The sequence below is a fragment of the Jaculus jaculus genome, chromosome 11, assembly GCF_020740685.1.
Source record: "Jaculus jaculus isolate mJacJac1 chromosome 11, mJacJac1.mat.Y.cur, whole genome shotgun sequence".
NCBI classification, from domain to species: domain Eukaryota; kingdom Metazoa; phylum Chordata; class Mammalia; order Rodentia; family Dipodidae; genus Jaculus; species Jaculus jaculus.
This window is the reverse complement of record NC_059112.1, coordinates 95,008,848-95,585,563: the sequence shown is the minus strand read 5'-3', so window position 1 is coordinate 95,585,563 and position 576,716 is coordinate 95,008,848. Positions and strand designations below refer to the sequence as shown.

Genomic DNA, 576,716 nt, shown 5'->3' with positions numbered 1-576,716 from the left:
TTGAGGAGGACGCTGGTGGAGGGGAGAGGGAGGAAAAAAAAGAGACAGGAAAATAAGAAAGTTTAATTCCTACCTCCTTCCCATTTTGCTGGGAGCCCCCCCCCCCCCGGCTGTACACAATCTACAAACACAGTTGGCTAAGTGAGGGAGAAGCGAGCTTCTGGTGCTTGCTCCTGGCTGGGGGTGGCCACTCATCACGGCAGGCTGTCCTTGTTGTCTCTTTCAATGAGAGCTGAAGGGTTGTTGTTTTTTTTTTATTTCTTTTTTTTATTGAGAACTTCAATATATGAACATATTACCAAAAAAAAACAGGACAGTGGATGAGAGGGTGATGAAGTGAAAACTGAGCAAAACACATTTGATGCTTGCCTGAAAACGTCACAACAAAACTCATTATTTTGTATAATTAATATATCTTAGCCAACAAGATAAAATAACCATGAAAGAAATTCTGTAATTGGGTTTCATAATGATGTTTTTTTTTAACAAATTTTATTTTGCTAAGCCACGCTCCTCATTTTGTGAAGAAAACTGGGTCAGTGAGTGACCTTATAATCAAGTCCCAATCCCTAATTAAGGAGGATACAATGGACTGATCTCCCTCTAGTGGACAAGTGGCACCCCCTTTTATTGCAAGAATTGCTGGCATCATCTGATCATGCGTAAATTCACACACAGGAGCTGTAAGGAGGGGAACCCAAGGGAGAGAAGAGGTGCACTGAGTACCTGAGTCCACATTTCTGCCTTGACATCCCACACTTTCCTTTTTTTGTTTTAAGAAAGAGAGAGACAATTTATAATAGCTGGGAAATGGAACCAGCCTAGATGTCCCTCAACAGATGAGTGGATAATGAAGATGTGGTACATTTATACAATGGAGTTCTACTCAGCGGTAAAGAAAAATGAAGTTAAGAAATTTGCAGAAAAATGGATGGACCTGGAAAGTATTACACTAAGTCAGGTAACCCAGGCCCAGAAAGCCAAGCGCCACATGTTCTCTCTCATATGTGGATCCTAGCTACAGATGACTAGGCTTCTGCGTGAGAATGAAATTACTTAGTAGCAGAGGCCAGTAAGTTGAAAAGGAGACATAAAGGGTGGAGAAAGGAAGGGAGGAGAATACTTAATAGGTTGATATTGAATATATGTAATTACAATGATTGTAATGGGGAGGTAATATGATGGAGAATGGAATTTCAAACGGGAAAGTGTGGGGGTGGGGAGGGAGGGAATTACCATGGGATATATTTTATAATCATGGAAAATGTTAATAAAAATTAAAAAAAATAAAAAATAAAAAAATATATTAAAAAAAAAAGAAAGAGAGAGAGAGAGAGAGAGAGAGAGAGAGAGAGAGAATTGGCATGCCAGGGCCTCAGCCTCTGCAATTGAACTCCAGATGCCTGCGCCACCTAGCGGGCATGTGCAACGTTGTGCTTGCCTCATCATTGTATGTCTGGATTACATGGGATCTGGAGAGTCAAACGTTGGTCCTTTGGCTTCACAGGCAAGCCCTGAAGCCAATAAGCCATCTCTCCAGGCCACATTTTCCTTTTAAGGAGAAAGCAAAGTGAATCAAAGTTTTGATACTCATTTGCAAATGATCACCCTTGAAGTGTTTGTTCTTAACTCTTTGAATGTAATTAATGCCTCACTAGGGGGCAGGGCTGCAGGTGTCCTGTTAATTTCTGTGACGGGTTTTGAAAGGCCTGTTCTGAGGGGGCAAACTTTTTTTTTTTTTTTTGGAAACAAGCTGTTGAAGGATAAATGAGTGATTAAAAAATCCTGTTTTCATAAGCAAAGTAAGCCCTGATGTCCCTGACCCACGCACAGAGACATGTCAGCTGCCTCACCAGGTGCACAAGTTTCTGTGAATTATTCTTGTGTCAGTGTCCTCTGCCAACCACAACCCCTGTTCAAGCAAGCCGCCGTGTCCTCTGTGCTTTGGACAGGCTAAACAAGCCACTCCCAGTTTCCTCCTGCCCAGTACACAGTCTCTTTCAGGTGCTCCTGGCTTTTAGTTGGGAAATTCAGACTGAAGTCTGTGGACTATATGCTAACAAGACTCTGTGGCCCTAAGATGTGTGGACATTTTATCTGTATGTGCAAATGCACAATTGTACACACGTGTGCATATTTGTCTTCCCGGATGTAAGCTTGTAAAGCTGGAATTTATCCAGTTTTCAAAGAAGCATTACATACCATTAATGAACAGTCTCATCCCACTGGAAAAAGAAGCCACAGCAGTGGCTCCTGTATCTGAGCTGTGGAGCCAGAACGCCTAAGTTCTCAAACAACCAGGACTCCTTAGGAAAGGAACTCAGTTTTCCCACGCTATTTTGTCATCTGTGTAATGGGAATAATAATATGTAATAATAATAGAACTGAACACACTCAATTAATGTGAGAATTCACAGTACCTTTATTGTACTTACAAACTGCTTGACCCATATTAATTGTTCAGTAAGGTTCATTATTATACCAATATATTTAAAGAAGCTGTGAAATGTTGGAATCTTGAAAATGTTACCATAGGCACCACACATTTTTTTAAGTAATGAATTTTTTTAGATGAGTTAGAAACATGCCTTTACCTTTTTTTTTTAATTTTTTTGTTTTTTTTTTTTATTTATTTGAGAGCAACAGAGAGAGAGAGAGAGAGAGAGAGAGAATGGGCGCGCCAGGGCCTCCAGCCACTGCAAACAAACTCCAGATGCGTGCGCCCCCTTGTGCATCTGGCTAACGTGGGTCCTGGGGAATCAAGCCTTGAACTGGGGTCCTTAGGCTTCACAGGCAAGCGCTTAACCACTAAGCCATCTCTCCAGCCCACCTTTACCTTTTGACTAGAAAATGTATAATCTTTTCTTTTTATATTTTTTTTGAGGCAAGCCCAATAAACTGGCCTTTGCTTTACACAAGAGAGCAAGAGTGGCAGAGAGAGAAAGAATTGGCATGTCAGGGCCCCCAGCCACTGCACTCAAACTCCAGACATGTGTGCCACTTGTGCACATATGCAACCTTGCACGCTTGCATCACTTCATGCGTCTGGCTTATGTGGGACCTGGAGAGTCAAACATGAGTCCTTAAGCTTTCCAGGCCTTAACTGCTAAGCCATCGCTCCAGGCCCCAAACATGTCATCTTAATTATGGCTCTCCACACGAACCTGCAGTATATAATTTTACAGCAAATAGAAACTTGGGTAATTACTGAGTTGATTCCATTTTATAGGTGAAAAGTTGGCTTTCTCAGTCATCCTTGTGTTGTTTCCACAGTCCAGACCTTTTAATTGTAAGTGCATCTTATCATAGCTCTCAGAGTCCTTTTGATGTCGCCCTCCTTCCCCTCCTTCATCTTCAACATTTCATCCAATTCTTCCAAGTCCATAAAAGATGGAGACTGGCTCTCTCTGTGAGGAACATCCATTCAAGACTCTTCCCAGTCCCTTTTCCCAAAGCCAAGTCTTCTTCCTGTGAGACATGGTACATCACAATTTTATCACTGCACATCTCAGTGTCAAGATGCGTGCCGCATTCTATTTCTTTCTTTGACCCATTAGCTCAAAATTTTCTTGGAGACAAAAAAATATGGCCTTACACCTAAGGAATCTGACAAAATAATGTTCCCTAAGGGAAAATACAGCAAGCACAAAGGAATTTAAAAGACATATATTTCACTGGTGAGCCTGAGCTTGCAAAGCACCATGGGACGAAGAAAAGCTACCATGCATTACTGATGCTTTCTTCTTCCAAAAGTCAGCTATGCTATCTAGAATGAGGGCCAGTCCAGGAAGCCTGGGAGAAAAAATTGCAGAGCCTGTTCATGTCATGGAGCCAGAACTCTAAAACTTCAGAAGGGCATAAGACAAGGCCTCAAGCCTGAAAATGAAATATGTAGCAAGAGTGTGAGGAATGTGTGGGAGAAAGAGAGACATGCTGTCTTTTCTGTCAAAGGGTTAAAAAGATAGAAAAACTCAATTCAGGAAGAAAGCTTCTATTTCCATACTTGTTAAATTTTTTAAAAAATCCTTAAATCTTCCATTTCTTCAGGTTTCCTCTGGAATCTGCAGCATTTTTATATTTTAGCCAGTCACTAATAGTATGAGGTCAAGCAAACACAGACCCTCATGTTAAGGAATAAAAATTCCAGTAAAATTCTTCCTAGTGTCTTTTGCTTGCCTTAATTCTTTAAAAGCTTTGCCAATATATCTTGGATTGTGTGCAGTCATTCGTGGACCCTAGACTCATTCCTAACAGTGCACAGGAACGAGACAAAAGCTTGACTTCTAGACTTCTACCTAGATCTCATGTATAACCGACATGCTCATGAGACTGGGCAGGAATGAGGGAGGGAGTGACACCTTAGCTCTCAAGCCAGAAAGCCTAACAGCAAAAGTCAGATGGAGTGTTATAGGCTCTCCTCTCCCAATTCCTGAGCGCTAGCTTCTAATGCCGCTGCTCAGCTTTTCTTCCTCATTGCACCTTAATTTAGGTCATGACAGGTGGTCACATCTTTGCCAGCGCAGTAATTGTTTGGATGAAACCAGTGCTCTGAGCCTGGGCTTAAAACAGTGTTTTGATTCTCTTGGAAGAAAACACAAACATTGGGCTGGGGAGATAGCTTAGAGGTTAAGGCATTTGCCTGCAAAGCCAAAGGATCCTGGTTTGATTCTCCAGGATCCATGTAAGCCAGATGCACAAGGGGGTGCATGCATCTGGAGTTGGTTTGCAGTGGGTGGAGACCCTGGCATGCCCACTTTCTCTCTCTCTCTCTCTCTCTCTCTCTCTCTCTCTCTCTCTCTCTCTCTTTGCCTCTTGCCCTCTCAAATAAAGAAATAAATAAAATATACTTTTTAAAAAACACAAACCTAGGCTCCTGAAGTACTTGTGTATCTATCTATACAGAGGATTTACAGATTTCTCCAGACTACCTAAGGGGTTGTGACTCAAATGAGGAGAATGATGATTGCTTTTGGGCCTCGAACTTCTTCATTCACAGAGGAGTCCTGTGCCTTCCAGAGTTTTCTGGGGCAGAGGGGGGGGCAGTCTCTAGAATTCATTTCTTGTTTTAGACATGTGCTGTAATCAGCAGCCCCTTGGGGAGGTTCTCTGAACTGCTGCAATGCAAAACTGCCAGCAGTAGATGCTGGCTCTCTGCAGAGCCAGAAAGGAGCCTAAGTGCTTCACCAGCCAGAGAGAAGCATCTGCAGGGTGCTGAGCCAGTGTTGTAGCTTGTGGAAAGTTTGGGGTACTATATTGACTGACTGAAAAGAATTCATTCCCTTTCAAATGTGGCTTTAGTCTTGACAGAGGGCAGAAACAGCTGGCTTCTCTTATCTTTATACTATCAGGAGAGCTGCTTGTCCACAGCTAGAGAGAACAGCCATGAGTCCATCTTTGTGGCCAAATGGTTCGCATCTCAGATCATCAGGAGCACCATCAGAATGTGTTCCTCACAACAGAGCCTTTTCAGGGTGTGGATTGAGGTCCAGAGGTTAATTAAACACTAAGTTCTCTGAGAATAGCAGTGATTTCTTTTCCATGGTGCTTAGATTTAGTCTGGAATGTAGTAAACTGTCCATGGTGCTGGAGCACCTAAGAGCCCTGAGAGATGCAAGGGCAGGGACAGGCGTAAATACCCCTGAGGCTGTGCTTACCCAAAAGGCCACTTTTAGGACAACGGTCCATCCTCCCAGTCTCCAGGCCAAATGCCATTGTAATCTTGGATCACTGTGGCTTAATGAGAAAGGAAAGTAAATGTCAATAGAAATAAGCACCTTAAAGCGTGACCTTGAGAAACTCTCAAATAAGGTGATGTGCAGACAGAGTGACAGGTCTATGGCAGGCACTGCTGGCGGTCCGCGTAACAGCCATTGCTCACTCATTGCTGTTATCAGATAACCACTGTGAAAACATTTTCATTTTCCAAGCTGGAGAGAAGGCTTGGCGGTTAAGGCACTTGGCTGCAAAGTCAAAGAACCCAGGTTCAATTCCCCAGTACCCACAGAAAGCCAGATGCACAAGGTAGCACATGAGTCTGGAGTTCATTTGCAGTGGCTAGAGGCCCTGGGAACCCATTCATTCTCTCTGTCTCTTTATCTCTCTGTCTCTCACTCTCTCTCCACCCATACGCACACACACACACACACACACACACACACACACACACACACGCACACCCCTCTTTCTTTTTCAAGAAAATAAATAAATCTTTAAAACATAAAAAAAATAAAAAATTTATATTTTCCAATTTTTCCAAGATAGAAATGACCACAAAGCACAAAAATTTTCCCTAAAGATACTAACTCAGGATTTGTGCCCCCACTCATACCCCACCCCCATACTTTGGCCTTTGTTTTTTCTTTTTTTTTCTTTCAAGGACGGAAACAAGATGCTTAAGGAGCAGTAACAAGGACTACAAGCAGTAACTTGGACACACGCATGGACCTTACACGCAGTGACAGATACATGGGAAATGCTTGGGGTCATTAACGGCATCTTGAGCTATCGTTTCAGACCTGGACTCTCCACTCTGGTCTTTTTGTCATAAGAGAAAAACTACATCACTATTTGTATTATTCTGTGTCTGACTGACTTTTCAGCAAATGCAATCTTAACAGATGTAATGTTCCTTCTCTCTTGATGTTTCCTAAAACTCCATAATTCCCCTGAAACAGATACCAATTGAAGTAGAGGAGAGAAATATAGTAAAACTACCATCTCTTCTAATTACCAAAATGAGTAAGTGTCCGGCCCTAGGTGTGAAATAGACTCTCAAATATTTAATTTCACTTTAGATGAAAAAAATGAAAGATTTTTTCCCACATTTGATTGCATGTATAGCTTCTAAAATCTATAACATGCTGCAACACAGTGTGAGATATTAAGAGCAATGCCGTCATGGATTTGTTAATTCTTCAATTTTCACAACTAGAAAGTAACACTTTATGGTGTCATCTTCTTTACCCAGACCTAGCTGCTTGCCTCTTCACTGCAGACCTACTTTATTCTCTAGCAAGATCTTCTCATGTCTCTTTGACTATGTGTCCCAGTGTTTTGAACCATTGTCAGGGCAACTATTGATCAGATGGGGCAGTTTCACATCCTGTGTTTCATCTTCACTCATCTCTTCCATTGAAGGTGAAAGAATTAATGCTATGAGTTCCTAAAACGAGTTCTTGGTTCGTCACTTTAGTTACTTCCAAATTTTCTCATGAAGCATTCAGACTTGGCTCAAGCGAAAGTAAGGTACCCGATTTCATCCCACTGTGACTGTGAGTGTATCATGACAAAGGAGGGTTGAGGGTAGGACACATCCAAATTTATATTCTCTTAATGTCCCAAGGTAAAGCTACAGAGTTTAGGGGAAATTCATTACCTTTTAATAGATCCTGTCAGCAAAAGAAGCTCAACAATCAAATATTGAAAAGCATAGATTAAATGGCAAGAAAAGCCCAAAAGCAATTATCAGACCTCCACCTCGGGCCAGAAATTAGAGCTTCCTCCAAGTTCCTTCTCTCCAGAAACTTCCTGAGGATGGTGGCCCTTTCTCAGACTCAGTTTTCCAAACTGTGGGGGCTCCTGGCTCAGGCTCTATGTTAGCGATAGTCCAGTTTCACCAGCTTCATGATCAGAGTTCCTCTTCCTGCTGAAGTGGCCAATTGCCTTCCATCCATGTCCAGTGGTTCTACCCAAGTCCTAGACTTTGTTTGCCCTGACTGCAGCCTGTGTCCTTGGGAAACAGATATGCTCCATAATCAAGTTCAGAACAGTGGTCAGTGATATTAGAGACTTCCTCCTGTTACCTCTGCCCCCCCCCTCTCTCTCTCTCTGTCACACACACACACACACACACACACACACAGGTTTTGAGCCCAGAAGGGATGTCCTACCCTAGATTGACCACTGCCTCTGTCATACTTTTCCTCCTTCAGGGAGCATTACAAAACCCCAGCTATGACCATTGCAGAACTGGGAGTTCATGAAATCATGAGCTTATGGACTCAGAAGTTCAGTGCATATTTCAACTTGCTGCTTTTGTTAAACTAAAAGACTATGATATCACACACCTTTTATGAGCCTCAGTTGCTTCATCTTTAAAATGGAATTGATGATTATCTGTGTGCTTTGTGAGGATTAGGTGAGGTAATATAATATATACTGAGTTCTTAATACCAGGGCTTACACATGCTTGGTAAGATGGTGCTTTCAATAACAGATTTCTTCCCTGAACAGTTACTTGGAGGTTAGGAAGCTAGGCAGGCTCATTCTTCACCTATCCCAGACAGGGGATCTCTGTGGTATTTCTTCTGTTTTATCTGCCAGGATGGCGATGATAATCATGTGTTACTCTCTGGTCAGATTCCAAAACTCAATCTCTGCCCTCCCTCCTTAGTAGTTTATTTTTCTTGATCTCTTTCATCCAACATAACATGCAATAAAAAAAAAATTAACCCCGAGATATGGAAGTCTAGCCTCCCTTCAGTTATGCTGGCAATATTAAAGCAGTGTGGGGGTAGGCTAATCTAATAGTGGGAAAGAAGGCAAAGCAAACAGAAACCACTGGGACCTGGCACATTATGCTAAACTTTATAAAAGATGCATGAAAAGCCTGAAATCCAGAGCGGAAAAGGCATCCATGTAGAGCAGTACTTGAGATGGACTTTGAAATATAGGCAGAGCTTCAATTCATGAGCCATGGATGGCGAAGGCAGTCCAGCAAAGGTCGTAAGTCAGGAATGAAATGCAAGGCGGAGGCAACTCAAGCACCTTCAGTTTATGGGATCCAGAGGTAGAGTCTCAGTTTACCCAACCAGAGACTAGCTTCAGAGGTTACTGTCTGGCTAGGCGTCTCTCCTTTAGGTATCTCCTTTTCTATAACTGAGGGCCAAGAAAAAGGTTCTTGGGGAAAATGGAAGAAAGTTGAGGGAAAATGGAGAAAAAAAATCATGGAAACTGCCTTGATTTTCTTTATGGAGATTGTTGTGTCCTGCATTAATGACAGAGAACTGGGAGCAAGATATCTTTTTAGGTGGTCAGTCAGGGATACAAGGCCCAAGCAGAACATAGGTCCAATCTGCCCTGGCCGGACTAGGAAAAACTGCAGTCTGAGTTAAAATGGCCATCAGGGGCTACTTCCTAATCCTTCATCCTGGAAGGTTTTGGAGGCTTTCTTCAAACCTGTGTTTTCATCCTCTCCTAGGTTAATGGGGCCTTCCCAAGCCTGAACTACCTTCTGAGAGACCATCAGAGTCCTTCCTGCACACCTGAACCGGGCAGTGAGGCTCATCACAGGTAAGCACCTGATTTACATTTGCCGTGTTATAAAAAGCCCCATCCAGGCTACCACGCAGAAGCCTACTCGGGACGCTCTCAGCTTTTGGTTTCTCTGGGTTTCCTTCCCTTCCATTCTCCCTTAGTGAGTCTTTCATAGCCTATCCTTCTTTATGTTCGTGTTTCTCAGTTCGTAGTTAATTAGGAACAAACAACTTGGAAGTTTGATGGATTAGCTGAGAATTGTTGGCTTGGGGAGTTCTATTTCCAACCACAACTCTGTCCCATAACATTAGTGTGATATCTACATAATCTCATTTTAATATATATATATATGCACATATGCAGAGCATATACACATTTAATATGCATGATATCATTTTCATTCATATACACAAATACATATACATAGCACATGGTGTGCATGACTATATCTATTAATATGTACTATATGAATAGATGTACATATATAAACATACACTAGGTACAAACATCTCACTAGGATTTCTTATGCTTATGTATTTATTTTCCATTAATATAGTTAGGTGACTTTTCTTTATCTAACTTCTGCTTGAAATGTGCTATTTTATCAGAAAAATAATTTTTTCAATAAAAAGAATTGAAAAGTCATAAATTCTCACTTTCATTTTTCTAACTTGCCTTAATTTGCAAGCATTCAATGAAGTAATCTTGTTCTAAGAAGCCCAAGTGTGGAATAAATGAAGCACTGAAAAATGAAAAACAAAATGATACCTTGCTTTTTCTCAGAACTTGGCTTGGTAATGTCAGGGAACATATGGAAATAGAAATTCCCTGGCTAAATAAGATTTTATCCTAGCAGAAAGATTATATAATGAGCCTGCTCTAGTCTACATTTCCAAAGCAGACCTGTGAGATCTTTAAAACCCCAATTTAACAATTCATCAAGATTTCTGCCAACTGCAAAGAAGAAAGTCAGAAGAGAGATAGTGTTTTGTCTGTTCTTGTCCCACACCACCCTGACCTTTATGTCAGGTCATCTCTGCCTCCCTGGGGAAACAGGAGATGAGTTAGTTACATCCTAGTTGCCCAACATTCTTCCTTATGTCTGACACATTTAAATATTGCATCACCTGCAGCTTTAAACATCACTCAAATTAGCAGTTATTATCAGAATGTATTCATTGCTCAACTAGAAAGCAAATTAGTGAGTTAAGGGGATGGAAAAAAAATAAGATTGAAAGGCCTTGAAGGACTTGACAAAGAATTTAGCTGTATTCTAAACAAGAAGGAAGACACTAGAAATCTTCAGCAATGCAGTGATCTGCTTAAGAGGGTCACCATTGCTGTTGGTGAACTACCTGGAATGATACAGTGAAAACAGCCTACCAGCTGGGTGACAGTGAGCTAGGAAGAAGATAATGTGTGTATACACACACACACACACACACACATCCATTGTATTACTTAACTTTTTGAAAGGCTTGCAGAGCTCAACGATGGTCCACATCTTTAATCCCAGGGAGGGAAGGCAGAAGTAGGAGGATCACTGTGAGTCTGAGGCCAGTTTGGGACTACAGAGTGAGTTCATTCCCCCATTAAAGTAAAATTAAATGGCTTCCCTGGGTGCCTCCATCTGGAACCCCAAAACTAACACAGGGTTTCCTGACCCGGAAGTACCGAAGTAAAGCTACTGCCAGGACAAACTCCCTTCCTGCCCTACTTCTTTCCTTGTCCTTCCCTGGCCTCTGCTGAGACGTGTGACCCCTGCTCTTCCTTCCCAAGGCTGAAGAGCTCAGCACTGAGCCAGGTGACCTATACCTTAGGCAGGGAGTCTGGGACTCTCCATTGACCAAGCCTTGTCAGGGTACAAAGACATTTGATCTATTGTTTTCTCTCTCCCTTTTTACCCATGTGACCTTAAATCACACAAACTTGAGAGACCTAAAGAGATGTGGAGACATCTGTACCCATTGCTTCTCTCCACCCAATAGACTGCCAAACCCAGAGTTAGGACCTGCTCAGGTCTCTCCTTCCTCCTCCCAAAGCTCACGGACAAATGGCAAACATTTCCTCTCTCGCTCGCTCACTCGCTCGTTCTCCTCCTGCTTAGGAATGCTCCCCCCTCGCTCTTTCTTATTATGCCTCTTCTGCTCCAAAGCACATGTCCAAAGTTGCTCCAACTCCTCTGCTAAAAGTCCAGTTTCAAACTTTCAATCCGCCGCTGTAAAGCCATTCCTCTAGGTAGCAGGAAATGGCTTCCACACTTCTATAATTAGATAATAATATATCCAGATTCTGGGTTGTAAAGATGGTTCCGTGGTGAAAGGCTCTTGCTTACAAAGCCTGCAGGCTTGGGTTCAGTTCCCTAGTACCAATGTAAAGCCAGATACACAATGGGTCACATGTGTCTGGGGTGTTTGTTTGCAGTGGCAAGAGACCCTAGCATGCCCATACACTCTCCCTCCCTCTCTCTCTCTCTCTCTCTCTCTCTCTCTCTCTCTCTCTCTCTCTCTCTCCCTCTCCCTCTCTCTCTCATATAAATATTTTATTTATATTATTTATTTATTTGAAAGAGAGAGAGAAAGGCAAATAGGGACAGAGAATGGGAAACGCCAGGGCCTCTAGCTGCTGCAAATGAACTCCAGATGCATGTGCCACCTTGTGTATCTGGCTTTATGTGGGTCCTGGGGAATTGAACCTGGGTCCTTTGGCTTTGCAGGCAAACACCTTAAGAACTAAGATATCTCTCCAGTCCAGTTTTTTGTTTTTGTTGTTTTGAAGTAGCGTCTCAGTCTAGCCCAGGCTGACCTGGAATTCACTACATAGTCTCAGGCTGGCTTCGAACTCACAGCAATCCTCCTACCTTTGTTTCCCAAATACTGGGATTGAAGGTGTATGCTACCACACCCCATTCTCTCTCATAAATAAATAAAACTTTTAAAAAGATTTCCAGGGCTGGAGGGATGGCTTAGTGGTTCAGGCAGTTGCCTGCAAAGCCTAAGGACCCAGGTTCGATTCTCCAGGTCCCACATAAGCCAGATGCACAAGGGGATGCATGCGTCTGGAGTTCATTTGCAGTGGCTGGAGGCCCTGGCATGCCCATTCTCTCTCTCTCTCACTCTTTCTCTCCCCCTCTCTGTCTCTAATAAATAAATAAAAATAAAATTTTTAAAAAATTCTAAAAAATAAATAAATAAGGGCTGGAGAGATGGCTTAGCAGTTAAGCGCTTGCCTGTGAAGCCTAAGGACCCCAGTTCCGAGGCTCGGTTCCCGAGGTCCCGCATTTGCCAGATGCACAAGGGGGCGCACGTGTCTGGAGTTCGTTTGCAGAGGCTGGAAGCCCTGGCGCGCCCATTCTCTCTCTTTCCTCTATCTGTCTTTCTCTCTGTGTCTGTCGCTCTCAAATAAATAAATTAAAAATTAAATAAAAAATAATAATAAATAAATAAAAAGATTTCCACATTCTCTCCAGAGAAAAGAAGAAAAAAACACTTTGCCTGCCATTTGCCCTTAGTCGGGCGTTCCACCAGGTCATAATTAGCCTTTCCCTTCCCTGACAGTCACAGCACCAGCACGTGGATGGAACCACCAGCTACATTCATGCCTGGCTCTGCCAGCCAACTTCCCCTTTCATAACTGAATAGAAAAAAAATAAATGTTGCTTTTAAATTCAACACCTCCCATAGCTCTTGCCCCTCTTTCCCATTCCTTGAACTCCCCCACTCAGTGCTACCATAATTCACTTAAAACTTAATAAGAAAAACAATTCATCTCCAGAACTTTTGCCTCAAAAGAAAGATACTGTAACAGTTGATGGATATACTTTTTTATTATTTTATTTGAGAGCGACAGACACAGAGAGAAAGACAGATAGAGGGAGAGAGAGAGAACGGGCGCGCCAGGGCTTCCAGCCTCTGCAAACGAACTCCAGACACGTGCGCCCCCTTGTGCATCTGGCTAACGTGGGACCTGGGGAACCGAGCCTCGAACCGGGTCCTTAGGCTTCACAGGCAAGCGCTTAACCGCTAAGCCATCTCTCCAGCCCTTGATGGATATTTTTGAAGGTAAACAAAAAATGCCAAACTTTAATCCTTCTATTTAATATTGCTTTAAGGCTAAGATTTTTAGATGGTTTCTAATTCCTCTTATAATAACTTAAGACTTTAGCAAACTAATTAATTTGAGCAAGAATGCTGCTCTCTTAGTAAAGCTGATATCAGCACAAGGGTGATGGAGAAAGATACTGAGGACCCTCAGCACCTACCAAACCAGACATTTAGATGCTCCTAAGTGCCCATCACTGAAGTAGACTTAAAATGCTCCCAGCATGGCTCAGGGAATTTTGCAGAAGAGGAGACGGAAAGATTGTTAGAGCCACAAGTTGGGACATTTTGAACAAAGACATTGCCTCTCCCCCATAACTGACTGCTGTCCCCATAATGTATGATCTACAATCCCCATGGGGTTGACCTGCATCCCCAATGAGGACGACCTCTTCAGAAAAGGGGCAGGGAGGAGGAAAAGGATGGTACTGCCAAAATTTTATCTTTATATACAAAATATGTCCATATCTAATAATTTAAAAACTTATATCCAAAGGCTAAATTTGCATATCTTCTTATTGGGTAGTGTCTTGATTTGTTCAATTTTAAAATCAAATTTTATTCTAATATATTAAAAATGTCCTAATTATTCAAAATTTCATTGAATTCATATCATCTAAAATAGACAACTGACTATAATAAATTGTTAGGATTAATTGAAGCTTTCAGTTTTTTTCAGCCTGAAACCTTTTCATTAGTTCTAATCTAAGACCTTCTTTGATCTCTGTGCCAAGTAAGTAAAAACTTTGAGCTGTTTCTATTAAAGGCTATTAAAAGGAACTTTAAAATTTGAAAACTTCAAACTTAAAAATTGGTTAATTTCTTAAATTCTTCCCAAGACATTTCCAAAGCTGAGTGATATATATTCTTAAACGGTATATCATTTGTAAATGTCATGTCAGCTACAGACAAATTATATAAAAGGTCCAGACCTTTGGCTAACAGATCAGTGTGACCCAGGGGTTTCTTTTAAAATGACTCTGTAGATTAAAACACCTCTCTGATACCACATCTTTTTCCTACCGTGCTGCTATTGCTACCAGTTAAGTGAATGCTAATGGTAGAAGTTATGACATGAATTCTGTCTCTGTTTATATTTCCCAAATAAAAGATTGCCATGACTAGAGTGTTTGAAAATAAAATATCCCTCTCTCCTGAAGAGCTGCCTTCTGGGGGCAAACCCTGAGTAAACCTTACAGCAACATGGGACAATATGCTTGGCAAAAAGGGAACCAAAGCTGGGCATGGTGGCGCACGCCTTTAATCCCAGCACTCGGGAGGCAGAGGTAGGAGGATTGCCAAGAGTTTGAGGCAACCCTGAGACTACATAGTGAATTCCAGGTCAGCCTGGACCAGAGTTAGAACCTACCTCGAAAAAAAATTTTTTTAAAAGGAATCAAGAGCTGACACTGCCATAGCTATGTTATTAGAACTTCAGTGAATGACTCATGTAACTGTGGAGAGCTAACTGCTCCAGGCTGAGAATAAAAAAAATCTTGTGGGCCATTGTAGTTAGCATCTTGTTGCTAGACAAAATACCTAACCAGAAGCAGTTTCTGGGAGGAAAGGGTTTACTTTAGGCTTAAATTTTGTTGTTGTTGTTGTTTGTTTGTTTGTTGGGTTTTTTTTTTAACAGTTTCTCTGAATTTGTATACAATATAATAGGATAAACAAGAAATTGACAGATACAATGCACAGACACATTTATTTCATTTTATTCGATTAATAGCTTAATTTACTTAAATAACTTGACTTGTTCATCTATCATAATAATGACCTTAAAAGCTATGAAAATTGGGCTGGAGAGATGGCTTAGCAGTTAAGGCCTTTGCCCACAAAGCCAAAGGACCCAGGTTCAATTCCCCAGGACCCACATTAGCCAGATGCACAAGGGGGCTCATGCATCTGGAGTTCATTTGCAGTGGCTGGAGGCTCTGGCGCACCCATTCTCTCTCTCCTTCTCTCTCTCTTTTTCTCTCTCTCTCTCTCTCTTTCTCTGTCTAATAAATAAATAAAAATAAACAAATATTTTTAAAAGCTATGAAAATTGTACATGCTAATAATTTACCATTCTTGAACAATATTCAATGGTATACATATCCCAGGGTTTGTTTTTAAGTGCTCACTAGTTGAAGAATATTTTTTATTTTTTCATTTCTTTTTATTAGTTATGGACACACTCCACATGTAAACAGCACATGTTGATACCATCCTTTCCCTCTTCCTGCCCTCCCAGGGGACCCTGACTTTGTATCTGTGGATTTTTCATCCATAAAATCAATTAATAATGAATCAGAAATAAATGGAGACTAATTGTGGCACATATGTGTGGACTTTTTCTCTTATCATTACTTCATAAATTACACAGTTAAAAATTAGTTACATAGATTTATATTTTGTTGAGTATTATAAGTAACCTAGAAATTATTTTAAATATGTGGAAGGTTGTGCATAGGTTATATGCAAACATTGCATTGATTTGTACAAGGGAGTTGAATATCTGAAGATGTTAGCATTTGTAAGCAGTCCTGGAGCTAAGCCCTCACAAATATCAGAAATAATTGTATATATAATATCCTCTTATTTGTGTTTCTGTATTTTTATCTTTAAAGTATAGCAGTTAAGGATCAATATGGCTTCTCATATTATGGGCTTCTCCAGTGCTATATGCTGCCTACAATCTGTAAAGGGTTTCATTACATGGGAGGTATAGGGCTAAGTATCTTACATACTTAGAAAAGCATCTGAAGAACAGTAAAAATGGCAGTAAGAATCTAAATAAAAGTGTCCCAGGGCTGGAGAGATGAGCAGTTAAGGTGTTTGTCTGTAAAACCTAAGGACTCATGTTCAACTCCTCAGGTCCCACATAAGCCAGACACACAAAGTGACTCAGGTGCACAATGTTGCACATGCACACCAGGGGAAATACATGTCTCTCTCACTCTCTCACATAAAAAAGGCCAGTCTGTTGAGCTTGCCTCAAAAATAAGAAGGAGGAGGAGGAGGAGAAAGAAGAAGAGAAGGAGGAAGAGGACGAGGAGGAAGAGGAGAAGAAAAGAAAAGCAATGTGTCCTGTGTAGGTGGGAGAAGCTACTGCTGGAGATCAGCTTCCTCCCTAAGAATTGTTGGCCAGGGAGGCCCCAGAGGACACTGCAATGAAAAAGGTTGTTGCTACTATTTTAGTTGCATTCAATAACTAGATGATAAGATCCTATTGATGAAGAGATGGCATCGTTTGGTTACAGAACATGGAGAAATCAGGCTTGGACCGAAATGGGAGCTCCCTCCCTGATGACTAGCTTTCATGATGATGCAAAGTGCTATGCAGGTGGCTGTAAGAGAATTGTCATCAACCATCCCACCAAGCTATGAAGCCTGTGTACTGGAGCAGTGACACACCAGGAAAGATGTGCTTGCTGCTGCTAGAGTGGCAGAGAGTGTTGTGGCTCAGCGAACTTTTTGATTGGCTCTAAGGCCCACTCAAGGTGAAGAAGCTCACGTCTGAAACTGTAAACATCTGGAAATCTGGCTGGAGAGAGCAGAGGTTCCAGTGGAAAGCAACTGCCATTTTGTTCAGTTGATTTGATGCACCTGTAAAATTGCCCTCTAAACATTTGTGTTTCCACCCGCAGAGTATCCCTGCTATTGCTGCTTCTGTCTGCCTTGATTGTGGAGGAGACTCCTTGCAGTGGGTTGTGGATACTGACTGAAAGCTGCTGGGAGCAAGTGACTGTTGAAGTGAAAAGGCCACCCCATGCTCAAAAGAAAAAAAAAAAAAAGGATGATCAACATATCATCTTTCCAAGGCTCAGAGAACTTTGCAGAAGAGGTGGTGAAAAGAATCAAAGAGCCAGAGGAAAGGAGAGGAGTGTTACATGACATTGTTCCTCTGGGCATAATGTAATGCCATATGGGAGTAGAGAATACTTTGGCCCAGTAGCGATGGCTGCTTTGCAGCAGAACAATACAGTGAGAGCCAAGTCTACAGCTATAGTAATGGTGGTTGACACTCCCCAATATAATACTCTTCCTTAAGATGCCAGGTATTATTCCCTCCTGACCCCCACCACCCCCAGCTACAAGTAATCTTGGCAGAATCCAGGTAATATAGGAAGCAGAAGGCAAATTAGAAAAGGGACTCCATGATGCACCTTCCATGACAATGTAATCCAGGGCTGGGTGGGACTTTGTGGTGATACCTTTGAGCCACCTACACTCCTGTAAGCAACTGCTCACTCATGCTCTATAAGGACAATAAGAAATTATTCCATACACTTGTACAGTCAGCCCTCTGTATCTACAAATCCCTCATTTACAGACTGAGCCAACTGCAGATTATTCACTATATGGTTACATCTATATTATGTGTACAGTCATCCCTGCCATTTTAAATATTATAAACTACCTACATGTAACTTAAATATAAGGAGGAGGTATGTGGGCTATATGCAAAGCCTGCCTTATTTTACATAACAGACTAGAGCATGCACAGTTTGATATCTGAAAAGGTCCCGAAACTAATCCCTGGTAGATACTGAGGGGTCGTTGCACGTTCTTTGGCAACGTGGTGTTCTTGATAACATAGTAAACATTCCTTCCCTTCATTTTTTATGCATTGTGCCAGTCACCTCTAAAGTGTTTCCCTAGATGTCAGCTTTCTGAGGGTGACCACACTTCCTGATCCAAGCAGAAATGAGGGATTCCCTAGAACTTGGCTTCCAGTAATGAATTTTTACCAGACAAGCTGGCAGAGCCAGTCAGCTCAGTGTTTTGAGTCGATGTAATTCTTTTTCCTTCTTGTCTTCCTTTCTCAGTTGAATGGCTGATAGCTACCCTGAGGCCACATGTGGAAAACCATGCTGAGAAATCACCAAGTCATTATCACTCAAGTACTTAAAATGGCATCTCCTGGGCTGGAGAGATGGCTAAGTGGTTAAGGCACTTGCCTGCAAAGCCTAAAAATCCAAGTTTAATTCCTTTGTGCACACGTAAAACCAAATACACAGATTGGTGCATGTGTCTGGAGTTTGTTTGCAGGGGCTAGAGGTCCTGGTGCGCCCCTTCTCTCTGTCTCTCTGCTGAGCATGATGGTGCATATTTTTAATACCAGCACTTGGGAGGCAGAGGTAAGAGGATCACTATGAGTTCAAGGGCAGCCTGAGACTACATAGTGAATTCCAGGTCAGCCTGGGCTAGTGAGCCCCTACCTCAAAAAAAAAAATCTTTTTAAGTCATCTTTTCTTCTACATTTCTAACCAGAAAAGTTTCTAGACCCTGTCTACTCACATTCCCTTTTAGATCTTGCTAGCACAATAGCAAATTTTTTCCAAATCTCATTTTTTCCAAACACCTTGACCTTGATAAACTGCCTAGAATAGTCAACACAGATTATCAATACATATAACCCTAATGTTTTCTAATAACTTGTTCTTCTCTTTTTTAATATTTTATTTAATTATTTACTTATTTTAAGAGAAAGAGGCAGATAGAGAGATTAAATGGGCACACCAAGGTCTCCAGCCACTGCAAGCAAACTCCAGACTCATGTGCCACCTTGTGCATGTGACTTTATGTGGGTACTAGAGAATCAAATCTCAGTACTAAGGTTGTGTGACTATAGTTAATAATAATATATATCTGAAAATAGCTAGAAAAGAAAATGTATCAGGTACTCCAGAGAAACCCAGCTAATTAGGATTATACACATACACACACACACATTGTACATACATACATACATACACACATATATGCATGTACTTATGAGAGGATTTATCAGATCTGTTCACATGATCCGAGAGTGAATTATCCCATAATAGCCTTCAGCTGGCTAGAAAATGGAGAAAACTGGCAGGTTCTTAGTCCAAGATGCTGGAGGCCTCAGAAAAAGAGAGAGAGTGTGCAGGGAGGGGGCAATGATGCAGCCTGAGTCCAAAGCCAAAGACCTTAAATCCCACCCGGGAGTCACTGGGACAAGTCTGTGTGCAAGGCTAATGAATCTGTACAGCCTGGCGTCTTGGTGTCTCAGTCAATAGCAGCAGGAGCAAAAACAAAATGTGCACCCTCTCACCAAGGATCCAGTGTGGAATCAAGCACCCTTCTCTTGTTCAGTATGGGCCTACTGGTGCTGCCCCATTCAGGGTGGGCCTCTCCACTCGGTTATTGACCCACATGCCTGTCATCTCTAGAATATACCTCACAGATATACCCAGAAACATGCTTTGCCAATTTTTTGGATATTCCTTGGCTCAATTGAGTTGGCAACCAAAATTAACTATCATGGAGGAATTTGAATTTTACCACAAGAAGACAAGTGCTTGAGAGGATAACTATATAAAATACTCCGGTTTGATCATTACATACTATACGCAGTTTTCAAAACATTACCAGGTATTCCACAAATGTGTCAAGTCAGAATGAAACCAAAAAAGAGTATAGACCATATAGTATTCATAGTGTATTTGTAAGTATTTAACATTGAGTGCAAAGGAAACAATATAGTAACAGAAAAAAATTCCAAGCATTATGAGTAAAGTCATGATTTTCCTCTGAAATTATCTAATATTAGCTATCTGTCCTGATCACATGAGGGAAAGATGTTTTCATTCTCTCTTTCTCTTTTGTTGATAGGAGGTTAATTGGAGGTTAATGGATTTATTCAGACCATTAGTTTTAAGTCTTAGTCTACTATCATCTCAGTAATTTATATAATAAAATACTCAAATACTTGGGTTCCTTTCTTTTTAATTTGGTGGAGTAAAATAAAATGTGAAACTGCTAGGAAATGAATTTTGGAAGTCACTTGTAATTTGAAAAGTCTGGGGTCACTGCATGTCCATAAATTCCTATATCCACATTTTGATATCTAATTTAGACATAGATTATATCACCTTTTCATGGGATTAGCAGTGGCCAAGGGAAGAGACATAAGTTTAAAATACAGCTGCAAGCTAGAGTGGAATGCTGTTAATATTTTTGCTTATTTGAGCATACTAAAATACATACATAATTTTATATGTGCATTCATGTCTATATGTGTATATGTGATTGGAGAGACATATGTGAAAAATGTTTTTGAAACCTTAGGTGGTAATATCTTCTCATTATTATTTTGAGGTAAATATCTGACTAGTTTGAAAATGAGAGCATCTTTCAATTTCAATAGGCAATTTATTTTGTTTCCAGTGAGAAGAATATTTTTAAATTCCTCATTCGCTATGTGAATTTCTCCTGTTAATTAGAAATGATTTCACCTATTCTTCAGATGATATATTTTACATAATTTCAGAGGCATTTTAGTATGCTTTAGAAGGATTATATCTTCATGTATTCTGGTATTAGTCTTATTGGGGGAGGGTACTACAGGAGCCAGAACATCTATACTATACACTAGCTGCTGCTTTTTTACCTCAACTGACTTTGAAATGTCTCTTTTTCTTTTTTTTTTTATCCTTTTTTTTTTTTTTAAATGTTGAGCCGGGCGTGGTGGCTCATGCCTTTAAATTTTTTTTTTGTTTATTTTTTTTATTTATTTGAAAGTGACAGACAGAGAAAGAGGCAGAGAGAGAGAGAGAGAATGGGCGCGCCAGGGCCTCCAGCCACTGCAAACGAACTCCAGATGTGTGCGCCCCCTTGTGCATCTGGCTAACGTGGGACCTGGGGAACCGAGCCTCGAACCGGGGTCCTTAGGCTTCATAAGCAAGCGCTTAACCGCTAAGCCATCTCTCCAGCTCGAAATGTCTCTTTTTCTATCTGTTCTCTGTTAGCTCATTCGTACACTATACCAAACCCTCTTTACGTATTTTCCACACCTAATGTGAGCACTGGCACCTTCACTGGTCATCTAGATCACATGATAATTTCTGCATACAGACATCAATACAGAATCACCATAACTTACCTGAAAGCAGGTGGTAAACATTATTTAAGTTCCAGGCCCTGTGAACTCCTCAACTTCATTATATCAATATAATCAAATAGATAAACCATTTGCAAACCTTGGCCCATAGATTGCTTGTGAAGTGAGTAACTAAAGAGAAATGATACGCAGACTCACAGATTGTTACCTTAGTTATCGTAATACCTAAGCAGTTATATATTCAGGTAAATTTGTTAAAGGTTACTCAAATTGAGATGACTGTTACGGTTTGAATGTGAACTGTTCCCCCAAAGACCTGATACTCAGCTAGTGAGGCTGTTTTGAGAAGGTGAAACTTTTATGAGGTGGGGAAATCCCTGGGGGAAATGAGTCACTGAGGGCTGTAGACCAGCTCTGCTTCTGGCACACACTTTCTGTTTCCTGATCCGCTGAGATGTAACAAGTTGCTATAAGCTCCTACCACCATAGACTGCGTCCAGCTGCCTTGCATTTCCACCATGGTGAGCTGTATGAGCTGAGCAAAACAAATCCTTCCTGCTTTATGTTGCTGTACCAGGTATTTTGTCACAGTGATTAGAAACATAACCAGTATAGAAAACTACTTATCAAGAAGTGGGGTTGCTGCTGCGGCAAACCTGATGCCATGGGTTATATCTACATAAAACTGGTTTGTAGAAGGAATGTGGATGAGCTTGGAGCTGTGGTAGGTCTAGACCTAAAATTGGCTAAACAGCCAATTTTCTAGGAATTCAGAACACCAGACTGAGAATGGAAATGTAGACGGGAAAGAATGAACAAAGACTCTATTGATTATTGGGGAAGAGGTCATTTGTGGAACATTCTGGCCAAGAATTAGGTTACATTTTTGTCCCTGTCCTGGAAATTTGGGTGAGGCTGAATTCAAAAGTAATGGCCACCTTTTTTGGTGTAGGAAGTTTCAAGGTCACCTACACACAGGCTTTGGGCTTGCTGTTTTAGCTAGGTTTGTAGTAAGGATTCAAAGCAAAAATATAGAACAGGAAGATGTAAAAATGAAGTATGACAAGGAAATGAGTGTTTAAAGCCACACACAGGGTGAGGAATGCAGGTGTGAGCAAAGCAGCTGTAACCATTACGGTGATTGGGACCATGGAAGAAAAGCCAAGGACTCTATACTGGGACAGTAAGAGTAGTGTTTTAAGGGCAAGAGTCTACCTATCAAAGATAGCCGGTGTGTTGTGTGGCTATTTTCTCTCCTGGAGTGAGGCTTGCTAAGACTCAGGGAGCAAAAGAAATTTACCTAATTCCGGAAGTAAATCTTCTCACAAGTCTCTGAAAGATCCTGTAGTTGACAAGATTCTTAAGGCTCCGTCCCAAGGTTATATAAGCAGAAACGATTGCTGGGGAGTTGGGGAGACTCTTCTCGCCATCTGCCTATTAGGTTGTACAGCTTTCACGGGTCCTCACTTATACTGGAGTGAGCTTTGCAGAGAGGCACCAATCTTTGAGTCATCTATGCTCCTGTAAGGAATCCCAATAAATTCACTGGTTTACTAAACTCGACTTGGATAGAAACATTTCTTTGGTCCATTGCTGGTGCCCTTCTTAGCTTGAATAGATAACTTATTCATGTCTTCTGAGGAAAAGTCAAGCAACACAGGGCAAAAAAAAAAAAAAAAAAAAAAAAAAACAATCCCATAAAAATGGAGAGAGTAGCCAGGCGGGGTGGCACATGCCTTTAAACCCAGCACTTGGGAGGCAGAGGTACAAGGATCACTGTGAATTCGAGGCCACCCTGAGACTACATAGTGAATTCCAAGTCAGCCTGGACTAGAGCGAGACCCTACCTCGAAAAACCTTAAAAAAAAAAGAAAGAAAAGCAAAGAAAATGGAAAGAGTGACTAGAAGGAGATGTTTAGAGCCTTCACAGCTCCCTGCTTAAATGGAACTTTCTAGAAAAGCGGTTTTCCCAATTCAGCTATCCAGGCACTGGGAGGGAGGTCACTGCTAAATATGGCCCAAGGGGTCCTGGCTATGTTGTGAGCTAGCAACAGAACTTGTACTATTCATGGGGTGTTTTTGCAGGCATGGATAGTGAGCTAAGAGATTTTCAAGGCCTAGACCAGATTTTTAGAAGAAGAAAAAAAAAATACAGTAAGTCCATCAGGGTCAGATTCCCTCAAGTGGCTTATGATACATAAAGTGAAGTTCAAGTTGAACTGGAGGTACCAAGATGCTGGAGACCCCAGGAACTTGAGATATTTTCCAAGCAGAGACACAAGCACCGTGTGAAGCTGACTCATGAGAGAGATGACATGTGATGCAAGCAACAAGGCTCTAGAGGCCTGACCAAGTCCACTGGAACCCACGTGATGCCACCATGAGCTTCAGAAGATGGGAATGGAGCCCCAGGGTTAGATGCTCTCCCTCCTGGGTTAGAGTCTTGCTTTGGTCTGGTCTTTCCTTGCCACGTTCCCATCCTTAGCATTTGGAATGGGAATGTTTTCTCTGTGCCATTCTGTATTGGAAGTATGTAACTAGATTTTTTTATTTTAGAGGAATTCACAATTAAATCTCAGAAAACAACTTCACGAACCATGTTGAGACAGACTGTCAATAATATGGGAACAAGAAGCCTAATTCATATACTAGCTTTAGCCCCCTGGAGAATGACAGATTTCCCTGACAGCTAACAGTCTGCTGCCCCAGGTTGAAGAAAGGGTTTTAAAGAGGCAATGTTTATCAGAAGCTATGGAAAAGCAAGGCACTAGAAAATAATGTCCCTCAATGCAATTCTAAGATATCTGGCTATGCCCACTCTGCAAACAGGGAAACCGCTGTGGATAACCCACCTTCTGTAGGGAGAATTGGCCTTCAGTTCTAATGACGGCTGCCCTTAAAGGCATTGCCCAAAGTTCCCTGATAAATGTGCCTCTGGATGACTCAAGTTATTCTTAAAACTGTGGCAGATGAAATGTTAACTTTTCAGTATGGGGGCTTTGTTTTTTACCTTCTTGATAACCTAGGGCCTTTTTCAGAACAAGTTTCTATAGTAAGCAATATTCTTGGGAATTCCCAAAAATCCAAAGAAGTTATTGCTATCAGCCTTAAAGACTCTCTAGCTGAGATAGTCAAGATGCTTACAAACTATAACACCTTATAATAATGTGCTAAGGCTATATGACATAGTTTTAAAACCACTTTTTCAAAAGTAAGATAAGCCCATCTTATTTAAAAAAAAAAGAGGGGGGGAATGATCAGCTAATAAAGATATGGATACAAGATTTAATAAGATTCTATTGTCATAAACAAATAAAAATACTAAATAATTTCATGAGTCATCATTGGAAAAGGCAGATTTTAACTGCTCAAGTCATGAGTGCCTAAAAACAGACTATAGGAATACTTGAAGTTAAACTGAATACATTTTTTATGACTAGATGGCTATGTCCCCCACAGTCTTTTGTTTTTGAGTATTGTGTGCTCATCTGGTTGTTCTGTTTTTGAAGGGAGTGGAAATATCCCGTCTGGAAGAACTAGGTCACAGGAGGGTGGGGTGTGAGGGTTATTGGCTAGACCTGCTTCTGGTCTTCACTCTCCCAGTATCTTTATCTGAGAAGTATCAAGCATTGCTTTAAGCGCTCACTGCATGAACTAAACTACAGCTGATATGTTTTCCCTGCCTTGATGAACTGTTTTCCTTTCAGCCATAACCAAATAAACCTCTCCTCCCTCACATTGCTCTGTTAGGTGTTGTCAGACTGATGAGAAAAGTAACTAATACAATCAGATATTCAGTGGACAATCTGTACAAGCACAACTCATTGAAATTTCATCAATGCTTACAAATTGGGCTTTATTTTCATTATATCATTAGTGCTTCCTTAAATTGTCCCTGATATTCAGTTACCTTCATTTAAGCAGCATAAACTCTTATAATTTCTACCTGATCAGTGGCTTTTTGCTTTTCTTAAGTGTATAATTATACATACTTAAGTCAATACAAAGCTTATAATGTATATATAATAATCCACCAAGTAGACACTGGAGAACCCAAGAGTATAGAAACTATCTCTACTTTTGCTCATTTTATTCTTGTTCCCTAACACAGCGTCATATGGGAAAGTAAATACTGTAGCAATGAATCAAAATAAATTTTAGTTATTGTTTCATAACCTTCTTTTTTTCTTCCCACCCATCTCTCTTTCCACTGTTTAATAAGCCTGATTCTCTATTTTTCTTGTAGTCTGAATTTACAGATATCTTTTTGAAACATTCATTTTTCTACATAAGCTAATCTGAATAAATTTATATTGCTCATAATCAAGGATATTTTCAGAGAAAAAGCATACTACTAGTGGAATTCAAGCAAAATTCTTCTTAAGATACTCAGAGCTGATATGTGAACCAGTTGCTAACCAAGTTAACTATTTTTAGCATCATAAAATTCATAGATGCTGATCTTACAACCTATGAAATTCTACAGTAAAATATTTATTGAATTGTTTAAAATAAGTAATAAACATAATGAAAACAATGCATTGTAACCTCATTGCTGCCACCATAAAGTAATCTTGAACATGGAGTATAAATGTGGGTGAGTCAACTGAGTCTTTCCAAGTAGTTCATAAACAACCTTCTATTCCATATGTCTTTATTCTTAATTGATTTGTTGAAAAGGGCAGAGGACGTTAAGATACTACTCCAATTCTGGTTTCTCATATCCTCTCTTGCGATCACCTTTCTTCTACCTTACAAGAGAAGAAAGGCAAAGTCCTCATGTCTAACTCCCCGAATTATTGTACCAGATAGCAATAAAAAGAGTGACATTGTTTTCATTTAAGTTTTATTTAAACTGTATTTTATGGCTGTTGCAGAGAACTATACATAATTATAAATTAAATGATGTAAGGCACATAAAACATTTCATTATAACTTATGGAGGGCATAATAAATATAAAAGCTTGAGGAGAAATAAATGGTGAAATCGCTGTTAATTGTTGTTTGTGTGTATGTTGTTGAAATGGATGACAGGCACCAACACACTATGATACTCTGAGAAAATTCAAATAAAATAATCTTAGTGAATAATGTCAATATTTACAAAATGCTGAGAATATGAATTTTCACTCACTTACTGAAATTTATTTTTAAAAATATAGACAAATTAAACTGTGACTTGACTTAAAGCACTGACTTTCAAAGCTATCAAAATTAAAGAAAAAGTACACAACCATGTAACACATAGATAGATAAAGGAATATAAGTTATGCAAGTGTGGTGACTGTAGATAATGCTTCTGAAGAGCCTGAAGCACATATTTTGAAATTCTGGGTTCAGTGCATGAACTGAAATCCAAGGCTGCCTTAGTCTTGCTAAAAATAATCTTAACTGTTTTAGCTACAGGGCTAGGTGGCTATAAACTAAGTTTATTTAATTTTGTACATAGCTGAATTAGAATACCACTTATACCCACAGCCTCTGCCAAACAACCTATAAAAACCAGGGTATTGATCATTAAATGATAAGAAGACACTTCACAACTTGAGGAAAATGGGCAATTCTTAATTCACCATCATAATCTCCTTTCCCTACAGAAGCAGCTCCTGTGCTTACTGGTGGAGCTGTGCAATCTACACAACATGAGTCACACCCCAGTGCCTTACCCTCTTCTCACTATTTCTGGATCATTATAAACTTAGAGTTCAACACACACCTGATGAACATCACTCAATTAAATTCAAGCATATAAATTGTTTAAAAAAAGGGCTTACATGCTGCATCTGAATGTTGGATTAGACTACCCAAGAGCAATTACTATTTCAAGACTGAAAAATTAATTGTACATTCAAGTTTTATGTATTTTGTATGTAAATTGTGTTATATACTCTATAAATACACTTAAGGATATAAATCACATGATCATCTCAATAGATGGAGAAAAGGATTTGACAAAGTTCAATATGCCTTCATTTTAAAAGTCCTGATGAAACCACCCAATAAACACATAGACAGAGTTATAGCAAATGTGGAAAAACAGAGAATATTTCCTCTAAATTCTAGAATGACAAATGATGCCTCCTCTCCCTACCCTCACTAAATATAGTGCTCAAAATCTGTTAGAACAACAAAGACAAGAAAAATTAAAGGGATAAAAATGTGAAAGGAAGATGGCAAATTATCCCTGTTTGCAACATAAGCTATACTTCAAAAGACCCCACAGACCCCATCAGAAAACTCTGAAATCCAGCAGATACTTTTGGCAAGATTTCACAATACAATACTGACATGAGAAAAAAAAAATTAGTAGCTTTTCCTTATACCAGTAACAAATTTGCTGGAAAAGAAATTGGGGAAATTATCTGATTCAGAATAGCTGAGAAAAAAATACTTAGTAATAAACATAACCAAAGAGCTGAAAGTGCTGTACAAAAAGACCTTTAAGATCACATTGAATGCATGTGGATTATTAAAATGTCACAATGATTGGTTTGGAAAAAAAAAAAAAAGTTCTGCTATGGACCAAGTATGGTGCAATAGTTTGAACGCATATCTCCCATTGACTAGGTGTTTTATTAAAGGTTGTAACTTGGGTCTTCAGTCCCAAGCAGGCAGATTTCTGCTGTAGGGGAGCATGTCACTGGGGACGGATCAGATTCCAACCCGAAAGTGTGGAGAGCACTTTAGAGCTCTGCCATTTCTGCTTGCTGTCTATTGGTGTTTGCTTGCTGTAGCGTGTTCTCTCTGCTTGGATGTATCGGGCTATAAACTGAGATAAACCTGTTCCTCCCCTAAAAAAAAAAAAAAGATCACATTGAAGATACGGGATGACAGTGACAAAAAGACCTTTTATGCTCATGGCTGGGCAAAATTAATTCTGGAAAAAAATCACTACGTTACCAAAAGTAGTTTATGGATTCAAGCAATCCTCAAAAAATTTTAAAGATTTTCTTCACAAAAATAGAGAAACAATATTAAAATTCATATGGAAATACAAACAGCTCCAGATAGCCAATGCAATTCCAAGCACAAATCACAATGTTTAGATGCATCACTACACGTGATATAAAATTATACTAAAGAGCCACAGTAACAAAGACAACATGCTCCATGCTCAAAAAAAAAAAAAAAATTAGACATGTAGACCAATGGAACAGAATATAGGACCCAGAAGTAAATCAGCCCAGCTATAGCCCCATAATTTTTGACAAAGTTATCCAAATACTACAGTAGGAAAAGAAAAAGACAGCTTCTTCATCAATTCAAATTATGTTGGGAAAGCTGGATAACATGAAATTGTATTCCTATCTCTTACCCTGAATTAAAATCAATGCAAAATAGATCTTTAAAGTTATTAATATAAAATTTTCAATGCTGAAAATTCAAGAGTAAACAACTTAAAATGTAGATATAAGCAAGAAGTTTCTGAAAAGGGGCTCACCAACAACAACACAAAAAATAAGTACATGAGTCGACAGATTGGATTACATGAAATTAAATAACTTCTACACAGCAAAGGAAATGATCAGCAGGGTGAACAGACAGTCTATAGAACGGGAGAAAATCTTTCCTAACTGTCATACAGTGGGCTAATATCTATAATCATGGAAAGAACTGCAAAAATTAAACAACAAAGCAATCAAATCTCTCAGTTGATAAATGGGCTAATGAGCTGAACTGACATATCAAAAGAGGAAGCGCAAATGGCCAGTAAATATTTTGAAATGTGTTTTAACCTCTGTAGCTATGAGGAAGGTGCAAACTACAAGTAATCTGAACCCCCATCTCACCCCAGTCAGAATAGCTAACATCAAGAGAACAAGTGACAACATACACGGCAAGGAATGTGTGGTGTATGTGTGTGAATGTGTCTATATGTGTGTATGTATGCATGTATGTGTGTGAATGTGTATGTATGTGTATGTATGTGTGTATCTGTGTGTGTGCATGTGTGTGTGTGTGTGTGTGTGTGTGTTCATGTATGTGTGTATATGCATGTGTGTCCCACCTTGTTTAGTCAGGGTTGCCTTGGATTACATGAGCACATGCAACTTACCATAGCTACATCGCTGAAGAAAATGTCTCCCCGCCCCTGCAACCCTTAACCGCCAATAGCTCCACAAGGAGGGATCCCATGTTAAGTTTTGAAAGAAATAAAAAACACTAAAAAGTCACTTGAAATTATTAAACAAAAGGTAATTTCACTCTAGTAAAAGTAAAATAATTAAATAAATAGGAATAATAGCCACACATTCGTTCCCCCCTGACCTAGAGTTCTTTAAGTAGAGCAGACTCCTTGCCCTTGAGAAAAAAACACTACAATCATATCTCTCTCTCTCTCTCTCTCTCTCTCTCACACACACACACACACACACACACACACACACACACACACACACATACATAACATACTAGCAACTTGCCTTCTAGATCGTCAAACCACTGTGTGGTAGAAATCAGAATGTCATTAGTGAGCCCCTGATCTCATTCTGTTACTCTATGCATAGGTGGAAAGAAGTTATTCAAAAACAAGCAGAATTCCTATGTCAAATCTCAAATCCATCAATGAATCTAGTGTGATAAAAGGGAGATGTAGGACCTGTCCTCCCTATGAAAGAAATACATTAAAAACAATATCCTGTATCACTGTGTGACTTGGTTTACTCTTGCTTTCAGCCTCAAAGCAGCAGAGGGAGTGATTCTCCTCATACACACAGTGATCTAAGTTGAATGTGTGTGGCCGATTTTAAGGTTGGTCTTGTGGAATGATTCCAATTACAGCTGAGAATTGAAGCAAGGAATACAGCCCTGCTATGCAGCGTGCCATTATTAAACTGGAAAATGTTTTAACTTGTTCCCACTGAAGAGAAATAACAAAGATCATGCACTTTTACCCACCTGGGACAGCAATATAGTTTGCCTCAGGGTTGCATCTTCCTGCACATTTGTGTGACAACTTATTTATGGGGAATTACCATTCCACCAATTGTAAGCCAATAATTATACTGCTCTATTATGGAGATAAAAATCACTGAGATAATGCTTCTATTAGGAGACTTGACAATAATGCCAACAATTAGAAGATGGTAATTTGGGATTTCTTCTTGCCACTAAGTGAGCAATCATGGAAGGCTAGAGTTTTATCTGCAATTATTGATCATAATTATCAACAAAATAACTAGAAAGATGCTTTAGCCCATTATGGCTATAGAAAAATATGGATAAAATTCAGCTGATGACCTCACATTATTAAACCTGGTCATAAGAGTTAATTGAAAACCACTTAAATGCTATAAGCACATTTAAAAATGCTACTAGAGGGTCACTGAAGAGATTGATTAGAGGTTAAGGTGCTTGTCTATGAAGCCCAAGGGCCAAGGTTCGATTCTCCAGTACCCATCTAAGATAGACATGCAAGGTGGCACATGTGTCTGGAGTTTGTTTGCAGTGACTGAAGGCCCTGGCATGCCCATTCTCTCTATTTGTCTGTGCCTCTTTGTCTCTACTTCCCTCTCTCTCTAAAAATAAATAAATAAATAAATTTAAAACAATTACTGGGGGGCGTCTGCTGGAGAGATGGCTTAGCTGTTAAGGCAATTGCCTGCAAAGCCAAAGGATCCAGGTTTTATTCCCCAGGACCACATAAGTCATATACACAAGGTAGCATGTACATCTAGAGTTTGTTTGTAGTGGCTAGAGACCCTGCTATTCCCATTCTCTCTCTCGCTCTTTCTCTCTCTCTCTCTCTCTCTTTCTCTCACTCTCATCTCTCTCTCATAATCTCTCTCATTACTAGATAATTTTTTAATTGTTTTTAAAAACTTAAGAAAAAAAACTACTAGGGGCTCACATTTCTAAACAAGGAAAGTTTGAGTTACTTCCCTGGCTGAAAGGCATTAATCAGCTGATGTGACAGTTGAAAGCAAAGAAAAAATCAACTGTGTAGTTGAGTGAGAGTTACAAATTCCACGCAATCACAGTCTCGTGATCACCTAAAAGTGTGGCCTCCCTGATATCTCTTCCCTATGATCTCAAAAATATATGCTTATAATATTTTACCCCCGAATTCACTTTGGTTTCCTCCTGCCTGAGTTCTGATGGTGAACTTTTACATTTACCTCATCCTTGTCAAATATCAAGCCTGACTCTTAGAATTTAGAAGTGAGTACAGCCTGAATATCAAAGACATTATTTGGCCTAATATGTAAAAGGCTGAGTTATATCCTTAGCATTAAAAATATAAATCATTTCATCTCTTAATACACAGAAAGGCAGTGAAACTGACCACTTTCATATCTCTTTGCAGCTACAGAGTCCAATCTGAGCAGTACCCTCCATAGAAAGAAAGTGAGATACATAAGAATTATTCACAGTACCGATGTTATTGGAAGTTCAGCTGTCAGCAACATGGAGTGCCCTTAATGTCAGTGCAAATGACCTCATCCTGAGGTCCTTTTGAACAATGCCTCTTTAACCTATCTATATTGCCTACCTTTTCTTTCTTAACTCTTGTCTATTTCTGAATAAGACTCAAGAGATTTTTGAGCTATTTCATATCAGCCTAACACATTCATTTTCTAGCTATCCAGAACAAGCATCATTTTTTTAAACCAGAAACTATGACTTATAGACAATTACATCTAATACATTCTTCTCAAAAAAATATAGTCATCCTGCAAAAGTTAGAACTAGATAAGATATCAGGATATTGACTCTTCCAGCACATTTAAGGGGGAAAAATGTCTCATATGTTCCCCAGGTATCTCTAAATCCAAAAAAGTTGGAAAATGAACCTGTTATTTAGTTCTCATCTACTTGACTATGAATTTGAGTATTCTTGTATATTTATTCTCCCAGTGAAATTATTTTTCTATACCGTGTTTATTCATATTTTCTACAGGATGAGCACTGATATATCCCAAAATCCAAAATCTGAAATGTTTCAAAATCCAAAACATTTTGGACAGTAACATGACACAAATGGAAAATCCCATTCTTACTTCTTGTAATGGGTCAAAGCCACAACACAGGTTAACTAAATATGTTGCATAAAATTAACTTTCAGGCTATGTGTATAAACCATGTCTGAAAACAAATAGATCCTATATTTAGACTTGGTGGGCCTCATCCTCAAGATATATCATTTATTTGCAAATATTTTAAAAATCTGAAATCCAAAATATTTCTGGCTCTATGTATTTAAAATAAGAAATATTCAACCTGTAGGCATTCCTGAAACTAGAGTTTTATATTTTATTACCAACTTGTTTTGAAATCAAGCATTGATATACAATTGAACGCTAGCCTAAGGAATGTGAGCAAAAATGACATAAGTTACCTTCAACACTGATGCCTATGCTTATTTTTCAGGTTCCTGGAGGTGGCACAGAAAATTTTGAAGCAGCAGGAACAATTCTGAGTTTGTAATTGCTGTTTCCCAATTATAAGCACCCATTTTGAGCTGTGCATGAATATGGAGTAGATTTCGTTTATCACTTTGCAATGATCCATTTCACATTTTGCCATTTGTTTATTACACAGTTGGACTTCTCATAGCCAGAAAATTTCTTCAGCATTAAATATAGATTAAAGTTAATGTAGCAGTTACCCTCTCCATACTTGGAGAAAACATTGCTACATGTCCCCAGTTGATTCCAGTATTAAAGTATTAAAGCTTGTAATTTGGATTTACAGGCATCTGGCTAGAGGAGGTGTCACTGAGTGAATCCTAGGGTCTAGCACTAAGGTGTGGGAATGGATTTGAAGTTTCATTCTAAAGATATACAAAGTGCATGTTTGCCTGGAGTTCCTGAAGAATGGTTGCATGTGCTGGTGGTAGCTTGTAGCTTTTTCTCTCTCTATTTAGACCTATGAAAGTGGGCCATGTTCTTCTATCATTATAGAACTTCCCCTGGATCTGTTAGCTTTAAAATAAATATGTTCTTCCATAACCATGCCTGGCTTAAAAGTTCATCCCAGTAATGTGCGGCTGTCTATTACTGACTTGGTACCAGGAGTGGGATAGAGTTGCTGTGAGATAAATTTGGCTACATGGGTTTTGGTCTTTTGGAACTTGTGTCCTGGAGGAATGGGAAACTTGGTGCTTGCAACTTAAGATTCTTTTTGGAGCAGTAAGCCATCTTTTATGCCCTATTCTGATGAGAATTTGATGCAGGCAGAGATAATTATATTTGGAGGCTTGGCTTATGAACTTTCTTTTTATTATTTATTTATTTAAGAAAGAGAGAGAGAGAATGGGTGTGGTGCCAGGGCCTCTAGCCACCACAAATGAACTCCAGATTCATGTACCACCACGTGAGTTTTGGGGAGTCAAACCTGAATCCTTAGGTTTCACAGGCAAGTGCCTTAACTGTTAAACCATCTCTCCAGCCCAGCTAATCAACTTTCTAGGGGGAAATAAAAATGGGAGCAAACTTTGGTTAAAGTGGGCTGTCGACATAAGGGCTGGCTTCATTCTTCTTCCCAGGCCAAAAGAGTTTGATCAAAGTTAAATTTGTAATGGTTTGATTGCTTGGCTAAAGATATGGTACTGAGATATTTAAGATTTAAAGTTCAAAAAAAAAAAAAACTCAGGTTTAAAATTACTAGCACAGAGACTAGTTGCTAAAGCTGCTATTGTCAAATATACTAGCATTAGGAAAAAATATGACCCAATTGCTTTACATTAAAACAATAGAAAGGATGCCTAAGGAAAGACTGTGATAAAAATGCAAATGCTTTTGGAAAAGGAACCTGCTCTTCAAAGTTATGATTTATTTTGCCCCTGAACATCTGGTATTGATTTTGAAAGCATAAAAAAATCATTGAGCAGTCATAAAGTTCACGTAGCCCCAGGAGCCACTGCTGAGAAGCTATAACATATAGGCAGGGTGTGATGACCCTGATAGGCTGACAAAGCCATTGTAAAATGGACAGTGATTTACAGTGGAGACACAAAGATGTTTTGGATATACCATGGAGCATGCTGTTGGTCTGGGATGAAAATTTTCCCTGGCTACTTAGCACAGCTAGATGGGCAAAGTTGGAAAATCTGGAGACTGTCAGTCACTGGTTATGTCGGACTGAGACTACAAAAATTTGAAGTTTATTTGATGGTTACTGAGTTTACGTTGTTCTAGTCTCTCCTTTCTCTGCCTTATAGCAGTTGGAAATGTTTACTCTGTGCCTTTATATGTTAAAAGTATATAACATGTTTTGATTTTATAGGACTCCCAGCTAAGAAATTATCTTAAATCTCAGATGAGACTTGGGACTTTAGAACTATTTTAAGTTAATAAAGAATGTGGGGACCCTCAAATTTGGACTAAACACAATATATAATGTGAGATAGTTATGAATCTATTGGGGGCCAGGGGCAGATGTGGTGGTTTGAATGGATGCCCCCCAATTGATCCTGGAGTTTATTAAAGCTTGTATTTTGGATCTACTGTAGATCCAAATTACAAAAATGAGGTGTCACTGGGTGAATCCTAGGGTTCAGCCCTAAAGTGTGGGGATGGATTTGAATTTCCAGTCTAAAGATATACAAAGTGCCTGAGCTTTGCCTGGAGCTCCTGAAGTGTGCTTGCTTGTGCTGGTGGTGGCTTGTGGCTTTTTCTCCCTCTGCTTAGACCTATGAAAGTGGCAGCTTCTTCTGTCATTATAGAACTTCCCTTAGAGCTGTAAGTTTTAAAATAAATCCCTTCTTCTATAACTGTTCCTGAGTTAAAAGTTCATCCCAGCAACGTGTGGCTGTCTACTATAACACCCAAACGGAAGCCGCTTATGGGAAAAAAGAGTTTATTTCAGGCTTACAGTTTCCAGGGGGAAGTTTCAGCATGGAAGCACAAACATCTAGGGCATCACATCTCCATACCAAGCAGAAAAGAAGTCATCTGAAGGAGTCAAAACTAAACACCCAGTGGGCAGGACTAATCAACCCCAAGGTCTGCTTCCAACAAAACACCTTCTCCAGCAAGGCTTGACCTCCCAAAGGCTCCACATAGCCCAGCTGGATACTAAATAGGAACAAATATCTAAGGCTGTGGGAGATATTTTACATTCAAACCACCACCATAGTTAAACATATGGAACATAACATATACTCCAACAAGGAGTGTTACTTTCTTCTTCAATATCTCTGCATAAACAATATCTCTGAATTCAGGGAGATTTTATTTTCAGTTTTCATAGTCTACATTGGATATATATTGTAAAGCCATCCTCAGTAATTGGTGGGGCATTTATTACAAACCAAACCTTTCTGTCCATTCTGGGGTTCCTGTCATGGAAAAAGACCTGCGGAGAGTCAGTCACGGGCATAATGACTCAGACAAATAGTTCGTTGTCCCATTCCCTCCTTAGAAATGTCTATGGATGCAAGTCACACACATTTGCCTAGCGAAGAATTCGGTCCACTTCCTCTTTAACACAGGGAACATTAAGAAGCATTTTTTTTTTTCCATGCAAGAATTATCCTCCATAGGAAAGGCACATTCTGTGAGAGCAGAAGTCCTGGTGGAGGGGTGTGCTTTGCTCTTCACTAGGTTTAGAAGTGGAGCAGAGCAAAAACCCTGTATGGAGTCACACCATATTCCAGACATTTCCCAAGCCTTTATCAGAATACAGGACCTACAAGTGATAGGGGGAACTTACTCCTCCCCCGGCCCGCTCAACCATGGAATCAGCATGTGTACCCTGGCCTGAAGGTTTCCAGAAAGGAATCTCCCTGCTGCAAGAAATCAGAAGCCTGAGCAAGAAAACATACACTTTCCTGCCCCTGCTTCCGTTTTAATAGGATCATAATCAAAATCAGCCCCACTGCTCCCTATGGGCTCTTTGTGCACCGATGTCACTGCACCTCCCTGTGGTAGATGTATCAGGTTCCATCTGACCTGTTGTGCCCTGTGTTGCCTGTAAGATTACAGCTTCCCTGTAGAAGGGACTTAGCCATATAACCGTCTTTGCATGCTTAGTACATACCTCAATGCCTAGAAACACTAAAGAGTCAAATGTTGAAAATAATTTGGGGGACACACAAAAAAATCTATAGCAAATGAGAAAATTTATGGTTAATTATACCAAATATTTCCTTGTGGGCAATGTATATGCACAAGAGAGTCACAGACAAGACAGATCTGGAGAAACCTTGAACATGGAACATCTTTCAACATTTCTCCTAGGACTCAGAAAGGATCATTCAACTTGAATGGAGAGCATAGCCATTTGACAACAGATTGTGGGGCAAGGGATAAGAATGAATGGACTGGAGGGATGGCAGAGTGGGTTTGGCACTTGCCTGCAAAGCCTAAGGTCTCAAGTTCGATTCCCTAGTACCCACATAAGCTAGATGCACATAGTAGTGCATGCATCTGGAGTTCTTTTGCAGTGGCTAGAGGTCCTAGCATGCCCATTCCCTCACCCTCCAACAAATAAATAAATAAAATTTTTTTAAAAGAATAGGATAAGAATGAAGAATTTATGCCATCTTGAAAGCTGCTTAGAAAGAGGTGAGAATAGGTGGATCAGTGGGTGAAAGCAGTGATTGCTTTAAGCACATGTAGTGAGAAAATCTTTACAGGGACTGGGAAGCTGGCTTAGCAGGTGACAGCTCATACCGTGCAAGCATGAGGACCTGAGTTTCATTGTAAGCACCCACATCTGGGCATGTGTATGCCTGTAACCCTAGTTCAGTGGGGGTGGGGGAGAGCAGAGACAAGAGGGCTGCTGAGGCTTCCTGTTCAGCCAGTCTAACTGAAAAGCAGGAAGCTTCGGGTTCAAGGTTGGTGAGTCAGTCTAACCAAAAAAAGGGGGTGCACTGTATGTTCAATGAGCAATTGTGTCACAGGCGGGAGAGCAAGTGAGGAAGGACAGCCAACATCTTCCTCTGGCCTGTACAGGTGTGTGTACAGAGCATGTGCGCATGCATGTGCACGCATACACACGCACATACACACACATACCCCAGAGATATCTTTACAAATTTAAAGTTCTACACAAGCCAAAAAGGCTCTTTTTAAAATATTTTATTTATTCATTTTTCTTGACAGAGAACGAGCAGTGGGCAGAGAGAGAAAAAGAAAATGGGCATGCCAGGGCCTCCAGCCACTACAAACGAAGTCCAGACACGAACACCCTCTTGTGCATCCTTTGGCTTTGCAGGCAAATGCCTTAACCACTAAGCCATCCCTCCAGCCCAAGGCTGTTTTTAAAATGAGCCAGTTCTTCAGAAAGAACTTCAGAGAGAACAGTGTGAAACCATGCCAGACTCCCTCAAAACTGTTCTAAAGTAGGTAAAGACTGGTAGCTGAGAGTAAGAGCTGAAGATTACACAAAGTGCCCAGTTATGAGAGTAATAACATTGAAGTGGTAGTGAATGTCTTATAACTGTCTTCAAAAGTCACTTATTTTAATGAAGGGCTTCTCAAGGCTATGAGTCACTTCCCTCCCAGGTGACCTCCCCTTTGTTCTGCAATGAGCATTCCAGGCCTCCTGAGCTCTCAGCTTAGCAGGGAACCCCGATCTTCACCATAGCCCCCACTTTGTATCTACAGACCAGAGTCTTCAAAGCCAATAGTCTGAGACAGACGAGCTTACCTGACAATGTGCCTTAACCCTCACTGCACCACCCGACCTTCATGCCCTGGCAGGGAAGCCCATCAGTATAGTTCTTGGAGAGGGTTATCATTCATGATGTTCTAGAGAGTCATGTATGGAATCCCAGTGTTCACAGGGGCATAGTCAGTGAGGGACACAAGTTCTGCAGTGTAGATATACAACACAGGCCTCAGAATACACAAAGCAAAGCCCTCAAGTCCATGCCATAGCTTGTAAAGTATGCCAAAGACCGATCATTTGGAAATCTAGTCCCCTGGCTGTTTTCACGGGGACAGGCATTTCAATTTAGAGTTATATGGCTGCTCTGTGACTGCATATGGTCACCTTGCTCATAGCTTGTGTCACAGATGCATTCCCCTAGAACCTTGCCTCTTTCCCCTTCTGCTTCTCCCTCCTAATGTCGTGAAGACCTTCACAATTCCTTTTCAGGGCCATGCCCTTCAGCTCATCTGGTCCCCCTGTAGATGTACAGCGGAGGTAGCAAAAACGCTTCAAAGGGGCTGGAGAGATGGCTTAACGGTTAAGCGCTTGCCTGTGAAGCCTAAGGATCCCGGTTCGAGGCTCGATTCTGCAGGTCCCACATTAGCCAGATGCACAAGAGGGCGCAAGCATCTGGAGTTCATTTGCAGTGGTTGGAGGCCCTGGCATGCCCATTCTCTCTTCTCTCCCTATCTGCCTCTTTCTCTCTCTGTCACTATCAAATAAATAAAAATAAACAAAAAAAAATTTTTTTAAACACCTCAAAGCTTTCTACTGTCATTACCATTCTCATCTTAGGGGCTCCTTGACTAATAACTAAAATACCCATCTCTTCCTGTGCTTGCACACTGCATGACTGAAGGACCATCAACCCTTCAATGTGGCCGTGAGGGAAGAAAACAAGAATACCTTGCCTTCTGTCACCCAGCATGTAGTTAATACTAAAACCCTGTAGCAAAGAGCCAGAAAGCCAAAGCCCTCGGACACAGAAGTAGTGTGCCTTCACAAGGAACTTAGAAGAGAGCGCAGACCAAATAGTAAAGACTGTCCATGGAGCTGAGACCCAGAGGCCTTTGCTCCCATCTGAGCCAGTTCTGCACATCAGGCAAGGTTTCTTCTGCTTGAGTTTGAATTTGTTCTGAAAACTCAGAGTGCATAATAAATTCAGCCCGTAGGATTAGAGCCATAAGTGACAGCTGCGTAACTTAGTAGTCATTCATATTAACTCAATTAATATAGAAAGGAAAGAGAGAAGGCGTTTTGAGGGAAAAGCAGCATCAGTTATCCCCAGAGAAGGGAAGCAGGGTGAAGATGAAGGCAGCATAGAGAGGCTGACTGCTTCTTGATGCTCCATGGTGGCCGGAGCTGTCAATTATGAAGGAGGGGTACGGGAATTGTAAACAGGCCTATATTAGTGCTTTAAATAAAACCATAGAGTTGAAATATCTTCCCTCAAAAGGAACTGGCAAGAGCTATCAATCCATGTGCCAAGTCTCATAAAAGTAAATTGATTTAGACATTGAGCACAAAAAAATAAATGTGTGATGTAGCCAGATAAACTAATGTCAGGGCCTATGGTGAACAGGAGAATGTGTGCTGGGTTCAAAGACTGTAAATTTAGTTTATTATTTTCATAATTTAAAATGTCCTATTCTGCTGTTATTCTGATGGTCGGACATATCAGTCAGTCATTTTTCAGCCCATTCATTAGAGGTCTGTGCCCTCTGAAAATCAGAATAACAATCTGCTTAACTATAGAAACTTTATTCTTATTCTTTCTTTATTCTTATTTCTTATTCTTTAGTCATTATTCTTATTTCAGGAGCAAGACATAACACATGCACACACACACAACTATAGAACCTAAGTTTCTTTTGTAAATCTTTATTCTTATTTCAAGAGCAAGACATAACATACACACACACACACACACACACACACACACACACACACACATATCTCACAAAGGGAATTATGAGGGTGCTCATCAGAATAGCATGCCAAGGGAAGTCTCCCTTTCCCTAGTGTTGGCACAGGTGAACCCCCTCTTCCTCTCACCAGCTCACAGACCTCTAACCCATTGTCCTCACATCCAAAATATCCTGGTGCCACGGTGATTTGTGCAAATCACCTGTCTGACTCAAATGTACTTTGTGCTTCACAAGTAAAGATTCAAACACAGACTCAAAACATAATATATTTTTTAGACCCTTTACAGCCACTAAATTTCAATGATTTTTTTTTTTTCCAAGAAGTACATGGTCTTTCTTTCTTTCTCCCACACATAACATTTCTGATATCAACTTATGCCTTAAAGTCTCTCCAGTCGCCATATGGCAGTTGAGGTTGCAACTGCCTGTGGACACACATTAAGAATTTGCAGGTGGAAGCCAGGTGTGGTGGCGCACGCCTTTAATCCCAGCACTCGGGAGGCAGAGGTAGGAGGATCACCGTGAGTTCGAGGCCACCCTGAGACTCCATAGTGAATTCCAGGTCAGCCTGGGCCAGAGTGAGACCCTACCTCAAAAAAAAGAAAAACAAAGGAAGAATTTGCAGGTGGGAGTTCAGTGTTGCCATCACCATTTTTTGAATAAGTCCTGTTTTTTGTTTTTTTGGTTTTTTTAATATTTTTTTAAATTTTTTATTTATTTATTTATTTGAGAGCAACAGACAGAGAGAAAGACAGATAGAGGGAGAGAGAGAGAACGGGCGCGCCAGGGCTTCCAGCCTCTGCAAACGAACTCCAGACGCGTGCGCCCCCTTGTGCATCTGGCTAACGTGGGACCTGGGGAACCGAGCCTCGAACCGGGGTCCTTAGGCTTCACAGGCAAGCGCTTAACCACTAAGCCATCTCTCCAGCCCCTGTTTTTTCCATTAGATGTTATTGACTCATTTGTTAAAAAATTATGCAGTCAAAACAGCGTGGATTTATTTCTGGATCCTCCATCCCATTTCACTGGTTATGTGTATGTTTTGGAGCCAGCACCAGTCTGTCTTGTCTCTGTTGCTTTGTAGTATAACTTGAACGTGGTATATATGCACATTGGAATTCTATCCACAGGCACAGAAAAATGACATTGGCAGGAAAACGGATGGACCTGGAAAGAATCATATTAAGTGAAGTGAGTCAAACCCAGGAAGACCAAAACTGCATGTTCTGTGTGCTTAGCTTGTAATATCTATAAATATGCATAAATAGTGGACAAAACCTACCAAGGTAAAGCCATAATAAAAGTAAACATGAAGAACAGAAGGGAAAGGTGACTGTGGTGGGGATGGAGATGGGGAGCAGAAAGCTTGGGATAGAAGGGGGTGTGCTTCCCGAATAAGCAAGTGTGCCTGAGACTACCAGAGTTCAAACCTCTAGAGTCCATGTAAAATAGCTGGGCATGGCCACGCAACATGTGTAACCCCAGTGCTGTAGGGGAGCAAAGAGCTGAGAAAATTTGGAGCCCTACAAGCTCTAAAATTACTTAAAGGAGACTCTGACAATGGAGCAGTTCACCAGATACTTGGCAGTCCAGTGAACCCAGTGCAAATGAACATGCGGCGCATGTACGGGCACACACATGTGCATACACCACATTACATGCACATACACACAAAGAGGAAGAGAGAGATAAGCAAAGAAAAAAATTTTTAAGAATTGGCAGCTTGGAAAAAGCCCTGGAGACAAGAACTCTAAGAAATACCACATGTAGACTGAGGAGATGGCTTGGCGTGTAAAGAACTTGCCTCATGAGCTGGAGGGATGGCTTAGCAGTTAAGGCGCTTGCCTGCAAAGCCAAAGGACCCAGGTTCAATTCCCCAGGACCCACATAAGCCAGATGCATAAAGTTTGCAGCAGCTAGAGGCCCTGGTATGCCCATTCTCTCCCTCTCTCTCTCTCTCTCTCTCTCCCCCTTCTTTATCTCTGTCAAATAAATAAATACAAATAAAATATTTTTATAAAAAGAACTACTTGCCTCATAAACAGCAGGACCTGGGTTTGGATACCCAGTAGCCCTACTAAGAAGTTAATCTCAGGTCTAGGGAGGTAGACAAAGGAGCCCTGGGGCTCACTGGCTAGCTAGTGGAGCTGAATCAGTGAGTTCCAGGTTCAGTAGGAGACCCTGCCTCAAAGGATCCAGTGGCAAGCAATTGAGGAAAACACCCGATGTAAACAATTGGTCTCCACACCCTCACACACCCACACACACATATGCTCCCACACTCATACACACAGGCGTTCACACCACACACAAACATACATGCCACGTAAGAAATACCACACGACAGTACTCTTTATGGAGCAGAAGACAAAACTGAATGGACAAAGAGTCTTCTATGCATCTTCACTCAAAATACCACAAGAAAAAGTGTTTGGGGCATTCTTGAGTCAATTTACTTTGTTTGTTCAATTAATTAATTATACATCTTTCTGCATTGGAGATTGAAACTAGGGCCTTGAACATACTGGGAATGTCTGTACCACTGAAGTATGTCCCTGGCTCTTATTCAGTTACAGACAAGGTTTCACTAAATTGCCAGCTAGCCTTGAACTCACTCGGTAACCAAGGCAACCCTTGAACTTGTGACTGAACTCCTGCCCTAGCCTCCAAATAGCTGAGACTGCAGTCTTGACTTACTTCGCTTTTCCTTTCTTTTCTAATCATGTATAAGAATTATATGTAGCATTGAAGTGTCTAAGTTCCTTTAATAAAGCCAATGTTTCAGTGTCACAGTTCAGCTGACTAGGTTCTTTCTGAGTATTGCATAAAATTACCTTATATGGATGGTGTTTTAAAATTTAATTGAAATGCTGTTTCTATCCAATCTCCAGTTCATTTCTCAATTACTCCTCTATACCCACTTTATATCAAGTCAGCCTTCACCACTCCAAGTCCCTGGATTGGAGCTACCTGCTTTTCTGCCTTTGTTCATTCCATTTTGTCTATTGGAGTTTGGTCATCACCGGTCTAACCTCTCTCCACCTACCGAAACTCTATATGTTCATCAAGAAGGCAGCTTAAATTCAGTTCACTCCATGAAATTTTTCCAGCGCCACTCACTTACTGTGATCTCCAGGCTCTGTAATCCCACATTGTATGAGCATCTGTTACACTTGCAGTATAGTAAGGTCTTCAAAGTCCTCTTGGTTGGCACCTGAGCATATATTGTTGAAATTAATCCCCACAGCAAACACTGGAGGTAGGAACTAATCCCCATTTTTCAGGTCTGTTAAACCAAAATTTAGGGAAAAAAATAGCTGACTTACACACTTTCATCCACTTAGTATGATGTAAACATGGTCTTTTGGTTAAAATTCTGTTCTTCTCCACAACCTCCTTTGCTCTATTTGAATACTGAATACATTGAATTGAATTGAAAAAATATGTAATATAAAATACCATTTAAAGCTAAATTTTCTTAAAAGTCCCAAATTTATGGCAAAACAATCTGAAGTATATTAAGTTATAGTTTTTCACTATTAAGTTGACATTCTTTGTTAAATCTCATTTGCTTAAGAAAATTACAATTATGGTTCATTGCATGAAAAAAAAAAAAAAAAACTGCAGAAGGCCAGGTGTGGTGGCACATGCTTTTAATCTCAACACTTGGTAGGCAGAGATAGGAGTATCACTGTGAGTTCGAGACCCACCTGGAATTACAGGCCAGCCTGGGCTAGAGTAAGATCCTACCTCAAAAAAAAAAGAAAATGAAAAAAAAAAAAAACTAGAAGTTTGGCCTCAGAAATACTATGCTTATTCTCTTACTCCTCCTCTTATTTTCTTGAATAATAATGCAGAATTCCTAATGCTAAAAATTCAACCACAGGAACCAGTCCATATGCAAAGTTATTAAAATTCTCATTAATGCTAGTGGAAAAAGTCAGTGGTGGAAAGACGTATGTCCTTACAAAAATGAAAGGCAAAAAGAATATCTTCTTCCCAAATTTAAGCAGCAAAAGCAACCTGATCAAAGAACCCGAATCACAGTTTAGGCATTCTCTAATTTTGTGGCTATCAGCAAGTTATTTAATCTTACTAAGCATAAAAATGATATCATGGTATTGTTTTAGGACCAACTTATATTAGTGGATAAATTCAAGGTATTATCACCATGGTGGATAACAGACTACTTGGCTGCATCCAGGAGGAGGGATGTCATACAATTTGATTGCTATTTAAAAGGAACAAACAAAATGACCACTACTGCTGCATAGAGAAGTGACAAGAAAGGGTCAAAAGTTGGATAGCCAGAAAAATGGCTATGGGTTTCTAATAAGAGGTTATGGTATCCTGTGCCTGTATTGTAACAGTGAAATCATTTCAAGTGTTTACAATTCAAATTATTTTAGAAGATAGACTCTATATAGCCTAGAATTGGATTAGCTGTGAGAGGATATGCTAAAATAAAAACAATAACCATCCTTAGTTCTGTGGACTGAGCTGCTTGTCAAGTATCAGTACTATTATTGAGTCAGGGAACACTGGGGAGGAATGGAAAGGTGGACAGTTTGCATGGTACAACTGAAAAAAAAATGCAATTATGGAACAAAAAAATCCACTTTTAGAAAGTAACAGTACGTTTCAAAAAATAAATTCTTTTTTTTGTTTGTTTGTTTTGTTTTGTTTTTCGAGGTAGGGTCTCACTCTGGTCCAGGCTGACCTGGAATTAACTCTGTCATCTCAGGGTGGCCTTGAACTCACGGCAATCCTCCTACCTCTGCCTCCTGAGTGCTGGGATTAAAGGCGTGCGCCACCACGCCTGGCTGCAAAACATAAATTCTTATTTGATTTGAATTTTAATTATTTATCTCTATCTACATCCAATATGCCGGGATACAAATTTTAAAAAAAAAAAGTTGTCTCTCAAATAAATAAAATAATAGCCAGGCATGGTGGCACACACCTTTAATCCCAGCACTCGGGAGGCAGAGGTACGAGGATCGCCGTGAGTTCGAGGCCACCCTGAGTCTACATAGTTAATTCTAGGTCAGCCTGGACCAGAGTGAGACCCTACCTCAAAAAAAATAATAATAATAATAATAAGTATTTTTCCACATAGGTAACAAGCAGCACCCCAGAGTTTTTCTTATCAGCTGATTTCTTCCCTGAAAACTTAAATTTTCCTTCTCTTGTTCAGACATTTATTAGCTATAGGTTTGAGCTAGTCATGTTGATTAAATCTTGAAATCTCCATTTAGTCTCCCTACAGGAGAAATAATTCTGATGGAGAAGGAACTCAGGTCCTGACAGTGGGTGAGCTTACATCCAGACTTGGGGACTGAGTAACTCCCAGGTCATATGACTCTCCTGCCTGCATTTTACCCTGTGGACTGAGCAGCTGTGGGATCCTTCAACTTCTAGTCTGAAGACAACTGTAGTTGGACTACAGAGCCCATGACTAAAATAAATCCTCCTTTATACATATTCATTCTACTGGTTCTATTCCTCTAGAGAACCCTAACAAATACAGTTCCTTTGTCCTTGGAATCAGGAGCTCTTAGTACCTGAGAAGTTAAATTGTGTTGTTTATCATGCCAAAGTACTTTATTTATTTTTATTTATTTTGAGGAGGGGGAAAGAGAGAGAAAATGAGAGAGATAATGGGTGTGCCAGGGCCTCTTGCCAATGCAAATGAACTCCTGATGCATGTGCCATTTTGTGCATCTGGCTTTATATGGGTACTAGAGAACCAAAGCTGGACCATCAGGCTTTGCAAGAAAGCGCCTTTATCTGTTGTGCCATATCTTCAGCCCTTAAACAGCTTTTGTACAGAGCAAAGGAAACAGCTACTTGAAATAGCTATGAAATGAAAGAAAATCTTTTCCAGCTTTATGCTCGAAGGAAGATTTACATCTAGAATATTGAAATATCTCCAAAAAATTAAACAATAAGAAATCAAACAACTCAGTCAAACAATGGCATGGAACTAAGCAGAGAGAGCTCAAAAGAAGATACACAAATAGCTATCATTAAGAAAACAATTGACAGCAGATGCTACAGAGTATGGGGAAGGAGGAACCCAAATTCATTGTTGGTGGGAGTGTTAACTAGTATAGCAATCACGGAAATCAATGTAGAGGTTTTTCAGACAGCTAAAAACAAGAGGGCTGGAAGGATAGCTTAGCAGTTAAGGCATTTGCCTGCAAAGCCAAAGGACCCAGGTTCAATTCCCCAGGACCCACGTTAGCCAGAAGCACAAGGGGGCACATGCATCTGGAATTCGTTTGCAGTGGCTAGAGGCCCTGGTGTGTCTGGAGGCCCTGGTATACCCATTGTCTCTTTCTCTCCCTCTCCCTCTCTCTCTCTCTCTCCAATAAATAAAAATTAAAATATTTTTTAAATAAAGAAATAAAAATAAGAGAACTACCATATTACCCAGCTATACCATTCCTGAGCACATACCCTAAGGATGCTATACTTCAAAGATATTTGCTCACCCATATTTATTGGTCTTCTATGACAATAGCTAGTAACTGGAGCCAGCCTGGCTGTCCATCAACTGATGAATGGATAATTAAAATATGGCACATGCACACAGTGGAGTTTTATTCGTATATAAAGAAAAATTAAATTTAAAGGCTTTAGGAAAATAGATGGATCTGGAAAATATGATACTAAGTGAGGTCGCCCAGGTGAAGAAAGGCAAACACCACAAGTTTTCTCTCAAATGTTTATCTTCGTGTTGAATATTTAGATATATATGCAAGTTATAGTCAACAGAGACCAGGGAGCTAAAAATGTGTCATAATGTGTGATGTGAGTGGAAAGCAGAAGTGGCGTAAAGGGAGGGCACAGGAGAACAACTGTGGTATGACTGCAGAGGACCAGAAGACTCGCAGTACAGAAGTACCTGTGGAAATGGGGTGCGCAACGGGGGAAAGCAAGATTGGGAGGCAGTTTTAACCTAAACTAAATATATGAAAAAGTCACATGGAAACTTACTTTTCGTTACTTAATTTTTAAACAGGAATTTGAACCTTGAATTTGGGCCTTGGGGGTAGGGTGATAATAGTGCTCCCAGAAGGCATAGGCTGTTAAAGGAAAACCCTAGTGCTAGGTTGGGGATACTTCCCTTTGAATTGTTGGTCAGAGAAGCCCTTGTGTGCTGCTGGGGAAGAAAAGTCAGCTACGTTCTCAACAAGCAGTGGATTCTGAAAATGTGTATGTGTGTGTGTGTGTGTGTGTGTGTGTGTGTGTGTGTGTGTATGTTGCTCAAGAAGAAAACAAACTCCCAAAGAAGTCCCAAGAAAACACAGGAATGCAGCTAAATGAAATAAGGAGATCAATATGAGATAAGAGTAAGAAAACACAAACAGTGAAGAAAACCAATGTGAATTGCTGGAAATGAAAAACATGATAAGTCAAATTAAAAAAAAAAAAACAAAAAAACCTCCATAAAAAGCCTCACCAACAGAATGGATCGAGGAAGGGACAGAATATCTGAGCTTGAAAGCACGGTGGAGAATTTGGAACATTCCAACAAGGAGAAAGATAAATTAGTAAGAATATACCCATGGGAATTTAAAAACATTCAGGACACTATGAAGAGACAAAATCCAAGAATTCTAGGCATATAAAGAGGAAAAGAATTTAGATATAAAAGCATAGTCTTTTCAACCAAATCCTTGAAGAAAAATCCCTCAAATCTGGGAAACAGATGCCAATACAGATAGAAGCTTTAGTTACAAGACACTGAAAAATCATGGTAGAACTGAGCTGGGAAACTCCTTCCTAATAGTCACAGTGCTGGAAAGTGTTTGCTGGGGGAGAAAAGTTATTGGCAGTCTTAACCAACAGTGGACGCTGCAAGCTACACAACGTGCCAGCTAAGTAAGATGTGTCAACTAATACAATAGTGGTACGTCTGTTACAGAGGTAACAAAGAGTTCTCATATGGGGTGTGAGACCCATTCCCACAGGTGGGAATCCATTACTGATACTGAAAACCTAGTGATAGTTGAGTGTTCGGCCCTTAATAAGACCTCCCTATCACAACTTCCAGTGGTTCAAGGACTATAGAAAAAGAGGTGACAGAAAGAATGTAAGAGCCAAAGGATGGGGAGGAAGGATTTGAATTGCTGTCTTCCAGACACAAAGTGATCATTGTATTCATGATCTCATAGCAACTGTCATGACCTGCACAAGACCTGCATAATATCAGACCCATCAGCAAGTTATTGCAGACGATGGAAAAGGGCACAAAAAAGACATCAGTATAGAAGAGGGAATTGTAGAAAAGAAAAGGGGATTCCATGGTGGGTTATGGGAAGACATTATATACATTTTTAATAAAGTTTATTTTAATAAAAAAGAGAATATAATTTTCTAAAATTTCAGCACAATGTAGAAAGTGATGAAAAAAATTATTTTAGACTCTTAAGGTAAGATGTTTTGTGGTATGAAATTGCTTAAAAATAATGTAAAAGAACATATAAGTAATAAGCAAGGAGAAACAGAGGAAGAGTGGGAGAAGCGTGGCAATGCTGGTCACGTTAAACACAGACATGAAGAGGGAAGTGGAGATGAAACAGATGGCAATGGATAAAAATTGTAGAAATGAGAATATCAATTTAACTATAACAGAAAATAAATATGATTTTGATAGACCAATGTGGTGGTTTGAATTAGGTGCCCCCCATAAGCATATGTGTCTGAAGGCTAGGTTCTCAGCTGATGGCAATTTGGGAATTAGAGCCTTGCTGGAGGTGTGCTGTTGGGTGTTCTAGCCAGCTTCCCCTTGCCAGTGTCTGGCACACTCTCTTGCTTGCTGTTGTCCACCTGATGTCCAGCCTCTGCCCTTGCCACACTTTGCCCTGCCATCATAGAATTTCCCCTCCAATCTGTAAGCCAAAATAAATCCTTTCCTCCCACAGGCTCCTTTGGCCTGTGTGCTGACTGCAAGCAATGTTGCAGTTGCAACAAACACAGGTTTCACATTTTAAACTATTTGATGTATATTGCAAACATACAACCCAATAAATCCAATTCAGCAAGCACAAATTAAAATTCAAGAACCTCATTCCACAATTAGAAGGACAATACTTTCACACATGAAGGAATTTATTGAATGCTGATGAGCCACAAAGAAATGTGTAGCTCAGAGCCGTTCAGCAGCACTAAGGATCACTTTGTCATCACGCTGAGAAGTAAAGAAGATCTTTCCGGTCTATGGGCAAGGCTGACGGGGATGGATGCCATTTCAGAGAATCAGTCCCGCATGGATGTGCAAATAGATTGGATCTGAATAGGCTTGTGGCTGATTTGAGATTATTTACTAGGAAGTGGTAGGGTTTTACTTTTTTTCTGCCATTAGGAACAATCAGCCCCAACCAGGAAGTGTTAGATTAAAATGAACGATCCTGGCTGGGTGTGGTGGTGCACGCCTTTAATCCCAGCACTCGGGAGGCAGAGGGAGGAGGATCGCAGTGAATTCGAGGCCACCCTGAGACTACATAGTGAATTCCAGGTCAGTCTGGACTACAGTGAGACGCTACCTCAAAAACCCAAAAAAAAAACAAACAAACAAAAAAAAAACGATCCTGACAGTGGGGAAATATACTGAGTTTCCAAATGGTGGAGGTATATGTGAAGTGAGGATTGTTCATGGTGTGAGGAATCACACTATTCCATGAGGATGAATGGATGCTCTGATGATGGAGGTACCGTGAAGATAAAGGGCAATTGAGTACTGCATTTGAAGCCTACTTGAGAGACTAACTTTAGGGCATTTTGTTCTATGAGTACTACCATAGTTTTGAGACAGTTTGTCCTGTGAGAGTTCACGTTAGATACTTGATACCCAGTGTGGTGATGTTGAGATGGGATCTAGTGGAATACCCTTTGGTCCCGGGGGGATACCCTTGGAAGACCCACTCTGGATTTCTGTCTTGAGATGTGATCTCTTACTCCCACACACATGCTGTTGCCATGGTGATATCATCTGGCATAAGGTCCTCATCAGAGCTGGTGTCATGTCCTGAACCTCCAGAATTGTGATCTAAACAAACCTCTTTTCTTTATAAAGTTAGCATGCCTCAGGAGCTTTATTATACTTATAAAAACAGACTAATGAAGATAGGAAAATGATTTTTAACATTTAAAAATATTTCAATTACTATATATTTATTGTACATAGTCCTGGGTTCAATGGACATTTCCTTTTTTTAATTTTTTTTAATTAATTAGTTTTGTATTCTGCAAATACAGTCAGTTTGATACCATTATTAGGCTCATCCATAACCTACCCCCTCCTCATGGCCCCTCCTTGTTGAGGTATATGGGTCATGCATTGTGGAGTTAGCCCACAGTTATGGGTAGGATAAATGTCTCTGCATGTCATGACCCAACATGCGGCTCTGACATTCTTTCCATCCCCTCTTCCGCAAAATTTCCCTGAGCCATGTTGGGTTCATTTTTGGTCTGCTTCAGTGATGAGGTGTTGGGGGCCTCTGGGTCTCTGGTTCTCTGATTTGGTAGGAGTTGATTTTTCTCTGTGTTGATCTCCTTCCCCCTTGTGCTGGTATCCGGTTCATCAGGAAAACAGCACCCTTGCTTGATTCGCGAATTTTTCTTAGTTTCAGCTGTCAATGGACATTTTCGTGAAAGTCTATCGTGTACTTTGAGTATATATCTCCATTGACCCCATTCTGTCTCTTAACCTTCCCTCTCCCTTTAGTCCCCTAAGTTATCTTGGACAGTTTTGTTTCTTATATGTATGATTTCATATATCCACACAAAATCTAGAATCCACAAATAGAGAAAATGACTCACATCTGATATTTGCCTTTTATAATTATGTGAAGTTTTAAATGAGGAATGATTTTAAGTTTGAAGGTCAGGAGAACAGAAAGATGTTCCACTGACTAAGAAGGAATCCCGGAGTTGGTATGTTCAGAATGGGACACCCTAAGTGTAAAAGCAAAATGTGTTTTCACACGCAGATGCTTAATGAATTTCAGAGCAAAGTTAGGGATCTGGGTGAGGAGACTGGTTTGCATGTCAAGAGAGATTGCCTCCCTCTCCTCCCAACTATATGCTCCTTCTTTATCAGGCCATATGATATGGAAGTCCAAGACAGGACTAATGTTTGGACACGGCTGCACTGAGGCCACTTTCTCCAGGAGTTTGAGCCACCTTTCCCAAGACCTCACAGTCATTCAAACTCAGGTTACTAATTACTTTATTCACTGTTCGTTTACAAGGTCTTGGTTTGCACTAAGAACCAAACCTTCCAAGAGAGGAAGAGGTCTTTCTCCTGTGTACCTCAGAGAGATGGAGTGAAACTGGGGGAAGGGCATTCCCTCTTGTCACTCTGTGACTCTTCCGTGAGAATCCTCCGTTGCACACCTGAGTGGCTGTGGGGAGCACGGAGCCAGCCCACGGCCTCACACCTGAATTGCTGGTACACACACTTCATTTCAGTTCTTCTCAACACACGCCCGTCCTCTTTCCACTCCTCATGCACACTCGCACCTCACTCCACAGGGCGTGCACACACACAGGCACCCACACACACTTTCATCTCACTCCTGACCACATTCCCCCTACTCATCTGCAACACACGTTCCCCCCAACTCATCCCTTCTCAGTACACATTCACCCCAATCCTCCATACCATGCACACCCTCCTCCTCTCCTCCTTCCACCCCACCTCAACACTCACCCCATACCCCACTCCTCCCCATCACAGAGACCCACCTTCATCCTACCCCCCAACATGCATGCATCCTCACCCTACTGCTCCCTAAAACACAAACACCCACTTCTGCCCAGTGCACATGCACTTCCTTGTCCTTACAGAGTGCCAGCACGCCTCACTCCTTACTCCATGGCAGCCACTAACAGCCTGCTCTGCCAGAGAAGAGGACGTCCCCCCAACTTCTCAGTCACGGCACTGTCGTCCCAAAGCCAAGGCTTGTACCTCTGATGGTTGTCATGTGTACAGCATTCCACTTCCTTCTCGATCCATGGAATTTCTTGCATGCAGACCATTCAGGTCACTCGCCTCTATGTCCAAATGAAAGCAGATGCTGTGGCTGTGGCTGGTGCCCCTCTGTTGTGACTTCCAACTCACTCCAGTCCTTCTGGCTTTCCTGTACACACTCTACAGCTCCAAATACCCCCTTGGCTCGGTAGTCCTTTTTCTTAGTCCTTCTTGTAGCTGTTTTCAACTACACATGGGAGGCAATACCTGACCAGAGGCGAGGGAGATGGCTCAGAGGGTGAAGTCACTTGCTTGCAAAGCCTGATAGCCCAGGTTCAAGTCCCTAGTACACATATGAAGCCAAGTACAAAAAACGGTACATGCGCCAGGCGTGGTGGCACACGCCTTTAATCCCAGCACTCAGGAGGCAGAGGTAGGAGGATCGCTGTGAGTTCAAGGCCACCCTGAGACTACATAGTGAATTCCAGGTCAGCCTGGACCAGAGTGAGACTCTACCTCAAAAAAAAAAAAAAAAAAAAAAAACAGTACATGCATCTGACAAGAGGTCCTGGTGTGCCCACACACACTTGCGAATAACTATTTCAAAAAAAAAAAAACACCTGACCAGAAGCAGCTTACGTGAGGAAAAGATCTATTTCAGGCTTACAGATTCATGCAGATGCTTCATCTTGGTGGAGGAAGCTGGTTCACTTCATCACACTTTAGCAGCAGAGGGAAAACAGCAACAGCAACAAGATAGCTCGGAACAGCCAGTGGGCTAGACTCATCGACCTCAGGGTCAGCCCCCAGTGACACACCTCCTTCACAAAGGCTCCCCCTCCTAGGGAAGGCACCACTTTAGGATAAGCAGGAGGCTAATTACTTCAGGCTGTGGGGGGAGGAGGGGTGGTATTTTAGATTCAAATCACCACAGTCCTCTTTGCAAACTCTCACAATTTAAGACCAAAATAAATAAATAAAAACCCACTCAAGTGGAAGTGAAGAATAGGAGATCAAAATTGGTGAGGTGGCTTAGGGTAACAGGACCCCAAAGTGAATGGCTTTCTCCTTGGCTGAAAGTGTCCTTGAGCCTGAAGGTAAGAAAATCTACATTTTGTCCCTTGTCTCTTTCTTTCCTGGAAAATGTGGCCTTCTGAGAAAGATTCTGAGAGAATTACTCCTTCTGAAAAAGATGATGCCCTTTCCTTGAGAACTCAGATTCCTGAGATGCTCGTTCCTTTCCTAGGAACCTGGTGAACCTGCTTTTCCTTCCCTGAAGGAATTAATTCCCCTTGCAATAGAACCCCAGTCAGAGTCACTGGTGGCTCCTCCTCATCTCTGGAGACCCTCTCCTGTCTCAACACAAGTCTTTCCCTTCTCTTAAGCTTTATTAAAACCTTCCTAAATTTCACCCTCTGATGGTCTGTGAAATTCATTCATTGAATTCATAAGACCAGAAGTCATTGGCCACTAATTCAATGGAAGCTGTGTGCCTGGTACCCTTGCTCCTGAATAATTGCCCACCCAATGACTGAGAAAGGCTCCTGCGCTCACAATTCCCATTGCCATATCAACTGTATGTATGGTATTCGGACCACAGCTACAATCTCTCGTTTATTAACGTAGTCCTAGACTGAGGCTCTTCCCAAACTTACAACGATATCAGTACAAAGGCTAAAAATCTATCTCTTGCAGTTGTTACCTACAAGGCTCACTGTCAGCTTGTATGTTTACTGGCATCTTTATTGTCCAAAGACTTATGCACGGGTCCTATGAATAAAGTAACAGGAGGCTCATCTTCCCTTTACAAGCCATGTTAGGATGCTCAGCTTAGCCGTACACTCCACAGCCACAACAATAGTAAGAAGAATTACAGCAATCAGAAACCGTACCAAAGGCAAATGTTGTTTTCATTAACAAGAACAATGTGTTTCAAGAGGTGGGACCAGCAATCACGCAGGATTATCTAACAGAAGCTGTCTATCTTATGTAAAATATAGCCCATGTTCTTTAAAAATCCCTGACATAAACTGGAAGCTAGTTTAGGATAATCAAAGCAAATATGAAATCATAATTCATTGTCCCACCTCAAAATTTTTCTGGGCAGGTTTTACAACCATTTCTAGTTATTTACAAAGACAAAACCACGGTTGCTATTTTGATGGCCCTGCTGAACATTTTAAGATGGGCTTCGTCTCACTAGAAAGGACACTGGTTCCAGAGTATTACCTTACACACTGAGAAGTCTATTTTTCAAGGTTCAGAGAGTCTTTATTCAATTAAGAGAAGGAAGGTAGAGAAAGAGCAGAGAGCTCCTGCCCATGAGAAGGTGGGAGGGAGTAAAGCCCTCCCCCACGTCTAAATGCCGTCAGTCAAGTAATAGCTTGGAAATGGGCAAGGGGAAAAGAAATCAAGCTGCAGGTTATGAAGAAAAGTTGGGCTTTATCACCTCCCGAAGAGTATAACCTATTTGGCTGATTGTCTTCTAGAAAGTGCATCAAAATGCAACTGGTTGGATTCTCGATTTTTTTTTCAGGACACAGTATGAATTGTAAAGGATGAAAGACACCAATAGACAAAAAGTACAACTCACATAAAAATCATTTGATGCCAACTGAAAATAGAAAGTTCTATCCTAAATTGTTCCAGCAATTTTGCATACTCTACAGCATGTCCAGGTAAAAACTGGCTCATGCTCAGAATTTCAATCATAGAAGGACTTTTAAATGCTTGTTTTACTTAAAAGGTCACAGCTCTAAATCTTGTTCAAAGAACCCACAGTAGGAAGTAGGTACACAAGGAGACATTAGGGATAGATATGGAATCTAAAGACCCCAAACTGTCCTCAAGAGCGCCCCGTGTGACCAAGAGCACCCTATGTGACCATGGAGACAGGTACTGGTGAAATTCACACAGCTATCTGTGGAAGAATTGAATGTGCGAATTAAATGCAAACACAACTGCTGTTGGTGAAATGAAGTGGAAAATACTGCATTCATAGGTGTGTTCAATTTGTGATGTTTATAATCCTGTAAAGTCACGTTTACCCCTGAAATCCCTGGAAGATTCACCATACACTCCACAAAACTTACCAGGAAATATATTTATTTCAAGCCTATCGCCCTCCTGCGCAGTATTCCATGAGACCAAGTCAAAACAACCTTACACAGTTTAGATCACTCACCATCTGCTACTATTTTTTTTCTCTTCTCACCTTCCTTGGCTCTTCTGGATGCCTATTATATAAACCCTCCTCCACTCATCATGTCATGAGCATGTAGTTTCTTAATCAAGCAATGTGATTTCCCATGAAACTGTGTTCTCAGATGTGGTTTTTGTGCTTGAAAATACCCTCCACACCACAGTCAGGGTTCCAGGACAATGCTGACATTTCCGGCCTCCTGCAGGTGTCTCCCAATAGGCCTTGTAAAGTTCCCTCTTGCACAGTTCAGCCATGTGGAACTGTCGCCCTCTAGTGGACTAACCCCAGCACTGCGCACACACCTAGGTTTACGAAGTGCAACACCCTCTAGTCAAAGCCTGGATCCCCAACCTGCTGTTGGCTGGAGTGCTGGTATCTGGAGAGTTCCGATGCACCTGATTGCAGCTGAGAGAGGCTGCCTTTGGTACTTAAAAAAAAAAAAATGAACCCAGTTATGGGGGAGAGGGAATGTCTCTGTGCAAAATGTCCCAACTTATGGCTCTAACAACCTTTCCAGCCCCCTCTTTCGCAAAATTCCCTGAGCCATCCTGGGAGAATGTTAAGTCTACTTCAGTGATGGGCTCTTAGGAGCACCTAGATGTCTGGTTTGGTAGGTGTTGAGTGTCCTCAGTGTCTTTCTCCATCACCCTTGTGCTGATATCAGCTTAACTAAGAAAGCAGCATTCTTGCTCATTTCCCCAATTCCTCTGTGGTTTCAGCCGGGTTCATTTTGTGTATTTTTTTAGACTTAAAAGATGAGTAAAAGAAACTACAATATTAAAAAAAAATCCCTTCCTTTATTAGAGGCGTTTATGCTAGTAATCATTATATTTTAGAAGGTAATGATATGAATCACATATCTTTCCCATTAGATAGATTAATAACATTTAATAACGATAAAAATGAGTGTCACTCACAAAAAAAAAAATAAAATGAAGCCATACAATATCCAAATGGCATAATAGCTTCAAGGGGCCTGGAGGGAAAGGAGAATCAAGGTTTAATTCATTAAGATGCAAATAAAAATGACCCAGAAGGGCTGGAGGATGGCTCAGCGGTTAAGGCATTTGCCTGCAAAGTCAAAGGACCCAGGTTCTATTCCCCAGGTCCCACATTAGCTAGATGCACAAGGGGGTGCATGCATCTGGAGTTCATCTGCAATGGCTAGAGGCCCTGGTGTGCCCATCCTCTCCCTCCCTCCCTCCCTCCCTCCCTCTCCCTCTCCCCCTCTCTCTCTCTCTCTCTCTCTCTCTCTCTCTCTCTCTCTAACCTTATATCACTGTCCTTCCATTCTATCTCAGGCTCTCTTGTTTCTTTTCTCTCCCTCTATCTCTGTGTGTCTCAGCCTCTCATTAGCCTCTCTCTCCCCCAACACATGCATCCCTTTCTCTCCCCGGCACCTGCCTCTCTCTTGGTTTCAGAGTCCCCTTTCTGCTCACCCCCCTCCCACCACCACTTGCTCTTAAGGCGCTGGATCTGGAAAGCCCTGTGCACAGCTGTTATCCCTGGGTCCAGGAACCCAAACGCCTGCTCCCTTTGCTAATTTGTTCCAGGCTGCCATCGCCAGGACACCCTTCACAGTACAGTGGCGGCTGCCTTCTCGCCTGTTCCCCAAATGATCCCCACCCCTCTTTTCCTCACTTCCTTTCCCAATTCTTAGCTTCCAAGTCTCTCTAATAAATAAACACCCTGTTCTAGGAAAAGATGTGGTTGCAGGTGCCCCTCTCTTGCCATCTAGGTGTTCTGATTCATTCCTTAAGGCAAACAAAAGATTGGATTGCCCCAGAACAGTCAGAAGTTCAGAGATGAGGAGCCTCTGAGGCGTGTTTTATTTCTTGTAAGCAAAAGTTTCCATCCAGATGGAAAGGGTCCCAGATCTAGGAATCTTATCTGAGCAGGCTCCAGGATCAGACTTTTTTTATAGGGTCCCCCACACTCCCCCTTCTCCCCCGTTATGCTGGTGAAGGACCTGGTTCCTCATCTTCTCCTTGTTGCTTTTGTCCTCAGGGAGCTTCTCCCTCGCCTGGCTGGTCCATGGGCTTCCTTGAGCTTCCTCGCATTTCCTCAGGTGCATCAGGGGAGAGGGGAAGCCATCGCTGACTGAGAACAGTCCTCAAACCCTGCTGTCCTGGCTCCCACTTCTAGCAAACTTGGCAGCAGAACGTCCCTTCCTTTGCTTCTCCACCCTCCAGGCTTACAGACAAAGGACTCCGAAAGATACCGCCCTGAATGCAAAAGGAAGCTGCTTTTTTTTTCTCTCTCTCTGAAGTATAAAAGTGAGATTAAAGATGAGGAGTGGGTCATAAAATTTTAGAGTTGGAAGAAATCTAACAGGCAGGAGAAATTGGTGGAGGAAATTACTTCCAAGATCTCAGAAAGAAGTCTGTCTCGGCCCCTTCCAAGGAAAGAGTCACATTCTCCAGTTGAACCTTGGCAGGTATTAAATACGTCGCTTTGAATGTGTATTGACAGTTCCTGTGGAGAAAACTAATAGAAATAAGCTGTTACCCTGTAGCATGTTCTCCATGTGTATTAATACTAATGATATTACCTACTCTTTTTTTTTAATATTAGAGAGAGGGAGGGAGTGAGAGAGAGAGAATTGGTGTGCCAGGGCCTCCGCCACTGAAATCGAATGCCTGATGTTTGTGCCACCTAGTGGGCATGTGCGACATTGCACTTGCCTCACCTTTGTGTGTCTGGCTTATGTGGGATCTGGAGAATTGAACCTGGGTCCTCAGGCTTCACAGGTAAGTGCCTTAACCACTAACCCATCTCTCCAGGCCAATATTATCTACTCTATGCATTGCCTCAGAGGGTATGCAAATACACAAACGATTCACACCCCACTCACAAGAGAGTGTGGCCAGCTCTAGCAAGCAAGTGGTCCTCACCTCTGAGCTAGCCTCTAATCCAGAACTTCTTGACTAGACTCTCCAACTGGCCCATAAACTCCCAGATATGGCTAATATCAAAACGACCAAGAAAGCCCCAAATGACTCAGAATCTCCAGGAGAAGGCCCAGACACCTACATTTTGAAAATCAGTATTTCAGATGATTCTTATGTAATCACAGTGTGGAACCATATTTGGAACTAGATTATTGTGGTGGTTTGAATATGAATGTATGTCCCCCATAGCCTGAGGTATTTTTTATTAAGCTTGCAACTTAAGTCCCTAGCAGCCTGCTGGAGGCTGTATCACTTGGGCGGGGGTGGACCTTGAGTTCAGCCCTAAGCTGTGGTCAGAGAAGTTTGAGCTCTGGCTGGTCAGGCTTGCTGGCTGTTTGGGTAATCTGGTGTTAGATTTTTTTTCTCTCTCTCTCTCTGCTGTGGATGCATCTATGAAAGTGAGCCAGCTTCTTTTTTTTTTAATTTTTTTATTTATTTATTTGAGAGCGACAGACACAGAGAGAAAGACAGATAGAGAGAGAGAGAGAGAGAATGGGCGCGCCAGGGCTTCCAGCCTCTGCAAACGAACTCCAGACGCGTGCGCCCCCTTGTGCATCTGGCTAACATGGGACCTGGGGAACCGAGCCTCGAACCGGGGTCCTTAGGCTTCACAGGCAGGCGCTTAACCGCTAAGCCATCTCTCCAGCCCGAGCCAGCTTCTTTTACCATTGATGGTGTTTCCCCTGGATTCTTGAAGCCCAACATAGAGCCTTTCTTCCCATAAGCTGCTTCTGGTCAGATGTGTGCCCAGCAGCACAAAGGCAACTGCAAGAATAATTTGGCATAAAAGAAGCTTTTTACTACTTCAAAGGTTCATCTGAAGGTGGGAAAAGGGAAAGTATTGGAATCCTTGATCCTTTTGAAGATTGTAATGATGGCAGGCACATTTTTAGGACTTCCCTGCAGTTACTGTTTTCCTCGGAATGTTGGGTTTAGACGTGAGGTTCCATGACTTACTGCAGACAGAAACCTTTAAGGGACTTGCCTTTGAGTAACTGAAGAAAGCATTGCTCAGAACAAAGATACTTTCATTACCAAACGGTTTAAGGTTAAGGGACAAAGTTCAATTTCTATGTATATAACATACAGAGAAAGAAAAAGGTTGCTTAGGGTTGGGCTTAGAATCAGCTCTTGGTTTGAGTCATTGTTGTCTATGTGGCCTTGACTAAGTCAGCAAACATCTGAGATGTTCAGCCACTTTATCTGCAAGATGTAAAAACAAAAAACAAAAAGAAAGAAAGAAAGAAAAGAAAAGAAAAAACCTCACTGGGAAGATTAAAGGAGCAAAGACGAGTAACCATGCAATATGCAATAGGTACTCGGTGTGTATTTACTTGGAAGTGAAGCTGAGATTCCTCAGAAGGTTGCACTGGAAGTCAGAAAGCTAAGATTCCCTATAGGCAAGAGCCAAAGTGACAAGGTAGAGGCAAACTTAACACTTCTGGCCACAGGTCACTTGCACACTGCCTTCAGCCTCCCCTGAGGTTACGACTGTGCAGCTTGCTCCCTCCATTGGGCAAGGGGAATTCTTTTTCAAGAGAAGCTTTCGCTGTATCTCCCTTGGCTCCTCTTGGGCATAATGTGTGCGCAGAATTCAGTGAGGTTTTGTTTTTTGGTTTTATTTTTTTCTTTTACTTTTTTCCATTCTCCTCTTTGCCCTTCTTTATAAACTACCAGTGCAAACAAATACTGGACTAGATGAATCCAATCAAACCTAAACCATTTCCACATTGTGGAAATCTTTGTTGCATTAAAGGAAATGAAAGTCTTTCACAGTGTTGAATCTGAGAATGATGTCATCCAAATGCCAGGAATGCAATGTGTGATACACTGAGGAAAAGAGCTGATGAGCAGAGAACTGTGGTGGCCACGACTCACCTTTCATAAAGGGAAAGTGCACAGAGGAGCAGACAGGACTTTCCATAGGACTCACTCAAACTAGCCTAGGCTGCGGGCTCTAGCACAGTTGCCAAGAAGCAGAACACAATAGCCTCTCTGGGAAGGCTGCCAAGGCTAGTATGAGAAACTGCTTACTGAAGGCCTTATTCCTGGAGAGAGAACATGCTTACTAAAAACAAAGTGACCTCATCTGCAACCATGACAGATAAAAAGAGAGTGCTGCCCTAGCTAACTTTGGCTTGGAAAACAAATTCCTCAATAGAACAAGAAAGTCTCTGTTTTCCACCTTCAATTCCAGTCCTCACCCTTCTCCCTCTCTCTGTCTGTGGTCAAAGCTATTTAAACAATACCTATAACCAAAACATCTCTAAAGTTTCCCTTCTACCTTAGTCAGATCTGAGTTGGTTAACAATAATGAAATGACCACAATCTCTGAAGGAAACTACCTCATCTCCCAAAACAAAATGACATGGTACCTCATGAATCAAGTTGAGTTGATGAAGAGAAATCATCCAGTGTGATCAAGACTCACTAGTTGAAAGGAGGCATGGGTTATGGATAAGCAACATCCTAGGGTGGCATGAAAATGTGTTACTCAGACCTTCTGATACATGTTGACTCTGCCAAGCCTACCCTCTGGGACATCTCTATCCAGAGTCAAACCAGCAAAGCACTGATGCAGGCCCATCCAAGAAGGATAAGGGATTCGACAGGTATCAGGTACAAATGCCACCATAATTCACTCTCTCTGCCTATCCACACACATATGTAGTTGTTGGTCAAGTAGAGCTGAAGTTGAATCCCATGACAGTACTTTTTTAAACTTTAAATATTCCATAAATATAGATAACATGCCATGATTATAATCCCCCTCTCAACACTTCCCTTCTCCCCCTTTGTACTTATTTTTTGAAAATAAATAAAGTGTGATAGATTTGGAAACCTTTGTTCCCAGAAAACAAAAAGGTCTAGTTGATCACTCGTGATTGCTCATGTCCTAGCCTGAGGTAAAATGTCATGCCTTTGATTGACAGGTGAAACAGAGGGCAACAATTAGATTTGCAACTTTATCACAAAGATCTGTTAATGCAAAGATTATATTAAAATGTGTAAGTCTAATATCACATACCACAGGACATGATTACTATCATAAAGGGTCTGGATTTTGAGTTTAACAAATTAAGTTAGCCTCTATCTTTTAATAAAATGCATTAAAATCCCTTATTATTAGTCTTGATTATATTGTAATTATCTTCTTGTAATGAATAGCTGCCATGATACACACTCTGAAGCCATTACCAACTTTCAAATAATTAAAATTAAGCCAACTGAATACCAAACACTCACTCTAAAATATAGACATCTTGCACTCACATTGCTTTAATATAGATTTTAAAGGGTTGATTTACTTCATTATAATAAATCTTTAAAAACATTTTGTTTCATCAAATGTCTTTCTTTTTGTCAAGGTGTCATTAAATTTGAATTATAAGAAGGAAAAGGAAGATCATAGTATTTAACTGACATAACTTTGATACAGTGAATGAATTGCATTGACCTAGTTTTGCTGCTAGCTTCAATTCTTATCCAACAGAAGGGTGATATTCAAACTATTTTAAGGTGGAGCCACTCACACACTGATACATTGGAAGGGATAATACCTACGACTCATCAAAACCACATTGTCCTTCTGAGCACCCAAAGGCTAAAAATGTCATCAGATAGCAGAGATTTTTTTTTTCCACTTTGCTATAACCTGCCTACCTGAAGTTTCCACTAATATATTTGAAGAGTGTCTTGCTTTATGATTTTCTTTTGTTCCGTAACTGTCAAACCTTTATGAAATTATTAAGATATCGGTACACAAAATTTAGGGTAACCTAAATCTGTGTCCCTGGGCTATGGTCACTCCTATTTGGCTCCAGAATAAACTATCTTTGAGGTGAAAGCTGTGTGATCTCATTACTTCTAATTTGTGGGTCCTGGTCTGGAAGGGTAATATGCCAGCTGAGAGTAAAGTAGGAATTCATCACAGTCTTCAGGATTCTCTTTAGTCTATTCTTTGCTTAAATGTTTCATTTAGAAGCCACAGGAGACAGTGGCAATGAATCACCTCCAAGTCCTCAATGACAGCAATGAATAATACTCGTGAGAAGCAATTGCATCTAAGGCTGACAGAAGGGCCAGTTCAGGTAATCGCAGTGCAATTACAACATTAGGCCAAATGGCACCGAATCAGGCCACATGATGTATGGCTTTTCTGAAGACAAACAGGTAAGAGTCCTTGGCAGTAATGGCTTAGGCTTCCTTCTGATCATCAAACATCCAGTTGGATTTTCTCAAGAATGAAGTGAAACACTTCTGTGAGGCAACTAAAACCATGTGTCATGCTCAAGCAATCACTTAATAAATGGATAAGGTGAAAGAGAAAGAGAAAGAAAGAAACTATAGAAGACCTTTGAACTTCCTCTGATGGTTCTAAGAATTTCATAAGCAAGAAAAAAAAAAACAGTCTCATAGAAGTGGATGCTTTCTGGTAACACATTCAAATAAATGGTACTGAGCATGCTCACCCACCACCTACTACTGAAGAAAAAGAAGAAAGTCCAGGGTACTAAAGCTCTTGGTTAAAGTCTCTATGAGATTAGCTATCTTAATAGAACCAAAGGAGAGGGGAAAGCGAAGAAGAAGGAGGAAGAGGAGGAAGAGGAGGAGAAGAAGAAGAGGAGGAAGAAGAAGGAGGAGAAGAAGGAGGAGGAGGAGGAGGAGAAAAAGAAGAAGAAGAAGAAGAAGAAAAAAAAAAAACAGCGAGAACCTCATAGATGTCTAGAGCCAAGATAGAAACTTGCATAGTCCAGTTTCTTAGAAATGTGCAGCTCAGTTTAGTAAGGATGTTGTAGAATTTGGGTTCAAGTCAGAAAAACCAACCCCTGTGTTGTGTAAATGGCTTTCCTAATTTACTACACTTTGGTCCCTTATTCTTTTCACAGATAATATCCCATCATATGATTGAGGTTCTATTAATACAAGCTCCCTAGGATGGAGCCCTTACCTGCAACTCAGACTGAATTACTGCCAAAGCAATGGGGTGTTTATTAGTCCCATCCTACATAGAAAAACACATATGCAAATTCCCCTGCTGATGTGGATTACATCCACCATGGATACACCAGGGACTTTATTAGGAAAACTCTATGTCCAATACCAAGCCATCATTGCACACCAACCCTGTCACTGGGGACTTCAGTAAAGCATTCTTCTCTCAGGCTAAAAGTAAAAAGACCCAGCAGGCTATGATGGCGCACACCTTTAATCCCAGCACTCAGGAGGCAGAGGTAGTAGGATCACCATGAGTTCAAGGCCAGCCTAAGACTATAGAGTGAATCCAAGGTCAACATGTCAGCCTGAACTAGAGCAAGACCCTACCTCAAAAACAAAAAAAAAAAAATGGGCTGAAGAGATGGCTCAGTGGTTAAGCACTTGCCTGTGAAGCCTAAGGCCCCTGGCTCGAGGCTCGATTCTCCAGGATCCACGTTAGCCAGATGCACAAGGGGGCACACGCATCTGCAGTTCATTTGCAGTGGCTGGAAGCCCTGGCACATCCATTCTCACTCACTCTCTCTATATATCTGCCTCTTTCTCTCTCTGTCACTCTCAAATAAATAAATAAAAATGAACAAAAAAAAAATTTTTTTAAGTAAAAAGACAAGCTTTAAAGCTAATCTTATCCTAGGGTGTTTCCCACTGAAAAACATTAAAAAGATGAGATTCTTGCTTAAAAGCAAAGATTATACTTCTGATTGGGATACATGAACATTCTTTTTTAAATATTTATTTATTTATTTGCAAGGAGAGAGAATGGGCATGCCAGGGTCTCTTGCCACTGCAAACAAAATCTAGACACATGCACCCTTTTGTGCATTGGGCTTTATGTGTGTACTGGGGAATCAAACTCCACTCATTAGGCTTTGCAGGCAAATGTCTTAGCCACTGAGCCATCTCTCCAGTCCTATGTGGACATTCTTAAATAAGACTGTCTCTGAAAGAAAGAACATTAATTGAAAATTGCACTTTCTGCTTTCCATGGAAGACCACAAACTCAAGATTGTACTTAATGAACATAGGTCTCTACCATTTAAAAACTTTACCAAGTCCTTTTCCTCTTTTCTGAATAACACAATGACAAAAACATATCATGTGTCCATTGGAATAAAAGCCCACAGCTTACACAAGAGTTGACCTTGTGGATTACAAACAGTTTGACAGGAAAAGCAAAGAAATGTCATATATATATATATATATATATATATATATATATATATATATATATATTCCACAGCTTAAAGCCTCTGACAGTTTTAGAAGAATAAGCAGGAAAATCTTTGGTTGACCCACATTATAACAAAAATCGTGAACATATCTTTGCATTCATGGGCCAAGAAAGTGGCTCTAAATAGGATGATTATTGGGAAAATGGTAGCTTTGTGGAGACCAGGCAACTTTTTTATGCCATTTTAGTAGAAATATAGCCAAGACCACAGGCAATGTCCCTTGGAAAGTACCACTGAAATATAGCTCTAACAATTTTATACTCGCTGGTAAAACCCATGTTAACAGAACAGTACAGTAAAGTCAGACTTGGGTCATTCTCAAATTTCCAATTAATTAACTTCAATTCACTGGATGAAAACAAAAGAACAACCCATTCATCTTCCTGAACACACCCAAGCTGTATCAGGATAAACCATTATCCTGGTGAGATGCAGTTGGCTCAGAAACATATAAATTTTCTATCTAGTTCTCTCTCCTATGCCCACGTATGTTTCAGGTGTCACAAGCCTTTATGGGAACATGGCAAAAGATTACATATTTAGCACATATCCCTACTGCCTCAACTACTATGCAACATCATTGCTGTCTCAGGTCCGATAGTATGGTCCATGTCCTTGATACAGATATTTTAGCCCATAGAAAACTAATAGATACTTTAAATGCTCCATGTTCCAGATAGAATGTGGCTTCTACATATGCAATGGGACATTCTCCCTGCAAAGGACACCTGTCACTATGAAGCCCTTGGAAGTGGATTGTCTGGATTTTACTGGATTTTGAAGATTATTAGATGGGCTGAACATGTTATGATTATTCTTTTTGTATTTTTTTTATGAGAGAGAGAATTGGCATGCCGGGGCCTCCAGCCACTGCGATTGAGCTCCAGATGCATGTGCCAACTTGTGTGCATGTGTGACCTTGTTTGTTTGTGTCACCTTATACATCTGGCTTACATGGGACCTGGAAAGTCAAACAGGGTCCTAAGGCTTCACAGGCAAGCGCCTTAACCACTAAGCCATCTCTCCAGCCCCTAAAGTTATGATTATTCTTGTGTGCTGCTTATTTTAACTTTTTACTTCCTATTTTATTTATTTATTTTGAGAGAGAAAGGGAGAGAGAAAGAGGCATACATATCTAGAGAGAATGGGCACACCCAGGCCTCCAGCCACTGCAAATGAACTACAGATGCATGTGCCACTGTGTGCATCTGGGGAAATCAAACCTGGGTCCTTAGGCTTTGCAGGCAAATGTCTTAACTGCTAAGCTATCTTTCCAGCCCCAATCTTCACTTTTACACCCACTGATGATGTGTGCTGTAAAAACTAAAATTTTGGTGACTTTAAAATGCCTCTATACTCCATCCTGAACTCACGGGGCACCTGGGAGTGAGATGTTGGGACAATGTGCCATCGCATGCACACACAGAAAGAGACTCTGAAGAACAGAGACAGGGACACTAGTGCCCCACATGCCTGGTGGGCGACTCCCTGGAACCCCAACCCGACCTCCTGCCAGATTCCTCTACCACCTCCTGAGAGAGGGATCCTTGTCAGGAGCTGCAGCTGCTCTTTGACCTCGGGAGCTAAGGGTGGCCTCTAGTCTCTTAACACCAAGGCCTTATCGATGAGGCGCCTGATACAAAGGCATTGTTTAACATACAGCCTAGGTGGAGTGGGCGTCAGATACAGAGACATTAACAGACGACCCTGGTGAAGCTGCTGACCTTAGGCACGTAGGCATTATTGAGAAAGTTTTATCTTCTGTATATAAGCTTGAATAAACGTGAGCCTTGATCAGAACTTGTCTTGGCTCCATTCCTTGTGTTCTTGTCTCAGGTTCATTCCCACACCCTCATTCAGGATCTGTTTCGACCTTCATGCTGCAGGCTGGCACAGATCCTTCCTGCCCCCTGGTTGCTCATCCACCCGCCCCCCCCCCTGCTGTGGCTGCGTAGTCTATGACTGGACTCAGACTCTGATGAGACAACCCTGATGAGCTCCCTGATTCAACTGTGACCCAGGGGGTGCTACCAGACTGGGGAGGATGAGGAGCACTACCCCCACACACACACCGTGACTTACCCCAGATAGGCTCCACCTGTTGCAGCTCCTCATTCAGTGGCTTATATAACAATAGCTGGATGGCCAGGGAAATGTATCAGTAAAAATTTGCCATTGCAAGATATACATTAGCCTCTGCCTAATGACTTGCCATGTATCTTGAATCTTGCTCGTGACATAAACAATTGCTGGGGAGGGAGGGACCAATCTGCTGATCTGCCTGAAGTTCCTGCCAGTGAGCTCCAGAGCTGAGGCTTCTGAGAGTCACCTGTGGGCTTTTTGGTTTACAGCTGGCTTATAGACAGCCATGCTACCATAAGCAACCCCTCACCCTGCTCGGTAAGTAACCCCAATAAACTCATTGGTTCACCAAAACCAATTACGATGTGCTTTAGCCTGTGGTCTCTGCCTTCTGTGACTAGACGTGTGTTGGCATCTTCCCTAGGGGAAAAGGCTCATGTGACAGTTGGGAATTCCAATTATAGATTTTCATGATGTGAAGTTGTCTCACAACCATGAAAGCACACATATGACAAAGTATGAGTAAGGCAAGGGAGACTTGCTTGGGGAAAAAAAAGTGGAAATACCCCAAATTGTCAAAGAAAGCATGCTTAGGATTTGGGGTGTCATCCAAAGAAGAGAAAGAGAAGAAAGGAAAACTTATGCTTTCTGAGCTAGAGCTGAGAGAAGCAAGCTGACTGAGGCAGCGAGAGTCTGCCACTGGGATACAGCATTATGTCATTAAGGGTTGACCATTCCTTCCACCTTCTTAGCCTGTCTTTAGATGAAAGGTGTTCTCTTGACCAGGTGAGTGACTGACAGGTTCCACTGAGTTAACCACTGAGGAAGTTTACTTTGATTTCTTTCACTTCAGACCAGAGAACTTTGTTCCTTGATCAGAAGGAAATGGCTGCTCCCTTTCATATGGTATTTTACATTGTAAGGACTATGGACAGCAACTGTGATGTTTCCCTTTGTGATATTATCAGGGAGACAGGAAGCAGGGTTCATCCTTCAATGACCTGCAAGCTTAATGTCTGCCTACATACAACACAATGATGCGGCTTTCTTGAGTCATCAACCAGCTGGAGCCTCGGGCTTTTTGGTGACAGAAGTTGCCCTGGATTTACCCAATGCTCCTAAACATAACCCCTTGTTCACCAAGCTAAAGTTAAATGGAATATTTTTTTTTATTTACTACTTTTGGTTGCATGATTTCCGCCCCCTAGGGTGATGCTGACACATGTCTATTCACCCCACACAAGTCTCAGATAACAGGCCAAAGTAACAGATTCCACTTAAGTCAAACTTGATGAACCAAGGAGTTTATTGGGGCTACCTACCGAGCTTGGGTGAGGGATGACCTACAGAAGTGTGGGTCACTCAAAGGCAACTGAATCACCACCAAGTCCCACTCCCCATCCTGGATGGAAACTGCATCATGGAGTCGTCCCTCAAGTTAGCCTCCCTCTTCCTATACAAGCTAGCACCTTCCAAGATCAGGAGGAACAGCAGTTGGAATCTCAGGTGAGGCTCTTGTGACCCCTCCTTCCCTCCTCCTTCTACTAGGTACTGTCAATAGCTCCATGACCATGGCTACTGCCTGGCTATCACTGTATTATTCTGCTCCCAAGTTGCCATAGCTACTGAACCAAAGCAAACAATGTAAAGCCTGGGAGAAAAACACCATGCAACACTCTTCTAGTAAGGTGAATGGAAACAAGACTACCAAGAAGAATGATGCAACAATTTTGGACGTATATTGATGTTTGCCAGAGTTGGGCTGCGAGAGAAAATCTCACTGGAAAACGAGTGTTTTGTGACTAATGCGTTGGCATAGTCTTGAAAAGATATAACAAAGTGAACGTAAAGTGTTGGAGAAAATTTGAGTAGGTGTATGAGGTGATATGGCTGAAGAGAGCCAAGCACGGTGGTGCACGCCTTTAATCCCAGCACTTGGGAGGCAGAGGTAGGAGGATCGCCGTGAGTTCGAGGCCACCCTGAGACTACATAGGGAGTTCCAGGTCAGCCTGGGCTAGGGCAAGACCCTGCTTCGAGAAACCAAAAAGGAAAGAGGACAAGATAAGTCTGGGAAAAGAGAAAGGAGCATATTCAGAAAGCCAGCTTTCTGGGGGGGGGAGGACATATTGTCATTATTTTCTCTGGTTTACAAGATGGTAAATAAAATATTAGGAACTGAGGCTCCTGACATGCAGCTAGAAGTTTCTTCCAGCTTTGTACTGTAAACCTGATACCCAGCAGATGTTTGCAGTAGAAATCTGTCACATACAACCTGTCTTGTGTTGGAGAATAATGAATCTTGTGTCCAAAGTTGGATAAAGTCAGAGTACCTCTCACACAAGTCCCAGAGCTCTCTCCCCATCTCCCTCTCCCACCTCCCCCCTGCATGCTCCAACTGGGCCTGAGCTTCTGGAGCTGCGTCTTGTTCTGGTAACTGAGATTTGGAGGGGGCTTGTCTGCCATTCCTTCTCTGTATGCCCAGACTAGGTCTGAGATCTTAGAATTCCTACCTACTGTCATGATAAGTGACTTTCTTGTACATAAACTGCAAGGCAAAGGAACAACTTTCAGGCTGGAGAGATGGCTTAGCGGTTATGCGCTTGCCTGTGAAGCCAAAGGACCCCGGTTCGAGGCTCGATTCCCCAGGACCCACGTTAGCCAGATGCACAAGGGGGCTCACGTGTCTGGAGTTCGTTTGCAGTGGCTGGAAGCCCTGGCGTGCCCATTCTCTCTCTCTCTGTCACTCTCAAATAAATAAATAAAAATGAACAAAAATTTTTAAAAAAAAGAACAACTTTCTCCTGTTAGATACAGATGAAATTCAAAGTCTCACTGCCCCAGAAGAGTTCAACAGGGGATCCAACTCGTTCTTCCTCCCCACACTCCATGACGCATAGTGCTTTCCACAAAAGGGCTTAAAAGTCTCACTTTCTTTCTACTAGGCAATGTGGAGTCCCGTTCCCCCTTGCTATGAACTCCGTCCACTCTCTCCAAATCAGTCCCCTTTCTTCTTGCTCTGAGCCCTGCCACTCTCTTGTGTGGCATTGAATAAAACCTTGGCCCCAAGAAACTATCTGTTTCAGCCTTCCATCCCAACCCTGTACCTGATCTGATGATGCCAAAACTCAGACATGGAGGAGCCACAGAGGCCGGCTACCTTCTTGGGCTCCCACTTTACCCTCTTTTGCCTATTTTCCTCCTTCTGCCTTTACTGTGACTTTCTCTGTATTCAACATCAGCTCAACTCTCTGGTGAATGGGGTTGTTGGGATACCTATTGAGTTCAGGGAAACTTCAACACAATAGATAACCCAACACAACCCTCTCTCCAGCAGAGCCTGGCACTCCATGGCCCCAAAGCCAACTGAGATACAAAAACGTCTGTTAGTTCCTTATGGTTATTTCCACGTGCTCTTGAGTCGTCACACACAAGGGAGGTTTACAGAGCTATGAGGACACTTGCTCTCCTTACTTCTCTCTTCCTGGTTCACTCCAGATCGTAGATCTTACCACACTCCCCTCAGACTTCTCTCTCATACCCTTTCCCATCAGGCAGAGGTCTGGGACCTCCTTGCCCTAAAACCCACCCCAGGACCCTCCTGGATCTGGAAAGCTGCAGAGATAGGATCCATCCTTAATGGGTCACTCCTCACAGAACTCTTTCAACACGGTGCCCTGGCAAAATGGCAATCTCTCTTTCTGTCTGCCTGCCTGCCTGCCTGTCTGTCTGTCTGTCGATGTGTCTCAGTGGTTTGCTTTTGCTTTCTCACTTCCTTACCTTCATTCTAAAGTCTCTTCAGCAGCACAGGCTTAAGAGCCACTGGCTGTGCATGTGACTTTAATGGCCCTTGATTTTTCTTGAATGTCAACCTCTTGAAGCTGAGAAAGACTCTATCTGATGCTCTCAACCCCTACAACATTTGAAGGTTAAGCTGAGGTATGCCAGATGTTGGAGGCTAAGTGAACATGCTTTGCCTACCTGTCTGTGCAGCTCCAAACTGCGGTTTCCAAGAATGGCCGTCAGCCCTTTGTTCAGATTCTCTCTTCTGTGCTTCCTGAGCTCCGCCTTCAGGATTTTCAATGTTGTTATGGAAAACGGAAGCACACAGAACTGGCACCAGAAATAGCATGGAGAATCATAAGATGTGTTCATGTTGACATGGACTCAGGGAAAAACTTGGCCCAAAGCCTGAGCACTGAGCTCTGATGGCTGAGTTTGGGTAGGCAACATGGCAGCCAGGCTGACATCACCTTCAGTTCTTTACAATATTGGTGGGCTAAACTTCTGGGCTATGTGACTGGAGACCACAAGCAGAAAATTACAGAAGTTCAGAGGAGTTTGCCTATGGCTGCACTAACCAGGGAACATATTATAAGCAGGATGCAGCTGCATAGATTGAGGGCAAGACGTGGGGTCATGATGTCTCCCTGGCAAAGGCTTGCACAATAGAAACTGTTTTAGAGGATCATCTGGGGCTGGTTTTCTTGCTAAATTTCTTCTACCACAATATGACCCACTTTCTCAGAGGAATCTGCCTCTAGGAAGTCTTTCACATAAGTTTTAAAAGAGTCTCTTTCTTCTTTTCTAAGAGTTCTTCTTGGAGACAAGGCATAAAATATGCTGCGCTTTCTTGAGTTGTTCTTCCATGTACCTGTAACCAACAGTCACATTGCAGGAAGGGAATTCTGCAGTATCCCTAGGGGGTGGAGCTTCTTTTTCTTCCTCTCACTATCCCCGCAGTTTCTTCAGACCAGAGAGAGCTTGAGTCACGTGTGCCATTCCTACAGCTGCAAATATGATCCCAAAGCCCCCCGGGCAGTTGCCTTGCTAATTGAATAAAGGCAACATACCAGACTGCTGGTGTGTGAAATCAGGATTGGCTATTTTTAGCAATCTGGTTTCTCAGGGACTTAATTAGCTGCCCTGCCAATATGAACAAGGGCACAGACCCTACTGAAACTAAGAATGGCTTAAAAATTCCCACACCTGTGGCTGATAGACAGAACCTATGTGCACTGGTCATAGCAGTGATCTTTACGGTTCTTTACGGTACCAGGTAAAATTACTCCACAGGGAACACCTACCCCAGGGCATACAGGCCCCTCCTGCATGGCAGTTTATGATGGGATGTTCCCAGAGGCCTGCATGAAATGGAACCAAGGACCACATGGTGGTTTGACTCAGGTGTCTCCCATAAAATTAAGTGTTCTGAATGCTAGGTTCCCAGCTGATGGAGATTTGGGAATTAACACCTCCTGGAGGCAGTGTATTGTTAGGGATGGGCTTATGGGTGTTATAGCCAGTTTCCCCTTGCCAGTGTTTGGCACAGTCTCCTGTTGCTATTGTCCACCTTGTGTTGCCCAGGGGGTGATGTCCAGCCTCTGCTCATGCCATCATTTTCCCCTGCCATGGTAGAGTGTCCCTTTGAGCCTGTGAACCTCTTTTTCCAACAAGCTGCTCTTGGTTGGGTGATTTCTACCAGCAATGCGAACCTGACTGCAACAGACCCCAAATGAATCCTTCACTGTTCCTTATCGACGTGCCAATGTAGCCATGAATCAACCCAGAGACGCAAAGCCCACTGCAGATTGCACAGAAAACCACTACACAACTATGGCTCGGTGTTCCTCATGGCATGTGGAATCATTGGAAGTCATTCAGCTCATGCCTTGTGCATACAAGGCAGCTTTCCTTTACTTGAGTCTCCTCCTGAATGAGTCTCAGACACTGCATTTAAAAACTTAAAAATTGAACCCCTACGTTGGAACAAAGACATCAGTAGAATGAAGAATCTGGCCAGAGCAGGAACAAAGTATGTTTTCCATCATAGTATATTTAAGCACTTTAGGTTAAGTTGGCCAAGCTTTAGATCCCTCAGAAAAACGGCCATAAAAACAAAGTGCCTCAAAGAAAATACCAACTAAGTTACAGGAACTATTTATTTCCATTTCCTTTCACAGTCATTTCATATCTGGATCAAAATTGGAAAAGATTTTATGTAGACTCCCCATGCTTGGTCTATGTCCATTACAGAAGTGTCACATGGAAATAAATTAACAACAGCCATTGAAGCACTTTCGCATGTCTGATTGTTTTCCAATTAATTCTAATAATAACTCTGTAGGAAAAGGCACTCCAATTACTACTTCACTTATGAGAAAGAAAAAGGACGAGTAAGAAGAGGAGGAGCAGAAGAAGATAACTAACATTTATTGACCACAGACTATGAGCTGTCAGTGAGGAAAGAGCTGACTGGTCACACGGAATCTTCTCACAATGCTTGGAGTGATTCCACCATTTCAAGTAAGTAACATGCTAGAGTTCACAGTCATATGTGATAGGGTAAGATTGAAACTCAGGTCTTTCTAAAACATTTCATAATAGTTCCAAGAGATCTTTCTGGCTACGGTTACCATCAAAACAACTCTGGGATACTGACACATGGACTCACAAGACTATGTTCTAGTTTATGAATAATGCGACTCTTTATTGTATTGTCATTAACTTAGGTATTTGTTTATTTCCTGTGGGGGAATGGAGGTGGGTACGTATCATATGTGTGTGAATGTGCATGCGTGTGTGAGAGTATGGTGTGTGTATGCGTGTGTATGTGTACATGTGTGCATGGAGAGGTCAGAGGTTGATGTTGGGTCTCTTCCTTGATCACTGCTCATCTTATTTAATGAGACAGGATCTGCCACTTGAACCCAGGGCTCACTGAGTCAACTACTCTATCTGGCCAGTCTGTCCCTAGGACTTCCTGTTTCTACCACATGAACGCTGGAATGGCAGGTGTGTTTCCATGCCCACCTGACATTTACGAGGGTGCTGATGACCTGAATGCTCATCCTCGTGCTTACACAGGGAGCATTTTTACTGAGCTGTCTTCCCAGCCCCTAACAGGTGCTCATGAAGCAGGTGGTACCCAAAGATCTTGAGTATGTCATTGTTTCTTCTAATTCCTACAGTTACCCTGATTTGGTCATTCCCAACATACAAGCACCCCTGTGCCCTTTAGCCCAGGCCTGACCTGCATTGGCATGACTGAGAGAGAAGGAAGACACATGGGGATCACACACTGTATGTCAGGCTTTGAAATTAGCACTCACGTTCACAGAAATCCCATGAAATAAGCTCTTGATACTCAGTTCGTAAATTGGAAATATTATAGAAATTGTCATAAAAATCAAGTCTTAGTCATGTGATATATATGTATATATATACTACCCCCCAAGTAAAAAATCAATAACTACCACAAAATCAAAGTCAGTGGTTAGACCTCTAGACTGCTCAAGGTCTAAGCTCTTTATAATACTTCTTCCTCCATGCTCAAAAAGAAAAACAGAAGAGAGATTTTCAGATAGACACAGATCCTAAGGAGACAACCACTCCATCATACCTCAAAAGGGTCTCAGCTGAAACTAGGAATAATTGGCAAAACAAGCAAGTGTGCTATTTGCTTGGTAAACCTAGTACCAGCACAAGGGTGAAGGGATTGACACAGAAAACAATCAACTCCTACCAAATCAGAGATCCAGAGACACAGAGGATCCCAAGACCTCATCACTGCAGACCTAAAATGAACCCAACATGGCTCAGGGAAATTTGCCGAAGAGGGGGCAGAAAGAACATCAGAGCCACACATTGGATCATGATACACAGAGACATTTCCTTCTACCCATAACTGTGGGCTAACCCCACAATGCATGACCATATAGCCCAACAAGGAAGGGCCAGGGGAGGAGGAGAGGACAGAGAGGAGGCTAACAATGGTACCAACTTGACTGTATTCACTGAGTATAAAACTAATTAAATAAATAAATAAAAATAAAAATGAACATTTAAAAAAAAGAAAAGAAAGTAATGGTCATTAATTATTAACTAGACACACTGGGTAAAAATCCAAATCAGATTGTAAATATATTGACATCAACCAGACTATTCTGCCAAGCTTATAAACCCACACTTAATATAAAAATAAAAATGCGAGGGGGCTGGAGGAATGGCTTAGTGGTTAAGATGTTTGCCTACAAATCAAAGGACCCAGCTTCAATTCCAAGGACCCACGTTAGCCAGATGCACAAGGGGGGGGGGGGGGCACTCCTCCAGAGTTCATTTACAATGGCTGGAGGCCTTGGTATGCCCATTCTCTCATTTTGTCTTGCTCATTAACTTAAAAATCAAACAATACTAATCTTTTGAGGATTTGCCATTGATCCCTACCTCTAGTATAAAGCAAGAAAGAAATATTTCTAAAGACAATTTTATTCTAATAAATAACAAATTACATCTGCCCCATGCCATCACCCAGAAGATCAAATGTGAATACAGGCTTGAAAAGTATATAATTTTTTTATTCATTTTATTTATTTATTTATTTGAAAGTGACAGAGAGAGAGGGAGAGAAAGAGACAGAGAGGGAATGGCCGTGCCAGGGCTTCCAGCCTCTGCAAACGAACTCTAGACGCGTGTGCCCCCTTGTGCATCTGGCTAATATGGGTCCTGGGGAAAAGAGCCTCGAACCAGGGTCCTTAGGCTTCACAGGCAAGTGCTTAACCGCTAAGCCATCTCTCCAGCCCAAAAAAGTATATAATTTTTTGAATGGGGTTCTAAAATGGAACTTTCCCTAAACTAAAAATCGAACAAAAAGCAAGCAAGATGAGAGGGAGGAAGAGGGGAATGGAGAAGGAAAGAGATAGTATGACCCCTCTTGTCTGTCTTATTTACCGTGGGCCTTCCTGGACCTCTAAAGAACACTTTCAAGAGGTTTTCTTTTTCCTATGCCATGATTTTGGCAAGGGTTGGTAAATGGGTGAGCAAGAACTTGGTGCATTTGCCTAATTCAGTTCACATCTGTAATGTTCAAGTGCTATTCTTTTAAAAAAAAAATTTTTTTGTTCATTTATTTGAGAGCGACAGACACAGAAAGAAAGAGGCAGATAGAGAGACAGAATGGGTGCAATAGAGCCTCCAGCCACTGCAAACGAATTCCACACACGTGCGCCCCCTTGTGCATCTGGCTAACTTGGGTTCTGGAAAATTAAGCCTCGAACCGGGGTCCTTATGCTTCACAGGCAAGCGCTTAACCACGAAGCCATCTCTCCAGCCCTCAAGTGTTATTCTTATAGTCTCCTGCAAATTTCCTTTCTTCCTCTCCCTTCTGATCACATTCTTTTTCCAACCACTGGCATAAATACTTTCACTTAGCTCTGTACCAAAAGCACCATTTTCCTTTATTTCATTGTATTCATGCATTCATTCACACCCATTTATCCACTATTAAAAATGCTCACTGCCTGATGTGTACCAGCTACTGTCCTCAGTCTTGGGAATCACACGCTGGATGGCCTGCGGCACAACTGGGACCTAAGCCAGGACATCTTCTAGTTTGCTCTTTCTCCTCCACAAGTGAATGTTCCGGGTCCAAAGAGGTAGCTGATGTCCTCCAGAACCAAACAGGATTTGATTTTGCTTTCACCTCCCACCTCAGTAGCCATTTGTTCTAACTTCTATTCTTGTACCCACTCAACCAAAAATTATTAACAAGCACGAAGTGTCAAAATCCACATAACGTCATTACCTCCTGTGTAAAACAGGGATTGTAGTATGACCGACCTCCAGGGCTCATTATGAAAATTAAATGCCATGATCACACACATCTAATGCACTCAATGTAGTTGTGACTATTGTTGTCATTGTGATGTGTCACGTATTATGTGCTAGGAGGAAGAAAATCGGACAAAATTTGAAAAGGGACCTCACAAAACAGAAAAATGTTGCATCTGTTTATCAGGTCTGACGTCTCCTCAACTCAGCCACCATAAGAGTGACTAAGACATTACCCAAGAGGGTGGGGAAAAAGCTCAGTGTTTAAGAGTAGTAAACATGAGGGCTTCTGAGGCCAGAGACCACCAAGCTCAATTCCTCAGAACCCACATAAAAAGCTGGATGTAACCATACATGTCTGTAACCCTAGCCCATGGAGTGAAAATCAAAGAGCTTCTTAGAGCTTGCTGATGGACAGCAAGTCCAGGTTAAAGAACAGACACCCGTCTCAAGGAACTATGTGGGTGAGAGATAAGAGAAGGATAACCAATATTCATCTCTGGACTCAACATGCTCACACATGAAGTTCACACTTTCCACACACCACACCAAACATATACTGTATACACACACACAAATGCATGCAAAACTAGACATTATATGAGACCCAGTTTGCTTCCTTTGGTGGAAGGGGAATTAGCTCTGACAGCCTTAAATACTGCAGCTCATTTTTTACCTGAGTGAACACTTAGTTTGTCATCTTGCAAAACCCATGCTTAAGAAAGCTCTTAGTTCAATAATTCACCTGTCTCTTTGCATAAAACAGATGTGAGTACCAAGCTGACAAATATCCACTGGTCCTCAAGAGGCAAACTCTAAAAGAAATATCCCCTATTTTAGGCATATCCCGGACCTGAGAAGTAGATAAGGAGGCTGCCTCTCTACTTGAACACACAATGGGGACATGAAAGAATCTCCCCAAACCCAGTGCTCATAAACTTAATAAATGACATTGCCTAGAAAAATAGATGTTCCCTGAGGGACAAAAAGGGATTTTCAATGTTCCGCAGGTCAATCTGCTCATTTCAACTGTACATAACAAGGTAAATAGAACTTAGTGAAATGAGTAAATAGTTTCCAAATCTGTCTTTGGGCCATAGGGTGGTGGGTTGAGTCAGATGTCTTCCATAAACATGTGTTTTGAGTTCTGTGTCCCCAACTGAAGATACTTTGGGATGTGGAGCCTTTCTGGAAGGTGTGTTGTTCTGGCGAGATTTAGGGGTGTTATGGCTAGCTTCCCCTTGCCAGAGCTCAGCTCACCCTCCTGCTGCAGTTTTCCATCTGCTGTGACAGAGGTGATGTCTGGTCTCTGCTCATGCCATGCTGCCCCCTGCCATCATGAAGCCTCCCCTGAAGACAGTAAGCCAAAAGAAACTACTTTTCTCCAATCAGCTGTTTTGGGTCAGGTGCTTTACCCCAGCAACAAGAGGTAACTGCAACAGATAGGAAGGTAAGAAGGACTAAACTGTAGGACACAGGAATCACTTCTGGCTATGGGAGAAGATCGCCTTGGCAAGGTAGATCCTGAATCACTCAGTTCCCAGCTGTAGTTCCTGCTCTTCTACAGTGGGTAATTTTATAGAGAGTCACTCATTTATTCATCTATTCAGTTATTTATCAGTTTTTTGTTGAGGCAGGGTCTTATTAGCCCAGGTGGACTTGGGACTCACTCTATATTCCAGGCTGCCCTCAAACTCACAATCCTCCCACCTCAGCCTCCCCAGTGTGGGATTAAAGCACTACAGTTGGCTTATTTTAATGAGAAATGCTGCATCTGACGTTTCTGCATATGGGATGCAGTGCAGTATAGAGTACAGTAGCCAAAAAAGAAATGAGCTGAGTAAAGGGTGTGTAGGTAGTGAAAACTCTAAACTTGAAACAACCGTAATTAGAGTCCTTGCCAGTGCAAATCATGAGACCAGGAAGGACTACAAGGGACTCTGGCCTCTCTGGTTAGGTGTTTCTCCAAAGTGTCACTGTGAAGGATTTGGGGATAAAACTGGAACAGTGCATAGTCAGCTCTGTGCATGTGCCTGGCGCCTCAGCTCCTGTGTGTTTGCAGCTGCGTCCCCATGGGTTCTTTCAGGAGATGAAGATCTTACATCGAGAAGATACAAGCATAGTGAAATTGCAGTTTATTGCACAGTAAACTGTTTTCCCCATGATATGAACTCAGTTCTCAACTAATTTTCTGTCCCTCTTTGTAGCACTCTGGGGAACATACATTGCATGTATTTTTTTTCCTACTTCTCCCTTTGCCACTATTGCGAGCGTCTTGCGAGGAAAGTACATTTTCTACCCTGCTGCCACTGGGCTTGGCCACATAACTTGCTTTGGCCAATAGAGCACAGTTAGAAGTGATGGTGTATTCCACGCAGAGGATCTGAAAAGTATGAAAAGTTTCCTATGGTCTTCATGCACTCTTGCAATCTCATCTACTAAGAAAACTGTAATCCAGTGAGCCTTCAGGCTGAGTCTCAGATGAATGCCCTGTGGAGAATATCTCTACAGTCTTAAGTCACGTCCAGCTGCGCCCTACAGAGACACCTCATACCCATAAAAACCAACTCATAGGCCGCAAGTGAGAACTAACTGTGTATTTCTATCTGGGTACTTATTACACAGAATCATCACAGAAAACCTGATAGCACAGGCCCTGAGTTAAAGACACACCATATAATACCAATAATAACTTCAATTCAGTTGATGACTGTCTCCATTTCATAGTATCAAGAAGACAGGGCCACTTAAGTAAGGTCTTTCTCCCTTAGTGACCATGCTATACATTGTAAAGTAACTGAATTTGAGAAATCAGGATGGAATTCCTGTATGCTATTGTCTTAGTTAATTTGGGTTGCTGTAACAAAATATCTTGGGTGGATAATTCATAAACAGGAATTTATCACCTATAGTCCTAGAGGGTTAGAAGCACAAAGTGTGAGGCACCAGTAGATTGTCCATAACATGTTCATTCCTTATAGATGGCAACTCCTATATGTGTTCATATGGTAAGAGGAGAAAGGTTTTAAAAGTGCCCCCCACCTTCCAGGATTCAGGTGATGATAGATTTGGTTATCTGGTAAGGGCTTATATCCTGGTTACAGAACACACATTCTTCCTGTGTGTCCATTCCGTGCATTCTCACATGATAGAAGGAACAAGATACTTAGGTCTCTTTTATAAGGGCATTAATCTCATTCATGAACATAATGCCCTCAGGATTATCTCATCCCATAAGTCCTATTCCCAATTCCATCACATTGGTGATTAGACCGGCACAGGAATTTGGCAGGGATGTAGGCATGCAGACAATAACGGCGGTAGCCTGGAAAAACCATGATCACTGTAAGGTATGGGAGTGACCAAGACCACACAAACCACTCTGAGGCAACGATGAAAGCGTTTATTTGGGAAAAGCCCAAGTTACCAGGGCTGACTCACAAGAGAGGAGCACAGCCAACTTGAGTTTCCAGGTAGTGGGCTTCACAGGGCTTCTTCAGCTGGGGGAAGGTGAGGAAGGGAAAAGAACTCATTTGTTCTTTGCATTAGCCATTTCTAATAATTAGAGTGTGAGACCAGAACAGTGAGCAGGAGATTTATGAGATAGGGGGGCAGGAAATCATGACCTGGGGACATTGTTAGGCAAGGAAGGGATAATGGCTGGGTGGTAGCTTGAAGAATGTGGGTAAGTCTCTGTCATCATCCTGCTGTCCTTGGTGGCTCCATTATGGGAGCCTGACCCGACCTAAAATTTCAGCTTTTTGTTAATGATAAAAGACAAAGGTTAATTTCTTTATGTTGACCATAAGGGCAATGAGTTCTTATTGGAGAGGCTGAATAATGTGGTCAATGGGTCTCCCTTCAGGGCAGGTGACAAGGAGGCAGTTGCATGTGGCTAGAGGTGACAGAGTGGAGAGATCGATAGTGAGCACCCTCCATCAGCACCAGTGTAGCATGCTGTTACAACTTGGTCCTGCACAAAGCCTTGACTTCTCCCATACCATCTCTGTATTGAGTTGGCTTCGGGGCAGTCGCTGGTAACATCTATTATAGGGAAGGTGAGGGAGATGGGCTCTGTGCACCCCATGAGGAAGAATTAAGGAGCTTGCTATCCTTGTCATCAGCTATGACATCAAAATGCCAGGCACAAGGGGAGGATGAGTGCTCAGAGGCAAAGGATAGAGGGCTTGGGGCAAGAAAGGAAGCAGAAGGGCATCAATGTGTTCAAGAGGAGCATTTTGGAATCAGCGGAAGAGTAGAAACATGAGAGAGTTTGAGTTTGAGAGTGTCCATTGTGGTGGGGGTGTACCTATCCCTGGATGAGGTAGGATAAGGGCTAAGGAAGGAGGGGGCTCAAGGAATAGTTATGAGTCTAGCTAAGGCAAGTGGGAGGAGCTGGGGCCAGGGTAGGTGAAGTTCAGAAGTCATCAGGGACAGTCAGAGGCAGAAGGCACAAGTGAATGTTAAGAGTTTAGTATTGTAAGCCAGCATCAGACAGGGGAGCCTATTAGTCTGAATCTTTGTTTATATTGCAGTTATTTTTTGTAGTTATATCTTTCTTACTGGGTGATAAAAGCCATGTATTCTGCCATAATTAACTGTATATTTTAGAGGTCAATAATGGCACTGTAAGACAGACTTTTAGCAATATGTGAGGAGTTCTATGACTCTTAGCATTATTATCTGCTAGGATAAGTCAAGGCCATGCTGACCAAGTGGCCCTCCCTCTTTTAGGAAGCCTGGAGATCTGATTTTTCTCTGATGTGACTCTCCTGTTGTAGATACACTGACTTGAAATTCATTTCCAGGTCTCCATATCCTCTCTAATCAAGAAGACAGGTCACTTACCAGAAGCTAGAAGTTAGCAACTGTACCATCATCTCCTGTGGCCTTTTGACCTGCAGCTGGAACCAAAATATTGGTTATCCTTTTAACTGCAATGTTTCCAATTGATTTTGGCTTTTACGTAGGGTTATTAATTACTCTGAAAGATTGTACATATCTGATGAGCTAAACAGATTAGTTAAAATGGTGCAGAATAGGGCTGGGGAAATGGCTTAGCAGTTAAGGCATTTGACTGTGAAGCCTAAGGACTCTGGTTCAATTTCCTAGGACCCACATAAGCCAGATGCACAAGGGGTACATACATCTGGAGTTCATTTGCAGGGGCTAAAGGCCCTGGTGTGCCCATTGTCTCTTTCCATCTATCTGCCTCTTCTCTCTCTCAAATAAATAAATAAATGAAATATTTTTAACAAAAGGGTGCAGAACATATCTGGTTAGCAAAGCAGATCTGGTTAGAGAATGATATAGTTTAAAATCATTCTGATTAATATTTAAGTTTAGTTGTCAGGTGACAATGTAAGCTATATCTGGAACATAGAAAGCGTACACATTCTATTAAGTATCTATCTGTCAGTTGTAAGTATAGGCAGAACATTTTAATAGCCTTGAAAACAATATTTTACCAATTATTTTGTCAATAACTTTAAGCCAGTTGATTTAATCTAGACATTGTATGCCAAGAAAAAGACAAGACAGTATAAAAACTTGGCATCTGTGTTTGAAAACAAATTTGGCTAGCCTGTATACCAATGTAAGTACCAATTACCACCCATTCCCAAACTGGAAGCAGAACAGTAATTTAAGATTATTTTTCTAGGGCAGGAAATATGTCTTTAGTATTAATATCTCTATAAGAAACGAACTTAAGATATCAGAAATGAGACAGTAAATTAAGTGAAACCTTGACTGAGACTGATTATTCAGAGCTCAAGAATAAAATAAAACCTAGTCACTGTTGAGTTAAGCAAGCTCAATTTTAACATACATTAGAGACAATATGACAGACACAAAGTAATTTCTTAAATAAGTGCTTTCTACCATTGAACAATTTTATGGCTTAACTAAAGAGATATTTATGACTGTTACATGAAGCTTAGACAAACTATATTAACATTGTTTGTATACAGTAAATTTACCTAAGACATGGGGAGCTTTTTCAGTTTTTCTAAGAACAAAATCACAGTTAATCACTTTTTATAAGGCTTAAATTATAACCTCAGTGATAATCACCCAGCAAAACCAGCATGAACAAGACAAAAACCATCTTAAAATTACAGAGTTTTAGTCAGGCATGGTGATGTATGCTTACTGATAGCCAAAATACCATGCACTTTGTACAAACCAAATTATAATATTCTGATATCTGGAAAAGTCTGATATGAACAAAAAATAGAGTTTACATATTTAAGGCACATGAGGCTAAAGAGGATAAGCTAAGAACAAAAGATCTGCTACCAGAATTCAAAATAAACAAGAAATCTGTATTGTGTAGTAACATTTGGGGCTTAAATATGAAGACATGAAATATTTTACAATTTTTAAAATTTTTCAGAATTGGGATACACTTATATAATTATATAATTTTTTTATATTTCTTAATAAGGAGATTTAGCACTTTTAAAAGCTAAATAAGATGGATGTCCATCTAACCTATAAGCCAGTTTCTGAAATTAATTCAGCTATATCTAATATACCCAAAGAATACAGGAACTAAACTAAACTGCCATGATCAATGTAAAAGGAAACAAGTCCAATGGAAAGAGGAAATGGGAATGCCAGGGCCACTATGCTCCACTATGTGTATTTGGCTTTGCAAACAAGAACCTTTAACTGCTGAGTCAAAACAGAAATATTTCCAATCTCCAAATCAGTTTTATAGAATTATATTGAATCTATCATACACAAAATTTCATGACACAATTTATAATTATCTGAATCTTAACCAACTCTATAATTCTGCCTGTGGTACTTTGGTAACCATTTTAGTAATGACATAAATTAAACTCAAAGTATTAAGACTGATTGTTGGAGGAATTGAGGAATGCATCTTATATCACAACATAACTTTGTTTAGAATTTTCTTTTATTACTCACCATGAAGTAAGTGTATGACAGATAAATACTGTTCACTATCTCCAAATGTGGTCTAGTTACCTTATAAAATAGGGGGGGAAAGAGTAAATAATTTTTCTGTGAGGTTTTTTTAGGCAGGATTTTAGATATAATAACCTTAGGAAAGAATTAAACATTAATGAGTCAATTTTAAACTTAAGATTTAGTTAAAAATTTAACAAATAGAGGAAGTTAACTAACTTGGTTGGGTACTGTAAATTCAGTTTTTTATAACCATTATCATAACCAAATTTATATCAATAAATTCAAGTTTTGAGTTTACAGCCTGAATACCATAGCAACCTGCTACCAGCCAGGGCCTTCCTATGTTTAGTCTGATGTAAATTCTAGGCTAATAGTCATTTTATATCTCAAGAAGTCTGTGATCTGACCAAGTACTTTGTCTTTAACCATCTGTTTAAGCTTACTCATACCTTTATCTACATACTTTACTCAGACCTTCATCTCCTGCTTTTACTCTACAAACTATGTAACCACTCCATAACAATTTTTTCATCAAACGTTTCCAACATTTAAAGTTTTCTCTCCAGTTTATCTTTTTTAATGAGTTCATCTCATAACTACTAACAAAACTTTCATTGTCCTTACCATAAGACTTTTAATAAAAGGCCTCTTACGATAACTTTTTAAGAGTATATCAGACTTGATTTATGCTATTTATCTAGAATAAGCATATATATTTTACAATTTATTGATTTTGGAACTTTGTTTTTTATAACTTTTCTGAAACACACTTTGTAAAAAAAAATATGAAAGCATATTTGAGCATTATCAGAAATTTTCAGTATGTAGTACTTTTAAATTTAAACATAAATCTTGAGGCTGCTATCTGTTGGTAGTTTCATAGAAGCATAGAAAGATAAAGTAAATGTTAAAACAGTCACAAATTTCTTAAGTCCCCTACTGTTTACAGTGATTTGGCTTTCATCTATCATCATGCCGGGGCCAGGATCCTGAGAGTCCCTGTGCGTGCAGCCCTCTGGCTCTGTAAGGCAGGGAAGCTGAGAAAGAGCCTTTTTTTTTTTTTTCCTAAATTTTAGGGAGAGTTTTGGACTTTCCTCAGGACTACAAAGCAGCTTTCTGATCTTGCCATTTTACAACTATTTAAGAGTAGGAGAGCCGGGCATGGTGGCACACGCCTTTAATCCCAGCACCCGGGAGGCAGAGGTAGGAGGATCGCTGTGAGTTCAAGGCTACCCTGAGACTCCATAGTGAATTCCAGGTCAGCCTGGGCTAGAGTGAGACCCTACCTCAAAAAAAAAAAAAGAGTAGGAGAATCTTGCATTTTTCTTTGCCTCTGATCGAAATTACTTTCACTGTTCCTTCTGAGGCACACTCAACAGTAAAAGTTGGTCATGCAGTCTAGGACAGTGGGCTTGGTGGAGAACATCCCCCACAATGAAATGGCACTGCTCAGGACAGAAACCATTCTGCAGTCTTAGGGCTGTGAGCCACAGACATACACACACACACACACGTTCATTTTAAGTGCACTTTTCATACAGACTCCAAACAACCATTTCCCCTTCACCTATTCATTCATTCGTTCAGAATCTATATGTTTTGCTTTTAAACTTTTACTCTATTTATAACTCCAGAGATCAAAATCAAACCTTGTTACCAGGCAGGGGGTCAAGAGACACTGAAGGAGCTGGAGGAGCTGGCAGAGCTGTTGAGGCGAGGTCATCTACAGCGTCTGGGTCAAAAGCAGAGGGTGAGGATGAGTATGGGGGGGGGTTGAATTGGAATGCATTCCTGAGACTTTGGCTAGAGGGACCTGGTGAGAAGAGCAGGTAGAGCAGAGAGAAGGCCATGCATGGAAAATGCTTGAAAAGAGGGTATTTCGGACCACCTGCCTAGACATTGGCAGAAGTTTTCTAAATTAGTGAGAATTTGGAAATCAAAAGTACCATTCTCAGTCCATTTGGACCCATTGTCCAGCTTATATTGTGGCCAGGCAGAGTTGCAGAGAAAGATAAGATGTCGTCCAAGAGTCATAGAAGCTTTAAGTTCCTAAGGAGACAGGGAAAGAGCAAAACAAGGGTGAGAGAAAGGAACCAGGGCTTATGCTGGGTTGATACAGACACCAATATGAGCCCCCTGGCCCATTAGGGTGAACAGAGCCTACACCACCCATGTGGGCAGAGACTGTACAAGTCACAACTGTCAGCTTTTTAGCCCGTTAGTGGGCAAGGCAGTCACCTGTGCTCCCAGTGGCGGAAGTGGCTGGCAGTCCTCAGGAGGGAGAGGAGAGAGGGGGAGAGTGCCCTGAGATGGTGCAACTGAACCAAAAGGCACTCCTTAGGGTACGGTAGACCAGAGAGTGAGGGACCTGAGGTGTTGAGAGTGAGTCTTCCTCGAGACCTGGGGTTGGGGACCATCAGCAGGTGAGGGGTGTATCCTGGTGTGCAGGCACGGCTTCCACAAGGAGGAATTAAACCCAAGAGTAGGCCAACCCCAGAGGGACACTTACTGAAGAAGAGGAGACGAAGGGAAGAAGAGTGAGGCTGAATTAGGGTGGGCGTGAAAGCTGGTACCAGGAAGAGATGGTCCGAAGCCTTCAGGGGGTCAGTGGCAGCTCAGTGGTCCGGTCAGGGGAAAGGAGGTCGGGCTGCCCAAGAGGACAACCAGGAGCCTCCTGTCTGAGTCACGGCACCAGTTGGAAGTTTTGGGAGTGACCAAGAGCACACAAACCACTCTAGGGCAAGGATGAAAGCTTTTATTTGGGAAAAACACGTGCTGATGGGGCTGGCTTACAGGAGAGGAGCACAGCCAACTTGTTATTCCAGGTAGTGGGCTTTATAGAGCTTCTTCAGTTGGGGGAAGGTGAGGAAGGGAAAAGAATATGTTTGTTCTTTACATTAGCCATTTCAAATAGCTTGGGTGTGAGACCAGAACAGTGAGCAGGCAACTTATGAGATAAGGGGGCAGGAAATTATGACCTGGGGGCATTGTTAGGCAAGGAAGGGACAATGCTTGGGCAGTTTCTTCAGGAATGTGGATAACCCACTTCTTGTTGCCATCCTGCTGTCCTTGGTGGCTCCATTTTGGGAGCTTATCCCGATCTAACAATCACCATGTACTGAGGTCATTTCCTTCTTTGTTGATACCAATGCTACTGTTTACAAATTACTCACTGCTAAGTCTCACAACAACTGAGACAAATTACTATTGTTTTATGTGTCAGAAGCACAGAAAAGTGAAGAAAAGCATCCCAAACCACAACAGGTATAAGTGGTGAGGCCAAGATTTAAAACCAGAGAGTTCACATTCCAAGTATATAAAGCGGCTCCCTTTGAGGCTTAAAGACCCCACAAGACCACATCAGCATTGAGAGAGCATCATTCTTCCAGCTCTTTGTTACTCATCAAGTCTGCAGGTTTAGCATGTGGACACAGGCTTGTGGGGACCACAGCTAAAGTGCTGCACGTTGTTCTTCTATAAGTAAAACCTGGAGTAACTCAGAGGCTGTCCCAATCATAAGCACGGAGGAGAGCTTGTGAGCCACACTCGGACACACTGCCTGCAGCTGGGCTGTGATTGACCTCTTCACTTTTGTGGGTTCTTTCTTCACTTTGCCAGGAAAGGCTAGGTTTCCTGATTTATCCCCTTTCAATAGCCAATATCTCTTGCTTATCTTTTTCTCTTACCACTCTTGCAACTTTGGGCATCTTTCTTTGGCTCGTAGCCTTTTTACGACCTTCAAAATTCCTCAAGAGCTTCATTGAGACTTTTTATAGCTCTTCTAGCTCCCCAGGATACAATGAAAGATATATTTCATTCAGATGGATCTACATTGCCAGGGAAAAGAAATCAGTCCTTTCTAGATAGTTCCACCAAAGGAATAAAGAAAAAAATAAAGATAATTTAAATTTATTCTAGAGAAGGTGAAACATATAGGAAAGTTTAATAAATATAAAACAGTCAGTCTTCCCAACTTTCAGACATTGCTGCTTTTGTTAATAGGGTAATATTTGTAATCTAGTTCTTGCTGGTCTCATATTTTAACATAATCACAATTTTATACTATGTAAAACTTAGCAGCTTGCTTACTTAATATTATAATGTCAACCTTTCTTTTTTCAAATCTACAAAAGTTATTAGAGCAGTATTTGCCAGACCATGGAAGGTGGTCTTCTAAAAATATTTCACAAAAAATATGAAGATCATAGCAGATGATTCCTATAATAGACCCCAACCTGGAGATTCATAAAGCATCTTGGTTCATTTAAGAGGCTGTGCAGTTAAAAAAAAATGCCTCATATTTTTGAGATGTTCATTGGCTTTTGGTTTTGGTTTTGGTTTTGTTTGTTTTGAGACAGGGTCTAGCTACATATCCCTACATATGGCCTGGGACTCAAGAGCCTCCTGCCTGGCTCAGCCTCCTGAGCACTGGCATTCTAGGCATGCATCATCATCCCTGTGTCTTCTCATGTATTTACTCAGCATTGCTCAAAGACACTTAAGCATGAATTCCATTTTCGGAGAAATAATAGCAATATCCCATAAAGTTAGTGTTTTCTAGGCTAATGGTCCAGACAAGGCCTAATGAGGGTCTTGAAGATTTCTAATCAATGTCCCATTGTAGTATAACTTGATATAAGTTCATGTTACTGATCTAAACTTCAGACCTCTGCAAAGAAAAAATTTTTATTAAATTCTATAGAAAAATCTAGTTGAAGTTAAAATAAGAAATGAAGGAGTATATTGATTTAATTTAAATTCCTAATGCATAACAATTAACTTATTAGCCCATTTCTCTTTATATTTGACAGCCGTATACACTTAGGCCTGGTAAATCCCTCTTATAAATCCCTCTCTCTCTCTCTCTCTCTCTCTCTCTCTCTCTCTCTCTCGTGTGTGTGTGTGTGTGTGTGTGCGTGCGTGTGTGTGTATGTGTGTCTATTTTATAGGTGGAAAGACTGAAGTTGAAAAAAATTGATTCTAAGACATCTGGTGAATGAACTTCTTCTAAGATCACACTCTTTCTACAGTATGTCTGTTTCATCCCTCTCATCTCAATGCAGCCAGCAGTGGGCATAACTTCTTTCAGGATGGAATGAAAACTAGTGAACCAGAGCTAAAAGGTTTCACTCTGATATCATTATCCATCTTCTCTTTTAACTATCCCTTAACCCAGGGTCACTCTCTCCACTCTAACATTTTTGGCAACAAATTCCATAGAATGTACCACCTTCTCTGACACATTTAGATTATAAATTAAATTTCTCTCACACTTTAAAGCCATTTCACTTTATGTATTGAGTTCAGCCCATTTGTTGGGTAGATGAGAAGGAGATGAGAGTGTAACATCCCCTATCTATTTAAATGAGGCACGTTGAGTGACAGGTCACAGACCATCTTCCCATAAAGGAAGAAAATGAGAAATGGCTCAAAAGCTAGACAAGGTTAGGGCTAGAGAGTGATGGGAAAAAGGAAATTAGGACTCATTAAACTATGCCAAGCTAAATGCTACACATATTGCCTTACTCTTTAAAGCCCGCTATGAAGCACTCAACATTGTACCCCATTGTACCGATGAGGAGAAAGGATGTCTCCCAAGGAGCCCACGCTCTTCCTGAAGCCATGTGTGCACATGCTAGTCATGGAAGGGCCACACCTAAAAAAAATTTAAAGACCACAGGGAAAAAAAAAGAAAGAGAAGGGATGTCTTACATGCCATCCGTGTAGAGGGGTACAGCTGTTAGTGCTGTTGGAAGGACTGGCACAGCAAAGGAGCAGGCTGGCCCTAGAGGAAGCAGTGTTTGGACCACTCCAGGGCCCCCAGGATCAGCTGACACAGGTCTGCCTTGGCAGAGCTCTGAGTGCTGCCTCTTTTGGTTCTATACTGAGGTTCCTGCACATTAATTTGATCTTAGCTCCAAGTAGAAGAACAATCAATATTTAGGCCTTCTTAGCTTCCTATTTAGTACTGTGGGGAAACGGAATTAATGTATTCACCATTCATAAGATGTTATCTTGAACCTAGTAGAGAATTACCTGATGTTTGAAATATTTGTGAGTGCCTCCATAGGTGGGAACCTGGCAACCCAAATCCAGCATAGGCCACTTAATAGCCTAAGACGCCATCCTCCTCACGACTCCTTAGTAGCCACCATGCAATTTATCTCTCAAGCCTGGCATGGGCATGGGCATGGGCATGGAACACAAAGGTCTTGGCCAATCCCACCTGGAGCTTCAAACCCACTGTCGGAGTCTGTTTCACTGCTGATCACTGCCAGAAAATAGCTGGGAAAGGATTAGTGCGGTGGGATTTTTTAAAATATTGACTTATTTATTTATTTATTTATTTATTTGCAAGCAGAGAGAGAGAGAGAATAGAGGCACACAGAGAGAATGGGCATGTCAGGGACTCCAGCCACTGCAAACAAACTCCAGATGATGCACCCTTTTGTGCATCTGGCTTTACATGGGTACTGGGGAATCAAACCCAGGTCATCGGGCTTGGCAGACAAGAGCCTGAACAATTGAGCTCTCTCTCCAGCCTGAGGTAGGCTATTTAACCACGTTTTTTTTTCCATCTGTCTTGGTGTCACATTGGTGTTTACTAAGTCTTCTTGTGATACCTAAAATCCCCCTGGATGTCCTTCTTCCAAGTGGCTTTGATTTCTGGCCCCCAATACCTCCTCACCCCTTGTCCTAAGACTAGACGCCGCTTCCCCTAGTGTGCATTTTAAAACTGCTGCTCTCACCACATACCGCTAGTGCCTCATCCACTGCAGACCTCTCCAGATATTTCTTTACAATCACAGATTACAAATAAGGATCCCATGAAGGTAGAAACGACACAACAAGAATCAGATAATAGCACTGAGAGAGAGAGAGAGAGAGAGAGACCGCAAAGTGACAAATTCAGAAAAGAATACAACTGGACATTGTTATTGCTGGAGCCCGGCTGCTATGTAGCTACATCTGTGCCTCCATTCCCTTTCCTGTGAAAGCTGTGAGAAGTCCATCTCCTCTTTTTTATCCCATGTGAGACTGTGTTAATGAAAGAAATGACAGGGAGAGGAGAGAGGAAGGCTAGGAGGAAGGAGAACCTTCATAGCAAGCCTCAGGGGAAGAAGACGCTTGTATAAATCAGTTTTCATCAAAACAGTTCCATGTGTGAAAGATAATGTGCCTTCATCAGTGGTCTTTGACTGTGATAATTAAATCTCCACATTAGATTCCAGATAACTGCACCTCGCTTGACATCATTCCTTCAGTTCAGTAGAAATTAGATGACTGGGGAAAGAAGGAAGAGGGTTTGGCTCAAAAAAAAAGAGGGAAAAAAAAACAGGGCTGGAGAGATGGCTTAGTGCTAAGGCATTTGCCTGCAAAGCCAAAGGACCTCAGTTTGATTCCCCAGGACCCACATAAGCCAGATGCACAAGGAAGGAGGCACATGCGTCTGGAGTTCATTTTCAGTGGCTGGCTGGAGGCCCTGACATGCCCATTCTCTCTCTCCCTCCCTCTCTCTGCCTCTTTCTCTCTGTCTCTCTCTCTCTCAAATAAATAAATAAAGTTAAAAAGAAAAAAAAACAGTTTTGTGTGTGTGAATGGTGACAAGGATAAGTGAGGAACTTGTTCAGGACTGTAATTGGCAAGGACACATTATATGTAGTTTACAAGTCTCCTGCCACCAATAATCTCCAATCAAGGAAATTTAAGCCCAGGGTACCAAGCCCACCACATAAATACATACCATAAAGGTTTCAGAGAAGCAGGGCCTTCTAGAGAAAGCTTGCCATCCCAGCTATTCAAGAGGTTGAGGCCAGAGGATCACAAGTTCAATACTTACCTGAACTTAAAGACCTTGTTGCAGTTAAATAAACCTCAAGGTCTGCCCCTGCGACACATCTGCTCAAGCAAAGCTCCATCTCCCAAATTGTGACCAGCTGGGGACCAAGCATTCAAAACACGCAAGGCTGTGGAGGACATTTTACACTTAAACCACCACAGACCTTATCTCAAAATTAAAGATATGTACAGCTCAAAGACAGAACACATGCCTAGCATGTGTGAGGCCTTTCAGGATCCGTTCAATGGGAATTCCAGCTCTAGCTGAACTCTCCACACCTCCTCATTGTCTCAGCAACCCCAGCCCAACTCTTCCCCTCTCTCTCCCACCCCCACAACTGCTAGGATTGCCCTTTGCCTAGATAGGACAGTTCAGCCTTTCAAATTTGAGCATTTCACATTATAAGGTTTGATGATACAAAGTGGATTCCAGGTCCTAGATAAATTGTGTGGCTTTTTTTTTTTTTTTTTTTTTTTTTGCCGGTATGGAGTGTGTATATTATGTATGGTGTGGTGTATGAATAGTGTATGCATGTGTGCTTACAGATGTGTGTGCCCCCACGTGCTGACCTGCAGAGACCAGAAGAGAACACAGGGTGTCCTCCTCCATCACTGTTGTGCTTTGTTTCCTCGAGATGCCACGTTCAGTCAGACTCGCTGACCAGTGAGCCCCAGCTATTCCACAGTCATTGCCTCTCCAACAGGACTGAGGTTATAGGAGTGCTTGGCCAAACTTGGCTTTTCACAAGGTGCTTGAGTATTGAGCTCAGATGAATCAGGCAAGTGCTTTTACCAGCTGAGCCATCTCCCTAGTCCTCAATTGGTATTTTATGCTTACAGAGTTTCTTCCCAGTCACATCCCACCTTGAGTCACAACTTCTTCTTACCATATTTTTATGATCCCTGGGTTTTGTTGTTGTTGTTGTTGGACTTATTTGTTTGTTTTTAACTTCTAGGGTATACAATCCATTGGTTTTTGTATAACTTGTTTTGGGGGAGGTGGGGTTTCAAGGTAGATTTTCACTGTAGTCCAGGATGACCTGGAATTCACTGTGTAGTCTCAGGGTGGCCTTGAACTCACGGCGACCCTCCTACCTCTGCCTTCCAAGTGCTGGGATTAAAGGTGTACACCACCACGCCCAGCTCAAGTTTTTTGTATAACTTTTTATGTAAAATAAATTCTTTGTTTTCTTTTTTTCTCCCAATTAATCCAGACCATTTAATTTTCAGAAATAAAAAGAACTTATCTCCCAAGAAACAGTTTGGGCTACTATAACATAATACCATAAACTGAATGGGTTAGACAGCAAACATTTACTTCTCACAGGTGTGGGTACTGTGAAGTCATCAACAGCCAGGTAAGGGACCACTTCTTGGTTTGCAAAAACTTAACATTTTTTTTTGTATTCTCCATGGCCAAAAAAAAGTACTTGCTCGACAATTATACAATGAGAGGGTTCTACCCTCATGATCTAATCACCTTCAAAGGCCCCACCTCCAAATAGATCACCTTGAGGCTCCAACATATAAATTTGAAGGAGGCATCATCCAAGCACCAATCTGATGCTATCCCACAGTGACATGAAAATCCTCTGGAAGGGATAAGCATTAATAAATTTTTCTAGAAATTGAACATCAATGTGAAGAGAATGAGGAAAAATTATGATTAGTTAAATACCAACAAGAGGTTCACCTGATCTTGAATCACAATTCAACTTGACAGTTGTATAACTCTGGGAAAGGTTTATCCCCGATTATATCTTCATTTTCTTCACTGTATATGGAGATAACACAGCTATGTAGCTGATGAAGTCACAGAAAGCATATCTCTCAGACAAAGGGAGTTGTCTTCAAGTGATCTCGTATGGTGGAGCTCTAGGTAGAGAGTCACACAGCCAAGAAGGGTGCTTGCCTTTTATTAGGGAAAGTGTATCTATCTGTTTATTGTCAAGGTTATAGGTAAAAAGTTCAAGTAGTAGGTAACTAAGGAACTTAAAAAGAGTACATTTGGAGATTATTTTTAAAGGCTAATTACCAAAGGAGCTTAAACATCAAAGAAAGTAGTGGCCTTATCATATCTAAAGAAAAAATAGAAAAATGTCAGAAAGGAATTTTTACTGATATCACACATGAAAGTGGCAGAAATTGAAGCCAGACTGAGCAGGTGGCTGACATGTCAGCCAGAGAAACAGAACAAGAAGAGATGTATAAGAGACAGCATACAAGGCTAATAAAGAGTTTTGACTGCTAGAAATCAGCACTGTGCCAAGTAAGGTATATATGGGTGGACTAAAGGTTCAACTTTAGACTCCAACACATAGATATTCTCCTTAATTCTGGATGAGGAACACAGCCACAAAAGGTATTAAAGGACTGTGTAGGGTAATTGCTACCAGGTGTAAAGGACAGGCTGAAGATGTTGGGAACCTAGGGTCAAAGACAATAGCATTAAAATAACAATTATATAGAAAGGGGATTTTATACTGAGTATGGTGGTACATGTCTGCAACACCAGAGGATGATGACTTTGAAGCCATCTCAGGCCACATATCAAATTCCAGACCAGCCTGGGCTATACTCAAAAGTCTACTTCAAAAACACACACACAAAAAAAAAAAAAAAAGGATAGAGGAATTTTAAAGCCCTATAAATATTTCATGGAGATAACATTAATGTCATTTTTAGTGTATACACATTCCCGGGCCAACACATACTTCTTAAGGTACCTGAATGACTGGCTATCTCATCTTCAATCCACAATCATGGTTAATTGGTGGGACATATGACATGGCTCAAAGAATGCTAATATCCTACCAGGTTTCTAGATCACAGAACTGTGCCACAACTTGTGAGGTAGAAAATGTTCTATGGTAATTTTGTTTAATGGACTCGTTTGGCCATTCTATGATCCTCTTGGAAAAGACATTCTAAAAAAAAAAAAAAAATTCAAGGAAAAGAAGACCCAGAACATGGCAGGATTCTGAATAATCCCCAACCCCTTCTACTTGGATAGCCTTTCACCTGACTTCACATGAGGACTTTGTCCTTCTGTGATCTCTATCTACATTTAAATGTTTCTTTTTTAAAGATCCTCAGACCTGTGGGAACTTGTTCTAAAAGAAGTAGGTGATAAACTCCTCCATATCTTCTATATTTAAATATGAGCAAAGTTTTAAAATAAATCAGGCACCCAGCTTGCCAGGTTTCATCTCTTGGAAATGACAACAGAGGGTACCTCATACTTTAAGGCATCTAATTTGTAAATGGTTCAACCATTTTTATAAAGGGCAGGAGAAAGGTGCTGGAAGGAGATATCTAATCTCATTACAATTCTCATGGTGATTTAATGAGGATGAACTGTCTTCATTTCACAGTCAGTGAAACAAGGTTCAGAAAGATTAGGCAACTTTTTCAAGGTCATACTGTGTGTTAATGGGGAATCTGGACTATAAGGCCAGCTTTGTCTAACCACAGCTCTTTGTACACTTAGCTCAGGGTGCAGGAGCCCTATGAAGTAGGAGCATTGAGTAGAAAATGTCAAAACAAGATGGGTGCAAAGAATCCACTAACTTTTAGATATAGACAAGGGTGATCAGGTGCTGACCATAAACAGAAACATCTTAAGAAAACACTCTTTGGGACTCTCACAAGGAAGGCAAACGAACATCACATGGCCCCATTCATGCCTGCACAGCTCTAATTTTACTTTCCCCCCTGTTACCTGTATGATTTGGAGCAATCTGAAAAATCTCTTCCTCCAAGTATGGGAAGCACACTGCGATGGACAATATTGTCGATTTGACAAGATCTAGAATCAACTAGGAGACAAACCTCTGGGCATATCTGTGAGGGAGTTGTGAGACTGGATTAACTGAGGTGGAAAGCTCTTCTCTGACTGTGGGCAGCCCCATCTGATTGGCTGAGGTTCCAGATTGAACAAAAAAGGAGAAAGTTGGCTAAAAGAGGAGTTACACACATCAAAGTCTCCCTAAATTAATAATGCTTATCCCATTTAACTATGCTGACTTCACTCTCCATTGGAGAATCTATTCTTCTTTTTCGGAAAGTAGCGAGACTGGAGGAGATAAACTACCCCTCACACTTCAGCCAAGCCACAGCTTAAACCACAGAGGAATTGGGGAGATGAGCAAGAGTGCTGCTTCCATGTGAACCTGATAATCATCACCAGGGTGAAGGAGACAGACCCTGAGGACACTCAACACCTACCAAAACAGAGATCCAGGAGCTCCTAAGAGCTCATCACTGAAGTAGACTTAAAACTCACCCACCATGGCTCAGGGAATTTTGTGGAAGAGGAGGTGGAAAGATTGTAAGAGCCCTCCCCCAAAAAACAACTGACTGCTGTTCCCACAAGGCATAAACCACAACCCCATGGGGAATACCCACAATCCCACTGAGGAGCATCCCCAGTGGACTGGTGGCAAGGAAAAGAGGATACCAATACATGATGTATCCATACTTAACATATTGTTAATAACAATAATAATAGTAGTAATAATAATAAACTTTTTAAAAATGAAAAAAGGTGATGGCATCAAAATAAAAGAGAGACCAATTGGAATGCGAGGGAATTTGATGGAGGGTGCATTTGAAAGGGGTGAATGGGAGTGGAGGGAGGGAATTATCATGGTTTATTGTCTATACCTTTGAAAGCTGTCACTAGAAAGCTTTTCTAAAAGTACAAAAAAGTAAGCTAAACATGAGCATTCACTTCTCTCTCCCTTTCTCTCTCATTCCTGACTATGGATGCAATGTGACCAGTTACCGGAAGCTCCCGCTGGTAAGACTTCCCCAGTGATGGACTGTACCTTCAAACTATGAACCTTAGTAAGCCCTTCCTTCCTTAAATGGTTTTTGTCAGGCATTTTATTACAACTATGAGTAAAGTAATACATCTAGACACCAAGGGCAGTTCTGTGCTCTATTTCAATTTTCCAGGTTACAGGAAGGCTGCCACAAGAGAGAGTATCCTCCCTGGTGCTTAGGATAAAGAGGTGGACTTACCTCAGTTTGGGGGGCTTTTTCATCAGTTTTGCCAGGGAATAAGGTATAGGATTTAAGGATTGCCTTATAGTCACTACACTGGATTGTTATTATAATCCTGTGATTGGCAGAAAACAGAATAGACTCCCACTGCAATTCTTTTTCCATCCCAAGTTTATATATATGTATACATAGGTTGTAGTCTTATATCCCTTCACCTCCAGTCCCCATTTCCCTGAGGGCTCTCCTCAGTAGGGTCCTTGGTGGTCCCTGTCCCACCACAATTTAATGTCATTTTTCTGTTATTGCTTAATAACCTTGTATTTGAAATTTTCTTTAGTCTAGGAATTTCTAAATGAACATAATTCCATGTAAACAATATCAAATTGTAGCTTATATAAAAAGTTAGGGGCTGGAGAGATGGCTTAGCGGTTAAGCACTTGCCTGTGAAGCCTAAGGACCCCGGTTCGAGGCTCGGTTCCTCAGGTCCCACGTTAGCCAGATGCACAAGGGGGCGCACGTGTCTGGAGTTCGTTTGCAGAGGCTGGAAGCCCTGGCACGCCCATTCTCTCTCTCTCCCTCTATCTGTCTTTCTGTCTGTGTCTGTCGCTCTCAAATAAATAAATAAATAAATAATTTTTTTAAAAAAGTTAGGAATCTCAGAATCATTGAAGGGCAAGTAGTTTTTCACATAAGTATTAAGTTACAGAGCAGGAACCAGTGGCTGGCTCAGTAAGGTTCTTAGTACAAGGCTTTTTCTACTAGTCCAGAGGCCAGTAGGGTTTATCTATAGATTTCCAAATAGTAGGGCTGAGGAAATGGCTTAGTGGTTAAAGCATTTGCCTGAGAAGCCTAAGGACCCCAGTTCAATTTCCCAGGACCCACGTAAGGCAGATGCACAGGTGACGCATGCATCTGGAGTTTGTTTGCAATGGTTGGAGGCCCTGGCATACCCATTCTCTTTCTTTCTCTTTCTCTCTCTCTCTCTCTCTCTCTCTCTCTCTCTCTCTCTCTCTCTCTCTCTCCCTGCCTCCCCCCCAAAAAATAAATAATAACATATATTTTTAAAAAGAAAAAAAAAGCCAATGTGGTGATGCACGCCTTTAATTCCAGCACTGGGGAGGCAGGAGTAGATGATCACCATGAGTTTGAGGCCACCCTTAAGGACTACATAGTGAATTCCAGGTCAGCTTGGGCAAGAGTGAGACCGTACCTCAAAAGAAGAAGAAGAAAAAGAAAAAAGGAAGGAAGGAAGGAGGGAAGGAAGGAAGGGAGGGAAGGAGGGAGGGAGGGAGGGAGAGAGGGAGGGAGGGAGGGAGGGAGGGAGGGAGGGAGGGAGGGAGGGAGGGAGGGAGGGAGGGAGGGAGGGAGGAAGAAAAAGAAAAGATTTCCAGATAATAAATATTTTAGGTTTTGCAGGTCATATTGCCCTGTCACACCTATTCAGCTCGGTTCTTACAGCACAAGAGTTGTCCCAAATGACTTGCCAGCAATAAGCATGGCGATATCCCAGGAAACATCATTTCTGAAAACAGGCCCGTGGTCTAGATTTGGCTCATTAACTGTGCCTATATTTTCTCGTCCCTTTATTAGTTCACGCCTGCTGTTCTCTTTAGCCAGCTTCCCCCTTTTCTCTGTTCTTACTTCCTAAGCCCAGTGTCAAAGCACCCATTTGCCTTTCCTCCTTTCCTGACAATGTGACTCTGTGCACTTGAAGAGAGGTACTGAGTTACAATCCTGGCTTCTAGTGGAATTTCATTGATTATAGTCACAGGAAAGCACACCCACTGTCCCCAAAAGAGAAACGGCATGCTGTACTGAGAGAAGCTAGACTAGAGTTCTTCAGAGGGCTTCATTTACCTCAAGACTCTAACAGCCAAAATTCTTGGAGAGCAAGAGAAATAATCACAAGTCCTCCAATTCCTCGGGTGGTATTGGGGCTCTGGGCCAGGATACCTCAGGCTTGAGGTAGGCAGGATTGGCATCATCCTGGCCGGGCTGCCATCCTGACCCAAGCACTTACATGAAGAACGGAGAACTGTACCCAAAGTACAGCGTCCATTAGGACTCATGCCTAGCTCTGAGACCTCCCCACCTTGTCACTGGTTTATTCTTTGAGTGGCCATCCAAGAGTGTCTAGCTGAGTTGCTTTGCCAGACTTTCCTCTAGACAATGCTCCCCCACTAGCAGGGTATTTGTCTACTGTGTGTCAGATGCTGTTGTTGGAACTGAAGACATGTCAGATAATGAAATGAAACCTCCTCTCTCACAAAAACAAAGAGAAGAGGAGGACAAAACAAATGAACAGATCTATTTTACTTTACATAGGTAGAAAAGTGAGAAAATGAAACAAAGTGATGATGAAAAGGCACTGTTATGAGCTCAATAATTGGAAAGAAGGGGCTGGAGAGATGGCTTAGTGGTTAAGGTGCATGCCTGCACAGCCTAAGGACCCAGGTTTGATTCTCCAGGTCCCACATAAGCCAGATGCACATGATGGCACATGCGTCTGGAATTAGTTTGCAGTGCCTAAGTGGCACTGATGCGCACATTCTCATTCTCTCTCTCTCCCTGCCTCTAATAAATAATTAAATAAAAATAGAATCTTTTAAAAAATAATTGGAAAGAAACTTTTGGATTAAGCGCTATTTATGGAGAGACTTGCATAAAATGAGGGCCTTAGGTAACTAAATATCTGAAGAATAGTTTTGTGGGAACAGAATGGCAACTTCAAAGGCTAGGAATTGGGAATACACTTGGGAATCTGAAGATATTCAAGAGGTTATACTGTCGAGAACATAGTGAATGGGGATAAAACATGTTCAAGATTAGGTCAAGAGGTCCGTTCATATTGCTGCTGTCACGAAATGCCCAACATCAAGTGATATACTAACAACTCATTGTTCACAGTTCTGGAGGCTGGAAAGTCCAACATCAAGAGACTAGCCGCTTTGGTGTCAGGAGAATCTGGCCTCTGTTTCTGAAGACGCCTTGGATTCTGTGTTCTCACAAGAGGAGAGGCAATGTATCTTCACGTAGAAGAAGGGACAGAAAAGGTAAACTCCTGCCCTCAGTTCCTCCAAGAAGAGACTGGCCAATTCATGGGGACAAGCCCTCATGACCTAACCACTGCCTAAAGGCCCCATGTCTTAGTATTGCTTTAATATGAATTTTGGAGCAGACATAAGCATCCAAACCACAACAAAAAGGGAGGAAAAGATCAAAACATTCAGGTTTTTATAGATCTTGGATAGGATTTGGGATCTCACCCCAAGGGAGATGAATGGCCATTAGGTTTTGAAAATGAGAAAGACATGTCCAGGCATGAGTTTTTTAAAATTTAGCCTGGCTGAGGTGTGCATCATGAAACAAGGAAAGGAAGCAATGATGGCAGTGGAAGAATCTCCAGGAAAACATTACCCGAATCCACAGAAGAAATATGAATGGAGACATAATCCTATCCACAGATATATTTATATATTAGAGTCGACAGAAGTTACTTATGACTTGATTATTAGGTGAATAGAAAGTATAGTCAAGGATGTCTCTCAGATACTGTATTTTCTCTATCATCTATCTATCTATTCTATCTATCTCTTTCTACAAACCTGTTACAGTCAGGTTCACATTGCTGGTAGAAATCACCCAATCACCCAACCAAGAGCAGCTTGTGGGGATAAAGAGGTTTATTTTGGCTTACAGGCTCGAGGGAAAGCTCCACGATGGCAGGGAAAATGACAGCATAAGCAGAGGGTGGACATCAGCCCCTGGCCAACATAAGGTGAACCATAGCAACAGGAGAGTGTGCCAAACACTGGCATGGGGAAACTGGCTATAACACCCATAAGCCCACCCCCAACAATACACCGCCTCCAGGAGGTATTAATTCCCAACTCTACATCAGCTGGGAACCTAGCACCAAGAACACCTAAGTTTATGGGGGACACCTGAATCAAACCACCACAGAACTCTTTTCTTCCAACAGTCCAACAGTTGCTGTGGTAACCAGCTGCTGTGAGTGTAGCATAGCAAGATCTGGTCTCAGCTGCACCTTGTATTTCTTGCCTCCTGCATGGGGGTTTCTTGGTGCCTCTTTTTGGATTCATTTTTTTTTTATTTTAACATTTTTATTTATTTGAGAGAGTGAGAGAGAGGAAGAAAGAGAGAGAATGGGCATGTCAGGGCTTCTAGCTACTGCAAACAAACTCCAGACTCATGCACCGCCTTGGGCATCTGGCTTACGTGGGTCCTGGGGATTCAAACTTGGGTCATTTGTCTTTGATGTACCTGAGCCTATGATTCAGAACACAATATGCGGTACAGACTGAGATGTTTGTGTTAGGGCATGATAGGTACCCCCATTTTCACAGGCTCCACCAAGATAATGCATCTCTGTTCCCTTCATGGATGACTTCTTCCTGGGCCTCAAGAGGAGGTGAGGGCTGGAGAGACGGCTTAGATGTTGAGCGCTTGCCTATGAAGCCTAAGGACCCCAATTCGAGGCTCAGTTCCCCAGGACCCACATTAGCCAGATGCACAAGAGGGCGCATGCATCTGGAGCATGTTTGTAGAGGCTGGAGGCCCTGGTGCACCCATTCTCTCTCTCTCTCTCTCTCTCTCTCTCTCTCTCTCTCTCTCTCTCTCTCTGTCACTCTCAAATAAATAAATAAGAATGAACAAAATTTTTAATAAAAGAGGAGGTGAGAGGAAGCGATAACAAAAGAACAGTCAGCGGTCTATGCTCTGAGCCGTGGTGGGATCTTTATGCTCTTCCTGGTTTTATTCTAGCTCTGGTAGCTACTGTGTTCTCAGAGGAGAGCAGTTACCATTTTAGCATATAAAGGTTCATAGAAGGACAGCCTGGCCACCTTGCAGAAGGGCATTGGCGGATGGAAGCCTTTCCCACTTGCTAAGATCCCTGCTGAGGTTTCAAGAAAGGAGAAGGGAAATAAAATTGAATATAGTTCAGGAAGGAGAGGCCCAGAGGATGAGCGGATTGATTCCCAGGGGTTTCACGGTTCTTCTCTGCCAGCCCCCCACCACCCTGTTCCTAGCATGAGCCTGGGTTTCCAAGACACTGCAGAAACTGGACGTGGCTTTTGTGTTCATTTCCATTTCATTTGCTCAAATGAAATCTGCAATTTCTGGGCAGTTATACATTCCCATGTACTTCAGGGATGCCATCCTTGGCACTGTGGTGTAATAACCATTTGCAAACTTCACCCATAAAAGCATTAGATTTGCCTGCATTGTATGTGGCAATCAGCAATGCCATCCTTTGTGCAAAGAATAAAAATCCGCCCTGGGGGATCAAGTTTAATAAGGCTTAATTAGCACAATTTGTAGTGAGCTGAGGTTTCTACTCTTCAACTTGACAAGCACCTTGAGCTGTTTCATTACACTTTGATGTTCTTGAATTTCCGTGTCTCAAACAAAAGGTCAAATGAAGAATAAAATTCTCTCCAATAGACTCCTAAAGGCAAAGTGGATTCTTCTGTCACCAGTGTCTATCAGTGTGCATGTGTGCTTCATTATACGTTTTTAACTATGTCATTACTGATGTCAGAACGATGGTCATGGGAATCCAGAAAAAGTCAGATTCTCTTATGTAATCCAGCCACCCAGAAAAGCACAAGCAGGCTCATGGAACTGACTACCTTCTGTGCAGACTTTGATAGTACCTAATGACCCTCGTTTCTTTTTTAAAATATCTTTGTATTTATTTGAAAGACAGAGAGAAAGAGGTCAACAATGAGAGAGAGAGCGAATGGGTATGCCAGGGCCTCCTGCAACTGCAAATGAACTCCAGAAATATGGATCACTTTGTGCATCTGGCTTTATGGCTACTGGGGGATATAACTGGGGCCTCAGGATTTGCAAACAAGTGCCTTTAACCACTGAACAATCTCTCCAGCCCAGAAGCAATGTTTCAATCCAAGGATAAAACTTGCTACGGCTTGAATCTGAAATGAACATCAAAGGCTCTATCTGCTAAAGTCTTAGTTACTAGAGTGGCTTAAATTGGAGGCGGTAGAGGTTGGAGAAATGGCTTAGTGGTTAAGGTGCTTGCCTGCAAAGTCAGAGGGCCTAGGTTCAATTCCCCAGGACCCATGTAATCCAGAGACACAAAGGGGCGCACACATCTGGAGTTTGTTTGCAGCAGCTGGAGGCCCTGGCCGACCCATTCTCTCTCTCTCTCTCTCTCTCTCATAAATAAAAAAAATTGAAATTTAAAAATTGGAGGTGGAGCTGGACGTGGTGGCACATGCCTTTAATCCCAGCACTCGGGAGGCAGAGGTAGGAGGATCACTGTGAGTTCGAGGCCACCCTGGGAATACAGGTCAGCCTGGACTAGAGTGAGATCCTACCTTGAAAAAAAAAATGGAGGTAGTAAAACTTAAGTGGTTGGGATTATTAGTAGAAGGTCTTGATACCATTGGGGATATAACTACAGAAGGGATTGTGGAGACCCCAACCCCTCTCTTTTCCTAGCCATAAGTTAAACAGCTTTGCTTTGCCATAAGGTATATTTTTTCCCACAAGCTCAAAGTAACAGAATCAATAGATATTAGATGTAAACCTCCAAAACTGAGCCCAAATAAACCTTTCTCTGTATAAGTTGATTATCTGATGTCTTTTATTGTAGTGATAGTAAATTAACAACACATAAACTATATCTGTCATTCCTAAACAAGATGGCTTGTCAATCAGTCTGACTCATTGCAATATTCAGCTATTGTTCTGTGTCAAAGGACCATGAGGTCATTTTCCAACTCCACAGAAAAGAGGGTCTGGGCCAGAAAATTGACTCTTGAAGAAATTGGATCAAGGTCAGCTACATTTTCTTAAAAGTTACAGGGTAGAAATGGAGCATAAAGGACTGGTGGAGATATGGCTTAGCAGTTAAGGCACTTGCCTGTGAAGCATAAGGACCCAGGTTCTATTCTCCAGGTCCCACATAAGCCAGATGCACGAAGAGGCACATGCATCTGGAGTTATTTGCCGGTCCCTGGTGCTCCCATTCTCTCTGACTCTCTCTCCTTCTTTCTCTCCTTCTGTCTCTAATGAATAAGTTAAAAATTAAATTTAGGGCTGGAGAGATGGCTTAGCTGTTAAGTGCTTGCCTGTGGAGCCTAAGGAACCCAGTTCAAGGCTTAATTCCCCAGGATCCACATTAGCCAGATGCACAAGGGGGCACATGCATCTGGAGTTCATTTGCAGTGGCTGGAGGCCCTGGCGTGCCCATTCTCTCTCTCTGCCTCTTACTCTGTCTGTCACTTTCAAATACAAATAAACAAAAAACAAAAAAATTTTTTAATTAAATTTTAAAAAATGGAGCATAGAATGATGTCAGGACAGAGTCTAGTTATCATGGGGTGGAGTACAGGCCAGAACCAAAGCATAGGTAACTCCATTTGGAGTAGGAAAAAGGTAATAGAAAGACAATGTAGAAAGGTAAAGGGGTTATTAGGCAGAGGAGGGTGGCAAAAACTAAAAGTTTATATGAAAAGAATGTTCTTGCTTGTGGTTAAAAACAAACAAAAAAAAAAAAGACTTGAAGAAACTATACTGTGACTTTTTCTTATAGTGATAGAATTGACATTAGCCCTGAACGTACTATTCTGATTGTCAATTCCTTACTGGAAATATTAATAAGATTCATTGTGTGTGATGAAAGCAGTCTCCTTCTCCACCAGAGGCCTCACTCTCAATTCTGACAGAGCAAGACCAATCCCACAGGATTACTGACTAGCTAGAAGTAACCCCTCCCCACGCATGTGCATGTGGATGCCCATGGTTTGTGACAATTGCCTGACCCCCTGCTCACTGCCCAAAGTCCAGGCATCAAGTCACAGTCAGCCAATATAATCCAGCTGGAAGTTGGCCTGTACTCCCAACAGGCTAGCATCTGGACAGTAGCTAATGGCTTTGATGAGTCCAGAGGTTACTTTTCAGACATGGGACCCTGCTCACATGTGTCATGAGAGGTACAAACTATGCTCAGGCTATGACGTTCACAGAATGGGAGTCTCAAAACTGTATTATATTTCCTTTCGTGATATGATAGGCACATAGATGAAGCTGTATTGGCATAGCTCCTGCCAAAACAACCTCTCTCAGGCTATGATGCCAAAATATCCATGTGGGTGTATTTACCGCACCACTGCTATGTGCCCCAAATGCATTCCCTGTCCTCTATTTGGCTTTATTTCATAATTAAAAAAAAAAATCACGGGCTGTAATGATAGCTCAGCAGTTAAAGGTACTTGCTTGCAAAGCATGATGGCCTGGGTTCAATTCCTCAGTACACACATAAAGCCAGATGCACAAAATGGTGCATGCATTGAGCTTGTTTGCAGTGACAGGAGGCCCTATCATCCCGTCATGCTCATTCTCTCTCTCTCCTCCTCCCGTATCTCAAATAAAATATATATTTTTTAAAAGAATGATGTATTTTTAGATGGAGGAGCAGAAACAAATGAAGAGTAAAGTTGTATGTATTACTGATATAAAAATAATGTATGATGTATAGCATGCATATTGAATAAAACATTTCTATATACTTGGACAAGAAAAAGATAGTCCATATAATTTAGCTATATGGACAATAAATCATAGAATCAATTTCAAGGAAAACAAGTTTTGCTTTGGAAAATAACATTCCAAATGCATATACTTAAAATAAGCTATGAAAAGTTTATCATTCAACAAGTAAGATTTGGGCTGGAGAGGTAGCTCAATAGTTAAAGGCACTTACTTGAAAAGCCGATGGCCTGGGTTTGACTCCCCAGCACCCAAACAAAGGCAGATACACAAAGTAGTGCATGCTTCTGGAGTTAACTTACAGTGGCAAAAGGTCCTGGTGGGCCTATTCTCTCTCTCTCTCTCTCTCTCTCTCTTTCTCTCTCTCTCTCTATCTCTCTCTCTCTCTCTTTTTCCAAATAAGTGGATAAAAATACTGTAAAAAATAAGTGAGATGAGAAGAAACTTGAATGCAATTAAACATAAAAAATAAAATTCCTAAAATTTGAAAATAGTTTTTACTTTATTCTTGTTTTGTTAGAATTAAAAAATTAAATTATGTGTAGCATTTACTTCCTTGGCATTTGTACCATTTTCCTCACAGTAAAAATGCAGGAAATAAACAGCAATTTCAGAGAGTACAATCATGGAAAAATCCGCCCTCTTTCACTGCCTTCTCCATTCTCAAACAAAAGGATAAAGCTAATGGATCCACTCTGACTCTCTAGAACAATTCAGCCTGGCTGGCCCTCCAATTCCACTGGATGCTTTACCCTATACCATTTTTATTATTCTAACCAAGTAATCTGGTCATTTTGTGGCCCAAATTCACAAAAAAAAAAAAGGAAAGAAAATGCAAGTTTATTTTGTGTTGGATCACTGGTGACCTCGATGGGCAAGCCAAATCTGGCTCTACATTTAAACATGAGGACCTATGAGTGGGGTGACCCAGCTTGCTCACAGGCCACTGGAAGGATTCCAATGCCTTTCAGAAAAAGTCACACACTCAGGATGGTGGTGTGGATCCATCATGGAAATGAAATTTCTCAGACTGAACTGTTCTGTACAAACAAGTGTCCTCCAGCATCACCCTGGAGGACAAAGGATAAACGCACTTTCCAGGGCCATCCTCTTCCATAAGGTCTCAGGATGTGCTGGAGGGCAGATGCCATGGACAGCCTGTATCCTATCCCTTCTCCTCCTCCTGGCTCTCGTTCTCTTCTCTTAGCACTTAGCTCTGAGCATGAATGAAGTGAGCAAACATGCTTAGGAGGAGTCCTCGCGGCCTGAGCACCTTCAAGTTTACAGACTGGGAATTCTTACCCAGCAAGCCTTTGAAGTGCCCTCTCCAGAAATGAGAGATCAGGCAAGGGACCCTCACATCATAGCTCCGCATCGCCAGGCAGCCTGCTCAGAGGAGTCAGGGGCAGGGAGAGAGGAGAATGGCCAGCTGCTGACTCCTCCTCCACTAATGCCCATGTAAGCATTGAAGCAGAAGGAGCCGTTCAGTATCCAATTCTTTAAATTACATGTAGGTATATGTGGAAATGACAATATAACAAATGCTATTTATACTCTTGGAGTCAAAGTGAATTTTTTTTTTCATCAAAGCCCCAAATTTCACTGCCCGATGGCCCAGAAGGGAATTACTTAATGACTTCCACTTAGAAACAGAGGCAGATTATGAAAGTATTTGAGTCTCAAGCAGGGTCATGACACAAAGTGGCAATGTCTTTAGAACTCCAGTCTCACCTTCAGTCTTTAGAATGCAAGTGAGGAATTCATCATAAGCAAATATTTCAGGCATGCAATTAGACTGAGAGGTAAAGAGGATTTATTCAAGATTTCCAAAGCCCAAGTTTAAAGATGAATGTTCAAGATATATAACTTCAACTGAAATGTATTTAAATGCAAACTAACAACAATGACCTTACACTGATTGGTGTTACAGTCTACAGAATGCTTTCCCAGATAGTCTGTCACTGATGGTAATCAAGGCACACTGACTATAGTTCTTGTTTTATAAATGAAGGACCCATACTTGTAGGTGGGAAAAGTGAGAATGAAAGTTCATGCAGGACTCCTAGGATTCTTAGGAGGCAACTTAATTAAGATCTGTTGTCAGATAGGTTAGTAGAAGAGAAACTGCCCAAATCCCAGCCACCCCAAGAATCTTTGACTTCAGTGTAACAAGAATTGCACAGAGAAATCTAAGAAGCACTGGACCAGAACACCAAATGTTCTTCCTGGAATGTTAAATCCCTTGACTACAGCAGGCTTCCAACTCAACCATCACCGTCAATGGACAGAACCTTGGGTAAATCTTGAAATCGGAGCCATCAAGGACCTAGGAAATTCAAGCCAGATGCATCCCTCCTAAGTTAACTAGGGAACATTGCCCGCAGACTCTTGGGAAGGTCAACACATAAGTAACCATAAATACTTGTTCAGGTGAGTATTTAAGTAAAAATAATGGTTCACATTGTGTGGGGGGGGGAGGTTATATCTCCTTGAAGACATCTTTTCACCCTTTCAATCATAAAAGCCAGCATATTATCAATATCAAAACTGACCTGTGGTCAAGTATCTTCCTGAAATCAAATTCATCCCCAAGATTTATCAGAGGAGCCATCAACATCCTTTTCTCTGGCCAACCTACCACTTTTGTCTCCTCCAAAATTCTAAGGCCATAGCAGTTAGCCACTCATAACTGTTTAAATGGAAATAATTATAGTGAAGTGAAATTTCAAATCTATTTGTTCAATCATACCAGACAGGCTTCAGATGTTCTGTGGTCACCTGTGGCTAGTGGCATCATGTTAGAGTGCTATTTTAAACCATTTTTATCACCATAGAAAATTGTCTCTTGAACAGTGCTGTCTGGAAGGAACTCATGCCTGGTACCCCAAACCCACATCTGGGGAAGTTACAGGCCATAGTAGGAAACTTGCTACTGTTATTCTGCTAAATGGACATGCTGTACCCATCAAACTGCCTATCTTTTCAAGCTCAATTCAAATTCCTCACATTTTCTCCCTGACTAGCCCAGGAAAGGAGAAACACTTCTTCTTGGGACCAATGTCCACTACGTGAGTAGTGTCACACATAGCCTTTGAACTATATTGTTTATTTTCCGACTGGGGATGAGGACTGTGTCCAGATCATCTAGCCACAGATAATTCCTGGCACATGCAGCCCAGTGAATATGCTACAAGTCATACAGTGCAGATAAGAGTGGCTTGACCACTTCTGCCCAGCTCACCAGGTTGGGAACTTTCACCCAGATGCCACCATCCAACATGGTCACAGCTGTAGGGGCTGTGAGCCACAGAATCCTCTGAAATAAGCTGCTTCTGCAAGAACCTTTGCTATTTTTATTTGCAACTCCTTGCATTCCTCTCCTGTTTCCTGGGGATTTTCTTCTTAATTGGAAAACAAGATTGGATGAAAGAATTCTGCTTTAATAATACATTTCCAGAAAAATACATGTTCAATATGGTAAGGGCAACCTGTAATTCTTCACGTTATTAAAAAAGTTAGCCGTTGTACTGCTAAAATCAAGTATGTCTACGTTTCCTAGCAACAGCAAATCCAACTGGTTTTCCCTCTGCTTGATCTGGAGCAAGGGCCACTTCTGTTGCAGAGAGGGAAGCGCTCCTTTCCCAGGCACAGCACTGAAAGGTAGATTCATTAACCAATGGAGCTCCCGGCTAGGTTTTCAGAAGAACAGAAATGTAAGCCAGCAGCCATAGGAGCCAACCCTATCTAGGAGCTAGATATACAGATGTCTGGGTTCCCCCACTGCTACTAGCCAGGGTCTTTGGCTGAACTATATCAATTTGGAGGTCAATTTTCCTGAGACTAAGGACAGAATTAGGTCAGGACTTAGTAGCAGGAGGTAGAGAACTAGAAAACTATATTGTGGCCATATATGTGGCTTTTCTTGTTCCACATATCCAAGAAGTTCTTAGAGGCAAGTGAAGATATCTTAGGCTTGCTGGCACCTGGGCATCAAAGAGAAGGGGGCAAAGTCAGGAGATGTGAGATAGCCCTGGTCAAATGGGCCAGCATGCACAACCATTATAAATCTATAATTTACACTTTAACACTTAAAGTTCTGCCCTCATCTACCTAACCTGAGTTGTAAAGAAGCACCCAACTATGTTAGGCAGAGTACAAAGACTTACCCATATCACTCTATACCTAAAGGTATCCAGGTAGTAATTAACTATCCTCTCCTCCTCAAAGTTATATAGATATTTGCACACACTTGCACATCCATTGAGTAGCAGGAACCTCTGGCTGGTTGGCTTACTCAGCAGACTTACCTGCCAACACCCTTTTAGAGTTCACATCATTGAATCTGCTAGCCCCGATTTTCATATCAAGAGTGCTGTTTTTCTTTACTTTTTATTTTTGTTTTTGTAATTTTTTGGTAGGTTCCCTCTAACCCAGGCTGACCAGGAATTCACTATGTAGTCTAAGGCTGGCTTTGAACTCACAATGTTCCTATTTCTGCCTCCTGAGTACCTGGATAAAAGGTGTGCACCACCACTGGGCAGAGAGAGAACCTCACAGGTAGAACCTCACATGCAGAACCTCACAGCTAGAACCTCACAGGCAGGACCTCACAGGCAGGAACTCACAGCTAGAACCTCACAGGCAGGACCTCACAGGTAGGACCTCACAGGTAGGACCTCACAGGCAGGACCTCACAGGTAGGACCTCACAGACAGGACCTCACAGGCAGAACCTCACAGGTAGAACCTCACAGGTAGAACCTCACAGGCAGGACCTCACAGGCAGGACCTCACAGGTAGAACCTCACAGGTAGGACCTCACAGGCAGGACCTCACAGGTAGGACCTCACAGGCAGGACCTCACAGCTAGAACCTCACAGGCAGGACCTCACAGATAGGACCTCACAGGTAGAACCTCATAGGCAGAACCTCACAGGCAGGACCTCACAGGCAGAACCTCACAGGCAGGACCTCACAGGTAGGACCTCACAGGCAGGACCTCACAGCTAGAACCTCACAGGCAGGACCTCACAGGTAGGACCTCACAGGCAGGACCTCACAGGTAGGACCTCACAGGTAGAACCTGACAGGCAGAACCTGACAGGCAGGACCTCACAGGTAGAACCTCACAGGTAGAACCTCACAGGCAGAACCTGACAGGCAGGACCTCACAGGTAGAACCTCACAGGTAGAACCTTACAGGCAGAACCTCACAGGCAGGACCTCACAGGCAGAATCTCACAGGTAGAACCTCACAGGTAGGACCTCACAGGCAGGACCTCACAGGCAGAACCTCACAGGTAGAACCTCACAGGTAGAACCTCACAGGCAGGACCTCACAGGCAGAACCTCACAGGCAGGACCTCACAGACAGGACCTCACAGGTAGAACCTCACAGCTAGAACCTCACAGGCAGGACCTCACAGGCAGAACCTCACAGGCAGGACCTCACAGGTAGGACCTCACAGGCAGGACCTCACAGCTAGAACCTCACAGGCAGGACCTCACAGGTAGGATCTCACAGGCAGGACCTCACAGGCAGGACCTCACAGGCAGAACCTCACAGGCAGAACCTCACAGGCAGGACCTCACAGGTAGAACCTCACAGGTAGAACCTGACAGGCAGAACCTGACAGGCAGGACCTCACAGGTAGAACCTCACAGGTAGAACCTCACAGGCAGAACCTCACAGGCACACCTCACAGGCAGAATCTCACAGGTAGAACCTCACAGGCAGGACCTCACAGGCAGGACTTTTCCATGCTCACTCAGCTTTCTCTTCTTGTCATTCTCAGGGATGTTGGGTCTCTTCACTACTATCTGTATAAAGCAGGTTCTCTAGCCAAGAGTGAGAGCAGCATTGATCAAAGGGGATAAATATAAGCTTTTAGAAACATTTTAACTGCCCAGTAAACACTTCTCTTAATATTTATACCCTTATATTAATGCTACTCTCACTTTGGGTAGAGAATCTTCTCTTTTCAGATGGCAGTGGCTTTGGGATGACTCAGAAGTTATCATAGTGCTGGAAAGAAGTGGCTGGAGTACTGAGTAACATCTCTATCACACCTTCCAAGGCTCGGGGTCTAATGCAGAAGAGGTGGCAGAAAGAATGTAAGAGCCAAGGGAAGGGTAGGACTCCTTACAACGTGCTCCCTCCAGACATAAAATGGACCGGATATCCATGACCTCATAGTGCCTGACACTACCTACACAAGACCATCATAAGAAGAGGAAAAGACCATGACATCAAAATAAAAAAGAGAGTGATTGGGCTGGAGAGATGGCTTAGCGGTTAAGCGCTTGCCTGTGAAGCCTAAGGACCCCGGTTCGAGGCTCGGTTCCCCAGGTCCCACGTTAGCCAGATGCACAAGGGGGCGCACGCGTCTGGAGTTCGTTCGCAGAGGCTGGAAGCCCTGGCGCGCCCATTCTCTCTCTCTCCCTCTACCTGTCTTTCTCTCTGTGTCTGTCGCTCTCAAATAAATAAATAAAAAAGTAAAAAAAAAAACCAAAAAAAAAAACTTTATTTTAAAAAAGAGAGTGATTGAGATGGGGAGGGGATATGATGAAGAATGGAATTTCAAAAGGGAAAGGAGGAGGAGGGAGGGTATTACCATGGGATATTTTTTATAATCATGGAAAATGTTAATAAAAATTGAGGAAAAAAAAAGAAAATAAATAAAAAAATTTTTAAAAAGAAACATTTGATGGGCATTACCTCTACACTTAGCCAAAGAACAGCGGAAGCTTCCCTCTAGGGTCTATATGACCTTGCAAGGCTTTGGCTTCTGACATGGTTCCCATACCAGGCATGAATTCCCTCCAACTAAATGTGCTTCATAATTGATCAAAAAGCAATTCATAAGCCGGGCATAGTGGTGCACACCTTTAATCCCAGCACTGGGGAGGCAGAGGTAGGACGAATCCTGTGAGTTTGAGGCCACCCTGAGAATACATAGTGAATTCCAGGTCAGCCTGGGCTAGAGCAAGACCTTACTTCAAAAAACAAAAACAAAAGCACTTCATTATCCCTATAATTTATGTTCCACCATTGCACGCTGGGGTGTATCTTGCCTGGCCAGTTGATTTTTAACCTTGCAGGATACGGTCCTTGTTCACACTGATGGTGACTTTTATCTCCAAGCAGCTCACATAGTGCTTTTCAACAAATATGACAGCTAGCCAACAAGGACCTGACTTCCCTCTCACCACTAGCTTGATTTCTTTTTTTTTTTTTCTTAAGATTTTCTTCTTTTTAAAATTTTTATTTATTTATTTATTTGAGAGAGAAAGGCAGAGTGAAAGAGAGGGAGAGAGAGGGTGTGCCGGGGCCTCCAACCACTGAGAACAATCTCCAGATGCATGCGCCACCTTGTGTATCTGGCTTACTTGGATCCTGGGGAATCAAACCGGGGTCCTTTGGCTTTGCAGGCAAATGCCTTATCCTCTAAGCCATCTCTCCAGCCATCTAGCTTGATTTCTCAATGTTCTGTGACAACAGGCTGTGGCGTCTTCAGCAATAGAATCTTACCATCTAGTTCTTGTGGGTAACCACACGCTTTAACGATAGCCTGCATTGCTTTGAGGGCCTCACACAGTCTACCTGACCTCATTTGTGGGGTGGTGACCCAATTCTGGCCCTGAGATTTGCCAGCAATGGTCTATTTAGATGGTATAATTAGCCAGGCATGGTGGCGTACACCTTTAATCTCAGCACTTGGGAGGCAGAGGTAGGAGGATCACTGAGAGTTCGAGACCACCCTGAGACTACATTGTGAATTCCTTGTCAGCCTGAGATAGAGTGAGACCTTACCTCAAAATTCCCCCCCCCAAAAAAAAACTATAGCATTGATTAGTACTATAGAAGCCTGCTTTATCATTAGCTAGTTAAAAGAGACAGACAGAGGGAGGATAGTTTAGGCACAAGCACCTTGCTAAGGTGGAGAAAGTTTTGACGAAGTTTGAGTCTCCCCAGTAGTCACCACTATCTGAAAAGACAAGCTTCTCTAACCAAAAATAAAAGTAGTATTTATATATTGGCATAAACATATATTTAGAGGGCAATTTGTAGACATAATATATCCATTTAGCCAAACAGCGGTTCATGTTGAAGATCAGTTTATTCTTTCTTTCTTTTTTTTTTTTTTTTTTTTTTTGTTTTGTATTTACCTGGTTTTGGTATCAGGGTAATACTGGCATCATAATAGGAGTTTGTTAGTGTTCCTTCCTTTTTTATTTTATGAAATAGTTTGAGAAGCATTAGTGTTAGTTCTTCTGTAAAGATCTAGTGAAATTCATCAGCCAATCCATCTGGGCTTGGACTTCTTTTTAGCTGGGAGATTTCTTGTTTTATTATAACTGCCTTGATCTCATTGCATGTTATAGATCTGTTTAAGTGGCTCATCTGATCTTGTTTTAATTTTGATAGGTCATATAAATCTATAAATTCACCCAATTCTTTTATGTTTTCAAATTTAATGGAGTGTGTTTTTAAGATATGTCCTTCTGATTTCCTGAATTTTATTAGCATCTGTTATAATGATGCCCTTTCATTTCCAATTTTATTACTTAGAGTCTTTTTGCTCTGTCCTTTGTTTAATTTTATTAAGGGCCAATTCTTTTCTTCATCAATTCTTTTTATAATTTTGTATTTTTAATTTCATTAATTTCTGCCTGATAATTGTTTCTTTCTGTCTACTGATCTTGGGTTTGACTTATCTTTCTGTTCCAAGGATTTGAGGGTTATCATTAAGTTATTTGTAACCTCTCTAACATCTTAATATAGACACTTAAACCTATAAATCTCAGTCTTGGGACTGCCTTCATTGTACCCCACAGCTTTTAGCAAGTTGTGTTTTCATTATCATTTCATTCTAATTTTTTAATTATTTATATTTATTTGAGAGAGAAAGACAGACAGCTAGAGAGAGAGAAAGCCCAGAACCTCTAGCCACTGCAAACAAACTCCAGACACATGGGCCACCTTGTGCATCTGGCTTTCATGGGTATTGGGGAATTGAACCTGGGTCCTTAGACTTTGTAGGCAAGTGCCTTAATCACAAAGCCATCTTTCCAGCCTCCTAATTTTTTTTATTTCTTCAATGATCCATTCATCATTCAGGGTGGCCTTGAACTCACAGAGAGCCTCCTACCTCTGCCTCCCAAGTGCTGGGATTAAAGGCGTGTGCCACCACGCCCAGCTGGGTTGATTAAGAGACAGCCCAGCATTACTTGCTCAAAGAGGGTCAACTGGCCAGCCAGGAAGATGAAAACCTGACCACTACCCTCTCTAGTGGACAAGAGTGAGAGTGCCTGGTTACTGTAAATTCTTACTCCAGCATTTGCTTCTAAATCAGAAGCATTTGTTGGAGGCTGGCTGATTAAAAAGCACATAAAAATTATTATTTGGCCAAAAAAAAGTCAGTCACTCTTCTCTTAAATTCATGTTCAATTCATCACTGTTATACCCACTGTAAAATTATTTTTTTATTTTTTTTAATATTTTTTGTTCATTTTTTATTTATTTATTTGAGAGCGACAGGCACAGAGAGAAAGACAGATAGAGGGAGAGAGAGAGAATGGGCGCGCCAGGGCTTCCAGCCTCTGCAAACGAACTCCAGACGCGTGCGCCCCCTTGTGCATCTGGCTAACGTGGGACCTGGGGAACCGAGCCTCGAACCGGGGTCCTTAGGTTTCACAGGCAAGCGCTTAACCGCTAAGCCATCTCTCCAGCCCTGTAAAATTATTTTAAGGCTGGTGAACTAAGCCCCTTGTAAGTTGTCTACTAAGATGACAGAATTAGATGAAAGAGATGGAAATGAAGTGAGCATCCCACGGGTTTACCATTCCTAACCCCTCACCCTAACAAGGTCTGAAAATGAGACGCACAGGTGGTCAGTGGTGGCCTTGCAGGAATAGCGCCCCTTAGTGGTGGGTACTGGAACCATCCTGAAGTGAACCGAAGGTGGCAAGTAAGTGACGCCCTGTGTGAAGACCATTTCTTGAGGAGGCTGGCAATGAAGGTGAGAGAAATAGGGGTATAATTTAAAACAAGGCTGAGAGAAAGACAGAGAAACTGATTTCCCTTTTATGCCAACACTGGAACCTTTCTCTAGTGTAGAAATCGTGTGTGTCAACATTTGTTCTCCAGCCCTAAAACACACTCATCCCTTTGATGAGTCATAGGATTTGAACCAGAACCTAACACAATATAGGAAACATTGATTCAGTAGGACTGGAAAGTATGGGAGAGAGGAATGACCTACGGCTTTGTAATTACCATGATAATTGCCATTGCTGAGGTTTAATGGAGATCATTATTTATTCTTTCCAGGGGCTAAAGAGTTTGAGAGATTACTCAGTCTGTGACCTTGTTGCTTATTCCATAACCAATTATGTCTTAATTGCTATATAATTTGTGATGAAACAGCAAGTTAGATCCTCTATCCTTTTTGTGTGGTGACTGTAGGGAAGAATTCCTCACAGTGAGAGTTTTAAAATGAACTCAGGAGACTTTTGCTCCAAGCATGAGCTCTTGAATTCTCCATAGATCCAATTGATACACTGAATCAAGTAGAATAAATACATCCACATGGCCTTTCCTTCCCTCCTTTCTCCTTTGACGCGTTCTCAGCTAGGTTGGTAACCTGGCTGTTTCCTGGTTGTAAAGTTCTGCATCCGAAGTCCCATTGTCGTAAAGTGGTATCTCCTAGACCTTCCCTGATGCAATTTTACCTTTGTTGAATTTGTATAAACAACTGTACACAAGAAAATAAAATAAAAAATAACCTTTCATGGATGGCATTAGATGCTAACTGCTCTTGCTATCTGGCAAAAAAAAAAAAAAAATCACTCTTCTCTTAAATTCGTGTTCACTTCATCATTGTTATAGCCCGCTGTAAAATGGGCATAACATAATATTATAGAATGTCTAAATGTTAATTTTATCACCAACAGAATTTTGCTATAATAGTAATAGCCCAATAAGGATCTGCCACCAAAACATTTTAAAATGTGTATTAAGGGCTGGAGGAATGGCTTAGCAGTTAAGGCTTTTGCCTGCAAGGCCAAAGGACCCAAATTTGATTCCCCAGTACCCACATTAGTCAGATGCAAAAGGGGGTGCTCTCATCTGGAGTTAGTTTGCAGTGACTAGAGGCCCTGGAACACCCATTCTCTCACTCTCTCTACCTCTTTCTCTGTGAAATAAATAAATATTTTTAAAATATTACTTATATGTGTGTACATGTATTTAAAAATTGGCCTGAGGGCTGAGAAGATGGTCCAATGGGTAAAATGATTGCAATGTGAACATACAGACCTGAGTTTGGACCCCTAGCACCCACATATGCAAATATGGACCTGAGCTTGGACCCCAGAACCCAGATAAAAAGCCAGGCATAGCAGTACATCCCTGTAAATCTCAGCACTAGGGAGGTGGAGATAGGAGAATGCCTATGCCCTGCTAGCTATTCTCAAAACTAAGGTGGAATACGCTGCCAGCATGCACCATGGAGAGACCTGGTTGGAATCCAGAGGAGAGCCAGTCCCCAATTAGCCCATCTAGTGCTGGAAGGCGCTACATGAGCTACCTGGGAAAAGTGGCCAACATCTGTCCAAGCAACTCAAAATCTAAGCAACTCAGAAGCAAACAACCTGATGTGATGCTCACACAAGTGCAATAGTGGCACACAGCCATGGTGGGTAACCAACTGCTCTTGGATTAGCTAACAGATCTGCTCAGTGGAAAGTAACCACATCTGGAACTGTGAAACAAGTCAGAATCATATCCAGATAACAATTTTGATTTCCATTGTCAAGCTTCCACTAATCTTGGGCTATAAGAGGGTCTACACCCTTTAACTTCTCTCTAAATTAATAATTAGTTCTCTCATTTAACTGGTGCTGACTTCACTCTCTATTAGAGATTCTGCTTCTCTTTTTTAGATGAGAGCTGGACCTGAGTAGATAAACAACCCAGTGTACTCCACCTGACCCCCAGCTGAAATCACAGAGGAATTGGGGAAATGAGCAAGAGAGCTGCTTTCTCTGTGAACCCAATACCAGCACAAGGGTGAAGGAGATAGATACTGAGGACACTCAATACCTACTGAAGCAGAGACCCAGAGGCTCCTAACAGCCCATCACTGAAGTAGACTTAAAATGCACCCAACGGGCTGGAGAGATGGCTTAGCGGTTAAGCGCATGCCTGTGAAGCCTAAGGACCCAGGTTCGAGGCTCGGTTCCCCAGGTCCCATGTTAGCCAGATGCACAAGGGGGCACACGCGTCTGGAGTTCTTTTGCAGAGGCTGGAAGCCCTGGCGCGCCCATTCTCTCTCTCCCTCTATCTGTCTTTCTCTCTGTGTCTGTCGCTCTCAAATAAATAAATAAATAAATAAATTTAAAAAAAATAAAAAAATAAACTATTATGAAGCCAGACATGGTGGCACACGCCTTTAATCCCAGTACTTGGGAGGCAGAGGTAGGAGGATTGTCATGAGTTTGAGGCCACCCTGAGACCACATAGTGAATTCCAGGTCAGCCTGGACCAGAGACCCTACCTCGAAAAAAAAAAAAAAAAACTATTATGATCGTGGTGGCAGTTTATGACAGAAAATGAATCCAGATTGCCATCCATATACAGACACAAAAACAAGCATGTGTGAAGCTTGGGAACCCTGCACTGTCCTTTCTGTGAGTGACAAGGCACTACTCTGTTGGGACAAGTAAGCCATGCATGGTACAACGTGATCCTGGAAAGCTCACCTGAGCTGCAGCATCTAGAGTTTCCTGGCTGGGGCTCACTCTGCAGCCACATGGTATCCTCTAACCCAGGACCCAAACCTAAGTCACTGAAACAATAAACATGAAAATTCACAAAAGCTTGAGATTAAAAAAAATGTTGGGTCAAATAATGTATGTATCCCTTGGCTAGTCCCACAATGCACGACCCTCATTCCCCAACGAGGAGGGTCCCTGTGGAAGGGGGAGGACAGGGAAGAGGCTAATGATGCAGTTAAGGCACTTGCCTGCAAAGCCAAAGGACTCGGGTTCAATTCCCCAGTATCCACGTAAGCCAGATGCATAAGGTGGTACATGCATCTGGAGTTCATTTGCAGTGACTGGAGGTCCTGGTGCACCTATTCTCTCTCTCTCTCTCTCTCTCTCTCTCTCTCTCTCTCTCTCTCCTCTCTTCTCTCTTCTCTCTTTCTCACATGTAAGTAAATAAATATTTAAAAATTTTTAAAATATTTTAAAAATACAAAAATGAGAGCTGGAGAGATGGCTTATCAGTTACAGGCACTTTCTTGCAAAGCTTGAAGGCCTGGGTTCAATTCCCCAGTACCCACATAAAGCTAGATGCACAAAGTGGCGCATGTGTCTAGAGTTCATTTGCAATAGCAAAAGGCCCTGGAGTGCCCATTTTCCTTCTCTAATCTCTTTCTTCTTCTGTCTCTCTCTGTCTCTTTCTATCTCCCTCCCTCTCTCTCTCTCTCTCTCTCTCTCTCTCTCTCTCCCTTTGGGAGGTGGAACCTTGCTGAAACAGATGTGTCATTTGGGGCAGACCTTCCTCTGAGCTGATACGACAAGATGTAATGACTAAGCTATATGGTCTGCATGCATTCCCCACCATAATGATACTTCCCCTGGAAAATGTTAGCCAAGATAAACCTCCTTCTGTCAGCTGCTTCTGTTTGGGCAGCAATTATGAAAGAGGGTATGGGTATCTTCTTTCAATCAAGTATAAGAGTTTGTTCATATACAGTCAAGTCATAATAATCTTTAGTTAGGGAGCTTACTTGACACACCTGATCTGTATATGCTAAAACTGTTGGGGGCTGAGGAGATTGCTTAGTGGTTAAGGTGCTTGCCTGCAAAGCCAAAGGACCTAGGTTCAATTCCTCAGGACCCACGTAGGCCAGATGCACAAGGGGGCACATGCATCTAGAGTTCATTTGCAGTGGCTGGAGACCCTGACACACCCATTCTTTCTCTCTCTTTCTCCCTCTCTCTCTCTCTCTCTCTCTCTCTCTCTCTCTCTCTCTCTCTCTCATAAATAAAATTTTAAAAAAAGAAATGGAGTTTTAAAAAAAATAATAATAATCTGTTGAGGAAATAAATATTTCATGTGCATGCTACATTTCCTGTAGGTTGCACCTGGCGTCAAAAGCTCCATATCATCTTCAGAGCCCTGCCTGACATTATAAAAGTCAGATCTTATGTCCTAGGACTCCAGGTAGACCTCCTTTCTGAATAACAGCCACACTCATCAACAATACATCTAAAAAGGCAATTGGTCGGCACCACCTGGACACTCTATGTGCTCAGGTACTTGTTTCTTACAGGCAAAACTCAGTGGAAATGTTGTAATTCAATTTCTGGGAATATTTTTGAGGGAAAGTCAGCCAAACTCAGCTGAAAGGAAACTATGTCATCCTGCATACATATGTGCATGCATTCAAGTATGCCATATGTGGTGGTTTGATTCAGGTGTCCCCCATAAACTTAGGTGTTCTGAATGCTAGGTTCCTAGCTGATGGAGATTTGGGAATTAATGCCTCCTGGAGGGAGTGTATTGTTGGGGGCGGGCTTATGGGATTTATAGCCAGTTTCCCCATGCCAGTGTTTGGCACACCCTCCTGTTGCTGTGTTCCATCTTATGTTGGCCAGGGGGTGATGTCCACCCTCTGCTCATGCCATCATTTTTCCCTGCCATCGTGAAGCTTCCCCTCGAGCCTGTAAGCCAAAATAAAACTCTTTTTCCCAGAAGCTGCTCTTGGTTAGGTGATTTCTACCAGCAATGCGAACCAGACTGCAACAGTAAAGTGGTACCGAGGAGTGGGGTTGCTGCTAGACACCCGACTGTGGCTTTGGCCTTTTGGAGCTGATTTTCAAGAGGAATGTGGAAAGAGTTGAAACCTTGGCCTAAGAGATGCTTTGCAGTGCTGTAAGTACAGCTTGATTGTCTATCCTGGTCAGAGCTGAAAGACCTGAAGGCAGTAAGAACTATGGACTGTGAGGTTTGGCTTATGAGGGCGAGAAAGAGCTTTGCTTGGACTGGGCTAGCAGTTTGTGTGAGAAGCTTGCTCTTATGCCCATGTCCTGAGAAGTTGTGCAGGGTTGCTTTGCGTAGAAATGAACTGGTGTGTGCAGAGGGATATGGCACAGAAAGAAAAATCTTTGGGTGAACTGCTGCCCATTCAGCTGCAACTGAGAGATTACAACCTTTGAGACTGGGCTAGCTGACCTGCACTGGGGCAACAGAAAGAATGTCGACTTTTTGAAGGGGCCTCAGTGCTCAAGGAGTGTCCTGTTCTTCAAAGTCTGCTTTATTCCCCCCTGGATTAACAAATTGGCACCCTACCTGGTATTGTGGAGTATAAGAAATGCTGGAAAGAGGGTCATTGAGTTTGCAACACGGTCTTGTGTTTTGGAAATGGCAATGGGCAGTGTGAAGCAGGTTTGCTGGTTGCCTGCATAGAGACCCCATGGGGCCATGAGGATGAACCGTGGTTTGCAGTGGAGACCCAGTGAAGATGCCAGGACCATGAGATGGCTGCCAAGGAGCTGCCGGCCCGATGAAGTTTTCCAGGACTGTGAGTAGCCTAGCTGGAGGGGCGGAATTGGAATGCCAGAGACTTGTTGCTGGTTAGAATTAACGGACTTGAAGATTTGTCACTGGTTTGAGTTGCTGGACTTGAAGCTATAGAGTTTGATGTTTGCCCTAGTTATTTTAAATCTTGTATTGGTTGAATGTTTATTTGCTATGCCCAATGCCATCTTTTGCACTGTGAATATTTATTCTGTACCATTCTGGGTTTTTTTGAGGTTATTTTTTGGTATTATGGCTCAGTTAAAAGATCTTGGACTATGGGGATGTATGAACATCATTGGAATTGATAAAAAGTATGGGGACTTTTAAAGTCAGACTGAATGCATTGTATTTTATATCATGTATGGATATCAGTTTATGGGGGCCAGGGGCGGAATGTGGTGGTTTGATTCAGGTGTCCCCCATAAACTTAGGTGTTCTGAATGCTAGGTTCCCAGCTGATGGAGATTTGGGAATTAATGCCTCCTGGAGGGAGTGTATTGTTGGGGGCGGGCTTATGGGATTTATAGCCAGTTTCCCCATGCCAGTGTTTGGCACACCCTCCTGTTGCTGTGTTCCATCTTATGTTGGCCAGGGGGTGATGTCCACCCTCTGCTCATGCCATCATTTTTCCCTGCCATCGTGAAGCTTCCCCTCGAGCCTGTAAGCCAAAATAAAACTCTTTTTCCCAGAAGCTGCTCTTGGTTAGGTGATTTCTACCAGCAATGCGAACCGGACTGCAACACCATACAAATATGAACACTAACACACACCTAGTAAAAGGTTGGATGTCCTCTTAAAGTTACAAATATTGGAATGATGTGTAGGAAATAGGATGAATTGTTTCTGCGATTGACAGAATTTGATTTTGGAAACATTCTTATTTCAGTTGTAATTTTTCACTTGTTATGCCCTTTAAATTCCCCCTCGTTGTTTTTATTATTATCATTTTCCTTTTGTTGGCATTCAGACTTTTTTCAGTCAGCATGCAAATATTTAGGTATCATTAATTCTGGCATATCCAAATACAATTTGTTTTCTGAATTTCCATTTACACTCATGTAGCTAATTGTAGATAGAAAATATTTGCATAAGGAGAACATCGCATATAATTCTTTGAAAAATGAAATGGGCAGTAAAGGTCATTATCAAAATAAGAAGTCTGAACATAAGGGAGATGCTGAAGGCTGTCTGAATATACTGATATGTTAAATGATTTCACTGATAGTGCTGTAATTGAGTGCTCAATCAAAACCTTAACATTAAACTTTTTGGTGAAATTTTGCTTCCAATTTTATTTTTGAGTTTTGCTAATCTCTCACCTAAGCAATCACTGAATTACTTGTTTCCTTCCTTTGCTACTCCTGGAACATCAAGAAAGAAGTGAATATTAATTGCACATCTGTTAAATATGTTAGTATTTGGTGGCATCTCATTCTACATACCTGAGGGTGGGTGAATGGATATTTTCAAATACCCCAGCAAATACAACTTCTCAGAGGTGTGTAGGTTAAAATTGGTCCCCAAGATAGTTTTCAAAGGACGCAGATCTCTAGGTAGTTTTTTTTTCTTTTTCTCTTTGAGACAGGATATTGTGTATGCCTATATTCACAGACCAAGTTTTCTTTCCCTTTTCCCCAACTGCCACACAACTGTTGTATGCACATATGTGAATGCATGCATGTGTGCAGCTTTGCATGTACGTCAGAAACGTAGGCTCTTTGGCTCCTGTTATTCTCTGATGTACTTGTCAGGCAGAAGCTGAGCATTCCCTTGTTGAGGTAGCCCCAAGAGTTCAGTAACTAAGGGGAAGGCAGTGGCATTTAACCTATCAACCTAGGGGATGTTGCGGCACTGGGACCACAGCAGGTTCAAAGCTAAAGTAGGCCTCAGAGTGACATCAGGCCAAATTGCAGTTTGAATTCTTGCCTGCAAAACCAAGAATCAAAAGAGTTGAGGGCTGGAGAGATGGCTTAGCGGTTAAGCGCTTGCCTGTGAAGCCTAAGGACCCCGGTTCGAGGCTCGTTTCCCCAGGTCCCACGTTAGCCAGATGTACAAGGGGGCGCACGCGTCTGGAGTTCGTTTGCAGAGGCTGGAAGCCCTGGCGCGCCCGTTCTCTCTCTCTCCCTCTATCTTTCTTTCTCTTTGTGTCTGTCGCTCTCAAATAAATAAATAAATAATTAAAAAAAAACGAGTTGAGCATGCAATGAACGAAGAAATACTAGGGACACTACCCTGCACTTCAGAATGAGAGCCAGATTGGATGGGAATATTCAGAGGCACTGTCCCCCCTTTATAATGGCTGACTGCTGTTGTCACATCCCATAACCCATAACCCCCCCCAGGGGGAACACCAGCAATCCCACTAGGAGGGCCCACAGAGGAATGGGGGCAGGGAGGAGGGAAATGATGGTACTAACACATGATGTGTCCATACAAAGTTTATACTTAATTAAAAAATATTTAAAAATCACATTCTTCTGTCCAATGCCCTCAAAATTTCAATCTCTGAAGGGAAGAAGGTGGCCCTTACATTTCATCCCTATATACACTATATTCATATAGTCTTCATCACACACATCTTCAAACATTCTGAAAGAAAATGAAAAATCATGAGGATTAAACAAAATTCTCTCTTCTTCCCTTCTTCCCTTCCTACCTCTCTTTCTGTCTGCCTTCCCCAGCCCTTATTCACAAGGACACACATAAGCACACTGCCACTGGCATGTAACCTTCTAAAATAAAAGCAAGCAGTGCCACCTAGCCTTCAATTCTGTAACTACCCGGGCTATATTTTCATTCGGAATTTTTTTTTTAACTTTTACCTAGTTGTTACACAATTGTATATGTGTGTGTGTGTGTATTATACTATACAGGCATCAAACACATAGCTCCTTCCTCTCACGTTATTTACTTTTTTTTTTTTTGCAATGCCAGTCAGATAGAAGTTAAACAATACGACAGTGAGGTGTCCCCAAAATTTCAGTCACTTTCAGAAGGGAAGAAATGTGAACTTATCTTTCATCCATGGGAATGTGGAGAAAATAAGATCACAGCAATCTCAGGGCAAGAGTGGGCTACATAGGGAAGTATATGCAGGCTAGTGTGAACTCTCACCTTTAAAAAAAGAAAAAGTTCAGCATGTAACAAGCAGACAAACAAACAAACACTCCTGAGGCCAGCCTACACTTCAGAGTGAGTTCCAGTTCAAAAACAAAAATACCCAACTCTTTTGTCTATCCACACCTTGAATACATCTTTAGCACCTAACTTTTCTCTATTTTGCATTCGTTACCATAAGACTACCTTCATCATATTTTCTTCTGCATGTGCATCTTCATATAGTTCCAAAAGAAAATGAAAAGGAAACACACAGGCAGATTCTTACACTTGCCCTTCCGAAGTGAAAGTGCCACCTGGCATTCAGTCTCTGCAACTACCAGGGCTGGGAATTCGAAATTGCATTATAAAAAGCATTTCTGGTCCAAAAATAGAATTTGTATTTGTCGGAGATTTCTTTTTTATATTTTATTTACTTGAGAGGGAAAGAGATAGATAGATAGATAGATAGATAGATAGATAGATAGATAGATAGATAGATAGATAGATAGACAGATAGACAGATAGACAGATAAGTAGGTAGATAGGTAGGTAGGTAGGTAGGTAGGTAGGTAGGTAGGTAGGTAGATAGATAGACAGACAGACAGACAGACAGACAGACAGACAGACAGACAGACAGATAGATAGATAGACGAGAAAGAGGCAGATAGGGAGAGAGAAAACAGGCACACCAGGGCCTCACAGTAAACAAACTCCAGACCCATGCACTACACTGGCCATCTGGCTTATGCGGGTACTAGGAAACCAAACCTGGGTTCTTAGGCCTCACAGGCAAGTGCCTTAACTGCTAAGCCATGATTTCTTTTTAAAGCAATGAATAAGTGGCTTATTTGATAGTGAGTCCATTCTATGTTCAAAAAATGCAGTCATTTTCAACCCATCATTTGTGGCCATAGTTCTTGGATTAGTTTCTTCAGAGAAAGTATTTCAGGTTCAACTATTGAAAAGCATTGATTTAATATTATACTAGAAATACTATAGCAATACTATTGAGTTTTACATGAATTACAAGTTATCTGCTTTTTCTTGCCATGTTCAGTTCTCAGAGGAACTGAATCATATGTTTTGTGTACATAAAATGTATAGGAGAATGTAATAAAATCAAACCTTAGTAAGCATATTACTAAAAAAATTCTTTATTACAATATAACATGAGTGGTTATCTCTGAAAAAGAGAGTGAATGAAGTCCTATTTTCTCCCTCTCTTCCTGTGAAGATGCTTCCTCTGCCTCTTGCACCCTTCTGTTGTCTTCTTAAATTTAAATTTGTCTTACGTTTTGAATTAAAATTCATTCTTTTCATGTTTTTTGCGAGCTGTTCAATGGTGACACTTAAATTTGTAGAGATTAGGAGCAAGTTTTCTTCTTGTAATTCCTTTAACTTTTTGATTACAAACACACACACACACACACACACACACACACATATATATACATATATATATATATGTATATATATATATACATACACACACAACTTGCTTCAAGGGTGTATATAGATATATACCCTTGAAGCAAGTTGTATCTAAAAAGGTACAATGGAAAGGCTTGAAAATACAGATACCATTTTACATCAAAACAGCACTTTATTACAAAAATCTTTTGAACAACTACTTCACAGAAGGCTATGTCCTTGATCTCTGGAAAAGGTGATCTCTTCAGACAAGAGTGAGTGGTGGAGGGAGATTAGAGTAAGTGATGTGACAGAAGGGACAAAGGAGACCATGCAGCTTACGACGCAGAGTGGAAGTCCCATCCTGCAAACCATGTGTTGTCAGAAAGGCTTTGAGGTCAAGGTATGAAAATGAAGAGGTCCCCATCCCAACCTCTCAGGCAGCAGGGGAAACAGTGGATGGGAATGAGGCACAGCAGTAGAGGCAGGGACATGTGGGAGACAGCCCAGCAGAGCTCAGAGCTGGCTCGACTTTGAGTGTGTGTGTGTGTGTGTGTGTGTGTGTGTGTGTGTGTGTGTGTGTGTGGTGTCTCACTGTAACCCAAGCTGACTTAAAACTCACTTAGTAGCCCAGGTTGGCGTCAAACTCATGGTTATCTTCCTATCTCATAGTCCCGAATGCTGAGCATGAGCTACCATGCCCAGCTGAAGCCTAGATTTTAACATTGTGTTCCATGACCTGCTCATACACCTGTGGTGGTTATGCATTCATACTTTATAATAAGTCAGATTATATACCATGACCAGGTAATTACATTGCTATAGTTCTCCCCTTAAGTTACAAGTATTACATTGCAAAATGGGACTTTAAAATATACACAGGGGCTGTGAATGTAGCTCAATGGTAAAGCACTTGCCTTTCATGTACAAAACCCTGAGTTCAAACCCAGGACTACAAGAATAAAGTATACATACATGTGCAGAACATGATAGATAGATAGATAGATAGATAGATAGATAGATAGATAGATAGATAGATAGATATTCCAAGGAGTCTTAGGAAGAAAACTTTAATCATTTACTATCATGAAGCCTGTCCACAGACCCTCTAGAAACTGGAGAGAAAAGACCATCATAGGGCAGTTTTCAATACTATACAATTCTTTGACTTGATCTTTTTTTTGTAGAACATAAAGGAAATGAACAAACGTACCTTATATGTACAATTTTTTTTACTGCCATGATTATTTTGAATGAACCACACACTTCCAGCTGGACCTGATCGCTCCAGCTGCTGTCTATGGTTCAGTGTCTCCTAGCCCTCTAAGCTGCAGCCACTGACCTCAAGGCTTCTCCTTCTGAGTCCCCCACCTTGGCCCCAAGCTTCCTAAGATGTCCTACCCAGAACTGTCCCCTTTGACTCCCTCTGGACCCAGCCCCCTATATGCATCAGAGGCCAATAGGTTCAATGAGAAGCCACTCCTGGAACCCTTAAGTTTACATCTCCTACAAGAACCCATGGGGATTTGGGGACTTGTATATCCACCGACCTTTTTTTTTTTTTAATTTACTTATTTGAGAGAAGGGGCAGAGAGAGAGAGAAAGAAAGGGAGAGAGAGAGAATGAGCATGCCAGGACCTTTAGCCACTACAAATGAACTCCAGATGCATGCACCCCCTTGGGCATCTGGCATACATAGGTCCTGGAGAGTCGAATCAGGATCCTTTGGCCTTGCAGCCAAACACCTTAACCATGAAGCCATCTCTCCAGCCTACAGGACTTTTCCTTTTTGACTGAGCTGAAGGAAATACAATGAGAGCTAGGAACTTTCACTGAGGACCCAGATTAGTACTTCCAAGTTTTACAACAACTTACCCGAACCAGAGGACAGGTAAGGTTACCAGGACAGTTTTACTCCAAGGCTTTAGAGATAGCCCCAATCTGTTTGGCCTGGCCCTACCTCAGTACCTCATAGACTGGAGCTGTCCTGAGAACACTCTGTTTCAGTATGAACATGATCTTCTTCTTTGTGGTGCTTCAGAAGAAAAGAGCTCCCGCAACTGAAGCCCTTCTCAATTTCTTGGCTAAGTGAGGATACAAACTCTCAAGAGAAAGGAATCCGTTACGCCAGTCTAGAGTCACTTATTTAGGAATGATGCTGGAAGGTGAAAAACACAGTTTGAGTTCCGAACAGATTCAGCCCATTCTTGCCTACCTCCTCCCTCAGACTGTGAAACAGATGAAAACGTCCCAAGAGTCACAGACTTCCATAGAATTTGGATCCCGAGATTTGCAGAATTAGAAAATATCCTTCAGCTCTTCTGGTATGGAAGCCTGAGGCACAGAGCCCCTTTTCAACATCTTAAGGATGCGCTGACTTGAACCCCTATTTGGGGACTATCTACCAACCCTGTTTGTGTTTTAGGTAACTGAGAGAAGGGCAAAGGCAGTGTGGATCCAGAACCAGCCAAAGAGACCAATGCCCCAGGCCAGTGGAATATCTCAGCAAGGAATGAGACTCAGTGGCCAAGGGATGACCAGAGTCCCTAAAGGCAACTGCAGTAGAAGGACTCCTAATCTAGGAAGCACATAAGCTGACTTTGGGAAGGCCCCTTGCTGTATACTCTCCTCATCAGATATCTAGGAGGCATTCTTAACCCAAAGGGGCACATGTGGCTGTCTGACAGATAGTAAAATATCAGGCCTTCCTGATGGGAGCCAAACAAAGTGATCCTCAAAGTTGGTTCCTCCCTCAACCCCACTACTTACTCCCAGACCACAAAGTGCTTGAGCAGTCACGCCAATAAACCCTAGTGGAAATCTACGCTGCCGGAATTGACCTTAAGGACCAACCTCTAAACATCTCTTGCCATCAGCTGTTTACAGGTGGAAGCTCTTTTGTCCAGAGTGGGAAAAGAAAGGCAGGATATGCAGTGGTAACAGAATTTGAGGCTCTTGAGTGCATGCCCCATCCCCACCAATGCCAGGGTCCCGCTAGCAGAGCTTATGTTGGGCTCTGAAAGACCCAGGCGTGAAGCCTAGTGGAACTTCCTGAGTCTAGCTAAAGTTTGCCGACCTGTCTCTGGCCAGCTAGGACTCAGCAAGACGCCTAATGGCTTCTGGTCTGCCACCTCCGAGTGGCAATTGTAATTACCATTTCAATAGTTACAGTTTACTATTGGCCCTTACCTCTTCCCCCATCCTAAAATCCCCGCCTTCATCCCCAACATGATATAGGCAACTGCTCATAGCAATAAAGTGAGTTGTTTCTGTGAGTTCCTGCATCGAAAAGACTCCCGACTCAGTGTGGTTTTTCTCCGGTGGCCAGGAGAGGTTTCTGGGTAATCCGACGCTCATCCTCCTGCTTCAACCCCTAGGGAGGAACCAGCAGGCCTTCCTGGTCCTTCCCTCGGCACTACCTACCTGCCCGGGAAGGAGCCCCGCAAGCTTACAACCCTAACAGGGTCACTGAACCTTGCCAAAGGAAAGACGGTAAACATTTGCACAGGTGCTAAATATGCTTACTTGATATGACATGTCCATGCAGCTTGATGCAGAGAAAGAGGGTTGATGACTATTGCAGGCACCCCAGTTGGGCAATCTAAAGAAATTTTAAGCTTGGAGTGGTGGCGCATGCCCTTAATCCCAGCACACGGGAGGCAGAGGTAGGAGGATTGCTGTGAGTTTGAGGCCACCCTGAGACTACATAGTCAGCCTAGGCTAGAGCAAGACTCTGCCTTGAAAAACCAAAAAAGAGAAAATTTAATCCTTCTAGAAGCAATACTGCTTCCCCAGTAGATGGCAGTCATGCTCTGTCAGGAACATCAGAAGGGAGATGGATGATACAGTGATCTCAGGCAAACCACCTAGCAGATACTACTGCCAAGGCCACAGCTCAGAGAAGAAGGAATGCTTCCCCTCCTGTGGGAGAATTCCCTCCTCTCACCTGAAACCGCAGAGGCTCAAAGACGAGTTAGTCTCCACCACTGAAGTCCTGCGGCTGTTGCAGTCCCTAAATGAAAGTTTTAAGTCCCTCCGCCACATGTAAAATTTAAGAGAGAAAAATGCACTTCAGCTAACAAAAAGAATGTTTATGGGTAAATATATATATATATATATATATATATATATATATATATATATATATATATATATATATATATCTCAGTTCGAGATGCATAGTTTGTCAAAAAATTCACTCTCGTGACAACAATCTACCCCTTCCTGGGAAATAAAGACAGGGGAAATACCCAGGAGAAGATGGGCAAATAGATTTCAACCACTTATAAGACATCCACCTTACCTGCTTATCATCGGTGTGTGTAGATGCCTATGCTGAGTGAGTGGAGGCATTCCCCTGTCTTGCAGAAAAGGCCCAGGAAGTAGTAAGGGCCCTTCTCTGTAAAATCATCTGGAGGTCTGGAATACCAAGTGCAAACAGAGTGACAATGGACCAGAATTTAAGGTAGAAGACAATCAGAGAAATTTCCAGGCCCTGGTGATATAAAATAATCTCCAATATGCCTGAAAAGGTTAATGGGGCCTTTGGGTGGGATGTCTTCAGGGGCCTCTGGTGGCTATAGCTCTTCTATGATTTGGCCCTGGCATAGTATGTTTAATCATACATGTTGTTTGCTTAAGCCTACAGAGAACAGAGGAAGGTTCCCTGAGGAAAACAATGTGAAGAAAATATGGTAAACAGAGCAACATGGTTAGGCAAAAGGCTCCTGGGGTATATGGGAGCTCCTGAGACCTTCCCTCCCCTGAGCCTCAGAAACCCTCTATGCAGGGGAAATGGATGTACACAAATCAAGAGCTCCAAACAGTAAAAGGGGTTGAGGTAGAGTCTGGATCCTAGATGGAAGCAAGGAGAAGGCTGCCTGAGGAATGTGATATGAGAAGAATACGGAAAACAGACCAACAGCCTTGGACAGAAGCCTCTGCACAGCTTCTGGGGTGTGGGGGAGCTCCCTAGGCCTTCCCTCCCCCGAGCCTCAGAAACCCTCTATGACTCAGTCCTGCTCTGTGATGCACACCTGGGCTTAGGTGAGGCTCAGGCCAACTCAGAATTCAGTTGCCTCAGGCAGCTATGGGATTCAGACTGTGGAGAAGTTTCTCTCCTTTCTGAAGACTCACACCGAGCCAGGGCTGAGCTATGGCTCAACGTTCCTGGATGCGGAACCCAGCTCCACCTTCCTCGTTGGAGCAGGGCTGCTTCTTCTGTACCTGTGGTACCTGATACTGAAGCCGGTCTTACCATCGCTGGGCAGAACTAAAGACATCAGAAAGGCAAGGGAGCATGGGGACCCTCCTAGAGTGACTCTCTATTGTGTTCCACATTTCTAGTCCCTGGGGACTGAAGGAGTTTCCCTGTCGCAGAGATGCTGAAGATGGGCCACTGAGGGGAGGACAGAACACCAGGGTCCTAGAGCCTGGGCCTAGCAGAGAGGAGCAAAGGGAGGACTAATGTTTCAGCTGGAGCCCACAGTCGACCCCTAGGGGTGAGGTTGAAAGTTTCAGGGTCGAGTGTCAACAATCACTGAAATAGTTTTTTTTTTAATTGACAACTTAAATAATCATAAACAACATCCCATCATAATTCCATGCCTCCTCCCATTTTCCCCTTTGAAACTCCACTCTTCATCATATCCCTTCCCTCCTCTCAGTCTCTCTCTTTTTATAATTTTTTTGGTTTTTCGAGGTAGGGTCTCACTCTAGCCCAGGCTGACCTGGGATTCACTATGGAGTCTCAGGGTGGCCTCGAACTCATGGCAATCCTCCTACCTCTGCTTCCCGAGTGGTGGGATTAAAGGCGTGTGCCACCACGCCCGGCTTTCAGTCTCTCTTTTATTTTGATGTCATGATCTTTTCCTCCTATTATGATGGTCAGTTGTAGGTAGTGTCAGGCGCTGTGAGATCATGGATATCCAGGCCATTTTGCGTCTGGAGGAGTGCATTTTAAGGAGTCCTACCTTTCCTTTGGCTCTTACATTCTTTCTGCCACCTCTTTCACAATGGACCCTGAGCCTTGGAAGATGTGATAGAGATATTGCAGTCCTGAGCACTCCTCTGTCACTTCTTCTCAGCACCATGGTGTCTTCTGAGTCATCCCAAGGTCACTGCCATCTGAAAAGTGAGTTATGGTTTTATTGACTTAGCTCCAGAGGGTAGATTCTCTGCAGAACAGTCTCTCCTGTTTCTCCTCATATTTCCTACCGTGTGTGTCCCCCACAAAAGCTTCTTGGGACTATGCTCAACTAACAGGAGGGCAGTGCTGAGTGCTGATGGCCTCTTTAGAGCCGGAGCTTTAGCCTCAGGTCACAGGGTCTTCAGAGGGAGCCCTGCTGTGATTGGCGGCATCACAGTCTAAGGCTGTGAGCACAAGACTACTGACTGATAACTCCAAGTGTGGATTTCACAGACAAGATCCTACCTAAGGCTCCAAAAGAAGGGCGAACTAAAAATAAAGTATCACCTTGGAAAGTTAAAAGGAAGGAATCGGGCTGGAGGGATGGCTTGGCGTTTAAGTCCCTTGACTATAAAGCCTAATGACCCAGGTTTGATTCCCCAGTACCCAGGTAAAGCCAGATGCACAAAGTGGCACATGATTCTGGAGTTTATTTGCAGAGGCTATAGAACCTAGTTAGTTCACATGCCCCCCCACACCCTTGCAAGTAAATAAAAAGATATTTTCTTAAAAAAGGAAGGAATACGTCGTGATAATTCTAGACATTATAATAGTCTTGGTGAAATGAGACATGGTAGCCTAGAAACAACAGACACAAAGCCCAAGTGCACATTCTATTCTTTCTGTTTATAGCCACAGGGCAGAGCTAAAAATAAATAAATAAAAACAGGAAGGGAACATTTAAAAGTAGGCTCCTCCCTGTTGGACTTGAAAACTCCAGATTTCCTCCTCCTGTCATTTCAGTAAGCTGTGAGGTCCATGACGAAAGTCTAGCTCAGGAAAGAGAGCCCTCAAAGGAGAGGCTCACACAGGTATGGAGATCGGAGACACTTCTCAGAGACCATGCTCTGCTGGTGCATGGGCACAAAACCCTGGTGTTCAGACTAGGCAGTGTGTGCTGCCGATGTAGTACCCCCACGTGATAGCCACAAAGCTTGTTGTCCCCTGACAGTACTGTCTTCCTAGGATCTCAAACAACTCTAAGGAGGCCAGTGACTTCTGTGTTTCATGTGGGGCTGAGCATCACATGGCATGATGTTTGTGAAGCCACAAGTACGTCTGAGCATCCTTCATGTTACAGCCGACCATCTGAACTTGTCTATTGTCGCTTGGTACCATCAGACTTCACCAGCCTAAGTGTTTTCCTCGATGGGACTTGTGTGTGATCAGTAGGGCTCTCTAGTTATTCCATGTTAACTAACTATTCAACTACTCCAGGCCAGAGAATGTGGCATAGAGACGTGAGGAAGCTGCTGTCTATTGTTAAAGCTGATTCTGCCCCTCGTTTGAGCCTAAGCCCTCTTTCCCCTATGTTGTATGCATTCCACTGATGCCCAAGGCTGACTGAGCTTTTCATTGGAATGGTAGCCACAGGAGTGTATATATAAAAGAAGGGAATATGGAGAATATGGAGCTGCTTCTGAAGGAGCCATGGTTGGGACAACAAGAATGAGCATACAGCCGGGCATGGTGGCGCACACCTTTAATCCCAGCACTCGGGAGGCAGAGGTAGGAGGATCACCATGAGTTCGAGGCCACCGTAAGACTGCATAGTGAATTCCAGGTCAGCCTGAGCTAGAGTGAAACCCTACCTCGAAAAACCAAAAAAAGAAAAGAATTAGCATACAGGCTTCCCAGCACCACCCATGACTAAGCCATCCTGCTCTCCTGTTCACATGCTGGTCCTGACTTCAACTCTGAACTCTTCTCCCGCAGCCTCCCGGACCAGCCTTATGATCCCACAGGCTTTCAGCAGCGGCTCTTTCCAGATCCCCTCTGTGGTTTCTGTACTACTGAAACAGCAAAGGTCGGTCGTGTGCTCTCTCGGGTCTCCCTGGAAGATGAGGATCCCTCCCTGTGCAGCTGGGCTTCCCTAGCTGTTGTAACTGAGACCTCACTCTCTCGGTCCTGCACCCCCACAGCAAACCCCCAGGGGCATCCAGTTCCAGCACCTGAAAGCTCGACACCTTCCCCCTTGTGGTGGTTTGATTCAAGTGTCCCCCATAAACTTATGTGTTGTGAATGCTAGCTCCCCAGCTGAAAGATATTTGGGAATTAATGCTTCCTGGAGGGAGTGTATTGTTGGGGGCGGGCTTATGGGTTTTATAGCCAGTTTCCCCATGCCAGTGTTTGGCATACCCTCCTGTTACTGTGGTCCACCTTCTGTTGGCCAGGGGGTGATGTCCACCCTCTGCTCATGCCATCGTTTTCCCCTACCATTGTGGAGCTTCCCCTCGAGCCTGTAAGCCAAAATAAATCTCTTTTTCCCAGAAGCTGCTCTTGGTTGGGTGATTTCTACCAGCATTACGAACCGGACTGCAACACCCCTCCACTGTCTCACCTAAAGAAGTTGCCCCCTTGGAGGACTTCGTTTCTGCCTCCCTCACTAGGTGACTGTGCCATCAGAGTCTGTTTCTCCTTTGTACTCTAAAATGCCAGTCGGCCATATCTCATGCCAACAGCTTCCCTCTTTCCCTCCACCACCATGGCATGCCAAAGACCCAGTTCTCCAACCATAAGCCATTCAGTCTCTGGTGTGCAGACCAACTGAGTTTTCCATAGCTGTCCCAAAAGCCCAAGACATTAACAGTACAAGATGTGCAGTATTGACAGGCGTGGTGGCGCACGCCTTTAATCCCAGCACTTGGAAGGGAGAGGTACGGGAGGATCACCATGAGTTCAAGGCCACCCTGAGAATACAGAGTGAATTCCAGGTCAGCCTGGGCTAGAGTGAGACCCTACCTCAAAAAACCGAAGGAAAAAGAAAAAAGATGTGCAGTATCAAAATCCTTCCGACAGCCGACTACTGACCACAACCAAGAGCTTCCTCACCACCACTCATCTGAAGCTTTCTCAAGGGGGGTGAAACCACAGCCTCACCATTAGAACCTGGTAACCATTCATCTACCAGCCCTGTCATATTTGAGAAACAAGACCAAAGAAAGGAATATTGCCTTATGCCAAATGAAAAGATAAAGGAAACAGAACCCTTAAAAAAAAAAAAAAAAAAGACAATGCTTCCGGGACAGCATCAGGGTCAGATGCTGACCCACAGGACTCGGCAGTCCCCCATCCTCTGGGGAACAGTGGAGAGAAGCCAGAGGAGATACCTGTGCACCAGCAGAGCCCAGGTCCCAAAGCCTCTGAAGAGCAGGAAGAGAATGATCACAGGGAACTCTTCTTGGGTCGCGCCTCTCTGCACAGCGAGTCCCTAATCACCTGTGGCCTCTGGCACAGGTGACAGTTCTGAAAGGTCTACCTGCTCCAACAGAATCTCAGATTCCCCAGTCCTTACTTGCCCTACACCTCTGTCCTCAGCGGAAAGTCAGCCACAGTCCTCACCCCCAAGCCTGACCCCTGTCTCAATCTCAACAGATTTCTCCTGCCAAGACCAAAGCCCAGACATAACAACTGATCCTAGTTCCACCATCTACTCCTGTCTCCCAGTATAGAGGACTGTGGGTATGTCTCCATGATTCCCAAAACGAGGCACAACTTCAAATCTACCATCTGAAATACAATATATTGAAAAAAGAACAGAAGAGGGTGTGGGGTTTGCCCTCAGTGGTCAGAAATTCCCAAAAATTTTGTCCTTCAGCTCCCAAGCTTTCATGGGGAAGAAGTCCTCCAGAACCCATGTTTTCAGATCTACCCCTCCTGCATATTTCCCCCTCGCTAGTGAACATCAGAAGAAAAATGTATCAGTACCTGCGAAAGAGACTCATCCAATAATACTGGGGACTATTCCACAGGATCCTGGAGTCTTGGTCACAGATGGATCCTCACACAAGGTCTCCTGTGTCCTGTGAGCCGAGGACCAGCTATGGACTCTCATGAATGTCGTTAAGCACCAGAGAACCAAGGACCTCCACAAATGTGCAATCGTCCCACCTGGATGCTTTCAGGAAAGGCACCCAGCGACTCATCCTTGGCAGGAAATGGTAAAGAAGTGACAGAGTGAAGAAACTGGCCACAAAGACCATCAGTGCGGTGACTCAAATGGCTTCACATAAAGGTCTGAAACCTGACCTCGAAAGTCACTGAAGGAGTCTCTCAGAGAAAGGTTCAAGGACCTCCCTGATAAGACAATCTCAGAGAACACTACAAAAATGCCCTGAAAGAACATTTGAGCCGGAGACATAAAGAAATGAAGGTCAAGCCGGGCATGGTGGTGCATGCCTTTAATCCCAGCACTCAGGAGGCAGAGGTAGGAGGATCACCATGAGTTCAAGGCCACCCTGAGACGACATAGTGAATTCCAGGTCAGCCTGGGCCAGAGTGAGACCCTACCTCGAACCTCCCCCCACCAAAAAAATGAATGAAGGTCAGATCCGTAGCACTGTGAAGAACTCATTGCATTCTGTCAAGGATTCATCACCTCAGCCTAGGAAATCCCAACACCAGTGGAAAGGTTTTGCCACTGATGAGCAGGAAAGAGAGGCAAGTGAAAACACCCAAGGATATTTGTCCCCTTTCTTCTAGCGAAGAGATTTTAGAAGGGCTTATTAAAGTAATCACATACGGATAATGTGTGACCTTCCCCTGAAAGTCCAGAATCCACCAATGACCACGTTATAAGAGGAGCTCACCTCATCCTAGGCCTCCATCCACTTTCACTCCCCACCTTCCCAGAATGATGGGATAGATTATAATGCTGTAGACCGCAATACCCTTAGAGAGAAATCTAATTATCATATTAGAGACAAGATAGGAACAATCAATTCATCAAGCAAAGAGAGTACCAAAAAATCTAGGAGGAACTTGAAGGAGACTATGTCCTGAAGACTTTAAACCCCCCAGTTGTAAGAAACCAGTCGTCCAGTGAACTGAATTTTAAATCAGAGGGCAGCCAGAACACCCAGGCTCAGGGACCCTCTAATAAAATGTCCCTTGTCTCTGAGGAATTCAGTTACAAACCCCTAATCACTCATGAGCAGAGCCCCTCCGGGGGGGGGGGGACGTGGCACATTGCCCAGCGCTGCGTGGGTTCTCGGCTCCTGGAGGAAGCAGCACGGAGCAGGTCAAGTAAGAACGCCAAATACAGGCTGAGCCTGTCCTAAGCCACCACCTGCACTGCCTGCTCTAAAGGGACACCTACGAAGCCCTATAGCCAAGCCAGTTCCCTGTCTGGACAACCCACTCAGACAAGGCACAGGAACGGACAGTCCCCAAAATGTGTGGCTTTACAGACTAAGGTATTATGTCACAGACATCACCCCACCCATGCCCCACAGGGAACTGAACCCCCAACAAAAGTCCACCTACTACCATCAACAAACCCAGATACCTCCAACCGCCTTCCCATTCATTCCCCAAGCACTGGGTTCAGACGCTTCTCACAAGTAAGCTAACAGAATAAAGTGGTCCACCACATGCAAGAATACTTCTTCCAGCTAAATAATTCAGCTCTCATTGAAATAGTGATTGTCCCCAATAAGTATCCTGAGAAAGCCGCCGTATCAAATGTGCATGTGTGTGTGTGTGTGTGTGTGTGTGTGCGTGTGCATGTGTGTGTGTGCTGTGTGTGACATGGGCTTCAGATAACACAGTGCTTGTGCTTATGGAAAGGGACAAGTGAGTTCAGCTGTCACTGGTCAATGTCCTTGGAGATCCTGTTGAGAAGAATGGACATGGCTTGCTATGAAGAGAACCTTCACTTCTGGGGGTTGTGGAGGTGGTCAGGCTTCCAGCCCCTCAGCTGAGCCTTGGCAGCCCACAACTTCCCCCTCCATGACTTACTCGTCCTTGGGAGCTCTGGCTTCCTAACATACTCATAACATCTGCTAAGGACGGGGAGGTTTGTAAGAATGGGATTTTAAGAAAGAGTTTTCTGTGAGCAGAGGCGAACCTGGTTTGTGAGGGCTGTGGCTGCAGTGGGTCCTAAGGATCGGAGAAGATACTGCTTAAAGTGGGATGTGCCCACCTGAAGAGCCGCCTCACAGAAATGGTTCCCCTGAAGCGTCACTTCAATCCTTGTACACTGGGCAGACCCGTGACACTTTTGCTGAGCAATCTGGCTCCTAGCTGCCACAGAAAGATCTACAAGTAAGTTATAGTCCTCTCGGGTTATAAAAAACAAAATACTAAATTAGAAAAATTTGTTTGTCAGAACGTAAGAAAAGCAAAGAATGACCTCGGTTATTCAAGCCAAAAGATTAGAAGCTTTGACACCAATTTGCCAAAACCCTTTCTTCCACCTTACACTGAATAATAGCTTGTCAGCACTTATGATAGGCAAGTCAGAGAATTGTACACTTCACTGATGTCACAACTGTGTCATAACACTAAACTGGGCTATTCTTCCAATGCTGTCTGTATGGCTGTTGTCGGGTGTTTGATTTCTTCCTGTGGCAAAGGTGATGCAGTGCCATCCATCCATCCAGCCTTGGTTAGGTATTAGGTCGGCTGGACAGAGAGGTAAGGGGAGCATGGCAAGATGGGTGGAATGGGATATAGTGAGGAATTCAGTGTGCTGGATGGACTACAGTAATTTGGGAAATTTACAGGGCTGGCTGGCTGGAAAGCATGAAACAGACAGGCTACAGCAAGTTGGGAAACATCATGTATTTACTGATCCCATAATGGTAGTCCATGGACATTTATATTACACAGTAGACAGGGTGGGGCAGAGAGTTGGTCAACTGGGAAGATTTGGTAAACTAGAATGGGATAAGGATACACTATTTCCAGGCTAGGAAGATGCATGCTAGGGTAAAAACTAGGAACTTGGCACTTTCTTGACACTAGGATTTAGGTAACTAAGCCACTCACAGGTCAGGTGGACACAGAACTAAGATTAACTGGCATATGCCAGTGTAGCAAGCCAGGCTGCCAACGATTATATTGATGTGGGGAGCAGGTCAACCTGGGACAAACTGGCAAGAAGGGCACATAGAATGTACTAGGATGAGGTGGATAATGAGGTGGTTTAAAATTCATGTCCTTGGGGCTGGAGAGATGGCTTAGCGGTTAAGCACTTGCCTGAGAAGCCTAAGGACCCCGGTTCGAGGCTCGGTTCCCCAGGTCCCACGTTAGCCAGATGCACAAGGGGGCGCACGTGTCTGGAGTTCGTTTGCAGAGGCTGGAAGCCCTGGCGCGCCCATTCTCTCTCTCTCCCTCTATCTGTCTTTCTCTCTGTGTCTGTCGCTCTCTAATAAATAAATAAATAAAAATAAAAAAAAAATTCATGTCCTTGTAGCCCTCAGTAGTTTGTTTAAGGTCATGCTGCTTACTTACTCTTCACCAAGCAGAGTCCTATGAAAAGAGATGTGTCACTGGGTTGGATCATGAGTCCAGCCCTACTAAATGTGTTAAGAGTCAGTTCTTGCTGGCTGGTGCTGGTTTAATCTGTCTGCCAAGGATGTATGCTGCAGTAAGCAAACTTCTTCCATCGTGATGAAAGTAACCCTGGAATCTGTAAACCTGAAATAAAGCTTTTCCTGCCACAAATGCTGTCTGTCCTAGTACTGAGAAGGGAACTGCAGCAGGTGACAAGATGGTCTGGAGTATCAAGCATCTGGGCTCTGGGATGAGGTGCAGAGCCAGGCTTGCTCACTGAACTACCGTGCGATGGAGAACGTTGTTGCCTGGCGGGATTAGGCAGCAGCAGATGAAGGGCGTGTTGTTTCATGGGGCACATGGAACAGGGTGTAGTGGGCAGCATGACCTGCTGCCACACTAGGGTATGAATTACCTCAGTAGACTGGAGAATAGTGTGGGCATAGGCTAGGAAATGATAAACTAAAATAAATTGTAGAGAGCTGGAAAGATAGCTTAGTGGTTAAGGTGTTGGCCTGGAAAGCCTAAGGACCCACGTTTGGTCCTCCAGATCCCACATAAGCCAGACGCACAAAGGTGAGGCAAGCGCAAAGTCACACACAACCACTAGGTTCGTGTAAACCTCTGGAATTCGACTGCACTGGCTGGGGCCCTGGTGTGCCAGTTCCCTCTGTGTGTGTGTGTGTCATAAAAAATATGAAATAAATTGTGGAAATGGCAGTGCCTTGTGGGCTAGGATGGGTTTTGGAGCAGGGCAGGGTTGGGCAGGCAGGGACAAGTAAGGTGAGGAAAGAACTTAGCAGGTTGCATGGACTATATCGTGAGCATGGAGCCAGGCCGGCTTACAGGCCAGGTAGAGGCATCGTACTATCACTGGGAGACGGGATTCACAGTGTCGCACAGGATAAGCTGGGAAACAAGAATGCCCAGTGACAGGGTAAGGTAGGAAACAGCACATGCTAGCAGGACAGGTGAGGGCGAAAAGAGGGTGAGGCTGCGGTGGGTTATTGATCAGGCAGAAAGACAGCTGACTATGAGAAAGTGAGTGAGCAGAGCTTGCTGGGTGGACCGAGCTGAGCTGGGGGATGGGACACATAGTAGGCAGACAGCGAAGGAGTGGGCAATTAGTGTGCTCAGCTTACAAGGGTAACTGGGCTAGCAGGCCATACTGAGGTGGACCATGCTGCTTTGGGAAATAAGCAACCAAGAAGTCAGGAGCTACGTGAGTAGAGTAAGATGGCACCGAGCCTAGCTAGCAGAGAACGTGTCTTCAAATTGGCAGGTGAGTGAGGCAGAAGCAGACAAGGGTTCTGCGGTTTAGAAGGAGGGCTGGCAGGCCAGGGAGAAATGGAGTGTGGTATTGTGGGGGAACAGGAGAGCTGAATGGACAAGAGCGAAGATGGTAGACAGGGCTGGCTGTGTGGAATGTGATATGAGGGGTGTGGAAGCATGAGGCGGGGAAGGGGTAGCACTCTGTCAAGTGAGGTGGGTAAAGAAGTGCCCTGCAGGACAGGAGAGGCAGACTAAGCTGAGGAAAAGATGGCATATGCTGGCAGTCCGAGCAACAGAGCAACAGGGAAAGATGGCTTGTGAGGGGGAATGACAGGATGGAGGTGGGAGACATCTTGGAGTGACAGGCCAAGGCAGCCCTTGGATTAGGGCAATTTGCAGAATGTATTGTACTCGGTGACCAGAGTGATGTGAGCAGCGTATAGTTCTTTGTGGACTAGGATAAGATGAACAGATTGGGAAGGTCACTCAGTGGAGGGCCAGGGAGACTTGCACAGCAGGCCAAGGGTAGTCAAGTAGGATAAGGTGGAAAAAACCACAGGCTAAGAGGCTGCTGGCTACACCCTAGGGTGAGTTGGGGATCCAGATGCTCTGGTGTGCCCCCTGTGAGATTTTTGAAAGTCTGGAAGTCTGGAAGGCTTGAAGGTCAGGTGATGGCAGAATTGACCCAGCTGGAGATCAGGGAACCATGGTTGACTGGGATGACACTTGGATGGAGTGCCAAGGGATACAGGATAGTCAGGAATGGGGCCCTGTGGGTGAACTAGGGAAAGTTAGGGAAGAATGTGTTGACAGATCAAGGAGAAAATCGACAGGGAGGACTGGGCAAGCTGGCAGGACAGGAAACAGTGCACAAGTATTAGGTGTGACTCTATGAAGAGGGTAGAGTATGAAGTCAGGGCAGACAAGCAAGCTAGGTAGGGGCAGACCAGGGTGATGTAGGGCAAGGGAAGGGCTGGTGGGGTTATACGTGCACAGGCCATAGAACAAGCAAATGCACAATGAAGCCAAGGGGATGGATGACCAGGATGCAAGGGGCTAAGGTAAGTTAGAACGAGGGTTCTTCTTGTTACACTAGTGTGAGTTGGGGAAATGGCAGGATGGTGGTTCAGGAGATGGTGGACTAGGGAGAGTGGGCAGATTATGGTGAGGCAGGGAAAATGGGAGCCTCAGAGGGGGAAAGGACACAATGGAGGACCAGGGATGTCCTGAGCAGTGGCAGGGTAGTGGTAGGATAATCAGACATGTGACACAGTACCAGTGTGGTGGCTTGAGTCAGGTGTCCCCCATAAGCTTAGGTGTTCTGCATGCTAGGTTCCCAACTGATGGAGATTTGGGAGTGAATGCTTCCTGGAAGGAGTGTATTGTTGGGGGGCAGGCTTATTAGTGTTATAGCCAATTTCCCCTTGCCAGTGTTTGGCACACTCTCCTGTTGCTATGGTCCACCATATGTTGGCCAGGGGGTGATGGCCACCATCTGCTCATGCCATCGTTTTCCCTGCCATCATGGAGCTTCCCTTCGAGCCTGTAAGCCAAAATAAACCTCTTTTTTTCCCCACAAGCTGCTCTTGGTTGGGTGATTTCTACCAGCAATGCGAACGTGACCGCAACAAGCAGGTAGGATGAGGTAGGCGACAGCGCATGAAGAGCGGTCGAGGGTGTTTGTGGAGATGGGGTTCTGGAAACTCTTTGGACTAGAAGCCCAGGATTTGGTCATCTGTGGTGAGGTGACAATAACAAGGCACAGAAGGTCAGTCAGCTGTGGAGAGGTAGGTTCACTATAATAATTTGAGAAATGGCAGACACTTTACACCAGGGTGCGGTACACAGTCCAGACAGGATGACAAAGAAATGGAGGACTAAGGTGATTTGGAGGGTATGGCAGGCTGAAGGACAAGGCTGAGGTGGGGAGGGTGGGGTACTAGGAGGACTACGGTAAGATGGGGGAGCAGAGCAAGCAGGCAGCCCTGCCAGTGCAGGTGTAGGGAGAGCTGGAGTACAGTGAGGACGGGCAGAGAGGTAGCAGAGGGGACTAGAGCGAGTGGGGAACAGGGCTCACGGGCTGACTCAAGGAGAGGAAAGGGACGCTCTGGATGGAACGAGGTGACAGAGGTAACAGGGCAGGCCGTGGGAAGTAGAAGAGTTGACAAAGAGGGTGCTGTGGCCGGAGAGATGAAGGTGGGAAACATGGTGGGCTGGCAGGTCAGGGTGGGCGGACACTTACCGATTGGGCTCAAGCAGCAGCAGACAAGGTTGATTCCAGAAACTATGTCAGGCAGAAGAGGGGCAGGTGGAAATTGCGGCCAACTGGGAGGCGAGGATCAGGTGAAGAAGGGTGAGGTGACCAGAGAGTAAGGACACTGACTGGCCAGGCAAACAGTGGGACATCCTGAAGCGGACCACGGGGCACATTCGGTAGACTCAGATCAATAACTGAGCAGCACAGGTTGGCATTCGGAGCTGTGGGAAACATAAGAGTGTCTTGGGGGACACGGGGACTGACTGTTCAGGTATGGTAGAGTCACCAGTAGAAGCTACTGAGCATTCTGTCGGTACTCATGTGAACAGGGATCAGGGGATTCTGGCCCGGTTTCTTCCCACTAGGATAAATTGGGCCACAGGTGTGGTGGACAGAAGTGTGTGATGAAGTGGGTGACAGTGAGGTGGCTCATGTGGCCGGTATTCCTCACGATGTAAACAAAAACGGCCTCAGGGGCTGATTTCTGAGGCCAAGTCACCTGAACAAGAAGCTCTGAAGGAGAGAGGCCACGCATTCTCCAAGTGTCCTGATGTGCTTTGAGTGCAGTGGGACAATGGTGTTCATGGCCATCCACATTGTGAAGAACGCCCGGAGACCCACGCGTGTCAGAAGAGGGAGGACAAGAGACCTCGGCTGTGGCAGTTGGGTGGTGGGGTGCCCACTCACCTCCTTCTCCAATGGGTACAGAGTTAAGGCTTCGCTCTGACCAGCTGGGGCCCAGATGTCGCGACAGCCTCTTGCTGGCCTCTGAGAGCCCTACGCACCCAAGCCGCGACGTGACCCTAGGATATCCAGACCACAGGGGAGGGCAGCAACAGTGTGGGTTGGCAGTTCATCTGGCCAGTCTTAGAACAGAAGCCAAAGTGACCTGCAGGGCCCAATTCGCACCTGAAATAGTCCGAATGTGCAAAGCGGGGTGGCTTCCAAGTGTCATCTACTGCTATATAGTGTAGCTGGTTCATAGCTTCCATGTCCCTGAACCTCATGGGGCTCCAGGGACTCATCAGGGTCAGAAGAAGATGGGGACTATGGTTGGGGCCACTTGTAAGCCAGGCGTGGTGGCGCACGCCTTTAATCCCAGAACTCTGGAGGCAGAGGTAGGAGGATCACTGTGAGTTCGAGGCCATCCTGAGACTATGTAGTTAATTCCAGGTCAGCCTGGACTAAAGTGAAACCCTACTTTGAAAAGCGCCCCCCCCAAAAAAGTAAAGATCCCAATGATGAAATGAACAGAGAAAGAAAATAGTGTAAAGTTATAAGTACTGCTAGATTGATAAACATCCTTGCTTTATAGATGGGATAGCTGTGGTTATCTTACCTAACTGGCAGGTCCACATTCAGCATTTAATGAGGAGGCTGGCAAACCCTGAATCATTTTTCCCTTTTAAAAGTCTTGTTTAAATTTTTTGTTCTGTTATTATTGGCATGGTAATTTGAACATAAAATGCCCTTCAATAGGTTCATGTTTGTTTTGATTCTTGATCACCACCAAATGTTGGTACTATTGGAAAAAGGTTTGGAATTGCTAGGAGATGTAGACTTGCTGGAGGAAATGTGTCACTGGAAGTGGGTCTTGGGGTTCTCCAGTGGGGCCCCACTTGCTTGCTGTTTCTCTCTGCTTCCTCATTGTGCTGTGATTGATGCTGGCTTGCCACTCCCCCTGAATGTCTGCACTACCAACACCGTAAGCCAAATTAAACCCGTGGCCTTCAAAAAGCTGCTTCTTTCTGAGTACTGTATGCTAGCAGTGAGAAAGTAACTGAAATGCCCAGTTGTTTTATTCCTCTAATATACTTTTCTGCTGGGTATTGAAGACGATGCCGGGGGGGGGGTGTCAAAAGTAAGTTGACTGATTCTCTTTCCTTTAGATTTCAGAAACAGTAGAATATCATTACCACCACACCCAAGATGAGAACAGTTATCCAAGAGAGAGAGATTGAGAGAGAGAGAGAGAGACTGAACCCTGGAGCAGGAGCTACCATGACCTGAGAGCCACTTTATTCCCCCAGCAATAAGAATTTCATTATATTACTTGCAGAGCCAGATGGAGACAGTGCTCAACCAGACAGAACCTTGAGTATGACTGTTTAATTGCATATACTTTCTGTCCACTGTCTTGAAATTTGTGTTGCCCTAAACTAAAACTAATTTGAGAAAACTTAACACTCTTTACATTACCATTTGTCACGTTGGTAGCATGTCGGCAATATAAAGCATGCACTTAGAAAAACATATACATAGTCACATGTAAAGATAGATTCTTTTAAAAATATTTTTATTTATTTATTTTTGTGTACACATTTAGTTTTATTGTAACAAAGAAACTGGTACACTTAACATTTAAAACTGAGCAGTATCTTTTGCCTTTTTATTTATTCATTTGAAAGAGAGAGGCAGAATGGGTGCACCAGAGTCTCTAGCCACTGCAAACGAACCCCAGATACATGCACCACCTTGTACATCTGGCTTTACATGGATATAGGGAATCACACCTGGGTCTTTTGGCTTTGCAGGCAAGCACCTTAACTGCTAAGTCGTGTCTCCAGCCCAAGACAGATTATTTTTGAAATACTTTTATTTATTTGCAAGAAGGAAGATAGAGACCAAAAAAGGGAGAGAGAGAGAGAGAAAGAATGGGCACACTAGGGCCTTTGCCACTGCATAGGAACTGCAAAGGCTTGCACTGTTGTTACATCTGGCTTAGCATGGGTCTTGCAGTTGCATTCTCATTGCTGGGACCAAACACCCAAACAGAAGCAGCTTATGGGAGTAAAGGGTATGTCAGGCTCAGAGTTCCAAGGGGAGGCTTGGTGGAGGAAGCTAGCTCACTTCATCATACATCCAGAGCAGAGAGAAAGCACAAACAGCCAGAGCTCAAGATGGCTCTGAACACACAGTAGGCTGCCTTCAAGATCTTCTCTCAGTGAACTACCTCATCCTCCAACAGGGCTCTACCTGCTGGAGACAAAACACAAAACTTAATCAAAAATGACAGCCGGGCATGGTGGCACACGCCTTTAACCCCAGCACTTGGGAGGCAGAGGTAAGGAGGATCGCTGTGAGTTCGAGGCCACCCTGAGATTACATATTGAATTCCAGGTCAACCTGAGCTAGAGTGAGACCCTACCTCGAAAAAAAAAAAAAAAAAATTACAGCCGGGTGTGGTGGCACACGCCTTTAACCCCAGAACTTAGGAGGCAGAGGTAGGAGGATCGCCATGAGTTTGAGGCACCCTGAGACTACATAGTGAATTCCAGGTCAGCCTGGACCAGAGTGAGACCCTACCTCAAAAGAAAAATACCTGAGCATATGAGGGATATTTAAATACAAACTACCACACATTGGTACCAGGGAATTGAACCTGCCCTGGAAGACTTTACACACAAGCACCTCCCCAGCCCCAGCTTGCTTTTTAAATATTTTTTATTTGTATTATTATTTATTTGAGAGAGGCGGATAGAGAGAGAATGGATACGCCAGGGCCTTCAGCCACTGCACACAAACTCCAGATGACATGTGCCACCTTGTAAAGCTGGCTTACATGGGTCCTGGGGAACAGAACATGGGTCCTTTGGCTTTGCAGGCAAGTGTCTTAACTGCTAAGCCATCTCTCCACCCCCCCCAACTTGCTTTTAAAAAATACTTTTTTTTTCCAGTTCAAATTGGACAAGATGGTTTCATACCTTAATGTCACAAGTGTAAGTGAAAATTTATCTTATAATTGTATGACATTTGTTTTTGTAAGACTTAATAACTATGGTGGCTTGCATATACATGTATGCCCAACATAGCCTGAGGCATTTTTGATTACGCTTGCAACTTAAGTCCCCAAAAGCCAGCTGGAGGGTGAGGGTCACACCAGGGTCACAAGGTGTTCTCAGACCAGCCTGAGCTCACGCCGTTTGTGTTTGCTAGCTGCTTGGTGACGTCTGTCTGGTGTGATTTGTGGAAGTGAGCCAGCTTCTTTCACCACTGCTGGTGTTTTCTCCGGATCTTGTAAACCAGAAATCCATCCTTGCTTCACATAAGGGGGTCAGATGTTTGCCCATCAATGCGAAGGTAACTACAATAATAACAGTCGTTTTTAATTATGGAGTAAGCTTACCTAGACTAGGAATGTTATGGTTTGTTGGGATTGTATTTCGTATAATTGTCATTGTGAAAAGGAACCATAAAAGATCTTTGAGGGGCTGGAGAGATGGCTTAGCAGTTAAGCGCTTGCCTGTGAAGCCTAAGGACCCCGGTTCGAGGCTCGGTTCCCCAGGTCCCACGTTAGCCAGATGCACAAGGGGGCGCATGCATCTGGAGTTCGTTTGCAGTGGCTGGAAGCCCTGGCGTGCCCATTCTCTCTCTCTCCCTCTATCTGTCTTTCTCTCTGTGTCTGTTGCTCTCAAATAAATAAATAAAAAATGAACAAAAAATATTAAAAAAAAAGATCTTTGAAAAACATGCATGCCCATCATTTTACATGATTCAATGGCCTCCTTAAAATCTGCTATTTAATGCTTATATGTTAAGAATATCCCCAACAAGAAATTGTAACAATCTAATAAAGGATCTTTTAATATACATTAGAGTAATTCTGATTAACATGAAGTATTTATGTACTATTATTTTTCTGTTACCCATTACTAAAATGTGAAATAAATTTTTATTAATTTTTGAAAGTTTCAGAAAGAAATCATGATTAAAATTCATAGCTTCCTCCTCTATCTCATAGCACAGAGATAGAAACTATCAAATACTACCTCCCAAATCATCAATCCTTGCTTCAGATGCACCCAGTACCATTTAGATAATTAAGAGTTATTATGAAGTATGTATGATGATTTGAACCAGATATCACCCATAAACCCATGTGTTCTGAATCCTTTGTCTCCAGCTGGTGGCAGCTGGGGAGGTGGAGCCTTGCTGGATGAGGTATGTGGTTGGTGGCAGGCTTAAATATGTCATAATCACCTCCACCTTGCCAGTGATAAGATCACTCTCTTGCTGCTATGTTCCAAGTGCTGTGGTAGAGGTGATGTCCAGTCCTTCTGCGCATGTGTTGGGCTCTGAAAGGCCCAGGCGTGAGGCCTAGTGGAACTTCCTGAGTCTAGCTAAAGTTTGGGGACCTGTCTCTGGACAGCTAGGACTCAGCACGACGCCTAATGGCTCCTGACCTGCCACCTCCGCGTGGCAATTGTAATTACCATTTCAATAGTTACAGTTTACTATTGGCCCTTACCTCTTCCCCCATCCTAAAATCCCCGCCTTCATCCCCAACATGATATAGGCAACTGATCAGAGTAATAAAGCGAGTTGTTTCTGCAAGTTCCTGCATCGAAAAGACTCCCGATTCAGTGTGGTTTTTCTGCAGTGGCCAGGAGAGGTCTGGGTCATCCGACGCTCATCATCCCCTTGACCCCTAGGCAGGCCTGGTTCTTCCCTTGGCACTACCTGTCTGCCAGCAGAGCCCGGCACTCATGCCATGATTTTCACTGCCATCATGAAGCTTCCCCTCAAGAATCTAAGCCAAAATCACAATCTTTCCAACCATCAACTGCTTTTGTTCAGGTGCTTTGTCCCAGCAACAAAAAGGTAACTACAACAGAAAATTGATACCAGTGAAGTAGTCATTACTGCTAGCAAATTGCCTGTGTGTCTTTTTGCCTTTTTGAATTGATTTGCAGGAGGAAGGCATAGGACCTTTGTCTAAGAGACACCTTTCAGTGCTATAAGCAGACTTTGAGGGATCATTCTGGTCAGAGTTGAAAGACTTCACTCAGAAACTGAACCATGAGGCTTGGCTTGCAAGGGGAAGAAAGGGCTTTCCCCCAAAATGGGCTTAGAGGCAATTTGTGTGAAAGGCTAGAATGTTTGGCCTCTACCCTGAGAATTCAAGCAGGGTTGAAATGAGATGAAATGAACTAGTGTGGGCACATGGATATGGCACAGAAAGAAATGAAAGTTGGGCAGAAGCCAGCAGCCCATGATAAGCAGCAGCCCATGATAAGCAATTGTATGAGATTTGCACCATTGTGATTGGGACAACTGTCCTGCACAGGGAAAGCAGGAAGCATGCTGAATCTTGTGAAAGTAGGGAGCCTGATGGAAGAATGGTGAAGGAATATTCCTCCTCTTCAATGTTGACTTTGTTCTCCCCTGGATTAACAAATTTGGTAGCCTATACTTGGTACCATAGGAGTATGATGAATCCAGAAAAGAGAAAGTCAACGGATTTGCAGCATGGTTATTTGAAGATGGCTCCTGAGTGACAGGAAGCAGGGTCCTCAACCCAGAGTAGAGGCTGTAGGGGCCAAGGCATGGATGAACCACAGGTTGCAGTGAAGACACAAGGATTTTTGGTGAAACCAGCACTATGGAAAGATTGCCAAGGAGAGCTGCTATCTTGGGATGTGTGGGTAAGACCAGCTGGAGGAGTGGATTAGAACCCAAGAGACTTCAACTCTGACAACGGATGTCAGACTTGGAGCTACATGATTTGATGTTTGCTCTGTTTGTTTTGAGCTCTTACATGGGTTCAATCTTTCCTTGCTATGCTCAATGCCATTTTTGAAGTGTGAATGTTTACTCCGTGCCATCATGCGTTTTCTGGTTTTACAGGCTCACAGTTAAGAAAACTTGAAACTTTTCTTATTTATTTATTTATTTATTTATTTATTTATTTATTTATTTATTTGAGAGCGACAAACAGAGAGAGAAAGAGGCAGAGAAAGAGAGAGAATGGGCACACCAGGGCCTCCAGCCACTGCAAACGAACTCCAGATGCGTGTGCCCCCTTGTGCATCTGGCTAACGTGGGTCCTGGGGGATGGAGCCTTGAACCAGGGTCCTTAGGCTTCACAGGCAAGCGTTTGACCACTAAGCCATCTCTCCAGCCCAAGAAATCTTGAAAACTTTTCAATGCTGGACTAAATGCATTATATTTTACCTCATGGATGCTCATCAGTCTATGGGGACCAGGGGCAAAATGGGGTGGTTTGAATCCAAGATCATGAATAAACTCATGTGTTCTGAATGATTGGTCCCAGCTGCTGGCAGTTTGGGAGGTGGAACCTTGGTGGAGGAGGTGTGTTGTTGGGGGCAGGCTAAGGGGTGTTGTAGTAGGCTTCCTTCCAGGCATCATGAGGCATACCCTGGAGACTATACGCCAAAACAAAAACCTTTCTTCTCATCAGCAGCTTTTGCTCAGTGCTATGTCCCGTCAAGGAGCAGGTAAGTACAATAGTAGACCAGCATAAGGAATAGTTTACCACCCAAGACATTGCTTGGATTGAACAGTAAATGAACTTGTCTCCTAAAAAAAATACACCTACTATCCTGCTGGGAACCCTCTACTGAGGTGCACAAATCCTCTTTCCTCACAATGAACTAGCGTTCTCCTCTTCTTGGCTTCCATTCTTCATGACCAGTTCTCATCCACACATATGCTTAGATAGGTCCAGAACTGGAACCGCAGGAGGCCATCAAGTCTAGACTAGTTTGGCTGCATGCACAATGAGGGAAACTGTATCCTCCAACTGAGCTTTTAGGGCACAACCCCTATTTGCCATCTTATACCTATGTATACTTTGGTATACATATAAATAAAATCAGATACATAATGGGAAGTACAGAAAATATTATATCCCAGTGGATATGCATATACAGTAGTTATATACATGTGCCATAGAAAAATGTTACAACCCAAACTTGTCCATCAAAACAAAAGACCACCCAAACTACACCACTATCAATAGATCCATCCTTCCCTAAAAAGTTCTGTAAAGAGATGCCCCAGAACACTTCCTGGGGTCTCACTGTGCTTTTGGCAGTGATTCAAAACTTTACTGTTGCTTTGCTCTTAATAAAATATCTTCCTGGGCTAAGGAAATGGCTTAGTGGTTAAGGCATTTGCCTGCGAAGCCTAGGGACCCCAGTTTGCTTCCCCGGTAGCCACCTAAGCTAGATGCACAAAGGGTGCATGCATCTGGAGTTTCTTTGCAGTGGCTAGAAGTCCTGGCATGCCCATTCTCTCTTTCTCTTTATCTGCCTCTTCCCCTCTCTTTCTCTCAAATAAATAAATAATGAATTTTTAAAAAAAAAAAATTAAGTATCTTTCTGCATAAACACCTGTGTGCACCTTTTTTCAGTCCTTTGAGTAAGATGCCACAAACCTGGAAACACTCAGGGAATGCTGGTAAGATTGACTGCTACAGTTTTATTTGTCAGGTCCAAGATTTACAATTTATTTCTTTCACATATTCATATGCTTGTTTCATGGTTGTAATTTCCTTCCTTATAGCTTTGACCATTAACAACATATTAGCTTGAAATATTCAGATTCATTTCTATACCCATGGAGGATAATTCTTCCATTTGTTGCCTTTCGTGCCTATTTTTATGCTGATTCACTTCATATGAACTAAGCATTTCTGGAGTGGAGGATGTTGAAGATTGAACTGTAAGACTTTTGTAGACCAAGTAAAAATTTTAAAGACCTATTCTTGCTTGGAGTTCCTCATATGCACCTTTCTTCTCATGCTGTTGGCATTGACTTCAACTCTCACCCAGATGGGTTTCATAGGTCCAAATGAGGTCTAACGTAGAAGATTATTTGGAGTTTTACACCACATTTAGTGTTTGAATTTGGCATTTGCATGAGTATTGTGCAGACTTGGTTCATATAATCACATGTCAAGGTGCTTTTTTCTTGTGTATAGATTCAATACTCTCAAAAGTGAAACCCCACACCCAAGTTGGTTTAATGAACTAGAAATTCCAGTTAAGAGTATAGTTTCCTTCTTCCTCATAGTCAATTTGAGGATAAATGACAAAAGACTTACAAATGAGAGGAGGTAAGATCATACCAGGCATGCCCTGGCTTTCTACAAATCTCCTCTCAGTGTCATATTTGACATCCATGGGTGAAGGTTTGGTTGTGTGCTTCCATTTCGCAAGTCCCTTGAAATACCTCCATTCTAGTTCCCTTAGGTCCAGGAACTGTTTTTCTGAAAAGAATCATAGTTACCAATATTCACATAGTGATCCAACCTTCCATTACTCAGTCGTTCCAATAAACCTCTAACAACTTGAGTCTCAGGTTGGGGAGATTGTTCAGTGGTTAAGGCTCTTGCTTGCAAAGCCTAATGAATGCAGTTTGATTCTCCAGAAGAGAGAGATGCACAAAGGGATGCATGCATTTAGAGTTCATTTGCTGTGGCTAGTGGCCTGAAAGAGCCCATTCTCTCTCCTTCTCTCCTTCTCTCCTTCTCTCCCTCCCTCCCTCTCTCTTTCTCTCTCTCTCTCTCTCTCTGTGTGTGTGTGTGTGTGTGTGTGTGTGTGTGTGTGTGTGTCCATATCTCTCTTGATTGTAAATAAGGATTTTTTAAGAATACTTGAGTTTCCTTCTCTCTTGTGGCAAAGCTCATTCTAGAGCTCTGTACACTAATGGTTTTCATCTTATGTGACACACTTGCCTAGGTAGGAAAATAAGTGAGTCTGGCTGCTTAGGCTCAGGTAGCCATGAACTCCAGGAGCTGCAAGATTTCCCTAAGTCAACATGTGACTCTTTCTCATTCTGAAATCCATCTAAATCTGCAACAAAATTGTTCTCTTTCTCCCTGGTGGGCCTGTGCTTACATTACCTGGCTCTGCTGCCAAGTGTCTGATTTGAGCTCTGTCACCCAAGATTGGCTGATGTTGGGGCTCAGTGGCACTGGAAGTAGCCAGCATGATCTTGCCTAGTATTTTGGTGCTCTGAAACTTCTTCTTAATGGCAGCCCATGACATAATGTTGGTGTCGCTGACCATAACGCTGTAAGGAAATGTGTGCGCTGGAGGAGGAATGCCTCCCTGGGCCAGTCTGTGCTGGGATCTAGAGATTCGTTCCAGTGGAGAATGGGAGCATATGAGCAGCCTGTGATGAAGGAGTTCCACCATGGACAGTGGCTTTTGCTCTTCCTTTTTAACTCCAATTCTCCCAGAACTAGGTCGGGGGGCTCTTCTCCTACTGGTATGGTGTGTGAAGGACATAATATTCAGGTTTTTAGAAAGTAGTTCCTGTGCTTCCTTAAGTGAAATGCCACAAGATTTTAGGAGATTTGATTTCTTGCTTTCTTTTCTAAAATTCTCAACTGATGCATATAAGTCTGGCAGCTGTAGTGGGAAACAATAGTGAAGTCATGAGAGCAATGAAAATTGAATCATCTGATCAATGCCAAACCTTGGCACAAATTGAATGAAAAGTAACCATAGAGACAGAAGCAGGTATCTTTGAAAGATATCTCAGCCTCAATAAAACAATGCAATAGTGGAAAGTGGTCTAGAGAACCAAAAGTACAAATGTCAAGTTACCACCCCAAAATTATATTATTTATATTCACATAAACTATCTTTTTATAAAATAGCCCAGTTAAATTAGCATGTGAGTGGATTTGGGTGTGTTTGTTTATGTGTTTACATTGTTGCAACTCTAAAATTCCTAGTGGCCATGCACAAAGACAGCTGAAGGGGTTTGTCACCCTAACTTGTTTTGAGTAACAGTAAATTTCTTTTAAGAAATAAAGGGAGACATATCTGTAGACATCATCATAGTGGTGGAAAAGCTGAGAAGGTTCCAGAATGCAGAGCAAAGGTTGCAGTCACTGAAATTGTTCTGTAAGCAAATGGTTACTTTCGTGAAGAGTTTGGGAATTGTTGACATAACAAAACCATGATTCCTTCTAGTATTCTCTCCACCTAAAACCCTATTTGAAAAACTTTTCAGGAGCATTATGTCTACAGATTTCATTTTTCCTAAGAGCCTTATTGGGCCATTCATTTGGAAATCAAACCAGACCTGGTCCTAAGTTAAAACAAAATGTGAGTCATGTCCCTACGGTTTTGGTCACAGACAAATGTCTTACCTAGCATGCTTGAAGCTCTTGTGTTGATACCCAATGTAGCAAAGAAAAACAAGAGAAAAACACAAACACAACCATATCCCCCCAACAACTGGGTCACTGGGCCAAATGTAGTTTCCTATTAATAGCAGAAACTGACTCAAGCAATCAGCTATGTAGAGCCAATCACGATCATCAAGAAAACTTGAATCTGTACTGCCCCATTCTAAAGTCAAGTCACTGAAATGACATCTTAGTGCTCTCTATGGCTCCCAGGGTTCTCTGCACATTTAATAGTCTGGCTTTTCAAAAATCATTTTTAATGTAAGCTGCCTATGACAAAACTGAGAATGTCATGTACATACCAAACATCTCTGAGATCCTGCTGGCCTACTGTCTTTAGTAGGATTGGAGTGTCTTGGAAGAGGCATTTCTGGAATTTTATTCACAAGCTCCTAATGGTAGCAATAAAATGATAATATAAATAATGTAAAATATAAATAATATAAAAGGATATGCAAAGGGAGGTAGGTATTACATTCAAAATCTTAAGAACTTTATGAAGGGAACACTTAATTTTTTAAGCATTTTAACTTTAAAGAGCATGTTGAGTGATAGATAAGGGCATCCAAAGTTCTCCTCTGGCCACTACATGATCACATAGCATCCACATCTGCACATGCGCATGCATATACTGTTATGGGAAATAAACCAAGTCAGCGAGAGTAATCAGACAAAATGTACTTCAGAGAGAAGGGCAGAGCTTTTATCGAAGTTGTATGTAAGGACCTCTGTTAGCTCCTTGGCAGAACAGACAGAGGCCCTGAACACTGATTGTGTTAGAGTTTTATATCTTTTATAACCCTTTGAATTTTCTCATGCTGTAGAGGAGAGAGATTTATGGTCTGTGAGTATACAGTTGACACTCCTTTCAGTCAAGTAAGATTAACCACACGTGGTTTTCTCCCAAGATAAGGTAGTCATACATTGTCTAAAAGAGTCAGGCACCTAAGTCAGTTCCTGTCTGTTTAACTTTAGCTGTATTGTCACAGAATTCTTACCTGTTGGTATATTGACTTTTTCAACAAATTGTATAATGGAACCTTCCTGGCTATAATTCCAGAGGAGGGAATAGCAATGTTTATTGCTTTACTAAAATATATATGTGTGTGTGTGTGTGTGTGTGTGTGTATTGATTATACTCCATCCAGACCAATATAGGTTAGGAACACCAGTAATATGATATTTCCTCAATAATATCACAACACACAAACATGTATTCATACTCTATGGCAAAAAAAAGTTCCTTGTGTCATTTTTCCTTACTGCTATATAGAATTCCATCATGTAGATATGCCGCGTCTTAGTTCTCCATTTGCCTAATGATGGACATCTGGGTTGATTCCAGCTCTTAGCTATTATGACTTGAGTAGCTATAAACATGGTTGAGAAAATCTCTCTGAACTGAGGCATGGAGCTTTTGGTATAAATCCCACTAAGGGAATAACTGGGTCTGTTGATAACTTTATAGTCAACCTTTTTAGAAGTCAGGACCATATCCAAAAATGAGCTTGCTCTCCATTATCAAGCTCCCACCAATCGTGGGCTACAAGAGAGACTATACCTATTAAATTCTCTCTAAAACAAACAAAGATTATCCCATTTATCTGGTGGTAACTTCACTATCTTTTGGAGAATTTGCTTCTCTTTTTCAGAAGGATGCAAATTCTAAGGACAGAACCAGCCCATCATACCTCAAAAGGGTCCCAGCTGAAACTAAGAGTAACAGGGGAAATGAGCAAGAGTGCTGCTTTCTTGGTGAACCTGATACCATCACAAGGGTGGAGAAAGACACAGAGAACACTCAACTCCTACCAAACCAAATATCCAGAGACACAGAGGCTCCCAAGACCTCATCACTGAAGCAGACCTAAAATAAACCCGACATGGCTCAGAGAAATTTATGGAAGAGAGGGTGGAAGTCAGAGCCACACATTGCATCATTATGCATAGAGACATTACCTCTTACCCATAAGTGATGTCCAATCCCACAATGCATGACCCATATTCCCTAATGAGAAGGCCCTTTTGCTGATATACAGTACTTGGGGGTAAAACATTTTGGTTAAATTCCTTATTTCAAAATGTAGGGGCTAGAGAGATGGCTCAGCAGTTAAGGCACTCACCTGCAAAGCCTAATGACCCAGGTTCAATTCCCCAGTACTGACATAAAGCCAGATGCAAAAAGCTGCTCTGGAGGCCCTGGCACACCTATTCTCACTGTCTCTCTTCTGTCTCTTTCTGCTTGCAAATAAATAATGAATTTTTTGTTGTTTTTGTTTTTCAAGGTAGGGTCTCATTCTAGCTCAGGCTGACCTAGAATTCACTACATAGTCTCAGGGTGGCCTCAAACTCATGATGATCCTCCTACCTCTGCCTCCAGAGCGCTGGGATTAAAGGTGTGCCCCACCATGACTGATTCATGAAATATTTCTTTCTTTCTTTTCTTTCTTTTTTTTTTTTAGTTTTTTGAGGTAGGGTCTCACTCTCGCCAAGGCTGACCTAGAATTCACTATGGAGTTTCAGGGTGGCCTCGAACTCACGGCAATCCTCCTACCTCTGCCTCCCGAGTGCTGGGATAAAGGCACACGCCACCACACCCAGATCTAGAGATTACTTTTAAAAAATATTTCATGATGCTGGGTGTGGTGACACACACCTTTAATCCTAGCACTCGGGAGGCAGAGGTAGGAGGATTGCCGTGAGTTCGAGGCCACCCTGAAACTCCATAGTGAATTCAGGTCAGTCTGAGTTAGAGTGAGACCCTACCTTGAAAAACACAAAAACAAACAAACAAACAAAAAAACCCAAAGAGTAATCTCTAGGTTCTCCATACAGAAAGAGGAACAAGTATATATAACATACCTTAGTGTGACTATTGTCATAAAGCTTTCTATGGGCTAGAGTGATAGCTTAGTGGTTAAGGCACTTGTCTCCAAAGCCTAAGAACCCAGGTTCAATTCTCCAGAACCCACCTAAGCCAGATGCACATAGTGGCACATGTGTCGAGTTTGTTTGCAGTGGCTAGAGGCCCTGCTGCACCCATTCTCTCTCTCTCTCTCTCTTTCTCCCACGAATAAATAAATAAATAAATATAAAATAAAATATGAAAAATTTTCCATGGGGCTGGAGAGATGGCTTAGTGGTTAAGGTGCTTGCCTGCAAAGCCAAAAGACCTCAGTTCGATTCCCAGGACGTTTATCAACCATATTGTTGGATCACACTTTGCCTTGTGTTCGCTGGTGGAGCATAGAGAATGTACTTTGTAATTCGAGACCTGCTTGCTAGCCTTCTACCTCAGTGCTCTGCACAACTGTTAAAGTCATTCATTTATTATTTTATTTTTTAAGATTTACTTTTATTTATTTATTTATTAGAGACAGAGAGAAAGAGAGGAGGGCCTCTAGCCACTGCAAACAAACTCCAGACACATGCACCACCTTGTGCATCTGGTCAACAGGGGTCCTGGGGAATGGAACCTGGGTCCTTTGGCTTTGCAGGCAAACGCCTTTACCTGCTAAGCCATCCCTCTGTCCCCTGGTTTCTATTTTTTTGAGGAAGGGTCTTTCTCTAACTCAGGCTGAACATGAGCTCACAGCAATCTTCCTACCTTAGCCTCCCAAGTGCTAGGACTAAAGGCATGAGCTACCACCTCCAACTTGGCATTTTATTTTGATACCATGTTGTGATGCATCATGGGAGGCACTCACAGGTGAGGCTGCCTGGGCAGTTCCCAGCTCCATAATTGAGAGCAAAGTAATCCTCTTTTCTTTATTAAGAGCCAAACATTGGATGTTATGTTGTAGCAGCACAAAATGAACTAAAACATGGGGGTTTGTGTGCCGTAGGATAGGGTACTGGATATGGCCTTTCTTTATAGAAATGGTAGAGAACTGGTATCTTGGTATCTGGTGGAGGGTCAAGAAAAGATCTAGGTTCTTCCTGCCTTGATTTTCTCCTGGCCATCTAAACAGAGTGGGAAGAGATTTTTTTTTTTTTGTCATGTTTTCTGAAATTCTGTGTCCTTCCCTTGTCTATATCTATAATAGTTTATACTCTCTTTACCTCGATAACAAAAAAAAGTTATCCCTATGCAAAAAGGGAGTCACTTTTCAACCTGCCCCCAGCACACTGGAGAGTGGCTTCATGGGGTCGTAGAAACCTCAGTGAGGACTCACAGACTTAGCCTGGTGCGTCATCCACAGCAGTACAGTCTGCCTGTCGCAGTTCTTGTTTGCCTGCAATGTACAACAGCAAATAAGGAAGGAAGAAACTGTAGACACTGAGTGGATGGCAGTGAGGGTAGGAGAAAATAGGGTGGCCCAGAAAGCAATAAAATAGAATTACGTGGGCGAAAGATGTGCCTCAGTGTTAGAGAGTATTTACAGAATACATGAGGCCTTCAATTCCCAATACTTCAAATAATTAAGTAAATTAGCTAACTAAAGAGTTGGCATCAGGCTAGACAGATGATGTAGTGATTAAGGCACTTGCCTTCAAAGCCTAAGGACCCAGGTTCAATTCCCCAATACTCATGTAGGCCACATTCACAAGGTAGCGCATGCGTCTGGAGTTCATTTGCAGTGGTTGAAGGCCCTGGGGTGCCCACTCTGTCTGTCTGTCTGTCTGTCTGCCTCTCTCCCTCTTTTCTTTCTCTAATAATTAAATAAATAAATATTTTTTAAAAGAGTTGGCACTGATAACAGGCATGGTAGTACATATATGCAATCTTAGCATGTTGAAGGCAAAAGCTAGAAAAATGATGTGTTCTTGGCCAGCCTGGGTTATATATTGAGATCCTATTTCAAAGGAACTGAGAGAACACATAGAAAGTTACCTGTGCTTAATACCAAGGTCACACGCAGGGAAGTTACCTGATCACAGATCTCCTGGCTGGATGGATTGCCGCCTTACTGGTAGCCGTGAGGACTAACAGGCCTGTTGGAGCAAAAAGAAGAGGTCATCCCTGGGACGTTAGGAGAGAATCCAGTTTGACCCTTTTATTTATTCTCACTATTCAGTTTTGGTCAATAGGTCCCAGTTCTGGTAATTGGAAATGGAAGTACTGCCACCCTTTTGCTTCTTCCCTTTTCAGGTGGTAGACACTCCATCCTGGACAAGCAGAAGAGAAGGGATTCCCAGTATATGCAGTAGAAGAACATCAGGACCAAGTGTCTACTGGAACATGGCGAGGGGAGAAAAGGAGGCAAGGAGGGATCGGGAGCGAGGGCAGGGCTGTCAATGGTGGTGGTCAGAGAGGAAGTGCCTCAGTCATGACAGCTGGCTTTGACTTGCCTCTGAGAAGCCCGGAAGATCATCCCTCTTGGTAGGAATGAGTCCCCAAAGTGGCATCACTCTGCTTTTATCCTTCTCACCACCCTCTTCTCACTGCTCCCTGAGGACCCATCCTGACTTGTTTTCCTCTCTCACTGTGTTCTCATAATGGCTCATGACAGCATCTATCACCACACTTACAGCTAGTTTCACCATCATCTGTTCAGCAGACCATCCATCTAAGAGCCAAGGGCCAAGGCCAGGAACCATTCACCCAGTAGAACCTATCCCAGCCAAAAACTTTGAAAATGTTAATGATAAAGAACTGAGTCACTGTCCATTGTAACATTTGACTTCAGAGGTGTCTACACTAATTAAATCTATGAACATGATACACTGTCATAAAAATTATATATACATATATATATATATATATATATATATATGCATTGTAGCAGTATAAACTTTGTTCTTTTGCATTTATTTTTCTACACTTACGTGAAGTGTAACTAGTAGTAGAAACCTGATCATGTGTTATTTTTCTATATGTTTTCAGAAATTTTCTTCAAAAAGAAATTCCAAAATTCAAATATCATTTTAAAATATTAGCTGTAGGTTACATATCTTGGAACATTGCTTGTGACTCTGGCACCAAACCAAATAACTCAAAAGGAGAAAGAAGCATTGAGGGCTGAGAAAATGCCCAGGTGGTTAAAGGTGCTTGCTTGCAAAGCCTAAAGGCCAAGGTTCAATTCCATAGTAATCACATAAAGCTGGATGTCCCAAAGGGACACGTGCATCTGGCATTCATTTGTAGGGGAAAGAAAGTCTGGTGCACCCATACACACTCACACACACAGTGCTGCAAATAAATAAATAAAATAAAGATCTCTTGGGCTGGAGAGATGGCTTAGTGATTAAGCACTTGCCTGTGAAGCCCAAGGACCCCAGTTCAAGGCTCGATTCCCCAGGACCCACGTTAGCCAGATGTACAAGGGGGCACACACGTCTGGAGTTCATTTGCAGTGGCTGGAGGCCCTGGAGCACCCATCCTCTCCCTCTCTCTCTCTTTCTCTCTCTCTCCACTGCCTTCTTTCTCTCTGTGTCTGTCACTCTCAAATAATAAAATAAAATAAATAAATAAAAATAAGCAAAATAAAGATGCGTTAAGGCCATTAGATAGTTTGCCCTCACTGCATGCAGACATGTCATTGAGCGTATATGCCTGTGACGTGCTTCACGTTTCTTATTACTACTGAGTCCCAGCTGACATGCATCCTCCTTGACTGTCTTTTCTTTTACGGTAACATTCTCATTTTTTTTTCTGTTTTTATGTCTGGAAAGTTTTATTTTTAGATATTTGGACTTGATGAATGATGTTTTTGAAGCCCTGGATTCTACAATCCTATAATGGGTATAGATTTGTTGGGTTCTATTAAGTAAGTTTAGGATTCGTGGAATACAAAGCTAGCAGCTTGAAACCTCAGTACTGTTCCTCAGCCTGAGCTGCGTTGTTTAGAGGGTAGCTTCATGCATGCTCAGCCCATGTGCTGAGTTGAAAACAGAGTTTGAGTCTCTCCCCTCCTCTTTCAGTGCCCCTCCCCCCCAAATTTCCCTCTCCTTCTCTCTCCTTCTCTCGCTCTGCTTCACTCCTTTCTTTCCTACCTCGGTAGCTGATACACTCGCTCCATTGTTTTCTTGGTTTGCAAGCTTCTAAAATTACAGACTTTGGTATTAGAGTTTTCTCCAGACTGTGTTGTACTGCACTCAGGCTAAGCATCATAGCAAGCAGGAACAAATCTGCTTCTGTCCTGTTCTTTCAAGTGTCTGCCCTCTTCCACAGCATGTCTGCCCCCAGTCATTAATCCAAACCTGCATTCAGTTGTTTTTATATTCCATAACAAGTTTAGCATTGGGATACATAGCATTTGCAGATTTGGTCTGAAAAGAACAATTTGGGGCTGGAGAGATAGCTAATTAATTGGTTACATGCTTGCCTCAGACCACCATGATCTAGGTCAATCCCCAGTACTAACCCAAAATACTAGACATGATGGCATGCGCCTGGAATTCCAGCATGGAGGAAGCAGAGATGGCAGGACCCTCGTGTCTGCTAGAGAGACTTTAGTCTAGCCAGATAGGTAAACTCCATGCCAAAGGAGGTGGGCAGTTTCCTGCAAAATAACACCTAAACTTGTCCTCAGGTTTCCACAAACATGTGCTCAAATGCCCTCACACACATGGACCCTTAAACATATGGACTCTCATGCACATATGCACCAAACACACATACACACATACACGCCAGCACGCACACAGACACACACATGAGCAATTTGGGTCTTGCCAGAAACTGAACCGCTCTACGTTTGTTGTGGTTTTGAATTTTCATGAACCTGAAGAGAACATTATTCTTTCATTTCCAAGCAAGAAAGGGGATCCAGGGAGCACATGAGCCCCTGCAGCTACAATTGAGTCCCAGATTCTGGTGTTCTACCCTGAAGAAAAAACTCTTACTCTCTTGAGTGTCCTGGATTTTAGGCCCTATGAGAGGAGACTCTGAGTTTTTAAATGTTTTGTTGTTGTTGTTTACTTTTATTTATTTATTTGAGAGTGGTACACAGACAGAAAGGAAAAGGCAGAGAGAGAGAGAGAGAGAGAGAGAGAGAGAATGGGCACATCAGGACCTCCAGCCACTGCAAGCAAACTCCAGATACATGTGTCACCTTGTGCATCTGGCTTATATGGGCCCTGGGGAATTGAGCCTTGAACCAGGGTCCTTAGGTTTTACAGGCAAGCGCTTAACCACTAAGCCATCTTTCCAGCCCCTTTAAAAATTTTTTGTTTATTTTTATTTATTTATTTGAGAGTGACACACAGAGAGAAAGAGGCAGAGAGAGAGAAGAGACTCAGAGTTTTGATCCATAAAGCATGTAATGTAACAAGAGAAAACTTAGAAAATGCTCAGAAAAGCTGGAGAATCAAGCTTGACTCTGGACCTTTGATTAATTAACACTAGAACATCAAATAGCAGACCTATTGGTGAGAAATGCTAAAATAAGAGTCTGGGGAAGACAGCTCCATTGACAAAGTGCCTTCTTGCACACATGAGGCAAGGACCTGAGACAGATCCCAGAATCAACGTTTTAAAAGCTGGGAGTGGGGCTGGAGAGATGACTTAGTGGTTAAAGCACTTGCCTGTGAAGCCTAAGGACCCGGGTTCGAGGCTCGATTCTCCAGGACCTACATTAGCCAGATGCACAAGGGGGCGCATGCGTCTGGAGTTCGTTTGCAGTGGCTGGAAGCCCTGGAGCGCCCATCCTCTCTCTTTCTATCTGCCTCTTTCTCTCTCTGTCACTCTCAAATAAATAAATAAATAAATAAATAAAAACTGAAAAAAAAAAAAGCTGGGAGTGGTGGCATATGCTTAGAATCCCCATCCTGGGGAAGGGTCAGAGAGAAGGATCCCTGGAGCTCACTAGCCAGACAGTTTAGCCTACTTGGAGAGTTCCAGGCAAATGAGAGACCTTGTCCCAACAGAAGCCATGCAGTGTCTGAGAAAGAACATCTGAAGCTGTCCTCTGTGTTGCACATGAATGCACACACACTCACAAGCCCACTGGCATCTGCACACATGAACATGAACACACATGAAACAAAATGTAAAATTACAATGCTGGACAATGGATGATTACAGCTATACTCAGCCTTAAAGAAGCCATTGGCAGAGCCACATCCCAGAGGTGAGACAACTGCTCTAAGTAGATCCTGCTATTGCTGTTTCTCCAGCTGCCTCTCAATAGTCATGTACTATCAGTTTAGATGCCACGATGCTAATTCCTGCTCCAGTCATCCTGCAATGGCCCCTCAGAACATGTGCATCTAGAGAACGGCTGCCAGTGTTTGCACAGAGGTCCATGTTGCCTAAACGTCCTTGCTCGTAGCTAAAATTTCTCGCAATGCAAAAAGATAACCTCCACCTGTTTCCTCCTCCTATATTTAGTTGAGTATACATAAGAAGAAAAATATAACTTGCATCTGTAATCCTAGCCATAAGCTAGTTTGTGAAATTCAGTTTTTATATCTCCATCCTTTCCAGTGTAGAGAATCACACAAGAAGAAAAAACAGATACGTGTTAACTGGGCACAGAGATTGTGGCATCTGGGAAGCCCTCTCTTCCAAACCTTGCAGCTTTCACCTGCCTGAGGTCACTCCCTACCATCATCATTGGGAATCTTTTCCTTTGGTTCCTTCATAAGTCTAACTCCCTTAATATCTAGGAGCGCTGACTCTTCCTTGGTAGAATGCCTGTAATAGGTTAAGGATGACCAATCCTTTGACATTCCTCTCTTCAAAATGTGGGCGTGTTTCCTTCTATTTGAATCTGGACTACCCCAAAGTTGTTTGAATCAATGGAGTAAAACTCCAGGCTCATTCCTTGGTCTCTGAATATCCTGGACTTCCATGTCTAACGTGCTAGTGAGAATTGATGAGACTCTCTGGAGTATGAGAGGAGCTCAGCTCAGCCGAGCCATTCCAAACAAGCACCATGCCTGGGGATGGGTTACTCCTGTGTGTTCCCTCATGAGACAAGTGATTGGCAGCTGGAACAGAAGAATGACCCAACTTAATCCTTATTTGATTCTTGCCCAACAATATAATGAAATGCAATAACATGGGTTATTGATTTATATCAATAACTTTGGATTTTTTTGGTTATATACATTGTAACTGAAGCAAGATGAAATCTCATAGTATTTTTGATTTCCATTTTCCTTATAGCTAAGGATGTTGAGCTTCTTTTAGGATCTATTACCCATTTGTAATCTTACATTTTCAACTCTCTGGTCAGTATGTGTGGGGCTGTGAGGATTCTGGCCCTTGCTCTGCATGAGGAGCCACAGCAGGGCTCTATCAAGAGACAGATGTGACTTTCTCTGCTACAGCAATGTCTCTCTGCCACCTAGGTGCAGAAGTCATTAAATGGGATGAGGTTCTGGGGCTGGAGAGATGGCTTAATGGTTAAGCGCTTGCCTGTGAAGCCTAAGGACCCCGGTTTGAGGCCCGACTCCCCAGGACCCATGTTAGCCAGATGCACAAGGGGGCGCATGTGTCTGGAGTTCGTTTGCAGTGGCTGGAGGCCCTGGTGCTCCCATTTTCTCTCTGTCTCTCTATCTGCCTCTCTCTCTCTCAAATAAATAAAAATGAACAAATTAAAAAAATAATGGGATGAGGTTCTGAGAGGAGAGGTGACAAAGGAGAGAAATAGCCACCTAGATCTTCAGGGGACAAACTGAGGAACCTAGGCACACACCCCTACAGGAGACACTGGCTGGGGGAGAGAGAGAGCACACCAATACAGGCTGCTGACACTGAGCACAAGTGGACCTTGGAGATATGCAGCCCATGCCCCTGCCTTCAAGCCAGGACCAGTCCTCCTGGGTCCTCTCTTCTAGGGCACCGCTCACCAACGCCTCTCTGTGGCAAACATTCCACTGGTACCTAGTGCTGAAACCTGCCCTGGAATAGGAGACCTGACCCTTCCTCTCTGGGCTGCCACCACACTCTGAACCCCATTCTTCCTACAGCAGTTTCAACGTGGAAGACAGAGCACCTTGCATGAAGGCAGGTCTGTGCTGCTGTCTGTGGCAAGGTCTAGGCCAATGTCTGGCCCAGGCCCCAAGATGAGAACCAGCTGCTGAAAGGGTAAAGGACACTGGTTCCCAAGAGCTCTCTTCCACTGTCACACCATCTGCAGTTTCCCGTGAAACCCAACACATTCTGCTCATTCTCCTCAAACCTCCTAGAGAACACTGGCAATGCACACTTGGGTCTAGTCATGACCCCCCCCCCCCACCAGAGCTTCTGAGGGTCACTGACTTGGCAGGGTTTCTAAGAGTGCAGAGTATCAAGACAGCATGAGTGGGGGCAGAGACCCCTGAAATGACATTAGCCTTAGCCTCTAACCCAACCTGGGAGGCTGTGATGCACTGGTGTGAAGGGCAGAGGAGGACCTGGCACAGCAGGTTCAAATCCCGGGAGAGGCATCAGGCAGCATGTCCTCCATGGGCACTGGCACCTTCTCCTTAAAGGAGATCTTCTTTCTTGTAGTCAGGAAGCTCTGGGATCTCCTCAGCATGCGCCTGGAAGAAGGGTCAGCTGAGAGGAGGCCCCTCACATTCTCAAGCTTACTTACAATTCCCCCAACGATACATTCCATCGCCATTCATCCACACCCTCACTCCTATAACCCACCCCTAAACCTCTCTGAGGCCAGCTCCATGACCACTTTGCTGAGATGGAATCCAAGCATGTTCTGGAGTGGGGGCAGGCAGAGACTGGGACTTCCTTGATTCCTGCCTCCAGTGGAGAAAGAGAGAGGAAGCCCCTGCCAGGTCAAAGCAGTGGTCCTTGTTGATCAAGTGGGGTGACGGCGGGGGTAACTTCAGCAGGAAAATTCATACTGGGAAGTGGAACTGTTTCCAGGATGAATCTGACCATTTGGGTTTCAGATATCTGGAACACGTAGGCTGGAGGAATGTGGAAGGATTGGGTACTTTGGACTGGAGAAGCCTTCCAGTGCTGTAAACAGAGCTTGACGGGATATTCTGAGAGTCTGAAAATGCTAAGTACGGAGAGGACTGTGGATGTGAAGGGTTGGTTCAAGAAATTTAATGGGCAAAGAAAGAACTTTGTTGGAACTGGGCTACGGGCAGAAAAGCTGGCTGCATTTCCCAAGCCCAAAGGGTGTCATCAAGGTTTAATTTAAAAGTAATAGGGCTGAAGAGATGGCTTAGCTGTTAAGCGCTTGCCTGTGAAGCCTAAGGACCCCGGTTCGAGGCTCAGTTCCCCAGGTCCCACGTTAGCCAGATGCACAAGGGGGTGCACGTGTCTGGAGTTCGTTTGCAGAGGCTGGAAGCCCTGGCGTGCCCATTCTCTCTCTCCCTCTATCTGTCTTTCTCTCTGTGTCTGTCGCTCTCAAATAAATAAAAAAAAAAAATTAAAAGTAATAGACTGGTGTGCTTAAAGGAAGGCAGGAAGCAGGAAGATTTGAAAGATGGGTGATTTATCATAGTTAAAATTCAAGCAAGGGCTAGAGAGATGACTCGGGGGTTAAGGCACATGCCTGCAAAGCATAAGGACAGGAGTTTCATTCCCCAGCACCGAGGTAAACCCAGATGCAAAAAGTGACACATGCATCTGCAGATCTTTGCAGTGGGTTGATTCCCTAGCATGCCCATTCTCTCTGTACGTCTCTTTTTTCATTATCTCTTTCTGCTTGCAAATAAATAAATAAATAAATAGAATACATCCCTGATACTGAAAACTTAAAGCAGAGGTAGTCATGAGCCCTAGGGGTGTAACAACTGCTGATGATGTCTGGAAAAATGTATATACTATGCTTATCAAACTGCGCAGTAAGCACTTCTCTTAATATTCATACCCTTATATTAACGCTATTCTCACTTTGGGTAGAGAATCTTCTCTTTTCAGATAGCAGTGACTTTGGGATGACTCAGAAGGTATCATAGTGCTGGAAAGAAGTGACTGGAGTACCGAGTAACATGTCGATCACAAGGCTCAGGGTCTAATGCGGAAGAAGTGGCAGAAAGAATGTAAGAGCCAAAGGAAGGGCAGGACTCCTTACAACATGCTCCTCCAGACACAAAATGGCCTGGATATCCATGACCTCACAGTGCCTGACACTACCTACACAAGACCATCATAAGAGGAGGAAAAGATCATGACATCAAAATAAAAGAGAGACTGATTGAGATGAGGAGGGGATATAATGGAGAATGGAATTTCAAAGGAAAAAGTGGGGGTGGGGAGGGTATTACCATGGGGTTTTTTTTATCATGGAAAATGTTAATAAAGATTGAGGAAAAAATATATAAATAAATAAATACGTGAAATTCAAGCAAATTTAACTTTTCTGGCACTGAGACTGGTTTTAGGTTACTGAAGCTGCAATCGTTAACAAGCTCACCACCACAGAGGGTGCCCCGACTGTTTTGCATTGAAACAATCGAACTGATGAGCACGAGGGTGAGCCATTAAAGGAGGTGTCTTGAAGGAAGACCTGGGAAGGCACGGGCTACTCTTCAAGGGCAAGGTTCATTCCTTCATGGACTTACAAAGTTAGCTATGCCTCACACCTGCTGCTGGTTTTGGAAGCATGAAAAAATGCAGGGAAGCAGGGCATGAAGTGCCCATGAATCCCAAAGCCACCACTGAGACGCCGCATGTGTAGCAGGGCAGAGATGCCTTCACTTCGCCTTCCTCTGCAGAACCATCCGGTACTGTGCCTCTCCATCTCCCACCCTATGCCTCCGGTGCCCAGCTGGTGCTACTCTGCCCTGCCTGAGCTGCCAGCCAGCCGAGTTCCTAGAACACAGTACTCCACACAGCAACCAAATACCTACAAATCACCTTAGGTCATTCCTGACTGCTCCCAGACCTCACCCTTTCTGTGACTCCTAACCTGCTATCCAGCCCTATGCAATATTACCTTAGTTGACCAGGTGCCCTACAGCTCACCTCACCTTGTTAGTTTTACAGTGTTCTACAAGCTTGCCAAGCTCCCCAGACAGCAGTTTTTCACACAGAAAACTCCATTCACAGGCACACCCCTGCCTACCGCCACCTCCTCTTTCATACTGCACTGACCTCATCACCGCCAAGTCTACCCAATGGGCCTAGTTCCCCACCTCTTACCAGTTCTTCCAATAGGCCTAGTACCCAAACTCACACTGGTGCACAGGAGATGCACTGCCAGGCAACTGAAAACACAACCCACACTGCTTTCTCCCAAACAGCCAGAGCTCCCATTCCCCAGCGTGTCCAGAACCACAACTCGCTCGGATCTACCACCCAGATCTCAGCAGCCCCTAGTTTTCTGCTGTGATGGATCTTGAGTCTCTTTGGTGTCAACAGGCATCTCTCTTGAGGAGGTGCCCAAGGCAGCAGTGAGAACAGCATGGACAATTGACCTGCCACATCCTCTGAGTATTTTCCTGGACCTTGGCACACGGAGAGAGATGACTTGTCTCATGCAAGGCAGTCAGATTTCCTTTCTTTTTCTTCAATTGTCTTATTTATTTAGGAGAGAGCTATGTAGAGCAACAGATAGAGAGACAGGAAGTAGAGAAAGAGCAAGAGAGAGACAGAGAGAATGGGCACACCAGCACATCCTGATACTGAAAAACTGCAGACACGGGGCTGGAGAGATGGCTTAGCAGTTAAGGGGCAAAGCTAAAGGGCCTCAGTTCAATTCCCCAGGACCCACGGAAGCCAGATGCACAAGGGGGAGAATGCATCTGGAGTTCGTTTTCAGTTGCTGGAGGCCACTGGCAACTGGCATGTCCAATATCTCTCTCCCTCTCTCTGCCTCTTTTTCTCTCTCAAATAAATAAATTAAAATAAAGTTTTTTTAAAAAAAAACACTGCAGACATATGTCCAACCTTTCACATGTGACTTAACGTGTACTGGAGTATTAAACCTGGGCCATCAGGCTTTGCAAGCAAGTCCCTACATCCTACAGCTTTTTCTTTTTCTTTTTTAAAATTTTTTAAATTTATTTATTTGAGAGAGTGAGGGAGGGAAAGAGGCAGACAGCGCGCATGCACACACACACACACAGACACACACACACACACACAAAGAGAGAGAGAGAGAGAGAGAGAGGGAGAGAATGGGCGCGCCAGGGCCCACAGTCACTGCAAACGAACTCCAGACACATGCGCCCCCTTGTGCATCTGGCTTACGTGGGTCCTGGGGAATCAAACTGGTATCCTTTGGCTTTGCAGGCAAACGCCTCAACCGCTAAGCCATCTCTACAGCCCTCCTACAGCGTTTTCTACTGTTCTGTTCCACAACTCACGACAGTCACCTTGGCCAGCTGTCACCTGGACTCAGGGTAAGGTATCTGCTCCTGCAAACGTGGCAGAGGACTCCACCTCACTAGGACCCTCTGCCCCGTGGAAGAAGATGAAGAAGAGGATGGCTGTGGCACGATGTGACAAGACTCAGGGCATAAAGCAGTCATGTGAGACGAGCAGACAGTTGACTTGAGGAATGAGCGTAGAAAAGAAGTGCAGCTGTGTGGGGGTTATGGGATTTGGGGTTTGTTTTTTTTTTGTTATTTTTGTTTATTTATTTGAGAGGGACAGAAAGAGGCAGATAGAGAGAATGGGCGCGCCAGGGCCTCCAGCCACTGCAAACGAACTCCAGACGCATGCGCCCCCTTGTGCATCTGGCTAACGTGGGTCCTGGGGAGTCGAGCCTCGAACCGGGGTCCTTAGGCTTCATAGGCAAGCACTTAACCACTAAGCCATCTCTCCAGCCAGATTTGGGGGTTTTTTAAACCTGAGAGGAAATGCTAAAATAGCATGTTGTTGAAAGGGTATTCACTTTAATACATTAGAAACACGACAACACAGATGTTCTCAAACATTGTTCATGTCAGTATACACTCAGGAAAAAGAAGCGATTCACACGACGTACGTGGGTGTGGTGGTTTGATTCAGGTGTCCCCCATAAACTTAGGTGTTCTGAATGCTAGGTTCCCAGCTGATGGAGATTTGGGAATTAATGCCTCCTGGAAGGGGTGTATTGTTGGGGGTGGGCTTATGGGCTTTATAGCCAGTTTCCCCATGCCAGTGTTTGGCACACCCTCCTGTTGCTGTGTTCCACCTTATGTTGGCCAGGGGGGTGATGTCCACCCTCTGCTCATGCCATCATTTTTCCCTGCCATCGTGGAGCTTCCCCTCGAGCCTGTAAGCCAAAATAAATCTCTTTTTCCCAGAAGCTGCTCTTGGTTGGGTGATTTCTACCAGCAATGCGAACCGGACTGCAACAGCGGGTAATCAAACGAGGTGACGCAATCCCAGGGTCTTAACTAAGGATATCCCACTCATGAATCCCACCCTGCCTCCTAGGACTAGGAATCTACGCCTGAGCCTATTTCACTTACAAATGGCTGAAGAGACTCAGGAAATGTTCATGAAATTTATGAAGAGGTCTTGTTTAGCTATCTGGATTTTAGGTGAACTTGGATGAATTGGGTCAAAAAGACACTGAAGTAAAGGAAGGAATGATTCTTTTTACATATGATAATAATTTATTGATATAAAAAAGGTTATACTGTGTTTATAATGTGCATAATACTTCACTAATTTTACAAAATCAAACTGTACAACCTTACTCACAAGCATGCTTCAAGTTATAATCATATACATTCATTCTGTGCTTATCTCAGTTTTGTGATTTGAGCCTACCATTCCAGACTAGCTGGAACATGCAAAAATTTGATATTGGACATTCATACAAGTAAGTGTAAAGGAAACTGTTGTTATCTTGAGCTAGTGACAGGGAATAATTCCATAGGTAAATATACTGGAGACTTTGGTGCCCTGAGAATAAATGCACTGTACAGCCAAAAATTACACGCTTCAGGTCAGACTTTCTATGCAGGGGAAATGGATGTACACAAATCAAGAGCTCCAAACAGTAAAGGGGACTGAGGAAGAGTCTGGATCCTAGATGGAACCAAGGAGAAGGCTGCCTGAGGAATGTGATATGAGAAGAATACGGAAAACAGACCAACAGCCTTGGACAGAAGCCTCTGCACAACTTCTGGGGTGTGGGGGAGCTCCCTAGGCCTTCCCTCCCCCGAGCCTCAGAAACCCTCTATGACTCAGTCCTGCTCTGTGATGCACACCTGGGCTTAGGTGAGGATCAGGCCAACTCAGAATTCAGTTGCCTCAGGCAGCTATGGGATTCAGACTATGGAGAAGTTTCTCTCCTTTCTGAAGACTCACACCGAGCCAGGGCTGAGCTATGGCTCAACGTTCCTGGATGCGGAACCCAGCTCCACCTTCCTCGTTGGAGCAGGGCTGCTTCTTCTGTACCTGTGGTACCTGATACTGAAGCCGGTCTTACCATCGCTGGGCAGAACTAAAGACATCAGAAAGGCAAGGGAGCATGGGGACCCTCCTAGAGTGACTCTCTATTGTGTTCCACATTTCTAGTCCCTGGGGACTGAAGGAGTTTCCCTGTCGCAGAGATGCTGAAGATGGGCCACTGAGGGGAGGACAGAACACCAGGGTCCTAGAGCCTGGGCCTAGCAGAGAGGAGCAAAGGGAGGACTAATGTTTCAGCTGGAGTCCACAGTTGACCCCTAGGGGTGAGGTTGAAAGTTCCAGGGTCGAGTGTCAACAGTCACTGAGTTGTGCTTTTATTGGCTTAGTTGCAGAGGGCAGCTTCTCTGCAATCAGCCTCTCCTGACACTTGAAAATATGTCCCACTTTGCACCTTGTGTGTCCACTCATCCAGTATTCCTGGAACCATGTCAGGCTGATAGGAGAGTTGTATTGAATGCTGATGGTCTCTTTAGAGCCTGGAGCCTGAGCTCTTGCCACAGAACACAGGGCCATCAGAGGGGCCACGGCTGTGATTGGTAGCATCAGAGTCTGAGATATTTTTCAGCACAAGCCTACTGAAGCAACCCTGCTCCAATGAGAAAGGTGGAGTTGGGTTCGCATCTAGGAATGTTGAGCCAAAGTGTAGATCTCACCAGCAAGATCCTTATCAAGGCTCCAAAAGAAGGGCAAACTAAAAATATTACAACATAAATCTCAAAGAAAGAGAACTTCAGAGATGGGCCACTAGTAATTGATTACGCTTAGTTGGTCTCCATGGCCAACTTCCCTTGTCTCTTCTATTGCTGGCCCCCTGATAGTACTGCTCTTAGGCCTTAGCATAGGACCCTGCAGTATTAATGCTGTAAGTAAATATATAAAGAATAGAATAAATTCTGATAAACTCATGGCATTGTGGACACAATACAGCCCCTCAGATGAAAACACCCTAGACACTGTTCTTCACAAGTCAAGGATTTGACTTAGTGTCACATCAGAGGGGGAAATGGGAAACAGAATGTGAAAGGAATGGGATGAGTCCTCTGTGCAGTGCAGGTGTTTATTATTAACTAAGGAATGGGATGATCCCTGTGTATAATGCAGGTGTTTACTGTCACCTAAGGAATGGGATGAGCCCTTTGTGTAATGCAGGTGTTTACTATTAACTTTGGAATGGGATGAGCCCTCTGTGTAATGCAGGTGTTTACTGTCACCTAAGGAATGGGATGATCTCTCCATGCAGTGCAGGCGTTTACTGTAACCTAAGGAACGGGATGATCCCTCTGAGCAGAGTACCATGACCTCTCTGTATTTCTTTGTTTTTAAATATCTTTGTGATTACATAGCATGGAATGTTTCTTGCCTCAATTACCCCTAGGTAACCTATGAAACCTTGTGACTTCTTGTAACCCCCCTCCTTGTTTCACAGTATGTAAGTTTGTGGCTTAACTCTGGATCCTGTTTTTACTATAAACATCATGTGGACATTTCCAATAAAAGCTGACACTCTGAACAGATCAGGGCTGCATCTTGAGATCTCGAGCTCTGGGATGCAGATCTGACGCACCAGCTTTCTTCTTTTTCTCTCTTTTTCCCAATAAAACTTTGCCTCACCAAAAAAAAAAAAAAAAAAAAAAAAAGTGGAAAGGAAGAAACAAAGATGTGGAGATGACTCAGCAGTAAAGGTACTTGCCTGCAAACCTAATGATCCAAGTTTGATTCACATGTATCATAGTGGCCCATGCATATGGAGTTCATCTGTAGAGGTTACAGGCCCTTCATGTTCTCTCTCTCTCCCTCTCTCTCTCTCTCTCTCTCTCTCTCTCCCTCTCTCTATCCATCTCTCCCTTTCCCTCTCTTTGCAAATAAATAAAAATACTTATTCTTTTTTTAAAAAAAAGAAAGTCAGGCATGATGTCACAGACCTTTGATCCCAACAATCAGCAGGCAAGAGCTTGGAGAGTCACGGTGAGTGCAAGGCCATCCTGAGAATACATAACAAATTCTAGTCATCCTAGATTTGAGCCATACCCTACCTCAGGAAAAAAAACCAAAAAATAATAAGCATTGATGCCGGCATGGTGGCGCACGCCTTTAATCCCAGCACTCGGGAGGCAGAGGTAGGAGGATCACCAAGAGTTCAAGGCCTCCCTGAGAATACATAGTGAATTCCAGATCAGCCTGAGTTACAGTGAGACCTTACCTCAAAAAACCAATAATAATAATAATAACCATTGATAAATCAATAGACATTATAATAATCTATGTGAATGGAGGCTTAAACAGCCTAAAAAAAAATAAAGCCCATGTGCTCATTCTATTCTTTCTGTTCACAGCCACAGGGCAGAGCTAAAAAAAGAAGGAAGCCAACGTTTAAAGGTAGGTTCCTGCCTGTTGCATTTAAACACTTCAGGTGTTCTCCTCCTGTCATTTCCATAAGGCGTGAGGTCCCTAAGGCGAGGACATCAATGTAGACAGTCTATCTCAGAAAAGAGAGCTGTCAGAGGCCACGACCACATAGACACCGAGATTTCAGAAGCTTGTCAGAGTCCATGCTGAGCTCATACACGGGCACAAACAGTTCAGCCAAGGAAGTGGGTGCTGCCAACTTGGTGTGTAGGTGTGATAGCAGGGCACTTTGGTTGGGATGTAGAGCCGTGGACTCCTGATAGCGTTTTATTCCTGGCCTCTCAAAGATCTCTGAGGGACCCTCAGACTTCCCTGATTCATGTGGAGCTTGGCATCACATGGGATGATGTACGTGAAACATACACACATGGACATCCTTCATGTGCTAGCTTAGCTGACTGCTGACAATCTGGACTTGTCAGCTACTGCTTGGTAACATGAGACTAGAGAAGCCTAAGTGCTTTCCATTACGTGGCTTGGGTGTGATCAGTAAGGGTCTATCATCACTTCTTGTAACTTGCTATCCAAATATTCCAGACCACAGAACTTGGCAGAGAGAAGCAGACGATGTGAGGAAGCTGCTGTCTATTGTGCGAAGGTGATTTCTCTTTTATCCTAAGCCACTCCCCCCCCCAACCTCATGTTCTACACATTGTAATGATTCCAAGGATGACTGACCTTTTCATGGGAGTGGTAGCTTGTGAAATGGATGTGAGAATGAAGCTGTAAGGAGCTGTAACTGAGGAAAGCCATGGTTGGGACAACAGGAACGGGCATGTCAGCTTCACACGTTCCTAGTGACTCGGCCATCGCAGTCTGCTATTCTCCCAAAGCTGGTCCTGACTACATCTCTGAACTCTTCTCCTGCAGCCACCCGGACCAGCCTTATGATCCCACAGGCTTTCGGCGATTGTTCTGCCCAGATCCCTGCTGTGGCTGCTGCACGAGTGTAACAGCAAAGGTCAGTCGTCTGCTCTCTCAGGCCTCCCTGGAGGATGATGACTCCTGCCTGTGCGGCTGGGCTTCCACAGCGGCAGAGATGGAGACCTCACTCCCTCGGTCCTGCACCCCCATGGCAAGCCCCCACGGGGATCCAGTTCCAGCCCCTGCTTCTGAAAGCTCGATACCTTCCCCCTCCACTGTCTCACCTAATGAACTTGCCCCCTTGGAGGACTTCATTTCTGCCACCTCCCTAGGTAACGCTGTGCCACCAGCCTCTGTTTCCCCCTTGAACTCTAAATTTCCAGTTGGACATATGCCACTCCATCAGCCTTCCTCTTTCCTCCCTCCAAAACAACATTCCACAGACCCAGTTGTCCAACGACAAGCTGTACGTTCTATGGTGTGCAGACCAAGTGAGTTGGCCACGGATGTCCCAACAGCCAAAGACAATGACAGAGCACTATGCACAATATCAAAACCCTCCCAGCAACAGACTTCAGCCCACAACCTGCAACCATCGAATTCAGTCCAATCCATTACCCAAAGGCTTCCGGAAATCCATTCACTGGAATCCTTTTTGGGAGATGAAACCACAGCCTTCCCAGTAGAAAAAGCAAACCATTCATCTACAAACCCTGGTGACGTGCCACCACTTCAGAGACAAGGCCATAGACAGGAATATTTCCTTTCTTCAGATGGAAACATACTGATACCAGAATCTTTACGGAAGCCACTTAGTATTTCCGGGACCGCATCAGGGTCAGATGCTGACCCACAGGACTCGGCAGTCCCCCATCCTCTGGGGAACAGTGGAGAGAAGCCAGAGGAGATACCTGTGCACCAGCAGAGCCCAGATCCCAAAGCCTCTGAAGAGCAGGAAGAGAATGATCACAGGGAGCTCTTCTTGGGTCACGCCTCTCTGCACAGTGAGTCCCTAATCACCTGTGGCGCAGGTGACAGTTCTGAAAGGTCTACCTTCTCCAACAGAATCTCAGATTCCCCAGTCCTTATTTGCCCTACACCTCTGTCCTCAGCGAAAAGTCAGCCACAGTCCTTACCCCCAAGCCTGACCCCACCTCAGTTTGAACAGGTCCCTCCTGCTGAGACCAAAGTCCAGCCAAAATCCCCAGTGCCAGAAATGCCATCTTCTCCTGTCTCCCAGTATAGGTACTGTGAGGTGAGTCTGCATAGTTCCAAGGATGAGGCAATGCCTCTGATGCCACCTCAGATCCACCGCCTGGAATACAACATTTTGAAAAAAGAACAGGAGAAGGTATGCGGTTTACTCTCAGTGGTCAAAAGTTCCCCAGAAGAATTTTGTCCTCCAGCTCCCAAGCTCACGCGGGGGGAGAAGTTCTCCCAGGCCCATGTCCCCAGGGCCAGTCCTCCTGTGGACTGGCCCCTCCCTAGTGAGCTGAGAAAGGAAATGGAGCACCACCTTCAAAAGAGACTCATCCAACAGAGCTGGGGCCTGCCCAAAAGGGTCCTGGAGTCTTGGTCACAGATGGGTTTTCACATGAGGCTTCTTGTGTCTTCTGAGTCGAGAAGCAGCTATAGAGAAAGTACCAGGAAAACTGTCAGGGTCCTAAAGGGGACTTTAGGTCTTCAAGACCCTAAGACCCCCAACTGTGAAAAACAGTCGTCCAATGAATTGAATTTTAAATCAGAGGGGAGGCAGAGCACCCAGGCTCAGGGACCCTCTAATAAAATGTCCCTTGCCTCTGAGGAATTCAGTTACAAACCCCTAATCACTCATGAGCAGAGCCCCGCCAGGGGGGACGTGGCAGATTGCCCAGTGCTGCGTGGGCTCTTGCCCCCTGGAGGAAGCAGCACGGAGCATGGCAAGGAGGCGTCCTGGGCCCCTGCACGGGCCTTAGGCAGCTGTATAAAGCAGAGCTCACCTGCAGCTCACAGGAAGTTCCCTCAGTTGGGCAAGACACGTGAGCTTGGAGGAGGGGACACAGGGCTGGAACCATGCCAACCCCCAGGAGAGATGCCCACTCCTCAGCACCGGCCACCAGGAGCCACTCGTGGGAGCAAATCCTCCCCATCTCTGTCAAAGAAGGGGCAGCCCTCTCCTGAGACCAGTGGAAGGAGACAGATAAAGCACTTTTTGCAGTGGCTCTGTCCAGGGAGGACGTGCAAAGGGTCACGAAGGTCCCCGGAAAAGAGCACCTTGGCCACATCTCTGCAGGGCACAGGACATGTTAAAGGGTCAGCTGCCTTTCCTGCCCACGGCTTAGGGAAGAGAGCCCCAAGCAGCACTGAGAAGGTGCTCAAGGAAGAACGACAGCTCATGCGTGTCACAGGAAACCCCACTCGTCCCCCAGGGTCTCCTCCCCCAGTGATGTCTGGGAGACCTCAACACAAGCAAGAATGCCAAATACAGGCTGAGCCTGTCCTAAGCCACCGCTTGCACTACCAAGGTGCCTCCTCTAAAGGGACACCTACCAAGTCCTATAGCCAAGCCAGTCCCCTGACTGGAAAACCCACTCAGACAGGGCACAGGAACAGACAGTCCCCAAAATGTGTGGCTTTACAGGAGAAGCCATTATGTCACACGAGCCCCCCAATCCTTGCCAAACAGGGAGCTGGGACACCAACAAAATTTCACCTGTAACAGTCAACATGGCCAGCTTATACCTAACACCCTTTTGTTCCCAAGGCCCTGGATTGGGAGTTTTCTCTCACACAAAATATAGTATTTCCACCATGTTCAAAGAAAACATTTTGTTCCATGCAAATAATTTGGCTCTTGTTGACAATATTGAGTGTTCTCAATAAATATTCTGAGAAAATAATCTGTGTGTGTGTGAAGTTCACATCTTTCTCCAGTGACATTCTCACTCTTAGGATCAGTCCTTTACTGCTGTAGCTATAATTCCTCCTAAGGACAGGGAATTTGTGAGAAAAGAATGGTTTTTAGAAACAGTTCTCCATGAGTAGAGTTGATCTTTGAGAGTGCTTGCTGCTATTGCTCCAGTGAATTCTGTGGGACTGGGGAGACGTCAAGGAATAGGGCAGACACTGCTTAAAGGGAGATCTCCCTATTTGACGAATCATCTCACAGCAATTGTTCCCCACAATGATTACTTCTTCAGGCTGTCTGAACTGGTGATACTTTAGCAGAGGAAACAGTCTCCCCACTGTCATTGGAAGGAAAGACTACCAGGAAGATACCTCATTCTCAGATTTTTTTTTTAAAGCTTAATATTGAAAATATATATTTGGGGGAGAACATGAGTAAAAGAAAATGCGGGGACTAGAGAGATGGCTTAGCAGTTAAGGTGCTTGTGCACACAGCCAAAGGACCCAGGTTCAATTCCCTAGGACCATGTAAGCCAGTTGCACAAGGTGGCACATGTGGCTGGAGTTTGTTTGCAGAAGTTAAAGGCTGTAGTGCATCAATCTATCTCTCCCCCCCCTCATAATTTAAAAAATAAAAACAACAAAGAGGAGGGAAGAATAAACTTGCTTATTCTAGCAAAATGTTAGAAACTGAGCCCAACACATCAACTTTTCCATCTGCCCTTCGTTGAACGTCACCCTCTTCGCACTCCCTTGAGTCACATCGGAGATCTGCGTATGTCACTGATGTCACGGTGTTAGAACAAGAGGCGGGACTATTCTCACGATGCCTCCTGCCAGCAGGGCTGTAGTTGGTGTGCAGTTCTTCTCCAGGAAGAGTGATCTGTCACCTTGCCAGTCACGCTTGATTAAATAACAATGTGGCTGGACAGAGTGAACTGGGAAACTTGACAAGCTGGGTGGACTGTGAAATGATGGGGAAGTTGGAGTGTCATGTGAAAGAGCTTACTGCTTACTGAAGGGGAACAGGTCAGGCTGGCAAGGCTGGAGGTGGCAGGCTAAGATGGGCTAGGAAAGCTCGCGGCGTGGCTTCTGTGACGGTGGTCCTTTATGTGATTTGTAGGACACCGACCGAGCCAAGGCGAAGCAGAGAGTTGGGCCACTGGAAGGGCCGGTAGACTAGAGTGGAGTAAGGGACCCCAGCTGTCTGTCAGGCCCCATGACCACATTGTAGGGTAAGCTCAGAACTGGGGATATTCTTGACACTAGTGAAGGCTGGGAGACTAAACCAGCTGGCAGGTCATGCGGCCACAGCCTATGATTAAGCGGGATAAGCTGGTCTTACAGACCAGGCTGCCACGTTCTACTGAGAGGTGGGGAACAGGGAAGGCTGGAAAAGCACAGTGAGTGGAGAACAATATAGACAGGCAGGTGATGTCACGGTGTACTGGGATGTGGTGGGGAGCAAGATGTCCTGGAATGTCAAGCAGCTGGGAACTGGGAGGAAATGTAGGGTCAGACATGCGGGTTAGACAGCATGTGGTGGGCACACTGTGGCCTGGCAGGACAGGTGGCAGTAATCTGGAATCGAGGAATCTGTATCGAGGAATGTGTTGGAAGAGGTTCTGATAGACAACATGACAGCCTGGCATACGACAACTGAGGTAAGGTGATAAATGAAGCCGGGCACAAGCCAGGAACAAGTAGGATAAAGTGGGGAAATGACGTGTCGTGAGGACCATGGTGCGCTGGGCAGCAGGGTCGGCTAGCAGGAAGCAGGGACAGAGAGCATAAGCTCAGAACCAAGCTGCTTGCGTGGAATATTCCGAGTACGCATCCAGGCTGGCTGACACGCCGGAATGCAGCAGACGAGCTTCACTTGGGGCAGGATGCACAGGGACGAACAGGTTGAGGGGGACAGTGTGGCATGACAGGCCTGGAAGCTGTGAACTAGGGCGGTTTGTGGAATATCATGTGTTGTATAGCAAGATTTCTTGTTGACTAGGATGAGCTGAGCAGAGGATCTTGGGAGGCCAAGAAGCAGAGAACTGGGGAGAAATGGAGGCAATGCAGGCTCACAGGCAGGGTATAGCTGAGTAAGATATGATGGAGTCACGGCTGGCGGCAGTGGAGGAGGGTCAGTAGAGAATCCGGTTTCTCTGGTGTCACACGTGTAGAACGAGAAAGGCTACAAGGTCAGGCGATGGTAGAAGTTATTTGCAGATTCGGGCAACTTTGGGTTGATGTAGCATGACTGAGAATTGGGGAACTGGAGAGACAGACAGACGCAGATCTAAGGTGGGATTGTGAATGTGGCATGGTGGGAAAGCTAGGTAAAGTAAGGATGGGTGTCTGCGCAGATCACGGACTTAGGAAAGGGATGATGAATTACTGGGCAAACAGTAGACTGGGGTTAGGTGGGGAACGGTGAGGACCAGCTGCTCTAGGGCGTCTGAGATCCCGTACACAGGAGGCTGGGCAGGGGAGGGGAAGGGCTGCGAGGGGTAGGTATGGACACACAGCTGAGGATGTTATCATGAGTAGAAGCCCACCTTGGGCTGGAAAACCAAGCTACAAGGGACTAAGGAAAGTTGAGGTAAAGGATCCTCTGGATGCACTAGTGTGAGTTGAGGAAAGGGCATATGCTGGCGGGTCAGGTGATGGTAGAGTGGGTAGCAAATGATGGGGAATAGGGGGGGCCTTAAGGGGAGCAAGCTGGAGGACTGGGGGATAAACATAGCCGTGACAGAGTGGTATGAGCATAATCTGGCAGGTATGCAATAGCAAGTGGCCAGGCAGCACCACACTGGCCAGACAGCAGTGGGACATAGTGCAGTGGACAAAGGGACACATTAGGTAAACTAGCCTCAATTAGACAACAAGGGCCCTCCCAGAGCACAGGAAAGGCAACGCTGTCCCTGTGGGCACTTAGGGAACTTGGGTCTAGCATGTGGCCTCTAGCTTTGAACGTGCACATGGTAAGCAAGTAGTGTAGGATAAGCAATGATAACACGAATAGCACCTTGAGTGTAAGGCAGGGACTTCAGAGTAGATCAGAAAATGCTCCACTGCAGTCAGGGCTAGCCTGTGGATGTGAATCCGCTAGGCCCATGCTGATAAATACAAATAAATGGTGCTTTCTGGAACTCTTGGAGCACTACCTCTCTATGGAATCCTGTAACAGGTTGACAGTCTGGGCTGTGGAAATTATAGCGTGACCTGTGGGTTTCTTGGCACTGATAGGTTGAGGTGTTTTGGATTAGCATATGTCGCAGAACTGCGCATTCTCTTGGTACTGATGTGAGCATTGAACAGAGGAGTTAGCCCTGGCTTATAAGGACTTGGGAAAGAACGGCAACAGGGTGTAGTGGCTGGCACAGGGTGGTTGTGTGCGAGGTGAAGTTCATGTGGCTGTGGACTATGTTGAACTGGGCAAAAAAGTGTCAGGTTGGGCTAAGGTGTCAGGTAGATTAGGTGCCATAGACTATTTTGACTTTCAGAACCAGGTGTGCTAGGTGAAATACATAAGAGACTGGATCAAGACAAGTAACCAGTAGGGCAAACATTGAACATCTGCAGTCTCATATCTGGAATGTAGTGGTAGAAGCTGTGGCGCTACTTTTCACATCTTGAGAGATAGATCAGGAATCAGAGTACAGGGACCAGAAGTAGAGGCATGACCCCCAAAGGAATCCTTCCCCAGTGGCCCCTTTCTGCCAGCCAGGCTCACAATTTCAAACAGCACCACCAGCTGAGGACCAGTTGAGGAGAAATACATGAGTCTGTGTGTGTGTGGGAGTGGCACTTCAGATCTCAATGAAAAATTTCTTTTCCTTATATAGTGTCTTTGATTTGGTATCAGATAAAAAATTATTTATTTTTGTTTCTCAAAGTAGGGTTTTGTTTGCGCACAGGCTGACCTGGAATTCACTATGTGGTCTCAGGGTGGTCTTGAGCTCATGGCAATTCTCCTACCTCTGCCTTCCAAGTGTCTTGATCTGCCACTGAGCTATATCACTAGCCTTTGTTTTATACATTTGTTTTGTAAAACACTAAGTTGTCAGGTTGGCCTTAAACTCACTCCATAGTCAGAGAGAGAAATTTGGGCTCCTCCTACTTTTACCTGGGATTTATATGGCTGCACCACCAGGCCCACCTCAACTGAGTTATTATTTTAATCTCCAGAATGTTTAGCTCTTTTCTTCTTGATAGTTTCTCTGTTGATGTCCTTTTTAAAAGAACAATATTTATTTGACAGAGAGAGAATGGGCACACCAAGGCCTCCAGCTATTGCAAACGAACTCCACACATGCAACCCCTTGTGCTTCTGGCTAACGTGGGTCCTTTGGCTTTGCAGGCAAACTCCTTAACCTCTTAAGCCATCCCTCAAGCCCTGATATCCTTTTTTGAAATAGTTTATTTGAGAGAGACAGAGGGAGACAGCAAGATTGAGAAAGAGAGAATGGGCGCGCCAGGGCCATCAAATCAACTCCAGATGCACATACCACCTTGTGCATCTGACTTATGTGGGTCCTGGGGAATCAAGCCTCGAACCAGGGTCCTTAGGCTTCACAGAAAAACACTTAACTGGTAAGCCATCTCTCCAGTTGGCCCCCCTTCTTTCAGGGAGGGTTGTGCTCCAACACAGACCTGGAATTCATTATATAATTTAAGAGTGGCCTTGACCTTACAGTGATCCTCCTGCCTCTGCCTCCCAAATTCTGGGATTAAAGGTGTGAGCCATGGGTTGGAGGGATGGCTTAGTAAAGGCATTTGCAATGGCTAGAGGCCTTGGTGCACCCATTCTCTTTCTGTCAAATAAATAAAAATAAAATACTTTAAAGGTGTGAGCCACTACACCTGGATTATTGAGCATTTAAAAATTATTATTTTAAACCGGGTGTGGTGGCACACACCTTTAATCTCACGCTAGCCCAGCCTGACCTGGACCTCACTATGTAGTCTCAGGGTGGCCTCAAACTCACGGTCAAGGATTTTGAGGTTGGAGGCTGACCTGGAATTAACCGTATAGTCTCAGGGTGGCACTGAATTCATGACGATCCTCCTCCTACTTTTGCCTCCCCAGTGCTGGGATTTAAGGTGCGTGCCATCATGCCCAGCAGGTTTTTAAAATAATTTTTATTTATTTATGAGAATGAGAATGGGCTTGCCAGGACCTCAGCCATTGCAAACAAACTCTAGATAGATGCACTACTTTGTGCATCTGGTTTACTTGGGTCCTGGGGAATCAAACCTGGGTCCTTGACTTTGTAGGCAAGTGGCTCAACTGCTAAGCTATCCCTCCAGCCCAAGATGATTATTTTCAATGCCATGCCATGTAATTAGTTTATAAATTTCCAACTCTTTGGAGCTGGAGACTTTTTAAAAATTATATTTTATTTATTTATTTGGGGGAGGGGCAGAGAGAGAGAATGGGTGCACCAGGGCCTCTAGCCACTGCAAACAAACCCCAGACACATGCAACCCTTTGTGCATCTGGCTTACTTGGGTACTGGGAAATTGAACCAGGGTCCTTAGCCTTTGCAGGCAAGTGCATTATGGAGACTTTTTTTTTCTTGATTAGTTCAAATATTTTCTTTTTGTTTCCCTGTATATCTTGTAACCTTTTTTTTTAAGAACTATTTTTACTTATTGGAAGGAGACAGAATGGATACACTAGTGCCTCCTGCCACTGCAAACAAACACCAGATCCAGTTTGTATATTTACCTTTATATGGATACTGACCCAGGCTGTCAGGCTTTACAAGCAAGCACCTCTGCCGAGTCATCTCTCCAATCCCTGGGCTTGCAATTTCCCACATAAAGGTTTTAAAGATCTTGTAATCCTCCCCACCCCCAACGTAGGGTCTCACTCTAGCCTGGAGTTCACTATGTAATCTCAGGGTGGCCTCGAACTCATGGTTATCCTAGCCTCCCAAGTGCTAGGATTAAATGCATGTGCCACCACATTCAGCCAAGAACTTGTGAATTCTTGCTACCCTGTTAGTGTACTAGTCTCTCTGATCTGATGGAGTAACAGTCCAGCGGCTCTCATACAGCAGCCCCAGGCAAACAGAGTACACTGTTCCTGCCAATGCTCCGTCAGAGAGACATGAGTCCCTTGACCAGCCCCACAATTAGCCAGAACATTAGGCTCACACTCTGCTCACTGGAGGGAAGCCACGCTGTACTTGGTGTTGGGGCAATGCAGAGACTTTTTTTTTTTTCCGAGGTAGGGTCTCACTTTAGCCCAGGCTGATCTGGAATTCACTATGTAATCTCAGGGTGGCCTCAAACTCAGTGACCCTCCTACCTCTGTCTCTTGAGCGCTGGGATTAAAGGCATGCACTACCACACCCATCTTTTGTTTTCTCTCTTACTGGGTTGCTTGTAGAAGCATGGTTGACTGACTCAATATAGCTGCATGACACCCTGGGTGTGGGTGATGACTCAGGAAAGTTACATCCCTCAAACTGTCCGCACCACTTGAAAGTAGCTCTGCAGGAGCACCTTTCCCAATGGAGTGTTCACTGCTTTCCTGAAGTTAGAAACATGCTGACATTGTAACTTTCTGAGATTCCCGAGATTGGTAAATTTCATTAGCTTTCTAAACTAAGCTTCCTTACCTCTCAGCCCTCCAGGGGTGAACATTTTCCCTAAGGGTACTTTTTCTAGGATGTAAGCATATTTAGACATTCTATACAAGAAGGCACTGCATTGTGATTTCTAGTCAAGCCTCCTCAAATCAGCATTTTAAACCAAAGAGAATTAGCCTGGGGCTGAGCTTTCAATTGCTTCATTTCTAGTGTCAGTATTTCTACAGCATAAAGCACTAAGGTTCTCAGTGGGAGGTTTGCTTTGAGGGATTCTCCAAGTGATGTAAAAAGCTGTATGCAAAACACGAACAGGACAAATGTGTAGAAAGCCTGTATTATGAGCCCAAAAGGCCCACTGGATGCAAGTGACCCAAGCAGCCTGAGCCGGAAAGCCCCCACTCGGAGTGCTGCTTTGAGCTGCTAACCTTTTCTTTGCTTCCTTCAGCTGCTTCCTTCCTGGGAAGTGCAGTTTTCTTTCTTTAATTTTTATTTATTTGCAGAGACAGAGAGAGAAAATAGATGTGTCAGAACCTCTAGCCACTGCAAACAAACTTCAGATGCATGCACCACTTTGTGCATCTGGCTTTATGGGAGTTCTAGGGAATAGAACCCAGGTTGTTAGGTATTCTATGCAAGCACCTTAACCACTGAGCCCTCTCTCCAACCTAGTGCATCTTTTTCTAATAAACTGGCCTTGCTTCTGCTACTCTGCATGTGTCTCACTGTCCAATTCCTTGTTCCAGGACACAAGATCCTGGAATCCCTCCACAGTCAATTTTCTCAGGGGCTAGACTCACACACATATATATGTTTTTTAAATTTTGTTTTGGTATCTGCTTCCTTGAATACTCAAAACTGTCACCCAGAATTTGAGGAAGAAGATAATTAGAAGTCATGGTTTTTCTGTCTTTCTACACTGTCTATGTAAAACTGTCTATGATACACAAAGCAGTGTGCCTGCATCTGCAATTTGTTTTCAATGACAAAAGGCCTCATGCGCTCTCTCTTGCACGCGCACGCACAAACACACACACACTCCATCTCAATGCAAATGAATAAAATAAAAATATTTTAAAAAAAATAGAGCTAGAGGGTTGGCTTAGTGGTTAAGGCACTAGCCTGCAAAGCCAAAGAACCCAGGTTTTATTCCCCAGGACCAATGTAAACCAGATGCACATAATGGTGCAAGTGTCTGAAGTTTGCAGCAGCTGGAGGCCCTGATGTGCCCATTCTCTCTCTCTCAGATAAATAAATAAATTTTTTTTAAAAAGTTACAACCAGGTGTGATGGCACACGCCTATAATCCCAGCACTTGGGAGGCCGAGAGAGGAGGCTCAATGTGAGTTTGAGGCCAGCTTGAGACTACATAGTGAATTCCAGGACAGCCTGGGTTAGAGCCAGACCCTACCTTGAAGAAAAAAATTTTTTTAACAAATTTGAAGTTTCAGTAAACTATGGGAATATAAGTTACTTCCAACATGTATGTTTAAAGTTTGTTTACTCTCTTGATTTACTGAAACTTAAAATATTCTGTCAAATTACCCAGGAAAATCCAGGTAGCAGAAATATGTAACATATTCAATTCTTCCAGAGGTCTCAAATCAGTTTTATACGGCAATAAAATGATACACACACACACACACACACACACACGCACACTATATCATTTAAACGACTCCTACTTTCTGTACTTAAGAACAAAAGTAGAAATAAACTTTGTGGTGCTGAGGTAACATTATAACCTTCTCCCCACATGACTGCATAGGTGTTTAAGGTTAAGTGTGAACTTATATGAGGTTTCAAGTAAATCAATCTCAATTGAATTTAGATCCAAAGCAGCGTATTAGACATGCACCCAAAGGCAATGCCTTCGATGATCCCAGGTGTATGTATGTGTAAGGGATGGGTATAAGCCAGGGAAGGGCTGAATGAACCACACTGATAACTGAGTATTAGCTGTCTGCAGTTGTTGGCAATACAGAAACATATACAGTCTTCATATTCAAAGTCTTCATGGGGATATCTTCAGTAATTTCTAGAATGAAAAGAAAAAAATCAGTATTGTTTATTATGGGTAAATATTAAAAAAAATTAAACTTGGTATATTGTGAATTTAGCCTTATCCTAACACAGTTCTGGCTCTTGTATTAGTTCCTCTAAGTTTCCTGGTAGGAGTGTCTCTGTTAGTACAGTGGGTGCTTTGATCACACATTAGCCTAAGCTGTGAGACAACTCAGGGGAGGAAGCCACATCACTAACGACCAATCATACCCAGTAACACCACCTCAGGAAGACCTCTGGACACCACGATAAGTAGTGAGCTACCCTGGCTGCCGATACTGTGTTTTCACATTAAGAACCAGGGAGGCTACATTGACTTTTATTCCACCATGGGGAAAGGATGACTTCACACCCCTCATGTGGTCCCCTCCCACATCTCTCTCTCTGCCTGGCTCTAACTGGTATAATAAACAACTCTGTGACCATAATACTACCCAGTGAGCTCGTGAGTCTTTCTAACTACACCTGAGGGTGGTTTGGGGAAACCACAAAGTTGTAGTTGGTACTGCAAGTGATGATGGTTTGGGGTAGATTCCTCCCTGAGGTCACAGTTGAACCTGACCTCTTTGCAGCTGGTTTTCTAGAGCACTAAACTCACAGTACAGGTGATTCTAAGCACTGCCCAAAATATCTATTTTGTTTTCCACTTCATAAACACATTATATCCTAGACCCATGAAAAAGGTTTAAACAAAGTGTCAACCCAATACTCCAGATATGTAGTTTTGTTTATTGGCCTTCCTTTCCCTCCCTCCTTGCTGTCCTCCATTTATTAATTATTATTATTATTTTTTTTGGTTTTTTGAGGTAGGGTCTCACTCTAGCCCAGGCTGACCTGGAATTCACTATGGAGTCTCAGGGTGGCCCTGAACTCACAGCAATCCTCCTACCTCTGCCTCCCAAGTGTTGGGATTAAAGGTATGCACCACCATGTCTGGCTATATATATATTTTTTTCTTTCTTCTTCTTCTTTTTTTTTTTTTTTTGTCTTTTTAAGGTAGGGTCTCAATCTAGTCCAGGCTGACCGGGAATTCACAATGTAATCTCAGGGTGGTTTTGAACTCATGGTGATCCTCATACCTCTGCTTCCTGAGTACTGGGAATAAAGGCGTGCATCACCACACCTGGCCAATAATCTTTATTCTTCCTTAAAAATATTTTTATTGGGCTGGAGAGATGGCTTAGTGGTTAAGGCACTTGCCTGCAAAGCCAAAGGACCTTGGTTCAATTCCCCAGGACCCAGGTAAGCCAGATGTACAAGGGGCACATACATCTGCAGTTTGCAGCAGCTAGAGACCATGGAGTGCCTATTCTCTCTCTCTGATTCTCTGCCCCTCTCTCAAACAAATAAATAAAAATAAATATTTAAGAAAATATTTTTATTTATTTATTGGAGAGACAGAAAGAGGGAGAGAGAGAAAAAAAAATGGATGTACCTGGGCCTCAGGCCACTGTAAACGAGCTCCAGATACATGCACCACCCTGTGTATCTGGCTTACCTGGGTCCTGGAGAATTGAATGTGGGTTCCCAGGCTTCATGGGCAAGCGTATTAACTGCTAAGCCAATTCCCCAGCCTGACAATTTTTATTCTTGAGAACAGAAGTCATTTTAGGGTGGTCAAGTATGTTCATTTACCAGGAGTATGTATTTTTAGTATTTTCAAAGCAAGAAGTAATTATTATCCTTCTTTCCTTTGTGTTTTATATGGCACTGGAGTTTAACCTAGGGTCTTGCACGTGCTAGCCAAGTACTCTGCCACTAAGTTACATCCCACCTTTAGTATTAAAAAAAAAAACAAAAACTTTATGGTCCATTTTTGGGGATATAGAAGAAACAAACAAAAGAAAACACACAAAAAAATGTATCTCGTAACAGGCATAGTCAAAGGGTTAACACCGAGAAGTCTCCTTTGTCGAAGGAGGACGTGACAGCCCGCAGCCCCACCTTGTGTCTGAGCCTCATTCAGGAACAGCTTTAACTTCCTGCTGCGAAGGCCAAACACCTTGGCTGCCTCATGCACGAGGCCGTGGAAGGAGAGGCCATTCTGTCCCAGAGGGTTTTCAAGCAGAAGAGTGCCCACAGTTCCCATTAAACACTCTGTGGAAGAAAGAACAAACGACATTACTTTCTGAGAGCAGACAGCAACTGCAGACTGCCCTGAGGGCAGTGGAAAGGCTTCCAAGTGGGCACAGGGAGAGTTTAAAAGCAGGAGGAACATGTACAGAAACAGCCTGAAAGCGTTCACAGAGGCAAAGAGGAATGAGAAAAAACTGACATTTAAACAATACCAAGAAAAAAATATAATTGCAATCTATTCTGCTGATTAGGCAGGGAGGTGTACAAATTTTCAGTAAAGTTTCCAATAAATAGATTAGGCAAAATTTGGCACTTAAATAATTCAGCTTTACTTATTTTGTTTCTTGACTATGTCAGATGAATGACGGCTTTTCTGCATATATGTACTGAAGAAAAAAATAAGTCTGTGGTACTCTCTGAAGCATCATGGTAATACATACAATTTAGCTATTTTTAAATTTTTTTTGTATTTTATTTTTATTAATTTATAAAGAGACAATGGCAGGCCAGGGCCTCCAGCTTCTGCAAACAAACTGCAGATGCATGCACCACCTTGTGCATCTGGTTCATGTGGGTCCTGGGGAATCGAACCTGGGTCCTTTGGCTTTGCAGTTCAGTGCCCTAACCCACCTCTCCAGCCCTATTCATTTAAAAAAATATTTTTATTTATTTTCAAGCAGAGAGAGAGAGAGGGGAGGGAGGGAAAATTAATCGGCATGCCAGAGCCTTCAGCCACTGCAAATGAACTCCAGACACATTTTATGAATCAGACTTTACATGGGTACTGGGGAACTGAACCCTGGTCATTAGGATTTGCAGGCAAGCACCTTAACTGTTGAGCCATCTCTTCAGCCCCACACTTTATTTTAATTTTTTATTCATTTTTATTTATTTGAGAGTGACAGAGAGAGAAAGAGGCAGAGAGAGAGAGAGAGAGACAGAGAGAGAGAGACAGAGAATGGGTGTGCCAGGGCTTCCAGGCGCTGCAAACGAACTCCAGACGCATGCGGCCCCTTGTGTATCTGGCTAATGTGGGTTCTGGAGAATCAAGCCTCAAACCAGGGTCCTTAGGCTTCACAGGCAAGCGCTTAACCGCTAAGCCATCTCTCCAGCCCCACACTTTATTTTTTGAGTTGTTTTTCTAGTCAGGGTCTTACTATGTAGTACACACTGGCACCAAACTTGAATCTTTCTGACTCAGTCTCCTGAGTGCTGGGATTATAGCTGTGTACCATCATGCTTGGCTGGAGTTCATGCTTTCAAATACTCTATTAAAGTTGACATAGAAAACATAGAGTGGGATGGAGAGATGACTCAATGGTCAAAGGTGCTTGTGTGCAAAGCCTGATGTCCTGGGTTCAATTCCCCAGTACCCACACAAAGCCAAATGCATGAAGTAGTGTATGTGTCCAGGGTTCATTTGCAGTAGAAGGAGGTCCCTGTGTTCCCATTCTTTTTCAAATAAAGAAAAAATTATTTTTATTTTTATTTATTTATTAGAGATGGGGGGGCAGAGGTAGAAGAATTGCCATGAGTCCAAGGCTACTCTGAGACTACACAGTGAATTCTAGTTCAGCCTAGGCTAGAGCAAGACCCTACCTCAATAAAATAAAACATAAATTAAAAAAGAAAGAAAGAAAATACATATCAGAGATTTGAACCATGAAGGAGCACCATACAATCTGACTGTGAAGGGAGGTACGTACCTTGTGGCTCTGCATTTAGAAGTTGCAGGTTGATATACTGACACAGGAGTGTACTAGGACTGTTGACTGGAGAGGGAGCTGATCCTGTGGTCACACAGAGTGTTTTTCCACTAAGATTCAGTAAGTCAGCATTGTTTTGTATTTCTAGAAATAACAGTAAGAATTCTGAAGTCATTCACCCTTTCTTCCTTCACTATTAAACTATCATGTACTTTTTTTATAGTGATGCTTCTCATTTATCAAAGGTCATTAGCCAGGTTTTAATGACACTCAAAATGCAGATTTTACTTTGGTACCTGGAATTGAACACAGGGCCTAGTGCTTGCTAGGTAAGTGCTCTAGCATGGAGCTAAACGCCCCCAGGAATTCTAAAGTAAACTGTTTTCTTCCCTTGCAGCATTTCCCCTAAAAACTGTGGTTCATCTTAAAACTTCCTCCTATATCAGAATCTGAAACTTGACTGTGAAAAGCCCAGGCATACCTGGAACTCTCTCTATAGTCCCAGACTGGCCTCAACTCACAATGATCCTCCTATCTCTACTTCCCAAGTGCTGGGATTAAAGGCATGTGCCACTACACCTGGCTCCATCCTTTCTCATTTGAGTTGAAATTTCACATGAATCTTGTTATTTTTTTCCCAAACTGCAGCAATTCTTGGATCTCTGCTCCCTACTGGACTGGTATTGCAGATGAGCAAGGCTATGCTCAGCTATTCACGTCAGTCTCAAGATTCAAACTTGAGAGCTCGCTCAGGTCTCTCCTAGCCCTCATGCTTTTTTTTTACAGGAAGTCCTCTTAACCATGGAGCCATTCCTCCAGCCTGGTAAGAGTTCTCTAAAAGTGTATTCTAATGTCTATATCTAGTACAGCCAGGCACTGTGCTTAATGTGGTTCAAATGCATCCATCAGTAAGACAGTAAGAGTAAGGGAAGATGAGGACCATAGCATCCAGTCAGTGCAGGGTTTCCAGCCATTATCACGAGAGGGCACCACGAAACATGGCCTGTACGTCAGTTACAGCGCTGCAGCTGCAGATAACTGACGTCAAAGGAAGACCCTCACCCGTCCACCTGTGTGACAAAGGACAGAGATCCCCTCCATCCCACGTACCTGTTTCACCATGGAAGACTGACAGCTCTGTATTTTTAACACCAAAGATGCTAGTGACAACACTCTTTAGTTTTAAAAGGTTCAGCTGATTGTCTCCTTTTGGATTTTCCAAAAGCAATACTCCACCTAAAAGAAAAAAAAAAAAAAGAAAATCTTATTTAGTGAAGTGAAACTTAGAGAAAATGTTAAATTTTAAGAAAAAGTCAAGTCTTACAAATGCTGAAGTTAAAAATAAGCTGATAGGCTGAAGCCATATATATATATATATATAAACATATATATATTTTAAATATTTTACTTATTTGACATGGAGAGGCAGACAAGAAAGAATGGGCACACCAGGACCTCTAGCCACTGCAAATGAACTCCAGATGCATGTGTCACCTTTGTGCATCTGGCTTTATGTGGGTCCTGGGGAATCACACCTGGGTCCTTAGGCTTTCCAGGCAAGTGCCTTAACTGCTGAGCCATCTCTCCAGCCTGTTTTTTTTGTTTTTTTTTTTTAATTTCTTCAGGCATACCCTACACACCTATCCCCTTAGTGTGGAATTGATTATTCTAACCCTTTTCTGTATTTACAACTGCTATTATGTATGTTGTGCCCTTTGCAAACCCCCTACGGCACAGAGAACAGTTAAAAATACTATCTGATCGCTAACCTTAACAAAATAATACATCCAGTGGTCCCTTGATACTGTTGTACCCTAGACCTTACATTCAGTTACAGATACTTACTTTACAGACTGAAAACATTTACACAGTTAAAGGAAACACGACAGTATAAACTTTTTCCAGCCCTGAAACATCACCCAACATCGTACAAAACAGCAACAATAACACTGATTTTGATGTAACTGTCGATGCTATACTGATTTCCTCTATTTTACTTTTCCTCACTAGGGCACATGTTTTAGTCTGTGTAATTATATTACTTATACATCCTGCATCTCCACCACCCTTGGGTTGCCTTTCAATATCCACCTTTTTTTTGGCAGGGGGTAGGGGGTTGAAGTAGGGTCCCACTCTAGCCCAGGTTGACCTGGAATTCACTATGTAGTCTCAGAGTGGCCTTGAATTCAAGGCAATCCTCCTACCTCTGCCTCCCCAGTACTGGGATTAAAGGTGTGTGCACCACCACGCCTGGCCAATATCCACTTTTTAATTACCTTCCAGCTCTAATCCCTCCTTAACCTCTGGCAAGTGATAGTCTCCATCCCTATAATTTTATCATTTCAAGATGTTATATACAAAGTCACAGGGCTGGAGAGGTGGCTTGGTGGTCAAGGTGCTTGTCTATAAAGGCCTAAGGACCCGGATTTGATTCCCCAGTACCCACATAAAAGTTAGATGCACAAAGCAGCACATGTGCTTGTAGTTCATGTGCAGTGGCTGGAGACCCCGGTGTACCCATCCTCTCTTTATTTGCCTCTTTCTCTCTCAAATAAATAAAATTTTTAAAAGTACACAACTGTAATCCCAGCATTTCAGGCACAGGCAGGAGGATTGCTATGAGTTCAAGGCCAGTGTGGGACTACAGAGTGAGAACCAGGTCAGCCTGGGCTAGAAGGAGACTATCTCAAAATAAATAAGTAAATAAACAAAAATAATATAAAGAATGCCATACATACAATGAAATTCATTTCCTCTTACCTTGTTCACGGCCATTTACACATATATTAAGATTTACATATGCACAAGTGGGAGCTGGCGGGGAGGATCCTCTGGTGAGCGTGATTTCCAGCTCGGAGCCCTTGAACTGAGCACAGGAGAGCACATGAGCCAGTGCCTGGCTGCAGTGCTATACCAAGTAAAGCCCTGACCACTTCTTAGTAAAAACAGAAGTCAAGCTGCATTTTACACATGCCCCCTCTTTATCCTATTCTCCTAAAAATTAAACTCCTTTTTTCCTCAATATGTAAGCAATAGTCTTATTTTTTTTTAAAATCAAGCAAATAAACTATGTGTGAAATAGAAAATGAAACCACAATTATCTCCCCTTAGAAAGAAAAACAACCACTTTTAAGCCCATTGTCTATCCTACTGACAGGAATGAGACAAGGAAAAAGATGACTGGGATATATCATAAACGACCTACTTCTGAATTACAGGCCAGTGCATTCCATGTCTCGGTACAAAATTTTCAGTTACATCTAAAAATCCCTAGATGTAACAACAGGAAAAGCTATTGTCATTTGTTGTACAACCTACTATCAAAAAATTAAATGCTTTTCAAGTCAATTGTTTAATGAATATCACCAGAACATACAATACCAACTGTTCTATTCTGAGACCAAAATGAGGCCATAAAGCCATTTTATTTTGTGGCAAATCTCACATATATACCCTCCTGGTTACATACCCCAAAAGAATAGCCCCAGGGCCACTTTTGCTACCTTCCTTTCCCTTCCCTTATTTCCCCTGTCTAGTCTTCCTCTCTGACCCTACTTATTACCACCCAGGGCACTGCAGCCCTGAGGACCACACCAATCTATACTACGGGCCAGAATACCACAATGCAACCACAGAAACTTGACATAAAACCTGCTGAGAAACCTTTCAGTAATTCTACACAACCCAGAACTCACCTGTGTGTGTTCTTGAATAAGGATCTTATCTGATGCAGGAACCGGATATGGTTTCAAGGGAGCCTTTATAGTAGCAAATATGAACTCAGTGTGGCTTTCAATAACATTATTCAGGTATCTTCCTTCAGACTTTGCATTATAATAGACTGTTATTTCATCAGTGGGAACCAGATTACACTGAAAGAGCAAATGGAAAAATTTGTCATACAAAACTTCAAGTATTTCTGAACCATCAGGGAGGCCCATGCCTGCCTTGTGCCTGGTGCTCCTTCATCTACTTTGTAGAGGATGGCAGGATTCTGTTCCTGGCACAATCAGACACCCATGAATGCTGAAATACAGTAATGTCCACACACCTATTCACAAAGCTCTCACCATGTTACCTGTGGGAGTGGCCACCCTACATCCTGAAACACTGGCCCAAGTCAAGAGGCTTGAGGAAGGGCTTCCTGACTTTAACCTGCGGGGGCTTGGTAAGCCCTTTGTCTACACAGTAAGCAGCGTGTGCCTGCCTTTCCTGTCTAACAGGGAGAAACTGCCCTAGTACATCCAGACTCAGAAATCTCACCAAGTGAGCAGCATGCCCACATTGATGCTATGCTCTTCAGAGGTACTCACTGGCATCTCTGGTTACTTTATGTACAGCCAGACAACTATCTTTCTAGAAGACAATTTGTGGAGGCCTGAGGGTACTGAAAATGGATGGAATGGGCACATTAGCCAAAAGTTTTTGGTAAGAGAAACAGAGCCATGTCCATGCTATGGGTGGATAAGGAGGGAGGGGAAGGGGGCCTCACTTCCCTACAGAGTACAATCTGAATGGACTACAACTGAGCATGGTGATTTAAATTACCTGCCTCTTTTCTCTTCCCTAACAACTAAAACAAAACCAACACAAATCTAAAACCAGCAGCACACTGTTGGACTGACAAACAAACCTTCTTGCGAAGTTTCTGGATGCGATTGATGACTTCCCGTGCCATTCCTTCATCCACCATTGACTGGTCAGGGGTGATGTCTAAGAGAACCAAAGCCTGTAGGAGGAACAGTGCACATTATGACAGCCAAGTATGATCATTTCTTTCAAATTTAGCAAAATGCTGTTTAAAACTAAATGCCAGGCTGGAGAGATGGCTCAGCAGCTGAAGGTGCTAGGCCGGGGCCTCTTGCCAGTGCAGGTGAACTTCAGTGCATGTGCCATTTTGTGTGTCTGGCTTTCCATTGTGTACTGGGGCATTTAACCCAGGCCTCAGGCAAGAGGCCCTGGTATACACTCTCTTTCTCTGTTTTTGTCTGTCTCTCCCTGCATACAGATAAATAATAAAAGAAAAGTATTTTTCGTGTTCTTATCTATTGGTAAGGAACTTTTTAGAGGGCTGGGCACGGCGGGTCAAGTCTATAATCCCAGAACTTGGGAGGTGCAAGGAGGAGCTAGGTCATCCTTGGCCATATACTGAGTTCAAGGCAAGCCTGGGTGACACAAAACAAAACATCTTCTAGAGAGCAGAAAAATACCTGAGCATCAGAGTGTGCTTCAAACTGCGCAGTCCCGCCTGCAGCTTGGTCAAAGGTGTACATGAGGCGAATGTCCTCTTCGTGCAACTCATGGCCTTCCACGACAATGCTCCCTATGGGAAAAACAAATTCCATCAAACTCTCCTCTTTGATCTACACCACTATCAGTATATTGTCTCCTGTCTTGATAAAGAATTCATAATGCAAGAGCTGCCTAGGCAACAAGAGATCACTTCCCTTTGACTTTTATGAATGGGTTGTAAGAAAAGGAAATGAAGTATGCATTCACAATGAGAAAATAAATGCTAAACTGGGGGAAAAAAAAAAAAAAAAGAAAAGGAAATGATAGTGAAAGTCTCACAGAAGCCTATACATGACTCCCTGGGCAAAGGACACGAGCAGTGCCCCATGACAACAGACTCATGTGAACCCCCCCGAGAGCGGAAGACATGAGTGAGTAGAGGTGGCCGACACCCACCACACATCTGGAACTGCTCCAGCTCCTCACTGCTCAGCTGCTTGACAGCCATCATGACTGCTTTAAAGGCTCCCTTTAGACGCTTCCCAAGGACCATGTGATCTGGTTCTGCCCTTAGTCGGATGCCATACTTCTTTTTATCAGTAGACAGTGTAACTTTTCGAACATTTAATTCCTGTAGAATACCAAAGAGAAAACAAAAATGTGACATATGGACACATCCTTACAAAAACACATAGATGGCTGGGCATGGTGGCACACACCTTTAATCCCAGCATTTGGGAGGCAGAGGCAAGAGGACTGCCATGAGTTTGAGGCCACCCTGAGATGACATAGTGAATTCCAGGTCAGCCTGATTTTGAGTGAGACCCTACCTCAGGGGAAAAAAACAAACAAAAAAAACCCCCACATAGACGAATGTCTTTTAGCTGTGAGTGGGTAGGGCTGTGGCTGTGGCAGAACAGTTGCCTAGCATGCACATGGCCCATAGAGAAAACAAACAAAAAGCCAGCGTGAATGCAGAAACAAAAGGTGGTTTATACACACAGTGGAGTATTCAGTAACATAAAGGAGTTGAGCACTAATCTGTGCTACAACATGAATGTATCATGAAAACACTGACACAAGCCAGGCACAGGAGATTACAAATTGTCTGAGTCCACTTACATGAAATGCTCGCAGGAAGCAAACGTAGAGGCAGAAAATAGATTTATGGTCCCCAGGAAAGGATTGGATTGTCTCTCTTTTTCATTGATTTGTGTGAGTGTGTTATGCATATAAGTGTGTATAGGTGCTTATGTGCCACATAGTGCATGTGGAGATCAAAGGACAGCCTCAAGATGTCTGCCACCCCCTCTCCCGTCTCTTTGAGAAAAGGTCTCCCCTGTCGTTTTGGTGCTGGGAAGCTAGCCCAGCTGGCCTCAGAGCTTCTGGACTGTGCTGGCTCTGCTTCCCATTGCTGGATCACAGATGTGTGCAATACTGCACATCCAGCTTTGCAGGGGTGGTGGGGAGGAATTGAACTTGGGTTGGCAGGCTTATAATTTTTTTTTTTTTCCCCCAAAGTAGGGTCTTTCCCTAGTCTAGGCTGACCTGGAATTCACTACATCATTTCAGGGTGGCCTCAAACCTCCTACCTACCTCACCTCCCGAGTGCTGGAATTAGAGGTAGATGCCACCACGCCCAGCAAGTTAATGCTTTTAACCTGAGCCATCTCACTAGTCCCCCAAATGATTGTATTTTCAAAGGAAAAAACTGTGTAAATATTGAGGGATAGAGTTTTTCTTTTGAGGATGATGGCAATGTTCTGAAATTGTGGTTAATAGTTGTAAGTCTATAAATATGTTTAAGACCATTGACTTGAAGGGCATAAAACAAAGCTTCCAATGAAGATAGTCAAGCAAGCTGGGCTTGGTGGCACATGTCTTTAATTCCAGCACCCAGAAGGCAGAGGTAGGAGGATTGCTATTGAGTTCAAGGCCACCCAGAGACTACATAGTAAATTCCAGGTCAGCCTGGACTAGTGGAGATCCTGTCTTGGAAAAACAAAACAAACAAACAAAACCCAAAACAACAACAACAAAATACCACCAAAGACAGTCTAGCAAAACTGAAAGAGGATTCTAGGATTATTCTATCTCTCATGGGCAGACTGCATAAGCACCACAATTAACAGTCCAAAGAATGTGTAAAACCCTAGGAACCTCACCAAAAGGGGAAGTGAGACTCTGGAGACAGACAGGGAGGTGAGTGGCCCACCTGTTACCATCCACATGCTATGCCAAGTGTTTCACCTGTTACTTCCACCGTATGGTAGAACAAAGCTTTTCTGTTAATTAACCAAAATTACTATGAGGAAATGAAGTACATGAGAGTAATAAACAAACATTCATTTTGAAAATTTTTTTTTGCATGTGCACATGCGTGTGTGTGTGGTATATATTCATGTGTATGTGTCCTTGTGGTGTCCCATAACACTTGCCTGGGGGTGAGGGGTGGAAGGAGGGTGGTGCCACTTGTGTGTGGTGACTGGGGTGGAGCACCATGTATCCCATTCTATTTCTCTTTAGCATGAGCCAGAGCATCTGTTTACTGTTTCTGGAGCTTGCTGGGCTCTGCTCTCCAGAGTTACAGAGGCAAATGGCCATGCCCAGCTCTTTCATATGGGATCTAGAAATCTGAACTCAAACAGTCTCAGGCCCCCTCAGGCCCTCATTCTTGTGCAAAAAGTGCACTTAAATGCTGGTCAATCTCTCCAGCCTCTTGAAATATTTTTAAAGAATTACAACTTTAAAAAAAAAAAAAAAGAATTGTAATTATAGCTGGGCATAGTGGCACACACCTTTAATCCTAGCACTAGGGAGGTAAATGCAGGAAGACAGACATGATTTTGAGACCAGTCTGGGACTACATAATGAATAGCTTGGACTAGAATGAGACCCTGCTTCAACTCCACACCCCCCCCCCCAAGAAAAATCAACTTCTCAAAGAAAAAAAAAAAAATCTGTCTGGACCCAAACCACATAGCATTTATCTTACCTCAATGATATATTTCTCCAAAGACTTGATATCTTTCAGAGCTTCTGGATCTTGATGAATAACCACAATTTCTTTTAAAGGATACTAGGAAGAAAAGGAAGGAGAAAGTTCACTAAGCACTAGTCCTCCAAATAAAGAAAGAAGGAATATTAATTAATGCTTTTTTTCTTCCCTTTCTCCCTTCCTTCATTCCTAGAAAGGAAGGGGTTCGGGGGCGGGGGGGAGAATGGACGTGCTAGGACTCCAGCCACTGCAAACAAACTCCAGATGTATGCGTCTCCTTGTGCATCTGGCTTATGTGATCTTAGAGAGTCAAATCAGGATCCTCTGGCTTTACAGGCAAACACCTTTATTGCTAAGCCATCTCTCCAACCCATTTTTTGCCTTTATTTTTTAAATTTATTTTTATTTATTTATTTGAGATGGGGGGGGATTAATGCTTTCTAAACTAGCTAAATGTTTAGCTAAAAAAAAAAAATCCCAAGTCATTTCTACCCTTATTGCAGAACATACAGTGATGCCATTGCTGGAAAGTCTTATATTAAAAAAAGCATTCCTATGCTGGAGAGATGGCTTAGTGGTTAAAGCACTTGCCCGCAAAGCCTAAGGACCTAGGTTCGATTCCCCAGGACCCACGTAAGCCAGATGCACAAGGTGGTACATGCATGTGGAATTCCTTTGCAGTGGCTGGAGGCCCTGGCGTGCCCATTCTTTCCCTCTATCTCTCTGCCTCTTACCCACTCATTCTCTCTCAAATAAATAAAATGTATATAAAAATAATAATCCAAACCTTAATTGGAATAGTTTTCCGGTCTCGTATCACTCTCCCAAGTTCAATCACAGATTGCATTCTGGATACCGCACTCTCTGTTTTCTTGTCAATCAGTTCCTCTCTGATTGGTAGGGTTTGGAACATGAAAGAAGTTAGCTTTAAAAGATGAAAACCCAAGTAACAGTTATGCATAAGAGAGGAAGAGGTCAGGCCTCAGATGAGGTAGTAGGTCTCCAGTAAGACACCTGGGGAAGATTTTTACTCCCTCCTGCCTTGAGGAACACTCACAAGGTGGACAAAAGGTATGCCTGCCTCACCTGATAAAGCTTTTCAGAGGGGTTCCACACCCAACAGCCCTCCTACCACTTACCAAAGTAGACCCTATTGTGTAGCCAAGGAGTAGCTGTATCTGCTTAGGTGGAATGAGAGGACTAGAGCTGGGAAATGCTCACTCTCGTCATTCCTTCCCAGGAAGCCCGAGACCCCCATGTCCCCTTTCCCGTGGTCTAGGTGAGGCTGACGTGGACTTGATTCCTACCGAACACGCGGCAGCATGAGGTAGTGGATGCTCAGTGTATCCTTGTCTCGGATAGAAACAGGGTCTCTCAGCATCTTTAGATTCTGGTACATCAATTCAGTGAGAAACGGTGTGTAAGGAGCCTATACAAGGACAGAGGAAAGAACATCATTCATACTACCAGCTACTCTCAAATTCAGAAATGTCAACTAAACACTACACAGAATGACACATGAGTGTAATGCGTCCTCTGAAGGAGAAATTACTTCATATTTATGAAGCATAGCAATAAGGTTCCAATCAGAGGGCCAAGAATATATACCAACTTCTGGATACCCAAAACAACAGGAGCCCCTAACCTGCCAATATGCATGGAGGAATGAATGTCCTAAAGCCCAGAAACTTCATCTGTAAACCAGAAAAAACACCCGTGCCTCAGAGGACACCAGTGAACAGCTAGTCAAGGAGGGCACTAGGTATGGGACTGTGCACAGGGCAATTCTGTGAATGTACAGGCTCAACAGAGGCTGGTAACATTATACTGGAATAGAACATGCTGCAGGGAATTAAAGCTGCAGCCTTCTCATTTGTGTATAAATTGACAGAAATTCATTGCAAACTGTTATTTGTACAGTTTTCTTTCAGTGCTAAGTAGAGAATGTTATAATATACCTGATCAGTTAGATGTGAGCTCAGGAACCTCCTGCTTACTCACAATTATAGGATCCACATAAACAAGAGGTATGTCGTACCTAAATGTAGACCCTTAGATAAATACAAGAATCTTGGCATGGGCTGAACTGACAGTGACTAAGAATCTAGTATTTTTCAGCACTTACTTGACATACAAACTAGTAAGACTTCTGTAAAGGAACAAGTGATATGAGTTGTTTTGGTTTTTCTGTACAGAACAGATTTAAGGGGGATATCAGAGCAGAGAGTACTGCACACAATCCACAGTTTTAGAGAGGCCAAAGATCTTACCATCAGTCTGCACAGAGTGAACAAGACGCTAAACAAAGTCTCCAAGGCCATAACACAATCTTCCACTCCATTTTCACCCTAGTGAGTAAAAAACCAACATTAAATTGCTAAAAATAAGCGCTTCATCAAAGTGCGTGTTTATTAAGAGTCAACCTACACACAAGCACGTACACCAGAGAGAACAGGAGACTTAGCAAGAACTGCCCACAACCACCTGGCCTGGGCTCCTGCAGGACAGTAAGGGAGGCAGGACAGGACAGTCATCTTCTGTTCCCCTGACCATCTCTACTGTGAGAACAAGCAGATAGGGAGGAGGCTGGCTCTCTAACTGGGAAGTAAAGGCTGGCTGTAGACTTGAAGGCCAAGGAAGATAAGATTCACATGCAAAAGACAGAAATAGCTGCTCATGGTCAGTTTTAAAGTACCTGTAGGTGAATTTAAAAAAAAAAAAAACTTTTAGGGCTGGAGAAATGGCTTGGCGGTTAAGCGCTTGCCTGTGAAGCCTAAGGACCCCGGTTCGAGGCTCGGTTCCCCAGGTCCCACGTTAGCCAGATGCACAAGGGGGCGCACGCATCTGGAGTTCATTTGCAGAGGCTGGAAGCCCCGGTGCGCCCATTCTCTCTTTCTCCCTCTATCTGTCTTTCTCTCTGTGTCTGTCACTCTCAAATAAATAAAAAATGAACAAAAAAAAATTTAAAAAAAAAGTTTTATTTATTTCTGAGGTGAGAGAGAGGGAGGAGAAGAAAGAAGGGAGGGGGAGAGAGAAAAAAAGGGGGCCGGAGGGATGGCTTAGTAGTCAAGGCATTTGCCTTCAAAGCCGAAAGACCCAAGTTCAATTCCCCAGGACCCGGGGAGGGGGGGAGGGCATGTGTCTGGAGTTCCTTTGCAGTAGCTGGAGGCTGTGGTGGACCCATTCTCTCCCTCCCTCCGTCCCGTGGATACTAGGGAATCAAACCCAGGTTGTTAGGCTTTGTAGACAAGCAAGCATCTTAGCCACTGAACAATCTCTTAGCCCTAATTTTTTTTGGTCAAAGTATTGTCTTATTCTAGTCCAGGCTGACCTGGAATTCACTATGTAGTCACAGGGTGGGCCTCGAACTCATGGCAGTCTTCCTACCTCTGCCTCCCAAGTGCTGGGATTAAAGGCATATGCCAACACACCCAGCTCTAAGTATTTTTTCTTAATATAAAGAGAACAGGTTTATTTTGGCTTACAGCTTTAGAGGTTTCATAATGAGTCCTTTTAAAAATATTTTATTTAGGGCTGAAGAGATGGTTTAGTGGTTAAGCACTTGCCTGTGAAGCTCAAGGACCCCAGTTCTCATTTGCAGTGGCTGGAGGCCCTGGTGAGCCCATTTTTTTCCTCTCCTTCTCCCCTGTCACTCTCAAATAAATAAATAAAAATAAACAAAAAAATTAAAATTTATTCATTTGAGAGAGAATGGGCACACCAGGGCTTTTAGCCACTGTAAACAAACTCCAGATGCTTGCACCACCTGTGTATCTGGTGTTACACGGGTAATGGGGAATCAAATCTGTGTCCTCTAAGTAACTTTTTAAAGTATGTTTTATTTATTTGAGAGAGAGAATGGGTATGCCAGGGCCTCTAGCCACTACAAACCCCAGATGCATGCGCCCCCTTATGCATATGGCTTATGTGGGTCCTACAGATTCGAACTGGGATCCTTTGGTTTTGCAGGCAAATGCCTTACCCGCTAAGCCAACTCTCCAGCCCCGTAAGTAATTTTTTTTTAAAGCAGATACTATGTGCTTTTAAAAGCATACTAGGGCTAGAGAGGTAGTTCAGAAGGTAAGCGTACTGCCTGCACAAGCACGAGGGCCTGAGGGAGGCGGAAACTGCCCGAGTTTGAATTTCTAGATCCCAAATAAAGAGCTAGGCATGGCCATAACCCCAGCTGCATAAAGGGGAGCAGATAGCTTAGAAAAAACAGCACACTCCATCGAGAAGAGATACCGGCTCAAATAAGAACCAGCTGAAGAGCAATGAGTAGACACCTAATATTCAGCTCTGGCCACTGAGCACATGCTGCAAGGACACACCTATGTGCTTATACCACATACGCACGAGCAATAATAATAATGATGATGATAACTGTCTGCAGGAAAAGCCGTAAGGATAATTATATAATTAAAAAGAAAAACTAGTCACAGCTAAGCTATGGAGATTAAACTATAAACATTTTAGCTCATGCTCCCAAAATCCAACATAGGTTAGAGTAAGGCTGATGAATGGTGCTTAGCCTTCAGCTGGCCTGTAACAAGGACACTGTCGCTCCCTGCCTTGTCCCACCACAAATTCTGCATGTCATTAAGTGTTGGAACCAAGGCCCATACTATGCTCATTCTAACCCCTGAAAAGCTAAGGAAGAAAGGTTTTCCACAACACACATTTGATAAATAATGATCTCTCCAAGGGGTAGAGGCATGGAGGTATACCTTTTAGCCATAGCTGAGATTATGTGCAGAATTCTCAGAGGTCTGCTCAACTTAATCCTGCATGAATCTGGACACTCTCCTCCCACTATGACCTGCCTATGTTCAGTGCATTAAAAAAGCATGCAGAGGGACTTTTAGAACTTAAAGGCCCTAGCTGGGCATGGTAATGCACCCCTTTAATCCCAGCACTAGGGTGGTACAAGTAGGATTGCTGTGTGTTCCAGGCCAGCCTGAGACTGTATTGTGAATTCAAGACCCTACCTCAAAAGAGAAAAGAACTTACAGGTCTTGCCTTTAGATGGCAAGCACAAAGTTAATCTAAAAGGGGCAGACAGCTTTAAGAACAGAGCTTTTTGCAATTTTTTTCCCTTTTGACTGTTATTGCCTTAAACTCTCAATCTTCTTACTTTTCCCCCAGCACTTACCTTTAATCTTCGGCGGTTCATTCTAACATACCAGTTGGTCAGAATATCTACGAACTTGACCAGGCGCGGCACCACGGTATAAAGCCTATAAGCTAAAAGCAAGAGAATCCAATCGGTCAGGCAGCCTGGGCCAGGCCCTGGGCAGGGCAGGAGGGGAGAGTGTGGGCACAGTAAAGAACAAGCAGCACTTTCCAGCCATGGGGCTCAGCTCACTAAAGAGATCAGAACAATCAGAACAAAGCATTTACTGAGGCACAACATGGCAGCCAAAGTATCTAGGAGTGCACAGAAAACCACCCTGAGCCACTAGAGACCCAAGCAAGTCAGTTTGGAGACAGAATTCGTACTGATTCCATGAATCGTGGTGTGCATGGAGTTGTGCAACATGAAAGCACCAACAGAGCCCAGCATCTTTCCATTGCACTCCTCCCATCTCAACTACAAAGCCACAGAAAGCTGGCACTGGGTATGTAGGCAAAGCACAAGGCAGAAGTGCTCAACCAGGAGGAATTTTGCTCTGCACGGTGTGTTTGGCAAAGCCTGAGGGAACATTCTGGTTGTTCACATCTACTGAGTGGGGGAATATTACTTGGCCAGGAATGCTTTTCAGCATCTTACAGTGCACATCACAGCCCCAGCAAAATGAACCATCCCCCTAGACTGTTGATACAGCCACTGTTGTACTATTAGGAGATGCCACTATGGTTCACAAAGAAAAGAACTCAGGGTCAGTCATTAGCTTGGCCCCACATTTCTAGATAGGCAAGTCCAGTGACTGAGACCTCTTCTGTTGAGGTGGAGAGGCCACAAAAAAATTATGTTTAAGGTGTACCACTCTTCCCTTTCCAGGAAGCTTGAGTTTCCAGTGTTCAGGTTTCAACTCTCAGAGAGTAAATAAACCACCCATATAATGAGAAGATAAAACACGGGCACAGTATCAGCTACTGCTGAGGGAATGAACAGCATCTGCAAACTCTCAGAGGATGCCATGGCACTCGGTAGGTAGGTTCTCCCACAGCCTCACTGGTGTGGGCGGGACAGGTCAGCAAAGGTGAGACTTGAGATCAGGTCAGGATTCACAAATGTCTCATCTCCTGCACAAGACCCTCACCACAAAGATGCTCATCTCTAGCTCCTACGCAGATTGGACTTGGATGGGGTGCAGAGTAAGCATTATACCAGGCATTTTGTAGGTAAGGAAACTGAGGCTCACCAACTTAATACAATCAATCCTTCAGAGAGGAAACGAATGGTATTGTAGTCCCAGGGTGACCAAACTCACAGCGATCCTCCTACCTCTGCCTCCTGAGTGCTGGGATTAAAGGCATGCGACACCACGCCCTGCTTTTTCTGGAGGCAAGGTCTCACCCTAGAACAGGCTGACCTGGAACTCACTCTGCAGCTCAGGCTGGCCTCAAACTCATAGAAATCCTCTTATCTCAGCCTCTTGAGTGCTGGAATTAAAGGCATATGCCAGCACACCCAGCTTCTTACTGAAGCTAAGTATCTTGCTGAAGCCCAGAGCTCACTAACTTACCTATTTCAGCTAGCCAGCTTACCCTGGGATTATAGGCTGCTGCCATGCCTACTCAGCATTTACCTGGGAGCTGGGGAATCTGAACTCAAGTCCTCACACTTTACCCACTGAGCCACCTCCCCACCCCTAGAGCTGGGTTCTGAAGTCATGTCTATCCTGCTCCAATGCTGACACTCCTCTGTAGAAAAATAAGGCTGCCTAGGTGCTTTTCAGACAGAATTAAACAAACACCTTTCTACAACTAACAAGCCTTAACAAAAGTGTACTTGGGGATTAAAGGAAACATTTACATGCTGATCTGTCAGCTCTCAAAATTTCCTATGTACTTATTAAGACAATTTAAAGTTCTTATCCCAGTGAGGCTAGCACAAGAGAGACTAACCTGTCATTTCAGTCTCAAAGAACCCCACAAGGGACTGCATGAAGGACAGGATCCACCGGTCTGTGATGTTGGGGCTTTCTCTAACTGTGTGCTCATTGTAGAGGAATTCCCTTCCTTCCTCCTGTAACAGACAGTGAGAAATTCACATGCATGGTAGGTAAGTTATTCTGAGAGAGAGAAATTCTACATCATCAAAATAGAAGAAAGCAATAAGCAAACAAAACCCCAGAGCCCACTAGCAATCTAAATTTTAATACTCAGAAGTATTTTCTTTTTTTCCTTCTCTCTTGCTTTTTTTCAAGACAGGGTCACTTATAGCCCAGACTGGGACACATACTAGCAACAGGGGCTGGGCTCTGACAATGGCCAGCTGGGGTTAGGAGAGGTCAGAGCCCAGACTAAGGGCTTCTCAAGATTAGCTTCCTAGGTGAGCAGGTATCACTTTCAAGGGTACGTTCACATACACCACAGCTGATATCCTTAATTCTAATCCATCCAGAACTGCTATCACTCACAGTCTCAGCCTGATGCCAACCACACAGTGGCCTTCCCTGACCACCCTCTCAAGTGGCCAGCCCAGCCCCAGGATCTGCCATAGCCCTTCATCTGGCACTCACTCTGCTAGCAGCTGACTCCTGTACTATCTCTCCCGAGTTCTACACTCCACTGGATCCATACGGGGAGGGGCTTCACTTAACACAGCACCTCTGGCACCAAGACATGTCCCACAGAGGACCCCAGACACCTCTCGCCCTTGTGGACAGCCTTTCCGTGGCTCTGGATCCCCTTCAACAAATGAGCAGGAAGAAATGGCCTCAAGGTCCCAGATAGAGAGACCACAGAGCTCAGCACACAAGCAGCCCCCTGTGGTCATACCTTGTGGAGCCTCAAGACGTTCTGGACGAAGAAGCGGTACGCGTTGTACCATGGGAGCAGCACATCCTTCAGGACATCCCGCACGCCCTCCTCTTTAAAGCGGAGATTTTCTGCTCTCACTACAGGGGAATTGATCAGATATAACCTAGAAGAGGCAAAAGTTACATGAACAGTAAGCCAAGTATTACTCGACATTGAGGACAAGATTAAAGTCCACACTTTTCCACAAAAGAGGAAAATTGTGAGTTCTCCCAAGGGTCAATTTAAAAGGCACGGAGTTTTTTTTTTTTTGCAAACAGCACCTAGCAAGTTATAAAAGGGTTTACTACATATAATCCCAAACCAATATATACCACTGCACCAGGATCGAGAGGAATGATGTTGGTTTGGTCCTCACCAACAGCCACTTCCTCTCACCCATGAACACTGCCTACATCCCCATCACAGGTGGACACGGGCTCATGAGAAGCAGTCTGCAATCTGGGTGACAGAGACCAGGAATGCTGCTCCACATTCCACAGGATGACCCTCATGGTGGAGAACCCAGCACACATGGACAACAGTACCGAAGACAAGTGTGATAGACAGCCTCTGCATGCACCGGGCCAGGGCACTGAGTGAAGGTACACAGCTGTGGGCCTAAGCACTGATCTTACCTAGGATGTGGAGACGTTTAAATAAGAATGCTAGGTACCTTTCAACCTTAACAGTATATGCCCATCTGAAGGAATGGCCCAACTTCTCTAAAACTTCTTCAATAAATTATATGACAATTTTTTTAAAATCAATCAATAAGGTAAGAACCAGAGAAAGGTGAGGGAGAGACAACCTGCAACTAGCCATGGATGTCTCAGGAAATCCAGAAGAGTTCCTTTTCCTCAAAGAGACATCTAGGTTTGAAAATGCCTTTATAATTAAGAAAATCATGCTTAGGGCTTAAAACCAACAACTATAAAAATGCAACTCTCCATATAGAGACCCAGTGTTTAGAAGCATAACCATAAATAAAATCTAAAAATCATGACCAATGGGACAGGAGACACTCAAAAGACAGACAAATACATAGAAGGTAAAAGAACCACGTTGTACCTGAGGGCATCAGCGCCATACTTATTGATGATTGAGACCGGATCTGGGTAATTCTTTTTCCGTTTGCTCATTTTTTGGCCATCACTTATAAAACAGAGAAAGCAGGTATCAGTAATATAGCCGATCTTTATCTACTTTTTTTTTCTTTTGCATAAGTGCAAAGGAAAGGAGTAATTAACTTAGAGATGAGCTTGTGTTCAGGCACAACACTAATATTGTTTTGCTGACATTTGTAAAAAAATTTTGTGGGGGGGTTTTCGAAGTAGGGTTTCACTCTAGCCCCAGGCTGACCTGGAATTCACTCTGTAGTCTCAGTGTGGTCTTGAACTCATGGCAATCCTAACTTCTGCCTTCTGAGAGCTGGGATTAAAGGTGTGTGCTACCATGCCTGGCTGTAAAATCTTTTAATACCATGGTAAGTTCTAAGATACACTGGAGCAGGAAGATGCCCTGGCATTGATTCCAGAGAAATGAACACTTCTGTTCACTCAAAACACTGTATATGAAAGGTAAACTTTTTCTTTTTTCCTTCCTTCCTTCCTTCCTTCCTTCCTTCCTTCCTTCCTTCCTTCCTTCCTTCCTTCCTTCTTTCTTTTTCTTCTTCTTCTTCTTCTTCTTCTTCTTCTTCTTCTTCTTCTTCTTCTTTTTTTTTTTTGAGATAGGATCCCATTCTAGCCCAGGCTGATCTAGAATTCACTATGCAGTCTCAGGCTGGCCTTGAACTCACAGAACTCCTCCCATTCACTATCACCAAACACTAGAAACAACCAAGGTGGAAGGGCAGAGCTGGCGTACAGCTCAGTGATAACACTCTAACCTAGTATGTACAAGGCCCTAGGCTTGTCCTTGATCCTATATATTTTGCTTGCCAATATGTAGACAACTTTCAAGGTGAGAAAAAAGGGCATGGGAATTGGAACTAGTCACTGCAGAGGGGAGCACCTGCCTCGCCAGGATGAGTCCGTTTACAATCACATTCTTGAAAGGCGGTTGTCCAAAGAGGGCTGTGGCCAGAACTAGCAGAGTGTAAAACCTAAAAAAAAACAAACAACAGTTCAATTAAAACAAAAGGAATACAAGGAAAAATGTATTTACTTGCTAGCCAGAACTTGTATTTTTGATATAGTACATGTCCCTATAATCACATAAAGATGGTTTAGCCACATGAGGAGGGGTGAAAGATACAGATGCATGGCACCCACCATGCAAACTAGAGCCTCTGATTATAAAACAAAATGTACTTTATAGCAAGTAAGTGATGTGCTGACCCTTTGTACTACGAAGACCTGCAGAAGAAGAGAAGCCTAGCCCTCATCATGAAGGCTAGTGCGGTCAACCACAGGCAGCACTTGGGAGCTCCTCAGGAGTAATCTCAGATAAGATCATACAGGACAATCTGATGACAAAAATACAAAACAGCACTTGTGCAGAGTCAAAAGAAGACGGGCATGGTAGTGCACGCCTTTAATCCCTGCACTGGGGAGGCAGAGGTAGGAGAATCGCCATGACTCCATAGTGAATTCCAGGTCAGCCTGGGCTAGAGTGAAACTCTACCTCAAAAAATAAACCATCAAAAGATAATTACAGGAACTCAGCAAATGCCTGAATTTCGTCAGCGAGCATGTACCTTACTCGTGCAAAGCCGACATTCTTGTCACAATGATGGGGGACACTTGTTCTACTGCCTGACCTGTTGCTGCTGGCTTAGGAGTGATGTTCTTGTGTCACCCTGACCCACTCTGCACTTCAACATCAAGGAGCACGAGCTTATGAAGAGGACCCTGGATTCTATTCTCCAGTACCTATGTAAAGCCACGTGCACAAAGTGGCACATGCATCTGGAGTTTGTCTGCAGTTGCAAGAGGCTCTGGTGTGCCTATTCTTTTTCTCTCTCTCTCTCTCTCTCTCTTTTTTTTTTTTTTTAAAAACCAACCCAACATAGTTTATTTATTCATTTATTTATTTATGAGAGAGAGAAAGAAGCAGAGAGAGAGATTGGGCATGCCAGGGCCTCTAGCCACCGTAAAAGAACTCCAGACACATGTGCCCCCATAGGCATCTGGCTTACATGGGTCTTGGAGAGTCGAACTGGGATCCTTTGGCTTTGCAGGCAAATGCCTTAACTGCTAAGCCATCTCTGCAGCCCCCTCTCTCCCTCTTGCTTGCAAATAAATAATTTTTTTTCCAGGGCTGGGGGAAGGGTGGTGGTTAGGGGAGGGTCTTACTCTAGCCCAGGGTGACTTGGAATTCACTATGCAGTCTGAGGCTTACTTTGAACTCACGGCGATCCTCCTACCTCTGCCTCTGGAGTGCTGGGATTAAAGGCATGTGCCACCATGCCCAGCAATAAAAATATTTTTAGAAAGAATGTTAAGACTTGAATTCAGTAACTGCTAAAGCAGAGAACGACATGGACCATTCTCTAAACACAGGCCTGCACCAGCATTACAAGTAAAAGTAAAATTAGCTCATGGGCCAGAAAACCCATCTGTGTAAAGAGAATAACCAACCTTTTATAACTAACACGAGGGTACTTTAAACAGGGCACTGCCTAAAACTAATACCAAAATCTTCCTTACACACATATATTATGTTAATCTAGATTTGGAATATTAATTTATAAGGCCAAACTCAACTTCTGATCATATTTCCAACTATCTATGAAATTTTTAGCCCTAACCTATTACTGAAATATTATTTAAACACCTATGTAAATAATTTGAAGTAAAAAAGATTATATTAACATTAAGTGTTTTACTTCATTTAAATTTCCAACTTAACATACAGACATATCCAAAAATATGAACCCAAACCCTAACACTACAGCCCTGGTACAACAGTGGTAGCTACTCGAAAGACACTTTGTTGTCCATGCTGGGCGGCAGAACAGTGTGTCTTGTCTGCTGCAACCCTAACAGCAGATGCATGCAGGCACTGAGTAAAAAACTTGCTCAGTAAAATCAACAACAGCACTTGAGGAAAGAAGGGGCCTACCATCCTCTGGTCTGATCGATGCCTTCGGCAATGAAGTCTGCAGGGAAAGAATCCTCAAACTCCCTCTTGTTTTCAAATGGATAATGAACCTGAGCATAGGGCATGCTGCCACTCTCAAACCAGCAGTCAAACACTTCAGACACACGCCTCAGTGGTCCTTTCCCACAACGCGATGGAATGGTCAGGTGGTCAATGCTAGGAAACAGAAAAGTACCCACTTCTACCAAGTCCAAGCACAAGGGAACTTGCAGTTAAAGGCCAACAGAAAATACAAAGCTCTGACAAAATCTGTGTGTCTACGTATTGGCAAGCAAAATATGCCACAGCCTGTGTATGCAAGACAAGCTTGGGGTGTTGGTCTTCATCTTCCACCTTGTTTGAAGCAGAGTCTCTTTTGTTGTTTGCTGCTAAGAATGCCAGACTGACTAGCTGGGCTACCAGCTTTGGGGCTCTCTGGACTCTTGTCTCCTGCTGTGGACATGGAGTGCTTGCGCTACTTTTGTTCAGCTTTACGTGAGTTCTGGGGATCCAAATTCTGGTCATTAGGGTTATGCAGCAAGTGCAAGTGCAAGCAAGCACTGAGCCACCTCCCCAGCCCTCTGATTAGATATTAATGTACTACTCCGCCATGTTCTAGTCATTGAAGGACTGCATACACAGTGGTGGTTTAAAAAGATTATAACACAGCTACATAATTCCTTTCATTTAGTGGCATCATAGCGGCGTTAATGTTTTGGCACAATGTGTTGTTCATGTGTTTGGTGATATAACAAACCTACTATACATGTAGAAAAGCACAGCACATAAAACAATGCACTTTTCACAGTAATTAATGATGACAGTTAAGTGACCATGGAATTAGCTTATCTGGTTTTTTTTTGTTTTGTTTTGTTTAGTGTTGAGACAGTGTCATGTAGCTCAACTGGCTTCCAACTTATTACACAACTGAGAATGGGCTTGGGGTCCTCAGTTTCCTGCTTCCCTCTCCCGAGTGCTGGCAATGCAGCTGTGCGCCAGCACGCCCGGCTTTTATGATATCAGATTCAGAGTACGTTCCTGCAGCTACTGCAAAAAACCACGCAGCCTTAACAACTTGAGTTGAACCCAGGGCGTGGCACTTGCTACACATGCATGCCAGCAGTGAGCTAAATCCCCAACCCTCACATATCTTGTTAGCATCAATAGGCCACACAGTGATTGATGGTCAGTCAGGTGTGGACAAAATTTGGACAATCTTTTGACAGTGTGAAATGACATTATTATCTACAATGTTCACAACTGAGAATGGCACAATCCGGTTACAAAAAAAAAATCCTCAATTTTGTTTGTAATTTTGTATTGGCCACAAGTTGGACAAGCTGGATCTTGTTTTGTGCAAGCGCACACAGTAGGCTGTTTCTATAATGGTACAACTGTTTAATGATGCACTTCTCAGAACCTACCCAGTGGTTACACATGATTACATATGCATTTGCAAAAGGAAATGGCAGCTGTTCTCCAAGGCTTTCAGAGAGCAGCACTGGGAGCCCTCATTCTAAAGGTCATACTTGAAAGGCATCTAGCATCTCATACACAGGAGACACATCACTGCAATTAGACATGACTCATCAACAAAGTAACAGACCAGTGTTTTTGAACTGCAGACCGGTAATTGTGTCTTGTAAGGATGACAGAATTGAAGTGAATCAGATGTTCAGAACTGACCTCTCTCTGTGGAGATCTGAGACTTTTGTTCCTGACAGTTCTTCAAGTTCTGCCACGGACCCAATGCAAACTACCTGTTAAAAACAAAGTTAAAAGCAAGAACTCCTGAGAGCCAGCGAGATCACGCGGAGTTGATGTGCGTGCATGTTTACTGTGCTTGAACCCTATCTGCACAAGAAGTAGGTGAGTACTGGGGGATGGTGCTAACTGGACCGCCTTGAATGAGGATCATGTGATGGGGCCACTGCAGTGGGGGGTGGCTGTGGATCCTCACCCAAGGAGAGGCTCTGCTACCCAGAGGTATCCATGCTTCATTCTTTCCCTTCCCTTCAGTCCTAAAAAGCCTTTTGATTCAGCTCCCTCACTGTCACTTTTCAGAAGCCTATGGGAAATCTACTAACCTGGGGGTGCTGTTGCGCATGCCCTCTGCAGCACTTGAGGCACTGGACAGAGGTTCTGGCACAGACATACGCCCATCTCCATAATATGTCTATACACACAATTTTACAAGTTAAAGGTATGCAATGCTTGGGCATAACTTTGCCCTCAAGATTCTCTTTTGCATTATTTTTCAGGTCAGACTAACCTTAAGTTAACCCTACAACTGAATATGGTGCTGGGCAGCGTAAACAGAGCACCACAAGAACTAACATTTAATGTGTGTGGATTTCCCTGAGAAACATACAAACAGTACACAGAAGGAAAAAAAAAAATTAAAGCTATATTTGGGCTGGAGAGATGGCTCAGCGGCTAAGCGCTTGCCTGTGAAGCCTAAGGACCCTGGTTTGAGGCTCCATTCCCCAGGACCCATGTTAGCCAGATGCACAAGGAGGCGCATGATCTGGAGTTCTTCTGCAGTGGCTGGAGGCCCTGGAGCGCTCATTCTCTCTCTCTCTGCCTCTTTCTCTCTCTGTCACTCTCAAATAAATAAATTAAAAAAAAAATAAAAACAAAAAAATCTAAAGCTATATTCAAGCAAATTAAAAGGTAAAACTCTAAAAACAAATTTTTATCTGATATTACCATTCTAGGGAGGAATAAGAGAAAAAAAGGATGAAATATGAAAGGAGAAAAGAGCTAGGCATGGTGGCTCATGCCCTTAATCCTAGCATTTGGGAGGCAAAGGTAGGAGGATCCCATGAGCCATGAGCTCAAGGCCACCCTAAGAGTACATAGTGAGTTCCAGGTCAGGCTGGGCTACAGTGAGCCCCTACCTTGAAAAACCAAAAAAGAAAGAGAAAAGAAAAAGGATTCCATATTGTTTACACTACACCAAGTACTTTAGCAAAGTTAACACATGCAGCCCTGCCTCACCTCCTCAAAGTCGTCACTGACCCACAGCGGGATGGGGGTACCCCAGTATCTGTTTCTGGAAATTGCCCAGTCACGTGCCTCTTTCAGCCAATTTCCAAACCGTTTTTCTCGCACAAATTCTGGGACCCTGCCACAAACAAATTAGATCCATTATAGTCATGTAAGAGCATTACCAGATACAATTCTAAGTCACATCCACAGGGCAAGCCTTCACGAAGTGCTAAGTGCATGGCTGGGAGCCCTTCTTCTGCAAATGCAGCTGTCTGTGTAGCCATCGAGGGCCCCAAGCCCTCTTGGCAAATTGCAGTCACCAAAAATGCCCGAGAAGCCACCCTGTCTCCAGCCAGCATCCTTCCACTCAATCCTAGTGGTCATTACCCACAGAATGGTGACTTTACCAGAACTCACGAACAAAGGCTCCCAGTGGGCTGGATGGTTACAGCTATGGTGTGGCCTGTCTGCTTTCTCTGTGGCCATCCTTGGCCTTGCACATTAAGCTCCAGCAGTTAGACAAGCATGCAGCACCTCACCTAACTGCTCCTGAAGAGCCCCCCTCTGCCAGGCAGCCCTCCTTCCCTAGACCACTCCTCCTATTCCCAACACTTGTCTTGCTTCTGAGTAGACAATGGCTCCTCATCCCTTGAAGGTTAGCTCTGCAGGCATCCTTTCCAAGCACAAGGATGAGTCAGAACATGTCTAGGCTCCCAAATGCCTCCCTCTTCTTTTAGGCATTGTAGCCACTGACTTGATTGGCTTATACATCATCTATAGACTGTTATAGCTATTTTACCAAGGCTACATCTAGTACCTAACACAATTAGGGAACTAATGAGGCTCTCTAACATTGAAAATGGAAAACCTCTTTTTTGAGAAGTGAGGACCACTTTGCTAGGAAATACTAGAAAGCTATAGTTTATAACCATTTCCTTTACTGCCCTCAGGTTTTTCCTATTTTTCCAAAATCAAATATAGTTGGCTTTTTTAATTAAAAAAAAAAAAAAAAAGATGACTTGGATCCTGGAGGGAAACAAACCTGTGCTTGGGCTTCTCCATAAGCCAAGGGCGGGGGGGGGGGGTTAGGGGGGGAGTGGGAGACACCTTCTACTCTATGAACTCAGGCATTTTAAGTAGTTTACTATAAAGGGTTTTGGCAGATAAATCCTAAAATAATATTTATCCTGAAAATGATTTAAGTTAATAGACTCTAAATATAGCCACAGTATTTTCTAAAGCCATTCTACCCTGTAAATTATGTAAGTGGCACTTGCTATTTGTATTGGTTTGGACAAAGAAAAATGCTTCTTTACATGTTATATCATAAAAAGGATATTACTTCTGTTTTCTGATTTTGTCTTCCTTATACAAAGAATAGAAAGAGCTTTTATTACAATAAATAATCAGATGGCTATCATTTGGAGGGACTATAAGCCATACTTATTAATTACACACAAAGGACAGTATGGAGGCGCACACTTGTGCTCACCAGTAGCACAGGTCATTGTTCTTCAGAAGCTGGTCCACCATGTGCTCCACTCGCACAAACCAGCTGGGCACCGACTTGTAAATGAGGGGAGTGTCTGACCTGGGGAAAGAGAAATGCAGTTATAGCTACTCATATGGAAACACTTGGGCACCCAGGGCAAGACTGATTTTTAATCATTAGCATCACTACCACTTACTCAGCCTTCTGCTGGTTTTTTTTTTTTTTTTTTTTTTTTTTTTGGTTTTTCCAGGTAGGGTCTCACTCTAGCCCAGCTGACCTGGAATTTACTATGTAGTCTCAGGTTGGCCTGGAATTCAGTGATCCCCCTAGCTCTGCTTCCCAAGAGTACTGGGATTAAAGGCGTGCGCCACCACACCCTGCTTTATTTTTTTTCCCCCTTTTTTGTTTTTTTGAGTGTCTTGCTTTAGCCTAGGCTGACCTGGAATTCACTATGTAGTCTCAGACTGGCCTCAAACTCACAGAGATTCTCCTACCTAAGCCTCCTGAATTTTAAAATTAAAGCTGTGTGCCACCACACCTGGCCTGAACATCTGAATATTTACAGCATGATTTTATATTAACCCTGACATTATTAAAACCTATTCAATAAATTCCACCATTAAAATTTCAGAGATGTTTATCATCTTTGAAAAGTGGCTACAATATTAAACAGATTTATAAGTTTATTCTTCTCACACAACTCCTGAGGAAAGAAAAAGAAAGAAGAGAACAATTTCCAAACACTAAATCTACAGGATACCTGTTTTATTAAAAATTAAGCTTGCAACCTGGGTACCCAGCTGTCCAGCCCTTAGGGGTGTGTTCAGAGGAGTTTTAACTCTAGCAGTTCATGTTATTAGTGGTTTCTTTTCTGCTTGGATCTATGAAAGGGAGCCAGTTTCTTCCGCCATTGATAGAACGTCCCCTGAATCTGTAAGCCTGAAATAAACCCTTTTCCTCCCAAGAGCTGTGTCCGTGTCTGGTTTGTCCTAGCAATAAGAAGCTGATGATAGAGCTGGAGAAATGACTTAGTGGTTAAGACATTTTGCCTGCAAAGCCCAAGGATCCCAGTTCAATTCTCCAGGTCCCACGTAAGCTAGATGCACAAGATGGCGTAGGCATCTGGAGCTCATATGCAGTGGCTAGAGGCCCTGGTGTGCCCATTCTCTCCCTCTCCCTCTCTAATAAATAAATAAAAATTTTAAAAAAATCTTTAAAAAAAAGAAGCTGATGACACTACCACCCAAGTCAGCCTCCTTAAGTATGAAGGTCTAAGCACATGCAAGTTTTCGCACAAATGTGAAGCTCCAGTTAAAGAGCCTGTGTCTCCTCTCACCTCCAGCAGAAAGGGTAGCTGTGAGTGAAGGTGCTAGCAAGCAGAAGTCGGCCTTGTTCCTTCAAAGTCCTGATAATATTTTTGTCAGCATCCTGTTAAAAATTTTTTAATCTGGTCATTAGAACACACCAATATACTTAATAGCAATATAATTACACTACTCAAATCTGACTTTAAAAAAGATGAATGAAATATGTGTTGTTTAAAAATATCTGTTCAGGCTGAGCATGGTGGTTCATGCTTTTAATCCCAGCACTTGGGAGGTAGGAGGATAGCTGTGAGTCTGAGGCCAGCATGAGACTACCTAATGAATTCCACGTAAGCCTGGGCTAGAGTGAGAGACCTTTCCTTGAAAACAACAAAACAAAACAAAAACCTCAAACCAAAACTATCTGCTCAGAAGGCTGGGGATGTAACTTGCTTATTAGCATGTATGAGCTCCTGGGTTTTATTCTCAGCATCACATTAAAAAAACAAAAAAACTAGCCAGGCGTGGTGGCGCACACCTTTAATCCCAGCACTCAGAAGGCAGAGGTAGGAGGATCACTGTGAGTTCAAGGCCACCCTGAGATGACATAGTGAATTCCAGGTCAGCATGAGCTAGAGTGAGAGCCTACCTCAGAGGAAAAAAAAAAAATTATGCTATTCATTTTTAGCCACAAAATATTTTTTAAGTACATTCCATAACATTTAAGGTGGTGATGTTTTCATCAAAAATGATTACCTCACAAGGCTGCTGCTTGACAAATCAGAGTATAGTTTTTCTGATTCTTACTGATAGAACTATAGCAGGCTTCCTCAAAAGATACTAAGTACTGAGTGTAGTCATACCTATCTTTGCTAAAATTATGTGCTTAAACAAAAAATAACTTCTATAGTAATTATAAATATAAATAACAATTAACTAGTTACATCAATTTCCTTGCTTGGAAGAAAAAAAAAAAACTGATGAAATTTGATGAAACCAGCATCCTTCTATGTCACATGGACTAAGAGACCTTCACATATTGTCCCCTGAAGTGTGTCACTTCTTCTGTGAAGCAGCCTGAAGCATCCACAGGGCAAATAGGGTGGGAGTCCTTCTGAATAATGTTGAAGTCCATACAGACCCGATAGTCATCCTGAGAAAAGGCAAAGGGAGAAAGGAGGGAAGGATGAGAGTCTACGTATTTGGGTATGGGTAAACAGGAAAGCATGAGGTGACAGATCCAGAAGAGAACTTTTTAATAGTCTAATATATCCATCTAATCAACCTTCTACTCCTAGTGGGAGGTGACTTAATTACCACTTACAGAATCAAAACCTCACACCTGTGATCCTCTACCTCAGTCTTCTCAACTGATCATGATAGAGATGCCATACATGAATGCCAAAACTAAGCTAAATTTGACTTGTAAAGTAATACATGCACATCTGAAAAACAAAAGTACCTACAACTGTAAGGTACAACCTATTTAGTTTTGTATGACATTTGATGTACATATGGCTTTGCATCCTTTGTACTCCAAAGGAGGAAAACATGGAATCCAACTCAAGGTATTCCCTACTAAATAAATCAGCTGTATCACAGATTAATAGCTTCCTCAGGTTGCCCCTGATACTTCAAAAGTGCATCTGAAGAGTGTTACTAATGAGAGCTCCATGCCAGGTGATGCTGTGAGCACACTACTACACATTAACTATGATGCTGCCAGAAAGGCAGATAGGTGAGGCCTACTAGGGCTTCGACAGTCTGAAACAGCTCAGGAAATCAGCTCAAGTGGAATGGGAACTGCTTGTTTTCTGTGCCATGTTGGGGTCATGAGTCAGAAACCAGCCTGACTTCATGGTCTAGACCTGAATGTGGAGCCTGATAAGACAGATGACTCGGCAGCACATGAAAAGTGGCTGCCGACATGCACTTTACAGAAATACATTCACAAGATAATGCTACTCACAGCACCGAAGTAAGGAGCCTGGTGTACAACTCCCGTGCCCTCTTCATCCCTCACATAGTGGTCCACAAGCACAGTGAATGCACCGTTCTCTTTACACTGGAAAAGATGGTTGGAAGGGGTCAGGATGAAAGATTATGGAGCCAATAAGCCTTGAACAGAAAACACCTTTTATGCTATAGTGGCATACGGGTTACTGTGGTAACCAAAAGCTTTCTGATTGGTTAGAGAAGTTTCTGTTTGTGTGGACAGTGATAACTACTTAAGAGACTGAAACTCATTGAGTGACAATAATAATAAATCTTGAGAACTCCACATTAAATGAGACATCTCTATCACCCCCACTGCTATTGCATTCAAGACCTCATAGTAACTGTTGTAACCTACACAAGATTCATTAATATTTTGTCATGGATGATGGAAAAGGGCACAAGTTCTCATGTCTCCTTGACATATCGAGTATTGGATGTTTTATTCTGAGCACTGTGAAATTTATAAATCAATAAAATCTCCCTGGGTAGACATTAAGGAATAAAAAGCATACATATGCAAACCTATTCAAAATTAATGTAAGTTATTCTATAACTTAGGATAAAATTATAAAGTTTCCATATAATATTTAATATTTTGGGACAGAGTCACATATAGCCTGGGCTGGCCTCAAACTTGCCATGTGGCTAAGACTGGCTTTGAATTCCTGATCCACTTGCCTCCACCTCTTTTTGAATGCTAGGAATATAGGTATGTGTAACCACAACTAGCTTTCATGATTCCGACTAATTAAAACAAACTTTAATTTCTTAATAATAGTAAAGCAGACATGGATTCAAGCACACTTGCAGGAACAATATAATAAGGTAACATGTATTCCACTTATCACTTCAACTCCCATTATGAAAGAAATTGCTGCTAAAAGCCATTACATAGTAGTCCCTAGACTTACCTGTATAAAATAGTCAAACAAGGGCTTATATTTCTTGCCTTTGAGAGAGGCACCAGGAAATCTTAAAAATAAGAAAGACATTTCACAAATAAGTTAAAATGAAAATAATGAAGCTACAGCCAAAAATCAGTCACCACAAATACGGTGATCAATCAAAACCTATCAAAGCAGAAATCCTACAATAAATCAGAATGCCAAGAGGCCTGCCATAGCTCAGGGAACATTGTGGAAGAGGCGGTAAAATGATTTTAAGAGCCACAGATTGGATAAGAATGCCTTGAGACAGTTTCCACCCCTATTCTCCCAAGTCTACTCCATTGGGACAAAGGCCTTCCTGACCCCACAGTGAATATCATAACCCCACTAAGGAGAGCCAGGGTAACAGGAGCTAGGGCAAGGCGATACAGAGTATTACCTATTATCTATAAAAGTAAAAAAATAATAATAATAATAAAAATCAAACCCGAGCATGGTGGCTCACGCCTTTAATGCCAGCACTTGGAAGGCAGAGATAGGAGGATTGCTATGGGTTCAAGGCCAGCCTGAGACTACACAGTCAATTATAGGTCAGTCTGGGCTAGAGGTAGACCCTACCTTGAAAAATCAAACCAAACAAAAACAAAAACAACAAACCACCACCACAAAAACAGTCAGCATTCCCTCTGGTTGCATATGTCAGTCAGAAATGCAGGGATGTTTGGCTAGATACTTACTACCTAAAAGTCATCTTGAATAATACAGCTTAAGGCTAAAGAGGACCACAGATACACACAACTATTTGAACAATCACCTTTCAAGGATCTCATAGTCACTCTCCACCTTGTAGAGGGCAGATAATCTGGCTTCCATTAAAATCAGCAATTTTCCTCTGGCAATGTCTGTGGGGGCAAAAGGAAAGGAGGGCCATTATTGCTACTCAGGGTGGAAGACATGTTACCAGGTTGACTTCTTTTGCTGAGGTGCTTCTGAGCCACCTGTACCTAGATGGTGCCCAGGACTCACAAGGGAACACAGCAAAGAACGCTCTGTAGCATTAAGACAAAACACCAAGAGCAGTAAAGCAGCTGCTAGTTGTTACTAGAAGTATCCACATCTATTTTAAGAAAATTAATCTTTACAAAAAAAATATTTAAGGGCTAGAGAGATGGCTTAGCAGTTAAAGCGTTTGTCTGCAAAGCCAAAGGACCCAGGTTCAATTCCAAGGACCTACGTAAGCCAGATACACAAGGTGGTGCATGTGTCTGGAGTTCGTCTGCAATGGCTAGATGCCCTGGTGCGCCCATTCTCTCTCTCTGTCTCTTTCTCTCTGACTCTCTCACATAAATAAATTGATTAATTAATTAAAAATTTTTTTAAATTCTATTTTGCCTCTAGCTACTGCAAATGAACTCCAAATGCATGCACACCTAGTGTGTCTGGCTTTACACAGGTACTGGGGAATTGAACCTGGGTCCTTAGGTTTTACAGGCTAGATCCTTAACCACTAAGCCATCTCTCCAGCCTGGATATTAATCTTTGTTTTATCCTTATAAAAATGAATATTTAGAGCCGGGTGTGGTGGCGCACGCCTTTAATCCCAGCACTCGGCAGGCAGAGGTAGGAGGATTGCCATGAGTTCAAGGTCACCCTGAGATGACAGAGTTAATTCCAGGTCAGCCTGGACCAGAGTGAGACCCTACCTCGAAAAACCAAAAAAAAAAAGAATATTTAAAAGCCAACATCAACAACCTTTGTAGCTCATAAAGTCAAGGTACTTAGAATCTCATCCCCTCAGGTATTTTCATTTCAGTGTTTATTCATTAAGGTATTTTTTTCTATCCAACTCGAATCTTCACTAGGTTTTACTTTATGGCAGTATCATGGGTCTTTTTTTTTGAGGTAGGGTTTCACTGTATCCCAGGCTGACCTGGAATTCACAATTCACTGGAGTGTCCTTGAAGTCATGGTGATCCTACCTTTGCCTCCTGCTCCTGAGTGCTGGGATAAAAGGTATGTGCCACCACACCTGGCTTCAGAATGAAACTTTTAAAAAGTTATCTTTGGAGCCAGGTGTGGTGGCACACACATTTAGTCCTGGCAGACGGGAGGCAGAGATAGGAGGGTCACTGTGAGTTCGAGGCCACCCTAAGACTAAATAGTGAATTCCAGGTCAGCCTGGGCTAGAGAGACCCTATCTTGAAAAACAAAAACAAACAAACAACAAAAAAAGTTATCTTTGGGCTGGAGAGATGACATAGCAGTTAAGGTGCATACCTGCAAAGCCAAAGGACCTAAGTTTAATTCCCCAGCATCCATGTAAGCTTGATGCACGGGTAGTGCATGCATCTGGTGTTTGTTTGCAGCAGCTCAAGGCCCTGGTATACCAAATCTCTCTGTCTCTTTTTCTCTCAAATAAATAAATAAAAATTGAAAGTTATCTCTTTCTTGTTACCTTTCTTTTTGGTTTTGAGACAGGATCTTGCTATGTTGCCCAGGCTGGACTTAAACTCAGGATGCCTCAGTTTTCTGTATGCTGGCTAAACAAGTGTTTGCTACTACATTTGCTCCAAGAGGCAATCTTTAGGATTTAAAATGCTGTGAATCAATTTTTTTACTCCAGAAAGAAATTTATGTTTCCATATTTTCCCAAAATTAAGACTATCTTATCCATTAGTCATGAGTAACTATGACAATACTCACCTTTAATCTTCACATATTGTATATCTGGATTAACACACAGGGCAAGGTTACTAGGTAGAGTCCAGGGAGTGGTTGTCCAAGCAACTAAGGATATATTTTCATCTTCCTCCAAAGGGAAAGTTACATATACTGAAGGATCTTGAACATCCTGAAACAAATTGTGAGAAAGTACTGCTCTACAAATCCATACAGACACAGTAAAAATAAACTAATCCCAAAGAGGACTAAAATGAATACATTTTCAGAGCTCTTAAAATATGCTCTGCGGGCTGCAGGGATGACTTAGCAGTTAAGGCATTTGCCTATGAAGCCAAAGGACCCAGGTTCAATTCCCCAGGAGCCACGTAAGACAGATACACAAGGTGGCACATGCATCTGTAGTTTGTTTGCAGCAGCTAAAGGCTCTGACACACCCATTCTATCTGTCTCTCAAATAAATAAAATCAAATAAAAAAGTGTGATTTTGCCAGGCATGGTGGTGTACACCTTTAATCCCAGCACTCAGAAGGCAGAGGTAGGAGAACTGCCGTGAGTTCGAGGCTACTGTGAGACCCCATAGTGAATTCCAGGTCAGCCTGAGCTACAGTGAGACCCTACCTCGAAAAAGAAAAAAAAGTGTGACTTTTTACTTTTTAAAAGAAAAAAAGTCCTGCATTTGTTTTTTTAGTTTTGTTTTTAACAGTCTCACTGTAGCCCAGGCTTGCCTGGAACTATAGCCTAGCTTAGCCTTGAGTTCAGAGATTCTCCTATCTTAGCCTCCTAATTATTTACATGAGAGATTTTTTTGCAATATTTAAGAAAAAGATCCCAGTAATTACATTAGAAATTATAAATATGAAACTTTTGTTGTTGTTGAGTATGTGTAGTGATGCATGCCTTTAATCCTAGCACTCAGGAGGCAAGCATAGGAGGATCACCATGAGTTTGTGGCCAGACTGGAGCTACATGGTGAATTCCAGGTCAGTCTGGACTACAGTGAGAACCAGATTGCAAGAGAAAACTTTTTTTTTTTTAATGTGGATGATGCATGTATGTGTAAGTAGTACGTCATATGCATACACATGTGTGTGGACACCACAGCAGAATGTTGGGTGTCCTTTAGCAATATTCATCTATGTGTTTCCTTGAGACAGAGTCTCTCACTGGTTCCAGAGCTTGCTGATTTGATGAGCCTAAGAGGTTCCCTTCTCTGCTCCCCACAGGACTGGGTTTATCAAAATGTGTGGCCCACCTGTTTACATGGGTGCTAGGAAGTCAAATTCAGACCCCCATCAGGCTTTCATGCTTGCACAGCAACTGCTCTTACTCACTGAGAAATCTCTTCAGCCCCAAATATTTTAAGGTATTTGGTAACCTTTTAAAATAATGTATCCACAGAAGCTGAGGGGTGGTGGCACACCTTGAATCCCCGGCACATGGGATGCTGAGGTAGGAAGATCACCATGAGTTTGCGGCAAGACTGGGTTACAGTGTGAGTTCTAGGTCAGCCTGTGCTAGAGTGAAAATCTTGCCTGAAAATGGGGGGAAAACTCACCTGTGGGAAAAAGGGAAAAAATTCCAACTCACATACCTATGTCACATCAGAGAAACGTGACATCAGGACACTGCCAATGTGCTGGCCTATTCCCCTTACACGCAGTGTCATGAGTCAGGGAGAGGCTGAGGAGCTAGTTCAGATTAAAGGAGGCTGGAAACATAGCAGGTGAATGAAGCCCATCACTTAGGTCATTACTGGAACAATTAGAACCCCAATTAGCTACACATTATGAGCCAGACATGGTGGCCAACACCTGTAATCCTAGCACTATGGAGGCTGAAGAAGGAAGAGTAAGAGTTCAAAGCCATGGTGGGCCACACAGAGAAACCCTAACAAATTAAGAAGAAAAGTCTATTTTCACATGCCACAAACTGGTAACAATGTTGACCTTTTGGAACTGTTGGAAGGTTTCCTCCAGTATTTCAATTTATATCTCAATTTACTTACACTTTCCTTGACCTTTTCCCATTAAGAAGATATTTCCCTATTTACAGATGAATGTAACTTTTTTTTCTTCTGTTTTTTCAAGGTTGGGTCTCACTCTAGCCCAGCTGACCTGGAATTCATTATGTAGTCTCAGGGTGGCCTCAAACTCATGGTGATCCTCCTACCTCTGCCTCCCGAGTGCTGGGATTAAAGGTGTGCACCACCATGCCCGGCTTCCTGAACGTAATTTTTGAGACTATGAATACTATCATAGAGGCTGAGCAGGTAAAAATATTGTTGCCCTAGGGAAATGCCAACATAAAAGCACAAGGCTCCATCATAAAATGCTCAACTGCTTATGAAAAATGGACTGTTTCTCAAAACAACTCTCTACTGTCTATAGAGAGAATTAATAAATTGTCATTTCTAGATATGGCAAAATACTGAACCTTGTAACATTAGAATGTGTAAACACCTCTACCATACCAATGATAGTAAGTGACTGCTTGCATTAAGGAACATAATGCAATTCAGCATTGCCATTTAAAGTTTCTTGCAAACATCTCTAACAAATGATACTACAAAGTCCCATGCAAGGCATAAAATTGCCAGAAGCAGTGACTGAAGAACCAGTAACTGGAGGGAAGTACGCCAGAGCTGGATTTCTTAAAAGAAGAGGTATAATAATTTAGTCAAAAAAAAGAGCAAAATACATGATAAAAATGAGGGGGGGAAAGGGGGCAATCTCTCACTTTAATAGGGACCCTGTCACAATGACTGGCAATGTCATCAGCACTCAGTAGTGAGCAACAGACATTTCACATTGGGAACACTCAGCCTGATTACAGTCACTCAACCACTGTATACAAAGCCAGTGCTGAAAAAGAAGTGGGCCTTCCACGTACCTTGTAATTCTGGTTTGACTCAAAGTTAGAAAGTGGAGTGCTGCATGCAGTAGAGAAGGGCATGACTTTCACACCTCTGTACACAAGGCCTTTATCATACAGTTGTTTGAAGACCCACCTGGCAAATTAATATATGGAACTTTACAAATACATAGCCAAAAAACCATCTGTTCAAATGCAAACATTTATGTCCATTTCTAAAAAAGGATTTTTGTCTGACAAAGACATCAGTTGAGGGCTTGCTGGTAAATTACAGTATTAATGTCCAAATGCAGATAATGAAAGGGCTACCACCAAGGCTGAAGATGAAGCTTAGTACTCAAGACAGCATGTTTGAGGCCTTGGGTGTGACAACAAGCAACACACACTCCTAGTGTCTACCAAGGTAAGATGGTCATAACAAGACAGACAGTGAGATGGGTTGGGGAGATGGTCTACTAGTTAAATGTGCTTGCTTGACTGCAAAGCCTGCCACTTGGATTCGATTTCCTAGTAACCATATAAATAAAGCCAGGTACAAAAGTGGTACATGTATTTGGAGTTTGTTTGCAGTGACATGAGGCCTTAGCACACACATATTCTTTGTTCTCTTTGGAAAAAAAAAAATAAGCAATTGGGTATGATGGATCAAAATAGTTGAAGGCAAATATTAGACAATCCTGAACAAGCAGCAAGTTCCTAATGATGTAAATCTGTTGATTTCAGCATATATACTTACATTAAAATTCTTAGCAATATCAAAATAACAATTTTTTACCAACATAACCATACCTAGCATTCTGGAACATTTTCTTTAGTTTTTTGATATACTGATTGAATTTCATTATGAAATGAAGATTTATAATAGCAATTTAAAAACTATAAACCAGACTGGAGAGATGGCCTAGTAGTTAAGGCATTTGCTTGTGAAGCCAAAGAACACAGGTTCCAGTCCCCACAACCCATGTAAGCCAGATACACAAAGTGGTGCATGCATCTGGAGTTCGTTTACAGTGGCTGAAGGCCCTGGCATGCCCATTCTCTCTCTCCCTCTTTCTCTCTCTCAAATAAATAAGAAAAAATTTAAAAAGTATAAGCCACTAGGATAATCAGTTATAGTTAATTAAAAGATTTATTTTATGTATTTATTTATTTTTGTTGCCACTGATGTCCTTGAACTCCTTATGCTTCCGCCTCCACCTCCTGAGTGCTGAGATTACAAGGATTTACTATTTTGGTCTCTCTGCCTCCCTGAGTGGCATAGGACATTCTGTTTGGAAAGGGATGTGTGTACAGTATGTGAGGTGTGCTGTGTAATATCTGCATGCATGTGTGATGTGTGAGCCCAGTGAGCACCTGTGTGGAGGCCAGAGAATGTCAGGTGTCTTCCTTTATTGCTCATGCATGTTAATTTGAGAATTCTAACTACTTTTTATATTCATCATTAGTCTACATGCCTTATATATATGCCACATATTCCTTAAGAACAAGCATTATTGCCTCCCCCCCAGCCCTCATGTGCTAGGGATCAATCCCAGGGCCTTATCAAACAAACAAAAACCTCTTGAGGACCTGGAGAGGTGGCTCTGTGGTTTAAGGAACTGTTTGTAAAGCCTGCCAGCCTAGGATCAATTTCCCAGCATGCAACCTACATTAAATCAGATATAAAAAGTGGCACATGTACATGCACACATATACACACAAGCACAAATAAATAAAAAGTAAAAATCAAGCCATGTGTGGTGGCTCACACCTTTAATCCCAGCACTCGGGAGGCAGAGGTAGAAGGATCACTGAGAGTTTGGGGCCAGCCTGAAAATACATAGCGAATTCCAGGTCAGCCTGGGCTAGAGTGAGACCCTACCTCAGAAAAACCAAAATAAATAAATAAATAAATAAATAAAAACTTCTTGTCATGGGACGATTTATATTCTTTTTTTTTTTTAATTTATTTATTTGAGAGCGACACAGAGAGAAAGACAGATAGAGGGAGAGAGAGAGAGAATGGGCGCACCAGGGCTTCCAGCCTCTGCAAACAAACTCCAGACGTGTGCGCCCCCTTGTGCATCTGGCTAACGTGGGACCTGGGGAACCGAGCCTCAAACCGGGGTCCTTAGGCTTCACAGGCAAGCGCTTAACCGCTAAGCCATCTCTCCAGCCCAGATTTATATTCTTTAATCTACATAATGATGCAGAAATATTAATTCACTTGAGTATAGGTTGCTAGTCAACCTATAGGGGCTCTTATGCCCTGCAGAATTATGTAGACTCTCCTATAGTTCTCAAATATCTGAATTCAAAAATAATACCTGCTCCAAAGACAAATAATTGTGAACATAAAAATAAACTAATTTGGGGGTGGGGAGATGGCTCAGTGGTTAAAGGCACTTGACTACAAAGCCTCATGGCCTAGGATTCTTCAGTACCCACGTAAAGCCACACATACAAAGTGGCACATGTGTTGGCAGCTCATTTGCAGTGGTAAGAGGCTCTGGCATGCCCATATTTTTTTCTTTCTCTGGTTGCAAATAAATAAAATAAAATATTAAAATGTAAAACAAAGAAACAAAACACACCAAACTAATTTACACTAACACACCTCTCCTCTGACCAACTTCGGAGAATAAATATTCATCATACTTGTTTTAAATGATTTTAAATAAACCTACCAGACTGATTCCATGAATTGTGGATACAGAGTTTTGTAGTCATTGTCAAAGTCAATCCATCGGCCAAGTCTGCTAACAGTAGACTTAAAAAAGAGTATTAGCGTTATGTTAGAAAATGGTATTTGCTATTGTATGCCAATGTATTTTTTTTTACTTTAGTTTTTGTTTGTTTGTTTGAGGTAGGATCTTGTTTTAGCCCAGGTTGACCTGGAATTCATTACGCAGTCTCAGGCTGGCCTCAAACTTACAGCAATCCTCCTCTATCTGCCTCGGGGATTAAAGGGATGTACCACCATGCCCAGTGTTTTTTGTTTTGTTTTTTCAAAACTTTTATTGTCACTACAGCCAATGGTTCAAGTATACCTATAATTCCAACAATACATGAGGTTAAGAAACAGGTTTTTAAACATTTATCTCTTATGCAAAGATACTGTTATTAACAAATATAGATATATATTTATTTATGTAGCTGTGGTTTTTCTTTTTGGTTGTAATTTATGTTTTTTGAGCTAGGATAGCACCATGTTTATCTGACTGGCATGGAGGTTGCTATGTAAACCAATCAAACCAAACAACCTCCCCACTAACAAAATCTATATCCTCATACTGGAACATCCTAGTAAATATATTTGTCTTAACAGTGTGATGCCAGTCACATACTGTGGGACTGTGAGGAGATTAAATATGAAAGACAAACTAAACCAAGAAATCAAAATAAGAGGGTCTAGCTTTAGCTAACAAGGCTGAAGTGCAAGCAAAGGCCCTTTCTCGAGCCTCACAGCGTGAAGCAGGGTCATCTTCCTTATGTCACAACTTCACATGGACAGCTAGGTTTTTCACTTCACACAAAGAACAAAGGACCTTAAGTCATTTCAACTCCCATTTCAAAACTAAGCTTCCTGTTCATACTTCTGAGAATAACCCAACATACCTTCCACTCAGTAGAGTATCTCATCACGATTGCTCGGCACTGGTTATTATACTCTGCAATCCCCATTTTGGCCACATCCTCTGGCCCTCGGATTCCCAGTGTCTTATCAATTTCATATTCCTAAAAATTGTGCACAATTCTGCTTTATGAAACAAATACAACTAAGAATGAAGAAAGCAAAATAGCTTTAAACAAAAATCACAAAATCTAAACATAAAAAATAATGTTAATATAGAAATGAAGAGGGGAAAATGTGACATGCTTATAAATAATCACACTATTACACAAGTGGAGACTCAAAACATACCACAGGTAAGCCATGACAATCCCATCCAAATCTTCTGTCCACATGAAACCCACTCTGGTGAGCATATCTTGTAACTATATCTTTAATTGTCCCTGCAAGGATATGTCCATAGTGAGGCAATCCAGTTGCAAAAGGAGGTCCATCGTAGAAGGTAAATCTAACAGAGATAATAAAAATATATTAGATAATCTTAAAATAGCAAGTATATGGAATGTTTTTCTTAAGCAGCTAATAGTAAATGTTTAGGAGGCAGCAAAACAAGGAAATTCAGATAAAAGGCAACTAGTTATGATATAGCTGGGGAGACTGCCTTTTAATTATCCATTCATTTATTATCCCCAATAAGGAAAGTTAGTACTGATGCTGAGTTATCATATGAATAAAACAGAGCAATAGATACCTATCATAAGCTTTTGAACAGAAGACACACAATGAGAACAGTGATTAAAGATTATCCGTTATGTGGCTCGAGACAGGCAACACTGTAGTAGCTTTGTAGGGGGTCTTATACTTAGGTGTAAGTGCTATGTGAGGGTGGAGATCATGACGCAGGGGAGAAGAGTGGTATTTGTGGTAGTAGGTGAATGTATGTCCCCCATAGACTCAGGTGTTTTTATTAAAGCTTGTAACCTGGGTCTCCAGCAGCCTGGCTGGAGGAGGTGTCACTGGGGACAGATCCTGGGGTCAGCTCTAAGGCGTGCTTGGGGGCGGATCTGATTCCAGCCCAAAGGTATGCAGAACAGTCTGAGCTCGGCCTGGGTCCCTGCTTGCTGTGCAGTTTGTGCTGCTGCTTTTGGTGTTTGGTGGCTGTTTGGTTGTTTCTCTCGGCTTGGATGTATAGAAGCGGCTTCTTCTGCCACCAATGGAACTTTGGGATTTACAAGCTTCAAATAAACCCATTCCTCCCACAAACTGACTGGTTTGGATGTTTAACTCAGCAATGTTGAGCTGACTACAACATATATAAACTTTATTCAGATGACTTCTTAAAAGAAATTGAATCTAACCTAACAATTAAAAACTCATCTATGTCTATCCACAACTATTTATTACATATAGTTGGGAGCCACTGGCAATACACAGATAAAGAGCGTTTGCTTTAAAAGAAAGGGACTACTCTTTAAGTACTCTATCTTTACCAAAGAAAAGTCACATACTTTGGCTTATGTTTTGATTGCTTTAAGCATTCTTGGAAACAATTAAATTTGGACCAGAATTGCAAGATTTTCTCTTCTTCATCAGGAAAACTGATGGTTTCTGGAACTTGCTGCACCATTCTGTTGCTGGAAGATAAATCAAATTTGCGATTGTCACAGAGAAAGCTAGAAACAGCAGGATAATATATTACTACAATGGGCACAGAGACCACTATCCATACTACTTGTGCTAAATGACAGCTTTTTTGGCTTAAGTTCATATACTATGAAGTATACCCTTAAAAGTCTATAAGCCAGGAGCTGGTTAGATGACTCAGCAGTGTCTGGAGTTCAATTCCCATGCAAACCACCTAAGCTGCGTGCAAAAACTGGAGCCAGATGTGGTGGCGCATGCCTTTAATCCCAGCACTACATGAGCCCAGCTCAGCCTGAGATAGAGCGAGACCCTACCTCAAACAAACAAAAAAAGTGGAGCATGCAGCCCTGGCACACACCCATCCCCACATACTTGCACACACAAATAAGTATTTGAGAGAGAGAGAGAGAGAAGGGAGAAAATGAGTGCACCAGGGCCTGTTACCATTATAAAGAACTTCAAATGCGTGCACCATTTTGGATGTCTATCTTTATGTGGATACTGGGGAATGAAACCTGCACTGGTGGGCTTTGCAAGCAAGTGCCTCATCAGCTGACCCATCTTCCCAGAACAATGCTTTTAAAACATACAAGCCAATAGATTTTAGTATACTTCTTCCCATTGCCCATCCTTTTTCCAGCATCCACCACCTCTGCTGTTGTTTGTGTTGGCAGGGGGAGAAGGGACTGAGATCCAACTCAGGCCCTCATGCTTGAATGGCAATGGCAACCCATATTCCAGCTGAGCATCTCCCTAGCCCACAACCTCTGCCTTTCAAAGATGGAAAGAAGTGTTAGTTTCTGCATTCACTGATTTACTGAGGGTCCTACTGGCTTGGTGGGTACCTAATCAGAAGCCAACTAGAATTTATGGCACTGTACATGAAGAGTTTTTGGTATCAACACATTTATTTCTGTCACTTTATTCCTATGATAGCCCTATGGGAGCTTACAGAGATGCAGACTCACCAGCCCCTGCCAGGACCCAAACATTTAAAGAAGATCCCTAAAGAATTCACATGCAGAGTGAAGTCTGAGGACCAGCACTCTTACAATGCTGTGATTATTATTTAGGGTTATCTACTGGAAACTTTTTCCTTTGTTGAGAAATGGCAGCTAAACTTTCTGAGGAGAGGAAGCATAGCTTTTACTGAACTCTCTAGGGTGTCTCTGTTATGCCCCAAAGATTAAGAATCACAGTTATTTATTTTGTTATTTTTCGAGGTAGGGTTTTACTCTAGCCCAGGCTGACTTGGAACTCACAGTGATCCTTCCACCTCTGCTTCCCCAGAGCTGGGATTAAAGGTGTGTGCAACCATGCCTGGCTCTTCACATTTATTATTATATTAAATACAAAGACTCTGGGCAATAGCATTGACACCCAGGAAGAAGAATGTCCCAATGACCGGGCTATGGCAGCTGCTAAGAAGAAACAGCTTCCATGCATAAATCACAGGATTTCTCTAGCCCATTGTATCCACTGGAGAGATGTACCAGCACAACAGCCTCCAGCAACCACAGGGCAAGCAGAGGGAGAGGTGAGGGCGGGGGAAGGGCACGTCAGCCTTGCAAGGTTACGCACAAGAATCTGTTCCATCTTCTTTCCTCTGACTGCAATCCAGGTCTCCACTCTTCCCTACTTCTCAGCTTCCCCAGACCAGTTTAGCCTCTGTTTCCTAGTACCATTTGTTGTTATGTTCTGTTTTGTTTGTGTTTTGAGACAGGAACAAAGGTGGTTAGCTCAGGCTGGCCCTAAACTCATATACCAGAGGATGGCCTTGAATTCCAGTGCTCTGGCCTCCACCTCAAAAGTGCTGGGGTTACAGGCATGTGTTGCCACAGTCCTGCTTATGTTCAGGTATTTTTAAACCATTCTCCCTACCCTTCATTTCAGTTTATCTCAACAGGTCTTGAAAAAGCACACTGAAACAAGGAGGAAAGAGAGAAATAAAAGGAACACAAAAAGCACACCAAGGGGCTAGCGATATGGCTTAGTGGTTAAGGTGCTTGCTGGTAAAGCCAAAGAACCCAATTTTGATGCCCAGGAACCACATAAAGTCAGATACACAAGGTGGCTCATGGGACTACAGTTTGTTTGCAATGGCTAGAGGTCCTGGCATGCCCAGTCTCTCTCTTTCTCTCTCAAATAAGTATACAATTTTTTTTTAAAAGCACACTGAGCTGGGCAAGGTAGCACATTCCTTTAACCCCAGCACTCCTGAGGCAGAAGTAGGAGGATCACTGTAAGTTTCAGGCCAACCTGGGACTACAGAGTGAGTTCCAGGTTAGCCTGGGCTCAAATGAAACCCATCCCAGAAAAAGAAAAACAAGCACACTAAAACACACATGTTTAAAAAATCTCTCTTGGGGGCTGCAGAGATAGATGACTCAGTGGTTAGGTGCATTTTCTTTTGCACATGATGGTCAGAGGGGGCTTGAGGCTGTCTGAGTTCAAGTCTAGAGATGAATGTGGCCACACATGCCTGTAACCCTAGTCTCACGGGGAGGCAGAGACCAGAGAATCCACGTACCCTTACAAACTCTGGAAATAGTCAAAAGGGAGACTGCAGCTCAAAAACCAGACCAGACTACCTTTCTACTCTGGCTACTGCAGCCAAGTGACCCTGCCCTAGGTGAGCATATGTGGGCCCTGAAAGGGCCATACACACATATACAACACACACACACAAATGAATAAATCTCATCTGGGAGGCTGACGTGGAATGATCACAAATTTGAGGCTCAGCTCAAACAAACATTAGGATCTTATCTGTCACACAGATTAACAACTAATTTCTCTTCTAGCTCTGCTTAAATGGCTTCACTATTTTTTTTTAATTTTTAATTTATTTATTTGAGAGCAACAGACACAGAGGGAAAGACATAGAGGGAGAGAGAGAGGGAGAATGGGCGCGCCAGGGCTTCCAGCCTGTGCAAACGAACTCCAGACACGTGCGCCCCCTTGTGCATCTGGCTAACGTGGGACCTGGGGAACCGAGCCTCGAACCGGGGTCCTTAGGCTTCACAGGCAAGCGCTTAACCGCTAAGCCACCTCTCCAGCCCGGCTCCACTATTTCTTCCGTACATAAAGACAATATAGCACACTAGCAATCCTCTTCTACCACCCTCCCTTCTACTGAATCCTTACACAGGGCTTTTCACTGCCACCCCTGAGGCTACCCAAAATAATCTAACTCTGTTCCTCACTTCCCTCTTCTGCATCCCCAAACCTTAACACCTTGCTACATGATGTCAAATTTAACCCAAGGCCATTCCTCAGTTTAACAATATACTATTGTATCTACCCCAAAGCCATACTCACATAAATGCATAAAATAGGAACATTAAACTCACATGTGAAAGTTGATGATACCAACATGAAATATTTCTAATCATACCCAGACATAATCAGAGCTAGAAAGTGATGCATGCCTTTAATCCCAGCATTTGGGAAAGCACGAGAATTACTGTGAGTTCAAGGCCAGCCTGAGAATACATAGTACATTTTGGGTCAGCCTGGGCTAGAGCAAGACACTATCTTCAGACCTCAAAAACAACACAAAACAAAACAAAAAGGTAGGGGTTAGAGAGATGGCTCAGTTGTTAAAGGCTCTTGCTTGCAAAACCTGCCAGTTCAAATTTATGCCACAGGACCCGTGTAAAGCCAGATGAAATGTGGTGAATGCTTCTCGCATTCACTTCTGGCAGCAAGAACCCTGGTGTGCACACCTTTAGTCCTAGCCCCCAGGAGGCAAAGGTAGGAAGATCACTCTAAATCTGAGGCTAACCTGGAACTACAGAATGAGTTCCAGGTCAGCCTGAGCTACAGTGAGACCCTAACAGGAAAAATAAAACAAAACAAAGAAAAGGGGCTAGAGAGATGGCTCAGGGGTTAAAGGCACTTGCTTGCAAAGGATGGCCCAGGGTTTGATTCCCCAGCATCCACATAAAGCCAATGCACAAAATGGCACATGCGTCTGGAATTCTTTTGCAGTGGCAGAAGGCCCTAGTGCACCCATTCTCTCTCTGAAAATATAAATAAATATTTTAAAAATAACCTAAGCCAACCAATCAACCAACCAACCAGCCAAAGGCTCTCAGGACCCACAGGGTACTGATTTCAGGACCCTTAGGGGCACCCAAATTCAAGGATGCTGGAGTCTCCTATATATAACATGTCATAATTTATATGAATATTCCTATATATTTTAAATAATGTTTAGATTAGTTATAATACCCAATAAATTTTAAATACTTATACTGTAGAGTAGCAACCATGCTAGACTTTACAACATAGCACTGGATCATTGGATGATTGAGAGCCTAGATGCAGAGGGCCAATTATAAACTTTCTACCTAAATATACCCAGAAAGAAACTATCAAGTTTCACATAGATTAGTTTTATTATACCATTAAAAGGAGGAACCATAAATTCATAAAGGTGGACACCATACATTCCCTAAGCCACCACCCAACTATTCCTGGTAATGAATACATCCTAAGCCACGGTGATAACTGCGAGTGGTCATCTAAAAATCAAGATGATGGGTGCTTTCAAAATCCTTCAGGTGAGGTCCTCTAACCCCCATCTCCAACGTCCAAGCCCACGGCAGTTCCTGACAAGGCATCTCCTGCCCACGTCCCAATCCACGGTGTTCCCAGCCAGGCTTGCAAGTCACAAGTTGCATGATTGGACTCGGCTATTCCCCGCCTTGGATCCTAGCGATCAATGCGGGCTTTCTGAAATCAGGGCTCAAGTCGGGGAAGCCTGGAACCGGGAATCACCCCCCTGACCTTCTGCTCTTCTCCAGGACGCTCTATCACCCCTCAGTCACACAACCCCTCCCCGGGGGGGGGGGCTCAAAGACCACCGGGATCCCAACGGTTCTGCGCCCTCAAGCCCAAAGGGACAGGCCAGGACCGGCGGCTGTTGTGGGCTCTGCGGCGCCACCTCGGCCAGTGTTCACGTTGGCTCTCCGCGCATCGCAATCCACGCAGCTGGCGCATGGCAGGCCCTGAAGGCACTTTTTCCCCCACCGCCCCCCCCCCCCGCTCCCACCATGTCCTTCGGTAACAACGTGCCACCGTGTGTGTCCCCCGCTTCCGCGGCAGCCCCGGGCGCTCGGGAGGCGGCGGCGCGGCGAAGGGGCCCGGCTTACCCGGGGAGCGAGACAGGGACCGAGCAGACGTCCACGCTGGGGCGCGGCGTCTCCGGATGATGCAAGCCCCTGACGAGTGCGCGGCGCAGGCGAGGAGGGACATCCGCGCCCACCAATCACCAGCGGCTTCCCTGGCGCCTAGCAACAAGCCGCGTGGCGATTGGTCGCATGTGAGGACTCCGGAAGCAGTGAGTGCCGGGAAGGCCACAGCGGTGGAGCGGGACTGGAGCCCGGGGACAGGGAGGCCGCCCTTCCCCGAGCAGACTGACCCCTTCTTGTCACGTCGTGTGCATCGCTGTCAGTTTTCATGCAGCTGCACAGTTAAAATCTGAGCATTTTCTCAACACGTAAATCATCTGAAACTTTTTGCCCCCCCCTCCCCAGATCGTTTAATTTGTTCCTTCCACAGAAAACGCTGGAGATATTTCGAGCTAAAAACACGTGCTGATTTCCTGCAAATTGCGTGGTGTTTTCATGGATGTGTAGGATTAAAACTATGTTAATGAATTTTTGTGTCAGTGTTTTATCGTGATGCCTTCCTTCTTTTTTCTTTTTAATATGCTTTATTTATTTACTTGAGAGAGAAAGAGAGAATGGGCGTGCTAGGGCCTCTAACCGCTGCGAAGGAACTCAGGATGCCTGCGCCCTCTTGAGCATCTGGCTTACGTGGATCCTGGAGAGCAGAACCTGGGTCCTTTGGCTTTGCAAACGCCTTAACCGCTAAGCATCTCTCCAGCCCTGATGCCTTCGCTCTTATCAAGATTACCAAAACTCAAGTTCAAGATTTTTTTTTTCAAGCTAGCCCCTTTAAAAAGAACTCATGTTTAATCCACTTGTGCAATAAGACCACAATCCTTTTGAGTTTCTTTTATCACCCCTGGAAGTACTGGCATACAGCAACTTCAAAATTCTCCATCGGAGATCTTTGGCATCTAATTTCTTGAAGCAATTTACTTCAGGGCCCATTCTAGGATAAATGATCCTTCTGGTTCTCAACTGCTGATACCCTACACTTAACATGAGTGAGTTCAGAATATATTAAGAAATACACAATGATTGTAATGGGGAGGTAATATGATGGAGAATGGAATTTCAAACGGGAAAGTGTGGGGGTGGGGAGGGAGGGAATTACCATGGGATATATTTTATAATCATGGAAAATGTTAATAAAAATTAAAAAAAAAAGAAATACAGAGTACCAAATGAGATTTAGTATTGCCAGTTATAAAACCTAAGCTTATTGTGTAGACATAATAGCTATATCCAGTTCTGTCAGAAGTGGTATCAGCCAGCAGTTGAATACAATTTTATTTTTACTTATTTGTTTTTGTTTTACGAAGCAGGGTCTCTAGCTCAGGCTGACCTGGAATTCACTATGTAGTCTCAAGGTGGCCTCAAATTCATAGCGATACTCCTACCTCTACCTCTCGAGTACTGAGATTAAAGGTGTGCGCCACCATGCCCAGCTTAAAGTTTTATTTTTGAGACAGGACTCATGTATCCCAAGCTGTCCTCAATGCCTTTTAAGGCCAAGGATGACCTTGGGTTCCTATAGCTTCCACTTCCAGTGCAGGGATTATAGGTTCCACCATGCCAGGTTTGTGTGCTGCTGGTATCAAGCCCAAGGCTTCATGCATAGATAAATACATCTCCAGTGCCTATATCTAAAACGTATATCCCTTAACAATGAAACTTTGGACAAGTGTCTTCCATAGAAATCCTGGGGCCAGTGCAGTTTAACTGGGTGATTTTTATGTGATAAATGGCAACCAAAGGGCTCGGCAGCCGGTGTGGTCACGCACGCCTTTAATCCCAACACTCAGAAAGCAGAGGTAGGTGGTTTACTGTGAATTCAAGGACACCGAGACTACAGAGTGAATTCCAGGTCAGCCTGGGCCACAGTGAAATGCTACCTTAAAAAACAAAAACAAAGACTTGACCTAAAATAGGTAGAAAGCTTAGTAAATTAAGAACATTTTGATAGACTATTCAGCACTTATAAAGTGTTTTCAGGTCCTTGCCAAGGTGTTTACTTTATTGAACACACACTGTTTGTTCAGAGAGAATATATAATAGAGCACTCGTGGACAGGTGTGTCCTGAGTGGTGGGGGGAGGAATTTATGAGGTGCACTGATCAGTCTGATTATTTAAAAAACTGGATTGAAGGCAGGTGACCAGGTGTGATGGTTCATGCCTATAATCCCAGCACGTAGGAGGCAGAGATAGGATCACTGTAAGTTCAAGGCCAGCCTGGGAGTAGAGTGAGTTCCAGGTCAGCCTAAGCTAGAGAGAGATCCTACCTCAGAAGACAAAACAACCAAAAAAAAAGAAGACTGACCAGGCATGGTGGCACACACCTTTAATCCCAGCATTTGAGAGGCTGAGGTAGGATGCCTGCTGAGTTTGAGGCTACCCTGAGACTACAGAGTGAATTCCACGTCAGTGTGGGCTTGAGTGAGACCCTACCTCGATAAAAACAAAACAACAAAAAAGCAAAAGAAAAAAATTGGATTGGGCAACACTATACCCTAGTTTTGGAAAGTAAGGGAATATAGGAAAAAGCTAATCAAAATTTTTAAATTCCAGGAAAAAGTTAATTGTTGCCAAAATATACCGTTGGGATTAAAGAGTTGAATGATTTTTTATTTTTTTTATTTTTGGTTTATTTTTATTTATTTATTTGACAGCGACAGACAAAGAGGCAGAGAGAGAGAGAGAGAGAGAGAGAGAGAGAGAGAGAGAGGGAGGGAGGGAGGGAGGGAGGGAGGGAGGGAGGGAGGGAGGGAAGGAGAATGGGCACGCCAGGGCTTCCAGCCACTGCAGACGAACTCCAGATGCCTGCACCCCCTTGTGCATCTGACTAACGTGGGTCCTGGGGAATCGAGCCTCGAAACGGGGTCCTTAGGCTTCACAGTTAAGCCCTTAACCGCTAAACCGTCTCTCCAGCCCTGACTTTTTATTTTTAAAAGAAAGCAGGTAAAACTGGCTGGGCATGTAGTTCAGTAGCAGACTATTTTCTGGGTAAATGTAAAGTTCTGGGACTGAACTTTAACACCCCTCCGTCCCCCAAAAAACGAACAAATCAGGGCATAAGCAAGATGGTGAATTACGGTGATGACTATGGGAGGAATGAAATAATAGAACTGGGTATAGCCAAGGCCACTTGTTATCACTCGTCTGGTTTGAGATTGGAACACTTAAATGTGGCCACAAGCCATTTTGTTCCTTCCACTGTTTAAAATATTGGCAGTATATGTTTCCTGCTTTTGGGAATACTTGATCCTGAATTCACTGCCATACTTAAAAAATAATTTGAGAGACAGAAAGAATGAATTTGAATGAATGAATGAATGAATATGGGCACATCAAGGCCTCCTGCCTCTGTGAGTTCCAGATGCTTCCACCACTTTGTGTGGCTGGCTCTATGTGGGTACTGGGGAATCAAAACAGGACCATCAGATTTTACAAACAAGTGCCTTTAATGAATAAGCCATCTATCTAGACCCTTAGTTGCCACACTTTAAGGAAGCCTATGGATAGAGACTGAGTAGGTGGGCCACCTAAGAAGTCTATCTTCCACCCTCACCTGACCACCTCCATGACACCACATGGAGCAGAAATGAGCAGCATCCAGAGAATGCTCAACAAATGACGTGTCTGTGAGCAAAATAAGTGGCTGTTACTGGGATGATTTGCTAGGAAATGACAAGTAGGTATAAATGAGATTTATAACAAGAGAAGGTGGAACAACTGAATTTATCTTGCCAAGTAGTAGTTTTCAGTCTATAAACACAGAAATTCAGAATGATTCTTCAAGCTTAGGTTGTTGTAGCCAACTTACTAGAAACAAACAAATAAGAATAATAACAACAACAAAAACTTGAGCCTCTATGTGGCACATAGAGATCTAGGCAGAGGGGCCATAATGGTTAACAAACCAGATGAAATCCTACTCAAGCACGCCAATCAATAAACACTGTAACTTGAGATACACACATAATAGCTCGATAACCGTCTCTTGGAACACTATTTTGTACAGAGGCCCCCTTGCCCACTTTTTGTGTATGTGTATTCAAATACACATGGAAGCCAGAGATTGATCCAATCAGCCTCCACCTTATTTAATTAGAAAGGGTCTTCCACTTGAGCCCAGAGCTCACTAATCCTGCAAGTCATGTTCCCCAGGAACCCTGCATCTGCCTCCCCAGTGGCAGCCCATCTGGCATTTACGTGTGTGCTTGAGGCTTGCACTCAAGTCCTCATACTTGTACGGCAAGCGCTTTACCAACTCAAGTTATCTCTCCAGCCCTGAACCCAATACAGGAGTGCTCTTGGTCTGGAATCCTCCCCAGCTTTGTTTATTTAGTGAAACATTAAATCTGCCTCCCCAGGTAGACTTGGGGTCTGGCTCCTAACTACCTGTAGACTTCATATTTTTGAGATGAAATCGGGCGTGTGCAGGGTGGCACAGCTGTAGACTGATTACCTATCTTTCAGATAGCTGGCGTGGTTTGATTCAGGTGTCCCCCATAAACTTAGGTGTTCTGAATGCTAGGTTCCTAGCTGATGGCAATTTGGGAATTAAAGCCTCCTGCGGTCAGTGTATTGTTGCCGGCAGGCCTATGGATGTTACAGCCAGCTTCCTCTTGCCAGTGTTGGGCATGCTGTCCTATTGCTGCTATCTGATATTGGCCAGGAGATGATGTCCACCCTCTGCTCATGCCATTGTTTCTCTCTGTCATCATGGAGCTTCCCCTCAAGTCTATAAGCCAAAATAGTTCTCCCCCCCACCCCCAAGCTGCTCTGCTCTTGGTTGGGTGTTTCTCTGCCAGCAATGAGAAGCTGATTGCAACAGTTTTTTTTTTTCTTTTTTTAAAATAAACTCACAGTCTAGGATTTTGGGATTGATGGGCCTGTCCACATATTTTTGCTCCCTAATTAAATGAGACTAAAGACTTCCTTTCTTGGTCTTCAGTGATCTTTTATGATGCTGGTTTTAAATATCACACATTTCAGGTAACTAACTCATCATCCGAACACAAGTCAAGAACTCAGAATTGACTTTTAACTAATTTTTAAGCAAAAAGGACAAAATGGAGGTAAGGTACAGTATTTGGTATAATTAGAAATATTTAAGCAGTGCATTTATTTAAAAATGTTTTGGATAAGCCATCAGAATATGCACATTGGCTACTGAGTATGAAGGGCGAACAGATTGAGACAGGATCTCACTATGTGGCTCAGGCTGGTAGAAAACTTGGGCAACTCAAATGATCCTTCCACTTCCGCTTCCCAAGTGCTGGGGCTACAGGTGCGTGCCACTGCACCTGGCTCAGTTCAGTTTTTGTATATAGCCACCTAGGAAGAAATACAGAGGGATTCCATACAGGAAAAAAAAAGGCAACCAGAATGATACACCATTATCTGGATCTTGAATATGTTTCTACTCTGAAATTTCCCCTTTGTTAGTTAAGACTATTTTCTGGGTTAATTTCCCAAGGTGATGAGGTGCGCCATGTTTATATTCGATATCAAAACCAAGGCTGACATTGTTATTTTGGTTTCATCTTCCTTTTGGCTTCTTTATGTTTCTTCCGACAATCCTAGAAAAACAAAAAAATCAAAAGCGTTTGTTAACAATAAATACAGGTGTTCTCAAAGTGTTCAGTAAAATAAAATTTAGGCCACTGTATTGTTAGAGCCAAAGAAACACATTCTGGAATGTTCCATTACAATGAACAGGAACTGTTCAAACTTTTATGTGTATGTGTCTAAGGAACTTAGTATAATTCTGACTTTGAAAACCTCCTCATTTCCTGATGCTCAAAGAGAATGACTGGACATGGGCAGTCTCTCAAGTGAGCTGGCCTTTAGTCTTTTCACATGCACTTGCTTGGGTTGAATGAAACAACCCTGAAGTTCCTTTCTGCAGTATAATTCCCAGAGTTCAGATGTATTTTCAGTTGTCATCATTTCTACATTTTCCTATCTTATTTTGTTATTCTTTTTTAAAATACTTTACTTTTATTTATTTATTTGACAGAGAAAGAGATAGAGAGAGAATGGGCCTCCAGCCACACTACAAAGGACCTCCAGGCACATGAGCCCCCTTGTGCATCTGGCTAACATAGGTCCTGGGGAATCTAACCTGGGTGCTTTGGCTTTGCAGGCAAATGCCATAAGGGCTAAGCCATCCCTCCAGCCCTGTTATTCTTTTTTTTTTTTTTGGTTTTTCAAGGTAGGGTCTCACTCTAGCTCAGGCTGACCTGGTATTCACTCTGTAGTCTCAGGGTGGCCTGGAACTCTTGGTGATCCTCCTACCTCTGCCTTCTGAGTGCTGGGATTAAAGGCGTGCGCCGCCACGCCTGGCTCACTGTTATTCTTATTACAAGGTTGAAATGTAAATACAAAAGTAGCACCAGATCTATTTTTAGAGAAAATCAATATTGATAAACAACAACTCACCATGAGCAGGTTATTTGTTCGGACCTCCCAAGAAGTCTTGCTGATATTATTTGCTACACCACTCCAGAATAAGCCAGAACCTACCAGGGAAAAAGCAAGTATGAGGTAGCAAATTCCTATTTCGAAGGAATTCAACTCTAGCTCATAATCAGCCTCAGAGTTTTTATAGGGACCTTAAGAGTATTTTAAAAATCAGGTCCTTGTCGATAAGCAGGAAAGAGCAAGGAGCAGGCTACTGAGGAGTTCTCAGCCCCAAGAGCTTTATGAGTCAACATGTATCACTATGAATGGAGAGAACTAAACACATGCCAGTTCAAAGGGTCAGAGTTTCCTGGTGTGAGTTATTATATAGAACACACAATAAGAATTATACTACTACCTATTCTAAACTATTTAATGGAAAAAATGGACTTACCATTAAGTCTTTCATCATTTTTAGAGAAAAAGAAAAATCTAGTAGTCTCTTTTTCAGGAAATGCTTCTTCTCTGGAGGAAAAGGCAGAAATAAGTTGGTTTATTTTCAGTTCTTAATAAAAAATACCTATGAGCTGGAAATGGTGATACATTCCTGTATTCCCAGCACTTGTGAGATAAAAGATAGGAGGATCAGGAGTTCAAAGCCAACATAGCAATATAGTAAATTCAAGGTCAGCCTGGACTACATGAGCCCTGTCTGAAGACTCCATATGCTTAGGCTGCAAGGTCACTGAGAAATCCTGCTGGAACTGAGCTGAAAAACCTCCTCCATGTAGACAAGCTGACAGAAAGCTGGAAAAAAAACTACACTGCATGCAGCTCCATGGTAGACAGTGACTTCACCAGATGAGATAAACCAAATAAGCCAATGGGTGCAACAGAGTCATGTCAGTTATAGGAGAAACCAGTGGCTCTCTAATTGGACTGGAGGACTGCTTCACAGGAGGGAATACATGCCTGATACTGAAATTAGGGGACGTCATGAGCCCTAGGGGGTATAATGTCTGCTGTTCTCTGTCTAAATGTACATATTATGCTCTCCAAACTGCCTTGTAAGCACTTCTCAAAATGTTCATGCCCATATATTAATGCTCCTCTAACTTTTGGTTACAGAAGCTTCTCTTTTTAAATGGCAGGGAACTTGGGATGAGTCAGAAGGCATCAGAGTGCTGAGAAGTGACAGAGGAGCGCTCAGAACTAAAACATCTCTATCACACCTTCCAAGGGTCATGGTTCATTGAGAAAGAGGTAGCAGAAGGAATCTAAGAGCCAAAAGAAGGGTAGGACTCCTTACAATACACTCTTCCAGACACAAAATGGGCTGAATATCCATGACCTCACAGTGCCTGACACTACCTATACAAGACCATCGTAACAGGAGGAAAAGATAATGACATCAAATGTAGGAGTGTGATTGAGAGGGGCAGGGGATACGATGGAGAGTGGAGTTGTGAAGTGGAATGGGGGGGGCAATTACCATGGTTTATTGTCTATAGTTATAGAAGTTGTCAATTATATATACCAAAAAGGAAAAAAATTACATAGCGAGTATAAGCTATTCCTTAGAAATGTCCCCATCACTTCCCTGGGCATGCCTTAGCCTCCACTAATGCAAGCCAAGTCTCAAGAAAAAATAATCACACACCCTACTGTAAAAAGGCTAGAAGGAGGCTGGGGTAATGGCTTAGCGGTTAAGCCATTTGCCAGTGATGCCAAAGCACCCAGGTTCGATTCCCCAGTACCTACGTAAGCCAGATGCACAAGGGGGCACATGCTTCTAGAGTTTGTTTTCAGTGGCTAGGGGCCCTGGTGTACCCATTCTCTCTTTGTCTCCCTCTCAAATAAACAAATAAAAGTATTTATTTATCTTAAAAAAAAAAAAAAGGCTAGAAGGGCTAGGGAAATTGCTCAGTAATAAAGTGTTTGCCATGCAAACATTAGGACCTGAGTTTAGAGACCCAGAATCCACTTAAAAGCCAGGCAGCATGACGGTCTATCTGTAATCCCAACACAAGTGCAAACAGGAGCCTGGGAGCTTGTTGGCCAGCTAGTCTAGCTAAATTTGTGAGCTCTAGGTTCAGTGAGAGATACAATCTCAAAAAATTAAGTGCAGAGCAGTTGAGGAAGACACCTTCTATTCACCTTTGCCCAACACACACACATGCACAAGTGTACTCACACACACACAATGAGCACACACACTCACAAGATAAAAAGGCTAGAGAGCCCTCTATAGGAGTGGAGAAAAGTCATCCTAGATGCTTCTACAGTATGCCTGTCTCTGATTTCACCAACTATAAGATACATCAGCGTATCGACTGCTCACCCAGGACTGGGCTTTGTGTATTCTGCTTCTTCAGTGACATCATCCTCTTCTGAACTGCTATCCTGGAGACGGGCGCCTCCCTGACAGACAATCTTCACAGGTTTCACTGCTTCAACTCTATAGGTGTCTGTGTTGTTGGGACAATGAAAGATGATGCAATTATAACTGAGTAACCAAGTATTTCTGAACATACTCATATTGATTCGTTGTATCATGCAAACATACTTCAATTTCTAATATCTAATCATTAATTTAAAATAAGTATCATCTTTTTATTGTTGTTGTTCCTTCTACTGCAGGGGAGCAAACCAAGGCCTTGTGCATACTAGGCTGGTGTTCTATCACTGAACTATGGCACCAGACCCTAAACTAAGTACTATCATCTTCTTTAATTTAAAACACTGACAGAAGCCACTATTTAACTGTGGCACTACTGAAGGGATTGAAAAAGGAATGTAACAATATCAAAAGGCATAAAAACTAATGAGCAATTAGTTTTCATTTTAAATGAACAACATAATTAAAAAAAAAAACACCATAGCATCAGTGTTGTTAAGGAAAAGCTAAAACATAACAAGGTGTAATAAAGCCCTTCCTGCTTACTCACACATGAGAAAGGAGTATAGCTTTATTATGTTTTCAACTCTCAAAACTGCTATCTAGGATTGGGGGGATGGCTTAGTGGTTAAGGCACTTGGCTGCAAAGCCAAAGGACCCAGGTTCAATTACCAGCACCCACATAAGTTAGATGACAAGGGGGTGCATGCGTCTGGAGTTTGTTTGCTAGAGGTCTTGGTTCACTGATTCTCTGTTTGCCTCCTCCTCCTCTCTCTCTCTCAAATAAATAAAAACAAAACTCTGCTGTCTACAACTGCTGTAGAAGCTGCTGGTGTAGTACAATCTAGGCAATTGTGCATAAATCCCCAGAAATTTCTAACTACTTATAAAACAGACTGCTGACATTTAGGACTAGTTTCAAGGCTGATTTCTCATACTGGCTCTCAAAGTCAGAAGATTTAACACTTGAACCAATTCTATTCAACACTTTAGGACTGACCTTCATGTTTTAATGGACACAACATACAAAAACATAAAGTAAGCAGAACACATGGTACACTATCTTAGTTACACGTTTTGAAAAACAATTACATCTTTGCTGTCAGTTTTAGAGTCCCACAGTGCTAAACACATTAAGGCTGTGCATCTCTTCCTTTGTCCTATCAAGGAAAAGCAGCTATACTTTTCTAGAAGTCATGGCATCACTAACAACAATTAAGAGAGCTAGAGCCAGGTACTTGGAAGGCAAAAGAGTCAAAGAGAGAGACATACACACACAGAGAATGGGCATGCCAGGGCCTTCAGCTGCTGCAAATGAACCCCAGACTCATATACCACTTTATGCATATGGCTTTATGTGGTCACTGGGGAATCCAACTCAGGTTATTTAGGCTTTGCTGGCAAGCACCTTAAGTACTGAGCCATTTCTCCAGCCCTGAAATCCATCATTATAAATGAAGACTAATCAATTAAGCTTACCCTGCAAGAAATAAAGTGGGGAAGACGTACATACCTTCCTTTACATCTTTAGTATCTGAATCAAAAAAGGAGAAGGTGAACCCACTGGCCTGCTCAGCCTCACTTGTCAGAGCAGCAGCATTATGGATCTCCTCTCCAGCACAGTCCTCATTCCAGGCCGTGCCCTCTTCCTTCTCACTGGGATCTTTTGTAGTTTGAAATATTTCTTTCAAATCCGCAGCAATGTTATAGTACATTTCTTTAGATACCTCAGGCAGCTTCTCAGCTTCCTCCTTTATCTTCTTTCGTTTTGCTTTACTGTAATGACATACCAATATGCACATCACAAAAATAAGTTCTGAAAAATTTCACAAAAGTCAACAGGAGCTGGAGAGATGGCTCAGTAGTTAAGGCACTTGTCTGCAAAGCCTAATGACGGGAGGCCACCCTGAAACTACACAGTGAATTCCAGGTCAGCCTAAACCCCTACCTCAAAAAATTAAAATAAATAAATAAAATGTTTAAAAATCCAAAAGTTGGGGCTGGCGGGATGGCTGAGCAGTTAAGGCATTTGCCTGCAAAGCCAAAGGACTCAGGTTTGATTCCCAGGACCCATGTTAGCCAGATGCGCAAGGGGGCTCAAGCATCTGGAATTCATTTGCAGTGGCTGGAGACCCTGGCGCACCCTTTCCCTCTCTCTTTCTCTCTCTCTTTCTCTGTCAAATAAATAAATAAATATTTTAAAAAATCCAAAAGTTTTTAATGTACTATCTAAAACAAAAATGAATGGGAGGCCCTAACTAATGATCTTAGTGTAATGGAAACTGTTCATACTTCAGAAAATAGACCATCCAAAATAGACATACGTACCTTCTACAGAAACTAAGCTCTACACATAACAGTGGCATGTAGATTATCAATGGACTACAATTTGGTAGTTTTAAATTGGTCCCTTTTTTTTTTTTTTTTTTTACTAAGTGGAAGCAAATGTCCACATTCTTGGAGTGTAAGCTGGATCAGTGATCTCTTCTAATGAAGAGAATATGCCAGATGTAGTAAGTAGTTTGTGTTTTATGAAAATAAGGTCATGGCAAAACTTGAAGGGTCTTGAAAGAGTTGTCAGTAGAAACCAAATGGCCTGACTGGATATTGTGGAACATGCTTTTAATCCCAGCATTTGGGATGCTAAGAGAGGAGGATCACCATGAGTTTGTGGTCACGTTGCAGCTACATAGTGAAGTCCTGGACAGTCTGGACTAGAGTGAGACCCTGACCTGAAAGCAAAACAAAATATTTAGAAGCCACATGGTATTTGAGGAGGAGGCAGGTGAACATCCGCAGAAAAGTCAGGGAAATGCAACTGGAAACTGGAGGACAGAGGACACAAACACTGTCACCCAGATTAATGTAGAAATAGAACATATACCCCTAAACAGTGGGGGGATCTAACTAAAGAGATGCCAGGAAAAGCATTTTACAATAAATGCTAGAGGACACAGTAGAAGTAAAGAGGTGAATTTTCTTTTTAAAAGAACCAGGACCTCATGGGCTTGTAGATTTCTTTATTCTTTTCCTTTTTAAAAGAAAATTTTTTTTTTTTGCTTTTATTTATTTATTTGAGAGCAACAGACAGAGAGAGAAAGAGGCAGATAGAGAGAGAGAGAGGAAGAATGGGCATGCCAGGGCCTCCAGCCACTGCAAATGAACTCCAGACGCGTGTGTGCCCTTGTGCATCTGGCTAATGTGGGTCCTGGGGAATTGATCCTTGAACCGGGGTCCTTAGGCTTCACAGGCAAGTGCTTAACTGCTAAGCCATCTCTCCAGCCCCTGTTTTTTTTTTTTTTTTTTTTTTTTTGAGGTTGAGTCTTGCTCTAAGGCCAGGCTGAGCTGGAATTCACTATGCAGTCTCAGGGTAGCCTCAAACCCATGGGAATCCTCCTACCTCTGCCTCCCAAGTGCAAGGATTAAAGGCATGTGTCACTGCCCAGCTTGAAGATTCTTAATTTCCAGAAGAAAAATGACACTTAAGAAATGGTTTTTAAGCCAAGCATGGTGGCACATGCCTTTAATCCCAGCACTGGGGTGACAGAGATAGGAGGATCATTGTGAGTTCCATGCCACTGTAAGACTACATAGTGAATTCCAGGTTAGCCTGGGCTACAGCAAGACACTACCTTGAAAGATAAAAAATAAATAAATAAATAAATAAATAAAATAAATGTTTTTTAGTGCCAGGCACGGTGGCAAACACCTGCCCCCCACCCCCCGAAGTAGGGTCTCACTCTAGTTCTGGCTGACCTACAATTCACCATGTAGTATCAGGGTGGCCTAAACTCATAGCAATCCTCCTACCTCTGCCTCCAAAGCGCTGGGATTAAAGACGTGTGCCACCATGCCCAGCAACACATACCTTTAATTCTAACACTTGGGAGGCAGAGGTAGAAGGACAGCCATGAGTTCAAGGCCAGCCTGGGCTAGAGTGAGACTCTTACCTGGAAGAAAAAAAAAAAAGAGAGAGAGAGAGTGAGAGTGAGATGGTGTCTACAGCCAGGTATGGTGATGCATGCCTTTAATCTCAGCACTCAGAAGGCAGAGGTAGGAGGATTGCCATTGAGCTCCAGGCCAGGCTGGGATTACACAGCCTGATATAGAGGAAAACTCAATCTCGAAAAACAAACAAACAAACAAAAATAAATGGTTTTAACATCAAATCAGCAATACCGTCAGGAAAACATGACCTAGAAAAGGAACCTCTATCAAGCAGAAGCAAACTCCTACCAAATCTAAATAAAGTCCTTTGTTAAGACCCTTCAGATCTTGAAAGCATTGAATATTTTCAGAGGTTGAAGGTGAAATATAACACAATTTACCTTTCTTTTGGTTTATCATCCTTTCTTCTTTCGTAAGTGGCATGGTCCTGCCTTGTTGGGTCATAACGTATGACATCCCTGTGTAAAAGAATCGATTGGAGGAGATAAACCAAAGCATTAGTAACAAATTACAATTCAATACTAACATGAATCTAATTTGGGGGCAAAATAAAGCTAAACAATATAGATATATAATATATAGGATCATATAAATAACACTTTAAATAATTTATTTTTGAAGTTTCCTTGGATCCTTTTTCAACTTAAAAAAATTATTTTAAAGGGGGCTGGACAGATGGCTTAGCAGTTAAGGCACTTGCATACAAAGCCAAAGGACCTATGTTTGACTCCCCAGGACCCAAGTAAGCCAGATGCACAAGGGGGCACATACGTCTGGAGTTTGTTTGCAGTGGCTGGAGACCCTGGCATGCCCATTCTCTCTCTCTAACTTCCTATTTCTGTATTCTCTCCCTCACAAATAGATAAATAAATAAATTATATATATATATATATATATATATGTGTGTATATGTATATGTATATATAATGTTTTTGTTTTTCGAGGTAGGGTCTCACTCTAGCCCAAGCTGACCTGGAATTCACTATGTAGTCTCAGAGTGACCTCAAACTCATGGCGCTCCTACTATCTCTGCCTCCCAAGTGGTAGGATTAAAGGTGTGTGCCACCATGCCTGGCTAAAAATTAAATATTAAAAAAAATTATTTTAAAGGGGCTGAGGAGATGATTCATTGCTTGTTAAAGGCACTATCCTGAAAGGCCTACTGGCCAGAGTTCAACTTCCCATTAGCCATGTAAAGCCTGAAGCATAAAATGACATATATGTTCCGAGTTCATTTGCAGAAACAAGAGGCCCTAGTGTACCCATTCTCTCTTGTGTGCAAATAAATTAATCAAAATAATCTCAAAACATGATTTGGACTGGGTGTGGTGGTGCATACCTTTAATTCGAGCACTTGGGAGGCAGAGGTAGGTGGATAGCCCTGAGTTCTAGGCCACCCTGAGAATACATAGTGAATTCCAGGTAAGCTTGGGCTACAGCAAGACCCTACCTAAAAAAAAAAAAAAAAAAAAAAAAAAAAATTGGTGCTGAAGAGATGGATCAGTAGTTAAAGGCATCTGCTTAAAAAGCCTGATGGCCTAGGTTTGATTCCCCAGTATCCACATAATGCTAAATGTACAATGTGGTGCATACGTCTGGAGTCTGCAGAGGCAGGAGGCCCTAATGGGCCCATTTTCTTTCTCTCCCAAATCAATCAATCTTTTATTAAAAAGTATCTTAAAAATGTTTGCAGTGGGTGCATAGTTCAAATTCTAGCACTCATGAGATGAAGGCAAGAGGATTATATTGAGTTTCAAGCCAGCCAAGGTAACATAGTGAGATCCCATCTCAAATAAACAAAAAACAAACTGGGGGGAGGAGGGAGAAAAGAAAAATTTGGTCAGTAGTTAAAGGTGCTTGCTTGCAAAGCCCACTGGCCCAAGTTCAATTATGCAGCATGTACACAGTGCTGGATTCAAAGCGTTGCACGCATCTATGATTCAAGAGTAGGACAATGAGAGACAGAGCCAGGAGAATCTGAACCGTGCAGACCAGCTAGTGATATATTCATTTGCAGTGGCAACAGACCCTGTCACAAAGAAAGTGGCCCTCTGACTACTACACACATATTATAACACATGTGGCCACAACATACCCAAGTAAATAAATTAAAAATAAATAAATGAATAGTTTATGGGTTGAAGAGATGGCTTAGCAGTTAAGGTGGTTGCCCGCAAATCCTAAGGACCAATGTTTGACTCTCCAGATCCCACATAAGCCAGACACACAAGATGACACAAGCATAAGGTCGCACATGTGCACAAAGTGGCACATGTGTCTGGAGTTCAATTGCAGTGGCTAAATGTCCTGGTGTGCCAATTCTCTCTCTCTCTCTCTCCCATTAAAAAAAAATTTACAAAAAATAAATAGTTTAAACATATATAGGCAAATACAAATGACTTATTATCTGGAACAGACACTGCAGAAAATATTTCAATGAGGAAAATGGGTTGGATTGAGGTATAGAGAATTGGTCACATGTTGGTGGTTAGAAGCTGGATCCTGGTACACTCTAGCTTCTCTAAATACACATACTATGCTCACCAAGCTGCCCAGTAAATACACATTTGAAATTTTCCAAGAGCTGTATTTATAGTTAAATAGTTTTATAATTAATACTTAAACTTATTTCTAATTACTTAATACAAGCAATGCTGTTAGAATAGCTCTGTAAACACGGTACTTAAAATTAGTTTCTTAAAGTGAAGCACTTGATCAAAGGTAAGGATATTTTACAAAGTCTGATGCATGTTGACATCTGCTCATCCAGCTGGACTGGAGGTAGTCAGTGGTAGAGCAAGTGACTAACAAATGTAAGGCCCTGGGTTATATTGTTAGCACTGAAAAACAAAATGAAATAAAACAAAATCAAAAACTTTAAACTGAGCCAGGCGTGGTGGCGCATGCCTTTAATCCCGAGAGTGCGGGCCATCATGTCCAGCTTTGAGATAGATTGATTCATTTTTTGGTTTTCAAGGTAGGGTCTTGCTCTAGCTCAGGCAGTGGTCTCAAGCTGGCTTTGAATTATCTGTGCTTCCTGAGTGCTGGGATTAAAGGTATAAGCCACCTCACACAACAAATAATATATCTTTAAAATCTTTAATCGGGAGGCAGAGGTAGGAGGATCACCGTGAGTTCGAGGCCACCCTGAGACTCCATAGTGAATTCCAGGTCAGCCTGGGCTAGAGTGAGACCTTACCTCGAAAACCAAAAAAAAAAAAAAAAAACCAAAACAACAACAACAACAAAAACTTTAAACTGAATTCAAAAAGGCATCTACAACAAAGGAAAATACATTAGAGGACAGAACATAAAACATACTTAAATTTCTTAGCAGGTGCTGATCCTTTGCTTGTAGCATTGTTCAAGTTGATGTTCAAAACACTTTGTGCAACATTCAGGGTTTTCTTTCTTTCCGCAGCAAGCTCATCTTCCTCTGCATTTGTATCTTCATTTACCTCTTGAAGGACAAAGATAACTAGTAGTCTCTTGACAAACACAGCTTGAGAAATCTCAATTATCAAATACAATAAACACCTAACATGTTCAAAGTACATCAAATTAAAGGAAAACTTTGACCTCATTTTGCTAATTTCCCTATCTTCAAAACTTCATGCCAAGACAAACTTAGAATTAAGACACCCTACTTTTATCTGTCATTGTGAAAATGACATCTAGATTTAATGGCTTCAATGGCAAGTATAAAGTTTTTTAAGTAAAATTTGAAGAATAGAACATAGTAAGATACTAATTTAAAACTAAAGTGATTATAGACTCTGATATTTTTTGTTTTGTTTTGTTTTGAGGCAAGGTCTCAAAACCAAGTTAGAACTCATTCTCTTGCTAAGCTGGCCTTGAACTCACAGTGATCCTCCTACCTCAGCTTCCAGAGTACTGGGATTAAGAGTGCGGGCCATCATGTCCAGCTTTGAGATAGATTGATTCATTTTTTGGTTTTCAAGGTAGGGTCTTGCTCTAGCTCAGGCAGTGGTCTCAAGCTGGCTTTGAATTCTCTGTGCTTCCTGAGTGCCGGGATTAAAGGTATAAGCCACCTCACACAACAAATAATATGTACAATTTGAAATTTACTTATTTGCAAGTCCTGTGTATGGGTGTGCTAGTGCCTCTAGATATTGTTAAAAAAAAAAAAAAAAAGCTGGATGAATGTGCTACCTTTTGTGTCTGGCTTTACATGGGTACTAGGGGATCAAACCTTGCCCAATAAGCTTTATAAGCAATGCCTTTAACCACTGAGAAATCTTCCCAGCCCCTGATATTTATTTTTTTTTAAATTTAATTTTATTTATTTACTTATTTTGAAGGGGGGGCAGACAGAGAAAGAGAATGGGCATACCAGGGCCTCCACCCACTGCAAACGAACTCCAGACACATGCACTACTTTGTGCACCTGGCTTATGTGGGTCCTGGAGAATTGAACCTGGGTCCTTAGGCTTCACAGGCAAATGTCTTAACCATCTTAGCTATCTCTCCAGCCTCCCCTCCCCTCCCCTTGTATTTTTTTTTTTCCTTTTAAAAATATTTATTTTTTATGTATTTGAGAGATAGAGGTAGAAAGAGGGAAAGAGTGAGGAAATGGGTATGCAAGGGCCTCTAGCCACTGCAAATGAACTCCAGATACATGTGCCACCTTGTGCATCTGGCTTACATGGGTCCTGGGGAATTGAACCTAGGTCCTTTGGCTTTGCAGGCAAGCACCTTAATCACTAAGCCAACTCTCCAGCCACCCCTCTCCCTGATATTTCTTAAGATGACAAGCTTCAGTCTGTTCAGGTAGGAGCACTGCCTGGGACTATAGAGAATTCCAAGTCAGCCTGTGCTACTTAAAACACTACCTAGGGGGTGGGGAGAGAAGAGAGATTAGAAAGAAGGGTGGGTGTGGCGCTGCACACGTCTAATCCCAAGTCTTATAAAATGAAGGTAGAAAGACCAAAAGTTCAAAGTCATCCTAGGCCACATAGTGAGTTTGAGGCCAGACTGGACTACCTCAAACAAATGAATAAAACATGTTGGGGAGGAAATGAGTAAAACAGAGGTTCCATGTCTAATGGCCCAAAGGATAAAAGTACCATTAATCACTGGGAACGATACAGAGTTGCTTGCTGGTTAGAGAGAGGGGGGGGGGGAAATCAAGAGCTGAAGAGATGACTTAGCAGTTGAAGTACTTGCTTGTAAAGCCTAAGGACCCAGGGTCAATTCCCCAGTACCCATGTAAGCCAGATGCACAAAGTGGCACACGTGTCTGAAGTTTGTTTGCAGTGGCTAGAGGACCTGGAGTTCCCAATCTCTTTATATCTGCCTCTTTCTCTCTCTCTCAAATAAATAAGTAAACAAATAAAAAAAATTTTTTGAACCTATTTTAGCCAAGTGTGGTGGCACATGTCTTTAATCCCAGCACTCAGGAGGCACAGGAGGATCATCTGTGATTTTTAGACCACTCAGAGGCTACATCATGAATTCTAGCTTAGCCTCTGGACTAGAAGGAGACACTACCTCGAAAAACCAGAAAGTACGTACAAAGAAACTTAGGCACTATTAGCTAAACGATCACGACTTTAATTCAACATCTGGGGCTCAGTTTCCTTATGTGTCACATGAAGGAGGAACACTGAACGATTTCTCACATCAGAACTGTTAGGACAACAAAGCAATTACCTTCCTGCTCCTCTTCACTGTCACTCTCTAGAAATCGAGAGTCCATTCGGAATCTTTCATCACTTCCAAACTGCGACTGTAAATTCATGAGCTGCGTGACAAAGAGTGGACACAACTGATCATCACATTCCTCAGGAATTGTTTCTAAAGAGTCTTCAAGTCTCCCCGAAACCAGAAGTGAATGTTACTACCATTCTCTATTTTCAGTTTTCACTAACCTTCTGGCCAGCTCTGCCCTCAAACTGAGGTTTAATTTTGAACCTGTCATCATCATCCTCGGAACCAGATTCCTCATCCTCACTGCTGTCAAACAGCTTCCCAGATGTCTTTGCCATGGACTCCTGCTAACAGACAAAAACAAAATGGTTACAAATGCTGAGGCAATCAGCATCTCCTTCATACATAATCTTCTTTGTACATTTAAAAACCAACAACTTAGCCAGGCGTGGTGGTGCACACTTTTATTCCCAGCACCCAGGAAGCAGAAGCAGGAGGATGGCTGTGGTCAAGGCCACCCTTAGACTACAGAGTGAATTCTAGGCAGCCTGGGCAGGGTGAGACCCTACCTTTGAAAAAAACAAAACAAAACACAAATAAATAAATAAATAAAACCCAACAACTCAGATGTATCTATCAGGAACAAGTGACTGGTAGGTCAACAAGACTTCTGACTCGGAGATCTCCAAAGAGTCTCTTGGATCATTAAACCAGATGCTCCACAGTGCTATCTGGATTTGAGGAGCAATTATTACACATAAGAACATTCCCTGAAGTCTCTCATGAACACTGATGTGACTTTGCAGGTAATGTAGAAAACATGGGTTCATGTGGGAAAAAATCTCTAAGACCCTATCACCTTGGTGTGTGGTGTTTTGAGACAACCTTGGGTCTCTGTAGCTCTCAGGAGGAGTTCATGCAGAACTTGCAGTTGTGTGGAGTTCTTGTTATGCAATAGGCAGAAATGGACTTATATGCATCCATAACCCCACCCTGATGCACAAGAACTCAAAGTTCAAAGTCAGGTTGGGGAGATGGCTCAGCAGATAACAGCACTTACTGAACAATCAGTTTGGATTTCCAGAACCCTCATAAAAATATCCAGATTCTATAATATGAACATCTATTTTTTTTTTAATTCTTTATTTGAAAGCAGTGAGAGAGAGAGAATGGACATGCCAGGACCTCCAGCTGCTGAAATGAACACCAGATGCATGCGCCACCTTATGCATCTGAGTTTATGTGGGTACTGGGGAACTGAACCTGGGTCCTTAGGCTTTGCAGGTAAGTGCCTGAACTGCTGAGCCAACCTGAGTATGAACATCTTTTTTTTTTTTTTTTTAAAGTTTTTTTTTAAATTATTTATTTATTTATTTGAGAGCGACAGACACAGAGAGAAAGACAGATAGAGGGAGAGAGAGAGAGAATGGGCACGCCAGGGCTTCCAGCCTCTGCAAACGAACTCCAGACGCGTGTGCCCCCTTGTGCATCTGGCTAACATGGGACCTGGGGAACCGAGCCTCGAACCGGGGTCCTTAGGCTTCACAGGCAAGCGCTTAACCGCTAAGCCATCTCTCCAGCCCAGTATGAACATCTTTAATCCCAGTGTGTCTACAGTGAGAAGGGAAGCGGGACATAGAAGAGTGGCTCAGAAGTTCATGGGCCAGGTTGCTTGGCAAATACCACGGTGGACGAGAAATCTTGCCTCCAACTGAGAAGTGACCCTTGACATGGTCCTCAGAGCTCCACATGCACACCACGGCATGTGTGCTCACATTTAAACACATGACCACCTTCAAAGCCAAGTTGGTGACTTAGTGGCCCTCAGCAGAAGAGATCAGAGTTTACAGGGGTATCTGGAAGATCTTACTTTTACTAGCTCTTCTCCTGGACAGCTTTGCTCTTGAGTAGATGTGTCCTCTGAGTCACTCTCACCATCAGAAGCGAAGACAATGTGCGTTGGCTTGTCCTCTGGATGACCATCCTAGTGAGGCATCAAAAACATCATTTTATGACAACCCAATTTCACACCAAGCATGTCCACAACCATTCTCTTTCTCTTGCTGTATCTCCTTCTTGTCCTCTTCCTTATCCAGTGACTGCCAATATCATTTGCTATTTTTCCCAAACAGAAACTCAGGATTCCTTTTTTTGGAGGCAGTTTCACTCCAATTCAGGCTGGTCTCAAACTCATGGCAATCCTCCTACCTCAGTCTCCCAAGTGTTGGGTCCACAGATGTGAGCCACCAAGATTACTTTGTGTATCCAGTGACCACCAAACCCTATTAATTTCACCTTTTGGGTGTCATACAAACCATCATTGCCTTGGTTGTGGACCCCTGACATCCAAAAGGCTCTTCCTGGTTCCAGGTATGACCCATTAAATGTTTTCACCATGGTCTGAAGAATCTCTAAGAGAGGCTGACAAACTTTATCCATAATGGGCCACAGAACAAACACTTTAGACTGCCCGTTACATATTAAAAATTATTCCAGCTGGATGCCCTGTGTATTGTAATGTCAACTCCTGTTCCAAAATGTACAACTGATCTTCAATGCCTTGATTAAAAATTTTCAGCTTTTCACAGTTTAACAGGTGAAGTTGCACTTGTGCAGCCTGTGCATGACTCACCCCTTAGTATCACTGAAGACTGATTTGCCATACTACACTCTACAATATTGGTCTCACTGAAAACACATACTTTGAGGCAAGTGGCTCCCTTTTTCTAAGAACATCTTTCCTCATCCTTCCTGTTCTTTTACCTTTATGTAAGTCTAACTTATCCCTTCAAATTATTCAGCTCAGGCTAAAAATGCCAGATGGATTTGGTATTCCATGGGACTGAATTATGACTGCCTGCCTGCCACCTGTAAGCTAATAGCTGCATGGGAGTCAGAACCATCATTCTCATTCTGTGAATCTAGCATTTAAAGGTAGACTCAACTGATGGAGGAACAAAGTCACATTATAGTAAATGCCAGCAAGACATAAATTACATTGTCAGTTCTAGTTTCCTAATGAGGTGCTGAATAAAATTTTAGATAAATTTAAAATGCTTTCAGACAACATTAAAAGTTTAATTTCATTTCCTTTAGGACATACTAAATATTTGAGGTGAAAAAACTGTCCAACTTGGCTAGGTGTGATGACACACACGTTTAACCCCAGCACTTGGGAGGGAGAGGTAGGAGGATTGCTGTGAGTTTGGGGCTAGCCTGAGATTACATAGTGAATTCCAAGTCAGCCTGGGCTAAAGCAAGACCTTATCTTGAAAAAACAAAGTTTCTAACTTAAGAACACAAAACATAAAAGTGGCAAATGCTAAGAAGACGATGCGCTCCATGGGCATATACGTACCTTCATGAGAAATGAAAATTCAGACTCAGAGTAATTTTGATAAATCCATAGGATAGAAACACACTCACCAAATTTGCCAGTGCTTCATGTACCAGCTTCTTCCGCATTTCTCTGGCTTTCTGCCTCGCTTCCAAGGCTGCCAAACGCTTCTGATTGTCTTTAGCATGCTTATCTTTAGCATTCACATCTGACGCATTTCTAATAGAAGGTGAGAAATCATCTGTGCTTTTCTGAACGTCTTTCCTAGGACAGACCTTTGGTGGTATCTCAGCAGGTGTGGGGCTGCTGGAGTCAGTCTTCTCTTCCTCCGAAGTGTCTCTAATTGTAGTATCTTTGTCAAAGTCTATTCTGGGAGTCTCTGCACTAATACTTAGGGATTTTTTACTCTTTAATGGCAACAGACACAAAGCAGAATCTTTGCTTCCCTTTGCAGAGCAGCTAGAGGACTCTAACTTACAGTCCTGCTTTTTGTGCCGCTGAAGGTGGTCTGGGCTGTTCACCTTCTTTGCAGGTTGGCATGAAGTCAGTTTGCTTGAGCCATCAGCACATGGGGATCCATTTTCTACAGAAATGCTACTGGGCCTGGCATGTGTCAATGAACTCTGATGCCCATTAATATTATTAAAAGCAACTGTCTCTTTCAAAGGTTCTTCCACGGATTCCTTTCCATAGAGACAGCCTAGTCCCTTGAATGCCTGAAATTTTGGCTTTAAGTTGTTTTCCTTTGATTTTGAGTTCTCATAACCGTTCTCTTCCTCTAAAAGGGAAGCCACAATCTCCTCTGGACAAATGCACTTTCGGCCACGAGGTGTCTTGGGGGTTTTGGAGGTTCTGTCAAGCTCACAGGGCTCGGGGGTTTGCAGACCATCAATCTCAGTATCTTTTCCTGGCATCTCCTGGTCACTGCAGGCCAACTGTTCCAAGTCAGCTAGAGTAAGAGTGACCCGAGGACAGTTTTTCACCATGGCTTTGTACTCTTCATCTCCTTCCGACTCCTCACCGTCACTAGTGCTGGAGTCAGACGGAGACTGACGACTCGGAGATTTTACTCCACGACTGAGGACTGATTCTGTGTTGGTTTTTGTTTTTTGTACTTTGGCACAATTATTAGAAAGCTCTTTCTTTTTCAAAGAAGTTTTCTTGTTTATAGACTTTTCTGTTTGTGACAATTCTGCACAGTTCTTGACATTACCAAAGTGTTTTTTCATTGCAATAATTTCATCTGTATCGCCTGAGTCATACTCAGAGTCATTTCCTATATTGTTGCTAACATAAGAGGAGATATTACTGGTGCCTAATTGTGTTAAAGTATGATGTTTGTGAATATCTGATTTGAAATTATCCCTTACAACTTCAAAGGGGTCATTTTCAGATTCATTTACTGAGGAATGTCCAGTTCTCTGTAAGTTTTCCTCTTCTGAAATCATCATTCTTAATTCATCTTCAGAATCAAGGTCATCATCAGACATGCTATTTCTCTTCCACACAGATTCAAAGCCAGAAGTCTGGAAAAGTAGATTTTTCAGTTTCTGAGAAATGGAATGGGGTATGAGTGATTTAGGAGTAACGGAATCACATGCTGTTTTTTGTGCAGCCTGTTGCTGGGTCAATGTGTTATTCTTCATTACACTACTAGTCCTTGAATTTGGATTAGAACCCTTCGACTCAGCAGAATCTACGCCCTTTTGCACTTTTATGATCTTCTTGGGAGGGCCATGAAAGTCAGAGAACTCCCCTCGACGTTTCTTACTCATAGGATCATTGCCTCCTTCCAATTCCCAAGTGAGACTAGCTATGGGAACAGTATTTGGAAAATCCTCCCCTATCTCCTTTAGGTTGTGGCAGTATTTTGATGGATCATATTTCATAATGTTACTCAGAGTCAAGGAACAAAGTCAAAGCAAGAGGCATTAGGGAAACCCAACAATCTGATGAAACAAACAAAAAGAAAAAAATAAAATAAAACAAATAAACTGATTAATCTTGAGCAAGTTATTCAGTTCATCTTACTCTCATAATTTCCCATTGAACAAAATGAGTATTCTGCTTAGGAGCCATCCAGGGTCTATGAAACTGAAGTACCTTCACAATTAGTTGGCAGAAATTACTTGGATTAAATATAAAAATTACAGCCGGGAGTGGTGGTGCAAGCCTTTAATCCCAGCACTCGGGAAGTAGAGGTAGGAGGATAGTCGTGAGTTCGAGGCCAGCCTGAGACTACATAGTGAATTCCAGGTCAACCTGAGCTACAGCGAGACCCTACCTTGAAAAACAAACAAACAAACAAATTATACACACACACACACACACACACACACACACACACACAAATGTGTATTATATATATATTATAGCAAACCCACTATACTACATCTATACTTTTTCCATACAGAAGCCAGTGACATGAGCTTCTCAAGATTTCAGATACCCAACTTCATGAAACAGGCATCAGAATTTGCTTATTTTGGGCTCCATTCTCCTCTACTCACTATTCTCTTACTTTCTTTTTAGGACCACTTTACCCTATCACTTTCCTATCAATTCAAAAAACTCATCATTCACTTTACTTAATTGTGCAAAATCTTATGACATTCTCTTATTCTTTTCTTTCTTTTTTGTTTTTTTTAAGGTAGGGTCTCACTTTAGCCCAGGCTGACCTGGAATTCACTATGTAGTCTCAGGCTCTTATTCTTTGATTGCTTTACATACATAGGTAAGTAGATCTTACCTTGCCTAAAGTGGTGAAATATAAACTATTAAACAACTAAAAGCTTATCTGCAAGCATGCATCACTGTGAGAAATAATTGCTGAGATGCTAACCAAAGGATATTTTACGTTTATGTTGATTCTTCAGGTGAAGAACAGGTAAGACTCTTCCAAACTTACTTACAACCCAATTCTGAAAGAAAAAAAGTCAAAATATAAACAAATGTAAACAAAATGTCACAAATGTAAATAAATATAATTTTGTTAAAGTTGAACTCACAATGGGCAATTATCACTGCTGAGTTTAGTTTTCCAAATATGATATAAAAGATGTAAAAGAGAAAAAAATATGAGAGGAAAGAAAGAGGAATTCCAAAAATATCATAAAGAATATTACATGAAAAGTACCAGCTTAAAAAACAAAGTACCAGCTATTTTAAAAAATGCAAACTTGGGACCTTCCTACCACCTTTGTCCTTTTGGAGACAGTCTCCACCTGGGTTTTATTTTCTCACTATATAATGTTTGGGGGGGGGGAGCTGATGAGTTGGCTTAGCAGTTAAGATGTTTGCTTGCAAAGCCAAAGGACCCAGGTTTGATCCCCAGTACCTATGTAAAGCCAGATACACAAGGTGGCACATGCATCTGGAGTTCCTTTGCAGTAATTAGAGGCCCTGGCACACCCATTCTCTCTCTCTCTTATCTGCCACTCTCTCAAATAAATAGACAAAATATTTTAAAATAAATTAAAAAAATAAAATGTTGGGAAGCCTGTGTTTACATAAGACTCGTAGAAAATCACAACCACAATCTATATGCTAACCACTTCAAAGGAGAAGAAGCAACTGGCTTTGGATGTGACACTGAAGCCACATGGTCTCAGGTGCACAGGTCTGGCTTGGGCTCTACAGGAGACTCACCTTATGTCCTGGCACTTCCGTTCCAGGCACTGCTCTCATATGGAAAGGTGCTCCCCCCGCCTTTTCTGACAGGGTGGTGTCTGCCTTGCCTCTCCTTGCTTTAGCTTCCTCTCTCTCTTGGGCCAATCTGAATTAAAGGACACGTGAACAAAAGGTTAAAATAATCAACCATGCCAAATGGCTATGACCCTTCAGGTTACCCAATGTGAGCCCAAAAGCAGCTTTTAGTATTAAAAACCAAAGTAAAACAAAGCTACTTTGTTAACAGCATAATGGCTCATACCATTTTTTTCTGAACACACAAAGCACTTTCATTATCAAATAACTGGAACACACAGAAATGCAAAGAAAAAAGAGTTTTCATCATAAATCCATACACACATATAGTTTGTTTTGTTTTTCAAGGTAGGGTCACACTCTAGCCCAGGCTGACCTGGAATTCACTACGTAGTCTCAGAGTAGCCTCGAACTCATGGTGATCCTCCTATCTCTGCCTCCTATGTGCTGAGATTAAAGGTGTGCACCACCACCATCCAATATTTTGCTGTTAAGTTTGTCTACTTTAGCTTCATTCTAAATATCAACATAAAAAACGAACATTTGAAATGCAATCTGGGTAATCCTATAGGTACAGTTGGGTATTCTTTTTCCAACAGATCCACTGACTTTGACATCATCACTGTATTACACACCTTACATAAGTCTGTAATTATTGACCAGTCCCCTGTTGTAGACAAATGAATAATACACAATTAAGCATAGAAGCTTCTCTGCTGATTCTGTTATTCTCCCCATCACACTCCAACTCTGCTTCAGACATTTCCCCTTTGTGGCAGAGACCAAAGACCCTAAACTCTACTGACATATTCTTTGTGTGTGTTTCTCATGTCAAATCCAGGGCCTCCTACATGACAGTTAAGCCCTCTACTACTGTGTTAAATACTCAGTCCTTCCATTCATACATACTTCAATCTTTCTTATTTGCAAAGTTCTGAAACTAATCTTCCCACTCCTCTTGAGGCAAGGTAACTAAGTTAATTTTTCAGGGGGAAAAGATTAGCTTGACAGAGTTCCAGGCTAGTTTGGGCTATAGTGAGACCCTACCTCAAAAACAAACAAAATACATTGATTGTGTGGTGGCACATATCTTTAATCCCAGTACTCAGGAGGCAATGGAAGGATCACTGTGAGTTTGAGGCCAGCTTGAGACTACAGAGTGAGTTCCAAATTGGCCTGGGCTAGAGTGAGACCCTACCTCAAGACAAACAAATAAATAAAAAAAAAAGTATATATACACACACATATTTATTTACTTATTTATTTATATAGAAATATATGTATCTCTTAGTACATTCACATGTAAATGCAGTTCTTTTACTGTGGAGCCTGGGATGAAAGAGCTGAGATCTCATGAAACGTATGAATTTGCTAGTAATATTTTGCTTGATAATTTCAAATAATTTAGGTGAGTTTATAAAATCATCTACAATACAAAGCAATGGTGTTTAAATCCATGTGAGGCAAATCTTACCTGTGTAAAAAACTTTCTTTTGCTAGCTGAATTTGTAGTGTTCCACCTTTCCATTTTGTTTTATTTAACATAGACATACCTATAACGCAAAGGATTTTGTAAGTACATAGTAATTTAAAACTGTACTTCAGGGCTGGAGAGATGGCTTAGTGGTTAAGCGCTTGCCTGTGAATCCTAAGGACCCTGGTTCGAGGCTCGATTCCCCAGGACTCACGTTAGCCAGATGCTCAAAGGGGCACATGCATCTGGCATTCATTTGCAGTGGCTGGAGGCCCTGGCACACCCATTCTCTCTCTCCCTCTCCCTTTTTCTCTGTCTGTTGCTCATAAATAAGTCAAAATAAAAACAAAAAAAAATCACTTAAAAAAAAACTGTACTTCAGCAAATGCTTTTCCAATGTATTTAATAGCAAGAAAAAGTAGGCTGTTTGTATTTTCACTTTTTGGCTTTTCGAGGTAGGGTCTCACTCTAGTACAGGCTGACCTGGAATTCACTATGTAGTCTCAGGGTGGCCTCCAACTCATGGCAATCCTGTCTTTGCCTCCCATGTGCTGGGATTGAAGGCTTCGGCCAACACACCTGGCTATGTTGATTATTTTTCCCTTTCTTATTTATTTATATTTGTTAGAAAGAGAGGGACAGATAGACAGAAAGAGAGAATGGGTGCACCAGGGCCTCCAGCCACTGCAAAGATCTCCAGACAAATGTGCCTCCTTGTGCAACTGGCTTACATGGTTCCTGGGGAATCGAACCTGGGTCTTTTGACTTTGCAGGCAAGCACCGTAACCACTAAGTCATCTCCAACCCAGTTTTGATTTTATTTATTTATTTGAGAGAGACAGACACAGAGAGAAAGACAGATAGAGGGAGAGAGAAAGAATGGGCGTGCCAGGGCCTCCAGCCTCTGCAAACGAACTCCAGACGCGTGTGGCCCCTTGTGCATCTGGCTAACGTGGGACCTGGGGAACCGAGCCTCGAACCGGGGTCCTTAGGCTTCACAGGCAAGCGCTTAACCGCTAAGCCATCTCTCCAGCCCTCTTTATTTACTTTTTGAGTTAGGGTCTCACTCTAGCTCAGGCTGACCTGGAATTCACTCTGTAGTCTCAGGGTGGCCTTGAACTTATGGCAATGCTCCTACCTCTGCCTCCCGAGTGCTGGGATTAAAGGCGTGTGCCACCACACCTGGCTATTTTTACTTTTTTAATGTAACAAAGAAAATACCGAGAAAGCAGAAGGAAGAAAACATGACCTAATGAGAGATGCCCTAGGTTCTTGTCTTATCCTGACCACTTAGCAGGTTTCTTATGGCCCATATCTCAGTTATTTAAATATTAAAATGAGAAAAAAATGTATAAACTGTAAAGCAAAATTCATTTGCAACTTTTATACATTCATGTCAGAAAGTGCATTATTTAGTATTATGTTATTTTCCACACTGCAACAAAGAAACAATGAAATTTTTTCAGGGTAAATCAGAGGATATTTTGGAATTACTTTTATATTTCACCTCATATCAATAGTCACTGCAGAACATATAAACAAATAATTAGTGACTGAGCTGTGTGAACTGTTATATCTTAGTTGATTTGAAAAAAATCTACTATCACTTCTTTAATATGACCATGTAGTGGCTTGATTGAGGTGTCTCCCATAAACTTCGGTGTTCTGAATGCTAGGTTCCCAGCTCATGGAGATTTGGGAATTAACACCTCCTGGAGGCAGTGTATTGCTGGGGGCAGGCTTATGGGTGTTATAGCCAGTTTCTTCTTGCCAGTGTTTGGCACACTCTCCTGCTGATATTGTCTGCCTAATGTTGGTCAGGAGGTGATGTCCACCCTCTGCTCATGCTGTTGTTTTCCCCTGCCATCATGAAGCTTCTCCTTGAGTTTGGTAAACCAAAGTAAACTTTTCCCCCCCACAAACTGATTTGCTCCAGTGTTTTCTGCCAGCAATGCAAACCTGCTAATAGAATCTCCCATGTGGCAGATACTTTACTAAGTATACTTGCATTATTCAGCTTAATCTTTATAGTAATATTATGAGCCAAGCATTGCCTTTTGCTTTTACCACATAAGTAAGTCGTCAAATAAACTATTACAAGTCAACACAACAGAACTGGTATGTTCTTAACCATAACTTATTTGTCACAAATGCTTTCTTAGTGATCAATATTCTTTCTGCAAATAAAACTGTAAAAGACTAATAACCATCTAACAACATGTTCCTTTTACTTACTTTTCAGTGTCCTTTGCTTTAATTTTCAAGCCATTGGAAGATATTACTGCTTCAATATTAAATAAATTATCTCCCTTAACTTCTTCATTGAAAGTTACCATTCATCTTCAGCATTACATCTCATAACAAACAATATCACAGTTTCAAAGATATGGTCTTACAAGGTCATATTCTAATATCCTCTAATAAATGACCTATAATAAATGTCCTTTAATGACAAAGATTAGCTGCCCAAGGAAAGGACAGACTTAGCATCATATTCAATGGGCGGTTTCTATGAAATTCTGGGTCCTTTGTCCAAATCATTGAAAAAATACTCGTCTTTAAGGAAACCTGCTAGTATGCTACATGTCTGCTAACACAAACAGAATGAATGTAAATCTGAGATGTAGGGTAACAGAATTCTCTTCATTGGGGTTGTCCATCTATATGACTCACAAGTGCCTACTGAGGCTTAGATTTAGGATCAAATTTAGTCCAAGTTACACAGTAACACCAACTGATTAAAAAAAAAAGTATAGAAAATATATGACAATCTTACATTTTTTGAGGTCTGCTTCTGCTATACTGATGTTAATATATGCAAAGACTTTCTGTGCGTTTCCTAAAAAGAACAACAAAAAATGTTTATTTTCTTATTCAGAGAATATAAGCAGGATTAGCTCTCCAAGTTTAAAAGATGAGTTCTCAGAAATGCATTCACTCAAAGACAAACCTTGTTTATTTCTCACTGCTCAGAAAGACTGTATTTCTTTAAAATTCTTTACACTACCTTATTTTATTTTATTTTATTTTATTTTATTTTATTTTATTTTATTTTATTTTATTTTATTTGAGTAGGATCTCACTCTGGCCCATGCAGACCTGGAATTCACCATGTAGTCTCAGGTTGTCCTCAAACTCACAATGATTCTCCTATCTTGGCCTCCTGAGTACTGAAATTAAAGGCATGCACCCAGCTCCTATGAATTTATTTATTTTTTTTTAATGTAATTACTTGCAAAGGGGAGAGAGAGATAGTGCGTGAGGGGCAGGCATGTCAGGGCCTCTGTTGGCTTTATGTGGGTACTATGGCAATTGAACTGGGGCTGGCAGGTTTTGCAAGCAAGTGTCTTTGACAGCTGTGCTATCTCCCCAGCCCCTTGTTCTGTTTTTTTGAAGCAGAGTTTCACTCAAACCCAGGTATTACTGGAGTTCCCTCTGTAGCCCAGACTGGCCTCAAACTCAGGGTATCCTCCTAACTCAGTTTCCTGATTACTGGGGTTATAGACATCAGCCACCACACCCAGCAAGACTGCATTTTTCTCATGATTATTATAATACTCCAAAAGAAAATGATCCTGAGGGCCTGGGGCGATGGCTCATTAGTTAAAAGTGCTTCCTTGCAAAATCTGCTAGTTTGATTTCCCAGTGACCCACCTACATAAAGCTGAAAAGGCATCCAATTGTAGCAGCAAGAGACCCTAGCAATCATGAATCATGTATACATACACACACATTTGTGCAAATATATAAATAATTAAAAAAAAATATCCCAGTACTCAGGAGGCTGAGGTAGGAGAATTGCCGTGAGTTCGAAGCCACCCTGAGACTACATAGTGAATTCCAGGTCAGCATGGGCCTGAGTGAGACCCTATCTCGAAAAGCCAAAGGAAAAAAAATAATTAATAAATTAAAAGATTTAAAAAAAAAAGGAAGAAGAAAAACACCTCAAGTAATCAGCTAAGGACACATCTCGATTGTATGTTACTGATAGTCTACTTAACAGGATGTTAATGTTAGAAAGTTAACTCTGAAAGGGCTGCAAAGATGGCTCAGCAGTAAAAGATACTTGACTACAAAACTGGTCCAAGTTCAATTCCCAAGCCATCCACATAAGTGGGATGCAAAAGTGTCTGGTGTTTGTTTGCAGCAGCAAGAGACCCTGCATGTGGGCACACAGGAAGATAAATATATTTTTAAATTTATTTTTAAGAGCCACAAGTAGCAGTGCACACCCTTAATCCCAACACTTGGGAGGCAGGGTGGAAGGATCGCCATGATTTTGAGGCCAGTATGAGACTACACAGTGAATTCCAGATCAGCCTGGCTAGAGTGAGCTCATACCACAAAGAACCAATATACAGATATTTATTTAAGAAAGAGGGAGAGAAGGGGCATGCCAAGGCCTCCTGTATGCACCACTTTGTGCATCTGACTTTACATGGGTACTGGGGAATCAAACCCCAGCTCTTAGGGCTTGCAAGCAAGCACTTTTAACCCCTAAACCATCTCTCCAGCTCTATCTTTTTTTAAAAAAAAACAATTTACTTATTTACAAGCAGAGAGAAAGGACTGGGTGTGCCAGGGTCTCTAGCCATTGCAAAGAAACTCCAGACTCATGTGCTACTCTGTACCTCTGGCTATTTACATGGGTACTGGGGAATCAAACCCCAGCTCTTAGGCCTTGCAAGCAAGCATTTTTAACCCCCAACCATCTCTCCAGCTCTCTTTTTTTAAAAAAAAACATGTTTATTTATTTGCAAGCAGAGAGAATGATGGACTGGGTGTGCCAGGGCCTCTAGCCATTGCAAACAAACTCCAGATGCATGTGCCACTCTGCAACTGGCTTTATATGGGTACTAGAGAATCAAACCTGGGGTGTCTGGCTTTGCAAGCAAGCACCTTTAACTGCTAAGGCATCTCCCCAGCCCAATAAATACTTAAAAAAAGAATGTTAACTCTGAAAACTGAAAGTAAAGATGTTTCTAAATCAAATGTTTCAGGATCTCTCAGATTTTACAAATTAATTTTGGTCAAGGTCCACATCCTATGTAATACCTCTAGGGTACCACATATCATTTTCAGTGTTTAGAACTAACAGTCATCACTATAATTAGTTTACTTTGTGAGACTTACCCTGAATTATGTCTGCCTTTATCACCTAGTGAAGGATTTTAAATTACCTTGTTTGTGTTCATTTCAGCAGCACATATAGTAAATTACCTTGTTCATCTTTCCGAGTAATGATTTCCACATCTGAAACATCTCCAAATCTGCTGAACTGATTTTGTAAGTCTGTTTTAGAAATGGCCTCACCAAGGCCTCCCACAAAAAGGCGCTTTGTTTCTCTGTTGGCTTTCATTGAAGGCTGGGCATATACCTGGTGTGTTCAAGTTGGAAAAAAAAAAAAAAACACGTTTCTGTAAAGAATTGTTTCCTCCTCACAGTTCTTCATCAATTTAACACAACTCCTTCTCCTGAAACTTCTGTGCCAAATTAGTATTTTGGCTCTACTTTTCACTTTCTAATGCATTGCTTCCAAATTGTACTCCTGGAGATTTTGTTCAAGCCCTACATCAGCATTGGAACACACACAGGAAGATGCTTTCTCTGTAAACAATTAGTTACTCCGTCTTTTCCTCTTCACATTGTGTTGTTTGCCTTTGATTTACTCATATTCATTTCTTTTCTTTCCTTTTAAGGTTTATTTTTATATATAGAGAGAGAATGGGCACGCCAGGGTTTCTAGCCACTGCAAACGAACTCTAGACGCATGTGCCACCATGTGCATCTTTTCTGGCTTACGTGGGACCTGGAGAATGGAACCTGGGTCCTACACCTTAACCGCTAAGCCCTCTCTCCAGCGCTCATTTCTTTTCTTTAACAATCACCAGACAAATATAGTATTGTAAAGAATAAAAGCATGTTTCCATCCTGGATCACCACACTCATGAGAGAAGTAAGCAATTTCTGAAGTTACAGTATTAGGGCACAATAAAAATCTCTGCAAATACTGTTTAGGCAGAAGGCTGAGATAAACTGTCCTTCTTACACTACATTCCTACATTATATATATGTATGTGTGTATACATGTGCGTGTGTGTGTGTGTGCATGTATGTATATATTTTGAGGAGCAGGAGAGGAAAATACTAGTGGCGAGGATCATAAACTAGGTTTACTTGACGAACCTGGATACTCCTGACTTGATAGTACTAAGGTTGCTGGAAAAGTTTTCCATGTGTACCGAGGTCGCACATCCCCATCTCTCATTTTGTTTAGCGTCCAGCACGTGCTTAGCTCTCGTCCAGCCTTACCCGGAGCAATGACAGATTGAGGTCCCTCTCAAAGCATGGCCAGGAGCCCACAGCAAAAGCATTCAGTGTGGGGGAGAGTTACAGCGCAACTTTTCCTGACAGTCTCCGTCCCCAGCCTACCCACCCGGCTTCTGAGAGAAGATTCCAAAAAGGGAAAAGCTAGATTGAACAGCCAGCCCCATCAACTCCCAACACGAATCCACTCCTCACCACTTGGACTCCTAAAAGCCAGCGTGGGTCGCCTTTAACTTCCCAGTCCGAAGTGCCAGCAGGCGCATCTCCTCTTCCTTCCCACACGGCGTCCAACCCGGCCTCCTAAGGTTCCGTTGACACACTCAGTCCCCGAAGGCTCTTTATTCCGCCTCCCTTCTTTCAGAATACCGCAAGGTCTTCCGCCTCCTCTTCCTCGACGTCTGCAAAATAAAATTCTGAATTTCTGCGGACAGGAATCACCTTCGCCGTGTCCACTGAATTCTAGATTGGGTGGGCGGAAGTGAGGTAGCGGAAGAAAACTAAAGAGACTCTCCTCAGGGTTTTCCCCGGAACCGCCTCTTCAATGACGTCAGTTAGGGTGACTCCAAGGTTGTAATAGCCGTGGGGGGGGGGAGCGGAGGTTGGTGCCCAGCGCTTGGCCCTCGAGTTGGAACGAAATAATATTCAAAATAATTGAGACTGTTTGAAGACAATTAAGACAACTTCTGAAGAGACGTGAAGGCCACAGGATCGTCTGAGGGTGGGAACGGACGCGCGCAGCTCTGGCTCCTCCCCCCCTGTGATTTGAGCTGCCAAATGGTCGGCTCCGGGAGCGCGCGCCGGGTTTGAAGTGTCAGACTGAGGAGCCCGCGGCCGGAGCAGTCGGCGTCTGCGGCTCGGGCTGGCGCTTCGGGTGCCCAGGGCGATGGATCCCCAGTGGAACGAAGTGCGCGCCTTGGAGGCGGAGATCGCAGCGCTGCAGCGGGAGTGTAGGATGCTGCCGGAGCCCTCCAAAAAGACGTCCGCAGACCGGTACTTGCCGCCGTCTGGCCCGCGGTGCAGGGGTCCCCCAGGCGAGGCCGGAGAGGCTTCGCTCCAGACGGCTCAGGTTCCGAGTCCTCCTCGCAGGCTGGGTGCTGGAAATTGCACCCCCACACACACCCGAATATGTGAAATTGAATCGATATCGATTCAGTGAGGACGATGGCTCAGAGTGAGAAGGGCCGTGCAGCGAGTTAACTTGTTTGCGGCCAGGAGAAAGTCAGTTTTATAACCGGTTCTCCTTGCCTGTCTATGAAGGAGAAAGTCTTAGTTTATCTCTTTTAAATGCCAAGTAATCTTGCCTTCGAGAAAGCACCGATATAGCCTGGTGGGTGGGTGGGTGGGTTGTTTTACTTATCTATCTAGTCATTCATTTATTGTTTCTGAAACAGACTTAATATGTAGGTCAGCCTGGTTTGGGACTCACTGCATCCCACTCTGTCCTCGAATTTACGATCCTCCTTTCTCAGCCTCCTGAGTGCTGGATTACAGCATGCACCTCTATTCATTGCTCTAGCTGGGATTTAATAGTTGTGTTTTATGGCAGTGGTTTTTTTTTTTAATTATTATTACTTAACTGTTAAAATGGTACCTACTTTTTCTTTAAATTTTTAAAAATTTATTTGCAAGCAAAGAGAGAGAATGGGCATGCTAGGTCCTCTAGCCACTGAAAAACTTCAGATGCATATGCCTCTTGTGCATCTGGCTTACGTGGGTCCTGGGGAATTGAATCTGGATCCTTTGGTTTCACAGGCAAATGCCTTAACCACTAAGCCATTTCTCCAGCCCGGTACCTATTTTTCGTGTATGCTAGTGACATGAAAGTGTTGACACATAACTCAGCGATAGTGCTTACAAGCAAAAGACTCTTTCTCAGACATTATTTTCTTTGAAAAATAGCTTATATAAGGGCTGGAGAGATGGCTTAGTGGTTAAGCGCTTGCCTGTGAAGCCGAAGGACCCCGGTTCGAGGCTCGATTCCCCAGGACCCACGTTAGCCAGATGCACAGGGGGCGCACACGTCTGGAGTTCGTTTGCAGTGGCTGGAAGCCTTGGCGCGCCCATTCTTTCTCTCTCTCTCTCTCTCTGCCTCTTTCTCTGTCACTCTCAAATAAATAAATAAAACTGAAAAAAATTTAAAAAAAGAACAATAGCTTATATAAAATAAGGTGATACGGAGAAAAATGGGTAGCAGTCTAGAAAATCTTGACATTCTTCTGAGTAGGATTTATGGCTGTGTTGAAAACTTTCTGTTGACAACTTTCATAAATATAAACATGTCATGGTCAGAATCCCTTCTCACCACCCTCCTTTTTCTTCCTCTCAACTCCCCCCTCCATTGAATCCCTTCTTTCTAACTAGTTTCTCTTCCATTTTGATGTCACCATCCCCCCCCCCATATTTACAGATTTTTATGTAGTAGGTAGGGTCAGCCTCTGTGAGGTCATGAATGTCAAGGCCACTTTGTGTCTATCTGGAAGGCAGTGTTGTAAGAAGTCCTTCACCTCTTTTGGCTCTTACATTCTTCCCACCACCTCTTCCACAATAGTCCCTGAGTCTTGGAGGTAGTGATAGAGATTGCTAACCCTCTTTTTTTTTTTTTTAAAAAAAAAGTTATTTATTTATTTGAGAGTAACAGACACAGAAAGAGGCAGATAGAGAGAGAGAGACAGAATGGGCATGCTAGGGCCTCCAGTCATTGCAAACGAACTCCAGACGTGTGCACCCCCTTGTGCATCTGTCTTACGTGGGTCCTGGGGAATTGAGCCTCCAACCAGGGTCCTTAGGCTTCACAAGCAAGCGCTTAACTGATAAGCCATCTCTCCAGCCCAGAAATCGAAACTTGGCACTGTTCTTTATTGAATGAGAGAAAGAAGGGGCACATGAAAGCAGTCCTTCCTTCTTTAGCTAGTTAGGTATAATTTGACACAGATGCAAACAGAATTAGATTTCCCCATCCCCGTCCCCCCTCCCGCCTCAGCTACGAAGAACCACAAGAGTGCAGGAAAATGCAGAGAAGGAGGTCTAAATGAAATCAAAGTAGAGAAAGCTGTGACTGATGAAAGGGAGTAGAAAATATCCACAATGCCTGTTTGCAAGTGGGAACAGATAATAAAGAGCCTAGCTACTCCAGGTGTGACCCACAGATTGGGAGCATAGGATCACCTGGGAGTTGGTGAGGCATACAAACATTAGCTCCATCCTTACTGAGTCAAAATCAGCAATGTATTACAATAGCTCCCCCCATGCCCTTTGAATGCACTTTTTAAAGTTTGAGCATTATATCATTATGTGGGAGGAAAAATGCTTTCTTCACTGACCACAAGAGGTCATTATTAGCCCAGAATAGACTAGATTGTTTATGTAATCTGGTGCTCAGTGATGGAGTTGGGAGTCAGTAGAGTCCAGATTGCAGGAGACATTAAATATCAATCCAAGGCGTGCATATTTAATGTGGAGTTTTTCTCACAATGGGGGAGAAGGAAGGTTGAAACCTGTGTACCAAGCTACTTTTTTTTTTTTTTTTTTGAGGTAGGGTCTCACTCTAGTCCAGACTGACCTGGAATTCACTATGTAGTCTCAGGGTGGCCTCGAACTCATGGTGATCCACCTACCTCTGCCTCCCAAGTACTGGGATTAAAGGCATGCACCACCACACCCGGCTCCAGGCTACTTTTATTTTTAGTTTTTGAGGTAGGGTCTCGCTTTAGTGCAGGCTGACCTGAAATTCACTCTGTAGTCTTAGGGTGACCTCAAACTCATGGTGATCCTCCTACATTTGCCTCCCAAGTGCTGAGATTAAAGGCGTGCACCACCACACCCAGCTCCAAACTACTTTTAAAGTCCTTTAAATGGTAGGGTGAATTGATGGTGGGGAACTTGGAGCCAAATTATTTAATTAAATCCATGTGTCCTCACTTGAGCCAAATTGTCTTTCTTCACATCCTGGCTCTGATATTGGCTGAGTGATATTAGTTTGATAATCTCTTTATTAACTTAATTCCCCTGGCAAGGACTTCTGCTGCCAGGTTGAACAGAGATGGTACAAGTAGATGTCCGTCCCTCACAGTGGCTGACACTACCTAGACAAGACCTGCATAATAGAAGGGGAAAATTAATGACATCAAAGTAGAACAGGGGCTAGTTGGAAACAAAGGAAAGGATTCAGTGGAGGGAAGATGAAGGATGGTCGGAGGGGATTATGATCATGACATATCGTGTATGTATATGTAGATTGTCAATAAAAAGTAGATATCCTTGTCTTCCAAATCTTGGAAGAAGTTTTCAGCTTTCATCACTGAGTATGTTGTCAGCTATGGAGTTTGTCATAAATGACTTTTACTGTGTTGTGGAGATCCATTCTTTTTCATATTGAGTTTTTAGGTTTGCATACCAAGCCATAGATTTCATGGCATCTTCTTACATATGTGCCATTATTCCTCATTTATTCATTTCCCTCCTCCACCTTATGCCATTCCGGAATCCTCCAGCAACTTTTTTTGGTTGCGTATGTAATGTGGTGTGTATGCACATGTATGTGCTCATGTAATGCCCCATGCACTCTCCTTGTAGCTGTGTGTGCTTGCCTGTGTTGACTGGAGGGCAGTGTTAGGTGTCCCTACTCCATCTCTCTTCTTACCTGTTTTTTACTTGAGCCAAAATCTCTTACTGATACCAGAGATTACCATCCCTTCCCACTTCCTCCTGCAAGCCCTGGTAATTCTCTGATCTCTGCTCCTCTATGAGTCTTGGGTTGCAGATGTTCTTAGCCATGCCCAGCTATTTATGTAGATATTGGAGATTGGACTTGAGTGTTGTCTTAGACCTTCTCAGGCCCTGATGCTTGCACAGTAAGTCCTAATTTATTTGCAAAGATGTGAGAGGGAAAGAGAATATGGGGATGGAAGGGACTCCAGCCACTACAAACTCCAGATGTTTGCATTACTTTGTGCATCTGGCTTTATGTGGGAACTAGGGATTTGAACACAGGTCATTAGGCTTTGTTAGACCAGTGCCTTAACCCTTGAGCCACCTCTCCAGCCCCAGAACCCAGAAGTGCTCTCAGCTGCTGAGCGATCTCTTCAGCTCTTTTTTTCTTTCTTTTTTTTTTTTTGGTTTTCTAAGGTAGGGTTTCACTCTAGCTCAGGCTGACCTGGAATTCACTATGTATTCTCAGGGTGGCTTCGAACTCTCAGTGATCCTCCTACCTCTGCCTCCCAAGTGCTGGGATTAAAGGCGTGCGCCACCACGCCCGGCTTCTTCAGCCCTTCTTAACAGTCCATCACCTTAACCACTTAGCTACCTCGTCCTTCTCCAGCCCTTTTTAAACATTTCTCTGTGTGTGTGTGGGGGGGCATGCACATGATTGTCAGAGGATGAACTGTTGGTCTGCTTCTTCCTCCTTGTTTGGGCAAAGTCTGTTTTGTAGTAGTTTACTGCTGAGAAAAGCCAGGCTAGCTGGCCCTGGGCTTTGAAGACAGAAAAAAGAAAAACAATTGGGGGAAAAGAAAAAAGATGAACTGTTAGAATGGCCTCTTTCTCATTTCCCAAAACTGGAGACTGCTAGGTTTTTACAGTTAGGTTTGTTGCCTCTTGTCTTACCTATGACTGTGCTGGTGTCCAGCCTGTCCAAGCAGCTGATGTCCAGCAGAGCTGTCCTCATTTAGTAGCTTCCGGTCTTTGCGTACCAGGGCCCACTGTTGGCCCCACCTAGCTTTGCAGTTTGTGTGTTGGGCAGGTTCTCCCACTCTCCTGAGATTCTCCACTGAGATGCTCCACAGGTATCCCCCAGAGTGGCTAATGTTCTAGCTGAGCATGTTTTTCAATTGTGTTGAGATTGAGGGAAGCGCCACAACCCTGACATCTGTGCAAGTGGACGTGTCTTCAGACTTTTAAACATTAGTCAGCATACTGAATAATATCTGTCTGTCTATCTCAGTCTTCTGGAGCTTCAATATTCATAGACATACAGCAGTGAACTTCATGGCAGATTGGTGGCTCTAGAGGTTGATCTACCCAGTGACCTTAGACTCAGAGCTATCAAACTCCAGTTATTCTCAGTTGATGGGGTGTTCTCCCCATCACTGAAGGTGAGGTTATGAAGTTCACTGCCTGGGCCAAGCCTCCTGCTGACTTGGGCTTGTCAGCATTTGACCCTTCCACTCCTCCCAGGACTGTCTTTTAGCCTGGCCTTGTTGCAGGTTGAATTAAGACTCCCTGACTTTTGATTGTTTCCTTCTCAGGCTCCCAGGGTAGCTCCATTTTGCTGGAGAAGTCCGTCTCATCATGACTCGTTCGAGGCTAGTGAAAGCTATGGACTTTTCTTGTGGGTAGGACTGTCTTGTCTCTTTTTACCAGGGCCATTGGGCTTGTCCTTTAGATGAGCTGCTGCTTCTGAAGTGTGTCAGGGAGCTACGGGCTGGGGCTGTGTTCAGCCTGGTTGGCTTCCTTTGGTTTCTCTGTGCTTTCCCATTGTCACTATGGACTTCTGAAGTGCCCCCACACATCTGAAGTCTCCCCACACCTCTCTTCCTTCTCCCCTCCTCCTCTGGCTCCCTGTTGAGTAGTCTGTGTTTTCTTCACAAGCTAAGACCGAGGCAGCTTCTAGTCTGCTGTTTTGTCTGGAGGACCTCAAGCCTAACAATGCTTCCTTGGCTGCCAAGCAAGAAAGTCAGTGACAGCCTTATGTAACTTCAATGGGAAAAGATTAGCAGGAACAAAATGAGAATGGTTTGAAGAAAATTGGGGTAGTAAGTGAAACACTTATGAGTTGTTGGAGTAAGTAATTATGATATTTCCTTTTTAGAAGATTATTTCAAGAAATATATCAATCAAATTCTGAAGGATTGGAATCTTCAAAAGATCTGAGAGGTCAGCTTGAATATTTAAAATCAGAGCTTTCATTTCTAAGTAAACTTACTGGTATCAATATAAGAAATTATTCCAAGAAGATAGAAGACGTAACAAACACTGAGATGACAGACGAGGGTAAGCATGTTTTTTTTCTGATTTATTTTTATTTTTTACTAAATACAGAACAACACTCAGAGAATGGGCATGCCAGGGCCTCCAGCCACTGCAAACGAACTCCAGATGCATGTGTTCCCATGTGCATCTCTGGCTTATCTGGGTCCTTAGGCTTCAGAGGCAAGCACCTTAACTGCTAAGCCATCTCTCTAGCCTTGTAAGCATGGTTTTGAAGCTCATCTAATATACATAGGAAATTGAATGTCATAATGCTGAATTAAAATTCTACAAGTTTATTGCTAGAAAATGTAGTTGTAATAAACCTGTTCAGTCAGATGTCTTTTTTTTAAGATTTATTTTTATTTATTTATTAGATTGAGAGAGAAGGAAAGCATGGGCATGCCAGGGCCTCCACCAACTGCAAATGAACTCCAGACACATGTACCACCTTGTGCTTCTGGCTTACATGGGACCTGGAGGCTTGAACCTGGATCCTTAGGCTTCATAGACAAGCACCTTAACCACTAAGCCATCTCTCCAGCCCAGTCAGATGTCTTTTGCCCATCATGTTAATACTCTCTTAAAAGTTGTATAAGGTGGGCTGGAAAGATGGCTCAGCAGTTAAAGGCTGTTGGTTACAAGACCTGGAGGCTTGAATCCCCAGTACCCACATAAAGCAAGATGCACAGAGCAGCACATGCATCTGGAGTTTGTTTTTAGTTGCAGGAGGCCCTGGTGCACCCATACTGTCTGTCTGTCTCTCAAAAATAATTTTTCAAAAAAGTTGCATAAGGTAAATATTAATGAACAAAACACAACATCATTAAGTAGCTTCAAAGACGGGTCATAGTGATATGTGATCAGAGGTCACAACTGTACCGTTATTTTTATTTTCTTCTCTTTTATTTATTTATTTATTTGTTGCTTTATTTATTTTTGTGCTTTGCTGTGTAGCTCAGGCTGGCCTCCTGCCTAAACCTCCTATGTGGTGGTATTACAGGTGTGTGCTACCATGGCACTGGGTTTATTTTACAAATTTCACCATGCATTCATTCACACAAAAGCTGTCTTATCTGTATGGTTCAGCAGCTGAACCTTTTGCAAGAAGTAAGTTATGTAGGTGTTTTGTTTTTGTTTTATCAAAGTAAGGTCTCATACTAGCCCAGGCTGACCTGGAACTCACGCTGTAGCCCCAGGCTGGCCTCATATTTCTGGCAATCTTCCTACCTTTGCCTCCAGAGTGCTGGCATGCTCATTCTCTCTCTGCTTACAAATAAATAAAAATTTCAAAAGATTTTATTTTCATATATCATACTTTGTTTAGTGAAAAACAGAAAAAAGGGATTAAAGTAACTAGTTGTTTCTAAAGCCACATGATATAGCATTGTTAATCAGTGGCATTTATGGGGCTGGAGGGATAGCTTAGCGGTTAAGGTGCTTGCCTGCAAAGCCAAAGAACTCAGATTTGATTCCCCAGGATCCACATTAGCCCGATACACAAGGGGGTGCAAGCATCTGGAGTTCATTTGCAGTGGCCCTGGTGCATCCATATTCATTAATTCTCTCTCTCTCTCTCTCCCTCCCTCTTTCTCTGTCAAATAAATGAATAAAAATAAAAAAATTTTAATAAATGGCATTTAGACTACTGTATTTTTAAATATTATTTTTATTTATTAGAGAGGGAGGGAGGAAGGGAGGGAGGAAGGGAAGGAAGGAGAGGATGGGTATACCAGGGCCTCCAGCCATTGCAAATGAACTCTAGACACATGCACCACCTTATGCATCTGGCTTACGTGGGACCTGGAGAACCAAGCCTGGATCCTGGGGCTGAAGAGATGGCTTAGCAGTTAAGGTGCTTGCCTGCAAAGCCAGAGGCCCTTGGTTCAATTCCCCAGTACCATATAAGCCAGGTGCATGCATCTGGAGTTCGTTTGCAGTGGCTGGAGGCCCTGGAATGCCCATTCTCTCTCTCTCCCTCTCCCTCTGTCTCTCATTCTACCTCTTTCCCTCTCTCAAATAAATAAATAAAAATAAAAATATTTTTTAAAACCCTGGATCCTTAGGCTTTTCAGGCAAGCAGCTGCTAAGCCATCTCTCCAGTCCTATGCTACTGTATTTTGACAGCTTTTTTGTTTGTTTGTTTGTTTTTCGAGGTAGGGTCTCACTCTGGCGCAGGCTGACCTGGAATTCACTATGTAGTCTCAGGGTGGCCTCGAACTCATGGCGATCCTCCTACCTCTGCCTCCCGAGTGCTGGGATTAAAGGCGTGCGTCACCACGCCTGGCATTTTTTGTTTTTTTTTTTTTAATTGACCTGTTGAGCAAATTGAGAACCCAACAGTTTGACTCAGTGTGTATGTTCGGTGAGCTATTGTCATCCACTCATTTGGCCAGGTGCTATTGGAAAGATAAAGAATGATTTGAAATCCTTATTTCTTTCAAAAGATATAATTGTGCAGACACAGTGTCTATGGAGCACTAATTATATTTTAGAAGCCAGCAAATCATTTGTTTTTTTTCAAAATAGTAATGTTGAAAGAAATTATGCTTTAATATATTTACACTTTTATTGTTTCAAGCATTTTTTTGGGGGGGGGGGAGTTCAAGGTAAGGTCTCATTTAGGCTGACCGGAAACACTCTCTGTAGTCTCAGGGTGGCCTCAAACAGTGATCCTCCTACCCCCTCCTAAATTCTGAGATTAAAGGTGTGTGCCACCACACTCAGCTATTCTAAACACTTTTAAAACATTTCTTTTGAAAGTCCTTTTACTTCTCATGGTGATTCTTTTTAATAGTCTCTATTTTTTTTTCCAATCTTTTATTATTTATTTTTAAAATTTTCTCCAGTCCCTAGGAGCAAGTTGCAATCTTTTCTCCCCACAACCTGTCATGCTCAGTAGTCCTATGTTTGAGGTCTGTTTTTCTCAACATCATGGTTCTCAACTTATTTGGGGGAAAATATCCTGATCAGAATACAACAGGAAAATAAGCTATTTTAAAAAATTGTTCTAAATTCATTTTTAACCCTTCAACACCACCACCTTGCTCTGTGGGGAAAAAAGAAAAATCTGCTCTCCATTCACTCTGACAGAAGCTGGAGGGTGCTGGCCCTGTGTAGTAGTGCATAGATTCTAGCTTCTTTCCTCCTTTCTCTGTAAATCGGGCTCAGAGAATGGACAGTTAGCATTTACCAACAAGTACCTGTCTACTTTCTCTTGTTTAATAAAAAAAAAATGTATCTGTTTTTGTAAAAATGGGGTATAGAAGGTCAGCAAAGGGTGGATTTGAGATGTCTGGGTGAGTTAAGAGGGCATTTTGACAACATGGCTTCTCTTTTGGCATGTTTTATTGTGATGTTTAATGGATATCCTTGCAGTTTAAGATGACTTTATTTATTTGTTTTGAGAGTGACAGAGAAAGAAAAAGGCAGATAGATAGAATGGGTGCGCCAGGGCCTCAAGCCACTGTAAACAAACTCCAGACACGTGTGCCCCTTGTGCATCTGGCTAATGTGGGTCCTGGGGAATCGAGCCTCGAACTGGGGTCCTTAGGCTTCACAGGCAAGCCCTTAACCGCTAAGCCATCTCTCCAGCCCAAAGATGACACTTTTTAAAATTCTCTCCTAATGATGACTTGAGTCCTGCCACTCTATAGGAGAATCAGCAGAACCTGTAGGATTTATTTGGAATTGACATTCTCTATTGTAGAATTCCTTCTTTTTCTATTTCCTGGAAAAGCTTAAGAAGCAATGGTGTTAGCTCTTCCTTAAAGGTCTGGTAAAATTCAGCAGTGAATCCATCTGGGCATGGGCTTTTTTTAGTTGGGAGATTATTGATAACTGTTTGGATCTCCATGTTTGTTATAGGTCAATTTAAGTGATTAATCTCATTTTGATTTAATTTAGGTAGGTCATATAAATCAAGGAGATCATCCATTTCTTTCAGATTTTCATTAATAGTCTCTATTTTGACTTAGTTCACAAATTAAGTAGTGAGTTTAGAGTCCAAAGTTCAATAACTACAAAGTAATAAAAATATAAGAGGGCTGGAGGGATGGCTTAGCAGTTAAGGCACTTGCCTTTAAAGCCAAAGGACCCAGGTTCAATTCTCTAAGACCCATGTAAACCAGATGCGCAAGCCATCCCTCCAGCCCAAATACAAGTTTTTTTTTTTCTAATACAAGATTTTTTTTTAAAGTTTTAATACGTATTTGTATTTTATTATCTTGCAGTGCTGGGGATCAAACTCAGGGCAGTGAATATGCTAGGTAAATCATCTGCTATTGAGCCATACCTCACTCTCTTTTTATGTTTTAACTAGTTCTAAAATCATGTTAAAAATAACTGCATAGAGCTGGAGAGATGGCTCAACAAATAAGGTGCTTGCCCATAAAGCCTAACGACCTGAGTTTGATTCCCCAGTACCCACATAAAGTCAGTTGCACAAGGTGTCTTATGCATCTGGAGTTCTTTTGCAGAGGCTAGAGGCCTTGGCACGCCCATTCTCTAGAGGTCTTACTCTGCTGGGCATGGGGGTACGTGCCTGAAATCTTAGGACTTGAGAAGATGAAGCACATGGATTTGAAAGCTCAAGGCCATGCTAGGCTATATAATGAATTTGAGGTCAACCTCAGCTATGTAGCAAGACTCTGTTCTTTGTTTCAAAACAAAACAAAAACATATATGTATGTACTTGTGTTTATACATACACACAAATACATCTTTTCTACCTTCTATATATATTATTTTCTAAATTGTGTTGAATGTAAATCTTTAAACTTCAGTGAATGACAAACAGAATAAACACAGCAAAATCATAGAAAACTGTCACTATATTGTTTAGAAATGCATATATGATGAAAACAAATAGCCATGGCCTGTAATTTGGTACTACCAATTCAGAATGGCTTTCTGGTATTCTACTGCGTAAATGGGCTTGCTTCTGAGCTTTCCTCTTTGTTGCATTAGGTCTCAGTTTTCCTGGACCTGTGAGGTCAGTTCTACTTGTCTGTACACTACCTAATTCATCCATTGCTTTCCTGTTCCCAAAACGAAGTCATTCTTACCTTTCCTATTTACCCTTGTACATACAATTCTGCCCTTCCAGAAAATAATTTTTTTTTCTTTTTTTTTTTGGTTTTTCAAGGTAGGGTTTCACTCTGGTCATCTCAGGGTGGCCTTGAACTCATGGCAGTCCTCCTACCTCTGCCTCCCAAGTGCTGGGATTAAAGGCTTGCGCCACCACGCCCAGCTTTTTTGGTTTTTTTTGAGGTAGGGTCTCACTCTATCCCCGGCTGACCTGGAATTCACTATGGAGTCTCAGGATGACCTCAAATTCATGGCAATCCTCCTACCTCTGCCTCCTGAGTGCTGGGATTAAAGGCATGCGCCACCACGCCTGGCCAGAAAATAATTTAATCAGGAAAATTGTATGCCTATATGAAGTCAGAACAGGCCTTACCTCCTGGGGAATAAGGAATAGCCTGGAAAAGGACAAGAGGGAACCTTATGAGGCACTGTCAAATTTTTGCTGTCTTGAACTGAGTGCTGGCTATATGGGTGGACACATCCGTAAAGAAATAATAGAGCTATATACTTAAGAATACAGCTTTTATGCACTTAAATGTGTGTGTGCTATACTTCAAAATATCATTTGTTACTAAACTTAGTGTTTTGGGGGCAGTAAAGGTAAACAATTGGGATCTATTTTCTGTCTTTAACAATGTTTTGAAACAGCTTGTTCTTTTTTTAAATTATTTTTGTTCATTTTTATTTATTTGAGAGCGACAGACAAAGAAAGAGGCAGATAGAGAGAGAGAGAGAGAGAATGGGTGTGCCAGGGCCTCCAGCCACTGCAAATGAACTCCAGACGCGTGCGCCCCCTTGTGCATCTGGCTAACGTGGGTCATGGGGAATCAAGCCTCAAACCGGGGTCCTTAGGCTTCACAGGCAAGTGCTTAACCACTAAGCCATCTCTCCAGCCCTGAAACGGCTTGCTTTTAATGGATGAAGACTACCCCGTGATATCAAAGAAAGAGAAGAGACATAACTACCACAGTTGCACAGACTTACTAACAGAGGAGTGGATCTTTGAAATTTGGGTTCGATAAGGGGAGTATTTAAAGGCTAGGACAAAAGTGACTTCATCCTGGCTGGAATGTGCCTGGTTTATGTTATTATTGAAGAGTCAGGTACACCTCAGGAACCATGTTCCAGTTACAAAGTTCAACATATTATTCTAATGAAAAAAAAATTTAACAGTTAACATGATTCAAACTTATCTAGGGTTGTTTCAGTGTTTTTCTATTTCTTAAGTGTTGATATAATTAAGAAGTAGAAAGTATAAATTGTCAGTAATTGCATATTGTAAGGCTGATCAATTTGATACATAGTCGTCCGGAATTTTTGAAAGCAATGACTAAAATATACTTTCATATATCTACAGTGTGTTAAAGATGTTTACATAGTATTAAATAATAAGTATTTAAAGAAAAAATATTCTTTGCAAATAAACTATTTGATTTTGTAACTTACAGCTACAAAGAAAGTTCTACAGAGACACAGATTATCAGGAAATTGCAGCATGATTACATTTCAACTCGAATTTCAAATTCTGGAAACTCAGGTAACTTAAGGAATATGTTGCAATAACAGATATTTCTTTTTTTGAGATAAACAGTTCCCACACCCAGCCTCAAGCAGTGGTTGTGCCAAGGAGGAGTGCACAAACCAGGACTCTAATAGCACATTTGTACTATTAAAAAATTAATAAGTACCTCGTCAACTGTATATGGCAGTGTTGTTGCTGAGGCTATAGTTGCTTTATTATAGGGAGGTGGATGATGATCCTCAGGTTATGAGAGCAGTCACTGCTGAATCTCGGTAGTTTCTTTGCTGATGAATAAAGTGTGTGCAGGATAAGCTGCTCAAATACTCGGGTCAGGTGCTAGGATTTCTCTCTCTCTCTTTCTCTCTCTCTCTTTTCTTTCTTTTTTTTTTTTTTTTGTTTAGTTTTTTGAGGTAGGGTTTTACTCTGTCCCAGGCTGACCTGGAATCAGTATGTAATCTCAGGGTATCCTCAAATTCTCGGCAGTCCTCCTACCTCTGCTTTCCAAATGCTGGGATTAAAGGCATGTGCCACGACACCCAGCTGGTGCTAGGATTTCTGATCGTTATTGTCAATATATTTAGTCATAGAACTAGCCCCAAATTCGTTTTGTGTATGATGGGAGTCAGTGAGGGCATTGGGACCTTGCGTTCTTGAGTGTCAGCAAGATACCCTATATATATGTGTGTGTGTGTATAAATCCATAGGTGAGGTCCAGGTATCTAGGTTTTGAGGTTTTGCTTCTCTTTGCCACTGATATAGTCAGTCACTATCACTGGCCTGGGAAGTCTGAGGATGAGGTATGAGATATCTAGACCCTTCTCTGATGACAGAGCTCTTAGCTTTCACTCACCTCAGTACCACCTTTCAGTATTGCCAAAGTGATCAGAAACTGCAAGAAAAGGCAATCCCAAGTGCCTGTTGAACAGAATGTAATACAATTTGGCATTTTCATTTATCAAGGACACAGGTGTTGAGTGGTCTTGGGCAAGTTACACCATTTCCAGGTGCACCCCACAGTTAGCTATGAAAGCATTAGAAATAATATATATATTTAATAGGATTGGCAGGTCAAAGGGAGTATACATGTAAAGTCTTACTGAGAGTGTCAGTTCAGCTTCTGAAATTATTTTATCTTTTTATGTATTGTGCATATCTTCACTGTTGAGACTGATAAAAGTAAAGACTCAGGGCCGGGTGTGGTGACAAGGCAGAAAGAGGTAGGAGGGTCGCCTTGGGACTCCACAGTGAATTCCAGGTCTGCCTGGGCCAGGGTGAGACCCTACCTTGAAAAACTAAAATAAATAAAGAAAAAGAAAGAGGCAGAGCTTCTTTTGATTTCTAAAAATCAAACTTTCCACTAGAGGGAGATGTTTAACTGTTAGAAAACCTAAAGAGTAAATTTTGTACATAATAAAATTTTATTAATATGATATTTGGAAAAAGTGACCTTAAATCAGATATGGAAAACATTAGAAACAAAATCACTTTACATATTATCTAGGTCAACCCTCTTGATTTAAAGGGTAGCTAGGAAATTGAACCCAGGTTGGCGGGTTTTTGTTGTTGTTGTTGTTTTGAGGTAGGGTCTCACTGTAGCCCAAGCTGACCTGGAATTCACTAAGGAGTCTCAGGGTGGCCTTGAACTCACGGTGATCCTCCTACCTCTGCCTCCAAGTGCTGGGATTAAAGGCATGTGCCACCACGCCCGGCTTTGAGGTTGGCAGTTTTTTTAAAAATTTTTTTATTTGGGAGCAACAGACAGAGAAGAGGGAGACAGAGAGAGAGAATGGGCACGCCAGGGCCTCCAGCCACTGCAAACGAACTCCAGACACGTGTGCCCCCTTGTGCATCTGGCTAATGTGGGTCCTGGAGAATAGAGTCTTGAACCGGTGTCCTTAGGCTTCACAGGCAAGCGCTTAACCGCTAAACCATCTCTCCAGCCCAAGGTGGGCAATTTTTGTAAGTAGGGATTTTTAACCACTGAGTCATTCCCTTAGCCCTCTTAATTGTTTAATTTACGTATACCTTGCCACGTGTAAATTGCTATCTTGTAAATTGTTTTGTAATTCTTAATTTTGTTTGTCTTTTGCCTTTTTCTTTGTTCTTTGTCATCTTTGTATTAAATATTTTTCTGGCTTTGCTTACATTATAAAGTGATATTTACCTAAACAGAGTTTTTGTGTAATTATATTTACTAATTTTTTTCTTTTTCTTTTCTTTTCTTTTTTTGAGGTAGGATCTCACTCTAAGCCCAGGCTGACCTGGGATTCACTATGTAGTCTCAGGGTGTCTTGAACTCTTTGTGATTCTGCTACCTCTGCCTCCCAAGTGCTGGGATTAAAGGCGTGTGCCACCACACCTGGCGAGATTTGTTTTCATTTATTTACTTATTAGAGACAGAGGGGTGGGGGAGAGAGAGTAAGAATGGATGTGCCAGGGCCTGTAGCCACTGCAAACGAACTCCAGGCACATGCGTCACCATATGCATCTGGTTTATGTGAGATCTGGAGAATCGAACTGGGGTCCTTAGGCTTTGCAGGCATGTGCCTTAACTGCTAAAGCCATCTCTCCAGCCCAGAAAGTTTTCTTATACCTCATTCCCTATAGTATCTATGACTTCAATATTCACCTTATGTTATTCAATTGGTGTTCATTGTGGTTATCAGTATATGATAAGGATCTATTTTATGCTATTAACAAATAGCCAATACTTTTTAATTTCTTGTTTATTTTATATTATTTACATATTTTAAAAGTATCTCCAAAGTCCAGGGCTGGGGAGAAGGGTCAGTATTTAAAGATGCTTGCTTGCAAAGCCTACTGGCCTGGGTTTGATTCCCCAGTAGCCACATAAGGCCAAAAGCACAAAGTGGCACGTGTACCTGGAGTTTGTTTGCAATGGCTAAAGGCCCTGGCATGCCCATATAGTCTCTCTGTTTCTAGTTAATATAAATATTATGTAATATATATTTTAAAGTTAGTTTATAAACTTATAAATTTTTTTTTAGACTAATGGAAAATTATCTTCTGTAATTACTGACCTCAACATAATACTGGAACCCACTGACTGTTCAGAATTAAGTGAATTTGCGTCTAGGTAAGTTGTTTTACTAATTTTTTTTTAAAAATTATTTATCCTTATGATGCCATGTTTAATTTTTAAAAGATTATTTGTTAATCTGCTGCAAATGAGTGCTAGATGTATGTGCCACTTTTAAGTATCTGCCTTTACATAGGTGATGGGGAATTGAACCCTGGCTGTCATGCTTTGGAAGTAAGCGCCTTTAACTACTAAACCATCTCCCTACCCCCAGAACACCTTTAACAAAATGATCTATATCATATGGTAAAATATCTTACAGATTAATAATATTTTCAAATTACCAACATCATATGGTCTATTTTTAATGTAAAAGTTTTCAAAATTTCTTTAACTTTTCCCATTGTGCATTTTTTTTGTTTGTTCGTTTGTTTTGTTTTTTTGAGGTAAGGTTTCACTGTAGCCCAGGCTGACCTGGAATTCATTATGTAGTCTCAGGGGCGGTCTTGAACTCATGACAATCCTCCTATCTCTGCCTCCTGGGTACTGGGATTAAAGGTGTGCACCACTATGCCTGGCACAAGGGTTTTTTGTTAGTTTTTGTGCCACTTATGGTTCAGGTATAATAGAGCTTTCTTGTTCATTCTTTACCCTGAAGCATGGAGGGTTTTTCGTTTGTTTGTTTTTAATTGCACCTTCCACCGCATTTATAATGTTAGGAGCATGCAAGTGTAAGTGGATGGAGTGTCTCCAAGTCTCCACGTCACACAGGTCTGTGATCTTATCTCCTGTCCTGTATGGACATTAACACCAAATTCCCTGGCTTCTACAGGACTTGTTTAGTTTCCTCCGTCCTTCTGTGTATCTTTAATTTTCCCTCAGTAACTTGAGTTTTTTGTTTTGTTTTTTTTTTTTGAGGTATGGTTTCACTCTAGCCCAGGGTGAACTGGAATTCACTATGTAGTCTCAGGGTAGCCTTGAATTCATGGCAATCCTCCTACCTCTGCCTCACAAGTGATGGGATTAAAGGTGTGTGCCACCACGCCTGGTGAGTTTGTTTTAATCTTGTATAAAGTGTGTCTTCCCTTTCCTGGGGGCAGGGGTTATGCCTTGTTCTTCACTGTTTTATCCTTAACACCCAGCCTGGTGCAAAGTACAGTTTTTGTTTGTTTGTTTGTTTTTTGTTTTTTTTTCGAGGTAGGGCCTCACTCTAGCCCAGGCTGACCTGGAATTCACTATGGAGTCTCAGGGTGGCCTCGAACTCTAGGTGATCCTCCTACCTCTGCCTCCCGAGTGCTGGGATTAAAGGTGTGTGCCACCACACCTGGCCAGTTTATTTTTTAAATAAATTTTTTTAAATTTTTATTTGAGAGAGAGAGAGAGAGAGAGAGAATGGGTCCACCAGGGCTTCTAGGAGGGTTTAATTCCCAAATTGCCATCAGCTGGGGACATGGCCGTCAGAATACCTCAGTCTGTGGGGGACACCTGAATCAAATCACCTCACACACATACACACAAAAACTCTGAAACATCATACACATACAGAAGAGCACACAGATCCTAAGTATATGATTTGTTAAATTGCCGGAAAGTATTAGAATGTATCTGTAAAACCAGTACCTGGCAATTTAGCAAATCATATGCTTACAATATGTGCACTTTTCTATATGTGTGTTCACTCTTCTTCCATCATGTTTAATCATTGTTCTGGGCTGGAGAGATGGTTTTGCACCTAAAGGAACTGTCTTGTGAAGCCTGATGTCCTGGATTCGATTCCCCAGTACCCACATAAAGCTAGATGTACAGAGTGGTACGTGTGTCAGGAGTTCTTTTGCAGTGGCAGGAGACCCTTGCTATTGTCTTGTTTCTTTTTCATTCTCTTTCTTCCTCTCTCTCTCCTCCTCTCAAATAAGTATTAAAAATTCTAGACATCGTGGTGTATGCCTAGAATCTTGGAACTTGGGAGGCTTGAACAGGAGAATCATAAATATTGGACTTTCTATGGATATGTTGTGAAACCCTGTCTCAAAGTTAAGATGGAATTGTTGCATTAGCACATATACACACAAAATCTTTAAACTGTCTTTTCATAGTCATATAGTTTAACTCTTGTTTAAATTGTATGTATATGTATGTGTGTATGTATGTATAAATATTTGTAGGTGTACATGTGTCTGTGTGGATGTGATGTGTGGAGGTTAGAGGACAACCTCAGGTATCATCCTTAGAAATGCCATTTTTGGGGCTGGAGAGATGGCTTATTGGTTAAGGCACTTGCCTTCAAAGCCAAAGGACCCAGGTTCTGTTCCCCAGGACCCATATGCACAAGGTGGCATATGTGTCTGGAGTTCATTTGCAGTGGCCGGAAGCCCTGGTGTGTCTATTCTCTCTCCATGTCTCTCTCTCAAGTGAATAAATAATACTAATAAACACTTTTTTTTTTTTTTTTTTTTTTGGTTTTTCGAGGTAGGGTTTCACTTTGGTCCAGGCTGACCTGGAATTAACTATGTAGTCTCAGGGTGGCCTCGAACTCACGGTGATCCTCCTACCTCTGCCTCCCAAGTGCTGGGATTAAAGGCGTGTGCCACCATGCCCGGCTCTAATAAACATTTTAAAAAAGCAATGCCATCTATCTCCATTGGCCTAGAGCTCACCAATTAAGCTAGACTAGCTGACCGGTGTGTCCTCTATATCTTCCTGCGTCCGCCTCTCTAGTCCTGTGATGACAGGTGCTTGCCGACGTTCATGGTATTTTACATAGTTATTGGGGATTGAACTCAGGTCCCCAAGCTTGCAATGCAGGCACCTCACTGAGTTATCTCCTTAGTCCCCCATACTCTGCAACCCTTAACCCCTGGCAAAATATGCTTCATTCTCTTAATTTCTGAGTAATATTTCACTATATTAGTTGTTCCAAGGTTTATCTACTCATTCACCAAAGCATATTTGTGTTATTGTCAGGTTTTGGTGAATGTAGCGTTTTACAATTATATATATAGGATATTGTTAAAGTATATAACGTGAATTTGTCTTGACTCAAGAGATATTATATTCACATTATTCACATGAGCAAGCTTTTATTGCAGTGTATTGTAATTTTTCTATTTATCATTAATTACTATAAGTTGCTTAGTGTGTGTAATTAATACATTGAACTTAATCACAGCTATCTATGTGTGTATAGTGTAGCACATTGCATATGTAGCATTTGATATTTGTGGTTTTAGGCATGTACTGAGGGTCTTGGAATATATCTCTAGTTAGTAGGGAGCATATGTTGTATGTTTGCACATGCTTACATATATGTTCTCTAAATATTGAGTGCATGGATTTTGTTTTTGTTTTTTTGAGGGGGTAGAGTTTCACTCTAGTCCAGGCTGGAATTCACTATGTAGTCTCATGGTAGGCTTGAACTCATGGCAATCCTTCTACCTCTAGTGCAGGTTTTCATGTGAATAAAAGTTGCCTTTCCTTTAGAGTAAAAAACCAGAACTGGATAAGGATATGTTTAGTCTGTTTAAGTTTAGAATAAGTGCCAAACTGAGTTCCAATGTGATGATACTGCCTTTCAAAACCAACAATGTATGAGAGTGAATGGTTATATTTTAGTGAATTAATTTCTAGTAATGATCTAATTTTAGACTAGGAATTCATTTTAGAATAGCATTTTGGAGCTTTTAATTCCAAATTTCTCTTTATGTTTTGCTTTATAATTAAGAAGGAGACATTTGCAGTCATTCTGGTTTTCTGTACTTTAGTTGAAATTGAAATGTGTCAGTGCCAGCATTTTGTGAAAGAAATTCATAACATCTGTTTTACATTTGCTCAAGTTTGGACTTTTCTTAGGAAAAAAATAGATAAATGCAATCAATCTTACAGTTATAAGAGCCAACACACAATTTCTATATATGATTGAAAACTATACATGCTATAATGATAGTACTCTGTGAAAATACAAATGTAAATGAATTGTGAATTACTTTGTTTTTAAAATTCTTTATAAAACAATATGTTCCTCTCATCATGTTTGTGTGCATGTGTATGAACTTGGGTAATTATGGCTTTTTATTTTTTAATTTTTAGGCAGGGTCTCACTCTAGCCTAGGCTGACCAGGAACTCATTCTTTAGCCTCAGGCTGGCATTGAACTCCCTGTGAGCAGCCACACCCAGCTTTGTTATAGCTTTTAAGATTTTTTTTTTTTTTTTTTTTTTTTTGGCTCCATCCTTCATCACATCATGAAGAGCTTAGCTTTTGCTTACTTATTCGATGGAAAATAAAGAAAAACTCTTTTCTGTTTTTTAAGCTGTATTAAAGAAACAGATGCTCTTTATAGGCCTGTATTCTTTGGTAATAACTTGTTAACTCATAAATGAAAAAAATATTATTATAGATATCACACCAAGCTAAACATTTAGTATCCAGGGCTGGAGAGATGGCTTAATGGTTAAGGCACGTGCCTGCGAAGCCTGAGAACTCATGCTTGACTCTCCAGGCCCCACATAAGCCAGATGCACAGTGATGCAAGCATGCAACGTTTCACATGTATGCAAGGTGGCCCATGCGTTTGAAGTTCAATTGCAGTGGCTGGAAGCCCTGGCGCGTGCCAGTTCTTAAAAAAAAAAAAGAAAGAAAGAAAGAAAACTTTACTATCCAGTGTTGTAGTAAAATACATGCTCATGTTGCTGTTTTTAATTCACCTATTCAGTTGCTTTGTTTTATGTGGCTTCCCTTTGTGTTTGTTCTGTTCTGCTTCACTTCCTTCATTTGGATTATATAAATTGCTTTCCATTTTTTTCTTTTCTGGTGCTGATGATTGGATTTAGCAATTCATGTGTGCTAAGCACACATCATAAACTCTCTACACATTAAACCATAAGTTTCTTGGTCTGCTCTGGTGACATATGGCCAAAAACTTGGTATAAAGCATTTATGAACAGAATTGTCTGGAACTGTAAGCAAAATAAGCCCTTCCAACTACAAGTTGTTTCTGTCAGGTATTTGGCCATGCAACAGAGCAGCTAACATAGGACTGAGGATGTAGCTTAATGGTGAAGCACTTGCGTGGCATACCCAAGACCCTCCATCCCCAGCACCTTAAAACAAACACAAAGTAACTAATGCAAGATCTGAAATGAGAGCTTGAAATGAGAACAGCTTATCTCCAACAGTAAGCAAAAACTTGTTCCTTATGTCTTCTCTGGTCCTCTTCCTTTTCTTGCCCTGTGAATTGGAGCTGCAAATATGCATGGCTATGCCCAACTTTTTTTTTTAATATTTTTTTTGTTCATTTTTTATTTATTTATTTGAGAGCGACAGACACAGAGAGAAAGACAGATAGAGGGAGAGAGAGAGAATGGGCGCGCCAGGGCTTCCAGCCTCTGCAAACGAACTCCAGACGCGTGCGCCCCCTTGTGCATCTGGCTAACGTGGGACCTGGGGAACCGAGCCTCGAACCGGGGTCCTTAGGCTTCATAGGCAAGCGCTTAACCGCTAAGCCATCTCTCCAGCCCTATGCCCAACTTTTTACATGGATTCTGGAGAGTCAAACTTGGTCTCCAGACAAAGAGGCCCTCGTGGGTGAATGGCATGAGCTCTTAACTGTTGAGTCATCTCCCAGTCCTCAAGTACTTTTTTAGTGTTACTAAAGGACATATGAAAAAGAAAAATGAGAAAAAAAAAGATAGATTGGGTGTATTATTAGTGACACTTACTAATCATGGAATCTTATTCTTACAGAGCTGAAGAAAGAAGAGACTTGTTCATGTTTTTCCGAAGCCTGCATTTTTTTGTGGAGTGGAGTGATTATCGTAAGCGCACATATAAGCATTTTAAGGTAAGTTCAAAGTGTTTTAATGTAAACATGTGTGGAAAGTGAGCCTAGTGGTCACTTGGTGATCGAGTCATAGCGTACATTCCTGAAGTCTTCAAAGAATCACTTCTTCAAAGGATCACTTCTTGCTCTTTTGGCTAAGATCAAGTGTAGTATCTGTTCTTAAAAGAAAATATTCTCATTGACTTCAGAAATTGTGTTTAAAAATATTAGTCTTCCAGAGGTCCTGGAATTAAAGGAGTAAATGCTACTAAAGAATGTCATCAGCCAGGCATGGTGGCACACGCCTTTAATCCCAGCACTCAGGAGGCAGAGGTAGGAGGATCAACCTGACTTCGAGGCCACCCTGAGACTACATAGTGAATTCCAGGTCAGCCTGGACCACAGTGAGACCCTACCTCAAAAAAAAGGGGGGGGGGCTGGAGAGATGCCTTCACAGTTAAGTGCTTGCCTGTAAAGCCTAAGGACCCTGGTTCAAGGCTTGATTTCCCCAGGACCCATGTTAGCCAGATGCACAAGGGGGCACATGTGTCTGGAGTTCATTTGCAGTGGCTGGAGGCCCTGGCGCACCCATTCTCTCTCTCTCTTCTCTCTCTCTCTCTCTCTCGCTATCAAATAAATAAGAATAAACAACATAAAATAAAATAAACCAACAAAAAATCTAAGAATGTCATCATGGTAGTATTGTCATGAAGCAGTAGAACTCCGGACTTTGAGTTGCCGATTATTTCGCCTTTTGAGCTTTAGTATTAAAGCCCGATTCTTGTGAAGTGATGCTTCTCAAGTCTGGTGGGAATCCTTTAAATCACTTTTTAAGTTCATTGCACGCAAGTATAACCGAAAGTATGTTTGTCTACATTGTAATCCCTTAGGTCCTACTTAGTTGGATTGTGTCAAGTTCTTGACAGCACTGAGTCACGCAAAGCCAGTTCTGGAGGAATCAGCATAAATGCTATCTATCTCAGGTTCAAGTCTCTCAGAAGCCTAACCACATTATGACTGTTGTTTTCAAGGTGGTACTAATTCCCCTTTATTTTGGGTTCTATTTTTTTATTATTATTAAATGCATTCTATTTAGTTGAGTCAATAAAACCTGTAAGGCTTGAGATTTTTGTCCAGAATGAAACATAGGCAGTTTGCATACTGCAGTCCCTTGAGGAATTCTGATGTTGTTATGTTTACTTGTACGTATTTCTGGACTCTCAAGTCTCTTACATTAGTAATATTATATATAGTTATGGACACACTGTTGGTTATTATAGCTTTGTAGTAACTTTTGAAATTAGGAAGTATAAGTCCTCTCTTGGTTGTTGGATTCTTTTGATATTCTATATGAAGTTAAGGGTTTTCTATTTCTGCCAAAAGCATCATTGTGATTTTTATAGGGATTGTATTGAATCTGGATATTGTTTTGTTTTCTTAGCGGTATTAAATCTTGAACATAGACTGTCTTTCCATGTATGTATATATTCTTTCATTTCTTTTTGCAATTTTTAAAAAAATATTTGACAGAGAAAGAGGAACAGAGAGAGAGGGAGGATAGGCATGCCAGGGCCACTAGCCACTGCAAACGAACTCCAGATGCATCTGGCTAATGTGGGTCCTGGGGAATTGAACCTGGGTCCTTTGACTTTGCAGGCAAATGCCTTAACTGCTAGGCTATCACTCCAGCCCTGCAATGTTCATAAATTATAAATTATTCTTAGTTTTAAAGACTGTAAAATTATCATTTTCAGGAATGAAAATCTATATAAAATAATTGAATCGCAGTGGATTTTTTTGCTTTTTTAAAATTTGTAATTACTTGAGAGAGAAATAGGCAGAAAGAAAGAGAGAGACAGACAGACAGAGAATGGGCATGCCAGGGTCTCCAGCCATTGCAAATGAGCTCCAGACATATGTGCCACCTAGTACATCTGGCTTATGTGGGTCCTGGTGAATTGAAACTGGGTCTTTTGGATTTGCAGGTGAGTGCCTTAACTGCAAAGCCATCTCTCCAGCCCTGCTTTTATTATTTCTACTGGCACATTCTGGATATTGGTGGAATAATTTGTGGAGTTTTTTTTTACTTGAAATTTAAGAATATGTAGATGAAGATATAAAGCAATCCATATTTATATCTTACCTATAAATTTCAAGTTACTGCTTTAATAGAGCACTATAATTTATGAATTCTGCCAACATTCTTTCTCAACAATAACTATTTTTGTCTAAATTATTGATGTTTAAAAGTTTGTAATTGTATTACAAAAAGAATAGAGAGGGCTGGGAATGTAGCTCAGGGAGAGCTCTTATATAGCATGTTTGAGGTCCTGTGTTCAATCCTCAGTTACCGCCGCTCTCCACCCCCCACCACCACCCAGAGTTCTTGTGGAAACTAGTAGACATGTCTGAGTTAGTCTTTCCATTGAACCCTCCTCTACCAGGCATTTATTTCCAAATAAAGTCAGTTTATTTCCATTGATTTATTCAAGATTAGATATGGTCTGTTTTCCAAGTAAAACAGAGCCCATCCATGTGGATGGATTTTTACAATACTTCTTATATATTTAGCTCAAGTGTGCTAACTTTTGTGCTAACTACCATGAAAGTATAAAGATACAGCTGTGTTCAGTGCTTTCAGTCACAGAGAAAATGAGGCATGTACACAAAACCATGAGAAGGTGGTACAATAGTTATATCATTAACTTATCAACATAAACGAATGAGTTAATAAGCATTATTAGAGTAATAATTATGACCTTATAATGCTTTAATAAAACAAAGTTTCCTATGGGGTCAGCCTTGGCAAGTGAGGGAATGTCAGTCTAGGTAGAACCCAAACAAGCAAGTGCTTTAAAGTAAGAATTGCACATGGAATAGTTTAAAGAGCCCAGTATATACTTTATAATAGAACTGACAGTGGTACTTTGATGTCTACAGACCAGGCTCGTGTTTCTAAAACACTGACAATTTTGTATTTAACTCCAAAGCAAGTGTAGGCAGACTTTTATATGTGGAATGGCAAGAGGATGTTACTTTAGGAGCTTTAATCTGGCAGTGTGGAGTCATCACTATTAGATTGAATATTAGGTTTTCTCTATTAACTATATCCGTCCATCTTGGCTGTTGAGGAAACAGTGCTTACAGGCTTTGTTGTGAATATTCAGTTTGTTTGTGTGAATGCGGATGTACAGGCAGCTGGTATGCAGGTGTCGTTTCTTATATTTGAACAAACTTATTAATGAAACATTCCTATAGTGTAAAAATTTTAGTTATTTCATATTTGAAAATTTTTGGTTTTTTTTTTTTTTTTTCCTTTTCGAGGTAGGGTCTCACTCTGGTCCAGGCTGACCTGGAATTAACTCTGTAGTCTCAGGGTGGCCTTGAACTCACGGCGATCCTCCTACCTCTGCCTCCCGAGTGCTGGGATTAAAGGCGTGCGCCACCACGCCCGGCTTTGAAAATTTTTGTAATGGAGAAACTTACTGTGTTCAGATAAATGGCTAGAATCTTATTTTTTTCTTATAAACATATGTGAATTTTCATATCATCCTTGCACAGGAGCCATGCTAATCTTCTCTATATTTTTCCAGTTTTAGTATATGAACTGCTGAAGTGAGTAATTGTTTGGCTTTTTAAATGTTTTAATAGTTAAAAGATTTTTTTTTTTGTTTTTGTAATTTACTAGCATCATATGGTCACAAAAGAGAAAACATTAACCATTTTTGTATTTGTTCCTTTTCAATGTAAAATTCTACTTAAGTTGGAAATTTTTGCATAGCTATGAGACTACACCCTATTTCTTGGGCTGAAAAAAATAGCTGCCTTGATAGGAAGAAAATGAAGTTCCTACTACATAGTAAATCCTGATGAATCATAAAATGAAAATGGGAGCTCACAGGAAATATTTGGCTTTCATGTTTTTGGAACATCTGCCTTAAATCCTTTTGAGATATAGTAAATGCCAGGAGAGACAAATAACACACGTTTCTTGGACTTCTCTTAGTTCAATAGTAATGGAAATAATGTATCTCAAATCCGGTATTTGCATAAAAACATGTCATGTAAATGGTAGTCTAGTGTAAACTAGAAGCTTTTAATGTTTAAATATTTTCACATTATTTTGTGTTGAGCTTAAGAGATTTAATCTGATGTTTTGCTTATTACATATAAGAATTTTTGGCATTCTTGATTTAAACATAAAATTCCTTCCTAATGAGATAAAATGTTACTATCAAGCCATTATTTATGTTCCTTTAGACATTATTATGTTTGCTTAGCTTATAAATTGAATTGATAGTGGTTTAAATGTAGGACCCGACAGGTAATCTTTTTAAGCAAATAAAGCTGTTTGGATGCTTTCCCAGGATGATCGGATTGCCCTCCAGGCGAATCTCTTCAACCCGATCCCGAATGTAGCGAGTGTCATTAGCCTTGCAGAAGGTATCATCTGTAATTGAAGTTATGCTGTTAAACTGAAACATGAAAGAGAAAAATTATTCAGAAGTCTGAGGTCAACCTTTAGTATGCTACATAATAGGACCCACAGGATATTTTACCTGTCTTAAGTAAAATATCATTTATGCTGTGGATCTTCATGGTAATAATTGAGCACCTGTTTTAAGTGTATAGTATTGTTTTGGAAATACAGATTGCTTGCTGTTACACCAAGTGACATCCATTCAACCCAGTGTACTGAATAAAATAGGAATATACTGGCTGGAGAAGGTATCTCATTCTGCAGTTTTAACCCAAAATGATTTTTTAAAAATTGAAATTCTTGTGATGGTGAGAGTTCAGTTTTAGCTTATTTTCATGCCTTCTTCATTTTCTTTATTTTTGCATTTTTCCCACTTGGTGCTGTCCTATAAAAGCAGCTAGAAAAATCTCCGAAAGCAAGTATTTGCCACTGTATGGAGGAAGAAGCAGAAATCAGGGATCTACTTCACCAGTATGTGGAGAAAGAAATATAAATGAACAGTCTTTAAGTCCAGGTGTTCAAACTAGAAGAGACTCAGCATCTTGTGTCATCTGCTGATAGACGACTTGGGTGATCCAACCTCTGTCTTTCTGTGACCTCTACCCACCACAAAAGGCTTGGAAAGGATTCCTGGCTCTAGAAAACTAACAGAAATTTTGGCATAGAGAATCTTTGACTTTGTGGAATTTCTTGGGCAATAGGAATGTCTTTAGATGCTTCTAGCTCTTTCAAAATACATGAAGAGGGATTGGGGATTTAGCTCAGTGGAAGACCTCTTGCCTAGAGAGTACAAGGCCCTAGGTTTGGCCTTTGGCACAAAGAAGAGAGGGGGGGGGGGAGAGAAAGAGAGAGAGAGAGAGAGAGAGGAAGTTGTAGTAATGAGATAACTCATCCTAGGTAAAGGTAACTGGAGTGGTGACCAGATAGAACAGATGCATGCCTTTGACTGCATGTGCACTCCCACCAGCTTATCAGACTGAATCATGATACGTGATCCCTTCAGCTGACTTTTGCTCCGTGTGCAAGAACAGCAGATAAATACAGCACCCGTTCCCGGTCAGGACCGTGGCCCTTGGCCATAATGTGTCCTCTTAGGCTTCTTGGCCTTCCTACAGGGCCTTATGAAGTCTGTCTTCCTGCTTCCCCAGCTGATGTACCTGTTCGCACTGCTTAGGAACCTGCTGGTCTTGGCTGCTGTCTAGACTAAGTTCAGATGCCTCCTGCTTGTGTGCCGCTTTACTGTGTACCCTCTCTGGCTCTAAGATGCCTCATGTCACTGCCCCTCACTCACGTGCTAGCTGCCTCGTGTCACTCCATCACCACTACGGCCTGTTCTAAGCGGATGTTTTACTTCTTCACATTTGGTTAACGCGCTTCTGCTTGCTCATGGTGGTCAGGACTGACTGCTGTGTGGCCATCTGCCACCCCGTGCGGTACAACGTGCTCACAATCCTTGGTGTTGTCCCATCCAGGCTCGTGCCTCAGTTGGGATGATGTGACATTAACAGTTCTCAACGTCAACTTTTGTGAGTCGCATGGGAGCCATATTTTCTTCCTAAGATTTATATTTATTTATATATTGGGGGTGGGGGGCAGAGAGAGAGAGAGAGAATGGGTATTCCAGGGTCTCTAGCCACTGCAAACTAACTAACAGGTATATGTGCCACCATGTGCATCTGGCTTATGTAGGACCTGGAGAATTGAACCTGGGTCATTAGGCTTCACAGGGAAGCACCTTAACCGCTAAGCCATCTCTCCAGCCTGGGAGCCACTGTGTTATTTCCCATGTGTTTTCTCTCTGAAAATTGGCCCATTGGGACAACACAGGCCCTGTCCCTGTGGTTGCAGTCTTCATGTGTGTCTTGGCCCCGACAGGTTGGTTAGTCCTCATCGTTTTCTCCATTGTCCTCGCTGTGGTCACCCTCCTGAAGATTTCCCTTTGCTAAGGCTGGCACAAAACCTCCATATATGCATCCCATTCCCTATGCTGATTGTGCCCCTATGGCTTTTTCTATGATGTCTACCATCTACTTAGTCTTCAACCCTTCCTTTAAAAAAAATAAAATTATTTTCATTTATGAGACCATCATAATAGGAGGAAAAGATAGTGACATCAAAATAAAAAACTGTTTGAGTGGGGGAAGGATTATGATGGAGAGTGGAGTTGCAAAGGGAAAGGGGGAGGGAATTACCATGGTTTATTGTCTATAATTATGGAAGTAGTCAATTAAAAAAAAAAGACTAACTGAGAGGGGCAGGGGAATATGATGGAGGGTGGATTTGTGAGGAGGAAAGTGGGGGTGGGGAGGGAACTATCATGGTTTATTATCTATAATTATGGAAGCTGTCAGTAAAGTTTTTTTAAACAAATTATTTTCATTTATGGGGGAGTGGATATATGTTTGCCAGGGCCTCTTGCTGCTACAAATGAACTTCAGATACATGTACTACTTTTCCATTTGACTTTGCAATAATACTGGGGAGTCGAATCTGGCCTGGCATGTTTTGCAAGCAAGCAACTTTAACCACTAAGCCATCTCTTCAGTCCTAATCCTTTCTTTACCCCAATCAATTTCAGCCTCAGGAATATGCTTTTATAGAAAGGGAAGAAAAAAAGAGAGATTGGTGTGATGGCACATTCTTATAATCGCAGCTACTTAGGAGGCTGAAGCAGGAGGATTTGTAAGTTTGAGACCACCATGGGGTAATTTAGTGAGTCTCTGTACCAAAATAAAGTTTACAGAAGGCTGAGATGTAGCTCAGTGGCAGAGCTCTTGGCCAGTACATGTGAGTCCCTAGAGTCAGACTCCAGTACTACCAAAAAAAAAAAAAAAAAAAAAAAAAAAAACCAAGTAAGAGATTCTATTCAGAAATGGACATTCTGTGCTTGTCCACTCAGTATGCTCTGTATAGAACTTGGATTCTGGACAGAAGGCTTATGTGGCTAAATATAAATACTTTTGATAGACATTGAGTGCTCATGCTTGCGTAGTGCTCTAACTATAGCATGTGAATGAGTAAGTTTCTCACTGGGAACTAAGAATGGCTCTTTAGGTAACTATTGGCAGAGAATTTGAAAGGAATAGTTGTACCTGAAGATGAATTACACGTAGACTTTCTGGCAAATTAGGAGGCACAGATTCCAGGTCGTTATGGTCCAAATACAGGAAGGAGAGTTTATTCAGTTTCTGTAAGGAAAATTTGATTGTAGTGTTATAGAGGTCTATGCATTCCTTCCCAGAATTCAAACAATATGTACATTAAAAAGAATGCTGATATAAGCACATTTCAATAGTGTCACTCATTGGTTTGGTTAACTGGCCTTAGAAGTTTAATATTCTGGTCTTTAAGACATTATGATGCCCAACGGAGCTTTCCTGCACAGTCTACATGTCTACCCATTCACCTTACCTCTGAATTCTCTCCTTGTCTTCTGGGCCCTCTGACTTTGTCTTGCGAACAGCTAATGAGGTCATGTGTTATGCAGGATCGACTTGGATCCTGATGCTGCCCTAACCTCTCTTGAGCCTTCAAAGCTTCCCATCTAAGTTCTTATCTCCAGAAAAGCGGTTATACCTAAGAGATGTGTGCTTAGCAAGATGTTACTCAAGGGCTGGAGAGATGGCTTAGCGGTTAAGCGCTTGCCTGTGAAGCCTAAGGACCCCGGTTCGAGGCTCGGTTCCCCAGGTCCCACGTTAGCCAGATGCACAAGGGGGTGCACGCGTCTGGAGTTCATTTGCAGAGGCTGGAAGCCCTGGTGCGCCCATTCTCTCTCTCTCCCTCTATCTTTCTTTCTCTCTGTGTCTGTCGCTCTCAAATAAATAAAATAAAAAAAAAGTTAAAAAAAAAGATGTTACTCAAAGCAATTTATGGTTCACTTAGCTTGACCTGTATGGGCTTTTTGTGGAGTAGTCTTCATGACCAATAATTGAGTACTGTGTGTGATTGTATACTAATATTGCAGAATGTAATTTCTCCTGGCATTACTCTTACTTGAACTTTGATATGCATCCTGTGCCAGACTTTGCTAATTTTTACTATATTTAAAAATTTTTTATCTAAATTTGTTTTTGAGGCAGGATCTCACTACATAGCCCAGGATAGTCTGAAACTCACAGTTGTCCTGCCTCAGCCTCCTGAGTCCTGGGAATGCAGACATGGATCACCATGCCCACTTGCTAATTCCTTCCTGTGCTGTTATTTTAATCTTTCCTTCATCATCTTGTCTTCTCAGCAAATGGTTACCTACTGAAAAGTTTTTCCAGTGAGCCTCATTTATGTAAATTGCAGTGACATGATTTCACTAGTGGTTATTGCAATCCTGGGACACTAAGCAAAACTAAAGTAGGCAAAATTACAATTTTCATGCCCACTTGCCACAAATCTTTTCAAACAGAAAATATTTATTTATTTTCATTTGAGATTGGTGCCTCTATCCTGTCTTGCCCAGGCTGGCCTTGAACTCTTGGTCTCAAGCAATCCTCTTGCTTAACCTTTGTAAGTATCTGGATTGCCAGAGTTGGGCCACCACGCCCTCCCTACTCGACACATTTTATTTTGCATATGCATGTGTGTTGTACATGTGGTTTGGTTTGTATGTGGTACATGCACAAGTGTGTGCAGATGCACATGCATGCAGAGGCCAGAGGAGAATGTCACACGTCTTTCTTTATTGCCCATCCATGCACTCCCATGAGACAGAGTCTATGACTGAAAGTGGAGCAATCATTTTTAGTCAGCCTGACTGAGCAGTGAGCCCCAGAGATTCTTCCAGACTCTTCTGTCAGGAGTGGGGTTATAGGTGTGTGTGCCCATTTCCAGCTGCTTATGTGGGGAATTAGGACTCAAACTTAGTGTAAACCAGGGCCTCTTAGACCCTCCTGCTTGAGCAGCAAGCACTTTTTCCTGTGAGCCATTTCTCCAGCCCCGAACATTCTTTAACATGCTTGCTTTTCAGAGACTGGCCTGCTTAAAGTCATATCTTAAAATTAAAAGGTTTGTTTTCAAGGACATGGTTCTATTTTTGTTTTTTGGTGTTCTTTTTTTTAAATGTATTTTGAAATAAGGTTTTACCATATAGCCCAGGCTGGCCTTAAACTTAAGATCCTCCTGTCTTAGCTTCACAAGTTCTGAAATTATAGATGTGTGCTTCTGTGTCTCACTAATATGTAAGGAGTGCCTTAGATTTTGAGTCCTTATAAGAAATGCCAATATAATTCTAATATAACTTGAAAATGGGGGCTCAGTCTATTATAAAGCCTTTGTTTTTACGCAGGTGAAGACCAGAGTTTAGATTCCCAGTACCCACTTAAATGCTGGTTGGGTGGGCCTGGTAGCTTGCTCGTCATCTCAGCAAGCAGGAGGTGGAGACAGGGAGTCCCTGGAGCATGTTGGCTAGCTGGATTAACTGAATCAATGAGCTCTGGACTCAAGTGATTGACCCTGCTTCAGTAAATAAAGTGGCGAGCTATTGAGGAAGACTGTGGATGTTAACTTGTGGCTTCCATATGTACAAACATGTACACACACACATGCACACCACACACACACAAAAAAAATCCTTTCAAAATGTTGCTTAAGTTTAAAACTGTTTTTTCTTCTTTTTTTGAGGCTGGGTCTCATAATCCAGACTAACCTCAAACTCACTATGTAGCCAAGTATGACTTAACTCCTAACCATCCTCCGTTCACATCCCAAATGCTAGGGGTTGTAGGCTTGTGACATCACACCTAGCTCTTCTCTTACTTTATTGTGAGGCAGGGTCTTGAAATGATACCCAGGCAAGCCACAGTCATGCAACCAACCTGCCTCTGTCTCCAAAGTAGCTGGCATTACAGGCATGTGCCACCACTCCTGGCCTACCTACACTTATAAGGTAATAGGTTTATATATTAAAGGTAAAACTCAGTGTTTTCAATTGTTAGTTTTGCTAACGTTTATAAATTGCTGATATTATAAGAAAAAATGAGCATAGATAATGGCCCTTTTTGAGTTTTTGTAGACTAGGTGATATGAGGGACCAACCATTGTCTGTATAATATTTGCTAAGCAAATAAGTGAACAAATGACATTCAGAATACTTCCATAAAACAAAATAATGGTTGGGTATATTAAGTGAAGTACAGGCTATTATGTAGATAATATTTTTATTTATTGCACTAAATACTTACCCAATGTAATTAAAACAGAAGCCAGGCTCAGCCTAGTACACTTGAATTCCTAGTTACTTGGAAGGTTGAGGCAGGACATTATTGGATACAGGAGTTTAAACCTAGCTTGAGCAATATAGTGAGACAGTCTCAAAACAAACAAAAACCAGGAATCAAAACAAAATTATATGCTTAAGTTTCTTATTCTTAAAAATATCACTGATATTGTTTCAGTCAAACCATGAAATACTTACTTTGAATGTATTTGCTTTTATTCCTTTACTCTTGATTTTATTGTGCTTTGCATTGAATAAGGTGAGCTTTGGAGGAAGAACTGGAAGTCTCAGTAATTGATTTTCAGCAAGTGAAAGTTCTTCTAACAGGGGAAGTTGTGAGAAAGTATTATCTTCTATGTCTTCTATTAAATTTCCCGTAAAATCGAGTCTTCTTAAGTTAGCTTGAGGGGGAAGAAATACAAAAACCATGAAGTTATAATTTTATTGTATGATCAATACAAAGAGATAACATACATGGCCAACCTTCTGCCTGCATGCTGCGTGCTTCTAAGGAAAGCTATGAATGGGACCAGTCCCTTTGTAGATGGCAGCATCTTGTCACAATATCTACAGGTTGGCCATCCCCAGAGGCATTTGTTTAGAGTTCACTCAGTTGTCTGGTAGCTTTAGTAGAGTATCTGCAGTTATACGGCTGAGTAAATTTGGTTGTTGTGCCAATCTGTGCCCTATTGTTTAACAATAACAGGTGTTCCCTGATTGATAAAAGTGGTGCCGATTGAGAAAGTCAGAGTGTGTGTGTGCGCGCACGTGCTGCTGTTGTCTGAGGTGACTGGGAAATAGCATTTCTTTTCATTCACAGCAGTCCTTTTCAGCTGCAGCAACACTGAATACGGAACCACTGCTTTGGGGGAATTCCAGGGGTAGGTGCCCACGAGCCTCTACAAAGACAACTTACTTAATAGACATTGTTCATTTGTTAACATTGATATAACTCATGCGTGAGTGAAAGTTACCTAATAAATGTATTTACTCTGTAGGGCACATTGCACCTTTCCTGTGCCTAGAACTAGAAAGCACTTCATTTTTCAACAGTAACATTTTCTTTCTTTTTTTATTCAACAATAACGTTTTCACCATAAAGCACATAACTGGAGAACGTGGTGGTAAATAGTGAATATGGCTCTAATTTACATTATGAGAGCTGAAATTAAGAGAGTCTTGCCCTGTTGTACCTTAGGAAATGAGTTTGAGTAACTCGGGCATTTCCCTGTTCAGTGTATTTCTGCTAGTGATCATAAAAGTATAAGTATTGATTCTTTTTTTTTCTTGCTATATATATGTTTTGTATATATTAGGCAGCTGCTCTACAACTGAGACATCCTTAGCTCTACATATGTTGATGTCTAGATTGTAAATACATTTGAGTAAGTTAATGAATTTGCCAGTATGTGAACCATACACAATGAAAATCGCTTGTCTTTCAGTCTACAACTCAGAGCTGCCAGTGGCGACAAGAATCCAGTTATAGTTAAGTCTCAGGAGTGTGTAAGTAAAGGGACTAGGGACATAGCTCAGGGGAAAGTGACTGCAGGCTTTGATCCCTTCGTTGATGACGGATAGTGGGAGGGGGAGAAAGGAGAAGAGGAAAGGGGAAGAAAGAAAGAGGAGGGAATGAAGGAAGAAAGAAAGGAAAGAATGGAATAGCAGGAAAATATAGTTAGCTCTACATATGTTCATTTTTGGATTATGAATATATTTTATTTGCAGCTGTTTGCAGCAGCCAGAGGCCCTGACATGCCCATTCTCCCCTCTCTTTTTTTTTTCTCCTCTCCCTCTTTGCTTGCAAGTAAATAAAATAAAATGAATCTTCCAGATATGTTTTAATATGTAGCCAGGCTTAAGAGCTACAAGTTAAAGAAAAGGAGACAGGAGTTGTGGTGCATGGCTGTAATCCCAGCATATGGGAAATGGAGGCGGAAGGAGATCAGGACCGCAGGGCCAGCATCGGCTACATAGTGACTTCGAGAGCAGCCTGGCCCATGTAAGACTCTGTAAAAAAAAAAAAAAACTCTAAACCAATAAAAAAAAAACAAATGAAAAATAAATGCCTTTAATCCTAGCACTTAGGAGGCAGAGATGGGAGGATCGCTGTGAGTTCAAGGCCAGCCTGAGACTACATAGTGAATTCCAGGTCAGCCTGGGCTACATTGAGACACTACCTTGGAGCCCCCCACCCCCCAAAAAAAGTGCTTTCTATGTTTTTATGGTGAAGGTAGAAATTAAAACACATAGTTGCATCCTAGTTAGATTGGTACTGCTCACTACCTGAGCAATGTGAGTCTTGAAGCACTGGGCTGTCAGAATCATTAATAAGGAAAGATGACAGGAGAAGTCTGATTGGAAAGGGAAAAAAAATGGATTTTGTGAAGTGCGTGCATTCTTTTTTTTTATTATTATTTATTTATTTATTTGAGAGCGACAGACACAGAGAAAAGACAGATAGAGGAAAGAGAGAGAATGGGCGCACCAGGGCTTCCAGCCTCTGCAAACGAACTCCAGACGCGTGCGCCCCCTTGTGCATCTGGCTAACGTGGGACCTGGGGAACCGAGCCTCGAACCGGGGTCCTTAGGCTTCATAGGCAAGCGCTTAACCGCTAAGCCATCTCTCCAGCCCAAGTGCGTGCATTCTTAAATGCTCTAACAGTGATAACCTGACATGTAGTAGGTGAAAGAGATAGAAATTTGTATTATATATCTTATTTAAACTTACGCATGTCTGCAAAATCTTTGGCTGTCAACTTTTTAATCTTGTTGAATCGTGCATACAGATAGGCTGATTCCTTGGGCAGGGGCGGCACCGCGTCAATGTCAACTTCCTCACAGTACACGGAGCCACTTAAGCAAACGCACAGCAGGCACGTTGGCATTTCTAGTGAGGAAACAAAATTGTAAGCATAAATAGTAGTTTGAAAATCTTTGTCATCTAGCGGTACATTTATTGTATTATGAATGCTACTAGTTTTTTTTAAAAAAGATGTTTTAGCTGGGCATGGTGGCACACGCCTTCAATCCCAGGACTCAGGAGGCAGAGATAGGAGGATGGCAGAGAGTTCGAGGCCACCCTGAGACTACATAGTGAATTCCAGGTCAGCCTGAGTCAGAGTGAGACCCTACCTTGAAAAACAAAACAAACAAAAAAAAGATGTTTTTAGAGAATCATCAGTGAGAGCAGAAAAGATAGCCATTGTATCCAGCAACCTATGTTGTGCTTGATAATTCATCAGAATTTTGTTTTAAAGCCTGTGGTCCACATTCTTTTTTTTCTTTGTTTTTATTCTTTTCTGTTTTTTAGTGGCAAGGTCTTACTGTAGTTCAGGCTGACCTTAAACTCACACTCATAGTGATCCTCCTACCTCAGCCTCCCAAGTGCTAAGATTATAGACATGAGTTGCCATGCCCTGCTTATTATTATTATTTTTGTTGTTGTTGTTTTCACAGTGATGAACTGTTGGTGTGATGGACAACCACATTTACTCATTTAAATACCAAAATTTTAAAAAATCACAAGGCAGGAGTTAAGCATAAACACAAGCTTGATTTATCATGTTGGAAACCTATTTCAGGTTGGCGATAGTAGCTAATCACTAGTAAATGAAGAAACATTGGCTTGAAAATTAGAGTCATTATTGGCACTGCTCAGATCCCAACCCCAAACCTCTCTTGGGAAGAGTTCCCTTGAGGTGTTCTTTGTACCCCAAAGTCATTCATTGAATATATTTGTCATACTTTTCCCCTTTAACCTACAGAAGTTCTTCTTCCTCCTCCTCCTCCTCCTCCTATTATTATTATTATTATTATTATTATTATTATTAATTTATTTTTTGGGAGGGGTATTTTGAGGTAGGGTCTCACTCTAGCCCAGGCTAACTTGGAATTCACTTATGTAGTCTCAGGGTGGCCTCAAACTCACAGTGATCCTCCTACCTCTGCCTCCCGAGTGCTGGGATTAAAGGCGTGCGCCACCACGCTCAGCAGAAGTTCTTTGATATCTCTTTCCCTCCCTCTCCCACCTTGTGTGTGTGTGTGTGTGTGTGTGTGTGTGTCTGTCTGTCTGTCTCTCGCTCTCATTGAAAACTACAAGGCTTTCTCCCTCAGTTTCAAAGCAATGAAACCATGAATCACAATAACACTTTTCCTCTCAGTAGTTGTCAAAGCAAAGAAAAAGTAACTTGATCTGGAGAAATGGCTTAGCGGTTAAGGCGCTTGCCTGCAAAGCTAAAGGACCCAGGTTCAATTCCCCAGGACCCACATAAGCCAGATATCCAAGGTGGCACATGCATCTGGAGTTCATTTGCAGTGGCTGAAGTTCCTGGCATGCCCATTCTCTCTCTCCCCCTGTCTCTTTCTCTCTCTCAGATATATATATATACATATACATACATACATACACACACACACACACGTGTGTGTGTGTGTGTGTGTGTGTGTTTGTGTGTGCATGTATTTTTTTTTAAAGATAAGGCTAACTAGAACATGCTTTTAAATTTCAAACATTCAGGGTCTGGGGAGATGGCTCAGTGGCTCAAAGCCTGCCACAGGTTGACTTGCCAGTATTCACATAAATTCAGATGCACAAAGTGGCATATACATCTGCAATTCATCTGCAGCAGCAAGAGGCCCTGGTATTCTCATCTTCTGTCTCTCTCCCAAATAAATAAAAATGTTTCTAAAAACGTGTAGTCAAATAGCATATGTTGTTTTCTCATGTTTTAGTTTTCATCTTCCTAGTGTTTACTGCCATCCACAAATTTTCTTTCATAAGTATCTCTTTGTTTTACCTTTATATTCCATTAGGTTTGTTGTACTATTGAATTATAAACATTATATATTATAGGTATAAGTCAGGTGTGAGATTTATAACTGTTTTGCCACAATTGTAACTTGCCTGTTTTATTATTAGTGAAGTACAAACAATTAAATTTTTAATGAATAATTGATATCTTTTAAGCTCATGTTTTTTGTTGTAATTAATAAATGTTTGCTAACTATTCTTGTTAATCAATTTTCTATTGCCTGGTTGTATAGTAGACAATAACAGAGATTTGTGTGAGGATAGTCTGTGGTGGTCTTACAATGTCACAATCACCTGATAACACCTGGCATAAAACATAGAGAATGTATTCCTGTCTTCAAACAACATCTGACCATTTATGATTTGTTTTTTATTCTTTAGCCTAAAGGCATGTAGTCAAAATACTGTGTTTAATGTTTATGTGGATTAGATTTTTTTCTCTTTTATTATAATGTAAATTCAAAATATAATTATCTTTTTCTGTTTGTGATGTCTTTTGGTTTATTTTATTTACATATGTATTTATTTTCCTTTATGTAACATAGCATTATTCTAACATCAAATCTGGGCTGGAGAAATGGCTTTAGAAGTTCAGGTGCTTGCCTGCAAAGCCAAAGGATCCAGGTTCAATTTCCCAGTATTCACATAAGCCAGATGCACAAGATGGCACATGCATCTGGAGTTTGTTTGCAATGGCTGGAGGCCCTGGTGTGCCCAGTTCTTTCGCTATCTCTATCTGCCTCCTTCTCTCAAGTAAATAAAATATAAAAATAGTTTTAGAAGATCAAATCTAGGTGGGCATGGTGGTGCATGCCTTTAATCCCAGCACTCAGGAAGCAGAGGTAAGAGGATTGCCGTGAGTTAAAGCCCACCCTGAGATTACATAATGAATTCCAGGTCAGTCTGGGCTATAACCAGACCCACCTCAAAAAACAAACAAAAAATCAAATCTGTCCAAAAATTATATATCTATCTCCTGCCCTGCCTTGGCCCATTCCCAGGTCTGCATGCTTTCTCCATGATCCCATTTAATCCCTTTAACTGATTTAAGGGTCTTTGGTTTTGCTGTGCTAGGGATTTAACCCAGAGTCTTGCCCATACTGGACAAGTTATCTGCCACTGAGGTACATCCCTAGTCCATGTCAGATTTTATTAAGCACTTCTGTGCTGCTTTTCATACAAATGAACAGCCAGATGCAAACCTCCTGAAATCACTTTTTCTCACGTGAAATATGTTGCAGACACTCTTTCGTGTTTTCTTTGTTTCACATACTGGATTCTGACAATCACTTCATATTCTTAGAAATCTTCCTCATTTCTGTGATTGCATTGTACTTCCTTGTGTGGATGTGCTATTATGTGTTCATTGTTTAGACTGGAAGATTTTTCCCAATATTTGGCAATTGTAAACTGTGCGTGACTGATTTTACATTTGTATTTTATTTCTCTGGACATATATCTTCAGGATGAAAATCCCTAGAATTGTCAAAAATTAAATTCATGGGGCTAGGAAAATGGCTTAGCAGTTACAGCATTTGCCTGTGAAACCTAAGGACCTGGGTTCGATTCCCCAGGACCCACATAAGCCAGACGCACAAGGGGGTGCATGTGTCTGGAGTTCGTATGCAGTGGCTTGAGGCCCTGGGGCACCTATTCTCTCTTACTGTCTCTTTCTCTCTTATAGGTAAATAAAATATTTTCTTAAAAAATAAATTTAGGACTGGAGAAATGGCTTAGCAGATAAGGCACTTGCTGGCAAAGCCCAAGGTCCCAGGTTCAGTTCTCCAGTACCCACATAAGGCCAGATGAACAAGGTGGCACATGTGTCTGGAGTTCATTTGCAGTGGCTAGAGGCCCCAGCATTCCCATTATTTCTCTCAAATAAATAATAATAAAGTAAATTCAGGGCTAGGAACAGCAGGGTGTAGTGGGGCATGCCTTTAATCCCAGCACTTGAGAGGCAGAGGTAAGAGGATCATTATGAGTTAGAGGCCTCCCTGAGACTGCAGAGTAAATTCCAGGTCAGTCTGGGCTAGAGCGAGACCCTACCTCGAAAAACCAAAAACAATCAGTAGTAGAGTGCTGACCTATAATACATGAGGTTTTGGTGTGCTTCCCCTGCACCTTAAAAAAAGGGGAGGAAAAGTAAATGCATTTTTGATTTTGTTAGACATTGACAAATTCCTGTCCTGTCATATTTATTCATGTTTGTGCTTTCAGTATATGAGAATACATGTTACTATGCAGCCTTAACTATGGAATCTGTTGCTATATTGCCTTCCTTTTTAATCAACCAACTAGGTTAAACATGGCATCTCAGTATAACTTTCATTTTCATATCTCTACTTATGTGGGAGCATGAATGTTTTCATAGGCTTTGTGACATTTTAAAGTCATTTGGTGAATTGTTTGTTCATATCTTCTGCTTATTTTTCATATGTATTTTTGTTTTCCTTTATTTTTATGAATCCTTTATAATCTATAATAGTTTCAAATATATTTCTCACCTTTGGTTGTCTATGCCATGCATGTTTCCTTCTTTCTTTTTTTTCTTCGAGGTGGGGTCTCCCTCTAGCCCAGGCTGACCTGAAATTCGCTATGTAATCTCAGGGTGGCCTTGAACTCACGGCAATCCTCTTACCTCTGCCTCCCAAGTGCTGGGATTAAAAGCATGTGCCACCACTCTGCCTTCCTATCTTTTTTCAATATGTCTTGGAGTCAAATTTAGTGATCCTTTCTACTAAAATCTGTGAATTTTGAGGCATCCTACACACAGACTTTCTCCTAGTACTTGTGTGGCTTTGTTGCATACATTTAGCCCCCCAAGTTATTTGAGGTATAGTATGAATCTAATTATATCCCCCCCACTTTTTATTTTGAGAGAGAAAGAGAGAGGAAGAGGCAGATATAGAGAATGAGCATGCCAGGGCCTCCAGCCACTGCAAACGAATTCCAGACACATGTGGCACCTTGTGCATCTGGCTTACATGTGTCCTGGGGAATGGAATCTGTATCCTTAGGCTTCACAGGAAAGTACATTAACTTCTGAGCCCTCTCTTCAGCCCCTATATCCTTTTAAATGGCTACCTAGTTCTCCTACCCTGTTTTTTAAAAGTACCGTTTGTTTCAGTGAGTACTTCTAACTTTTGGCATCTTAATTATGTATTTCTGTATATGTTTTTATCCATTTCTGGTCTTCCCATTCTATCCCACTGGTCTTTTTTCTATTCATACACTAATATACAGCAGTTTTTAAGCATACTATGCTTATATGTACATAGGTTTAGTTCCTGCCCATATCTGGCATTGTTCACTATTTCCCCAGCCATTTGTGCATGTTTTTCCATATGAATTTTAGAACCAAGTTTATAGCATTATAAAAAATTATTGGCAATTTTAGTAAGATTATCTAAAATTTATAAATTTAGAGACAACCAACATCTTCATGATATTGAGTCATCCTTTCCAAGAACAAGGATGTTCTTTCATTTCCAAATCTGTTTTTACTAAAATACTTGCCAAATATTAAAGATATATTTCTGTTTTGGTTCCTTTCACTTTTATTGTAGCACTATAGAAATTAGTGTCTGGTTTTCTTTTTCATGCTTTTAAGTAAAATCATTTCTGTGATACACCAAGAATAAATCAAGTACATAGGACTACTAAGTATGATTTGTAGTCTATTTTAAAGATTCTCTCATTTCATTTGAGATGGGCATAGTAGATGTATTGAGAGTAATTTTCCTCCTGTTTCTTGGTGTGTGTGTGTGTGTGTGTGTGTAGTGCTGGGGATTGAACCTAGGGCCTCATGTATGCTAAGCAAGCACTGTGCCAGTGAGTTATATCTCTAGCTTCTGTGAATTTCTGTGTGTGCACATACCCACATGCATGTGAAGGTCAGAGGACAACCTCAGGTGTCAGTCCTCACCTTTCACTTTGTTTGAGGCAGGATCTCTGTTATTTGCTATGTACACCAGGCTAGCTAGCCCATAAACTTCTGGAGACTCTCCTGTCTCTGCCTCCCATCTCACCATATCAGCACTGGGATTACAGCTATTCCCAATGTTACATGGGTCCTGGGATCTAATCCCAGATACTTCTGTTTGCATGGCAAGCACTTTATCCACTCAGTCATCTCACCAGTCCCTCTTTTGAATTTCTTGAAAGTTATACTGGAATTAATATCCTAAGGTTATTCATTGTATTTGGCAAATAATCATCTAAATCTTTCATGAATTGATTTTATTTGGACAAAGACACACATTTTTGCACAGGGTAAGTAAGCTTGGACAGAATTGACTGTTGTATGTTTCACTCATGATGTAGGATGGCAAATGGTGTGTACTCCCAGGACACCTGTTTGATTTTGCCATTGGAAATAAAATTCCAGTTTGTATTTACTGTGTTTTGAAGCAAGTTTTAATTGCTACAAGGAATAAATTCCAGTGTAATGATTTTAAAAAAATGCTTTTGACAAAAAAAAAATAGATGGACTGTTAATACTTACCATCAGTTTCCTTCTTTGGGGGTAATGTTACACTCTCATCCTTTTGTAACTGAAGACTTTTTTCATCAGGTGTTAGAGTTTCTTTTTCCTATTGGAAAATTGTATGTTTATTGTCACTGTAACACACTTCTCAGTCACAATTTGTGACATTTCTTTGGTCTTCCTTTAGAGTTTAGTAAATAATTTCATTTTAGCATTCATTAAATTATAGTGTAAATGCTTTTACTATAGACTATGAGGTCCTTGAGCAAAAGAGCCAAGTCTTTTTTTTTATTTTTCTATTTCCAGTAGTTGATAAATATTAAGTATATTTGAATTACAAATGATAGCCTGGAGATAAATCTCTGGATGGGAATGAAAGTCTTTCTGAATCAAAATTATTTGCTGTGGTTCTTTGTTGAACTAAGCTCCTCTTTTTGCCCTTTTGAGGATCCCTAGAGCTCTGGCATGGAAAGCACTGAAGAAGCTCTCTTCCAGGGTGACCTTTTAATTGCCTCCTTGCCTTGGCCTCTTCCCCTACTCAGGCCCAGTGCTTGGGTCTGTTAACTCCAGGTGATTGGGGTTTTTGTCATTCACCCTCTTCTATGTTCAGAGCTTTTCTTTTTCTCCTTCCATCAGACCATAGTTGGTTGCATGGGGTCCTGCCCTTTCTCCCCTTCTTAGCTTGCTCCCCCTTAGCTCAGTCATGACTCCTCACCCAACTCTTAACCTTCATTTTTTCCATCAGTGTGCCAATTGAACATCTTCCCAACCCTCTATCCCATTGAATTCTCCATTCCACAAATATCAGTCTGCACATTTATATTAAAACAGAAAAACTGGTTACAATGCTGTAAAGATGAGAAAATGTCAACCCCTCACGTTTTAACGATCCTGGGAATGTTGAAAGTCTGACAATTTCTTATGCGTTGCTATGCTATCTTTGTCTTCACCATGGGCAAAATGATACCAGCATCTTAATTGGAAGAACAAAACTATTGTGTTAACATTGGCTCATTGTGTACCAAAAAAGAAAAAGAGCAATTTTAACTGATTTATCTTAAAATCTTCACTATTGAATTTATAGTGAAGAACTTTTGAAGCCATGAAAATGTATTTGGTTACATTTCTCATTTTCCAGTGCATGCGTGGGTGTGACGCATAGTCAGCAACACAGTTTCATGCTGTGTTGACTTTTTCCTTACCCAATGTTCATGTTTATATGTAAGGAAAGCCACAGTAATTACTTTGCCCTTTTAGGTGGGATGTGAATGATGTCTAAAAGTCATTCTTACAGGGTATCAATTCAATGACAATTACAGATCCTTGGTGCAAATTGATAGTGTCTAACAACTATTAAAAGTGGCTGAAAGAAATTTCTAGAGTGGCTTTTCACTTTTTGTTACTTTGTGTGATTGGTGTGCATAACTAGTACTCACTCTGTTTATTTCCTTAAACCTTCTTTTTCTAACCCTCAGCTGATAATATATTTTTACTGCTCTTTATTTTTGAGCCACAATTGCATGCAAATATAGGGCATTGTACAACAATACTTTATTGCTTGTCAGAGACCATCTTAAAATCTAAGGTTTCTTATTTTTTGTTGTTGTTGTTACTAAAGCTATTGTTTAGTTATCATAGGTACTGTTTACTAATTTAGGAGTCATGCATAGTTGAAAAGTATAATCTTAGGGTTAATTATTAGGAATTACTTTAAAATTTAAAATGCTTTTCTTTGCCTTGTCAGATATATTCAGAAAAACAAGTGCATATATTTAAATGGGTATTATTTTAGATCATAAATTTAGAGTATAAATAAAGTACCTCAGGAGTTTTTCCATCCAGGTATTCATCTTCATAGTCTTGGCTAAACTTGGTTTCTTCATAGTTATCTGTTGCATACTCATAGTTACTGTGCGTGTCCAGCTGAGGTGGTGGTGCTGGCTCTGCCAGAGGCACGAACAGTAATAGGAGAAGGGTAGAATGTACAGTCTTCATTTCAGCAGCATTCAAGGTGAATGGAAGGTAATAAACTAGGGGCCTCCTGGCTGGGCTAAAACTCTCTTTTCCCTGGAAATAAGAATACAAACCATCGAAGCAATATTTAAAAGTTTGGAGGACGTTTTTGGCAGGGTGAATGCAGTAGGAGCCAGAGACCAAGTATTTAACCCTTAGTGATCTTTAATTAGATACTAACAATTTTATATGTAGAGTGAGCATTCTGAAAAATAATTTCAGAAAGTAGTTTCATCTCTTAATTATCCAAAATGCAAGGAAGTGTTGATAATTTAAGCCTCTTAATAACTAGGTGCCTTGAGTGGAAGTACTTGTGTGCAGTTGAAACATTCTTAGGATACCTGTAGTATAAATGGTTAAAATAAAAACCCATGATCCTGTCTCCTGTGAGTTGAAAATATCATGTTTCAACTTTCCTGCTTAAAAAGAATTTATTTGTTTTGATGTGAAAGAAACCAGTTCTAGGAGAAGTTTTAAAACTTAAACCTTAAGTTTATCACCACAGAAAAGTAGTCATTAACACTTTCAGGTGGTACAGAATATAGGAAAAGCCATGTGTCTTTAATTTCCTTACTTGGTAAACATAATAGGTTATCACCATTTTTTATTAATAATCTTGCTTTTTTAGTTTGCAAAAACTGAAACTATACTTCAGACTAAAGAAATTTAGAACTTTAATTGAGGAACTTTGAGAATGTACTAGAAGGATTCTTTTAGGTTTATCTACTAGGTACACATTTCAGAACTTTTCTTTACTTCAAACACAATCACTCAGAGGTGATGATGTTACATTTTAGATGCCAAATTGTCAAAATTCCAGTAGTTGAAAATTAAGAATAAAATGGGCAACTTTTTCCATTCCCAGTTGTATCAGTATTAATGCTATGCAATGATATATGGAAATACTTGTTAAATACTGTTCAAGGTAAATGAAACTTAAACACAATACAGATGGCCTTACATTTACTAAGATTTAGATAGTTGTCACATTTAACAAACAGTGTTTAAAATAATATCTGAAAAACAAGCCTACCGTCAGAGCTGTTTTGAAGGTTTTTGTGGTTTTCCTCAGTAGGTGTTCATGCCTGTGCATTAGCCCCAAGTGGGAGGGTGAATGAGCAGAGATTGTAGATTGATTTCAAACTGCTGAATAAAGTTTCAGGCCCCAACAGCTTTGAGAGAGGATTTCATGTGGTGGAGATCCTTGCCAACATTCCTTCTCTAGGGTGAAATGCAGGGTGTTGTGTGACAGAACTGGGCTGGAGATGGTTGAAACTGCATCACGGAGCCGATTCAACTGGCTAGCCTGCAACCGCGTCCTTTTATTTCATCTAGTAAATACTGATCTTTTAATGAATATTCGTTCATAAAAATGGCAGTTTAAAAAATTCATGCTTTTATTTTGGGGCTTTTCTGGAAAATAAAAGAACTCTCAAATGCTGGAATTGAGGCACATGCTACTACACTTGACTTTGACTATTCAGGTTCTTTTTTTTTAATGAAATAGAACCCTAAACTAGAGTGTAGTCTATCTTAATTTCATAAGAACTAAAAATTTTATCCTAGTACTATAATTAATATGTACCAGAATTTTGCGATGTAAAAGTCAGTTTTAGAACAAGCTATTTTATAATTTTGTCCCTTAGAGTTTTTAACCCCTTTATTTCAGTTACATATAATAAAATTAAGGTGTGAGAAATAGCTTTTAAGAATAAGTTTGTCTTTTAATTTTATAGTTAATAGTAGAAATAATTTAAGTTTTAGAATGTTTTTATTTATTTATTTGCAAGGAAAGGGAGAGAGGAAGGATGGGAGGGAGAGAATAGGTGCTCTAGGGCATCTTGCCACTAGAAATGAGCTTCAGATGCACGGTCATTTTGTGCATCTGACTACGTGGGTACTGGAGAGTCGAACCCAGGACATCAAGCAAGCAAGCATCTAAACTGCTAAGCCATCTCTCCAGCCCAGTAACAAATATTTTTTTCTGAAAAGGGAATTATTTATCGAATATAATTATTTAATTATAAAAAGTTAAGGTAGTATTTTAGATACCATGAAAATATCTTTAAAGATGTACTTACAAATACTTTTGCTGGGGCTGGAGAGATGGCTTAGCGGTTAAGGCACTTGCCTGCAAAGCCCAAGGAAACAGGTTTGATTCCCCAGGACACATGTAAGCCAGATGTGCAAGGTGGCATATGTATGTGGACTTTGTTTGCTGTAGCTGGAGGCCATGATGTACCCATTCTCTTTATCTGCTTCTCTGCCTGTCTATCCAAGAAAGGAGGGAAGGAAGGGTGGGAGGATGGAAGGAATTTTTTATTTTTTTTTGGTTTTCCAAGGTAGGATCTCACTCTGGTCCAGGCTGACCTCGAATTAACTCTGTAATCTCAGGGTGGCCTTGAACTCATGGCAATCCTCCTACCTCTGCCTCCCGAGTGCCGGGATTAAAGGCATGCGCCACCATGCCCGGCTGAAGGAAATATTTAAAAAATACTTTTGCTGGGCATAAATCTGTAATCCAACTAACAACTGTGAGTTTCAGATAGGAGCATGATGAGTTTAAGACCAGCCAAAACTTATAACAAGACCCTGTCTTTAAAAAAATCACTTTTAGGCCAGGTGTGGTGGTGCACTCCTTTAATCCCAGCACTTGGGAGGCAGAGGTAGGAGGATTGCTATGAGTTCAAGGCCACCCTGAGACTACATAGTGAATTCTAGGTCAGCCTGAGCTAGAGTGAGACCCTACCTCAAAAAACAACCAAATCACTTTTAGCTAGGCTAAAAGGTGGCTTACTGTTCAATTCCAGAACTTGGGTGGCAGAGGTAGGAGGGTTGCTGTGAGTTCGAGGCCAGCCTGAGAGTACAGAGTAAATTCCAGGTTAGCCTGGGCTAGAGTAAGAACCTACCTCAAAAAAATCCCTTTTATCTTTTATCATTATTATTCTTTGGTCATTTCACAATCAAAATATTTCTTTTTTTTTTAAATTTAAAAATTTTTTTTATTTATTTGAGAGTGACAGATAAAGAGAGAATGGGCACAACTTGTGTATGTGGCTTATGTGGGTACTGGGGAATCGAGCCTCAAACCAGGGTCCTTAGGCTTCAACAGGCAAGTGCTTAATTGCTAAGCCATCTCTCCAGCCCCAAATATTTCATTTTCCTAAAGCAAAACTCTAATAAATGTAGACAAACATTTAAAATGGGACATGAGGGCTGGAGTTTAGTGGTTAATGTGTTTGCCTGCAAAGTCAAAAGATCCCAGTTCAACTCTCCAGGACCCACATAAGCCAGATGCACAAGGTGGCGCATGTATCTGGAGTTCGTTTGCAGTGTCTGGAGGCTCTGGTGTGCCCATTCTCTCTGTTTCTCTCTCAAATAAATAAAAAAATATTTAAAATGGAACATGAAAGAGTACCAATTTACTTTTCAAGTCAAGATTAGTTTTAAGGTCTTTTCAATCTAAATGTAGGTAACTAAGACTTAAATACATAAGTGCTGTTTTCAGTTTTTTATTTTTATTTTTATTTTAATTTTTAATTTTTTATTTATCCATTTGAGAGCGACAGACACAGAGAGAAAGACAGATAGAGGGAGAGAGAAAGAATGGGCGCGCCAGGGCCTCCAGTCTCTGCAAACGAACTCCAGATGCGTACGCCCCCTTGTGCATCTGGCTAACGTGGGACCTGGGGAACCGAGCCTCGAACCAGGGTCCTTAGGCTTCACAGGCAAGCGCTTAACCACTAAGCCATCTCTCCAGCCCACTTTTTATTTTTTGTTTTTTTGTTTTTACAAAGTAGGGTCTTGCCCTGGCCCAGGGTGACCTGGATTCACTATGTAGTCTCAGGGTTGCCTTGAACTCACAGCAGTCCTCCCACCCTGCCTCCCAAGTGCTGGGATTAAAGGCATACACCGCCACGCCTGGCTATTTTCATTGTTTTAATTATACCACAGGCCAGCCTTGAAGCTGCACACCTCCAGCCTCAGACTCCCAAATGCTGGAATTGAGGCACATGCTACTACACTTGACTTTGATTATTCAGGTTCTTATTAGAATATTTTAAGTTTAATTGCAATTGTCACTGATTTTGGTTGGTATGAATTTGATTATGTGGCTTTAAGGAAAAGTAAAGCCAGTACAAAAAATTTCTTTCATTTTAGGCTGGTGTAGTTGTGTGGTAGAGCATTTGCTTAGCAGTGTACAAGGCCCTAGATCCAATTACCAGCATAATATATAAATACACTATATAAATTAACAAAGAAAGTCTTTTAAAATTAATTAAGTCTTTGAAATATGTTACAAGAAACAGTAGATCTTGGTTTATTTTACATTATATGACAAGTTAATGAGATATTGAAAAGTATGCTAGACACATGTGTCCAGATTTAGAATACTTCAGCAATTAATGACCTCATTAATGGTATAATTTGATACTTTGTAACGCAGAAAATTGTTTTCAAAATTATGACATCTTTCTTTAAAACTTGTGGTCAATGAAGTAAAATTTGAGTAGCGCACATTAAAGTTTATTGAGTACCAGATCTGTGAAAGCACAATAGACAAGTTAATTTAGAAAGACAGAATTCAATTCTTACTTTCTAGGAACTTTTATAGTCTCATAGTCAATAGAAAACTCAACTAACAAGCAAGTAGAATGCAGGTGATGCTTGGTACACTGAAGTGTGTCCAGGGTTATGTGCCACAGTCTGGGAAAGGTAGATAACAAGATAAATCAGTAAGAATTTTATTTTTCCCATTTTGATAGTACTAGAGATTGAACCCAGGGCCTTGCTCTACCATTAAGCTGCTGACTTGTCTGGAAAAAAAAAATGCAATTAGCTTCATGTTGTCTAAAAAGAAAAATAGAAGATCTGAGGGGGATGGACCATATCAAGAACTATGACAAGACATGGGACCAGAATCCAATTAAGGAGTCTTTTATACCCAGCTGTAGTGTTTGGACTTTCAGTGTTAATAAGAGACCATTGAGAGGTTAAGCCAGCGAGTGATAGGATTCTATTTACATTTTAGGAATATCCATAGTGAATTACAGGTCAGCCTGAGCTAGAATGAGACCCTACCTTGAAAAAACAAAAAATAAAAATAAATAATGTTGCATTTCTGAAGAATACCACTGTTGTTTATATTTTTTTATTTGATACTATGCAAGATATTATTACTACTTAGTGCTTACAGTAGCATCCATTTGTTGCCTCTGTTTCTGTGGGTCAGGAATCCATTGCCACTCTGCTTGATCATCTGCTTCACAACTGCGTCTAAAAGCTACATTTATCAGGGCAGCCAGGAGTGGAGCCTCACTTCAGGGGTTGAGTAGAGAAGCATCCACTTTCTAAGCCCATGTCATTGATGATTTGTTGGTTTGTATCCTTGCAGAATGTAGGACTAAATGCTTGGATCCCCCCTTTTTATAGTGTTACAAACTTTGTTTTACGTGTGTGTGTGTGTGTGTGTGTGTATGGAAGTCAGGGGTCAGCTTTTGGGTCAGCCCTTGCCTTCCACATCTGAAACAGGATCTGTCTCACTTATCATTCTCTTCACTGCTGCACTTGCTGCTTGCCCAGCTAGTTGGTCCACCAGCTTCTGGGATTTCTTCTACCTCCGCCTCCTACTTCACTGCAGTTGTGCTAGGATTACACAAACCCACCCCTGTGTCTGGCTTCTACATATGATCTGGGGTTCTGAACTTGGGTACTTGAGCTTTAGTGGGCAATCACTTTATCCACTGGGCCATTTCCCCAGCCCTAGTTACATTTTTAAATTTTTATTCAGCATACAATGTAATGAGTTTTATACACATCTAAGTGTATGAGAACATATGTGTACTTGTATTTGACACCCCCATTTCCCTCCCCATCACCCTCTCTCTTCCCTATAAATAATCCCCCTTAATTTATGCTTTTATCTCACATGTTTTCTATTACATTCTCTTTTTAAAATTATTTTTTGAAAATTTCATGCATATATATATATATATACACATATATATGCAATTTGATTATATTTACCTTTTATTACCCTCCACTCCCACTGACTGTCCCAGCTGGTCTCCTTTCTTCATGTCACTGTAGTCATTGTCTTCCTCCTGTCTCTACCCATCACCCACACTGAGTTGAGTCGGAGGGTTTGAGCATAGCTAGAGCGTTATTTACTGTATCATGAGCAATTTACCAACACTACAACACTAAAGAAAATGACTCCTTCACCCCAGGCAACTATTTATTTGCCTTTATAAAAGGCAAGATTCTTGGCTTGTCTGGAATTTTATTGGAAAATAACAAAGCAGTTATTGCCTAAAAGCCAGCCAAAGTATTGAGGAAAGACCCTTTCAGGCAAGTGCCTTTAACCACTGTGCTCTTTCCAGCCCCCAGGACATACCCTTTCAAAGTGAAGACTATCCTCACTTCTGATATCTACTGTAAGTTTAGACAATTCCAAAAATCATGTCCACTTTTGGTAATCTCTTTAAATTATATGCCCGTGTGCATGTATGTGTGAGGGCAAGTGTGCATGTGGATGATGGTTCATGTGCACCTGTGGGCACAAGTGTGGTGGCCAAAGGACTTGGGTGTCTTCAGGAACTCCATTCACTGTTTTTGAGACAGGATCACTCATTGATCAGGAGCTCTTCATATAGGCTAGACTGGGACTGACTGTCCATAGAGCCCCACAGATCCTACTGTCTTTTCCAGCATGCACCACCACATCTAACATTTGTAGGTGTGTTCTGGGGGTAAAACTCAGGTCCTCAAGCCTGCATGGCAGGTAGTTTACAGACTGTACTTTCTCCCAAGCCCCTTCTAAAAGTACTCATAAGGACTCACTGGAGGCAGTTGCACTAATGGCTGCTTAATAAAAACCAGTCAAAAGAAGAGATAGATGCATAGGGTAGAGGCCAGATAGTCTCCATGCTTGAGCTCAGTTTTCAGGTTGATTGATTGTGGATAACCTTAAAGCCTTATTCTAAATCACATGGTTGATCTTTTTGGATTGGCCAGCCTAACCCTAAAACTATTGGTTATCACTAGTCCAACCCTAAACACAGACAGAACTTGTAGGAAATTACCTCACAGGAGGTAAAGCAAAGCCCAGATTTCACTTTAAGCAAAACCAAAGATTCCAATATAAAATGTTTGAAACTGAGGTAGTCTTCCACTTCAGATATAAATGTTAAAGTTTGGTAAAAAATTCCTTAGCTTTCCCTAAAAAAGCTCAAAGCTACCTAATGCTCTGGAGCAAACATTGTATTCAATATGAAAGAACTTTCTCTATGGAATTGTAGTGGTGTGATTCAGGTGTCCCCCATAAACTTAGGTGTACTGAATGCTGGGTTCCCAGCTGATGGGCATTTGGGAATCAATGCCTCCTGGAGGGAGTATATTATTGGGGGCGGGCTTATGAGTGTTACAGCCAGTGTCCCCTTGTCAGTTTTTGGCACATTGTCCTGTTGCTATGGTCCACTTTATGTTGGCCAGGGGATGATGTCCACCCTCCACTCATGCCATTGTTTTCCCTGCCATCGTGGAGCATCCCCTTGAACCTGAAGCCAAAATAGACCTCTATTTTTCCCACAAGCTGTTCTTGGTCTGGTGATTTCTACCAGTAATGTGAACCTGACTGCAACAGTAAAGTGGTACCAAGGAGTAGGGCTGCTGCTTTGGCCTTTTAGAGTTGATTTTCAAGAGGAATGTGGGAGGATTTGAAACCTTAGCCTAAGAGATGCCTTGCAGTGCTCTAAGTACAGCTTGATGGACTATTCTGGTCAGAGTTGAAAGACCTGAATGCAGTAAAAACTATGGACTGTGAGGTTTGGCTTTTGAGAGTGAGAAAGCACTTTGCTTGGAGTGGGCTAGCAGTTTGTGTGAGAAGCTTGCCGTTATGCCCATGTCCTGAGAAGTTGTGCAGGGTTGCTCTGTGTAGAAATGAACTGGTGTGACCAGAGGGATATGGCACAGAAAGAAAAATCTTTGGGTGAACTGTTGCCCATTCAGCTGCAATTGAGAGGGCCATGAGGATAAACTGTGGGTTGCAGTGGAGACCCAGTGGAGATGCTGCTGAGGACAGCTGCCAGCCCCGGATGAAGTTTTCCAGGACTGTGAGTAGCCTAGCTGGAGGGGTGGAATTGGAACTCCAGAGATGTGTTGTTTAGAATTAGAGACTTGTCACTGGCTAGAGTTGTTGGACTTGAAACTACGGAGCTTGGTGTTTTCCCTGTTTAAATCATGTATTTCTTGAGAATTTCTTTACTATGCTCAGTTCCATCTTTTGGAGTGTGAATGTTTATTCTGTGCTATTATGGGTTTTTCGAGGGTTTTTTTTTTTTTTTTTTGGTATTATGGCTCAGTTAAAAGATCTTGGACTATGGGGTTGTATGAACATCACTGGAATTGATTAAAAACTATGGGGACATTTAAAATTGGACTGAATGCATTGCATTTTACATCATGAATGGTTATCAGTTTATGGTGGCCAGTGGTGGAATGTGGTGGTTTGATTCAGGTGTCCCCCATAAACTTAGGTGTTCTGAATGCTAGGTTCCCAGCGGATGGAGATTTGGGAATTAATGCCTCCTGGAGGGAGTATATTGGTGGGGTAGGCTTATGAGTGTTATAGCCGGTGTCCCCTTGCTGGCACACTGTCCTGTTGCTATGGTCCACCTTATGCTGGCCAGGGGGTGATGTCCACCCTCTGCTCATGCCATTGTTTTCCCTGCCATCGTGGAGCGTCCCCTTGAGCATGTAAGCCAAAATAAACCACTTTCCCCCCCCCCCACGTGCTCCTGTTGGTCGGATGATTTCTACCAGTAATGCAAAGCTGACTGCAACAGGAATCCTTTAAGTGACCCTGTTTCATTATCCTTTGTGCCTTATGGTATTATTATATCTTGGAATGTGCCTCACTCATCTGTGGATCTTTCTCCTAATTGTTACTTAGCAAAAGACAACCAAAAATGTGTTAAATGGAAATGATCGTTATGGTTGACAAGGAAGCTTAGTTAATAGAGGGTCTGCCTAGCATACATGGAGCCCTAGGTTCCATCCCCAGTACCATGTAAACTGGGCATAGTGGCACACACTTGTAATCCCAGTACTTAGTAGATGGAGGTAGAAACTTGATGATTTCGGGCTGCAGAAATGCCTTAGTGATTAAGGCACTTTCCTGTAAAGCAAAGGACCCCCATCAGCTGGATGCATAAGGGGGCACATGCGTCTGGAATTCGTTTGCAGTGGCTGAAGGCCCTGGCATGCCCAAGCTCAGTATCTCTCTCTCACTCTCAAGTAAATAGATTTGAAAAATTGAAATACACATATATACATACATACACACACACACACACACACACACACACACACACATCGTATATTTATGTATGAGAATTACAAAATCATCCTTTGCTCTACAGCAAATTTGTGGCTAGCCAGGGGCATATGAGAACCTGTCTCAAAATAAAAAGGAAATGAGTTTTAGAGGCAGTGTGTTCTGGGAAGAGTTTTGTTTGTTTTTGGGTTTTTTTTTTTTTTTTTTTGTCTTCTATGTTTAGAAGCCCTAATAACTACAAAGACTGTGAAGCAGAGTCCCCATCTTCAGCTTCATTGTGGCTCCATGTGAAATAGTATGGTCTAGGCGTCAGAACACTTACTAGGTTCTAGCTTTGATTGTGTCACTAACATTACCTTGAACCTGGAGGGGTTCTTCTGTTTCTTTCTCGGTTGAACTCTCGCCAAGTTATTATAGTTTCTTAACATTTTGTACCTGCCGATGCTTGACTCTGGGGCTGTTGGGTTCACTGAATATTTTATCTCTGGTCTCTACCCACTAGATGCCAGTAGTAGCACCCACAGTTGTAAAACCCAAGAAAAAAAAATCTATAGCCAGATATCAGTTTTCAAGGACAAAACCAGTTACTAGATACTCAAACCTTTTAAAATCCAATATTCTAGGATTTTGTAGAAAGCCTGATTTGAAACTTTATCTTAAATCTTATGCTTAACACTCGTTCTTTGTTCACATGAAAGAAATGTTAACTTAGGTATTTTACAATCCAAAGGGTGAAAATTAAAAGGAGGGCAACTATGACTTAACACAAGGAAAAGTTTGTGCTAAAAATGTATCTTATTTATGAGTTGAGTTTTTCTTTTAGTGCATGTATCTTTGTTTAATAGATTCACAAACTACTTATATAAAGTAATTAAAGATATGTAGCTGATGTGTTATTTGTAACTGAACCTGGTTATACCTAATATAGTTATCTTGTAACTAGGCATATGTGTATTTATTGGGAAACTGGAGCATATAAAGAACTTTGAGTTTTTAAGTGTTATGATTTGATTTTGTTTCCAGCTGCTCTTTCCAAGATAAAGGGAAAAAAATGGATTTGGAGTCAGGAAGCCAGGGCTTCAGTTCAGCCATCCTCGGGGACTCATCAATTCTTTACAACACAAAAGGAACATAGGAGACAAGGTTTATTTTTTCTACATTTCTCCCCCTGTGGAGCTGGATAAGTATGTCATGTGATATGCATACATCTGCATTTTAGTTTAGTGGTCCCAGAACTGAGAAATAAAGTGAAAATGTATGTGTAATGTTTTAGGTACTATTTAAACACAGGAAGACTATTCTCAACTGATGTTATTGTGGGCATCTTTATGAAGGATCTTTGAATTCATTTCTAAGAGCTAAACATATATCAAGCTTAAGCTTAGAAGGTGTGATTTGGAATTATTTCATCCATTATAACAAACCACTTAGCTTCTTTGCTTATATAACTAATGTCCTGGGTAGTAAGCATATTTTCATGGTTTTCTCTCCTGTTAAAAAATGTCAAGCCAATTAGTATAGCCCTTACCTCTGATATAAGCAACTATGCCACCTTTGTGTACTTGAAGAAAGTACTGAATTTTTGTTTTGTTTTGAGGTAGGGTCTCACTCTAACCCAGGCTGACCTGGAATTCTCTATGTAGTCTCAGGCTGCCCTCAACCTCCTACCTGGCCTCCCTAGTGCTGGGATTAAGGGCATTTAATCATTAGTTAGTAATACTTAGGCAGATTTGAGTTCACCATGCTTTTTTGAATAGTAAGAAATGGTTACTAATCTGTCTCCTCATTGAACCTTGAGTCGGAGGAATTTTTCTAATGCAATTTACATATACACCTTTGGAGGGAGTAGTCTGAACAAGTCTGGAGGAGTTTGGCTGCACTGTGGAGTGGGAGAGCAGCCTTGTAAGAGAGGTAGCGGGAAGCCGCCAATCTCACTGTGATGAGCCATGTGGAAGGGTGCCTAGGAAAACTGACCATCCAATAGTGACACTACCTTGGTCATAGAGCATAAGGATGTAAGCACCTTAATGAAATGTTCAGTGAAGACAATTGGCTAGTACTAATCTTTTCTATGAAGAATGTTGGAAGGAACTCAGAGAGATGCTGACTCCATTCTGTGTGTCCTTTGATACAACAAAGCCACCACAGACTCCTGGGGTGTGTAGCATGCAGACCTGTGTGCGGGCGGCCGGGCTAGGTATGCTGAGGAACAGTTGCAGATTAAAAGACATCTGCCACTCACATAAGGTTTCTATACTTATTAACCACCATAGGAGGACCATCTTCCTTTAAAAATAAGGAAAAGGGAGGCTTAGAGAAGCTAAAAAACAAAAATTGTTGAAAGTGCATTTTATCAGTTTTAGAGGAGAGAATCCCAAGAATTCTTAAAATTGGATTATTACTTTTTAAACTGTGCAAGAGTTTGAGCAAGTAATTATTACTTCATTATATTAATGTACGCTATTTATGTCTGCTAGTAATTTTCTGTCATATATCTTGGTATCTCTTCTTCCTGAAGCCTCAGCTCCTTCACCAGGTCCTGGCCAGAAATGGTAGTTACAGCATTCACAACGCCATGCTAAACATTGTTGATGCCTTGTCAGCATTTTGTTTCTGCTTTATTTACAGCAAGTTGTTTGAATTAAATATTGTCTGTTGTGAGTGAATTCACATTCAGAACAGCTTACCCTTTTAAAGCGTGTAAATTCAACAGTTTTTAGTATTTTCAGGTTTCTCTTTAACCATCACTACAATAATTTGGAAATTTTAATCACCCCCTAAAAGAAAACCTGCCCTCATTAACTGTCACTGCCTCATTTATTAAGTTGTTATTTTGTATTTTTTTTTTTGGAAACATGGTCTTATGTAACCCAAGCTGGTCTTGAACTTGCTATATAGCCAAGGATGACCTTCAACTCCTGATCCTCCTGCTTCTACCTCTCAATTACTGAGATCACAGGCGTATGCCTCCACACTTGACTATTGGTTTCCTTTTGTTGACTCTTATGGACAATACTGATAAGGACTTTAATGAGCAAATTTTGGTGCACACATATTTAATTCTCTTGGACATGTACTTGGGAGTAGAAATGCTGATTTATGCTTAACTCTTGCTGTGCCATTTTACACTTCTATCCACGGTGTATAGGGTCACCAATTTCTTTTCTTTTTTTTTAAATATTTTTTTTGTCCACTTTTTATTTATTTATTTGAGAGTGACAGAGAGAGAGAGAGAGAGAGAGAGAGATTGAGAACGGGCGTGCCAAGGCCTCCAGCCACTGCAAACGAACTCCAGATGTGTGCGCCCCTTGTGCTTCTGGCTAACGTGGGTCCTGGGGAACCGAGCCTCGAACCGGGGTCCTTAGGCTTCACAGGCAAGTGCTTAACCGCTAAGCCATCTCTCCAGCCCAACAATTTCTTTTTTAATCTCACTAATACTTATTATTTGTTTTTTGAGTCTAGCTATTGTGGTAAGCAAGAAGTGACATCTCACTGTGGTTTTGATTTGCATTTCCCTAATGACACTTTATCAAAGTTTAAATTGCTTTAGATTAGAAATGGTCGGATCTTTCTTATGTCAAACACCTACCATATTTTCCATATTAGGTCATAATAAATATTTGAATTTCTAATCTTTTTTTAAAGTTTCAGGAGAAGGGAGATGGCTTGAGTTTTTTTGTATGTGTTGAAGTTATGCCTTGCTCATATCACCAGCATTTTATTCTTACTTTCTTCTTGGGCTTCACTACTGGTGTAACAGTTGGACATTGCTCACCATCGCATGATCTCTCAGTGCTAAGCCCTTGGCACTAAACAACGCCATGGGGTTGGTTAAGTGAATGGAGTTTTGTGTTTATTGTGCATTATGGCCATGCCTTTGAATAAACAGTGAGTGTTCTGCTTCTTCTGATGTTCATAACCTACCCAGAGATGTAAAGAACCATCTTCCAAATTATAATTGTATCCATCTGGGTTTTACCAATTGTACATTTTGGTGCTCTCTGCATTGGTAGCCCCAGATTTGTATTATCCTTGTCTCCAGAATTCTCTCAAGCATTTGCCTTGCAAATTCAGAATCCACCACTGCAGTCGGATACTTCATTATAAGGTATACTTAAAATACTTCAAGATGGGAGACTGAAGAGTATAAGTGACACTTGAAGTTTTAGAAAAGGTGTTAAAACCTGCCTACTCTACAAATTTTAAAGCAACTATGTTCAACTTTAGAACTATGTAAATAAACACTGGCCATTAAGAATATGACTGTAGTGCCAGGCGTGGTGACACGTGCCTTTAATCCCAGCACTCAGGAGGTAGAGGTAGGAGGATTGCCATAAGTTCAAGGCCAGTCTGAGACTACATAGTGAATTCCAGGTCAGCCTGGGCTACAGTGAGACCCTACCTCAAAAAAAACAAACAAACAAAAAGAAAAAAAAAAAAAGAGTATGACTCTAATTATGGTAGAAAAGAAAAAGGTTTACCAACATTAACTGTGAACAGAGCAGTTATTAGGAAATCTTTATGTAGCTAAACTTTCTCTAATTTACTACAAAAATGTTTATCCCAGTTAAAAATAGAACATAGTAAAATAAAAATTGCTTTGGATAGTTGTTGAAATTTCCTAAAATAATAAATTCTACTGAAAAAACTTAGTATATTTTAACTATCCAGATACAGAGTTTATAATTTATTAAGGTTTGTTTTTTGCATTGGTGCTTAGAAAAACTAGAACTTTTTTTTTCATGGATCTATACATCTAGAATTCTTTGTATAAAGGCCTCTTGAAAATCAAAATTATCTTGAGTCCTGAACCAGGAAAGAGTTGTCATAGTGATGATTTCATAAGTACAAGGAGGAATGCAGCTCTATAGGGACAGTCACAGAAGAATTGTTTCTTAAATCAAAAGCCCCTTGTTATGTTAATGTGCCTTCCTGTTATCCAGTCATTGATGGATTGAAAGGCCACAGCTCTGGGTCTGCATTGCTAGTACTACTTCCCTCATCATCCCTAGATCAATTTCCCTGATTAAACATGTTCTACTTGGTTCAGTTTTTCAACATAATATTTCTAAATTTAAAGTTTACAAAACTGTTAGAGCCTGGATTTTATTCCCATTTGTCATTCCAGCTTACATTTTATATATGTGTGTGTGTATATATGTATATACGTATATATGTATACATATATATTTATATATGTATGTATAACACATATCATTTTTAGGATAGTCTAGATGAGGCCATTGTCATCAACAACTTAAAAGTAACCCTGATCTTATACAGATATGTAATTCTAGATATATTGCTTTGAGCAGTATGATTTTATACTTATACTGAGTAAGGTTTTATGAAGCTATAAATGTAACCCTATATAGTTTCTTGCCATTCTTGAACTCCATAATATTGAGGATAGAAGTGCCCTTCTGCTACTTCTTGTTCTTGGCCCTCAAGTGTGTTGTCTTCATCATCCCCATCATCATCATCATCATCGTCATCAAATCTCCTAAACACTTGGGTCTTTAGTTGTATTGTTTGACCATCAGTGCTCTTTTGTTCCCCATAATAAATACTGTGTATGCGAGGAAAGCAGAAGAAGATAAATGAACTTATTGGTTCTTTCAGCTTGTTTTGGTCGACACGGAGGTACGTTAAGTGGTGATGATGTAGTGGGTCAATAGAAGGACATATCAGTGTCACATTGATGTCTGAAAAATATAAATTAAATATTATTCCTGCAGGATAGCCATACTTCTTTGTTGAGTTTTATGTTATAAGGGACACAATTTTACAAGTGGAGCTAGGTTTAATTATTTTTATACTAATGAAACTATAAAATGAAGGAAGTGAAACTATAAATGAGTTGTATTTAGCCAAAATAAATATGGGTTTGTTGGCTGTGCTGATTTTTTGTTTGTTTTTGTTTTTTTCGTGGTAGGGTCTCACTCTGGCCCAGGCTGACCTGGAATTCACTATGTAGTCTCAAGGTGGCCTTGAACTCATGGCAATCCTCCTACCTCTGCCTCCTGAGTTCTGTGATTAAAGGCGTGCGCCACCATGCCTGTCGGCTTTGCTGATTTTTTAAGTAATAAATTCTTAGTAGCTACCATCTCAAAGAAAAGGAAGAAGACGTGAAGCCACCCATGGCCTCACTACTCAGGATGTTCATATTTCTTCAGATATTCTCCGATTTTGTTTCACAATATTCAAGGTGACAAACTGAATAGAACACTATAAACTTAGTGGTATGCCTCTTCCCTGGGCCCATAGTTGCCCTAGCCAACTTCAAAACAACCCTGCTTAGCAATATGCAAAGATTAATTATTAACTATTCATTATTTAAAGAGTCCACATTCTGCTCTCTTAAAATAATGGAATTTAACTTACTTTCTATTTCATTATCTTGAAGGTATAGGTGTTCCAAATTTCTTGGAATGTAGAATGCTTTCTTTAGTTTGTTGTGTCCAACATTGAGCTCTACAAGGTTGGAAAGGTTAAAAATGCCATATGGGATGTCTTTCAGTTTGTTGTGTGACATTCTTAGAGCATGAAGTTTTGGAAGCTTGTCAAAGTAATTGTCTGGTATAGAAGAAATGGAATTATTTTCTAAAGATAGATACATAAGTGAAGGAGGCAACCCAGGAGGCATTGATTCTAACCTGTTATTGCATAGGTTGAGCTGCATTAGTTTTTCCATTTTGGAAAGGTTCTCTTCTTTTAATGTAGAATCATGGAGATGATTATAGCAGAGGTCAAGCATAGTCAAATTTGCCAGCCCATCCATAGCATTTGTCTGCAGTGTGGAGATTTTATTATAGCCAAGAAGGAGTCTTTCCAGTGATCCAGGAAGAGGAACTGGAAATTCTTCTAAATTGTTATGCTGTAGATGAAGTTGTAGTAAATTTGGAAGCTTAGCAAACACACCATAATCAATCTTTTGAGATTTAATTTTGTTGTGGCTGAGGTTAATTTCTTGGAGTTGAGTTGCATTGATGAATGGGTCTATGGTCACAGCCTCAATTTCATTGAACTGAAGGTTGAGTTGCCGAATGTGCATTGGAATATTTGGGATAGTCTTCAGTTTGCGATTGTCACAGTACATTGATGTTGGAAAGTTAGCTGGGCAGAAGCATTCACTGGCACAGCCTATACTATGCTGATAAAAGGGAACTCCATATTCAATATTTTGATGAAATGGGAATTCTGGTTCATAATCCTCATTTGGCTCTTGGTCATAATCTTCATCCCATTGATAAGTTTCATATTGGCTGTGTACTTTGACTCCAAAAAACAGGAGGATGACATATATTAGTCTTAAAAAGCCCATGTTCTTTTGGGTGTTTTTTTTTTCTTGTCCTATTATATGGAGAAAAGAAAAGCATATTGTGGGAAAAGTAAATTAAACTCAGAATAATTTCCATATGAACTGATATTTACATAAAAGGCATTATAACTATTTTTGTATATTGGAGAATGTCCAGGAGGAATGGACAATGCTCAAACCAAAATTTAATGTTCAATTAACAAAGAAGTGGATTATTTATAATCACATATTGCACTGGACCAAAGCCAGAAGTTTTGGACTTCTTACTTAGTAGTCGTTATGTTTGTTCATTTGATTTATTATTTATTTATTTATTTTGAGATCAGGTCTCATTTAGCATCCTTGCCTGGTCTGGGATTCACTATGATAACCAGGCTGGAAAACTCAAGGAGATCTTCATGCTTCTGCCTCCAAAGTGTGAGGGTTACAGGCATGAACCACCATGCCTGGCTCAGTCATTCTCTCTCTCTCTCTCTTTTTTTTTTTTTTTTTTTTGGCATAAGTATGTTGTGTGCATGTGTATGTGTTGGAGGGCTATTGTGGAATACATTCTTAAACTTTGAGCAGCTGTATTTACTGGGGGACCTGCACGTGATTGAGTTCATTAACTTTCCAGCAAGGGAGAAGAGCTCATGTGGTCACCCCCTCATAAGAACTTACAACTAGTTAATAATTACTAGCTAAGTGGGGCTTACAAGGCCCCGCCTCTCTTCAAGGACTTATAAACAGGTAAAGGTTGCTAGGGGAGGGCCTTCCAAGGCCCCACCCCTCCCTGCACATATATAATTGGTTAACCATTGGTGAGAGAAGGAAGACTTGTTCTTTTGTGGGGTAGCCTCCTTTGTTCCTGTAACACCTCACCCTCCTGTACTTCAACTTTGGTTCCCCAAGCCATACTTTTGTAAAATAATTTGTCTATTGTTTGGATCCTATCTGAGGTAAGTAGACATTTGTTTATGCCTCCTCAGAGAAATTTCACACAAGGGTAGGTGCACATCTGTGCTTATGCATGTGGAGGCCAGAGGCTGATAGTGGGCATCTTCTTAGATCACTCTCAGTCTTATTTATCAGTCTCTCTCACTTGAACCTAGAGCAAGCTGATTTCAGCTTGTCCCAGGGATCTAGTCTTGGCCTCTTGAGTTCTTGGATTACAGGTGGGCCACCATACCCACCTGACATTTATACCCGTGCTGGGATCCCAACTCAGCTGCTCACACTTGTGCAGCAAGCGCTTTACCCAGTGAACCATCTTTCCAGTGCCCCCCACCCTCCACCTGCGCACTATAACTATTTTTTAAGAGAATCCCAGTTATCTTGCCTTTTGGAGTGTAAATTTATGGATGATAGCATGACATCACTCTGGTACACTCTGGTAAATACTGGATCTTGTTACCAACTAGTCCATCCTTTGGTGATGGTCACCACTTACAAGAAGAATGACCTATAGTTCAGTCTAGAAACTTTTGCCTATTCGTAGTATTAAGCCAAAGTCATCTTCTGTATAACTTCCGTTGCTGAAATCCTTTCATGCCCAGAAAAAAACATGCAATACTCTTTTCATGTGAGAATGTACTTAGAAATCACTGACATGCGTACTTAGTGTTTTTAAAATAATTTACTTGTTTCTTTGAGAAAGGGAGAGGCAGATAGAGAGAATGGGCACCCCAGGGCCTTCAGCCACTGCAAACGAACTCCAGACACATGCCACCTTGTGCATCTGGCTTATGTGGGTACTGGAGACTCGAACATGGGTTCTTAAGCTTCACAGGCAAGCGTCTTAATGACCAAGCCATCTCTTTCACCCTGCTTAGTGTTTTTTCAGCCTATCTACACATTCACATTTTCATCTTAAAAGGTTTCTGAATCTATCTTGTTTGTTACTCTTGAGTAACTCCTTCAAATCTCAAATTATGCACAATATGTATATTCTACAATTTTTAGTTTCTCCTATCCAGGTATTAAACAGGTTCCTACCTGGCTTAGCTTACAAAATCAGACAAAATTGAGCACATTCAGGTTGGTCTGGTCTTAGACCAAAATTTTAATTTTGTTCTTTTTTTTTTTTTTTTTTAAATCCTATCTTTTTTTTTTAAATTATTTATTTATTTATTTGAGAGCGACAGACACAGAGAGAAAGACAGATAGAGGGAGAGAGAATGGGTGTGCCAGGGCCTCCAGCCTCTGCAAACGAACTCCAGACGCATGCGCCCCCTTGTGCATCTGGCTAACGTGGGACCTGGGGAACCGAGCCTCGAACCGGGGTCCTTAGGCTTCACAGGCAAGCGCTTAACCGCTAAGCCATCTCTCCAGCCCTTGTTCTTTTTTTTATGAGAGAGGTTGAATGAATATTGGCACGCTAGGGCCTCCAGCCATGGCAATCAAACTCCAGACACTTGCGCCATCTTGTGCACATGTGCAACCTTGCACACCTGCATCACCTTGTGCATCTGGCTTACATGGGATCTGGAGAATCAAACAGGGGTCCTTAGGCTTCACAGGCAAGCAACTTAACCACTAAGCCACCTCTCCACCCCCAAAAGCTTTAATTTCTAACAGAGTAGTAGTTTATTTCCTGGTTCCTTTTTTTCCATTAATTTGTTGTTATTGTTGAGGCAAGGTCTCATGTGTTCCAGGCTGGTTTTAAACTTGCTGTGTAGGCAAGGATGACCTTAAACTCCTGATCCTCCTGCTTCCACATCAAGTGCTGGGATTGCATGCATGTGCCCCATGCCCAGCTTCCGTTAATATTTTTGAGTTGAGGTTTGGATATATAAACATCATAAGCATACTGTCCTAGGAGTTTAAGTTCTAGTGGCGGAGCAGATAGACACGCAGTGCAGTGCAGCAGAAAGGTACTGTTTGGAGTTGGCATGTCGGGGAGGTGATGAGGCTTCGCTGATGGTTCACACTTGTTTTTGCTGAAACAAACTTGTACGTGAAAAACATTTTGCCAGAAACCCAAAAGAAAAATAAAAGCACAGACTGCACATACTGTGCATGTGTTCAAGACTTGAAGCAGTTATTCAAGCAGAGTCCAGCCCTTGATCCCTTTTCCTTTCGTGATTGTGTCTTCACTTCTTCCTATGCACCCACGCCCAAGCCCTGGTTATTACCAGCATTGCTGTCCCTTCGTTCTCTGACCACTGTCTTCATATGGTAGTTCCCAGGGCAGTGGCTCAAGCATCCAGGGAGCCTAATGTGTATTAATGCTACTGTTTTTTTTTTTCACGGCTCCTCATCCATACTGCCAGTATAGTATCCTTTCCTTCTGACTACAACTGCACAGTTCATTGCTTTCATTCCTTCTTTGCACATTCCCTGAATGTTCTAGTCTGGCAAATGCTAATTCCCCACCTACTTGCATTCTGACTCACAGAACTGAATATATGGAAGAACAAACAGGACCAGGCTGCCTGGTTTCTCAGCTCTTGGCCACAGCTCAAGTGTGGCACGGCTTCATTTCCTTAGTCCATCCCCCCTTTTCCTCCCTCCAAGTCTGCTGGTCTTGCCTTTCTTTTCTCAAGTCTTTACAACCTCTTTGCTGGCCTGGAGAGATGGCTTCATGGTTAAGGCACTTGCCTGCAAAGCCAAAGGACACCAGTTCAATTCCCCAGGAACCACATAAGCTAGATGCACAAGGGGGAGCATGGGTCTGGAGTTCATTTGCAGTGGCTGGAGGCCCTGGCACGCCCTCCCCCCCTCCTCCCCGAATAAATAAAAATCACACATTTAAAAAAATAAAAAAACTTCATTCTCCATTCTTTTGAATGATATCTTGTTTCTTTTTTTTAAAAAAATCAATATTTGGGATGGGTGTGGTGGTACACACCTTTAATCCCAGCACTCGGGAGGTAGAGGTAGGAGGATTGCTGAGTTTGAGGCCACCCTGATACTATGTCATAAATTCCAGGTCAGCCTGAGCTAGAGTGACATTGTACCTCGAAAAACAAAACAAAACAAACAAAAATAAATAAATAAAAATAATATTTGTGCTGGAAAGACAGCTTAGAGGTTAAAGCACTTGCCTGCAAAGCCAAAGGACCCAGGTTCAACTCCCCAGGATCCATGTAAACCAGATGCACAAGGTGGCACATGCATCTGGAGTTCATTTGCAGTTGTTTGGAGGCCCTGACATGCCCATTCTCTTTCTGCCTCTTTCTATCTCTCCCCCCTCTCAAATAAATAAAATTATTTTAAAAAGTAATATTTGTTTTATTTTTTACACTTTCTTATATGTACACAATGTATTTTGATCTTATTTCTCCCAGCTACCCTTTTTTGTTCCCCTTCTTGCCCACTAAAACCTTCCTTGTCCATTAACCCCCATCTTACTTGCATACCTTGTTTTTTTTTTGTTTTTGTTTTGTTTTTTGAGGTAGGGTCTCACTCTAGCCCACAGTGACCTGGCATTCACTGTGTAGTCTCAGGATGGCCTCAAACTCACAGTGATCCTCCTACCTCTGCCTCCCGAGTACTGTGATTAAAGGCGTGTGCCACCATGCCTGGCATACCTAGCCCAGACTTGACCTGGAATTTACTCTGTATTCTCAGGGTGGCCTCAAACTCATGGCGATCCTCCTACCTCTGCCTCCTGAGTGCTGGGATTAAAGGTGTGTGCCACCACACCCAGCTACCTTTTTTTTTTTTTTTTTTTTAACACACTGAGTTACATGAAGGTTGCTTGCATGGCCATGGGTGGGAAATTATTTACTGGAGAATGGGCAGTTTACCAGTGGCTGTACCACTGGCTAATATCCTCCTCTCCCAGAGACTATGGCTCTTAGGAGCCCATCAGTATCCACAGCGGCTATGAGTTTGTGAGTGGAACAGCCATGCCATGTTCCAGACAAAGCGTTCTGAAGCCCTCCTCCCCATCCTTCTGCTCTTACATTCTTTCCACCCTTCTTCTGTGAGTTCCCTGAACCTTGGAGAAGTAGTTTCAATGTCCTGATTAGAGCTGAGTGTACAAGAGTCACATATTCTGGGCAGTTTTGGAAGTATGTACCTCTGCGTTAACCTCTGCCCATTGCAGAAAGAAACCTCTGTGATTGAGGCTTTACCCAGCACTAAACTGTGGGAACAATACAGGCATTTAGAAGGCAGCTGGACATAAAGTCACTCAATGATGGCATTTTACTTGTAATTTCATAAAGTTTATTACACTCATTCTGCTAACTTATTAGACTTTATTTTTCACCCCCAGTTTAGACACTGGAGTTGGATTCTATGAGGCTGCTTCTCCAGAAGATGCAGGTGGAGGGTAAGAGGTAGAGATGGCCTGTGGCACTGGGCCAGACCACACAGAGCTCTAGAGCTGCCTGTCACAGCATTGCTCATGAGCACTCAATCTGAATTTTGTTCTGTATTAAGACAATCAGCAAGCATCAACTAGCAACCTTACATTTGCAAATTAGAATCTTGTTCAATGAGAAATTCTTGGGCAAAAGGCTGTTCTGATAATATATTTGATTCTATACTTAATGACATCTTTGTCTTAGGATCAAAAATCTCATAATTGGGTAGAACCTGGCAAGGAAGAGATTCTTTGTGTTTTCTCCTTTTGGTCTTTGTAGGCCCCCAAGAAGACTCCCTGAAGAGTTTTTCTTCTAACCCTAGACTTGTCTTGGAACCCTCTATGTGTGTAACACTGTAATTCCACCATGCCCTGTTTCCTTTTAACTAAGTGCAGGTTTCTGGTTTGAAGTCCAATACTGTTCCCATCTATGGGCCCATTATCTACTTCACCTCCTGTGGTAGTTTCCCAATACAATGATCTTCTTAATTTTATTCCATTCTTCTCCATTTGCTAAGCATACCTTTATTACTTCTATTTTCACATTCTTCAGGCTGTGCCTTGCTCTCGATAGTATAACTTGAAGCAAAACTTTAACTCACTCAGTCTTCTCATTTCTCAACTTTAATTTTTTTCAATTTCAATTTTATTTTAATTTTTTTTTCTTTTCACAATTTTTATTGACATTTTCCATGATTATAAAACATATCCCATGGTTATACCCTCCCTCAACCCCCCACACTTTCCCTTTTGAAATTCCATTCTCCATCATATTACCTCCCCATCTCAATCATTGTACTTACATATATACAATAACAACCTATTAAGTACCCTCCTCCCTTCCCTTAATTTTTTAACAAAACCTAGTACTGAGCACTGTTTATAAGTGCTCAAATATTTGTTGGATGAATGTTTGTCTTAGTAGGTTACAGATTATATCTTGTTAGCAGTGCTCCTCCCAATGTTGCTTTCTATGGGCATTTCATTATGGTGGTTTCTTTAAATGAACATACACATAGAGACTTGGCTATTATCTCTTGTATTAAGTATTTATTCTTAACAATACACAATAGTCTTTACATATATTACATTGTCTACTAGAAAAATAGCATGTGAAACAGAAAACTTAAAGCAAAGCAAAATATATCTGTTTTTTAAAAATTATTTATTACATATTACATAATACAAAAGGACTCCTATGATAACTTCTCTCTTATTTGAAGATAAGGACTCATGTTTTCACCAAGACAGAGTCTTACTTCAGTTATTAATAAAACTGAGGTGTACTTTGCTTAGTTCTGGAAAGGTTAAAGTGAAAGCATCTTAGCATCATATTATTTAAGATGTGATTGTTTTATTAACATGCATAGAAACTAGTATTTAAAAATGAGCTATTAGTATGTGCTTTGTTCTATTAGTATGCCATAAAATTAGTATATAAAAATAAAGTATTACTATCTGTTGTTTCTTCCACAACATTGTAAAATTTAACTCTGTAAAATTGTTCTGCTGTTAAAAAGTAATGCCTCAATTATTTTTACCCACACTGTACTTAAAACTTAACTTAAACCCAAGTAATTAAATTTTTCAATAAACTGGATAAAATATTCAAATCTTCCCTTTTAGAATGAGACAAATGAAAACAAAAGCATTCTAGATGAGGAATCTGCTCACTAGAGAAAAAATTTGACAAAATTTTCAGTGAACTATGTAAGTACACATCATTCCTATAACTAGACTCAGTAGCATTGCTCAGTCTAAGGGCTCAAAAGCATTAACAGGATTTTTGTCAATTAAAATGAGAACCACAAACAGACCCAAGAAAGGAAGGGAGATTGATTCCTTTAACTTGAAAATCTTTCCCTTCATTCAAAATTAAAGAAAAAAAAAAAAAGTGAACAAAGATTGTTGAGTAATCTCAAATCAGAAATTTAAACTCACTCTATTATCCTTTTACCTGAACCTTTTGACTAATCAAGATTTTAATGTAACTTTTACTGAATTTTACTTCCCAAATTGTGCTTTTATGCTAGTTGCAGTCTATTGTGGTACCAAGCAAATCCAATATACTTTTTAAAATACCGGAATGTACTTTAAAAATTGAAAATGATTTTATCATCATACCTGTTGAAATTGCTTTAGCTTTCAGGGGTTGGTGAATTTGCAAATCCTTTCAGTGAATCAGAAATTCCTAAACTCTTGAACTGAATTTCTTTAAAATCCACAGTTCTCTGTGTCCAGATGGGCTGATGGGGCTGCACTTGAATTACTGTAGCAATTTAAGCAAATGCAATCGGCTTGGAAAACACTTGGGTAGAATTAAAATTATGTTTTTATTTTCATTATACAAAACTCTGTGGATTCAAATTAAGATGTTTGTGCACTTGGTCAGATTTATGTGGCTAAACTTCTTTCTTTTCTCCTTAATTTTGGTTTGAGGTGTGGCAAGAATTTCCTCTAATATGAAAGGCAAACAAGACTAAATGAAACAGCATGTACTGATTACTGTTTTTATTTTCATTTTAATGCCAGAGAATTCTTCAAATTAAGGTCCACTGTGACCTGGAGCCCAGTATCTCAGCAATTTAAGGTGGAATTCAGAATTTTCTTCACCCCTCTGGGCTGTCCAGTGCCTTATGTTCCCATCAGGCTTCCCTTTGTTAAAGCTAGCAACCAGAATTAGAAACATATGGCTGGCGCTTCACATCTAGCTTATTTTAAAATGCAATGGCTTGCATTGCTTTCACAGACTAAGACACTGCTTTTCCATATAAAGGTGTACGTCTTTCCTGTCAACTTAATCTTAAATACACCCACTAGAATACCTCCTTGTTATTTTTAAGAGAAAAATTAATCCCTTGGTTATAGAAGCTAGTGCCTCACACTCTAAAGTTATATCACTATTGGCCTATTTTCTGTGGTGCACAAAATAATCTTATAGATTTAAATAAAATAGAATGAGAGCCTCTGTTAACCAGTAACTATTGCCTTTATTTTTGCTCTTAGGAAATGTCCTCATTTTACTGAGCTGTCTCTCCTTAAGAGTAACAGCTAGCTAGCTTGCTTGGATATGAATTTTTGTGCTCATGTTTTCCTATTTAAACAGAGTTAACTTGTGTTGAGTTTTTGGAGGTGAGAGTCTTCCAAACTTGAGCAAATAAGGTAAAGTAAATCTTCGAGGTTGTTTTTGGTTCCTCAAAATAATGTTTTCCATTAATACTTTACAAAGAGCTCACAAGATTTATTTTGTTCTAGTTAAGATTTGAGAAAATGTTTCAGTGCTTCAAGTGATGCTTTGGCAGTTTTGTTAAAATTCAGTCTATTACTTGAGACATTGGTATGTAAAACGTGGCAGACCACATTTGGGCCAAGAGTCCATTTTGTTACTGATTCTTTCCATATGTTTCCTATTACTGTCTTTGTTCTTGAAACTCAGGCTTCCACACCAAGGAAAAAGAGAGAAAATTTGTTTGGTTTTGTTTTTTTTCCTCCAAAAGTGTTTTACTTAATTTCACAGTTCTTTTAGAAGATTAATTTAAAATCAACCCCTTAATTATTTTATATAATGCTTTACTAACTGTTTTAGTTGAACTTACAATGTGATTATGTTGTTCAATTTATAGAAAATTATTCATCAGTAGCTAGCCAGAGCACATTTAAACTAGGATGGAAGTGTCTAGGAAGTTCTAGTCGGTGTAATTGGCAATGGGGAAGGTGGTGGTTGGACTCAGACCCTCAGGGAAAATAGGAGGATGACTGATGGTTTATGATCACTGGTTTGGTTAGGTGCCTTAATTGTAGCAAGTTGGGGAAAGAATCAGTTGAGTTGCTGAAGATTCTAAATGATATGCTAGGACTATGATTTGATTGAACTAGACATGACATCTCAAAACTGAATAGCAACTAGTGCTGGCTAGGATCAGCCCTGCTGAGACACCTCAGTTCATGTGATAGGCATAGGAAGTTTTCATTCATTAGTGTAGTTGCTCAGCTCTTTTGTTGTAATTGAGCACCCATATTGCATAAGGTAGTCTAAACCCAGATAGGGACTCCTATTGTCATAGAGGAGGAAAATAGAAGGTAAACGTTCATCAAAGGTGCAAAGTGCACTGAAGAGAATAAGCCATGGTAGAAAGATAAAAATGCATGAAGCATGAGCTGGAGAGATGGCTTAGCATTTAGGGTACTTGCTTGCAAAGCAAAAGGACCTCGGTTCTATTCCCCAGGACCCACACAAGCCAGATGCACATGGGGCACATATGTCTGGAGTTTGTTTGCAGTGGCTGGAGTCCTTGGCATGCCAGTTCTCTCCTTCTCTCCCTCTCCCTACCTTCCCCTCTCTCCCCCCCCCTCTCTAATATATATATATATATAACTTGGGGGGGAATGTTCTCGAGGTAGGGTTTCACTCTACCTCAGGCTGACCTGGAATTCACTATGTAGTCTCAGGATGGCCTCAAACTCTTGGTGATCCTCCTACCTCTGCCTCCCAAGTGCTGGGATTAAAGGCATGCAGCACCGTGCCTGGCAATAGAATACTTTTTTAAGTGCTTGAAGCAGAAGAATATCTGCTAATAGTTCAGTGCTGTATGTGCAAACTGAAGTGGAACCATTAATTACAGGCAGGCAGTTGGTGTTGCCAGGTGTTGCAGTGCTGCAGTGGGGAGTTCAAGGCCCTCCAGGCACGTGGTGAGAATGATCCATGTGGTGTTGGATTAGAGTTCCACACAACAGTATGAAATCATTTAGGTTGGCATACATAAAAATGGCTGCATACAATGGTTTTCATAGATGTGCATATGTACATGGGTTAGTATACACACACATATCTCTTTGCTTTGAAGCTGAAAGGGCCTAGCAACGAGATTTTGGTTTCTCACACCATTCTCCATTCAAAGGAACCAGGTCTGCTCCTTGGGAATGTAGTTAATTCCAGAAGGACTAGGGCAGAGAAAGTGCAAGATAACCTGGAACATTGAAGAGCACCAGAAAGACAGGAAGTACTTGGGCTGGGGAGGAGGCTCAGTGGATACAACATGTTCAATCCAAGCATGATTACCTGAGTTTGGATCCCCAGAACCTATACAAAGCCAGACATTATAGTGTGTCTATAATCCTAGCAGGCCTGTCACAAGAAGGGAGACAGAGACAGGAAAATCCCAGAAGCTCGTGGAGCAGCTAGCCTGGCAAACACAGCAGTAAACCATGAGGGCCAGTTGGAAGAGGAGGACAAGTGCCTGAGGTTGTCCTCTGACCTCCACACTTGTACCGTGGCACACGTGCACATACATGCACCAGGAAGGGGGATGTTGTCTACAAAGAGGGTATAAGGGACACTCTGTCTGCCAGTTAGTTTTGTTATGACCCTATAACCACTCAAAAAAAAAAAAAATCTGGGGGATGCAAATACTATTTTAGGTAACATATATTTGGGTCTGAATATTGTGTGGAAGCAAGCCAAGTTGGTCTCAGAAGAGAGATTAGCATGGTTTGAGCTAAGCCACCAGGTCAAGAGGGCAGGAGTTGTCCTCACAGAGACAGCCCCAGCTTCATGGAAGACATGTGCCTGTAAGTCTGCACCTCTCAGAGCTCTAGTGGAATCTTGCTGCTTTGTTTTTTCTGTTTTGTTTTTTTTTTTAATTTTTATTAGCATTTTCCATGATTATTAAAAAAAAATCCCATGTTAATTCCCTCCCTCCCCCCCACTTTCTCCTTTGAAATTCCATTCTCCATCATATTGTTTGTTTTTTAAATATTGCTCAGGGGGCTGGAGAAATGGCTTAGTGGTTAAGGCATTTGTCTGTGAAGCCAAACGAACCAGGTTCAATTCCCCAAGACCCATGTAAGCCAGATACACAAGAGGCACATGGATCTGGAGTTTGTTTGCAGTGGCTAGAGGCCCTGGCATTCTCATTCTTTCTCTCTCTCCTATCTCTTTTTCTCTCTCTGACTGCAAATAAATAAATAAAATAAAAATATTGCTCAGGCTGATTTCAAACTCCTGAATGCAAGCAGTCTTCCTTCTCAGCCTCTCTGGCAGCTGAGACTTGGATCTTTGTGCCCTGCATTGAATCATGTTTGCAAAAACAAATATAACACTAAGTGAACTACTCCTATTAGAAAGGTCATTTGGGCAGCCCCTTAGAGCTGATGCCAACAGTAAATGTCATCGTCACATTTGTTTAACAAACATGGTCCATCACTTTGTCTATCTGTACTCTACTGAATTTAAAGCCCATTTTCACACTCTTTTTACCATCATCATTCACTTTTCTGCAAGTATGCTTCCCTATCCCAGCCTCTGATGCTCTCTTCGATGCATCTAAATCAGTGCCTGCCAGAGTATAACAGGATGTCTGTGAGCACCACAATTATTAGGGTTATTTGTTAAAAATTCAGGCTCCAGCCAGGTGTGGTGGAACATGTGTTTAGTCCCAGCATTTTGGAGGCTGAGATGAGAGGATTGCTGTGAGTTCAAGGCCACTTTAGAGCTAGAATGAGTTCCAGGTCAGCCTGGGCTAGAGTGAGACCTTGCCCTGAAAAAACCACCAAGAACAAAAAATTCAGGTTCCTTAATCTCTATGTCTTAGACCTAGGAAACCAGATTCTCTGAGCATGGTCTCAAGAGCTTCCTCTTCAAAATGTTTCCAAGTATCATGAAATCCTGAGAACCACTCATGCAAATGCCCCATTTTACCTGAAAATGGGTAGTAGTATCTTTTATACTTAAGGCCTGTAACTCATCTTGAATTATTATTATTTTCTTAAAGAAAATATTTTTTTATTCATTTTTATTTATTTAGTTGAGAATGACAGAGAGAGAAAGAGGCAGAAAGAGAGAGAGAGAGAATGGGCACACCAGGGCCTCCAAACAAACTCCAGACACATGTGCCCCCTTGTGCATCTGGCTAATGTGGGTCCTGGGGAACTGAGCCTTGAACTGGGGTCCTTAGGCTTCACAGGCAAGTGCTTAACCACTAAGCCATCTCTCCAGCTCTTGAATTATTTTTTATGTTTCATGGAAGATACTTTTTTTTTTTTTCCATTGCTGAGGACCAAATCCAGGGTCTTGTGCTTACTAGGCAAGTGTTCTTCCACTTGGCCAAATCTCCAGCACTGGAGGAAGATGTGAATGAGAGTTCACTCTTCTCCCTTATAAATATCCAATTGTTTCATACCATGTATGAAAAAGATCATTTTATACCCACTATATTGCAATGGTGTCTGCCTTTTGTGGTCATGTATGCATGAGTTCGATGTCTCTTGCTAAATAGGGACAGATAGCTTCATGCATTTGGGGTAGAAAAAGATTTGTTAAGCAGGACATAAAAAATAGTAATCATGAAGAGAAAACTTAAAATTGGACATCATTAAAGTTAAGTTTATTGGTTAAAATACTATTCAGACCAGCAATCTCACTAAGGAGAGTGCTCAGTGGTGTAAGGTTATGGTTGGGGGGGGGGATATGGTGGTACCAACACATGATGTAGCCATACAAAGTTTCCACTTAATAAAAAATATTTTTAAAGGCTGGACGTGGTGGTGCACACTTGGTGCACTCCCAGCACTTGGGAGGCAGAGGTAGGAGGATTGGCTCAAGTTTGAGGCCACCCTGAGACTACATAATGAATTCCTGGTCAACCTGGGCTAGAGTGAGACCCTACCTTGAACCCTCCCCCCCAAAAAAATATATATCCAGTACATGATACACATGAAAATGTCATAATGGGACTACCATCTTGTGCAGTGATTATATGCTAAGGATAATTTCTTAAAAACTATTCACAGAGGTATGGAGAGATGGCTTATCAGGTAAGGCATTTGCCTGTGAAGCCAAAGGACCCAGGTTCTATTCTCCAGGACCCACGTAAGCCAGATACACAAGGGGCACATGCATCTAGAGTTCGTTTGCAGTGCCTGGAGACCCTGGAATGCCCATTCTCTCTCTCTCTGTCTTTCTTCTCTCTATTTGTCTCTCTCTGCTTAGGAATAAATAGATAAAACTTGAAAACTGTTCACAAACTAAAAAGACAAGCCACAGTTTTGGGAATGTAGCTCAGTAGGTACAGTGTTTGCCTATCCAGCACAAAGCTCTGGATTCAGTCCCTAGAACTGTATAAACCTGGAGTGGTGGCACATGCCTGCAACCTGGCAATATTGGGGAAATACAAACAGGAGAACACAAGTTCTAGGCTAGCCTGGGCTACTGGACCTTGACATCGGATGGATGGAAGGGTAGATTATAGATAAGGTAAGCCTCAACCTAGAGATTCACAATGTATATATACAGTACAGATTCATATCAGGTATATACTGTAGGTTAGTTTTGTTGTTTTTGGTTTTTCCAAGACAGGGTCTCACTCTAATCTAGGCTGGCCTCAAACTCACTGAGATCCTCCTCCCTCTGCTCCCAGAGTGCTGGGATTAAAGGTGTCCATCACCAACCCCGGCTTACTATAGGTCATGTTTTTTTATGGAGAGTAAGAGAGGGGGAGAGAGAGAATTGGCGTGCTAGGTCCTCCAGCCACTAATCGAACGCCAGACATGTGTTTCCCTTTGTGTGCATATGTGACCTTGCATGCTTGTGTTACTATGCATCTGGCTTACATGGGACCTGGAGAGTCGAACATGAGTCCTCAGGCTTCACAGAAAAGGGCCATAACTGCTAAGCCATCTCTCCAACCCACTGTAAATCAGTTTTTAAAAAAAATTTTTATTGACAACTTCCATAATTATAGACAACAAACCATGATAATTTCCTCCCCTCCCCCACTTTTCTTTTCACAAATCCCCTCTCCATCATATCCCTGCCCTCTCTCCATCAGTCTCTCTTATTTTGATGTAACCATCTTTTCCTTCTCCTATGTAGGTAGTGCTAGGCACTGTGAGGGCATGGATATATTGTAGCCAATTTCTGACTGGATGACTGTATAGTAAGCAGTCCTGTCCTTCCTTTGGCTCTTACATTCTTTCGGACACCTCTTCCACTATGGACCCTGAGCCTTGAAAGATGTGATAGATTTAGTGTGGAATGCCCCTCTGTCACTTCTCAGCACTGTGGCGCCCTTTGGGTCCTCCTAGTGGTCCCCACCATCTGAAAAGAGGAGCTTCTCTAAACAAAAGTGAGAGCAGCATTAACAGATGTTTATGGATGTTTAGTCAAGTGCCTACAGGGCAGTTTGGTGAGCATAACATATGCATTTAGGCAGACAAGAGCAGTCATTACACTCCTAGGGCTCATGACCTCCTCTGTGCCACATGCTTTTTATTAGGTTTTCAGTGCCAAGCATGTATTCCCTCCCATGGAGCAGGCCTCCCCGCTATAGGTCAATTTTCAAGAAAGATTAATGACACTATTTAATGTGGGCAGAAGACTTGAACAGGAATTTTACAAAAGAAGCTGCCCAGATGGCCAGTATACATATGAAAAGATGTTTAATGTTCTCAGTAATTAAAGAAATGCACATTTAAACCACAGACCAATTACACTGCTTACCCACCACAGGGGCTATAATTAAAAGAACTAGCAGTGCATTTGTGTTTAAGAGACTCTCTTAAACATTGTTAGTGAGAATGTAAATTGTTACAATTACAGAAAACTGTCAGTATCTACTACAGATAAACATATACCTATTCTATGAGCCAGTTATTCTGCTACTAGGTACATACATTATGGAAATAAATGCATTTGCCAAAAAATGATTAGTACAAACATGTTAATACCAACTTATTTGTAACAGCCTGTGTCTAAATGTGTGGTTCAGTGGAAGAGTTCTTGCCTCACACAAAGCTCTGTGTTCTATCCTCAGCACCACATAATAGTCAAAAACTGGAAACAATTCAAGTGACTTTCAACATTAGAATAAATAAATAAAACTGGATATGTGCAGTGAAGTTCTTTTTAGCAATAAAAATAAATTAAAGCCGGGCATGTCGCGCACGCCTTTAATTCCAGCACTGGGGAAACAAACTTAGGAGGATTGCCGTGAGTTCAAGGCCACCCTGAGATTACACAGTGAATTCCAGGTCAGCCTGGGCTAGAGTGAGACCCTACCTCAAAAAATAATAAATTAATTAAGCAGGGCCTAATAGCACAGGCTTCATCTCAGCTACTCAGAGGGCTGAGGCAGGAAGATCACAAATTCAAGATCAGCTTGACCTATTATGTATGTTTCAGGCCAACCTGGGAAACTTATTAATACCCTGTCTCAAAGTAAAAATTTTAAATGTGCTCAGAATATATTCCAGTGATAGAGCACCTAACCCAGCATAGTGTACCCAAGACAGAAATAACTAAATAAATAGGAATTAAATTATTGATAGGCCATGTGTGGTAGTACCTACCTTTAATCCCAGCACTTGGGGGATTCACTGTGAATTGGAGGCCAACCTGGGACTACACAGAGTGAGTTTCAGGTCAGTCTGGGCTACGGTGAGACCCTACCCCCCACCAAAAAAAAAACACAAAACAAGGAAACTGTTGTTAGATGTGGTAATATGGATGTATTTCAAAGTTTATGCTGTTGAGCTCGTTGAGTTTCACCTAAAGCGCTTTTCTACGTGTTCAAGTTTGGCTTTACAGTTTGACCGAGTAAACTATTAACTTGATATGTACACAGATTATGACCTACTGTCCTAAAAAGTAGCTGAATGTCAGCCAGTTAAGGGCAGCTACTGTTCAAACCATGTTCAAATAAAAGACACAGGCTGGTAATCAATCTGGCCATCTGCCCGACTGCACTTTTCTGAGCGTGCACATGTAGTGCCCTTTGCTGAGGATGTGCATTCTGAGCCATTTTGGATCCAGACTGTTCCCTCATTGTAGAATCACAAAGCCAATGAAAATCTGAAAAACTAGATTGGGGTAAACTTTAAAAAAAAAATTTATTTATTTATTTGTTTGAGAGAAAGAGGCAGAGGGGAAGAGATAATGGGCATGCCAGCCCTCCAGCCACTGTAAACTGTAAATGAATTCCAGACACATGCGCCCCTTGTGCATCTGGCTTATGTGGGTCCATGGGGAATCAAACCGGGATCTTTAGGCTTCATAGGCAAACGCCTTAACCGCTAAGCCATTTCCCCAGCCCCAATTTTTGTAAACTTCTAATAAAGAAAGCAAGGTAATAACCAAAGATTTACATATGAGTTCATTTATTTGGAGTTTAAGGGCAAGCAAAGTTATTTAATGTCAGTACATGCTGTGAAATTATGGTCTTTAGGGCTGAGTCAGTGGTTGTGGACTGGGAAAGGACATGAAAGAAATTTCCAGGTGATAGATGCATTTATATCTCAATATTGATCTGCTCTGAACAAAGGAACTGGGACAACTGGATATCCACATTATACCATATATAACACTTACCTCCAAATGGAACACAGATCTATGTATAAGTGCTAAAGCTTTAAACTTCTCAAAAAAAAATCGTAGGCATAAATATTTGTGAGTTTTGAGTAGGCAGAATATTTTTAGATATGCTAAAAGTATAAGTACCATAAGAAAACAAATTGAGCATCCCCATTAAAGCCTTTTGTATTTCAAATAACACTACCCAGAAAGTGGGGGGAAAAAAAGCATATAATGAGAAGAATACTGCAAATCGTATACTTGATAAGAGAATTGTATATAGAATTCCTACAGCTCAGTGATGTAAAAATGAAATTCGAGTTTAAAAATGAGTCTAGACTCCTGCTGAGGAAACCCTAAGGAAGAAAGCAGCCAGCAGACATCAGCATTGCTTCTTGCTTCCCTGGAGGTATAATTTTTGAGCCACCAACCCATACATTTCTGTGGACAAATCTCGTGTGTCCTTCCCGCCTTGGCTCAGCTCCAGGCACGCTTTTATACTTAAAACAAGAACTACACAACACAGAGACATTGCCTCTCCCTCATAATGCATGACCCACAATCCCCATGGGTTGACCTGCATCCCCAGTGAGGAAGGCCTCTTCAGAAAAGGAGCAGGGAGGTGGGAAAGGATGGTGCCAACATGTGATGTTTACACACAAAATATGTCCATATCTAATAATAAAAATAAGTTTTAAAAATAAAATAAAAACCAATTTGCAAATTTTAAAAAAAGGAAATACACAGCAGATGATGATCCTTTCTCAATTCCTACTGCCTCTGAATCTGCTGACCCCAATAGGGTCACTAACAAACAGCTGCAGGCCAAAAATGAATTGCACAAGCATGTGGAGGTTGACTTCTTTATCAAGGGCCAGTTTCTGCACATGCCCTTGGTCAAGCACATGGACCTGGAGAACATTTCATGGGAAGAGCTTGTGGAGCTAGACTATATGGAGAAAAAGACTTTTTGCAGTCAGGTTCTCATTGCTGGTAGAAATCACCCAACTGAGAGCAGCTTGTGGGGAAAAAGAGGTCTATTTTGGTTTATAGGCTCGAGGGGAAGCTCCATGAGGGCATGAGCAGAGGGTGGACATCACCTCCTGGCCACCATAAGTTGGACAATAGCAACAGGAGAGTGTGCCAAACACTAGCAAGGGGACACTGGATATAACACCCATAAGCCCACCCCAACAACACTCCCTCCAGGAGGCATTAATTCCCAAGTCTCCATCAGCTGGGAACCTAGCATTCAGAACACCTAAGTTTATAGGGGATACCTGAGTCAAACCACCACACTCCACCCCTGGTCCCCATAAACTATTACCCATCCATGATGTAAAATGCAATGCATTTAGTTCATCTTTCAAAGTCCCCATAGTTTTTATCATTTCCAATGATGTTCATATATCCCTATAATCCAAGGTCTTTTAACTGAGCCATAATACCCCCAAAACCTATAATGGCACAGAATAAATATTCACACTGCAAAAGGTGGCATTTAGCATAGCAAAGAAATATTCAGCCAATACAAGAGTTTAAACAGCCAGGGCAAACATCAAACTCTGTAGCTTCAAGTCCAACAACTCAAGTTAGTGATAAATCTCCAAGTCCACTAATTCTAACCAGCAATGACCCTCTCTTTCCTGCATTTCTTATACTCCACAATACCAGGTAAGGTGCCATTTTGTTAATCCAGGGGTTATAAGGCAGATGTTGAAGAACAGGACACTCCTTGAGCACTCAGTCCCCTTCAAAAGAGTCTACATTCTTCCTGTTGCCCCAGTGCAGGTCAGCTGGCCCAATCTCAAAGGTTGTAATCTCTCAATTGCAGCTGAACAGGCAATAGTTCACCCAAAGATTTTTCTTTCTGTGCCATATCCCTCTGCTCACATCAGTTCATTTCTACGTAGAGCAACCCTGCACAACTTCTCAGGACACGGACATAATAGCAAGCTTTTTGCACAAACTGCCAGCCCAGTCCAAGCAAAACTCTTACCTTCAAAAGCCAAACCTCACAGTCCATAGTTCTTATTGCATTCAGGTATTTCAACTCTGACCAGAATAGCCCATCAAGCTATACTTATAGCACGGCAAGGCATCTCTTAGGCCAAGGTTTCAAATCCTTCCACATTCCTCTTGAAAAATCAGCTTCAAAAGGCCAAAGCCACACAGTCAGGTGTCTAGCAGCAACCCCATTCCTTGGTACCACTTCACTGTTGCCGTTAGGTTCGCATTGCTGGTAGAAATCACCTGACCAAGAACAGCATGTGGGAAAAATAGAGGTCTATTTTGGCTCCACAATGGCAGGGGAAAACAATGGCATGAGCAGAAGGTGGACATCACCCCTGACTAACATAAGGTGGACAATAGCAATAGGAGAGTGTGCCAAACACTGGTTTGGGGAAACTGGCTATAATACCCATAAGCCCCCACCAATACACTCCCTCCAGGAGGTGTTAATTCCCAAATCTCCATCAGCTGGAAACCTAGCATTCAGAGCACCTAAGTTTGTTGGGGATATCTGAATCAAACTACCACTAGGTTTATTTTGGCTTACAGGCTTGAGGAGAAGCTCCACAATGATAGGGGAAAACAATGGCATGAGTAGAGGGTGGACATCACTCCCTGGCCCACATAAGGTAGACAATAGCAACAGGAGAGTGTGCCAAACACTGGCAAGGAGAAGCTGGCTATGATACCCATAAGCCCGCCCCCAACAATGCACTGCCTCCAGGAGGTTTTAATTTCCAATTGCCATCAGTGGGGAACCTAGCATCCAGAACACCTAAGTTTATGGGGGATACCTGAATCAAACCACCACATTTCCACCCCTCGCTCCCATAAACTGATATTGATACATGATGTAAAATACAAGGCATTCAGTTCAACTTTAAAAGTCCCCATAGTTTTTATCAATCCTAGTGATGTTCAAACATTCCCATAGTCCATGTCTTTTAACTGAGTCATAATACCAAAAATCCCCCAAAAAACCCATAATGGCACAGAATAAACATTCACACTGCAAAAGATGGCATTGCACATAGCAAAGAAGTATTCAAGCAATACATGATTTAAACAGGGCAAACACCAAACTCTGTAGCTCCAAGTCCAAAAACTTAAGCCAGTGACAAATCTCCAAGTCTGATAATTCTAACCAGCAACAAGTCTCTGGCATTCCAATTCTGCCCCTCCAGCTAGGCTACTCACAGACCTGGAAAACTTCATCTGGGCTGGCAGCTCTCCTTGGCAGCCATCTCGTGGTCCCGGCATCTCCACTGCAACCCACGGTTTATCCTCATGGCTCCATCGGGTCTCCATGCAGGCATCCAGCAAACCTGCTTCACACTGCCCATGGCCATTTCCAAAACACAAGACTGTGTTATAAACTCAATGACCCTCTCTTTCCTGCATTTCTTGTACTCCACAATACCAGGTAGGTGCCAATTTGTTAATCCAGGGGGGAATAAAGCAGACTTTGAAGAACAGGACACTCCTTGAGCACTCAGGCCCCTTCAAAAGAGTCTACATTCTTCCTGTCATACTGGTGCAGGTTAAAGAAGCAGTCACAAGGCTGGGTGCGGTGGCGCATGCCTTTAATTCCAGCACTTGGGAGGCAGAGGTAGGAGGATCACTGTGAGTTCGAGGCAACCCTGAGACTACATAGTGAATTCCAGGTCAGCCTGAGCTAGAGTGATACCCTACCTCGAACCCCCCCCCCAAAAAAAGCAGTCACAAATGATCACATCAACATTCCATTCATATGAAATGTCCATTTTAATGCAACCGTCGAGAAAGTATATTTTCTGGGGCATAAGGGTGGGGGGGTTAGGGGAGAATCTTCAGATAAGTGCATGGTTCATTTTGAGATAATGAAAATGTTCCAACAGTGATTTTAGTGATGATACAACTCTGACTATACTAAAGAGTACACTAAATGTGCACTTTATTATTTTTTGTATTCTTGAATTATGCTGTGTGAATTTTAGGTTTATAAAATTTATTTAAAAAGGCAGTAATCAGGGGCTAGGGTGATGACTCAGTGGCTAAAGTGCTTGCCACTCAAACCTGAGTACTTGAGTTCACTTCTCCCCAGACCCCAGGTAGCAAAGCCTGAAGGCACGTGAAGCAGTCTTGGGATTCTATGATCCGAGCATGCTCATAGCAAGATGGGGAGGTGGAGACAAGAGGATTTCCCCAAAACTCATAGTGAATGCAGCAAGAACACAGAGCTAAATCCAGGGAGAGAAACTCTGCCTTAAATGAGGTGGACAGCAAGGACTGCCTCCTGAAAGTTGTTCTTTTTTTTTTTTTTTTTTTGGTTTTTCGAGGTAGGGTCTCACTCTGGCTCAGGCTGACCTGGAATTCACCATGTAGTCTCAGGGTGGCCTCGAACTCATGGCGATCCTCCTACCTCTGCCTCCCGAGTGCTGGGATTAAAGGCATGTGCCACCACACCCGGCCTGAAAGTTGTTCTCTTACCTCCACACATGCTCTGTGACACACACACAGTGACTGTATAAATAAAAAATAGTTAGCCGGGTATGGTGGCTCACGCCTTTAATCCCAGCACTCGGGAGGCAGAGGTAGGAGGATCGCTGTGAGTTCGAGGCCACCCTGAGACTCCATAGTGAATTCCAGGTCAGCCTGGGCTAGAGTGAGACCCTACCTCGAAAAACCAAAAAAAAAAAAAAAAAATAGTAACAATCAGTATAAAAGTGACTAGTGATACATTTTGAAACTCTGAGCAGTACATGAAATTCTATCATATTGTTTGGTCTACTATTGCTTCTGTTATAAGTTAAAATGATAAGAGCAAAGAGGGAAAAAAATCCCTGGCACTGCCCCCCCCCCACAAGTTGGACTTCCCTTGCCTATAAAGGCAGCACGTGGCATGTGCTTTTGCTTATTGACCTTAACTGTCCCTGTGTCTTGCGTCTTCATTGCCTCTGAAATGTCTCCTGTGTGCGAGTTCATTTCGAAGCCAGGCTTCAGTTACCAGCTCGCTGCTTCACCAACAGAGAGCTGTTATTGCCCGAAGTGTTTTCCTTGGATAACATTGGCCAGAGGTGATGCTCAGCTCTCCAGAGCCTGTGAAAGAAACTATAATAAATGCAGTCAATAACATGGAGTAAAAGCGCTTTAAGAGAAAATGCTTGTTGGTCTACTCCTGTGCAGTGTATCTCATCTTGATAGTAGGCATAGTCTGGGAAAGAGCCACAGGGCGACGGGCGCTGGTGGAGTAGAAGATATACATAGACTAATAATATACTGTGTTTGTTGGATGAAAATAAAAGTACCTCCTCTACCCTCAGTGGTATGACTCAAAAGCATGTACAGAGCCATCGTAGCTTGTTGTCATTTAGGGTTAAGACAGAGATGACCAAAGCATAGTTCTTGCAACCAAAGGGTCTAACATTCTCAAAAAATAGGAAAGGACCCATGGTTCCATAGAAAAGATGTGTGGTGCATATCCTAAAGATTCAGTCAGATTTATAAATTCAAAGTTCCAAATATGGAATTGTACTTAATAAAGTTTCTGAAGCAGGGCCTCACTGTGTCTCAAGCTGACCTGGAACTCACTCTGCCACGCAGGCTGTCCTTGAACTCTCAGTAATCCTCCTACCTTAACTTCCCAAGCACTCAGATTACAGGTATGAACCACCAAACCTGGCAATTTTTTTTTTCAAAATAGGAACCAATGTTGAAATAGCTACAATAAGTTAGATCATGAGAAGTACAAAGTCCTAATATAAGTCCTCAAGGCTTGGGAAAGAGTCTACATCTATTGCAGATAGTTGGCATAGATGTAGGGGAATTAGGAAGATGAGCTGAGATGGATATCACACAGTTAACTGAGGTTGAGTAAGGTTCTGACACACAAAGGGTATGTGAACAAAGAAAGAAGCCAGAAAATGCTTGAATGTAGTTGATAGTTTTAACAGGAGATTTAAGATATTTTATAATTCACTCACCAGTGGGATCTATTCCAAGCTTTTTCAAAAACATGTATGTATACATGTATATAGTCTGATGTGTGGTGTATACGTGTGTGTGCAAATTCATGTGCCCCATGTGTGTGCATGTGAAGGCCAAAGGAGAATGTTGAGTGTCCTCTTATCTTTCATGAGCATACATCTTTGTGACAGCCTCTCCCTTAACCTGAAGCTGCTGTCTGGAAGTGAGCCCCAGAAATTCTGTGGTCTCTCATCCCTCCCCCACTGCCTTCCCCTGCAGACTGAGGTTACAGACATGCATGGCCATGTCCAGCTTTTTACATGGGCTCTTTAGGTTCTAGGGGGTCAAACTTGGTGGTCTCCATGCTAAGAGGCTCTCAGTGTTGAAGCAGCAAGCACTCTTAACCACAAAGCCATCTCTCCAGTCTTATTACAAATATATATATTTATTTTATTTTATTTTTTCACTATAGCACAGGCTGACCTGGAATTCACTATATCGTCTCAGGGTAGCCTCAAACAAATTTAATTTTGAGCATGTGTGTGTGTGTAGCCTGCACTTATATGTGCTGATGTGGTGGCTGGTGAAGAACATTGGGTGTTCCCCTCCATCATTTACTCACCTGTTTTTACTCTACAGTGGAGTCTCTCAGTGATCCCAGAGATGGCTGTTGTCTTGAGATCCTCAGTGATTCTATGGTCTCTGCTCCCCACAGGACTAGAGTTACAGACATGTGTGGCTATGTTTACACCAGTCCTGGAGATTCAGACTTGGGTGATCTCAGGCCCTCTTGTGCAGGAGGTGCACTTAACTGTGGAGCCATCTCCCTAGCCCCCATTATAAGCTTTTGATGAAGGGAATGACCTGGTCAATACAGAAGGCACACAGATCATTTTGGTTGGTTGTAGTAGAACTGGATAAGCAATGTGTGCCCAGGAACCTATTTTCACATTCTAACTGTAAAATTGTGATTAATTGATTGAGTTTTTAAAAGGGGGGGGGTGGGAAGGAAGGAAGGAAAGAATACATTTGGAACAACAAGGAAGGGCTTAGTTTGTAGAGCTGCAAGAGGGTCAGGAATAAGTGTTTCCTGGAGTTAAAGCCTGAACTGGAGGAAAGAAAACAGTCACGAGGGACAGGGAGAATCTGAAGGAAATTATTTATATTGATTTTGACTGTTTCATGGCAGCAAATATTTGGGTTTTCAAAGGTTGTTATTTGAGAGAAGTCAGCGTTATGGGACAGAGAGAAAAGACCAAAAAAATGTAAGTTGTGGGCACATTAGCCACAAGAGGGCAACCAGAAAGGCATGGCGTGTGTTAGTTAACTGAACAAAAAATTTCCAGAAGAATGAAAACTCACAAAGAAAAAAACAGCGTGTTCTACCATAGTTACAAACATTGATCTAAACTAATGTAGTCAAATACTGTATATTCCCTATGTTGTTTAGATCATTGTTCCTCTGTTGCTACATCTAAAAACCAAGAATAAATAAAGATGCCTGTCTCAGAATTATCTTGCAACCTAAGTTAGTAGACACAAGTAAAACATTTGGTTTAAAAATATTCCTGAAACATCAGCTATCATTTTATCATATCACTTAATGTTATTTGTATACCGTGAATTTGGGGGGAAAAAGAGGAATCATGAGGTCAACTGAAGTAGGTTAAAGGTCCACAGGAATAAGAAGGTAATGAAAGATGAGTTGAGAGTTCTTTCATAAAGAAAAGGAATTATGAACACAGAAGAAGCAGTATTATAGCTGAAAGGCAAAACAAAAAAGTTCATTTTTTAAGTTTTTGTTTTACTGACTTCAGTTGGTGATTTTCATAGAGCATTATGTTTCATGAAGTCTGTTTGTCAGTTTTTCTTATACTATTTGAAAGAAACTATAGGTAGATGATCATCATGATTATTTGTTGCCTTGAAGTTTTTAGTACCTTTAGAAAGGTGTAGTGTCTCATTTGTTCTCAATGATTAATAAATTTCAAAGGGATATTTTGTATTTGCATGAAAAGTGCTTGTGGCTGAAAATTCTAATGCAGTTTTGGTGACCTATGATTTTTATTCATGGTTTGTTTTTGTGAACTTAAACCCAAAAATGGCTAACAGCTGTTGGATGGGAAAAGCAAACAATTGCAATAAATTAGCTTTAGGGATTTCAGGAATCATTCCAATCTTTAAAATTTCTTGTTTTGTCTTTTACTTTCAGTAAGAGATTAAGTTAGCTTCTTTGAGTTCCACTATTTATATCACAGACTAATCTGTTCAGATAGCTCTAACCATAGTGTTAGCCTTATTGTTTTAATGAAGAATTTCTAGAACTGGGTTTTTTACATGTTATCAGGTATCTTATCAGTGCCATAATATCACAACTTATTTTATTAAATTTACACATTATTTAAACAACTGGAATTTTAAACTATGTTTTAACCTTAGAATAATTACATATATATTTTTTGTTTGTTTGTTTGAGGTAGGATCTCATTCTAACTCAGGCTCACCTGGAATTTACTATGTAGTCACAGGCTGTCCCCAAACTCAGGGTAATCCTCCTACTTCTGCCTCCTGAGTGCTGGGTTTGAGGGCATGTGCCACCACACCCGGCTATATTTTATTTTTAAGGAATTCATAATCTTTAGTTTTTTCTTATAATATAATTGTCTAGTATAATAATTTTTATTTTACTAACATTTGTGATTTGTAAAGTATTTTACATATGCTTTTATTTTTTGATCCTCATGACTTCGTTGATCTATTTGGTTAGTTCTACCATCTTCAGATGAGGGAGTGGGCCTGGATCTCTAACTCAAAGCCTTGTGCCCTTTTTTTCTGTATCATCACTGCTGATGTTATCCTTCAGTGCTTGAACCATACTACGTATTTCCACCTACAGTTTTTACAAAAGCAGCACTTTTGTTCCAGGTTTACTACTTTACAAAGTAGTTGTTCTCAGGTAAATGTCATTTTTCTTTGTCTTTCCATGCCTCCCACAGGAACTTTTGGCAGCATCTAGAGAAATTGTTGATTGTTATAATGGTGACTGGTGGAAAATGCTAGTATTATTGCATCTAATACGTAGACTAGGGAGCTGTTGAAATTCTGTGTACAGGACAGTCCCCCACTCCCAAAGGCTGGGGAGGTAGTTCATCTGGTAAGGTGCTTGTCTCAAAAGTATGAGGACCTTAGTTTGTTCCCCAGAATCTAAGTTAAAAAAAAAAAAAAAAAAAAAACAGGGCTGGAGAAATGGCTTAGTGGTTAAAGTGCTTGCCTATAAAGCCAAAGGACCGAGGATCAATTCTCCAGGACCCATGTAAGCCAGATGTACAAGGTGGCACATGCATCTGGAGTATGTTTGCAGGGCTAGAGGCCCTGTTATACCTGTTTATTCATTCTCTCTCTCTCTCACTGAAATAAGCAACACACACACACACACACACACACACACACAATTTTAAAAGCAGAGTGTAGAGCTGGGCATGGTGGCAGACACCTTTAATCCCAGCACTCAAAAGGTACTACTCAGAGGTTGGAGGATCACTGTGAGTTCAGGGCCACCCTGAGAGTACATAGTGAATTCCAGGGCAGCCTGGGCTAGAGTGAGATCCTACCTCGAAAAACCAAAAAAAAAAAAAAAAGGCAGAATGTGATGGTACATATATTTAATCTCCATACTGGGGAGGTGAAGATAGGGAAATCTCTGGGGCTTGCTGGCCATCCAGTCTAGCATAATTGGCAAGCTGTAGATCTAGCAAGAGACCCTTTCTTCTCTCTCTCTCTCTCTCTTGAATGTAAGGTCTCTTCACTCTAGCTCAGGTCGACCTAGAATTCATTCTGTACTCTCAGCCTGGCCTTGAACTCACAGTGGTTCTCCTACCTCTGCTTCCAGAGTGTTGGGATTAAAGGCGTGCACCCCCAAGCCTGACTTTTTTTGCTTTTTTTTGTTGTTGTTGTTGTTTTGAGGTAAGGTCTCACTCTAGTCCAGGCTGATCTGGAATTCATTATATAGTGTCAGGGTGAACTTAAACTCACTACAATCCTCCTACCTGTGCCTCCTGAGTGCTGGGATTAAAGGCATGCACCACTATGACTGGCTGAGAGACTAAGTGGATGGATGGCACCTGAGGAATAACACCTGACCTGCACATACATGTGCATACACACACACACACACACACACACAAAATAAATAGATCTGGCCCACAATATGATGCAGCTCTGCTATGAGGAATGAGATGTTATTTACCAGTTCTTTACCTTGATAATTAAGTCCCCCATACTTCATTGTATATCTATAGTATTGTTTCCCCCATACCCCCCATAATTTTGAAGTCTAGTTTTTCAGTTAAAGATTCTTTTTTATAGTACAAGAATTATATGGCGTAGTTCATTACTGTTAAGAATAAACATTACCAGCCTAGATGTCCCTCAATTGATGAGTGGATAATGAAGATGTGGCACATTTATACAATGGAGTTCTACTCAGTGGTAAAGAAAAATGAAGTTATGAAATTTGCAGAAAAACGGATGGATCTGGAAAGGATTATACTAAGTGAGGTAACCCAGGCCCAGAAAGCCAAGAGCCACATGTTCTTCCTCATATGTGGATCCTAGCTACAGATGATTGGGCTTCTGCGTGAGAAGGAAAATACTTAGTAGCAGAGGCCAGTAAGTTAAAAAGGAGATATAAAGGGAAGAGAAAGGAAGGGAGGAGGGTACTTAATAGGTTGGTATTGTATATATGTAAGTACAATGATTCAGATGGGGAGGTAATATGATGAAGAATGGAATTTCAAAGGGGAAAGTGTGGGAGGGGGAGGTATTACCATGGGATTTTTTTTTTTTTTCTAGGTAGGGTCTCACTCTGGTCCAGGCTGACCTGGAATTAACTCTGTAGTCTCAGGGTGGCCTTGAACTCAAGGCGATCCTCCTACCTCTGCCTCCCAAGTGCTGGGATTAAAGGCGTGCGCCACCACGCCCGGCTCTACCATGGGATATTTTTTATAACTATGGAAAATGTTAATAAAAATTGTGAAAATAAAAAATAAATTAATAAAATTTTTTTAAAAAGAATGAACATTAATGAAGGTCTTAAATTTATAAATTAGTTTTCTTTAAAAAAATTGTATGGGGACAGGGGAGGCTACTCAGTGGTTAAAGTCACTTGCTGGCAAAATCTACCAGTGCCAGTCCAGATTTATTTTCCTAGCAACCACATAAAGCCAGATGCAAAAAAAAAAAAAAGGTACATGCATCTGTGTTCAGTTGCATTGTCAAAAGACCTCAGTATACCCATGTACCACAAACATGCATACATGTGTGTGAACATGCACATAAATATAAATTTCTGATGTATATGTTCCTGGGTGGGAGATGAGAAATTGAACCAAAGTACACATATTTTTGAGGCCAATATTTTAATGAAGCTTTTATTTTTTTTAGTTTAACTTATATCGAACCCTAATTTTAAAACACATGTGTTCTTTTATACAGACTTTCAGTTCTTGTCTTTTCTATTTGATGCTCTGACTAGTCAGGCTAGGTATATTTTTTAGTTATCCAGTCTGTGACAATTTGAGGAGACATTTTGGTATAGAAGTGATAGGTGTCTAGACTCTTCTGAAGACAATATCCTGAAAATATTCCTAGTTGAAGTGACAATGTTTTATAACCTAGCAACCACCATGCTATTTAAAGCTTATAATAACTGATGGTAAAAATGTGCATTACAGATTTTATATAAACACTCATTACACATTTTTACAGAATTTTTATAATCAGAATAATTAAAAAAAATCATGTGCTCTGGCTGCAAAACCAGCTCTTACGAATAGCATCTGTTGAGCTGATAATGAATACTTATGAAAGCTTTATTATAAGAAGTTAATTTTAGAGAACTTCAGTATGGTCATATCAGACCATATTTCAACAAAATTAGAAATGTTACAGTACTACCCAAAATATTACAGGATAAGAATAATATAACATGCTCCTCATTTAGCTGTCCTTGTCAGTTCTGTTTGTTTGGTTTTTTTTAAACAGCAAATGAAAGGGCACATATGTTGCCAAGTCAAGCATTCCATTTACAGTACTGTTCTGTTTAAAATGCACTGGGTTGCAAAGGCTTAAATATTGAATTGAATATCTTCTGGTTTAGGTACTGAGAAGGAATGTTAAAGCAAAAGATTTATGCAAAATCATTTGCATGCAGTGGGAAACTGCACTAGATACCTATTTCTGTTAATCCTTATGCATCAATAGTTTGGCAAAATCATGTTGAAATTTTTTGTCATCTACCATCTAGGATAGATTTTTGCTTATGTATATAATGCTACCATGATTAGTAGAGTTCAAGTATTCCAAATGTAAGAATTTTTGAATTTTGTATTCAATGGACATTACTATTACTTTCTGAAGTTCCCAAGCTGGACGCTCATTCTGCTCAGAACACAACGGAACGTTGCAGGTTGTATTTCCCAGTACTTCACTGGGTTGTTGAATAAACTTATTGCACTGTATAAAGATTTCTTTTTCTTCGGTATTGTTGGACAGAAGTCATTCACTCCCACTTTCGTAATTGAATTTGAATGAAGGAAGATTATCTGTAGAAAAAAGAAAAAGAAAGAAAGAAAATTGGGTTTAAAATACTCAACGAATGTGAAATGAGGGTGTACCTTTCAGTAATCAGCTTTTTGTTTTTTTCAGTGGGGAGAAGGCATTATTGTCAGATTGAATGCACGTCCTTGTGTATCCTAGGAAAGTATTCTATATTGAGCTACTCTCCTGACCCTCTAACTTTTATTCTTATTATTTTTATTTTTTATTTGAGAGCGACAGACACAGAGAGAAAGACAGATAGAGGGAGAGAGAGAGAATGGGCGCGCCAGGGCTTCCAGCCTCTGCAAACGAACTCCAGACGCGTGCGCCCCCTTGTGCATCTGGCTAACGTGGTACCTGGGGAAGCGAGCCTCAAACCCGGGTCCTTAGGCTTCACAGGCAAGCACTTAACCACTAAGCCATCTCTCCAGCCCTGAACTTTTATTTTTAAAATGGAGAGTTTGCTGAATTGTCCAGGCTGGCCTTAAAGTTGTGATCTTCCTGCCTTAGCCTCCTAAGTAACTGGTATTATAGATGTTATGTTACCACTCTACAAATCCATAGTCCACATTTGTTTATGGCTTTATTATATAATCTGTTTATATTACATTGGTTTGAATGTGTTTTCCTTTAAAATATGCTCATTTGTGTATGTTAAATACCTGTTATAATCACTCAAGCTTATGAGTTGTGCAGAAAAGTGATCTTGGGAAGGGTATGTCACGTTGAACTGGAGCCAAGGCCTGAGATTACTGCCTGGCCACCTTAGCCACTTTACTTCTCCCTTGCTTCCCCTTCCCCATATATGTAGCTATTTCTATGCCATATTAATATCATTTTGTTTTTAAAATACTAAAAATGATCAAAAGAATGAAATCAAGCCGGGCGTGGTGGCGCACACCTTTAATCGCAGCACTCGGGAGGCAGAGGTAGGAGCATCGCTGTGAGTTCAAGGCCACCCTGAGACTACAGAGTTAATTCCAGGTCAGCCTGGACCAGAGTGAGACCCTACCTCAAAAAAAAAAAAAAAAAAAAAAAGTGAAATCAAGGAATTTGACTCTCAGTTTATGACTCCGGAGAAATATTAATTAGCATTTATCTGTCAAGGGAGAGATGTCTAGGGCTATATTTTACCTTGTTGTTTTATAGAAAGATCTGCACATTTCTAACACAGCATCACTGGTTGAATCATTCTGTTACATCAGGGTACAAATCACAGTTTGATAGGCTGTGTACATACATGTCTTTATAAATTAAGTGATTACTCATAAAGAATGGTGAATAGAGGAACTCTCCTTCATTCTTGTTAAAGACCTTCCTACTCTTTGTTTCATCTACTACTGCAACAGCATTACTGCAGCCAGAACTCTGTGCTGGCAAAGCTAGAATATTGACATTTACTCTTATTACCTTGAGCATCTGCTTTCACTTGCTAAGGTTAATCTGAGCCTGGTCGTGAAGCCGTAGGCACTGCTGAAATGTTTATGTTGGGTCTTCAACTCCCTTCTGTGCTATTTCAGTTTGGAGATATTATGACAGATACTACATAAGGTTCCTCTCCATTTACCCACTGCTCAGTATCAGAGCAAGGAACTGTTTATAGCTGTGAGCTCGCTGAGTAAAAACATGCTGGGTGTGTGTATGCTCACCTTAAAGATGTTTATTGGATCGTACACTTGTGATGTGTTTTCTTCTGTTACAGTTTTGTCCATTAAAAATGCTAACAAGAGTGCAGGCAGCTCTAAGGGCAGATGCTGAGCCCCATGTTGGGGGGCAGAGGAGCGGACGTGCAGTCAGGGAGGCCGGCTGGAGATAGAGCAGACTAGGCTTTGCTCACGGCTGACACATGTCCACATGCAGCGTGCACAGATGTCACAGCCAAGGCCCACACCTGCATGCGGCCCCTCCTTTGGTGGCCTGCCTCCAGAATTGCAGTGGACAGAACTTATTTCACAACACATTGAAAAGAAGTCAGACATTGTGGCAAACTATAATCCCAGTACTCAAAGGAGGCTGAGGCAGGGCAGGAGGGGAGTGAGATGAAGGTCAGCCCTGCTGAATATAGTGAGATCCTGGGCTCCATAGCGAGACCATGAGTCACAAAACAAAGCAAAAGCAACCAAAGTTAGAAATGTAGCATGACTGTACTTGGGACTCAGTTTTGTCCTCAGTCGTCTTTTGCTGCTTATGAGATTGGGACTTTGCACAGTAAAGAAAGGCCTTGAGAAAAATAGGTTAATGTAAAATAGTATCACATCTTAATCTGAAGGCCATAGAGGTGAATCAGAGAAATTGTCAAAATCCGAGAATTATATGCCAAATAATACTTTCACTTTGAAAAATAAAATATTTTCACTTTGAGTAACTTCTGTTAGCTATAGATGAAAAAATGTAAGCTTGGGGGGGGTGTTGAAGATGGGGTACAGGGAATCAAACTCTTAATTTAACTTAAGCCATGTAAGTGCCCTACCACTAAGCTATATCAGCACTCCAATAGAAGCCTTTTATGTTCCAACTCATGACTTTTGATTATGTATTCCTGTTTGGATGTTTAAAACTGCATACCCTCTTCTAATCTAGCACTACACTAATAGAGAAAACATGCAGAGTCCTAATTCTCTTGCTTTGCCTTGTGGAATGTTTCCAAAACAAAGGGTCCCATGATCCTGCTTGGTGTCCTGACCAGTCCTGCTGTAGAAAATTCTGAACTTGAAGTTGCCTTGTCAACAAGTGGTGCCAAGACCTCAGCAGTTTCAGTAAGTGGAAGTGGAGATGGACAGGCCCTGAGCTTCTTAGGTGACGTTTGGTTTCTGTAGAAACTATTCTCCTCACTCCTATTCACGCAGGCTGGAGAGTCATTTTTTGAATTGCTATTTGCCCGCTCCTTGCTTGAGATACACTATCATGCTCTGTGAAGACTAGAGAGAAGTGTCCATATCTACCCAAACACAAACAGAATGTTTTACCTGAAGGTATTTCAACTCCTGTAATCCTGTAGGGACTTTTTTTAGTTTATTGCTTTCCAGGTGTATTTCTCTCACATGTGGTATATTAGCAAAACTTCCATTTTCGATTTCTGTGATTCTGTTGTTTCCAAGACCCAACCTGAAATGATATAGAATGCATTAATTCTTTGGTGTATGGTTAGGTTTGATACAGTCTGTGAACACCCCCGCCCTACTGAGAATATAAGCCTGTTAGCATAGGCAGTCACAACAGTGGCCCTTTCTAGTTTTCTCTTTACACTCTACAATGACAGCAATGATAAGCTTGACCAGGATCCCTATACACACTCTCTCCAAAGCTTCCATAGTGTGCGAATGATATAGGCTACCACATCTAAGTTAAGATCTTACGAGCTTTTACCTTTGCAGTTCCTTGTATCGTTTAAAATCCTCAAGTTCCACATTTGTAATTTTGTTATCATCTAGATGAAGCTCCAATAAGGTTGGCGGAAGGCCTGATAAGAAAGAGTAAATTAGATGAAGTGAGGCCAAGCCACAAAGACTTCAACTTTCAGAATATGGATTTAGGCAATGATTGCAGGTACCTACTTTTTAAGATCCTTTTATTATGGAAATTTTCAACCATATGTAAAATAGAAACTGTTATTGATAACCACCTGCTTCAGTAATTCATTCCACTTTTCCATTTCATTTACCGTTTATTTACTGACTTAATTGTGTAGTCGTACTATTTTTCCTAAAGTATTTAAGCTGAAATCTGGTACACAATATAATTCCATGAATAGGAAAGAAGACATTTTCCTCCTGTTAACTCTTCCCAGTAAGGTCTCCTGAGAGGTCTGTCATTTCATCATTTCATCGTGCTACAAGATGTACTATTGATGGACTTGTGACATGCAAGCAGACCTTTGTCACATTTTAGTGAGCAAATTATTTTTTTGTTGTTTATTTTATTTATTTATTTGAGAGCTACAGACAGGGAGAGAAAGAGGCAGAGAGAGAGAGAGAGAGAGAGAGAGAATGGGTGCACCAGGGCTTCTAACCACTGCAAACGAACTCCAGGCGCGTGCGCCCCCTTGTGCATCTGGCTAACATGGGTCCTGGGGAATCAAGCCTCGAACTGAGGTCCTTAGGCTTCACAGACAAGCGCTTAACTGCTAACCCATCTCTCCAGCCCAAATAAATTATTTTTAATGTGTGTGTTCATATGAGAATGGTTTCACATGTGTGTGGAGGTCAGAGGACAACCAGTAAGCCCGAGATATCCACCTGTGTCCACCTCCTCGTACTGAGACTGCAAGTGTCTACCACTGCACTCAGCATACAGCAGACACGTTACCAAGAGCTCTCTCCCCAGATCAAAATAAATAATTTAAAGGAGAAAACCTGGGCTAGGAAAATGGCTCAGTGGTTAAAGACCTTGCTCATAAGCCTGCTAACCAAAGTTTGTTTTGCCCCACTATCCACATAAAGCCAGAAGCAAATAGTGCACATGTCTGTGATTCCAATGTGCTTTCAGCAATGAAAGATGGAGCCAGAACCCAGAGGCTCACTGGCTAGCTAGTCTGGTGTATGCAGTGGCAAAACTACAAGAGAGACCCTGTTCTAAACAAAGTAAGAGAGGACGGACACTTTGAGGTTGTCCTCTGACCAACACGTGCCATGGTGTGTGTACATGCACAGAGAGAGAGAGAGAGAGAGAGAGAGAGAGTCAAAAAAAACTTGCTGCTGGATGTCAGCAATGTGTTGAAAGAGGAGTTATGTAAGTTGAGAGATTTGTTTCTAAAGATACAATTTCTTAGGCTCTGAAAGAATCTTGAAAATTAAAACTTAAATACACCTTGAAATTGAAGAAAATAGGAATTAGGAAGTTTGGTAGTTTAGGAAAGACTACTGGTGTGATCTTAAAGAATGCCACGCCTGCAGTCAGTCACATCTGTGAACGTAAAGACTAGCCATGCTGAGGCTGGGAGCGTGGCTGGGTGGTAGAGCCCTGGTCTAGCACATTCAGGTCCCCGGGTTCAGGCCCCAGGACTACCGTGCAGCCTTGCCAGCCTCAGCTGCTTGCTCCTGTCTAGACTTACTTCCTCCCTCGACTGTCATTCCTTTCCTTGTTCTGTTCTCCGTATCAGCTGCCATCATACAAAAGGGATTTTATTCTTTTGACCTATTGGGTAGAATCTATGCTGTTTCTTTTATGTAATTTTTTCAAAAACTATAAGGCTTTAGATTTCTTATTGATAAGCAGTCACTTCCTTCAAAGCTAAATGAGGGTACATTTTTATTCGTGTAGTTCTAAATTAAATTGTTTCTTTTGGGGGGGGATTATTCTTCTACTTTTACTTTAGATGACAGGCCAAAAAAACGTGAGACTGGGCTGGAGAGATGGCTTAGCAGTTAGGCACTTGCCTGCCAAGCCAAAGGACCCAGGTCCAATTCTCCAGGTCCCACATAAACCAAATACACATAGTGGTGCATGCATCTAGAGTTCGTTTGCAGTGGCTAGAGGCTCTGGTGCACTCATTCTCTCTTTATTTCTCTCTCTGTCTAATAAATAAATAAATAATTAAATATTTTAGAAGTGGTTGTTGAGAATGACAATTTTGTTGTGTCTTGACTGTGTCTTAAAGCTCTGTGCTTACGTTTATTAATGTCTAGGTCAGGTGAGTAGTAGACAGGAGTGTTGTGATAAAGTTTTACTGGTGAATACCGAAAGATGGCTGTCTGAAAGTGAAAGATGGTGTTAATCATCTGTGCTTCTTTTGAGCTAGGCAGTCATCAACACAAAGAGTCTTTGTCAGAGATAGGAAAAGCAAGCTTGTGAGCAGGAGTTCCAGGAAAGGCAATGCTAACCAGCTGCTCACTAAGTAACAGACTTGGAAGTAACAGTTTCAAAACCTGGTCATATTCCACAGAGAGCTTCAGGTCCCAAGAACCTGGAATAAAGGGTTCAGGGCTCCTTCTCATAATGATACAGTCACAGATGGCAAAGATGGTGCCTCCTTACAGTGCACCAGACACTGCCTGTTAGTGTTTTGTCACATTAATCTCCACCAGTACCCCTGATATGAAGTTGATAGGATGAAGAGAGCCCCATAGGGCACATCCATTCTTACCAAAGCCATCGTTGCCCCCCAGTCTGGCCTCATGGGCTCCACCCACCTCAGCTGGAGTGGTACAGCTGGGAATAAAGGTTTGGCTCTGTCCAGCTTGCCTTCCTTTTTTTAAATTTTTCCTACAGAATTCCTCTAATGTATGTCAAAAGAGAAAAAGAAAAATGAAAGTTTTCTTCACTTGGTCAACTAAAAAGCTGGGAAGTAATACACTGCTTCTTAACGCTTATTGTTACTGGGAGTAAAGATTATGGTTGAATACTATAGAAAAGATCACTATTTTCTGTATGTGAAAAATTGTAAATCTCATACTCAGATCAGTTATATTAGCACAAGGATTGCTAATTGTAATGAAGCTCTAGAAATGTGTATTATAAGGCTTTCAATATTATGTTTAATGTTAATGTACATTAATATCACAGAACAATGAGTGCATGCAAATTGAAAGATGACACTTTTTTTTTTTTTGGTTTTGTGAGGTAGGGTCTCACTCTGGTCCAGGCTGACCTGGAATTAACTCTGTAGTCTCAGGGTGGCCTTGAACTCATGGCGATCCTCCTACCTCTGCCTCCCGAGTGCTGGGATTAAAGGCGTGCGCCACCACGCCCGGCTGAAAGATGACACTTTTAAAAGTACCATATTTTAAATAAAGTAAACACAAACCTTTAGGAATTGAAGTTAGTTTTGCTTCAGCAATTCTGATATGGAATACCGTCACCCCTTCAAACGCCCCTGGTTCTATTCCATTATTATCAAGAGGGTTTGCACTCATTTCTGTAGGGGAAATGACATCATTTAGCACACACGGTTTGCATATGAAGGAAACTCAGTGTAGAGAGGCACAGCGCAAGAATATCCTAAGAAGTGTAATCTTCATATTCGTATTACTCAGTACATATGCTTCTCTGTCCTCTCCTTTGTATCTCCCTCAGAAAGGCTCTCTGACTTTTGTAACTTGGGATAGATAGCAGGTTCCATTTTTTTCCTTTCCTCCAACCCATGAACCCGAGAAAGATTTAGTTGTAACAGTAATATTACACAAGGAAAAATAAATATTTTATCTTTGAGGAAATCCACTATTTTGTATCAGGTAGTTGGTTAAATTAAGTGAATAAATGGTGTTTAGCTTAAGAATTCTGAATTCACCGGGCGTGGTGGCGCACGCCTCTAATCCCAGCTCTCGGGAGGCAGAAGTAGGAGGATCACTGTGAGTTTGAGGCCAGCCTGAGACTTCATAGTGAATTCCAAGTCAGCCTGAGCCAGAGTGATACCCTACCTCGAAAAAAACAAAAAACAACAACAAAAAAAAGAATTCTGAATGATGACGTCTGGCCGGTGGCATGGTTATTTTGTGAGTTTTAAAAATAAAACAGTGAGGATTACATTATGTAGAAAAAAAAAAGTCCTTATATCAATAATCCTAAAACAGATAACCAAAAGTTGGACTTGTATACTAAATAATATCAGAATTTTTTTTTTTTTTTTTTTTTTTTTTTTTTGGTTTTTCAAGGCAGGGTCTCACTCTGGCTCAGGCTGACCTGGAATTCACTATGTAGTCTCAGGGTGGCCTCGAACTCACGGCGATCCTCCTACCTCTGCCTCCCGAGTGCTGGGATTAAAGGCGTGCGCCACCACGCCCGGCTTCAGAATTATTTTTGTCCATTATGTTTGAGTACTTTATACATTACAAATAGTCTCTTTAAATAAGAATAACATAAGTTTTATTAGAGTCCAGTTCAGAAAACTCTTTTTTTTTTGGTTTTTCAAGGTAGGGTCTCAGTGTAACTCAGGGTGGCCTTGAACTCATGGTGTTCCTCCTCCCTCTGCCTCCCAAGTGCTGGGATTAAAGGCATGTGTCACCACGCCCAGGAAGAAGATTCTTGAAAACGAGAAAGAGTATCACAAGACCTTCCTTTAGGTGCTGTAAATTTTGTTTCCCATTTTAATTGGCTTATAACTAGCTTATCAGATTCAAATACTCATTTTGGAAATTAGTCAGAAGTTAATGATCTATACTTGTCTGTTAATTGCAGTTTCAAAATGTCTCATTCATTTGGAAAACTTACCCAAAACGTGTAAAGCATTCATTCCTTTGAATGTGTCCTTGTGTATTTTCTTAACTTTGTTATCATGAATTCTGAGTTCTGCTAATGATTTGGGAAGGTTAAGTGGTATTTCGCTTAGTTGATTGTGGGATAAATATAGCCTTCGCAACTTCTTTGTGGTTTGAAAGGTTTTGGGGTGAATCTTTGTTAGCTTGTTGTTGTTTAGAATCAGAGCCTAGATAAAGCATAAAAAGGTACATGATATTAAGAAGTGGATTTGATTTCCTAGGATTCTACCAGAATCAGTCATGGAAATTAATGCTCTTTCCTTTATTTGTGTATTGGATAAACATTAATAATTCCCTACTCTACTTTAAGCTTAAAAATATTTACCACTGATTTGGAACAGACCAAAGCTTTGGTGATTAATTTCAATACAAGCTCATCTCTTTTATCTTAAAGTAGGTGGTAGTAGGTTCACATGGTTGAAATGTCAACCCAACCCTTCATGGATATGGCCAACATTATTTTATCATAAAAGATATTTACTCTACAAAAGTGTGCTTAGTATATACCAACTATATTTTTGTATGATTTTTTTACACTTGGAAACCTTCATTCTTCCTTTTTTTTTTTTTTTTTTTTTTTTTGGTGAGTTAGGGTCATGCTGTAGCTCAGGCTGACCTGGAATTCACTATGGAGTCTCAGGGTGGCCTCGAACTTGTGGCGATCCTCATACCTCTTCCTCCTGAGTAGTGGTCTTAAAAGCATGTGCCATCATGCCTGGACTAAGAAATTTTTTTTAATACGTGTATGTGCATGTTCGTATATGTGTGGGTGTGTATACTTGCACATGTATATGCACATATGTGTGAAGGCCATAGAGAAATCTGGGGTGTCACTCCACAGAAAGGCCATCTACCTTTTTTCGGAGGGCAAGGTCTCTCTCTGGTCTGGAGCTCACCAGATGAGGCTAAACTGGATGGCCAGTGAGCCCCAACGTTCCTCCTGTCTCTGCCTCCCTAGTGCTGGGATTTACAAGTGCACATCACCATACTCAACATTTTTTACCTGGGTTCTGGAGACCCAATTCGGGTCCTAATACTCATGAGAGCAAACACTGTAGCAACTATACTACCTCCCTAGCCACACATAGAAGTTTTTATGTTCACCAAGCACGATGGCAGGTTCCTTAGCCTCTTTAGGACCTTTTTGTCTCTCTGTATGATTTTTGTCAAGAAGCAGCAGCAGGTTCATTCCTTGTATAATTTTTTTGTTTGTTTGTTTTTTGAGGTAGGATCTCACTCTAGCCCAGGCTGACTTGGGATTCACTATGGAGTCTCAGGGTGGCCTCAGACTCATGGTGATCCTCCTACCTCTGCCTCCCGAGTGCTGGGCTTAAAGGCATGTGCCACCATGCCCGGCCCTTGTATAAATTTTTAACAAAATTCTGTTCTGCAACAGTATTCCCATTATTCCAGACTGATTCAGCATACCTTACTGGTGGTCCATTATTATCATTTCCCCTTTACACAAATACATACTCTTTAGCTGTTGTTAAACTTCCTTCATCAGCATGTTTGTTCATTTCACTGTCTGGCTGCAGTGCATCTCTTTTGTCACCCTCCTTCCAAACATACTGTGACTGTTAAAAGGTTTTATCTGAGAAAGGCTAAGTCTAGGAGAAGTGGGTAAACCGTCTCATTGCTGTCTGGCACATAGGTTCCTTTCAGGCTACTTAACTACTCTACTTAACTAAAAGGGAAGTGGTAGAATTTAACAACTCAGCAAATCACAGCGATTGTTTCTGAACCTTTACTTGACCCCATGAGGTAAATTTAGCAGAAATTTTTTCTCTCCATTGAGTAATACAAAAGGGTCACAGTGAAGAAAGTGACTGGCCCCTGGCCACCCTACAAGTGAGGGTCAAGTTGCCTCACCCAGTGTGTGTGCCTCAATAAAATCCAGCTACAGTGCTCAGGGCTTTTGCCACTTTTTTTTTGGCTAAGTCATACAGTTGTCAGAGCTGCATGAAAGGAATGATGAGTAAGAAAACTAGGGCAAAAGCTTTTATTCAGCTCTGTCAAATACTGAGTGACACAATGCCTGGCATGATGGGCTGCCAGGCCAACTGTACTATCACTATTGGTTTTTACACAAGCAACTGGCCATGAGGCAGTCCAGATTCATCATTACCAAACAATGTGCTTATGTGCAAGGACAACCAAGTATGCAGAACTCGCAACAGTAAATGTGCCTGTTAGCAGCAGCAAGAGGGCAGTTTGGGGTGGGGGAGAGGCACTGAGAGAGGGATCTCACTTCCATTCTAAATATATCCTTTTTATGAGCGCAACAACACAAGCCGCTTGAAACATGATAGAGATTTCTAGAAAGTCTAAGTTGCTCTGTTAAGATTGGTTTTATGCCAGGCGTGGTGGTGCACACCTTTAATCCCAGCACTTGGGAGGCAGAAGTAGGAGCATCACCGTGAGTTCGAGGCCACCCTGAGACTACATAGTGAATTCCAGGTCAGCCTGAGCTAGAGTGAAACCCTACCTTGAAAAAACAAACAAACAAACAAACAAAGATTGATTTTATGAGCTAGAGAGGTAGCTTAGCAGTTAGGGCACTTGCCTGTGAGGTCTAAGAACTCCTATTCCAATCTCCAGGTCCCACATGAGCCAGACACACAGTGATACAAGCACGCCATGTCACACATGCACACAAGGGTTTGCTTATCTGGAGATCATTTGCAGCTCCTGAAGGCCCTGGCATGCCCATTCTCTTTTTTTCTCTCTCTCTCTCAAATAATAAAAATATTTTTAAAAGATTGGTTTTACATAAGGTGATATTTTAATAGAACACTTAAATTATGCAGTTTAACCATCTACTTGTAAGAGTGCCTTCTAGCCTGGAGAAGTGGCACAAGTCTCTTCTGGCTCCCACTGCCTGGGAGGGTCACTTAAGCCCAGGAGCTTGAGGCAAGACTGGGTAATATAGTGAAACACTGTCTCATAAGAAAAAATTAAAGGTTTACATTAATTAGTATGTTTGGTCAGTCTACTCACATGTGCCTGGCAGTAAAACTGGCTAATGTATGGGAGACTCCCCCCACCATTGGTGAGCAACTTACATGCATTTGCCCATTTAATCCTATAAACCATTACATTAAATTCATGCTATCATACCCTTCTCGTAGCTGAAGGTGAGGTCACCTCCACAGTGTTACACAGCTGGTAGAGCTAAAAGTTGAGCCCAGGTCCTCCTGACACCACAATGACACCACCTATCCTTTAGCACAATGCAATATAAATGTTGACTACAATATCAAAGATGTCTAAGAATGCTCCCAATCAATACCTTCTTTATTTTGTGTGTGTTTGTGTGTGTGTGAGAGAGATACCAGTTTGTGTACCTGCCATATGTGTATGTGGAGGTCAGAGGACCACCTCTGAAGTTGGTCCTTGCCTTCCATCTTGTTTGAGACAGTTTCTCTCTTGTTCACTGCTGTATATTCCAGACTAGCTGACCTGTGAAAGTCTCAGATTCTCCTGTCGGCCTCCCATGTTGCTCTAGGAGTGCTGGGCTAGCTAACAGATGTGTACTGCGGCACCTGCCTTTATATGGGGAAATGACCCAGAAGAGGCTTACCACACCAGATAGCACAGAGCCAGCCCTGTTTGCCTAACACGTCGGAGCCTCAGCAAGGCAAGAGCAGGGCTCACAGGAGGGTGTGACACCCTCATGGATGTGGCATGGCAAAATCAGGCTCTCCCTCCAGATGCAACTTCAGATTAACTCAGAAAGTCTACTGGAAGGCTCAAAATGTTAAACAAGCTTAGGAAATTAGAATATTGATAAACACGAAGGGAAAATTACTTTTTCATTTCTAAGGATCAAGGAAAGATGTCATACATGTATTTATTATGTACATATATCCTATGTGGTACTGTTAGGTATTAGACCAACAGGTTTAGGGAAAGATTTCTTGCACACTATAGTAATGACTACTGTAAATATTTTATTTTCTTATATAAATTTATATTTTATATAAATTTTCTTATATAAACTATTTTCTTCATTTTAGTGCATAGTGACCATTGTTCTCTGACTAGATTATAAACTCATTTAAGCTTTCAGTGGCCTTTCGCCTGGATGTTGTGACCATTGTTTCCTGACTAGATTTTAAACTCTCAGTCCAGTGGCTTTTCATCTGGGTGTTAGTTAATAAACATCAGTTGGATTAAATTATTCATAGAATTAAATCTGTAATTTTAGTTGTTGAATACAAGGATTTTGTCATATTTTACCCACAGAAAAGTAAGACTTTTTACACTAAAGCAATATAATTAATCATTTCAGCAGTGGTAAAGAATTTTCACTTAAATATTTAAAGATAAGCACATATTCTTACATAAAGTGAAGTGAGTCCTCTAAAATCATTTTCTTTGATTTCCTTAATTTTGTTGTTTTGAAGGTCAACCATTCGAGTATCAAATGGAATGTTGCTTGGGACGGAAGTCAAACCTGAGAAATAAGCAATCATATTACAAATACTAGACAACCATGCGGGAGATGAGATCCCCAGGTGGTAGAGATAGATGTGTTTAAAATCCTTAGCTACCATTAAGTAACATAGAACTTAGTTGTTGTAACAGATTCGCCCCCTCCACCACACATACAAAAAAAGACTAGTAAAGCACACCTCAAGGTATATTTGTGAGAATGTTACCAGGGAGAACTACAAGGGGATTCCTAACCAAAGTGTGGGCTATACTATCTTGTTGGTTGGTGCCCCAGGTGGAATCAAAGGAAAAAGGGAGAAAACTGGCTTCCATAAACATTCTCCCTTCCCTCCCTTTCCTCTTGTCTTCCATAGCATACTCTACCCATTATGGGCATAAGGATGTAAATATTTTAACCCACTTGAAAGATGATGCTTTGAGAGAGAGCCTTAGGAAAGTCTTTTACCACATTCAGCCACCTGGGCACTCCGAAGCCGCTGTGACTATAATACAGATGGGCCCAGCTATGGTGCAAGCAGAGGGGGATCTCGGCATTGTCCACACCTTACTAGTCATGCAGGCATGAAACCTGCAAGAATTACATGGTCATAGAGGTTCCTATCTAGAATTCAAAGGGAGATCTGGAAGACCAAGCGGTGTTTGGCAAAGTCAAGATCCCTGTAGGCATCTCCCCAGAGGGGCTTGTAAAGTAATGAAGGTGAAGCTAAAGATACATTGAAGACCCCCAAAAGTTAGTGATGCTGGGAATGTGGAATGCCAAGCAAGGCCAACCCAAGAGAGAGGCCGTGTGCATGGAGCTGCAGAGGCCATAGAGCCTGGCTAGCCCAAGAGCTTCAGAGCTCATACCATGCCACCACGTGTTCCAGATACCAGACGTGATATACAGCTCGAATGTTTGCCCTGCTGGGTTTTGATCTTGGTTTAGTTCAGTCTCTCCTTGCTATTCCCTATTTCTTCCTTTTGGAATAGGAGTCTGTACTTTATGCCATTGTACCTTCCAAGAATGTGATTTCTTTTTGATTTTACCAGCTAAGACTTTGTCTTTCATCTGAGAGAAAAGTTTGAACATGGGTTTGTGAACAGTGCTGGAACTGTTAAGACTTTGGGACTCATGGAGATGGACTGGATGCATATTGCATTATAAAATGGTCTCCAGCCTTTTGGAGAACAAGGATGGAATATTATGGCCTAAACTAGAAGTGTGTTTGAATTTCAAGTTGACAAGAGGGAGATTTGTGTGATTAATCTTGATTGCCAACTTGATTGGATTATGAGATGTACCTCTGAGACAATTAACTGAGGGATCACCCACCTTATATTCAGGTGATACCCCTCCACATAAAAGGGAATAAAAAAATAGAAAGCCAGCTAGTGCAAGTACTTTCTCCCTCACTCTTTCTTCTTGGCTGTCATGATGGTAGCTGCTAATGTTCTGCCACACTTCCCCCACCATAACAGAATGAAACTTCTGAAACCAGAAGCCAAAGTATATCTTCCCTGCTGTATATTATTTTGCTCAGTTATTTTGTCACAGAAACAAAAAAACTGACACAATAAAATAATTCAGCAGAGAATTAAAATTTATTCATTTGAAAGAGGCAGATTATATATAGAGAGAGAATGGGTGTGCCAAAGCCTCCAGCTACTGCAAATGAACTCTAGATGCATGCCACCTTGTGCATCTGGCTTTACATGGGTACTGGAGAACTGAACTCCAGTCCTTAGGGTTTGCAGTGAAGTGCCTTAACCGCTGAGCCGTCTCTCCAGCCCACAGAATTAAAAATTTTAAAGAGACTTTAGTTCAGTCACTAAAGTGATTCAAAACCCAAACCTTGAAACAAATGGAATATTATCTTTAAAATGTCTATAATAGGGGCTAAAGAGATGACTCATCAGTTAAATTTGTTTCCTTGCAAAGCCTCATGATCCAGGTTTGATTCCCTAGTACCCACTTAAGCCAGATGCACAAAGTGGCACATGATTTTGGAGTTCATTTACAGTGGCAAGAGGTCCTAGTAAGTCCATTCTCTCTCTCTCCCTCCCTTCCTCTCTCTCTCCTTGCAAATAAAGAAAAATATTTTTAATTAAATAAAATGTCTAGATTGTATAACTACAGTGTATATGACCTATTATACTGTTCCAGGTAGAGACTTTATTTTATTACCCTAGAACTTTATAAGAAAGTGCAAGGTTCAGCCTTCACTTGAGATGAACTGCAGTGAAGGAAATTAAAATAAATGCTTTAATTTGAGAAAATAAACAAATGATCTGTCTATAATGTTCCTATTATTCTGAATTTGTGTGTGTGCGTGTTTGTGTATGTGGTGGGCACATGTATATGCATGTTTGTATGTGTGTGGCACATGTATGTGTGTGTAGGCCAGAGGCCAATGTCAGGTAACTTCCTCAGTCACTCTCCACCTTATTTTTAAAGACAGAGTCATTCCCTGAACTGAGAACTCACTGATTCAGCGGGACATGCCTGTGAGCCCTAGGGATTCCCTATCTATGCCTCCCAGCACTGGGATAACTGGTGTGGATGCTGGGGTCTGCACTCAGGTCATCAGACTTGGTGGTAAGCACCTGACTGTCTGGGCCATCTCCCCAGGCCCTACTCTTGAGCTTAAAAAGAAGAACATTGAGCTAGAGGGATGGTTTAGCTGTTAAGGTGTTTGCCTGCAAAGCTAAAGGACCTAAGTTCGATTCCCCAGGACCCACGTTAGTTAGATGTGCAAGGTGGCTTGTGTGTCTGGAGTTCATTTGTAGTGGCTGGAGGCCCTGGAGCGCCCATTTTCTCTCTCTCTCCTCCTCTTTGTCAAATAAAAAATAAATAAAAGAAAAACATAAATCCTTTCTACTCTACTCTACCTAAACATTTTGTTTGTTTGTTTGTTTGTTTTGCAATGCTGGAGATAAAACTCAGGGCCATGAATGGGCCCTCTTCCACCAAGCTATGCCCCAATCCCCTTGTTTTCCCTGTAAGATAAAGGGTCTCCAAGTATTGCCCAAGCTAGTTTTGAACTCATAGTCCTCCTGTTTGGGTTCTTAAGTAGTTTGAGTAGAAGAGAGGGAGTGGACATTGACACACCCACCTGTCACTGAAACATTATTTTAGCAGTGAATTAAACAGTTTTTTTTAAGTTCAATAATGACCTTTTCTATCCTTTGAATGCTGTCAGAATGGCATTATTTGTCAAGACAGAGTTGACTTACATGCTTACCTAAATCTGAACAGTGGACAACTCGAGAATAACATTGGCACCCAAACGGACATGTTGGAAACAAATCGAATGGGAAAAAGGGGTTCACTGGCTCTTTTGTTGGAAAAAGAGAATTGTCATCATCATCGTCGTCGTCGTCATCATCATCTGCATCTTCCATGTCCTTCAGCATCACATTCTTCAGGGTCAAGTATGAAGGGCTAAGGAAGGGTTTGGCAGAGCACACAGCCAAAAGCAGTAGTAGCATGTATTCCTTCATGCTGTCTTGTGTAGAAATCTGATCAAGGATTCAAGAGACATTAACTATTAGATTAGAGTATAAACAGAACTTCTGCTCTATACCCTTCTCAGTTCTGGCAAGAGTAGGATGAAATGAAATTTTTGTCCTTTGCTAGGTAGTGTGAGATTAAATTTATAAAAACTTCTTAAGAGTCGGGTGTGGTGGCGCATGCCTTTAATCCCAGCACTAGGGAGGCAGAGGTAGGAAGATCGCTGTGAGTTCAAGGCCACCCTGAGACTACAGTGAATTCCAGGTCAGCCTGGGCTAGAGCGAGACCCTACCTTGGAAAAAACAAAAGATAAAAATAAAAAATAAAGGCAGTTCGTTCAGCTACAGTACACTTTAGAATCTTTACTAATTTTTTTTGGCTGAGAGCATAGTAATGTATGTCCATAAGAGCTGCACTCAGGAGTCTGAAATAATTTTTTCTTTCTAAAATCAAGGCAGGAAATAATTCTAAAGTGAACATAAATATTCAGCAAAGAATTACTTTTTGAGATAGGGTCTCATGTAGCCCAGACTATCCTTCGGACTTAGTATGTAGCAGCCAAGGATGACCTTGGGCTCATGATCTTGCTAGCTACCCCTCCTGAAATTCTGGATTGCAGGTGTGTGCCACTGTTTATGTGGTGCTGGGGATCATACCCAGGGATTTGTGCATGTAAGGTGCAAGCACTCTACCCACTGAAATACATCCCCAGCCCCTTATATTTTCTGTCTGTCTGTCTGTCTATCTATCTATCTATCTATCTATCTATCTATCTATCTATCTATCTATCTATCTATCTGACAGAGAAAGAGAATGGGCACACCAGGGCCTCCAGCCACTGCAAATGAACTCCAGATGCATGCCCCCCCCTTGTGCATCTGACTTACGTGGGTCCTGGGGAGTTGAACCTGTGTCCTTTGGCTTTGCAGGCAAGCACCTTAACTGCTAAGCCATCCCTCCAGCACCCACAATATTTTTTTATAACAGAAAAAATAAATACAGTTCTAGTGGTTAAAGGAGAATAATAAAATAAAACAGGATATATTTCTTCCTTGATTTTTTTCTATGAAATAAAAAGCAGATATAAATATCTATACCTGGTATACCTACCAGTGCAAAAACCAGCACAAACACAGCTGATCTATAACAACTGACAGAATTATAAATGAGTTTTGTGGTTGAAAATTTTTTATGCTAAACAATGAATGTTATTTTTATCACTAGGAAACTAATGATTTAAAAAAAAAAAAAGATTGTCATCTCTCACTGTTCCCACAAATCCTTCCATGGCCTAATATCTATGTCACTTTTAAAGGGTCATCCCCGGTGTCCCTTGGGCTACATCTGAGAATTTTTCCTAACTTTTTTCATTCAACCTCACCCATCATTGGTCACTTTTTCCACAATGTCATTGGGATCATTTTATTTCTAGTCGGTTCCATTGTCTAATACCTAATCACCTCTTCCAAATCATATGAGGTCCCGACTATTTTTACTTCATTTTTCCATTGAGTTCTGTCTGGTTGGTTGGCTGGTTTGGGTGGGGGCTAGATTGTTTTTAGGGGTATATGTTTAAAGCTTACATAAAATTAGAGGCTGGAGAGATGGCTCAGCAGTTAAAGACACTTGCTGGCAAAGCCTGACAGCCCAGGTTCAGTTCCTTGGTACCCATATAATACCAGGTATACAGAGTGGTACATGCATATGGAATTCATTCAGTAGCAAGAGGCCCTGGCATGCCCAGTTCTCTCCTTGCCACCCCCGACTTGAAAATAAGTAAATAAATATACACATATAAAATATCTGCATATATATTTTAAAGCTTATACCAAATTGGAATGTATAAATGAGAACCTTCAGAGCATAGGTTTGTTGCCATCTGATTCCCATAGTCCCACAGTTACATAGTTCAGGGAGATATTGTTTATTTGGTTTTGTCTTTTGAGACAAGTGCTGGCTACATAGACTAGGTTGGCCTCAAACTCAGTTTGTAGTCCAAGGTGACCTTGAGCTCATGATCCTCCTGCCTCAGTGTTCCTAATGTTGGGAATGCAGGCACATGCCACCATACCCAGCTACAAATTATAGCTTCTTAACTATCACCTGTGAAATTTGTACATTTTCAAAGGCTTTCAAAATTTAAAACTATGACATTATCCCAAATAGCTATATTCCAGCAATATCTATTAGCAAAACCAAATCTCCCCCAGATAAGAAGGTCCTGTAGAATGTTCCTCAGCCTCAGGCACCCATCACTTGGTTGGCCTGCATTACCACAGTGTTGACAGTGACTGAGTGAGAGAGAATTCTACTTAGGGCAGGCCCAGCCTCAGGATTGCATGATCCTGAGTTAGCTGTGTGCTGTGTTCCAGGACCCAGAAATCAGCCCTACCATCTTTCCATGGGCTTGCTTTTTCTTGAATTTAAGAATAAAAAGTGGGCTACAAATGTAGCTCAGGGGGATAGAGCGCTTGCCTAGCATACACAGAACTCTGGGTTCGAACCCTAGCACCACAGAAATTGGGTGAGATAGTACATGTCTGTAATCCCAACACTTAGGAGGTGGGAGGAGGAAGAGAGAGAATGAATTCATTCATTAACTTATTAAAATACACATTTATATTTGTATTTTTTAACCACCAGAAGTTGTTTAAAACAATCCTGTCATTACTTATTTACCTGATCATTACTTTATGTAATTTTGTAAAGCTTATTTACTTTCATGTACGTGTGTATGGGCGTGCATGCGCCACATGTGTGTGGAGATGTGAGGAGTAGCCTGTGCTCCACTTCCTTTGAGACAGAGTCCCTTGCCTCTGCAAACAAGACTGGTCGGGGAACTTTGGGTTCTTCTGGCTCTGCCTCCCGCCGTCGGCATGCTGGGGTCACAGTTGCACACACTGTTTTGTGTCCTGCTTGACATGGGGATTTGAATCCAGGTTGAGGAAGCACCTCTAACCACTAGGCCATCTCCCAGCCCCTTATATAAATTTTATGGGCAAGCGTCTTAGTCACTGAGCCACCTCTCCAACCCCTAATTAATTTTTATATGATCAAAAAAAAAAAATCTGCTTAAGTTTGGTACCTCTGTGATAACCTGTACTTGATTGTAGGAAAGATTTTAGGACATATCTGAGAAGCTTTGTACATCTTAATAATTCTGTCCTGAATCCTATTTTTTGTTTTTGGGTTTCTTTGTTTTGTTTTGTTTTGTTTTTTTTTCTAGGTAGGGATTCACTCTTGTCCACACTGACCTGGAATTCACTATGTAGTCTCAGGGTGGCCTGGAACTCACGGTGATCCTCCTACCTCTGCCTCCCAAGTGCTGGGATTAAAGGCGTGCACCACCATGCTTGGCCCCTGAGTCCTACTTTAAAAAATTTTTACTGACAACTTTCATACATATAGACAGTATATCATGATCAAAACCCCTTCCCATCACCCTACTTTTTTTTCCCACCTTGTCGTCTGAATTTCATTTTAAAACCAGCCTTAGCTTCTGATCTGTACAGACTTTGTTGGAAGCTAACAGTTTACTTTCAGTGCTAAATAAGTGTTAAATCAGAGGAAATGGGGTTCACAGCCTCTGATGGTATCTCCAAGGGTATTGACCAAATAGGGATAGAGCCAGAGCTCTCCTGTGCTCCAGCTTCCTTTGTTGGGTCACAGCCTGCTACAGCCCACTAGGTAGGACTCTTCTCTTACCAGGAACTTAGTAACCTCACAGTTACACACTGTCATTTGTTCTTATCCAGTCAGCTCACACATTGCTGCCCCCATATACAGCTGTAAACAAAGGGACACATCTTTATCTGGGATTGAAAAGAATTGAGGAGAATGCTTCTGTGGCCATGTTTGTAGGATGAACAGTGAAAGACTGTTCTGGCAACAAAGGCTCAATGATTTCTGTTGGGCAGCCTAGGTAAGATCCCTTACTTTGGTAATAGTTTGGCATGTTGACATGGTGGGGGCCTCCCTACTGGTCATTCTGAAAGTGTGTGCATGTGTGTGTGTGTATTGTATATACATGTGCAGATTGCATATCCTAGTGCTTGTATGCAAAAGCCAGAGGAGAAAACATCCAGTTCTTTATCTCCTTTTTTCTTTCTCCCTCTTCTGTTATCATTCATACTGGCTTACCAGCAAGCCCTGAAAATTTTCCTGTCTCCATTCTATGGCTACAAGTATGCGTGGTGATGCCCATCTTTTTACATGTGTAGTGGGGATTGAACTCGGACCATCTCAGGCCCTTTTAGGTCCTCATGCCTGTGCAGCAAGTGTTCTTACCTGCTGAGCCATTCCCAGCCTTCACTTTGGAAGTCTTAACATGGGTTCTTGGTGAAGATCACTTGGACTTCATTTTCACTATCACTTTGTTCCTGTGTCTGCTTCTTATCTGCTTCCCTAACTGTGACCTGTTACAGTGATTTTATATGTGTGTGTGTGTGTTTCTTAGTTTTGAGACGGTCACTGCGTAGCTCTGGTTGGTCTGGAGCTCACTCTGTACACCAGCCTCGCCTCACATTCATGGGTGAGCCTCGTGCCTCTGCTTTCCAGGAGCTGGGATTATAGGTGTGAGCCACAGTGCCTAACTCCATTATGGTGTTTGAGGTTATGCTTCTGAGTGTTTGTGGCTCCTTAATGTTTAGTGTCTAGCTTTTCAGTCTCCAATATACTCAGTAGAAATTAGCTCTTGATCCTTTGTCTTGATTCTAGTTTGTTGATAGCATTCTTACATTGCAGCTCTGTCTTCCACACGCACACAGCTGCACTTGACCTTGTCTGACTTTGGCATTGGGAAGGTTCCTGTCATTTGAAGTCCTGTCTCTGGCCTCATCTGAAGTTTCTGGAGTTATTTAGTGAGCATTTCTTAATCACCATGCCCCAAGTATGATGTCAGAACTAATAGGTAAGGTAGAATACATCACTCTTTTCTTCCTCTTCTCTCACACTTCATACTGAAAACCACAGCTCCTAACAGTAAGTATTGGATTGTTGAAGTTAACACTGGAAGCTGGGCATGATAGCACATAAGTGTAATTTCAGCACTTTGGTGTCTCAGGCAAGAGGATCATGAGTTTGAGGCTAGCCTGGGCTACATTGTAAATTCATGGTCAACTTGAACTGCATGGTGAAACCCTGTACAAAAATAAAAACGGGGGCCTAGAGAGATGGTTTAGTGGTTAAGCACTTGCTTGCGAAGCCTAAGGACCCTGGTTTGAAGCTCGGTTCCCCAGGTCCCACGTAAGCCAGATGTACAAGGTGGCACATGCCTCTGGAGTTCGTTTTCAGTGGCTGAGGCCTTGGTACCCCCATTCTCTGACTCTCTCTCTCTCTCTGCTGTTCTCAAATAAATAAAATTTTTTAAAAAATAAATAAAAAATAAAAAGAAAGTTAAGGATTCTTGAATGTTAGGTGCGTTGACAGAAAAGAAGATACAGGGCCTAAAGTAGTAGAAGCACTGTCCACCATAAGCACTGACTGTGGGAATGACAGGACTTTTGACACTACATGTGGGTGCCTAGAGCTTGGGAAAGGGCCTCCACCCAAGTGCTTCTCTCCTCCTCATAGCCCTCAAAAAAAAAGGCAACCATGTGCAATGAAATACAGTTTACAGTATCTACCAAGGGGGATAGATCTTCTTCCTGTGCATAGTTGATATTGCATTTAAAATAGTAAAACAATCTTGGAGGTTTTTGTTTCAGACAGAGTCTCACATGGCTCAGGCTAGCCCAGAACTATGTACCCAAAGATGGCCTTGAATTCCTGATCCTCCTGCCTCAGCCTCCCAAATGCTGGACTGTAGGCATATGCCACTTCACCCAGTTGATGTGGTGCTTGGGAACTATCCCAGGACTTCATGCAAACACTAACAACTGAGCTACATACTCAGATCTTTGTTTTTTTGAGATAGGGTCTTGCTGTGTAGCCATGGCTGCCCCCAAATTTGTAGTACTCTGATCCCAACCTCCTGAGTTCTGGAATTGTAAATGTGTGCGATCATGCCAGCATTACTATTTTAAATATCAATCTGCCAGCCAAATCTTTTCCTTACTCCTGAATACGTATTTTATCTTTTCCTACCCTCTCTTTGTGTGTGTTTGTATTCAAGTGTATGTATAACATGAACATGGAAGCCAGAAGACAACGTTTGGTGTCACCCTCAGGAATGTCATCCACCTTCTTTGCACCAGGGTCTCTCTTTGACCTAGGACTCACCAATTAGGCTAGACTAGCTGGCCAGTAAGCCTCAAGGATCCTCTTGTCTCCACCTCCCTGGCACTGAGATCCTAGGTGCGTTTCACCGCGCCCATCATGCACATGAGTGCTGGAAGTCAGTCATCCTCTTGCTTGTAAGGCCAGCACGTTTCCGACTGGCCGTCTCCCCAGCCCAGTGTATACTCTCTTTAGCATTAGACCAGTAGCGTATGTGGTACAAAGGTTTCTTATACACATTGTTGTGGTCAGTGTCCCCCAAAAGTCAAACAGAAAATTCCTGCCCGGGAAATTGCTTTAGAGTTCACAATTTTTGAGGTCTAGTCCCATCTTCTGGTTAACCAGAAATGAAGATTTCAATGAAGTTTGGTGGGTTTTGTGTGCATGTGTAGTATGTGTGTGTATGTGTGTGTGTGTTTACCCGTGGGTACACATGTATGTGAATGCGCACGTGAAAGTGGAGTCCAGAAGTTGATGTCAGATGTTTTCTTCCACCTTGTTTTTTGAGACAAGATCTCTCTCATGGAACCCAAAGCTTGTCAGTTCAGCTAGACTGGCTAGCCAGCAAGTCCTAGGAATTCTCCCATCTCTGACTCCCCAGCACTGAGATCATAGGCGTATCCCGCCACACATTTTACATGGGCTTTGGGATCTGAACCTAGGTCCTCATACTTGCACGCCTTGTATACCAAGCACTTTACCAAGTGAACCATCTTCCCAGCCCCTAGACATTTTTTTCCAGGTTGGGGGACAGTTTGAGGTAGGATCTCACTCTAACCCAGGCTGACCTGGAACTCATGGTGATGCTCCTATCTCAGCCTCTGAAGTGCTGGGATTAAAGGTATGTGCCACCACACTCAGAAAAAAAAAAAAAAAAAAAAGTGGATTTTGGGATATCAAACATGGATCCTCATGTTTGTACAGCAAGCAGCTTTATACCCTGAGCCATGTCCGCAGACTATGTTCAAAAGTGGATTGGTTGTATTGGTTTTTAAGTATGTTCTCACAGAAACTTTGAGCAGTATGGACTTTTAGACCAAAAACTTATTTTAACACATAAGGTATCTGAAATATGGAACTAAGCAAACCACGGACATTTTGTAAAGTATGTTTAACAAGAGGAACGTGTTACAGTGCCAGAGTGAGTGCCAAGAACACATCTTGGTTTTCCATGCGGCTTGGCAGCGTGCCTGAGACTTGGCCTCACTCCTCTGCATGCCACGTGCAGGAGACAGAGGCTCCTTGAGCTTCGTTGCCGTGGTGAGCTCTGGGGAGCCTCTCCCAGCATAGGGCACAGGTTTAGGCCGAGGAACAGATCAAGTGTGAGAAGCAGATTTTGGAGCTGAGAGGATAGGAAAGGAGGAAGCAGGACAATGATGGGCTTCCTTCTCTTCCCCTCCTGCCTCAGGTGTGCTGGCCAGCCCACTTCAGCTCATTTAAACAGGCGGTGCTTTGTCTTTATTCAAGTGGGAGTATGGAACTGAGGCTTTTGCCTGCCACTTTAGCCTTACTTGTCATAGTGGAGTACTGCCATTGGTGATTGGGAGAGGCCAGGAGCTCTCCTTGGCAGATGATGACAGGTCTGTGGATTCATGGACTGCCATATAGTAGAGACCTGTTCTTGGTGAAGGTTCCAGAGCATTCTGGACCACTCTATCTGAATAGCTCCAGTGAAAGTACTCCTAGGGACACACCTTTAAGCACCCTTGGTCACTGTTTCCCACCTGTGGCTGTGAGGAAAGTTTTTGCACTGAAGCCAAAAGCACCTTCTGACACTTTCTTTTTTCTGTTAGTTCTGTTTTTTTTGTGAGCCATGTAAAATATAATCCTTGTGTTCTTGTAGAGAAAAGTGAGGCCAACCTAATTCCCTGAGGAACTTCCCGTTTGCACTATGTCTGACATTGCTGGGTCTCTGCCATGGTTTGGGGAGCCCGAGTGAAGGTCTCAGCCTCTTCCTGACCCAGCTGCACAACTGGTTACCTCTAGATAAATATTGCATATTTATATACATATAGCAGCATATAGGAGAGAGCACTATATATGCCAGTGCTTTCTCTTATAACTCAGAATATAGAGAAAATATTATTTTTTATTTAAAATGATAAGGTTTTTTTTGTTTTGGCTTTGTTATAATGGTACAAAGTCAAGTTTATTAGTTTTGGCAGGATTTTGACTGTTAGTTTTAAAAGTTTTAAAAATATTTGTATCTTGTTTTCACCAGAAAGACTCTCCATATATATTTGGCTAGTGTTTTCTGCTCATGGAAGGCTTTGGCTTTTGATCTCAAGTTCCAGTCTTAACCAGAAGACTCTTGGGAATATTATCCCAGTGTTCCTGCTACTACAAATAAATCTGTTTAGAGCTGGGAGAGAGGCCTCCGAGACTTGCCTCCCAGGGCACTGTTTATAGAGGAAAAAGCTGAGACAGCTTTCTCACTCCCCTCTGTTTGGCTTGCAACCATGCTCATAGCCTCTCTGAATGGATTTTTATCTCAAAGTTGCTTCAAGGCAGTATGCAGACTTTTCTCCGAAAAAGTTTATTTGAGGTTTGGCCAGGTTCTCAGAAGACTTCATAACAGAACTAGAAATGTAGCAAGGAAATACAGATGCTTCCTTTTTACCACTTAATTGGTCCACAAACTTGTAATGGGAAACTTGTCTAAGTGAAATGTTATTTCCTCTCAGAAGTTTTATTAGATAAATAAGTCACTGTGCTTTTAAATCCCATGTTTAAAAGTCCACTTGACAACTTTTCCCCTTAACTTGAATATTTTTATCAGTGCATAGGTGCCAATTGTCAGTTTCAGCGTATAACTGTGACATAACATACCCCATCTATCTCACCCAAAGAATCCAGACAGGTATAATCAAGGCACAGCCTTGGAAGCTAATAATTTACACATCTAAGTATTCCTCTGGAAATGTACTAACAGTACCAGTTGTTCATAGATACCAAAGCTTGACAAAGCAGCATCTTTCTTGAATAGTTTTTTGTAGAAGTATGAGTAGGGTTCTGACTGAGGAATTGATGTTTTTCTTCTTACCAATGTTTCCCTCCATCTGATTGTGTTAACCTGTCTACTATCCTAACTGCCGTGTGTGTGTTTTTTAAATCCTGCTTCACTTTTTCGATGTTTGCTATAGTGCTTGTAAAATTAATCTGTTTTGTCTCAAACTCAGATCAAATATCAGGATATTCCTTTTTAATGTAGTGGTTAGTTGTAACAGAAGGCTGCATACTGTCCATTCTTTCCACTACTACTCTTCAGTGTTTAGTGCCAAAAACAAATGAAAAACATCATGGTGTTTTTACATGAGTGTGGGCTTGTGGTTTTCATCTCTCTCTCCCCCTCTCTCTCTCTCTCTCTCTCTCTGTTTCTCTCTCTCTCTCTCTCCCTCTCCCTCTCCCTCTCACTCTCCCTCTCTCCCTCTCCCTCTTTGTCTCAGCTCAGTGATTCTTAGTAGGTGCACAAACACCAAACACTTTATTTGTAAAGCAGTAGATAGATCTAGACTCCTCAGGTTCTGTGTGACTCAGTACTTAGAGCATGTGGCCACTGTTTCTTGGCTGCTATACTCTGAATAGATTAACATGAAAGAATGCTATGTTTGATTTTGGTGACTACAAGGGGAGTAGCAAGCACATTGTTTAATTTAAGTCAAAGATACAATAAAAGAAATTTACTTTAGGGAAGGACAAAGGAAATCTTTGAATATGTCACATTCTGAGCATGCATTTTTTTTTATAAAAAGAAGTCCCTAATCATTCAGATGAAATATATAGATATGGCGAAACTATTGCTGGTAACTATTCTTTCTTGGAATTGTGTGAACTTCTGTTTTAATTGTACAATACTATCATTGCATAAGAATAAGGAAGACATTTATCAAGGAGAAATAGGGGTTTCCAAATGTGTAAGTAAAAATGACATTTGAATAATTCACACATTGAAAAATATTAGAAAGCATCATAATTCTATACTTTGAAAGAAATACTATTTCTGTTAATACATCTGTGATATACCCATATTTCATTAACATTAATTATTAAAGTAATATTTTCCTAAAATGTCATGTAAGATACTTATTTAAATAATTTTTAAAAATCAGTCATGTTAACATTTATAGCAAAGCATTAATGGCAGACTTCCATTTAGTTATTTAAAAAGCACATAATTATATTTAAAATAAGTGTATTATTTATAAAACATAAAACTAGAGTTATTTTAGTTACAAATTTAGCTTTTTATTAAAGTGCTCATTTCTAAGAAATAGTGATATGCTTTAAACTTTACCATTTAATTCACAAACATTAATAACATTAATAACGCCAATGATTCCTAAATATAAGTTACAAAGTACTTATATACAGTTACATGTAAGACAGACATGAAAAACATACCTTCTCAGAAGAGAGTAGTTTTCTTGAAAGTAGAATTACCCACCCTCTACTATTTATCTATAATGTAAATGCGCTCAGATTGTTTAGGAAGAAATACGGATGAGGTATTACATTTAAAAGAAAAAACAGCCTCTAACACAGCCCCTGGTGTGGCTGCACCCTGGGTGATACTGAAATAAACTGCTTCCACAGATTAGTCCATGTTAGTACTGAAGAGCGAGATTAAAACTTGTTACTGCTCATATGTTTTCCATCACTGTTTGTATCGTAGCCAAAACTTCTAGCTAAACTCTAGACGTCTACTGGAAGATTTGGAAGAAAAAAAAGAGTTTAATAATGCATGGCAAGTAGCCACTGAAGTTGCAGTCAATCACTCAAGAAATACCTGATGTGAAAAAAATATTTTATGAAATTCTAAAGTGAATAAATCTTACAAATTACAATTTCAAAAGTCACTCTGTACAGACAAATAAAACATTTATCAATCTCCATAATGAATACCATTATTAAAGTGTGACCAACCCCAAACTCCAGATGTACCTGAGGAACCATAATTTTGCTTTTCTCACAGTGATTAAAGTTACGACATTAAGCAGACGGTTCAAAAGTTTTTTGTGTTTTTTTTTAAAGCTTTTAACCCCAAGATAGACATGTCAGGGGAGCGGCAGACCAGACCCTGCAAGCTGCTTCCTGGCCCAAGCATCTGTTGTGATATACACAGGTGTGTGGCCAGGTAACTACACCTTCCCTCTGTCCTCATTGTGCCCTCCTTGGTTTTTAGGAGTTGCCATTTTCTGGGGGAAAAAAAAAATCATTATTCCTCATCTTCCCTCTTATTCCCATACAACACAGTCCTTTACGATTCTTTTCAACTCCTAAAGGTAGCCCCAGTAGATTACCTGATTGCTGTATAGATTTGTGAACAACTTTGCTGGTTAAAACTTTTTCCAAAGAGTTAGCATAATTTGCTCTCTCCTGTCATTAAAAAAAAAAAAAAACAAAGATCAGGCTGGAGAGATGGCTTAGTAGTTAAGGCGCTTGCCTGCAAAGCCAAAGGAACCAGGTTCCATTCCCCGGAACCCAGGTAAGCCAGGTGCACAAGGTGGCGCATGTGTCTGGAGTTGGTTTTCAGTGGCTGGAGCTGGAGGCCCTGGTGCGCCCATATTCTTCCTCCCTCTCCCTTTCCCTCCCTCAGTCAAATAAATAAAAATACACCAAAAAAAAAAAATTGCCAGACATGGTGGCACAAGCCTTTAATCCCATTCGAAGCTACCCTGAGACTACACAGTGGCTGAGCTAGAGACCCTATCTTGTAAAAACAAAACAAGCAAGCAAAACATCTGAGTGTCTGTTGTTCCCACTCTCCAGAGAAGCGGCACAAATGGTTAAAGCAAGGCAGCTACAGCCATGTAATAGTTACTCTCTTTTGCCTCACATGTGCAGGGACAGGCGCTAGCAGTGTGTTCACCCTCCTCACTCACGTAAAACCCCGGCTTTAGACCTCAGGTCTGACCATCGCACACACCTCACCACATCACACCAGTGCCGTGCCTCCAACCTTCAGCAGAGCTCTGGTGCTGTGGCAGCTCCCATGACACCTGAGGGTCTGGCTGACACTCTGCTTGGATCACAACACTCGTATTCTCCATTACTCAGTTGAATTTTCATTGCTAATGTATGTGTTAACTTGATGAATTGGGAAAAGTACAAAAGTATAAACTGTATGTATTTTTTTAATCCTTATGCCCCAAACAGCCAGCATCTACCCAAATTCCATGAGATCACAGACATAAGCAGGAAGTCTTTGGGTAAAACTCAGTTTGTCATACACAATGATTTATTTTTAATATCTTATTGAAACATATGTTACAAAGAAATAAGGATGTCATCAAGATTCAGCTCAATTAACTCGAGCAAACTGACTCCTGATCCAAAAACATCCCAGCATTTCCCCAGTCGCTTCTCCTACTCCTGAAGACAGCTGCTATTCCATAGCTTATTTCCTGAGCACTGTGTAAATGGAACCATACTGTGTATTCAACATTATTGAGGTTTTTTTTTTTTTTTGGGTGGGGGAGGTTCAAAGCAAGGTCTCACTCTAGCCCAGACTGTTCTAGAAATCACTATGTAGTCTCAGGGTGGCCTTGAACTCATAGCAATCCTCCTACCTTTGCCTCCCGAGTGCTGGTATTAAAGGCGGGGACCACCATGCCCGGCTACAACATTACATTTCTGAAAACCATCCATGTCATTTTGGTTAGCAGTAGCTCATCTCATTCTTGAACAGCATTGTAGAAATATGCCATACTTGGTTTATATATTCAACTGGGTTAAATGCCTTTTAAAGAACTGCAGTGAACATTTTAGAGGGTCATACTTAGGCATTTTAATTAGACAGTAATTGCTTTACAAGATTTTAGCTTCTCAGGAAATCAAGGTGTGCTTATTTCCCCAAGACAACAGTTGTCTGGTGTTCAGGCTCCCAGGTGGATGTTGGCTTTACTTTCTCCACATCACCTACTCTGCACACCCCTTGAGTCTAGAGCGAGGGAAGGCAGTTCCTGTAAAATTGTGTCTAAATTTATGTTACAGCCACTTTCTCTTCTCCCCATTGAGAGCCTTAAGCTCATCTTCTTGTAACATTTTGCCTTCATCTTCGTTATAGGCCCTGGAGTATGATGCTGGTGAGGTGAGTAAATTATACGTGACTTATTCAGTCTCTTCTGTAGACAGTGTGGCAGAAGTGTGCCCCAGGGTCTAGCCCTCCTTGGTCCTGCAGGCGTGTTCTGGAAAGCCTCATCTCACCTCTGCCAGACGAGGTTCAGCAGATGCAAATTGAGACGAAGTTCTTGTTACCTTATTAAACACAGCCGTGTGCCACATCTCCTCCAGGTATTCTGCGAAGAAAATCAGCTATGAATAGGACCCCTTCCTGGTCTTGTGGAGAGGACCTAGTTTTCTCCACGTTTGGGTTCTTTTCCCCCTGTTTGGGCTTTAGTCTAAATATTAAAAAGCTAAACCGGGCGTGGTGGTGCACGCCTTTAATCCCAACACTTGGGAGGCAGAGGTAGGAGGATCGCCGTGAGTTCAAGGCCACCCTGAGACCACAGAGTTAATTCCAGGTCAGCCTGGACCAGAGTGAGACCCTACCTTGAAAAACCAAGAAAAAAAAAAAAGCTAGTTATAATATCTTTAGAAGTTGATATTGTATTGTACATAAGGAGATTAATTACAAAACTAAAAAGGTAATCTCTTAACTAATACTTTGTAAATAGAAACTGACTACAGTAACAGGAAATTCAATGTAATTTTTTTCTGTTTTGATCCTGCATATTCCAATGAATGTAAAAATAGATTTCTAATGCTGTACTGACATGGGATCTCTTTGACCCTATCCAGCCCTTCTCCTGGTCTAGATGCATATAGCAGGGATCAAAGTCCAAGTACAAATGAGAACAAAGGAGGACCTAAGAAACTATTTCATGAAGTTAGAAATTTTAACAGGTGAGATAGGTGCTGTGCTGCAGGAACTAAGGTAGAGGTAGGCTGTGGGCGCATTGAATGCCTTCCAGCAGTTTATGTCTTAGTATCTCCTGTTTCTTCACCTTCTAAGGAAATTGGAGTGCACTGTGTAATATTCTCTGTAGTAGTAGATGCAGGGATCATCGTTTGCCCATGCATTTGGCCCACAAGTAGTGGAGCTGCTGTAGAGGAAAGTAAGATGGGATGAGAGGTTGAGTTGGGTAAAGGCTGTGAGGATGTGTGTGTCGTGCAAATGCCACTTTGAGAATGTCTGAGGCCATTGAATTTTAAGATGTATATATGCATAGCACAAGGTTATCTTGTTTCTCTTGAGACAGTCTTACTACAGCCCAAGCTAGCCTAGAACTTGCTATGTAACCCAAGGCTAGCCTCAAACTTGTGCTCCTCTTGACTCAGCATCACAGGAGCTGAGATTGCAGGTATGTACCAACATGTTTGATTAATGACATGAGGTTTTGCATATAGTAGACACCCATAAAAGCTTTTGTGAGGGAATGGATGGTTAAGATTTTGTGGGTTGTTTTCATACTTAGGCTCCTTACAATAGCATAGACACTTTGATAAGGAATTTATACTGCAGTTCACACACAAGGGACAGCAGTCAGCCTGTAACTTTTCTGGAGTATATGGCATTTTTTAATATCAGGAAATCATGTCACAATCCAAAATTACAGCACATCTTGAGCAATGCTCCCCATGCTCTGAGCACGTAACAGGCATCTCTTTCCTTCTCTGCTGCCCTGACTTCTTATGGACTCACAGCTGCGAGCCACAGAGCTGACCTCACTCTTCTACTCTTACTTAAGGGTTCCAATTCTGAAAAATAAATTATTGCCATATAGTTTTATTTAACCTAAATCTAGTTGAGTTTGTACAGTTCGGTTTATTATATTGCATGGACCTGAAATTTTTTTTTAATGTCTCAAAGGTCATTTTGCTTTGAGAAATCAGTATAAGAAATGGCTTTGTTTTTGAATAAATTTTCCAGGTCTTTCCTCTGAGAGGACCTAACAGCAGTAAGCACATGTAGCTTCCAGATCTGCATTTGTAATACTGTAATCACTAAGGAGGATTAAGTGCTTTTGGAGGAAATAGCTAATAATGGACCTGTGGCCCACAGATCTTGAACACCACACACTGCAACATAGAACCTCATTGGGACAACTGACATCTGAATATTGATGGTGTGCTAGTTAATGTTGAATCAATGTTAGATTTCTCAGATTTTATAATGGAAAAGTAATAATTGTCTCAGGGTTGCAAGGAAATATCCTTGTTCTTAGATGATTAATTCTCAAGATTCAGATGTCCAGACCGTCCCCCACTGTAGATGGATAGATATAGAGAAAAATATGTAGATGAATACAGATAAATATAGACTTAGAAACAAATATATACATGGATGTATAAGTGGATGGATGGGTTGGTGGGTGGATGGATGGATGGATGGACAGACAGACAGCCAAACAGTTATGGATATAGAAGAGACAGATGAAACAAATTGACAAAGTTTTGATAGGTTCACATAAGTGAGGGGAATATAGATTCATATTATATTCCTTAAGTTTTCCTGTAGCCTTAAAAATGTTAATGAATATATGGACTAAATCCTTAAAAATTGACAGAGGAGAGGCTGGAGGAATGGCTTAGCTGTTAAGGCATTTGCCTGCAAATCCAAAGGACCCAGGTTCAATTCCCCAGGACCCACGTTAGCCAGCTGCATAAGGGGGCTCATACATCTGGAGTTCATTTGCAGTGGCTGGAGGCCCTGGCATGCCTGTTCTCTCTCTTTCTTTGTCAAATAAATAAACAAATAAAAATAAAACATTGAGGCTGGGCATGGTGGTGAACACCTTTAATCCCAGCATTTGGGAGGCAGAGGTAGGAGGATCGCTGTGAGTTTGAGGCCACCCTGAAACTACATAGTGAATTCCAGGTTATCCTGGGCTAGAGTAAGACCCTACCTCAAAAAACCAAAAAATTAAAAAAAAAATTTTAATGACAGAGGAAACTATTTGTCTTAATTTTAACACTTTAATTTACCCTGTCTATAGCAAAATTTAAGAAAATATTGTATTTATTCATTTGAGAGAGGGAGAGAGAATGGTCACTTCAGGGCCTCTATCCACTGCAAACGAACTTCAGATGCACGTGTCCCCTTGTGCATCTGGCTTATGTGGGTACTGGGGAATCAAACCTCAGTCCTTAGGCTTCACAGGCAAGTGCCTTAACCACTAAGTTATCTCTCCAGCCCATAGAATTTTTTTTGGTGTTGTTTGTATTTTCAAGATAGGGTCTCACTGTAGCTCAAGTTGACCTGGAATTCACTCTGTAGTCTCAGGGTGGCCTCAAACTCATGGCGATCCTCCTACCTCTGCCTCCCAAGTGCTGGGATTAAAGGCATGTACCACCACATCTGGCCTGCTAGAATATTTTTAATACAATTTATTTTACATCAATTTGACTTAGCCTTCACAGGGATACTTGACTTGCATATATAAATCTCTACAGGACTTAAGAGACATTTTGTAATTCTCTTGATACATGCAAAGTGTTTTATGTGTGTATTTTTCTTTAGAGGGTCCATCATAGCTTTTGTAACATTCTCAAAGGGATGCCCTAACAATTTATAATGCATTCTTTCTTTTGGGTGTTGTAATATTACTTGAGTTAGCTTTCAGCAGTTCACATATAAATTTGGTATTTATGAATGTAATGCCTAATTTTTGCAAAGCAATGAATCTCCAGCTGATCCCAACTTACAAAAGGATTTGCTTATATCCACTGATAGTTTGATGTAAGTTTATTTGACCAGAGAGATTATTACTTAGAAACAAACCAGAACATTTCAATAACATGATGTATTCATTTTCTTTTCCAAACTAAGACTCATTCAGTGCAGTCACATGTTATTTTTAATACAACCCTGCTTTCCCTGGTGTGGGACTCACATTCTTCACATTCTATGCAAAGGAAAAAAATAAGCTAGTGTGTAAGTTTAGATTTTATCCATTTATATATAAAAGAAACATAACTTCACCGAAAGACAGTCATGCTTATATTCTCTTGGTTTTATAATCATGAAGATATCCTCACTAAGTGAGAAACATTTGCTGTTTTGCAAACAACAGCCTGTGACAGAGGAAACTCCAGCAGGACGCACAGTTTCAAATGTCGCCTTCAGGACGGCAAAGCAGAGGCATGTGGGAAGTCCGCTGAAGCCTTGCTGGGTGACTGAGATTCGAACTTGTGTTGCCCAGAGCTATGCACTTTGCTGAAGATTTCCTTTTGTCTGAGAATTTTTATAGGTGCTCCCGGTTCATTTGGGTTGGGTTCAGTTGAAGCTGATTATCACTGGACCAGATGTGAATCAGGAAAGGAATAAATTTACCAAAGGGAAGCCTGCCTTATGTTTGCTGTACAATGGAAAGGCCTGGTTTGTCGGTGCAGACTGTCATTCTAGAGACCAGCAAGAAGCTGTTGGAAATTCAAACAGATGTTATTTCTTTCTTTTACTTCCTTATTTTATTACGAATATACTTTGGATGGACATGTTATGTGTTGGTACTATCATTTCCCTCCGTCCTGCCCCAGTTCCGCTGAGGGCCCTCTTTAGTGGGGTTGTTGGTATTCCCCATGGGGTTTTGGGTTATGAATTAGGAGAGGAGCAGTCAGTCACTGGGGAAGGGAGCAATGCCACTGAGTATGCAGTCCCAACCTGTGGCTCTTAGAACCTTTCTGCCTCCTCTTCCACAAAATTCCCTTAGCTGTGATTGGGTGTGTTTTAAGACTGCTTCAGTGAAAAGCTTCCAGGAGATTCTGGATTTCTGCTTTGGTATGTGTTGGTAGGTGTTGCATATCCTCAGCACCTGACTCCTTCACCCTGGTGCTGATTGTCAGGCTCATCATGGAAGCAGCTCTTGCTCACCGTTTCCTCTGTGGTTTCACCGGGATCTTGGCTGAAGTGCCAAGGGTGGTTTATCTCCTCGGGTCTCACTACCTGCTGAAAAAGAAAAAACAGATTCTCCAAAGGAGAGTGAAGTCAGCATGATTTAAATGGGATGAGCATTGTTCATTTAGGAAGATTTTGATGGATGTAGTTCTTCTTTTGGCCAAAGACTTGTCATTGGAGACCATAATTTTGGTCTCCATAGGATTCTGACCTGGTTTTGAGTTCCAGCTATGGGTTCCTTTCCATTGAGTGGATCTTTTAGCCAATCAGAAAGCCATTTGTTACCCACAATGCTGTGTCAGGAGATGTTTTTTCCTCAAGGAGGAATCCATCTGCCAGACAAACTTTTTATTTTCTTTAATTTTCTTTACTTATTTTTATTTTTTATTTTTTTGCTTTTCTAGGTAGGCTTTCTCACTGTAGCTCAGGCTGACCTGGAATTCACTATGTAGTCTCAGGATGGTCTTGAACACACAGCGATCCTCCTGCCTCAGCCTCTCAAGTGCTAGGATTAAAGGCTTACTGATCAAATACTTCTCTAGTTTGGTTGGCTGTTTTAAGAAATGTAGAATTGATTCCCTTTAGGTAAGCAGTGACTCACACTCAGGTTACACTTCATTTTCTTTCCTATAGTCAGAGTTGGTTGTGGTTTTGTTTGTTTGTTTGTTTGTTTTGGTGTGTTGTTTTTTTTTGGAGACAGGGTTTCGCTTTGTAGCCCAGACTGATACTTGTAACTCACTTTGTAGTTCTGGTTGGTCTCAAACTTGGAGGAATCCTCCTGTCTCAGCTTCTAGAGCACTGAAATTACAGTTGTATGCCACCATACCCAGCTTGGCCACTTCTTAAAAATATTTATTTACAAGCCTAGAGTGAACAGAGAGAAAGAATGGGCATTCCAGGGCCTCTAGCATCCATAAACAAACTCCAGATGCATGTGCTACTTTATACATCTGGCTTTGACATGGGTACTGGGGAATTGAACCCCGGTCATTAGGCTTTTCAGGCAAGCACTTTAACCACTGAGCCATCTCTCCAGCCCCTGGTTGGTTTTTTGTTGTTGTTGTTGTTTGTTTGGTTGGTTTGGTTTCTTGAGGTAGGGTCTCACTCTAGCCCAGACTGACCTGGAACTCCCAATGTAGTCTCCGGGTGGCCTTGAACTCATGGCAGTCCTCTTACCTCTGCCTTCAAGAAAGTGCTGGGATTAAAGGCGTGCGCCACTACATCCAGCTCTTTTGTTTTTTATCTAGGAAAAACTGAAGTTCAGGATGAATTTTAGCTTCAGCATCCACCTCCCTCAGCCTGGAGATCCTGCTCAGGGAGGTTCTGCACCATAGTTCACTCTGACCTGTCCCAGATGTGGGATGTGAGCGTGCTGTGACATAGTAGAGATGGTCACACTGAAGCTGTGTCGTTGATCCCCCACTGGCTCCTCAAGTGATTTGCTGAGCTGCTGGCCTGGCTGCCGCGTCCTGTGGGAGCCTCCCTGGCTTAGCATAGAGGCGGTGTGGTGGGCACTGGCCTAGGGCACCAGGCCAAGTTCTTTCTGTGCTGTGTTTATCCTATTTAGGAAATTTGCTTTAGATAAGTAACAACCACCATATTAAGAGGCCTGCCAACCTTACCTGGATGCTTGTTTCCTAAAGTCTTTCAATATAGACATTAACATTTTTTGTGTGTTGGGCGGGACATGCTGGGGCCTCTAGCTGCTGCAAGTGAACACCTATCCAGCTTAAATGGATGGCTGGGGAATTGAACCCAGACTAGCAGACTTTGCAAGCAAGTATCTTTAACTACTGCACCATCTTCTCAGCCCAAATCTTGTCACTTTTATCTCAGGGCACTGACTTACTTAATTTTCCATCAGCCATAAATCACAACTGTTACCTCAGTTTTGTGAATGAGAACACTGGGATATCAGTTTTAGCTTACTTGACTAGGCCTGTGGCTAACACCGAGTCCAGCACAGAGTCACAGTGTTCATTTTTGTATAATGATAAAAGATGACTATGTTTCTCAGACATCCAGGGCTTAAGGGCATCTGATGGCCATCTGGTATTGAGTTAGAACTAACCAGAAATTTCTTGTAATGGGTACTTTTAATGTGTTTGAATTTGAGTTTGACCAGTGATCTGAACTGATATGCAACTAGGAACAAAGAGTTCAGTCATCTCAGTTTGTAAATTCTCCCATGAGGAAACATTCTACTCTTTCAGTATGAGGAAAGGGTGGAGTCACTATCATATAGAGCTTACCCCACCCTCTGAGGGTTCCCTTAAACAGCAGAATTTGAGTATTTCATTAAGTCAGAGCCTTGGGAACATAGTAATTCATGGTATGTTTAAATGATGGCTTTGGAAGGACAGAGTCAGTGTTGCTATTATGCAGAACAACCATATTGATTACTAAGTGTTACCAGTTGTCAAAACATGGCCTGTTTAAAAAATACACTCTAGTTTCTGATGTCTGTCAGGAAATATTAATGAGTGGTTACTACTAATTAACTTTATGACCCTGTATAAATCTTTTTTCCATGCAGTTTCCCATTTTTCCTTTGAAAACCCCTTAGTTTTTCAGATTTCTTTCTTATTTTCTTTTTTGGATTAGTGTCATGTCAATTTTGGACAATCCACCAATCATCTCTTTTGTGGATCAGGAAGACCAGACGGTTTCTATATTTGACAGCAGCTTAGCACTAGTGCCACACAGAAAGCAAAGGTTCAAGAACTTTCTTTCCTCCTAAGTGTTAGAATCATTTTGGAGAAGCAGGCTATACCTCCTTATCTAGTTATTGTGCAGTATACACATGCACACACACAAAAAAAAACAATGAAACAGGCTGGAGAGATGGCTTAGTGGTTAAGGCGTTTGCCTGCAAAGCCAAAGGACCCCTGTTCGATTCCCCAAGATCCATGTAAGCCAGATGAACAAGGTGGGGGGGGAGGGAACGCATGCATCTGGAGTTCATTTGCAGTGGCTGGAGGCCCAGGTACATCCTTTCTCACCATATATCTGCCTGCCTCCCTCTCTCTCTCTCTCTCTAAGATAAATAAATAAATTAAAATGTTTGAATGTGAATGAAATGATACCTTAGTAGTAATATCAGGGAGTCAGTCCGATCTAAGTAATAAACTCAGCTCTGTCCCCGGTGTTCACATAGATACCAAGCATCCTGAGAAGCCAACTACAGGCATGACAGCACCTGTGTCTGGCAGCTGGTTCTGAAAAGAGGGAAACTCAAGTCATGAGACTATGGGGAACTTGGTGTTGTAGCTACCTTCATGTTGCTGACTCAAAACATCTGACCAAAAGCAGCTGATGGAAGAAATGTCTTACTTAGGCTCAAGGAGAAACCTCGTGATGGCAGGGAAAGCATGACATGAGCAGAGGCTGGACATAAGCTCTGCCACCACAGACGGGAAGCAGAAGAGTGAGCCAAACTCAAGTAAGGCGGAGCTAGCTATAATATCCCTAGGCCCAAACCCCAATAACACAAGTCCTCCAGCAAGGCTCCATCGCTCTAATTGCCACCATCTGGGGACCAAACATTCAGAACCATGGCCTTATGGGGGGCATCGGATTCAAAGCACTACCCTTGGCCTCTCTCCTGCCCAGAAGTGGTTGTGAGTCAGCTCTCTAGGCAGGTGTCCTTGCCTGCACATTCATGTCCAAGCTTGTGTCTTTCTGTCTACCATCTTTCCACCCTCTGCTTAGGTCCCCCTGTGACACCAAGGTTCAGCATGTCCTCTTGCGAATGGCTTCTTTCTCCCAGCTTAGCAGCATCATGAGGGTTGGTGTGACTGTCCTGACTTGTCACCTCTCTTCTGGGCTCTGACTACTTGCTGAATTTCATTGGAAGTCTCCCTTGAATCTGAGGGGTTGTGGGTTCCCACTCACTGTCTTTCTGGATTTCTGCAGTGGGTGGTCATTTCCCTTACTCTCTCCTTGCCTCTTGTTCCTGCTATAGGCACCAAACCCCTGTAGACTAGTGAACACAAACCTATGATAGACTTGCCTCACGCTGTCATGCCTTCAATTCATCTGCTTCTCACTCTGGCTCAGCTCACAGCCCTTGAGACTTCTTTTCTGAACTTCGTGTGTATGTGTTGAGTCAGTGTGAGCAATAGCCTGTATTATATCACGGGTGTCTTTTATTATCCCCATATACATTTGTCAATTCATGAAAACTGTTTTTGCCTATAGGACTATGCTTAATATGGAACTGCATACTTGCTATATACTTAAAATTCTAAAATCTTATAATGAGTATTATCATAATTGATCAACACTTCCAAGGGCATCCAAAGATTATTTTATTGCATATTATTTAGAAGTTGCTGGGGTGGTTATGTGTGAATGGGAATAATTTTCCTGCTGTGAAAACCCCTAGAGGTGTCTGCTGACCAGAGAACAGTATGCATAAGTAGTTCTTCAACTATATGATATTATGGGTTTTTTTTTCTTTTTCTATTTCAATGAAAGCCATCATCTTAAGTTTAGCTCTTAATCAGGATGACTTCTGAGATGTGGTGCCATTAAACAATACCAGCTCAAGGTGAGGTAGCTGTCCATCCCTGTGCTTTTAGGACCTGCCACATCATATGCCCTGAGCTCTCTAGTTGAGAAACAGTGGCCAAGATACAGGTCTATTATTTGACTGGCATTCTCAGGATCCTCAGATAGAATCCAGAGGGTTTCACCCAGACTCTCAGGGAGGCTCCAACAAGAAGAGATCAGACTTGCAGATTAAGTCTAGGGCCAGCCACATTCCTCCTCTCTTTTCTTTGTGACATCCTGTGCTCAGTGAGCCAGTTCCATTGCATGTGTGTTCTAGGGGGAGACACATGAGTTCCCCAACACTGTGCCCTTCCTACAGAAGGAGTGATAGAGGACTGAAGGTCAGCAGCCTGCTCAGGGCTAATCCTGCTCCACTGGACCCAAGCAAATAGAAACCCTCTGTCTGAGGCAGAGACTCACCAGCCTGGGTGCTCTGCAAGTGTGGATGGTGCCAGGAAAGGGTGGGAAAAGGCTATACATTCTGCATGGATTGTAAAACCTGGTATGTCCATTGGTTTTACAAATAAAGGGGAGATGGCTTTGGGAAGCTCATCTTTCCCAATGAAAGCAAAGCTTGGTTGGTTTGGTGGGAGGGGGTACTCATTTCCTAATCAGTGACTCAGACCCCTCAATCATCTGACCCACTGATCTCTTCCAAGTGCAGTATTTTATAATTGAATCCAAGAGAAGTAAAATGACTGTATAATTAATGGGTGATTGAAGAGCAAGATAGACTCCTAAATCTCTGGTTACTGGTATATTTATTTCTTCATCACACCAGGCTATTTTCTACCAGATCATAGTGTTTTTATAATACTCATGTATAATAAGTTAAATTTTAACCCTGTGTACACGTACATCATATGTATATATGTAAAGGCAATACACATCATTAATATTTTCCAACTGTGGCTAGTCGAGGACTTCCTTATTGCACATATGTGCTAGTAATTACAGCATATTATGAGGCCAATCTAAACATCTGTTTGTTATAACATTATATCATGAATAATGTGTGCTATAAGGACATTTATCACTATTTTTATGAAATTAAAATATCCCATTGAGAACATGATGAAATTTCAAGGCTGAGCAACTTCCATGCTAGAAATGATCTTAAACTATAAAAACGCTTTAAATAATTGAATCTTTCAACTTAAGGGCAAAGTTCCAATGGTCACTGTGAATTTTTAGCTCTGTGGAGGATTCTGCTACTTTTCATAGAGTCTGGAATAGATATGCACAGCAGGCCGCAATCAACTGCTCTCTGTACACCAGCCAGCCTTGCCTGTTGTCCTTGCAAGCTATTGGCTATGGCCACATGTTCCCTCGGAGCCCCCAACCCCAGCCCAGGTAGAGGACACGTTAGCCACTTTGCTCATTTCTTCACCACTTGTTTCACTAGTTGACAGCTCTTGCCTTGTATCTTAATTTCCTGCTTATGGCTGTACCAGAGAAGAGATATGTTTGTCACTCTCTCTCTGAAGCAGCATTGAAAGTTGCAGTAAGTGTGGCATGGTGGTACATGTCTGTAATCCCAGCACTGGAGAGACAGAGGTAGAAAAACCCAAGTTCAAGGCCAGGCTGGGCTATAGAAGGAGACGCTGTCTCAAAAGTCAGAATAAACCATGAATGAAGATATGAATGGCTCAGTAACCCACTGCTGTTAATTTTAATGACTCATCCTATTTGAGTTCTCTTTGACACGAATTTTATTTATGACTTTGGTGGCCTTAAACCACCATGGGTGCATAAATGTCCGTACAGCAAAAGCACTGTACAATGATTCTTATTAAATGCACGTGTAACCTTATCTTCTTGGGTTGTTTGTTTTGGGTTTTGATTTTTTTCTCTTTTGTTTTATTTGTTCTATGTGTTTGTTATTTGTTTTCCAAGGTAGGGTCTTCCTCCAGCCCAGGCTGACCTAGAATTCATTACGTAGTCTCAGGTTGGCCTTGAACTCACGGCGATCCTCTACTTGTGCCTTCCAGATGCTGGGATTAAAGCTATGTACCACCATGCCCAGCTGGTTTTTATTGAAAAAAATTTTTTTTATTTATTTGCAAGTGGGGAGAGAGAGAGAGAGAGAGAGAGAGAGAGAGAGAATGGTACACCAGGGCCTCTTGCCATTACAAACAACTCCAGACACATTCACCATTTTGTGCATCTGGCTTTGCATAGGTACTGGGGAACTGAACCCGGGCTTTTAGGCTTTGCAGGGAAGTGTCTTAACCACTGAGCAATCTCTCCAGACCCTGGTTTTGATTTTGTTGTTGTTGTTGTTGTTGTTTATTTGTTTTTTTTTTTTCTTTTTTTGAGGTAGGGTCTTACTCTAGCCCAGGCTGACCTGGAATCCACTGTGTACTCTAAGGCTTGAATTTTTAATTGAGAAGTTTAGTACATGAACATACTGTAATTTGATCATACTTCCCTTGAAGTATGATTGTCTTTCGTCTCCCTCCCCACCCTCAATCTACTGAAACCCTCCTCTTTCCACGTAGTCCTCCTTCTGTCTTGATGTCTCATTCTTTTTGTCCTCCTCTATGTCAGAATGTCAGTGAGCTCAATTTTGTGTTGGTCTCTTGGAGGTGTTGGCATCTACCGTGAGGTCATACAGAAAAGCATAAAAACCAGTTAGTTCATGTTTGGAGGATAGTGCCCCAAAGTACTTCTCCCCACCCTGTGGCTCTTGTGTCCTTTTTCACAGTGTTCCCTGAGCCTCGGGAGACCTGATGAAGACGTCTCATTTAGCACTGCACTCTCTACAGTATCTGTTGCCATCTCTAAAGAGAAGCTTTTCTTACCAATGTATCTCTTTAGCTAAAGAACAGTGGTAGCTTCCCCTCTATGGCCTATGACCTTCCAAGCTGTGGACTTTTGATTTGGTTATCAGTAACAGGAATGAATCCCGCCACCACCACTTGCCATGCAGTAGGCCTCAAAACCAATTAAAGAGTACTTGGTTACTCCATCACTGACACGCCACTATTATACCAGTGAGCACATCTTGCTGGCCACTTGTGTAGGTTGGAGGATCTACTGCCACTTCAGACCGCTGATGGCTTTTCTCCCCAACAAGCCGCACAGCACTTTCCAGCACTCTGACTTGTCAGCAGGCTTCTACCTCAATCCCAGCTGGAGTTTTCAGTGTCCTGCAACTGAAGCATGCAGTGTCTTCAGCAATAAAGTCTTACCATCCAGTTCTAGTAGGCAGCCAACAGCATTGGCAATAGACTATTTGGGTTTGTTGTTTTTTGTTTTTTTTTTTTTTTTTGAAAGGGGTGAGTTAGGCTCATAGGCTGCCCTGACCAGCAACTCACTGAGGGTGGTGTCTAATTCCTGGTACTTGGCTTTTCCTGCAATATCCTGTGGCTTCTTGGCATGGTATTCTCCACCCAAGCAAGGTAGTCTGCCCCACATCTTTTTCTTTGACCTTTTATTGATACCCTCTGTACATATAGCCAACATACTATGATTATAAATCCCTCCCACTACCCTCCTTTCTCCCCTTCCTGAATGCCCCCCCCCCGCTACTGAATCAAACTATTATTTTTGTATCATCATTTCCCCCTCTTATTATGCAGGCCCTGCGTAGGAAGCATCAGCCACCTAAAATCTTTTATCAAATTTATACATTTTAGGGGCTAGGGAGATGGCTCAGCTGTTAAAGGCCCTTGGTTGCAAAGCCTACCAACCTGTGTTCAATTCCCCAGCCACGCATATAAAGCGAAATGAGCATGTGTTTGCAGTAGCAAGAGACTTTAGTGTACACACACACACACACACACACACACAAATAAATAAAATTGCAAATTATACATTTTAATTAGTTAACAACGAAGTAGGTTTCCATATGGTTTGTTCATAACATCTTCAGTTTCTTTGTATCCTTCCCTCTACCCACCGCCTTCCTCGCTCCCTTTCCCTTGCCCCCACTTAGACCTTGCCACCCCATTTTCTTCTTCTTATCTGTCCACTGTGCCCTCCTCCCTACCCTCGTCCTGGCCTTTTTCTGGCTGGTTGGCCTGCACTACTTTTGTCGTTTTTGTTTGTTTTGTTTGTTTGTTGTTTTTCAAGGTAGGGTCTCACTCTAGCTCAGGCTGACCTGGAATTCACTATGTAGTCTCATGGTGGCCTCAAACTCATGGCGATCCTCCTACTTCTGCCTCCCAAGTGCTGGGATTAAAGGCGTGCACCACCACACTTGGCTACTGTTGACTATTAATCCAACCTACATACAGAAGTAAAAATTCAAAGCTAGGATCCACATATAAGAGAGAATATACAGCATTTTTCTTTTAGAGTTTGAGTTACCTCACGTAGTCTATTTTCCAGATCCATTCATTTAGTAGTGAATTTTATAACTTCATTTTTCTTTACAGTTTAGTAAAACTCCGCTGTGTACATATGTACCACATTTTCATTGTCCATTCATCAGTTGATGGGCATCTGATAACATTTCCTAGCTATTGTGCATAGAGTAGCAGCAAACATGACTGAACAAGAATCACTATAGTAAAGAGTAGGCCTGAGGGTGTATGTCCAAGAGTGGTACAGTTAGGTCATATGGTAAATCTATTTTTAGATTTTTGAGAAACCATACTGATTTCTATTCTAGTTATATCAGTTTACCAGTAGTGAATAAGGGTTCATCTTTCCCCACACTCTTGCCAGCATTTATTGTCATTTATTTTTAAAAATGTATCTTTACTTATTTGTTTTCAAAGAGCAAAAGAGAGTGAATATGAGAATGGGCATGTCAGGGCCTCCAGCCACTGCAAATGAACTCTTACTTTCCTCAACTGGTTATAATCTCAGCTTCTTATTCCCATGTGATCCTGTTTCTGTTCTTACTACCTATACTTTGACCCTTGAGTCAGTCATCCATTTGTAGTCTTAGTCATGTTGAAATCTCAGAATCCTAGATAATAAGAAAGGGTACTGAAACTCCTTTTTAGTGATCACATCAGACCTCCATTAACTGACAGTAGGTCAAACTTTTACACCCTGAACGCTACCCATGAAATTGTCAGCTGCAGTTAAATATGCTGGCTCATCTGGCATTATATAAAATATTGGTAATAATACCTGCATGTGTTATACGTGCTACATGTTACTAAATGCTCTACATTCTTCTCTGTTTCTCATAAACAACCCTGTGACAAGAGGCTGGAAATTTTCTAAAATAATGTGAAAACCATTGCCAGATTAAAATACTAAAGCCTGAAAAATTAGAGGAAGCTGTCCAAAGGGACCATGAATAGAACTGAAACTACGAGACTGGTTTGTTCAAGACCATCTAGATTAATAAGAGATCAACACACTTTATATATGTACTTACTTTGTTAGCAATAGAGATTAAAGATCATTATGTAATGAAAATTTGAATATATGGGTTAGTAAACACTAATAAACAGTGTTATATTGAACTGAACAAAAAGTTACATTTCAGCGAATTAAGGCAAAGGAAATGGGTGTTAACCATGATCAGTGGAGCACAAATTTTCAAAAGTGAATGCTTTGGATTTATAGTTAACTAAGGTTAAAGTTAAAATAGTTAATTTATATTTTTTCAAAATTGTACTTCTTGTCATAGTCATTTGATCTTCCATGAAGAATAATAAAAGTAATCTTGAAATAGTTTTTTTTTTTTTACTTTAAAAGATAATTTTAGGTTTGTACTATAGAATTTATGTGTACCCTAATGATATACATAACCACAGTACAATGATCTGAACCAAGAAGTTCACGTTATGATAATTTTTAAATTTCACAATGTAGTTAGTAGAAGAGCTAAAGTAACCAATACTGAGGTATTTTTATCAGTAATTATAGCACAAGGTTTTATAGAAACTAAATAGATAATTTTAAAAATAATAAAGCTGATTCATAAATTCCACAATTGTTTGTGTCAGTGTGCTCTTTGGCATGGATAACATCCATGACTTCTCAAAGGACTAGGTGAATTCTCAGCTAATGATAGTAGTCAGGTTGTTTGTAAAGAACATGCTTATTATGTTCCAGATTCTCCTCATCCATTCTAGTGAGATGGACGTGAGTTCTCTCTAGAGGTGGGGCGCTAAGTGGTTTTCACGGTCACTAAAGCTCCTACAAGACTACACCTCTTTAGTACATTTCTGGTCGGTCATCTGTGGGTTGGGAAATCAGGTTGAATAGCATCATAGCCCAGAGTAGAACAGGAGGATTATGTCGCTCACTAGTGACAAATGCTACTACACATACACGAACAAGGCTTACAAATGGCAAGAGAGAGCTCGAGATTACTTGATATGCTGTGGTTGAAGAACAATACTTGAATAGGATCTTATGCATGAAAATGCATAGGGTGATATTTCCCTAGTTTTAATGTAGTTGTTCTCAAGATGCAGGTGCTCCAGACTTGAGTCCTTGTCCTCTTCAACATTGCAAATTTGTTCTGCAAGAACATTCCTAAAGGGAAATAGACATGCAAGTCAGAAATAGTCCAAACTGCTGGGCGTGGTGGCACACACCTTTAATCCCAGCACTGGGGAGGCAGAGGTAGGAGGATCGCTGTGAGTTAGAAGCCACCCTGAGACTACCGAGTGAATTCCAGGTCAGCCTGGGCTAAAGTGAGACCCTACCTCGAAAAACAAAAAACAAAACAAAACAAAAAAGGTCCAAACTGTCCTATGGAATTTAGTAGTTAAGTTTTTTTAAAAAATATTTTTCCTCTTAAAATAAGGTTGAGCCTGGCATGGTGGTTCATGCCTATAATGCTAGTACTCAGAGGCCTGAGTCAGAAGACTACTGTGAATCCAAAGACAGCTTAGCCTGGGCTTCAGAGTGAGGCTGTTGTTTCAAAAATTAAAAACAAAAAGGAAGGAGGGAGGGGAGAAGGGAAAGAGAGGATAGGAAAGTAGATTATGAGAGAAATGTGGGGCACCTTTAAAAAACCCAATGTTTGAATAGTGGGCATACAAGAGGGGAAAGAACTTCAGGCCAATGGCATAGAAGATAATTTAAATAAAATTATTGAAGAAAATTTCCCAAATCTATGGAAAAAGAGGGCCATCCAAGTCTAAGAGGCATACCAAACACCAAATAGGACAAGAAAAGAAATCCCCTATACCATATTATAGTCAAAACACTAAATACACAGCATAATTGTCAGCTATAGTTAAATATGATGAATCATCTGAGCTTTATATAAAAATACTGGTAGTAGGGCTGGGTAGATGGCTGAGCAGTTAAAGGAACTTGCTTCCCAAGCCTGTCAGCCAGGGTTCTATTCCCCAGTACCCACATAAATCCAGATGCACAAAGTGGAGCCTGCAGCTGAAGTTTGTTCGCAGCTGCAAGAAACCCTGACACACCCATTCATATTCATTCTCTTCCCCAGACTCTCTTCTTTCTTTTTCTCTGCCTCACCTCTCCTTTCTTTCTCCTTGCAAATAAATAAAAATATCTTTTTAGAATATAGGTAATAGAAAATGCACTAATCCTATATGCTATATGTTCCTAAATACTTCACATTCTTCTCTGGTTTTCATAACAGTTTGGTGGAGAGGGATTGCAGAGTTTTTTAAAAAAAATAGTTTTGCTCTTAAAATGAAATTGGTCCTGGCATGATGACTCATGCCTGTAATCCTTGTTCTCAGGGACCTGAGGCAGGAGAATTGCTATGAATTCAGACACAGCCTAGCCTGCATTACATAGTTACATAGTGAGATTCTGTTTCAAAAAATAAACACAGAGCCTGGCGTGGTGGCGCATGCCTTTAATCCCTGCACTTGGGAGGCAGAGGTAGGTGGATCGCCATGAGTTCAAGGTCATCCTGCGATTACATAGTGATTTCCAGGTCAGCCTGGGCTAGAGTGAGGGACCAAATAAATAAGCAAATAAACATAGAAGGAAGGAGGGAGAAAGGGAAGAGAAGGGAGATCGATCAGTGAGAAATGAAGTTATAAATGTGGTCGGGGTTCTTCCAGATTGTGAATTGCAAACCAGAAGCACTGTGCTAGATTTAGATACGGTTTGTCTCCCAAGCATTCATGTGCTGGAGGCTTGGGGGGACCTTTAAGAGGCTGAGCCTCGTGGAAGGTACTGAAGTCCCTGGATACCTTATCAATGGAAGGGAGTAATGCAGGTCTTTTGACATGAGTGGATTGTTAGGAGATGAATGCTGGCCCTTCCCAGGTCTGGCTTTCTGCCTTGCTGTGTGATCTCTCACACATGCTCCCACCATGGCGATGCTATCTGCCACGATACCCTCACCCTAGCCAACACACAGGCTCCGGCTGGAAGGTCCACAGTTGGCTGAAGATGAGATGGTTTTAGAAAGATGAGTGCAGTGGATCAGAACATACTGAGTATGTGAAAACATACATGCCTATTGATTCCCAAAGAAAGAGAAAGCCCCCAAACACAGCAAATGTAGGCCCCAGCTTCTCACTGTGACTGGCAGTTTGTGTGTGGTTACACCTACATGTACATACATGCAGGGGGTTGAACCTGGGGTCTTGCACGTGCATTTCAAGCACTCTACTACTAAGCTGCATCCCCAGTGCTAGCCCAGGCTGGCTTCCTCTTTCCTCAGTTTCCCAAATACTGGGGTGACAACTGCCCTGACTGGCAGTTAGAACTTGAGTGTTCCTCCTGCCTTTCATAGTAACAAGGTAACCCTAAAACTCTCTCACCTGTCTCTGACCTTTTTTTTAATTGAGAGACAGGGAGAGGATAAGGGGTTTTTACACTCATAATCCTCAGAGACAGAACAGAGCTTGGATTACTGTCCCCCTCATTACCAGTGGTAGAGACCATGCTCACAAGGTGCCTCTTTTGTTTTTCTTTTCTTTTTTTGTCCCTCAGGTTAACTTCAGATTGCTATATAGCCAAGACTGACGTTGAATTTCTGATCCTCTTGCCTCCATCTCTCAAGTGCTAAGATTGCAGGTATATGCCACTACACCAGGTTCCAAACTATCTCAGGGTAAACTCTAAGTCACTCATGCTGTCTAGATGAGTTTGACGCATGAATCTAAACACATTGAAAGATGTGTCCCTCAAAGTGAAAGAGCCAAGTCTCAATAAATTTATTTGGAATTTGATCTTCATAAAAATCTAGACTCAGGCAGTTTTAATTTCAGCATACATTTAGATCCATGCTCTGCAGATCAGTTTCTTTATGTGTGGGAATAGTAGCATGTTGTTTTTATTGCTTTGAAGCCTTATTTGAACCTCTCTCCAAGGTTTTATGTGCTCTGTATTAGATAATAATGAGCTACTTAATAATAGTATAGAAATTTACAAACATGTGTGCAAATAAAAACTGGGGCTGAAGAGATGGCTTAGTGGTTAAGGTACTTGCCTGCAAAGCCAAAGGACTCAGGTTCAATTTCCCCCAGACCCATGTAAGCCAGATGCACAAGGTGGTTCATGTGTCTGGAGTGAGTTTGCAGCGGTTGAAGACCCTGGTGTGGTTGATGCACATCTTTAATCCCAGCACTTGAGAAGCTCAGATAGGAGGATCATGGTGAGTTTGAGGCCAGCTTGAGACTACATAGTGAATTTCAGATAATCCTGGGCTCTTAGAACAAGACCATACCTCAAAAATAAATAAATAAATAAAAGCAAAATTTACCGAATCTTATTGTTGTTTAGCCTCAGAAAATGTAGTGCTGTCATTTCTTGTATCCCAGGTGGTATGGATTTTAAGTCATTGTGATCTAGAAATAACTCTCTCAGAGAATGATACGCCCCGTAGAACGAGACTCGGTCCACACCGTCATCAGCAAGTCTGTTAAATGACAGGTACAAGTACTCCAGGCCTGGCTCCATATGGCCAAACACATAGCCAGGGATCCGTTCAATCTGGTTCCCCATGAGTACGAGGTGCAAAAGAGACTTGGGGAGGTATGAGGGAACGTGGTAGAGCTTGTTATAAGAGAGGTCAATCGAGTCGAGGTTTCTGCAGCAAAGACAAAGTGAACAGGGTGAGGGGCCTCAGAAGGGACTGGCCACCCTGAACTTTGACAAAGCTGGTTGCATTGGTCGGTCTTTCCACAGGGATCAATTGGCAGTGACGATGCTAAAAGTTTCATGTGTGCTACCTGGGGTCTAGCTGGCTCGTGTTCTCACGCGCATCAGCACCGGCCCTTGGCTGTGGGTGCATCTGAATCTAGAAGGGAAATCTCACTCCTTGAGGACTTTGAAATAGGGAGGCCCAAAGATGTCCCTGAAATGCTTCGAAGCTCACACTGTTGAATCAAATGAAACCCAGGAGCCCCTGGCTCTAACAAGGAAATTTCTTGATTTAGAGGTTGTTCTGTTTTTCTTATTTTGTATTTCCCTTGCATTTTTTCTTGTCACATTTTATTTGGTAATCTGGCACACCTGGGACATGAAGCAAGACAGAAGAATCTACAAGTATTTAATGGGCCAGAAAGGCCGGGGAATGTGGCGAGCTCCCTGCTTTGATTCAGGAGCTGCCTGAGTCTACTTCTGCCCGGCCCTTTGCACCCAATAGACTGTTCTGCTTACAAAGGGCTCTCTTTTGGCCCCAAAGGCTTCTCTTCATTTCTCCTTTTTGAGCTTATGGACAATCCCCATCCTGGGCTGGTTTTCTCGGGAGTGTGGTCCCTATGACACAACCCACCGTCTGTTGGACATGTTGCCAGAGCTTGCCTCAACTCCTCACTCGGCTAAGGACTGCAGTTGAAGCTGATAATTCTGTCTAGGAAGATGAATTCTACTTTTCACCTCAACTGTCAGCCAAGCCTTCTTTATTCTGTAAGACTTGTGATATACTTTAGACAAAAAGAAGGTGTGTGTGAAGTAGAAAGGCTTCTGCAGTCCGGTGTTTCCTCTTAATGATGAAGGAAAAGGACGCATACTGCTCCTCTGTATGCAAAAGACAAACTGAGGGAGGCAGAGCTAAGGCGGCATTTGACTGTTGTGGTCACACTTCAGTTCTCCCTAGCTTAGCATGTGGCAGTATTGATCCTAATGGTAGTTTCATAATATATGATTTGGGTTCTCAATAAAGTAGGCAAGTTTGGGGTAAAGAGAAATGGCTTAGTAAGAAAGGGTGCCAAGAAAGTTCAGTGGTGGCAGAGACTTACTCTTGATTTATCCAGGCTAGTGGAGCAATCCTACTTTCTTCTATTTTATTGTAACGGAGCACAATCATGTTGATCTTTCTGGTGTGATTGAAACAAATTTCATTTATTTCTTCAATTTGGTTATTTTCTAGGTATAATTCCTATAATTAAGAGAAAATGTCATTATTTTTTTTCCATTTTTGTCCAATGATACTCATGTTCACAGAGACTAAAAAATCTAATATGGACTGTTTTCATTAGTATTACCTAAAGTCTTTTACTGTTTTTTTCTTTTAACTTTTAAGATGTTAAGTTTTGTAACAAAATAAAAACACGATCTATCCTGTTTATAGAATTAAATGTGCTTAACTTTTTAGCCATAATTTCTTAAATGATTTAGTGTGCCATATAATTTTATCAATTCTCTCATTTAGCTTCAAAAATCAAGTAAGTAGAAATTATTATTGCTAGCCAGGCGTGGTGGTGTACTCATTGAATCCCAGCACTCAGAAGGCAGAGATAGGAGGATCACTGTGATTTCTAGCAGAATGCTCCTACAGTGTGGTAGGAACAATTTCAGACATGGAAACCTGGTTCTGGCTGGGTGTGGCACTACACATATAGCCTCTCCAGATCTGTGTGTTCCTAATTCAACAAGTGAGCATTGAACATTAGTACACTGAACATTAGTACACAGAACATTGTCCAGAGAGCACCCCCCTGCAGCAAGGAGACAGTATTCCTGGAAAGCACTAAGGCACTCTAAAAGGGACGAATCCAGATTGGGGCATTGGGCCTGGGAATAGTCACAGGACAGTGGCTGTAGGAACTGGTCAATGTGTAAGTATAATGCTTCTATGTCTACATTGTTAGTGTGAGGGTAGAATCTGATTTTACCTGGAACAAGGCAGTGGGAGAAGTAGAATTAACAGTTTGAGCTTGGTTTCAGTTGAATTTCATGGGATCATTTAAACTATCTTGGGAGTCAGGTTAACTTTGGGAAATTATGGTTTCTGTTAAATCCTCACTTCCTCTCCCTTACCAAGAGCATTCAGCAGTACCATTATTCATCTAATCAGGAGCATCTCCTGCTCAGATGTTAGCAAATTCTCTATGTAGTACCATAGTCTACTCTTTGGTATACATTATAATAGTCTTTTAAGATGTTTATTTTGTTATAGTATGTTGTCATTGTATATAATATATCTCAAACATTAGAAGAAGCTAGATGTGATGGAGCACGCCTACCATCCCAGCACTCATAGGTTGAGGCAGGAGGATTCTAAGTTCTAGACCAGCCTGGGCTACCTAATATGATCCTATCTCCGAAAACAAACCAAAGGTATCAGTACCTCAATAGAAGCTGGAAGGCCCTGTGGTATAATTCTGAATTTATTTTTTCCCAGACGCAGGTACGATAGGTTCTTCAAGGATTTGAATGCTAAAGGATTGACATTGATTTCACTGAGATTATTTCCTTCCAATTCTAAGGTGACCAAGTGATGTAAGCCTATAAAAATAAAATTATCAAAATGTTAAAATAATTGAAAACATGCCTAGCATGTTTGGGTTTGAGTCCCAAAACCACCAAAAAAAAAAAAAAAAAAGAGAGAGAGAGAAGAATTGGAGGGAAGAGGAGGAACGATGCATGATTTCTTTGCCTTTGTGTCCCCATGGGTCCTTTTCCTGAGTACTTATACATCCCAAGTGCATAATAACAAATTCAACCAGAACCAAAAAAAAAAAAAAAAAAAGCCATGTTTTGGAGAAATCTTTCAAGTTTTGAACGTTATAGATATGTATAAGGAACCGAAGCAAGAGGGGAGAGAGAGGAGAATGAAGGCAAGAGGAGTCACCATTAGAGGCCAGGCTGTCCAATCAGCGATTGGGAATTCAGGGAGGAAAGGAGCTAGAGCGCCGTGGAAGGTCACTGGAAGCATTTACAAGGAACTAGAGGAAGAACTGGCAACATAAGTGAGGTGTCAGTAAGTGGCCTCTCTCTCCAGGACACAGACGGAGCCCTCTTCCCCTAGCAAACCCTCGGTCTCTGAACAAGTCAGTGAGCAATAAAGTAGAGCCGTGAACTTCCGTTGTAGTTAATCATCCATTGCCACAGAATGCAGCCAAGTGGAAGGTTTTTGAAAGAAAATAAAAAAAAAATTCTCCACACATTCAGATTGGGCCGCCAAGGAAGGCCTTTATACAAATAAAGACTTTGTACAGTTCCTACTGGTTCCAGTTGTAGTATCATGCAGGTCAATTGGAAACTTCTTGGTGTGTTGGTGTAAAAAAAACACTCTACAATGTCATACCCAGGGGGCTTTAAGTCAGAGAATCAGGGCATGGTGAAGATTCCCAGAATAAAGATGTTTTCTTGTTCAACGCCTGTCATGGGCATTGCAACAAGTGCCTTGGGCAAGGCAGTTTGACTCTGTGCAGCAGCAAAGACAGTCAGGAGTAGAGCTGATAAGTGCTGGATGATTGTAAGAAAAGATACAGAACTGAATGGAATACAACTGGTAGGTTCTTAAGGATACAAATATTTACATAGAAATGGTATGTACAAGCCAGGCATGGTGGTACACACCTTTAATCCCAGCCAGCACTTGGGAGGATCACTGTGAGTTCAAGGCCACCCTGAGACTACATAGTGAATTCCAGATCAGCGTGGGCTAGCAAGACCCTACCTCAGGTCAGGGTTAAAAAAAAAAAAAAAGGAAGGAAAAAAGGACAAAGAGTAACAACAGGCTGGAAAGGTTTTTTAGCAGTTGAGGTGCTTGCCTGTGAAAGCTAAGGACCCAGGTTTGATTCTCCAGGACCCACATAAGCCAGATGCACAAAGTGACACATGTGTCTGGAGTTTGTTTGCAGTGGCTGGAGGCCCTGACATGCCCATTCATATCCCCCCCCTCTCAAATAAATGAATAAATAAAAAAATTTAAATAAAGAAAAGACGTGGTAGGAGCTACCAGGCAGAAATAGCCAGATGAGCACATGTAAGTAAAGGTCCATGAATGTGTACCTATTATGGGCCACATGCAGTGGAATTAATATTGCTCAGAGTGCTGTGACAAAAGCCGCCTAGAAAAGATTGATGGTGGTGTCTAGAAGCAGTCAAAGGTTGGCTGACTGAAAGTAGACAGGCTAGGTGGAAACTGGAATAAGTACTGTAATTTCCTTATATTATCTAATTTCCAAAATTAAGGATAACTGAATGAAGACTGGGCAGTTCCCTAGTACATGGGTACTAGATGTGTAGAAATGTAGAAATTATCTGCTGAGAAGTAGGGAATTGAAGTAGACCAGTGGTCATTGCATGGCGTCCTGAAAGAGAGAAGCGCATGTTTGTGATGCAGAGTGTCCCTTTGCTATTATTCTCCAGTGTGTACGTAGGAAGTAAGGAGAGGTAGAGAAAGCTTCTGTTGGGTCAGGGTCAGCGTTGAAAGATGTATTCATGAGCCGGAAATAAGTGAAGACTTGCTGGGGGTGACGTGCCATGGCCATGGTGGATGTGGTGGCGCATCAGTGTTTGTGGTGGTCCAGAGTGGGCACACTGATTGTGGTTTGGTTGTTCTGGTCACTAGTCATGACAAGAATGTTTCTGAGGCACATCCAGTTTCCCACTGACCCTCCCTCTACCTCTCACTGTTCCTCAGTGGTAGACCTTCCCTTTATCCTCAGCACACACTCGCACCTCACATGTGTGTGTGTCTATATGCACTCAGCTATCCTTAACCTGGATCACAGCTGACTCCCAGGCCTGCCTGCAGTTCCCGTAGCACCTGGAATTATCTCAACGCTTGGTGTCCTTCACATGCCATTTTTTCTCCCTCATCCCTACTCTGCAACTGTGATGTAAAAGGTCATTAGTGGGGAGTTATAGAGAGACTGGAGCGCAGTGGCTACTGATGGCTAAACTGGGGGCTTCAGGGCTGGAGAGATGGCTTAGCGGTTAAGCACTTGCCTGTGAAGCCTAAGGACCCCGGTTCGAGGCTCAGTTCCCCAGGTCCCACGTTAGCCAGATGCACAAGGGGGCACACGCGTCTGGAGTTCGTTTGCAGAGGCTGGAAGCCCTGGCGCGCCTATTCTCTCTCTCTCCCTCTATCTGTCTTTCTCTGTGTGTTTGTCGCTCTCAGATAAAAAAAATTAAAAAACAAAACAAAACCCCTGTCCTCAGGATAGAAAGAGCGCAAAAATCTGTAAAAAAAAAACTGGGGGCTTCACACAGGAAGGCCATGTCACAGTGCCGGGTGGAGCCATACTCATGCTCACTTCCCATCCATGGCAGCAGGACTTGTACCCCAAAGATCAGCACAGCAGAAGGGCCATGAACCCACCCCACCCTGGAGACATAGGGAGAAATCAGCAGAGTGTCTCTTCTAGGACCACGTGCATGAGGATGACGCCTTCCTGGGCTTGGAGCGTAGAGATAGGAGGACAGATGTGTCCTGGATACATACCAGCTCGCTGGAAATGCAGCAGTATTTGTGTGTGAGAGAGACAGTGTTCTGAGAAGCAGCTTCAGGAACATATGAGAAAACCTACAAAGTAAATTGATAGCCAGACATGGTGGCTCAAGCCTGTAATCTCAGCAGCTGGGAGGTTGAGGCAGGGGAATTGAAAGTTCCAGGCCATCCTGGATTATGTAGTAAGAACCTGCTTTAAAAAAAAAAAATGGGCTGGAGAGATGGCTTAGCGGTTAAGCGCTTGCCTGTGAAGCCTAACGACCCCGGTTTGAGGCTCGGTTCCCCAGGTCCCACGTTAGCCAGATGCACAAGGGGGCGCACGCGTCTGGAGTTCGTTTGCAGAGGCTGGAAGCCCTGGCGCGCCCATTCTCTCTCTCCCTCTATCTGTCTTTCTCTCTATGTCTGTCACTCTCAAATAAATAAAAATTTTTTTAAAAAAATGCTGGGCGTGGTGGCGCACGCCTTTAATCCCAGCACTTGGGAGGCAGAGGTAGGAGGATTGCCGAGAGTTCGAGGCCACCCTGAGACTACATAGTGAATTCCAGGTCAGCCTGTACCAGAGTGAGACCCTACCTCGAAAAAAAAAAAAAATTACTGGCTGTATAAACCATCGTTTTAATAGCAGAGCTAAAAATGTGAGCTCACATATAGTTCATAGTGCTTATTGGTACACCTTTTCTAAATTTTATGTTCCTTCCAGTTGAACAGAGCAGTTAGCAATTAAATTTTCCAATGTCTTTTCCATATGACAAAGCCCACCAAAATTTTTGCTTATTAATGATTTTCTTGTGTACCCTGAAATCCATTTGGAAACTGAGTATTTCCATAACTGTGTAATTCTCACATTTGGTAGTTTCATAACTACTGTTCTTTTCTCATCACCAGAAGTGTTCCTATAAAGTTTTGGGGGAGCTAATAGAAATAATTGCTATATTTCTCTAAATAGTCCTGTTTTTTTTTTCTTTTTTACCATCTACGTAATAATTATGTTTTAATTCAAGTTAACAGGGAGAATTGAACACTATACCTCAAGAGCAACCCTAGTTGACTAGGAAAATGAAAAATTTAGGCAGTTTTGTCTTTAAGGAAGCTCACAATCTCATCTAAGGTGTCGGCTAGAATCTGTGAAAAGTGAAATGTGGTAAGGCCTCTTCAGTGCCGTCACAGTATGATGACTTCAGCTACTTAGTACAGTCTAGAAACAAGAACAAGAGAAACACGTTCCCTTAAGGTTTAAGCATAGCGCCCTGAATCAAGCCATCACAACGCCAGGCTGTGGTGAACATGAGACGTGAGAATAGCCGGATCCTGGCCCGCACCCTCTCAGGAACAGAACTGCCAAGGCTACTGCCCCGAGGTTCGCTGCCGCCACTGTGCACCATCCCCTCAAGCTCAGCTGATTCCTACTAACTTACACATAATTTCCTTATGCTTGGACTGAGGTTCTAGCACATGGAGAGTTAAGTAGCCATGTATATGGACCCAGCACAAGGCATAGGAGGTGTGAGGAAAGGGATCTGATCACCAGACCACCAAAAACCAACCGAAAAAAATACCAATACAGAGCACATGTCACTCTGTGAGTTAGTGCAGCTCCTCGGATATTATGGTTGAGTAAGAGTTACTGTGCTGAATGGTGAACATCTGGAATCATTAAAGTTTTATTTATATGTAGATAACAGGCAGCTTAAGGGCAGTGGGCTGCTTGCATCACTTAAGCTTTGCCAGTAAATAATTTTTACCAACTTAAATAGAAAATTGACCAAAATTTTTCTAGGTATGCATTTAGTCATACTATAAATCAATTTCCATAGGATAAGAGAAGAAAGGTGATAAGGAAATGTTATTAAAAACAAATGTTAGGGCCAGATGTGCCTATAATCCCAGCACTCAAGAGGCAAAGGTGGGAGGATTGCTGTGAGTTCAAGGTCACCCTGAGACTACAATAGTGAATTCCATGTCAGCTTGGCCTAGAATGAGACCCTACCTCAAAAAGAAAGAAAGAAAGAAAGAAGGAAAGAGAAAGAAACAGGAAGGAAGGAAGGGCTAGAGACATGGCTCAGGTTTGTTAAAGGTGCTTGCTTAAAAAGCCTGATAGGGGGCATGGAGGGCTGGGGAAATGGCTTAGCAGTTAAGACGTTAGCCTGTGAAGCCTAAGGACCCCAGTTTAATTCCCCAGGACCCACATAAGCCAAGTACACAAAGGGGTACGTGCATCTGGAGTTCATCTGTGATGGCTGAAGTCCCTGGCATGCCCATTCTCTTTCTCTCCACCTCTTCCTCTCTTTCTCTCAAATAATTAAATAATTAATAGAAAAATGAAAAAAGCCTGACGGCTCAGATTTGATTCTGTAGTACTTTCATAATGCCAGATACACAAAGTGGTGTGTGAATCTGGTGTTCATTTATAATGGTGGAAAGCTCTAGTGTAGCCATCCTCTTCCTCTCTTCTTTCTCTCCCTAATAAATATTTTTATATTGCATTTTTATTTATTTGAGAAAGAGAAAGAGGCAGGGAGAGCATGGGCATGCCACTAGCCACTGCAAACAAACTCCAGATGTTTGTGCCAACTTATACATCTGGCTTACATGGGTCCTTTGGCTTTGCAGGCAAGCACCTGAACCACTAAGATGTCTCTCCAGCCAATAAATAATTTCTTAAAAAATGTTAAATACCTGCTGGGTGTGGTGGCGTGCACTTTTAAGCCCAGCACTTGGGAGGCAGAGGTAGGAGGATCACCATGAGCTCGAGGCCACCCTGAGACTACATAGTGAATTCCAGGTCAGCCTGAGCTAGAGTAAGACCCTACCTCAAAAAAAAAAAAAAAAAAAAAAAAAAAGTTAAATACCTGATAAACTTTCTTCATCGATAGCCTGAAGATTGTTTTCATTGATTTTAAGTTCTTCTAATGTAGATGGTAATTCTGAAGGAATCTGTACCAGACTATTTCCATCCATATTCAGACGCATTAACTTCTTCAGGAACTTAAAGAACAAATCTCAAAATACCATTTTATCTGTTCACAGCTATATCACCATATATCTCATATATACAATAGCATAGTTTATGATCTTGAGATCTTTGCCTTCATTGAAATAAGCAAGAAATTACATTAAATCATTCAGTAATTCACATCTGTCATGGATGTTAACAATATAGACCATGATTTTAATATTGTAACTTTTGTAAAGTTTAGTTTCCTATTTAAGCTAAAAAAAAAAAAAGGTTTATAAAATAGCAGTATTTACTGTGGAAAAGGTTCAAAACAAAATGTTATAAATGTCATAGGCTCTTCCTATACAGCACTGAAACTGCTGACCGTGGGAAAGTACATTTTGAAGTTGTGTGCTCATTGTCCAAACTTAAGCCTGTACCCCCAAAAGTGGAGAACTGAAGTCAAGTGGGTTTAACTGAAGCCACATGCAAAGATTATTTTCCTCAAAAATTGCATTCAGATTTCAACATGACAGAGAACCCCCAAACAATCCCCCCAAATATATATATATATGTAATATGCTATGACATTTTTTCTGTCAATAAAAATTATAGGAAATATGTGACCCTCTGATGCCAAATGATGTCACTCAGAAGGCTGGATAGTGTGCAGCAGACACCTCTCATAAGCCTGCCCAAACTCCAAAAAACCAGGAATGAAGACTATAAGAGGCCAGTGATTTCTCTAAGGGAGGATGTAGGGCCCGGAAGACTGTTCAAAGAACCAAAGTTGAACCTACTAAGATGTAACGTGTTTTACTTATGGCTGTTAAAGCACATCATTTACATATTTTTACTTACACACATAAGCCTTTCTTTTATTTTTGTTTCCCTAAATTCCTTAACCTTTGAGTCTTTTCTTTCTAAAAGAAAATCAAAAACTTGGGCTGGGGATTGAAAGATGGCTTAGCAATTAAGGCATTTGCCTGCAAAGCCTAACAACCTGGGTTCATTTCCATAGTATCCCCATAAAGCCAGGTGCACAAAGTAGTGCATGCACCTGGAGTTCATTTGCAGAGGCTGGAGGCCCCGGCACATCCATTATCTCTGTGTCTTTCTACTCTATTTCTGTTTGCAAATAAAAAGATTTTTTTAAAAAAATCAATCTTTAGTCAAATCTGTTTCCTTCAAAGATTTGTACTGCCTCCTGTCTTTCGCTCCTCCTCCCTAGTCCCACACTAATTTCCATAGTCTTCCAGAGAAAACCTGAATGAAGTGAATATTGGAAAGGAGACCCTCTTAATGTAAAAGAAAACTAACAGAAGGAACTTTTCTGCTTTTTCTCCCTTCCCCACCTCCAACCAGGGCCAATACAAGTCTTAGTGAATCCATTTATAGATTATTACATTCCAATCAGAGTGATTACCTTGAATGCATTTGGACCGATGCCTGAAGAAGTGATATTGTTTCTGCTCAGATCAAGCCTTTCCAAATTTGGTAGTCCATTAAATGCTTCATCTGGAATGGAGCTGATGGAATTACCTAGAACATGCAGCATATTCATATCAGGCACATGTCTACATACATATATGATGGTATGCATGTGTGTGTGCATGAATGTGAAGAGAGAGTGTCACCTGGAGGGGAAAGCAATATCAGAAAAAAGACAGTGTGCTAGGCATGGTGGTGCACACCTTTAATCCCAGCACTTGGGAGGCAGAGGTAGGAGGATTACAGTGAGTTCAAGGCCACCCTGAGACTACATAGTGAATTCCAGGTCAGCCTGGGCTAGAGTGAGACCCTATCTTGGAAAAACCAAAGGAAAGAAAGGAAGGAAAAAGGACAGCAGATTTATAAGCATCTGTATATTTGGAACTGTAACAGGATTGAAATAAGACAATAAAATAGTCAGAATTGTCTCTTGGTCAGGTCCTCATGTTTCAGGTGAAGCTGCATAAAACAGAATTGCCTGCTAGGCAGTGCTAGTAGCATTTTGCGTCTACAACAAAGGTATGTTTTCTACAAGGTTAGACAGAAACTTATTTTAGTTTATCATTATTTTGCTATTCTGCAATCATTTCCTTGGACTTGGAAACATGCTTTTCATATCTAAAAATTGCAAGCATGTCACTTACTGCCTCTGGACATGTTTTCTTCTCCATATAAGAAACTCAGAAGATTCTATCCCAGACACTCTCATCATATCTGATATACTTTTCTGCCTTCAACCAACATGGTTCCATTTTATGGGCTTTTGTTTTGACATTTGGTTAAGTACAATAGTCACTTCTTACAAACCCAGAAAACAAGCTAACCAGAAATAACATATACAATCAGGAAAAGATATAATAGCTTTCTTGTAAAATGAATACTCTGTAGCCCAGTATGGGCTAGTCATCCATCCTTAAGACTTTAGACTTCCACTAATTGGATTTTCTTAGGGCACAGCTTACCACATAGACCACAGGAGGAAAATGCCTTACCAGGCATATGAGAATTCCTTAGGTCATTCTTAAGTGGATGGAAGAGTGTGTGTGTGCGTGTGTGTGTGTGTGTGTGTGTGTGTGTGTGTGTGTGTAAAATCATATGAGAGAAATATGATTCTTGGCTTTTCTAAATCTGGCTTATTTTGCTAAACATTATGGTTTCTAGCTCCATCCATTGTCCTACAAATGACATAATTTTGTTCTTCTTTATGACTAAATAAAACTCTATTGTGTATATACCACATTTTCTTTAGCTTTTGCTGAGCACCTGGGTGAACTCATAACTTGGCTATTGCCAACAGTGACACAATGAATATGGGTTTAAGGTTAAAAAAAAAAAGAGAAATTTCTAGTGCATTTGAGATTGGAAGCCTCCTGTACAGATGTCTGTCCATACAATAACATTGGACCCATCCAGCTCTTTTTTTTACCTCTTTTTTTTTTTTTTTTTTTTTTTTTTGGTTTTTCGAGGTAGAGTCTCACTCTATCCCAGGCTGACCTGGAATTCATTATGGAATCTCAGGGTAGCCTTGAACTTGCAGTGATTCTCCTTCCTCTGCCTCCCAGTGCTGGGATTAAAGGCGTGCGACACCATGCCCAGCTTCCCCTTACCTCTTTATTCTCAGGACCACCCCCGCACGTCCCCACCGGCTTGCCCCTCATTCACAGTCCTGATATTCCAGCATAACTAGTAGCCTCAGAGCAGCCACCTTGGAATACTGTTGGGCAGGGCAGTTTTGTTTTTTTTTTAATATTTTTTATTTATTTATTTGAAAGCAACAGACACAGAGAGAAAGACAGATAGAGGGAGAGAGAGAATGGGCGCGCCAGGGCTTCCAGCCTCTGCAAACGAACTCCAGACGCGTGCGCCCCCTTGTGCATCTGGCTAACGTGGGACCTGGGGAACCGAGCCTCGAACCGGGGTCCTTAGGCTTCACAGGCAAGCGCTTAACCGCTAAGCCATCTCTCCAGCCCAGCAGGGCAGTTTCTTAATAGTAAAGTATGAACATTTATGGCAGCTTTGGACATAACCACCTAAAACCCACAGGTCCTCCAGCTGACTGGTCTATATATCCAATAGGACCCTATTCAGCAAGAAAGAAGAATGAACTGATATCCAAAACAAAATGGGTGATTTTCAAACGCATTGCAACCCCCAACTGAATGGCTATGCGGTATGTAATTTTATTTAGAGACATTCTGGAAAGGCAAAGCTGTAAGAGCAGAAAGCTGTGGAAGCCAAGAATTAGAGGAGATGGAGATGGAGGGATTTGGAGGAGCCATAGAAACTCTTCATCTTCATTGTGGTGCTGGTTGTATTTGTAAAACCTCAAAGAACTGTACACTGAAAATAAGTTTTCCCATATACAAAGTGGACCCCAGAAAAACTTTTTAAAAATGTTCCATGGGAAATCACCACTTGGCTTAGAGGTTGGTGTATGCCTAAGTGAGCCACCCTTCAGTGCACGACTGTCTCAGTTCATGTGCGTGAAGATGATAAAGACTTTGGGATTAAAATAATATCCACCGAACATTAAGAATGTCCCCACTTTTATTTAAAACACAAGATGAAGCAGAAGACACCGTCTCTTACCGTGCAGCTCCAGGCTTGTTATGTCTGGTGCTGTCATGGGCGGGATCTGGGTGAGGGCCGCGTGAATGCAGCTAATGGTCCTGTAGGACAGAGAACAGCCCCCGGGCATGCGTGGCATGCCTCTTGGTGGGGCAGGGATGGGGATCCGAGAAGGCACTCGGAAGACATCTCCTCTTACAGCATCTTCTTCCTCGTCCTCCTTCTCATCATCATCACCTTCTCCCTCCTCATCTTCATCCTCCTCCTCTTCCTCCTTCCTGGGGTTTGGCAGTTGATGTGCTGACCTCTCCTTTCCGTCAGACCTCAGCTTTCTTTCTGGTCCATTGCCCACCTTGCTGGCATCTGGTCCTGGCATCTCTTCCCTGTGCTCCATGTCTTTAATTTCTTCATTGTCCTCAGGTTCAGTGGCTCCTCTTCTGAATACTTGGTCCATTCCCACCTGAGGAGGTGGCATTTCCTTATGAAGTAAACTGGTAGGCTCTCTTTGTTCTGAAGAATCACCAGAAAATTCAGTTCTATCATTTAATGTGATATCACTAAGTAGAGAATAGGAGACTAATGGCCACACAGGATGAAGCAGCAGGGACAAGTTGATGATGTTAATGAAAAGACAAAAACCACATTGAAAATGAGGTTAGTCAATATTATTCCCTCCATATATTCGAATTCCATGTGAAATGTATCTTGAGGTTTTTTTTCCGCAAGAGGTTTTATTCATAACTTCCTCTTTTGTAAGATCTGCTATAGATATATGATTTTTTGTGTCTATGGGCCTTAACACTAATTTTTGTATTAAATAGCAATACTTACTTTTCCTAGGCTATAATTCTGCTCTGTGACTAAAGAGGGAATAATATTGTCACACAGTGCAAATGGAAAGCGGTCCTATTGTGAGACTGGTAACATCAGAAATGATACCTTTATAATAGATACTGTTCTGTGTGTCTCTGGCAGAAAGTAGGGAAGATGTGGCAAAGGTCTAGATTTAGCCTCGCCTCTTGAATGAGGAGATTCAAAGAGCAATGAGTTCACAGTGCATGGGTTTTCTAATAAAATTTATAAATGCACCCAATCAGTCATCTCTTTTTCATTTAGTACTGTGTACACACTAGACCCAAAAGGTACTTAAACATATAATTGAAAAAACATATTGATATATTAAACATATACTTGAAGAAATTGTTTGTGATATCCATTCAGTATATATTATAAAGTCTGGGTTTTTAAAAATATTTTTAGCAAAGCATGCAGAAGAAGAATAGGAAAAAATTAGTAAAAGGAAACAAAAGTTAACATATGGAAACATTTAAAATTCTTCCTGTATAGCTAAGTTTATTTATCCAAAATAATTACAACATTTCCAGACTATTTCAAGACCTTTGAAAAATGAGAATTTCTGAATCCTTTCTATAAGCCTTGCATTTTACTCCAAGGAGTCAGTTTCAGTAAACATTTGTGTTTTCTAACATTCTTTTTTCAAAAATGCAAAGCTTTAATGAAGTGACGATGACGTAAAATATAATTTCTAAGGATTCTAAAGTTCTCCCTGGCAAACTTGTAGATGCCCACTCTCTGACAACGCTTGTGTGTGGGATCAAGCAAAAGAAAATGTCCCTAAACTTATATATCAAATGATTTAACAAACGTTTATTTTCATGAGTCACTGGGCTAAGCTTTTCTTCCAAGAAGCCTGGGCCTACCTCCCAAAGACGCCTCGGTCTGGTATGAACCTTGTTAGAGAAGGTTTCATTGAGCACCCACTGAAATTTACACTGTGTCAAAAGTGCCGCCTGAGAAAAACACGTTCCAGGCCACACCTGTGTTTCCCCGGGATTATGAAGACGACCTTGCAGTTCTTGAGCTGCCCTGGGTAGGTGGAAATAGTCAGTAGGATAGGAGCCTTGTTCGCTGCAGTTTGTTACCATGACAATGATTACTTTGCTCGTGGTAAGATGGACTAAGTGAGACCATGCATGCTGTGGCCTAGGCAGGGCCCTTAACTCATTAACAAGTCAGGTCGATGGTAGACATTCCAACACTGTATCTCTTAAAGCCAAAAGTCACAGATGGACTAGTGTGTGGTCCAAACTTCATCTGAGAGAGCTGGGACTATAAGGTAGGGTCTCACTCTAGTCCAGGCTGACCTGGAATTGACTATGTAGTCTCAAGAGTGACCTCGAACTCATGGGGAGGGATCCTCCTACCTCTGTCTCCCAAGTGCTGGGATTAAAGGCATGCACCACCACACCAGACTTCTCAGATATTTCTATACTTAAAAGCATTGTACCCTATTTTAAGTGCCCTGATCACCAAATTTACCGTAATTTATCCCTTAGTGCAATGATAAAATAAAAACAAGCAGACGTTAAAAACTAAGTCACACATGATGACTTTGTGTCAGCTCAGGGTCTGTACCAGTAGCAGCGCAGACTGGGCAGCATTCTCCTTCCGGCTTCACGGTGTGAGGGCACGTCACGGGGTGACACACAGCTTCATCGCAAAGCACTCTCCCGTTTGAGCAGAGGCAGGTGGTACAGGGCTCAGGAGACCAGACGGCTTTGTTGTACATAGTCATGCCCTTTACTAAGCAGTGTCCCTTCTTTCCTAGAGGAGAACAGTTGGACAGATTTAAATGTCTTAGGAGAGAGCAGCATCTGTGATTGTAAACAAATGCAATGGGAAGTTAAGCTGATATATAGAGTTCTGTGTGCATCTGTGCACAGGTCAGGTCAGTGTCCTACAGATGTAAGCCGCCTCTGAAATGCCTTTCCTCGCTTCTCCTCGGCTCGTCTCATAAGGTGCTAAGAGACCTCATGGTCATCTAACTGAATTGCAGTCCATCTTGTATCCGACATGAGAGGCTAAGTTCTAGAACAGAGCAAACCACCCGCAAATCTCATTCAGCCCAGTGGCCAGTGTGGACATGCTGGGGCTTGACTGGTTATAGTCACTGCCATAGGCAGCAGGCTTCATCAAGCAGACCGCACAGATTGCCATAGTGCTAAGGACACAAAGCTGCTAGTCATAATTGAGTTATAAAAATAATTGGTTTTAGCCAGACGTGGTGGCTCATGTCTTTAATCCCAGCACTTGGGATGCAGAAGTGGGAGAATCCCCATGAGTTCGAGGCCGCCCTGAGACTACATAGTGAGTTCCAGGTCAGCCTGGGCTAGAGTGAGACCCTATTTCAAAAAAAAAAAAAAAAAAACAAGCAAACAAAAAAACCCTGGTTTTATGGACCAAAGTAAATTGTTTAGCTCCGCCTAAATTCAGAAGGATCATACCACTTCACACATACTACATATGTAAAAATAACTGTGGAAAAGTTTATCATACCTCCTTTGTGCTTTCTCATACAACCCTGTAGTTACATATTTCGGGCACATGTATGTGTGTAGGTATGGTGTGCGTGCTTGTTTGTATATGTGTGGGTGCACATGCATGTGAAGGTGCTCATGAACATGTATGCGTCTGGAGGCCGGAAGCCAATGCCAGTGTCGTCGGTCACTCTCCACTCCTGTTTGTTGAGATCAAGTCTCTCACTGAACCGAGACATCACTGATTTGATGAGACAAACCCTGAGGATCTGCTTGTTTCCACCTCCCCAGCACCCCAATGTCACCTCATCTGGCGTTTTTATGTGAGTGCTGGGTATCCAAACTCATGTCCTTATGTTTGCATGACACTGTGCCATCTTCCCAGCCCTGAATTTATACATTTTTTAAATACTGTATTTATTTATTTGAGAGAGAGGAAGAGGCAGAAAGAGAGAATGGGCATGCCAGGGCCTCCAGCCACTGCAAACAAACTCCAGATGCATGCACCCCTTGTGCATCTGGCTTATGGTGGTCGTGGGGAACCGAACCGTGCTCCTTAGGCTTCACAGGCAAATGCCTTAACCATAGAGCCATTTCCTCAGCCCCAAAATTTATACATTTTAAAAAGAAATGTAAATTTAAATAATGCACTATGTCCCAGCTACTCAGGTAGCTGAGGCAGAGGATTGTGGGAGTCCAAGAGTTTGAGGCCAGCTTGGACAACGTAGAAAATCTGCTATCTCAAAAAAAAAAAAAAAAAAAAAATTAAGGGCTGGAGTGATTGCTTAGTGGTTAAGGTGCTTGCCTGCAAAGCCTGAGACCCAGGTTGCATTTCCCAGGGCCCATGTAAACCAGATGCACATGGTGGCACATGCATCTGGAGTTCATTTGCAGTGACTAGATACCCTAGCATGCCCATATTCATTCTCTTTCTCCTTCTCTCCCTCCCTCCCTCTCTCTCTCCCCACTCAAATAAATAAAAATAAAAATATATTTTGAAAATTAATTTAAAATTTTTAAATATGTCAAATTACATTATACATGCCACTTTTTAGCCTTTTTTTTTTTTTTTTTTTTTTGAGGCAAGCCCAACAAATTACCTTTTTTATGTGTGTGTGTGTGAGAAAGAGAATTGACCTGCCAGGGCCTTCAACCACTGCAATCAAACTCCAGACACAGGCACCCCCTTGTGTGCATGTGCACCCTTGCATGCTTGCATCACTGTGCGTCTGGCTTATGTGGGACCTTGAGAGTCGAACATGAGTCTTTAGGCTTCGCAGGCAAGTGCCTTAACTGCTAAGCCCTCTCTCCAGCCCTGGCCTTTTAATTTTCTTTTACAGCATGGATATCTTTTTACTTAATTGAGGAAACTGGCTTGATTATTCCTCAGCTTACACAGATTGTTACACTTACCTTTTTAGTTTATTTTTCTGCTCTTTTCCCATGCATGTTATGAATGTGGCCTAATTTGCCTACTTTCATGATACTTGTATATTATTTCTGTTAAGTTCATGAAAAGATAATTTTTATTTAATGGTAACTGTGCTATACTTATTTTTTCTTCCAAACTTAGAAAAATGTGGATCATTAAATACTGGCTTTAAAAAATAACTACTTGAAGGCTGGAGAGGTGGCTCAGCAGTTAAGGCACTTGCCTGCAAAGCCTCTAATGACCTGGGTTCAGTTCCCCAGTGTAACCCACATAAGCCACATGCACAAAGTGCTGCATTCATCTGGAGTTCATTTGCAGTGGCTAGAGACCCTGGCCCACCCATACACACAGTCTCAGTCTCTCTCCATCCAATCTCAGTCAATCAATCTCTCTCTCTCTCCCTCTCTCTCTCTCGTGTGTGTGTGTGTGTGAGTATGTGTGTGTGTGTGTATGTATGCAATGTGTTTATACACACACATATATAACCCCCTTGCAAATAAAGTATTTTTTAAAAACCTACTTGAGGTCTTTGGTAGAGTTTCTTGTTTTATTACCCTGTAAAAAGTCAGTAGTAGACTGGAGAGATGGCTCAGTGAGTAGTTAAATTCACTTTCTTATAAAACCTGCCAACTTAGGTTCAGATCTCCTGCACCCATTTAAAAGTTGACTAGAGCACAACCATACGCATACACACACAAACTAATTAATTAAATGATTTTTTAAAGTCAGTAATTTGGTCTGTGTAAAATGCATTCAGTGGATTTCACTCCAGTTTGGGTTAAAAATATTTAAGTAGTCCTATGCTTGCATGGTCACCTGAATAATTTATTTTTTTATAGCTGCTATAAATAAAAAGGCATTTTACAAATTTATACATCTGTGATCTGCATTATGAATGTGACCATTTAAAGTCAATGCATAATAAGTATACTCAAAAGAAATAAACCAAAATAATAACTATTATTTGGGGCTTTTTTTGAGGTAGGTCGGCTGACCCAGAACCCACTCTGTAGCCCTAGGCTGGCCTCAAACTCATACAGATTCTCTTTCCTCAGTCTCCTGAGTTCGCGGATTAAAGGCGTGCCCCATCACACCTGGCTGAAAATAGTAACTATGATTTTATAGGGAGGAAGTAAGTAATTCTTACTTGCAATAACTTTTTATAAGTATGTGCCTTAAATGATTTTTAAAATTATTTTAAGTTGTATATTTGTAGATCAAAAGATAGCATCAAAACTTGGATTTTTCTTGGGAGATCTAACTTTACGGAGATTGTCTTTATTTATCCTTCCCCTGCCCAATCCTTTCTTTCCCTTACAATATTCTCTTACCTGGTAACACATTGTAATTTGATTCTACTCCACGAAAACTTAGAAAGGATTCAAAGTTTTCCTCCACACTGTAATCAGAATTCATGATGGGTAACCTTGCTATCGGTGTGACAGTTGTTTGCAGAGTTCGAAGTTGTTGGTTTGATGTGTGATTGGGGGAGGAATTTTTCCTCAGTCTTCTATGATGTATCTTTCTTCTTTGCTTCCTGGGAGTTTTTTCATTTTGTCCAAAATCAGCTTGAAAAATGATCAGCAGGATAAAACAAAACAAAACTGAAAATTTCATGTTTGTTTGTTTGCCAACCAATCTCTAAAATGAAACAAGAGTTCAGAGTTAGTGGCGACGAAATTTTACTTCTGAAAGTTGACTAATAACTTCCTGTAAGGAATCTGAGTGGTAACACCAATATGATATATGGGCCATATTTTACAGTATTCCTGCCAAATCACTGTTTGGAGTTTTTCTATCAGAGTCAAAGTACTTTGCATATCTTTATCCTAGACCAGGTTTGAGCAAAATTTTTCTATAAAGGGCAAGATAGCAAATAATCTTGGGCTTCATAAATATTTTTCTCTGTTGTAAACTACTTAGCTCTGTGATTGTACTATGAAATCAACCATAGACATTATGCAAATGAGTGATGTGACCGTATTCCAATAAAATGCCTATTGTAGTAAAAGGCAGTAAGTTGGACATGGCCCCTGACCTGCCATCAGTTAACCTCTCTCTGGGGTCCTGGCAACTCATGCTAACCCTAACCCTGCTCCCATGCCCCTTCAGTTATTTCAGTCACCAGCTTTATGATTTTCTTTGCTGGGGAGAGGGCACTGTCCATATGAAAGAAGCAGTGAAAGAATGAGTGATGAGGAAGTGAGACACTGGACAAGTAGCTCTTCATCAGCTGGTCTAGGGGACAATGTAGAGCCGTGTAGGCATCATGATCAGACAAACTGTCATGGCCCCCGTAGAACTGGTCCTGTAAACAGAAAAGCGAAACCTCTACGGGGGATCACCTAGCCACGCTATCCTGGCCTGAAGCCTGTCCTGCCAGGCCAGGCTGGCACTGTTTCCACTGCCTCTGAAGTCAGCAGCTGGGTCAACTTTTCTTAGTGCTCCCCTCCCTCTCACCCCGGCCTGCCAGCCCACCCGCCCTTCTGTGGTCCTCTGCTCAGGTTCCCTCATCGTCAGTGTTCCCCCAGGTGAAGAGTTCCCACACAAAGTACATCTTCTAGCTTTAAAGAAAAAACTTACTGAACTGGCAGCTTTCCGTATGATCACTGCCATTTATGAAGTTTACAGCTTAGCTTCATGCTTATTAGTGAGATACAACATTTTCTTCTGAAGGTCAGGAATAAAGACATCTATGTGTGCCCCAACTGCTCAGCATTCTGCTAGACTTTCTAGCCAATGTAGTACTATGGAGCAAAAGATAAAGTGAAGCTAGGCATGGCAGCATACTCCTTTAATCCTAGAGCTCAGGAGAGTAAAGTAGGGGGGGTCGCTGTGAGTTTGAGGCCCACCTGAGACCACATAGTGACTTTCAGGCCAGCCTAGTCTAGAGAGAGACCTTACCTCAAAGAAAAAGGGGGGAGGAAATAATATGCACCTAGAGTAAAAATGCCAGTTTATGATCTCTAAAAATGGACTTTTAGCCAGGTGTGGTGGTGCACTCCTTGAATCCCAGCACTCGGGAGGCAGAGGTAGAAGCACTGCCATGAGTTCAAGGCCACCCTGAGACTACAGAGTGAATTCCAAGTCAGCCTGGGTTGAGTGAGACCATACCTCAAAAAACAAAAACAAAAACAAAACTAGATTTTTAATGAGAAACAATAAATATTTCTAATAGACCTAAATATATTTGTCTTTCTATAAAACTAAAAACTAGAAATTTAATTCTTAACAATTATGAACCAGTCTTTTGTGGAAAATGCATCTGGATTAGAAAGGAAGAAGTGCAACTGGCTCTATTCACTATGTCTTGGTCATCGTAGAAAAAAGCTCATATTGGACTGGAGAAATGGCTTAGCCATTAAGGCACTTGCCTGCAAAGCCAAATACCCAGGTTCAATTCCCCAGGGCCCACAAAAGCCAGATGCACAAGGTGGTGCATGCGGCTGGAGTTCATTTGCAATGGCTAGAGGCCCTGGCACACTAATTTTCTCTATCTGCCCCCGCCTCTCTCAACTAAATAAACAAAATTTTAAAAATATATTTTCTAAAAAATAAGAAAGCTCCTATAACTCCTAGAGTAAGGTTTCAGGATACAAGAACAATCAATAAAAATCAAGGGATGGAGAGATGGCTTAGTGGTTAAGACACTTGCTGGCAAAACCAAAGGACCTCGGTTCAATTCCCCAGGACCCACATAAACCAGCTGCACAAGGTGACACAAGTGTCTGGAGTTCGTTTAGGCCCTGACGTGCCTATTCTTTGTCTCTCTCTCTCTGCCTCTCCCTCTCTCAAATAAAAAAAAATTTAAAAATTTAAAAGTAAAAATCAAGATTATTTTCTGTTAACAACAGCAGAAATAAAAGCTAAAATATGCTATCATTTATAATAGCTTTAAAATGTGAATTACTAAAGAATATATCTGGCTGGGAAGACGGCTTAGCGGTTAAGCACTTGCCTGTGAAGCCTAAGGACCCTGGTTCGAGGCTCGACTCCCCAGGACCCACGTTAGCCAGATGCACAAGGGGGTGCACGCGTCTGGAGTTCATTTGCAGTGGCTGGAGGCCCTGGCGCACCCATTCTCTCTCTCTATGTCTCTCTGCCCCTTTCTCTCTCTGTCTGTCGCTCTCAAATAAATAAACCAAAAAATTTTAAAAAAAGAATATATCTTACAGAGGATGGTCAAAATGTCTACCCTAAAAACTCAAAAATGTCACTAAATGTCATTAGACCTCTGTAAGTGGAAATATTTACCATATGCAGTTGATGCACTGACTCAGTGTTGTTAGATTCTCAACTCTCCCCCACGTTTATCTATAGATTTGTCACAAAGCCAGTGAATTTGACCAGGCTGTTTTGATAAAAATTCTCAAACTGAGTCAGGCATGATGGCACACATTTGTAATCCAGGTATTCAGGAGGCCAAAGCAGGAGGATTTCCAGTTGAAGCCATCCTCAGCAAGTTGAGGTCCTGTCTCAACATAACATTTACAAAGGGCTAGAGGTGTATCTCAGTGTGGTAGTGTTTGTAAAGCAGACCTAACACCCTGGGTTAGTCCTCAGCTCCATAAAAAATACAAAATGTTAGGGCCGGGCGTGGTGGCACACACCCAGCACTCAGGAGACAGAGGTGGGAGGGTCACCTTGAGTTTGAGACCACCCTGAGACTACATCGTGAATTCCAGGTTGGCCTGGGCTAGAGTGAGAGCCTACCTTGATAAACAAAAAAAAAGTCAAAAGAATAAAAATATTTCTTGAGAGTTTCTCTGTGACATAGCCACCCTCATTTGTTTTATATATCATGCATGCTTATATATAACCACCCAGCAGAATTCAGGAGACATGCAAAATCCAAAAAAATAGTTCACATATCCACAGGTTTACCAACTCAGTGTAGAGCCGTGCTTCTCCACTGTGGCCAAACATTTAGCAGTGGAAACACTTTAACAGTCATAGTTGGGAGGGGCTTACAGGTATCTTAGATCAAAAGGCCAAAAATGTTACCAAGCATCTTAGGGTACACAGTCTGCCATGACAAAGAGCAAACTGTCCACAATACCAAGAGTGCTAAGGGTGAGGAACCAGGATTTAGAAAACTAGGATTGCAGTCACTGCAAACACATGTTGCTATAGGCAGAACAGTGGATTATATATATATATATATATATAGAACTGGATGGAGTCTCTCAGTGTTGACTTAACAAAAGGAAACATGGAGAATAAATTCTTTCCATATGGTAACCTCCTGCCTAACGTTTTCTCCGAACTCCAGACCATCTTTTCATTTGATCTGTTTCCAAGACTCACACATAAATGTGTTGGAGAGCGGTGAAGCCGGCACGTTGTCTTCCATCATGACTGTTTGGGGGATGTAGGACTATTTGCGTCATTGTCCACATTGCGCATTGTGGGAATAGACAGCGGGGAAGAAGTGTGGGAATATTTCTTTTTTTTTTTAGCTTATTCTGTCTTTATTAGTCATCATTAATCACTAATCAGTACACACAGAATATTTCTTACAAATAACTCTTCTGACAATATTGCTATGAGATTCTTTTTCTGCTAAGTCCCCACTTGCCCTGAAGTTCATTTTATTTTTATTTATTTATTTACTTATTTGGCAGAAAGAAAGACGGGGAGAGAGAACGGATGTACCAGGTCCTGCAGCCACTGCAAATGAACTCCAGATACTTGCACCCCCTTGTGCGTCTGGCTTATGTGGGTCCTGGGGAATTGAACCTGGGTCCTTTGGCTTTGCAGGCAAATGCCTTAACCACAAAGCAATCTCTCCAGCCCCTGTAGTTCACTTTAAAACCATGTAATCCAATCATCTAAAGCAATGTGACCAAGTTTCCTCTGTCTTGGTGCATCTTTGGCTTGAACAGGACAGATGGTAATATTGACAGGCAATGTTCAGAGATGCTGACTGATCATATGCCGAGCTCTTTGCCCAGTTTCCTTGGCCTGGTTAGACTCTGAGCCCAAATGTGTGCATGTGTGAGACATGCTCACTGCAGCTTAAGACAATGTAGTCAGTAAGGAATCGCCCACCGAGCCACCACAGATCTGTCGAACACAGTAGTGGGCTCTTAGTATCATTAGCTTACAAACAGAGGTTCGTAACAGTGTTCTGGATCAGCAGGGTCCCAACAGTACATATTCCTAAATCTTTGCCTTTACTAAATTAATTAAGGATATCTAAAGTCAAATTAAGGACTATCCAAAGTCAAAGTTCCTTGCCTCTTGTTTATGTGATGTTCAACTTGTTCACATATTCCTTTTTTAAATTTTTTTTTGTTTATTTTTATTTATTTGAGAGCAACAGACAGAGAGAAAGAGGCAGAGACAGAGAGAGAATGGGCGCGCCAGGACCTCCAGCCACTGTAAAAAAACTCCAGACATGTGCGCCCCCTTGTGCATCTGGCTAATGTGGGTCCTGGGGAATCGAGCCTCGAACCGGGGTCCTTAGGCTTCATAGGCAAGCGCTTAACCACTAAGCCGTCTCTCCAGCCCTTTTTTTGACCATTCAACAAAAATACCAATGTGTGACTGTGAGAGGAAGCTACAACTATAAAACATCAAGGGAGCATCATGGCAGAAACAATGGGTTCACCCCTGGTTTAAACAACTCCTAAGGTCAGTTTCCGCCCCTCATGTTCTACTGTCGTAAGCAGCTAGCCCACTTTTGAGTAAATGACCCCCAAGGGTTAGCTTCCTATCCTTCAGGCTCTGCTCCTAGAACCAGCTTGTCTACTCTTGGGTAAATGACGTCAGGGTTTACTTTCTGTAATTCCAGGGCTGTGCCCCCGAATTGGGCAATTCATGTACCTCACGTCGTCTAAATTCTGTTTATGTCCCTCCTTTCAGTGGGTTGGAATTTTTGTTGTTGTTTTCTTTTCCTTTTTCTTTTTAATTTTCATTTTCATTACTAGAGGTTGAACCTAGGATCCCCTGCATGCTGGACAGTCACTTTTCCACTCAGCTAGATCCCCAGGCTTTTTCTTTTTCTTTTTAAACTTTGAGACAGTCTCACTAAGTTAACCAGCTGGCCTCAAATTTGCTCTCCTCTTGTCCCAAGGCATATGCCATTGGTTTATTTTATTTGTTATATTCCTGTTGTTTTCCAGTGACCCGGTTGCTCCCTAGCAGTCTATATGAGTAAAAATGATGCTTCACTGTAGAGACTGAACTTCTCACTTACATCATCTGCTCTTCCACAAACAGGAAATTCTTCAGCTCCTCAGGGCTTCACTATGTTCACACAGCAGTGTAGAAAAGTTCTTCCTTTGGCTGAACTTGTCCACATAATAGCCCATAAGAGATTTAAAGATAAAAACCACATCCAGAGTCTCCTCTTGAATTCTTGATTATTTACCAATGCTTTTAAAAATATATTTGCATTTATGAAAACAATACCAATTTTTAAAGACCAAAATGATACACAAGTGTGTAAGGCTGGAAAGACAAGTTGTCTTAACACAAATTCATTAATTTATTACAAATGAAGCATTTGCAAGCAAGGGCTAGAGAGTAAATCATTGGGCTTGGCAGGCCCATGTTACAGCTGCTTAACTGTGTTCTAATGGCCCCAGAATCATCTTCAACATCATGAAAACTGGCTGGGCGTGGTCTCACATGCCTTTAATCCCAACACTCGGGAAGCAGAGATAGGAGGATCGCGCCCACTCTGGGACTACATAGTGAATTCCAGGTCAGCCTGAGCTAGAGTGAGACCCTACCTTGAAAAACCAAAAACAAAAAACATAAAAGAAAAAGAAAAGAAAATGGGTGGCTTACAGTCTTCTGATGGCTCTTCATTTAGCAAACAGAATTTGGTCTGTGGGCCACAGTTTTCTAATTCTATGTGCTTTTCAAGACATTTTCTAAACATACACATACATGTATTTAAGCATAAATGGGGGGGCTTGAGAGATGGCTTAGTGGTTAAGCCTGCAAAGCCAAAGGACCCAGGTTTGATTCCCCAGAACCCATGTAAGCCAGATGCACAAAGTGGCATGTGTGTCTGGAATTTGAAGTGGCTAGAGGCTCCAACGTACTCATTTTCCCTCCCTCCCTCCCTCTCTCTGCCTTTTTCCCTCTCTCTCAAATAAATAAAAGCAAAATGTTTGGGCTAGAGGAATGGCTTAGTTGTTAAGGCACTTGTCTGCAAAGCCAAAGGACCGTGGTTCAATTCTCCAGTACCCATGTAAGCCAAATCATGCACAAGGAGGCATATGCATGGGGAGCTTGTTTGCAGCTGCTGGAGGCCCTGGGGCAACCATATTCTCTCTCTCTCTCATCTTTCATTCTCTATAATAAATAAATAAAGGAAATGCTTTCTCTCAAATAAAATTAAATATATAAAATTTTAAAATAAAATAAATATTAAAAAGGAATGCTTTATATGTTATGGCACAACCTATTTCATTTCCACTAAGCAATAAATTTTAGCATGTATGTCAACGCATATACATCTACCTGTACAGTTCATTGACATCTACTTTATAAGTTAATAAATTATGATTTCTTTTTTTCATATTTTATTTACTTGTTCATTGGAAAGACAGTGAGAGAGAGAAAGGCAGGCAGAGAAAAAGAATGAGCACACTTCAGCCACTTCAAACAACCTTTAGAACTGCATGTCTACCACCTTGTACATCTGGCTTTCTGTGGGTACGGGGACTCAAACTCAGGCCCATAGGCTTTGTAGGCAAACACCTTAACTGCTGACCAATCTCTCCAGCCCCTCCCCCTTTTCTTTCTTTCTTTTTTGGTTTTGCTTGTGGGTAATATGTGTATACATATGTACAATATGATATGGTGTGTATATGTGTGTGTAGTGTGGGGTGTATATGTGTGCATGGTATGTGCATGGTGTGGGTGTGTGTATAGGTATGGGATGATGTCCCATATGCTTGTCTGCCTGCAGCGGCATGGGGAGCCCGTGTCTACAATAACCAAATTGGCATGTCGTGTGTCCTGCTTCACCACTCTTCCACCTGGTCTTATTTTTAACTAGAGCCTCTTTACTGATTCTGGAGCTTGGGCCACCTTAAAAGAGCTACCATGTACGGCCTTGTTGACGCTATTAAGAAGTCCATGTCTTAGTCAAATTATTTCACCACTTTCTCTGATTGCTTTGGGGATGTTCTTGTTGATGTTTAGCTGTGCGTTTAGGTATGACTTTCTTGTTTCTGTTGTACTTGGTATTCATGGCACGTTTTGAATTGATGGCTGAATGTTCTTTGTCAAATCTGGGGATATCTCAGCCCTTAGCTGTTCACACTGTGCCTTCCTCTCTCTTTTCAGAACTATGCTTTCTTTAGCTGCTGAGCCATCTTCCAAGCCCCAGAACTCCAGTTTGTTGTGTGATGGCTTCTCCGAGCATCTTCCATGTCACTTCTCCATGTAGCTTTGGTCTGCTCCTTTGTGACTGGCCCTTGTTCTTCTCCTAACTGACCTGGGTCATTTAAACTCTCTCCAGCTGAGACTCATGTGGGCTTTCTTGATTCTTTGAGTGTATTTCTTATTTTTCAGTATGTTCTTTTCATTATTTCCCATACTCTTCTAAAATTTTTAATCTCCTCTTTGACTCTTTGGAACATATTAACTATGTTGTCTGAACATTATGTTTTCTCAATTCTCTTTTTTAGCTTTTTTTTTTTTCCTTTTTTGGTGTTTTGAGGTAGGGTCTCAGTGTAACCCAGGCTGACCTGGAATTCACTATGTAGTCTCAGGGTGGCCTCAAACTCAAGGAGATCCTCCTGCCTCTGCCCCCTGAGTGCTGGGATTAGGGGTGTGTGCCACCACGCCCCGCCTCTTCTCATCTATCCTGTCATCCTTCCTTTCTTTAGATTTGTAACCATGTTCGTCTCTTCATTTGCTTTTGTGGCTTTTGAATTGTATCAGACAGACTTCTTGAAAATACTTTGACGTCTAGGGTAATGATGGGTTTTGTTTTGTTTTTGTGCTTTTCGTTTTTCAAGGCAAGGCTCACTCTAGGATTCACTATGTAGTCTTGAGTTGGTGTTGAACTCACAGCAGTTCTCCTACCTCTTCCTCCCAAGTGCTGGGATTAAAGGCGTGCACCACCATGCCTGGTGCATGTTTTCTATTTGAAGAATATTCATTCTGGGGCTGGAGAGATGGCTTAGCGGTTAAGGCACTTGCCTGCAAAGCCAAAGGATCCTGGTTCTATTCCCCAGGACCCACATTTGCCAGATGCATAAGGGGGCATGTGCATCTGGAGTTTGTTTGCAGTGGCTGGAGGCCCTGGAGCACCTATTCGCATGCTCTCTTGCACTCTCTCTCTCTACCTCTTTCTCTCTCAAATAAATAATATATATTTTTTAAAAAAGAAAATAATCATTGTGCTTTGAGTATGAGATTAAGGACACTTCCAGACATTGTTGAGTGATTTAAAGGTTTGGAACAGGGCTTCACTGTATAATCATAATTTGGATCCAACTCAAAGCCTGCTGATATCTCCAGCATCAGTCTTAACACTCCCACTGCTTGGCCTTATTCCTTGTCTTTTGTTTATCTCCAGCCTCTTGAGGCTGTTTTAAAGCTTTGGGCTTCTCAGCCACCTCCTCCAAAACCCACAGAAGACTCCAAAAGAAAAGCTGTTCTCTGGGTTTCAGTGCTATTCCAAATACTGAACCTACTCTTCCTTTTTTTTAAAATTTTTTTGTGTATTGTTATTTATTTATTTGAAAGTGACAGAGAGAGAAAGAAGGAGAGAGAGAGAATGGGCACACCAGGGCCTCCAGCCACTGTAAATGAACTCCAGATGCATGCTCCCCCTTGTGCATCTGGCTAAAGTGGGTCCTGGGGAATCAAGCCTCGAACCGGGGTCCTTAGGCTTCACAGGCAAGCACTTAACCACTAAGCCATCTCTCCAGCCCATGACCCTGCTATTCTTATTTTTCTACAGAAGGTCAAAATATTGTGGCCATCTATTTGCCTCATCAGAGGAAACTCCTCGAGATTCATTCTGCTCCTTATAGAAATGCACACACACACAAACACACACACACGCTTGCTATTAGAGAATATTAATGTTGCAAATGTTTGTGATTATTATTATTATTATTTTCTTTTTGAGTTTTTTAAGGTAGGATCTCAGTCTAGCTCAGACTAACCTGGAATTCACTATGTAGTCTCAGGGTGTCCTTGAACTCACAGTGATCCTCCTACTTCTGCCTCCCAAGTGTTGGGATTAAAGGCGTGCACTACCACGCCCAACTTCTGTTTGTGGATTATTTTTTAAAATTATTTGTTATTTATTTCAAGCAGAGAAAGAAATGGGCACACCAAGACCTCTTGACACTACAAACAAGCTCCAGATGTCTGTGGTACTTTATGCCTCTGGTTTATGTGGGCAGAAATGAACCCAGTCTACCAGGCTTTGCAAACAAGTGCCTTTAACTGCTAAGCCATCTTTCCAGCCCCCCAACCTTGTGATTCTTATATTCTGAAAATATTCTATTTGGTTGAAAGTAGAATTGTGGTATCAAAATTATTTTATCATTTTCCCAGAATACTTTTCAGATATTGGTATATTTCTCCCTCCTTTTTTAAAAAAAAAATTTTATTTGCAATCAGAGAGAGAGAAGAGAGACAGAGAGAGAATGGTTATACCAGGGCCTCCAGCCACTGCAAATGAACTCCAGACACATGCGCCCCCTTGTGCATCTGGCTTATGTGGGTCCTGGGGAATTGAACCTGGGTCCGTTGGCTTCACAGGCAAGTGCCTTAACTGCTAAGCCATCTCTCCAGCCCTTCTCCCTCCCTTTTGCACCCTTTTGGTGTTTATTTTTGTTTTGTTTGAGACAGCCTGTCCCTGGCTGGCTTATACAACAGTTGTCCTCTCTCTTCTGCCTCTGTAGCGTAGCTCTGAGCATTACAGGTGTACTGCGCAATACTTGACTCCATCCATTACTTTCTTACAGTGTGAATTTTGACATGAATCTAATTCTCTTAGAAAGTTGTTTTTCCTTCCTATAGAAATTTTCTCATTATTTAGTGTGCCTTTGACATTCAGAAGGTTTACTATGATGTACTTACAAATAGGTTATTATTTAATTTTTCCTTCCTGAGATTTTTTTTTTTAAACTAAAAACTTCTTATAAGGATTCTTGTGGAATTGAGGGAGAGAGGATATAAGACCACAACTTCTGTAAAATGAAGGGAGGGAGGGAGGGAGGAAAGGAGGGAAAGAAGAGGAAGAAGAAGGAAGGAAGGGAAGGGAAGAGAAATTTTAAAAAATAAAAAAAGACTTCTCCTTGCTATTTTCTTCCATGCTTATTCAGTGCCCTCCCCTTCTCTCAGTCTGTCAGAGCTAGGATTGACTCTAGGACCTCATGTATGCTAGACAAATGCTCTTTTACTTAGCTTTGTCTCTGGCCCATTTCCCTCCTAAACTGATTCCTGTCTTTTCTCCATCTGTGTAAGACTCTTAAGTTTCTGTCCTACCAAGAGATGTCTTTATTTTTCAGTGTAGCTATACGCTCATGTATTTATTTGTTCATAGTATGTCTTCTGTTATTTCTCAGGAGTTGAGAGGACAAGACCCAGTGTATATTTGGTTTGCCCCATTGAATTTCTATATTTTTAATACAATATTATCTGCCAAAACTGCCTTCCTCTAAATCGTGTCTCACCTGTGTAGTCTTGCCAACACATAACCTGAGCTCAGCAGCTAGCAGCCTCCGAGGTATCTTCATGTAAATTCCAGTTTCAAACTTTTGTTCAAGGTATATGTATATTACTCTAGTCATTTCCAAACCATCACTGTAGGCCCTTGAAATTATACTGTGTTTGAACATTTCTGTACATGTATGTCTATGGTGTGCATGTTGTAGGCATTACTCCTATGCATGAGGGTGCTTATAGGTGTGGAGGCGAGAGGTCAATGTTGGGTATCTTCTCCATCATGCTCCATCTTAATTTCTTTTTTTGAGGCAGGTTTTCTCCCTCAGTGAACCCAGAGGACACCATCTCAGCTAGACTAGCTACTTAGCGAGCCCTGGAGAGCCTCCTGTCTCCACCTCCCCAACACTAGGATTACAGACACGCCCAACCACACCAAGCTTTTACATGGGTACTGGGGAATCCAAACTCAGGTTCTCATGTCAGCAGGGACCTTACCCATCGTGCTATCTATCTCCCCATCCTCGGTACAACTCTTTAGATCTGCTTTAGTTTCAGAAACAGTGGCATGCAGAAACGTAAGGAAGGGTTATGTGAATCCATTCGCTTATTGGTACATGACATTGTAAAAGTAAATACATGGAATAAAGCAGCATGCTTGGGAATTAAGAGCAATAGCAGCAATGAAAATGTGAGCTGTGGGGCATGACAGAGCTAGAATTTGCTGATGAGTAGGGCAGGTGGGCTCCGCTGGACACACAGCATGAATGTCCCACATGGTGTGAATATGCACACTGTCATTTTCTTGCCTTGCCAATCACATATGTACACATTCCATCTTGTGCTGGGTGAAGGTCATAAAATGTCAGGGCCCTGGAGATAAACTCCTATGAATGTCTCCCATGAGGTTGTATCCTGTTGTCCTTGGGAGGATCCTGTAAGCACCCATTTGCCAGGAAATTGCATACAAGAGTGCTAGAAAGAAAGTATGCCTACTGCAGCCAGATTGTGCTTTCTCCCAGGATCCTTATCCAGAAGACTTCTCTGTTGCTTGGCCTTCCTCTCCCAAACTAACTCACTTTTACTTAGTCAGAAGGCTAAATATATATGTACAGAAGTAAACTGACAGGGCTATCTTAATTTTGACAAAACCAGTATCTAGTTTAAATAAATTTTATGAAATGGATCTCAGTATTAATTTTATAATTGAGTGACTTGTTTCCAGAAGTAAATTTTTATGACTCTAATTACGACATCATTTTTAGCTGATGAATTTTTCTTTCTTGTCCTTTTGTGTTCATCCAGCATTAAATATCATTTTAAAACTTTGATTAACTTTATTATTTTTTCCACTTGATATTTTTCATCAACTGTCTTAAGTAAATGTTAAAAATATTTTGAGTTTTGAATGTATCTATAAATTCATAAGTTACTGTCCTTCATGTCACCCAACAGGCTTAAAATGAAAATGTTTTTAATTAATCATTTATGTTCTTACAGAACTTAAAATTTAAGAAATAATCAATTTATGTCTCTCATCATATAATTCTATCTAAACATATAAATAATTTATAATTCTATGAAGTTTTAAACATTTGGGAAATAATCCTGAAAAAAACAAGTAAACAAAATAATGCATACTTTGAGCTTTTAAAATCTATTAGTAAGAGCTAGTTTTCTCAAGTATTAAACATAATTACATGCAAAATACTCAAATATTAAAACCATTCCACATGCTTGAATAGAAATTTAAAATTTAAAGCAGTTTTACCTGGAAATCTAAACTAAGTAGGCTTTGCTTGGTGTCATTTAAGTCTTCAGCTGAAAATGAAACAAAATCAGAGCTTTCTTTAAAAACAAAGAAAGAACAGAAGGGAATGTTGAAAAATGTTAGCTGACTTCTTAGTAAAATTTCTTCTTCCCTTGGGGATAAATGCCTTTCAGATTTTTTGTGCAGAAAATCAGCCAAGGAAGTAACCAGGGAAAATGGTTACCAAGGGAAATATTTTTTAAAAATCACAGGAAAAGTGGAAAACATCAGGAGGAGTTGGGTGGGGAGGGGAGTACATTTCCTTCGCGGCCTGAAAGGCAGGACTAGAATCACAAAAATGAGCTTAAGAAATCTGCAGTCGTCGTAGGCTATTTGTATGAAAAAAAACATTCAAATTATCCATCACTTGATATTCTTATTAACAATACCGTTAACAAAACAAAAACTCGTTATATATTAATGCCGTTAGAAACTATGTAATTTCAGTAGTCAAGTGTGGTAGCTTATGCTTGCAGTTTCAGCATTCTGGAGATGGGGACAGGAGAAGGAAGGAAGGAAGGAAGAAATTAAGTAACAATAAATTTATACAAGGGAGCTATAGGTCTCCTCCTTACCTGTTATTCTCACGTTGGCTACGACTACAGTTCAATACTTGGGCCTCAAGTTTGTTTCTCCATTAGCAAATTAGGGACAAATCAGCATTCCAAGCCCAGCACTGCTGTCTGTAGGAACCCTTGAGTAAGTTACTTAGTGCTTCAGAGGTTTTTTTTTGTTGTTTGTTGGTTTTGTTTTGTTTGATTATTTACTTATTTATTTATTTGAGAGAGAGAGAAAGGGCATGCCAGGGCCTCCAGCTGCTGCAAACGAACTCCAGATGTATGCACCCCCTTGTGCTCCTGGCTTATGTGGGTCCTGGAGAATCGAACCAGGATCCTTTGGCTTTGCAGGCAAATTCCTTAACTGCCAAGCCATCTCTCCAGCCCTTGTTATATTTTTTTTCTAGCAAAGGCTGACCTGGAATCCACTCTGTAGTCTCAGGGTGGCCTGGAACTCACAGCAATCCTCCTACTTGTGCCTCCCACGTGCTGGGATTAAAGGCGTGCGCCACCACGCCCAGCTAATGCTTCAGACTTAAGATCATTCTTTTCTATAACTGAAATGGTATCTGCCTTTCAAGTTTTGGTAAAAATAGTAACATGAGGAAAGCATGTAACTCAGTTCCTGTCACAAATACAGTAATTATTTCAGGACTTTTTTGTGACAGGATTTCTTGTATTGGCTGAGTTTGAGGATGACCTTGAACTTCTGATCCTTCTGTCTCTGCTTTTCAAATTCTGAAGTTACAGACAGAAGCTACCATTTATGTGATGTTGGGGATCACACTAACTCTACTAACTGAGCTACATCCCCAGCCCTAAGAACTATCTTAAATTCTACTGCAGGAGTCCAAATAATTTGGCACAGAGCAGCTAAATTTTTGGTTTTGCCAAATCTTATGACCTAGGTAAACTGAGTTTAAATGACATTCCCCTCGTATTCCTAGGAATAAGGAAAACTGTATTTGTATCATGTAATAACGTAGTGCTCTTAGAAGACAAGTAGTTGTGAGAAGCCTGAAGAGCTGTAGGAAGTGCAGGTGGTTGATAAAGAGCAATCAGCAGTTACTCATCATCAGTGATGGCACAGAAATGTAAAGGAAACAGATCACTTTCACTACCAAAAGATGAAAATGTGAAGGTAGAATATAAACATCAGTATTATCCAAAATTATCCTAATAACTCTCACAGTCAAGCCTGAGGACCACTGCTAGTCACAAATCATAGCCTGACTTGAAACATACACTTTGTTTTTAGCAGAAGGGAACAGTGTTAATTGTATGTCGTGAGGGATAGCTGGGGGACATATAGACATGGCTATGTTCTTCCAGGAGAGGTAAAACATAGCAATACTGTCTGCCCCATATTCCTCTTCTGTGAATCTATTCTAGAAATATTTTTGTGTAAAAGTGAGCCTCCAGTATCGTACTTTGAAGCACTATAACATGGACTTTAATAAAAATGAATAACTAAAAAGGAATAACCTAAGAACAGTGGGCTACCATAAGGCTCTTTAGAGAAATTAAAGTAATTCCATTAAGACCAGCAGGCAAAGTTGTCTCCAATATACTAAGGGGGGGGGGAGTGTTTTCAGAACCATACATGTATTAAGACCTTCCTTTTTAAAAATATTTTTATTTATTTGAAACAGACAGACAGACTATGGACACACTAGGGCCTTCTGCTGCTGCAGTGAGCTCCAGACATGTGCTCCACTTTGAGCATCTGGCTTATTGTGAGCACTGGAGCCAAAAGGCTTTGCAAGCAAGCTCCTTTAACAGCTGTACGCAGCCATGACCTTCTAGTTCTTGATAGATGTAATCTGGCATCTTTTTTTGTTTGTTTGTTTGTGTGTTTGGTTGGTTTTGGGGTATTTTGAGGCACTCTAGCCCAGGCTGACCTGGAACTCCCTCGGTGGCCCCAGCTGGCCTCAAACTCATGGATGGCAATTCTCCTACTTCAGCCTCCTGAGTGCCAAAATTAATGGCATGAGCCACCACATCTGGTTTGTAATTTGGCATCTTAGTGTAGAGCAAATTGAAAGAGCTAAACAAAAATTTAATAGTATTTATCTTTGGGTGATGGAATTATGGAGGGATTTTTTTACTATGTAATTCTGTATTTTGATAATATTATGAGCTTTTTTAATAAGTAGATCAGTAAAGAATATCTTCTAAAAAGAATTTAAGGACTGGATGTCTTAGTAGTTGAGGCACTTGTGTGCAAAGCCAAAGGACCCAGGTTTGATTCCCCAGTACCCAGATAAAGCCAGATATATAAGGTGGTGTGTGCATCTGCAGTTTGTCTGTGGTGGCTGGAGGCCCTGATGCACCCATTCTCCCTCTCTATCTGTGTCTCTCTCTCATTTTCTCTCTCTCTCTTAAATAAATGTTTTTTTTTTTTTTAATAAAAGAAGTTAAGGCCGGGTGTGGTGTTGCATGCCTTTAATCCCAGCACTTGGGAGGCAGTGGTAGGAGGATCACCATGAGTTCAAGGCCACCCTGAGACTATATAGTGAATTCCAGGTCAGCTTGGACTAGAGTGAAACTCTACTTAACTGCTTCTGTTTTTTGCTTTTTTTTTTTTGAGGTAATCAAAAACAAGAATAACTCTTAAATAGCATAGAGAAACAATAACTATCATTCTGAGATTGACGTGGTTGGAGAGAACCAAATTTTATGATTTCTGAAGTCACCACTCTCAAAAGCTAGTGCTTTAATGGGTGACTACATGAGCCCTTTTGCAGAAACTATTTTAACCACACTAGTACATGGAAAATGCTGGCGTTAGGGTTTCTCCTCCCCCCCTTTATGATTATAAGCATAATTATGTCCTGAAATGTGGTCCCACAGAGCCCTGCAGAGCATGATGTTGGTCAGCAAAAGGCCATGTGCAGAGAGAGTGGCACCGGGTCCACAGGAGTCACCTTGCAGGTTCAGGCTCCAGGTCACTTTTTTCACATGCCACTGAAGTAAAGCCACCTTGTCAGTGTTTTACCGTATGGTCTACAGCAAAAGGAGCTGGCTTTAAAATTGCAGTTGCTTGCTCTCTGACAACTTTGTAGACACTAACCCCCCCCCCACCAAAAAAGGCTAAAATTTAGGAATTTTAAGTAGAGGCAATCTCAAAACAGAAGTCCTCTCGTATCAGGACTACTTGAGGACCATCCTTCCTTTCTTCATGGCTTGCTCGAGTGTGAATTGTTTCCTTTTATTATACTTGTAAGTGGAGTCATGATGAGGCAGTCAGCCATTCTCCTTATGGATGAATATTTGTTTGTTTCCTCCTGAAGTAAAATGTGGGAAGGGGTAGGACTGCACCAGGCTAGACAAGATAGCTGCCATGGAAGCTTGGCATTGTTACGCACTGCCCCCCCTTTTCCTTCTTGGGCCACTGGCCTGAATCACTTGTTGTTATGTCAGTCAACACTCAGCTAGCTATCAAGTCATAGTCTGGTACAGAAAAGGCATTGGCTCAAGTCCGAGGAAGAGAAGACAGAATCAGTGCTAGAGACCTCTCTTCATAAATGACTTAGCTATCAGAAGACACATTATGCCGCCACTTAAAGGTTGTGGAATGACCTCAAGAAATAATGTGGCAGCCGGGCGTGGTGGCGCACACCTTTAATCCCAGCACTCAGGAGGCAGAGGTAGGAGGGTCGCCATGAGTTCGAGGCCACCCTGAGAATACAGAGTGACTTCCAGGCCAGCTTAGACTAGAGAAACCCTACCAAAAAAAAAAGAAAGAAAGAAAGAAAGAAACAAAAAGAAAGAGGTGTCCTCTGATGATATTACATGAAAGAGGGCTCTTAGGAGGAAGACGTCAACCCTGTGGAAGCGCAGGTTGGGGCAAGCTTCTGATGTGCATCAGTGTTCGTGCATGCCATATCCTGTGGGCAGAAATAAGTAGTCGCCGGGTTGGTGAGAAGTAGGGTTCTGTCAAGTCACTGTCACTCTGGGGATATGTTAGGCATCCATATGACTCCAGCCAGAGTCAGGGGCTGAAAGTCTGTCTCCTTTAACTTTTCGCTCACATGCTGGTTTGAGTCAGTGCTATCAGTGGAAACTTAAGAGGAGAGAAACAAATGGGGACTTTTTTAGCAGTGGCCACACCAAATGACTCAGAATCCTGCTGCTGAAGGCATGTCCATCATAGGTCCTCCTTCACCTGACCGTTTACCTGTCACATCAACAGCTTCCCTATTGCCAGAGGCCAGATTTTCAGACATTATCATAAACTAGTATGTGTGGTAACAACTGGTGGTATTACAGTTAGACTTTCCACATTGTTTCTGCCAGTAAACTCTGTGCACACACCCCACAATTTCTTTTCCTATGAATCAGAACTGAAGTGTCAAAGGATAGATGTGTCCTGGGAAAGCTTGTCAATTGAACAGTTGCTATTTGGGGAATAATAAATGCTAAACAGGATGAAGGAGGTCAAGGACCTGCAATTGGTGAGTTTCTGATTAGCAGTTCGGGTTCAGGATACAAATACACAAGCCATGCCATATTATCTGCAAATTACCATCCATTTATTTGCGAAGGACAGGAACTTTAATGCTTCTAGTCTCTGATTCCACATGACATGCTCATCTTTCTCAGCATGTGCAGCTTGCTTGGAAATGGGTCCTAATGAATATGAAGGTAAAGATGAGGACTCCCAAAGATGGGAGAAGACAGAGCAGGATTTTTGATGTCCTCATTGTCAAAAGCAACTGCTTGCACCCAATAGTCATCCTTCTGACAAACATTAAGTTGACTGTAGTTTGTTAAATAGATTTCTCAATACTGTAAATAATTGTGCTCAGTATGTCACAGGAAACAGGCCTGAAGCATTGTCCCAGCCCTGGGTGCTACATGACACTACATTAGAAGTTGGATGGTTTGGGTTGCTTTGTATTTTGAAGTAGAAAAAGTCAGTGGAGGAACAGTTCTCTAGTTGAGGATTACTTTTGTTTAAAAGTATTTTCTAACCTACAGAGTAAGAAATAGGAATTTGTTTTGAATCAGGATTGAAATTATAACAAAAATATCTACGTAATGATTGAAATAAACTGAGAATTTACTCGGGAAAGACTTTTGGCAGTAAGTCATTTAAAAATGAACAAAGTTTGCCACTAATCTGATTCATTTGCTTATTTGCACTCATGGGGAACTAGTAGAGTAACTTGAATGTGATTTATCTATTATTTAACATCTTTCTCACAAAGACTTTGAGTTGAAAGTTCTCCTCATTAAACCTTGAATTTAACTTCAAGTTCCCGTGCTATGGTCTTTATAACATCACTTACAGATGCGCCATGTTAAAATGCACTGGGTGAAGATGTGTAGCATATTATTTATTGACAAGAATTTTTCACAATCTCTCATTCTGTGTACATTTATAAATACTCTATTTTGCTTTTCTTTTTTACTTTATTTATTTATTTCAGAGGGAGAGAGAGAATGGGTGCGCCAGAGTCTCCAGCCATTGCAAACGCACTCCAGATGCTTGCGTCCCTTGTGCATCTGGCTTACCTGGGTCTTGGGGAATCGAATCTGGGTCCTTTGGCTTTGCAGGCAAATGCCTTAAGTGCTAAGCCATCTCTCCAGCCCACTTTGCTTTTCTCGTATAACTTTCACAATAAACTATGTGATTAATGACATGAATTTTATGTTAGGGTTAAGAATGTGTTCCTAAACTTGGAAATATTTGATAATTTCATACTTGAGAGTTTGGAATTAATACCTTTTTGTTGGTTTTTGTTTTGTTTTTCAAGCTAAGGTCTCAGGCTAGCCTTGAACACATGGCGATCCTCCTACTGGGATTAAAGGTGTACACTACCTTCCCAGCTTGAATTAATTAATTATTGATTGGTTGATTTGCAAGCAGAGAGAGAAAAGACACTGACAAAGAGAATGAGCAAGCCAGGACTTCTGCCACTGCAAATGAACTTCAGATGTATGCACCACTTTGTGCATCTGGCTTTATATGGGTACTGGGTATTAGAACTTGGGTTATTTGGCTTTGTAGGCAAGTACCCTATCTGCTGAGCCATCTCTCCAGCCCCTGAATTCTTTTTTTAATGTCAAAAACTCCATTTTAAAAACATTTTGGGCTGGAGAGATGGCTCAGCAGTTAAAGGAACTTGCTTATAAAGCTTGACAGCCTGGGTTTGATTCCCCAGTACCTACATAAGGCGAGATGCGCAAAGTGGCACATGCATCTGGAGTATGTTTGCAGTGGCAAGAGGCTCATTCTCTTTCTCTCCACTCTCCTTGTAAATGAATGAATAAATAAACATTTGCTGTTTTTTTTTAATGAGAAAGAAAGAAAACATGTACTATATTAGGTGTTAATAGAAAGGAACTTCATGGTTAGAGAGATGGCTCAGCAATTAAGTCACTTGCCTGCAATGCCTAATGACCCTAGTTCAGTTTTCCAGTATCCACATAGCCAGATGCACATAGTGGCACGTGTGCCTGGAGCTCATCTGCACTGGCTGGAGGCCCTGGAGCTTCCATTCTTTCGCTGTTACTCCTGCGCGCTCTCTCTCTCTCTCTCTCTCTCTCTCTGTCCCTCTGTCTCTCTCTTTATTTCTCTCTGTGTCTCTGCTTGCAAATAAATAAGAAAAAAATCTGTTTTTAAAAAAGAAAGGGGGCTGGAGAGATGGCTTAGCGGTTAAGCGCTTGCCTGTGAAGCCTAAGGACCCAGTTCGAGGCTCAGTTTCCCAGGTCCCACGTTAGCCAGATGCACAAGGGGGCGCACGCGTCTGGAGTTCGTTTGCAGAGGCTGGAAGCCCTGGCGCGCCCATTCTCTCTCTCTCCCTCTATCTGTCTTTCTCTCTGTCTGTCACTCTCAAATAAATAAAAATTTAAAAAAAAAAAAGAAAAAGAAAAAGAAAGGAACTGGAGCTGGAGGGATAACTTAGCCGATAAGGTGCTTGCCTGCAAAGCCAAAGGACTTAGGTCTGATTTCCCAGGACCCACATAAGCCAGATGCACAAGGTGGTGCATGTTTCTGGAATTAATTTGCAGTGGCTGAATGCCCTGGCACACACTTTCTCTCTCTCTCTCTCTTTCTCTCAAGTAAATAAAATAAAAAATAAAAATAAAGGAACTTCATTTGTATGACACATCATCTACCAAAAAAACTTATAGCTCTACATCAAAGGAGGCAAAAACGTGTGTGTGTGTTAACATTAAAATTTGTGTATAATTAGTCATATGTGTACTATTCATGTTTGGAAACAGCCAAAATATCTACCTGCTGATGACTGAACAAACAAAAGGTGGCATACACATTCAGTGGAATAGTATCAGCAACAATAAGGAATGAAATAGTAGCATGTGCTATAACATGAATGGATCTGAAAAGTATTATGCTATGTGGGAGAAGCCAAGCATACTGAATGATTCCATGTATATGAAATGTCTAAAGAGACATGCACAAGAGACACAGATTGTATTATTGGTTACCTGAGATGAGGGGAGGAGGAGTTACTAATAATGAATGTAAGGTTGCTTCTTGGACAATAAAAAAGACATAAAATAGGGAGCATAGGCTGAGAGTGTGGTTCAGCAGGATAATATTTGCCTAATGTTCAAGACCCTGGGGTCAGTCTCCAGCATTATAGAAATATAAAATGGTACTGATTGCTTCTATTTATGAATAGACTAAAAAAAACAACACTTTTCTGCCCAGATATGTAAACTTATGGTGCATAAATTATCTTCAGTTAACCTATTATACTTAGTGGTTAAATTTGGTAAGTTTTCCCATTCTGAGAACATGACAGTGAGAGTCACTGAAAATCCTGGCTAGTACTATAAAGCAAGAAAAATTAAACAGTAAAGGGAATAAGTGGGGGGGAGAAGGGAAAAGTGGTTACTATTCCCAAATTACATGGTTGCATATGTAGGAAATTCAAGATATTAGGAATGGTTACTCATGTCTGAAATCTCAGCACTTGATAGAGGCAGGCAGATCAAAAGTTCAAGGTTCAGCCTCAGCTATAAGTTTGAGACCAGCTCAGATGTATGAGACCCCGGTCTCCAAAAAAAAAAAGGAAAGAAAGATGGAAGGAAAGGAGGGAAAGATGGAGAGAGGGAGGGAAAATACAAAAGAATTTTATGATAAATGATTAAGTCATCTTTAGAGTGTTCTGGATATACAATTAACATGTAAAAAGTAAAATTTTGAGAGAAATTAAAGAAGACTTAAAAATGGGGAGAGGGCCCAGCGTGGTGGTGCACGCTTTTAATCCCAGCACTTGGAAGGCAGAGGTAGGAGGATCGCAGTGAGTTCAAGGTCACCCTGAGACTACATAGTGAATTCCAGGTCAGCCTGGACTAGAGTAAAACCCTACCTTAAAAGACCAAAAAAATAAAAAATAAAATAAAATCATGCATATTCAGAAGGGAAATTTACATCATTGCAAAAATATTTCTCCCTGAACTGATCCTAAAGTTGACACAAGTTGAATCAGATCCTAGAGTTCATGTGAGTGGGTATGACTTGGAAAATTCTAAAATCTATGTAGAATTAATTGAAAGGGCAAATTAAAGCCCTGACATTCTTGAAGAGCAAGGCTGTATAACTTTCTGCCCTAAATGTCAGCTATTTTTTTCTAAGCCAGACTATCCAGATTTATTAAAGACACTTTTCATAAACAATCATGGTATTTTAGGCAGGGCATTATACATTTAACAGGATACATGAGCTCCCAAACTCCCTTCTTGTATGGACTGCCAAAATCAGAAAGCCACTATTACATCCAATCTCACTTGATGCTCTGAACAAGGAAAGTTTAGAGTGAGACTGTCATTTCACATTGAGCATGTCCTTTAACAACTTTTCACAAGCCAACCCTGACTTTCAAGAAATGAAGTGAAGGCTGGAGAGATGGCTTAGTGGTTAAGACTTGCCTGTGAAACCTAAGAACTCATGTTCAAATCTCCATGTCCCACATAGCCAGACACAGTGATACAAGCATGCAATGCTGCACATGCACACAAGGGGGCGCCTGCGTCTGGAGTTTGTTCACAGTGGCTGAAGGCCCTGGGACACCCATATAGTCTGTCTCTCTCTCTCACAAAATAAATAATAATAGTAATAAACTTTGAAAAATAAAATGAGAATGGAAGAATTGTCAACCTGAAAAGGCCACAATCTTTTAGAAAAGCTACCACTGCTCTTCTGAGGAATACCATCTCAATGATGTCACTGCAAAGTCCAGATCACCTGACAAAACCAATTTTAAGGGGTGAGGTCTCAGCCAATCTCTGGTTTTAGGAGAGTTAAGTCTATGCTTATGGTAGAGGGGGGAGAACATAAAAGTGAATTTTGAATTTTCTCATGCCACAAGAACTTCTGTTTTTGAAACTACAAAAATTAAGACCATTTGATAATAATGGAAGGAGACAATGGAGCAGCATGATTGCACAGATGCACATATGGCCGCTTGGTTTGTGAGAGAAGAGGCTCTGCAGCCGGCGTGAGGGGACTCTGCCTCACGTAGACCAGTTCAGGTGTGCCCAGCCTTTTGACATTGCAGCATGACATTGGCATCTACAAATAGGTTGGACCACATTCACTTATCCTGCAACACATGTATCCTGAAGGAACTAAAAGGAGAGTGAGCAGACTACAGAAAGAAAACAGGGCTTCTGTTGTGCCCAGGCACTATAACTATAATCAATGGATAGGCAGGCTGATTTGGGGTGTAGTTTTTTTTGTGGGGTTTTTTTTTTTTTTTTTTTTTTTTGGTTTTTTGAGGTAGGGTCTCACTCTGGCCCAGGCTGACCTGGAATTCACTGTGGAGTCTCAGGGGGGCCTCGAACTCATGACAATCCTCCTACCTCTGCCTCCCAAGGGCTGGGATTAAAGGCATACACCACCATGCCCGGCTGGGGTGTAGTTTTAAAAAATGGCCAGGCATGGTGGCACACACCTATCATCTCAGCGCATGGGGGGCAGACACAAGAGGATCAGTAGCACAAGACCAACCTGGGTTACATAGCAAAAAGCCATTTAAACAAAAAAAAATCTTTTATTTAGAATTTTGAATATTCTTTTGAGAGTTTCACGAAAGGGAATGCTTACACATTGGATCTAGTTATTTATCATTTTATCAATAAGGTTGTTTCTTTCCATGTCTCCCTAGGGTGGGGACTTCCCTCATTCCTGAGCAGTGTTTGATCTGAGCCAGACTTAGTAGAGCAACCAGCCTAGCCTGAGTCTGTCCTTAGGGCCTCGAGCCCAGTGATATGTTGATATACCTCAAATCCACTCTTTGATATACCTCAAATCCACTTTTTGATATACCTCAAATCCACTCTTGGTTTCCTTTCGCTTCTCCCTCATGATCTAGTTCCTTCATAAAACATTAACCTCTATTAACCACGGTGCTTTAACATGTGCTAATGAATTTTATCAATCGTATCACTCTACCTTCTTCTAATGTTTTAAGCTCTAAGGTTTTTCCTGAACTTCTTCCTAAAACTGTCTATTTTCAGTTGGTCACCTTGGCCTGACTTCCACCATACAGCAAATCTTGGGGTAATTCTATATTCCCCATGATCTCCCAGAGTTTGTTTTTGTCCATAAATTCCTTATTATAGGTAATTCACTGAATTACAGAAATGCAAGACTTACCTAGCTACTGGTTCTATTGGTGGAAATGGGTTTTCCTTTTTTTTTTTTTTAACTTTAGCTTAATTTCTTTGGTTACAAATAGTTATTTAAATTTAGGCTTAGTGGATGGATATAGTAATTTTATACTATAATCCCTTTAAAAGGTCATTGTTTTGCTTATCCAAGTTAATTTGTTTTAATTTTTTGGTTTTTTTTTCTCTTTCATTTTTTGAGGTAGGGTTTCACTCTAGCTGACCTGGAATTCACTATGTTATCTCAGAGTGGCTTCAAACTCAAGGCAATCATTCTACCTCTGTCTCCCAAGTGCTGGGATTAAAGGTGTGTTCTACCATACCATGCTTATTTTAATATTCTGACAAGAGTTCCAATAATAGGGAAACTTTGTATAGAGAAAACTAAATTCCATATTTATGCCTCAGTCTCCATTTTTATCAACTATATTGTCATATTTTTTTGCCATAAAAGTGAATCTGGGGACCTGAGTTCAATCCCCAGTAACCATGTAAAAATGCCAGGCATGGTGGTACATGTCTGTAATCCTAGCACTGGGGAGATGGATACAGAAAGATCCCTGGGGCTCAGTGGCCAATGAGTCTAGCCTAATTTGTGAGCTCCAGGCCAATGAGAGTCCGTGTCTCAAAGGAAAACAGTGTTCCTGAGGATGATATCTAAAACTGTCCACTGGCCTCCACAGGCACACGTGTACACACGCACTCCCCCACACATGAACATGCACATACACATGTAGTTATGAAGAGTGCCTTTGAAATGAAAAGCATGAGTCATGGTGTTCAACATCTAAAGTTTTGCAATTTCACAAAGCCCAGGCTGGCCTCAAACTCACTCTATAGCTGAGGCTGGTCTTGAACTTCTAATCCTCCTGCCTCCACCTCCCAAGTGCTAGAATTACAAGTATGCACTACCATCCCTGGATGTAAATGCTTTCTAATTTTACAGTAATCTGGGAATAGACCTTTTCTGTATATTTATTGGCAGAATCAGATACTCACCCCCCACACACAAAGAGAGAGAGGGAGGGAGGGAAGGAGGACATGACAGGTAATGGGAGAGAAATAAAGGAAACCAATGTACATAGAATGTTCTGGGCTTTTTCCATACACCTGGCTCTTTGCTAGGCAGTGCACACACGTTAGCTCAGTCATTTTTTCCACTCAACTCCATGCATTACTATCCTCCAGTTTACAATGGAGCTAAACTAAAATGTCACATGAGCTTAATGAGACTGAAGCTTCATGGTGTTGAACTGTTGCCTTGCTGGTAAGTGTGGGAGAATGCTTACAATCCCAGCTAGTCAGGTCCACTGGTCAGCACTGCTGTCCCCAGCAGTACTGATGGGCACATTAATAGACGCCTACTTTCATCACTGTGAAGGCTCCACATCCTGAAACTCATAGGATTCACATGAAAACCGGATTTCTCACTGTCTGGAGCTAGATTTGGTGACAGATCACTGCCATTAGGACCTGGGTCAGAGCTTGGTCAGGTCGCTTAACTTAGATGAGTCACCTGCCCCTCCTGGCACTGAGACTTCTGACCTTTAAGATCAGATCATTACAGATTTTTAAGTTTGCTGCTGTCACGCATTCTAGGGTGTGGTGTTTTTGCTTTGGAAATTAAGCAGCCATGGCCTCCAGAATTGTCCTTTTTCCTTACAATTTTCTTCCTGCAACCCCTCAAATTCATGCTTATTAGCAAGAGGCTGGTGAGAGAATTACACATATGGTAATTTTAGCATTTGTTGGGAATGGGGATTCTTTTCCCCTGATACACTGTCTGAAGGAGATGGCTATGAACCAGGGTGACCACAGTCTTTGCAAAGGTATTTAATGAAAAAGAAGACCTTGGCAACTAACCTAACCCCATCACTCATGGGGAGGGTAAAGAGACGTTCACTTGAGGTTAATAAATCAAAACAGAGTGTTTGTCCACAGCTTCATTTTTCCCCATTACTGGTGGGTGATGTCATCCATTTCATCTCCGTTAGAATCTTTTTGTGTCCAGGAAAAGAAAGTCGAATGTTAACTGCATTTTTATCATGTGTTTTTTATGTTTGTATTTGTTTATTCATTTTCTATCTTTGCTTCCAGACTTAAGATACATGGTAATAGGAATCACATGTATGTTGTTTTCCAGGGTTCAGAAACTAAAGTAATAATGTTAGAATATGGTTATGTTCAGCAAAATCTGTTGAGAGAATATATATGGGATTGAAAGAAAAGTTTTAAATTATTATATAGTTGTGTCTGTCAGTCTTTTCTTGGATAATTTTCATATGTGGTATCACACAGAGGAAGACCTTTCCCAGGCAACCTTAAAAAATAGATTCCAACCCAGGAATAGTGTTGCACACCTTTAATCCCAGAACTCAGGAGGCAGAGGCCACCCTGAGACTACATAGTGAATTCCAGGTCAGTCTGGGCTATAGTAAGACCCTACCTCAAAACAACAACAACAAAAATAGATTCCAGTGATTTCTTCTAGCACCTTTAAAATCACATATTCTGTTTTTGTTTGGTTGTTTGGTTTGGTTTTCAAGGCAGGGTCTTACTTTTGCCCAAGCTGACCTGGAATGCACTCTAGCCTTAGGCTGGCCTTGAACTAACAGCATCCTTCTACCTCAGCCTAAATTGGGACAAAGTATATGCCACCACATCCTACTTCAATCATGTATTCTATATTAAAATTTATAATTCACAGGAAATTTATGTTCATGTCTGAGAGGAAGTAGATTCATGACTCATTTTCAAATTAAATACCAGTAGACTTACCTCCTTTGAAATGCATCCATTTACATATTACATTCTTGTATATACACATATGTGTTTTGTTTTTGTTTTGTTTTTCAAGGTAGAGTCTCACTCGAGCTCAGGCTGACCTGGAATTCACTATGTATTCTCAGGGTGGCCTCAAACTCATGATGATCCTCCTACCTGTGCTTCCCAAGTGCTGGGATTAAAGGTGTGAACCACCATGCCCAGCTCACATTTGTGGTTTTTGATGTCTGATAATTTATCAGTTTGTTTGTCCTACAAATGTACCATACTGTTTTGAGCAACACAGCCTTTTAGCATGGTAGAGTCAAACACACCATTGGTCACCAGCATTCTTACATGTCAGTCTATGCTGAGAAATATCTCTAAAGGAACTTGAAAATTGTACAAACAAGTTGTTGACTTTCATATGGTTCCTAACCTGTCAAAATGGGGAGCCCTGTAAATTTTCACAGAAATTTCATTGCAATGTATTTTCATTTTAAGAAGTATTTTAGGGTCTGGAGAGATGGCTTAGCGGTTAAGCGCTTGCCTGTGAAGCCTACGGACCCCGGTTCGAGGCTCGGTTCCCCAGGTCCCACGTTAGCCAGATGCACAAGGGGGTGCACGCGTCTGGAGTTCGTTTGCAGAGGCTGGAAGCCCTGGCGCGCCCATTCTCTATCTCTCCCTCTATCTGTCTTTCTCTCTGTGTCTGTCTCTCTCAAATAAATAAATAAATATTTTTAAAAAAAAAAGAAGTATTTTAGTTTTAACTTTGCCAGCTATATGGCACTTTTCTCTTTTTTTCTTTTCTTCTTTTCTCAGTGTTTAGAATCAAACCCAGGGCCTTGTGCATGCTAAGCACAAGCTATATCAGCCAGCTATTCCCCTATCTCTAAGAGGGTTGCAATTAATTTTCATTTTCCCCAAATGAAATCATGTTGTCTTTTTCAGGGTTGGGGATCAAACCCAAGACCTTGTGCATAGAAAGCAAGTACCCTATGGCTAACCTACAAATTATTGAAGCCAAAAATTATAAATTGCTGAGAAAAATAAAGAAAACTAAAAGTATGGGAGTGGTATTGAGCTAGTATCAGATGATAGTGTTTTATACTGCAGAACTAGTGTGCATCCTGCGTTTCTCTGCCACGGTAGTTTGAGTCTTGCTACTTACAGGAACAATGTAGAACATCTGTCTTGCTCCAGCAGAAGGAAATTTAACAACACAAAAAGCAGATAATTTTTAGGTCAGGGGACATAGCTCAGGAGCAAGGACTTTCTAGCATGAAACAGGGCCCTAGGTCCGGTCATCAAAAAAGTAAAAACAAAACCAAAAATAAATAACTAAAAACAAAAGCAAATAAGAATTTCAAAACCCCAAGCCTCTCCTTTCTGATAGCTTGTTCTCTTCTTCAGTTCTGTCATTAACTGCCATCTCTTCTGAGAGGTGATCTCCAGTACCCCCCACCAGGGCTCCCTCACCACCTCAGCAGCCACTCTTCCTCACCAACACCCCTTCCCCCTGCTCACTCTGATCCCCAGATACTATGTTGCTTCCTTAAGGACGTGCACATATGTCTGTCAGTGTTAATTCCTTCACCAAATTTTTATTGAGTGCATCTTGAGCTCCTTGCTAAAATCATTGGCAATGTAAAGTCCTTGCAGTTGGTAAGAGCTGGTACTCTTTACTACTAAGCAATGTGATGTGGTGGGAGAACACAGCCTTAGGGCGTCCAAGGCCCTCGGTTCAGTCCCCAGCACTACAAAGCATAACAGCAACAGCAACAACAAAAACCCCAGCCCTATCAGTGTGATGACTTCTGTGTCTGGGGAGATGCTGCCTATGTGGGAAATAATAGTGAAGTGTTCCACAGCATTCAACACAGATCGTCCTACTTCAGAAACTCCATTCTTTGCCCTGACTCTGTTGTCTCACTTCTTAATCTGTTTTGCTAGTTGTCCTTGTTCCTTTTCCACCAGCAGCAGCGGAGAGAGATTCCAGTGGAAGAAGGAAAGGGAGAAAGAAAGGGCGCTTTCTTTACCAGGATGCAGGGCAGAAAACTCTATGTAACTAGGAGGTAAAATCAGTAACGCCTAAGACTTGGTTGGATATGGAGTCAAACGTATGGAATACATGAAGCTAGCTTTTTGGCATAAGCAGTTGTACCAATACCAGTTATTTCCTGTGGTGACCACAGGATATCACCATCAGTTCTACAGATGAAAAGGGAAACTTGGGCTTGATGTATCACGTCCATCAGAGTACATGGACAGCATTGAAACTACAACACTGAATAAGGTCACAGAGCACTATATAGAACAAAGGGGTGAAGCAAGGATTACACAAATTAGAACTAAAGGAGGAACATTTTCAAAACTCTTCAAACTAAGCACTTTTGTACATTGTCAATAGAAACGTGAAACGACAGACTTTATGTAGGTGATTTCATCAGACTCAACTAAATGTTAAGCCATTCTACTTCTTGGTCTCCATCCTACAAAAATATTTGTAGAAATACACAAAAATCTCTCTTATGAATATTTACCATAGTACATAAGAGAGTAAAAAAAAATACAACCAGCCCATATGGTTACTGGTCAAAATGTGGTTAAATTATAATTTCTTAGAGGAATGTGGTAGAGTAGGAAGCACAGGAATCTGGTTCCCCACCTAGACAACAACTCCAAGGACAGAAGCTCTGATGTAACTGTTCTGGAATCCTGGAAGACTGTTGAGGCCTTGCAACATCCCAGAGGAAGGCTAGGATAGTAAATTGTGGTTAATTTGGTCAATTTCAGCTCTTAGCACAGTAGCAGCTACCCACCCCCCAGCCCAGCCCCCAAAAGACAGCTGTGCACGTGTCCCTGGAGTGACACCAGCAGTCCTGGGAGGCCGACACTGTCCTACATGTACCAGGGATTTAGTGCATGTCTGGCGCTTCTGATCACAGAGGTGCAGGGTCTGAAGCAACTATGGCTGCCCTCCTCACACTTCTCACGTGTGACCTAAAGGGCCAAGTGCTTATGCATGCACTCTTCCTCCCTCCCTCCCTCCCTCCCCCACCCACTTTGGAAACCAAACATTGAAAGAGGAGAGCCTTAATAAGTAACCACAGGAGGAGGAGAAAGAGAAGAGATACTGATAGTATCAATGTGATCAAAGTACATTTATAAGCATATGGAAATGTCTGAATGACACCTCTTCTGTGCAGTCGATATATGATAATTCTTAGGTAACTGCATATAATAGAAAAATTAGAAATTAGTAATGCCTGCTCCAGGGAAAGCATAGTTCAGAGCAGACCTGAGAAGGTATGAAGTTTGTACCTCAGGCTGATTCTTGGCACAGAGACTGGCTGTAACAGTCAGAAAAATAAAATATTTTTAAAAATACAGCAAGGGAAGCCGGGCGTGGTGGTGCATGCCTTTAATCCCAGCACTTGGGAGGCAGAGGTGGAGGATCTCTGTGAGTTCGAGGCCACCCTGAGACTACATAGTGAATTCCAGGTCTGCTTGAACTAGAGTGAGACCCTACCTTGAAAAAACAAAAAAAGTGAAGTGATTGTCTTCCCCTTTTTGGTAAAAATTACAGCTTATATGGCTATTTATGAAGAGCTTCAATGTATACTTCTATGAATTTTATAGTTACCTCCAAATTAAAGAGCATTGCTTATATGGTTTTGTTTTTGTTTTTGTTTTTGTTTTTGTTTTTGTTTTTTTTTTTGAGAGCAACAGAGAGAATTGGTGTAGGGCCTGTAGCCATTATAATCAAACTCCAGATGCATGCATCACCTTGTGCATCTGGCTCAATGTGGGATTTGGCCAATCGAACATGGGTCCTTAGGCTTCATATGCAAGCACCTTAACCACTAAGCCATCTCTCCATCCCTGCTCATGGAATTTAACAGAAGTTAAAGAAATAGAAGTTTTCTTCCAACTGAATATTAATTACAAATGAACATAATTATCAATTTATTATTGAACTGGAGAACTGTGAAATAAATGGGATGTATATAGAGTAAGTGTACATATGTAATATATGGTTATTAGAGTCATATATATGCCAAAGGTCATTTATCACCAAATCCTATCTAAAAATAAATAAGGAAGAGACACATAGGTGAACAGTTTGGAATGCAAAGAAATTATAAGCTAATGAGCAGCTATGCTTGTAGTCTCAAATGTGGGAAACTGAGGAAGGAGGATGGCTGGATCACAAGAGTTTGAAGCCAGTCTGGGCAACATGGTTAGACCATCTCAAAACAAACAGTAAATGATGCCCAGAACAAAATGGTAGTATTTGGTCAGATAATGAAAAAAAAAAAAAAAAAAAGCTGTATCTAGAAGAGTATCTGTCTTCCCACTTCAGCACTGTCTCTTATAAAATAAGAAAACCCTAAGATTGTGACAAAGGAAAAAAAAAAGAAAAACCTAGGTGGGTGTGTGCCTGAAGGCTTTTTCCAGTATTATGTTTGCATTTCTTTTGGAGGGAAAAAAGGAGTGATATAACCATAAAAATGAATTGGGAACATTATCACAATTCCACACTTAAATTGAATTGATGTTTTAATAAATATTTGGAATTATGTATGACTTTAAAATAAACCTCAGTAGTCCTTCTAAAAAAATAAAATAAGTAAAAATAAAAAATAAATAAAAATACAGCAGGGGCTGGAGAGATGGCTAATCAATTAAGGCACTTGCCTATAAAACCTAATGACCCAGGTTTGATTTCCCAGTATTCACATACAGCACAAAGTGGCACATGCATCTGGAGTTTGTTCGCAGCAGCTAGAGACCCTGGCGTACCCCCATTCTGTCTCTTGCTTCTCTCCTTCTCTCCCTTTCCCTCTCAAAGTCAGAATGCCTCTCTAGTCAAAATGAAGTTTTTTGTTTGTTTGTTTTTTAATTTAGGCCGGGTGTGGTGGTGCATGCTTTTAATCTCAGCAGTCGGGAGGCAGAGGTAGGAGAATCACCATGAGTTCAGCCTGAGCTAGAGTGAGACCCTACCTTGAAATACCCACTCCCCCCAACAAAAAACAATACAGTGAACACTAGGGAAAAAGAGAATTTAATTTCCAGTAATACCACATTATTAGCCTTGTATGTCCAACTTTCAACAGTAAAATAAGGCATACAAAGACATAGGAAAGAGGGAGAGAGAATGAATCGGGAGAACTTCCCATGAAAACAGCCTCATGGGCTAGGGAGATTCCTTACTCAGTGGTTAAAAGTGCTTGCTTTTAAAGTCTGCCAGTGCAGATACAGCCCCCTAATACCCTCATAAAGCCAGACACAAAAAGTGGCACATATGTCTGGCATTTGTTCGCAGCAGTAAGAGACCCTGGCATGATAGAATTTTTTAAAAGACCTCATGAAGGCTGGAGAGATAGCTCAACAGTTAAGGTGCTTGCCTGCAAAGTCTAAGGACCCAAAAAGAAATTCTAGAACTAAAAGCATAATAACTGAAATGAAAATTTCAGTAGAGGGAATCAAAAGCAGATTTAAAAATGCAGAGTCACTGAGAAATCAAGCTGGAGCTGAACTGGAAGACTCCTCCCTGTTGACTAGCTGTCAGGATTTTGGAAAGACCTGAGCAACCTGTTGTGGGAGAAAAGTCACCTATAGTGCTAACTACAAATGGACACTGTAAGCCTTACGACTGGCCAACCAAGCCAAATTACCAACTGCTGTAACAGTGGCATGTCTGTTATGGAGAAAACCAGCTACTCTTTGATCAGACTGGAGGCCCGCTCCACAGGAGGGAAATCCTGCCTGTTACTAAAAACCTAGTCAAAAGGCTATGGCTGGGGAGGTCATAAGCCCTAGGAGGAAGTAATGACTATTGTTGCCTGGCTAAATGGATCTAGTATGCCCACTGAACTACCTTCTAAGCCCTGTGTTTATGCCCATATACTAATGCTTAAAGATTGATTAAAGAAGCTTCTCTTTTCAGATGGCAGTGACTACTGGGGTGACTCAGAACTTACCATAGTGCTGAGAAGTGACAGTGTTGAGCACTTAGTGAGACATCTCTGTCACACCCTCCAAGGCTCAGGTCCCACTGCAGAAGATGTGGCAGAAAGAATGTAAGAGCCAAAAGAAGGGGAAGAGTGCTCACAATACTGTCCTCCGGATACAATGTGGCCTTGATATTCATGACCTCACAGTGGCTGATGCTACCTACACAAGACTCAAATGACAGGGAGAAAGATATCAAAATATAAGAAAGTTGGGAAGAAGGGATTCGGTGGAGGGAGGATTAGAAAGGGGGTTAAAGGGATGGTGGGTAGAAGGAGATTATGATCATGTTATATTATTCATATTTGTGGAAGTTATCAATAGAGGCATTTTTAAAGAATGCAGAAGAAATAACCAGCAAATGAAGATAAAATAATGGAAAGGATCAAGTCTAAAGAGAAAAAAAAAAACACTGAAGAAGACTGAGCATGGAGCTACGGGACCGGTGGGGGATACCGTCAAGCAGACCAGCATGAAGTGTGAAGTCACAGAAAGAGAAGAGAAAGGGGCAGAACGAATATTGAAACAATAATAGCTGTATTGGGGAGATGGCTTAGTGCTCAAGAGCCCTTCCACTTCAGCATGACCACCTCTCCTCTCAGCCAGAGACCACCAAGCTCAGCTCCCCAGAACCCATGTGTAAAGCTGAGTGGGGACATGCCTGCCCGCACCCCCATTCTGCAGTGTGGTAGAGACCGGAGAATTGCTGAGTCTCGCTGACCCACAACAGCCGCAGGCTGAGGGAGAAATCGCACCTCAAGGGAAAAAATAAGCAATGAACAGTGGTAAGATTCTGAGGTTCTCTTCCGGACTCTGGATGCATGTGCACGTGGGTGTGCGCACACACACACATTAGCACTACCCAAAATGATCTAGAGATCGTAGTGCACTCCCTGTTAAAACCCTAATAACCTCTCTTTAACAGAAGGAAGAACCTATGGTAAGATGCATATGGAATTTCATGGGTCTTTTTTTTTTTTTTTGTGGTTTTTCGAGGTAGTGTCTCACTCTAGCCCAGGCTGACCTGGAATTCACTATGGAGTCTCAGAGTGGCCTCGAACTCACGGTGATCCTCCCACCTCTGCCTACTGAGTGCTGGGATTAAAGGTGTGCGCCACCACGCTCAGCTGATGGGTCTTGAATGTCTACAGCAGTCTTGACAAAGACCAGTGCTGAAAGACACACCCTTCCTGTGATCACAACTTACTACAGAGGCGGTGCAGGGCGGGGCGGGGCGGAGACGGTATGTAGGGAGACATGGGAAGGGAAAGAAACTCCAGTCTTCAGTTCAAGTCTCATCAACTGAGAGTCAAGAATCCTGGCACAATTAACATTTGCTGTGAAGGTTGTCTACATACAGACAATATTCCTTTTATACAGAGATGTTGCTAACAAAAAATGTTAAAATAGCAATGAAACATGCTTAAGGCCTAAGTGTATATGACCTTTGAGTATAGCCTTTCTCCTTTACCAGCCATAAACCCACAATTTTCTAAGATTTCATAAGGACTCTTTTTTACATCAAAAGATGTTTTGAGGCCAAATATTGAAAATTGTGTGGAGAAAACAAACTGGCTTTCCTGATGCCTGCCTCTGCCCTCCAGATAGTCTCTTGGAACTATGAAAGGGGACAGGGTGGTGCCTACAGCTTGGAAGGCTCAGCCCAAAGATGGGAACCTGTATATACCTTGATCCAGGTGTGCTAATGCACACCTGTTGTCCCAGCCCTCAGGAGGTGGAGGCTGGAGAGTCAGAAGCTCAAGGCCAGCAAGAGCTACATAAGCAACTTTGAGGCCAGCCTAGGCTGCATGAGACCCTATATCAAATATATAAATAGATGCTGTTTCCCTTCATGCTTTTAAAGATGGCTTAGCGGTTAAGGCGTTTGCCTGAAAAGCCAAAGGATCCCGGTTCAATTCTCCCAGGACCCATGTAAGCCAGATGCACAGGGAGTGGGCGGGGGCACCTGTGTCTGGAATTCTTTTGCAGTGGCTGGAAGCCCTGGCACGCCCATTCTTTCTCTCCCTCCCTCCCTCTTTCTCTCTCTCCAATAAATTAAATAAATAAATAAATGTTTTTAGCCATCCTTGTGACCCATAGTTTCATTTTATCAAATGGCAGTCCTGTCCGAGCGGCTTCCAGAGCCACCCTGTAATCTTAGGAAAAGGGATGATAATAGGGTCCCTTTGGAAGCTCTTTGAACATTGTAATTCCAAAAGCCTCCAAATCCTATATAGACCCACCCCTACAAAGCACAGGACAACTCTTTCTTGAGCAGCCTATACATACCACACCTGGATATATTGTATCTTTTCTGTAAGCACTTCTGTTTCTTTTAACCCCCATGCTTAAGTCTATGTTAAAAACTCTCCTTAATAAACATCACCTCGGGCTGGAGAGCTGGCTTAGCGGTTAAGTGCTTGCCTGTGAAGCCTAAGGACCCCGGTTCGAGGCTCGGCTCCCCAGGTCCCACGTTAGCCAGATGCACAAGGGGGCGCACGTGTCTGGAGTTCGTTTGCAGAGGCTGGAAGCCCTGGCACGCCCATTCTCTCTCTCTCCCTCTATCTGTCTTTCTCTCTGTGTCTGTCGCTCTCAAATAAAAAAACAACAACAACAAAAAAAAAAAAATCACCTCAGCTTCATGCTGTCTTCATCTTGCAATTCTTTTCTGTAGCAAAGTCAGAAATCCTGACTTCCCCTGAGGACAGGTCTCGAAAAAGCACTCCTTGGGCTGCTAAAAGTGATATCATAGAGCTGTGTCTCAGCCTCCTCCACCACACCCTGTGCCATTGGCATAAGTATAATACAGCCCATGCGTGGACTACTACAGGAGACTAGAAACAGAGACATCAGATAGGAACAAAGCGAGTTTACCTCCAGTAGACAATCACTTTAGAATGAAACAGTAGTCTTCTTCTGAGACATGAATTAGACTGTGATGAGAAACTCAAAAAGCCTGTCGTGGTGGCTCACACTTTTGATCCCAGCATTTGGGAGCTGAGGTAGGAAAATTATCATAAATGTAAGGGCATCCTGGGCTACAGAGTGAATTTCAGCTCAGTCTGGGCTAGAGTGAGACCCTGTCTCCACAAAAGGCTGGAGGCTGGAGAGATGGATCAGTGGTTACAGGTGCTTACTTTTATAAAGCCTGATGGCCTGGGTTTAATTTTCCTAGTACCCAGATAAAGCCAGATGCATAAAGTGGTGCATGTGTCTGGACTTGGTAGTGGCAAGAGGGTGTGGCATGTCCATATCCACTTTATCTTCTTTCTCTTTGTCTCTCTCTCTCTCTGTGTCAAATAAATAAAAAATATTTTTAAGTTGGGTGTGGTGGTACATACCTTTAGTTCCAGCACTTGGGAGGCAGAGGTAGGAAGATTGCCATGAGTTCGAGGCTAGCCTGAGACTACATAGTGAATTGCACATCAATCTGGGCTAGAGTGAGACTCTACCTCAAAAAAAGGGGCAGGGCCAGGGCTGGAGAAATGATTTAGTGGTTAAGGCAGTTGCCTATGAAGCCTAAGAACCCAAGTTTGATGCCCCAGAACCCATGTAAGCCAGATGCACATGGTGGCACATGCATCTAGAGTTTGTTTTCAGTGGCTACAGGCCCTAGCACACCTATTTTTTCCCTCTCTCTCTCCCTCCCTCCCTTCTTCTCTCATAAAAATAAATATTCTTTTAAGGCTGGAGAGACTGCTCAGCAGTTAAGAGTGCTTGCTTCTTAACCATGAGGGTCTCTTGGGCTGGAGACTTCCAAGTTCTACTCCCCAGAAACCACGTCAAAAGCTGAGCATGATCCAGGAGTGGTGGTGAATGCCTTTAATCCCAGCACTCGGGAGGCAGAGGTAGGAGGATGGCTGTGAGTTCAAGGTCAACCTGATACTACATTGTGAATTCCAGGTCAGCCTGGACTAGAATGAGACCCTACCTCAAAAAAAAAAAAAAAAAAAACAAGAAAGAAAGGAAGGAAGGAACAAGGGAAGGAAGCAGGGCTGGAGAGATGGCTTAGTGGTTAAGGTGCTTGCCTGCGAAGCCTAAGGACCCATGTTTGATCTCTCTCCAGATCCTGTGTAAGCCAAATGCACAAAAGGTGAGGCAAGCGCAGGGTCGCAAATGACCACTAAGTGGTGCAAGCGTCTGGAATTTGATCGCAGTGGCTGAGGCCTTGGCATGCCAGGTCTCTCTCTCTGCCTCTCAAAAATTAAAAAATAAAGCAAAGAAAAATTTATCAATTACAAAATTCAATTGTGATAGGATATCCAGTGATTGTAGAATGAAAGAGAGGTCAGTGAATCCTCATCCCAAGAAAACACCATGATACTGGAAAAATCACTTGAAAATAAATAACTGTGGTTTGGGGAGATTGCTCAGTGGTTAAAAGCACTTGCCAAGTCTAACAGCCCAAGTTCAATTCCCCAGTACTCAAATAAAGCCAGACACACTAAGTGGCACATGTGTCTGCAGTTCGTTTTCAGTGGCAAGAAGCCCCGATGTGACCATACTGTTTGTGTGTGTGTGTGTGTGTGTGTGTGTGTGTGTGTGTGTGTGTGTGTTCTCCTCTCTCTCTCTCATCACAACCAAATAAAAGTATTTTAAAAATAAATAACTGGCTATGCATGGTGGCTTACACCTGAGACCTCAGCACTGGCAAGGCTGAGGCAAGTGGATTGTGAGTTTTATGCCAGCCTAGGCTACAGATGCCCTGTCTCAAAATAAATAGGGCTGGAGAGAGAGTTTAGCAGTTAAGCCACTTGCCTCTGAAGCCTATGAACCCAGGTTCAACTCCCCACTACCCATGTAAGCCACATGCACAAGATGGCACATGTGTCTGGAGTTCATCTCCAGTGGCTGGAGGCCCTGATGCACCCGTACTCTGCACCCCCCATATTTAATAAAACTTAAAAATTAAAAACCTTAAAAATTAAAATCTTGGGCTCTAGTAGTTGAACAGAGACAAAAAAAAAAAAAGCAAATAATTTGGAGGTTCTACCCTCAATCTTGTTTTTTTTTAATTTTTATTTCTTTATTTGTATATGGTGTGTTGGGGAATTGAACATAGGTTTGTGAGACTTTGCAAGCAAGTACCACTGAGCACTCTCCCCAGCCCTACCCTCTCTCTTATCTCTGTTCAATCAGTTTTTCCTAACTAGTCTTTCTGGAAAACATAAACCTCCCATTCCAGTCCCATATTGCTCATTGTCACTAGTAGAACCGAAATGATCCTTGTGACAGCGTTGGAGTTCATAAGAGGGCGCATTGCAAGAACACTGATGAATATCCTAGTGAGTGCTAAAGGGCAGGTTGGAGAAAAGGAGTGAGGACTTCCACATTCATAATCCGCAGGTTCTCAGTCTCGCCCTCCTTTTTGGGTCTTGCGTTACTTTATCTCTGTAAGTCGGCTTCGTTCTTTAATAAATGTTTGTTTCGCAGCTGTCACTGTACTGGCAGGCATGTGAGCAAAAGACCCAGTGTGCATCCTCACGTCTGCCTATCCTTAGTCTAAACAACGTCCCGGATGGCTGGTCTGGGGAAAGTTGCAGTTTCCTCCAAGAGAATCTGTTTGGGCCAGCTTGGATCAGGCATTCCGCCCTTGCCCTGATCACTGTGATCTGTGGCATCAAGTTCGAATACCGGCTGTATGAGTGTGGCTGGGTGATGGTAACGTGGGACACTGTGGAGTGAAATCTGAAGTGAGAGTGTCCGTGTGCACTGGCACACGTGACCACCTTCGGCACCGGGAAGTCCTCACCGTGTGCTAATGCTCTCTTTGGTCCGTTTGTATTTGCCTTTGCTTCCTAAAGAGAGCATTCTATGTCTGTTGCAGTGCTGTGCTCTGTGACCTAGTGCGAGCTTCACTCCTTCTAATCTTTCAGTGTGCACTATGGCTTGGTTATTTTTCTCTTCACCTGATATATATACGACACTATAATCATCATAGGAATCTTACAAGTCTTTAGCTCTATCTGATGAAACTTGTCCTTTAAATATAAGATTCAAAAATGGGGTCTGATTTCATCCTTAACAATTTTTTTTTCCTGAAATTACACAGTGGTATTTTTAATTTCTTCCTTTCTGTGGAGCGTAGCTTAAGAGCATTAATTATAACACATATACTCTGTCCTTAGTGGATAAGAGTTGATTTTGCTTTTAAATTGGCTAATTTCAAGCAGGCCTTAGTGAAACAAACAATAGTTTCACCATGAAATCACCAGCAGCTGAGCTGCAGGAGCCATGCCATCTGTTTATGTTGGTATGCCATTTGGTGTCTTAATTCAGAACAGAAGTAAATTCCAAATGTTTACATGCGGAAAATAACTTCTTTATGCCAGGAAGGGGAAGCACACACAATGGCTGAGCACTCAGCAGTGAGCGGGCTCCCGTCTAGGACTTGATGGCTTCTTGGTTTGTCAGCTTGACCCCCTTGCAAGCCCTGTGCAGACATTATGCTATGTCAAATATAAATCAAAGACTGATCCCACTATGTGATTGATGCCACTTGCTCACACTGTCACCCAGTACCTATCCGGCCCATTTCACAAGACACCATTCCGATGACTTCCATCTGTAGTGACACTGCTCGTTCTAAACAAGTCCCTGGCAGTGACTCCCAGTGACAGCTTTGCTCCACTCAAATCTTTGCCTTCCCGAGTCAGCTAAGGGCCTGCCTCAATGTGCCACGCACACTAGCAGCACCGAGTAGGCTCTCAGTGCTTTAGCTCATTGTTTCAACAGTATTTTTAGCCAACCAGTCATAGCATACTTCAGCAGGCACTTAGGTGTTAAGAATGCTAGTTGTGGGCTGGAGAGATGGCGTAGCGGTTAAGCACTTGCCTGTGAAACCTAAGGACCCCGGTTCGAGGCTCGGTTCCCCAGGTCCCACGTTAGCCAGATGCACAAGGGGGCGCACGTGTCTGGAGTTCGTTTGCAGAGGCTGGAAGCCCTGGCGCACCCATTCTCTCTCTCTCCCTCTATCTGTCTTTCCCTCTGTGTCTATCGCTCTCAAATAAATAAATTTTTTTAAAAAATGCTAGTTGTTGGGCTGGAGAGATGGCTGAGTGGTTATGCACTTGCCTGTGAAGCCTAAGGACCCCGGTTTGAGGCTTGATTCCCCAGGACCCATGTTAGCCAGATGCACAAGGGGCCACACGCATCTGGAGTTCGTTTGCCGAGGCTAGATGCCCCGGCGTGCCCATTCTCTCTCTCTCTTTCTTTCTCTCTCTCTCTCTCTCTCTCTCTCTCTGTTGCTGTCAAATAAATAAATAAATAATAATAAAATAAATAAAAGAATGCTAGTTGTTTACACCCTGGACCAACTGTCTTTCATAAAGCTCTAGTCAAGAGTATTTTTTTAATTCATTGTTAACTGACACATAAAAAGTTGTGAGTGTAAACTCTAGAGTTTTATATTAAACTGTCTATCAAATTTCTGCATTTTCATTTTTCTTGTTTAAGTGTGTTTTTAGTCATTCTTATACTTCCTACTTTCATTAAATCCTTTTCCTTTCCATTAGCATGGTCAGTGAGATGTATAAATTCAACAAATGTTTGGCAAGCATATACTTTTTACACAGGTCTGAGTAAATAAGATACTCTGATAAAATTGCATGTCACTCCATTGCTTCAGCATTTACTAATACACCTAATGGACTCATAAGTTATATGAGGACCTGCTGGAGGAAGCAAGGAGATCTCCTGAAGGTATGGCGTGTGTGGGATCTTTTTCACAGATGGCATTGGATGGAAGCCTATGCCCTGGGGCCAGGCGGAGGTATTAGAAGCAAAGGCTGTGAGAATACATTTGGAGAAATTCCATAGAGAACCTTGAATACCGTATTTTTGAAATTAAGCCTGTATTCTGGCTTCTAAAAAATACTAGTCATATACACACACATATATTAATGTATGTGCACACGCATGTTCCTGTGTGTACAGGTGCATGTGGAGGCCAGAGGACAACCTTGACTTATCCTCAGGAATGCCACCCATCTCCTTGGATACAAAGTCTATCACTGGCCTTGAGCTCACCAGTTAAGCTAAACTGGCTGGCCAAGGAGTCCCAGGGCTCTTCCTGTGTCTGCCTCCCCAGTGCTGGGGTGGTAGGTGTACAACTGACATTTTTACGTGGGTTCTGGGAGTCGAACTAGTGTCCTCATGCTCATAAAGCAAGCATTTTACTGATTGAGCTATCTCCCCAGTCCCCAACTTACATATATTTTTTAAAAATATTTCTCTATTTGCAAGCAAAGAGAGAGAGAGAGAGGGAGATTGGGTATGACAGGGCCTAGAGTCACTACAAATGAACTCCAGATGCATGTACCACTTTGAGCATCTGGTTTTACATGGGTACCGGGGAATCAAATCCAGGTCACCCAGGTTATTTTGCAGGCAATTAAGCCATCTCTCCAGCCTATATACATATATAGGTTTTTCAAGGTAGGGTCTTGCTCTAGCCCAAGCTAGCCTGGAATTCAATGTGTAGTCTCAGGGTGGCCTTGAACTCACGGCAATACGCTTACCTTTGCCTCCCAAGTGCTGGGTCTAAAGGCATGCGCCACCACACCCAGTAACCTGAGAATCCTAGTGACCTGAAAAGATTCATACTGTAACGAAGGTAACTTTAGAGACTTGCAAGAGGTAGAGAATCAAGACTATTACTGAGTTGTTGACTGCTAATGGCATCATAAACATCACTCTACTTTCCTTTTCTGCCTCATTTCCAGACAAGTTGAAAATATTCCCTACAGTTTAGCACAAGCTCCCATCACGGCATAAAACCCCTCAGTCCTGCCTCCCTCCCTCCCTTGGTGAAAGGCAAAGGGGATACTCCCTTGCTCTCTGGGCCATTTTTCAGTCCTGCTTAGGCTCTCAGAAAGCCTCGTTATGTGAGCACTGGGTTTTTTTTTTTCATTCCCTCTTTCAAGCTGAGTGAAGATGGCCTTCCATGCTCTGTAGAGAGCTGCACTGGATGGATGAGAGATGACGGGGCGGCCTGCACAGAGGGAGCCTCCCTCCTTTCTTTCCATTCCAGCAGTCCTTCATGTGACTACCATACTGTCCCTCATACCTGTGTGTAGCTCTGGTTGGGTGAGTTTGACCCCCTCCTTGATCAGAACACAGTGGCAGAGTGCTTGCTTAGCATGTACGCCAGCGCCACCGGTCAGAAACTCACAGAGAGGGAACTCAGCATTGACTACCTCATCTTTGTAGTGCAAAGGCATTTGTTAATTATTTGTAAAATTACGTACACAGTTATGAAAGGCCGATTCTTTCTTAAGAACGGGGGTGGGGAGGGAGGGCCTGTCTTCTCTCACACCAGTTTGAATACGTGCAGAGCAGTAGATGGAGAGTAATGCAGTATGTATGTAAGTCACATCAGAACAAAGTACAGAGCCCCAAGAGCCATCAGTAAGGTGAGAAACCGACCTGGACAGATATTAGCTCTGTGGAGTCAGTGTGGGCTTGCAGACAGATGGAGCTCAGGAGCCAGCGCTGCGGGCAGATCAGATTTTGGTGGTCTTCCCGAAATGTGGTGCCTCAGACAGTTCTCAGGAGAAGAAAAACTGCCAGCCAGCCAGGAAGTTGTAGGGAACTTCCCAGGTAAAGAAAAATAAATAGCTCTCATGATCTGTATGTCTACTCCTGCATGTCGTCTTCATAGAAACTCAGAAAAGAAATACAGTGACTGCCAGCTCAGGAGGAGCTGCGTAGACGGCGTGATGGGCCATTACCGTGCCAGGGCTCACAGAGCTAGCACATGCGCTATGAGAGTGCAGTCAAGAACTGTGGGATGAGCCGGGCGTGGTGGCGCACGCCTTTAACCCCAGCCCTCGGGAGGCAGAGGTAGGAGGATCGCCGAGAGTTCGAGGCCAGCCTGAGACCACTGAGTGAATTCCAGATCAGTCTGGGCTAGACTAAAACCCCTACCTCAGAAAAAAAAAGAAGAAGAAGAAGAGGAAGAGGAAGAGGAAGAAGAAGAAAATGAATTGTGGGATGAAAATTATGGGAGAATAACTAAGAAGATTCCAGAATTAGAGGTAAATGAGTCTTCAGTGCTGGGGAGATGGCTCAATGGATAGAGTTCTTGCGGTACAAGCACGAGGATGAGTTCATACCCACAGAACACACGTGACACAGTGGCTCATGTCCATAACCCTAACACGCCTACAGCAAGATGAAGGAGGGAGGCAGGAGAACCGGAGCTCCCAGGATAGCTAGCCTGGTAAAGCAGTGACCAGCAACAGAGCCCCTGCCTTATACAAGGTGGAAGGCAAGGACTGAAGTCGTCCTCAGACCTCCACATCTGGGGCATGTCATGCATGTACCTGCACACGTACATGTGTACTTCCTGCGCGCGCGCGCACACACACACACACACACACACACACACACACACACACACAGCACCAGAAAAACAAACTTCACTCTAAGAAAACACACGAAGTCCTAAGCACAATAAATGAAAGCCACTCGTCTCCCTTCTGTCCCTGTAGATTGTCTTTGCCAGACATTTTATCTACTCAAAACTGCTTATGTGATCCTTATGTCTGGCTTCTTCCACTTGGAATGTTGCCTTTGAGGCCAGTCCATGTTTAGTAACAGGTACAAGCAGTCTCTCTTTATTGCCCTCTGGAGTGAGTTCTCATGTGTTCACCCATTCACCAGTTGAGAGAAATCGGATTGTTTGCACTGGTACATAATGGAGAGCGCTGCTGTGAACATTCACATGCAGGTTTTTATAGGGACATGCTTTGATTTCTCATGGTTAGGTTCCTAAGAGTGAAACTGCTGAGTCGTAGGGCAAACTTAACATTTATTACATAGGAAACTGCCAAGCCATGGTGGTGGCACAGAAAACAGCAGAGCGTGGCATGCAAAGAATCCGTTCCCCCACTGAAATCACCACAAGCGGCCAAAACTTGACAGACTAAAGGTTCCTGAACCCCCAGAATCAAATATCTGGGGCAACTGGGAACGTGCTAAGGGAAGAGAAAGCCACTGGTTTTCAGTGGAAAGCACGGAGGTGCTGTCCCCTGCCCGCCTGCGTCCCCCACTCTTCTGGTGTCAGCAGCCAGAAGACACTGGCCGTGTTTTCGATACAGCTTTCTGGGGTCGGGTAAATGCAACCCGATTTCCAGACCGTACGTGTGTTCTGACCAGTCTTGATGGTTCCCGAGGGGAGCAGTGCCGAGACAGTCTGCCTCACTCCCCCCCCCCCCCAGCCGTGGCTTTCTGGGAAGAGCAGCTTCATACACACCCCAAGCCTGTAGGGGATGGCATGGCTGGCAGGGCGGGCAGACCCCAAGCCCTGGAGAGAGCAGGGAGAAGGGGAGTTGCTTGGCGAAATGAAGGCTTGGAAGGGCACCTCATACTCAAGGGAAAACAGTACCACGTGCATGCCCAGGGGTAAGGCCTGTTCTGGCACGACAGGCAGATGGAAGCTGGGGCAGAGATGTGGGCAGGCTGCCTTAGCGCCAAAGGGGTGTGCACCTTCCAGCAAGCTGCAACGGCCCGAACAGTCTTTGGGTTTGTTTTGTTTTGTTTTCACCTCTGTGTAGGCTTTTATGCAAATGAAGGATTTGTACCATGTCAACATGATTTTTTCTCTTTTTTGGCTTTTTAATTTTTATTTAATTCTGTGTGTATACATGTATATGTACAATGTATGTGCACATGTACCACAGTGCACAGGTCAGAGGACAACCTCAAGGTGTTTCTCCTGTCCTTCTGCCTTCTTTTTGAGACAGGATCTCTCTTGATGCTGCTGTTTTCAAGCTTCTAGGCTCTCCTGGCTCTACCTTCAATGCCCTGTGCATGTTGGAATTACAGACTTGTGCGCCACTGTATCTCTGACTTCACGTGGGCGCCGAGGAAGATCAACTCAGGCCAGCAGGCTTGCAGGCCAGCACCTGAGGCCACTTGAGCATTTCCCACGTCCACTTTTTTTCTTTTAGACTCCAGGAATTGTAAGGACTCTCTGTTGGGTTACTGGCAATGAAAATAATGGAATAGGGCTGTTGAGATGGCTTAGTGGTTAAGGCACTTGCCTACAAAGCCAAAGGACCCAGGTTCGATTCCCCAGGACCCACATAAGCCAGAGCACAAGGTGGCACATGCTTCTGGAGTTCATTTATAGTGGCTGGAAGCCCTGGCGCACCCATTCTCTCCATCTGCTTCTCTCTCTCTATCACTTTCTCTCAAATAAGTATAAATAATTTTAAAAAAGAAAAAAACTGAGTAAACTTAAGTGGCCATACGCAAGCAAAACTCAAACAGTCTTTACAAAACAGTTTGAGAAAGACCTCAGCAATCACCCCCCAAGCTCTAGGGCAAGGGAGAACAAGATTCCAGTCCCCACGTCCTAGTATCACAATGGCAATCTAGTTTGGCTTCAGTGTCTGGCCGTACCCTGTGCCAAGCTACCCCACACTTCTGCCACCTTCCTCACCATGATGGGATGCAGCCTTTGTAACTGTGAGCCAAAATAAACATTTTCCTTAAAAAAAAAAAAAAGAGAAAGAAAGAAATTTATCTAGGTGTGGTGGCGCACACATTTAATCCCAACACTGGGGAAGCAGAGATAGGAGGATCTCCGTGTGTTCAAGGCCACCCTGAGACTACAGAGTGAATTCCAGGTCAGCCTGGACCAGAGTGAGACCCTACCTCGAAAAACTAAAACTAAAATAAAGTAAAATTAAAAAAAATTAAAAGGCCTAATTTTAGTGACAACTAAAATGTCAGGCATAGAAAGAAACAGAGAAGGATGATCCATTCTTAGCACAGGGGTACAGAGCTCAGCCCTAAGGAACTTCAGCAATGGGACTTCTAGACAAAGACTGAACTATCTGTGATATATCAGAGAAATCAAATCAATAGCAGTATTTATATACAACAGAATATTCTTCAGGCATAAAAAGCAAAGCATCAAAGAATCTAGAAGACTTCTGGAGGAAGTCTGTATTGGTTACTTCTCTTGTTGCTAAGACCAAATGCTTAACAAGCAGCTTAATGGGGGAAGGGCCTCTTTTAGCTTGTAGTTCCCAAGGAGACAACCCAGCTGGTAGGGAAGGCATGGCAGCAGGTGGTGGCTGGTCACATCGTGCCAACAGGCGGGCAGCACAGAGGGATGAATATCCCGCTCAGCTCACTTTCTTCGTATTTAGTCAAGGACCCCAGCCCGTACACCTAACCTAGTGTGGTGGCTTCAGGTTATTCCCCTATAAACTTGGGTGTTGTGAATGCTAGGTCACCAGCTGATAGAAGTTTGGGAATTAAAGCCCCCCGGGGGCAGTGTATTATTGGGGGCGGGCTTATGGGTGTTATAGTCAGCTTTCTCTTGCCAGTGTTTGGCACACTCTCCTATCACTGTTGTCCACCTGGTGCTGGCCAGGAAGTGATGTCCACCCTCTGCTCATGCTATCATTTTCCCCTGCCACCGTGGAGCTTCCCCTCCAGTCTGTGAGCCAAAATCAACCCTTTTTCCCACAAGCTGCTCTTGGTCGGGTGTTTGCTGCCAGCAATGCGAACTTGACTGCAACACCTAGAAAGTCTCTCATAAACATGCCCAGAGATTTGTATCTTAGGTGATTCTAGAGCCATTCAAGTTGATAATCAAGATCATATGGCTAGTGATAACCATCACATAGCTAGTGATAAAAATCACATTATATGGTTCCATCTATATGAATTATATAGACTAGATAAATCCATAAAAACAGATTAGTATGTGGTAGCTACTAGGGACTAGGGAAGGACAGAACTGGAATTAACTGGTTGATAGATGTGGCTTTTATTTTGGAGTGATAAAAACACTTTTGGAGAGCTGGAGAGATGGTTTAGCTCTTAAGGAGCTTGCCTCCAAAGCCATAGGACCCAGGTTCGATTCCCCAGGACCCACGTAAAGCCAGATGCACAAGGTGGCACATGCTTCTGGATTTTCTTTACAATGGCTGTAGGCCCTACTGTATCCATTCTTTCTCTATCTCTGTCGGCCCCTCCCCTCTTTCTAATAAATAAAAATAAAAAATGTGAGCCGGGCGTGGTGGCGCACGCCTTTAATCCCAGCACTCGGGAGGCAGAGGTAGGAGGATCGCCGTGAGTTCGAGGCCACCCTGAGACTACATAGTTAATTCCAGGTCAGCCTGAGCTAGAGTGAGACTCTACCTTGAAAAAACAAAAAACAAAAAAAATAAATAAATAAATAAAAAATGTGGGCTGGAGAGATGGCTTAGCGGTTAAGCGCTTGCCTGTGAAACCTAAGGACCCCAGTTCGAGGCTCGGTTCCCCAGGTCCCACGTTACCCAGATGCACAAGGGGGCGCACGCGTCTGGAGTTCATTTGCAGAGGCTGGAGGCCCTGGCACACCCATTCTCTCTTTCTCCCTCTATCTGTCTTTCTCTCTGTGTCTGTCGCTCTCAAATAAATAAATAAAAAATTTTAAAAAAATGTTTCTAAAATGTTTTAGGAGTTGATTGGCAGTTGTTCAGCACTGAGAATGTTCTAGGTACTGCCAAACTGAGCACTTTAAATGTTTATGTAATGTGGATTTAATGAACATTAAGAGAGAACAATCAGCTGTCAGTCTAGAAGGGTCTTTCTGTATAGTGCCTTCTACCTCTCCATGCCTTAGGCCCCAGGGCATGGGCTCAGGAGAACACTCATTTGAGGAAAGAAAAATGTTTCCTTGTCAAATAATCTCATTTGTTCATCTCATTCCAGAAAAATGCAAATGACTATTCTCTGGGAGAGGGGCTAAGAGAAGGCAAGAAAAGAGTAGGTAACCCTAGTGGTTACCTAATATTAAAAGGGAGGTGGTCAGCCATGCCTCCCTGGAAGATGTGCAGAAAGATGAGAAGCTTGCCCTGCCAGAGGTGGCCCATGCCCAGTGTGATATGCCCATGAAAAGCAGACTTACAGGACTGTAGATAAACAGAGTACCTGCACCATGATTTCACTGTGCCTGCCAAGTGAATGCATCATTTCAGAATTTACAAATACATTAACAAAAGAGAAAATGTAAACTTGCAAATCATTTTACAAAGTGGCTTGCAAGCAAAATAGAAAATTCCACTTTTTCCCTCCTCACCACATTTGTTGACCTTATTTTTCATAGCTATACTAATGGGTATAAAATGGTTCTTTATACTTTTAAGGACCAGTTTAAACTAAGCATCCCATAAATCTGTATTTTTAGTGTGTGTGTAATATGTGACATATATGTCTATGTGTATGTGGTGTGTGCAGATATATGTCCCCCATGAGCACATGCAGAGACCAGCTGAGGATGTCTTGTGTCTTCCTGTTGTTATTTGGTTGTTTGCGTGGCTGGTTGGTTTTCCAAGGTAGGGTCTCACTCTAGCCCAGACTGAACTGGAATTCACTGTGGAGTCTGAGGGTGGCCTTGAACTCATGGTGATCCTCCTACTTCTGCCTCCTGAGTGCTGGGATTAAAGGTGTGTGCCACCACTTCCAGCTGTTTGATTTTTGAGGTATGGTCTCATTCTAGCTCAGGCTGACTTGGAAGTCACTCTGAAGCCCCCAGCTGGCCTCGAATTGACAGCAATCCTTACAATCTCTGCCTCCTCAGTGCTAGGATCAAAAAGTATGTGGCATCACACCCAGTCTTCACCCATCTTTTCGTTCGTTCGTCCTTCCTTCCTTCCTGACAAGTATCTTTCCTCCTTCACTCAGCTTATATAGCAGATAGCACACACTCTAACCCACTGAGCCATCTCCTCAGCCCCAAATCTATTTTTCATACCCAGCTATTCATGGTAGCTCACACTGTGTACCTATCTAACCTGCTTTATCTTTAAAATCTAGTTGTAATCTAAATTGAGAATAACATACTCAATCTTCTGACACTTTATATACTTTTACCCTTTCAATTATGATGTTTCGATGAGTGTAACTGGTACATCTATCTGCTAAACTCTCGGAGGGTGTTCAGGCTGGCTCCAGGGAGAGGCATGGGCAGCTGAGCCTTGCTTGCCATGTAGGCTATAATCAGACAGACGGCTCCATGTGTCCACACCGTGTGAGCGCAAACCTGCGACTCAGGAGCACTTTCTGAGAACATCACTGTGTCGTTCTGTGGAGCAGAAATGGCTCGAGTGTATTTGTGGGTGCCCTGGAACCACCTACAGGCAGTGGTGGAGCAGTCCTTCCATGAGGAGTGGGGGTGAAGCCCACATCAGCACAAGGGTCCAGCAGCCTCTGACTGCGTCATGTAACAAATGTTAACTACTTGTTCTAAGGGCTTGTTCTTCAGAATCTCTATTTCAAACTCTGACTTTGGTTTCTCTTCAGCATATTTTCTTGTTTTGTAAAAGGCAACGATATACATTTACCTCTTATTCAGTACTTCCGATATTTATAAATAATCCTCTTTTCTATAACAGTCATGTAAACAACATATGCCTTAAGATACTTGTTTTTTTTTTCTTTTAACATCATAGAATGCATATCTGCTTGAGGCTAAAAGCACAACTCTTAGGAAATTGAAATCCCCTTTTTGGCTGTTCTGTCTTTAAGAAAAAAAAAACAGCAGCTTGATTGTCTTGGCCCACACTCTCTGTTTCCATCCCTGCTTTGGCCAGGGCTGTGTAATCAGTGAGCGGTTGTTATGCAAGCCTCCAGGCCTCTGGGCCCTTGGCCCCCTCGGCCCTTAAACACAGCATCTGTGTGTTTCCAAATAAAGTTGAAACTGTACAATCCTTTTCCACTTCTTTGGTCAGTCTTAGCTTCTGGAAATTACTATATCACTTCAAGTTTGTTGAACCCTACAAGCTAGCAGAATTGCTTTTTAAAGTATCTTTTATTTTTCACTGACATAAGCTGAATTATTATTAATAGATGAAGGTTTTAAAACACATATAGAAGTTCACAAACGTTTAAAACAAATGTCTATAACTAAAATCTACATGTAACAAATACGTGAAACTGCAGCTTGTGGCCCATTTATTACAAGTGCCATGCAACTAATTTTAGTTGAGCCACATTGTATGGACCATAGTTATAAGATAAAGAAATTAAAAGTGCTCAATATTTTACATAAATGAGCCAAGAGGGAGTCAACACTACAATCTCAGTATTTTCAAGTAACTTTAAAATTTTCTATACTTGAAATACCAAGAGAATGGGAAGATACTGAAAACATTATTCAGAGCACATAGGAAAGTAGTCAACATCCATTGTAGATAAGGCATAAAACTTAATGGGAGGTCTAACAGATACTTACTGAATGATATGCCCTTCCTTGTCGATCTCAAGAAAAGACAGGAGTGATGGCACCCCCAGAACAGTGTCCCAGACACCACAGCACTCAGAAAGACTTGCAGAAGGCCAGTCCCAGTTCAGGCGATCGTAGAGAATCTGCTCACTGTGTGCTGCACAGTTATGGCCACTGTTCTGTACAGCAGGCCTGGGAAAGCTAGGAAAGCCCCACAGGCAGAAGCTAACGTCACCAGGATAGCAACAGTGCTTCCAGATGAGAAAGAAGAAGGGCAGCAGCAAGGAGTGGGGAGGCCCTTGGCATACGTCCTATTTTTTTTGTGTGTATATGTGTGTGTGTGTGTGTGTGTGTGTGTAGTAGTAGTAGTAGTACACAGGGAGTGGTATGTTGTTTGCACGTGTGTGTGTAGATGCATACACTGTGTACATTAGTGCAACAGCCAGGGGAGAACTTTGGATTCTGTTCTCTATCACTCACGTGTGTACTTCCTCAAGACAGGGTCTCTCCTTCAACCTGGACCTGCTGGTTTTCAGGGATGATGATGATGATGATGATGATGATGATGATGATTATGATTTTAGAGAGAGTAAGGTGAGAGAGAGAATTGGCGCACCTGGGCCTCAGCCACTACAATCAAACACCAGATGCTTGCGCCACCTAGTGGGCATATGCGACATTACACTTGCCTCACTTTTGTACGTCTGGCTAATGTGGGATCTGGAGAGTTGAACATGGGTCCTTAGGCTTTGCAGGCAAGCGCCTTAACCATCTCTCCAGCCCCAAACCCAGCTTTTACATGGGTTCTAGAAGATTTGAACTTGAGTGGTCTCAGGACCTCATTCTTAAGTGGCAAGTGCTCTTAACCACTGAGTCTCAGCCCTAGCCCATAATTTTTAAATTATAGCACTAGAGAGGTGGATGTAGGACACTGGAAGTTCAAGGTCATTCTTAGTTACATAGTGATGTCCAGGCCACTCTGGGCTATGTAAGACCCTGTCTCAAATATATATATATACACATACACACACACACACACACATATACATATATATGCATATATATACATATATACATATATACATATATATGTATGTGTGTATATATATATATATATATATATATATATATATATATATATAAATTTAGTCTATTGACTTCTTGCCTGCCTTTCCCATCAAGTGGTGTGCTCCTCCAGGCTAGGTGTGCTTCCATGTACTTCTTTTCTCCACATATAATCACCATAGAGTTTATTAACTATATATTTTACATTTATCACGTCTCTAGGGTCTAGGGTGGAATTTAAATTTATAGCATATTTCAGTTTGCATATATTCCAAATGTATTTCAAAGTAGGAGGATAATTAAAACTAAAGACTAAAGCAGTCAGCACAGTAGGAACCTCCCTCTGGGAACCAGTAGACAAGGTAGAGCTCCCTATTAAGGGTGGTGGATGGACCAGACCATAATGCCCAGTAGTGGGTGGAGAAAACTGAGGCCTTAAACCGTGGGCTCTGGCTTGTGGATCCCAGGACCAGGTTTGGGTTAACCCCAAAGTGCACAGTTGGCCAGGGTTATCTGTGTAATTTCCCACCAAAAATACAAGTCTTTGTCAAGTACTTAGTTACCAGACAGGGCCAAAAGTTAAGACCCTATTGCTAGAGACACCACTGGCTGCCAACTCAAAACACCAACCGAGAGACAATGTGGGGATTGAGAGGAAAGCCAGTCTCTCAAGCTTCTAGGCATATTCCCCTTTAACCAAAGCTGCTTTCACTCTTGGTCAGAGACTCTATCTTTCAGTTAGTAGAGAATTGCCTTGTACTTTTTAACTCTTTGGCAAAGACAAAATAGGCACATAGCAGAAATATGCAATTAATTATTTTTCACAAAAGGAACCACCACCCATATCTGGAAACACAATGCAAGCAATCCCCCAGAAGCCCCTTCCTTGCTTGCAGTCACTGCCCCCCATAGGTGAGTGCTCTGTGGCTTCCAGTGGAAGGGCCCCCCACCCTACTGGAGATTTTGCATGGGTGGAATGGGCCATAGGTACCATTCTGTGTGTGTGTCTGTGTGTGTGTCTGTGTGTGTGTGTGTGTAACTAACAACTGCTCATCTCATGGCTATATGGTATTCCACAAAGTTTATACCATAGTGTTCCTGAGCATCCCCCAGTTCTGGTATAATAAACAGTGCTGCTCTAAGTGTATGAAGACACGTACAGATTTATAGTGGGCAGAAGTGATGAATCATGGGTACATTTATGTCAGCTTAGTACATGGTGCCAGAGAGTTTGCCAATGTAACTGCCAACCTATACTCTCACTAGCAGTGGATAAAATTTCCAGTTGCTCACATATATTGCAGCACCCACCGCATTAGTTTTTTGGGCCACCTAAGTGGGGTATGCCCTTGTGGTTTAGTTTGATTTCCCTGGTACGGTGCTTCTTTTGTTTATCTGTCATTACCCAGCATTTAACTTCATGTCTGCTTTTTGTTTATTTATTTATTTATTTATTTATTTATTTATTTATTTATTTGAGAGAGACAGAGAAGCAGAGAGAGAGAGACAGAGAGGATGGGTGCACCAGGGCCTCAAGCCACTGCATATGAACTCCAGACGCATGCACCACCTTGCACATCTGGCTTATGTGGGTCCTGGGGAATCAAATCAAGGTCCTTTGGCTTTGAAGGCAAGTGCCGTAACCACTAAACCATCTCTCCAGCCCTATTTGTTTATTTGAGGGAAAGAGAGAGTGAATGAGAGAATGAGCACAATAGGGCCTCCACCAACTGCAAATGAACTCTAGATGTATGCATCACCATGTACGTCGGGCTTATGTGGGTCCTGGAGAATCGAACCTGGGTCCTTCGGCTTTGCAGGCAAGTGCCTTAACCACTAAGCCGTCTCTCCAACGTCCATGTCTGCTTTTTACTATGACTCTTCCAAGGAGAGTACAGAGAGCGTGAAATCCAGTTCACACTGACTTAGGCAGGAAAGTGGCTGCTGAGGCTCCAGTGGGGCTGGAGCAGGCCACATCACCAGCCGCTGGCCTGCAACGGCACAGCTCCCCCGCCAGCCTCTGAGCAGCCCCCACATCATCTCCCTTTGCTGGCTTCTCAGTTTCAGGGGACTGGGGACTGGCAGGGCAGGGCTACCTAGTGCCAGGCCCTACTAATGCTGCGATGAGGTGAGCTGGATTCCATGAGCAGGCAGACAGGATTGGCTGTCAGAAGAGAGATGAGCGGGCTCACTGGGCAGAGCAGGTCTGTGACAGTCCACCGTAGAGTAGCTACCAGAGACACTTTAATTGCTCCCAGTGACTGTAGCCATCACGTGAGCTGAAGTAGCTTTGTTTTTGCTTATGTATGTGTGTGTGGTGTGTGTGCATGTATGTCAATCTGTGTGCTGTACACATGTGCAACATGCATGTGGAAGCCAGAGTCGGCCATAGGACATCTTCCTCTGTTACTCTTGTCCTTATTTTCTTAAGACAGAGCTCCTTGCTGAGCCCAGAGGTCCCTGATTCAGCTAAACAAGCTAGCCAAAAAGCCCCAAGGGTCCTTCTGTCTTCAACTTCCACAGTTCTGGGATTACAGACATGCCCCACCACACCCAACTATTTTTTTTTTAATATTTTAATGCATGTGCCACCTTGGCATCTGGCTTTACATGAGTACAAGGAAATCACTTTATTTGACAGAGAAAAAGGGAAAGAGAATGGGCTTGCAGCCACTGCAAAGGACACGTGCACCCCCTTGTACATCTGGCTAACGTGGGTCCTGGGGAATCGAGCCTCGAACCAAGATCCTTAGGCTTCACAGGCAAGTGCTTAACCGATAAGCCATCTCTCCAGTCTGCAATTTTTAATGTGAGCGCTAGGGATCAAAACTCGGGTCCTGCTGGGCGTGATGGCGCATGCCTTTAGTAACAGCACTGGGGACACAGAGGTAGGAGGATCACCATGAGTTCAAGACCACCCTGAGACTACATATAGTGAATTCCAGGTCAGCCTATGCTAGAGTGAGACCCTACCTCAAAAAAAAAACAAAAACAAAAAAACCTCAGGTCCGCATACATGCTTAGCGCTTTATCTGCTTAGCCATCTCCCCAGCCCCTGACACACTTTTACTAAGGGCTGCTGCTCAAGGAAAAGTGTCACTTTTTCGGACAGCAAAGGATTTTCCTTACTTTTACTCTCATTTTTCCTAATTCAAGAGATATTCCATGTTGATATATGAATGGTTATGAAATCTTTTTTATAGAGAAAGGGGTAAATGAAAGCATGGCATTTGCTACTCTCCCATTATCCCCTTTGAGCTTTAAGTCAAGACCATAATAAGCTGAGTCCTTCCTCCTGCCGGGCCAACAGTGAAGGCAAGTGATGATTAGTATTTGTGGAGCTGTTTCTGTGGTCTGTGGCCAGACTGTGAGGCGGGTGTTATTCTAGGCCCCAAATAAAAACTGTTTGTTCTTAAAATTCTTTAAACACAGATTGGGAGCCACTTAGTGAAGTGACCATGTGTGCTACTTAAATTGGTGATGATACATATGTAAGGGGGAAATGTAGAAAAGCCAGAATACAGGTGAGCAGGGCAGGCTTTCTCATTAGTCTCAAACGTGGGATGCTGGAAGAGAAACAAGACATTAGAGTTAAGAAGTGAAGGCAGTTTCTGTAAAGTAAGGACTTCAGTCATAATGACACAGCAGTGTTTGTTCATTAGTGTTCATAAATTGGTAACAACCTGTGTCACACTGAGATATTAAGGACAGTGGTTTATAGAGCTGGAGAGATGGCTTAGCTGTTAAGTGCTTGCCTGTGAAGCCTAAGGACCCTGGTTCGAGGCCGGTTCGAGGCTCAGTTCCCCAGGACCCATGTAAACCAGATGCACAACGTGGTGCATACATCTTTGCAGGGCCTGGAGGCCCTGTGTGCACATTCTCTCACTCTCAAATAAATAAATAAAAATAAACAAAAAAAATTTTTAAAGAATAGTGGTTTATATATGAACTCTGTGCTGTCTTCATAATTTCCAGTCAAACTAAAATGTCTGTAAAAATGAAGTTGAGCTGGGCGTGGTGGCGCACGCCTTTAATCCCAGCACTCAGGAGGCAGAGGTAGGAGGATTGCCATGAGTTCAAGGCCACCCTGAGACTACAGAATTAATTCCAGGTCAGCCTGGACCAGAGTGAGACCCTACCTCAAAAAACCAAAAAAAAAAAAAAGGTGTATTGGGCTGGGGAGATCAGTGGTTAAAACACACTTGCTTGCGAAGCCTGACAGCCTGTGTTCGATTTCCCAGCACCTGCATGAAGACAGACACACAAGGCGACACACATATTTGGATTTCGTTTGCAGTGGCAGAGACCCCACCTCTCATGCACACTCTCTCTCGATCCCCTCTCTTACCCTTCTTCTCCCCTCCCCCTTCCCAGCTGTCAAATGCACAAACAAGTAAATAACCAAATCATAAAAATAAGAATTATTGCAAGGCACTCAAGCAAGGAAGCCCCAGGAGCTTCTGATACTCAGTTTCAGACAGAATCCCTTCTTGTCCCCTGCACTCTGCGTGGCATCTCACCTGGGTTACGGGGAGCCTAAAATTGTCTTCAAGAAACCAGTGAAGAGCCAGGCGTGGTGGCACATGCCTTTAATCCCATCACCCAGGAGGCAGAGCTAGGAGGACTGCTATGAGTTCAAGTCCACCCTGAGCCTACTGAGTAAATTCCAGGTCAGCCTGGGCTAGAGTTACTCGAAAACAAACAAGATTGGGGCTGGAGAGACAGCTTAGCGGTTAAGGAGCTTACCTGAGAAGCCTAAGGACCCTAGTTCAACTCCCCAGGACCCACATAAGCCAGCTGCACAAGGTGGCGCATGCATCTGGAGTTTGTTTGCAGCAGCTAGAGGCCCTGGTGCATACATACATATATTCTCTCTCTCCCTCTCTCCCCCCCCCATAATAAATAAATGAAAACAAAAATAAAAAAATAAAAAAAATTTAAAAAATAAAAAAGAAAAAGATTATTTAGCCAGGCGTGGTGGGGCTCACCTTTAATTAAAGCACTCTGGAGGAAGAGGTGGGAGGACCGCCTACAGTGAATACTAAGAACACCGAGTAAATTCCAGGTCAGCCTGGGCTAGAGTGAGATCCTACCTCAAAAAAACAAACAACAACAAAAAAAAGGCAGTGAGGAGCCTGGCATGGTGGTGTGCGCCTTTAATCCCAGCACTTGGGAGGCAGAGGTAGGTGGATCTCTGTGAGTTCAAGGCCACCCTGAGACCACATAGTGAGTTCCAGGTCAGCCTGGACTAGAGTGAGACCCTACCTCAAAAAATAAAAAAATTTTAAAAAGGCAGTGAGGGGGCTGGGGAGATGGCTCAGTGGTTAAAGGTACTTGCTTGCAAAGTCTGCCAGCCCAGGTTCAATTCCCCAATACCCACATAAAACCAGATGCTTCAAATGGACTCTGAAGCACCAACTTTTCTTTCTCTTTCTCTCTTCCTCCCTCCCTCTTGCTGTCTCTCCCCACTAGTAGATAAAAATATTTTTTAAAAAGAAAGAAAGAGAAAAAAAATAAATAAAAGGCAGTGAACAGAAGCCTAGCCCACTGCTACTTCTGCCTCTGGAGAGCTGGATTAGCACTGTGTTAGTTTTTATGATTACTATTATTATTATTATCATTAGCTTTTCCAGGTGGGGTTTCCCTCTAGCTCAGGCTGACCTTGTTGTCTCAGGCTGTCCTCGAACTCCTACCTCTGCCCCCACGTGCTGGGAATAAGGGCGTCCTTACTTCACAAAGGCATCTTGTCCTCCAGCACTAGGCGACATGAAATTGCAGTAGGTCACTCCTTCCCTGCTCCCTGCACGGTTTGACCATGCCTTCCACTAGGACTTGGAAATGATTCATCTTTGTATTGTTAATTTTGCTTTTCACCTGACCACAGTGTTTTGATCCTTAACCAGAATACCTCTACTCTTAGGAAATTCTGCAATTTATTTCAGGTATTTAAAATGTTTAACACAAACCAGGCAGGGTGGTATGTGCCTTTAATCCCAGCATTTAGGTGGCTGAGGTGGTAGGTCAGTATGAATTTGAGGCCAGTGTAGATCTACAGAATGAGTTCCAGATCATCCTGGGCTTGAGTGAGACCCTATATCAAAAAAAAAAAAAAAAAAAGAAAGAAAGAAAGAAAGAAAAGAAAACGTTTAAAACAAGCCTATCTAGTTCTTAAGCACTAATACAAATGAGATGAGTAGAACTGAGAAAATGTTCAAACTTAACATATGAGTCAGGCCTCTGGTCAAGTGTGGACACATGATTTACACGTGACCTGCCATTCTCTGAAAAAGACAATATTCTTAGAGTGGAAAAAAACAAACTTGAACAATTGTAGAATGATGATCCTAAATATTTCTTCCTATAATGCCATGTCTTCTAAATACAATAACTTTTTTTGTAACTGCCCCAATGAAGTGTATTTTTTTTCTTTAATACAGCACTTTAAATCTAGTTTATGTTCTGTCAACTTGAACTGGAATCTCTTGTATAACTTTGTAGGTAACAGACAGATCTTTCATCTACTTAATCTGTGCACTATGGTCCACGTATCTGAGCTTTGATACTGAAAGAAAAGTTTTAGAAATTTTGGGCTGGAGGGATGGCCTAGTGGTTAAGGTGTTTGCCTGCAAAGCCAAAGGGCCCAGGTTCAATTCCCCACGATCCACATTAGCTGGGATGCACGCATCTGGAGTTAATTTGCAGTGGCTAGAAGCCCTGGCATGCCCATTCTCTTTCTCTCTCTCTCTCTGTCTCCCCCTCCTCCCCTCCCTCTTTTTCTGTAAAATAAATAAATGATGTTTTTAAAAAAGTTTTAGAAATTTTTAATGTAGGCAAGCAAAATATTAGGAGTGTAACTTGCAAGGCTGTTGTAAATTTGTGGCTAACATCTCCTAAGATTCAATGAAATTTCACTTGCTATTAGAACTTAAATCCCAGCTAAAAATTTTTAAAATATACTGAATATATGTAATAAAGTTATTTATTTATTTATTTGAGAGGGAGTGAGAGAGAGAATGGCTGTGCTAGGGCCTACTGCAAATAAACTCCAGACTCATGTGCACCTGGCTTACGTGGATCCTGAAGAATAAAACCTGGGTCCTTTGGCTTTGGAGGCAAGCTCCTTAACTGCTAAGCCATTTCTCTAGTCCAATACTGAATATATTTAACCATATGACTCTGAAGTACAAGTTTGGACATATATTACTGGTTTCACTTATATATTATTTAAACCTTAAATTGTAGATTTTTTTTTTTTTTTTGATTTTTCAAGGTAGGGTCTCACTGTATCCTAGACTGACCTGGAATTCACTATGTAGTCTCAGGGTGGCCTCGAACTCAGTGATCCACCTACCTCTTTCTCCCAAGTGTTAGGATTAAAGGTATGTGCCACCACACCTAGCTAAACCTTAAATTCTATATTCAAAGTAATTGCTATGTTTTAGGGAAAATTTAAAACATTGTTAAACTTTAAGAATCTCAAAAAAAAAAAAAAGACAGATTGACACACAACACTTATTGGACACCCTGATATAATCCTTCTAAAATGGTTGTAAAGAGGTTTTTTTTTTAATTTTATTTATTCATTTGCAAGGAGAGAGAGAGAGAAGAGAAACAGAGACAGAATGGGCACACCAGGGCCTCTAATCACTGCAAATCAGCTCCAGACCCATGTGCCCCTTGTGCATCTGGCTTACATGGGTCCTGAGGAATCAAACGTGGATTCTTTGGTTTCACATGCAAACACCTTAACTGCAAAGCCATCTCTCTAGCCCCAAGAGGTTTTTGTTTTGTTTTGTTTTTCAAAGTAGGGTCTCACTTTAGCTCAGGCTGATCTGGAATTCTCTATGTCGTCTCAGGGTGGCCTCAAACTCATGGTGATCCTCCTACCTCTGCCTCCCGAGTGCTGGGACTAAAGGCGTGCGCCACCATGTCTGGCCCCAAGAGGTTTTTCTTTAAAGACATGAGTGCACAGGCAAAGAATAGGTAGGGAATAAATAGGCAGGAAAAATAAAAAGTAGAAGCTAAGAAGCAGGTGAGAGTAGTAATTGTTGAGACGAGAGATAGCCTTGAAGAAGGCTGGCTGACTCTACAGAATCCCCATGTGCTCGGGAATGTGATATAGATAAGGACAAGGTAGAACACAGACTACTTTAAAGTCTGTGGGAGGTAGACAGGGTCCCCTCCCCACATCTTCCCACCATCATGTCCCACCTGTATAGGAATATTGGGAAAAGACCAAGACATGTCTAGACTCTGGATCCACAGTGGCCTTACGTATTTTTTCCTTCTAATAAAAAGTAGAGCATAGGAAGTACTTTTACTAGATCCAGGCTTTTTAAGGTTGATGTGTGATTTTCTCAATGGTTGGTACTACATAGAGAACATATAAACAAAGCTTTTCAAGGATAATTATCTTTCCCAGCCAAAAAAAAAAAAAAAAAATTGTTGCTACCATCAAAGTCAGTGTCCAGCACAACATGGAATTATGTTACCAAATGATTGCAATGAAATTTAATCTACAGATGACAACTGTGCTTTAGGAATGTTGTATAGTAGAATGCTTGTGACCTTGGGTTTTGGAACCTGATTGCCTTGGGTTTGAGTGAGTTTACTAACTAAGCACGTATCTTAACTTTTTGAGCCTTGGTTTCATTAAAATAGGCATTATACCAAAGATTTTATATGAAGATCGGATGAGCTTGTTTAGAAAGTTTAAGGGGACTGCTGAGGCCAAGGGCCTGATGAATTGAAGGGAATAAGACAGAAGTGATTTGTCTGTTGAAAAAGAGACTAAATTTTGTTGACTCCCAAAGTTTATGATTCCTTAAAGACAAAAAAAATGAGACCACAATAACTTTAAAATACAACCAGTTTCAGGGCTAGAAAGATGGCTCATAGTGGTGCATGCATCTGGAGTTCGTTTGCAGTGGCTAGAAGCTCTGGTGTACCCATTCTCTCTCTCTCTCTCTGTAATATATACATATTATATATTGATGTACACACACACACATATATATACACACACACGACCAGTTTTAGTGTTTCTAGATAGCATTACTTTCAGTTTTATAAGCTAATAAATTTAAACTTTAATAATGATGAACCTGGCCATGGTGGCACACACCTATAATCTCAGCACTTGGGAAGCTGAGGCAGGAGGATCTCAAATTTCAGACCAGCCTGGATTGCATAGTACAACCGTGTCTCTCTCTCTCTCTCTCTCACACACACACACACACACACACACACACCTACCTTACCACTGTTATTTAATACAACACTCAAAGTCTTAGCTAGAGCAATAAGACAAAAGGAAGAAATAAGAGATACAAATGAAAAAAGGAAAAATTTCAAACATCCCCATTTGCCTCGAACATGATCCTATACCTAAAGACCCTAAAGGCTCCACCAAAACAAACAAATAAACAAACAAACAAACAAACAAACAGAGATCTGTTAAACACTTAAGGAAAGTAACAGGATACAAAATCAACACAAAGTAACCAGTTGCTTTTCTCTGTACTAATAACAAAGTTGGCAAGAAAGAAATCAGGAAAAAAAAATTCCATTTACAATAGCTTAAAAAAAAATACCTAGAAACGAGGGACTGGAAAGATGGCTTTGTGGTAAGGCACTTGGCTGAGAAGCCTACAAAACCAGGTTCAAGTCCCCAGTACCTACATAAGCCAGATGCAGAAGGTGACATGTGCATCTGGATTTCATTTTCACTGGCTGGAAGCCCTCGTGTGTCCACTTACGCATGCGTGCGTTCTCTCTCTCTCTCTCTCTCTCTCTCTCTCTCTCAAGATAAAATAAATAAAAATTAAAAAGAACACCTAGAAATAAATTTACTCAAGAATATAAAAGACTTCTACAATTGAGACTTGAAGACACTGAAGAAAACACTAGAAGATGGAAAGACTTCCCATGTTCATGAATTGGCAGACTCAATATTGTAAAAAATACCTATCTTATTAAAAGTGATCTACAGATTCAACACAATCCCCATTAAAACCCCAATGTCATTCTTCACAGAACTTGAAATAAACAATCCTAAAATCCAAGTAGCCAAAGCAAATCCTAAGTAGAAAGAGCAATAGTAGAGGTATCATGAGACCTGGTCCAAATTTTACTACAGAGACATAGTAACACAAACAGCTCAAAAACAGGCAGATAGACCAAAAGACTAGAATAAAGAACCCAGACAGGGGGCTGGAGAGATGGCTGAGCAGTTAAGGCACATGTCTGCAAAGCCTAAGGACCCCGGTTCGATTCTCCAGGTCCCACATAAGCCAGACGCACATGGTGGCTCATGCATCTGGAGTTCATTTGCAGTGGCTGGAGGCCCTGGCGTGCCCATTCTCCCTCTCTCTCTCTCCTTCTCCGCCCCCCATAAAATCTTTAAAAAAAAAAACCCAGACTGAGACAATCATACAGTTATAGCCACATAATTTTCAACAAAAGCATCAAACATACATTGGAAAGGCAGCCTCTTCCTATTCTAAAATGGGAAAGTGTAAAAAATTGTATTATAGCTTTCATTCATTTTTAGAACTCACATCTGGCTTTGTTGCTTCTTTTAGTTCCAGTTTCTAGACAGAGTTTTTATTGCCTCATGTGATCTCTGCCATCAGCAACTCCTGGATTTCCTAGAAAAGGAGTATAGGATGTTTGCAAACTGATTTAAGATGGAGCTCTTTGAATATGTGGGTTTGAAGCATCACGGGGTTCCTGTTTTTCTGGGCTAGCCAGGAACAGACCCAGCTCTCATCCACCACAGGCTCCTCTTATGGAGGAGTCAAGAGTACATGATGCGGAGCGGGTCAGCCTTGACCCCAGACCCTAACGGAGCAGAGCAGCTCCCACTGAGAAAACCCTTTCTGCACTATCTCGGTGTGGGTTGAAAATGAAAAGGGTGTGTAAAGAGGGAGAGATTAAGTGGGGTGGCAGCTTGGTTTGGGGGTGTTATGCTGTGCACTATGACATGGAAAAAGGCATGCTTGGGTCTCACCCTGTCAACAGGTGAGGTAGCACCCATCAGACATCTGCCGTGCTAGCTCACAATGTTGTCCTCTCAAGACAGAAATTATTGAGTACCAAAGAGTGCAAACAAAACAAAGAAAATTTAAATATTCAGTTGTAAATGAGGTTTTCTGATGGATTTCTATAGCTTTAATTGAATTTAAATGAAATATATACATTTTTTTATTCATTCATTTATTTATTTTATTTTTCAAGGTAGTATCTCACTCTAGCCCAGGCTGACCTGGAATTCACTATGTAGTCTCAGGGTGGCCTCTAACTCATGGCAGTCCTCCTACCTCTGCTTCCGAGGTGCTGGGATTAAAGGCGTGTACCACCATGCCCAGCTTAAATATTAAAAAAAAAAAAGAAAATTATATGGAAGTATAAAGAAATTGTTGTGGAATAAAGGAATTTATGGTATGATTTTAACCTCAGGGTTTGAGAACCATTTTGTAACAATCAGAATACACCGGAGGGCTGGAGAGGTGGCTTAGCAGTTAAGAAACTTGTCTCCGGAGCCTAAAACCCATGTTCGACTCCCCAGATCCCACGGAAGCCAGATGTACAAGGTGACACATGTTTAGAAGGTGGTGCATGCATCTGGAGTCCTAGGCACACCAATTCTCTCTCACTTGCTCTCTCATTTAAAAAAAAAAGGGGGGGCAGTCTGTTAGGCTTGCCTCAAAAGGCAAAGGATGACACCCTTAGAGTCCCACCCATAGCAGGGTGAAAAAGAAAAGAAAGTCCATCTTGGGCTAGGAGCCTGATGTCAACAGGGCAAACCAGGACAGCCCGATTGTCACTGTGGCATTGGAGTGACTGGTGCATGGTTGTAATTAATCTGTCTCATAGGGTCACTTCCCAAAGGAAACGCTGCAAAGAACGATGTAGTTCCTGCTAGACTTGGCTCTGTGCACAGTACATAGTCTCATCCCTGTCACCTCAGGGTTGGCTGGTCTGTGCCTCAGGAATTTCCAAACTGCCTGGAGCATCCTAAGCTCTCCAGGGAACAGACCTCACAAACAGTGACTATTTAAGGCTTTGTGGCCAAAGTCTCTGTGTTACCTGTCAGTGCCACAAGGGGGACCCAGCCCACCACTGCCATGAACAGCCTATGGAGGCCTCTTCCCTCTTAGGTACCTCTACTGAGGAATATTTATTATAATCTTTGTTTCTTTTTATTTATTTGAGAGCGACAAAGAGGCAGAGACAGAGAGAGAGAACGGGCACACACAAATGAACTCCAGATGCGTGTGCCTCTGGCAAATGTGGGTCCTGGGCAATCGAGCCTCGAACCAGGGTCTTCAGGTTTCACAGGCAAGCACTTAACTACTAAGCCATCTCTCCAGCCCCTCTACTGATACCTTCCTTCCTCCCCATAGGAAAGAATTGCAGAACAAGTCACAGTGAGGTTGTTAGCAAGTTTATTGAACAGAGAAGTGCTTTGAAATTTTTTTTCAGCCATATTCAGCTTTGGGGGGGGGGCATACAAAAACAGGGGCATGGGATTTGGCCCACAATCTATTGTTTCGTCACTTACACAGGGCTATCCTCCGCTCTGCTTCTCTCTCCTTGGCACCACCAGCTGGTTATTCATGCTTAGTTTGTTGTTTATTAAAATTCTTTGACATTGCTTTAAAAATTCTGTTGGAATATGTTTCTAATACAGTAGGTCTCTTCCAATCCTCTGTTGCCCCACATCTTCCCAAATCTGTACAGACCAGAGGATTAAGTCAGAGAGGAGGGGCCTGTTCTGGAGAGATGGGTATCCAGGCATCTGCATGTGGAATTACGGGAAGGTTCTGAGTCATGAGTACAGGATGGCCACGGGTGGAATGGAAGCTTAGGTTTTCAGTGTCAGCCATTGAGGCTACAGACATTGTGATTTTCCCAGATTTATGACCCACCAAAAGCTTGGAATAGAGACTGTCTTTGTTTGTTTCCCTGACATTCACCATACATTTTTAAAGGCCTTGTGGAAGATTAGTACTTGTCACAGACCTCCTCTGCCATTCCCAGCTATCTTTACAGATGGTTCTAGAGGTGCCCGTCCTTTGTACATGCCCCACTCCATCTGCATTTGGCACCTGACTGCCAATGAGAGTCAGATGCATGAAGTGCTGGCAGCTCCTGAGCCAGGGAGCAGCTGTACCCCAGTGTCCTTAGCTGATGTGACTTGGTGTAGACTCATGTGGCTGGGCCTGTGTTTTTGTGTCTCGGTTCAAGGACAACATCCAGGAAAGTTAGGATAATATGGTTTAGAGAGGATTTAATTTGGCAATACAACACATCATTCAGGTCTGTTTGTGTTCCTTCATGGAATGTTTACTTGAAAAATATAGTCTAGAGAAATGGTTAAAAGTCCACACTATTAAACTGGATGTTCAGTCTTTCCATTCTCTATGTAATCAGAAGCCTTACAGGCCAGGCGCCATTCGTCCAGCTGACAGTCTGGGGTTAGCATTTAACTTGGATGGTGTGTAGCTGCTATGTACTCTCCCTTCTGGTGATAATGCCAAGCTGAAAATTTCCCAGGGTGCCTTCTGATGCCAGAGGGGTTGGTTCTGTTAATTCAAACAATTGTGACAGGAAGGATTTCTTCTCCAGCTTTGTTCTGAGTAGCCAGCCCTTTGCTTGCAATCACTGTGATAGTCTGAAACCTGGTCTCATGGGTCTGTGAGCCTGATTCACTTATCACACTGTTGTCGAAAGGACTCCTGACACCAGCCAGCCTCACATTTGGCCAAGAGCCAGATGGAATCCTGTATAGGATGAATGGCTACATTGTGTACACACTGCCACACTGTGTTTAGAAACTTTTACTTTTAAATATTTTTAATATATTTCTTTTGAGAGAGAGAGAGAATGGGCACATCAGGGCCTCCAGCCACTGCAAAAGAACTCCAGATGCACGCGCCAGCCACTTTGTGCATCTGGCTTATGTGGGTACAGGTGAATCAAACCTGGGTCTTTAGGCCTCACAGGAAAGTGCCTTAACCACTAAGGACATGATGGTGCACACTTTAATCCCAGCACTCGGGAGGCAAGGTAGATAAACCTAGTCCTTAACTATACAGTGGAATGTAATCTGGTAAGTTAAGGGAATGTGAAAACATGGATGAGTCTTCAAAAGCTGATAAGTGAAAGAAGCAAGTCACAAAAAAAGTCACCTGTTAGATGAATCCCCTCGTATCAAATAGCTAGAATAGGGAAATCTACAGATCATTACATTAGTGATGCTTATGGCTAGGCTGAGGAAGCAGCTTAAAGGTACAAAGTTTCTTTATAACTAATGAAGACAACTTGGAATTAAAGACAGTTTGAAGAATTTGGGTATATACCAAAATTATGTACATTAATTACTTTTTTTTTTCTGAGGTAGTCTCAGGCTGGCCTCACACTTATGGTAATCCTCCTACCTGTGCCTCCCAAGTGCTGGAATTAAAGGGTATTTGAATGTGCTATGATGATGTACTTTAATGAATTGTTATATAATATCTTGGTCTTTGGCTGTTGGAGAAAGCAGTCGAGTCAAGAAGAACTTGCAGACATCCGGCGGCCTCAGGGAGCACAGAGGGGAGGGCGGTGCAAGCCGCTCCTCCCGGGCGTCGTGCTGGTGACTGACACACAGCACATGGTAGCTTGCTGTACGGCGACTGAAACACAGCACATGGTAGCTTGCTGTACGGCGACTGAAACACAGCACATGGTAGCTTGCTGTACGGCTCTGTCAACATCTCTAGTCCTGTTGCAATAGCCGAGTGGGTGTCAGATGGAAAACAGGCAGGGCATCAAATCACCAATGATCCCAAGGCCACTATTTCTCTGTCATAAATATCAAGGGAGTTCTTGAATGCAAACTTCTGCATATGGCAAGCAGCTGAGTAAACTCCCCATGACTCAGGGCCTCAGCATTCCTCAGTGGAGCTCAGGACAAGCTCGCCTCGCGAGGCCAGGGCCTGGAGCGGAGGCAGCAGAGTGCACACGCAGCCACCTCCCGGTACAGTCCTCGGCCTTCCGGATGTGCACACGCAGCCTCCACATGCAAAATCCACCAGGCGCCTTGTCCACGCCTGTCCTTTAAGAACCTGGCAGGTGTTTCCCTTTTCTTGGCTTCAGCTTTGTTGGTGGTAAAAATGTGCTCTAAGGTGCTTTGCAGATCTGACAGATAGTTTTCTGGCTAACCTGTTTGTTGGGTTGCTGACTGTTTGGCATGTGTATATGTGGTTGAGGTCAGGCGCCCTCAGTCATGCTTCACCTTTTTTGTTGTTGTTGTTGTTTGCTTGTTTGGAGACAGGGACTCAACATCGAGCTTGCTGACTCAACCAGACTAGCCAGCCAGCAAGGCCCAGGGATTCTCCTGTCTCCCTCCACAGTGCTGAGATTAGAGGTGTGCTCCCATGCCTGCAGCTCTAAGCGCGGGTCCTTTGCTTGCAGAGCTAGCACTTTACCCACTGAGACATGGCCCCAGCCTGCTTTACTGCTTTTTGTGGACAGTACACCAAGATATAATGCAGAGATCTTAACTCCTGGCCAGTTTGGATCTTTTATCAAGGTCAAATACACTGATTGATACCTAAAACTTTGTTGAGATGAGCAGATCTCCAGCCAGTGGCCCCAAGCTTACCCTAGATTTAGCTTATTTTCACAACTCAGAGGCACCCGTGCACTTGCCGCCTCGCTCTGGCCTTTACTAGTAAGTGTAGGAGGCTCCCTCCCTCCCCGTGTCTACTGGGCCATGAGCTTGTAGCTGGCTCCAGGGAGCAACACTACCAGCTTCTCTTCAAGGAAGCTTTTCAGCTGAGCGCTGGCCTCCTCCTAAGGTCAGCATCTCTTCTGTCTTTGGTGTAAAATGAAGAGTGTCCTTTTATCTTGAAAACGTCTAATTTGAGCCTTCCTTCTGCTCACGAGGCAGAGCCTTGGGGCGGCAGAAATAGGCTCCCCGGTTCTCGGAGGCCAAGCCTCAGGCCCCACACTGGAGCCAGCCCAAGCCCCAGGCCTCCCTGGAGTCCCCTGTGCTGCCGCCAAGCGCAGCCTGGAAGCAAGACTGCCACGTTCACACGCTCCCCTTTACATTCCTTCAACAGTTGTTATTAATTTAGAAGAGTCTGACGTTTAAAAACCAACCCGCACTTTCCACTTAAATCACTTAGGTATACATTTTCTGCTAGAAACTTGTTTTTTCAGAAATTAGTCATTATCTGTAAGCTACACCAGCCCACCCCAGCTATGGCGTCTGGATGTGCTCCGTTGGTGGCTCACGCATAGGCTCTGGCAACCCTGTCCTCTCCCACACTGGCAGCAGCTCACCAAGAGGGGGAAGGGGCCGGTTCTCTGAGGAGTTTTGAGGCATCTTGGTACCCACACGAGCTCATCTGATGGACCAAGCTGGTTCAATCTGGCTGATCCAGCAGCCAGCCCGGAGGGGCTCTGCCCTCGGTCCCACTGCCGCACCCTGGCACTGGGCGGCTGTCTCAGTGGCATTTGCACATCAGCCTTCTTTTCCTGAGGACAGTGGTTTGAGTTTAGGCCACGGCCAACCTTGCATCTGACTCCAGCATCACCCCAGGTGGCCATCTACCTCAGGTATGAGAGGACTCACAGAACAAAGAGGCTAAGGCAGAAGCAATGTTGTCTGCTGTGACCTCTACCCCCACAGCCTGTTCTTCCAAGAGGAAATACAAGACATTCTGGATAGGAAAGGCATTCTAAGGCCACTGCTACATCAGCTGGGAGTATGTGTCTTCTAATGTGGAAAGCAAGCTTCGTTGTCATGTTAGTGTAAACTTGTATGTCAGTTCTGTCATGCCGGAGGCCCCCAAGTCCCTCTGTGGATAACCACCAGACTTTCCCAGAGTTGTCATACTATGTGAAGGAATCACATCTACCTTAGCATGGCAAGCCTAGAAACTTAGATAGTTCCACCCTTTTTTATTTTTGGCTTTTTTTTTTTTTTTTTTTTGAGGTAAGGTCTCACTTTAGCCCAGGCTGACCTGGGATTCACTCTGTAGTCTCAGAGTGGCCTTGAACTCAGGGCGATCCTCCTACCTCTGCCTCCCAAGTGCTGGCATTGAAGGCGTGTGCCACCACGCGTGGCTCATCCTATTCTCCTTAGAAGACTGCAACTAGAAATTGCTTCGTCATGAAGCAGATGCTTTCCCTTACATTAGTGGGAGCCTGGCTGGGGTCCTGCCTATGCCAGGAAGGATGCAACGGCCAGGAGCTATTTGGTTGAGATAAGCAACATTGGAGCATCTGCTGGATCCCTGGCACCACTGTACTCAATTTGGAAGGTTGTGCCAGGATGCCTGCAAAGAACAGTATCTTTACGGCACAGAACCCTATAGACGTCAGCTTGGGAGTTCACAGTGCTCCTTGATGATCTGTCCCAAGAGAGAAGCAAGCAGAAAAAGTGGAGAAATTGGAATAAGATAATAATGTTTGGGGGATTTTTGTTTTGAGCTTCTTTAAAAATCTTTTTTTTTTTTTAGCCGGGCGTGGTGGCGCATGCCTTTAATCCCAGCACTCGGGAGGCAGAGGTAGGAGGATCAAGAGTTCAAGGCCACCCTGAGACTCCATGGCGAATTCCAGGTCAGCCTGAGCCAGAGTGAGACCCTACCTCGAAAAAGAAAAAGAAAAAAAAAAAAAAAAAAAATCTTTTTTTTTTTTTTACTTGAGAGAGAATGGGCGCGCTACTGCAACGTGTCCCTTGTGCCGCTGGCTGATGTGGGTCCTGGGGAATTGAACTGAGGTCCTTTGGCTTTGCAGGCAAATGTGTGAACTGCTAAGCTATTTGTCCAGCCCGTTCTGGGGGTTTTTGAAGCAAGGTCTCGCTCTATCCCAGCCTCCTGAACGCTGACCTTTAAGGCTTGCACTGCGCACCTAGCCAAAGTCAGGTGACTATAATGTGAAATGGGGGCTGCAGGTGGGACAGCACAGTCAGTCTCTGATTTTCAGCCAGCCTTTGGCCCAATGGATCTAACTATAACCATTTTTCTTCCCGTGTAGGAAAAGTACCCAGAGACTGTGCACCTCTCCGAGGGGGCCCATTCCCAGTGCATGGAGATCCGCAGCACCAGCAGGCCAGGGTGAGTCCATGCGGCCCTGCCAATAGATCTACCGTAGACGCTAAGCAGAAACTACCTCGCCAACCAAAGAGCATCTGTTGTCAGAATGGGTGGAGTTACAGCAGATCCCCACCTGCTCTGGAAGGAGCAGACTGCTGCACTGTGTGACTGTTACCATGGAGGGGAAAGGTCTGTCAGCATGAGGGATGAAGGAAGCACTGCGTTGCAGGAGGGAAATACCAGCCTGAGGCAGGGTCCTTGGGCTGGCCAAGACAAGGTGGAGAAGTGTGTGATCTGTTGGTATCGCAGAGCCAGCAGGTAGGAATCCCAGGGGTTAGATGGGAGTTCCAGAGAACCCCAGGGGAGGGGCATAGCTTGCATGGGCACATGTCTTTTTACTACCTACGGCACCTCACTGGCCCATTCCGTCCAGAGCCCCTGTCACTCTTCCGTTTCTCATCACATCCCTTTGTGTGTCCCTGTATGTCTATGTCTACCTGCTTCCCAAGCCTTCCACCAGGATCTTGCTTTTAGAGGCTGCCAGAGCTTGCTCACGTCCGTCCTTGGTCGTCCAGTGAGGAGTCAGGGTGAACCCACCTGCGGCCTTCTACAGGTCTTGATCTGGACTGTCATTCCTTTCTCCTGACACATTACAGGACGCGGGCTGCTCTTCGGCTCAGGAATGGGAAGTGAAATTCCTGGCCATGGAGCAGTCATATGGATAGCTTCCTGTCAATATTAGATCAACACCAAGCGTCTCCTGTTGCTAGTCAAATCATTTGTCACACTGTTTGCACCGTCTTGTGGAATGGCATTCATCCTTCCCCCATGGGTCGCATCTTTAGGAGCTGGCAGGCACAGTACACACAGGGACCAGGTGCCCACACAACAAGCCCTGAGCATTTTGCCTCTTTTTCAGGTTTGAATTGGTGGTGGTTTGGAGGATACAAATTGATGAAGAAGGAAAGGTTTCACCAGTGCTGGACCTTCTCACCAAGGTCCCACTGCGAGGTAGGGCTGTGGAAGGGGCCACCTTTCTGGGGGACTTCCCCGTGTGCCCACTGGAAATCACACTAATGTAGTTTATATGCCCATTTTTAATTTTTTTTTTTTTTAACCAATAGCCACTTAAGTATGAGAGGAGATTGCTTCCCCAGGACCCTCTCAGGCCACTTGCAGGAAGGACATTCCCAGCCACAAACTTCACACAAAGGCTCCATTCACGTCCTATCCCTCCCACTAGCGTCCATCCAGGGGCAGGGTCTTGCTGACACCTGCAGTTTTCTTACCTGGCCTGTGTTTCCTTCATAGCCCTGAAGCTGGACAAGAACAGAGTCATAGAAACTGCTCCTCGGAGCTTCCGAACCCTGCTAGGAGTCCTTGGAATTGAAGCTGCTCTAGAAAGCCTGATAAGACTGCTTTCTGCGGAGAACATGCAGGACGAAGATGCCAGACTGAGAAGCTTACGTTGAGTATAAGCATCTATAACATTTGATCTTTTTCTACTTAGAAATCACTCCCTTCAAATTCACTATGTATGCAGTAGTGGAACTCCTATGAAAGATAAATACAACCTTTCAGGTATAAAACATCAAAAGCAACTTTTCTTTTGTTGGTTTTCAAGGTAGAGTCTCACTCTAGCCCAGGCTGGCCTTGAACTCAAGGCAATCCTCCTACCTCCGCCTCCCAAGTGCTTGTATGATGTTTACCATTTGAGAAAATGTACCAAGAGTGGCTTTCCATTCTTGGTGTGAGGTGGAAATTCCAGGCATAGCAACTCCACAGCCATCTCCGTTTAGGCTGAAACCACCCACTGCTGGTTTCCCCTACCAAGGAGCTCTTAGAAGCAGTTGCTTATGGAGTTTCACTTCTTAAACATTCTTTGGGGCCCAGAGAGCTACACCAGCATTCTTTCCACATGTCCTGACACTCTTCATGGTCTTGTTAGCTTTGGGTATGGTACATGACTATAATCCCAGCCTGGGCCACACAATAGGACCCTGTCTCAAAAAGCCAAGGGCTGAGATATACTTCAGTGGTAGTACAGGCTCCGAGTTCAATTCCCAGCACCACAATTAAACGTAAGTTAACAAAGAACTCACAAGAGCGAAGGGTAGTGGTATCTCAGAACCATAAGCCCCTCACTCCGTAGAGGCTGCTTGTTTCCAGGCAGAACCATCTTACAAGACTGTTCCACCTCCAGACAGGCAGCAGTAGAAACAAGGACAATCGCTGCGCACAGCAATCAGAAGGGAATCAAAAACACATCTAACCCCAAGTGTCTGGACTTGAGTATAGAAAGAATGTTAGGGCAGAATTTAACAAAGTTTAGAAGAGTTGGCTTGATTCAAACAAGTATAATTCTCAAATTATCACAAAATTTTCCACAAAAGTTTACAATCAGCAAAATATTTTCCTCATTTTTCATGTAGCATTTACATACAATTCTATGGTTTTTGCTAATATTATATGTTACAATAAGCCTTCATTAGTCCCTCAAAACAATGATATAAATAATCAGTCTGTACAACCTACCATAGAGTAAAAAAAAAATGAAGCCAAGATTCCCAATGATTTCATAGCAGCCAGGCACACTTTTGGTGACCCCAACAAGAATCCTCTAGGCGCCAGCTAGGAGCCCTCAGCAGCCCAGCCGGGAACAGTGGCCCTGGGCCACACACCCGACATGCCTCAGGGCAAACCAGAGGGAGGAGTGTGGCTTGTTCCTCAGCCCCCAAGACAGCAGCGAGGCAGGCCAACGCTGGGCTGCGGAGCACACCCACCGTGCGCGGCGAGCTACGGCTCCTGCCTCCAGCTTCTACAGCAGCAGTTTCAGGTAGGGAAGAACCTCCCTCTAGAGTCAAAGAAAAAAGTCACAAAGCAAAACCAAAGTCAATGCTCATGTGAGTGGCGTCCGTCCTGACCTGAGTCTTGTGCTCCCTGCTGCCCCTCAACAGAGCTATGGGCTCTGGTACCTCCACAGGGACCCTGAGTCTAGACCACTCAGAACTGAGATCCACGTTAACCCTGACCCCTCTCTGCAGCAGGGATTCTCCCCCCCCCCCCCAAAAAAAAAAGCCTGTGCTGATGTGTGGCTTGCATTGAAACAATGACCAGTAAGAGCTGGGAAAGTTCCAGTAGTATCCATGTTTCCTCAAAAAATCCAAACTATAAGATGCTCGTGACAATTCAAGTTTCTTTGTCAACAGTCTGATGGTAGATCCAAACCTTGGGTCTTAAAAATAAGGCTTTTCGCATGAGAGAATTAGACACGAGCCCTGGTTGGAAGGAAGAACTACCCAGGATGTCTCCCCCAGGGCTTAACGGACACTTCCATTGTAAGAACATGGGCGGCTTCCTGGGACACAGTACTCACGTCATGGAAGATGTTTCTAGTGCTCTTCAATTCCTTGTTTCCAAGAGGCAATTTCATCTCAACAGGGGTTAAAAGCAAAACATTCATAGCCAAATCACCCAACACAACAGAAAAATTGCTCTGTCATTCAACCTTCACATTCAAGTTTCAAAGACACTGCAGGAGGAAAAAGTTAGACCTTATGGAGAACTAATGTGCAGTCGTCACGTTCCTTGAACCGAGTCGGCCTCACAGCATCGTCTTTGGCATGCACAGTCTTTGAGTAATAGTTGACTATCTTGCTGTCCAGTTTGTGCTGGTGAGGAATGCTCTCGTAGGGCTTGAGGTCGAGGTCTAGCACAGACACAGAGAAGGCCAGCCGGGACCTCGATGAGGGGACGACAGGCCTTTGATCAGAGCTGCAAGTAACAAAAGCAATTTCAGACTAAAAGACCCTCGTCCAGTCCCAGGTCTCAGAAAGCACCCATCCCCTGAGCCCAGGTGGATTCTATCTGTGTGCACTAGCACCTGAGACTTCTGCCAGGTAAGTACTTGTGACACAGGCCAGCCCACTGCAACCCAAGAGGAGAGGGTTAACTGAGCAGAAGATGGAAAAGCCATTATGTGGAATGCGTGAGTGATATTCCCCACGCTCCAGTGGTATAAATGAATGCTGAAAAAGGCACTTTATCCTGAGCCAAGTATTACAAAACCTAAGTAAAAAGTAGATCGGGCTCCTCAGCCGCCAAATGGATGGATTTTGAGAACAGACTTCTCTTTATGTGCCTTTCCCATGTCTGCTGAGAAACGCAGGCTCTCTTATGCCTTTCACATTTGGAAAGAGATCTGGTTTCGTGTTGCGAACCATATCTTCAGAGTGCTTTGTATTTTGTTTCTCAGGGCTAGTTTTATGGCTTTTATAAATACCAGGAAATCCATGTGCTCATAACAAAGCACGAACAATGTACCTGTACTTAAAAACACTTTCAGAATAACTGGCTCTGAGAATTCAGCACACAGCATTCAAAATACTGGCTGAATGAATTACAATCCCAGGCTAGTCCAAGAGAAATGTTCTGGGGCCTGTTCCCTGCCTACTATTATTCTAGATTTCTAAATCATTAAAGTAGGGGACTTTGAAAGTGGTGATAATTTCCCTTGAGTTAGAAGAGGAAATGCTGACAAACATGGGCCTGTTCTGAGGAAGCAAACCAGGACTCAACCCAATTCTTACTCCAAAATCCTGTTGATAGGAGAAAATGAACTGAACGCATTTACAGGTTCTGACTGCCTAGCTGGCCACAAGTTCCACGTGAATGGGGGGAGGGATACTAGTTCTGGAATGATCTAGGAGCAGGAGAGCTACTGCCTTGTCTGGACAGCTGTTCTCTGGGGCACTGACCAGCTGGGAGAGTGCCAGAGGGAAGCCAGGGCTGCCCATACTGTTTGCAAAAGCAAATCAGGAGGTACAGGGTGTGACAGACAAGCAGCTGTTGGATAACTCCCTTGGTAGTTCCAAACTTCCAAAGCCTGCAGCAATGGGCAGGTAGACTTGAGACCTCAGCTATGACAGAAAGAAACAGCCAAGTAGAAAGCACCTTTGTTTTGGATTTAAAATGTAATCTATCTGCTTGTGACCTGGACTTAAAATTCAGGGATAGAAACTCAGTCCCAGTTTACTATGCATCGTGTGGGTGCACAGATGATTTGAGATGGAACCACCTTGTCTATGTCTGGGTTCTTCAGTGCTTCACCCTGAGCCAGGCACAACCCCTGTGAGCATCTTTCTAAATCCTGCACATTCTCCAAGAAGCCTATGGAGTGAGGGACACCCTAGAGGCGCTGTTCCATCCTCCTCTTTACTCTCCCCTTCCCCTCCACTCTCAGTCTCTTGACACAGTCCCTGCTCTGGACTTAAGGCCCAACGCTGGCAGGACTCACTCTACAAAAACAAGTCTCAATCTCCCACCCCTCTTCAAGCTGGTCACCAAATTCTAAAGTTTTAAGTTTAAATTCTGAAAAGTATGTTTGTGGAAGGTTCATGCTAAAAGAAAATTATGTTGATGTCAGAGAAGTTGTATGTAACTGTCTTTGACAGACAGGGTTTCTGTTTCTTGCTGCTACAAACCAGTCTGACCCATAAGTGGGTTTATGGGTGCCAGGGACATGAACCCAAGGCAGCACTTTGTAAGCAAGCACAAAATTATAAATACTGAACTAGGCATGGTGGGGCACACCTTGAATTCCAGCACTTGGGAGGCAAAGGTAGGAGGATGACCATGAGTTCAAGGCTACCCTGAGACTACATAGTGAATACCAGATCAACTTGGGCAAGACCCTACCTCAAAAATAAATAAATAGGGCTAGAGAAATAGCTTAGCAGTTAAGCGCATACCTATGAAGCCTAAGGACCCCGGTTCGAGGCTTGATTCTCCAGGACCCACGTTAGCCAGATGTACAAGGGGGTGCGCGCATCTGGAGTTCGTTTGCAGTGGCTGAAGGCCCTGGAACGCCCATTCTCTCTCTCTCTATCTGCTGCTCTCAAATAAATAAATAACTTTAAAAAAATAAACTTAAATCAGTGTGTATAAAACATTAAAGAAAGAAATATTTTACGTTATACATCTTGCGTCTTTAGATTATTTTTTGGCGTCTTGTCTACATATAATTCATGTGGCACATTTACTGTAACATGACACAAAACTAAAACTACTAGCTTAAGGTTCAGGATGAAATGTGAAAGACAAAATGTGCATTCAAAATTATAAATTTGATAAGCAAATGGTTACAGAAGAATTCAGCCATTTTCTTATTTTGCACACTGATTGTTTTCAAATTTTCAAGTCAAAATCGGGCTGCAAGGCACATTTCCCCAACAGTACTAGGGCCTGGGGCATCTGACGGGAGCTCCTAGAAGTTGGACTGTAGACAAGGCTCCTACTGTCACACATGGAGAAGTTACAATATGTCCTCCCCCCCCCTCTCTCTCTCGTTGACAGATAACAAAGGCATAGGGGGAAAAGCTGGCTGGGTTGGGCCTGACCACGATGGCCAACTATGCTTCTAGCCACTGTTGGTATTTCAGTATTTTTAGAATAAAAGTGAGGGAATGTTCCTTTGTCTTTTTATATGCTGCTTGGATGATTCCTGTGGCTCCAGCCCCAGTCTCAGATGCTCACATGGCTTGGAACCTTCTAGATACACCCTTCTCCCTTCCCTGCAAGTGCTGATGTCTGCTGGGCAGTTGGTCGAGGGTACAACAAGCACCCTAGCCTTCAACTCTCCCATGTGCCACACTCTGATGCAGCAGCAGCAGGAAGCCGGAGCGAGCCACGCCCGTCCGAGTGGCGGTGCCCTTCCCCGCTGTGAGTCTTCCCTCCAGCCTTTCATGCAACTTCATCTGAGCACCCGGCATTCAAGGACCCTCTCTTTTCCAACTGCATCCTGAGCTACACAGGGCAAGGGGTATCTTTATGGGTGCTTCTCACCTAACAGTAGCTCACTCCAAGGGAGAGCATCCTCACAGGTAAGCCCTGGGGCTGCTTTTTAGAGGATGACAGGAGTTTGCAACTCAACACAGCCAGCTACCCTTTTGAGCTTCAGTTATGCCCTACACATGTGCCATATCAGAAGATGGGCAATTCTGTGCCCGCCTGGAGACTGGACTCTGGGGAACTATTGTACCTAAAGCATCAGAAAGACGGGCATGGTGGTGCACGCTTTTAATCTCAGCACTCGGGAGGAGGAGGCTCACCATGACTTCGAGGCTACCCTGAGACTACATAGTGAATTCAAGGTCAGCCTGGGCTAGATCCTATCTTGAAAAAAAAAAAAAAAAGCAGAAAGATGAGCAGTTGGCAGCTAATGAGCAAGGTCATCTGACTCAGGAGCACAGCAGAGTGATGAACATCCCACAGATGCCACGCACAGAATCTGGCATGCCTGACGAGCAGTCTGAAGACACTAATTACAAATGGAAAGGAGGAGATCGCACCAGACAGGATATTCAGGGACAAAGGCTGCAAGCACACTGGTTATTCGGAAGAGGAGGCAGAACAAAACGTGCTATCTGAAAAGCTTTTAAATGATGGTGACAGCCATGAGTCAACACATCCCACTAGCAGGCTCCAAGCTTAGATGGAGTTGGGCTCCCTTTAGAAGGAATTTACCACAATATCCACACTGCTTCTATGTTGTTTGAGCATTTCCATATAAAATACTGGGAAAAGGTCCAGTTCTCCAGAAATGCCTTTAGCTCAGTGGTAGAATACAGCGTTCTGGGTTCAGTCCCTGGCACCGTGAAAAAGAAAAGTGAAGCCCACCACCACCCCAAAGAAGAGTTTAAAAGCCAGGTGTAGTGGTGCATGCCTTTAGTCCCAGCACTTAGGAGGCTGAGGTAGGAGGGCTGTTGTGAGTTCCAGGTCAGCCTAGGCTAGAGTGAGACCCTGCCTTGTCGGGGGGGGGGGGGGGCGCCCAATGACAAGCAAACCCCAAAGAGGTACTGGCCCAATCAGGCAATGGCCCTCTAAATGCAGGGAGCCCACCTTGCATCCTGCAGACAAGGAGAGAGGGCAATCATGATGGAGCAGTCCTTGGCGGTCATGGCTACTCGGTACTGCTGCACCTGTGGGGGAGGGAAAGGTCAGGTCAGATCCAGGTCACACAGCCTTACTGCCACCAACCAGGTGGGGAGCCTTCCCTGTGACGACACAAAAGGCAGCCCTATCTCGGAATTCTCACTGCAAGCATACGAACTCCCTGAAACTCAGGACTTGTCATCAAATTCACCACAGTCCATCTTTCAGGAAAAGCAGCAGGAAGCTGCCCCAACCCCCAGCTGGTCGTACTAGGATTCAGCAAGCATCATTCTGCACCTTCTAGAATACAGCGCACAAGATATTCGGGGTGGGGGGGTGCCTGTAACAGTAGTGAGCATGTTGAAACGTCACACAGGGCTGCATATGCGTTGACTCTGTTGGCGGAAGCCACACACAGGTACCACTGCTCTGAAGTCCTAACTCTTCCCCAGCACAACACAAGCAAATGCAATTGTACACCATGAACCCACAGCGTGCCCACCAGAACCCCCAACGCAAACACCGCACGTGCAACAGACATATGGTTTGCCAAGACCAGAAGGACAGTCATCAGAGCGTCCACAGAGGTCACCTCTACAGTGCACAGTTGGGGCAATTTTTACCCTTCTCTTCTTTGGACTTCTATATATCATGAAATGTATATATATTAAATGTTTTAGATTGGATAGCTCTCACTTTACAAAAATAAATTAATTACTCAAAAGAAACTGCCTATTACACATTGGTCTCAACTTTTGACCTGATGACAGGGGACACCCTCTTGTCTCCTCCGGGAGGAGCTGCCCGGGGAAAGTCCCGTGGTGTACATGCCCAGAACTGGGGAAGGGGCACCGGAGGAGCAGCAGACACCGCGCCTATCCGCCCAGCCTACAGTTAGCAAAAAAAAATCACGATTTTATTTCACGCCACACACCTAGTGGCCCAGTCAAAAAGAACAAGCTAAATATAAGCTACTGTGTCCTTAGAGCAGTGCCACCTTTTCTAGCCAAGATACAAAGCCAAGAAGCCATAAAACACACCGATTTTAAACACCAAAAACGTCCACAGCCACATGTGATACAACACAAGAGCCAGAGACACTGAAAGGCTGGGCAGAGTGCACGCAAGAGTGAGAGCCCAACGTCATCCTCCACCACATAGTAAGATTGAGGCCAGCCTGGGCTACATGAGACCCTGTCCTGGAGATCAACAGCCTTGTTGATTTTTTTTTTTCATTTAGTTTAGTCTTTATGGTGCTTTTTAAAAAATATTTGAGAGAAAAAAAAGAATGGGCGTAGCAGGGCCTCCTGCGGCTAAAAACAAACTCCAGAGATATATATGTGCCACTTTGTTTATCTGGCCTTACCCAAGCCATCTCTCCAGCACCCACCCCCCTTTTTTGTTGTTCAGATTAAGGGAATACAAATTTATACCAATGAAATCTTTTCTACTTTTCAGATGGCAAAGATCTGAGTGTTTATCACAGACATAAGAGGTGAAGTTTTCATTCTGAGTAATACGACAGTATGTGATTGGGGCCAACTCAAATGTTAAAGAAAAGCTGGACAGAATGTATCAAAAGTCTCTGCTTGAAGAATGGCTAACAAAGCAGGGAGGACAAAGATGTCTACATCTGCTTTTCCTAAGGAGGGTATTACAATTCTGGAGGGCTAGCTAAGAGACTCTGAACCAACCTTGAGGAATATACCAGGGCAGTAGCCATGATGAAACCCCTTTTTGAGTAAATACTCGAATTGCTGCTCCTTTAAGATTAAACATGAGCCAAAGTCTGCAGATCCTGCCGGGAAGTGCAGCTTTGCTGTGAGAAGATCAATCCACAAAGCTGGATGAACATGATTCTGGCCTGCCAGTCCTTCCAGGCCTCTTAGCAGAAGCAACCATCAAGTTCTCTCTGAAAAAATTGCTACTTCCAGTTCCTCAAATTATCCCTAAGTTAATTGCGCAAATACAATTTCAAGCATACGAGCAAATTATACGGGCACAAGAAGAAAGGATGACATGAATGAAAGCCATCAAAAAACAAAGCAGGGGGCTGGAGAGATAGCTTAGCAGTTAAGCGCTTGCCTGTGAAGCCTAAGGACCCCGGTTCAAGGCTTGATTCCCCAGGACCCACATAAACCAGATGCACAAGGGGGCACACGCATCTGGAGTTCATTTGCAGTGGCTGGAGGCCCTGGCATGCCCATTCTCTCTCTCTGTCGCTCTCAAATAAATAAATAAATAATGATCAAAAAATATTTTAAAAAAGAGCCGGGTGTGGGGGCACACGCCTTTAATCCCAGCACTCGGGAGACAGAGGTAGGAGGATCACCGTGAGTTCAAGGCCACCCTGAAACTACATAGTGGATTCCAGGTCAGCCTGGACCAGAGTGAGACCCTACCTCGAAAAACCAAAAAAAAAAAAAAAAAAAAAAAAAGCAGGGCTAAAGGAATGGCTTAGCAGTTAAGGCATTTGCCTGCAAAGCTAAAGGACCCAGATTCGATTCCCCAGGACCCATGTTAGCCAATTGCACAAGGGGGCACACGCATCTGGAGTTCGTTTGCAGTGGCTGGAGGCCCTGGCACGCCCAGTCTCTCTATTTCTCTTCTCTGTCAAATAAATAAATAAAAATATTTTTTAAAAAAATGCAGAGGCAGAGAATATCTGTACTTTCCCCTCAATTTTGCTAAGAACTGAAAACTGCTAAAAAGTAGTTGTGTATGTGAGAGAAAACTAACCCACAACAGTAGAAGAAATACACTCAGAGACTCCAGCTGCGGGAGCTGCAGACACACATGCTGCTGCCCCACTCAAGCCAAATAGAACTTCAGAAGAGAACTGGAAACTATAAAAATGAGCCATTTAAATTTTTTAAACTGACAAGAAAATACAAAGATTGTCAGCAGAAAGTTTTTGCAGCAGATTAGAAAAAAACTAAAGAGATGTGCCTTTGGGTAGACAGATACAAGACTGACCAGGGACCAGCTAGTTTTTCTCCAATGAGCGAGTTCTTCTTGGGGGTGCTGCAGCTAGGGCCCCGGGAAAGGAGCAGTTCCTCTTGATGTGGCTCTGCATGGGTGGGGAATGAGCCAAGGCAGTGTTTGGCAGGAGCCAGGAGGCAGCTGACCACTGTGGTTTAAAGTGTCTTCCACTGTTTATTCCAAGACAACTGTAGTTTCCACATTACTCATTCTTTAGAATTAAAACACAAATGTTATTTAAGAAATACACCACTAGCTACCCACAACGATATGAGTTGGACAAAGAAAGGTAACATCAGGGCAGGAACCAAAGCAGAGAAACAGGAGAAAAAAAAGAGTTCAACTGACTGGCGGACAGATCCAAAGCAGAGATCCAGAATGACGCATGAAAGGCAAAAAGCTACAAAATGTAAAGAATACTGACACAGAAGATAATATGTCTAAGACATACATAATTGCAGTCTAGAAAATAAGAAAAAGCCAAGCTTAAAGCCAAAACTTTTCCTAAGCTCAAGACAAAACCACAGATTCAAGAATGTCTCCAAAAAAATAAAATCATTTATACAATTATCGCTAAACAAAAAGCTAAGATACACTAAAGGAAACATTAAAAGGTGTTCTTGGGCGTAGCAGCTCCCACCTATAATCCCAACACTAGGGAAACTGAGGCCATCTCAAAAAAAAAAAATCAAGGTAAAGAAAATAAAGCAGAAAGTCACACAGTCTGGAGAGATCAAAAGGTAACTTTTATGAAATTAATAAAACTCTTGGTGGAGCTTATAAAAACAGTATCTTAATTTGTTCCGGCTGCTATAACAAAATATTACCCCTGTGGCTTATAAACAACAGAAACTTGTTTCTCAAAAGTTCTGGAGGCTGAAACAAGCTCAAGGCATCAACAATTTGCTTCTGGTGAGCACGCACTCTCTTCCTTATAGGCCACTGACCTCCTCTAGCCCTGTGAGATAGAAAGGCTGCCAAGCGCTCTGGGGCCTTTCACAAGAGCACTACTCCAAATCGCGAGGGCTCCATCCTCATGACCTTTCTAGTATCTTGGCAGTCAGGTAACATAGGAACACAGCAGTGATAGGAAGCAAACACCAGACACCAAGAGGAGGTCTTCAAAAATCCATAAAATATGAAAAAAAAAAATTCCAAGCCAGCTGTGTTGACTCATACCTGTTAATCCCAGTATGTGACTCAGGCAGAAGCAGGAGTGCAAAGGAAGCCTGGGCTACACTGAGAGCTGCCTCAAAGATTATCACAACAAAGCCGGGCGTGGTGGCACACACCTTAATCCCAGCAGGGGTGGGAGAACCTCTGAGTTTGAGGCCACCCTGAGACTATACAGTGGATTCCAGTCAGCCTGAACTAGAGGGAGATCCTATCTCGAAACCCCAAAAAAGGAACATCACAAGTTAATGTAATAACAGCGATCAACATATCAAAAAATATGAGGGCCAGGGAGATTGCTTAGCAAGTGTTCTCACTCACTAAGCCAACATAAGGACCCAAGTTGGCATCTCTAGCACCTACATTAGAGGCCGGGCACGGCAGCACCAGCCTGTAACCCAGTGCTGAGAGGGGCAGCATCTAAAAGGATGTCTGGAGCTCTCTGGTCAGTCTAATGAGGTTGAGGCAAGCTCCAGGTTCAGTGGGACATGCTGTTTCTGGACTGGAGAGATGGATCAGTGGTTAAGGCACTTGCCTGCAAAGTCTACCAGGGTTCAATTCCCCAGTACCTATGTAAAGCCAGAAGGACAAAGTGACACATGCATCTGGAGTTCATTTGCAGTGGCTGGAGGCCCTAGTGAGCCCATCCTCATGCTCTCAACTTGCAATTTTTTTTTTTTTTTTAAAGAGAGACTGTCTTAAGGAAGTAGGGCAGAAGACTGATAGAGGAAAAGACCTGACATCCTCTTCTGGCCTTTGCACATACACAAAGTGCACGCATCTGAACACAAGTGTGCACACTCACCAAAATATGAAAAAAATCAACTCAAAAGACAGTGCTGATAAATATAACAGCTGTCTGTTTAAAAAAAAATTATATATATGCGACGGGCGTATTGGTGAACACCTTCAATCCCAGCTCTTAGGAGGCCAGCCTGAGTCTACATGATGAATTCCAGGTCAGGTCAGCCTGAGCTCAAGCAAGACCCGACCTCGAAAACCCACAAATAATAATAATAATAAAGTATAATAAAAATTGGTGGACTGGGAGATGGCTCAATGGTTAAAGGAGCTTGCTTGCAAAGCCTACTGGCCTGGATTCAATACTCACATAAAGCCAGATGCAAAGTGGCACATAGGTCATTTGCATTGACTATAGGCCTAACATACCCACCCTCATTTCAAGCATTTTGTCTGTCTCTTCCTACTTGCAAATAAATTAGAATATTTTTTTTTAAATGGCAATATGCCTTCTCTTTAAGACCAAAATTTCCATTATCACAAATATCTATATACATGGAAGTAAAAACAAATTTCACTCATTTGTTTAATGATTTTGGAAAATTTTTGGAACAGAGGGAGTTTACAGAGAATAAGATTATCTTCTGAGAAAATCAAAAAGAAGTTTAAATCAAAAGAACAAGTGAGCAAAGTTGGTGGATACAAAGTAGAAAAGGGGAGGAAAAAAAATCAAGCCAAAATTTAACCAAAGTCAACACTTGAACAATGAAATATTTTAAAGTTGTCTTTTATATTTAAAACAATCAACTATCTTCCACTAAATAGAAAGATTGTTCCCTTTGAAGAAAACCATGAAAATATTTTATCAGAAATTAATCAATACTTAAAAAAAACAGAAAATGTCCATGTCAGTATTGAATAGATGTCAATATTTGTCAAGTTAATGCCAAATCAATCAAGGCCATACTTCCCATGTAAAAAAGACAGTTAAGATGTGCAAAAGGTCAAGAATAGCCAAGGCACAATGACCACTGGATGACCCAAAGGGCAACATATTGCTAAGAGGAAGGGACAGAGGAGTGTCTAGCACTGAAACATCTCTATCACACCCTCCAAGGCTCAGGGTCCATTGTGAAAGAGGTGGCAGAAAGAATGTAAGAGCCAAAGGAAGGGCACCACTCCTCGCAATACAACTGTCTTTCATATCCATGACCTCGTAATGCCTAGCAATACCCACACAAGACCCTCATAATAGGAGAAAAAGATGATGACATCAAATTAAAAGAGACTAATGGAGAGAGGGAGGGGATATGATGGAGAGTGGAGTTGTAAAGGGGAAGCGGGGGAGGGGAAGGGAGGGAAATATCATGGCTTATTGTCTCTAAGTATAGAAGTTGTAAATAAAAAAAATATATATGGAACAGCTAAGGCATTTTTGGGAGCCAAGACCCTCGTGGAGGAGAGATGCGGTACTGCTAAATATACATTTGATCTTTGTTCCTGTTTCCTAGCACACTCCTCAAATCTCGGGCTCCACGGTGGCATGCGTTCGGTAGCTGGCAGCCTCTGGGAAGCTTCAGGATAGAGGCTGGACTCTAGAAAAACAAGACCAGATGAGAGAGCTGGGTCTTTCAACCCCAATCCCCAACATCTGGGGAGCAGAGCTGAAAGTTAAATTGATCCCCAAGGTGCAATTATATAATCAGTCATGCCTAGGGGACAAAGACACCATAAGAACCCAAGTACACAGGAACACGCGCCTGGTGGGTGGCACACGGGCAGTGCATGGGAGCTTCCTTACCCTACGCATATCCACATCTGGTCCTCCTTAATAGCCTTTATAATAGGCCGGTTGGTGTGTTTTCCCAAGTTCTGTTAGTCACTCAACAGTCACTCCCAAAGAGGAAGCTGTGGCAATCCTGCTTCATATGCATATGGAAGGATTTGTTCTGCTATAGACTTGCTATGGCCACAGTGCTCAGGGCTAATTAGTAAATTCTCTTTGGGCGAATGACTAGCCAGAATCTAAAAAAACAATTAACTCAGCAAATTTCTATCTTATAAAATATGCTTACATTCATAAGGGGAAAGTTAACAGTGTGAGCATAAACCTAATTTTTATAGCTACACTTTTGCCCATGCCTGTGTGTGATATGTGTGGTGTGGTGTATGCTCATGTGTATGTAGATGTGATGTGCGTGCTCTACATGCCCCGGGGGAAGCCAGGAGAGAATGGCAGGTGTCTGCCCCCCCCCCCACCCCAATCACTCATCCTGTGTTCCTTTGACACAGAGACTCTTAGTGATTTTGGAGCTTACTGTTTTCACAAGGCCAGAATTTCTTCTGTCTCTGCTCCCTATAAGACTGGGATTACAGACATGCATAGCCAGCCCAGCTGTTAACAGGAGTACTGGGACAATCAAACTCAGACACCCTCAGGCCCTCAATCGTCAGTAACATTATTTTTTTAATTTCTTTATTTTTATGTATTTGAGAGCAACAGAAAAAGAAAGAGGCAGAGAGAGAGAATGTGCACACTAGGGCCTCCAGCCACTGCAAATGAACTCCAGATGTGTGTGCCCCCTTGTGCATCTGGCTAATGTGAGTCCTGGGAATGGAGCCTTGAACCAGGGAACTTAGGCTTCACAGGCAAGCGCTTAACCACTAAGCCATCTCTCCAGCCCAGCAGCATTATTTTTAACAGTAACAAACTACAAACAATACCAAAATAAGCGTGACCACACTGAAATGGTAGGACGACTTACGTGCAGGGGAAAATAACGACGTCCCTGTTGACACTCCCTTCACTGCAATGACAGCTTACGGGAGCTCATGAAGGACATCCCCAACTCAGTCCCCCTTCTCACCACTCACCCCCTCCAAAAACAGAGTAACTAGGAGGTAGAGTGTAGTGCCTCACACCTATAATCTCAGTTAATCAGGAGCAGAGTTGAGAAGGTCCCAATCTGCCCTCACCTGGACAACATATCAAAACAAATTGCCATCGAACCCAGCAATGAATTCCAGTCCTACATATACACCCCAGAAAAGTGAAAATGCACACCACACAAAAACCTACACACCAGTACGTACAGCAGCACTGACCACAACAGTGAAAAGCATGGGAACAACCCAAGTGTCCAAGTTATGAGTGGGCAAATAAAGCAAGTAAATTATAACTCAATAAAGTTGAAACAAAAAAAAGACCAGAGGTGAACGATCTGAGACCTAAGAAGATCAGGCAAATGATATGGGTCAACCATGTGGATGAACCTAGACAAACAGCTGCAAAAAATGAATCAGGACTTTAAAAAAATAGCCATGGCTTTGCCCAGGCACAGTGGCACACACCTTTAATCCCAGCACTTGGGAAGCAGAGGTAGGAGAACTGCTATGATTTGAGGCCAGCCTGAGACTACAGAGTGTTCCAGAACAGACAGCCTGGGCTAGAGACTCTACCTCAAAAAAACAAACTCGCTGGGCGTGGTGGTGCACGCCTTTAATCCCAGCACTTGGGAGGCAGAGGTAGGAGGATCACCGTGAGTTCAAAGCCACCCTGAGACTACATAGTGAATTCCAGGTCAGCCTGGGCTACAGTAAGACCCTACCTCGAAAAAACAAGGAAAAAAAAAAAAAAGTCATGATGGCTTAGGATGTAGTTCAGGGGCAAATTGCCTGCCTAGCGTACACAAGTCCTTGGGTTCAACCCCTAGGAACGAGCACACACGGAGACATAGAGAGAGACAGAAATAGGATGGGGAAGACAAACATTACCAAATAAGATAGTGCACATAACCAGAGAGACATATGGATTTAAGTACCCCAAGTTCCATGTCATGTGGGAGCTGCAAATAACAGTGACTGTAGACGTTACATACGCGGGGTCAAGTTGGACACCAGCCATCCAGAGAACTGAAACTGAAGGTGTAACTTCCAAACCACCAGAGCAAACCAGGAGGAAGAAGCCACCAGGAGGTCAGCACACTGAGGGAGGGGCCACAACAAACTCCCCCCAGCCCATTTTCTGCGACAGTTTTCCTGAGACACACTCGCTACTTACGAGCCACCAAGGCAGCACAGAGTGGCTGTCAACAACACAGAGGGCCCACCAAGCCTGAAATACTGATGGCTGGCCCCAGACACCTGACTCCTCCTCCAGGAAGTGCCCAACGCACCATCACCAGTCCCAAGAGACACAGCACCCTCAAATGACAACAGTCCTCCTCTCTTCAGAGGCACCTGGCCGATTAGATCCAATGGGAGCAGAAGAACTTTTGCTTCAGAAATCCTCCCCAGTACTCCCCAACTTCAACGTCGTACCCACCGTCTGCAGATTAAACTACCTGAGCCTACATCCTTAAAAGAGAAGCAGAGCAGCCTCGTGCGGTGGTGGCTCAGGAGGCTGAGGCTGGAGGAAGAAGAGAGCGGGAGGGAGGGCGAATCCTTACTTCAACACAGAAGCCTCCAACCCCACGTCCCCAAGCTCTCCCAACAGTAGCATCTTGAAAACGATACTGCAGCTTCACAGTGAGGGGCACAACCTTGACGTGACCTGTGATCTAAGAACATCCAGGCCCATATACGCCTGTGTGGTTTATTGCAGGTCTAGGTTTAGAGCCAGTAGTGCAGAGAAGACACCAGTTACCCCACCACAGAGACCATCGGCTTGGGCTTCCGTGTGCGCGCGCGCGTGTGCGAGCGCATGCAGACACCAGAGGACAATCTCGGGTGTTGCTTCTCAGGCACCATCCACCCTTTTACAAGACAGGGTCTTCCGATGGCCTGCCACTCAAGCATGCTAGACTGGTGGCCCGTGAGTCTCAGGGGTCCTCTGATCATGGCCTCCCAGCACGGGGATTACCAACATGCACCACCGCACCTGAGTAAAAGCAAGGACTTTACTGACAGCTGTCACCCCGTGCCAAGCTTTGGTCTTTTATAAACACCCGCCCCAACCTCTGGCAGCTACCAATCTGTGTCATCTCCAGGATGTTATAGTCACAGCAATTTTCAACGTGAAACCTTCAGGAAACTGCTTCTGTCATTCGGCAGCCATCCCTGGTGACCCATCCAGACGGACAGTTCATCCTTTGTATTCCTGAATGAAGTCCAGGTGTTGCCATGCCAATCTGTCGAACCTGGTATAGTCGCATGCTAAAAGCACATGGAGTACTACAATTCTTAGCTCGTACAACAAGACAGCTGTGAATACCATTGCACAGTTTCAGGAGTAAGTGTAAATCCTCCTTTCTCTGGGATAAGTGCCCAGGAGGGCAAGTGCTGGGTTGTATGTTTGATGTAAGAATGAGTCTACTGTTTTCCAGAATGCCCACGTGGGTTTTCATGCCCTTCAGCAGCGCATCTAAGACCTAGTTTCTGTGTACAAGTATTTGGTATATTCCCAGTGGATTTCCTGCAGCCAGATTTAGGCAGCTGCATGAATGACGTGCTTGAGTCTATGACAATAAAATTACATGTTCAAAAATTAAACTTTATTACATAAATGCACAAAATGACACATTGCATCTGGAGTTTACCCTAACCCATTTACTCTCTCTCTCCTTTTTTAAAAATATGGATAATTCATGGAAAATGTTAATAAAAATTAAAAAAAAATATATGGATAGCTTTTTAAATAATATATTTATTTGCAAGAGAAAGAGGGAGGGAGGGAGCTTGGGCACATTAGGACCTCTAACTTCTGCAAATGAACTCCAGAAGCATGTGTCACTTTGTGCATCTGGCTTACATGGGTCCTAGGGAATTAAACCTGGGTCCTTCAGCTTTGCAGGCAAATGCCTTAACTGCTAAGCCATCTCTCCAGCCCCCCTCCCCTTTATTTTGGTGTTTTGAGGTAGGATCTCGCTCTAGGTCAGGCTGACCTATAATTCAACTGGAATTTCAAAGGGGAAAGTGGGGGGGGGGATTACCATGGGATTTTTTTTTTATAATCATGGAAAATGCTAATAAAAATTTTAAAAAATCAAAAATATTTTAAAAAGAAAGAAAGAAAAGATGTTGCATACATACGTTAATTTTTCTTCCAGCAGGTCAGTGGCTCTGGCAGCACACATACATGCTCAGCCCTGACGTTTTAGTTCTGTTTTAAAAGTTTGAAACCTTGGGCTAGAGAGATGGCTTAGCAGTTAAGCGCTTGCCTGTGAAGCCTAAGGACCCCGGTTCAAGGCTCGATTCCCCAGGACCCATGTAAACCAGATGCACAAGGGGGCGCACGCATCTGGAGTTTGTTTGTAGTGGCTGGAGGCCCTGGCACACCCATTCTCTCTCTCTGCCTCTCTCTTTGTCACTGGCAAATAAAAATAAACAAAATTAAAATAAAAAATAAAAAATAATCTGGTCATCTGGCAGAAGGACATATATAGGAAAGTATGATGGAAATAAAGTCCTACTTCCTTGAATAGAGGGAGGGAAAAAAAAGACAATTTTGCTGCTTTTTCCTTCTTGAGAATACCCAAGATGCAGATGCTGTGTGTCGGCCTCAAATGCTAAACCTTACCCAGAGATTTCCCTTGACTGCCAAGACTAAAGGAAGCTCTGCCCAGCACCTCAAGGACCTGGCCTTCGAGGTTTATCTTGGGCTCTATAAGATCTCCACAGTTCCTCTTCTCAAGCCTCCAGAGACAAAATTAGCTCTCCCCCCGCCTCCGCCCCCCACCCCCGCCAACCCTGGGAAGGGAGAGCCACCAGAATGGGACAGGCAAGGTCCAGAGCCGCCAGTCAGGTACAAGGGAGAAGAGTAATGGTCTCACTTTCGGAAAACAGGGCTTCTGTACTGTAACGCCTCTGGCCCCTTCTCAGAATGACCTTCTCAAATGTGTGCAACAAAACGGGGTGGCGACATAAAATACTGCCATGTTTTGAAAAGAAATGGATCCTACTGTCACACAGGAACGCCTAGGGAAGTAATGAATACCAGTACATCCTGAGATCTCTGTGACTGCACCAGGAAAAGGACGCCTGAGCTCTGCCCACCCACAGGCTAAAGTCACATTCATAATGGCAGGAAATGGTGGGTTTCAGGTAGGCATCAGTGAAGATAGACAGAAGTTTCTTCATACTCAAACTCAGAGGCTTGAATGCCTTGAATCTTACAGAACCAGAAAGTATACAACCCACTCTCCCAAGAGCTGGGAGGAAGGGAGGGAAGGAAGGAAAGAAAGGAGGGAGGGAGGCCAACAGAATCTCACGTGTGGTCCTGGACCCTGGGTAGGGCCTCAAGGAGAGAAAGAGTAGTGTGCCGATTCTAAAACTGCTGAAACAGAGATCAGCCCCACTGAGTCATGATCTCATCTAGCTCAATACCCCTCAGGACAGTAGGCCCTGAAGCTCATCTCCAGTCTGTGTCCAAGGGAAGCCCCCCTTAGATGCTACCTACAACATACCTGCCCCAGCACATCTGATGGAAACTGCAGCCACTCTCCTTTTAGTTTTGAGCTTCCTGCTGTCATTGCTGGGGCAGGAACAGGAAACCCTGAATGAGGGCTAAGAGCTGTGGGAGCAGGCAGGGCTTCCAACAGGTCCGCTCACCTTTGTTAATGCGAAGGCCACCGTCCCATCGTCCTCAGTGGACAGATCCAGCAGCTTCTGGTAAAACACTTCATCGTAAGGCCCATCTATTTGTAACGTTTTCCTGAAGAAGAAAGAACCAAAACCAAAAAACAAAAACAGGATAGCCAAGCTGCCCAGGAACTCTTTTTTAAATTAATAGCATGTTCTGCACTACAAAGCACAATTTAACAATCACACGTTTTGTTTTGAAGGGTACCTAACAGTCCTGCCACTTCCTCATGTTAAACCTGGTTCTGTACCAAGCCCTTGCACAAAACTCAAAAAAAAAAAAAAAAAAGAAAAGAAAAGAAAAGAAAAAAGAAAGAAACCAAGGAGCCAGGAAGCTGGGCCCTCTGCTCTTCACCAGGGTCTCAGTGAGGTGCAAAGAGGATCCATCCAGCCCATGAGACACCCAGGGACCCGCAATGCATTCCAGGGCCAGAGGCTCTACGGCCAGGGAAGCTCAGGAGCTGGCCAGTGAGTGCGGAGCAGGCCATGAGACAACACTGCCCTCTAGGGTCAGACCCTGGTTTGGGATTCTGGAACAGCTGTACTCGCATTTCTTTTCGAGAAATGGCTCAGTGAACGCGAACGTCCTTTGGATCTTGGCACCCCTCCTTTCCCACTAGCGCCTACCCACCCAAGGGACTGCATTCGCAGCTGGGCCCTGTGGCCTAGTTGCAGGGGGAGGTGGCTGCATGGTCCTCTTGGAGCTGGGTACTGGGAGGCTTATTCTATCTCCACGTGGAGCAACTGCAGCCTCTCCTGTCAGCAGGCTCACCTCTCCTCAGGAAACTCCTCCAGGTATCGCTCAACCCGGTTGTACAGAGGGTAGAGGCCTTCGATGTCCAGCAGGTCCAACATCTGCACCTGGAGGGTTTTGTATAGAAGACAGCCCTTCGGTAACCCCGAGTGCTCTGAGGTGTTTTTTCCTACCAAGAACATCGGGGGGAAAATGAGAGCAGGTTTATTATCAAAGACTGAAGACTATGGAGGGAGACCCAGGTCGGCGCAGACAGCAGAGCTCACCCTGGGCTTAACCATCACTGGCAACCAGCCTGGCACTGAGAGCAGATGCCACACTCAACTCACAGCTGGCAAGGCCAGCCCGAGCACACCAGCCTGTGCACACACAAAAACGGCAGCCCAAGCATCTCACTCTGGGCCTGTGCTCTCCAAACACACCTCTACTCCACATCCCTACCCTCCGTCACATGCTGTAGGAGTCATTTTAATACTAAGTTTAGAGAGAACCTTCATTCTATATGAGAGAAGGCCTAGAATTGCAAAATATTCAGTGGATGTCCTCAAATCTCCAATACCAATTAGGACCCTGTCTCCAGTATCAAGAGCCAGGAGCCCACACTGAGAGGGAGCAAGGGATGCGTTACCTTCACTGCCGAGGCCCTGTTCTCACGGGGACAGGTGACTGACAAAACTCCATCCTACACTCATGCTGACAGTGACTCGCACAGTGCTGTCTAAATCTGGGAAATACCATGTCCCCGAGCATTTCCCACCCTTAAAGAAAGCAACCATCTCCCAGAAAGAACTGACTATCAGCAAAGGGCAAAGGGAACACTGTGCAGGGAACAGCCAGAGCTACCTGCAGACTGCTGAAGGCCTGTACTCAAGCATCCTAGCAACAGGATAACCGTGCAGTGAATACGTACCACATGATAGATAGAACACAAAAACATGCAATTTCTGATAGAGATGAACTCTAGGTCACAGAAGATGTGAGTAGGTTGTTTTAAATACTGCTCATCTGGACTGGAGGAATAGCTTAGCGGTGAAGGCATTTGCCTACAAAGCCAAAGGACCCAGGCTCGATTCCCCAGGACCCATGTTAGCCTCCAGTCACTGCAAACAAACTCCAGACGTCTGCAGCCCTTTGTGCATCTGGCTAACGTGGGTCCTGGGGAATCGAGCCTTGAACTGGGGTCCTTAGGCTTCACAGGCAAGCACTCAACCGCTAAGCCATCTCTCCAGCCCTAAATATTTTAAATACTGCTCACCCATGGACTACGCATTAGTGCACCTGTGTCTGGAAGGCCTGGGAGAAAAGATTCCTCTTGGAGTCAGTAGCCATCCGTGTCCTTCTAGACACATTCTAATCTATAGCAATGTGCCCAGCCTATAGGTTTAATTTTATCAAAACTTTCTGAAACCATAAGGAATCACTTTTCTAACAAGAAAAAAAAATTAATCACCAAATTTACTTGTTTTAAAAAAAACTCAGGGGCTGGAGAGATGGCTTAGCAGTTAAGTGCTTGCCTGTGAAGCCTAAGGACCCTGGTTCAAGGCTCGATTCCCCAGGACCTACATTAGCCAGATGCACAAGGGGGCACACGTGTCTGGAGTTCGTTGGCAGTGGCTGGAGGCTCTGGTACGGCCATTCCTATTCATATTCTCTCTCTCTCTCTCTCTCTCTCTGCCTCTTTATCTGTCGTTCTCAAATAAATAAAGGTGTGACGTTGGAGGGGGGCTTAGGAATGTTATAGACAGCGCCCCTTCGCTTACAGTTCAGCTCACACTCCTGCTACTGTTTTCTACCTACTGTGGCAGAGGTGATGTCCAGCCTCTCTCATCCCATGCTTTCTCCTGCCGTCCTGAAGCTTCCTGTCAAGACTGTAAGCCATCCACCCCCCGGGGGGGAAAAAAAAAACTGTCTTACAATCAGCTGCTTTTGGTCCAGAGCTTTATCCCAGCAATGTGACGGTAACTACAACAGGGATAACACAGATAAATGGCAAAGCCTGTGGGGTTTCTGATGGTCATGGGCCACTGCGAAACTCAAGATCTCTGGGTCCCTCGGTCACATTTGGCTCTATCTCATGAGCCATCACAACATACTGCAGTGGTGGAGCGGATACATCTCCCTCTTATCCTTGAAGAAAGCAACATGGGCCCAGAGTCCATACAAGTCTCTTATGTCTTCGCCCACCCACAAAGGACTCCTGGCCTCAGTTCTCCCCTCAGAAGCAGGCCAGGGAGAAGGTGCCTCCAAGCTTATAATGAAGCTCAAAAGGAACAGTGCAGTTGAAAGCATCCCGCGAACTGGAGGACACGAACATCTGGACAGTATTCCTGAAAACCCTCTACCTCAGCTCTCGAGTTTACAAACCAGCTAGAGGATGAAAAGACAAGGCTCTACCACTGTGAGGCAGGGGGGCCCCATTTTGTGAAGCCCTGACATGAACAACAAGCAGCAGGCCCAGAGGCCCCACAGAGCCAGGTGGAGTGACACAGGCCACTCACTCTATAGGTTCTGTGCTGGCTGCCCATGGGGATTGGGCAGTCCAAGGAATCTGCGTCCCCACAACCAAGTGGGGAAGGCCAGGCCTTACCTTGGCGGTTCAGACTCCTGCTGAAAGGGCTGGCTTCACAGACACGTGGGCCTCGCAGCCTGGGCCTCAGGGTACCCGCTCGGCCTTTTTCTGAGCTGCTCAGCAGCACCCACGTGATAACATGTACCAGCTCCCGGATCACAGCCCGAGTACACTGAGGCCCACTAGCCAGGCCATTGGAAGGGAAGAAGAAGGGCTTCAGGTGATGAGCGAGGTCCTTCAGGTCAGCCGCAGGGCTCCGGGCATCACCACAACCATAGATCAGCTCACCATTCTGCAGGCAGGAAAAAAGGAGAAAGGGAGACACGCTGGTAGTCGCTAGGGCGGGGACACAGGCAGAGGACCCAGCATTTTGGGTGCGTCCCAGTCAAGACTGTGGCCCACTCGGGCCCTCTGAGAAACCTACTTCCAGGTGCCATATCACAATCCATGAAACAATCTCACTGAGCCTGAAAAGTTCAAAAGCCCAAGACCAGCATCAAAGGCCCTGACTGACACCCTCAGAAAACAATTACATAGCTTGTCTTCAACAAATGCTCAGCCTGAAGGCACTAGTGTACCCAAGACACCAGCCTACTGACTTAGGGGCCCATGCAATGAATGAGGTTTAGGACTAGGCCCAAGTGATGCCAGGTCTGGGTGGAGCCTTCAGAGAGAAACCCATGGTAGGAGGAGTGATTAGTTCACCAGCATAGAAAGCTTCAAGATCAAGGCCCTCTTGCCTTCTTCATAAGACCCTACAAACAAGCTGCTTACAACACCACCATCGACATTTGGACATTCTCAGGACTAGGACAGGGACATGCACTGCCCAGAGCCCAACACTGGGCTCTCACAGAGGCTGCTGTGTAAGTCCAGAACTGTGGACAGCACTAGGAGCACTGCAAACCCTTTGAACTTTGTCTTCACCTGTAAGACAGTGTGGTAGACACCCTAGGACAGCCCCCAAGGGTCCCATCCCTAGAGTCCTCGCCACATGGGGTCTGGTCAGTGTGATCAACAGAATACAGGCAGAGGAAACAGCTAAGCCACCAAAGCTATGGCTTCCATCTCAGTTACAGCAGCCACAGAAAAGCCTGAGAACAGTATCACAAGCCACCACTTCAGTCAAACCTGCAGATAAAACCTAGAGCCAGAACCAGCTGAGCTGCTCCTGCACTCACGGCCTCTGAGACACTGAGGCAATAAGAGGATGTGTATGGGCTGAGTAGCTGAGGACAATCCCTGACCTCAAGAGGTGTGGTAGTTTGATTGGATGTCCCCCAGCAGATACAGGAGTTTATTAAAGCTTCTAACTTAGATCTCTAGCCACCTGGCTGGAGGAGATATTACTGGGTGGATCATAGGGTCCAGCCCTAAGGTATGGGAGCAGATCTGGACTTTCTAGTCTAAGATATGCAGAGTGCTAGAGCTCTGCCTTGGTGGGGGTCCTGAAGTGCACTTGCTGGTGGTGGCTGCTTTTCTCTCTGCTTGGACCTGTGAAAGCGGGCCAGCTTCTTCTCCCATCATGGAACTTCCCCTCTATCTGTGTCAATAAATCTCTACCTCCATAACAGTGCCTGGTTTGGAAGTTCATCCCAGCAATTGTGGCTATCTAAGACAGACTTGGTACCAGAAATCTATGACAGAATTGGTACCAGGAGTGGTATTTTGCTGAGATGAATCTAACCATGCAGATTTTGGTCTTTTGGAACTTATGTGCAGGAGGAATGGGGTGCTTGGTGCTTGCAACTGAAAACACCTTCTGGAGCAGTATTAAGAACTATTCTAATGAAAGCCTGAAAATGCTAGTGCAGAGAGAATTGTATTCAGAGGCATTCAGGAGAGGCACTGACCTAGGCAGGTGGTGGCTCCCTCAAGTCCCATTAGTACCTTTCACAAGTACTCAACGTACAGTCATAGAAAAATGACAGGATATTGGGTCCAGAGACCTGACAGGTTCAGAAAGGGGCTTCAAACACTCAGGTGAAAAGAACTTAACTCTAGAATCGAAGCATCAAGTTCCTTAAGTACCTAAAATAAGTTGAAAACAAAAACTGCCTTTGAAATAGGTCTTTTATTTCTGGATTTGGGAAGATGGAGACAGACAAGGAACAAAGGCGATTAGACTTACCAGCTGACAAGCCAGGAGTATTTGTTTCATTTTGTTTTGTGAGGTAAGGTCTCACTGTATTCCAGACTGACCTGAAATATACTATATAGTCTCAAGCTGTCCTCAAACTCATGGCAATCCTCCTATCTCTGCCTCCCAAGTACTGTAATTAAAGGCATGCGCCACCATGCCTGGCTCTAGCCAGGGGTATTTCTGAGTTCAATCAGATCAAGACCAGACCACATCCCACTCTCTTCAGGAAGGCACCAGCCACACAGCAACAAGAGAGAGGGCAGGGCTTCCAGCTCACCAGTCACTTTTCCTAGACCAAGGCACAGGGCATCAGAAGGCCCCTGATCAGCTCTGTCTTCTCTGCAAGCCCACCCACTTCCTGAAGCCCAGATCCCACAGGAAGCCCAAGACAGAATGGTACAGGGGATCTCAAGGACATATTTCCTGTATGGGCAAAACTGCCACTTGACTGCCTAAATGAGCCCTTCTGCCACCTTGCCCTCTCCCCACCTCAGTCCTATCCCATCGTTCTTGACCCAATACCATTGCCAGCAGCAGGCCAAGGGACCAAGGGGCTGGCCTACATGGGACAAAGAACAGAAGGCCCCTGTGCTAGATGGTGAAGATTCCTTCCCCCTATGCTACCAGGTCAGAACTAAAAGATCTTCAGAATTTGCTTCATGAATTACAAGGTCCTAAATTTCCTAGAACACAAGGTACATAAGAGGCAAGAACCTGGCAGCTGGTACTGGGCTTGCAGCAGAAACTATGACCTGGGCAGCTGGCTCCTGCCTCCAGTCACTTGGGCTATGGACACAGTCCTAGGACAGTACCAGAGCCATTTCCATCCAGGTCATACCATCAGCACCTCAGAGAAAACCAAGGTCCACCCAGCAGAGGGGTAGGCCTTGCTTCACACACCCCAGGACCTTAGACACCCTGAGCTCACTTGGCTGCTGTGCTTGTGGACTGGGGCCAGAGATGCAAACATGGAGGGTCTAAGGACTACAAAGTTGGTGAGGATGGCAGAGGTGGACAAATCCCTGGGCTGAGACAGCCCAACCCAGATGCCATAGTCTATTTGGTCACTGGGCCTGTGGCCAGGATCAGAGTGAGGCAAGTTCACCCAGGAACCACCATGGAGTGAAAAATCAGCTCTTACCTTAAATATCCTCAAGTTATTCTGCGTCTCCTGCAGCAGACTCTTCAAGGCAAAGTGCATACGCTGTTTGTTTCTAGAAGGACAAAGAGTTGACAAACTTTAGGGACTAGGGAAATGGCTGTGGTTAAAGGTGCTTGCTTACAAAGCCTAATGACTTGGGTTCAATACCCCAGTACCCATGTAAAGCCAAATGTACAAAGTAGTGCATGTGTCTGGAGTTCATCTGCAACAGCAAGAGGTCCTGGCATGGCCACTGTCTCTCTGTTCTTCTCTTCTTGCAAATAAATAAAAATAAAATATTTTAGAAAATAAGAGTTGATAGGCTTTAAAGGCAGTGTGGCTAGTCCTCTTCTTCACAAACTACCCATAAAGGAGCTGGAAAACTAGAGCACCTGGCTCCAGTGATGACCTCCCCTTACTTCAGCCCCATGTATGAGGGCAGCAGAAGAACCTGATCCAGGGCCTGAAGGTAGTCATAAGTGATCATGCAGGGGATCAGGAGATTGAGTCCCACCAGCCACTCACTCCTCAGCTGCAGCATCCAAAGGTGGATAAAGAGCTCAGGCAACATGAGACCCAAGATGGGTCACAGGGCAATGCATGGAGTCAGGGAAGGAGGAGCCCTGGGATCCCTTCATCTTGAGGAGCTGTGGATTTGTACCCCCACCACCACACACACACACAGGATCGACCTTCCTCTGTCCCCACTCACTAGTAGCCAGCACCTGTTGTCTCTCCTCCCTAAGCCCTCCTCCTCACACAGGCACCCCACTAGTCTCTAATCATGCCCCTACTCTCACGCCAACATGAAATCTGCAGTATCCCAGGGAGGCAAATCCACCCCAGCGGGAATTCCAAGCCCTGCCCAAGGTCACCATTGGGCCAGCACAACAGCATCCACAGCCAGCCCTGCAAAGACCACATTATGAACATTCCAAGGACATACCTGACTCAGCTTCAACAAGTTACCAACTCTCAATATTGGCCTTTATTACTGTCTGTTTCAAAACATACAGCTTTTGCGTGCATGGGTAAATCAATGTGCAAAACCCTGCCACCTGATTCAGTTCTCATATGCAACACTGAAGAGTTGAGTTTAGCAGCTCAACACTTCATTTCAAACTTTTGAATTCCAAAGACAACTCTTTGTAACTTTCCAGAAAAGCAGCGCACGATGTTCACACCCGGTGCAGGGAATCAGTGGGCACAGCATACACACAGGGAGCAGCGGAAGGACTGAGGGGCCAGTACAGTAAGCGGCCCTCAAGGTTGGAAAGAGGCCCAGGCTCATCAGAAAGCATAGCCAAGGCCCACATGGTCCCATGGTCAGTGCATGCCACAGGAATCCAGGACTGCTCCAAGTGGAAAGCCAGAGTGGGATTATCATGAAACAAGGTACCACCCAGAGCCAACTCACCACGCCAGCCTCTCTCCCTCTCTGTGAACCTCTGAGCCCTACTGATGACAAACCTTCCCAAGCTCCTGGCCGCCTCCATCTTCCTGACCACACACTCCAGACCAGGACTAAGCTCTGAGCCTGGCCACCACCATCTTCCTGACCACACACTCCAGACCAGGACTAGGCTCTGAGCCTGGCCACCACCATCTTCCTGACCACACACTCTAGACCAGGACTAGGCTCTGAGCTATGTGTAAGCCAAGTGCAGGATGCTTGCACATCAAAGTTGCAGGGCTTGGCAGTGTGGTGGTTTGATTCAGGTGTCCCCCAGAAACTTAAGTTTCTGAATGCCATGTCTCCAGCTGATGGCAATATGGAAATTAAAGCCTCCTAGTGGTAGTATTGTTTGGGACAGGCTTATTGGCATTATAGCCAGTTTTCCCTTCCCGTGTTTGGCACACTCTCCAGTCACTGTTGTCCATCTGATGTTGGCCAGGAAGTGATGTCCATCCTCTCTCATGCCATCGTTTTTCCTGCCATCATGGAGCTTCCCCTCAAATCTGTAAACCAAAATAAACCTTTTTTTCCCACAAGCTGCACTTGATTGGGTGATTTCTGCCAGTAATGTGAACCTGACTACAACAGTAAAGTTGATACTGAGATTGGTGTCATTGCTGCTTGAAACTTTACTGTGTGGCTCTGGCCTTTCGGAGCTCTTTTCTGGAGGAATGTTGAAAGGTATTGAAATCATGGCTTAAGAGATGCCTTGCAGTGCTGTAAATACAGATTGATGAACCATTCTGATCAGAGGTGAAAGACCTAAACGCAATAATTGACTGTGAGGTTTAGCTTATAAGGGTGAGGAGAAATTTGTGTGAGACACTGATATTTTGTCTGTATCCTGAGAACTTGTGCAGGATTACTTTGCATAGAAATGGACTGGTGTGAACAGAGGAATATGGCACAGAAAAAAATGAAATCTTTGGGCTGAAACATCTGCTCGTTCAGCTGCAATTGTATGAGAGATTACAACCATTGAGATTGGGACAGCTGACCTGAATTGGGACAACAGAAAGAATGCAGTCTTTTGGAGGGGCCTGAATGCTGAAGAGTGTGCAGTTCTTCAAAATCTGTTTTATTCCCCTCTGGATTAACTAACTGGCACCCTAGGAAAAAAAGGGCCATTGAATTTGCAACATGGTTTTGTGTTCTGGAAATGGCCACAGGCAGTGTGAAGCAAGTTTGCTGGATGCCTGCATGGAGACCCAATGGAGCCATGAGGATGAACCACAGGTTTCAGGGGAGACCCAGTGGAGATGCTGAGACCACAAGACAGCTGCTAAGGAAAGCTGCTAGCCCCAGATGAAATTTTCCAGGACTGTGAGTAGCCTAATTGGAGGGACAGAATTGGAACTCCAGAGACGTGTTGCTGGTTAGAATTACCAGACTTTGGAGATTTGTCACTGACTAACATAGTTGGACTTGGAGCTACAGAGTTTGATGTTTGCCTGTTTAAACCTTGTATTGGTTGAATATTTCTTTGCTATGCCCAGTGCTATCTATTACAGTGTGTTTATTCTGTGCCATTATAGGTTTGGGGGATTTTTTAGTATTATGGCTCAGTTAAAAGACCTTGGATTATGGGAATGCTTGAACATCATTAGGATTGATAAAAACTATGGGGACTTTTAAAGTTAGACTGGATGCATTGCATTTTAAATCATGGATGGTTATCAGTTTATGGGGCCAGGGACGGAATGTGGTGGTTTGATCCAGGTGTCCCCCATAAACTTAGATTTCTGAATGCCATGTCCCCAGCTGATGGCAATTTGGAATTAAAGCCTCCTGGGGCAGTGTATTATTGGGAGTGGGCTTATAGCCAGTGTCCCCTTGCCAGTGTTTGGCACACACTTCTGTCACTGTTGTCCATCTGATGTTCGCCAGGAGGTGATGCCTACCCTCTGCTCATGCCATTGCTTTCCCTTGCCATGATGGAGCTTCCCCTCGAGTCTGTGAGCCAAAATAAACCTCTTCTCCCACAAGCTGCTCTTGGTCATGTGGTTTCTGCCAGCAATGTAAGCTGACTGCAACAGACAGGCGGTCAGGTGAGCAGAGAAGCCTGAGAGCCTCCAGGGACAGAAGCTTCAGCCAGCATCTGGCATAAGCAAGAGGCCCAAGATGTCAACAAACGAGGATATCCCAAAAGAATAAGGTCAAAGCTCAGCATCACCTATTTCCTGGTATGGTCAAAAGATAAACCTGGTGGCAATGTGGATGAAAGCCAATCAGTAAGTCAGCAACTACCTCACACTGTGAACAGAAAGACAAAGCCTAAAACCCAAAGCCAGGGTGCTCAAGCACTAAGGGCAAGAAGAGCTGTGAACACAGAATGGGGACTCCATCTTCACATCACAGACCACCCCCCACTTCCCACCTCACCAACCGCCATGTCTGCCTCACCTTAACAGAATACACCCTACTCCCACACTGCAGAGAATACCTCCATTACCAACACCTCACCGAATACATTCAGTCTTTCCCACTGTCATGGGTTAGATTGTCAATTTGGAAGGACCTAGAATCACCTGTGAAGGATTATGTAGATTAGGGTTAATTAAGATAGGAAGACCCACTTTAACTGTGGGCAGCAGAGTTCCAAGGGCTGGGATCCCGGACTGTGGAGAGAAGAGAGGGCTGGCTGAGCAGCCATTTGCCCCTCCCCGCTTCCTCACCGTGCTATACGGGACCAGCTGTCTTAGCTCCTGATGCTGGTGCCTTCACCAGCATGATAGTCATCTGAAATTGCAAGCTGAAAGGATTTAGTTTTAATTTCTTTATTTGCACATGTGTGGGGGAACACAAGGGCCTCTTGTTCACTGCAAATGAACACCAGATGCTTGACACACGGGTGGCTTGGGAACTGAACACGAGCAGGCAGGCTTTGCAAGCAAGTGCCTTTAACTGCTGAGTCATCTTCCCAATCCCTCTTTAAAGAATGGATTTTTTAGCCCGGTGTGGTGGCACACACCTTTAACACCAGCACTTGGGAGGCAGAGGTAGGAGGATGGCTGTGAGTTCGAGGCCACCCTGAGACTACCTAGTGAATTCCAGGCCAGCCTGAGCTAGAGTGAGACCCTACCTTGAAAATCCAAAAAGAAAAGTAAGAAAAGATTTTTGGTAAGGTATACTGTCCCAGGCAGACAAGTTGACTAACAAACCCACCTTTCACACACCTCAGCCCCATCTCACAGAACAGAGCCCAGCTCACAGGCTATCCCCAAGGAAGGCAGCACCCCACCTCAGTAAGACATATGAGAAGTGCCTCTTACCCCGAGTAGAGGTCGAGGGGACAGTATTTACTTATCTTCTTCCACTTTCCACTTGCCACCTGTCAACACACCAACACGACAGTGTAAAATGATTGTATGCGGTCGCAAAGGAGCAACATTTAACAGCACAATGCAGCCTTGAACACAGGAAGTCCCAGGTGCACATCACTAAGTAGCGCAGGAAGTCATTTGCTCAGCTGAGGAAACTTAGGTGACCCTAAACCTCGGGTCATGGCAGCCCAGCCCTTTCTGCGACAGAAGGAAAGCAGCAGCTGCTTCAAGTTTTGGTGATGCGCCGGGTATGATGGCACACCTCTAATCCCAGCACTCAGCAAGCAGGGATTGGAGGAGCCCGAGTTTGAGGCCAGCCTGGAGCTACAGAGCTCCAGGTCAGCCTGGGCTACAGTGAGACCCTACCTCAACAAAGCAAAAGATCTGGTGATGAAATCCTTAGACCTCTAATATCCTGCAACTGTAAAGTAATTGTAGTTGCCAGTGGAATGATAAATTGGTACAGCCTTTTGTAGTAACCATTAAAATTTCAAATAGTGTGTGAAGGGGGGACAAAGAAGCATGGTGAGAGTGGATTATGGTCATGATATAGTGTGTATATTATGGAGGCTATCAATAAAAAGTCAAAAAATAATGTGTGTGTGTCCTGACTCAGTAAATCAAAAAAGAATCTAGAAAAAGCCAACACAGGGCACAAAGGGACAAAATGTTCAGTGCAGACTAATAACAGTGGCAGCAGGAGAGGCTGTCATCAGCATGCAATGGATGAATAAGTGACAGTCATCCACACCCAGAAGCAGAGCTAAAATCAGTACTTATTCAACTGGCAGGACAGTATGAGGTTGTTTTCGCTTTCAATATATATTCATGAGGGTTGGGGGTTTAGCTCAGTGGTCACTTGCCTTGCAAGCACAAGGCCCTGGGTTTGGACCTTGGCACAGGAAATTAAAAAGTCTATTTATATACACATGCATACATTGAGGGCCAGGCGTGGTGGCACATGCTTTAATCCCAGCACACACCTGCCATAGTACGTGCATGGAGGTCCAAGCATAACTTTCAGAACAGTCCTTGCCTTTAATACCTCCCTTGAGGCAGGGTCTTTGTCTGTCTGTCTCTCTCCCTCTCCCTCTCTGTCTCTCTCACACACACACACTCTGGATGCTTTGTTTAAATATTTTTATTTATTTGCAAGCAGAGAGTGGTAGAGAGAAGACAGAGAGAATGGACACGCCAGGGCCTCCAGCTGCTGCAAACGAACTCTAGATGCATGCACCATTTTGTACATCTGGCTTTACGTGGGTCCTGGGGAAATCAAGCCCAGGCCTTAGACTTTGTAGACAAGTCCTTACCTACTGAACCATCTCTCCAGCCCTCTTTCTCTGTATTCTTTTTTATTTTTCTCAATTTTTATTAACATCTTCCATGATTATAAAAAAATATCCCATGGTAATTCCCTCCCCTCCCCTTTCTCTGTATGCTTATTCTGCTGTTCTTTGGTGTGTGCAATACAAGCTTTTTTGTTTATTTGTTTTTGGTTTTGCTTTTTCGAGGTAGGGTTTCACTCTAGCTCAGGCTGACCTGGAATTCACTAGGTAGTCTCAGGGTGGCCTCAAACTCACAGCCGTCCTCCTACCTCTGCCTCCCAAGTGCTGGGATTAAAGGCATGCGACATCATGCCCGGCTCAGTACAAGTTTTCTAGGAAGTTTTCCTGTCACCATCTTGCTAGCATTAGATATTAGAAGCCCATGACAGTTTCCAGATTGTTACAGGGGCTTTGGGGATCAAACGTGGATACTCCAGCTTTAGTAGTGAGCACTTTATCCACTGAACCATGTCCACAGCCCCTGCAGGTATTTTTTTGTAATTTGAAAATATTATTTGTAGGGCAGGGAGATGGCTCAGTTAGTAAACTGTTTGCTGCACAAGCATCAAGATCTTAGTTCACATCCCCAGAACCTAGGTAAAAACCAGGCATGATGGTGGGCAAATGTAGTATTATAAGCTCTGGAGGTGGAGACAGAAAGATTCCCAGGACTTGCTGGCTAGCTATTCTAGCCAAATCGGGTGAGCTCCAGGTTGAGACCCTGTCTCAAAACATAAGGTGGAAAGCAATTGATAAAAACAACCAACAGCCCTCTGACCTCTACATGCATGCATGAATAGTCACCTGTATATTGCCCCCCCACATACACATGTATACACAACACACACATACAAAAATGTATTTATACATGTAAAACATCTATAGACAGATAAACACTTCTTAAACAATCTATCCTATAAGCTGGGTATAGTTTTTAGGTGAGAAAAACTAGCTAAACTTATTAGAATTATAGAACTCCAGAAATTGACAAAACATGTTCAAGAACCCAATACAGTTAGTTCAGTGGCATTAAGTACCGCTCATTCACATTACTGTGCAAACATCACCATCATTCAGTTCCAAAACTTTTTTCACCTGGTAAAAATGAAATCTTGTACCTATTAAAGAACAACTTCTTTCCCCTAGCCCTGAACACCATCTTACTTTCTTTTTAAAAAAACATTTTTTATATTTATTTACTTGAGAGAGAGAGAGAGAGAAGCAGATAGAGACATAATGGGCACACCAAGGGCCCCTTGCCATTACAAACAAACTCCAGGCACACGCACTTCCTGGTGCTGGGTACTAGGGAATCAAGCCTGAGCCCTTCGGCTTTGCAAGTGCCTTCACTGCTACACAATCTCTCCGGCCCACCATTTTACTTTCTGCCTACGACTGTGACTACTCTTCTGCCTCGTGTAATTTTCTTCTTGTAGTGATTGCACAACCATGTTAAGAGACTACAAATCCACATTTAGTAATATGTTACATTATTATAATTATAAATTATATTATGTGATACAGAACAGGAATCATAACAGTCTGTAAAGCTTATCTTTTTTAAAAAGTGAACATGAGGGACTGGAGAGATGGCTTAGCAGTTAAGGTGCTTGCCTGTGAAGCCTAAGGACCCACATTCGACTCTCCAGATCCCACGCTAGCCAGGCGCACAAAGGTGAGGCAAGTGCAAGGTCACATATGCCCAGTGGGTGGCAAAAGTGACTGGAGTTCAATTGCAGTACCTATGTGAGCCAATTCTCCCTGTGTGTGTCCTTTCTCCCTCTCTCTAAAACTTTTTTTTTTTTTTTTTTTTTTTTTGTGAACATGAGGGGCTGGAGAGATGGCCCAGTGGTTAAGGAGCATGCCGATAAGCCCAAATGACTCCAAGTTCTATTCCCCAGTATCCACGTAAAGCCAGACGCACAAAGTAGTGCATGCATCTGGAGTTCATCTGCAGTGGCTAGATGCCTTGGCATGCCAATTCTGTCTCTTTGCTTGCAAATAACATAAAATGAAAACAATTTAAGAAGTGAACATGAGCTACTTGTGAAGTGAAAAGTCAATAGGAAAGATCTACATTTTCTTTTAATTTTCTGATAACTGAGTGGCTTCACCTGAGGCTCAGACATACTATGGTCTGCCTTCTGGCAGCCAGGTTGTCATTCCTCTCACCTTGAGGTGCTGGTGCATGCAGTAACGACACACCCTATGCTTCATCTCGTGGGTAACATCACTAGAGAAAGGAATAAACCCACATTTTGGCTGTAAAAATAAACAAGGAAAAAATATTTAGGGAGAAATCACATACTTTTAAATATATATACAACTATGAGATGATGGTCAAGGGTCAAATAAACCCTTTCATTTTTTAAAAGATAGCATATTTATTTATTTGAGGGGTTCACAGATAGAGAACAGGCGCACCAGAGCCTGTCACTGCAAACACACTCCAGACACATACACCACCTTGTGCATCTGTCTTACGTGGGTTCTAGGGAATCAAACCTGGGTCCCTAGGCTTCATAGGCAAGTGCCTTAATCACTAAGTCATCTCTCCAGCCCAACCCTTTCATTTTTATTTTTATCTCCCAAAGGATTGGTGCTCTCCTCATCACACCATATTAAACAGGAACCCAAGACCAGCCCTCTCACTGGGAAGACTGGTGGAGACTCTGGCTGTGTGGCAAACACGATACAGAGCAGCTTTGTACTTTCTTTACGGAACACAAATGGCAGGATGGAAGGAGTGGAGATGGGCCCAGGGCTCCCAGCTCAAAGAAGCAGGCCATTGTTCCCACTAGTGCTCATGGATGGGCTGGAAGGTGCCAATCTGATAGTTGCTAGGCTCAGAGCAACAGGGAACCCAGCTGCCTTCTAAAAGCTGCATCCTCTCAGCACACACAACACACAAGGCCTGTGCTCAGCATGCTAGAGAATGCGACTGGGGACGCACAACATCGGCCCTCACCCCACCCCTGTCCAGGATCACAAGACATAAGCGCCTGGGCCAAGGGCATTCCTCAGGGGTCACTGTCTCAGGGAGGGGAGCAAGAAGATAGGCAATGGTCATGCATATGAGGAGGTTTTCTGGGATGGTTAGGCAATTGCTCTCAACATGGGCAACTGAGACAAAGGGTCTGGAGCCTTCTCCAACTCTTACAGGACCTCAGGAGTATTAGCCAGGATTAAGAGCCTCTGTGCCTCTGGGAAAGTCCCTCCTGCACAGGAAGCAGTCCACAGTCTAAAAGGTACCTCAGGCCTGGGTTTTCAATGCAGTGAGCAGTGGACACATGGCCAAGACAAGACTGTGAAATGCTCTCTTAGGAAAACAAGGTGAGGGGGACCCAACACACTTCCTCCTGGTTGCCTTCAAACAAGGCTTTTCCAGCCAGTGTATGCAGTGGGTTTCCCCATTGTCAGCACCCAGGAAGGAACCTAATCCAAGTTCTGGCAGCTGTAGGAGGGACAGCTCTGAGAGACAGAGAAACCAGTTCCTGAGAAGGCTGAACACATACTCAAGGCAGTAGACTCAGCCTGAGTTCAACCTGTCCCTTTACCCATATCGTTGTCCCTCCATGAAAGTTCACCTTGATCTCTACGCACAGAATCGGCCGGTGCTCTGCAAAGTGGTAGGTCTGAAGTCTGGTTAAGTTGGGAAGGCACATTGCATAACCACTGAGCGTGTCCAAGTCCTTGTCACAACGAGACTCTGGAAGACAGAGCAAGGATTACACCTGAGAGTCAGTACAAGAAACAGTGAGCCCTGTAGACACTGTGGGGGAGGGTCCTAAGACAGGCCAGCCTCAGGTCTGCTGAGGGAGGTCGCTGAGCTCAATCAAGCCTAGAATGAAGGAGTTTACTACAGGCCTTGGGTCACATGCTCACATTTCCACAGGGCTAAAAGCTGAGCCTGCCAGGTTGGTGCTCAGCAGCATAATGACTCTGAGGCTCCATAATCTTTCTGATGACAGAAATCAGCGTATGCTGTCATGAGCAGTCACTGAGCAAGTAAATGCTGCCACTGAGGGAGGACATACCTGGGACTGTCCCAAGGCAGCCTCTTCTCTTGGCTGGTTTCATCCTCACCCCTACTCTGTAATAAATGAGTATAAACGTGTCATCTGAGGTGCTTCTAACCAATTTTCAACCCTGAATATGACACTGAGGAATTTAAAATGTATGATACGGGCTGGAGAGATGGCTTAGCGGTTAAGCGCTTGCCTGTGAAGCCTAAGGACCCCAGTTCAAGGCTCAGTTCCCCAGGTCCCACGTTAGCCAGATGCACAAGGGGGCGCACACGTCTGGAGTTCGTTTGCAGAGGCTGGAGGCCCTGGCGCACCCATTCTCTCTCTCTCTCCCTCTATCTGTCTTTCTCTCTATGTCTGTCGCTCTCAAATAAATAAATAAAAAAAATTAAAATGTGTGATAGATAACCAGAAGTGAGAGTGGCCATCAAAATGGCCCTCCATTCCATGACTGTTGTCCCAGGAACTTGGAGAGGAAGGAAGCTGCAGTCCCTTCCTTCCTCTCAAACCTTAGACATTCCTGATACTTGGAACACCCACATTTCTCAGCACTGCTCGGCTGGAAGCCGGTGTGGACAGAGCCAAACAACGCTGGCTTCCAGCACCTGGGGATCGACTTCCCTTTTACACAGCAAGCCTTCTTCCAATAGTGACTCGGAGGGGCGGCATGGTTCATGTCATTGTCTTCAACCATGACCATAAAATGATATGTGGGTGTGGAGAGGCGTAAGTAGCCGGGGCAGAACCCTGGGGCCGGCCTCGGTCCACCTCCATAGACTTGAGGATTGGAGCTCTGACCTGCACGGAGCCCCTCCACCTCTCATCATGCCATCATTTCCCCTGCCATCGTGGAGCTTCCCCTCAAGCCTATAAACCCAAACAAACCTCTTTGTCCCAGAAGCTGCTCTTGGTTGGGTGATTTCTACTAGCAATGTGAACCTGACTGCAACAGTCAAGTGGTAACAGGAGTGGCATTGCTGCTAGACACCTGACTGTGTGGCTTTGGCCTTCCGGAACTGATTTTCAAGAGGAATGTGGAAGGATTTGAAACCTTGGCCTAAGAGATGCTTTGCCATGCTATAAGTACAGCTTGATGGGCTACTCTGGTTAGAGTTGAAAGGCCTGAATGCAGTAAGAACTATAGACTGTGAGGTTTGGCTTATGAGGGTGAGAAAGAGCTTTGCTTGACTAGTAGTTTGTGTGAAAAGCTTGCTGTTATGCCTGTGTCCTGAGAAGCTGTGCAGGGTTGCCCTGAGTAGAAATGAACTGGTGTGAGCAGAGGGATATGGCACAGAAAGAAATCTTTAGGCCAAAACTGCTGCCCGTTCAGCTGCAATTGAGAAAGTACAACCTTTGAGATTGGGCTAATTGACCTGCACTGGGGCAACAGGAGGAAAGTAGACTCTTTTGAAGGGGCCTGAGTGTTCAAGGAGTCCTGTTCTTCAAAGTCTTCTTTATTCCCCCCTTGGATTAACAAATTGGCACCCTACCTGGTATTGTGGAGTACAAGAAATGCTGGAAAGAGGGTCATTGAGTTTGCAACACGGTCTTGTGTTTTGGAAATGGCCATGGGCAGTGTGAAGCGGGTTTGCTGGTTGCCTGCATAGAGACCCCATGGGGCCATGAGGATGAACCGTGGATAGCAGTAGAGACACAGTGGAGATGATGGGACCACGAGACGGCTTCTAAGGAGCTGTCGGCCCCAATGAAGTTTCCCAGGACTGTGAGTAGCCTAGCTGGAGGGGCGGAATTGGAATGCCAGAGACTTGTTGCTGGTTAGAATTATCGGACTTGGAGATTTGTCACTGGCTAGGTTTGTTGGACTTGAAGTTACAGAGTCTGATGCTTGCCCTAGTTGCTTTAAATCTTGTATTGGCTGAATGTTTCTTTGCTATGCCCAATGCCATCTTTTGCAGTGTGAATGTTAATTCTGTGCCATTATGGGTTTTTTGAGGTTATTTTTTGGTATTATGGCTCAATTAAAAGATCTTAGATTATGAGGACATTTGAACATCATTGGGATTGATAAAAACCATGGGGACTTTTAAAGTTGAACTGAATGCATTGTATTTTACATCATGTACGGATATAAGTTTATGGGGGCCAGGGGTGGAATGTGGTATCCCCCATAAACTTAGGTGTTCTGAATGCTAGGCTCCCAGCTGAAGGAGATTTTGGAATTAATGCTTCCTAGAAGGAGTGTATTATTGGGGGCAGGCTTATTGATGTTATAGCCAGTTTCCCCATGTCAGTGTTTGGCACACTCTCTGTTGCTATTGTCCACCTTATGTTGGCCAGGGGGTGATGTCCACCCTCTGATCATGCCATCGTTTTCCCCTGCCATCGTGGAGCTTCCTCTCGAGCCTATAAGCTGAAACAAACCTCTTTTTCCCAGAAGCTGCTTTTGGTTGGGTGATTTCTACCAGCGATGTGAACCAGACTGCAACAGTAGGACTCCTTACAATGTTCTCTTCCAGACACAAAACGGCCTGGATATCCACGACCTTGCAGCACCTGGCACTACCTACACAAGACCATCATAATAGGTGGAAAAGATGATGACACTGAAATAAAAGAGAGACTGAGGAAGGGGGAGGGGATATGATGGAGTTGGGGGGGGATTACCATGGTCTATTGTCTGTAATTATGGGAGTTGTCAATAATAAAAAAAAAAATTTCAGTTTTAAAAAAATCAGAAGGGGGCTGGAGAAGTGGCATAGCAATTAACCACTTGCCTGTGAAGCCTAAGGACCCTAGTTCAAGGCTCGGTTCCCCAGGACCCACGTTAGCCAGATGCACAAGGGGGCGCAAGTATCTGGAATTCGTTTGCAGTGACTAGAGGCCCTGGTGCACCCATTCATTCCCTCTCCCTCCCCCTCTTCCCCCCCCCACCTCTTTCTTTGTCACTGTCAAATAAGTGAATAAAAATAAAACAAAAAAAATTTTAAAAACTAAATTAAAAGATCAGAAAGGAATTTTATAGTGAACTATCAATATCTGACACTGTGCTAGAAGACATTTCCACAATCAACACGTGCACATACATTTACTCAGTGATGGGAGAGGATTTTAATTTGGTTCTATCCAGCAAAGTCAGCAAAGCACAGAAAGAGAGGTACAGGGTATAGTGATAATAAAATGTCAGGCAATGGAACTGCTGCAAACTGCCTGTACATATCTAATCTGGGTAATTATCTCAAACTCTTTTAAAACTGCAAAATAGCTAGGCAGGTAATGCACTTTTTTTTAAATATTTTTTTTTCATTTTTATTTCTTTATTTGAGAGTGACAGAGAGAGAGGGAGAGACAGAGACAGAAAGAGAGGGAATGGGCGCACCAGGGCTTCCAGCCACTGCAAACAAACTCCAGACGCGTGCGCCCCCTTGTGCATCTGGCTAACGTGGGTCCTGGGGAATCGAGCCTCGAACAGGGGTCCTTTAGGCTTCACAGGAAAACGCTTAACCACTAAGCCATCTCTCCAGCCCAGGTAATGCACATTTTTAATCCTAGACATCAGGAAGCTGAGGCAGAGCAATTACCATGAGTACAAGACCAGTCTTGGGCTGAAGAGTGGGTTGGGCTAGAGTACAACCCTGCCTCAAATAAATAAATAAATACAGAATCTTCTTAAGACATCCTTACCTGGTCTTTCAGACTGTATCTTTAAACACAGCTGTTTCACAAACTCTAAAGGCAGCTGAACAACTTCCTATAAGAAAACACATGATATGCATGGATTGTACAATACAGAACTATATATCTAAACACAGTTCAAGTGGTGACTTTCACATTATGTGTATTTTACCACAATAAAAAAATAATAAATTACAGCTTAAAACAATGCAGTTCGTGGATTTGGGCAATAAAAACTCATCTAGTCTTTTCAGAATGTGTAGAGGTTAAACAGAGGCACTGATGTGCCAATGTACTCAAGGTAGCTGGCTCTCCTCACAGCCAACCAGGATCCATGCCACACCAGCGGTGCCTCCCACCAGAGTCCCTCCTGGTCTTGCAGCATCTGTGGACGTGGCACAAGGGCGCCCAGCAGTTCTTAGGCATGTGAAAGCCCTTCTCTGACTTCAAGGAGCATCTCCCAATCCCATCTGAGCAGCAGCTCAGGGTCTGATGGGACCATCTGTGAGAGCAGACGCACCAAGTGCATCAACCAGAGAACTAATGTGGCTGATGACCCACACTTCTCTCCACTAGGCTGTTTCTTGGCAATTTCCCAAGTGGGAAGGAATTGACAAAAGCCATGTTGCCCACTGTCATCCCTGTCCTTTCATGTTCCCAGGGTAACAGAATTGAGACTTCAGGAAAAGCCCAAAAGGAACAAGGACAGCTGCCTACAACAAGAGCACTGCCCGTCCCTCTCCACCCCCGGAGCAAGACCAGCCTTTTCCATGCAGCCACCTACCCCTGCGTGTTGTGCCAGCTTCCCTGTGTGCTTTCATTATTACCAAAGCTGGTAGAAGGTGAGATACTAAAACACTTATCATAAACAGTGTGGAGAAACATAGGAAAAGAGCAGGAAATGCATGCAAATAGTAAAAAATTCTAAACTAGGGCTACTTTACTAAAATAAAAGTTTAAGCTCTTGGGCTGGAGAGATGGCTTAGCAGATAAGTGCTTGCCTGTGAAGTCCAAGGACTCTGGTTCGAGGCTCGATTCCCCAGGACCCACGTTAGCCAGATGCACAAGGAGCCGCATGCGTCTGGAGTTCGTTTGCAGTGGCTGGAGGTCCTGGCGTGCCCATGTGCCCATCCTCTCTCTCTCTCTCTCTCTCTCTCCCTGCCTCTTTCTATCGCTCTCAAGTAAATAAATAAAAGTAACAAAAAAATTAAAAGAAAAAAGTTTAGGGCTGGAGAGATGGCTTCGCGGTTAAGCACTTGCCTGTGAAGCCTAAGGCTCGGTTCCCCAGGTCCCACGTTAGCCAGATGCACAAGGGGGCGCACGTGTCTGGAGTTCATTTGCAGTGGCTGGAAGCCCTGGCGCGCCCATTCTTTCCCTCTCCCTCTATCTGTCTTTCTCTCTGGGTCTGTTGCTCTCAAATAAATAAATAAAAAATGAACAAAAAAAATTTTTAAAAAAAGAAGTTTAAGTTCTTGTTCCACTTAAAAGAAACCAAGCCAGGTATGGTGGGACACACTTAACCCCAGCACTCAAGAAGCTGTGGTAGAAGGGTTACCATGAATTCAAGGCCAGCCTGGACTACAGTGAGTTTTAGGTCAGTCTAGGCTAGAGTGAGATCCTGCTTCAAATTTTTAAAAAAATTTTTTTTTTCAAAAATATACAAAGGGACAGAAACATATCCCGGTCTACACATGTAAGAACGACAACTTTGCTGAGACCCTTGGTGTGATTTGATTCAGGTGTCCCCCATAAACTTAGGTGTTCTGAATGCTAGGTTCCTAGCTGGTAGAGATTTGGGAGTTAACACCTCCTAGAGGGAGTGTATTGTTGGCGGGGGTTTATGGGTATTATAGTCAGTTTCCCCAAGCCAGTGTTTGGCACACTCTCCAGTTGCTATTGTCCACCTTATGTTGACCAGGAGGTGATGTCCACCCTCTGCTCATGCCATCATTTCCCCCTGCCATCGTGGAGCTTCCCCTCGAGCCTGTAAGCCAAAATAAACCTCTTTTTTCCCACAAGCTGCTCTTGGTTGGGTGATTTCTACCAGCCATGCAAACCTGACTGCAACACTTGGTTTCCCACCAGGAATAGATGGTAAGACCCTATTGCTGAAGACTCCATATACTTGGGCTGCAAGGTCACTGAGAAACCCTGCTAGAGCTAAGCTGAAAACCTCCTCCATGTAGACCAGCTGGCAGAAAGCTGGAAAATGCCATACTGCATGCAGTACAAACCCAACAGTGAACACTGCAAGCCTTATATTTGGCTAGCCAGTCCAAATGGCACTTCTGTTATGGAGAACCAACCACCCTCTAATTTGACTGGAGCCCACTCCATGGGAAGGAATATGTACCTGATACTGAAAACTGACAACAGGAGTAGTCATGAGCCCTAGGGGTGTAACATCTGCCGCTATCTGGCTAAATGTATATACTATGCTCACCAAACTGCCCGGTAAGCACTTCTCTTAATGTTCATACCCATATATTCATGCTACTCTCACTTTTGGTAGAGAACCTTCTCCTTTCAGATGGCAGTGACCTTGGGATGACTCAGAAGGCACCATGGTGCTGAAAAGAAGTGACAGAGGAGTGCTCAGCACTAAAATATCTCAATCACACCTTCCATGGTTCAGGGTCCATTGCAGAAGAGGTGGCGGAAAGAATGTAAGAGCCAAAGGAAGGGTAGGACTCCTTACAACATGCTCCTCCAGACACAAAATGTCATGGATATCCGTGACCTCACAGTGCCTGACACTACTACACAGGACCATCATAATACGAAGAAATGATCATGACATCAAAATAAAAGAGAGACTGATTGAAGGGGGGATATGATGGAGAGTGGAGTTTCACAGGGGAAAGTGAGAGGAGGGAGGGAATTACCATGGGATATTGTTTACAATTATGGAAGTTGGCAATTAAAAAAAGACTGGAGTTAGGTCTGCACATCAGAGGTGGCTGGCTATCCGGGAGCCTCCTGTTTGGTGCTTGTACTGTGCTAACTTCTGGGAACGGGAAGAGGACCTGTGGGGACTCTCTGGACTGCTTCTGCTCTTTTTCTACACATCTGAAACTATTTTGAAATAAGAAGTTGACAAAGAAAAAAAAAAAAGGAAGAACAAACAAGAGCTCCACTGAGACCTCATCACAAAAGACAGACTTACAGCAGTGCACAGGCCTCAGGTGACCTCCCTGTTACCACCTGCCAACTGCCTGCCCAAGTCCACAGCCATCCAGCCAGGAGCAGACCCGGGATTCTGCTAAACTTTAAGTTATAGATGTTATGCTGAAGATAGGCTTGCTTCAAGTCAAATAAGACGTCTACAGTTGGCATCCCCTTTAAGGCTAAATGGTCTACCACCTGCCTGACCTCAACACTGTGACAACCAGGCCCTTCACCAGGCACTCACCTGGGAAGAGGCAGTTCAGGCCTGTAAGATGCTCCTGTTGGAGCTATGACAAAGGACTGAGTCAGAAAGGACCTCCAAGAGTAGCCTCGTTGCAGGGGACAATTGTAAAAGGCCCTCTCTCTTGAGGGTTCTACCTTGCCTTCTTGCGGCTGGGTCTGCACAGCCCTGTCAGTGAAGCTGCCCAGGAGCCACAGATCATGCTCACCTGAGGGAAAGATGGTTCTCTGTCACCCTGGTAGCTTAATGAGGAGGTACAGGTGACCGTGGGGCCTGAGCGCAACACTGCACATTTCTTTACTGTGACCAAGCACAAACAACCAAACCCACAGGCATTGCCAGACATTCCTTATCCTGCCCCTCCCTCACAAGGGACCCACAACCTTCTACCACTGCGATCTCCTCATCCAACCTCACCACCTCAACCAACAAGCACCAGTGTCAGGCTGACCTGGAATTCACGATGTAGTCTCAAAGTGACCTTGAACTCACAGCAATCCTCCTACCTCTGCCTCCTGAGTCCTGGGATTAAAGGTGTGTGCTACCACACCAGGAAACATTCCTTTCTTAAGGAGAATACCAGTCGACACAAACACCATCCAAGGTTCATACACTGGGGAAGAACTGCAGGAATCTTCCTAAAGGGACTCTCAAGACCTCCAAACATCCCCTAATACTAGATAGCAAAACCAACAGTTTTCAGTGCTTGTTCTCTTCTAAATCCCAGCTTTTTAAAATTAAATGGACAGCTGGAGCTCACACGGGGTATGGTCCACAGTAACCCCACACTCACACCCATGTGCCTCCTCCATGAAGGGCCCCGGGGTGGGGCCCAAGTTGTTCCCTAACCCTCAGGAACATAGCCAAAGCGATCCCTCCTGGCTCAAGGATGTCTGGTCACTCACAGGAGAACCCTTGCCAAGGAGGAGCCTCTAGCAGCACTGGGTGGAGGTGGGCAGGGTTCTCTCTGGCCTCACAGTTTTCAGCTGGAAAGTGGGACTTGAGGCTGCAGCACGGCAGTGCAGGTGAGACACGCCGGAGATTCTCACTGCATGAGGGCTATCGTTGAGCACAAAGGATGACTCAGACGTTAGTACTGTCAATACAGAACCTGCCCATGAACTGAGATGTAAATAAGTCACTTACCCCACAGTGAACATAATTCTCCCCCAAAAACTCTTTCATGACATTTTTGCCAAAGTCCACTATGTTCTGCAAATGCTCGAATATCTCTTCTGAGGTCTGCAAAAGATAAACACAGGATGGACCTCCGGTCAGACCCCTGGCAAAAGAAGCCCATCCCAAGCGTGGGCAGCGTTGGAGCCACAATCCGGGCAGCAGCCCTTGACGTGGGGGCAGAGCAGAGTTCTACGGCCTCCAGGGCCGACCTCACAGTGTGCTCCGCCTCCCCAGCCACCGCACCCTGCCCTTTCCTCCTCCCATCTCCACCCAGTACCACCACCACCCCAAGCACCCTCTGAGCCGCTGGCTTAGACACCCTTTGCAAGAGGGTTCCGATCAGGTATTTATACTTAACTTGTAAAATCAAATGTTTTCTCCCACTAAGACAAGAAATCATTTCCATGTCCCTCAATCCACCAAGGTAAAAGCCCAAGAGGTAAACGGTGGTACGAGGTGGGATGCTCCCAGAGAACAAGGGCTGCGGAAGGTCCGGCTGTGCTCACGGGGTCCTGATCGGACAGCAGGAGCCCTGGAGAACCCACAACCCATAACCAGTGGTGCCCTGCACAGAAAAAGCATCTGCAGATGTCTCGTGGCTCCTACAAGCATATCAAATCAGAATGTGGCCTGACAGAAAAGCCCAGAACACATCCAGTGGCCCTATTCAGCTCTGCACAGCCACTGATTTAAAAAAAAAAAAAAAAAAAAAAAAAGCCAATCTGGGCAACAAAAGAATGACCACATGATAAAGCAGAGGATCACATTGTGCCACTCACAGACACATGAAACAAAGGCCACCCAGGAGGACACTGCCTCAGTCAGGCCAGCGTAAGCAAGGTGGCTGTGGGGGGTGCGCTGTACCACCGCGCACAGAGATGGGACAGAGGATGGACTCACCAGACACACTGGATAAACAAACTGCCTTCAGCCATTTCTCAGCAGCTGAGGCAAGAGCCATAGGGTGTTGAGGCCTCTCCCGGTGCCCTTCACCTGCCCACCCTATCTTCAACTCTCACTTGTGCCCCACCTGATGGCAACACTCCAACTCCCCCCCCACCCACTGCGCCTCTAGAACACAAGCACCCTGAGGCGCCCCCTGCCACCTCTATATCCATTAACGTTCCCTATGACTTCTGCCCTTAGACACTTGACCCATTGTCTCCTGAAGGCCCTAATGAGACAATGAATAATCAATCCAGTGCCCTGGACACCATCACTTCAAATGGGCTCCACCCACCCCCTCCCCCCTGTCCCCACAGCCTCTGGCTCTCGCAGGAGGAAGTTCCAGCAGTCGTAACCAGGGTGAAGAAGTTTCCACATGACGTGTCCAACTCCCAGGCAACACAGAGTCCCGGGCACTTAGTTAAAACATTATGGAATTGTTTCTGCAATTTTTTTTGTAATTCGATGGCACGGTCCACAGGTAGTGAACTTTAAGGTGACAATGCCATGTCACAATGTTAAAGGACTGGACAACACGCTTGCTGGAGCACCGCGCAGTAACTCTTCTGCTGGTGGTCCATGGCAACAATGACGTGCCGCCTGACCTTGCCCACTGTGACTTCCAACACAACAGACTGTCTACCAGGTGTCACACACTCTTTTCACACACAAGATTCCACAGACAGGGAAACCGAGGCAATAGATACTTGGGAGCGCAGCATGGCAAAGCTGAAACCTGGTCCTGGGATTCAGAGGCGGGCCCATCAGCCAGGCTAGCTCCTGCTCAGCACCATGGTAACGTCCAGCGGGTGACGCGTGATGACACAGTGCAACAGGGGGCCTGCTGGTTCTCAGGTCAGGAACGAGGGCCCACCACTTTTCACATCAAATGCTTGTCTTCCTTAAATCTCTACAGCTAGCATTAACACTTGAGCACAGGCCAGCTGAGGAAGTAACTCAATGGCAGAATGCTTGGCTAGCATAGACCAGGCTCAGGTTCAATCCCTAGCACAAAACACACATGCAAAAAAAAAAAAAAGTAATACTAAACTCTGCCCTGGGGAACAATCCAAGGCTTCTTAAACTTCTTAAACTGACCAGGCAGCACACCCATCCTCCCCCCTCCATCTTACCTTCTTCCTATTGGGAGGAAACTTCAGAAAACGCAGCACTACACAGCGCTGTTGGAAAATAAGACAAAGTCTGGTTAGTACTAGCCCAGAACCCAGGTGTAAGGGTCAGCAGCTGTGGACAAAGGGCCAGGACGACAGCAAGAAGGGATGAAGACGGAGCCACTTCCAAGAGGCACGGGCCACAGGGCAGCCAGCAAATCTGTGGCCTTTGACCCACTGACTCCAGGTATTTATCTGAAGGAAAGAAGGCAGCTCTGCTTATAATTTCCAATACAATGTTCAGCTATGGCGGGATGTAGATGGACACTTTGCAAGCCATAAATACTCTAGTGGTTTTCAAGGAAAAAAAAAAAAAAAGTCAGGGCTGGAGAGATGGCTTACAGTTAAGGCACTCGTCTGCAAAGCCTAAGGACCCAGGTTCAATTCTCTAGAACCCATGTAAGCCAGACGCACAAGGTGCCGCATGCATCTGGAGTTTGTTTGCAGTGGCTGGAGGCCCTGGCGCGCCCATTCTCTCTCCCTCTCTCTAATAAATAAATGAATAAAAATATGATTTTTAAAAAAAGAAAAGAAGGTAGGTGAGCAAGCACAGAGAAGTGTCCAGTTACACTTTGCTCTATGTGCAGGTGCTGAAGAGTCAAATCCAATGAGCCCACTATCATGACACATGTAAACATACATGTATGTGTCTATTTGCATAGAGTTCAAGCATCAGAGAAGACTGACCCCTGATGCCCACTTCTCAGGAAGGGAAGTGACCCTTTATAAAAGTTCTAGAAGGGGGGCTGGAGAGATGGCTTAGCGATTAAGTGTTTGCCCATGAAGTCTAAGGACCCCAGTTCGAGGCTCGATTCCCCAGGACCCACATTAGCCAGATGCACAAGGGGATACACGCATCTGGAGTTCATTTGCAGCAGCTGGAAGCCCTGACGTGCCCATTCTCTCTCTCTCTGTATCTGTCTCTCTGTGTCTGTCGCTCTCAAATAAATAAATAAGTGAACAAAAAAAATTTTTTTTAAAAGTTCTAAAAGGAACTTGTCATGAGATTAGAAGCCCATTTACCTTGTAACAAACTAAACTCTAATGACCTGAGTACTTTTCTGTATGCTGCTGTATTTTTATATTTCAATTTTTCTTTGCTTTGTTTTTTACATTTCATCTTAACCAAAAGGCCAAGAAGTAATTGCTGTTTTGTTTTCTCAGAGTTTCACCATGTAGCCCAGGCTCACCTCAAATTTGTTATCCTCCTTCCCCCACCACCCATGTACCATGATCAAAAGTGTGGGTCACCATGCTCAGCTCAATTTTACATTAAAGATTTTTAGCAAGACTGTCTCAAAAATACATAATCTAGCTAGGCATGGCACGAGCCTTTAACCCCAGCATTCAGGAGGCAGAGGCAGGAGGATCGCCATGAGTTCGAGGCCATCCTGAGACTACATAGTGAATTCCAGGTCAGCCTGGGCTAGAGTGAGACACTACCTCAGAAAACCAAAAAAATAAACATACAAAATCTAGGGCTGGAGAGATTGCTCAGTGGTTAAAGACACTTATTTGCAAAACCTGATGGCCTGGATTCCCCAGTACCCACATAAAGTCAAATGCATAAAGTGGTGCATATGTCTGTAATTCATTTACAATGACAGGAGGCCCTGGCATGCCCATACTTACTTACACACACACTATCTCTCCAAAATCTAGGCTGAATGTGGTGGCACACGCCTTTAATCCCAGTACTCAGGAGGCTGAGGTAGGAGGATCACCATGAGTTCAAAGCCACCCTGAGACTACATAGTGAATTCCAGGTCAGCCTGGGCTAGAGGGAGACCCTACCTCAAAAAAAAAAAAAAAAAAAAGTGTTCCAGAACAAAACATACCTAAGAACCAGGCGTGGTAGTACACACGTTTAATCCCAGGTAGAGGTAGGAGAACTGCTGTGAGTCAGAGGCCACCCTGAGAATACACAGTGATTTTCCAGGACAGCCCGGGCTAGAAGAATGAGACCCCACCTAGGGGAAAGAAAAAAAAAAATCCCCTAAGGCGCAACAAAGACCCTTAGCCGCTAAGCCATCTCTCCAGCCCCTTTGCTGTTTTTTTTTTAAACTGAATTTTATTTTATTTATTTATGAATGAGAGAAAGAGAAAATGGGCATGCCAGGGCCTTTAGCCACTGCAAATGAACTTCAGATGCATGTGTCGCCTTGTGCATCTGGCTAACATGGGTCCGTTGGCTTTGTAGGCAAGCGCCTTAACTGTGAAGCCATTCCTCTGGCCCCTGTGCTGGTTTTTTTGAGACAGAGTCTCAGTCTAGCACAGGCTAACCTGGAACTCACTCTATAACCCAAGCTGGCCTCAAACTCAGAGCAATCCTCCTACTTCAGAATCCCGAGTGTTGGTATCATAGACGTGAGCCACCATACCTACCAATTTAAGTCTTTTTTAAGTCAATTTAAGTGCCCAGACTGGCCTCAAGCTCCTGCACTCAAGTGATCGTCCTGCCTCAGCCTCCCAAGAAGCTGGGTACATGTGGACAACAGGTATGCACCAGCAAGCCCAGTCTCCCTCCCCGGCGCCTTACAGAGTTCCCATTCCCAGTGGGTGCCATAGCTGGACCACCCCATACCCATTTGCATGGCTCAGCCTTCCCATAGCAAGTCTCTCCCTCCCCATCAGGGAGCACAAACCATGACCAAGTGAGACAATCTCAGTGAAGCCGTGTGTCCATTATAAGGGAAAGTAGGCTTTCTCTACCCACCTGTCACCTGAAACCGAACTACCGGTGCCTCCCCCAACCTGTCTGGACTGGCTGATGGGTGGTTACAGGAAGTGTAAGGTAGAGGCCATCGAGAGACAAGGCCCACAACAGGGCCCAGCAACACTCACGCAAGCAGCTAGCATGGAACAAGCGAAAAACCAACCTCACCCCAGCTCTCATTCGCAGAGTAACACAGTGAGTGGAGGAGGAGCCCGGACTGCAGGAATCCAAAGCACCAGCAAGGATTTCTAACTGCCCAACACAGGCAAAGGCTAGAAGGAAGTACACCAAAAATTGTTACCAGAAGGCATTTTCTAAACACAGAGATGCAGGGTGACATTCACTTCTAATGGCCTGTATTTGCTGGGCAAGAAAAAGAAGCAATAATTGAATAATTATTGATAAAAGGCCCCAGAGAACCAATACCTTAAAAAGAACAGCAGCAGATGTGAAGCCCAGGGGTGTCTGAGAAGATCAGCTGGGAGGAGGAAAGGCTTGTTTGGGTTCATCACGTCACAGGTTTCAGCACTTGGCCCTGAGCATCACGGTGGAAACCTGTTCACCTCACAGCAGCAGGGAAGGAGGGTGAGCAGGAAGAAAAGGCTGAGATCCCAACGTCCTCTTCAAGGACAAGTCTCCACTGACCTAAATTCCTGCTACCAGTCCTTACCTCTCAAGGTCCCACCTCCTCCAGTAGCAATAACAGATGGAGACCAAGACTTTAATACTTGGCTTTAGGGGGACATTTACGATCCAAACTGGGTATCTGGGTACAAGTAAGGCCTTTCAGGAAAGATGAGCATGGAGAAGCTGTCCTGCCACCAAAGGGCACTCCTGGGGGTGAAATGAGTCACCCACTTTAAGTCAGTTGTCCTTAACCAAGTTGGCGCTTCCAGCACAGGGAGGACATAATCCAGAAAGGGACACCGAAAGACCCCAGGAAGCTAAGGCCAGGCTCACCGTTGAGGGGGACAGCTTCACCTCTGAGGATGTGGCCCCGGGTTCCAGAAACAGCGCTCAGCCCAGCTTCTGACTCCCAGCAAGGTGTGGGGGATCCCAAGTGTGTCTCATGAGGCCAACCTCCACACAGATTCCCAACACACAAGGAAGCCACCATGGTCTGCCAGTCACCAGAGGCAACGGATGCCAAGTCACTGATCTTTGTGACACAACCAAAAACACATCTTCAGGACTCACAGGACTCAGGGGTCCACTAAGCAGGCTGCCGAGACTGGAGGAACTAACCCCCAACAGTGCAGATCAGCTTCAGCAGCTCAGAGCCTCAGAGAACAAGGCAGGCCAAAGCCATGACATCAGAAGGGAGCCCAAGCTCTGCAGGCAACACACAAAGGCCAGGCAGCAGGTGCTGGCATCTTGCCCAACCTGGCCAACACCTTCCTCCCAAAATTTTGACAGCTTTAGCTCAACCACTCAGCCATCCCTACAAGACCGAAGAGCACACAGGTGTGAAAACACCAAGGAGGTCACAAAGCGAAGGAATGTATCGCATACTGATGTTGTAACCCTGAGAGCCCCAGGAGAGTTATGGAGACAGGGCAGGGCAGCCCCTAAAGGCATAGCAAGCCTGACTACCTGTGAAAAGGAGGCAGAGTTCACAGAGGCCACAGCTAGTCAGAGAAGCACAAGCAAGCCTGGAGAAAGTCCCTCCAAACTGTACTCACGGAATATGTGATGATGAGCACAACAGCAGCGATCTGAAAGACCACCGAGGATCTCAAATGTAGAACATGAGGGCTGGAGAGAAGGCTCAATGGTTAAGGCACCTGCTTGCAAAGCGTAACAGTTAACCTGGGGTCCGATTGCCCAGTACCCACGTGCACCAAGTGGCGCATGCATCCGGAATTCATCCGCAGCGGCTATAGGCCTTAGTGTGCTCATTCTGTCTCTCTTGTCTCTCTGCTTGCAAATAAATAAATAAAAGTATCAAAAAAAAATGTAAAACCATGTCTCTAAAAAGATGCCAGTAGCTTGGGGAGATGACTCAGCTCTTAAAGCTCTTGCTTGCAAAGCCTGACAGCCTAGGTTTGATCCCCAGTACCCACGTAAAGCTAGAAGCACAAAGTGGTGCATGCATCTGGAGTTCATCTGCTGTGGCAAGAAGCCCTGGCACACCCCATACCATCCCCTCCACTCTAAAAATAAAAATATTTTTAAAATAAAAAGATGCCAGTGGTAGAAGAAAGTTCAGACTCTTTAAACAAGTGAAAAATTTCAGGTTAAAACTGAAGAACAAGCCGGGTGTGGTGGGGCACGCCTTTAATCCCAGCACTTGGGAGGCAGAGGTAGGAGGATCACTGTGAGGTCAAGGCCGCCCTAAGACTACATCATGAATTCCAGGTAGCTCTTTTAGGCAGTTAGGAAGCATAGTCTGCACTTGCCAAAAATCAAAGGATGATCTGACTTCTTATCTCTTGCCTGGTTCCCTAGACCTGTTTTCCCACAAACAACCTGGGCCCCTCCTGGTAACATTTAAACATTGGGGTTGGTCAAGTTCAGCTCCTTGGTGTCACGGCTAGCCTCTTCCTGAGACAGTCCCTGGCCCTAACCAACCAGCTTCCCCTCTGGCTCACCTGAGCAGGAAGGTAGGGCTCACCACCATAAGGTTAGAAATACATTTGCAGGGCACGCTCTAGGTGCTGCCTGGCCTCTCCTGAGTTCCCAGCTGCTGGGGAGTCCCTCCTCAGCCAAGGGGAGAGCCCCCTGGGCCTTACTCTCCACACGGGTGGGCGCTTTACCTCCTCCTGCTCAACATGTGGCAGGGGCCCTTTAAACTTTCTTTTCTCTCTCCATGGCTTTCCCAAGCCCTCCACATGGCTTCTCAAGCCACGTGGGTGCCTTCCCTTGGCTCTGCACTTTCCTCAATAAATATAATCATTATCCTTCTCAGTCTTATTTTATTCAGTTCTTTGATTAAAAGTAAACAAGGACCTAGGGTTTAAGGTTCAAGGGCTTTCCTGAGCCCCTAGCACCCCATTACAATGTGGCTGGAAAAAAAAAAATGGAAGGCACCAACTCTTATGCTTCCAGCATCTCCACAAAGCATAACTGCTATAGTACTCACTGGGTTCCGCCTACCCTAGACATTATAAATAATTCTTAATGGACATCTTTGTGTATGAGACCTTTATTTTCAATTCTAGTTATCTTCTATTTAATTATATACTACATCAAGGAATACAAACTTTTTAAAATTACTTTTTTTTGTCCCCCCTTTTTGGTGTGGAAAACAAACAGGGAGCCTCAAGCACTCTAAATGTAAGCTCTACCATTGAAATACACCCATAGCCCCTTTTACTAACTACAATACAAATTTAGGAAAATATTTTTTAATATTTCATTTTTATTTATGAGAGAGAGAAGGAAGGAAGGAAGGAAGGAAGGAAGGAAGGAAGGAAGGAAGGAAGGAAGGAAGGAAGGAAGGAAGGAGGGAAGAAAGAAAGAAAGAAGCAAGCAAACAGCGAGAGAGAATGGGCACGCCAGGGCCTCCAGCAGCTACAAATGAACTCCAGGTGCATGAGCTACCTTGTATATCTGTTTTACGTGGGTCCTGGAATTGAACCTGGGCCCTTTGGCTTTGCAGGCAAGCAACTTAACCACTAAGCCATCTTTCAAGCCCTAGGAAAAAAAATTTTTTTTGTTGTTTTTTCAAGGGAGGGTTTCACTCTAGTCCAGGCTGACCTGGAATTCACTCTGTAGTCTCAGGGTGGCCTTGAACTCACAGTGATCCTCCATCCTCTGCCTCCCCAGTGCTGGGATTGAAGGTGTGCACCACCACACCTGGCCCACTGATGTGCATTTTCTTTTTTTTTGTTTTGTTTTTTTGGTTTTTTTTTCAAGGTAGGGTCTCACTCTAGCCCAGGCTGACCTGGAATTCACTATGGAGTCTCAGGGTGGCCTCGAACTCATGGCAATCCTCCTATCTCTGCCTCCCGAGTGCTGGGATTAAAGGCGTGCGCCACCACGCCTGGCTTTGACGTGCATTTTCTTTCGATGATTTGGAACTACAATGACACTGCATGTTTTGCAATTTCCTTTTTCCATTTAACATTGTACACATTTCCTCATATTAAACTGGGATAAAGCCTAATCTACTTAATCCATTCACTACAAATAACTATCACAACTATATAAATTTTGATATTAAAACAATGCTTTATTGCAAAAAAAAAATCTACAGACCACAAATCCTAAAATACAAGATGAGAATAGAAACAGTGAGGTGGACCCTAATGCTTGGCCAACACCCTAAGCACCAACATAATTTGTAGAAGTCATGGGATGAAGCTCTCCTCAGAATCTCAGAAAGGTCAGAAAAGGAAATGAGCAGTTCTTTTCATGCTCTTGATAAATGTTTGTTGGCAGGCCTGTTAAATGTCAAAGACTTTCATGTTACCTCTGTCAATAAGGAAAACACAAGAGCTTAGAAATAGGAGTGGGTACTGTCTTCTCAGGTATCCCAAGGCCAAGGCAACCCAAGGCTCAATGCCCTGAACACCTAAGAGATTAAATGGCAAAGCAAATGTAAAATGACCTTCAGTAGACCAGACTCTGAGCCAAAAGCAGCAAGTCACAGGTGAAAGAGGCAAGAGCAGATAGATTACCTCAGGAGAGAAGGTCAGCTGCAGTGGCATGGAGGGAGGCCACAGGCATGACTGACCTACCAAGCAGTTGCTAGCTCAAGTACTGGGCCCTCAGGCTGCACAGACAAGTCTGAGCCCAAATGAAGCAATGACCCCACTCAAGAGCCCTCTACAAGTCCATGGCCTGGGACTCCATACAGTACGGTGATTGGCTGCTGACACCCTGGCAAGCCTGTCAAAGGTGGGCGGAGGACTCTTAAGGTAGTGACCCTGAAAATGGACACAATGCATAGCTGTCCTAAACCAAGGCAGAACTTGGGCAGACAAGTAACAATGGAACTGTCCAGACCCCTTGGGCTGCCTGTGAGGATGGGAAGTGTGGGGAAAGTGACTGCTACCTGATACAACTCTTCTATATGGGCTGGCCTGGGATTCACCTGCCTGCCCATCCCAAGAGCCCCATATACCTGTCCAACTCCAGGCCCAGTCTTGTACGCCATAGGATGCACTTTTTCACTTTCATTCTGTATGGCAAAAAGAACATCACCAAGTTCCTTCCAGAGCTGCTGGCCAGTGACAGTGCAGACATTCTCTCCCGTAGCCCCAGCTCCCGCAGGATAGGCCCTAGGATGCCTGTATCTACGCACATTGGGCCCTCACACGGCAGAGGAGGGAGGGTTGATGAGCCTTTACGGGGGCCTTTCAACTCTGAGAACTTCTGGTGCCCCCTCAGAGAAAGTGACTTTGCCTGGAGAGACTTGGCAACAGCCTCCCCTTCTCTTGGACCAGGAGACAGGTTTGGGAAGCTCAGCAGGGGTGCACCTGCTTTCAGAGAAGGGTGACATGCTCAGCACCCAAAGAAGCAGGAAGTCCTGCAGTCCTCTCTCCCCCACCTCACTCGATTCCTCTAGCAAACACCTCCTGTCCTTGATCACAACAGGCCCCAAAAAGCTGCCTTCCAGGGCTCACGCTCTCCCTCAGTCCACAGTCTGAGCCAACACACCAGCAGGGCAGAGATGGCAACCATGCTCAAAGCACAAAAGCTTCTCCAGGCTACTCGAGATTCAGCACAATTCAGTTCATCTACATCAGTTACAGGACAGTCCAGCCTTAACTGGTAGGAAACATTTCCCTATGAGACATTTGTAGCGATAACCTTCAACTTAGAATATTAACTGAAACCACCACCAAGCAGGGAATGAGCCTAGAAAAGCAAATTTAGATTTAAGATCAAGGAACAAATGTTTACTCAATGGGATTCAGAAAGTGTGTGACCCACTTACAGTCTTGGATCACCTGCATGGAAAAAAAAAAAAAGCTCAAAATAATAAAGTCTAGGAGGGAATGTCACTCAGTGGTAGAACACTTGTTTAACATGCTTGAGGCCTACAAAATTAATAATAATGAAAATGAAGAATGAATAACATGGATCTAAGACAGCTTGATGGCTGAAGGATTTAAAAAGGTAAAAGCTAAAAAGAAACAACCAAAACCATTGGAGCTATGCAGCAAGGGAATTTCCAGACTGCTAGAGACACCAATTTGGAATAAGTCTGTTGGGGGCAGGGGAGGGAGTGTCCACGTGCTAGAGGTAGCTTAATGAGATCTCCACCCTCTCCAACCTGGGTGTCCTTTCACTCCAATCTCAACTTGCTCCATCTGTTACTGCTTTTGAAACTTAAGAGGACAGTCCTGTCTATTATCAAGTCACCCGGGGATCATGAAAAGAACCTGTGGCCTCAGTTCTTTAATTCCCCAATCATGCTTATGTGCAATTAGCACCAGGCAGAATGTGCGGGCCAGGGTGTTTAGAGCTTACACTACATCTGGAGAACCAACTCCACTTGCCGAAAAATCCCAAAACAGCTGAGGGACTGGGGCAGAGCCTTGACTTCTCTCAGTTTTGCTTGCTTGATGTGTCCAAGGGAATGAGAGATGACAGTTCACCTCTTGCCAGAAGGAACTTTCCAGCTCTTGAGCAAGTAATCTTTCCGGCAATTCCACAAAGCGCATGCAGCTCCTGGCTTCACTCTCCAAACGCAGTCAGTGATCTTCTGCCAGGCACTGGCAAAACTGGGAGTCATCCCAGCTCCTTGGGGCCGCTAACTCCCAAGTTCTAACCCTCACCCCACCCCTACCTTCTAGTCCCCCAGCCCACCACATTCTTGTCAGGTGATATCAGATACTAAGACCTCAGAGAGGGGGGGGGGGGACTGCACACAAATCCAGAGGCTGGTCTGCCTGGATTCACCTCCTTTGGGAGTTAAGTGCGGTTTATGAAACTCCCATTCTCGTTGAATTAAGACGGGGTGGGGGTGGGGGGACCGTTTTAAATTCCAAACGATTTTCAAAGGCGAGCAAGGAGAAAAGGAGCATTTCCTTGCAGGTTGAGCTCCAGGCTGCAATGACAGCATCAGCGGGCACTTCTCCCCAAAGAGCGCTCGGGCCCTGGTCACCCTCTGACCCACCGCGGCCTGGCAGTAAGATGAGCACCCGGCGGAGGCTGCACGGCTCGAGGACACGCAGCGCCCACAGGGCGTGGGAGGGAGCGCAGGGACCGAGAACGGCGAAGGGCAGTTCCTAGAAGGGAAGGGGGACCGGCAGGGGTTGGGGTACCGGGAAGGGGACGGAGGGATGCAGCCGAGGCGGATATTTTGGGGTTCACAGAAAACGACTTGGAAGGGTTTACGGAGAACCGATCCGGACCAGGAAGGTGCAGGGGTGTGAGCAGGGGTCCAGGGCCCGGAATCGCGCCGCCCGTCAGCCAGCCGCTCACCTGCGCGTGGGCCACCACCAGGCTCTTGTTGCCTTCACCGTGATAACCCCATTCATTCTCGTCCATCTTCCCTTCTTCCATGCCCCAGCGCGGCCCTGAAACCTCGCGGGCCGGGGACGCGGGGACACGAGCTGGAGGCCAGCCGCCTCGCCCCGGCTCCAGCCGCCGCGATCTGGAGATCTTAGAGCTCCTGTCAGCCGATGCCTGCTGCGCTCTAAGCGGCGGCGACTCGCAGGAGCGGGCCGCCGGAAACCACGCCCCCGACGGCCGCCATGACCCAAGCGGGCAACTTCCACTTTCCCACCTACTTTTCCCTCCGTCGACCGCGGCGGCGGAAGGCCGGGACGCCATCTTAGGTGCTGGCACGGTGACTCACTTCCGGTGCGGGGGTCTTGGGAACCGGAAGGGAGGGTTTTCCGGACCTCGTCCCGGATGTGAAGCTGGCGCGAGGTGCGGGCCGGTGGCTTGCTCGACCCCCTGGCCGAGTTTTGTCCTGGGGTCGGGCTGAGGTCGGGTGCCGAGCTGTTCAGTCGTGGCACTGTGGGAAGGTGCGAGCGAGGCGACCTCTGAGCTTCGGCTGTCATGTCTGCAGGGTGGGACGGGGCCACCTGAGACAGAGCCAGAAGGCGGTGCTGGGAACGGATAACACGGCCCGCCCCTCTCCACGCGGGGAAACGTGGCCGGGCAGAGCGAGTGGACCCCCGCCGTGGCACATTTGCACGGGGGACATCCAGAGATGCTAGCTGAGCATGAGACTCCTTTCGGGGCAAGGCGGAGCGCTGCACCCTAGTTTTTCCCTTAGAGCGGGGAAGAGAGGGGCAGCGACTCCTAGAGCTGTCTTGAGAATTACAAAGGTGACCCAACTCTCAGGACCACGGATGGTCTTATATGATTTAAGGGCTCCAAGGCTTGTGCATCTATGGGCTACGGCTCTCGTCATTACAGTATTTTTTAAGTAATTTATTCTATTTTATTTACTTGAGAGAAAGAGGCAGAGAGAAAGACAATGGGCCCGCTAGGGCCTTCAGCCGCTGCAAACGAACACTAGACGCATGTGCCACCTTGTGCAGTTGGCTTACGTGGGTCCTGTAAGCCATCTCTCCAGCCCGACATTACAGTATTTTAAAAAGCAAAGCTAAACATACTCCCGGACTTGGAAGATGGCTCAATGGTTAAAGGTGCTTGCTTACAAAGCCTACCGGCCAGGGTGCAAGTCCCCCAATAGTCCACGAGTATTTTTGCTGCAGCAAGAGGCCATGGCACACATACACACTTTCTCTGCTCTGTGTGTGTGTGTGTGTCTGTCTCCTCACAAAAATATAAAAATTGCCATATACCCTTTGCCTCCCCCCACCAAAAACTGAGATGGGTGGTGGTTTACATTTTGCAGCTTTTTAGAGCTGGATTCTCACATTTGCTTCTTTACTTAGCTTGCTGCAATACTGAGTGTTTCTTTGTGGATACTTTGATAATGAAAACCCAGCCTAAAGCCAATAGATGATTTTTGTGTTAAGGTTTCCTGGGGAGGCATGACCAAATGTCTATTCACCCCAGATAGGTCTCCCAAAACAGACCAAAGAAACATTTGCACCTAAGTAAAACTTGGTGAATCAACGCATTTATTGGATTTACAGAAGCATGGGTAATCCCAAAACACCGCACCACTGACAAGTCCCACTCCGGCATGGGTGATCATCTCCAGGATGGAATCTTCCTTTCCAATTCTTATAGACTCCTGAGAGCATGGGAGATGGTCAGAATGAGAGCTGGGGAGGAGGACAGGAGGGAGGGAATAGTTGCAATCTCCCCATCCCCTCCTGTGAGAGAAAAATCAACAGACTCAGTCTCTTCTTCAGCCCCCTCCATGAAGAAACATTAACAGGCCCAATCTCTCCTGTCCCTTTCCATGAGGAAACATCAACAGACCCAATCTCTCCCATCTTCCATGAGGAAACCAACAAGCCTCATTGACCCCAGATCTGTTTCTATGAGGGAACATCAACAGGCTAACCTCGGGAAGGTCTCCTTCAGGTAGTTAGGTAAGCTTCTCTGGTTAAGACAGTAAGGTAAGGCTGGAGAGAGGGCTTAGCTGTTAAGGTGCATGCTTGTAAAGCCTAAGGACCCAGGTTCAATTCCCCAGTACCCACATAAGCCAGATACATAATGTCGTGCATGCATCTGGAGTTCATTTGCAGAGGCTGAAGGGCCTGGCATGCCCATTCTCTATCTGCCTCTTTCTCTTCCTCTTCTCTCTCAAATAATTTTAAAAAGATAGTAAGGTAAGGCTAGAGAGATTGCTCAGCGGTAAAGGCCTTTGCCTGCAAAGCCTAATGACCTGGGTTCAATTCTCCAATACAAAAGGCAGATACACAAAATGGCACATGCATCTGGAGTTTGTTGGCAGTGGCGAGAGGCCCTCTACATCTATATCTTTTCTCTCTCTACTTGCAAATAAAATATTTAAGAAGATAGTTGGGTACTCTGAGGACAAAGGTACTATATTTTTATTCTTGTTGTTGCTTTTTGGAGGTAAAGACTCTAGTCCAAGCTGACCTGGACATCACTCTGTGGTCCCAGACTTGCTTCAAACTCACAGTGATCCTCCTGCCTCTGCCTTCTGAATGCTGGGAGGCCATGGTAGCCATTTAACTACAGCAATAAGTAACATACAGTGCCCTATGGCCTTTCTAGCCACATGTTTTTGTGATATCAAACACAGGTCCCCTCCTGTGGAGCATTCATTAACTCCAAATGGAAAGCAGTTGGTTGTGCCCATAATAGTCAGCCATGTCATTATCCTATCAGTGGGCACACCAGGCCCAGCATACTGATAGTATTAACACTTGTGTCACGGATGAGCAGGACCATTTGCACTGATTTTCCCCCAGTGGCTTACATGGCACCATCTGGCACTTTTCACCAACAGTAAGCAAGAAGGGAGCTTCCGTCAGTCCCAGCTTGATTTCTCCATGTCCTGCAATCAAAGCAATGGGGTGTCTTCAGCAATAGGGCTCTCCACTTGTTTCTGATGTGCAAACAAAAGCAATAGCATGTATTATGGGGGGGGGGGCTTTAGAGACCTGTCTGACCAAGATCTCATAGGGAAGTAGCCCACCCCTGACACTGAGATTTTCATCCAATAACCTTATGGCTTCTGGGAGCATCTTTTCCCACCCATGGATGCTTTCATTTAAATTCTAATCATTATTTTAATGTTTACAGGCCTATGCTATTGTAGGATTATTATTTCTTTTTAGAGGCAGGGTTTCACTCTGTAGCCTAGGGTCCTGAACTCATTATGTAGACCAAGTTGGCTTGAACATGGCAATCCATCTACCTCCAGCTTCCAAGTGCCTGTTTTAAAATTTCCTTCATCACCTTTTGGAGTATCATCTGTACCTCATCCAGCCATAAAACTCCCAAAAAATTCACAGCTGTGCATGGCCTTTCCACCTTGTACTGGCTGATTTCCCACACTCGTTCCTTTACGTGTGCTTGCTTGTCTATCAGATGATTTATGAAGACTTTTTACAGAGTGTGGACATGATCTCTGAAGACCTGTCATGGTCCATTCCAAACAAATGCCAATTGGTCTTGGGATTCAACAGCTAAGGGGATACTTAAAAGTTAGGAGGGCTTAGCTGGGCATGGTGGCACATGCCTTTAATCCCAGAACTCAGGAGGCAGAGGTAGGAGGGTCGCCGTGAGTTTGAGGCCACCCTGAGAATACATAGTGAATTCCAGGCCAGCCTGGGCTAGAGTGAGACCCTACCTCGAAAAAAAAAAAGTGAGGAGAGCTGGAGAGAACACTTAGCAATTAAGGTACTTGTCTATAAAGCCCAAGGACACATGTGCAACTTATCAGGTCCCATGTAAGACAGACACAAGGCTGCACATGTACATGTGTACAAAGGGTGCATACATCTGGAGTTTGATTGCAGTGGCTGAAGACCCTGGCGTGCCAACTCTCTCTTCCTCTCCCTGTCCCTTGCTCTCGCTCTCTCATACAAAAAGGAAAGGCCAGTCTGTTGGGCTTACCTCAAAAAAAAAAAAAAGAAAGAAAGAAAGATAGAAAAGAAAAAAGAAAGGAAAGAAAAGAAAAAAAGGTAGGAACGAAGGAATGTAGTTTACTTGGTTGACTGCTTGCAATCCCCAATACCACATAAACTGAGCATAGTGCACACCTATAATCCCAGCACTTGGGGGTAGAGGTAGGAGGATCAGAAGTTCAAGGTCATCATACATAACCAATTTGACGAGGCCAGCCTGGGCTAAGCACTTTGTCAAAGAGTGGGGAGGAGGAGGTATTAGCATAGCAAGGGCCGTTGCAGCATCAAAAGATTCCAACACATTGGGGCTGGAGAGATGGTTTAGCAGTTAAGGCATTTACCTGCAAAGCCTAACAACCCAGGTTCGATTCCCTAGTTCCCACATAAAGCCAGATGTACAAAGTGGTATATGCATCTGGAGTTTGTCTGCGGTGGTGGGAGGCCGTAGATCACCTATTCTGTTTCTTCTCTCTCTCTCTTGCTTGCTCGCTCACTCATTCCTCTCTCTCCTTGCAAATAAATTTTTCTAAAAAATTCCAACACTGTTATCAATCACAGGAGGCACTACCTTATTTTGTTCTCTTTACTAGATAACCATTCTCTATAAACCATGCCTCCTGCTTCCTCATCCTGAGAGGCTGCCAAGAGACCATTGTTGCATTTCCTCACCTCCAAGAGACTCACAGTTGGTTCACACCACTTAGCCTGAACCTGGAGCCAAAGGGGATTGTGGAGTCACGCTCTTGGCCGCTATGTCCACTGACTCCCCAGTCAGACCCCAGAACCTGCATCTCACCCTCTTCTTTACCCAATTTACCTAGAAAATCAGGCTAACATGGATGCTGTCCACATGTCTTTGTCATTATAGTTTGGCCCTTGTATGAGTAATTTCTGGACAGGCAGCTGAACCTCTGTTGCATGTCTTATCACCTGTAACAAGGACAATCAACCTCTTCCATGGCTTCCTTGATTATGTTTCCTATGTGCTACTTTGAGGGACTGCAACATATTGTCTGGCCCATCAGCCATTTTCAAGACACCCTGTACCCCTTTTGTGGGACACACTGGTCAAGCAGCTGCTGTACCTCATAAGACATAGACAAGATGACATCACCAGGACTTTTCCCTGTAGGTTTTCTATCCTGAATTTCCCTTTGGGCAAACAGCTCTGCCTCAACTGCATACTCATAGTTAGGACAATGCAACTGCTACTACAGCAAGGAGGCATGCCATTCCATGTCACACAAGGAGGGCCATGTCAGGATACACCTGCAGATGCTCTACCCCAAAATCAGATGGATGCATCACCGTGCACGACAGGGACAATGCAACCACTCCTCCCAAACTCATCATTGGTTCATCTGTGTCCCTGTTTGGGCAATGAGTACTGCATTAATTTTTCTGGGGAAACCTGAAATAAATGTCTGTTCACTCAAATAAAGCACCAATGACCAACCAGCGGATTCTACCCAAATTTAGCCTGGTGAACTAAATGTATTGACTGAGCTCACTTACAGGAGCTTGAATGACCCCAAACAAGCTGCACCACTGAGAAGTCCCAACCTTCTGAAAGTTTCATAAATGGAGCCCCCTCCCCTTCAGTTGACCTTCTGCCTCCTGTGTACTCCCCAGACCATTTGCAGCTGGGGCAGAGTTACGTACAGCTAAGTGTGGGGCACAGGAGGAAGTAGCTGTCATCTCATGTGAGGGTCCAATGACTCTCCCCTACCCCTCTTTCTATGAGGGCACATCAACAGGCCCACTTTTGTGAAGTTTCATGCAGGCAGTCAGCTGCTTAGGTTATCATGGGAACAGCCAGGAAGACAGTGTTTTGCAACAAGGACCTTGAAAATAGTTGGCCTAGGGTACTGCTGTGCTCCTAGCCAGATGTACAGGTATTAATAGCAGTGAAGTGAGGCCAGTGAGTCAGGAGAATGAGCTGACAACCTTGAGCACCTCTTTTCTGGATCCTGGGACCCACGTGGGGTGGAGGGGGAGGTTGTTCAGGACAGTTAAGAAATGGGGGGGTAGAGATAGCCATTCCTAGAAGTGAGTAGTAGAAGGGATAGACAAAGGACAACAAGAAGGCAGGGTTCAAGTATTCAGATGCACCCCAATATGCCATGGCTGAGATGGGGCCTCTTGGCTTCCTGTGAAAAAAAACATTGTGCAGTATTTTAAAAAATATTTTACTTAGCCAGGCATGATGGCACGTGCCTTTAATCCCAGCACATGGGAGGCAGAGGTAGGAGGATCACCATGAATTCAAGGCCACCCTGACACTACATAGTGAATTCCAGGTCAGCCTGAACTACAGTAAGACCCTACCTCGAAAAACCAATAATAATGATGATAATAAAATTTTATTTATTCATTTATTTATTTGAGAGAGAAAGAAACGAGAGAGAGGAAAGGAGGGAGAGAAGGGCTGTGCCAGGGCCTCCAGCCACTGCAAACAAACTCCAGACACATGAACTACCTGGTGCATCTGGCTTATGTGGGAACTGGAGAATCAAACCTGGGTCCTTAGGCTTTGCAGGCAAGTACCTTAACCGCTAAGCCATCTCTCCAGCCCCAACTTTATGTATTAGTTTATTATTTATGTGAGATAGTGTGTTTAAGAGGAAGAGGCAGATGGAACAAATGGGTGCACCAGGGCCTGTAGCCACTGCTAAAGAACTCCAGATGCATGTGCCACCTTGTGCATATGGCCTTATGTGGGGACTGGAGAATCAAACCTAGGTCCTTAGGGAAGTCCCTTAAACACTAAGCCATCACTCCAGTGCTACAGCGCAGTATTTTTATACTTCCTTTGGGAAAACTTCAGGTGCTGAGAACACTGTGTATCTTCAATACTTTCAGGAGTATTATCACCCACACTGTTTAGTACTGCTGCATATGCTTATGACAAATAGCAGATTACAGTTCAGTTTCTTGGTTGCTTTTAAATTCGCCCTAGAGAGATGTCTGAGGCAATTACAAAAACCCTCCTCCTCCTTACCTTGGAACACTGGTGGGTACACAGGGAGGGACTGGGGTGCTTTGAAAGAAACGCAGGGTAAGAGCAGGGCATGCTGAGGACAGTGGCTGGAAGAAGGGAGAGTGAAACTGATGAGCAAAGTATCCACGAAGACACAGGGGCTTCAGTTGTTTATCATGACCTGACCCCAAATCTCCTCCTCGCTATAACACCAGCACAGTTTTGTTTTGATTTTCATTTTTTTAATAATTTTTTTAAATTTATTTATTTGAGAGCGACAGACACAGAGAGAAAGAGATAGAGGGAGAGAGAGAGAATGGGCGCGCCAGGGCTTCCAGCCTCTGCAAACGAACTCCAGACGCGTGCGCCCCCTTGTGCATCTGGCTAACGTGGGACCTGGGGAACCGAGCCTTGAACCGGGGTCCTTAGGCTTCACAGGCAAGCGCTTAACGGCTAAGCCATCTCTCCAGCCCTGATTTTGATTTTGTTTTTGTTTCTGTTTCTTCAAGGTAGGGCTTCACTTTAGCCCAGGCTGACCTGTAATTCACTATGTACTCTCAGGGTGGCCTTGAACTCACAGCAATCCTCCTACCTCTGCCTCCAGAGTGCTAGGATTAAAGGCATGTGCCACCATGCCCAGCTTGCTTTTTGTTTATTTTTATTTATTTGACAGAGAGAGAGAGAGAGAGAGAGAGAGAGGGAAGGCGAGAATGGGCACACCACGGCCTCCAGCCACTGCAAACGAACCCCAGATGTGTGCATCCCTTTGTGCATCTGGCTAACGTGGGTCCTGGGGAATAGAACCTGGGTCCTGTGGCTTTTCAGGCAAATGCTTTAGCCACTAAGCCATCCCTCCAGCCCCAGCATATTTTTTATTAGAGAAAGCAGTTTACATAGTCTGGATTAAATGGACTAAATTCCAACACTTCAAGCTGGTTGTATGTTCTCAACCACAGGCATCAGGAATTACATTACCCCGGAGTGATCTCAAGTCTGTAGCTGAGAGGAGGCATAGAAGGTAGTCCAATTTCACTGTGTGAATCTCGCTCTTTTAGCTTTCACTGAAATGAGAGAAGCATTCTGATGAATTACACAAAATCCAGCAGTGACACAGGCATCATAAGTGACTGGAATGAAGTGGAAATAGCTGTGACATTGCAACAATAGGTATACCAGTGTACTGAGTTGCAAAGCACGGTGGTACATACCTATAGTCCTAGCATGTGGGAGGTGGAGGCAAGATGGATCAGAAGTTTAAGGCCAAGTTCAAAGACGCTCTGGGCTACATGTCAGCGTGAGTTGGGAGCCAGGTACGACAGCTCACACCTGTAATCCTGACACTCAGAAGAATGGGGCTGAAGGATCTGGAGCTCAAGGCCAGCTTGGACTACACAGTGAAACCTTGACTCAAGACAAAACAAAACAGAAACAAAAGTTGGGGTCTTTACACCCACAATCTAGAAGATACAAACCAATAATAGAGTGTATTAAGATGAGCTAGTGGGTATGGGGGCACACACCTTTAATCCCAGCACTTGGGAGGCAGAGGTAGGGTCACCCAGAGTTACAGGCCACTCTGAGACTACATAGTGGGCTAGAGTGAGACACTACCTTGAAAAACCAAAACATAAAAATATATATTTCATTACATATATAATTTAATATTATATCCAAGCATATATATAACATTTTTGTTTATTTTTATTTATTTGAGAGCGACAGACACACAGAGAGAAAGAGACAGAGAGTGAATGGGCGTGCCAGGACCTCCAGCCACTGCAAACGAACTCCAGATGCATGCGCCCCTTTGTGCATCTGGCTAACGTGGGTCCTGGGGAATCGAGCCTCGAACTGGGGTCCTTAGGCTTCACAGGCAAGCTCTTAACTGCTAAGCCATCTCCCCAGCCCTATATATAGTATTTTTTAAAGTAGCAGAAGTGATGGCTTTTGCTTGAGTCACAATTTGGGACACTTCAGTATGGCTTCAGGCTTTCAGTAACCCACCTCAACATGAGACCTGAAGAACAGGAGAGTTCGGGCACCTCATGTTCTACTAAGTTAAGAATCATGAGTTATATACTCAAAAAAACATAAAGCTGGTATAAAAAAACAAAAAAGCCTGGCATGGTGGCGAATGCCTTTAATCCCAGCACTCGGGAGGCAGAGGTAGGTGGATCGCCGTGTGTTCGAGGCCACCCTGAGACTACATAGTTAATTCCAGGTCAGCCTGGACCAGAGTGAGATCCTACTTTGAAAACCCAATAAATAAATAAACAAAAAAGTAAGGGCTGGAGAGATGGCTTAGCAGTTAAGGCGCATACCTGTGAAGCCTAAGGACCCAGGTTCAATTCTTCAGGTCCCATGTAAGCCAGATGCACATGATGGCACAGGTGTCTGGAGTTCATTTGCCATGGCTAGAGGCTCTAACATTCCCATTCTCTCCATCTCTCTCTCTCTCTCATTCTCCCCCCCCCCTCTCTGTTGTTCCCTCTCTGTCTCTAATAAGTAAATAAATAAAAGTAAGTCTTAAAAAAAAGTAAGTCAGGCATAGTGGCTCACACCTTTAATCACTAATCATAGCACTTAGGAGGCTAAGGCAGGAGGATTATCATGAGTTCAAAGCCTGGGCTATCTATAGAGTAGGTTCCAAGTCAGCCTGGACTAGAGTGAGACCTTGCCTGAAAAACAAAACAACAGGGCTGGAGAGATGGCTTAGTGGTGAAGTGCTTGCCTGTGAAGCCTAAAGACCCCGGTTCGAGGCTCGATTCCCCAGAACCCACGTTAGCCAGATGCACAAGGGGGCGCACGCGTCTGGAGTTCATTTGCAGTGGCTGGAGGCCCTGGCGTGCCCATTCTCTCTCTCTCTCTCTGTCACTCTCAAATAAATAAATAAAAATAAACAACAACCAAATGTGAGTAAAGCCTGTTCTTTACAGACCTGAAATTTGTCAAAGTCTATGGTTAAGTAAAACAAACACATGGAGGTTGGGCAGGGGATGTAAGCAAGAGTGCACACATGCATGTGAGTGCATGCAAAGAAAAAGGAATGCAAATGAGTCTCTTTGGGATGAGAAGAGAGAACAGAAAGAGCTAGGAGGAAATTCAGTCTCCTTGTACATTCTTTCTCAGAATATATCCATAGACTTTTCTCTCCCTTAAGAAAGGGGCTGGAGAGATGGCTTAGTGGTTAAAGCACATACCTGCAAAGCCAAAGGACCAAGGTTCAGTTCCCCAGGACCCATGTAAGCCAGATGCACAAGGTGGCATATGTGTCTGGAGTTTATGTGCAACAGCTGGAGGCCCTGGTGCACCCATTCATTTTCTCTCTCTCTCGCGCTCAAATAAATAAATAAAACTAAAATATTTTAAAAAGCTCAATTTGAGAAAAATCACCAGTGTACACTGCAGGCCTTAAATTTGGTCAGCCAGGCCAAATGAGCCAATGGGTACAATAGCGACACATTTGTTATGGGGGGAACCAACTGCTCTCTACTTGGACTGAGGCCCGCTCCATGGGAGGGAATACATCCCTGATACTGAAAACCTACCACGGTAGTCATGAGCCCTAGGGGTGTAATGTCTGCTGGTGTCTGGCTAAATGTAAATACTATGCTCAGCAAACTGCCCACTAAGCACTTCTCTTACTGTTCATATCCAATATTAATGCTACTCTCACTTTTGGTTGGAGAAGCTTCTCTTTTCAGATGTCAGTGACCTTGGGATGACTCAGAAGGCACCATGGTGCTGAGAAAAAGTGACAGAGGAGTGCTCAGCACTAAAATATCTCTATCACATCTTCCAAGGCTCGGGGTCCATTGTGGAAGAGGTGGCAGAAAGAATGTAAGAGCCAAAGGAAGGGTAGGACTCCTTCCAACGTGCTCCTTCAGACACAAAATGGCCTGGATATCCATGACCTCACAGTGCCTGACACTACCTAAGCAAGACCATCATAATAGGAGGAAAAGATGATGACATCAAAATAAAAGGGAGACTGATTGAGAGGGGGAGGGAATATGATGGAGAGTGGACATTCAAAGGGGAAAGTGGGGGAGGGGGAGGGAATTAGCATGAGTTATTGTCTACAATTATAGAAGTTGTCAATAAAAATAAATAAATAGAAGCCAGGTGTGGTGGCACCTGCCTTTAATCCCAGCACTTGGGAGGCAGAGGTAGGAGGATTGCCGTTGAGTTTGAGGCCACCCTGAGACTCCATAGTGAATTCCAGTCAGCCTGGACCAGAATGAGACCCTACCTCAAAAAACTAAAATAAATAAATAGAGCTGGAGAGATAGCTTAGTGGCTAATGTGTTTGCCTACAAAGCCAAAGGATCCCAGTTCAACTCTCCAGGCCCCACGTAAGCCAGATGCACAAGGGGGCGCATGCATCTGGAGTTTGTTAGTAGTGGCTGGAGGCCCTGGCATACCCATTCTCTCCCTTTCTCTCTCTCTCTCTCTGCCTTTTTCTCTCTCTCAAATAAATAAAATGTTAAAAAATAAAAATAAATAATTAACATTTTTAAAAGCTCAACTATTTAAACAAAAAACTTGCCAGGTGTGGTGACACATGCTTTTAATCCCAGCACTTGGCAGGCAGAGGTAGGAGAATCGCTGTGAGTTCGAGGCCAGCCTGAGACTGTGTAGCGAATTACAGGTCAGCCTGGGCTACAGTGAGACCCTACCCTGGGGAAAAAAAGAAAAGAATTATGTTGAAAATCTATTTCAGGGCCTCGTATATACTACTAGAAAAATGTTATGTTCTACCACCTAGCTATACCCACAATTCCACATATCTTTTGTTTGTTTGTTTGTTTTGGTTTTTTGAGGTAGGGTCTCACTCTAGCCCAGGCTGACCTGGAATTAACTATGTGGTCTAAGGGTGGCCTCAAACTCACAGTGATCCTCCTTCCTCTGACTCCCAAGTGCTGGGATTAAAGGTGTGCATCACCACACCCAGCACCATTATTTTTTTTTTAATTTTTATTTATTTATTTATTTGAGAGTGACAGACACAGAGAGAAGGACAGATTGAGGGAGAGAGAGAGAATGGGCGCGCCAGGGCTTCCAGCCTCTGCAAACGAACTCCAGATGCGTGCGCCCCTTTGTGCATCTGGCTAACGTGGGACCTGGGGAACCGAGCCTCGAACCGGGGTCCTTAGGCTTCACAGGCAAGCGCTTAACCGCTAAGCCATCTCTCCAGCCCATTTTTTTTAAATATATATATTTTATTCATTTATTTGAGAGAGACAAGGGGGGGGTATGCCAGGGCCTCTAGCCACTGTGAACAAACTCCAGACACATGTGCCACCTTGTGCATCTGGCTTATGTGGGTACTGGGGAATCGAACCTGGGTCCTTAGGCTTTGCAGGCAAGCACCTTAACCACTAAGCCATCTCTCTGGCCCCCAGGTACCATTCTTGTAATAAAATCTCATAAGCTGAGTGTCATGAAACATGTCCATAATCCCAGCACTTAGGAGATGCAGAAAGGAGGAACAGGAGTTCAAAGTCATTCTCAGCTATATGAGCAAGTTTGAGGCCAGCCTGAGCTACATGATACCCTGTCTCAAAAAATATATAATTAAAATTTAAATATGAGGACTGGAAGATTGTTCGGTGGTTAAAGACACTTGCTTGCAAAGGCTTCCAGCCAGCATTCAATTCCCCAGCACCTACTTAAAGCTAGATGCGAAAAGTGATGAAAGCATCTGGTGTTTATTTCAGGTCCATATAGAACAGGCCTTACTCACATTTGGTTGCCGTTTTGTTTTTGTGGCATGGTCTCACTCTAGTCCAGGCTGGTAGGCTTTGAAAGCAAGTACCTCTAACTGCTAAGCCATCTCTCCATCCCACTACATTATTTCAATCTGTCTTTGCCTTCATAAAGATTTCTATGCCATGTTGTTAAATGCAGGAACAAATGCTTGTGCTTGAGTAGAAATGTACAAAAATAATATGTTAGTATATGTAACTTATCTGCTATGATTTTAAAAAATTTTTGGCTTATTTTTATTTATTTATTTGAGAGTGACAGAGAGAGACAGAGAGAGAATGGGCGTGCCAGGGCCTCCAGCCACTGCAAATGAACTCCAGACGCGTGCGCCCCCTTGTGCATCTGGCTAACGTGGGTCCTGGGGAACCGAGCCTCGAACCGGGGTCCTTAGGCTTCACAGGCAAGCGCTTAACCGCTAAGCCATCTCTCCAGCCCGGCTATGATTTTTTTGGAGGTAGGACTACAGGTAGTAGTAGGACTGAAGATGCATTTTCCATAATATCTGAATTTCATATGAAGGACATGTGTGTTGTGGGGGGTGTGTGGTATGTTCCTCACAGGTTAAACAGCTATCCCCAAAACGTAAGGAATGGGCCAAGATGGAGAAACATAACAATGCACCAGAAGAAACTTCTACCAGAACCAGACTATGGGAAGGAAGGCCTGAACTGTAAGTGACAAATGTCTGAAGTCAGTGTGGAAAACTCAAGGTGCAGTGGACGGCATTTATAGGAATATTCCTTTACTTTTTTGTGAGGTTTACCTTCCCCAGGAACTCAACCAGGTTCTCACGTGAAAGATTAGAGGACATTATCTGATGCTGGCAGAGGGAGGGGGAAGTAGCCATCTTGAAACATGGCAAGGCTCCATCCTAACTCAGGCCCACCCCCAGGAGGAACTGGCTTCCCCACAGCAGCCTGAACAGCCTGGAAGGAAGGCAAGTACTGAGCTCCAAGCCCATTCTGACCATCATGTCCCACTGAAGGTGGGGACGAAACTAAAAAGCACGTATGAAGTTCAAAGCCCAGGGGCACAGGCTCCCTAAAAGACACCCCAGGACTAAAGAAGGCCTCCGTTCCCAGCACCTTACTGGTAGCTACATTCCTAAGGGTGTCCTTACTGGAGTTCCTTTTACGAAGTATATCATGTCTGGATTTCCACAACATTACAGGTCATACTTAAAAGTAAAAACCTAGTTTGGAGAATAAACATTCACTCCAGATTCAAATGTGGCAAAGACACTGGACTTGCCAGACCAGGAATTTAGAATATAAGTAATATGCTCCGGGCTCAGATAGCACACAAAACAGTGCACCAAAGCAGATGGGCACTATAAGCAGAGATGTGGACAAATCGTTTTTGTTTGTTTTCCTTTGTTGGAAACAGGGTCTCACCCTGTAGCTCAGGCTGGCCTGAAATTCACTTTGTAACTGGGCTAGCCTCAAACTCATAGCAATCCTCCTGCCTTGGCCTCTAGAGTTCTGGGACTATAGACATGAACCATATGTATGTTTGTGTGTGTATGTATACATATGAAAATTTTTATAAACATATATATGTATATATATGTATTTTTAGTTTTTCGAGGTAGGTTCTTGCTCTAATCCAGGCCCACGACCTTCAACTCACAGCAATCTTCTTACCTCTGCCTCCAAAAGGCTAGGATTAAAGGCATGTGCCACCATGCCTGGTACAGTAAATATTTTTAAAAAACCTGTTACACAGGGCTGAAGGGATGGCTTGGTGGTTAAGGTGCTTGCCTGCAAAGCTGAAGGACCCAGGTTCAATTCCCCAAGACACAGGTAAGCCAGATAAACAGGTGACACATGCATCTGGAGTGCGTCTGCAGTGGATGGAGGCCCTGGCATGCCCAGTTTCTCTCTCTCTCTTTCTCTTTGTCTCAAGTAAATAAGTTAAAAACACTATTTAAAAAAATAAAAACAGGGCTGGAGAGAAGGCTTAGCGGTTAAGCGCTTGCCTGTGAAGCCTAAGGACCCCGGTTCGAGGCTCGCTTCCCCAGGTCCCACGTTAGCCAGATGCACAAAGGGGCGCACGCGTCTGGAGTTCGTTTGCAGAGGCTGGAAGCCCTGGCGCGCCCATTCTCTCTCTCTCCCTCTATCTGTCTTTCTATGTCTGTCGCTCTCAAAAAAAAAAAAAAAAAATTAAAAAATATAAACAGCCAGGCATGGTGGCGCACACCTTTAATCCCAGCACTTGGGAGGCAGAGGTAGGAGGATCAGTGTGAGTTTGAGATCACCCTGAGACCACATAGTGAATTCCAGGTCAGCCTGAGCTAGAGTGAAACCCTACCTTGAAAAACCAAAAAGAAAAAAAAAAAAAAAAACTTGGGCTAGAGGGTTGGCTTAGTGGTTAAGACATTTGCCTGCAAAGCCAAAGGACCCAGGTTTGATTCCCCAGGATCCACACACGTCTGGAGTTCATTTGCAGTGGCTGGAGGCCCTGGCATGCCCATCCTCTCTCTCTATCTCTGTGTCAAATAAATAAATAAATATTTTTTTAAAAAACCTGCACAAAGACATTTGTAGCAGCTTTGTTTATAACTGACAGTACCTGGAGGCGAGTGGCTAAACACACAGCACATCACATAATGAACTATTATTCAGTGTTAAACAAAACTGAACTTCCAAGCTATAACGAATTTTCTTTTAACCATCTGTGTGAGCAACTGGCAATTTGAGTTCTGGAAGCCCTGAAAGCAAAAGTAAACATGTAGAGGCCATTGAGATATCACACATTTCTTTCATGAGCATTACTTGATTTCCTATTTTTTTAAAAAACATTTTATTATTATTTATTTATTTATTTGACAGAGAAAGAGGGAGACAGAATAGATATACCAGGGCCTCCAGCCACTGCAAATGAACTCTAGACATGTGCACCCCCTTGTGCATCTGGCTAACGTGGGTCCTGGGGAATCAAACTTAGGTCCTTTAGCTTTGCAGTCAAGTGCCTTAACCACTAAGCTATCTCTTGAGCCTTTCTATTTTTTTTTCAGAAAGCAAAATTCATGTATCAAAATAAATCACAGGCTGGAGAGATGGCTTAATCAGTTAAGGCATTTGCCTACAAAGCCTAAGGACTTGGGTTTAATTCCCCAGTACCCACATAAAGCCAAAGGCGCAAAGTAGCAGATGCATCCGGAAGAGGATGGGCACACCATGGCCTGTAGCCACTACAAATGAACTCCAGATGCACGTGCCACCTTGTGCATCTGGCTTACATGGGTCCTGGATAAATGCACTTGAATCCTTAGGCTTCACAGGCAAGATCCTTAACTGCTCAGCCATCTCTCCAGCCCTAAGTCTGCTCTTAAAAACGAAGCGCTGGAGGAATGGCTCAGTGGTTAAGTGGGCTTCCTGTGCAAGCATGAGGACCTGAGGGGGCCTAAGAACACCTGAGTTCAAATCTCCAGAACCCACATAAACAGCTGGGGGTGGCCATGTGTGTCTGTAACCCCAGTCTTGTGTGTGGGGTGGTAGTGGAAATCCGAGAATTACTGGGGCTTGTGAGCAGCAAGCTCCAGAATTACTGAGAGACTGTCACAAGGGGGTGGTGGGGGGGAAGGCAAGTTAGTAATGTAAAGGGTCACCGGACATTCTTGGCCCACTGGGTGCCACAGGCAAGTTGCAAGAGGTGTGACATCAGCACGACCATGCCTGGTGATGCAGGAAGAGTTGGTGCAGAGAAATGCTCCAGGGACTGGAGGAGAGGAGAAGAGAGGAAAGGAGAGGAGAGGAGGAAAGAGCAGGTCCAGCCAGAGTCAGGGCAGGCAGACAGGTGGAGGCCAGCCGCCCACAGGGGTGGGTGAGGGAGGAGCCCCGCCTTTGGGACAATCGATGAGAACAGTGACTACAAGTCACCAGGCGGATAGGAACTTCCTTGAGTCACTGGATTATGCAAGTGCTGAAGGCAACAGTGACAAAGGGCCTGGGTGTGGGTCCGGGCAGACTTAGCCAGCAAAGACCACAACCCTCTCTGTGCCCGGGGCAAATGGCACAGGCTTGCGTTACCAGCTGCATGGGCAAAGCGAATGTTGGCATCCACAGCTTCCACGCTACCTAGTGGTGGCTTCCAGGCACAGGGGGGCGGGGACGGGGGGAAACTGCCCAAAACAGCTGAGAGGTACCCAAAGGTGGAAGGACAAGGCAGGCATCAGCTTACAGCAGATGCCATCAGGGTTAATGGGCTGCTTCCTAGGGAGCTGTGGGGCCAAGGAACTCGATCTGACCGGACACTCCCCAGTCTCAACTAGCCCCACAAAGATGCTCCTGAATGGCAGGACCAAGAAGGAACAACAGAGATGTCCCCCCCCCCCCCCCAGCCCTCCAGGACTAAAGCTGAAGTTGGGAATGTGGAGATGGAAGAACAAAGGCGGTGCCTAGGCTTAGGGCTGCTCCCCTGAGCGCAGGGTGTTCCATGACCGTGTGGGGGACCTGGTTCCCCTTCACTCTGATGAGCCTGTGCTCCAGGGAAAGGATGTCCCAGCCCAGTGAGTAACCCTGGGTCGTTACTGTCCTCATTCTCTCCTAAGGTGACCCACCCAGGTTAGCAATATGCAAACCCAGCCAAGCCTTAACATGTATCAGTGACTCACAGCTGCGTTACCCAACATCGGCAGCCTGCAAATTGAATTATAAAACTACTTAGAGAAACAGCGAGTCCAGCCTGGCGTGGTGATGCATGGTGGTAAGGAGGTGGAAGCAGGAGAACAGGAGTTCAAGGCTAGCCTGGGCTACACGAGACCCTGTCTCAAAAATAAAAAAGAAAGAAGAAAGCAAACAGGGATGAAGAGACAGTTCAGTCAGTAGAGTGCTTGCCTTGCAACCATGTGGCCTTGAGATTGATTCCCAGGACCCACGTGGAAATGTCAGGCATGGGAGTGCGCAATACCAGCGCCTGGGGGGTGGAAACAGGCAGATCCCTGGTACTCATGGCCAGCCAGTCTAGCCCAGTTGGTGAGCTCTAAGTCAATAAAACCGTGTTCATTGGAGATCATCCTCTCCCTCCACACATACATGCACCTCCACACACACGTGTACCTACAGAAACACACGGGAACACACATGCACAAAATAGGCAAAACAATAGGTAACAGTGAAACCAAACAGGCTACACAGTCTCTGGATTTGCCTAACAAAACCGCGGTTCTATGGCCATCTGATAAGAAAAAGAACATTTCACAATGACTGTAGGGCTGGCCAGCCTGTAAGACAGCATGCAAGCTCTTCATATTTTATTTATTTTTTTTTAATTTTTATTTATTTATTTGAGAGTGACAGACACAGAGAGAAGGACAGATAGAGGGAGAGAGAGAGAATGGGCGCGCCAGGGCTTCCAGCCTCTGCAAACAAACTCCAGACGCGTGCGCCCCCTTGTGCATCTGGCTAACGTGGGACCTGGGGAACTGAGCCTCGAACCGGGGTCCTTAGGCTTCACAGGCAAGCGTTTAACCGCTAAGCCATCTCTCCAGCCCCATATTTTATTTTTATTAATTTACTTGAGAAAGAGAGAGAGGGGAGAGGGAGAGAATGGGCGTGCCAGGGCCTCGAAACATGAGCTACCTTGTGCATCTGGCTTATGTCGGTCCTGGGGAACTAAACCTGAGTCTTTTTGGCTTTGCAGGCAAGCACATTAACCACTAAGCCATCTCTCCAGCCCTGTATGCAAACTCTTAAACACTGTTGGTTTGTTTTGAGACACGTTCTTACTATATGAATCCCTGCTGGCCTAGAACTCCACTAGGTAGACCAGGTTGGCTTGGAACTTTCAATAGCGTTCCTGCCTTCGTCTCCCAAGTGCTAGGATTATAGGAATGCACCACACAGTCACTCTTACACATTGTAAAGTGAAGCTCAGTGGTGGTGTCTTACCTACTGTGTGCCAGGCCCTAGGTTTGATCCCCAGCACCACAAAATAATAATAATAATAATAATAATAATAATAATAATAATAATAATAAAAAGAAGTTCTTTCATACAGATTTATCTTGGGTCTATCTTTGTACAAAGATAAATTTCACTCCTTTCTCTAGTTCAGAATTTCTTGGGCTCAGCAATCCTGACATTTGGAACTGGAAAATTCTCCGACTGAAGTCTGCTCTGGGTTTTTTGTTTGTTTGTTTTTGTTTCTTTTTTTTTTTAATTTTTATTAGCATTTTACATGATTATAAAAAAATACCCCATGGTAATTCCCTCTGTTTTTTGTTTTGTTTTGTTTTGTTTTGTTTTTAGGTAGGGTCTCACTCTAGTCCAAGCTGACCTGGAATTCACTATGTAGACTCAGGGTGGCCTCGAACTCTCGGCGATCCTCCTACCTCTATTTCCCGAGTGCTGGGATTGAAGGCGTGCGCCACCACACCCGGCTTGCTGTGAGATTTGTACAACTGGTATGATGGTTAATTTAACATGTCAACTGACTGGGCCACAGGGTCCCTAGATACCTGGTCCAACATGATTCCTGACATGTCTATGAGGGTGTTTCTGTATGAGGATGGCATTGGAACGGGCAGGCTGCTTGTCATATCCAGTAACACACACTGCAGTCTGGATGGCTTACAAACAATCATGGTTAGTGCCTCGTAATTGTGGAGGCTGATGTCCCAGATCAAGGGGCTGGCAAACAGGGTGTCTGGTGTCATGGACAGCATCTTCCATGTGTCCTCACATGGGAAGAAGTGTGAGCAAGCTTCCCCCGAGCTTTTCTTAAAGGCATTAGGCCGAGTCATGAACTCAATGGCCTAATCACTCCCCCACAGCCCCCACCTTGAAATACCATCACTGTAGGGGTGGCATTTCAGCATATAAATTTGTTGGGGAGATGTAAGCATTCAGACCATGGTATTGAGTAAAGCCACTGCCCCTCCCCTGTCTATCAGGAACAACACGGCTGAGAAAAAGGGAACAAACACAGCCCTCCTCGGGCCCTTCATGTCTTTGGATTGAGCAGAAGCATGGGATCTTGCTACAGCTCAGAGCCTTCGCATTGGAAACACCCTGGCCTGGCCTCCTCCTGTGGGCTGCTGACTCCCCTGCTGTTTCTGAGACCTGTCAGCCTACCCAGTTGTGCAAGCCAACTCCTGACAATAAATCCTTTCTTTCTATATATGGGTTGCAGGTTACAGATAGTGAGCAGTGTACCTAATGTATTCACCCATGAAATGCCAACAGCCACCCCCACACCAGTTGTGACAACTAAAATTGTAGACTTCTTCCCAGGAAAGGAAAGAGAACAGCCTGTCTTGGAGACCACAGCAAGAAGATACCTATCTCCCAGGAGCAGGGAGGCGTGGGAGCTGTGATGGGAATGGAAGCCAGCCAGCCAGAGACCACCTCAAAGACAGACAGACAGACAGACACACACACACACACACACACAAGACAAGGACCCACAGAAAATGATGAGAAAGTGCAAAGGCCTTGCTTGAGGCAGAGGCAAGCCTGACCCCTACAGTTAAACAGCAGGGAAGGCAGGTCATGACGGAAGTTCAATAGGAAGTGGTGGAAGAATTGAGAGAATGACAGGATTCAACGCACATCTTTATGGGGAAGATTTTTTTTTTTTTTGCTTTTTAAAAAATTTTTATTAGCATTTTCCATGATTATAAAAAAAATCCCATGGTAATTCCCTCACTCCCCCCCCCACACTTTCCCCTTTGAAATTCCATTCTCCATCATATTACCTCCCCATGTCAATCATTGTACTTACATATATACAATATCAACCTATTAAGTACTCTCCTCCCTTCCTTTCTCTTCCCTTTATGCCTCCTTTTTAACTTACTGGCCTCTGCTACTAAGTATTTTCTTTATTTTTTTAATTTTTATTAACATTTTCCATGATTATAAAATATATCCCATGGTAATTCCCTCCCTCCCCACCCCCACACTTTCCCATTTGAAATTCCATTCTCCATCATATTACCTCCCCATTACAATCATTATAATTACATATATACAATATCAACCTATTAAGTATCCTCCTCCCTTCCTTTCTCTTCTATGGGGAAGATTTTTAAAAACATTATTTATTTATTTATTTATTTGAGAGACAAAGGCAGAAAGAGAAAGAGAGAGAGAAAGAAAGAGAGAGAACGGATTCGCCAGAACCTCCAGCCACTGCAAATAAACTCCAGATGCACGTGCCACCTTGTGCATCTGGCTTGTGGGTACTGGGGAATCGAACCTGGGTCCTTAGGCACGTTCACTGCTAAGCCATCTCGCCAGGCCACAGGGAAGATTTTCAAGGGTCGTAACCACGGGCACACAGTTACTCGGGAAGTGGGTTTAGTGTCAGCCAGGCCCCAGACCAACTGTGAAGTACCACCAATGCCAGCAAGTGGCGGGTGGTAGCAGCAACCACTAAGTATGCCTTGGCTAAATCCCCTGGGTTGAGCAAGAAGAGGGTTTAATTTTCTTCCACCTGAGGACATAAACAGGGCAGGAGACTGTCCATCCATAGCACAGCAGGGCTAGGGAGACAGAGTGGGGGAAGGGGGAAAGAGAGAACGAATATAGATGTGCCACTGTCTTTTCTGCTGCAAACAACTCCAGTCCAGATGCCTGTGCCACGTTACAGGCATGTGCTTTATGTGGGTGCTGGGGAGGTAAGCCTGGACCAGCAGGCTCTGTAAGCAAGTGTCTTGAACCCCCAGTCCTAGGGTTAGGGCATTTTATTTTTACACCACAGTTGTGGTGCCAGAGTTAAATGCACTGCACCTACAGATGCAAATGCCAAGGTGCATGTCAGGGACACATCCTGGCACACTGGAAACCACCTCTGTGACTATCAGCTGGGAACAGGCCATCCTGTGGGTTCCGGTGTGTTGTGTGGGAGGGGGACATTCCACAGCCATTCCAAAGAAAATCAAAAGCACCAGGATGGTAGAAAGAGTTCCAGGAGCAAGCCAACATCACAGCGGGGCATCTGGTGTGATGCGATTTTAGGAAACAATGTGCACGCCAAATAGTGTAAAGTCACTGGGCATGGCGGCGCACGCCTTTAATCCCAGCACTCAGGAGGCCAAGGTAGGAGGATCCCTGTGAGTTCGAGGCCAGCCTGAGACTACACAGTGAATAACACATCGGCTTGGGCTACAGCAAGACTCTACCTTGAAAAAACAAACAGGAAAAAAAGGATAACTGAATAACAGAATGGAAAGTTAAAGGAACAAACTGGGGCGTGGTGACGCACACCTTTAATCCCAGCACTCGGGAGGCAGAGGTAGGAGGATCGCCATGAGTTCGAGGCCACCCTGAGACTACATAGTGAATTCCAGGTCAGCCTGGGCTAGAGTGAGACCCTACCTCAAAAATCAAAAACACAAAAACAAACAAACAACCAACAAAAAAAAAAAAAAGAAAGAAAGAAAGAAAGAAAGAAAGAAAGAAAGAAAGAAAGAAAGAAAGAAAGAAAGAAAGTTAGTTGAAAGAACTGCTGGGGAGATATCCAGTAAGGGTAAGAGCACTTGTTTTGCAAACATAAAATGTCAGGCTTGTTGGCACATTACTTTAATCCCAGGGTTGGGGAGGCCAAGACAGGAGGATCCCTGGTACATGATGGTTAGCTAATCTAGCTGAATTGGTCAGCTCAAGGTTTGGTGAGAAACCTTAACTGAAAAAAATAAGGTGAGGAGACTGGAAAGATGTCTTAGTGGTTAAGGCACTTTCCCATGAAGCCTAAGGACCCAGGTTTGATTCTCCTGGTCCCATAAGCAAGATGCACATTGCGGTGATTTGATTCAGGTGTCTTCCATAAACTTAGGTGTTCTGAATGTTAGGTTCCCAGCTGATGGAGATTTGGGAATTAACGCCTCCTGGAGGGAGTGCATTGTCGGGGGCGGGCTTATGGATGTTATAGCCAGTTTCCCCATGCCAGTGTTTGGCACACTCTCCTGTTGCTATTATCCACCTTCTGTTGGCCAGGGTGTGATGTCCACCCTCTGCTCATGCCATCGTTTTCCCCTGCCATCGTGGAGCTTCCCCTTGGCCCTATAAGCCAAAATAAATCTCTTTTTCCCAGAAGCTGTTCTTGGTTGGGTGATTTCTGCCAGCAGTGTGAACCGGACTGCAACACCCATGGCACATGCGTCTGGAGTTAGTTTGCAATGGCTGGAGGTCCTGGCATGCCCATTCTCTCTCTCCCTCTTGTCCCTAACAAATAATAAAACAAAATGTGAGGGCTGTGAGATGGCTCAATAGTTAAAGGCACTTGCAAAGCCTGCTGGCCCAAGTTCAATTCCCCAGTATCCATGTAAATCCAGATACAAAAAGTGGTGCATACATCTGGGGTTTGTTTGCAGAGGTAAGGCCCTGTTGCACCAATACACCCTCTGTGTCTTAAAATTTACAAACAAACTTAGTAGCAGAGGCCAGTAAGTTAAAAAGGAGACATAAAGGGTAGAGAAAGGAAGGGAGGAGGATACTTAGTAGGTTTGTATTGTATATATGTAATTACAATGATTGTAAAGGGGAGGTAATATAATGGAGAATGGAATTTCAAATGGGAAAGTGTAGGGGTTGGGGAGGGAGGGAATTACCATGGGATATATTTTATAATCATGGAAAATGTTAATAAAAAAAAAATTTACAAACAAAATAAGGTGAAAAGTGATTGAGGGAAGCACCTGATGTCAACCTCTGGCCCCTACATGCATTCGTAACATAAGCACATACGAACATACATAAATGCACATACATGACGCTCACCACACACACAGAGACAGGGAGGGAGGGAGAGAGAGAACATAGAAGACCTCCCAAAGGTTCTACCTTCAGATGCCACCACCATACAATCATTGATGTTCTCTAACATATGAGATTTTGGGGAGATGTTCAAAGCACAGCAATCACAATGCAAGACATGAGAGATACAACTACTAAACTTCTAAAAGGATACACAGGAGAATGTTTTTATGGCTTCAGAGCAGGCTACAATTTCTTAGAGGAAAAAAGGCGCTAATCACAGCTTGACACATTGGATTTCATTGAAGTTAAACTTTACCGCTCAATAAAACAGACCATTATGAAATGAAAAGGTACAGTGGACGCACCTACATGTAATCCCAGACATGTTGGAACCTGGGGGCCCGGGGAAGGAGGACTGTGATGTGAGTTCCAGACTACCCTGAGCTATTTAGCCAAAGCCCGTCTCACAAAAATATCTATATACCTATATCTATATCTACCTACCTGTATATGACAAGAAAGGCTGGGGCTGTAGCTTAGTGGTTCCTGGGTTCTAGTCCCAAGTACCACAAAGGAAAAAGAAAAGGCAAAAAAAAAAATACATACATACATATATATATATATATATATTTTTTTTTTATTTTTTTTTTCCCACAATGCAGAACAAACTCACATCCTCACACCCTACGCTAGAATGAGACCCTACCTCAGAAAAAAAAAAAATGTTAGGAGTGAGGCTTGGTGGTATACACCTTTAACCCCAGCACTCAGGAGGCAGAGGTAGGAGGACTGCTGTGAGTTCAAGGCCACCCTGAGACAACAGAGTGAGTTCCAGGTCAGCCTGGACTACAGTGAGACCCTACCTTGAAAAACCAAAAAAAAAAAAAAAAAAAAAAAAAACCACAAGTCATCCTCAGGGTACAGAGTTGGCTTAGCAGTTCAGTGCACTTGCCTACGAAGCCTAAGAACTCATGTTCAACACTGCAGGTCCCACATAAGCCAGACGCACAACGTTGTGATGCAAGCACACAACGCTGCACATGTACACAAAGTGGTGCATGCGTCTGGAGTGGCTAGAGGCCCTGGTGCACCAATTCTCTCTTGAATAAAACAAAAAGTCATCCTCAGCCATAAGCAAGTTCAAGGGACAGCATGGGATACATGAGACCCTGGCTAACACACACACACACACACACACACACACACACACACACACAGTGGAGGAGCTCAAGTCACAGGTTGACAATACAAAGAGCTGGGAAAACAGCCACTGGAGCCTCATACAACGGAGGTGAGAGTGGACCGTCCAGTCAGTGTCCAGAACTTCTGGGAAGTCTGACAAAGCTCAATGTTTGTTTACCCTTTGGTTTTTTACAAGGTAGAGTCTTACTCTAGTCCAGGCTGACCTGTAACTCATGCTATAGTCCTAGGCTGGCCTCGAACCCACAGCGATCCTACCACCTCTGCCTCCTGAGTGCTGGGGTTGAAGGTGTGCGCCACCACGCCCGGCTTTGTTTACCTTTTAATCCTGACAGTCCACTCCTCGGTCTTCACCATGAACGCCGAGGCCTGCGTGGTGTGGTGGTGCCTGCCTGTAGTCTCAGCAGGAGGTACAAGGAGGAGGATGAGAAGCTTAACACCGTCTTCAGCTACACAGCAAGTTTGAGGCCAGCCTGGAAAACATGAGAGCCTTTCTCCACGAACTAAAAAATAAAGGATCAGACTAAATTTACATGGGTGTACTTTTTTTTTTTTTTTTTGAGGTAGGGTCTCCCTAGCTCAGGCTGACCTGGAATTCACTCTGTAGTCTCTGCAAACTCACAGCAATCCTCCTGCCTCTGCCTCCTGAGTGCTGGGATTAAAGGTGTGTGCCACCACACCCGGCTATGGGTGTACTTTCTTAATAAGATTTATTATTAATTTTTTTACATTAAACATTTGTAGTTTTACAAAATATTTTATTTATTTGAGAGAGAGAGATTGAGAGAAACATAATGAGCATGTCAGTGCCTCCAGCCACTGAAAACGAACTCCAGATGCATTACCATCTTGTGCATCTGGCTGACATAGGTCCAGGGGAATCAAATCTTGGTCCTTTGGCTTTTCAGGCAAGTGTCTTAACCACTAACCCATCTCTCCAGCCCAGACTTATTAATTTTTTTAAATTATTTATTTATTTAATTGAGAGTGGCAGACACAGAGAGAAAGACAGATAGAGGGAGAGAGAGAGAATGGGCGCGCCAGGGCTTCCAGCCTCTGCAAACGAGCTCCAGACACGTGCGCTCCCATGTGCATCTGGCT

General features: G+C 42.8%; 9 protein-coding genes, 1 non-coding gene and 2 pseudogenes across 15 annotated transcripts; 2 read left to right on the top strand and 10 right to left on the bottom strand.

Moving 5' to 3' along the window:
- Window positions 1–149,994: 149,994 nt before the first annotated feature.
- On the bottom strand, window positions 149,995–172,524 carry C11H9orf153 (chromosome 11 C9orf153 homolog). The gene is made up of 3 exons (XM_045161283.1): window positions 172,450–172,524; window positions 150,870–151,380; window positions 149,995–150,233 (listed from the first exon to the last, which is right to left on the bottom strand). Exons 1-3 carry the CDS (start codon window positions 172,522–172,524, stop codon window positions 149,995–149,997), a joined length of 825 nt encoding a protein of 274 aa, XP_045017218.1.
- An 11,539-nt stretch (window positions 172,525–184,063) lies between these two features.
- Window positions 184,064–232,945, bottom strand: Iars1 (isoleucyl-tRNA synthetase 1). The gene is made up of 34 exons (XM_004652296.2): window positions 232,820–232,945; window positions 227,525–227,650; window positions 226,368–226,524; window positions 226,061–226,180; window positions 225,130–225,212; window positions 222,482–222,599; window positions 219,614–219,761; window positions 217,725–217,812; window positions 216,935–216,995; window positions 215,995–216,090; window positions 215,056–215,178; window positions 214,058–214,149; window positions 212,722–212,820; window positions 211,239–211,365; window positions 209,925–209,998; window positions 208,221–208,415; window positions 206,173–206,259; window positions 205,227–205,310; window positions 204,138–204,282; window positions 203,262–203,382; window positions 201,343–201,434; window positions 198,461–198,538; window positions 197,498–197,619; window positions 196,978–197,080; window positions 196,188–196,271; window positions 193,649–193,823; window positions 193,171–193,283; window positions 192,594–192,689; window positions 191,656–191,832; window positions 190,721–190,826; window positions 189,071–189,196; window positions 187,961–188,104; window positions 186,123–186,275; window positions 184,064–184,152 (listed from the first exon to the last, which is right to left on the bottom strand). Exons 2-34 carry the CDS (start codon window positions 227,641–227,643, stop codon window positions 184,070–184,072), a joined length of 3,789 nt encoding a protein of 1,262 aa, XP_004652353.2. The 5' UTR covers window positions 227,644–227,650; window positions 232,820–232,945; the 3' UTR covers window positions 184,064–184,069.
- LOC123453480 lies at window positions 229,051–229,183 on the bottom strand. Its single transcript, XR_006632859.1, has one exon. It is a non-coding gene; the product is annotated as a small nucleolar RNA SNORA84 (small nucleolar RNA).
- Window positions 232,946–237,877: 4,932 nt separating the features above from the next.
- On the bottom strand, window positions 237,878–266,566 carry Nol8 (nucleolar protein 8). 4 transcript variants are annotated; one of them, XM_045130042.1, is made up of 17 exons: window positions 266,301–266,566; window positions 264,999–265,155; window positions 262,555–262,617; window positions 259,779–259,857; window positions 258,248–258,374; window positions 257,452–257,520; window positions 254,689–256,491; window positions 253,133–253,246; window positions 251,484–251,609; window positions 251,266–251,356; window positions 248,914–249,052; window positions 245,973–246,050; window positions 243,158–243,420; window positions 241,588–241,714; window positions 239,701–239,771; window positions 239,286–239,365; window positions 237,878–238,423 (listed from the first exon to the last, which is right to left on the bottom strand). In XM_045130042.1, exons 2-17 carry the CDS (start codon window positions 265,135–265,137, stop codon window positions 238,373–238,375), a joined length of 3,420 nt encoding a protein of 1,139 aa, XP_044985977.1. In that variant the 5' UTR covers window positions 265,138–265,155; window positions 266,301–266,566; the 3' UTR covers window positions 237,878–238,372. The 4 variants fall into 4 exon arrangements, with proteins under 4 accessions (XP_044985977.1, XP_044985980.1, XP_044985978.1 ...); XM_045130045.1 differs by having other exon boundaries at window positions 251,484–251,606; XM_045130043.1 differs by lacking the exon at window positions 266,301–266,566 and adding an exon at window positions 266,091–266,288.
- A 377-nt stretch (window positions 266,567–266,943) lies between these two features.
- Window positions 266,944–494,935, top strand: LOC101606926 (centromere protein P). The gene is made up of 8 exons (XM_045130337.1): window positions 266,944–267,095; window positions 272,911–273,092; window positions 279,605–279,693; window positions 282,687–282,775; window positions 288,457–288,553; window positions 493,280–493,359; window positions 494,258–494,349; window positions 494,650–494,935. Exons 1-8 carry the CDS (start codon window positions 266,989–266,991, stop codon window positions 494,808–494,810), a joined length of 897 nt encoding a protein of 298 aa, XP_044986272.1. The 5' UTR covers window positions 266,944–266,988; the 3' UTR covers window positions 494,811–494,935.
- LOC123453507 lies at window positions 288,668–288,768 on the top strand (annotated as a pseudogene).
- LOC123453420 lies at window positions 292,059–292,155 on the bottom strand (annotated as a pseudogene).
- Ogn (osteoglycin) lies at window positions 292,610–311,757 on the bottom strand. The gene is made up of 7 exons (XM_004652301.2): window positions 311,566–311,757; window positions 310,341–310,586; window positions 308,538–308,625; window positions 301,949–302,107; window positions 299,416–299,618; window positions 296,105–296,200; window positions 292,610–293,007 (listed from the first exon to the last, which is right to left on the bottom strand). The coding sequence occupies exons 1-7, from the start codon at window positions 311,623–311,625 to the stop codon at window positions 292,837–292,839; spliced, it is 1,023 nt and encodes a 340-aa protein (XP_004652358.1). The 5' UTR covers window positions 311,626–311,757; the 3' UTR covers window positions 292,610–292,836.
- On the bottom strand, window positions 324,536–327,221 carry Omd (osteomodulin). The gene is made up of 2 exons (XM_004652300.3): window positions 326,254–327,221; window positions 324,536–325,574 (listed from the first exon to the last, which is right to left on the bottom strand). The coding sequence occupies exons 1-2, from the start codon at window positions 327,191–327,193 to the stop codon at window positions 325,237–325,239; spliced, it is 1,278 nt and encodes a 425-aa protein (XP_004652357.2). The 5' UTR covers window positions 327,194–327,221; the 3' UTR covers window positions 324,536–325,236.
- Aspn (asporin) lies at window positions 355,638–383,341 on the bottom strand. The gene is made up of 8 exons (XM_045130336.1): window positions 383,140–383,341; window positions 372,254–372,530; window positions 368,921–369,033; window positions 364,528–364,741; window positions 363,125–363,235; window positions 359,749–359,842; window positions 359,349–359,487; window positions 355,638–356,387 (listed from the first exon to the last, which is right to left on the bottom strand). Exons 2-8 carry the CDS (start codon window positions 372,510–372,512, stop codon window positions 356,190–356,192), a joined length of 1,128 nt encoding a protein of 375 aa, XP_044986271.1. The 5' UTR covers window positions 372,513–372,530; window positions 383,140–383,341; the 3' UTR covers window positions 355,638–356,189.
- Ecm2 (extracellular matrix protein 2) lies at window positions 399,029–466,395 on the bottom strand. Of its 3 annotated transcripts, none has more exons than XM_045130334.1 (11): window positions 466,378–466,395; window positions 436,925–436,974; window positions 423,831–424,140; window positions 420,166–420,354; window positions 417,751–418,305; window positions 415,097–415,212; window positions 413,585–413,720; window positions 407,622–407,779; window positions 406,291–406,430; window positions 404,811–405,137; window positions 399,029–401,638 (listed from the first exon to the last, which is right to left on the bottom strand). In XM_045130334.1, exons 3-11 carry the CDS (start codon window positions 424,114–424,116, stop codon window positions 401,470–401,472), a joined length of 2,076 nt encoding a protein of 691 aa, XP_044986269.1. In that variant the 5' UTR covers window positions 424,117–424,140; window positions 436,925–436,974; window positions 466,378–466,395; the 3' UTR covers window positions 399,029–401,469. The 3 variants fall into 3 exon arrangements, with proteins under 3 accessions (XP_044986269.1, XP_004652354.2, XP_004652355.2); XM_004652297.2 differs by lacking the exon at window positions 466,378–466,395 and adding an exon at window positions 437,539–437,640; XM_004652298.2 differs by lacking the exon at window positions 466,378–466,395 and having other exon boundaries at window positions 417,751–418,239; window positions 436,925–437,337.
- Window positions 494,936–495,680: 745 nt separating the features above from the next.
- On the bottom strand, window positions 495,681–551,131 carry Ippk (inositol-pentakisphosphate 2-kinase). Its single transcript, XM_004652302.2, has 13 exons — window positions 550,915–551,131; window positions 540,783–540,830; window positions 538,672–538,767; window positions 534,126–534,192; window positions 530,046–530,167; window positions 528,631–528,720; window positions 525,080–525,138; window positions 520,352–520,424; window positions 517,086–517,359; window positions 514,517–514,667; window positions 513,715–513,817; window positions 501,238–501,317; window positions 495,681–497,112 (listed from the first exon to the last, which is right to left on the bottom strand). The coding sequence occupies exons 1-13, from the start codon at window positions 550,993–550,995 to the stop codon at window positions 496,887–496,889; spliced, it is 1,470 nt and encodes a 489-aa protein (XP_004652359.2). The 5' UTR covers window positions 550,996–551,131; the 3' UTR covers window positions 495,681–496,886.
- Between the last annotated feature and the right edge of the window lie 25,585 nt (window positions 551,132–576,716).

Bases quoted from the DNA above. Each gene is read 5' to 3' on its own strand.
- C11H9orf153 (XM_045161283.1), bottom strand. From the start codon at position 172,524: ATGGCTTTCCTCAGTTACAGCTCCTTACAGCTTCATTCTCACATCCAT. The intron at 151,381-172,449 runs GTCAGTCATCCT...TTCCCACTACAG, and splicing joins GCTACCACTCCCATGAAAAG to CTGCCAGACTTATATGCATC. The intron at 150,234-150,869 runs GTAATGTAAGCA...GATTCTTTTCAG, and splicing joins ACACTTGGCAGCAGAGCCAG to AAAAACAGTTCCTGGACCTA.
- Iars1 (XM_004652296.2), bottom strand. From the start codon at position 227,643: ATGGTGCAGCAAGTTCCAGAAACCATCAGTTTTCCTGATGAAGAAGAG. The intron at 225,213-226,060 runs GTATGTTGGGTT...CTCTTTTTTAAG, and splicing joins GATACTCTACTGAGTGGAAG to TCTACTGTTAGCAGACTTGG. The intron at 205,311-206,172 runs GCAGGTGCTCCC...CTGTTTTATAAG, and splicing joins AACGGACTCATCCTGGCGAG to TGATGGCCAAAAAATGAGCA.
- Nol8 (XM_045130042.1), bottom strand. From the start codon at position 265,137: ATGAAAGCCAACAGAGAAACAAAGCGCCTTTTTGTGGGAGGCCTTGGT. The intron at 251,610-253,132 runs GTAAGATCTTCC...TTTGTCTGTTAG, and splicing joins CAGGAGAAGAGCTAGTAAAA to CAGGAGTCCATGGCAAAGAC. The intron at 249,053-251,265 runs GTAATTGCTTTG...TTGTCCTTCAAG, and splicing joins CAGTGAAGAGGAGCAGGAAG to AGGTAAATGAAGATACAAAT.
- LOC101606926 (XM_045130337.1), top strand. From the start codon at position 266,989: ATGGATCCCCAGTGGAACGAAGTGCGCGCCTTGGAGGCGGAGATCGCA. The intron at 273,093-279,604 runs GTAAGCATGTTT...TGTAACTTACAG, and splicing joins CACTGAGATGACAGACGAGG to CTACAAAGAAAGTTCTACAG. The intron at 279,694-282,686 runs GTAACTTAAGGA...ATTTTTTTTTAG, and splicing joins TTCAAATTCTGGAAACTCAG to ACTAATGGAAAATTATCTTC.
- Ogn (XM_004652301.2), bottom strand. From the start codon at position 311,625: ATGCACAGGCATGAACACCTACTGAGGAAAACCACAAAAACCTTCAAA. The intron at 302,108-308,537 runs GTAAGTATTAAC...TTTCCTCACTAG, and splicing joins CCCAAAGAAGGAAACTGATG to AAATGCCAACGTGCCTGCTG. The intron at 299,619-301,948 runs GTAAGTTTAAAT...TTCCCCCTCAAG, and splicing joins CAAAGATTTTGCAGACATGC to CTAACTTAAGAAGACTCGAT.
- Omd (XM_004652300.3), bottom strand. From the start codon at position 327,193: ATGGGCTTTTTAAGACTAATATATGTCATCCTCCTGTTTTTTGGAGTC. The intron at 325,575-326,253 runs GTAAGTTAAATT...TATATTTTTCAG, and splicing joins TCAAGATAATGAAATAGAAA to ACATCAATGTGACACTGATA.
- Aspn (XM_045130336.1), bottom strand. From the start codon at position 372,512: ATGAAGGAATACATGCTACTACTGCTTTTGGCTGTGTGCTCTGCCAAA. The intron at 369,034-372,253 runs GTAAGCATGTAA...CTTATTTCTCAG, and splicing joins TGTCCACTGTTCAGATTTAG to GTTTGACTTCCGTCCCAAGC. The intron at 356,388-359,348 runs GTAAAACATTCT...TTTTTTCTACAG, and splicing joins AGGAGTTGAAATACCTTCAG to ATAATCTTCCTTCATTCAAA.
- Ecm2 (XM_045130334.1), bottom strand. From the start codon at position 424,116: ATGAAATTTTCAGTTTTGTTTTGTTTTATCCTGCTGATCATTTTTCAA. The intron at 420,355-423,830 runs GTAAGAGAATAT...GTTCTCCTCTAG, and splicing joins AAATTACAATGTGTTACCAG to GAAAGAAGGGACACTGCTTA. The intron at 405,138-406,290 runs GTAAGTCTCTGC...TCTTTGCTGCAG, and splicing joins CTAGCCTGGATAAATCAAGA to AAACCTCGACTCGATTGACC.
- Ippk (XM_004652302.2), bottom strand. From the start codon at position 550,995: ATGGAAGAAGGGAAGATGGACGAGAATGAATGGGGTTATCACGGTGAA. The intron at 538,768-540,782 runs GTAAGATGGAGG...TATCTTTTGCAG, and splicing joins TTCCTCCCAATAGGAAGAAG to ACCTCAGAAGAGATATTCGA. The intron at 497,113-501,237 runs GTGGGCTCCCTG...TGTTACTTGCAG, and splicing joins CCTTGTCTGCAGGATGCAAG to CTCTGATCAAAGGCCTGTCG.